At 41.6% G+C, this 496,825-nt stretch overlaps 3 protein-coding genes across 14 annotated transcripts; 1 reads left to right on the plus strand and 2 right to left on the minus strand.

The window, feature by feature from the left end:
• Window positions 1–1,983: 1,983 nt before the first annotated feature.
• HSPBAP1 (HSPB1 associated protein 1) lies at window positions 1,984–52,592 on the minus strand. 3 transcript variants are annotated; one of them, XM_083745401.1, is made up of 9 exons: window positions 52,303–52,569; window positions 48,897–49,051; window positions 39,292–39,477; window positions 30,622–30,806; window positions 24,898–25,034; window positions 20,620–20,791; window positions 8,957–9,040; window positions 3,308–3,418; window positions 1,984–2,539 (listed from the first exon to the last, which is right to left on the minus strand). In XM_083745401.1, the coding sequence occupies exons 3-9, from the start codon at window positions 39,428–39,430 to the stop codon at window positions 2,000–2,002; spliced, it is 1,368 nt and encodes a 455-aa protein (XP_083601527.1). In that variant the 5' UTR covers window positions 39,431–39,477; window positions 48,897–49,051; window positions 52,303–52,569; the 3' UTR covers window positions 1,984–1,999. The 3 variants fall into 3 exon arrangements, with proteins under 3 accessions (XP_083601527.1, XP_083601525.1, XP_083601526.1); XM_083745399.1 differs by lacking the exon at window positions 48,897–49,051 and having other exon boundaries at window positions 52,303–52,592; XM_083745400.1 differs by lacking the exons at window positions 48,897–49,051; window positions 52,303–52,569 and adding an exon at window positions 41,439–41,531.
• A 566-nt stretch (window positions 52,593–53,158) lies between these two features.
• SLC49A4 (solute carrier family 49 member 4) lies at window positions 53,159–127,251 on the plus strand. 2 transcript variants are annotated; one of them, XM_083745244.1, is made up of 10 exons: window positions 53,159–54,124; window positions 68,125–68,218; window positions 79,126–79,388; window positions 83,150–83,279; window positions 90,337–90,445; window positions 91,014–91,081; window positions 97,156–97,283; window positions 116,993–117,175; window positions 120,130–122,554; window positions 122,714–127,251. In XM_083745244.1, exons 1-9 carry the CDS (start codon window positions 53,719–53,721, stop codon window positions 120,243–120,245), a joined length of 1,497 nt encoding a protein of 498 aa, XP_083601370.1. In that variant the 5' UTR covers window positions 53,159–53,718; the 3' UTR covers window positions 120,246–122,554; window positions 122,714–127,251. The 2 variants fall into 2 exon arrangements, with proteins under 2 accessions (XP_083601370.1, XP_083601371.1); XM_083745245.1 differs by having other exon boundaries at window positions 120,130–120,811; window positions 120,853–127,251.
• A 4,952-nt stretch (window positions 127,252–132,203) lies between these two features.
• SEMA5B (semaphorin 5B) lies at window positions 132,204–485,767 on the minus strand. Of its 9 annotated transcripts, XM_083734999.1 has the most exons (25): window positions 483,100–483,459; window positions 408,897–408,978; window positions 375,118–375,178; window positions 291,546–291,748; window positions 275,911–276,010; window positions 262,800–262,845; window positions 236,043–236,105; window positions 229,657–229,755; window positions 226,726–226,939; window positions 222,124–222,409; window positions 214,071–214,206; window positions 211,472–211,679; window positions 207,712–207,919; window positions 179,819–179,936; window positions 168,814–168,995; window positions 164,547–164,690; window positions 160,783–160,930; window positions 159,991–160,216; window positions 158,428–158,646; window positions 156,981–157,151; window positions 155,501–155,650; window positions 154,313–154,357; window positions 150,425–150,630; window positions 140,461–140,530; window positions 139,917–140,024 (listed from the first exon to the last, which is right to left on the minus strand). In XM_083734999.1, exons 4-25 carry the CDS (start codon window positions 291,715–291,717, stop codon window positions 140,017–140,019), a joined length of 3,219 nt encoding a protein of 1,072 aa, XP_083591125.1. In that variant the 5' UTR covers window positions 291,718–291,748; window positions 375,118–375,178; window positions 408,897–408,978; window positions 483,100–483,459; the 3' UTR covers window positions 139,917–140,016. The 9 variants fall into 9 exon arrangements, with proteins under 9 accessions (XP_083591121.1, XP_083591119.1, XP_083591118.1 ...); XM_083734995.1 differs by lacking the exons at window positions 140,461–140,530; window positions 483,100–483,459 and adding an exon at window positions 485,318–485,767 and having other exon boundaries at window positions 132,204–140,024; XM_083734993.1 differs by lacking the exons at window positions 140,461–140,530; window positions 483,100–483,459 and adding an exon at window positions 485,271–485,767 and having other exon boundaries at window positions 132,204–140,024.
• Window positions 485,768–496,825: the final 11,058 nt, after the last annotated feature.

The following is a 496,825-nucleotide window of genomic DNA, read 5'->3' on the forward strand; positions in this document are numbered from 1 at the left end:
AAAGTCATGGCAACCTTCAGAATTGGTTCATGGTCAAAATGTTAATACACACAAGTGACCATAGAGCAATCACTTGTGGATAAATCAAATCAATACAAATGCAGAGAATGCCATAGAAATTCTCTCAAAGAGCAAAAATTATATTTAGAGACAGCTTATTTATAGTGTCAAATAAATGTTAATTAGTAAATCTGCTCCACTTCCCAGTGGGGAGGAGTTGCGGTGGACCGCGTGGCCACCCACTCCCCACCGGGGGCGGGGGACCTTGTCCCCCGTTTCCTGGGGGATCCTGGCCACATCAGAACCCGGCCAGCCAACCCGCTGGTCGGGGGGCGTGGCCAGGGCCGTTTAAACGGAGGAGCGAGCCAGAGGACTTCCTCTTTGGCTTGCTTCCTCAATCACCCACCCTCCCTATTTTGCAGGTTAGGCAATGGCCTTGCTATGGACTTCAGTTGGTCGCCTTGGTTGTCCGAGGGGCCTGGTAGGAATTTTTCCACTTGGCAAATTGGCACTGGCCACTTGGTTTTCGCCTACCTCGTAGCAATCGTCACAACTTTGTTAGGGTTGTGGTTAGGCATTGTTTGACCTTGTGTGGGGGAGGGGAGGTGTGGCCATCACCTGCCCCTCCATGCTTAAGGGTATTCCGTTAAAGGAATCCGGGGGTGTTGTTCTAGTCTGAAGCCCAGCTGGGGGGCTAAGGCCTTGACACGACCCCAACGGGAACACCAGGGGGAGCTTGAGTTGGTCCGCATCGACAGGGCTCCCCCTACCGGTGGCTTACCCTTCCTCGGGACTTCCTGCACAATGGGCAGGAGTCAGATATAGTCAGGTCCAATCAATGCCTAAGCCAATACCACTCACATTCTGTAATTTCAATAAAGTTGTGGCCAAAATTTGCCCAATAACACAAACCTAATATCCGTGTCCTTGTGTGAGTTATTTCCAACGAGGGGGTGGCTGCGGGGTCTCAACACGCAAAATGTAACTGCAAGGAAACAAAGGGTATGCACTGAGGAGAGACAAACCCATGAGAAACAATATTGTTCACCCGCAGGGTGAAAGAGAGTGAATTGCAATAGCTGTATTGAAATTCTCAATACATCTACGGAGGAGTTTGCACACTAGTATAGAAATGAAAATGTTTGCTACCCTCTGAGCAGAGAGGTCCAGAAACATAGCACAACAATTAAGTTTCACTGTGTACAGTGGAACCTCCTCTCAGGGAACTGCATAGACTGCCTAAGCACTCCCCATTACTCAGCATCCTGTGCATGCCTGCTTGGGAAGCAGTAGATACACATTAGCCACAATCCGTACCATGTATTTATCCTGTCCTGAATTACTGCATTTTGATGACTCCCCCCAACCACCCTCAAACTATCCAAACTGAGAAAAAGAGCAACCTAGCTGTGTTTTAATGCATAATGTGTATACAGCCTTAGCGTCATTGAGTTCAGTGGGATTTAGCACCAGGTTAATGTGCTTAGAATTGCAACCTAAAGCACTGGAAGGTTGTAATTATGGTATGTTAATGGGGTTGTTGGGCAAGACAGGAGGTAATATTTTCTGGCTCTTCATCTGTGTATCAGTCAGCTAGACATGGCCTAAGATGATGCAAAGGCTTTGCCAAGCACCTTCCTAAAAAAATTCTGTTGTCTTAAAATAAACAATTTATTTATATATTTTGACAATGATTTGTGTTGTCTTAGCCTTCTGATAAAACACATAAATGATCCAGCAGGATTCTTCTTCTATTTTTATGCATAAAGACAATTGTTAGTTTCTAAGGTACCAAAAGACTGTTGCTTCTGCTGCAACACACAAACTTAGCTACCCCATGGGAAATAGTTACAAAAGCCCTGACATAGTTAGCTGCTGTATTGTTTGGAAGTTTGCAGTTGAGCTGATGCTGATGCGCAGCTAAGAATTATTTAGTACAGAAGCTGTGGAACCTCCAGAACATACTTGTCATTTTTTTCCGCCCAGAAAGGCACAGATTTTAAACACTTGCTCTTTCTATCAAAAGTTGAGCCATTAAACGGATGATTTGGGGATTTAGCACACAATCTAGCAAATCATTTGTACAAATAACTGCTTGTGGAGAGATGGCACTACATCCTGGATCCTTCTGATCTACTAATGTTCCAGAATCACCAATCACTTTTGATGTCTTCCCAGCACGATGCAATTTTCCAAAGTGTTCATCATTTTCATTTGGAGACCCTTTACTGTCATTTTCGGCTGAACCAGTTGAATCTGTTTCCCAGAATTGTGGTAAAACCTGAAAAAGATTATGTCCAAACGGAATTTTTTTCAGTTTCTTTCCTTTGATCACGGTTAGGCTAGATTCACAGGACCTCAACTGGAAGCCTTCAGGTTCTGATCTCCCTTGGACCTTCTTTCTTTTATGTGGGTATTGATTAACCTCTTCAGTTCTAAGGTCCTTGTCTTCAATTTTACTAGTCTTCTGATGCTCTAAATATGCAGAAACAGCCCCATTTACATACTGAAGATTGGTTTCATGGGAAGTTACTTCAACCTAGAAAATAAAATACATTCAGTGTACAAACAGGTGATACCTTCTCTGCTAATCTTATCATTTGTTTAAATGTTTTGTCCTTCTCATCTATCCCCATTGCTTCCACTTTATTTTGCCACCCTATTGTGTTCTTTGGGTGCTTTTCTGCTTGCTTTCATTTCAACCAAGGTGGCCCACTAGCCCAGCCAAGACATTGCATGCATGGGACTTTCCCTTCTGTTGAAGCAAAGGAGGAAGCTGGTTAAGCAAGAGCCGCCTGTGCAAGCCTGAGTTTGTGTGGCACATTTATTGCCTGCAAAAAGCGAATGTCAAATAAACTTCAACTATCCCTGTCAAAGTGCTTCCTTACCATAAAGCACTGGTCTTTACAGTAATATGTGACGATGTTAGGGTGGACTTAAGAACAACTGAATGTGCACTGAATGGAATCCCAGAGCCATGCAGTGCACACACCCACACTCTTAACTGTGCTGGATCCCCTGACCATCCCTACTACATACAGGGCAAATGGCTAGATATGTACAGGTTCTGCACTTATGAATCTCTGGACTTGGAGGAGGGAATCCTTGAAAGACACGGCTTCCAGCGAGGAATTAAACCAAGATAATGGGGAGCAGCCATGAAGACTCGGGCTCTGCCATCCCAAAGTTACTAAACATTCAGCTGCAAAAGTGGGGGAGTGGGGGAGAATAGACTTGCAGTTTAGGAAACAAAAATGTCACTGGGTCAAAGGAGTGAAAACCACGGCATATTAATGTGGAACTTCACCTCTGTGGGGTTGAGCCAGGAATCTGATGCACTGATGGTTTCAGTAGATTTGATTGCACATATCAGCGTTCGAGTTATTGCCTCTTCTACACGGGCTTCATGATCTGCATCCTACAAAAGAAACGAAAGCTAACATTGTGATAACTGGATAGAAAGGAGAGCAGAAACAAGAAGAGAGGGAAACTTAGAGGTGAAATGAAGAGGTGATTGATCAAGCCCAATGTGTTTTGAGCCAGCCACTCTTCTTTAGTGGAACTGATAAACCAAACATCAGTACAAAGAAGTACAAAAGGCCATGTTTTTGCTTTCAGGTTCTGTTCCTGGACTTTGGGTTGTGAATGAAGACACCTCTTGCAAGGGCAGCCCATAACATTACTAGGGCAGAATTAGTTCTTCTGTGATGGGTCTTTATCTATCCTGTCTTAAAAAAAACTTTTCCAGAAAACAAATTTCTCAGGCAACTTGGAAACACAGAAGCAGACTTATACCAAGTCAGATTGTTTAACTTCTCCACCAAGCTGGGCATGCAAGTAATAGTCTTCTCCTGCTGTTGCTCTCTAGCAATTGTTGTTCAGTGGCATATTCTGAGACTTCACCAGTCTTTCCACCAATAATCCAACCTTTATGACTTGGATGTTGTGTTTTTTAATGAAAGTTGGGGTTTATTTATTTTCTAGGAAGAAGTTGAATTACATAGAAGTAGAGAGAAGTGGGGGTCAGATGGAGCTCATTAACCCAGGAAGGTAGCCCATCTAGGAGAAGGAAAACTCTTCCCCTTCCTTTGTTGTCTCCCCTGCAATGCAATTATATCAGTTGCTAGCTGCTCAGAACAGAGACCTGTCTCTTATACAGATGGATGCCAACAACAACAAAAATTGTCTACTCTGACTGGCAGCAGCTCTTCCAGGGTTTCACACGTTTCTTTTCCATCACCTGCTATCTGGCCCTTTTAACTGGGGGTGTCAAGGATAAAACCCGGGAGCTTCTGCATGCCTTCTACCAACCTATAGTCACTGAATGGAGGGGCTGCAGCTCAGAGTTAGTGGTTTCACCATTCACACCACTGACATCTTCGGGAGCTATGGTGCCCCAAACCTGTGAAGAATCCTCATCCAAGACCTCACCCAGTAGTACTAGAGAAGGCGTCCCTAATCTTAGGTTACATCATATTTTTGGACTGTGATTCCTTTGACCCCCTGACTATCAGCCATGCTGACTGGAGATAGTGTGGGGTCCAGTAACACAGGATTGGGGACATAATGACTTCCTGTACAATACACAAATCAAGGGAAGAATTTAATATTGTGCTATGTTGATCTTTCCATCAGGACAAGCATGAACGACCCCCCTCACCTCCCCCTGCACTGTTCTGAGGATTCTCCCACCACCTGAACCAATCTCAGGGGCACACTGTGGGAGGAGATTGGAGGAAAGCCCTGTTGCACAAGGCTGGACACAATAGTTGAAGGAAAGAAGACTCTCATGTTCAAGAGATCTCTAATTTCCAGCACATTCACTTGGGGGGGGGGGGAATTAACGTCCCTTATTATCATAGCTAGGCATAATATGCCTATAAAAGCCACATGATCAAGCAATTACATGTTTCTAATTGGCGGACAATACATTGTATTAGCGTCTTGTTAAGTTAATTGAGTCTTGTGAACCTTAATTTATACCACAGGGATGCCGTCTAATGTATAGAGTCTTTAATTCAGGAAGATCAAAAAGGTATGTCCAAAATTGTATCTCTAAATGACTTAAGCTAAGACACAAAGGATATTTCTGAGAGACAGCAAATGCCTTGGGAGCTATTACAAATGCAAAACTAAATCATTTTAAATTCCAGGGAGCATACTGTCATCTGACAGTATCACCAACCCACTGATGTATTATTGCAGCCTTAAATAGCAGCAGCAGGGAGGAAAAGCAAATGTTGTCTTTAACGAAGGATACCAGCACACAGCTTTTAAAGATGAAACAAGAATCCAGTAATTGATTCTTACATGTTACAAGCTGTCATGTCTCTTCTGAGTGCCTTTAGGCGGTGAAATACAAAGACTAATTTAGGATTTCATCAGGATGAGACACATAGGCAGGCCAGGCTTTCTTGTTTAAGTGAATTGCTTTGGATCGGAGGACTGTTTATGGGCAAGGAGAAGCAAATTCAACATGTAACGTGGTATTCCTGGCACCATAGCAAATAGTAAGATGGAGGCAGATTGAAGAAATGGGGCTTGTTTGCTTGGGTTTGGCTGGAAGGAAACTGAAGGTGGTGTATAAGGAGATGCTTGTTCCTTCCCCATGGAAACTGCATGAAATCTACCTTCCTCTACCTACCGTCCCATTCCTCTTTCATCTCTACTATTTATCACTGCACCAGCAAAGGAAGCACTATCTGGAATAAACCGTTAGCATTTCTGATGGTGTCATATCACATCTATATCAAACAAATAACACCAGATTGATCTAGTTCAAAGTTATCAAAGGAGGATTGCAACCTGTACAGACTAGACAGCCTTTGCTGGTCCAGCATCAGTCTCTGTTTGCTATCTATATCAACTCACGATGAAGTCGTGCAATAAAAGCTAGACTTGCCTTTTCTTTCTTCAGATATGTGTGTGTTTGCTTTTTAACTTTTTATTGATTGTGTTTACTGCAAATGGCTTTAGGACTTCTACTGTGTTTGCAAATCACTTTGAGTCATTTTTATGAGTTACACAGTATCACTATCATCATCACCACAGCCCCAAAACTCTGTATAAACTCTTAGACATGGTGTGACAAGGTACTGTTTCCTTTGGTAAGTTCCCTTTATTAAATAATGCTGCTTTGATGTGCTCAATAATCCTAGGAACCCAGAGCAAAATACTAATTGTGATTAGGAAAAAGAAAGCTTGGCAGAAGGACCACTTCATTGTCTCACATCAGGGCAGTTGCTAGGGAATCTCATGTAAAATTGAACTAAAATGTAGTGCCAGAGACGTCTAATATAAAACTGATGTTAGGAATTGTGGACAATCTTACCAGAATCTACAATTCTTTAATTCAAATACTCTGCTCCAGTCTAAACAATTAAGGTACCGTATTTTTCGCCCCATAGGCCGCACCGGCCCATAGGGCGCACCTAGTTTTTTGGGAGGGAAATAAAGAAAAAAAATATGCCCCCCCCCCAGCGCGGGGCTGGGGCGAGAGCTGTGCGAAGCTCGAAGCCTGGGGCGCGCTGAGCTCAGCGGGCTCAGGCTTCAGGGTGCAGGCAACTCTCTGCTAGCCTTGGGAGAGCTGCGTGTCTTCACGCCGGGCTCCCACGGCTTGCGGATAGCTTCCTGAAGCCTGGGGAGCGAGAGGGGTCAGTGCGCACCGACCCCTCTCACTCCCAAGGCTTCAGCGAAAGTCTGCATTTGCCCCATAGGACGCACACACATTTCCCCTTCATTTTTGGAGGGGAAAAAGTGTGTCCTATAGGGCAAAAAATACAGTAGCTCTCATTATGATTTTATTTCATGGACAGTCACAATGTATAATGGGCTATGTAGTCTTAGAGCTACCAGCAATAATTTTATAATCTTAAGACTAAGAAATTCATCATACGGTCTGATTGTGAAGTATATATGCAGAAAAAGATCTGGGGTCTGTACCTGTTAAATTCAGAGCAGGTGGGCTGTTTCCTAGGAAAATGGACTTCAGTGGTTTTACATGTCCTTTCCTGCAGACATTTTGATCTTATTGCAATGCAGCTTCATAAGCCTGAAACCTTTCAGCTCATCTATTCACATTTTAGTATGTACACATTTAGGCTAGCTTACCTCGGTACATGAACATTCTTAAAGCATTTCAAGGGGTTGCAAGCCTGGAAAGTTCATTTTGCCTCAAAATATCCATGAATAGCATTAATCCCCCCTACCGTAAGAAGCAAGAGTTGAAGTGGTCTCAGTGTGTTGAAAACAAATTAAAACTTTATCCTTTATTATAAGGTCTCAGCAAAATAATTAATTGTATCAGTAAGGCTATTGAAGAGGGCTTGACACACACCTATCATATCAACGTAGTAGCAGCTGGTTATTGCTGGAAGCTGGAGAACTGCTTGAGTGAATAATGAAAATGTTCTTGATATTACATTTTAACACCCGTGTCACGCATTATTTTTCTAAGACAGATAGCCCGACACCTAAAAAGTAATGCTGCTGTCATCTCCAGGGATAATAGGGTATAATCAACTGTCACCAAAAAGACGACATGCAGGCATTCCTTGGGTTAAGCAGTGCCCACAGTCAACTTATTAGCTCAAAGCCTCCAAACTGTTTGTGAGGTTTTTAATTTTGGGAGATAGTTAATAACTTCTGTCCAGCATGCTGCATTCAAGCAATACTGGAGACTACAAAACACTAATGTTTGCTTAGCTTTGACTTCAAGAGCATATGCCATTTTGTAAAAAGATGAGGAAGGCATCCTGTGTAGAATACTACCAAGCCTTGGGATTTTCAGGATGTCAGATTCAGTTCCAACTTACATGGCATGAAGGCACATGAGGCCCCCATTTTGCTGAAACTAAGCAGATCTGGGTTTGGCCACTGTTGATAGATCACCCTGAGAACCATATATATATATACAGACTGCCATGAGTTCCACGGTAGAAGACAAGATGGGATGTAAATGTTGTGGGGGGAGGAAGATAATATGACACCTACATCAAAGTGAAGCAGACATTTTAACTAAAATGACACACTAATAGCATCTTCACTTTTCTTCCTCTCCATCCTCTCTAGCTTGTCTTGGTCTCCAAATGCTGTTTCTTGGAAATTTCATGAGAGAGCTGAAAATACGCTCAGCTTTTAAACCACACACACAAAAATAAACTACAGCAAGGAGTGGGGTACATGTGACCCTCCTGGATTCCAACTCCCAACCCTGACTACTGGCCATGTTGGCTAGAGTTAATATGAGTCCAACAGTATGTGGGTGATGATTTTTATAGCCTCATCTATGTACATTACGGGACGCGGGTGGCGCTGTGGGTTAAAGCCTCAGCACCTAGGACTTGCCGATCGAAAGGTCGGCGGTTCGAATCCCCACGGCGGGGTGCGCTCCTGTTGCTCGGTCCCAGCGCCTGCCAACCTAACAGTTCGAAAGCACCCCCGAGTGCAAGTAGATAAATAGGGACCGCTCACCAGCGGGAAGGTAAACGGCATTCCGTGTGCTGCACTGGCTCGCCAGATGCAGCTTGTCACGCTGGCCACGTGACCCGGAAGTGTCTGCGGACAGCGCTGGCCCCCGGCCTCTAGAATGAGATGGGCGCACAACGCTAGAGTCTGTCAAGACTGGCCCGTACGGGCAGGGGTACCTTTACCTTTACTATGTACATTACACATTACAAAGTGTAAGAGACAGGTCTCTGTCCTGAGCGGCTTACAATCTATGTAATTCCAAGGCAGGGGAGACAACATGGGAAGGGGAAGGTCAACGGTGGCAAGGGAAAGAACCTGTGATCATTGCTGTCAAGTATGTTTAGTAGGGTGTATGGAAATAGGTAGCTAGATCATTATTATAAACTACTCCAGCACATTTCCAGATGTCATGCCCATCTGTGAACATTCAGGCCATGTGTGTGCCTGATGGTTTTAAGAGATAAACAATGGAGGGGGGGATAGTTACCAGTTCAATCCATGAGTTTATGCTAACAGTGATTGGGTCAATGGATTCTACGTAATGCCACCAGTGTCTGGGAACAAACAGGACCTGAATGGGAGAAGAAGAAGAAGAAAAGGAATTTAAAAAGTCATAAAACCCCTTGTGTGCAACTATAGCGTTTCCCTGACATAAAAAAAAAATCACCTTGAAAAATATATTTTTCAGCAGCAGTTTCTAAACTTCTCCAATTGATCCTCCTCTGCATTTGCAGTCTGCTGTATAATGTACTTAGGCTGTCTGAAATGGATCTCATCTGGTTCTGCCAGCCTTTCATTGCTAGGTTCAAAATGCAAACTCCAACTAGCCCACCTCTGCTGGAAACAATTTTTAAACAGTCTTGTCAGCAAAACAAGTTCCCCCTCTGTGTGAAATGGCAGGGTGAGAGCAGCATGTTAGTGAGACCAAAGTGCAGGAGGATTTCCTGTCACAAGCTTGTCCAGACTTCCCTTCTTATCTGACATAAGAAGGGGAGGAAACGCCAGAATGTCTCATCCCAGGTCAATCTCAATCTTTACCTTCACCTTAAAAAATAAAAAATACAGGGTTCGGTAGAGGAAAGAGAATAGAGAAGAATGGGATTTGAGGGCTAGAACCAGGAACCAGGAAGGCAGTTCATTCATTAGATGCTAAGGGTGCAAAATGATTATTAAAGGAAGATGGGGAAATGAAAGAAAAGCTAAAGGAATGATTTGAATTCTTCTTATTGCATATCTGAAGTCAGCCCAAACCAGTTTTTGGGAGAGAGCATCTGAAGAATTATTATTATTACGAGATTATATTATTTAATATTTCTATCCCTCTCTCCCATTCAAATGAATACTTACAACAGATAACAAAAGAAAATTAACAAAATAGATACTATCGAAGCCATGCATTAATACAACAATAATGAAAAGCAGCAGTCATTAAATGAAACAATTAACTGAATCAAATAAGAGTAATATGAGTCTACAATTCTGTGACTCTATGAGGTTCTGCAGCTAACTGACAATGTACAAATTAGCAAGTCACCAGGACCGTATGGCATCACTGAGAGTTCTTAAAGAACTGTGAAATTGGTTAATCTTCTAACAGAAAAATGCAACTTGTCACTAAAATCAACCTCCTTACTGGAGAACTGGAAGACAGCTAATGTAGCACCATTAAAAAAAAAAATCCTAGGGAAAGTCAGGAAAGTAATTGTTGTATATTATTTGAAGTTGGGGGTAAGCAAGGATGCAGTCAAGTCTGCCAATAAGACCAAGTTAACCAAGGTGCTGAATATAAACTGTGAAGACCTCCAAAAGGAATCAGAGGCCTGTCTAGCCCAGGACTCAGTTGCTCAATGGCCAAACAAAGACCTCTGGAAACCCCACAAGCAGAACATGAGGAGAGCATGAGCCCTCTCTTGATGTGGTCCCCAGTATTCTTTACGCTAGTTGGCAGTGGCTCCCCAGAGTCTCGGGCAGAGGTCTTTTCCCATTACCTGGTTATTTTAGCTGAGGATGCTAGGGATGCAATCTGAGGCCTTCTGCATTCTATGCATGTGCTCCACCACTGAGCTATGGTCCCTGAACAATCACAAGATCCAGTTCCTGCAAATTATTGTACTCAATTTTCTTCTGACCCCAATTCTCCCAGGACTCTTATCTGAAAAGAAAACACTGGCCCCAAACCTTCCACAGGACAAAGCCAGGATTCGGGTGTCATGGGAAGCTCGGGTGACCACAGAGCTCCATAATTTTCCATCCCACCTCCCAAACTGGTGTAATAATCTTAGTATCATTCATAAAAAAATTATTAGCAGCATTACGTATATCCAAGGAATATTAAATGCTTTCAAGTGTTCAAACAGCTGCAGAATCTCCATTAAGCACACAGCAATGTCAGCACTAATACACAGGAGCAAAATTAAGGCATGATTTGATTTGATTGATCAGTTTATAAGCTGCCTTAAACCGAGTGCTCAAACAGCATCAAGAGATTAAGGGCTGAAGGAAGATGGTCATTGGGACACGGGTCCCTAGGTATTATTTTGGCCTTTGAAAAATCCACTCTTGCAATAATTTTCTCAAGGACATACACAAAGTTTCTCAATAATAGTATTCACAATGCTTTACTTCCTCCTGGTTTTTCTAAGCGGAATTATCTCAAAGCTAAAAACATCCTCCATAGTCTTGTTCTACCAATATTTACTACAGAGAGTGACCAGCCCATTGATAACCTCTCATTCCAAATCCTCTTATCTGAAACAGGGTTATTAGCCCTGAACTATTGCACACATAAACAAGGGTTAGACTGAAAGAAAAAGCCCCCCCCCCCCGGCAGAGGAACCATTTAGCAAAGCAACCCCAGAAGACCCTAGTCTGTGATGTTCAGTAAATGCTTTCAGTAGCTGCTCTAATGCAGCAAATAAAGAGCCAATTCCAAACAGCATTTTCATCTGTAGAAATACTTTTGGCACTATCCTCTTGGAGGAAGACACATGGAAGACATTACAGCAATCCTGAAAACCCACAGGGGTTTTTCAGGAAATATCCATGAGCAATATGCTAGGTTCCTGCCACATACAGCTATGTAACTTCATTGAAAAATCCACTGACAAAAATAAAATTCTGATGTACTATTTTCCTCCATTGATGTCTTTTCCTCCGTTGATACAAATCCAAATTCAGTGAGGAGGAACAAAGCATGAAGGACAAAAAACTATCCCCCAATTAAACACTTCTAGGTCTCAGTGAGTTCACTAAGAGTCTTATTGATTTCATTGCACCCTGCTAACAGTCCAATCCTACATGTTTCATCAGAAATAAGCTCCACTGAGTTCAATGGGACTTGTTCCCAAGTGTATATAGGATCAAAGCCTAAATCTCTCCCAGTCCCAGTGAAGTTGACGAAAATTAAAAAGTGCTTAATCTTTGATTAGATCACACCCCAAGTCTATATTTACATTCTAGCATAGTCTTCACTAACCTGCATATATTCTGGAGTACCAATTACCACCATTTCTGACAGCGGCCATGCTGGTTAGGGCTAATGGAAATCCAACAGCTTCAGAAAGACACTGAGCTGGGGAAGGCTGTTCTAGCAGATGATTAACAGTGTATACTTTCAGTTCAATGTTTTAAATGGTGCATATGTTAATGCTGTTTTGATGCATTGCTCTCCAGCTCATTATCCAAACCTCATTAATCCTAAACCTGTGATTATTTAAAAACAACTCTTTGCAAGCGTGCGCACACAGAGATGCACCATGCAGCTTACACAGGGAGATGGGTATATGTAAAACACAGGCCCATTTATCAGAATATTTGGGGCACTTTGGATAAATATTTTTAATCCTATAGAAAACCGTTAGTCATAAGAAACTATGAGGTCATAACAACAGGGACTAAGAGTATAAAAATATCTAGCAGAGTATAGGAAAGGAACTATTGTGTGGTAACTATATTATAGTAAATTAGTTTACTGAAATATGTACATTGATAAGAATTCTCCAGTTTTAAAGATATCCAAGGACATGATTCAAAGTGTTAAAGTGCCTTTGAATCCCATGGATTTCTGTGGAACTGAACTATATGCATGTAACCAATGGGGCTTACAGTGCAATCCTATGTATGTTTACTCAGAAGCAGATTCCATTCTGTTCAGTGGGTATTAATCCCTAGTTAAGTGGGTATAGAATTGCAGCCTTAGTGTCTAACTTCAGCTATATAGTGTACCAGATTTTCAGATAACCTATGTTGGGGTTGCCTAGACCAGTACAGTATGTCTAAAAGACATACCTCAGATATTCATCCACCCACAGTCACTTTCAATGAGATTATTACATGTGTTAGCAGAATTCATGTCTAAAGATCCCTTAAATTTAGAATAATCATGCTATACTCGTGACAAAGGAACTGGTAAAATAACATTGGAACAAAAATACACGAGGCTGTCACTTAGAAAAAGAACATGTGTTTGCAGTTTTGTGCTTCAAATGTTTTCTTTCCAATATAGATGCATACATTATATAGTATGGACACTTCTACAATCCAGAATTCCTATGCGTTGTGATGCTTATACAAAGCTCTTGCTCACATCATTCTCCCCTTTCTTTTTCAATTAAATGGAAGGAGCTGCTGTAGATGTTGGTGTCAGGGCTGGGTAGTTGCACCACTAAACTAAATATTGTAATTTTTTAGGGCAAGATAGGAAACTACCTGCACACATTAGAGCACCTCCAACCATCTACTGGCTTGCTGTAATAATGCTATTAGAGTTATTTAGACACAGATGCTACTCTTATGGTAAATGGGAAAGGCAGCATGAGATAACTAGTAAAGATGGGACAGAGACGAAAGGTTGACTATGGGGGAAAGATAAAAAATGTAAAGTAATAAAACAGCTGTCAAGAGAGCACCTTGAAACAATATCTTGTTTGTACATGACATTTTTGGACATGCTAACACAGGGCCAGAAGGTATTCTGAGCAAGTGTGGTTATGGGGTGTGCAAATGTGGACAAGAACAATGAACTAATGTATTTCTCAATTTATCGCAGGCCTTTGCAACCAGTCCTTGCACAATTTACTACTGTGCAGCTACGAATTCTGACTGCAAGCCAAGCATAGTAAATAACTAGCCAAGAGAACATCTGTGCATACCAGCATAATGTTAAAACCAGAATTTATTAAAGCAGCAAGGAATGTAAAGTTATCAAAGGTGAAAAAGGAGAGTGTTGGTGGACGGAATACAAAACCGATGGCAAAGCATATTTCGAGTTTTGTAAATGTTTTCTCCAAACACATGTCTCTATGGTGTCTATGCATATAAGGCCCACCCTTCATAACCAGGACTTTAGAGGTCCCTGTAAATGTTATGCATGTGAACAAGGTCCATGTATTAAAGGGGAAGGGGAAGGGGGGGCCAGTGAGGCAGTGATGCAGGTCTCATCCTCAATGTTGCAGCTTCCCCAGCCCTGACTCCAACATCCACACCTTAGGTGTGGATATCTGAGCCAGGAAAGGCTACATGTTTAGCCCTTCTTTGGCTGGCGGTCCAGCTGTGGCCCTACTTGGAGAAGGGTACTCTAGTTTCAGTTGTCTATGCTTTGTTACCCTCTAGGTCAGATCACGGCAGTGTGTTATGTGTGGTATACTGCAGTCTTCATCAGAGGCCTCATCTGAAGTAAAAGTAAAGATAAAAGACCCCTTTATGGTTAAGTCCAGTCAAAGGCAACTATGGAGCGTAGCACGCATCTCTCTTCAGGCCAAGGGAGCCAGCGTTTGTCCACAGAGATTTCTGGGTCATGTGGTTGGCATGACTAAACTGCTTCTGGCGCAACAGAACACTGACAGAAGCCAGAGCGTATGAAAACACAATTTACCTTCCTGCCACAGCAGTATCTATTTATCTACTTGCACTGGTGTGTTTTCAAACTGCTAGGTTGGCAGAAGCTGGGGCAGAGCAATGGGAGCTCACCACTGTTGCGTGGATTCGAACTGCTGGCCTTCTGATCAGCAAGCCCAAGAAGAGGCTCAGTGGTTTAGACCACAGCGCCACCCAAGTCCATGCCTCATCCGAGACAGGCATGAAAAGTGACCACACAATAATGGACCTTTTCAGTGGTAGCCCCTAATGTGTGAAATGCAGAGACACATGCCTGGGACCATCACTGTCAGGTTTGCAGGCACTAGGCTAAGAAATGTCTTTTTACCCAGGTCTTTGGTAGTTAAGTTAGCCTTTTTTGTGGTAAAGGCAATGACTGATTTACACATATCCAACTGACACGCGACCATGCAAGTGTGTATCACAGGGGCTGGAAAAGGAGTGTAATAGGGGGTAATGGGCTTATACATGCTCCTCTGTCAAGCATGATGACTTGGAATGCAACCCCCGTGCAAATCGGGGGGTTGCCTGTACTTTTATTTTAGTGGGGTGAGAGAAGACTTGCCCTTCTCATTGCATGGTTGGCTGAGCCTTTTAGGAATTTAGTACAGTACATTGTTTTGAAATTTTATGCTTTTGATTTTCATGTATTTGCAAAGTTCAGTTACTTTGAGGCTTTTTTGTTTACAGTGACTAACAAACGTAATCAGCAACTCCTCCAGCTCCCATAGAAGCTTACCTGAGCAGTCAGGGATCCAGCTCATGTAAATATCTACATACATGTGGTTCCTTGGCTCAGACCTCCCCACCTAATGTGTAAATGTCAGAGGTACAGCTGGGGTCCTGCTGCCGTTTTGAATAATGCAGCCCCTTTATGTGCATAAGACATGGAGGGAACTCTGTTTTTCCTGTCTCCCAGTTAGGCAGAGTAACTGTACACCCTGCAGAACATTCAACAGAATGAGTGTAGGCTGCAGGGCAAGACATATCCCCTTTCCCCTCTTCGCCTCCTACACGTTAATTCACCAGTTATGCTGTGTGAATAGGGTTATCAATAGAGCTGCATGTGGGGAAGTTTTATTTTAAAGGCCTTTTATAAAGTGTCCAAAACATTACGGAAGGTCCCTTCTAAGTTCATGATATACGTCATTAGTCTTGTTCCAAAAGCTGTGACAGTCTCACCAAAAGGATTAGTCTTTTGGAACAAGACTAATGACGTATATCATGAACTTAGAAGGGACCTTCCGTAATGTTTTTAAAAGGCCTTTTTAAAGGCCTTTAAAGGCCTTTTTAAAAGGCCTTTAAAATAAAACTTCCCCACATGCAGCTCTATTGATAACCACCTTTTGTACTGAACGTGTATATTACAAAATATATATTTGCCCATCAAAAAACAAAATCTGTCCAAAATTAGGCAAGACATCACTTGCCTACAAGGAGGGTTAAAAATCACTAGCAAAGCAAGAGAGCAATTTCTGAGGGGCAAGCCCTCAGTCTTGAATGTTTGTCACAGAACAAACACATTCACACAGAATGAAATAACTCATGAGCAGTTTCATGTTTATTCAGAGGGCAGAGCAGGGTTGATTTTGCTGATGTGCGGTAGTATTCTAAAAAGATATGAAGTTAAATCTTTCAGTGAAAGTCAGATGAAGATTACAATTTATTTCAATGCCATTTCAAATCCGTTTTCCATATATGATGACAAACTTGATGAAACAAATACTCTTTTTTTGTGTGTGGGGGGGTGTAGCCTACAATTTATATGAATTGTGCTCCACAAAAGAGAAGAGTTATGAATGTGTGAAAATGAGTTTTTTATTGATCAGCAGCTACCCACATCTCTTGTCCATTTTTTTGTTTCCCAGAGTATTCTTTTTAATTCAGGTAGGTAGCTGATGCCAATTTGCTATGGGGGGGGGGACACCACACAAACTTCAGACACTCACAAATGAACCTCACATTTTGAACACATACTTATGCTCACAAACCCACATGCTGAAATTATCATTTGCAAGTGCGAGATGGAATTAATTCTGAAGTAACTTGGCCATCACTGATGATCACACAGATGTTTTAAGGATAGTGTGACATTTCAAACATTTTAATTGGGGGTGTTAAGATTTCAAAGGACACATTCAAGCTTCTAAAAAAAAATTAGCCTACAAACTGACTAGGCAAATCTTTTAAAATCAATGAAATTGCATTGAATTTAGCTCATCTACTTCTATTCATCCTGGCTTAAGAGTTAAAGACCAAGGTAACATTAAAAAGCAATTAGAATATATATTGAAACAGGGATCCTGAATGTATTTAATATAACCAAGAGTGGTGGAATGAGACACATTGGCCAGAAGATGGCATTAGGCACATTAAGTTTCTTTTAATATTCAAAGCCAGTATCCAGCTATCATACAGCTGCTCTCCTGAATACCAAAACACACCTTTATCTTTATTTTATTTTTCAATTCTGCATTGTTACAACATCTTAATCCAAGGCATGCAGTTCCCGGCCAAGCAAGAAACAGAGATTACTGTAAATTACCACAAAGTGAAGCTGACTGCAAATCCTCAAGTAATTGTATTTGTAATACATGCTCAATCTTTGCATTCGGTTAGAACAATTCGTTTGCTATCTAAGGGATTCTCATCAAATTGCTTCATCACAAACCCTTCCAATACTAGACAGGCCTGAGCAGAGCCAGCAGGCATTATTCTTCTGGGAGACAGGCTGCCTTAAAGGGCCTTGGCATTCATTCATTGCAGACAATTCCTTAGCTTTGTTCATTTGGAAGGATCGCTTAGTAGAGCCCTCCTGGGATTTTAACACTTTAGAGGGCAGGTAAAAAGTGGTGGCTGCAGGAATGCATGCTCCATTAATTTTCTTTAAGGCCCTGTACACAGAAAATGAGCAGGGCAGGGAGAAAGCTAGGCTAGAAGGCTTCTTCCAGATCTGCTACCTGTCCGTAAGCAGGGAATTATTTACATGGAGGTATATTCAATCATCCTCTGGAATGTGTCCAGAAGAGGGCAACAGAGGTGCTGAGGGAGACCTGGAGACCAAGTCCTACTAGGAAAGGTTGAAGGAGTTGGGTATGTTTAGCCTGGAGGAGGAGCTGAAGGCATATTCCTTCAAATACCTGAAGGGCTGCCCTATAGATGGTTCAAAGCTATTTTTGAACCTGACCCAATTAATTCAAATATCACCCCTGCCTGCTGGTCACCTATCAGGGATGCTGTAGCAGAGAGGTTCCTGCACCGGCATAGAGCTGGAATAGATGGCCTTGAAGACACCAGGTGAGCCTCCCTGGAAATAGCATTCCACAAATGGGAAGCCACCACAGAAAAGGCCCACTCCTCTCATGTTCCCACCCTCTGGACCTCTCGTGGAGGGGGTGCATGATTGCAGGGGCTGGGTCAGTTCATATGGGGAGAGGCAGTCCTTGGGGTATTGTGGTCTTATGGTTCTATGTCCTCACTTGCATTCTGAAGTAGAAACCTAGGCTAGCATTGCCATGTGTTCTCTTGGCTACAAGTCTCTGTCCACTCAGTGGCTGCCAGAGATTAAAAAAAAGAAGAAGCTATACTAGCATGTCTTTTGCAAAGTAGCACCTCAGAGCACTGGAACAAGCAGCTGGCCTTTAAACCTTCTATTTTTAACAAGATTTGACTTCTAATTAGTTGAAGCTTAATTAAAAACAGTGACACTACTGCTTCATTACCATTCCTAATCACTGAAACAGAATGCCTACATTGAATTCTTTAACCCGAAAACAAGGCAATGCCCCACTGTTGGCAATTTTTAAAAAAACAACTGAGGAAAAACAAAAAACACCATCTATTGAAAACATCAACAAAATGATGAGCAAAGATCATTACTCTGCTGCAGGAGAGAAAAACTGTGAAGTAAAATCATTTAATTTGGGGCACTGGGAATACATTTATTATGCAGTATAAAATGTTAATTTGCTATACAACAGAATACACTGAAAATAGCTTTGAAAGTGCCATAACAGCAGAATGCTATACATGCCCACTTCTAAAACTTCAGATGTTCCAGTGGGCACTGAAAACACTTTATTCTTTACTGTTTTTAGTGAGTGTGTGTAGGAGGAAAGGGGGCCTCTATTTTGTGGGGAATGGACAGGTGATGAAATTTGATTCAAAGAACTGAAATGTTTTGCTGTTGCTATTCTTATTGTTATCAGCATACTGTTTGATATTTTGTATGGGATATATGTTTGTGTGTGTGTGTGTGTGTGTGTTTGTGTGTGTGTTTTAGGCCACCACAAATGGTGAAATATAAATACATTTTAAAAAGAACTTATTTTTTGCAGATTTCACAGTAACTTTAAAATGCAGCTACAGGTGACAGACACAGGGTAGAATCCAATGCAATGCTAAGGAGATGATGCCATCAGCCTGAGCATTCCTGCTTACCCAAAGGAATGATCTCTTACCTTCCCCGTCCACCCCCCCCCTGCCCCACATTGTGCTCAGGGTTCTCCCAACTCTCCAGAGTGGATTTGGGGGAGGCACGGGGTGGGGGGCACATGAGGGAAAAGAGGAGAAAAGCCCTGTTGTGCCAACAGGAGTCCTTGTGCTGAATTTTGCCAGTGGAATGGAGTAGTTGAATCCACCCATAGAATATAAATTTAATAAAACAACTCATTAAAAGAAAAAAAAAGTCACAAAGAGAATTGGAGAACATTAGCCTTACAGCCTTAACAGGTTATCATCCTGCTTCAATCTTTAGGACCACAAATAAAAGGGTGGTGAAAGGTAAAGGGATCCCTGACCATTAGGTCCAGTCGTGGCCGACTCTGGGGTTGCGGTGCTCATCTCGCTTTATTGGCCGAGGGAGCCAGCGTACAGCTTCCAGGTCATGTGGCCAGCATGACCAAGCTGCTTTTGGCGAACTAGAGCAGTGCATGGAAACGCCGTTTACCTTCCTGCCGGAGCGGTACCTATTTATTTACTTGCACTTCATGCTTTCGAACTGCTAGGTTGGCAGGAGCAGGGACTGAGCAATGGGAGCTCACCCCGTCGCAGGGATTCGAACCGCCAACCTTCTGATCGGCAAGCCCTAGGCTCTGTGGTTTAACCCATAGATAAGTCTATCCAAAACTATCTCTGTGAGTTTTGGGGCACCAGGGACCCTCCCTGTCTTGTAAGATACACAATAAAGGATGCTGAGATTCCATCAATCCATCAATGTGCTACATTCCCTTAAAAGACTTAAATAATAAATAAGTGAGTCTCACTGAAATCAGTGGCACTTACTTCCAGCAAGCGGGTATCTGAATCGGAGAAAACCGGCCCATTTTGTACAGTAAGTTACATGTTAAGCAAAGAAGTGATTACAATCTACTATAGAGAAATTCATCTGAAAGGAGCATTCTAGTGACCCTTAAGTACTGATGGCCTGACACATTGAGAGATCCTTCACAGGGCTGCTTTTCAGATACTGTGGTCTCCTTTCCTCAGTAAAATATGATTAATCAACTTTCACATGACCTTGTTAAGAGTACTTTGAGATTCTCTACTGAAATACTAATGCGTGCTGTAAATACAAGTGATGTAGCTGCTGGGCAAGTGTTTCCATTATGGAAGTTATCCATCACCACGAAAGCGTAAGTAAAAGCTCTTTGCTGGCTCTGCACACTTATTCATTAAGAATACATTGTAAAACTTGTGAGTTGCAGAGATGAGATGGTTTCAGAGCAGCCCCAGAAGCCTGTTAAGTACAGGATTCAGAGAAACTAACGGGTAAAATGTCTGTGAAGCATGGTGGCTTTTTCTAGATGGTCCAGTTGCAAGACAAGTGAAAGAACATGAGCCAGGAAGGTTTCACTTGCTAGAGAATGGCATTAAACAAACAAGGTTAGATCTAGAAGGCTTCGCCTCCTGTGAACGAAAAGGCTTCTCCAATTCCCAAAACCTCCCCCCTGCAGTCTCCTATAGACCCTGGAAAACTGCTCTGGGTTGGGGAATCCTTTGAAATAACATGGGAGGTGCCACTGAGGACTACAGACGGAAAGGGATATTGCTGTAAGTTGCCTCGCCTTTCTTTCCACCAGCAGGAACAGTCTCTGCTCAGTAGATATATCACCATACAATGCAAAACGTTTTAGTGAGACTGGGAGAAGTAAGACAGACCTCATGGTCCTCCTCCCAGCTTTGTTTATTTCTTTGTTTACTCCCACCCAACCCCCCTCTCTATTTCATATTTAGCAAAGGTTCCAAACTAGAGTAAAGTTAGAGTTCAGGAATTACCTGGCCAGGTTCAAGCGTAACCACATGGGCCTTTGCTTTCTTAAACTGTGGGCAGCTTTTCAAATCAGGATTGACCACATTGACCCTGCTGAAGACGCTGGATTCTTCATAGGGAATTCTGGTAGGATAAAGGAAACTGGAGTCTTCAGGTGGGTAGAGATGCCATCTTTTCCTGGAAGCAGAGATGATGCAAGTCACAGTCTCCCATTTAGGCTGAGCAACTGCAAACAAATAAGTCTATCAATACCACAAACGAGCATCCTATTTAAGACTTGTGAGAAGCTGGAAAACAGGCACTTATTAAGTAGCATAATGCATTAAATGGTCACGCACCATTTTAAGGAGGCGGGGAGCATCACTTTAAAAACAACAGCACATTTATGAGTCAGGACTACATTTCCCTGGATACAGCTATGAAAGGAGACAACATGTACGACAAACTTCAGTGACTCACTTCTGCCTTTACTTCTGAGAAACCAACTCTGTATTGAACTTGATACTGCAGTTTGTGTTAACTCTACTCAGGATCTTAATTTTTCTAAACAAACCAAAAGGTGCGCCACTGTGGAAGATTTCCAGTTTACATATTTCCAGTAGTTTGGGTGCCATATTTCAATATATTTAAGACATACAGCATATCCAGTGTTTATATTCTTGCATGCATCTTGGTTATTCCTCCTCTCTCAGTTGTCTTTTATGCTCACCATACTTTAGTCCAAGGAAAGCAATCTGTCTATTTAGACACCCAACTCTCATAAAATGCCAGGGTGGTGCATAGACCCCCATTGCTTGAATTTCCTGGCTCTGCCCTTGGCGGTATGGGAGTTTAGCACAATATGAAAATCCTAGCAAGTGCATGCTTCTTCTCTCTTTGAAGAACCTAACAACATAAAGCAAGATTTTTCTGTAGGGAGCCTGCTGTCTAATTTACTTTCATGTTCAGCCCAATCCTAGCAATTGGGGGAAGAGGCCATAGAACAAATGCCTTCCATGCAGAAGGTCCCAGGGTCAATCCTGAACATTTAAAGTCAAGAGCTTCAGAAGTTGTGAAAGGCATGTTTGCCTGAAACCCTGGAGGGAGTCAAAGCAGATATTACTAGACTACAGTATAAGGCAGCTTCCTATGGTTCTGCTGCATGTTTACTTCTAAGTACATTTCTCGTTATTTAATGAGGCTTTGATCCAGGTAAGCATGGATAGGATTGCAGGGTTAGTGAAACATCCAAGTTGATTTCAGAGATCTTGGGAAACAGGCCTGCAATCCTGTTATTAAGCTATTTTAAAAAATGTGTCTCTGTGTGTTTATCCATTATGCTGAATTGTCAATTCACAAGGCAGAGCAAATGAGCACATAAAAAAGTTTTATAAGTAGAAAAGTCTAAGTGATGGAAATAGTAAAAGGAAAAGTAATTAAAATAATAGCCCATGCAGCAAATTTATGGAATTTAAGAAGAGCCACATAATCAACAAAAGAGGGATGCTCTCACATGTTTATTGACACCATAGACAGGAAAAGCAAAAGGCAATCTGATGAGAACAATTAAAGCAATTGGCACTGCCTGGCTTTCAGATCCAGGCTGTCTCCCTTTCCTTCCTCCTGCGCAACCATCATTTCATTGCCATACCCCCCAGCTTCTATACCATTTTCTTCTCTAGCGATTTTTTCTATTATTTTGTGCGTAAGGTATAGTTTTGGATGTTGTAAGGAGAAGGGAGGAACAAGAAAAGAGTTGTAGCAGTCATCTTATTCAGAAGGTGGCCAGATGATGGCGAAATGCAAAAAAATGTGAAGAGTCCCAAAAGGATTTCACTGGACAGGGTGAACGGGCAATAAAATGGCAACTGACGTGCAACACACAGAAGAGATAGAAATCCATGTTGCAGCCACACATGAAGTACTATGTCCTGTTACAGTTCCCCCATCTCATTAAAGGGCAGCATAGAACTGGAAAATGTTTAGGAAAGGATGCACAAAATAAGCAGGAATTTGGAGCATCTTTCTTATAAGGAAAATGCTAAACTGTTTGGGGCTCCCATACGCCTTCTGATTGTGTGGAGGCCATCTAGTATGAATCAGCTATGACCGTTAGTGAAATTGCAGCCTCTCTCTCTCTGATCTGGCTACATAACAGACTGAGCTTCCTTGTACCAAACTATCTCCTGCCTAAGTTCTGGTATCCTGCCTATGCTGGAAGCAAAGTTGTCTGTGACAAGAGATAGGGTCTTCTCCATGGCTGCACCCAACTTATGAAATAGCTTGCCCCATAACACCCATGTGGCTCCGTCTCTTCTGGCAGCACTTAAGATATAATACCTATTACCATCTAAAGAACTTCCCCGTCCCCATAAGACCAGTAAGCACCAAGTCTAAAATAATTCAACAGAGCATGACTCAGCTATAAAGAAAGAACTTTAGAATGCACTGGTATAATTCCATGAGGCAGGTATGCGCAGAAAAGCAGCACCTCTGTATTGGTGTGCCAGCAGGATAAGTACCGTATTTTTCCTTCTATAACACGCAGATTTTTTCTTCTAAAAAGGAAGGGGAAATGTCTGTGCGTGTTATAGAGCGAATGTGTGGTCCCTGGAGCCGAAAAAGCATGCAAAAATCAAATCGCGGCGCTGCACGCTGCACGGAGAAGCGAAACCTGAAAAGAGGAAGCGGCTGCTTTCCTGCATTCTGCCTCAGGGTCTTACTGCCCACCCTCCTCTGTTTCGTTGCTGTGTTTGCTGAAACGGAACAAAGAGCAGGGAAAGCCCCTCCCCTCCAGGCAAGCTCCGGTGCTGCTGGGGGGGAGGGAGAGAGAGGGGGGAAGGGAGAGAGAGAGGGGGGAGGGGGAGGGAGAGAGAGAGGGGGAGGGAGGGAGGGAGGGAGGGAGGAGAGAGAGAGAGAGAGAGAGAGAGAGAGAGAGAGATGGCTGGCTTGGGTGGGGGGAAACTTTTGCCTTTCTTTCCTCCCTCCCGTTAAATCCCTCTCCTGCATTCTTAGCCAGCTGCTTCTCTGCACACCCCTCTAATGTCCCTTCTTTGTTTTTCCTTCGCTCCCCACTTAAAATGTGGTTACAAAGCATGGATCCTCAGGATCTTTGCATTGGGTCACCCCAAATTCACCATCAGATCACATAGCATGTCCATGGCTACAGCCTGCCCCCCAAAAATCACGCACCCACTGTTGCCTGGGGCTGCAATGGTGCAAAAATGTGGTTAAAAAGCATGGATCCACAGGGATCCTCAGGATCTTTGCATTGGGTCACCCCAAATTCACCATCAGATCACATAGCATGTCCATGGCTACAGCCTGCACCAAAAAAATCACGCACCCACTGTTGCCTGGGGCTGCAATGGTGCAAAAATGTGGTTATAAAGCATGGATCCACAGGGATTCTCAGGATTTTGGCATTGGGTCACCCCAAATTCACCATCAGATCACATAGCATGTCCATGGCTACAGCCTGCCCCCCCCAAAATCACACACCCACTGTTGCCTGGGGCTGCAATGGTGCAAAAATGTGGTTAAAAAGCATGGATCCACAGGAATTCTCAGGATTTTGGCATTGGGTCACCCCAAATTCACCATCAGATCACATAGCATGTCCATGGCTACAGCCTGCCCCCCCCCAAATCACATACCCACTGTTGCCTGGGGCTGCAATGGTGCAAAAACGTGGTTACAAACCATGGATCCACGTGGATCCTCAGGATCTTTGCATTGGGTCAGCCCAAATTCACCATCAGAGCACATAGCATGTCCATGGCTACAGCCTGCCCCCCAAAAATCACGCACCCACTGTTGCCTGGGGCTGCAATGGTGCAAAAACGTGGTTACAAACCATGGATGCACAGGGATTCTCAGGATTTTTGCATTGGGTCAGCCCAAATTCACCATCAGATCACATGTCTGTGGCCACAGCATGAAGCACAAAAATTATACATCCACTGTTTCATTCAGAATGTTTTTTCCCTTGTTTTCCTCCTCTAAAAACGATGTGCGTGTTATGGTCAGGTGCGTGTTATAGAGCGAAAAATACGGTATATACACTCGGTATAGCTCTTTACTCCAAGATTAACAAGATATTTCATATAAATAATATCAAGAGAAATTCATATTGATTTTCTCATTTGAGAACATTACTATTTCTTAATAAGGAGCCCGGGGCTCTTCCGATCACGAAAAGCCTGAGAAAATTGAAACATCAACTAAACATTCAAAAAGAAGGAATCATCATCAGGAATCAATCACATTTGGTTGCACAGATGGCAATGTATAGTTAATGTTACCTTCCTTGCACTTGTAGCACTAAGTTGCACCCATAGGAGTCCAAATGACAAGGAGTGTTAGCTCTTGCTGAGCCAATCCACAGAGTACTTTCTCTTCCATTTCTTTCAGGAAATCCAAAGTCGGACCATCTTATGTCCTGTTGAAAGGATACACTTCAGGTAAGGCAATCATGTTTTGAATATATGTTGTGTTACTAAGCACCCTCCACCTCTTGGATTTTTTCTCATCCTTTGTGGGTATAGCATCTTCAGAAAGCTCTATCTACTCTTCTCCCCACCCCCATCCCCCGATTAGATTGCCATAGGGTATATGTGCCATTAGAGAGATTCACTGAAATGAATCAGAACTGAAAAATTATGTTCAATAGGGCTTACCTTTGAGCTGACAAAGCTAAGGGAGCCTTGTTTAGGGAAACAGCTTTTAAATCTGGATATGTACACTTTACGCCAGTCAAATCATTCTTTGTGGCCTATCAAGTGGTGGGTTCAGAGGGTGATTCACCAAGTGGCAGGTTTCCTCAATGTAAGTACTGGCTAGGGAGTTAGAGGCGACCATTTAATCATCATTTTTTGTACCCGATGTGCTGTAAAATTCTCAGTACTTGACAGAAGAATACAGATGACTATGCTATCCAAGAAAAAGAGGCGCCATCCCAGGTAACTATTCACAAGTATGGACTCTCTGACATCCTGTCCTGTGGCGAGGATAATGTTTACCACATATTCTTTGGAAGGAACAGGATATCCTGGTACGTTTAATCTATCAGTCAAATGAACAGACAAACGGATTGGCTGTTTCCATCTGCTACCACTGCACCAACGTCTGGCCAACCTAAAGGGCATTAAGTTTTATCTCACTATTCCAATAACACTCTTTGTCTGAGGAAACAAATAATGGATAGTAGCCATTCAATTTTTGATACTACTCAACCTTAATTGGTTGAGCTCCAATCTCTTATCCCAGGTATTGGAGGGGGGCAAATTTGTCACTACATTGAGGGCTGCATGCCAGCAGGGGGGAGGGGCCCAAAGCAAAAAGTGTGCAGGCCACTCCCCCCACCTCTCGTTGGACTACAACTCCCATTATCCTTTATTACTGGTCATGTTGGCTAGGGCAGATGGAAGGCACCAGGTTGGGGAAAGTTGGAAGAGACCTTCTTTCCAGTCACCAACCCCCTAACCTCAGGTGGTAGGAGACCCAGAGAAGTGCCTCAAATGATGAATGTAGTGTTCATGTCACAGAGGGCAGTAATTTAGTTATGCAGAGAACAATATACCTAGAATTTGGGCTCCTTCAAAACAAACAATGGAATCTACATGCCATGAAGGTTTAAAGGCAATTCATGGCATTTGGGTTGCTGATGTACAGAAATGAGGGTCATTTCATTATTTAAGCAGCCATTAATTGAACTTATTGGGAAGAATTTACATTTGGTGCTCTAACCAAAAAAGAAGGGTGCAAATTAATTGTCCGTGAAAAGTAAAAATAGTTCTGCTCAGATCCTTTATCATTTTATGTAACAAATGCATAATATTTACTTTGTAAAATCTGTTAAACTGGAAAAAAATATAATTCTAAGTTATCCAAACTAACCCAGTACTTATGTGAAAGGAAAATGCTTGAAGTGTCAGCTCTTGCCATACTCCAGATTTATTTAAGAGGTGTTTGTGTGCTTGATCTACATATCTAATAATTTTTGCATACCTGGACACTTTTTGCCACTCTCTGTGCTATCCTGGCTGGTATAATTAATCTAATGGACAGTTGATTCAATGCCAAATCACCTAAAACAATGGCTACAATTTGTCCAAAAAGACAGCTGATCAATTACCAATTTGTTCAGCAAGATAGTCAAGTCAGTGGTATATATCTAAAGAACAGAATAAAAATGATAACCCTCCTCAACTACGTAAATATGAAAACACATTGTGCCAAGTCAAAGCCAGGGGTCCACTTATTTCCATGCTGTCTTCTTCAGCTGGTGATTGTTCTCCAGGGCCTCAGATATACCTCTCTCCTATGCTATTATCTAAGATCTTGTAACAGGAGAGGCAAGTGACTGAACCTGGATCCTTCTGCATGTAAAAGATGGGTTCTACTGCTAAGCTATGGACCTTCCTTCATATAGTTGCAGGTAGCATATCCATCCAGGGGTACTAGCATGCTGCTTATTCATTATAAGCCATGGTTTATATCTCACCATGGCATGGAAACACAAGCATTATACCTCTGTCTTGGATTTTGTATGTAATATATATGTACATTCTGGAAAACATCACTACCAAATAGCATCAACTTTATTACACTGTGCAGCAGGAAACACTTCTGGCCTCTGGGCCACAGTCTGGAGAAACACCAGTATTGTAGATCCCTCCTCTACATAACAGAATTCTCCAACTTTCTTGGTCCTAAATGGTTTGGGAGCACATTATCTATATGAACTAAGATTGACTGCAGAGAACCTGACTGCAGTCCTACCAGCCAGTTAGATTGCCAATCAGAAGAGACAAGGTGTTTTCATTCATAGACTCATAGAATTGTAGAGCTGAAAGGGAATCCACAGGTCATCTAGTCCAACATGTGTAGAGCCTTACATTTGTCCCTATTGAAATTCATTTTGTTAGTTTTAGCCCAGTCCTCCAATCTGTTAAGAACATTTTTAATTCTGATTCTGGCTTCATGTTTGTAGAACTCACTTCCCCAAGAGATAGATCTGGCTCTTTTCCTGCTTTCCTTTAGGTAGGCCTAAACAATTTTGATCTACCTTTAGTTAAAGAGCTTGGGTTAGTTTAAACAACTATGACTCTTTCGTCAAACTATTTTGTAAGATGGCTTTAGTGGGATGGCTGGCCAATTTCTGTGTGTGCTGTTCTCTTATTTTTAATATGTTAGATGAGAAGTGAGTAACCTCTGAGTTGTGGGCTAATTTGGCCCATGAGGCAAACAACACGATGTGTGGCATCAGGCATGAGCCAAGTAAAGACGTGGTAAGACTGGGAGCTTCAAGTGCACTCCTGATTGTTTCTTGGCAAGCAGGGCTTATTGACAGCTAATCGCCACTGTCAGAGAGCTCCAAGGGGATTGGTTGCACTAGATCCTGCTCGCCTGTCAAAGTTAGCCAGTGTGGGGTAGATGAAGTAAGGATGTGGCCTACTGGCCAGATCTAGTGCCTCACCACGGTTGTTAAACACAGATGCAATTTCAACATTTGGTGACCATATGCCATTTTGGGAAAATGTTACATTTTGAAAGGTGGCTTAGAAATCTTGAAATAAATGAATAGTAGTCCAAGCTTTTGCATACTAGAAACATTCAGTAAATCCTAAGATAGCACATCTTTTTCTGAAATTCAATCCTTGGGAATCGTCAAGGTGAATGATAAGGTTCCAGATGAATGAAAAAACAGTAGGGGGTTACTTGATTTACTGAAAGAAAAACTAAAGCCTAATACAAACATTTGTCAGAAGCTTCAAGAAGCCGCAAAGGAAAAAGTTGTGCTCTAAGCTTTCCACAGTCATAAAATTTAAAGTGATAAAGTTAAGGGTAATAACCATTCCTATACTTTAATCTCACACCTAAATACTTTCTGAATTCTGCCACAACTTAAGAAGAAAGAGAGCGAGCTTAATCAATATTAGATTTTTAAAAGAGGGTTCTTTTTTAAAAAAATGTCGCAGTCTCAGTAAATACCTGACATGATTATGGGGAAAATAGTTTTTATCCAATGAACTGAAAAGAAATTGCTAAGTACTGAAATCTTGGCACAATGGGCTGCTCTTTCTTTTACAGTAAAAAGATCCACAGCTAAAAGAAATGCATTTTATAAGTATCCCAACCATAACAGATGGCACATTACCTTCTGAATTACATTTATTTTGCTTGCTGCTTACAATAGAGCTAATATACCCATATGTCACTTTAAGAGGACTTATTTCTATTTAAGCTTCATGTATATATCTTGCCTATGATTTATATCCCAAAATTCTATAATGTAATATCAAGTGAACAAAAAAAAAAATCCTGGATGATGTGAGATACTGCTCATACATTAAAATAATGGAATCATTACCTTAAGTCACACAACTGTAAATGATAAACAGCACAATCTAAATTTCAAACAACTTCTAAATGGCCCTATTAATCACTATAAATAAAAAAAGGGTAGATGGCCTTCTCGTACCCTTCAAATCACCTTAGAAAACTATCTAAATAAAACCTAAAATAAACAGCAGATACAGATGGGAACTTATAAGAAAACCCATCCATGGCTGAGAAGTCTTTCTTGGTATCTGGTCTGGACTTTTAAATGGGGCTTCATGCCATGACTGAATGAGCTTTTGGCCTCATCATAGGCCTATTCAAGCCTCCAAAAGAATGCATGATTGCTTAAACCAGGGAGAGGCAATAGGCACCCATAAACAGAATTCAATCCAATATCCCTGGGCACATTGAGTTTTCTGTTCCACCACAGACTTTTTTGTGCAAGGGGGTTGCAGGAGGGAGGAGAGGAAAGTTCCATTGCACAAGGAGAAGTCTGTGGTGTGAGCAGAACTGCAATGCTGGATACAACCCTAACCACACCTACATGTATATTTGTGAATATTCCCCCCACCACACACATCAAACTCTTACTTATGCATACAGTGTAACGAAGACCAAAAACACATAGTTATACAAACAAGTCAATGGCACCCCAACCCTGAATATTTGGTCAGGCAAATCTGTAACTATTTTTCTTTATTGTTATTATTATTCTTTTAAAAAACCTTGATACTTCATCTCTCCACAAACTGTAATGATACTTAGCTTTTATACGGTGTTTTTGACCTTTCAAAGAGCATCATATACAATTTTACAGCAACCCTATAAGGCAGGTCAAGCAATACTGTATTATTCTTATACGCTGCTGAGGGAGATTAAGCATGAGAAAAATAGCAGCTTGGAGACCATCTAGTGAGGTCATGGTGGTGAGATCTGAAACACAGACTTCCCAATTCACAGCAAGCGTGGTGTAGGGGTTGGAGTGTCATACTTAGACCAGAAAGAACCAGATTCATATTCCCACTTAATAATGATGCTCACTTGGAGATTTTGGCCTCGTGATTACCTCTTAGCAAAACCTTCACAGGGCCAAATGAAGGCTGAGCAGTAACAATAGTATATACCCTCTTGAGCTCCTTGAAGGAAAAGCACACAGGTGGTGCTGTGGGACACAAGTGGAACTGTTCTCTAAACCACTGAGCCTCTTGGGCTTGCCGATCAGAAGGTCGGGGGTTGGAATCCCTGTGATGGGGTGTCTCAGCTCCTGCCAACCTAGCAGTTCGAAATCACACCAGTGCAAGTAGATAAATAGGTACTGCTGCAGCGGGAAGGTAAATGGTGTTTCCATCATGGTGTTCCGTTGCATCTGAAGTGGTTTGGTCATGCTGGCCACGTGACCCAGAAAGCTATCTGTGGGCAAATGCCAGCTCCCTCAGCCTGAAAGCGAGATAAGCGCTGCAATCTCATCGTCGCCTTTGACTGGATGTAACCATCCAGGGGTCCTTTACCTTTACCTACACTATCTTGAGCTCCTTGAAGGAAAATCAGGCTAAAAACATGATAAATGAAATAAAAATTACAGTATGCTACACTAGTTACTGGTTGTGTAAGAACCAGAAGATTCCCTAGGTGTTTTTGTATAGTTTCGACATGAGAAGGACAAAAAGAGGTTAATAACGCACCTGGAAATTTTCTGGCTTGTCTTCAAATAGCCTAGCAATATACTTATAGTCAGCGTAAGTCCAGTATTTACACAACTCATAACCACTGAATGGTCCACAGGAGCGCAATGGCTGTTTCCCACTCCAGGCCAGAAACTCTTCAAGTGTAGCTTCCACGTAGCTGCATTCCGTTTCAAACAGAGGAGCTAAACCAATATAAGCAGAGACAGCATTACATGCACCCTGAACACAATGCCAATAATAAAGAATAGATATGGAGCGAGGCAGTTTAGTAGATAAAATAACTTTTGTGTCTCAGCTCAGACTGCTGGTTAAATACAATATAAAGCCACAAATGAAATTACAGCAGCTTGAATGTCTCAGATGAAATGCAGCACAAATGACAAACTCTATGACTAATTCCTTAGGATTGATGGTCACTCTGAATTTTACTCTGTTGTTTGTATAACTAGAAGGGTTTGTGTATCTAGAGGCCTCAGCTTCCTAGGTTTCCCTTTCTGAAAAAGTAGCTTTTCAGGGAAAAATGTCTTAGGACAGGTAAACACACAACTGCTTTAAGGAACAGGGGCCCTGATCCATTCTAAGGTCCACAGCCCCCAATCTTAAAATGTGTAAGGCTGGCTATCCAGAAGCATTGTGCTTTTTTAAATATTCCAATTCTCAGAAGACTCTGGGAGAGTTTAGAAAATCAAATCCTGGCTCAGTGAAATGAGAAATGAATTCACCTTTCCCCCACACATGCAGCCCCTTCTGTCCTCCCTTTGTGTATTACAGAAGCCTGTAATTAACCATAGTTTTCCATTTCAAGCAAACTGGGAAACGATGGATAGCTGAATACATCATGTCTTGTTTGCTTGCACTGCAAAGGGAGAAGCAGAGCAGCTTTATGCCCTTATTGAATCGAGTTATAATTCTCCAAACTTGGTTTCTGACTGGGTCCCAAAGAGCTGCTGGTATTCAAAGCACTTGGACACTCCCATCGATATCCGACCCTCTTACTTTGAACTGACTTCTTTCTTTGCATTGTCACAAACCGCTTTTGAAATTTTCATTTATTTCAAAATAGGGTTGCCGTGTGGCTGGAGCTAATGTTTGGGAAACACCAAATTAACCCATACAAAGTGGTAGCCAGATACAGTGGTACCTCGGGTTAGAGACACTTCAGGTTACAAACGCTTCAGGTTACAGACTCCGCTAACGCAGAAATAGTACCTCAGGTTAAGAACTGTGCTTCAGGATGAGAACAGAAATTGCGCAGCGGAGGCAGCAGGAGGCCCCATTAGCTAAAGTGGTACCTCAGGTTAAGAACACTTTCAGATTAAGAACGGACCTCCAGAACAAATTAAGTTCTTAACCCGAGGTACCACTGTACTTTTCTGAAAGGAATCAAGTTGGAAGAGGCTTCTGGTGTTAGCAGAGAAGCCCCAGTTCATATATTACTTCTCCTGTGTGGGCCTATTTTGTGGGGTGGATTTTTAAACATATGATCAGGGACTCAGTTTCAACTAGTAGCGACTAACTCATCTTTCTGAGAAATACTTCTTTTCCCGACAGCAGTGATCAGCGACATATTGTTAAGCTTGCAAATGGAGCTGTTTAAGGTGTCAGGATTTGAACAGTGCTGGGCTTGTACACTGTCAATCATGTCAACATTTCAGCATGTGGGGATTTGAATACTTGTGGAGTACATAAATAGAGAGGCAGGCAGACAGCCTTGCCTTTTTGCCTAGAGGAGAAAACACTGACTACTGCCTAGCTGAAAGTTAGTCTATGTTGAAAATAGCCCATGTTCTTCATTCGCTCCAGTCTTGCAGATATGTATTTTTTCATGTTGTAAGCCACCTTGAGCATGGTTTGAACTGTGGGAAGGCGGCATACAAATAAAATTTTGTACATATGCATGTATGAGTGAGTATCTGCTAACTCCTCCCACTTGCCATCTTGTGGCCAAATTTGGGCACCATGGCTTCACCCTCAGCCAACTTGTTTCCTTCCTCCTTGCTCTGTTTACCATCTAGCTTGATGAAGCATTCTGGAGGACTCAAAAGGTGACATGCTACTTTGTGACATTTCAGTTGGCCTAATAAATGGTATTGCCCTAATACATTTGGAATGTTACTATTTCTATTCCCTCTGAAGCTCAAAAGGCAGAGCATGATTTAGAAACTGATAAGATTTTTTTTATTCTTTTAAACCCTCTGCATAACCTCTTGCAACTGGCTTGCTATTTTATCACTTTTCTTACAGCCAGTCTGAATTTACTGGTTTCATGTCTTTTTCCAAAAGGTTATACCTTAATTGTGAGCACATAGGGGCAGTTAACAGAACGAAAACAAGAATGGCCTTTCTTTTCAAAATGCTATTAGTGACACAGACAGTTTCATTGGCGTGCCAAAACAATTCTTTCAAGGTAGTTCTTCAAAAGGTATATTCACAGAGCAGGAATCCTTTATTGGAAAGATAAAGGAGCTGTTCAATAGGAAAAGAAAACAGGATGACCATCATGGCTGACTTTCAATGAGGACCCAAAATATATTATGAAATATCTCTCTCTCTCTCTCTCTCTCTCTCTCTCTCTCTGTGTGTGTGTGTCTGCGTGTGAAGGATCATAAGCACCAAAATGAAGGGCTGCTACTAGCAGCATATATTCTTTGGTTTCATTTGAGGCCAACTGCCTTCCATGTGATTCAAAGGCACTGCCATTCTGTTGCAGTGTGAACCATTCATCTTTGCATGCATAGATGAGGGTGCATGCACAGATGGAAGCTGCACCAACTTTAGGAAAGAAACCATTGGGCAAAAACATCCCTATCCCTGCCTTGATGTGAACAATGGCATGAGAAAGCAACTTGGAAATGCAGTGGAAGGGTTACAACCTCACATGGATTCAAGCCACTAACGTGAACACAGCCTTACTCCCATCAGTGCCATCTAGTATGGACAATGATCAGCAATGATGAGAGTTGTAGTCCAACAACATCTGGAGGGCCACCTCAACTATATAGATTTGCATTATATTATATGCACCGGGAATGGGGAAGAGGGTAGTTAGGCAGCACATTAAAAAACCTACATTTGTATGGAATCAATTTCTACATCTTGTTTCTGGCAAATTCAGTCACAATTTTTCATCATACCACACGGGACTAAAGGCTGCAGTATTCTATCTTGCACTGTGTCACATATTTCCTGTGGCTAATCAGAAACCTTCATTTCTCATCAGAGCTTGTCCTTGCACCAAAAAAACACACCATAATATATGAAATTATATACTGGACCGAAACCATTATTATTGAGGAAAGCAAATTGCAAAGGACTGCATGAATGGCAATGACAGAACAATCATTTAGCCTTCATTCCAGTACTCTTCTACAGCTGCTTAAATATGGACGCCTTTCATTCTTACAAGCAAGTCAGTGCTCCGAGGGCATTCATTCTTCATTGCTCTGACTGCATGGGAATTGCTACCATCACAAGCTCATACATTTCTTCTAATTTCCTTCAGGCAAAAGAACAAAACTTATTGTTGTAGTTTTCTATATGGCCAGCTAGGATATCAGTTTCTCTCTCCCCCCCCCCCCCCCATTCAGTTCACTGTAAGGTTTATTGGCTAAGAATGTAAGACAAACTTGGCGATCAGAAATACAAAAATTGGCTTGGTGCTGTACTAAGACCTTCTTCAGAAATCGTGACCATACCTTAAATAATAAAATTGTGCACATGTGGTTTCTAGCAAACAAGGGATGGAGGACTAGTGACCCCCCCCCCCAGGCGAAGTAACGCTCCAGCTCACATCAGCCACAGTAAGCATGGCTTATGGGCAGGGACAATGGAAGCTGTATTCCACAACATTGTGGAATGCTTTCCCCAGGGAGGCTCACCTGACACCTTTGCTTCATATATTTAGGCACCAGGTAAAAAAATCCTCTTCTCCCAGGCCGTTGGCTAATCAAACAATCTATGTGACCTTTTAAATTGTGTGTGGTAGGGTATGGGTTTTGTTTGTTACTACATTATTATTTGTGTTTGTGTGTGTGTGTTTGTGTGTGTGTGTGTGTTTTTAACTGCAAACTGCTCAGATGAAGGGCAGAATAGAAATTTAATACAAAATGATAATGTGTAGAACCACAGGTTCCCTGCCCTGGCATTACATTTTAGCTTGGTTCAGATATGCCCTGGGTGTACAAGGTACGTAAGACAGGGCAGCAGCTGGAAACTTACCACATACATAACCTTTAACGTGGGGGGAAATGGCCTATAAGAAAAGGCCTCACTCATGTGAGTCACCTCCACAACCCCCACAAAAGGATTGGGGGTTATTCCTGTGTTGCACCAAATTTATAAGTTATGGATCTGGGCTATGTATGATATCAGCCTTTAGATTAGTTGCATTCATTTTCTCCCCTCTACTACAGTTCAGTGCTTGTTATCGATATAGAACCATGAATGCAAGACACATCACTTTGTGAAAATATGAGCTGATTAAGGCGATATTACCCCCCCCCCCCAAAGATATATATGACTATTGAAGGACATTCAGATACATGAATTAATTTGGCAAGGACAATATTCTCATATAACTCTGGTTCTTTCTGAGATAAGCAGGGCAAATATTTGGAAAAAATCAAGAAAAATCTCTCACTTGGATAGTTTATTGGAAAAATCCTCACTATTAATGGAAAAGGCAAAAGGCTGTATAGCTGGTTCCATTATCCCCAATGCAGAAACTTCGATTTAATTTATTTTTGATTCAGCAAGAAATACAAAATTATTCATTAGGCGCTTAGTGAATAATTAAAAGCTATCACCAGTACAGTCAGTCGATCATAATGGAATAACTAAATCAGAAAAATGCAGCTATCTTGGAAACATCAGCTCATTAAACTAAAATAAAATAAAATGAAAGGAACCAATGGGGCAGTCATGTCCTTCACAAGAACTGACATAAAGACACTGTGTCAATTACATATGTCACATGTTTTTCTAGGCTTACTTTTTCTTGGCTGTAGAAAGACACATCTTTCTAGTGGGTGTGTAATGGGTTTCCCCAAAGATACCTCTGACCTATTTAGCATACAATAGTATTATGCCAGACACACAGAAGTGGGGGGGGGGGGGGTTTGCCTTAATACTGGATTTTTCAAGTTAGGGATGGAAAGGTACAGAAAGACATTGACCTCAGTACAACTTCCTGAGTAGAGTTTGTCTCTGTGGACTGAATGCTGTTGTTATCAGGTGATTATTACCAAATTCATGGGATGGCACTGGTGCTTTCATTGTTATTCACCTCTCAGCCCATTTGCAGGTTTTAAGAAAGAGGCCTAAAGGATATAAAACTCCAGTGCTTTTTAAAGCAGATGAGAGTCATTTGTGAGCCTGACTCTCAGGTTACCTTGGGTGTCCTCACTGTTTGGAGACTTAGCAAATGACTGCACCTGCTTTCATGCACATACCTCTAGACATTTTTGAAGTGTGAGTGAATGAGAGTGGGAAAAGAATGCTGCAAATGCCCAAGCTTTATATCCTTTAGGCCTCTTTCTTAAAACCTTTCTTAAAACTGTAAAAAGCACTGGAGTTTGTGCCAAAGGCAACATGCCCCTCCTAAACAGCAAGTGACTATATATTTTGAGAATTGGGTGTTCTGGGGGGGCCACTAGGTGGCGCATCGGAAGATGGCTGAGAATAACATCTCTCCGACCCACACAAGGTAATTTGGAGGCTATGATGGGGGTAATTAGCCTCCTTAACCCCCCCCCCCGGATTGTGGGGGGGGGGACGGCCCTTGCCTGCTGTGCCCTATACCACCCCTGAATTTGTGGGGGTGGGGGCACTAGGCACAAAGCCCTCCTGTGGGATTCCAGCACTCCTTGACACCGTCCCTGATTTGCGCCGCTAGTTGCAACGATCTTTAAAAGAAACAATTTGGACGAGATTAATTGCACATGCTTCAAGGAAAAAGGGGAGTAAAGACTGCTGACAGAAGAGATCTCTGATAACAAGACAAGAATAAAATATGAGAAGATACGTCAAGATACGGTACGACAAATGAATGAGGGGGGAGGGGGGAAAAACCTGCCTTCCCTTTTTTCTATGTGATTTAACAAGAACCCCCTCCCCTAATGAGTCAGAAATTAAGGACTTAAGCTGTGGATTTAAGGCTGTGTGGAGATAAACTTTCGATCCAAAGCAATGTTTCAAGATCAAGCTGGAAAGCTAAGAGTTTTGGAATGACGCAGGTAAAAATGCCGTCGCCATTTTGGGAGGCATTGTTGGAGCTCTTGGGTCTGGGAGGAAAAAGAGAGAAATAGAGTTGTTTACATATCATGGATCAACTCCTCAGTGGGACTTAAGAGCGATAAATGCCAAAATTTATGATGGAAAGAGTGATGTTATCTATGAAGGAGATATATGAAAACCATCTGGACTTAGTGGAGGAACAAGAAATCCACACAGGATTATTATACTTGCTATCGGTTTAAGGAGACTAACAGAAGAGATCATAAAGGAAAAGAGAAATTATATGAACAAGATATGATGTGGAAACACCAAGATAAGACTGGATAGAATTATGAATTTTGTTTGGACTGATTGGGACTGATTTGGAAATTAACGCAGTAATAAGAAGATGATCTGAATCCTCCTTTGGATCTTGAAGTATGGGTTCCCCCAACAAAATTTAAAAATTTGGCTTTGTAATTTGGAATTTATGCGATGTGATTTAATTTGATGTGATTGGCCAGTTAATAATTTTTTATTTTTTATTTTAAAAGAGAGAGAATTGGGTGTTCTATCTCTGATGCCTTTTCATTCCTGTAGTTGCCAGCAGTAGCAGCACACAGGCAGCCACAAAGCTGTGGGGATGGTAGATTTGTTGCAATATTTAGGAGAGAAATTAATATGTATTCTGTTACTGGAGTTCTGATTGATCTCAGTGAATAGAGGACAAATGATGAAATGTACATTACTCTTGGCGATTTTCGTTTAAAAATATATAAATACTTTGCACAACATCAGTAATCAAAGAATTTAAAGGGATTTTGCATGAATGAAGCCACATAAAATATTTATAATACTGATAAGCGGCATTGTATTGGGAAGGGAACAGTTGCCAGCTAGTCAATAATCCATTGCCTCTAACCACAACTGAGCTGCTTAAGCCCTCATGGCTGCTCAGCCCCAGCAAACAAACCGCAGGAAGTCCTGGAGGTCAGAGACTGCCAGGCTCAGCTGCCCCATAGCCAACCAGCAACACTGTTGTGCCCAATAACAGAAGCTGCAACACAGTCTGGCAAAGGGGCCGTGGCAACCTGCTCCCTGTGTGGTAACTGCTCTGACCAGGTATCTGTTTCCTCCCCAAAGCTCAACACAGATGCATTGTTAGGGGATAGCCCAGGGGTTTGAGCCCTAGAGCTCCTGCTCCTTTCCCTTGGCAAAGTGTAGTGCTGATGTGCTGATCTCACAAATCCACCACCTTAATTTGTCCAGATATGCCTGTATGTATAAATTAGTGCACACATGGGTCTGTGCCTTAATAACCATTCAAATCCTTGAACAGCCTGTGCTGGCAAAGCGGGGAGCACTGTTACTCTAGCTCAGTGGGGACAAAATCCTTTCCTAATAAGGATTCCACTTATTATGGAGAAACCTCTCCAAAACATGGTGATCCCAACAAGAAAAGGCACCCGTCCTTTATGTACAGTATATTTATATTCATAATTGTACTACAGCATGTTTTTATGGAACCTCTACAAGACATCTTCCTTTGCAGCCATTGTGGCTGTACCACAAAACATACCAAAGTATATTCATGTATGCAAATTCATCATACATAAATATTCAGTGCCCATTGTGCTCGCAGTCAGGAGCTTGGGAAACCCGTGCAAGGAATTTTGACAGGTGGGCAGAACAAGCCAACTGTCCATCATGTGGCTTCATAAAAATGACATGTGAGCGACGTCAAATTTGGCCCACAAGGGTGATCCTCATAAGGATCTGGTTTTTAGAGCCAAAAAAAGTTTACCACTCCATGACCAGAGCATGGGTAGGTTGATAGGATATCAATGGACTATGATTCCCATCATTCCTGACCATTGAATGCCCTGCTGGCTGGGGCTGATGGAAGCTGGATATAAGTGACACCCGGAGGGTCACAAGTTCCCACCTCTGTTTTTGTGAATGGCTCCTCCGATAAGAATTCCTGTGTGTGCTTAAGATCTTGCCCTAAATGCTACCACTATCTGACATAAGTTTTGGACATTGACAGAGCAAGACACGATGGCATTCATTCTGTCAAACTCTTCTTAGGAATGCATGCTAGGCCTACTTTCTACTATTCATTCGGGACAATCTTAGCCATTTTATTCCAGAATACTTGGGGTGATATGTGTGCTTAAGATGCTTAAAAAAAATTTGACAAAAATTATTTATCTTTATCAGGAAATATTTAACAGCTTCTTTTTGCATGTTCCGTTGGTTTTATGTTTGTTCAGTGTTTAATGATGTTTTATATGTTATTCTAAGATTTTTTTTCATGTTTAGGATTTTTATTATGATTGTGAGTCATTTTGTTCTAGACTGACATGTGGGACAAATGCTTTAAAATAAAACAAAAACTTAAATGTAAGGAGAAGTGTGGAACAGGGCTGCACATTGCATTTAAGCATCCCCTACCTGTGCCCGTGTCCTTCATTCCTATTCGAAAACGCATTCTCTTTCCAGCCAATAGCTTAGCAAGATATATAGCATTCCAGTGAAGTGCTGGCCAATCAAAAGCCATGTTGCAGAAAACTGCAGGTTTCTGGAGAGACATCACAATTTCTCTGGCTTCTTCTGGTGTAAAAGGTTTGGCATCACCATCTACAATAAAAAAGAGCAAATTTTGATAGATGATTAATCATGTAAGAACAGTTACCTGTCATCTCATGGTCCAAACCCATAAATTATTGGACTCTCCTGATTAAACCTGAATTCTTACCCCCTCCCCTCCACACTTCAAACATTTTGTTTCATCGAATTTTTTTGCAGTCCTGACACTGTAATTTTTTATGTTAAATGAGAATTTAAAGCAGCCCATTAACATCCAGAATATAAATATCTTGGTAAATATTTATGATTTCCTAATGTGCTGCATAACCCTAGTAATTTAGAATTAGTCTGACATTCATCACAAGTCTCCTAATTAAGGAATGTTCAAAGGACACATTTTGTGATAAACCCAAAATGTGTGGCAGGGGAGGGGGACACCCAATGCAGGCAAACATTCCTTTCAAAAATGGGAGGGGGGATAAGTACAGGTTGTTGTCAATGCGATGGCAGAATGTGCTGATGCATCCAGTTTTAGCTAATTAATTAAATATACTTTGTAATGCAAAACTGATGAAGTAGCTTTCAAAAAATCATCTAGTTCTACCTTTTAAAAAAATGTTGTGTGCTAACCCAAGGACTATGCTAATCCCAGATTTCAATTTAGCCCTGAGATTTATATGCCCCACTGAAACTGTCAACCTGAAATGTTGGCAGCCTTGGATAAACTCGGCAGGTTTACAACAACTTCCCTAAAGGGACATGTTAAGAGGAAGGAACTGCTTTTTTCAATAAACAAATGTAACGATCCCACAGAATAAAAGAAGCAGACTGTATCTAGAGATCATAAAAACATCACAACATTGATTTAATGTCCCAACAAGAATTTAATAAAAAGGAATTTTTAAATGTGCATGGATTTTTGTTGTTGTTCACTGTTATATATATCTCACATAACAACTTATTTCAATCACAGTCGGCTCTGAATATTGGACCAAGGAAGAAACATGCTGCAAAGTAATCTCTCATTCCCTTCTCTTGTAGGCCCCACAGGAAAAATTCCTGGAAATGTAAAATATTTCTGTTCTGTCTTTCATTTTTTTTTTCATTTTTAAAAAATCAACATGGTTCAGGAACATTTTCAAAACCAGCATCAATAACCATGTCAAATTAAGAGGAAGCAAATTAACAAAATGGGCAGCAAAGTTTCAGGAAGTGGTAGATAAAAAAGCAATTTAAAATAATTGGACAGCTAAAGCCACTTAAAACCCATCATATGTCCCGGCAGGCAAACAGAATACTCTTTACCTGACACCTAAAAGTAAACAATTTTGGTGCAAAGTGACCACCATGTGTAAGGTATTTCCATTGATGAGCCACCATAACTGGGAAGGCCCTGTCTCCAAAAGCCATCCCCATTAGAAGGTGGGGACACCCAGTACCAGATCTCTATATAGATGATCTCAACAACAAACAAGTTCATTTTTAACTCAGATCTTCTGAAACGCTGTTCTGATACTGTTTAGATCTTTGGATGTTTAAAACCAGAACTTTGAATGAGCTAAAAAACAAACGAGTAGGTAATCAAGGTATCTAAATACTGGTGAAATATAGCTCATTCAGTATATATATAATAATGGGTCTACTACATCCCCATATACTTCCCAGCAGAACCAGTTATTTAGATTCATTACCTACCTGTACAATCCCCGTATCCAGTTAGTACTAATGCAAACAGCAAAGAAATCCCCTCCAAGGTCTAAAAAGGGCATGCCAAGATTGTGGAGAGACCACTATTACAGTTATAAAAATCACTACCTGGTATATCTGTTACTGAATCTATCACAACCTTATGAAGCTTGGGAATACATAAAAGTTATTGGACAAACCCATTCAAGCATCAAAGAAATCACTAAGGAGGCTCTCACAGACGTCCATGGGAATTCAAACTCCCACCCCTTCTGTTGAAAAAGTTCATAAAACAGTCAGCATAAAAATTGGATAAAACTATCTACTTGAGCAGAGCAAGGTGAGAATCATCATCAAAGCCAAGGACTGGCATCATTTGGGCGGGTGGTGCTGTGGTCTAAACCACAGAGCCTAGCACTTGCCGATCAGAAGGTCGGCGGTTCGAATCCCTGTGACAGGGTGAGCTCCCGTTGCTCGGTCCCTGCTCCTGCCAACCTAGCAGTTTGAAAGCATGTCAAAGTGCAAGTAGATAAATAGGTACCACTCTGGCAGGAAGGTAAACAGCGTTTCCGTGTGCTGCTCTGGTTCGCCAGAAGCAGCTTAGTCATGCTGGCCACATGACCCGGAAGCTGTACGCCGGCTCCCTTGGCCAATAAAGCGAGATGAGTCTGCAACTGGATCTAATGGTCAGGGGTCCCTTTACCTTTATACATGTTAAACACATGGTTTGCCCTTGAGTTCACACATTGTATTTTGGAAACAGCCAACAAATGGGGAGAGGTGACATGGGAAGTGGGATGGCATTAGTCCTTTACCCCCCTTGTAGTCCCAAAGCGCACTGGGGATGCATGCTGACAATTTGCAAGGGGGAAAACCTCCCATTCCCTCCAACTGGAGCCTTCCTCCCCATGCAAATTGCAAAGGCAGCAGGCCATACCAGAACTGCAGCAGGAGGGGTGGGACAGCTAAATCCACCCATTTCCCATCCTAGAATCTTAATCTACACCAGGATCCCCTTGTGGCTATTTCTGAAAGAAAATTCATGGATCCAAGATGGACAAACTATGTGATTAACATCACAGGTAGATTGGTCCTCAACCAAATTCTAAGACCTTCACTGGATATGTGGTTCACTCATATATGAATGCAACTTGCACTGGATTTCTTTAAGAATGGATGCTTTTTACTTAGCTGTTCTATAGGTCAGCTTTTATTTTTATAACCCCCTTTCATGAGCAACAGACCACTTGACAGCGTGACATTTCTAAAACCAAGGAGGCACGAATGAAACTTAGCCCTTGGCCTTACCCTCTGCTACGCTACAAGTCCAATGCGCGTGGGGGGTCTCACAGGAGCTGTATTCCTTGCCATATGTTGTTTCTTATCCTGGCAAAAGGAAATCTATGGGTTATCAAGCAACAAGCTGAATACAGAGAAAAAATATATCAGATGGAGCAGGGTGTCCAGCTGTGAGCAAGGATTGCAGACGCAGTTGCAAGTACAGGCAAGCTGGCTTTCAGGATTGATTAACTGGCTGGTATTGAGCATATCTTTGGGATGACCCTCAGCTAGAGATTAAGGGCAACGGTTTGTTTGTTTTTTAATGCTAGATGGTAGTGGGATATAATAAGTTGTGAGGACTTAAACCTTTTTACAAAGTCCCACGCCCTCATGCTGATACATTGCACCCTTGTACTGTTATAGTTAATTACATTTCTAACATGCATTTGTTTTACTGCAATAAAGCACAGAGCTAGCTTTTCATGACCTGGCCGCTGTGCTGGCCTTATTCATCTTTTTGATTTTCCAACATCCAGGAAAACAGAATCACAGCTGTCCTTTTGCTCATTAGAAAAGCCAATCACCTTGCAAAGTTCACAATTGTTAAAATATCAAATATACATTAAAATATCAAATATACATTTAAAGATTAAAAATTAAATACATAATGTGGTTATTTGTAAAATAAAATAAAAACATGATACCAAGCTGTTTTAAAACTCTTCTTCCCCATAAGATACCATTTTGCTGTCTGATCACATGTAGAAAGACAAGATATGGAAGTCTGCACGTGCTCTTACTTACCTGGAGCCAGGTTGGAGCAGCCAGCTCTGCTTGCACACCTAGGTCCAGAAAAGCACAGAGCCCTCTCTGCCCTCCACTGGGCTGCTGTGACCAGCCTTCCTTGGCAAGGATTGCTTTGTGTTGGGTAAAGCGACTTTTCATTATATTTTCAGACCCCCAACTAGCTATAAATTAAAAAACTGGGCCTGAGATTTCCATGAGACTGAGCTAATGAGTTACCTTCTAGGAAGCTGAAGTGTCCTGTGAGCAGTATTTCCTTTTGAGAAGCATCAAATGATGCCGTCTCAGGGAATAATAAAGACAAAATGTTCATTTTGTCTGGAATTACTTATAGCTATCTCATATGGAGTTCTCAAGATTGACTTAAACTTTACTATTCCAGGGAATGAAAATATAGGGTAGAGATGTTTTATGTTGTTCAGAGTAATTGGATTGGATGATATTTGAGACTTGGGCTCAGCTGAGTTCCACCTGTGCTGGAAAGGCAACTTTTGCCAATTCCATCTTCCCTCTGCTGCCTAAAAAGCTGCTCTGGGAGGTTGGGGAACTCTCTGGCCCTGTGGGGTTCAGGGGTACTTGGTAAAAATCAATTTCCTGCTCTCTACCTTCTGTGGGGAACTTTTGCTAGATCCCAGCATCCCCCACAAAAGGAACAAGCCCTTTCATTCATCCATTCTTAATTGTTATTATCATTTGAGATAGCCACCTGCTAACTAAAACATCAGCTATGTCTGCAAGATGCTGTCAACAACTGAAGGTGAATCTGACTACTATACCATGAACAAATCCATACGGTTTCTAAGATCAGTATATAATGGTGGGCCTTACCATTGTTGTTGGCAGCCTGCCTCACTAAAGAATGCCACAACTGTCCCAAGGAAACAAAGGTCCAAATTACACATGCAGCAATGCACATGCAGAACCAGTTCTATCGCAAATGCAATTCTATTACTGCACCACATGGAAAGCTATGTCAAGTGGCTTCCAACACTCTTTGACCAGTTCCAACCATGTAAATTGCAAGCCTTCCTGCACCAGAACTAACAAGCACTTTGATGTGCAAATTTTTTGCATGCAAGATTCCACCCTCTTCAGGGTCTCACACTGTCTTCAGAAAATATACATCATGTTTTGAAAACCATTTTAAACATTTTCAAAGTAGGGAAAAAACAAAACCCTGACTGAAATCTGTTCAAACTTTTCAATTAATCGCTGAGAATTCTGCAGAACTGGGGGAAATAAAGAATTTAGCACCACAGGGTTTCTGCAGAAAAGTGAACTCCATGTTGTTAAGAAGTTAAATGTACTGTCAATTATTTAGAATAATTTAGCAAATTAGAAGAATTCATTACATGTCAGCAGTTGTCTTCTGCCAACATACCCTGCTGATTAAATACGGGGTTTAATTGAGAGGTTTTAGAATAATTTTCCAAAGAAAGAACCAGTTTCACTAAAATAACACTTTATTTTTAGAGTAAGCTATATATCCAGCTGTTACTCTAACAAGCACATAATAATGTATCAGCCTAACATCTTGGGGCATTGGGGTGGGCTGGGGGAACAACTGTGAGTTTAAAAAAATGAAGCCCCTTTTGTGTAAAAATCAAAAAGAAGATAAAGTCACTCACAGGATTATGAGGAAACGCAATTTTCCAGTTAATAGACAGGGTACTTCTAGTAGTGTCGGAAGACTATTTAGTGGCTCTGGTGAGATCTCATTTCTGTAAATTCTGTTTAACTGGGCACTAATTTATTAATTTTCACAGAGCCCAAACTCAATTTCACATTTTGGCTGCATACAGTTAGCATAATTTGCATGTCATCTATAGCCAACCAAAATTTTAAAATAAATAAAATAAAGATTCGAAATATTTCAGAAAGATGCATCAGTGAGTTTAAAACTCTAGCCTCTCTAAAGCATGGGTGGCAAACCTGTGGCCCTGAAAATGTTGCTGGACTACATCTCTCATCATCCCTGACTGTCTGGGGCTGATGGAAGATGGAATATGAATGACCAAATGTTCCCTGTTCTAGAACTTATGCGGAGATAATTCAAAAAAATGTATTTTTTAAAAACCCTACTTTTTCATTATATCCAAACTGGGCAAAGCGTAGTATGCTCACAACCTAGGAGTGCAAAACATAGCTTGAAAGAGATTTGCAATTCTGGTTTGTAGGGAAAACCATGGTTTGCCTGTTTTGGATGCAACAGCACTGTTTTGAAATGAAAGGAAAAATCAGAGCATACTAGGGACAAGGAGTGTGTGAGCCAAGGGTTCTTTCATAAAGCAGCAAACTACTGTTTGGTGTTACATATAAATCAACTACAAATGCAAAGGTAATTCTCAAAACAAATCCTCATATGAATAGGGAACTTCCCAGATATATAATTGTTTGCCTCACTGAAACCAAGTTCTCTTGATTCCCATTCCACCCTTGCCCCTTCTCCCATGGAACCGAGAGCCCAGTCTCTACCTCCCCACACTCTATATCACATAGAGTGTCAGGTGTGAGGGAGGTGGGCAATGTTTAGAGAAAATGGACTCATGGGCCAAATCTGGCATGCCCACCACTGCTTTAAAAGATAAATTCAATAGTGAAATTCAACGCACACTTGGGAATAAACATTATTGAACTCAATAGAACTTGCTTCTGAATAAGATGATTGAGCTGTTAGGGTATCCATCTTTTTCTTGAGTAGAGCCTTTGTATTTTAAACAGCTGCTGATATTCAGCAGGAGTATTTTACTGAATCATCTCTTCTCCGATCAAGAAAAAAATTGCCCCTAATAAATTCCTGTTTGTCAAGACCCTCCATTGTGCTTGGTTCTAATGTCATTTACCAACTGTTACTGCTAAGAACACCATAAAGAAGGCTGATCGCCAAAGAATTGATGCTTTCGAATTATGGTGCTGGAGGAGATTCTTGAGAGTCCCATGGACTGCAAGAAGATCAAACCTATCCATTCTTAAGGAAATCAGCCCTGAGTGCTCACTGGAAGGACAGATCCTGAAACTGAGGCTCCAGTACTTTGGCCACCTCATGAGAAGAGAAGACTCCCTGGAAAAGACCCTGATGTTGGGAAAGATGGAGGGCACAAGGAGAAGGGGACAACAGAGGACAAGATGGTTGTACAGTGTTCTTGAAGCTACCAGCATGCGTTTGACTAAACTGCGGGAGGCAGTGGAAGACAGAAGTGCCTGGCGTGCTCTGGTCATTGGGTCACGAAGAGTCGGACACGACTAAATGACTAAACAACAACAACAACACTGCTAAGACCACCAGAAAGTAAGCAATCAGCAGTCCTTCCACTGTGCTTAGATGCAGCTCCATGACCTACTGAATTTTGTAAAGAGCTTGTGTCAAAGGTTGCTGAGCCTCACAACACCTCCTTCCCAATCCCCTTTTCTTTTGTGTGTGTTTTGTAGATTGTAAGCCTGAGGGCAGGGACTATCTTATTTTTAATCTTCATAAGCTGCTCTGAGATTTTTTCAGGCCGAAGAATGGGATAAAATGTTTTAAATCAATAAACAGCAGTTATATATGTTGGGTCATAAACGCTATATAAAAGCACAGACTGTCAGGAAAAGAAGTGGAACCTCTATATGCATTAGAAATGTGGCAAGGAGGCTAGATCACATTTTTATTGATCCAAGAAATGTCAGTATAAATATTGAGAGGTTCCAGTTTTTTCAATTAACTCCATGTGATCAGAAGCCTTCTAAATTATTATTTTCTAAATTGCTTATGGCAAATCTGCTTAGTTTTTATTAAAACATCTCTCAGCAAAGCTCTGCATATGAAAAGTGTCAGATGGCATTCTAGTAGGAACAATTGTAGCAGGAAGTCACTGGCTATGATTGCATGACATACAAAAACTACTGTATTTTTCGTCCCATAGGACGCACCTAGTTTTTTGGGGGGGATAAAGGAATTCCCCCCCTTTATTTCCCCCCAAAACCAGGTCGGGAAAACCAAACCAGGTTGGGGAACAGCGGTATAGTGGCGCTCCGCCTCCCCGCTGTCCCCCGAGCTTGTGGGGCTGGCCGATGTCTGCCCGAAGCACGGGGCGCTCTGCTTCAGCGTGCCCCGCGCTCCGTGCAGCAGGCTGCTATCCGCAGCCTAGGGAGCCCTGCGGGAACTCCCGCAGGCTCCCCAGGCTTGCGGATAGCTTCCTGAAGCCTGGAGAGCGAGAGGGGTCAGTGTGCACCGACCCCTCTCGCTCTCCAAGCTTCAGCGAAAGCCTGTATTTGCCCCATAGGACGCACACAGATTTCCCCTTCATTTTTGGAGGGGAAAAAGTGCATCCTATAGGGCGAAAAATATGGTAAGCCATAGTTTAGTGGAATGTGAACAAGTAGAAATGAGTCACAGCAAGTCTTGGGCTCAGGTGCTCCCCTTTCCTAGTTCCTTGTAGCCAGAAAGAGACAAAGAAGTTTGCTTATCTGTGGTTTGTCTAGGCAGACAAACGTAAGAGCCTGCTGGATCAGCCCAGTGGCCAATCTAGTCTAGTACAGTGGTACCTCTGGTTACGTACTTAATTTGTTCCGGAGGTCCGTTCTTAACCTGAAACTGTTCTTAACCTGCAGCACCGTTTTAGCTAATGGGGCCTCCCGCTGCTGCACGATTTCTGTTCTCATCCTGAAGCAAAGTTCTTAACCTGAGGTACTATTTCTGGGTTAGTGGAGTCTGTAACCTGAAGAGTATGTAACCCGAGGTACACTGTTCTCACAGTGGCTAACCAGACAACTATGGGAAGCCTGAAAGCAAGACTGGGTACAACAGCACTCTTTCCCACTTGTACTTTATCTTTCCCCTCAATCAATTTAGTTGCCCATTTCCAAACCATACAGCATCCTTTTGCTGGTGAGGCAACCAGAACTGTACACTCTGATTATCATTAACGTTTGAAACAAGCTGGCTTCAAACTGCTGTTACTAAAGCTGGTTCAGTCAAACTAAATAAAGTTAAGATTACCTAACTACAGTTCCAAGTCTGGAGGACACAGAACATTGTAGTTAAAAAAAAGCAGAAATGAAAGCTTATGAATTCCTAATCTCAGCTGTCTGAGAAGAGTCAAAGACTATGTGCTTACCCAAGGCTCTCTGAAGCTCACATCTGTTTAGCTCACACTAAACTATGGTTTACTATGACTTGCTAATACAGCCACACTGCAATTCAATCAATGTAAAAAGGCAGTATTTCAAAAGCTTTTTACACAGGAGATACATGTACCCTTTAATATTACAAAGTTAGGTGCACCTAATTAGATTAGTTGCACACTTTCCATAGGACTGCAGGTTCCCCTCCCCGTTTCTTGCCAACATCAGGAACGGGAAGCCTGTGGCCATCTAGGGACTCCAGTTCAATCCCAGGCAACACAGTCAGCAACAACTTAGAGTGACATAAGCTCCCTGCGTGTAATGAAAATGGATGTGCCCCTATTTAGTATTAATGTTTATGCTTCCAAAGCACTCTGTGACAAGGAGGAAATAATCTAACTGTGCAATATACAACATACTAGCAGTATGCCCCCCTGAACTTGATGGAGCTTACTTCCAAGTAAATGTGCATAGAATAAAAATATACGTTGGCGTGAGATATTAATGCAGCAGATAAATTCCAATGTTATCTTATACACATTCTCCCAGGGCTACCATTGTGCTTCAAAAATGCTTGTCCATAATGGCAGGCCTACCTTTTTAACATAACTTTTCATAATGGGGTTTGTCTTGAGTGCAGGCTTTTAGATTATCTGCAGGCCTTGTAGGTGACAAATCAGTCCTTTTCTTGTGTAGATATATATTTCCTTCTCTAGTGATACACATCTCTGGGGCTGCACTGCGAGGCAAGCTAAAGCAAGCAGAGATCTCCTTCCATTAATATTATAATGTCAACGATGAGAATGCTAAAAATACCACCCAACAGAAATAAGAGTGAAATTAGCATATTTAGAGATGTATTAGTCCCATGAGTAAAATAATGCTATCAGCTTGCTGCAAGATAAAGCTAATTTGGCTTCCAACAGTTTATCAACAATGCGCCATTCCTCCACATTAACTAATTTAGACAGCTCTATAGCCTGCAAATTCACATGGAATGCTGTGCTATGCTAAATTAACTGGGGAAGAAAGGTCACATCACTAGAGTCACATCTGTATGCAGGCCACAGTGCTAGGAAACAAAGTAATTAAAATACTGTAATTGCAATTAGTAATTACAATTTGATTAATGGAAAATACAAATGAATAATATTTAACATCTATCCTAAACTCTTAATTCTGTCGGAAGAGATTTAAAGCTGATTATATTGAAAATAAGATGGCTTAGTCCAAATGACTGAATACGTGATTCATGCTCATATTTACATTCTTCATTTTCCTACTTTCTTATTTACTAGGTAAGGGACAGGCACAGGAAACTTACCAATGTTTGTATTTTCATCAATATGAACACAGGGTGAGTGTGAATAATCAGCTTCAGATTATTTATTGATCCGATCCAAAAATTACCTAAACATTGCCCAGTTGATGGGACTAAATAAACTGAGCATTGTACTATGTGAGCATTATGAACAAGTTCCCCTTAATGAATATGAAGTCAAAAGTTCTCTAACCAGTCGGGGGGCAGGGAATCACTTCACAGTTCAACCTGATGCATGTTTACTCACAGGCAAGTCTTACTGTATTTAGTGGGGTCTTTTCCCTAGTAAATGTGCAGTACAGTGCTACCTCAGGTTAAGAACTTAATTCGTTCCGGTGGTCCGTTCTTAACCTGAAACTGTTCTTAACCTGAAGCACCACTTTAGCTAATGGAGCCTCCCTCTGCTGCCACGCCACAATTTCTGTTCTCATCCTGAAGCAAAGTTCTTAATCCAAGGTACTATTTCTGGGTTAGCGGAGTATGTATGTAACCTGAAGTGTCTGTAACCTGAGGTACCACTATATTAGAACCTCAAAGAGATGAATATACTGCTTGGAAGGTGTAAGATAGTATTTATCAATTATGAACACCGCTCATAAACTAGTAGGCTATTGGCGATACAACATAATGAAATGAACAGATTTCCCCATTCACTTAAAATATAGTTTGGATATAAACCACTAGAAAAGAAAAATTATAAAAATAAGGAAATCACAGGAGAACTTCTCATAAAATCACACTGGGATCTGAATGGGGGGGGGGGGTCACAACTGCCATAACTACAAAAAAAAGGAGAAATATTTAGTGAAGTCTGCATCTAATGCTGTAATTCTAGACAAACTTGTGGCCAGTTCTTATGCAGAGTTGGATTCAATTGACTTAGGCATACTGAACTCATCATAGCATAAGACTGTTTCCAGTGTCTGATGGCAGATGATGCACCTATCTTGTTGAAGCTAAGCTAGGCTGGGTCGGGATGACAGACCACCTGGGAACGCTACACACACCGTGTTGATTTCCATGGAAACAAAAGAGGATATAAACATAATATATAAAGTAAAAATATGAGCATGATTCATTAACCTCCGGGGAACTTGCTTCCACATCAACATGCATGTGTGCAAGAAGGAGAGCCTAAACAGAAATAAAACTAAGCAACCACATCTATTTAAAAAGTAAAAATGTGAGTAAGTTTAATTGCCCACATGGGGACTTGCTTCCACATGAACATGCATGTGAGCAGGAAGAAGGAAAAACTAAAACAGCATTAAAAAAGCAAGAAGTAAATTGAGTTATGCAGGCGACAGGCCAGTTCTTCAAGCATCATCAGCATCAACTTGAACTTTTTTTTGCACCTTCATGTGCATGATCAAATTCAGCATCAGTACCTCGGGTTACGAACTTAATTCATTCTGGGTGTCCGTTCTTAACCCGAAACTGTTCTTAACCTGAGGCGCGCTTTTGCTAATGGAACCACACGATTTCTGTTCTCATCCTGGGGCAAAGTTTGCAATCCAAGGTACTACTTCCGGGTTAGCGGAGTTTGTAACCTGAAGTGCTTGCAACCCGAAGCTTTTGCAATGAGTCATTCTTATTCCTGCAGTTTTTATATTCCAGGCATCCCAGTTTACAATCAAATAGATAGCTATGTGTCATGGCAAAGAAAGACCTTTGGTTTAGCCCATTTGAGCATTCCATTTGTTTGCTGACTTGTAATGAAACTTCTCTAAACTTTGAAATATCAGAATTAAGTTTGATGTGCATATTCAGGACACAATTCTACATATTAAGGTTAGATACCAGCTCAGTTCTCCTATCTATATTCAAAGTAAGAGGCAAAATATAATGCAATACAGCTGAACACAAGAATTATCAGCATGAAATGCATATACTTCGGACATCATTCCACACTTTGGTTACAAACGCTCAAATCCAAACCATTTTTCAAGGGGTGGGGGAGCACAGGAAAAATGTAAAATACAACACAATGCATTTCCTGGAAGGCTGTGACATTGGAATGGAATGGCCAGTCAACATTCTGTTTTTTAAATGGGACGATCAGCTTGACAGTTGTACCAGTTTTCGAAGGGAAAGAAGGAAGAATGCAAGATCTAAAGTAATATCTGAATCAAAGCCTCTCAAAGCACTGCTTTTCTTACACTTAGCTGATCAGCAAGTTAGTGAAGAGTGGATTTATACTTTTGTTTGTGTATGTTTTGCTGTGGTGAACGCAAGATGAACACAGAATAAAGCCGGCCTTAGTGTACATTTTCTAAACTGCATGGAGATTGTGTCCAGTAGGCAATTTTGCATATAGCCCAGTCAATGTGTACAGTCTCCAACAAAGGCTGGGCAACCATTAATCGATTAGCAGGGCATTTCATACATTGCTCGGTTAATATGGGCAGGCTGAACATTCACCAGCCAATATGCACAACGTCTACATTGTTCAACACGACTTGGCCACCACCGGCTTCAACTCGGGGTTGAAGGCGCTGCAGTCTGGAAGGCTTATATTGTATTTAACGAAGTTGATGCTGGTTCACCAAAGGGCATGTTAACCTGATGTCTGTCCCACGTAAATTGAGAAGCCAAGACATGAGAGCCTGTGCAAGTGAGATCCGATACTCTGGCGGGCGGGGATACCGGGACAGATATTGGCACAGAAAGGAGCAACCTACCGGGCAGCGAAGAGACCACCAGAGCATCTGCTCTCGTTGCCATCGTTTCCCTCTCTCGCCTTTCCTATTCCGAAAGAGAAACCGCCCCGGTCCCCTCCTCTTTCTCCCTCAGCGGCTCGACGTTTCGCCGTCACCACCACCAGCCCTCCCCGAGATCACGTGGGAGATCAGGCGCAGAATCACGTGGCTTTTGTTTGTGTTTTGCCTTGCAAAGCGTGGGACGGCAGCTGCTGCCCTTGCTTTTCTTCGGGGAACGCGCGACTGCTTTCCACGTAACCACAAAGCTGCGTCCAACAGTCACGAGTTAGCCTGGGCAGAGCGCACTAGTGTTTACCGATATCCCCAAATAGGAAACTCTTCCCCTCCCGCTTGCGCAACGCTTGGTGGAATGCGTTCACTTATTCAGCTGCTGCACATCAGGGATGTGGTAATCAAATCACGTGCAGACACGTGTGAACCAGCGCGGATCCTCTTCCCCAAAGAGCTGTGCAATCTAAGGGCGGGAGAGGTCAAGCTATGGTCACGTATATGTGGACAAACCCTGAAGAATCTGGAGCTATACCTACTTGGGGGGGTTAATTTTTACTCTTCGCAACTACTACAAGGAGTAGGCACCGAGGCGGGCTACTTTGCAAGGCTGTCTTGACGACCAACGACATATTCCTTCCCAGAATATGAGGACGATGGACTGCATTAGCGTCAGCAACACAAATCTTTAAATGCTTTGTTTTTTTTAAAAAAAAACATTAAACTCAGACCAATCACATTGCCTCCGCCTCAAAACAAGGCACGCGTTAGACCATAAACTCGTGTTTTCCCTACTAATCTGCGTGCGTGTTGACATGCCGCTCACTCCCGGCGACACCAAAATCCTGCATTTCCCTCCCTTTCGTCTTCAATGGACAGCCGTCGCTTCTGCCCCTGAAGACGCCCGCAACGTAGGGTTGTGTCCCAACATTAGCCCTCCTCAGAGGAGACCCGCTGAATTCAATGTACGTTGCTTTATGTTAAAGGCCAGCAATTTCAGTGGGTCTGCTCCGGGTATTATAATAAGCACAGGACTGCCAGCGTCTTAACCTGACACACATCCTCACTCAGGTGCAAGCGCTTATGGTGGGCTTCATTCCCACGTGAAACCGCGCCCGGGCTGAAAGCAGGAAGTTCCGTGTGCAAGACAAGCAACCATTCGCCGCTCTATTCTTTTCCTCTCTCTATGCGCTGCCTGGTGCCGAGAGGCGCTTCGGCGTCGGGTGAGGCCCGGCTGAATCGCGCATGCGGCTGCCCGGGTTGCTGCCTTCTGCCTGCGTTACTGCAAACGCCGCTGAAGTGGGGTTACGTTAGGACGCCGGCCGGCCGGCTAGGCAGGCAGGCAGGCGACAGGCAAGCGAGCGGCGAGGGGTCTCCTTCCCTGAGGCGATGGGCTCGGACTGGAGCAGCCCCGAGGAGCGGGAGCCCCTCTTGCAGCCTCCGCCGGCGCCCGCGGCGCTGCCCCAGCACTACCCTGCGCATGGCCACCCCCGGAGGACGGCAGCGGCCTCGCGGGCGGCTGCTCCCCGCAGCCCAGGGCTGGTCCCCGCGGCGACTCCGCGCCTGCCGCCGCCTCCGCTGCCCGGCCGCGTGTACGGGCGGCGCTGGCTGGTGCTGCTGCTCTTCTCGCTGTTGGGCTTCGCGCAGGGCCTGGTGTGGAACACCTGGGGCCCTATCCAGAACTCGGCCCGCCAGGCCTTCCCCTTCTCCAAGCTGGACATCGCCCTGCTCGTCTTCTGGGGGCCCATCGGCTTCGTGCCCTGCTTCTTCTTCATGTGGCTCATGGACAAGAAGGGTAAGGGAAAGAGGAGGGCGGGCTGGCTGGCTGGAGCGGGGCCTGCTGCTTCTAGTGCTCCCATCCTTCCTAAATATCTGGGGCAAATACCCAAAGGGATGGGCAGGGGGGCAGCGGTACAACAACCCTACTAGGTAGAAACAACTGAGTCTTAAAAGGGGAACAATTTGTGGCAGAAGCTTTCATGGATTAGAGTCCGCTTTAGTTAGAGACAGGGGTAGTACCTAGAAGAAGGGCTAAAGTTCACGAGTTTGACCACGTCCCATGCTGTTATTTACTTAATTTATTGAGTTTCTCTGTCTTTCCTCACCAAAAAGCCCATACGGTGGTACCTCGGGTTACATACGCTCCAAGTTACAGACTCCGCTAACCCAGAAGTAGTGCTTTGGATTAAGACCTTTGCTTCAGGATGAGAACAGAAATCATGCTCCGGCGGCGTGGCAGCAGCAGGAGGCCCCATTAGCTAAATTGGTGCTTTAGGTTAAGAACAGTTTCAGGTTAAGAACGGACCTCCGGAACAAATTAAGTGCTGAACCCGAGGTACCACTGTATTTCCCATGAGATAAAAAGTTTCTAGAGGGAAGCGATGTGTCTCAAGCTGCTCACTTTACTGAATATCTGCTTCTTAAAATACTGTACAGACCTGCTTCCCCATGTATTACTTATTTAGGGGGTGTGCTGATATTCTATGTTCAAGGTGGCTAGCAACATGGAAACCCCCCCACATAATTTCAACGTAGCAAAAGGAGTCATAATAAATAAAACATAAAAAATACACAACCAAATCGAATAATTTCCACGGAAATCATAAGATCTAAAACAAACAAACAAAAAAATAACATCACAGCAACAATCTAACCCACCCACCCCAAAAAACAATACCCTGGCCCCAGTGTCTGTTCAGTAGCCTCAGCTTTGCATCCTCAGCTTTTGTAGCTGGAGTCAGTCAGGCCTACACCCTTCCAGCCCAGGTAGAAAAGGGCCTGCAGGGCAGGGAGCAGGTCTTCTAGGACTCACAGCAAAGTTAAGAATTCCTTCTGAGCTTTCACGGGCCTTTTGTTGTGCTTACAGTAGCTCTTTGGATCTGTGGTCATTGCTGCTTAATAATCATATTTTAATGCTATGTCAGAGTAGATCACGTTGGTTGAAACCAGATTTAATGGGCTACTCTGCTGGTTCAGTGACTTAAAGGCGTAGACTTGAGGAAACGGTTAGTGAAATAAGGATGCTGTTCGTCATGCTAGTTCCTTGCTCCTAGAGTGGTGTTTATATGTGCATTTGCAAGTGTGTTTGTACGGACCACATTTTTTTTACGAAAGAAAAGGTGAGTAATTGTGAGTAACAGCAAACTTGGCAGGTTAACCTGCCTGTTTATGTAGCACAGGATTTTACATTGCACCACAGACTTACAATGGAGGGATTGGGATATTTATGAGATATGGGAAGTGGATGAATCAACGGGATGCAGAAGGTGTCCTGACTCTTCTCACTCAAAGCCGATGGCCTCGCAGTCAGCCCTCTTTCACTCTCTCCAATTCAGAACAGAATACCCCAACCTCCACGCTTGGACCTGACTTTCCAAGCACCGCTGTTTGTTACTCGTGTTCATTGTCATCCCCATTTTTGATAGCCCAGGTGTTTGGAGCTTACATGGGGGAAGGAACAAGGCCACACCATCTCCCTGCATTACATCACTGTCTCCTGGTACATCTCCCCTCCATGTTGTATTGAGTGGTACCATATTTTTCGCCCTATAGGACACACCGTCCCATAAGGCGCACCTAGTTTTTTGGGGGGGGAAATAAAAGGGGGGAAATTATTTTTCCCCCAGGCGCGGGGCTGGGGCGGGGGAAGCCTGAGCCTCCCCCGACACCAGCCCCCGGAACAGGCAGCTCTCTGCAAGCCATGGGAGCCCATCGCCGGCTCCCGCTGCTTGCTTGGAGCTGCGCGAAGCCTGGACGCGCTGAGCTCAGCCCGCGCAGGCTTCAGCATGCAGGCAACTCTCCGCAAGCGGCGGGAGCCCAGCGCCGGGCTCCCGCTGCTTGCAGAGAGCTGCGCGAAGCCTGGGGAGTGAGAGGGGTCGATGCGCACCGACCCCTCTTGCTCTCCAGGCTTCAGCGAAAGCTTGCATTCGCCCCATAGGACGCACACACATTTCCCCTTCATTTTTGGAGGGGAACAAGTGCGTCCTATAGGGCGAAAAATACGGTATATAGGCCAACATACACAGGCCTATTATGCAGTCTAGAACTCTGATCGTGCAGTGTTCTAAGTCACATGGTAAAACCTCACATGTAGAGCAGGCTTCCCACTTTAGACTTTCAAAATGTCTCTCTCTGTGTAAGGAGGAATAGATTTGAGGTTTTCTTTCCAGTGGGACTAAAGGAAGAGAGTTACATACAGAGCTGATTTTGGGGGCCAAAGTTCACAGCATTTTTGGGGATGCTGACTGTCTTTAGAAATCTAATATGGGAACATGGATGAGGTTTGTTGGAGTGTTTAAATTCAACCCCCTACCTGTATATTTGTAAATAAAACTCATTTATTATAGCAATATATGTATTCTGCAACCTTTGTCCAAGGGAAGCATACCTTGGTTGAGTGCTGCTCTTTTGGAATATCTTGCTGCCTGTAGTCGTGGAAGGAGCACAATCATGCTATGCTCAGGTGTCTTCATTCTGAGTCCAGTGTTCAAAATTTGCCAGGTGCATTTTGCGACTGGCACGTGGCCAACTGTGGCCATTGGAGATCTCTGGATGCCAAGTTGGCTACTGATATTTCCATTTGGCTGTCCCCTCCAGCTTTCTGGATCTGTCCTGGAGTGTCAACACAAGGGGGCTTGTGAAGAAGGTGCAGCAGAGACTGTACTTTTTGAGAATTCTAAGGAAAAACCATCTTCTGCAGAAACTGCTGCTTGCCTTCTATCACTGTGCCATTGAGAGCGTGCTCACTTATGGCTTATGTGTGTGGTACGGAAGCTGTACTACCCAGGACAGGATGGGGTTGTGCAGAGTTGTTAAGGCAGCAGAGAGCATTGTTGGCTGCCCACTCTCCACCTTAGAGCAGATTTATGCCACAAGGTGCCATAGGAGGGCACTGGACATAGTTAAAGATCCATCGCATCCTGGTCACTGTCTCTTCAAGCTCCTGCCGTCGGGACAGAGATACAGGACGATGAAGACAAGAACGAGCCGTCTTAAGAACAGCTTCTTCTCCAGAGCGATCTCGGCCCTGAATGGGAAGCCTGGACTTTGAAAGGCATCTAATCTTCCTTGCTGTATTATACTGTATTGTTTTAATTAGTGTTTTTATAGTTGTTTTGATTTTGTGTGGAGTGCCCTACCTGGGTGGATGGAGCAGCCAAGTAATTTCGTTGTCCCCGAGAGGGGGCAATGACAATAAAGATATTATTATTATTATTATTATTATTATTATTATTATTATTATTATTATTTCTTAAACAGGTGAGTAAAATATCTTATTTATTGCATATATACCCCACATTTTTCTCCAAGGATTACAGGTGTCTCCCCGCTTGCGCACCATCAGCACATGCGCTTCCACTGACATACGTGCCATTTTTGGCACTGAAAGGGTCAGGGGAATTCCCACTCACGTGCCACCTAGTGACATGTGCAGCAGCTGGGAACAGAACCCCTGTGTAAGTGGGGATTCCCTTGTACATGGTTCACCCCTGCTCCTCAGTTAATCCCGACAATAAACCAGTGAGGTAGAGGCTGTGACTGGCCCAAGGTCACCCAGTGAGTTTCATGATCTACCAGGTCCTAGTCTGACACTCTTAACCACTACAGCGGTACCTCAGGTTACATACGCTTCAGGTTACATACGCTTCAGGTTACAGGCTCCACTAACCCAGAAATAGTACCTTGGGTTAAGAACTTCGCTTCAGGATGAGACCAGAAACCGTGCTCCATTGGCGCAGCGGAGGCAGCGGGAGGCCCCATTAGCTAAAGTGGTGCTTCAGGTTAAGAACAGTTTCAGGTTAAGAGCGGACCTCCGGAACGAATTTAGTACTTCACCCAAGGTACCACTGTATACCACACTAGCTTCCTAGAGTATTTTTGCTATGGAGCAGCTCTATAAATTGTTGGTAAATAAATATGGGAAATCAGAATGTCACTTACAGAAGAATCTGAAATATTTCCCTGGAAGCTTGATTTTGTTTTATTCTGGATTGCTTCAGTTGATGTTTTAATGTGTTGTTAACTGTTTTGAGATCTTTTCTTTAAAATATAAAGCTGTATAGAAATGAAATGTATACTAATAATGATAATAATAAATTCCAGTGCAAAAGACACCACAGCAACGTGCCTAGACATTCTGTTGTAGTGACCATAACCTTGGTTTAAGGTCCCATTTGGTGACTAGCTTATATATATGAGTTTCTAACTCTGGCTGAGCCTCTAGTTCTGCCTTTTGCATCAGAAATGCCCATTGTTATGGGGAGTTTGAATATATTCTGTTGTAAGTGAATGCTGAAAATATTCCTACTACAACTTGGGAAGAAAATCAGTTGGCCCCAGAATGCTTCATCAATATGGCCACAGTTATTTGAACTTTGGAGCAGGTAATTTAATCTGCTGGAATAGAAACTCATGACTACATCCATTCTTTTTGTGTCCTCTTTCCCTAGAAGGTTTTGTGTATCTTCTCAACTTTCCTTAGTTTCCCCTTAATGTTCTCCCTAATCACAATTCAGAAAAAAACCTGCTGTTCATAGGGAACAAAAGTGAACCATCTAGCACAAAATTGATGTCTATATGTCCAGTATATTGTCTGGCATTCATTGTAGTTTTCATAAAGAAAAAGATTCAGAAGCAGACAGCTCTGTGAATAAGTACATGTAAATGTGTTTGTTAAAGAAACTTGGATTAAGAACATAAAAGTGGTGTTGCTGGAACAAGTCTAACATGTCTCCTGACAGTAGCCAGTCACGTACTGTTGGAGTTCTTGCCAACAGGACACTACGCTACAGCCATATCGTGCTGTTTACCCCTAGTGATCAGAGTTAAATTGCCTATAAGCATTGGGACTTCATTTCTTTTTTTTTTATGTCAGCTGAATTTGTCTAATCCTCTATTTTTTTTTCTTTTTCTTTTTTTCTTTTTAATATAATTTGTATTGATTTTCAAAAATATAAAGAACAGAAAAAGTTACATCATAATATTATAAAAATTCCACATATCAAGATTACCCTGAATCTCTTGACTTCCCCAGATTCCGTCCGCGGGTCCTAATGATTCTATTTTCAACTACATATCAATACCTTAAACAAGGAAGCTTTTTGCATGAGTCAAAAGGAGTTCGGTGAAGGCCCCTTCTTGATTGCAATAGGCAGGCCCATTTTACACCACAAAGAACTTATAACCCACCTGCTCTCAGCAACCAGAAACATCATAACCAGACACTGGAGAGACCTGTCAGGAGTAAGCATGGACCAATGGTACCAAATAGTATGGGAAACAGCCCTACTAGAAAAATTAACTAATAAACTGAAACTGACACGGGGACAAACAGAAGAAGACGCCTTCACCCCGGTATGGCTCCCCTTTATCACATACACAGCCCAACAGGACAACGACAATAATCCACCAACAGCATACAAATCAATATGGCTAACCTGATCCAAAACACCCACCCACCTCACTCACACACGAAAACAAAGATCACCACAGCCAATCACAAGCAAACAATCACACCCTAAGCCAACCCCAACCTCTCTCACCACCAAAGGAACACAAGTGAACAACACAAGCAATGCTGACACCAAACTCTACATACATTAAACATAATAGAAACACCGCCACCCGACCCCACCCCATCCATCCTCCCTCTCCCCACCCCCCCTTTCTTTTTTCTTTCTGTTTTCTTCTCCCCCTAATGCCTCAACAAATGAAACGGATTTGTAAAAAACGTTACATGGAAGAAGAAGAAGAAGAAAAAAACGAGGCACTACACTTCTGTAAAACAAGAAAATCCTTAATAAAATATTTGAGGAAAAAAAACATTTCAAAAGGAAACATTACTAGAGGAAATCAAATATAAAATGCACATTTAAAATGGCATTATTAGCAAGAGAATAGGAAAATATGTCTATTATCATATAGAGCTTTTAACAGCTTGGAAATGCAGACCGTCCCAGGGTCCCTATTTTCCAGGGACATCCCAGATTTAGAGAAGCCATCCTGGTTTCTGATTTGATCTTTGAATTTCCCGCTTTCCCTTAGGATGTCCCTATTTTCATCAGAGAAATGTTGGAGGGCATGGAATTATCCGACCCCTGAGCCATCTGAAAGCAATCCTGTATAGGGAATTTTTTTAGTGTTTAATGTTTTATTTTGTTTTTATATATGTTGGAAGCTGCCCAGAGTGACTGGGGCAACCGAGCCAGATGTGTGGGGTCTAAATAGTCTAATCCTCTATTTTAAAAAGCTTTCAAAGCTTATAACCATCACAAGGAATAGCAAATTCTATATCAATTTTGGGGTGAAGAAGAAATTCGTTTTGCCTGCCCTGAATTTATCTACTGCCCATTTTACTGCATGACCTCATCACTGAAAGGTTCTCATAGTTATCTCTATACATTAAAGATCTTTTAAGTCTTTCAGGAGTCCTAAATCTTTCAGCATACAAGTATCTCTTTCTGGTGGTTGACAAAAGTTGGCCAGACCAGTTATGTGAACCCAAAACATTCAACAGATTTGTCATTGTGCTTTAGTGTGCAAGTAGTTTCAGAAACAGTCAGTTGTGCATTGATAGATAAATGTGAGCACATGGAAGTTAAACTTGCACTGATAGTGTTTAGATATTAGTTCACATTGTATTGCTCATATAATAAGGGAGTATGAGGAATTTAGGGGGAGGAGTTGGAGCTTAGAGCACAGAAATAACACAACTAAAGTTGAGAAAATTAGAAAGTGGTTCAGGCTATGACAGTAAAATGCAACTTTTATAAATATTTATCAATATACACTCAGATAAACTTAGTAGTAATGGCCTACAGCTGCTCTTCAAGAAGGCAGCAGCAAAAACAAACACACAACACAACACAACACAACAACAACCCTGGAAGGGATTTAATAGGTTAGATCTGAAATATGTCAATAAAATTAAGGAAGTTTGTGCCCTGTCATGCCTAGCATAAGAAAAAACGTGAACTTGGTTATGAAAAGGATGAATTAAATGCTAGCAGTTATGCTGAATGTGCAGGGGTAGCAAAAATACTTTTTTGATTACTGTTAATTAATCTTTATAACATTTGAATGTCTTGTCATTCCATATCCCGAAGGCTTTGAATGAATCGCAGCATTTTAAAATTAAATGTTAAATAAATAAAGTTAAATAACTCCACACGGACGTGGAAATGTTATGTAATGGATTACATCAAATTTTGTGGAAGACATTAATTTACTTAATTTAGCAAATCTTGAAGGAAATGAGATTGAGGGTTTCTTATGAAGTAATTAACGAAGCAGTTAAATGCTAAGTATTAGTGTCTCTTCTGTGCTGAAGGTAGCTTGGCATCTTGGTTTTGCAATTTTATGTTGCATTTACAGGCTGTGGCATTAAAAAATACTTTTGCTTTTATGTTACTATGGGGAGATACTCACATAGCTCTATGCTGATTGAGAGAGCACATTTTTGCAGATACAGGGTACATTCTACCTTTAATGAACACAGAGAACAATTAAAACTTCTAAAAACAGATTTAGACCGAGAAATATCTCAAAATGCTTCTGAAAGGGTTAGGCCTTCATTAGGCACTGAAAAGACAACAGAGATGGCACCTAACTAGTATTTAATGAGAGGGAATTCTAAAGGGTACGAGCCATGGCACTAACGGCCCAATTCCTATATAGTTTGGAACAGACCTTTCCTGCAGAGTACAGTGATTGATTGGATATGCGAGGTGTGGGATAACACTTTAGGTCAGTGTTTCCCAAACTTGGGTCTCCAGGTGTTTTTGGACTACAATTCCCATAATCCCTGAGTGCTGGTCCTGCTAGCTAGGGATGATGGGAATTATCAAAAAACAGCTGGAGACCCAAATTTGGGAAACACTGCTTCAGGTCCTGGGTATTTGGTAAGCTGAGAATATTCAATTTAGGTACAATCGATTAGCTCTAGGGCAATCATATTAATAAGGAAATTCAAGGGATTTTATTTTGCACAGGAGTATTAAACACATTTTAAAATCAATTTTTGAGGGGAAATGCAGTACCATGAAGCCCAACATACAAATTATCTATTGATGACAAGAATAGAAACTAATTGGAAGAAGGATAAATTGAGATATCTCCAATTCCCATCCTTTAGGATTTAATAATGGTACCATAAATAGTAGCTCAATTTCTTGGATCTTTGCAGCATAATCAGCAGATTGACTTCTTGATTTTGAGAAGTAAATATGCTCAGTCGACAGTTTGTTCTTGAGAACCCTCTTGGTGGACCCAAAGCTTCTCACCATTCAGAAATAGTGAGGGATATTTTTGAGCTATACACTAATTTGACCTTAAATTTAGTGAATGTGGCATTTTATTCTAAAACACTTACTAGAAATATTAAGACCTACATGAATTAAACGTAATGTATGTGTTTAAAGATTAGGACTGAAAATTACTATTTCAGAGCCTGTTTAGATCTCCAGTCCAGCAGATCCCAAGCAGTTTCAATATCCAGGCTAAGGGAAATTTATGTAGTTTAAAATATTCTATACTGTTTTTCTTAAAGAAAAAAATCAACATAGTGTACACAAGGACACAGTATCAGATAGATCACGCAAAATAAAAATAATCAGTAAATCCAGCAGCAACAGAAATAATCAGTTAGCCATTACTGATCAACCAGTTGGATCTCATCTTGACCATGAACTCACTTGGTGGCATTAAGTGGAGAACTTGTGGCCCTCCAGATATTGCCAGACTGCAGCTCTGACCAACAGCTATGCTGCCTGGAACTGATGGAGTCCAACAACATATTGAGGGCCACAGATTTCTGACTCTTGAATTATTGAGAGAATGTTACGTGAAGTGCTTTGATCACTCAAAAACTCCATGTGGGTATGAAGTATTCATTATCACTCACTTGGATATTTATATTCTGTTTGCAATGAAGACAGTGTAGAAAAGAAAATCGGCTTAGGAACCACACCAGATTACACTGCACATAGACGTGTGCATTTGTCGGGGTGGGGGGAGAAATTGGTAATGTATGAAGTGCTGCTCTTATGTTATGAAGTAATCTCATGCGCTTTTCTTTTACAGTTGGTAGCTTCCTTAACTGATATTTCAGCTTCCTCAAAACTGTTCTCAACCCCTAAAAAGGAGCCCTATTCTGTTTTCTTCCTCCTCTCTTCCAATGTTTGAGCCTATATCTGATCAGCATCTAGGAGAGAGTGTTTTGAACGTAAAATATGTGCTTTTAGGGAACAGCTCCTTTAATTTGTTGATAATTGCAAGCGTAGATATTATCTCCGTTCCTTTGACATCATACCCGTGGTTTGTTTATATACTCTTTCATTGGTGATTTCAGGTCAGTTGTCAAAAATAAAATAATAAATACATATAAGACAGACAGATAAAATACAAAATGAAGAGTGTAAAGTACTGGAGATGGTCATAATGTTTTAAGTGCCTGCATAAATGTTTTTGCCTGGTGTCTAAAAGACAGCAAAGTTGGTGTCAGGCATACCTCCCTGAGGGAGGGCATTATATTTACATGCCTGTTAGCCATAATTAATGCTAACAAAAGTTCTCTCTGTTAGAGTTTACAAACCTGCTTCAGATACAGCAGTTCATACTCCCTTTATTTGCCAGCCTTAAGGTCTTCTGACTGTTGGAAGACTCAGGACAGACAAAAGAAATACTTCTTCACACAGCGTTAAATTAAACACTAGGATTCACTCTCCCCAAAAGTAGTGGTGGCAATGAGAATTGGGCATTCATGGAGGATAGTGGCTGTTAGTCATGATGGCAGTGTTCTGCCTCTGTGTACCATTTGCTAGGAATCGCAAGTGGGGAAAGCGCTGTTACACTTAGGACATTTTTGTGAGCATCCTGTAGTCATCCGGTTGGTTACTGCAAGAACTGGATGCTGAACTAGATGTTCCAGCTCTGCTTTTTATCTAATGACCGTGCCAGCGAGCTTGAAGGAAAGATGTGTTGGACTGTGCGCAAGAGAGAGATTTGAAGAGTAGTTGCAGATTGAAACTAGGAGTATTTTGAAGGAGGGGATTATTTATGTTTCAATAAACCTTCAAGGAGCATCTCCTTTCCAGCCCATAATGACTCAGCCTGAGTTGTTTGCAGTGGCAAATTGTCACATTGTGAGAGAAAGAAACAAAAGCAGAAGTGAAGTAACTAGATGTACCAGATGTACTAGATGTAACTAGCAGTAACTGTAAAAATAGGGTGTTTTGGTGTGGTTGCTTCACTTGTTTCCTCAATTCACCATGCCACCCAGTGTGCCATCTTGCTTTCTCCAAGGCACTGTCTGTTTCTTAAGGGAGATACCGCATTTTCATTACTCAGTGGACATGTTCATGGTACTGTCAGATTGAATAAGCTACTGAAAATTTATTGATGTTCTGTGCAGCTGAGAAGCAGGATATTAAAACTTAAAAGACTTAGAAATATAATAGATTTTATTGAAAATAATAAAAGTTCTGAATTTAGCATTTTGGTCGTACTGCTTAATTCTGTCTTCATTATCCATGCATATAAATTTGTAGTCTAGGAGCTAATCTTTCAACAGACTTATTGCGTGTTTTATAGACTGCAGGTCTCCACTATGATTAGTACAGTGGTACCTCAAGTTAAGTACTTAATTTGTTCCGGAGGTCCGTTCTTAACCTGAAACTGTTCTTAACCGGAAGCACCACTTTAGCTAATGGGGCCTCCTGCTGCTGCCGTGCCACTGGACCCCGATTTCTGTTCTTATCCTGAAGCAAAGTTCTTAACCTGAAGCACTATTTATGGGTTAGCGGAGTGTGTAATCTGAAGCGCATGTAACCTGAGGTACCACTGTATATCCAAAGGCTGCTGATGTTTGGTTGATGAACAAGACAAGCACCAGTGCCAGTAAATGTTTTTGCGTTTGTATAGTTGTAAGTTCTCTTAACATATACTTGACAGCCCTTTAGATATTTGAAGATGGTTATCATCTTTCCCCTCAACACAGTGAGATGAACTGTTGATGCAACAAGACATGGTACACAAACATGCATATGGCTTTTGAGGAGTTAGCTATATGTTGTGCAAAATTGCAGAGAGGCTTGATCCCACTATTTAAAGAAAGACACACTCTTTTTGTGGGGGGATTTGATGGAAGTGGTGTGGGAAGGGATGCTTAACTCTTCCCTACCTGCTCTTTTGACTTGGGTCTCCTAGCTGTTCCCACATGGAGTTAAAGATGTATATTTACCTGCATTTAGAATCCTGGATGGTGGGAAGCCACCCAAAGCTCCACCTCCATCAGTTTATTTTAATTTTTTAAAAATGACATGAGTGCTTCATCATACATATTTGTGTGATATGTGTCTTTTACTCCAGAACTGGGCATGATCCAGTCCACTGTGGGTACATTGCCCATATTGAGCACAGTTGACAGTATCCAGAGGGAGAGTTAGATGTGAATATGGAGAAAATGCAGAGATTTCCTATTCACTCTGAAGTTCCATAGTGCTGCATTTACACACTTTTTATGCATTTACAGGTAGATGGTGGGTGGGAAACAGGGCTCCATTGAGACTAAGTGAGTACTATGTGGGTGTTACACCCACAATGGACCAGATGAAGCTCCTAAAATTTAGGCCACCACATCAAATATTTTAAGTTCAAATTGTAAACTTGCTGTTGGAAAAAAGTAAAGTTATAATTTTACAAAGATAATCTTATTTTTTAATTTCTGTTTGGTCCGTTGTTTGCCCTCAAGACCTTCAGCTGTAATGCAGCCACCCTTTATAGAGTATAATATTAGTGCAGCATCTCCAGCCAGCCCTCTGTGACCTTTATGCTTTATCACCTTAATCAAGCTACCTGCTTGACATTTTTAAAAGAAGATTTTTTCTCTTCTTGGCAGTTCTTGATGTGTATGGCATTATTCTTTAACTATAGATAATTTCCTAGGAATACGTGCATATTAAGAAGATACAAAAGGTCGGAGAAATCGTGAGCACTATTCAAAGCCCTTCAGAGTATTGCATTATAATTTGTAGCTCAAAAACCAAACGGTTTGCGCTAAAGCGCTGCAGCTCGAAAAATAGTCGAATCCATCATTTGATCCTCATCCATGAGTCTCTTATCTACGATCCATAAATTTTGTACAGGCTTGGTAGCCAGTTAAAATTTGTGCTAAAGGTGGGGAGCAGGATCTTGATTGTGATGTCACACTGAGTGCTGCACTACAAGAACCAGCCTTTCCCCGGACAGCTTCAAGCTGAGAGTGGTAGACTGTGGTTCATTTTTGTTTTTCTGGTCTTCTGAGAGGCTCAAAAAGTAGCAAGAGATTTCACTTATTCAATGTGAAGTTTGCAACATCTCTTCTGTGCTTAGAGAAAGGAGAGGGGGAAGGTGCAAGGCATTGCACTGTCTCTAAAAAGGATTGCAAAGCAGGGAGGCATATTGTCACTTTTCAGTCCTTCAATCCGTGTCTGAGCAGTGTGAAGTCTGGTAGGAGGTCTTGCAGGAAAAATATGTGCTTGTCAATGGTGAGCTGGCAACCATTCTCACATTTTTATCATGTGAACTCAACATTAGATATAATAAATAAGTTAATTGTGTACTGCATCTATAAAAATCAGTTCCCAGCATCATGGGACTCGGGACTCTCAAGGGAGCTTTGCGTTCTTGCCTCTTACATTCCACACAGTCAATTTCATGAAAGGCATTTTGCTAGTAATAAATTGGAGACTATGTGTGAACTCAACCTAAAACGGCCAACAGAATATTGAGAAGAAAAACATGTAGTATTAAACAAGTGATTCCTCTGAGGAAGAAGAAATCTCTTGATTTATGGCAATATAACATTCTGCAAAACTCAAAACTGGCCGAAACATATAAATACTTTTTCTTGAGGGCTTAATATTGGGCTCCATTCCTAATACTTTGTTCCCTGTTGTCTGGGATCTGTATCTGCTACAGTGTGTATGTATCCGCTCTCTGGATCAGTAACAGGAATTCTGTCATAAGGAATATATTAGTATATTTATTCATATGAAGTTATAGCAGTCTTAATAAAGATCTTTATCCGACCACATGTTATTCTTCAATAGCACACATGTAGAGAAGATATAAACATCCATTAAATGCCAATGTAGCATTTTAAAAACGGTGGATGCAGCAACTGGCAATTGGACCTGAACACTGCAGTCTTTGCTGCTTTTTTTGCAGTATCACAAATAAGCAAATTCTTCCAATGTAGAAGCCATATTTATTTCAGGATTAGATTTAAGACTCCACTTTGAAAAACAAACAGGAAGGGAAAACGTTGACTATTTCAGAAAAGGAAATGATATGCATCCACTTCTCCTTTTTATACATGAGACTAGATAAATCATTCAGATTTGGCACGTGAATTACCTGTCCAGTAATTCCTTGCAGCTGTGGCAGGTCTGATGTGCATACAGAGCTCTGACCCCTTACCACAGCTTCCCCTCCGCTTTCAGTAACATCTCTGTGTAGAAGACATGCCTATGTAGAGCTGCCCTCTCTTTCAAAATGATTGGAGAAGGCTGTTTATTTAGGTGCCTTGGGTGTTTAAGTCTGGATAGGAGTATCAGCTGAAATTTTAGTTAAGCATGCAAACATTAGCACTGTTTTTAAAAGTTCTTACTCTGTTAATATCTGTCTATGTTTGTTTTACATATCCTGTAAGATGCACTTCCTCAAAAGGAAGGTTACTTTTGTAATTGCTACTTTTTATGTCACATGTTTGGATACGCCTGTGTTTTCCTTGTAAAATTGCTATTCTTTTCCATTTAGGCCTCAGGGTAACTATGTTGCTGACATCATCCCTCATGGTGGTAGGAGCTGGCCTGAGATGTGTTCCTGTATCAGACCAAGAAACAAGGAAATGGTGAGATGTTTATTATTTGTTCTTTAGTGGCTGGGGAGGGGGACCTTTCCAAATTATCTTGTATCAGTAGGATACAAGGGTTTTACTGTGAAGACTGTGGTGTAGCTAAAGCATATCTGGTGACGCATAACCATTGAGATAACCGGTAGCAGTTGGAAGATGTTGAAGTAACCTAGTTGAAGACATTCTGCAGTTTAAATCTAGTTTTCTACCACGGGAAGCTACATGAGAAAAATCCCATAAAACCATTCTAATGGCATTTTTTTCCCTTAGGGCTGAATAAGATTATTTGTGAGATACAGTACTGTATGTAGCATCCAGCTACTAGACTGTGTTTCAGTCACACAGGAGGGGAGAGACACCCCCCTCCCACCCCATGTGCTACCTTCTAGATAAGGACCACCCTCTTTCCTGACCACTAGATATTCTGAAATTTGAAAGGGTTATGAAGACTGGCCTCTTAACCACCTTCTGCCTCAGATGCTCTAATTTTGCAAGCTGTTAGGTCATGCCCACAATACTGTGGTTCACCAGCAATGGAAATAAAACTTGAAGGAATTTGTCATGGTTTAAACACAACAAAAGAATGAATATGTAGCTCTGCATGTGTGAGGACCATTAAAATATATTTTCTGACTCCCAAGTGTCTAGAGCAGGTAAAAAACAACCAAAATCAGATTGTAATTGCCTTGTGGTCCCCAGATCATACCCCTGGTTATAGTAGTACTGATTCTACATTCATGAGACTCGCTTCCACCATTGTCACTGCCAATATGAAACTCACCCAGACTCAAAAACAGTAAATAACAACAACAACACCACAACCAACAACAACAACAACAACAATGTAGTGTTTATCTGTGCAGGATAGTTTGAAAATGGGATATTTGAACATTCTGCAAAAAATAATAATTAATCTGATATAGTAAAATCAGCTTAAGTCCAAAGTGGAACTTTGCTCACAAGGAAAGGGGCGCATCACATTAGAAAGGCCAGATGGTGTTTGCTCAAATATGAGATATGTATGTGCTTTTATTTGTAGAACAAAAAAAAAGTTTATTAAATAGTCCACCACAACTCCTCGCAATTTTCAAGTGGTTTGCGAGAGTCTGATGGGGAACTGCTCAAGGGCAGAGCTCTAGGTTTCGCAAGGCAACTCAAAAGAGACATAGCTATGGCTGGAGTTGTAGCCACAACACTAGTTGTGTCCTACATTCTAGGTTACTCCTCATGCGTCCTTTCTAAAATGTTAACATTTCCACTTCTTTTAAAAAGTAGCTTTCCAGGACTCGGTTTATTTAAAAAAATTGTCAGGTAACTTTTGTGCAAGGCATAGAAACCAAGTAGGATATTGGAAGGGCTTCCAGCGAGCAGGGACTTGACAGATGGTGCAATTTTCTGCCCTCTGTATACTCCCTCTACCATTTTCTTTCCAGGCCTTTTTGCAAAATGAATTAGCTTTGTTTATGGTGCTGGATATGCAGCAAATCCACGTGTGTGTTGCATCCAATAATATAAACAAAACTTATTTATTTGGGGGGGGGGAAATTAATGTGAGTTTTCCAGAATTGCATTTTGTAGGGAATTACTTCTATCTCTGATTCTATAAGCATATTATATTGTCATTTATTTCCCTTCTGCCTTACTATCAGTACAATTATTCACTCTATATCTGCAGAGCTTCCCCTCCCTCTTTGTAGTGCATCTACAGAGCCAGAATGTGCATTCTGTGTGTCAATCATTCAACACGTCTCACCACTGTGGTTTGGTTTTGACCCTTTTGAAAATATATAAATTGTGATAGCTCTGTGAAACTAAAAATGTGAACATTAGTTGTTCCTTTGATGCTTACGGTAGGCTTTCAAAAGAAATGATGCTGTGTCTTATGCGTTATTGAGTATGATGAAGTTTATGCCATGTTTACAGTTACATTCCTTTCCCCCTCAAGTCTCCTTCAAAAATATTTGAACTTATAAATTGAGCTTTTCAGCTTGGTTAGGATCTGAATAAGTTTTGTCTGCTTAACAAGGTCATTTAGAAAGAATAGTGCACTTAGCTTGATTGTATTTACTTACAAAAGGAACATAAAGTATTATCCGAGGGCAAGATCATCTTTTTTATGGATATTTGCCAAGCATTTGTCATCTTTCTGAGTGAAATAAGCAGCTTAGTATAAAACAATAATGTCTTAATGACCTATTGATTGTTTTAGGGTTGGGCTGCAGTGTGAGATTTAATTAATTTTGTTTTTAAAGCACTTTGAAGTTGGGACCAACATACCCACTGAAGTTCAAAGTATTAATAATTTTATTATTTGTGGGCAGCATGCAGTGCATTGGGTTACTTTCCCTCATATAAAAATCAATAAAACAATTGGCAAAAAAACCCTGTTCACATGCCAAGTTCCTGTGAGGAAAGGAAACTGTTGCCCTGCCAGCATCTATATACTTAGCAATGAGTAATAAACCTTCAAGGGAAGCTATTTTGTAATGGGATTTGTAGGGGGGGCATTAGGCAAGAGTGCTTAGTAGTTGGACCAAATTTTAAACAGGCCATTTGATCCAGCTTGAGAAGTCCTAATGAATTGATTGTTCTTGCAGAAGTCATGCAATTTAAGATTTAGACCTGGTAATTTAGGATGTGCCCTTTGGATGGTGGGTTTCTGGCTCAGTCGCAGTTCTCCGTGACATAAAATTCTTGGAAAGAATGTGCCTTTGATTATGTTGTGAGTGTGAGAGTTCTCAATATTTTGGCCATTTTAACTAGTCTTAGCACTCCAAAGAGTTGGACAAGAGTTGTCTATACACCCCATTTGCTTTGCAGCCAATGCACTCCAACCACTGAGAAGTGGTGTACACACAATGTTACTCACAGTCTGTATTTATCCTGTATTTGTCCTGTTGTTTCTTAGCAATACAGCTCTTCTGTATTCAGATTCTACCACACTTGGAACCACTCTTCCACAACTCTGATTTATTTTGCTAAATGCCCAGTGTATCTGCAAACTGTGGCACTATCTTCCACAGCACACTGACACAACAACCTCAGCAGATGCAATAACTGTTTCAAGCGCTTCCAAGAAGGTCCTCAGCTATGTAGACATTACTATTATGAAACACAGCTAATTATTTCTTTTTATCAATTCAGATTGAATTTGGTTCGCTGAAAAATGCATCAAAATTTAGTAAGCGAGGAGAGGAAGAACCAGATGGCTCAGCTGTAGAGTGCTCTTGTCTTCAGGCATGGATAGCCATATTATTGTTGGGGTTTCACTGGTCAATGGAAATCCGTTGTTTTCCCCCCAGCTGTTTTTCCATTTAATTTCAAACCATAGTTTATGAAGGTGGCTTGCTTTTCCACTAACCATAGTTAATATTAACCAGAAGAAATTGCAGTTAACTTAAAATGAAGCGGAAGCTTCCAATCTTCTCCTTGCAGCTGTGTCAGGAGAGGGAAGTGTGGAAGCCTGGGTGGGTAGCTAGGCCTATTCTTATTATGTCTGAATGCAGCCATTTTATCTTTTAATGGCTACAGTTGGATTCATTAGTCCGCTCGTGCCATCGATGAGAAATCATTCACTGCTAAATCTCTTTGCTGCATCTGGTTAGTATCAGAGTAAGAGCCCAGACCAGCCTTCTGCAGCCTGGTGCTTTCCTGATCTTGGGAGACCCCATAAGCTCCAGCCAGCATGGACAGCGGTCAGTAATGAGTTACACACCAAAACATTTTGGAGAGTACCAGGTTGGGGCAGGCTTGGCCTACAACCTCACTATGTCTATTTGTTTTGTGTGCTGCTTTTTTTTAAAGTGTGGCTTTATGGAAGAAAACCATCATGTTGAAACGGGTTGTTTTTGTTTTCTTCTTGTTTTGTTTTTTTTAACATGTTCCCTGCAAGCTTCAATTCTGTTTGCTCCTCTATTTCAAACTTTGACCGACGAAACATTCTCAAGTGTCTGACAGCTGTGATGGCTGTGCAATAACACGGCATTATGATGTGACGATCTGAGAGAATATGTCGCTGTACTGTCAGGGGTCTTGCTGCATCGTTATATTGTTGCCTTTAAACTGTCAGGATGTCTGACAGAGATGCCATTGTCTTGGCTTGGTATTGCAGTGTTCGTTTCATTGCAAATTTTTGACTCTAGCTTGGCAGGCTTTCAGTAAAAAAAGTTTCACAATAATGAGATTCCCCCCCACCCCCGGTCCATTTCATAAAAAATGGAAGTCCATTGTGCTTCAGAATCCTTATACTTTTCTTTAAAACAATAGCAGCAAGAAACAAACAGACCCCAAAGATGAGTGAGAGGATCTAGCCAAGTTCAGCGTCAAAACTACTCCAGACTTATGTTGGATGCTTTCATATTTGCTCTTTCTTTTCTAGCTAGGAGCAGTTCCTATATCAAGCCACAGACAGTGTCTTTATTAGAAGAGCCTTTCAGCTTCACTTATTTCTCTGCTTTCTCCCTGAGATGTGTCTTATTTTATTTTTAGTAGTATTATTAAGCAAAATCATTCGCATGTTACCCATATTGTATTAGGTGATTACATAACATTGAAAATGAAGCCAGATATACAAGCTAAATACAGAATAAGCAAGCGGAAAACCTTTGCAGTACAAATATATCATTTAGCAATGATAACTTGGCAGCACATCTATTTGTATGGATTTGTATAGAACAAGACACTTATACATAAATATCAGTAGGTGGAAATGCTAGTTTCTGCAAAAACAAACAAACCCTTTATTTTTCAGCTACATGTGAATATATGGCCATCTCTGGACCGAGATAGCCTGACCCTTGTCCATGTGCTGGCAACCCCCCAGATTGGATTACTATTGGATTAATATTATGTTTTTCAAAAGAGGGGGTAGTTTTATGTCATCCATTTTCATATATATTATATTCGTCAATACTTTGAAAAGCTTGTTTGATTCTTTAGTGGGATTTAGTTCCAGTAGTCTTGTTTGCTAGTTTGTGCAGTAGCTAAATATCCTCATTGGGTCGTATCCATTGGGTCTATCTGCTGATGGAGAGAATCTGTTAGTGAAAGGAGGGGAAGCAATTGATAGCAATTTCTGCCCTCTCCAGCTGCAGCTTCTGCTCCTAAATCTCCTCCAAATGGTTGGGGAATCATCTAGAGGGGCATTGGTGAGTGATAATATTTTACAGTGGTGCCTCGCTAGACGAAAAGAATTCGTTCCGCGATTCTCTTCGTCTAGCGGTTTTTTTGTCTTGCGAAGCAAGCCCATTGACAGCTTAGCGGATTAGCACTACAGCTGTCAAGCGGCTTCCAGCAATCAGCTGTTAAGCGGTTTATCAGCGGAATAGCTGATAAGCGGCTTAGCGGCTTAAGAAAAGGGCGAAAAAAGCGAAAAAAACCGCGGGGGGGTGCAAGATTTTTTCCGTCTTGCGAAGCAACCCCATAGGGGAATTCGTTTTGCGAAGTGCCTCCAAAACGGAAAACCCTTTCGTCTAGCGGGTTTTTCGTCTTGCGAGGCGTTCGTCTTGCGGGGCACCACTGTATAACATACTGATTTTAAAGAGACCCCCCCCCCCTTGGGGTGCTACACACTGTAATCTATATGTAATTATGTTTGGTTACAAATGTTTGGCCACCGAAGAGGAAGTTGCTAAAATACATGTGGTTGATTCATCTAAGGAGTGAACCCCTTTTTTAAAATGTTGCATTTGGCCTATATACAGAATATAGGAATGCTTTCTTAACACTGGTATGTAGTATATATGACACATAGGATATGAAATAATTATTTTCATGTTTGTAAACTCACCATTGAGGATTTTACATTGACCTTGTCTTTTTGCAGTTGGATTGTGTTAAGGAGAGCAGAACTGTTTTCTGTTTTCATTTAAACACAGTCACAGCAGTTCCCCTTTTGAAGGTAAACTTGCTTGCCCAATTACTAGCTCAAAGGAAAGTTAATGCAAATTAATTCTAACTTCAAGATTTTGATTTGGCCACAAAGCTTATTTTTAAAAAATAAAAAAATCAGGTGTTCTAGTTTGGCTTTCACAAACTTTAGTCTTGAGGCAAAGGATAAGTAATTGATTATTTCATAACCCCCTCTGTTGAAATGTTCTTCTTATTTTCTTTCATAGTTTTGGTTTCAGGCTTGTTATGAAAAGCTTCATACTCTTAGATTGAACTCTCAGAGTTCACTATGTTGCTTGGTACCTGAAAATAATTAGCTGAATATTGGAAAAGTAATGTATAAACCTGAGCACAGAGTATAGAAATCGATCAAAATACATCTCTTACCTTAGCCAGTCTTAAAAATGCTTTCCTATCGGTCCAAGTGCAGAACAAAATTGTCTTGCTCTTCTCATCTTTCATACAAAAGACATCTTGCATTACAGAATCAAACTTAAATTACAGTATTAGGCAGTAAGGGAAAATGCAGTTGCTCTTTGCTCCTTCTGGATAACAGAAACAAGAAGAAAATGGAGAAATAACGGGAACAAATGTTTCTAATCTCAGAGCAATTTTTAGAACAGATGATGGTTTGTAAGAAAGAGTTCCGATAGTCCTTTCAGGCTGAAATCTGCTGCAGTGATAACAAGACACCATAAAAAAAGCAAAATGCACTGATACTGTTGTGTTCATATTTTTCTGTCAGCTATATTAGCTGCTACAAATTTGTCTTCTAGAATAGTAGTAGATTACTCCATACATTGAACCATATCGTGGGTATCTCCTATCTGTCCGTCTCTAGGAAGATAAGGTGAAGATACACAAAAAACCCCAATGAAAAGTGGCTTAATTCTGACAGAGTTCATAAATCAGTGAATTAATACAAGTATGTGGTAGAGAGATTTCAACAAGGCTTCTGGTTTTGGTATTTGGAATGTATAAAGGCAGTAAATGCTGGGAAATGAAGAGGACAGATTGTCGGTGGTTGGGAATGTTCACTTCAAACCTCTTCCAAAGTGAATTAATAATGATAATAACAGTAATTTATTTGTATCCTGCCCTCCCCGGCCGAGGTCGGGCTAAGAGCCGCTAACATCATAATTAGGTTACTGACTTATCACCTAGCTTATACATCCCTCCATGGCGTCCACTTTTATAGAGTGAAGGAAAATATAATAAGACAAACCTGCAAAACAAGTGAAAAAAAGATGCTTACTAGTGCTCCAGAACTGGTCTGTGACCGTAATAATAAAATTTATTTTATTTACTAGTGCTAAAAATTACTTTGTTTTTCAAAATGATCCTCCATGTCACACAACTTGAATAATGGATCTGCTAAATTACCCACTGGGAATTGTTACACACCCTGAGGTGAACAGCTAACTTTGGGGGGGGGCTGCTTCTGTCAGAGTGTAGAAACTGGGGATCTAAGGCTGCAATCTCGTACCAGTTTACCAAAAGTAAGGCCCACTGAACTTAGCAGGACTTACTTCTGAATAAGCTATGTAGGATTGAGTTCCACATAATTTAAGAAGTTTGTTTGTTTGTTTGTTTTGAACACTTGTTAATGCTCTTCTAGAGGGACAGGGAAGGGATAGAGAAAAAAGCAAATTTTGACACTAATTCTTAAATAGTAGATGCGGGTGGAGCCTAGGGCTTGCTGATCAGAAGGTTGGCGGTTCGAATCCCTGCAACGGGGTGAGCTACCATTGCTCGGTCCCAGCTCCTGCCAACCTAGCAGTTCTAAAGCACATCAAAGTGCAAGTAGATAAATAGGTACTGCTCCGGCGGGAAGGGAAACAGCGTTTCCGTGCACTGCTCTGGTTTGCCAGAAACGGCTTAGTCGTGCTGGCCACAGGACCCGGAAGCTCTACGCTGGCTCCCTCGGCCAATAAAGGGAGATGAGCGCTGCAACCCCAGAGTCATCTGCAACTGGACCTAATGGTCAGGGGTCCCTTTACCATTTTAGTTCTTATAATGACCAGCTGGTATTGGAACAGCTTGTGTAGGAGGCATGTGATCGAGCTGGTCTTTTGGCAGAGCAAGCTGATTTTTCAGGGTGGAATGAACCCTGTTTCCAATCTCATCATCATGCATGCCTGCAAAATATCTGTGCCAAAAGCATTATTTGGCAACCCAGCAGATGGCAGCCCTATATATACTTGCTTGTTTACAAATTCAGTTTTTATCTTGCACCTTCAAGGTCCAAGAATTACCAGGTCAACTAACAGACAGTATAAGAGAATAAAAGGAAACAGCAGCAATATGTTATTAAAAAGCATTGTGGGGAAGGGAATTCTCACCTGGTACCAAGCAATCTTCCAAAGGCACAAAAGCAGCACCAAAAAACGCCAGTCACCATCTGCTACACGTCTGAAGGCAGGGTACCTGGAGAAGAACCTTAGATGATGATCTTAGTGAGCAGGCAGACTGGTATGAGAGAAAGCACTCCAATAAATATCTTGGTACCAAACGCTGTGTAGGGCTTTTAATAGGTTAATGCCAGCTCTCTTAACTGAGTTCAGAAACTAACTGAGAAACTAATGAAGATATTTCAGTACAGGTAATGGTGTCACAGTTTCCACTCTTAGCATCCTTTGGCCACTCTAGTTGTGAGGACAACAGGGTCATTGCATTTTAAAGCCAGGGTTGTACAAGTCATTAAATGCCTTGGAATCATTTAATCAATCAGAAAATCAGTAAAGGCTGTTAAAAGGGGCAACTAGTTTGGTCCAGTGAAATGAACTAATGTATGTGTTGAGGAGAATTAAGTCTGAAAGTCCTGCATTTAAATACCATGTCTATTTCATGCTGTAGCCACAAGGGTAGATGAGAGAGGATTTAAGCAGGGAGAACGTTTAGTGTTCCACTTTAGACAGCAAAATGTATTTGGGAGGGAGAGAGGGAGACCTGCTGCTTTTAGAGGCAGCAATATGTTGACCGTAGCATGGCTGAGAAGATGCATGGCCGGCAGGAGTGGAGGCGGGGCGCAAGTTCTGTTTTGGGTTTCTGACAACAGTACACTTGGTAGAAGCAGCAACTTTTATCACTTCCCTCTTACTTCCTCCCGCCCCTTTTCTAATCAGAGAGAGAGAGAGAGAGTGTGTCACTTGCTGCACAACTGTCATCTTCTCAAACGTCTGCCTTTTCTATTTAGTACTATGTTAAGCAGTCACGTACCTTATTATTTAACATTGTGGAAACAGTGACAATTGAGGCTCTTCGGCATGTCATTCTCATTGTCTTTGTTGATTATAATGTTTTGATGGAAGGCTTTGGAACTTTACAGTCTGCTGTTTTCCCCATATGTAACCCTTTCTCTCTTTTGTTTATACATAGTGTCAGTGAAAATTACGTTTGCAGCTTGCATAAACCGATAATAAAGCTTCATGCATCCATCATGCTGTGATTCCAGTTTGCACATACAACGCAATCTGAGTTCTGTTTTCACTGTCCCAATGTGTGCGGCAGTATTTGAGGTGGTTTCTTCGTAACAGATTTCCCTAGTACAAAATAACAGAGCAATTCCAGATTTCAGTCCCAAGGGATTTTGCTAATTTATGTTTTGTTTCTATAAATGATTACTGAAATGCATACATTTGTATGATGGAATGTCTTTCAATCCACCTCGATATAGAGCAGATAATGAATTCTACTGTATGTTGTTAATCTTCTTGGGGAATTTACATTAGAGAGGAGATAATTGACTACATTGGAAGCAGACCAGTATGTCTGTCCCTGCAAAAGTATGGCCATTGTTTAATTATTTGCTAAGTGTTTGGGGGTTTAGTTTTGCGTATTGACAAGAAGGAGCATATGGCTGCCTAACACTGCATTGGCATGTTATTTCAATGACAACAAGGCTGGAGAGATTGTATGGCCTCTGGAATTGTATATCAAAGGCCTTAGATTGTATAATTGGGCAAAGTTATTAATCTTAGTTTACAACAGAACTCTTAGCCTTCAGTATGTATGTCACAGCATAATGATAGATTCCCACCCTTTCTCCTCTGATATCGTTTTTAAAGTTTTGTTGTGAAATCCTTGATTACCTTAATGTCCCCTCCAAATAATAAATAAAAAGGAATTGACATGTTCATCAAACTTAAAGAACACACATGCCTGACAGTGCCTTGTACTTAAACACTACACCATAAAACCTTAATGTTTTGTCAGATTTTCTGTTCTCTAAATTCTAAACGGATTCAGTGCTGTGAGCGATTTAATAGCAGCTATGCAATCTTTTTTTGACAGTTCAGTATTTTTACCAAAAGGTTGGCATGTGTCTCCCCCTCCTCCTCCTGCAATTATTGGAGTACGAATGACATATGCAGAAATAACAAAGTTGCGTAGACTTTCCATACCCCAAGGACAGCTGCCTCTTCATAAACTGTATTTTGACTTCTTTGTGTGAAGGCTGCTAGTTTTATTTGAGAGAACCCAAATAATACAACAGCTTCTTACCAGCATATAGTAGTTTCCCCACTGAATGTCATGAGTTAAGATTGACAAATGCCATTGCATTTCAAGTTGCATTTTAGAAAAAGGAGTTTAGGAAAATCTAACTCTTCTCAGTTTGTATTACAGAATGTTTTTAGCCTGCTGAGAAATTACTTATGTATCAAGGAGACTGCACCAAATCAACTAATCTAACCCAATTAACTTTAAAATATTGGTACCATAATCTGTTAGGTAAACAAATTTAATCTCTTAGATTTTTATCAATATTAGTAACTAATTAGTCATAGTTGACATTGACCCCACTCCTTCACCTGACTCATCTGGCATGTGGAGAGGATTTGGGGCAAAGGAAGAGGCATATTCTGCTTTCGTTCCATGTCTTGGAGATGCTCAGCAGCAGCGACAGTATCTCACAGTTGTCTCCAAGTGTGGTATGAAGGGAGAAACTGACCCCCACCCACAGTGGTAGCTTTGTGCCTGGCCAGTAAATGTCTTGTGTTGTGCTTTCTCCCTAGGCTGATCCACGGAGGACAGCTGTTGAATGGATTGGCAGGCCCTACTGTCACTAGCGCTGCTCCATTCCTCTCCACTACATGGTTTTCACCAGATGAGCGTGCCACCGCCACAGCTGTTGCATCATTGATTGGTTACCTTGGTGGAGCATGCGCTTTTTTAGTAGGACCCTTCGTGGTTCCAGGACCGAATGGCACATCCACAGTTGCACCTGGAAGCAGCCCGGAGCATATCAAAGACCGCATTGAGGCTGTGTTGTACGCAGGTATCGCAGAAGTAATTTCCCACTTAATTTCATAATGTGCATCCATTAGGAGTTTGCTGGTGCCCTCTAGTGACTCATCTGAAAATAAATCTCCATGACTGTGAGCTCTAGAATGATTTGCCTTTAATTGTAGGAGCCAAACACTGGTTGTGGGGTGTGTAGCTGTTGAGCTTACTGTTGCCTTGAATATCGCCAGTCATTCCAGAGGTAATACCTCTTTCAGACTTCCCAAGCCAGACAGTTCCTCCAGCAAACATTTCATGAGATGGTTTAGTTCTGCTTTTTTCAATAACAGTTTTTCATAAGTCAGTAAAGTCCAGAATTAACTGCTTTCCTCTGTAAATCATTTTTAAGTTACCTTCAAAATATTTTTATTTTTATGTAGATTTATGTAGATTTATGTAGTGTTCACAGCTATCTTCCAGGGGTCAATAACTGAGCACAATTTGTTCCATTTTGGCTCCACTAGGCAGAAATTGCTTTGCCTCTGATGTATTTCTAAAGGCAGGCAGCCACAGACCTCCAGGGCAGCCACTAAGAAGACATTTCCCTTATATATGAATGTGATGCAAGGGTGGTAGCAAGTCTAGGCTGGGATTGAAAAGGAACACAAAGGAAAAGTAGTCCGCAGATTATAGCTCCCCCTCCCCCGCCCCCGTAACAAGTTTATATTAACAAGCAGATGCTGACTGGAGGTATGCTGGCTGTTTAGCTGTAATAATAAATATTCATTCATTCATGCTGATGGGAGGTATGCTGGCTGTTTAGCTGTAATAATAAACATTCATTCATTCATTCACTCACTCACTCACTCACTCACTCATGTTGACTGGAGAGGAAATGGCTGGAGTGTTGTGTTAATGCAGAAACATTAAAATGTATCTGTTAGGCATGGGTTTATATTAGTTGTTAGCTGGAAAGTTACAAGTAATCAAGGAATATAAAAGTAGTTGGTTTTTCAAGAGGAAAACTTTGACTTCTATTCGTTTCCATAGCTGGGAACTGCTTAAAATGCATTCTCACTTTTTGTGTACCTACTGGACCTTTTAATTTGTTGTTTGCCTTACATATTGATCTGATTTGATCATTAAAGCTTTGGCAGTGAGCGCCTGGACACTAACTGCCCACAGCACCAATGTAGTATAGCTAAAAATGACAAACTAATTTTGCAAGCCAGCTGGGCAGTGTAAACTTTCAGCTGTTGTGAATACTTTCCATACCGGTATATTGTATTTTATTTAAATATTTATCAGTCCTTTTCTGAACCAAGCTCCCAAAAGATAGGGAACAAAATATAAGCATCAGACAAACAAAATAAACTAACAATATATTAAGTGTAACTCAGCTGGTATAAAACAACAAAACAGCAGCATGGTGAATAAAACATATACATTAAAATCAATATGAAAACTTCTGAAATAGCAACTGGTGCCCGCCAATGTAGTCTCACTTGATTGATTGATTGATTGATCGGTTGTATTTTTAAAATTCCTAATCTGCCCTCTATCAGAACATGCTATTAGGGCTAGATATTATCACATAAAGAGAAATTTAAAATACAACAAAAAATTCAGAGTAGATAAACAATAAAACAATGACTACAGACCCAGGCCATATTTGCCACTAGAGAGAATGTATAATAATAATGCTGCTGCTGTATCCAGCACAGTAGTTATGCTTGTGAAGCAGGGTTCTGTTTCCTTTCCTTCCCTGCACATCTCCAAAATCGCTTTGTAGGGTGCCCCAATGCTCTGGAAATAATTTGGGTATGTGTGGGAGGCTGGAAAAAACAGAAGAGGAATAGGAAGTTTATTGTGTTGGTCTGTTGTGTGGGTAGAGCTGTAACACTGGATTCAGCCCATACAAAACTAGAAATATTTACCCTTCACTTAGCAGACCTGTCAAACTCTTTGCATCATACTCATTTTTTCCTCGAAAAAAGGGGAACGAGTTTGGGGTTTTTTGGTGAGTGATGATACTGGCTTTTTCAGAACGTGTTGCCTTATCACAGAACGGTTTTTCTTCTAGCTTTTTGGATTATGGTTATTGATTCTTTAGTGTAAAGAAGCCAATATTTATAGGGCATTGGGACAACCTTATATATTAGAATTGGGCAGGGAAAGCAGTTGGGCCAAATGTTGTATGTTCTTGTAAATGGCTGCTTGAGATTAATTTGGCTTTCACTAGGCAGGTACAGCTGAATAAAGCTGAATGAATTTATGTAGACCTGCTTGCTGGTTTTACTGAAAACATTTGAGTTGAATCATTGTTTCTTCATTGATGTGACTTTGTATAAAACTCTGCGTTGGAAAAGCTATGTGATTTGTACCATAGTTCTCTTGATCAGGTTGCTCCTACATCTTTGAACATGGGATGCTAAAAGTGAACACCAGGAACTGGGAGGTGCTTCTGTGGTTTTCTGTTGCACATGCTTCCTTTTGAAGCATCAAGGACTTTTAATTTGTCAGATACAGGATATCGACTAGGTGCCACTTCTGTCTGGTCTTCTGTTTGGATTCAACTTTAGTGAATAATGCCATGACTATTGCCTTCGTTTTTCATATGTTCTGATCTCCTCTGCTTCATCCCTACATGGTTTGTCCCTTCTGCTGACACATGCTTTCAGACTCTATTCTTAGATTTAATTACTTCTGTGCTAGTATTGGAACCCTATTTGAAGCTTAAATTTAAGCCATGGATGGACTCCAAATGGCATATTAGGCTGCTATGAACCCCATACTCTTGTTGTTCCTTCAGATGCTCACATAGTATTTTGGACAGGATGCTTACTTCCTGTTGCGCTTTTCACCTGAAATGGTTTTCCTGCACTTTCCATTTCAGTCACTTCCCCTGCCCCTTGTTGCTTTCTAGTACTACACAGTGCTTTTGCAATTAATCTTCTACTCCTAAAATTCTACTGAGAATTTATGTAGGAGTTTAGATTGCTAAAAGCTCTTCCCCTACATTGTCCCAGTAAAGCTGCAGTTTATATATTTAACTCGGAGATTGCAATTTGCCACTTGTCTACATGGCCTGGGGTGAAATAGCAATTACTCAGTGAAGGAATAACATTAGGTGGTGGTGGTGGGGTTGATGGTGTCCTAGTTGCCTGTCCTTTAAACTTGAGGCATTCTACATCTCTTAGCCAAGGGAAAGATCAAAACTTTGCAGTGGCGGTTGTCCTTTAAAACCTGTCTCAGGTGCCTGGCCGGAACAACAGAGAGAGTGGACCCTGTGAGCAAAGAGTACTGTATGTGTTTGTTCATTCCTTTTATTTAGTTAGATATTCAGATGTATGTATGTATGTGTATATGTGTGTGTGTGTGTGTGTGTATGTATATGTAGGTATGTATGTAGGTATGTATATGTACACATATGTCATATTCTCTGCTGTTTCTGTGCACCAAGGTTCACTTTTTAATCAATGTGTGGATCAAATCGTATATTCTGTGAATATTCATATTCCATTCCTGTTGCACATCAGTAAGGTGGATTCCCTATTGCCTCTTTTTGTTTGTTTTTTTGCACCTGTGGATAAAGATTTTCCAGAATCAATTTGAGCTGAGATCTGTTATTCCAGTGTATTTGAACCAAAATTGAATTGCTTTGGTTTTGCACATGTATTTGCATTGCTGATATTGTTGAGTGCTTTGAGGTGTTTCATATGAAATGATAATAGGATAATAATAGGATGATGATGATGATGATAGCAGCAGCAGCATCTACCATAATGGTTTGTTTTTCCCTTTGTATTCCCTTAGAATTTGGCTTTGTGGCCTTGATATTCTCTGCAGCCCTAGCCTACTTCCCATCACGTCCTCCATTTCCACCCAGTGTAGCTGCAGCTAGCCAGAGGCTCAGCTACAGAAGAAGTTTTTGTAGGCTATTAAGGTATGTATACTTTGGTCAGCTTGGTACAGGAGGTCATGGCACTCCTGCCCTTTTTATAATGTTTGTGGGTTTTAAAATAATATTGTAAGCTATAATATTAAGCTACAGTATGTATTGTAGTGTGTTGTATTCTAAGCTACAATACATACTGCTTTTCCAGGGTGCAGTCTTCCACAATTTTGAAATTACGTAGTCTCAACAATTACTATGGTACAACAAAATGGCATTATAACAGAAAGGCATTTTAAAAGCCAGTGAAACAGATTAGAGTGGTGCCCCGCAAGACGAACGCCTCGTAAGACGAAAAACCCGCTAGACGAAAGGGTTTTCCGTTTTGGAGGCGCTTCGCAAAACGAATTCCCCTATGGGGTTGCTTCGCAAGACGAAAAAAATCTTGCATCCCCCCCGCGGGGTTTTTTCCGCTTTTTCCGCCCTTTTCTTAAGCTGATAAGCCGCTTATCAGCTGTTCCGCTGATAAGCCGCTTAACAGCTGATCGCTGGAAGCCGCTTGACAGCTGTAGCGCTAATCCGCTAAGCCGTCAATGGGCTTGCTTCGCAAGACGAAAAAACCGCTATACGAAGAGCCTCACGGAACGGATTAATTTCGTCTTGCGAGGCACCACTGTAGTTTGTTCATGTTGACTAAGAAGCTGAATCAGTTCTCTATTTTTAGTGAGGATTTTGTGTATCTTCATCGAAGCAAAATGAAGTCTCCTTACTAGCGTTGGACTTGCACCTTACCAGTCAAGCCTAAATTGTACAAGGAAAATGAACTATGCAGCATTTGTTGTTTTAAAAAGTTTTTCTAAAACTGTAGGGAAATACATTCAGGGATCATTTCTATAGTTCTTTACTTCTAGAGAAGTTAACTTGAAGGTGGTCTGCTGAGCAAACCATGAGGAGTCAAGTGTTATTTTCTGCGTGTGAACTGAGTGGGTAGCAAAATGTATCTGTTACTTAGCATTGATGACTGTTCTGCCCTCCTTATATAAGCAGATTGACAAGAGGAAACAGAGACTGAGTAGAGAGATAAAAACATGGGGGGTGATCCTTTCTACTTTGGGTGGCGCACCAATGAACAGAGTGATTCCCCCATAAGACTTGATAATTCCTGTTTATTCTCTGCTTAACCTAAACTTTCAAATATACCTTTGGAAATAATCTCTACAAGCTTACTCTTTCTTAAGGCAAAAACAGAGCTTCTCAGGGAACCTTCTTTTGCAGACAAACCTGTGTTCTATGCTTTTTCTACATGCTCACAAAATTATGCCAAACGCCCTTGCTATACACTAATACATGATTCCTCATTTATATTCTCATCGTTCCCTGACACGCCTTGGAAACTCAAGAGAAGATAATCTCTCAAATGATTTATTCTTCTTCCTAGAGAACTTGAGTACTGCAAGGACAGAGAAGAAGAGACCCTAATTCCTCTGTTAATTGTGGCTTATATTTTTTGGGTCCCAAAATGGAATTAGCCAGTCAGTAGAAACTGAGCAGTATGCAAGATACTGTTTTATATATATAAAGTATCAATTTCCATTTAGGACACTTGGCACCATTTTTGCTGCTGTCACCTGAGAGCCAGCCTCCTTGTCTGCCTGCGGGCTGTGTTGTAAAAATGTTACTGTCAAATAAAAACCTGAATAACAGCTGGATCTGCAGGTGGAATATAAAATGCCTATTGACAGGGCTCCATCTGGGAGCTATGTTAATAAAATGGATGCTTGTTCATAATATTCTAAATGCTGAATCTGAGATCCCTGTAAAGTTGAATGGAGAACTACAAAAGTTCAATTTTACCAGCTTTTTAAAGATAAAAGAAAAAAGAATACACTCCTATACTTACATACTGAATATATTTCTGTCTATGAGGCTGTAATTTGAAATGCTGGTCACGATTAATAATGTAAGAGCAGACTAATTCTTTGTTGGCTATTTCCCTTTTAAGAAACCCTTGGAACTTACTCTTTCATTTACCTTGTACACTATATTTTCCTGACCTTCCAAATGCTTCTTCTTAATATTTTGTCTCTTGAGTAGATGTGTCTGTGTGTAACTAACCTGTCACTGGACGGATGTTTTAAATGGTTTTGGGAGAATTGTGAGGGTAAAATGGGGAGGAGAAGCATCTACACCACCTTGAGCTCCATATATAAATGAAATAAATAAATAAATACAGATAGTATGCAAATTGTGTATGCTGTGCAAATGTAATAATCTCGAAAGCTGTTGGCTTCAGAATTCTTCATGTGCTATCAGAGCGTATACTGGTCAGGTTTAATCACGGCATTGTTATTTAGAATGTAGACAATGAATGAATAGTGCAGAAGTTTTTCTCTTGAACTATTGTAGTTACTGGCCAGTAAGTGATTCGCATTGAGCTGCGTGTTGTGTTGTGTAAGCTCGTTTAGGAAGATGCAGTGTTGTTGTTTTTTTGGATATCAGCAATACGCTGCTGCTGTTCCATCCTTGCTTCAGTGCAAACTGGGGTGTTGGCGATTCGTCCTCTGTGCATCCTATTCAGTGTCCTTTCTTTTCTATTTGTAATATTTGTGCTGAAGTGTGCATCAACATTGATGTCCGTGTTGTGAGATTAGTGTACAATTTCATTAGCTGTGTCAGCTCATGCTTGTTTGCCTACCGTATTTATCTGCCACTTTTCAGATAAATGTCACAGAGTAGTTTACATCAAGGCTGGGGAACCTGAAGGCCCACCAGATGTTCTGGGGCTAGCTACCATCATCTCTGGTTATTGACAGTCCTGGTTGGTCAATCATATCTGGTATATGGTTCCCTAGCCCTAACTTACATAAAATATTAATTCAGTAAGTACTACTAAAACTATGTAATAAAACAATAAAGACAAGCAGCAGAAGGAGAAACCCTATAGAGAGTCAAATTTCCTCCCAGAGAAGGATATTAAATAAATGGTATGTGTTTTGGTTTCCTTGTTTTCTGAGTGGAGTCTTGCGTTCACAATAACTGGTTCAAGGATCGTATTGGGTTCTTGTTATGTACCGTAGGTAGTCCCCACTCCATTGTGTCCCCCCCACCACTAGCATTGCCTCTGATTCTTCTGCTGTGTTTGCATTGGCCCACCATTGTAGTGTCTTCAAACACTTTGCTGAAGCATGACTTGTGATGCTGCACAGGTGGAGCTGCAGGCATTGCACTTGGTGCTGTTCACCCAGAATGGATGAGGCTGTTTATCATAGCTATTAATGGAAGGTGTTTAATCATTTTTGTCTAGAGTAAGTAGCTTATTTTATAATCGGTTGTAGCAGAGTGAATTATTTCTTGCTTAAGACGCAGGAAGCTAGAAGTATATGACTACTAAGCCTTAGTATTTATTTCTTTGTGCAGGATTGCATCCAGCTAAGTAACTGTGGACATGGAATGGTTCTGTGAGCATTCCATGAGTGAAACTTTCCCTCCCTCTGCTCCCCTTGCATATACTCCAGATCTGCTCTGGGGATTCTTCCAACCCTTTGGGGCAGATTAGTGGCTATGGGGAGAAGAGGGAGTTAGTTGTTAAATTTCTTCAAATATTACTTCTAAATATTACTTTTATTTTAATCACTTGAGAGAAAGATGACTGGCTGTAGCTTTCAGTAGGTTGGTACCATGTGTTTATGTTTGTGTGCATTTTAAACAAATAGATTATAAATTATATTCTAAAGCTTTACATTGGAGAAGATTCAATTTGGTAATTTTTTTCCTTATTTAATTGTTATATCATGTGGCATCTCAATTCAGTCTTGGTATATAGCTACTACTAAATAGTGGCAGGATCATTGCCAACATCATTTACTGGTTATACAAATGACCAATTTTCCCCCAGCTCTGTGAACCATTTCTCCTATGCCTAGAATGGATCTTCTACCTTTTCTGTACCTAAAATAGTTTTAAACCTAACTAAATGCAGCAGAGATCGATTGCACTGCAAAATACTGATGCTATAAATTACAGCAGGTGCGGTTTAGTATATGAGGTGTGGGAAGAAAGAAGGAATCCTAATAGTTTAAATAATTCTGCCATCTCAACGGACATGTTAGTAATTTTGAAAAGGTTAAGCAGAGAATGGAAAGGCATGAGAACACGATAAGTCTTCCATTCCCTTATTAATAAGAAAACCAACATGAGCATTTGGTGAAGACTATATTTATAATGCCTTTTATGTCAGAATAAATGGCTTGGCGCATGGTGCAGAATCAAAAGGTGTTTCCATCTCATTGCTACATGTGAGAAGAAATTTGAAAGCAGGGCTGTAAAGAGAATGCCATAGCTGCATGATGTGTAAATTGCATTGAAACAGTTCTTTAGAAGGAAATTAGCATATAGGTGGTGATGTTGATGATAAAATCTGGGGTTTGCAACAGCTGATCATGTCATTTCTGTGAAATTTTGCTTGGGTAGTTACTTTTGTTTAAGGATTTTTGAAAAATTAACTGTTGCTCTTGCAGTAGGGCTCTGTTTTGTGGAAGCTGACTTGTTGGTATGGGAAGCAGTTCTGTTCTGCTCAAATAAAGCACGTGTACAAAACGACGCTTCCCATACCAGCAAGTCACCTTCCACAAAACAGAGCCCTACTGCAAGAGCAACAGTCCCCATCTGACCTGCTGACCCATGCTACTGCACTTAACAGGGAAAAGACAAATTCTTAATACAGAACATAATACTGATTTACTGGCCATGCCTTTAGTAAATCATGGACAGTAAAGCTGTATGATCCCTGCAGTTCTCAAATGGAAACAGTTGAGAAGCATATACTTCTTTCTAAACAGATAACAGCTTGTTGTTTCCTTCATTTACAGTAAAGTTGTTTCTTTGGGGCTTTTCTGTCAGCTCTTGCTTACTTGACAAGGTGATGATGATACAGCTTTCACAGCTTCACCTTTAGTGTGCAGTGAAGGTGAATTGTTTTTAAGAGGGGGAAAACGCTGAATCCCTTAGCACAGCTTCAAGACAGTTGTCTCTGTCTTAATGGAGATGGTAGTCACTATTTCCAAATTCCTTTCTTCTTCCCTTCCCCCTTCCAAAGGCTTTCAAGTGAATAATTTCTATAGATTTATTTGAATACTTCCATTTTTTTGAGATTTTTCTCCTTGTGCCGTGGACCATGTGTAAATCACTATGTTGCTAGGCAAAAATAGAGATTCGGAGAGGCACATTTGTACAGGATATTGTTTGCCATTTCAGCATATCACATTAGTTATCGTCTGATGTAAGTGAAGCTGGGCTTCTTTCTTCCTCTCATGGTTTCAGTAGGTTGAAGAGTTTTCTGTATAGTGCACTCTACCGGGTAGTTGGCTGTTCAGCCAGGTACCCAACTCAACAACTGTGTATCTTCGAGCCAAGTTTGTTACATGTGTAGTAAACACACAGATGTTATTCTTTGATGGATGAATGGAGTGTACTTGGCAAAAAAAATCACTTCCTCTGTTTACTATTTGGTAAACAAATAGCTAAAGAAAAAGAGAAGAGTGCAATTAAGCAGATGTTTCAAGTGCTTACGTGTATATTACATTTTATCTCATTGGCTGTTTTTAAGAATAGCACTTCATCTCTTACCATTCCACCCAAGTTGGAGCTAATTCTGTAGAATTAAGCAGCAATCGAAGCAGTGAGGGGAGAAAATGTAACTGCAGACAACCTTCAGCATGATTTAGGATTGGTCCTCAGTTATATTTTGATTTTAAGCTGGATATCCCGTAGCTCATGCTGCAAAAATAATATCCATAATTTAGGGCTCCATGTTGCTATGGATCAGGGATCGCTCCCAACACCACAATCTACCAGCTCTATAGCCATGTTCCCTGCTATTGATAGGAGTCTAATAGGGTGGAAATGCAAATGGAGCTGCAGGCAGAAGCCACTTTCTGAGTTTCTGTCTGTTTTTCATGCTGGTGTGTAATCAAGGAACTGAGGTGTGTCTGAATAGTAAAAGCAACAAATAAAGTTGAAAAATATTATTTGTTACTAAAATATTTTGCTTTCGGCACTTAATGAACTGATTCTTGTTGTCTAACAAACGTTAGCACTCAAGGCAGTTTAATAAAAATAATAACAATGTTGAAGGCAAGGAAAGTCTGAAGCAGAAGCATGTCCTACAGATCACGCTGGAACATAATTAATGCTTTTAAAATGTGGTGCCAGAAAGAAGAGCTTAGCAACAGCAGTGTGAAGTACAGTAGGAAAACACCTTATTAGCAGCTGCTTCTTTGATTGTTCAGTCATATACTTGGAGGAGACTAAAAAGAGATCTTGCCTAAATTCCTGCCACAACATTGTGCTATCTACTTGCTTAGCCTCCTGGCAAATCAGCTTAACACAATTCATATATTAGTGCTCTACAAAGTGAAAACACATTAAAGTAAATGCAGGGCCCCAGTAACACTGGATGAATAAAAAAAACCCAACCTATACACTTTGCCCTGCCTCATACATTCAGATGGGGGCACTACTGAGCAAGTGACTGTAAGAATATTCTTTCCCTCATCCTAATAAGCACATCTGTGAATGGTCCAATCACACAGAGTTCCTTCCCCCCTTTTTTTTTTAGGGAGAGAAGCCAAACAAACTCTGTCTCCATGAGACACTGAAGTGGAATACATGGGTTACATTGAAGATTATTTTGTGGGGATGAGGTGCCCTTGTAGTTTTTCCACCATACTGTTTCAGCTTGTCCATCCCCCCCCCCCCAATGAATCAGGCTTATAAGACAAAAGCATTTCCTTTCAACTCTTTAGGGTCCTTCAATATTTGTCCTGCCACAAATTTTCCTCTAAAATATGTAGTACCAACATCTGAACATGAGAGAACTCCATCCACAAGCTGTGACTTCTTGCAATAGTTATGTGATTGCAGAGGTACTTAACCTTTGATAAGCCTTCAGCATTTATATATGGTGCTATTTAGATTTGGTTATTGATTTAATTCCATTTCTGAGTTTCCTAATAAAAGTTTTCTCTAAGTGAAGTCGACAAAGTTAAAACAGAACAACTTGATAATCTTACACTGGCAAAACTGTTCCTAATTATTATTTTCCTTTCAGCAACCCACGGTTTCTGATGATTGCTCTAGCCTATGCTATACCATTGGGTGTTTTCTCGGGATGGTCTGGTGTTCTAGACTTGATATTAACCCCAAAGGACATAAGCCAAGTATGTATATGTGTATATTGTTTAGCTTCGCTTATGCATCATAGGCAAAATACTGGTTTTGCTACTGGTAACTGAACCAAACCAAGCAGGATGCACTGGAGACTATGTCCTGCTTTTGTAGTAAAAGTGTCAACGGGTTGGAGTTGAAATAGATGCTGAAAACATTTGCAGATAACAGAGGCTAAGGAAAAAGGATAACACTGGTGTCTCTTGAAATGTGTGTATTGACATTTTTTTTTAACTAAATCCTGTAGAAATCTAGGAGGGAAATGTTATCAAGTGAAACTGATTGGCAATAGATTTGAGTTGGACAAAAGGAGATATTTAATCAAACATCACAAAATTCACTTATACTATTTGCTGCCACAAGAAATGGTGACTGTCATTGTCTTAGATGACTTTGAAAAGGAGATTAGACAAATTAATGGAGAATAGGTCTATCAAAGGTGAAATAGAACTACAGAGTGCTGTACCTCTGAATTCTAGTGGGTATTTGCTTATAGTAAATACTATCATGGTTACTGTGCTTGAAATAACACAGTGTTGTTCACTCTTAAATCTTTTCTAGGTGGATGCAGGTTGGATTGGATTTTGGTCTATTGTAGGAGGTTGTATTGTTGGCATAGCACTGGCAAGGTAAGTATCACAGTCATACGTCATTTTATTTTTCTTCATTGCAATTGTCTTTTAGTTATACTGAAACAATACCCCTCAGGATCATTTCCTGTCATCTATGACAATTGTAAAAGAAGAAATGCTTTTCTGTGGGGGGGGAATAGGTTCATCTTCTAGCATAGCAATTTGTGTGTTTCATGATCTTTTTAGGCAGTGACTGCTGAAAATTCCATTTGCTCAGTCATCAAACTGAGCAGTTCATATTATTGTGTTTGACAAGTGCTCCCTATCCACTCCATCCAAAGGTGGAAAGAACCACTTAGGTAAAATAATCAAGGAACCATCAGTGGGGTTTTCCTACCTGTTTGCTTTCAGCTCCTCCATTACAGATGTGATGGACTCCTCAACAGAATAGTTAGAGAGATTTGATAGCTCTGATGTCATGTTGAGGTTTTTTGTTTTAGAGAAGAAAAGTCGGGCTTACGAGGTGCAGTTAATTTACAAGTTCTCTGATTTATTAACTGCTCAGAGATAACAAACCCAAATATTACACTGTGGTTTGGTATCATATTTTGTTATCCTTACTATGGGGGAAAAATTGGTAGAGCATCTAGCTCAGTTGGTAGAGACTCTTAATCTCAGGGTCACGGTTTTGAGCCCTACACTGTGCAAAAGATTCTTGCATTGCTGGGGGTGGACTAGTTGACCCTTGTGGTCCGTTCCAGGTCTACAATCCTCGGATTCTATTATCCCCTTGCCTATAGAGTCTTCTTATAAGGGTTAAGAATTGAGTCTCTTGATGCCACTGGTGCTTCAAATCCACAAGTTCTTTTGAGATGGGGCTCCCCCATATTATCAGGTCCTACATCCTGTATAAGGCTTTGTCCTCCCAGCCCTTGTGGAATTGGGCTCCACAAAAATTCTTCTATTGCTGTGGAGTTTGAAAATGATTTCGTAGCAGTTACAAAAGACATTAAAAGAATATTCTGAGACTGAAAGCAAGTTTTATGTTTTAAAAATTAATCTACTACAAAAGGTCAAGATTTTACATAATAGGTCTGAGTCAGCAGATATGCACTAGCATCATCTTATGACTAGAAGAGGATGGCCTTCCAAGCTCAGTTTAAGAGCACAATATAATTTATGAGCAGAAGAAGGAGCTTCCCAGAATTTAAAAGCGTCTATAGAAGCTTGAAAATAGTTTTTAACATGATATAGGAGATTACTGTTATTGAATGGATGTTGGCACATTTTGGGTTGCTGTTCTGTGTCTTAAATCCCATGGCTGTCACGAGTTCTGCTCTCTCACCTCTGGAATCTCTTTTAGTATCTCCTCCTATTCAACAGCCATTGCTTATTTTTACATGTTTCTGGAAACTTAATTTAGAAATGAAGTTGAACAGATTTAATTAGAGAATGAAATCTGTTGCCAAGATTAGATTGGCCATATTTGAACATTAGAAAAATCCTTGGGGGTTTGTGACCAGACTGTATTGTCGTGAGTCTTAGGTTCTTGTATCTCCCTCCTTCACTCAAAACAGATTTGAAGCTTCCCATACTGGTTTGTAACTGTCCTGCCTCAACAGGTGTGGACTGTGGGTGGGCCCAACCCCAGAATCCAAGGAGGCCAAGGCTTCAAACACGAGATTGCCAAAGAAGACATACAGAGACAACCAGGGTGATTCACAAGTATTTAGCCTAATTTGAAAACTTAATCCAGTGTCAGGAACAGAGGAAATCTAGTCTAGGCAAAAGAAGTCAAGGAGTCTGGTGTTTGGGAGCTTGAAGAGCTGTGTTTTTCTTCAGCAACTGTGAAGCTCAAGGAAGGGGCTGATAAAGGCTGGCCTACCAGGCTGAGCCTAATCCCAGGCTGGTGTTTGAGGGCATTCTAAGAGCCCTTTATTTCAAGGAATACCTTTACCCCTAAAAGGGGGTTTACTCTTGAGTTGTTCTGTGACTGTGGGCTTTCGGGCACCTACTTAGTTATGCACCTGTTGCCTGGACTTGAATATCTAGACACCTGTACTCAAGGTGAGGAGGGATATCTCAGCCTCTCCCTCAGACTCTACTGGGGGCTTATGGCACTCTGACCCTAAGGGCCCCTCAACAGGATTCTGTAGAGGCTCCCTTTCAATTCTAAGGATCTTCAGTACTAACAGAAGGAAATCTCATCTGCTTCTCCCAGTCTTCAGACAGCTGGAGGTCCAGTTTGTCCCCTGTGGATTCTGTTTTCTGGACTGGGGTTGGGCATAGCAATAACAAACTTCAGTTTCTTGCTTCATCTGAGCTATTTATTTATTTATTGGATTTATATACCGCCTGTCATCAAAGGATCTCAGGGGGGTTCACAACATAAAAATGCAGCATAAAAACACAAATAAGTAGCTTAAAGGCTGTGAAGTATTAATCAGCCAAAAGCCTGGTTGAAGAGGAACGTTTTCACCTGGCTCCTAAAGATGAAGGTGCTCTTAAATTGGCAAACCATTTTCTAGTCTTAAGATGACTTGTGCAGATATGCTGACTTCACGTACCGTATTTTTCGCCCTATAGGACACACTTTTCCCCCTCCAAAAATGAAGGGGAAATGTGTGTGCATCCTATGAGGCGAATGCAGGCTTTCGCTGAAGCCTGGAGAGCGAGAGGGGTCAGTTCGCACCGACCCCTCTCGCTCTCCAGGCTTCAGGAGAGCCGCAGCACCAGCCCCACAAGTTCGGGGGACAGTGGGGAGGCGGAACGCTGCCATCCCGCTGTCTCCCGATGTGGATTGGAGGCTGACGGCGGGGAGACGCGTGCTTCTCCCTACCGCCAGCCCCGCAAGCTCCGGGGACAGCTGGGAGGCGCAGCGCGTCTTCCCGCTGTCCCCGGACCTGGTCTGCAGGAGGGCAGTGGGGAGAAGAGCGCTTCTCCCCGCTGCCTGCCCCGCAAGCTCCGGGGACAGCTGGGAGGCGCAGCGTGTCTTCCCGCTGTCCCCGGACCTGGTCTGCAGGCGGGCGGCGGGGAGAAGAGCGCTTCTCCCCCCTGCCGGCCCCACAAGTGCCTGGGGAGGGGGAAATAAATTTTTTTTTCTTTATTTCCCCCCCAAAAAACTTGGTACGTCCTATGGGCCAGTGCGTCCTATGGGGCGAAAAATATGGTAAATCCTGACCTTTTGTGATAGATTGATTTGTTAAATATGTAGCCTGGTTTCAGCCTCATAATATCCTTTTAATGTCTTCTGTAGCTGCTACGAAATTGGTTGCAAATTCCATAGCAATGTAGATATTCTGTGGACCCCAGTGCTGCCTCCTTCATCCTAATCATTTCTACTTTTTCAGAAAAAGCTAACTGACTGTTGCCAGATATCTCTTTCTGATTAAGTAGCTTTATAGTTTCAAACATAGGGTTTTGGGCACACAAGGAGCGGTGGTTTGCCACTTTTGATGGATGACTGCCCCCTTTTAGGCCTACTCAGCAGTTATCTATATACAGTTGAATCAATGTCTGTGCTGACTATAATTTGCTGAAAGTTGTAATTAGGAAAATTAGCTAATGATTCTTGTCAAGTGTGACAGGCTCATGTATTTCAAAGTCAGTCCTGTGACTTACCAGGCAGACAGCCTGGTACCTATTGTAATAGCTCAGTGTGGGGGTGCTTTGTGTTCTACCAGCTGCTAATTTTCTTACATCAAGCGTTTCCTTTTAGGAACTATAGTGTAGCTTTGCTTCCTCCTAGTCTCTCAGTTCCTCCTTTCATCACACTTAAATCTCAATATAATTTCACTCTGCTTATGAACATTATTTACCTGCTATCTGAAATATGTAAAAGAAACTATATTCAAGTGTCCCTCCCATTTTCAATGATGCACAAGCTGTCATTTGGATGCCAAACTCTCTCTGCATGCTGTAGAAATGTTTTTGCGGGTGTTAACAGAATCATGCCTGCCAAAGGAAGGCACAGTTGGAAAATAAGTTCTCAAATTTCATTATTTTGTTACCCGTAGTGTACCGTGTCTTCCTTCACATGAGATTTATGCCCTTGATCTTGCCACTCCAAGCCCCAGACCAGGAGCATTGAGATAATTTATATGGCATGTTTATGATTGAAGAGCCTTCAATCTTTTAGGCAGCTGGCGGATATTGCACCCTTTCCTTCGCAGTGATAGACTAGACTGGTGGTGGGGAGGGGAGAAAAATCAACTTCAAAGAGTGACAATCTCATGTTTTTGTTTTTTTTTTAAATCTGCAGAGCAACACAAATCAACCTCTTCCCCCCCCCCCAACATTTTTCTTGTTGCATTCACTAATGATAAGAGATATTTTTCAGATTTTGTCCTTCACAGCTCAGAATTTCCTTCGTCTTTTAAACAGCAGCAAAGTCAAAATGCAGCAACTTTGTAGCATGGTGTAATTTCAGTAGCAATGAGCAGCAGAGTTGACAGCAGCAAATTATTACTCGTAACTATAGGAGGCACATAATGCGAATTTTTTGGATAATAAAATCTGGGCCAAGCAGATGTGGGGAGCAGTAGACTTTTTGGTGGGAGGGGACATGTATTTGTGGCAGGAAGCATTTGTCTCCTGCTTTTCTATCTTTATCGCTCCTCTGTATTTAACATGGAACTAGGTGCTTTGTCACAATTATACCAACAAAACAATGGAGAGGGATGGGAGAATGAGCAGCAGCAATGGGAAGCACATTGTCGGTGGAGACTGGACTAGGAGTTGGCAGCAGTAGCTGTTAACAAGAACATCTGTATAGGCACTATATCGCTGAGTTCTATGTGCAGAGGAGAAAAATATTGGAATTATTTTTCCTTAATGTCTGATTTATAAGCTTCCCAAAGGTGTGACTGGCCACTGTTAACAACAGGATAGGGGATTGGTTTGACCAGCAAAGTAGTCCCTAGTGCCAATCTAGGCCTGTGTGAAAATATTAATAAGTAGAGTGGAAAGTATTTTGACACACAGGAATGGGAAGATTCTTCTCAGTATATGAATGATCCTTTGGTTCATGGAAGCCCTTTGGATCCAACCCACTGTTTTTTTTAGTGATAATATGTGGAAAATAGTAAGTTTCAAATCAGAGGAAAACTTACATGTATTGGTTTCCGATATTAAAAGAGCATAAAGTTGAGACAGGTTTGTGATAATGTTTTGTCTTCAGTTTCATAATGTAGCTGTCTGTTATGATCCAATGTGTTTCAGATTGTAAAACTCTTCTTTTAGGGGCAAGTATAAAGACAAAACCTCTTTTACAGATCAATTTTGAACAAGGTACTTATCTTAGAAACATACTATTGCCACTTATTCATAAGAAGTATTTGCTTCTTTTGGTGTTTTACCTTCCTTAAACTTCAATATATCATATTAGAAATCACTATAGAGTGGTACCTTGGGTTACATACGCTTCAAGTTACATACGCTTCAGGTTACACACTCCACTAAGCCAGAAATAGTGCTTCAGGTTAAGAACTTTGCTTCAGGATAAGAACAGAAATCGGGCTCCGGACAGTTTCAGGTTAAGTACGGACCTCTGGAACGAATTAAGTACCGTATTTTTCGCCCTATAGGACGCACTTTTTCCCCTCCAAAAATGAAGGGGAAATCTGTGTGCGTCCTATGGGATGAATACAGGCTTTCGCTGAAGCTTGGAGAGTGAGAGGGGTCGGTGCACACTGACCCCTCTCGCTCTCCAGGCTTCTGGAAGCTATCAGCAAGCCTGGGGAGCCCGTGGGAGTTCCTGCAGGGCTCCCCACACTGCGGATAGCAGCCTGCCGCCCGGCGCAAAATTCGCCCTTAAGCAGAGCGCCCCTCGCGCCGGGCAGACATCCCCACACTGCAGATAGCAGCCTGCTGCGCGCCGGGCAAACATCGGCCAGCCCCACAAGCTTGGGGGACAGCGGGGAGGCGCAGCGCCGCCATACCGCTGTTCCCCGACCTGGTTTTTTGGGGGGAAATAAAGGAATTTCCCCCCCCCTTTATTTTCCCCCCAAAAAACTAGGTGCATCCTATGGGGCAGAGCGTCCTATGGGACGAAAAATACGGTACTTAACAATTTGGCTAAAGTTTACAGAATTTGTGAAGGGTTTGTTAATTGTGATTTGTGTTCCTTTCAGGTTTGCCGATTTTATCCGGGGAATGCTGAAACTTATACTGCTTCTGCTATTGTCAGGAGCAACTTTGTCATCCATCTGGTTCACTTTGACGTGTTTAACAACTGTCAGTCATCTTCCTTTAACTACAGGTATGCTAATGCCCAGCCTTTGTCAAATAAATGGTTTTGGTAGCGGTTCTTAGATATGTGAGATGTTGGAAAAATAGGTTATCTTGCAGATTAATTCTCAATAAACTGTTTTAATTCTGTGGTGCTGCTGGGCAGGGGAGATTAGCATACATTGTGGGATTTTTATTTTATTTTTTGCGGTCACTTCTGAACCCCCAGTGCTACAATGTAACTCGAGCCACTTTGTAATGTATAATGAAGCAGAGGAGACAGCTGTCAGAATTGACAGTGTAAGACCAATTCACATATGCAAGACTGGACTCTTGAAATCTTCACGTCCATTGACTGAAGTCATTATGTCCATTGATTTCAGTGAGTCTACTATGAGTATGACTTATTCAGATACAACCCATACATTAAGCTGGAAGAACTCCTTGTGTCACCATAAACAAGTTAAAAGAAAAGAAAGGGCAATAAGAAACTGTAATTTTATTTAGTGATATAAAGCCAACAAGGGGAATTTTGAAGTTCATTAAACTGACGTGTCTTTGACAAGGTTTTCAAGACTCCTGTTAGCTGGCTATAAACATTGGTTAAAACAAGTGATTAATTCTAACCCTTTAGCCCGACCTGCTTGGAATTCCAGTGGATAATAGTGTGTTTTGTGGTTACTTATCTGGGAACACAAGTATGTAGGGAAATAATAAGCTTGTAATACGTCCAACTAATTAACTTGCCATTTCCCCTTTACTTGTTTTGTTACACCTCCTTTGTATATTACAATAGGTATTATGTATGAAGTACAGGTTGTCCATAGTAATTTTAAGTCAGACAAAAAGTATATGTGTTATTTAGTTTTGAACTAGACTGGGCGAGCATTTCTGAAATTTCTTTGTTTTGATATCATAGACTTCCCCTACCCTACCCTACCCATCTCTTCATCCCACTTTTTTTTGCAGGGTTTGGGTGGGTTCTCATACCTTCTTGTATCTATATCTTGGGGAGATGCTTGAACTGAAATCCCGGATAGAAATTCAGTATATCTGTATAGTAACTAAACTTCACACCACATATATATATATCGTCTAATGATATTAGACAAATTCTTGGAGTATAAGGCTGTCAGTGGCTACTAACTGTGATGGCTGTATACTACATGCAAGATCAGAGATGGCATGCTTCTGAATATCATTTGTTGCGGAATAGCAGCAGGAGAGTGCTCCCAGGCTCAGGACTTCCTTGTGGGTTTCCTAAAGACACCTGATTGATCAGGTGGGAAAACAGGATACTGAACTGGGAATTCCTTTAATCTGATCCAGTCAGGCTCTCCTTTTGTTCATATTCGTACACTTGGTAAGGTTGTTGTACTTGGGGAGGAGGTGTTAGTGAAAGAAGCTGTGCCATGTTGTATTGCTGCATTTTCTGTTGTGCTCTCTTTTTCTTCCTCATCATTGTTTTTAACTAGTCTTCCGCTTTTGTGGCTTAGTCGCTGCTCATTTCTGTTTGCTTGTTTTCCTTCACTGATTCTCAGTCCCTATCCCACTGGAGCTCAAATTTGTTCCCATTCAATTTACTGAAACATGAAGTCGCTTTATTGGACTTAAGAGCTGATAATCCTTAAGATGGGTAGCCAGGAGTTTATGACTTGGTAGCCTCTGCCTGAAGCTTTGTGCAAATCCATTCATCCATTTAAAACATCAGCTTCTTTTCTCCTGTTTGGAAGCTTTTTCTTCTAAAAGAGAAGGCTTAGAAGATTTTAATTTAAACTGAGAGGTGCCACTACCTGAATGTGTTTTAGAAGTTACACATATGCTTAAATCAGATCTGAGTGGATTGGAGAGGCTTGAAACTATCTTAATAAACCTTGGAAGACAAGTCTTTGGTTTGATGCTGTACTCTCTGTTCTGGAGAGGAGCACTGTTTTTTTGAAGCTGATGTGCTACACCTGCTGTACACCTGCCTCCCCCCCCCCAGCTCTGCCATTGAACTTAAATTAATGAGCGGAGCTTTCATAGAGTACCCTCTCTATATAAATATAACTCTGTCTTATTCAAATTAACTTTGAGACTCCCAAATTGTCCTTGGTGCATAGCTATAAACCAGAAATGAGTACAGCATATTGAAATAGATGTCTGGTTGAGAGGAAATACCACCAGAATTACCGAAACTATAAATTCCATTTGGTGTATCCTTTGATCGGTGTTTCATATTCTAAAATAATCAGCTCTGAAATAGTTTTTTAATAAGGCAAGAAAAGTATTTTTAATCGCTGAACAAATCACACGTTGCAGAAGCTGCTGTCTTTGAGATGGCAAATCCTTGCACCATTCTTCCCGATCAGGAGTGAAGAGATACATTGAGAGTTTTCCCCTTTGTGCTTGTCTGCACTGTCATCAAATGCAGGTAGTAAAATAAATTGTAATGAAAAGTGAAACTGTCTGAATTGATGCAGCAGAAGCAAACTTATACATTCACTTCAGTTCTTATTTATTGAGATAAAAGTGGACGGGCTTCAGCAGGTGAAAATCACCTCCGTCTCCCTCAGTCTCTGTTTCATGCAAAACCCACTGATCCAAAACAGAGCTGGTAGATCGAGTTTATATTTTGCCAGTCTCAAATCGCTGTTTTCAGAGATTTCAGCACACGCAAAACATGATTGCCTGAGAATAACAACAACCTCTATATTTTTTTCTTGGTTCTTGTAGCATTAAGTTGCATTGCTTTTTTCCTAGAAGACTGCTGTGACTGTAGAGATGACAGATAATCTCTCAAATGGATTTGATAGCTATTCATTATTAAAAGCTTTTTTGGCACCCTCCTTCAAGACTGAAGGGAGTTGGTGTCTTGGAAAAGAGAATATTGGACTGTGTTTTAGTAAACCAGGTCAGTGGCTTACTTGGTCAATTCCATTGTCTATGTAACTTGCTTAGTGATTTCTGGTCTAATAGGGATGAGCTTGGTTTCTGGAAGGTTTGTTCCTTCTGTTTGCATGATAGTGTCCATGTCCCCAGTTTATTGTCACATCTTAACCAATTTGACATGCATGCTACCATGAATGTATACACATGTAAAATGGCAGGGGGTTTGAGATACAGGGAAATTTGTGGAGTTGAAAGATAATTTTTATACGTTTTGTGAGGATATTTCTGTCAATTGGATTAATGAAATAAATGAATTTGGCTTGCTTCCTTTGCCTCAGCTGCAGGGTGTCTTTCCTGCAATCCAACAGCATTACTTAGTGATTCTTTTGGATGTAATGTCTATACAAGTGTGGGATAGCTCAGTCAGTAGAGCTTGAAACTCTTAATCTCAGGGCTGTGGGTTCAAGCCCCACGTTGGGTGGAAGATTCCTGCATTGCAGGGGGTTAGACTAGATGACCCACGTGGTCCTTTCCAACTCTACAGTTCTTTGATTCTATGAAAATGGACAGTAGACTGGATGTACTTAGGTCAAGGCCATATTTTAGGGAGTAGAGGATCTTAGAAACCTTCTCACAAAGTAAATTTAATTGCAGACCAAATCAGGTTGATGTGCGTGTCATTAAGTGTGCACAACCATAGGCACAACACAGTTTCCAAGATTCTTGCCTTGCAGTGTTTCTTTATTATGCTAGGAGCCACCAGTGCAGTGCAGATACTGTAAACTGCAACGCCCATCATATCTTACCATTGACCATGGTGGCTGGAGCTGATGGGAGATGTAGTTCAAAACACTTAGAGGGCAACATGTTTGCTTACATCCCATGCAAATTATCTAATGCTTTGTGAGAATGATCCTATGCCCATGTAGTTGAACAGATCCTGCCCCCACTCTCAGTTGCATATTTCTTTTTCATAGGGAACATATTGACTACCATTCTTTCCAGTCTTACGGAACTAAGGATGGAATTTGGTGTTACACTATTAGAAATCAGCTTGCCAGATGAAACAATCCCCCCTTCCCTGTGGACTGTTCTGGGGGTTCTTGTGACCCCCGGAGCCAATTTCCAGGGGGCAGGGGGGAATTCCCATTGCACAAGCAGAAGCCCTTCCCCGGGGCTTCTGCTGATGGGGTTCATTAGGTGAATTCTGCCAATGATCTTCCTTATTTTTTCATACTAGTTGGGGTATTTTATATTTGTGACCAAAAACTTGAGATCATATGCTAGAATGAAAGATTAACATTTGGTATAACAAGTAATTTTATCCCCATAGGCAAAAAAGTGTCTCATATCTGTGACTGACACAAGTTTGTTGGCCTGTCAGTTACAAGTTGATCCCATCCAAATTCAAGTTCTGTCACATTCAAGTTAATTGTAAGATTAATCTTTTCAGGCTAGGTATCAGTATGCATAATAAGTTGTCTTCACATAGAGCTGTGGGGAATGAAAACTAGAGAACCTTTCACAACAAGAAGGTGATCTCTTCCTTTGACATAGCAAGCAGCCTTTGTTTCTCTGTCATTTTTCAGGATCCATGTCTAGAGATTATTGCTAATATCAATATAGTATGCCAACACAATAAATCTTCAGGTTCTAAAAGCCTCTTCTTATCTCATTCTTGTACGCCAGTACATGTTTTAGCACTTGGCATGATGTTTTCTAAAGCAGAATCCATTAGTTAGAGGTCAGATTCTTATTTTTAGGTTCAGGAAGGGACCCCCAGAGTCATCTAGTCCAACCCCTGCAATGCAGGAATCTCAGCTAAAGCATTCCTGACAGGTGGCCATTTTACCTGTGCTAAAAAACCTCCAAGGAAGGAGACTCCACCACCTCTCGTGGGAATCTGTTTCACTGCTGAACAGCTCTTAGTGTCAGAAACTTTTTCCAAATGTTTAGTTGGAATCTCCTTTCTTGCAACTTGAAGCCATTGCAACATTGAAATGGAAACACCCAGCCTTTTCTTGCTGCATTTGCTAGAGACAAAGTTTGCCTATTTCAAACTTAACCACATAGCATTTTAAATACACAAACATAACTTTTTATGTACATTGAACTAATATCCTTAAGATGAACCTCATGATTTTTAGACTTTTTTTATTGTGCAACTGAATATTGTATGGATGCAATGCATTCTCTTGATTTATATATTTGTATAGTTTAGTTCTGAAGCTCCTGTCTCACATCCACACTAAGTGATATAAGGATGAAAGCAAACCAGCTATTTAAGTGCTAATTTATAGGGCTTTGTGTGGTCTCTTTATTCCTGACCATAACTATGCAATATAATGGCGACCTTTGTGCTCTGGAGTAATTGAGGGAAATGGCACGATTTAATTGATTTGGTTGAACTTACTCTTTTTTCTGTTAATTAAAAGTTCCAGGGTGTGTAGCGTGTAGCTCAGATAAAGTATGGGAGTTCAAATGCAGGGCAGTGCTTGGTGACACTCAGGCTTTGGGGAAGGAATGTGAGATGGCTGGTTAAGAAGTCAGAGCTGGTTCAGCATTAATGCCAGAGCAGCTTTGCATTGACATTGGAGGTTGCACAGGGCACTGGCAATCTTTTTTAAACGATGAAGAGGGAATACACTGTGTATAACGAAAGCAGATTATCCATGTGTCCAAGTATCTAATTTAGCATTCTCAGTAATACATCGTATTTTCAGGACAATTGTATGTACTCCAATAATTTGATAATGGTAGTTGCTGTATGGAGAGAAAGCAAAGTCAGAAGCAGTCAGATCCAAATTAGTTTCTAGGTTACACTTCCGAAGGGCTGCCTATCCATCAGGTTTAGGTAAACGAGAACTTCCAATGGTAAGGCTTGTAAGTCACCGCAAACCTGCAGCATGGGACTTTTTGTCCCTTTCCTGTATCTCTGAGAAATTCCTTATTGTTCTTATAGTACATCCATCACTCTCACTGCTCAGAATATGCAAATGTTTGCATGAATATTTCAGCAATGAAACTGCAGCTAGAAGTACTATTCTGCCAGTTCTACATGTTTTAGAAAGATATAACATCAAACTAAATCTCTCCCATTATCAGGCTGGTTTCATAAGCTTTTGATTGGAACCACCTGGAGGAGCCTTCTAGTAGAAAAGGTGAGTGGCTTGGAAAGTTCTTGTGATGAGACCTTGAGTTATACTCCTAGTCAAGCATACTAGTTAACCAAATAGATCAACATAAGCATTATTTGTAGGATTATGCTGAATTCTCTCATTTCAGTTTTGAAGTAAAGCAATGCTTTCATGATGGGCAAAATATACCTGCCCAGAGAAAAACAACCTTATGTATGTTCACATTATTTTGAACCTCTTAGCAGGAAATGGGAAGAAACAAATGGCAGCAGTTTGTGCCTTTTTTCCTTTTGTAGAGGGATTTATTTAGGTCTTCTTTTTCCTTAATAGAGCCATTCATATAATGAATGGATGACAATGCTATGTAAGCAATGTGTTTTGCTATGTAGCTAATGTGTTACTATTTCTGATAATCCCAAATAGCTAATATTACTAAGCAAAAGCAAATCAAAGTCAATTCATAGTGCTGCTTCTTTGATTACTCAAATGGTGATTTTAGCTGAGGGATCACATCCTACAGAACAGAACTGCATCATAGTGCTGAGTTGAATCCAGTCATACCCAGCTACATATTGATGTCTGTGAGGGAACACAAATCTCATCCAGAGTGAGAGGGTAGCAGTTCCTGAATAGCTGAGGAATTTGGTCCACTTTTGAAGCAACCACTGAAACATTGCCTAATGCATGGAGAAAGCTTTTAATACTGGCAAAAATGTTTAACAAAAAGTATCCTTACTTAGTGCATAAAGGGGGATTAGATGAGAGAGAGAGAGAGAGAGAGAGAGAGAGAGAGAGAGAGAGAGGCGCTAAAAGCAACACTACTGAATGAAGGCTAATATGGGTACAATCCAACCCAAGTTAAGTCTGTTTATGTCTAATTGATTTTAATGAGGCAGAAGTCTTTGATTACTTCTGTTGAAATAAATTAGACTTAGAATTTGTCATATTTGTGCTTTTATTTGTGGCCTTGCAATGTAGTTTGCATTAGCTAGAGTCATCCTCTTAGTTTTTTCAGTGGTTTGGAATTCTAAAGGACATTCCATTGTCCTTGATCTGCTACTGTTAAGCTCATTGGCTCAGCTGTGATAGAGACAGATCTCCTCCTTCAGTTCTGCCATATTCTTCCTTCCCTTCATCTATGGGAGAAACAGTAACAAACTCTGCACCCCAAGGCAGCTTTAGTCAGCTAGCCATTGGCAGAGAGCTGACAGGCCCTGCAATTTCCAGCAGTAGCTGTGCCACCAGAGGCCATGTGAAGTGGCTCATAGTCATGAATCATCCCTTCCCTACAGCAGTAACATCGAAGCTGAAACTGTGCTGAATTCTACAGGTGAACTCTTTGGCTTAACTGCTGCCATTCTCTGCTGGACTGCTTGCCTCAGAAGGTCTGCTTCTCCTTTCAAACTCGTTAAGAGTTAGATCATGCACAGAGAACCCTTATAATCCACTGTCACTTTTAAACTGTCCAAGTAAAGTACACTAGTAAGACATGTGGCGGGAGACAGTGTGTCTCTGAATAGCAGGGATTTGAAGCCACAGGAGAGGAGAGTGCTCTTGTAGCTCTTGGAAACCAGTGGTTTTCAAGCAGTGTGCTGTGGCATCCTGGGGTACCTTGAATGATGGTCAGGGGTGTCGCAGGCAACACTGGCCTCTGTCCCTCTTTCCTTCCCTTCCTCTTCTGATGCCCTCTTGCGTCTCTGCCTCCCAAAGGCTTGCACAGCTGTTTATTGCAGCAGCCCTGGCTATAAACTCCAGAAATAAATGGTGCCTTTCTTTGGGATGGGGGGCAGCTCAGAGACCTGGAGCGGCAGCAGCAACAGCTGCCCAGAGGACTCCCAAGGAAAGAGGAGAGGAGGCTGAGAGAAGACTCCACAAGAGAGGGTGTTCGAAAAAGAGTGAGAGAGGCTGCCAGCTCTGCAGGCAAAGGGTGACCCGTAACTGGGCTCCTGAGCCCCACAGGAGTGCCGCAAAAAGAATGCAGCTGGTCAAGGGAGCTGTGGACTCGACTATATGGGACTGGCAGAAATGACCGACAGAATCCGAGACCAGGGAAGAGAGACGGCGAAAGAAGATTGGAAGAAATTCAAAGACTATCTTAAAAAATACTGTAAAATTAATGAATGTTGAAACGATGTTGGTTTAGAAATTATGTGGTTACTAGCTGTAATGGGTATGAAAAAGAAAAGTAAAGTAAAGACCTAAACAGGATTGAAGGAAAGGATTTGCTGAACATTGATTAGAAATTGGAATACAGAAAGGGAAGGTGTGAGGAAGTCGGGGAAGTAAGGTTTTTGAAAATAAGGGTATGAAACTATACTTGTTTTTGTTTGTTTTGTTTGATTTGCATTTGTTTGTATGGTTGTTTTGTTTTGTCTTTATATAATCTGTGAAAACTCAATAAATATTTATTAAAAAAAAGGAGCTGTGGACTCAAGAAGGTTGAAAACCTCTGTCTCAGTCAGTTGAACCTCTTAAGTAAATACCATCAAACCCACAACGAGAATATGACCACACTGGCAGAGCCCTCACTTTATTTCTTTTCAGGGAACATATGGCGATATTAACACACGTTCCATTTTTAAGTTGCATATATGTTCATACATGTCAGTAGATTCTCTTTAGCTCTGAGAAAGCCTTGCCTGGTTGTTGAATCATTTTCTAACATGCAGACTTAGGCACCTGCATACATTAAAAGCTATACAGTGGTACCTCAGGTTAAGTACTTGATTCGTTCCGGAGGTCCGTACTTAACCTGAAACTGTTCTTAACCTGAAGCACCACTTTAGCTAATGGGGCCTCCTGCTGCTGCCGCGCCGCCGAAGCCCGATTTCTGTTCTCATCCTGAAGCAAAGTTCTTAGCCTGAAGCACTATTTCTGGGTTAGCGGAGTCTGTAACCTGAAGCGTATGTAACCTGAGGTACCACTGTATTCTTCTGTTAAGTTTGCTACCCAAATTTTACAGCTGCATGTTCACCTGCAATCTGTGCCCTTGTAACTAGGAAAAAAACCATATGTGAGCTTGTGAGCTACTTTTCCATATGAAGAAGTAGCACCTTGTGGTATTTCTCTTGCTTAGGAAAAGCATTATTTAACAATGCCTTCAATGTAGCTTGAAGCCCAGAATAACGATAGCCCATGCTTTGATCCCTCTTGCCTGTAGGCACTTTAAGATTGGAGAGTCTTGGGTATTTCTTCCTGGGGAAGTTGGAAGGAAAATTCCACAATATATGTCTAAACCAGCTTTGTTTCCTTTATTGCCTATACCAAAGTGAGCAAGAGAGGTTTTGTGTTTGTATCTTGGTTATAGTTTATTACAACCAAGCTAATTTATCATTTCTATTCTACATTTCAGTTTAATAATAATTGATAATAGTAAATCAAAGCAGCTTGTTGTTGTTGTTGTTTAGTCGTTTAGTCGTGTCCGACTCTTCGTGACCCCATGGACCAGAGAACGCCAGGCACCTCTGTCCTCCACTGCCTCCTGCAGTTTGCTCAAACTCATGCTGGTAACCTCGAAAACACTATCCAACCATCTCGTCCTCTGCCGTCCCCTTCTCCTTGTGCCCTCCATCTTTCCCAACATCAGGGTCTTCTCCAGGGAGTCTTCTCATGAGGTGGCCAAAGTACTGGAGCCTCAGCTTCACAATCTGTCCTTCCAGTGAGCACTCAGGGTTGATTTCCTTCAGTATGGAGAGGTTTGATCTTCTTGCAGTCCATGGGACTCTCAAGAGTCTCCTCCAGCACCATAATTCAAAAGCATCAATTCTTCGGCGATCAGCCTTCTTTATGGTCCAGCTCTCACTTCCATACATCACTACTGGGAAAACCATAGCTTTAACTATACGAACCTTTGTTGGCAAGGTGATGTCTCTACTTCTCAAGATGCTGTCTAGGCCTGTCATTGCCCTTCTCCCAAGAAGCAGGCGTCTTTTAATTTCGTGGCTGCTGTCACCATCTGCAGTGATCATTGAGCCCAAGAAAGTAAAATCTCTCACTACCTCCATTTCTTCCCCTTCTATTTGCCAGGAGGTGATGGGACCAGTGGCCATGATCTTAGTTTTTTTGATGTTGAGCTTCAGACCATATTTTGCGCTCTCCTCTTTCACCCTCATTAAAAGGTTCTTTAATTCCTCCTCACTTTCTGCCATCAAGGTTGTGTCATCTGCATATCTGAGGTTGTTGATATTTCTTCCGGCAATCTTAATTCCGGCTAGGGATTCATCCAGCCCAGCCTTTCGCATGATGAATTCTGCATATAAGTTAAATAAGCAGGGAGACAAAATACAGCCTTGTCGTACTCCTTTCCCAATTTTGAACCAATCAGTTGTTCCATATCCAGTTCTAACTGTAGCTTCTTGTCCCACATAGAGATTTCTCAGGAGACAGATGAGGTGATCTGGCACTCCCATTTCTTTAAGAACTTGCCATAGTTTGCCGTGGTCGACACAGTCAAAAGCGTTTGCATAGTCAATGAAGCAGAAGTAGATGTCTTTCTGGAACTCTCTAGCTTTCTCCATAATCCAGCGCATGTTTGCAATTTGGTCTCTGGTTCCTCTGCCTCTTCTAAATCCAGCTTGCACTTCTGGGAGTTCTCGGTCCACATACTGCTTGAGCCTTCCTTGTAGAATTTTAAGCATAACCTTGCTAGCGTGTGAAATGAGTGCAATTGTGCGGTAGTTGGAGCATTCTTTGGCACTGCCCTTCTTTGGGATTGGGATGTAGACTGATCTTCTCCAATCCTCTGGCCACTGCTGAGTTTTCCAAACTTGCTGGCATATTGAGTGTAGCACCTTAACAGCATCATCTTTTAAAATTTTAAATAGTTCAGCTGGAATGCCATCACTTCCACTGGCCTTGTTATTTGCAGTGCTTTCTAAGGCCCATTTGACTTCACTTTCCAGGATGTCTGGCTCAAGGTCAGCAACCACACTACCTGGGGTATACGAGACATCCATTACTTTCTGGTACAGTGGTGCCTCGCAAGACGAAATTAATCCGTTCCGTGAGGCTCTTCGTATAGCGGTTTTTTCGTCTTGCGAAGCAAGCCCATTGACAGCTGAGCAGATTAGCGCTACAGCTGTCAAGCGGCTTCCAGCGATCAGCTGTTAAGCGGCTTATCAGCAGAACAGCTGATAAGCGGCTTAGCGGCTTAAGAAAAGGGCGGAAAAAGCGGAAAAAACCCGCGGGGGGATGCAAGATTTTTTTCGTCTTGCGAAGCAACCCCATAGGGGATTTCGTTTTGCGAAGCGCCTCCAAAACGGAAAACCCTTTCGTCTAGCGGGTTTTTCGTCTTGCGAGGCGTTCGTCTTGCGGGGCACCACTGTATAATTCCTCTGTGTATTCTTGCCACCTCTTCTTGATGTCTTCTGCTTCTGTTAGGTCCTTTCCACTTTTGTCCTTTATTGTGGAAATCTTTGTACGAAATGTTCCTTTCATATCTCCAATTTTCTTGAACAGATCTCTGGTTCTTCCCATTCTATTGCTTTCCTCTATTTCTTTGCATTGCTCGTTTAAGAAGGTCTTCTTGTCTCTCCTTGCTATTCTTTGGAAATCTGCATTCAATTTCCTGTATCTTTCACCATCTCCCTCGCATTTTGCTTGCCTTCTCTCCCCCGCTATTTGTAAGGCCTCATTGGACAGCCACTTTGCTTTCTTGCATTTCCTTTTCATTGGGATGGTTTTCGTTGCTGCCTCCTGTATAATGTTACGAGCCTCCATCCATAGTTCTTCAGGCATTCTGTCCACCAAATCTAAATCCTTAAACCTGTTCCTCACTTCCACTGTGTATTCATAAGGGATTTGACTTAGATTGTATCTTACCGGCCCAGTGGTTTTTCCTACTTTCTTCAGTTTAAGCTTGAATTTTGCTATAAGAAGCTGATGATCCGAGCCACAGTCAGCTCCAGGTCTTGTTTTTGCTGACTGTATAGAGCTTCTCCATCTTTGGCTGCAGAGAATATAATCAATCTGATTTCGATGCTGCCCATCTGGTGATGTCCATGTGTAGAGTCGTCTCTTGTGTTGTTGGAAAAGCGTGTTTGTGATGACCAGCTTGTTCTCTTGACAGAACTCTATTAGCCTTTGCCCTGCTTCGTTTTGATCTCCAAGGCCAAACTTGCCAGTTGTTCCTTTTATCTCTTGACTCCCTACTTTAGCATTCCAATCCCCTATAATGAGAAGAACATCCTTCTTTGGTGTCACTTCTATAAGGTCTTGTAAGTCTTCATAGAATTGGTCAATTTCAGTTTCTTCAGCACAAGTAGTTGGTGCATAAACTTGGATTACTGTGATGTTAAAAGGTCTGCCTTGGATTCGTATCGAGATCATTCTATCATTTTTGAGATTGCATCCCAGTACAGCTTTCGCCACTCTTTTGTTGACTATGAGGGCCACTCCATTTCTTTTATGGGTTTCTTGCCCACAGTAGTAGATATGATGGTCATCCGAACTGAATTCACCCATTCCCGTCCATTTTAGTTCACTGATGCCCAGGATGTCAATATTTATTCTTGCCATCTCATTTTTGACCACCTCCAACTTACCCAGGTTCATGGTTCTTACATTCCAGGTTCCTATGCAATATTTTTCTTTACAGCATTGGACTTTCCTTTCGCTTCCAGGCATATCCGCAACTGAGCGTCCTTTCGGCTTTGGCCCAGCCGCTTCATCAGCTCTGGATCTACTTGTACTTGCCCTCCGCTCTTCCCCAGTAGCATGTTGGACGCCTTCCGACCTGAGGGGCTCATCTTCCAGCGTCATATCTTTTATATGCCTGTTGTCTTTGTCCATGGAGTTTTCTTGGCAGGGATACTGGAGTGGCTTGCCGGTTCCTCCTCCAGGTGGATCACGTTTGGTCAAAACTCTCCACTATGACCTGTTCATCTTGGGTGCCCTGCTCGGCATAGTTCATAGCTTCTCTGAGTTCTTCAAGCCCCTTCGCCACGGCAAGGCAGTGATCCATGAAGGGGCAAAGCAGCTTACACTGACATTAAATTTATCAACATAAAAACAAATATAAGAAGACATGCCCGGTAAAACAGTACAGTGACAATAATAAAAGATCACTTTTAAAGACATGGGGTTTGATCCAAGCATACCCTTTTATCCATAGAGGGAGTGTCAGTAATGTCACATTCTACGCTGTTCTGGAGGGTACCTCAAATACATATTCAGGGGTGCACTAGGTTGAAAGAGGAACTTGTGAAAATTGTGCCCCCTACACTACCATTTGTGGGTGCCAGGAGACACTTTTACCCAAGTGGAATTCCACTCCAACCTTATGAAGTGAAGTTAGTTTAAAAATATAACCCAAAATAGCATGTATGTCTCTCTGCCCTTCCTTAAAAAATGTACATTCCTTTTTTAAGTAAGTGTAATATCTCTTTGATTAGGTTACTTAGGAAACCAGTTCACCTGAAGGAGATGGGACCTCTCATGCTGCTGTTAATGACTTTTGGTCATTTGCTGTGTTTTGTTTTGCTTTGAGGCAGAGTTTCAAAGAGTGTTTGGTTTGAAGTATACGGTAATTTCACTATGATTTTTGTGGAGAATAGAAAGTAAACCAGATTTATTCTTTAATTGCAAGCCACGTCCATGACTTTTTCGTGTGAATAAGAACTTGATCAATATGCACTGGAATAAGAATATTTCTAGTGAACTGCATTAAATTGATGAACATACCCTATGGGGAAATGCTTTTTTGTTTTTGTGTAATTCCATTACTTAATTATGGGAAAGCCTGCTATGTTAAAATTACACCGCTCAGGTTTCATGAGAGACTGTTAACACTTGGCTACTTCCCTGCCAGCTTGCATAATAATTAGCTTCACGCAGAGTAAAATAGTGGGACTTCAAATGAAGTAAATATTGCTGGGCACGAGCAGGATCTGATATCACATAGGGTCAGTTAGAGGAAAACAGATTGCTAGTTCTGTCTGTTAGAAATCACTCTTATTCTTTACACTGTGCTCGACTTCCCAGTAATAATTGACCACCCTACATCCACTGTTGTGCAGCAAACTGAAGCAATGTGATTTGTCTTGTCTTCAGTTCAATATGGTTTTAAATACCATTACTCAGGAGCCACCCCGTTCCCAAGTTTGCCTTGTGAAAATACATCTAATGGAATGGGGTGCTTACCAAATTGAGATGAATGAGGCAAACTGTCATGGACATATAGGATGAAATCTTTGTCAGAGAGTAAGATTTTTAATTATTTTTGGGGCAATATTGTTCTGTTGAACTGCTGAATTTTCCTCAATCTGCTGCGTCTGTTGGCTATGTTCAGATGACACAGTGAACTTGTTTACTGGGATCGGAACAAGCCTTAGGCTTTGGCTCCGTGGCCTACCAAGCCCTAAACTGCTGTTAATCTTTACTATGGTTTGTTGAAATAAGCCAGCTTTAAACTAATTATTTCAAGTTAGCTTGTTTCATACAAACCATAGTTAACCTTGGTTTATTGCATTTGGACTAAAAGGCAAGGTGAATCAAAAGTTTACAAGTGTAAATAACTTGGTTTTGTAAACAGCAGGACTCTGTACTCTGGTGCAGATGTAACACTGGCTATTACCAAACCATTCTTTGTATATTGGGAGCCAGCCTTGGGTTTCCCCTTGGTTTCCTTAACCTTGGTTGACGATTACTTCTGCACTAGTGATAACCAGGGTTCACATGTGATGCTATACTGTACGTAAGGCAAACAGAAGAATGGATGGAATACCTAAACGCAGTGCTTCCCCCCCCAAAAAAAAACTATTTAGGGGTAAATTCTCATATTGAAACTCTCATTTTCCTACTCATATTAAAATACTGCTCCTCAATGAGGCCAAACTTGGATTCACAAAATATTACGGGGTATGTGTACCCCTGCATACCCCCAGAAAAAGCACTGCCTAAATGCCTAAAGTGTTTTCTTAGAAAACCCTCCCTCCCTTCCCATTTGTGTTTTTAAATGTAGTTCTACATATTCTGGTGCAAATAAAGATGTCCCTCCACCCATCCATACACTTTCCCTTTGCTTCTGGCTCTGAAATCCTATCAGATGCCAGACTACAAAATAAAAAATCTAAACCATGATTACTTTTTATTTAAGACGGATTAGAGGACACTTGCATTGCAAAACTGTGTTGCTGGCACCAATACAAAACAAAACACAACAACCTAGCTTGTGCAACAGATTGACTAAGTTACAAGTCTCAATGAGGACTTTTTGTTAAAACTATGGGAGTTGTGGCAAGGGATTGGCTCATTCTGCTTCAGCAAGAAGAACTCATTGGCTTCATGACATTACATTTCGTTTCAACTCTCGCTGAACCATGTTGAACTTCCCTTGGAACGTTCCTCTGTTGTTTTTTTTAAATCCTGAAGCTGTAATCAAAGAACATACAAGGAATGAAAAAAGCTTACGAGTGCCTTAATTCAACAACCTAGGCATGTTACAAAAAGAAACAACCCACAAAGCCGCAATCCTCTGTAAAGGCTAACCTAATCAGTCCTATTCCAAATCTATGCCGTTTATTTCTAGCAGTCCCCCCCCCCCTCCGGGTTTTGTCTCTAGGCATACCCTTTTCTACGATGAAATATGCACCTCTGTCCTGGGAAAGAAGCATATCACACAGATGATCTGATGAATAGCTATTTGTGCCTTATATTTAAGCCCTTGCTATCCCTTCTTCATGGCTCTTCATATATTAACAAGTGGGCATCTTTTTCAGCACTTCCAGAAAAGAGATACAGAAGATAATATTTTCTAGCAAGAGGGAATGACTTAAATCAAGATGGTTTAAAATCAGTGATTTGAATGAGCAAGAAAAAGGAGGTTGATTTAAGTCAAGTTTTCTTTTGATACTACTTCACATATTTCCTAAAAGATGGTGCAAACTACTAAACTCTGTTAATTTACAGAATATTGCTTACCCTGTTCCATATGTACAACCAAGCCTTGCATCTCTTAGTCTCAGTATACATTTTACATACTTCCTTCTTTTTCCCTGTAGAGGGAATGTCTCTAAAATGTTCTCATATAGGATCTTTCTTATGACAAACACCCATGACAATTTGCAAAGTTAGCAGCAGAATCCTATTTGCCCAGGAGTAAATCCTCTTGAGTTCAGTAGGGCTTTAACTATAAGTGAATATAGGACTGCAGCACAAATATGGGGAATAATAGGGACCTGAGCGCTGCATAAGTTTGTCTTCCAGTCTTCTTTCCGGTTGCTCCTTTCTGCTTCTCTTGGTCCACATTTAACAAAAATGAGGTATCTATGATTGATAGGTCAAAGCAGGGGTGATTATTACTAGGCAGACTAGAGCTGTTGATTCTCATCAGATTAAGATGAAATGCCTATATCTGAGTAATGATAAGATAGGTTCTTCATTGAGACAGAAAAATCTGTCTGGATATATCTGATGGAAGGGGTTGATTCAGTGCATATAAATGAACTGTAGGTCTAGCACAGCCTTGTGACTATACCCCACCCCCAAGTTACTACTAGTCTGTTAAAAGAAAAGAAAAAGCACTAACCTGCTAAGTGCTGTCCAAAGAGGGATGGAGAGTGGCATTTCTGCGCTGGGTGCAGAGGAGAGACAAGGTGCTCCATCCTTCCTCCAACAGCCCACTCCTTTCTGTGCATGGAATCCTCGTTGTCAGTGACTACAAAGCTACTATCAAGGTTGGCTAATGTGCTTATATCCAAATTAATTTACATTTGATCTCTTTATTATATAAGAGAGACCTAGCAAACCTTGTCAGAAGAATCCCTGTGTAGGAGTTTCCACTTGTGCAGTGGGGCTTTCCCGCCCCACTCTCCTCCCCCTGTGCCCCTGAAATTACCTTGTGGCGGGGAGTTGGGAGGATCCCCAGAATAGGGTGGGTGGGTGTGCTTTGTTCTGCTTGTGCAGAGAGAATGTTCATCACAGTGCAAAATTGAATTCCACCCTCCGTATTTTCAATTCTTAAAAACATCAAAATCCAATTATTACTATTTTAAAAAAAATATTAAATCTTTTAGTCCACCTAACATGCTTATATTTGAGAGGAAGCCAATAGAGACATCAAAGGTGGTGAATATGGGATTAATCTCAGTACCAGGTCATATGTCTATCCCCAAGATAGTAGTAACGTCAGCACGTGGGCCGGTGCGGCTGCAGCATTTCTCCCTGAAATGTGGTTAAAGGAATTGAACTGGGCTGCAGTGTTGTGCTCCTCTCCCTTAGAAAGTCAGGTGGCCCTCTGCCTTCACCATAATGAGAGGAGTATAACTATTACATTTGAACTGCCCAGTGGTGCCTTGGCTGCTTCATTTCTTTATGTCAAGGGACTTTGTCTGAATTTGCCATAGTGTGAAAATCTCCAAAGTTGCCATATCAGAGAGAAATTATTTCTGAAGTGTTGTTTTTTTCCCCTGTCACTTGAGAGCAGTTTCAGATAAAAGGTTTTAGAACAAGGAGGTCAAGTGTGTGACAGCCTGTTTTCCTCTGCCCTAGAAATATATTTATGAACTCGCACTCAAGTCCCCCCCCCCACTCCGCAAAACCCATTTTTGGTTTTATTTTAGCTGAAAGAACTTCCTCATCCTCCGGTGCCCTTGAGAGCACATTGAGATAGGCGTACAGTATTTGTTTGTTTCTGAGAGCAGAACATTTGTTAGAAGCTGGAGGAGATTGCTTTCCATTCCCCTCTCTCACTGCAACAGACATCCAAATGCCAGGGACACAAGAAGGTTTTGTTCTAACCCAGAGTGTGAACTTGCACCATGAAGAAAGTGGCTGGGGATTCTTTCTAGCTTTCAAGTGCCGTGGGTTGAGGTGATCTTCAGCACAGTACATTTACCTGCTTACCTCATAAGCTAGATGCTCTTCTCTACTTAATGCCACAACCCACCACATAGTGAAGCTTGATTAATTCATTTGATTCCTGAGGGTACTGTCCTGGATTGTGCCTTTTCTGAGTCCTCTTCCAGGCTAGGCACTGTACTCCATGCTAGACCAGCAGTCACTTCCAGATGCAAGCAATTGCGGAAAGTTAACTTCCTAAATAGTATTTTCTGCAGCCACAAATTCCCCATTTGGTTAGTTTGGGACTCTGCTTTAAAAGATCTGGACTGCTCTTCTATTTAAGTCAAGCCAGAGGGAATGTAGCATTCTATAGCATTGGCTGTACTGGATACAAAGACCTGTGAACCTGGTAAATCCTTAGAGTTTGGTTTTCCTGTAATGTGGAAGCCTGAATTAATTCTGGCCTTCATAGTTAACAGCAAGAGAGGTTAATTCACAGTCCATTCCCAATTTAGCACAGTAATTAGCTGTTTGTAGAACACTATTTGTGTTTGTTTTGGAGTTAAATACACATAGACGTAAGCCACACTTTTAAAAATCTGCTGCACCTTTATAGAGTGAAATTTAAACTTCCTGACTTAATTCACTAAAACATAATGCAAGCGTTTGTTTTTTAATTGGTCAATTTTAAAGCAGACAGATGCTTCGAAAGGAACGATGTAATGAAATTATATCCATTTAACAAAATCTACTGCTTATTATTTGTTTTCCAATTAAGTGTCAGTTAAGAAGCAATTTCTGTAGGTGGGAAGAAGAGGTATAGGCATTGTTTCTAACCTTATATAAAGCCCAGAGCTGTAGCTGAAAAAATTAGTCCAGGATCCAGTGGGGCATTTCATCACAGCTCCATCTGCAACCAAGCACTTTGAATGGATACTAGCTTTTTGTTAAATGTTAACCCTCATTTAACCCTCTTTAATGTTCTTCTTTAACCTGGCCTTTGGCTGATTGACATCTGGTGCCCTTTTAAAATGTGATGAGGGTGTTATTGGGTTGTTCTTGTTTTTATTATGTATTATGTATGTGTTTTTATATTGTGATTTTATCTTGTGAACCGCCCTGAGACCTGTGGGTATAGGGCAATATACAAATCTAATAATAATAATAAATATATATATATATATATATATAATATCATCATCAATATGATGCACTTGCTCAGTTAAAATTATGAGTACTTCACTCTTGCAACTAAGCATATGATGGCACACATTTTATGATAAAAAGAGGGGGGAAATTAAAGCAAGCTTTTGATCAGGTACTAAAGTCCAGTTCAAACACACTCAGCCTTCTGCATGCAGTTGAAGCCCCCTCTGTGGACACGTTCATGTGAACAATGTAATATGTGACCCGGGCCATTATCAGATACACCTGTAATCTCCTGACGAAGATTGCCAATAGTGACACTTTTTTTTTTTGGCTGCCATAGTCACAAGAATTGCCTTTGGTAGCTGTGCATGAGGGCACAAAGTGGACCTCTGGTGGCATAATACATTTTAAAATAATTTAATATTGAGATGACCTAAATAAGAATTCTCATTAACACATCCCTAGAAACAGACTGGATACATCACCTAATTAAGGTGCTGAACTGGTGGAAATACAATCATAGTTCTAGTATTTAAGTGCACTAATAAGAGTTGTGGCATAAAATGTCTTCAAAATAGTTTGTACTTTAAATTTTTTTGCATTTCTGTTATTTCCTGCCACTGGGTTTCCTTTTATTAATGCGGTTTTTATTCTGTTTTAAATGCCATGTTGGGTTGTTGTTGTTGTTTTGTGTATATTATGGTGTTAATTTTTATAGTAAGCACCTGAGAGAACTTTTTGTTGCTGTGCAGTGTATAAATAAAATAGGTAAATAATCAAATGTGCTTTTAAAAATCTCTTGCAGCCACCTTGTATACTTCTGGCATCTTGTTTGGCGTCTTCTTGAACAGCAGCGTGCCTATTTTCTTTGAACTTTTTGTGGAAACTGTCTATCCTGTTCCAGAAGGGATTACTTGCGGCGTGACCACTTTCCTAAGCAACATGTTCATGGGAGTTCTTTTATTTTTTCTTACTTTCTACAATAAAGGTAAGGAGTATTTAGATGCTTGTGGTGTATCAATTTGTTAGCACAACGTATTTCAGCTGGGAGTTTTATTTTTGGCTTCACCAGGAAGAGGAGCTTCATGGAGATTCTTCTGTTAACACTAATGATGTGTATAAATCCCTTAGCATTTGTAGAAGAATAGGCCTCCCTATGTGTTCGTCTTTATAAGTCTGCCAGTCAAAGATTGAAATCTTCACATAGAATTTTTCCTTTGAAGGCAGGGCAGTGGGATGCCTTTGAGATAAATACTGTGGTGGCTTTTTTTAAAAAAAAAGACGACAAAGAACCACGTAATGTTATGACCATTAATAACATATGTAGCTAGGCAGGCTAAAACAGCGATAAAACTAATCCAATCTCATGCTTCAGGGTCTAATCTGGTTGTTTCGGTTGGTCAGAAGAAGCATGTGGTTTCATTTTCATCTTCCAGACCTGGTCTTTTGACCACACTCACGATTTACAGATTGGCAAAAGAGGGGGTATCTCCCCACTGTCCTGTTTTCAGACAAGTTTCAGAAGATCGTAAACTGAGGAAGGAAGAGTTGTGGGTTATGTGTTGCTATAGTGCAGGTGAGGGGAAACTCCTTCAGTTCAAGGTCCCTCCATTTTTGACAGGTGGGCAGGGCCACCCACATTTCGATCACCAGGCATCATACACCATAATTCTGGTTTCAAGCCAGCGGCAATCACAATCTAGTCCCGCAACACTAAAAACAGTTGATTGTCACATGGGCCTGGTTTGTTCAAAATGGCCTGACGGATACCTTCCCAGTGCAATGCTATAGAGATAAAGGGTTGGCTCAACCTGAAGCCTCTGAGCTTTGCTCCTGTAGAGCACAAAGGGTGTGGAACCAGCTGAAGAATGTTGACAGGGTTTCTTCTCCCCACCCCCCTTCTGAAATGTACCCTCTCATACAACAGAGAAAAGGTCTTTAGCCTAATGTACATCTTCTTGTACATCTCCCATACTTAGAGTGTAGGTGTTTGCAGATCTGTTTGTTGTATGCATGCACTACATGCTGTTGTTTACATGTTCATGAAAAATGCCCTGTGTGCACATGTAAATAGCGAGGCAGGAATGCAATGGCCCTTAGCTATTGGTTGAAAGGATGAATATTTCTGCAACCTCACATATATCAGTCCTTTCCATATTTGATTGGTCTTCAGCTCTTGCTGTTCTTTCACAAGAACTGCCATACAGTGGTGCCTCGCAAGACGAAATTAATTCGTTCCGCAAGTCTTTTCGTCTTGCGAGTTTTTTGTCTTGCGAAGCACGGTTTCCCATAGGAATGCAATAAAAATCAATTAATGCATTCCTATGGAAACCACCTTCAGACCAGGTCCGGGGACAGTCTGTCCCCCGACCTCTTCTGAAGGCCGGCGGGGGCAAAAGTCTTTGCTTCCCCCCCGCCTGCCTTCCCGGGAGAGCGGAGAAACGCAGCGCTGTTCTTGCGAAGCAAGCCCATAGGGAAATTCGTTTTGCGAAGCGCCTCCAAAACGGAAAACCCTTTCGTCTAGCGGGTTTTCGTCTTCCGAGGCGTTCGTCTTGCGGGGCACCACTGTAGTATCATCCTCACCTATAGTGCCATGATTCCTTGGAGGGAGAATAGAATACACAGATTTTGCTGTTAGTGCCTCCCAGTATACACTTCTACTGGATATGCCAGCAGAGCTGACTTACAACCCACATGATGACTGCTACTGGCGCATTGTAATGCCATAAGTTTCGTTTCTTGCTTTGAATTATTATTTTTTAAGCACATTCTTGTTAGTTGACATCATTTTGGCCAGAAAAAAATAGCTTTGACATTTGAAAGCCCCATAAAGACGGTTGCCGTCTTTTAAACAAATATATAGACCACTTACGGTTGGATAGTTTCCATGTATTAATTTGGCAGTTTGAGGGAGAGGAGCATAAAGGAATGTGAGGATACTGGAAACTTTAGTGATTTTACTTAGTTGGTGTACATTCTATTCAGTGTGGTGAAAGGTAAATCTTTTGATTGAATTGATAGCAAAAATATTATTAGTAGGTGGTGCCATTGGACAGCATTGGTTTGGACTGCATCTTTTGCTGGAGAAATTACATTTGCTTGTCCTGACAAGCCAAATCAGACTGTTGTTGTTGATTAAAATGATATTCTCTCAATACAAGACTAGGAAGGCAAAAGAATAGCTGATGGGAGTCAAAAGAATTGACTAAATGAACACACCCTGTAGATCTTTAAAAAGCACTCACAGCTCATTCTGGAATGATTTACAGACTCTGGATTTGAAATCCAATTTATAAATATGGTCTCACTATGCTCAGCTTTCCTGACACATAGCTGTATAAGCCTAATTTTCTTGTGAGCATTTCGAATTGTAGTAGGATGCAGAGATGCTCTTAATCTTTCTCCCCCACAATGTCTGCACAGCAAAGGAGTTGTGAAGACCTCATCCCATCATTGTGGCTTACTTACCAAGCAAATTAAGATGGCTAAAATTTAATTAATTTTGTTTTTAAAATGTTCCATGACAAGGGTTACAATCAAATGATAAATTTTGTCTCAGTGTGTTTATTCTCACAGCATCTTCTTAAATCAAAATCTTTGATGCTTTATAATGCTTTTCGTTTATGTGTAAATAGTTTTGTTTCTGTTAGTTCTCAAGCATAACAACTGAAGACACAGAATAGGCAAGGCTGTCCTGCATGCCCCAGTTCAGCTGGAAGAAGTCAAGCAGGGGTGCTGGCCTATTTGAGCATCCCAGCTCAATTTCTTACAGTACCTGTCTTTTCAATGAGGACAACAAGATTGCAGAGGTCTTTCTCCGAAGTGTTTGCCTTAACCTAAATTATGATGCTTTTAAAGAACTGGCTGTTTTTTATGATGAAGTAGGCCATGCTTGCATCGATATTCAAGACTAATTTCTTCTCCCCCCCCCCCCCAATCCAGAGTTCTCTTGGTTTAACTGGTGCCTCCCAGGCTCCTGTCTGCTAAGTCTTCTGCTCATCCTGTGCTTCAGGGAATCCTACGATAGACTTTATCTCGACGTCATCGTCTCCGTTTGATAGCACAAAACAGAAGGGAGCTCCAGAAGAGGATGGAAGTTAGAACCCTGCTCTGCCTCTTTCCTTTGGAAATTGAAAAGACCAAAGGTCAAAGCTAAAAAAAAACCTAAACAGTTTTAACATTGACCTTTTAACTGAACTTACAAAGTGGTTTTTAAAGTACACTTCCTAATTTCAGATTTTATTATCTTGATAACGATGGTGAGTGTTGTACTTGAATGGGAATTTGAATATTTTTTTAAAAGCACACACTCAGAAGAATGTGCGTTAGGGAGAAGCTATAGTTTATTAACTGTGAGATTTTTATTTAATAAGCTATTTAACTGGGTATACAGATTTTGTGCCAACTCAAGCCATTTACAAGATAGATACAAAATGAATATCTTACTTAGGGTTTAAGGGAGGAACATATTCACCATCACAAAAAAGTCTATTTTTGCAGCCTAAAGAGTCTAGTAAGAATTCTGATGTTCCAATATTTTTCCTGCTTTTTAAACAATATACTATCCCCCATGGTGTAGTATATGAAAAGACAAGTGTCACTTTGATGGCCAAATATTTGCAACGTAGTTAATCAGGGCTGAACAACTTGTTCCCTCACTATGAGTCCTCTAAGCTGTATCAAAATGAGAATAGTAGGTAGATATGAATTTATCCTTCTAGGATTTTAACTATGGCCAAATATTTAAAATCCATATAAATGTCTTGACATGCCCCTTGTACACTACATTTATTTTCTTATGAAGCAATTTCTAATGTTTTCTAACCACTCCCCTTCTTGACACATTGAAGGGTCTTATATCAGTTGGTGCTATATATTCAGTTATGTCTAAAACAATTAATTGCCTTAGTATAGGAATGACATCGGTTGTGAAGGTATCATGGGTCAGCACTACCTTTACTGGGATATTTTTAATTCATTTCTCTATCCAAATACTGCAAGCTGTCCTCCCAATGTTTTATCAAGCTGACTGAACAAAATTTATAGCTTTTCTGTGACAAGTCACGTGTGTTTTCAAGCTAGTTTACAATTTAAAGAGTGCCTATTATGTGTGATTTTGTTTTTAAACAGATATTCAGTGGTGGTACTTTTGGGTAACAAAATTAAATGGCAAATCAAATTGATCCAGACTTTATCTTCTATAGAAAGCTTTCGATCCAGTGGGAAGATCCCACTGGTGGGGGCAGCATTTACCAATTTCTCTTCTCCCTCCCACAGTGTTTCAGCCCAACTCTCTGGAACATTGAGGGAGGTGGGTGAGGCTGAGGGTGCAGGAGAGCAGGGAATCTCCCTTGTCCGCCAGCAGGAGCAAAGTCTGATTCCAACTCAGTTTCCAGCCTTGGAACTTTGCATAACATGGTAGTTGCAGTACTGTGTATCCTGTATTACAAGACCTATTATTTAGTTGGCTTTGTTTTCAAAAGCCAATCTAGCTTCTCCAGTTGGTTTTACAAAGCCTCACATGCTCATGCTTTGCAAGAAATCTTATGCAAAATACATGTTGCTACCATCCATTTGAGAGAGGGAATTGTCAACCTGTGTTTACTAAATTGTGGCCAGTATGCTTCTCTACTAACACAAATATTTTGAAACACTTTCATGAACATTCTTATAGCTCTGTTAATACTGAGTTTTAATCTTGAGCTTGTTCTCTTCCGTTGGTCAGTCGGTCTGTGTGCATGCGTGTAAAATATGTTTGCACATACAAATCTTACGAGCGTATTTTTTAGTAGTAAATTTCCATAGTATCGAAATTCTAATGATATATTTAGTGCCATTGTCCATTCGAAAAGCAATCTCTTCAAGTAATGACATAGTTTACATAACACAGTTGAGTGACTATTTTTTTTAATAGGAGGTAACAAAGCCAACTTGCTCAGGGGCATTTGTGGATTCCACATTCTAATATTATGCTTCAGTGAGAACTTTGAATTTGGATATGTTTCACTCCTTCAAAGAAGTTCCATTCTGCCACTCTTGATTCATTTGGCCACTGTAATTCAGAAATTAAGCAATATTTCTCAGACACATGGCTTTATTCTGTTTGTCCAGTCATTTTATTCTGTGGATAACTGAAATATTTCTTCAATTTGCATTTAGGATCTTAAATGGAATTATTGGTGTCATTTTATAGCGCCAACTTTTTGTTGTTGTTATGGTACCGTTTTGTATTCCATATTGGTTTATAGGATGTAACAGCTTGATGAACTGATCCCCGACAGCTCATGAAAGATGAAAAACCTTTCTCTTAGAAGTACCTTTCAGCCAAAATATAGCCATTTTAATCTGCAATACAGTGGATGCTCGGGTTGTGAACGTGATCAGTGTGGGATGCACGTTCGCAACCCGCAGCAGCACGTCTGCGCACGCACGGGTTGCGATTTGGTGCTTCTGCACATGCGCAAAGCACGATTTAGCACATGTGCAACCTCCAAAACCCTGAAGTAACCCGTTGCGGTACTTCCAGGTTTCGGAGCGTCCATAACCTGAAAAAGCACAACCTGAAGCGTTTGTAACCCGAGGTATGACTGTATAGAAAGATTCTGATTTCCCCTCACTTTACAGGCAGGCTTTTCTGTATTTTTTTTAGCAGGCTTCCTCACAGCTCTTGCCACATGATTTTTCTCTTGGGGTGCAACACCTACAAGGAGGAACAAGGCCATCCACTTAACACCCTTTCATTGCCCAGTAGGGAACAATCTAGCATTCATCTAATAGCAATGTCAATTAATACATCCTGGTCCCAGGTACATCAAGGTTGAACCTTCTTTTTGCTAATAAAGAGTTATCCTACTGGGATTGCAACTGTATATATCTGAAGTACTTTCACAAGAAGCAGATGATGTTTTTTTACATACACATACCCCTCCTGGCTGCCATGTTATTTGTGTGGCATTAGCTAAAATGAGTCCATAGAATCAGGTTAAGTGTTCCCCTTGATTACGCTTCAAGGCATTTCTCACTGTTGGGATTTTAGGGAAAGAAACTCTCTGTGTACTCTTAATCTGCTCCCAAGAGGAGTCAAGGCATTTTTTTGTTCCTGAGTTTTGTCTTTCTTCTCTTGAGCACTTAAAAATGAACTAGAAGATTGGTGCAAGTAGATGTCCTCCTAGTCAGAGGACAGCTTGGTGGCTACATCATGATAGTATCCTTTTTTCTTCTTATATTTGTGCTGTTAAAAAGAAATCCCCAACTTGTTGGCTGAGAACTAGAAAATGTGAGTAGGATCTGCTGCTTCATTTCCTGGAGTTGTGCTTGGGCCGGTCACTTTTTGAACTTGGTGTCTTCATCTGATGTGTGTGAGATAATACAGGTATAACTTTATTGTCACTGTCTAGGATAAGACAGATCTGTTGTCCCATCTTTTATGTAGTGCAGATCTCCTGTTCAGACAAGGTGGCCGCCTACTCTCACATCTCATATGTAAGGCATACTGGCATAACCTGAAGAGGTGTTATATCCTTGTGCGTGCTGTTGAATGTGTGGAAAACATTTTGATTTTATAAAGATTGAACACACAATGCAAAATGAGCCACCTCCAGGTGTGTGCTTTACTAAAAAGGGAAGTAGATATATAGACATTAGGTATAATTAATTAATATGAAGGCTATACATTATACAGTGGCTCAAGACAGCCTATAAAGGTTCTGATACAAGCAATTTTGATTTGGTCATTAACCTGCTTTATAATTATATTGCATAATAGTGGTAACTTCTCAAGTTGCTAGGGCAGCAAAGGTGTTTTGGAAAACACTTTTTGGATGTGATGTGGTTGCTTATACTTTTTACTCATCAATTCTTTCCCAACATTAAAGTGAAAGTGACACGATTGGTTAGATAGGTACATACAACAATTGTATAGGAATGGTTCGGGTTATATATAGACTATCATGAAGACACCAAAGAGAAGTTCTTCCATGCCAGTTCTGTTGAAGTGAATAGGAGCAGCACAATCTTGTGTTGACCCCCTTCATTCAATGTAATTTGTACAGGAGAAATTCCCAGTGGATTATATCTTATCTAACCTTGTGCTCCAGGCAGCCTGCACAATATGTTCTCTAATAAATTAGTGAAGTTTTATTATTTGTTAGACATTTGCTTGGTCTCATTCAAATGAGTAGATCTGCCCTGTTTTGAATGAGTCAGGAATATGAACTCTTCTCAGAGCAGTCTTACACTGATTCTCTCTAAATGTCTAAATATTGAAATGATAATAAAATGATCTAAATTTAGATCAGTATTTTATCAGTTAACAGTGAAAGGCACTGATTGCCATTCTAATTACATCCCATAGCTTGATGCTAGAGCCACACTTACTTGGGAATTTGGTATCATTCAAACAAATTTAATTTCGAGTAAACGTGTTAAGAATTTACGTGCCAGAGCGTTAAAAATGTTCCTGAGAGAATGCACCAAATCTTTTTATCATTGATCATTGATCCAGCTTTGGGGGAAAGAATGCCCACCTCTGTCCGTGCTTGGTGACTTGCGTCCTGCCTAGAAGTTCAAACAAGATAAGCATGTGGAATTATTTTCGCATGTGAAATGGAAAATACTGGTCAGTGTGGCTGCGTTGTGCATGCAGAAACAAATGAATAAGGTCTGTGACATTTAATCACGTAATCAGTTAATCAAAATATTTTGATCAAATGAACACACACACACGGTAATTATAAGTACTATTGATGACCAATTCCATCATAGAAGTATCTCCAGCCCTTGTGTGAGAGAATGGGGAGTCCCTTTTCTAAGATGATGTGTGCTACCGCACACGTTTTTATTTAGAACTACTGGGTTGTATCCCATGTTGCATGAGCTCTTTCTCTTTGCCCTCTCTACAGGCCACTGTGCCTGCCAAAATCCTCTCCAAAGGGCTGGGAGAACCTGCCCAACATTGTGAGCTGTCCTCTGGGGCTGCAAGGGGTTGCAGGGTACTGGCGGGGGGAGCAAGGTGCTGAGTGAGATTGCCTTATGCTTATGCCACATTGGGTGCAACCCTTAGTTTCTCATATGCAATAATTGTGCAGATTTGACTAATTCTTTAATTATTTGACTAAACCTGAGTTCATTATTGATATTTTAATTGGTGGCAGCCCTATTCTAAGATAAAAAATTCCACTCCACCCCCAGATCCAAGATTTTTGCATTAAGAAGCAGCCATACATTACTTCAAATACACTAACATACTTTATAATAACTGAATTGTGTATTTTTAAAGAAAATATAGATAAAAACCAATTTTTATGTGTTATATTTGAATGAATGAATGAAATAAGTAAATAAATAGATAGAAGAAAATGTAGATAATTGCAGTAGGGTGTGGTAAAGGGCATGTTAGGAAAGCGTCATGATCTGGGTTTATATGAGGAAATCAATGAATCTTTGTTACGGCATGGAAAACGCAATTGTATAGTAGAAGTCTGCACTGCCACCCCTGGAAATGGGCTAGGATCCTCTTTAACCCAGGCTAGAAGACCACTGACTGAAAAGAGAAATGAATTCAGAAACTTACATAAATTAATATGCTTTAATGTTGTACGATATATTCCTATCTGTGCTACTGATTGAGAGGTTCAAGGAGCTGGCAATAGACTGCCCCCTAACTCTGGCTTTTGAGATTTCACCCTCCATTGCCAACACTTTTTGAAGCATATCTTCACAACCAGAAAGGCTTGGATTTTATTCTTTTAAAGAAGAAAAGCTTAATTCTTTTTGGCAGTGCCATGTTGAGTGGCTTTTCTGTTCTATGCAATGACAGCATATGCATTGGTCCTTCCTTTGGGTTTCTGAACATGTAGCAGAGTCTTTTTTACATTTTCTGTTTTCCCCCTCCAGAACAAAGCAACCTAGGAGCCTGAAAGTTTCAGGATCAAAACCCCTCTACAGTTTGCCTTCATTGCACTCTACATTTTTTGTACCAGTTAGGGCACTTTGCATTCTTACTGTATTTGTATCTGCAATGTTTCAGATATGGGAAGAATTGAAGCTAGTGTCAGGATTTCCCAATGTGAGCTGGAGAGGTTTATTGCTATCTCCCATGAGCCTTCAGTTGTCCAACTTGACATCTTAAGATCCATATTTTTGTTTCATTTGGATATACAGCTGCAGGTTCTGAAACAACACAATCCATTAAATAAAGAGAAAGTGCTTGGTAAACTGGGTCACACAGGTGTTGAGGAGTATTGGCTTGAGCTGTGGTGAAATGTCAAAAACACTTTGGTCTGATCTTAGGTTGGTTGTCCTTTGCTTAAGGTTCACGACAAACCTCAATTCAGTAACTCCACATTTAGCTTAACTAATTTTTTACAGCCACTGTTTTCTCATGTCTAAGCTTTTCTTTGAACTCAACTTTTTTATATGCATGTAGTCGTTCACCTGTCAGAATTCTGCATGTTCTGCGATATGCAGTATCCTCACTTTTATGTTTCAGAGAAAGTTTTATATGTTAAAATGCATGGATTTTTAATTGCATCTCAGGATTTGTTTTAACTAGGCCTGGTGGTGTGAACCTGTAGTAAAAACGATTCATTTGTGGGTATGACTTTTTGTAAATCTAACCTGAAATTGTAAAAACAAATACATAGAACATAAAATGATTTCATTAGGATTTGTAAGCATTTTGCTTTTTGTAATTTTGTAGGAAAAAAGGATATTTTTATTTTAGGGCAAGTTCTACTTTTGTATGTAATATGCTGACATGGGGCACAATCTGTCAGAAGCATATCCTGCATTCATCTCATGGAAATAAATTTAGAGGTGTGGTCCTGCCCTATTCCCATTCATTATTATTTTCCCTTTGGAACTTAAGTAGGACAGGGTTCTCATGGATTGTGTCTGTGATGTCTTTTATTTTTTAATAAAACTTATTTAAAACCCACTGTCTAATACATCTAGAAACGTAAACTTCACCTATCACTTTGGAGTTCTCTTTAAACTGGAATCTTGCTGTAAGTGTTTGGTGTTAACTTGTGTAATACTTGATACACATTAAAAAGGTTAATTGTAGCTTGTGAGTCATCTTTTGTGCTTGGATGCCATATAATATCCTAGAGCGATGGCAATATTCATTGAGGTATCTGCTGCTGGCTTTGTTGTGGAGGATTCCAACATGGCTTCTTGTCATATGTCTGTTGGCAACAGATGCAAGCTTAGGAACAGGTTTAACAAGGGATCGTTTTCCAGGTCATTGTACAAATGGCAGCTGTCAGAAGAACTGGACATGCAATTTTTTGGTGAATTGTCAAAAATCAAAAATAAGTTGGGCTTTTCTCAAGACAGTTCCATGAGATGATCTTCCAAATCACAAGCAACAGAATCTTTGTTTCTTGTTTCAGAATTGGCCTCAAATTATCCCATCAAGGGCTGGTTTTTGTGACAAGCTGTGCCTTGTAAACAAAAAAAGCTACTGTTCTGTTCTTTAATCTATAAGATGATGATTCAGGATTTGGATAAAGCTTGTAAAAACACCTGTCTGTAATTATGGTTTTAATGTGTGTGTGTGTTTTTTTAAAAAAAGTTTACATGTTTTGTTATATTTATTATGTATTTTCCTCAGAGTATTTGTTTAACCTAGAAAAATGTACAACATTTATGTCTGATATGATGAGTCACAGTCATTTCTGACTTGGGACAAAAAATATCAAGGTTATGCCTCAGATTTCATCTAACACTGATTCTGTTGATGTGAACTTTTTCAAATGGGATGGCTTTAATAGTAACCTGGTAAATTCAGGTCCTAATCCTGAATTTGGCTTTTTATGGACGAAGATAATACATCTTACCTTGTATTCTCAACAGACAAGCTGAAGGCACAGGTAAGTGTCACTTGTGCTGTACTGAAGGAAAGATGCTTTGGATAACAAAAACAAAGTTTAGAATTTCTGCTCTTTATATTTTGGTGTGTTTGTTGTGGAAAACTAGAGAAAGGAGGAAGGACAAACATGTTGCTTCCTAGAGATGTTGTAGTTTTAGTCAGTTGAAGAGTAGATTAGCATTACATTGCAGACCAATTAGCAAAGGATGTGTGGATGTGCTAATTGTGCACAAATGTGCCTTAATGCTAAACAATTCCATTTAGAAATTCCCCGCATGTAAAGTGTTAAGGAATCTAGGGGATAAAGCTCAATCTAGTTCACACTAAGTTTGTTTTTACTGATGTGGTGCCTCTCAATTACTTTCTAATCGGATGCATTAAAAAAATAAATTCCCAGAGGCACATTTGTGAATATGAAAACTCTCAAAATTATAGCTTATGATTGACTAGGAATGAGGCATTATGCATGCAGGTGTAGCTGGTTTCAGGTTATTAGAAATCCAATCTATTTTTTATGATATTATGGTGTAATTTGCAGCACAAGACTGTGATATAAATTTCCAGTTGCACCGGAACATAAACTACAAGTGTCCCTGACTCTTGTCACTTTCCATGGTCTTTAGTTTGATTAATAAAAGGGACGAGAGCGATAACATTTTCCCAATAAGAATCTATGATCATCCCTCAATCAAAATGGGCCCATTTTATAGTGATATGCAACAATGATAAAAAATGTTATTTCAAGACCATTGGGACTAGTCTTTCAGCCTATAAATGTTGATCATATGGCTCTGGTTCTTGAAGCAAGTAAATAGCCCATTTTCTTCTTTTGTGTTAAGAGAAGTGTCCTTGGAAATTCAAGTCTATTGGCTTCCTGGTCATATATAGCAAAAGGGTCTAAAGCTGATTTTTAAAAAAAAGAACACCACACAATCAGCCCTGTTTGAAGATCTAGCATAGTAAAATTCAGGATGTTTGTCTGAAGCCAAAGGTTCAGGGGCACAATATTACTATGAATTAGTGGAATCTTAAAGGCCTTGTTAATTGTCCCCTGCCTTTAAAATAGGGCAAGAAATATAAAGTAGGAGAGGGAAGAGCTGGTAACCCTTCCAGATGTAAAGAAATTCTGATGGTCAAACTTTAGTTTTATATTCATTTCTTTGTATTTCAGGCAAGTGGAACTAGTCACTAAGAGTGCGATGTTCTATCTACATTAGTAAAAATCAGCCCTGTTGAGCTCAGTGAGGCTCTCACTGGTAAGTGTGGGTAGGATTATGCTTTAAGGCACTTGTCATGCTGCAGTGGCAAATTATACTTTGGTTGAGTGCATACATTTTTAAAAAATGGATGCAGCCAGTAAACATAGGCTAATAAATTAAAACACTTCCATAAATTTAGCCTAACGGTTTGATCATACAGAATACACTGATACAGAATTATGTGCCAATGGATTAATATTAAATAAACCCAAATGAGGCAGCAATACATAAATTATATTTGCCTCAAGTGTTTCAAATTCCAATTTAAGAGAAGAGAACTCAAGCATAGGCAAACGCAGCCCTCCAGCTATTTTGGGACTGCAATTCCCATCATCCCTGACCACTGGTCCTGTTAGCTAGGGATGATGGGAGTTGCAGCCCCAAAACATCTGGAGGGCCAAGTTTGCCTATGCCTGAGGTAGGTGCTTAGAAAGAGTTTTTCAGTTAGAGGAAGTTGAAAGATATATTAACAGTAGCAAGGCGGGGGAAGAAATTTTATGGTTTATGACTGGGGAAGCGATGACCAATCTGAGACAAGAGTTGAATACTTTAATCATGTGAACAAGCCTTGTCCTACCTCATTGGAGCAAGCAGATCTTTGCCTGCACATGCAAAGCTGAGGAACAGTTCACATGAGAATGGGTCTGGTTCTGAAGCTGGCAGAGATGGGTGAACTCATTGGAGCTACTGTGCTTAAGACATCTTGAATGAAAATCCCCACCAGCTCCAGTTATTTCTTAACACCTTATGGATAGAGAGATTCATGTGTCCTTGAATAGATGTTTAGAAAGCAAATTCCAAGTTTACTGGTTCCAGTGTTTTATATGGGCTTGGACTTTTGTTGACTTGGACTGGGAAAATCTACTCAGTTATGAAGCTTGCTGGGTTCTTTAGTGACTCACTTACTCTCAGGGATAAGCTATCATGGTGGAAGATAGGACCAGTAACGAAGGGAGTTGTTACTTCCATATCCCTCTCCCCTATCCACATGGTTTGCCTTGCTTCTCCTTTTTCAGTACTATGGTTTAGCAAGCAGGCAACATTCCTGCGGCCTGGGTTCCAGCTACTAATCTGTCCAGGTAGGAGCTACTGTTCCCATAAATATTTTACTGCACCACCACCAGAAGGGATCATCCTGTTTGGCAAGAACAAAGGCTGAAGTCCTAAAACGGCTGCAAGGAAATGTTATTTGTCCCTGTAAGTACATTCTGTTTGTATTTTAAAGGTTATACTATAAAATAAGTGTACAGACCTGGCTTCTCACTAAGGCCACCTACTGAGGCCCTCCTGGTTGTTCCACATTCTGCAGAAGCTCTTCTTCCCAACCAGAGAGGGTTTTTTTTTTGTGGTGCCCACTCTTTGGAATACTCCCCCCCCCCCCCACTGTAGTGCTGGCTACTGATACCAGTCCTTTGTCAAACTTTTTAAGTTAAATTTTGTACTGGCTGTTAATGGTGTTGGGGTTATTTTTATTCATTTTAACTGATTTATTGTAAACTGTCTTGATATATGTTTGCAATAGGCTGTGTGTGTGATACATACTGCTTTCAGCAGACGAAAGCATGGAGTCCCATTTAGATACCAAGTATTGATACTCTTCAATAAACAGGAATTAATGATCAACCTCTGGATTAGGAGATTAGTATCTACAATGAATTGGCAGCATAATGAACTGATGAATTTGAGTTAAGTAAGAGTGAACATGCGATGAATGTTTTCCTTTGGCTTTTTGTATTAGAAACATTAATTTGCGGCAATAGAGTTCCTATAAATGTATTATTCTTGGGGGGAAATCAATTAGAATGAATAGTAGGACAGTTAATTGGGTTTTTTTAATGACTACGTTTTGTTTAGCTGATTGCTAAACATAGTTATGGTTTATTTAAATGCTGATTGTCTAAGTAATGGATTGAAATGTGCCTCCAGTTGATTTAATGAAGTGTGGATTGTTTAATTGACTAGCTTTTGTAGGATTTAATACATTTTTTTCAATGGATTAAGGTATATTAATTTTGTATAGGGTTGTATCCAATGGTTACTTGGGTAGAAGGTCTCCTGTGCAACCAATCTTTCCCTTTCTTTTTGAAAAGTATCTGTCCAGGACAGTGTAGGTTGTTTTACTACCTTTTGTTTCTACAGGGGATAAGTGTCCCGAGTAGTCCTCCTTGGAATCAAAATTATTCTCAGTGGTTATTTCAGACTTACATAGGATGACTTGGATTGCCCCTACTTACCCTAGGACATTTTTTCTTCATGTCTTTTTATCATCATAATTTACTTTGCACTTATTTCCTTACTTTGTATTTCAGACAGGGAATAATTTATCTCCTATCCCACAATAAACCTTAAGGGACAGTTGACAACTGTTCCAGAGGGCGTCTCCACCCCCACCACATAGAGAGAAGCAAGTCTGTTTTGTACCATTTCTATAATTGGTAGTTTGGGGGCTAATATCCACTTCCATAGTAGTTCAATATTTTCATTTTCTGAATATACTGGGAGCTGCATTTCTAGTAGCTACTGAAAATCATTTGGCTTTGTGATATCCAAATAAATGTGTGTCAAGGTGGTTTGTCAAGCACACTCTCTGAAATGAAGGGACGGTTTCTAAACTTCATCCAGGGGAGGCAGGCTCCGCAGAAGGGAATGTCTGTTCTTTCTACTCCCCTGTGATGGAGTAATGTGGCCAGAACCCTAATCTTATTTAGCAAGTTTTGGATTCCATGGATAATGGGATTTTATGTCTACATCAAAAGTTGGAACCAACATGAGGACTTTGCCCAGAAGCTACTATTGATAAATTTCTTTCAGCACCTTTGCTTCAGCCACAGCTTTAAACTCCATTGTCATCTTATCTACTGCTAACAAACAACTCAGAAGCTTAGTAGGTTGTTTGAGTTTTATTTCTTAATTCTTCTTTACATAGTACAATTTATAAAAATACAGAAGGCCAGCCCACCCCTAAAATTCACAGTGTCTAAAGGCAGTGGTTAACAGTATACATTACCTTTATTCTAACAGTACCATTGTGTTCAGTTGCATAGGAAGGGTATTATGCCTTCACAACAGAGTCTGATAATATTTTCTTTTCCTATTTTGCTTCACAAGGCATATACTCTGCTTCTTGTTGTGATAATAATTATCTCTACTTATATACTCAAGAGCTGTCATTTATCTCCACTTCAGCTACAAAATAGAGTCGAGGTATCTCCCATCTTCATCTCCCATTTGTGTTTCCTCGTGCTTTACTTTTTAAAAATGAATTAGATTGCATTTCAAATATGCACACATTTGGATACTGGCTGAGAGTAGCTAGTTGTGCAGCTGACTGCCCTCTACATACTTTTATCTTTTCTGTACCTCAAGGCTTTATGGAATTCTTCCTGACCTCAGTGTAAACTTGCAACACATCCCTCCTACTAGCGACTCGGGTCCCCGCAATCAAGAATTGCCCTTCAGTAAACATGTTCTTATCTTTAAAAACTTGCCTTTCAAATTACAAACGAAGGATCTATGTGTTCTTAAAGCTTCATCCTGAAGCAGAAGAGGGAGGTGGGAGAAAATGGTCTATATTCACAATTGAAACAAACGCTGGTGTCTCCAAGAGGTGCATGCCTATTTAAGACATCACATCTTTGGGCCCGGGAGATGGACTGGTGAGTAAACTGGGCTGGAATATTCTGCACATGGTTAAACGCGCACTGTCTTTAGGTATTGCAGGGCTAAGCCACTGCACTGACAATGTTTTGAAATGATTCACCAGTGAGCCTTGGCTCAAATTATGCCTCGGGGCTTTTTTCTGCTTTCGCGGTGTAATAGCTCTGAACCTACTGCAAATAAATGCAGGCTTATAGTGTAATATTAGGAAGCTGGTGCTTTTCAGGACCTATTTATAGATGGTATTTTTCTTATAACGAGAGAAACACCTTAGAGGGAAATAGACCCATTAACCTTCCATATAATAAATATGTGGACAGGATGTGATTATTTTAGTACAAGTGGAAGTATTTGGAAGCAAATATCACCACTGGTACAATGTGTCTGATACACAATATGTATGTTGGGATAGCCTTGCCAACCTGGCTGCCCTGCCAGTGCGGTCAGCCCAAACACCCACAGTGGCCATGCTGGCTGAGATGGAAGGGAGTTGTGTCCTCCAAATAATAATGGTTCCAAGTTGGGTCCAGGTGAGGTAACAAAGAAGCAGGAAAACAACTTTTATCGTATTGCAACCCATGCTTTCTATCCCAGGCTATTGAAACACTGATTCCATGTTGACAGTGCGAGTGCCTTACCACAAAAGCCAGCCAATTCTAAATAGTTGTATTCAAATAAATGAGATTTACTTTCCTGATCCAGAGACCCCACAGCAAAAGTGGCACAAAATCTACTGTCTTATCTGTGCAAGAACGGTGTTCCACGTGCATAGTGGAGTTTCAATTTCAGGCAAATGTGCTTAGGAGCCAGGCATACAGCTGCTAATTTAGAATGCATTGTTTCCTGGAAAGTAGATCTGGCACAAATAGCAGAGATCACCCCTAAGGAATCTCACTTTGGCAGGTTTCTAGAATTTGTCCAGCTCTTTAAATGCTGTTAAAATTCCTGGATGTTTCTCCAGAAAATAGCTTGAGGTATCACCTGAATAGTTCAACTTAGAGATGACTCAAGGGTAAACTAGATGGGGCTGGTGTGTTTTTGTGGGAACGGGGCTTTAACCAGTTTATTCTTCCTGTAGTTTGGATCAAAATTGCAGTGAGATGCAAGTTCTCTCTTGCACCAATGGGAGTTTCTTCCAGTGAGATGCAAGTTCTCTCTTGCACCAATGGGAGTTTTCTTCCCACTGGGAATAACTGACAACCAATTCAAGAGGGATAGTTTTAGCATGTGATAGTAAAAATAGTCTTGTGAGAGCTTAAAATTAAATTTTATTGTGTGAATATGCTACTGTGCACTACAGCCTATTTTGTAGCTTGAGGACATTTCATACCTCTTAAAAAATCAGGAAGGTAACTTGAGTACCATTTATACCAGTCCCTCTCTCTACAGCCACTAATATATGTAGCTTTTTCTCTTTTCTTTCTTGCCTCTCAACTCATTTTCAGCAAGTACAAAATGAAGTCCTGCAAAAAGAAATAGGGATGGCTAAATTTGGGATGCGCTGAATACTGAACGTAAAGTTGGATGCGCCCAACAACCGCAAGGTCAGAAGTCACCCATTTTTTCTTAAATTCACTCTATAGCACCTTAACACCATTACATTCAACCTGGAATAGTAGCCTAGAAGATGAAAGAGTATTTATTTACCTGTAGAAGAGCATCTACAATACCACCTAACCAAGTTGAAAGCAATTGATTTTTGCAGTACAGTACACCTGCAATTTGTGTGGAGGTTACAGTCTGGGGATCGTGCCCGAAGCCAAAACCACATATACTCAAAACCCATTGTGTTAAATGGTGGATGGGTGGCTAAAGTCATTTTTCCCAGAACCCTGCTCCCTTTCTAATTCCCCCCCAGGCATATATATATATGCGCAAAAGGTAAAGTTGCAGGCTTACTGTAATACATAAATGAAATTGGATCTCAATGGGCCCAGCTCATATTATTATTATTATTATTATTATTATTATTCCTACTTACAGCTTAGTTTTTCCTTACACACACCTCTATTGATAATTAAAAACAATAGGACCAATATACTAAGTCAATTTGGACTGTTTATTCATAAAGTATGAGCAAATACAAACATTGTTTACTTTGCCATTCTTAACAGGAATGGATTTTTTGTGGGCTGGGAAGATGAACAGTTCTAGCTACAAAAGTCAACTCCTCAATTTTAATTGAACAACAAAATTCATTCACCTATGAAAAGTTTGTTATTTTCTCTTTTGGGTTCCCCTTTGAAACCTCAAGTCCAAGTGCTGCTTTTATTATTCTAAATTTATTTTTAGACCATTCAGCAGTACATATACCATTTGTATGTGTTATAAATATATAAACATACACAGGATTGAGTAAGGGGACTTTATGATGAACTTTACATTTTTATTTTGCTTGTGTAATAAAGTCCCACATTTGGTGTGACTAAATGGACTGAGTTAATTAGTTTGATTGCTGGATATAATTTTTTCTTAACATTAGATTTTGTAATGCTAGAATGGGGAAGCAATCCTAAATTATACCCCCGCCCTGCAAAGGGATTCAAATCATACCCACTTCCTACACAGATCTTCATCTAAGTTCATTCTCTAAAAAATAAAAATAAAAAAATAAGGCAGCAGGTACACATGTATACAGTAACTCATGTGCTAGGTAAGCTGCAAGAGATGAATAAACACTCAAATCACCTTTCCAATGCCATTACCTCATTATTTTTCAAAGGTTTACTTTTAACATAAAGAAGGTTCTCCCCCTTCTCTATTAGAATGTGCATATTATTGAAGAGCAGGGTGTTTTTAACTAGCTTTGCAGCAATAAAGTCAATGTAGATTTGTTAAAATATAAATCCTCATCGTAAACCAAAAGGGCAGATTTGATTGCTGCACTACTAGTTTGGCAGAAGTAGCAAAACATCATCAGGTTCAAGAAACTGCATCACAACTGGTGCTGCCAGAAAGAGAAAGCAAATCTGTGTAGGGCTCCCATATAGTATGGTGATTAAGCTTTGCTGCTTTATCAGTCTAAGCATTCTCTGTAGTCACATGGCAGTAGAGGGCACTGGGATAAGAGGCAGGAAAGATGAGCAAATGTTACTCACTTAGATCAGCTCTTGCACTCTCCACACACTGGACTTGCCAAAGTCTGGCACACCTTCTCTGATGTGTGCAGCTCCCTTGCTAGCAAGGTTTGGCCACATTCATTTTAACAATTTCCAGCAGCAGCAGCAGCAGCTCCACAGCTATGAAACGATAGATATGTCTTCTGCCCCTTTTCTGAGAGGGAGAGTTCTATGGCAGCTTGTAAGAAACTGCTGTATCAGAATGCATAAGAGCAGTGCAACTGTAGTGCTCATACTTCTTTCCTGCAAAAAGCTATTATTTTTTTCAAAAAGAGACAAAACACAAGGGTGATAGTTCCTCACATTTGAGTAACCACAGGTTATGATTCTGAAATCAAAAGCTAACATTTTCCTACCCAAATATGAAAAGCCATTTTCTTCCCTGCATCTGGAGAAAGTGAAGAGTTAGGACAACCTCCAAAATACGATTTGTAAAACAGGATTTGTAGTTGCTATTATTTAAACCTCCGTTCTAAAAGAATCTGAATCTGCTGTGTTCTTTGCTCTCTGTCCCACTCCCTGGGTTCAACATATCCCTCTCAAAATGAGAGCCCTAGTTTCAAATCTGTTCAACTGAATCTTGTAGATGTTGCCTAAGCTTATAAAGGTGGTTAAAAAAAAGTAAAACAAAAAGTGGATGAGAGATCCTTTGTAGCACTTGACCGTACAGAATTTGGGCACAGTCCTCACAGCATCTCTGGGGTTGCATGCAACTTGATGACACTTTAATGGCTGCCTCCTGCTACATAGAACTGGTTTAGGAAATCCCATGAGTCTCAAAAGAAACTTGCTGTGCAAAGTGCCCCACTAGATGTAAGAGAGCTGGGTCTCTTCCCCATGGCAAAAATGCATTGCTCCTCTGAAGGATATTCCCAAACATTTGCATATTCAGTTTCCACATCAAACACTGGGAGGGGGCTTTGTTTCCTTGCTGACTAAGCCCTGCTGTCAAAAGCAACACTGCCAAAACAAATACATTTCCGGTGTGTACTACAACATCCATTATGACAACCCCAAGTGTAATAAATACCAGGTGTTTAGAAAACCCCTCTAGAGAATCAGACCGCTCTACTGTGGACATTATCAGCTGGGTTCTGAAACACTAAATTAACTTAGGATGCAAGAATGTCACTATGCCCTATGTCATTAACCTGCCATGTGATAAGAAACTGCTCTTATTTTGCATTAGATGTTGCCCCTAAAGAATTGTACTGCCATGCAAACATTAATGGAATGTTAAAAAGCTCAGATGTTCTTTTCCACCCATTCACCCTACTTTCTGTTGAAATGGCATCTGCACACCCACGTTGCAATTGTCATTCATATTTTTGAAAGGGTATCATTCTTCACATTCAGATGCCTGGGAAGAATGAATTTGGAATATCCTAACTAAAAATATCCCTCCCCTAGCCTGCCCTGATTTCTGGCATTTGGAGAAAGAAAGATATGCTGCATAACCAGAATGGGAAAATATTCTATGTAATAAAATAAATTCTAGTCTTTATCTAACTGAAAAATAGATCTGGCTTATTTTATGGTAAAAAAAGAGTGAACGAAAGGTTTAATTCATTTGCATATATACCTTTTTAAGAACTGTTGCAAAATAAATTACAATTTTGCAGCACCCTCTGAAACAGTGACACTGATCCAGCCATTTCTTACACAATATAGAGGCTCAGATGGAGCTCAATTACGAGCAAGTGTCCCAATCATTTCGGTGGAAAAGACAGATCTGCATGTGCAGCAGCTTTCTTTTGTCAGGTGAATGGGATGTTCTGCACTCAAAAGAGCCTCATGTGTGCAACAGAAACCCCAGCAGAGTCTGGATTAGAGTCTGTAGCAATTTGATCAAGTGCTCAGTCATGGGCACATGGAAGCAAACAGCAAAAACAACAAAACTCCAGCAGGTTGCATATCTAAATCCCCCCAAAAATCTACAGCCCATGCATCCATCCAGACTACTTCAGCCAATGATACCATTCACAATTTAGGCACCAATGTTTTATGATACGTGGTTGCATAAGGTAACATCAGATGTTGGCATCAGCACTGGATTGCTCTCCCTATTCAAACTAGCCATTTTGCATCATGAACACAGAGCCACTGACCGGTTTGCATGTCCTGCCTGTGTTAATGGTCTCGACTGTGCCATCATTCAGATTATATGTCCAAAATGTGTTTTAAAGGTGGCAACAGTAATGAGCACAGGTCTGGCTGCCAGACAGTGAACCTGAATCTAAAACAAACGGCTTGGACAAATGTCAAGCCAGCAACTACAAATAGATACGGTCATTGCTGAAAGAAGATATGGAGGAGAATCCCCAAGCTCTGGAATTGTTCATCATTCATGCCGGGACTCTTATTACATGCTCTGCATTGTGGCAGTCTCCATCTCTTAGCACCAGGAGCTATGCTGAACAACAATGGCAAACTCGCTCACATTGCCAGACACACTGGGAATGTCCATTAAAGCGTGGTGTGCATTGGCTAGACATGAATGTCAGACAATCACCTGTCCAAAGACAACATGGCTTCTGCACTGGTCTAACACAATCACACATATACAAAGAATAACATTTCAAAACAGGACTGGATTATTATTATTTGAAAAGGCTACAGACTCCATTTTTTACCTTTACCGAAGCAGAATTACTTTTTCTTCTTCTTGCTCAGACACAGAAGGACACTGTCAACTGATGGTGCACATTGTACTTCCATGGAGAAGTACTAGCTGGAAGACACTGAAGGAATCTGCAGTAGGCTTTATGGGTTAGACTATGCTATGAAGACATTCTTCAGAGACAAACCGAACTCAAAACATTTTTCCCCCAAGTGAATAAAAAATTATAAAAAATAAAATCAGCATTAGCACAAAGCTTGGTGATTTCAACAAGGACAGCAAGGACAGCAAGGCCATCAATCTAGCAGCTCCTTAAGAGACTACCACAATCAAAGTTAAAAGAAAATAGTTGCCCCACCCCTTCCAAAATCAAGATATTCCATGGCTCTTGTTCCACTCATCATATTTTCCCCAGTGGGATAAATTCTCTTCTACCCAGAGCCCATGCTTCAAGCACCCAAACCTATACTTCAGGTAATGCCATCCTACATTTCCCTCAAAACTATGGCTGGAAATGTTTCGAAATACTACTTTTGCGTGAAGAAGCTTATCTTTGTTCTGTTTATCTCACTAGACTTTTTTTTTTTCCATTGAAGGCTGCATATTATTTCAATGTGTCGCAGGAAATGGTGATGACACACTGATCAACCCCCAAACCTAAACACCAGAATCTTGAGCACAATGTTCGATAAGGCTTCTCTTGTGGATGACATTCATACTACCATTAACCTGTAGGCTTATGAAGGACGCATCTCAGCGCATTGAAGGCATTTGTCTTCCATGTCCACTGAGTTTCTGAAGCAGTGCTGGGTAGCCAAGTACCATTCCACACAAAGTTAGCATATAATGGTTGGTTCTTGGACTGTCATGGCATCAGACACAAAGGCATCTCCAGCCATAAATATCCATAGCAGTATGTGACGTCTCTAGCTGAGGACTCCTCAAAAAATCTTAGGCAAGATGGTCCATTGTCCATAAGCAGTGGGTCCACTTAAGGAGATGTACTACTCAAATGTAAGACCACTGATAAAAGAGAAAATAAAAGGCCCACTGTATAATATTTACATCTAGAGACTGGGCCAATATTTGGTCCATAAACTCAATTTAAAAAATAAAAATCATAAAGGAAGCGATCCAGTTCTTGGTGTCCATCATCAGCTGTTGGTAAAGGTCCTTCCTGGGGAGGCCTCAGGCCTGTAGTCATACTTATTCAGTGTACTGGGGTAATAGGTGGTTGTGTACACATTTGTTTGCTGCAAAGGATAGAAGTTGGTCCTGTCATCTGGTATTAAATTGTTCTTGTTAAGTGTCTGTGGGGAGAAAAACAGAGAAATTTAGAGACACTCTTTTCCCTCCCTAGTCCAAAAAGCTCACATATTCCATTTTCTAATGCAATTTTGTATTAGTACCTTCCCTTTGATAAGGTGTCATCTTAAGTATTTTGTAGCTCTCTACAGAGACCTTTCTGTGGATAGGGCCACAACTCCTTCTGGCTTTGCCAGTGTTTTGGGCAATCTGAGCCAAGCCACTACTTGCAAACCAAGATCTATGGGTTTCTCCAGATTTGCAGACATGGCTTTCCCATATTGGTGACATGATGTTTGATGGTCATCACCACCATCTCCATCACCCGCCACTGTGCAACTGAGACTGGGGTCCCGTCTACATGTTTCACTCCAGCTCCCTCCCAAGAGTAAACCAAAAGGGCATTTCTCTTTTGCTTTGGAAGAGCAGGTGCACATTTACCTGATCTCCATCTCCACTGGTAGATATCCAGGTTTGGACCCCCCGATATTAAGTGTGTCACTTCTGTAAGCTACAGTGTAAGTAACAAGGCATGGTCACATTTGAGGGGAAAAGGATGGCTGAAGAAAATTAACAACCAACAAAGTTACAAGTAGTTGTCAACAGCATGGAGAAAAAATGGAGGTGGGATGTAGGTGTCATTTTAATTACTGATGTTTAAATAAGGGATTTCTTATTCTCCCCTGCCCTTCCTTTGCTGGGCATTTATTAATTAATTCCTTTCAATGGCACCACCATAAGCTGGTGTAAAAATTCACTGTCATTTCAACACACCCTTTATCTTTTCTAGCTCATGTTTAATCTGTCTGCTGGACAGATATATTTTTCTGTCCCCGTAAAAGAAATCTGTCACGTTTGAACATATTCAGAAAAAGAAGCAGTGAAAAACAGCATCTTTGCAAAGGATTACAAATATATAATTCCATAATCTTGATGTGGCTATTACAAATGAAAGAGACAGTATCTTGCCCTCTTCTGATCTCAAGTGTAGCTCTCGGTGATCTCTTAACCAGGTCACTGACCTAGTCAAAAACCACTTGAGCACCAGCAAGTTTATAGCATCAGGTACAATTATATTTCCTTATAAAGCAGCCCCTGTCACACTAGAACAGGGATGGGCAGATTTTGTGGTTGCAGGAGAGACTGTGTGTTTTACTAGAACCCATGAACCGGAGCCAGCTGCAGAGGACGCATGTAGAATCGAGGAATTCTGAGCCCAAGGCATTTGTTTGCCAGCACTGAAAGTTCTTCACAAAGGTTTACTCCTGATGGCAACCCAGCCACAACTACCTGCAACAATGACACTCCTCCTTTCTTCATTTCAAGAGTATCATTTAGGAAGGGAGTTAATTTGGTTATTAAAGAACAACAGAAATTGGTGATCTTGAAATCACACAGATCTACCAGTAGATACAGATCTACCTTCTGCCCACTGCTACACCAGACACAATGAAGCTTTTAGACAGATGGAAAGTGGGTTAAACCCAAAAGTGCCTTTCTGTGTGTGAATGAGTCTTCTATGCATGGAAGGGCTGTTTTACACATTGATCTATAAAGTGTTCCACAATAAAACAAACAAAAATCAAAGGTGTTTTTCCTGCACAGTCAGATGCATACGGATTGCCTCCAAATCTCCACAATATACAATAGAGACTATCATTCACTCAGCAGCCATGTGCTTGCATGATACTGATTGAGCATCCCACTCTTCCACTTCCATACCTGCCACCTAAAGACCTTGCAAGCCACCTCACTGGTCATAACAACATCTACTGTATTTTTCTGTGTAGTCAGTGGAGCGGACTCCCTCAAGTGGTTGTGGACTCTCCTTTACTGGAGGTTTTCAAGCAGAGGTTGGATGGCCATCTGCCTGGGATGCTTTAGTTGAGATTCCCACATTGAAAGGGGGTTGGACTAGGTGACTCCCAGGATCCTTTCCAATGCTACAATTCTATGATTGTACCAACTCTGGTCAAACAAGGGTTGGGAGGCTTTGAAGCCTTCCCATATCATACAAACCCAGACTGGAATGAAAAGTGGGGAAAAGAGAGGCGAGGATGAGGGAACATGTAACAGTGGGGCCTATCAATTGTGTGTTTGTGTGCGATTGTGGGGAGCCTTATATCCCGCCTCAAGATAACAAAAGGGCCTGCACTACAAGTGGTCACAGCCCAAGGCAGGTTTTGCTTGAAACATCCCAACAACAGCAACACACTCCCGACTTTATACTGCAGCACAGAAGACAGCAAAGATTCAGAGCTAGTGAATGGCTGCTAATATTCCACATAAATTTGACAGAGGCAAACATTCAAACCCTTAAGTGGCAGCATCCACTGATCTTAAATAAGACGAATGTGACAAGCCTGCCAGGCTTGCTGCTGCTGCTGCCGCCATAAGGTAATGACACCTCTGTAAGATGCATCATTGCTCTGCTGGTGTAATCTTCACTGCATGAGAGCCACACCTCCCGAGCATGGCTGACTGCTCAATTTGACTCGACCCAATGAATTAAAGAGGGTCAGGGGAAGAGACTAATAGCTTTCAGCTAAGCTGTACTGCTAAATCCTTTTTGTTCCTCCTCAGTAAGCCTCCTTGCTTTCTCTTCCTAGCAGGCATTATGTAAATCAAGCATCCCTTGAAGTGATATTTAGAGCTGCGGGATAATACAATAAAAATAATGCTGTTTCCCACCTGCAAACCATTCCCTTTCATATCAGACTCTGCCCACTGAAAACATGTGCTTTGCCACTCAAGCGGCAAACATTCTTAAATGCCGGAAGGTGGGGGGAAAGGCTTTGGTACACATCAAAATCATAAGAACCAAAATTTGCATTTCACTTTTTTTCCGGGGGAGGAGGAGGAGGGTTGAGGGGATGGAATAAATGATTTGCTAATCTAGCCAAGAGTCTCAATTTTAAAGCCACGTGGTGAAGAGATGGGTCTCAAGGAGAAACCGTTCCTAACTTTCCAGACTGCTGCAATTCATCCAGCTTTTGACTGATGGCTAAACTGTAAACAGATTGATGCTGCAGCTTCAAACAATGTACAACAGAAGGGTCACTACAGGAAGGAGGTTCTTGCTGTGGCTGTATCACTGCTTCTGCCAGCCCACACATGGGAATCAAGGGTGAAGAAAGAAAACAGCCAGTAAAAGTGAAAGAGCAACCTATCAAATTAAAAGATAGGAGATTGCCATCTTGAGCTTTCCAAGGGATAGAAGGGTAAAAAAACTCCACAAGCCCGTTTCTAGCCCAGCTGCAAACACCTCCTGGGAAAGGAAAGGTGGTTCAAAGTCTTCTGTGCTATCTCTGCCGCCCTGGACCCCGCAAGAGTTATTTTCAGCAGCAGTAAAAATGACCATCCACAAGGGAACAAGACGTTGAGAAGTCAGGCAGTGCTATGGAACATCACATCCCCCTTCTAGTTTTATTTCTCATTTCACAGCTGGAAGGTCCTCCGATCTTTTTTTAAGATTGCCGCTTCATCTGAAATTATTATTCTTCAGGGGATGGGGGGAGAGCAGAGGCTCTGTTTCCCGGTCTCCAGCACTGACATTTTCCCTACAGCATCTAGGTGTATATCTCTGGGTGGTTAATGAACCACATATCACACGATTCAATATCCCTTTCACCAAGGGAACTGCGCCAGACTGATGAAACTGACTTTCTTTCTGTTGACAGAAGGAAGGCTATATTGTGGAAATCTCTCTGCAACCTGAAATAATTCCTGTAACTGGAAGTTACAAGGCTGTATTTTGCAAATCCTCCCTCCCTCACTCACACACACACACAAACACACTTCCCATTGCTTCAATCCCTCGTCACCAAGAGCCACCCATTCATGTGGCATGTCCAAGCACCAGTGGTTCTAGGCTTCTACCATCCCCATTTATTGGGGTCTTTTTCTTCACTATAACCCTGCCTGGCCCACAATCTACGACATTCCCTTTCCTTGCAGCCCTATATGACTGGGCCTGTTGCTCCTGATCCGCTTCCAAAGGACACCCTCCTCCTGCCAAGCTCTCTTTTCCCTGGGTATGTGGCTGGCACTGGCAGCAGAGGCAAGGGCAGCAAAGGACAAGTCTCTTGTCTTGAACAGCTTGGGACCTGTATCTGAGTTTTGAGCCAGTTTGGCCATTCATCTTTTGTTTACAAGTCTGGTGTGATACCATAAATATTCTGTATAATTCTACATTCTCCTTAGTCCTTCCCCCCCCCCCATGTGCTGCACTGAGCTCAGCTGACGTTTACCACATTGTTCTCCACTCGTGATCTAGCTCTCTTAAGACTAGCCACAAACTAGCTGTAAACCATGAACAAACCTTGGTTACAGCTCACGGATAAGCTCGAAAAAGTGCTGAACTATGAGTCGAGATTTGGATGACTGGGGAAGACTACAAACTCCTCCCTAGGAGCTTGCTCATACTTGCTATGTTATGGTTTGGCTTAGCATGATGTGCCAATCAGGACATGGTTGCTATATGGTATTCTCGGGTTCAGAGATGCTCTGGTTTGGTTTGCTGTGGAGCAAACAACAGAGGAGGACCACTGCCATTGTTTGGAGGCTTCCTGCTAACCACTGTTGGTAAAGAATTTTGGATTAGATGGATCCCCTATTCCTGATTGAGTAGGTCACGTCTTAAGAAGATATGAAGCCACTTTATAATCTCAGGCAATGATCTAGTACAGTACTGTCTACTCCAGCCTGCCCTTCCAGTAGCTGGAGACTCCCAACTCCCACCAGCCTCCCTTAGCACAGCCAGTGGGGAGAGTTACACTACAAAACATCTGGAGAACACTAGGTTGGGGAAGGCTGGTTTACTCTGAACAGTTACAGCTGTGTTACATCTTGGGCATAGGTCCCAGACCTGCAACCGAAAAATATTTTACGTCAAGATGCCATGTATGGAACCTAGAACATCTGCATGAGGGGAGAAAGGTGTTTGGTCAAGCTATCTTCTTGTTCATTTATATTTATTGCAGTTTGGGGGATTTTTAAACACTCTTTGTGCTTTTAGTGCAGAAATCCCAGATTCCTGCATGTGAAGCCTACTTGCATACTCATCAGAATTAAATTTAGGAGAGCCCTCAAACATAATTTTGCCCTTGGGGCTGCATGGGGTGTGTGTCTTTTCCTCACTCAGCTGGTTGGCAACCCGTGAGTACCATGATCAGCCAATATATAGGCAGGACAGAAAATCCCCTTCCTCATACCATGGATCATTACAGTCATGATTACCAGCAGACTGATAACCCTTGCTTGTGTGTATGGCCCTTTTGGAACTCTCACTTGGAAGCGCAGTATCTAAAACAGCAGGTGCTTATGTTTTAATAGCGTGCGCTATTACAGCCCAAACAACCTGGCTGAGCAGGGAATGGTGTAAGGAGCTGCAACCTAATGCATGATGTAAACAACAACTATTACAATATGCATTCGTGCTGAACAGAACACAACACCATCAAAGGACTGTAGAAGCTATTGCTAATTAATGGAACATGAATGGCTGATTAGATGACTTGAAATATTCGCCCACAACCTTGGCTAAAAGATCTGACAGCAGATCCCAGAATATTCTGCACAAAGCAGGCAGGAGATATTCCGCCCCCCCTCTCTGAATCATCAGTGTCTTGGCAGGTTATCAGTGAAATGATCGATGGGTTACTGCCATCAACAGCATTTACATCTCATCCATATGTACTTGAATGCCCGAATCACCCTCATGCAGGTTCCACCTCCTTGTCATTAGATCTTGCTTTCTTTGAAATATGTTGTGGTTAAAACACAGATGAAATATGCTGTGGCTAAAGCACAGCTTTTGAACAGGGAGGTTTGAAGAAACAAAAATAAAATACTAGAGATGGCTTTGGAAACCTCTGTATCATCATAGACCATTGATTGTTAACCCTCTGCACCCCTTCCCACTATGTCAGAAGTGTTAGGGGTGCCCTGTCTGACCACCACTTTGGTTCATTTAGAATGGAAGGAATGGCAGAGCTCCGGGAAATTCTGGATAACATTCCATCTCCCATTTTCTAACCTATTGTGCCTTCCTGATTACTGTGTGAGACAACAACATCCTCGCTGTAAGCTGTGACAAACAACGCATTACAATTTTTGGCACATCAAGCACAGAACATGAGCTTTATTTTGCCTTGCCGGCAGGCGCTCACCCCACCAAACACAGCAGATTCCATTGTTCAAAACAGTGTTAGGTCTAAGTGTCAGATCCACCTTGAAATCTCCCTGCCCCAACACCTGGTCATATCCATTTTGTAGACTTAAACAGACTTTACAGTCCCTCTTCCCTGAAAATTGTGCACCTGATGTGGGATGGGTGGTGGTGTGGGGGACGAGATCTCTTATAAATCACAGCATGAAACTACCATTTCCAGAATTCTCTTGTCATGAAAGGTATAAAACCAATGTGACTTTGCCATATAGATGGGGTCCTCTTCCTAGTTGCCTTTTCACTCCTCTGTGTGTTTTTTAGAAAATCTCAATTGCCTCAAAGTCCAATGTGTGTCTGGCTCTGTGGTTTCTACCATGTGGTTCCCTATAGATAGAACAGTCTTAACTCTTCTGTTAAATAAGCCATTTCTTTCTCCTCCTCTAAGGATCCACTTCTTCAGCAACTCCTTTGCTGAGCTTCACTTAGAATCATAGAATTCTAGAGTTGGAAGGGACCACACTTATCTGCCCCTTTACTGCCCTCTAAGTCTTCCTTAGCCTATTCTCTACTACCTATCTGTCAACCTCTTATGTCTCCACCCCCACCTATCTATCTAATGTACATGACAAAATTTGAGGTCAGGGATTCTTACCACTATGAGGCTTCTGCATAGCACTGAATCAGATGCTTAAACACCTCTTCCTATACAGGAATGACCTTACTGGGTTGGTGGGTGGAAGGGGATGAATGATTTCGGGACCAAGAAAATACCTCAAATTAATGAAACAATCAGAAACTTACAGTAGGATCCAGATTGTGTTTTCCTTTCTGTAAAGATCAATATTTATTTAATTAGCCAAAAGAATGGAAAGGGGCGGGAGAAAAGAGAAGCAGGGGAGGGGAAGAATCTAATTTGTGAGACATGATTTACCTTCTACAAGTTCATGCTGACTTGCACTTAACAAAAGTGCTTTCTTATTAACCCTCCAACTTTCTGCCAATGCAATCTTCCAAAACTTTTTTTTTTTTTGCTTATATCAGGCAAAATAATTTTACAAGGAGCAAAACATCTCTGAGTTGACTTTAAGTAAGTAAGAATGAGTATCTCCCTGTCCTTCACCATCTATATTGCGACTACACCCACAAATCAGATGGGCTTCTTAGTGTGCAAAGACAATGGATGAACCTAGACACATGTATTCAGGATTCATGAGAACTTCAAAGAGTCAAATTCCTGAGGCCTGGTTTATGAGGTGGAGAGTCACAAATAAGCAACTGAGCAAGTCCGGACATCAAGTTAAGTCTACCATTCAAGCCCATAGAACAGGGCTGGTCCAACACTTTTTGCTGCTTGAGCAGGAGGACAAATTTGGTGGTCCCCATTTCTAAACAACAAAGCTGACTTGACTGGCAGCTGAATCTTATTTCAACACTGACAAGGCACCTGAGGGCAGCAGGCTCACTTGGAGAACACAAAGTGTAGTCTTCATGGCACACACAGCTAGGAAGCTGCCTTTAACAGAGTCAGACTATTGGTCCATGTAACTCAGTACTGTCGACACCATGGGCAGCCAACATGGTGCCCTCCAGATGTTACCGCATTCACTATTTTAATGAAAAAGAAATAAGCAATGGGAGAGGGTAGGTAGGAGCTGTTTGGTTACATGGTTTGCACACGCTGTTGGAATACCATGCTCTTCTGCTACATGGGCATATGATCAATCCCACATTGCTTGCCTTCAGTGCAAATTGCCTAATGTAGGGGCCCTCCAGGCATTTTGGACTCCCAACAGAATGACCAGTGTTCAGGGAATGTAGGGAGTCTAGTGGTGCCATCCACCAACTGAAAGGCACCACATTACCTACCCTTGGTCTGCACGGACTGCCTGTGGCTCCACAGGATTTTAATCAGGGATATTCAAAGCCCTACCTTGAAATACCGTGGACTGAATCCGGGGCATTTCCTAGGAGACTATTTTTAGTACAGTTAGAGATCCTGTGTTAAAGAACTGTGACACACTAATTGTTCTGCATTCTTTAGCTGAGCCATAACATAAGCTTCACTTATGTTAGAGAAGTTTTAGAAATGGGGAGCATGCAGTCATAAAATCTCCCCTCCACACTCTGGAGGGATAGAGTTCTAGGGGGGTTGTACTATAGGATTCCTCTGAATTTGTTAGAGGAGACCTCTAAGTTTCCCTAAGTAAGTATACCTCAAGGTTTAAATTTCTTAGCTTCATGCATTTCATTTTTTGTGAAGAGAAAATTGCTGTTCATTGATTCCAGAACTTTTGACACACGGTTTCTCATCCACCAAGATCCACATCACCAAAAATGTGCATTAAACCATTTCTGGAACACAATTTTGTCCTAATATTAGGAGATTTAAGTTTCCCTTGAAAATTAACCTTTCTCCTCAGAAAACAAGCAAGAAATTATGTGAGGGAGCAAAATGGGCGATTCCTTACGTCTCAGAAAGAAATTGTCACTGAAGGCCAACTTAGCCAGTGCAGCTCTGGAAATAATAAGGTCTTGTTATTTTTCCAGACATCTGTTGGACATGTAGCTTGTTAATCTAGACTTCAAAATAATTATTGATGCAAAAGAGCTGGATTTGGGATTATCAAGGGTTAGTAACTGCCTGTGACACCACTGCCAATAAGGACAGGAGGAAACTCTCACTTGAGAGAAAGAGGCAGTTCTTCAAATGCAGACCACACAGGTGAAGAGTACATCTCTGTAGGCAAGGGAGCTCCATCAATGAACACGGCCTGAGAGAAGTGGGTAGGCCTGGGTTATCTATCCCCATTTGTTTGTTGGCAGTCGGTAAATTTTTCATTTTGAATTTGGCAGCTGCAGGTCAGGTAAGCTGCTTCTGAAGAATTTAGCTAACAGGCTCCAAAAACAAACAGGCTGATAAGATGAAGGGTTGCTTCCGGTTGCCAAAACCTATATTTCAGCTCTGACGGACATTTCTAAAAATTGTTTCAATGCAGTGGCACTAATTGAGAAATCCTTAAAAACATTCTTGCTTTTTCTTTATCGCCAGGGCCATTTGGAAGCCTTACTTGCCAAGGAAGCTCCGAATACAAGAGTGGCCTAATTGCAACCTGCTCCACTTTCTGTACCTGCTGCCTGTTTTTAAAACTATGAATAGCAATCTTTCTGCTCTTGCTCTCTGCAAGTTAATTAATTGCTTTTAAGAGGTATTTTCCCCTGCCTACAAGTTACTTTGTTGATTACAGATGCTGGGTGCTTTATTATGTGTTAATTACTACTGGGATACTTGCTAGCTTGTCAGGTTCATTTCTTGATAACAGAAATGCCAGATTTCCATTGAAAAAGAGGTTGCCAAGGCAACCAATACACTCTGGAGATAACTCTCTTTTGGATAGGCCTTCTAAGTAAGCAAAGAATGTGGTCACAAAAGGTGGTGTTTTATGTGGACATCGTCATAACAATCTATGGCCTTTTAAAGTGTGGGTGTGGGGGTTATTGCTTCGTTTCTTGTTATGTGTTTTTGTGTGTTTATACAGTAAACCGTCATGTGATCATTGGATGAAGGGCTGCATGGAAATTCAATAAATAAAAAACAAGAACTGTACAAATGCAGCTATTATTTGATCCCTTCTGAGAAGCAACATGGGAGAAAATTTGGATGGGCCATGGGAGAGGATAGGAAAACAATATTATGTATGTAAAAATACATGCAAACATAGCAGAGCACAGCCCAATGGTTGCAAATCTAAATCCTGAACCTTCAGTAGGATGCTGGGCTTATCTCCACAATTTAAATATTGATACACCATGGCCCTTCAGAAACATGTCTTAGTAATGTTACCTAGCATATATGTTTGCAATGAAGGTGATGTAGAAAGCAAGCTCACTCAACGATGGAGAAACAGGCTAGTCAACCACAGCAAGAAAACATCACTTAGTTTCAACCACTGCTCTTTGCATTGAGACTTGAACCCAGCTACACAATCAGAAGAACCACGTGGTAAAGTTCCTGCTGTACAGAACAATTTCAGTGCTTCTGCATAATTCCCTGCATGTCAAAGAGATGGCAAAGTTACCTACCCCACCTGTTTCAGCTGATCATGTAGCTCAGCTCTTAAGTATGCTAGGAAAACTTGCTGAAGCAAACTGTACCAAACAAAGGTTATGAGCCACTGGGATGCGCTGCAAATGAATTCAGTATATAACACAGACTTTTGGGCAGATGAAGCCTCTTACCTTGAATTCCATAGGTGTGTATTTCTCATTCTTGGGAGTTGTGTTGCCTTTGTAATGGAGATGATTGGGAGTGGTGGGATGGATAACAGTTGACTCCTGAGATTGCCTCTGGCAACGCTGGCAGTACACATAGATAACAAAGGTTAAGAGGCTAGAACCAAAGAAGCAGGAGACCCCTGTGGCAATTAGGTGGATGAGGCTGAAACCTAGAGAAGAAAGTGTGGTAAGAGATGCTGTGGTTAGAGACATAAACAAGAACAAAAACACTTTCAACAACAATAAATCACTCAAGAGGGTGATTTTCTGTTTCCTAGGCATAAGGAAAATGTGTTTCTGAAAGAAGCCAGTGTCTTGCATGGTAACACCCACTAACAGACGCTTCCTTCCCTTACTATCAAGTCTGCTCATCACAGTTCTGCTTCAGTGGCATCATACGCGCTTTCTTAAAGCTATTCCTTTCTCCTTCAATTGATACTGAAACTAAACATTAAGCTGACAGGCAGAGAAATGAGGTATACAAACAATACACAGCAACAGGTTCCAAAGAATGTGCATGTCATGGAAATTGGGAGGTGGGTAGTAAACTCAGAATTTCTCAAATCAGAAGAAAGAAAGGCCTTCTGACCTACCTAGAATGCACAAGGAATGAATAAGTGGAAGTGGCTGATAAGGTGTGGTAGGTCTAGGCTGGTTCCCTATTTGGCAAAGTGCTCTTGGGTGGGCCCCTCCTCTGTCAGGAGATTTACCTGGCAGTGGGTGACAGGGAGTAGTGGCAGGATTCTGAGCAGATACATCTAACTGCCATTAAAATTTCCACAATGCCCCAGAGTGTCAGGGACACAAATATGATTGCTAGGTGCTTAGATGAAAAATATGTATTTTTAAAAGGGGCCTAGAAGAGGCTTCAGCAGTAGCCATTTCAGGGCTCTGGAAGACCAAGGATGCTGAGCGCTCATGCTAGCACTGAATGGAAGCCTGCAAAATGCTACCACCACTGAGAAGGAGGAGAGCTCATTGCTTTTTCTATGAGACCTCTGCTCAGGGCAGCCAAGGCCGAGGACCTGCTTGGCGTTGCACAAGCCACCCCCTGGCTGCCTCCAATGTATGGTGGCTGCTAAGGATACAGGATTCCCCACCCTCCCACCCCAGCCTGGTTTTTTGGTCTCTGATCAGCTTCCGCTTCTCCAGCCATCTCTGAGAAGGAATTGCCATGCTGCCTTCTCCACTGAAAGCCTGCATGTGCTCTTGCTGATACTTTCTCCACTAGCCACAGAAAGGGAGGCTCCTGGGAGAAAAAACAGGATGCAGCAAGAACAAGGGAAGACACTGAATATTGCCTGGCTTGGTTTCTTGGTGAGCAATGAAAGCAGAACCTCAGCTGCAAGCTGACACCACTGACGCAGGTACCCCGTAAAGATTTCAAAGAAGAAAGTTCCTGGTGCATAAAACATTCCCCAACACAAATAAGTAGACATATAGATTTCAAAACGCTTCCATTCCAGTGGGTTACCAAGGAGATGTTCTACTGAGAAAGAGGAATGCAAAGGAGTAAACAACAACAAAAGCCAGTGACAAATTCTAAGAATCATAAAGTTGAAAAGTCACTTGAGGATAAGGTTTCCTAGGCCCTACTTTCAGCATCAATGTAACACTTTAACGTGGATTTTGCCAAGGTGAGTTGTAGTTGGTGAGGTGCTAAGAATTCTCTGGTGCTCTGGTACTGAGCAGCTGATTCCTCAAAACTATTCATCCTCAGTCCTGTCCCTTACAAGGTCTCTCTGCCTTTCAGCTGTGCCTCCATGGCACCTGGCTAAATATTTGAATAACATGAGCATTCTATGAATCTGCAGGCTGATGTTTCTGGTTTTGCCCATAACTCAGATTCCCCCTTGCTTCACTTGTGAGAGGGCAGCAGGCTGAATTTCTAATGATTATATCTTTGCCAGATATTCAGAGATGCTAAGGGATAAATAATGTCCCCATGCATTATATAAACAAATAAGACTGCAATGGCAGAAGAGGGCAGTGAAAATATCAATACCAATGCATAATGATGAATATAAGGTTAATAAGGAGACCCTGAGCTGAGGCACACACCTGGCAGGAGGAATGGGGATACAAGAAAACCAACCGTGCTGCTAATGGAACTGGAGTCTTAATTCCGTTGCTTCCCCTGCAGTCACACACACTAGACGGGAAGGTCTGCCGATGGAGCGTTTTGCCTTTTCTGTCATTGCTGTAATGCTTTTTGTACAGAGAGTGACTAATGCACAGACCAAGAGCTGTCCAAGCGGTTCGTCAGGAAAGCTGCTTACTTGGGGGGCTGTTGTGCAAACCACTGAAGCACCATGGTGCTTTTGGATAACCCAAAATCTGCTCCTGACAATTATATCTACTAGAAATTTGGTGATCAGTTTCATGACGGCTGCAACAAAAGCTTAAATCACCCATTGGCATGGTATGTACAGTATGTTTATGACTTAATAAGTCAAGATCTGCAACGAGCTGCGGTAGGAGTGCAGGGAGCTCGTTTCCATCTGCTTCAGTTATCTCTGCACAATTAGTTGAAAAAGCGAGAATTCTGCTCTTAACCATAGTTCCCTACTACAACTGAACTTTCAAAGTATCAGAACAAGTGCCTTGTGTTAGTGAAGCTGCTATTTTTCTCCTATTCAGAAAGATGGTAGGTATCAAAAAGCACAATGCGAGAAGCAAGGAAGGTTGCTTTCTCTTCTGACTCTTCAACTGACTCTGCTATCAAGTGACCTGCAGGAAATGCACAAAGAAAATGCAATTCCCTGAACTCTAAAGAAGTCAGATAAAATTAGTGGCATGGCAACTACTTTTCCGGTAATCAAGGTTTTGCATTGGCTGTCTAATCCTGTTTCCAATGGCAGGATAGCCATCGATTTTGCATTGGGTTCATTCGTAGAGACAACTTAAGAATTCACTGCAGTCTTATTATACGAGCTACCCTGGTACAAACTCAGATTATTACACGGTGAACTACTGAAGCAATCCCCGTGCATTCATTTCTCCCCCTCTCCACCCTCGAAAACCCCTGGTGGTGGGAATTGAGATGTGGGAATGCTCTTACACAGAAAGGGAGGGAGATAGGTATGTGTTGTTGTGTATATGGTGTGTGTGTGTGTGTGTGTGTGTGAGAGAGAGAGAGAGAGAGAGAGAGAGAGAGAGAGAGAGAGAGAGAGATTTGGTATGCTCGTTTATGCTTGTGCGGGAGAGAGACAGTAGCAACCAATGCTACTTTCACTTCAAAAGGTGGTTGGGTGCAAATCTCATCTTCCTGGGGGTGGCAAACACCATTCATAGACCTTTGTACATGGTAAATGCGAGACAAACACAGAAGCACCCACTACATTCAAAAGTGCTCAAGAAATTAAAACATTTATACAATTAACAAGGGATGTGTCAGATCCAGCCTGAGAAACTTTGCCAGTCTTACCAAAATTCTTTTTGCTTCCCCTTAAAAGCTTTGGAAGTTTCTCCTGAACAGGAACCCGTATCAATGTTTTGCTTATAATGAAATTCGGTGACAACTCTACAATTAACTAAGCGCTCAGGAAAATGAGGAATCTCTCTTCATCTTTTCCAGTCCATTTTAAAAGGAGCTGCAGTGGAAAGGACTGCGATCTCCCTGGTAATTAATTATTCTGAGATGCTCCCTCCCCCAAATTAAATTCTTATACCAGAAAACTGAATCACAGATACTTTCTCCCCTCCCTTCCTCCCCTCAGACAATCGGACTCCAGTGGAATTAAGGCTATCAACGGGATGTGAACTGCACAGATTAATGGTTGGGTTGATGCTTCCCAGAAAAGAGGAGTCATGTTAAGATAAAAATAAGATCTATAGTTAGCTGTACTCTACCTCCACAGTTCGTGCTCTCGTCAATGCTTGAGGCTGGCAGGATTACTAAACAAAGAGAAAAACAGTGGGGAGAAAAATGTCATTTTTGTCATCTGCGACATTGTGCAGGCAATTAAAATCCCTTTGCTCAATGCAAGGCAAGTTAATCTCTGCAGCAAATGGAGGGCCTCCCAGAGCTTTGGCAAAAAACACAGAATGTAATATAGTGAAAAAAAGTTTTAAAAAGAACATACTCTCTATTGCATGAGAAAATTGTCTGGATTGCAAACTATCCAAATACAACACAATAAGCGTCCTTAGAACTGTTTAATTCTGTCGAGAACTGTGCAAATTACAGAAATATAAATAGAGATATAAACAAAGACTCAAATGAGGAATTTAAGTTGTGCTCATAAAATACCTGAATAAATGTGAATATCGTATGATCCAATTCAAAAATATTTTGACCAATGTATGACACAGACAGATGACCTTGCTATCTAAGGATGTTTGTATAGCGTAGTTTATTCTGTGAACTTATTCTATAAATGATCAGTTACCTTGAATTACGTCCATCAGATATAGTGAGGACCACTGGTTTAGATGGCCTTTTAAAGTGTTAGACAAATGTATAGGTATTTCAGGAACTGAACAGAACCTGCATGTTCATATATCTCTAGATACCAAATAATGAGCAGAGGTGTCACACTCTTTCCTTTCTCATGGTCCTCCTAGGAACATCTGTCTGTCCTCTGCTGGAAGCAGCATGCTGGTTCTAATTTTATCGAATCCAGCACAACTTGCCTTGTGCATTTAATTTCTGTTTGTGGTGCAGAATACAAAACTCCCTGATTATATAAGATCTATTAGTCACAGAATCCTTCCCATCCCTAGATGGAGGTTAGCTATAATTCTAAACAATCTATAACTACACCAAAGTTACTGCCATTTCATTTCCACACATGGGATCCTAAAAATCCTCCCGAATCTCTTTCCTTCTGCAGGATGCATTCTCTTTGCATAACTGAACTAATGGAATACTAGTCGGCATTCAATATACTCACTGCCTTAAAAAACACAATCCTATCAATATTAAAAGTGGCAATCTTTTTAGTAAGTCTTTTTAGTAAGGCATCCATCTCAGCAATTAGTGGAGCCCTCTAAACCGAGCCCTTTCCTTGCTCATTTAGCATGCAAAGTTGCACCCACCTGGGATCTCATTGTACAAGCAGTCCTGGTATTGTGTGCTGTTCCCAGCACATTGGGAAGATCCTGGATTGTGGATTTCACAGTAACGACTACGATATTGGATCCCATCTTCGTTACACAAGCTCCATTCAGACCATTCGGACCAGCCTCCTTAAGAATGAGAGATAAGACTTAAGCATGTGGGATGATCACAATGTCAAGCCAAGAAAAAAAACATGAGGGATAAACAAAGGACAAAGGGTCACATAGTTTCTGAATATGGAAACCCAACTGAGCGTTTAGAAATAATGTCAAATACCCATGCTTTTTTGTTTTGAAAAGCATAAAGTAGACTGAAAAATGGCAAAACCAGTTGTCTAGTTCTGTGATTCAGAACTTGGAAAAATGCTCTGCAACCGTCTTCTCATCTGAGCTATTTTTTGGGAACAGACATACAGGTGAAACTCGAAAAATTAGAATATCGTGGAAAAGTTCATTTATTTCAGTAATTCAACTTAAAACATGAAACTAATTTCCAAATGAGATGCAGAAGTTGCTCTCATCAGAAAAGAGAACTTGGGACCACTGAGCAACAGACCAGTTCTTTTTTTCTTTAGCCCAGGTAAGACGCTTCTGACGTTGTTTCTTGTTCAGGAGTGGCTTGACAAGAACAATACGACATTTGAAGCCCATCTCCAGGATCCGTCTGTGTGTGGTGGCTCTTGATGCACTAACTCCAGCCTCAGTCCACTCCTTGTGAAAGTCCCCAACACGTTTGAATGGTCTTTTCCTGACAATCCTCTCCAGGCTGTGGTTGTCCCTGCTGCTTGTGCACCTTTTTCTTCCACACTTTCCCCTTCCGCATAACTTTCCATTATTGTGCTTCGATACAGCACTTTGGGAACATCCAACTTCTTCTGCAATTACCTTTTGAGGCTTTCCCTCCTTATGATTGCAATTACCTTTTGAGGCTTTCCCTCTCAATGATGGCTTTCTGCAAAACTGTCAGGTCAGCAGCCTTCCCCATGATTGTGCTTCCTACTGAACCAGACTGAGAGACCATTTAAAGGCTCAGGAACCCGTTGCAGGTGTTATGAATTGAATAGCTACTGCACCTTTTCTGAGATTGTTAATTTGGGGTTTTTATCAGCTGTACTCCATAATCATCACAATTATAACAAATAAAGGCTTGACATATCTCGCTTTGCATGTCATGAGTCTATCTCATATATTAGTTTCACCTTTTAAGTTGAATTACTGAAATAAATGAACTTTTCCACGATATTCTAATTTTTCGAGTTTCACCTGTATCTATCTATCTACCTATCTAATATCTATCTATCTATCTATCACTATTTATTAATCTATTTCAAAATTACATTTGAAGAACAGAAGAATTACATCAGTCCTGAAATCTCAAATGCATTATGAAAACATATCTTTTAAAAGAACAAAAATACAAAAATGATGGCATTATACAGAATAACAGCAATAGGGCTACCTTCACATAAATGTGTGTTGCACAGTGCTTCCTCGGTGTGCAGTCCAATGCAGATATCCTCCCCATTAGAGGGCGCTGGGTTGGTGCAGGTTCGGGTGCGCTGGTAGTGCCCTCCTCCACAAGTTGCTGAGCACTGAGACCAAGGAGTCCAGCAGGACCACGAACCTTTCACTAAGGATCATTCAAAATAAAACAATACAAAGATGCAGGCATACTTTTCACCCAACTGTTAATCTCATCACAATTAAAAAAACCCCAACCCAAATCATTATTTCAAGGAGAAGAAAGCTATGGAGAAGCTACCACGCTAGATGAATAGCATCCTAACTATTTGCCTACAAATACTTTTCCTCACTGATCACAAGTCCCTATTGGTTTCTTTCTCTGCCAAAATGATTTAAGTTAGTTCATTGCATTTCTGGCCCCTCCAAGCACATAGTTCTGAAAAAGGAGGGAAGGAATGGCTATGATTATAATGCAAAAGTAATGACTATTCTCACACATGCACATTTTTTGCAACATCCAAACAATGTCATTGGCATCAAAAAGCCAGACCATATTCCCCCCACATTTAATCTGGATTTACCCCGTCTGAGAAAAATCTGATACATTAAAAAAAAACCACACCTTTTGCCCACAATGTATTTGTGATATCTGAATGGCTCTTTACAATATTAAGCCCCTGTCTGAAAGTCCCCTGGGAAAGCACTTCAGGGTGCACAAAACCAACAGGTGTGGTTTGGAGGGTTGGGAAAGGGTGGAGAAAATGGGGAAAGGAAGGCTCCTTTACTGTTCTAATCCAGTAAGAAGCAAGGCCATAATTTCAAGGACTAGTTAACAAGGAAATAATATTTCCTGATTGCCAGTCAGGAAAGAGTAACCAATACTTAGAGGTGGGTAAGCCATATTGAAATAAGCAAATCTGGACCATGGAATGGTGAGCAAAGTCAAAGTACTAGATCTAATCTTAAACTTAAAGACACATCTGATTCTGCACAGCTCTAGCTTTACTAAAGGAGCAGAAAGTTCTAATGTTTTTGCAGCAATGAGATTTGGTTGCACCTTCTCTGCGTGCGATCCAAACTTTCTTTGCCTTTTGAGGGCTGAGCTTACAGCTACGTATGTAAAATGCCTTCTGCAAAAGTGCCAGCTCTAACATCAGGAACAATCATGCCATGCAGCAGGGTGAAGTGGTCAGCATTAGATGGCATCATGAGACATGAATTGGTTTGTGAATGGTGCAGCGAGACTTTTCCACATTGTTGGCCCTAGCAGGGAAAAAGGGGACCATATGTTGGCTCTGCTTCGGGCAGGAAAATGTCTTGGGCCAGCACAGGCAAACATGCCCTACGATGGCAGGGTGAAGAGTAATGGAAGAACTTCATAGCACGCTTCTTCAGCATGCTACTCACACTGAACAAAAGCAGGGAACGGTCACAGTATTTACCTGGACAGGGATGTGGGTTGCAGTCCTGATATTCCATTGCAGATCCTATGCAAGGTAGGCCACCGTTTTTTGGTTCTGGATTGGTGCATGTTCGCTTCCTGGTTCTGAAGCCCAGCTCACAGTCTCGAGAGCAAGATGACCACCCTCCCCAAAAGGACCACCCACCATTGATAATCCGAATAGAGGTCTTGCCGCTTTTCAGAAGGTCATCAACTAAAGCTGGGGGGCGGGGGGGGGGGGAGAGAAAGAAAAATATAGGAATTAAACACATGGAAACCCCCAGCTTTCTTCCCAACCTTGCAGCAGCAGATGTGGGCAAGGAGCGTTCAGACAATTGTATGGTGAACTATGTTCCCTTCCCAGCTTCAAGGCTAAGAGGAAGGCTGGACGACTGTGTTGCCTAGAGCATCTTAGCCATACAAGGTCACACTGGCACTCTCTCTCTCTTTCCTTCTCTAAAGTAAGAGATTTCTGTGGCAGGTGAACTGCCAAGGCTTCACGAGCACCCCAGTCACATGGGCACACTGGCAAGATTCCCTCCCCTGCAGGTGATCATGGCAAATATAGGTTACATTCATCACATAGTGAAGAAAAGAAACTGTGGTGCAGTAAATGAAATGAACCTGCTTAGCCCCACTCATGCCAACATGTGAGTGGTGCTAATGGTGCAGACACCATGCAGTGGTGGTGGGCTGGATGAGGGCCAATGCACTGAGCTTGAATCCTGGCAAGATGCAGGCCCTGTGGGCAAATAGTTATTGTATCCAAGAAATCGGACAATTACCTGCCCTGGATGGGCTTGCACTCTCTCAGAACGAGCAAGCAAGCACTCTAGGGGAGACCCAGGTTTCTTACTGGAGGACCTGGTGGCTAGGAGCACTTTTTATCAGCTTCAGCTAGTGTGACATTGGTTTCTGGACCAGGATAGTCTGATCACAGTACTTCAGGCACTTCTGATTGGATTACTGCCATGCAGGTGGATCTTCCCTTGTGTTTGGCCCAGGAACTGCAACTACTGCAGAATGATTGCCGGCAGGAGAGAGAGACCCTGCAGAGGGATGAGCTGCCAATTTGTTACTGGGTGCGTTACCGTTAATATATAAAGCTTTCAACACCTTGGGACCAGTTTGCTTGCCCCATATATACCCGCTTGACTGCTTCAATCCATGGCACCTCAATTATCTGAAATACCCCCACAATTGTGCTCTCAACCACACAGTCCTATCATGCGCTCCTGTAGTGTGCAATCACAGCAAGCTGAAGTGACCCCTATACTGCTTGATGTGTGAAGGGCATCTTAATAAACACGGAAATTAAGATTATGCACCTCCAGCAACACAGTGTTTGCAGGTGTGTGGAAAGCTCCCAAGCAAATTCCCTAATGCTCATCCATCCTTACAGAGTATATACTGTCTCAATCTGCTGGCTTTGATTTGCTCTGTTGCTATCAACATAGATCAGCATTTATCCAACCCTACGCTTCAGCTGCCCACAACCTCCAGCATGAATAACAAGAAGCTTAGCTTGGCACTCGTTATAATCTTGCAATCTGGCAGGACGTACAATCAGTGTCGCAAACAGCTGAGCCATCATTGGGGCAGAACCGACTCTCCGTCTTCTTCCTGCCAAACTGGAGGTCATGAGGGTCAGCAAGCTGAGCGCGGCAGGTGTAGCGGAAACGCTGTTCTTGACGAGCGCCACTCTGAGTGATGTTGGTGGGCATCCATGGAGTCCAAGGTGTGTTTCTTCGGACCTCTGGGCAGGCCTCTGGGCTGCAGGTTTTATACTCCTACAGAAATAGGAGGAAATGGCAGAAGGACCCAATTATTAGCATTTACTTGAGGGTTTGCAGCTTTACCAATGCACTTGGGGACAATGACATTTAAGGAACAATAAGATAAACCCCCCGAATATTTGACTCAAAATCACAAAAACCACTGAAGCAGTAACAAAGCTCAGAAGGTGTATAAATCAAGGTCTGATATTGCTTCCAGTTCTTTAACAGAATACGATGCTGAGGCGACAGGCCTACGCATGTGTTAGATAAAGTGCCCATACTCATGCATGCAAACGAATTCCATAGACAAAGGCCCGGTTGGAGGCGTTTCCATGCGCTCTGGCTTCCATCACGGTGTCCCATTGCGCCAGAAGCGGCTTAGTCATGCTGACCACATGACCCGGAAAGCTGTCTGTGGACAAATGCTGGCTCCCTTCTTACCTAGCCCCTAGGTCAATTACCTGTAAGCTCCCTCTCTTGTCTTCTCTAAGCAGAGGTGTATAGGACAAGTCCTAAAGAACTGAGGAAAAGAGAACATACGAAAACAGCAACAAAAGCCTATCTGAATGAAAACGTACCACAGCACAGCCTGGGCAGGAGTTTCCATTTTCACAAGACCTCTGCCTGGAGTGCACCCCTCCACCACAATTTGCGCTACATTTATTCCAAGGGCCCCACGAAGACCAGAAGATTGGCAATGGGCATGGACTGTTCTCATTGCAGAACCTGGATGGAAACAAAATTCCAGGGAGGGAAATAAGGAAACAATAATGCATGTCAGTGTCCTGGAGCACCCCAAAGGAAAGTTGTAAAAGACTCTGCAAGGAACTGTTCACACCAGGAAGAAAAAGGCTGACATCAGGTTGAGTAGAAATTCAGCTTCAGCACCACAAGTAAAAAGATGCAAGGCAGGCAGACAGAAAGAGTTAGTTGTACTTTAGACCCACTGAAATCAACGGGAAATAAATTTTGAGAAACTAGTCCTATTGATTTCAGTGGGACAAAAAGCATTACTTACTTAGTCTGGATCTAAGCCATTCTTGTTAGTGTCCATTCTGGAGGGGCTGGAGATTGCAGCAGGCTGGTTTATTTCCAATTTGTAATACTTGCATCTTAACTATTTAATTATTTACACAGCTTTATCAATGGCAACAACTTCTAAGTTGTTTGAATAGATGAACAAGGAATGAGATCTCTTTTGTTTGTTGTTTCGGAATTATGGTCACACAAGTTTTCTACCCTGTTTAAAAACTGTAATACTACTGTTTTTTTTCTAAAAAAAACACTGGGTGGTCATAGCAGCAGAGCAACATCCTAGGAGCCAATATTGACTTACGTTTGCTAAGTATAGCAAACTATCCTGCAAAAGACCCATAGATAGTTTATACCCAATGCTCACATTGTACCATTCTAATACAATTTTTTCCCCCCTGGCATTGCCTGGGTGAAGAAAATAAAAATGTTTTAAAAACAGATACATCTTTATAAGTGTGTATTGACAGTACTGTCCATTAACTTAGTACTTAAGCCTTAAAGCATGGCAAACTAATTTAGGCTAGAAATCCAGCTACTTGTAATTAAACTAGCCTCTTTAGGATCCCAAATTATCTAATAATCTGATGCCAATTACCCTGAAATAAATGGCTGAACTATATTATTGTTTAGCAAGTATTATACTGGGTTTAAGTAGCCAAGTCTTTATGAGAGTACAGCGAGTTGATAGATTTGATGGAAACTGGGCAACCATCACTGTGTATGTAACACAATGTTATCTACTGTCAGTATGCCCCCATCCTTCAGAGATTGTTTTGAATAGACTTATTACACAATTATTTGTGGTCCTAAAAACTGAAGTCTAGTAAGTTTGCAAAGCTAACTATCTCCCATTCTCTTTGCGAAATTTTCCTTTTTGTATAGGAAATATACATAGTTTGCTTAGTTTGTAGTTTTGTTCAATTTATATTCTATGCCTGCCATTTGTAACTGTGCTTTAAGGTTGTAAAAACTGCAAAAACAAAACAAGAAACCCACCACATAGTAGCATGGTCAGACATTACTTTCCAAACCTGGAATGAGCAGAAGCAAGGTCTTACAGCCCATTTATTATGCATATTTATTCCATGTCAGTTCCACTTTGTTCATTTGGACTTACCTCCCAGCCATTAAGGCTTGCATGAACCCACAATTTAATACAATCTCCCTGCCTCCTCTGCAGTTAGAAAGTAGTTTGGCCAAACAGATCATGTTCATCTGCCCCTAGGCTTTCTGGATCATTTTCCCAGGAACTCTGGTCCAGGTAAATGTGGCATTCAGCTGTGTTCAGCAGCACTTTCCTTGAGTTAATTTTATTTTTGTCCAACTACTTTTGCCCATTTTAAAAATAAGAAAGTGCTAGTTCCACTTCAGTCATCACATAATAGGATCACCATTGCTATCACTACTTCAACGGGAAAAAATGAAGTTATGTTTCCAGTAGTCACAGATCTAATCAAACATGAAGACACACAGACTAATTATACGAAATGTCTTTTGCATTTGCAATTCCTGAGCAGGTTTTTGTCTGGAACTTTAGCTGGGGTACTAACCATTTCATTTTATTTTTGGCCTGAGGGACACATTCATCAATGGCCAAACCTCCAAGGGCTGCAAAACAATGGTGTGTGTGGCCACTCCGCATTCTCACATGCTCAGACACACTAAGGCAAAAAGCTTCCCCTCAGCTAATCTATGCAGATCAGCTAAGAAGAGGGAGTTACCCCCGCCTCCCTGCTCATCAACTTGATGTCTGGGGGAGGGAACAACTTGTATTCCCACCCCCATCTCAGTGCTGCGTCCTTGTCCTTTTTCTTTGTTTTTTTGCCACCACCAAAATTGGTGAGGTCTTGGGGGCGTGATAAAAATTTGCTTGGGGAGCCAGATCAAACCTCAATTTTGAGCAAGTCCAGCTACAAAATAAGCTGGCTCTCCCCTTCTTGCCATGTTTACCAAAGAATCAGGCCTTTTAAAATAAGATTTACTTACTTTATAATGATGCATTGGTTCACAGCTACAGTAGCAGTAAAAATTATGCAGGCAAAATACTTATCTTTACATTATAACTAAAGCTGGACCCAAAGGAGGCATATCTGCATCCAATGCTGGTCAAAGTAAGATGGAGGGGGGGCATATTATGTGTCCCTTCCTCTCCAGACAGAAGGGGAAATGACATCACACAAAACCTCTCTACCAATTCTCTTTCTATGATCTTAGCCCCTTCTCATGATAACTATCAAGAATATGTATTTGTTAGGTTTGGCTGCAAATCTCCCACGAAACACACCCCTGGTTTTCTGACACTCAATACCTGTGACTTCCAAGCATGCTTAGGGTGGTTTTTATTTTACCCCCATGGCCCATTTTTGGCTCCACTTCTGTTAGCACTGACTATTTTAGTTTGCTGGTGTGGGGAGTGGCATGCCATCTAAAGACTATCAATCCTCCTATGAAAATGCAACATATGTGCAGTTCTCCTTTTAAATATGCATACTATTTTCTTTCTCTATTCATAGCATAGCATAGCATGTGTTATGGCTAGAGCATCCTTATGCTCTTATTTCACTTCTTGAGCAAATTTCTATCTCATCCTTCAGCACAAGAGCTCTATGGTTGGCTAACAGCTCCCATTCTGAATAGAAAAGCAGCAATATTATGTAGCACCATAGCATACTTCACTGAAAAATTCAGGTTTAGCAACCTCAACAGCTTAACAATGCCATACTTTCTTTAAGTTATGGGCCTTGTTTCAAACTATTATTTTGACATATGGGTGTGCAACACAGTAACATATTTATATTTATTTAAAAGGTCTGTAAGGCAGCTTTATATGCAAAAATGAATAATTATGAGAGCAATATAAAAACACAATATGACAATGATGAACCTAAAACACACATAACGTAAATGAAATGGTGAAGACTAGCAGCAGCAGAAGTAGAAGAATACAATAAATCACAATCTCATTCACAAAAGGCTTGGGGGGGGGTGAGAATTAGTTTTTTTTACTTGTTCCCTAAAAGATTAAAGAATGGGTGCCAAACAGGTGTTTCTGAGGAAGTGTTCCACAATCAGGACAAGACCCTATCCCCAGTTGCCACCTGCCTAACCTCTACAGGTAGGGTCACCAGGAGCAGAGGTCTTAGACGATGATCTCAGTGAGTGGGCAGGTTCATATGGGAGAAGACATCTGGGATGGGTCACTAATCCATGTGGTGTAATGAATCCTTCAAAAGAAAACACAAGAGCTCTGAGCCAAAAAAAAAAAAAAAGGTCTCATAGAAGTTTAGGGATGGGGAACGACTCTCACCGCTCCTCTCTGCTTTGTCCGACACAGACCCTGCCTCCGTATCGCGGAGCAGGGTTGCTGCACGACCTCTGACGGACCTGAAAGCCAATCCCACAGGAAGTGCTGCAGGGGGCCCAGGACGACCATGGTGTCCAAGCTCCATTCCTGACAGAGGGGAGGGGGAAGGAAGAAAGATAAAACATGGCATCTGGGTTAATTCTTATTTTTTCAACTTTAACGCTAAGCTCAACGCTGCTGGCTCTGGAGTACCAACAGGTTGCAGAGACTGACTAGCACTACGAAGCACGCTTCAATAGAGGTTAGCCCAAGAAACAGACAGAGATTAGGGTTAGAATTCTGCATGTACTTTTTTTTGAGTCTTCCCCAACTTTTAAGTTTGAACAAACAAAATCCATGGCAATTTCATGTTGAACAGATTTAAGCCTATGCTAAACATAATAAGGGCAGGCGAGGGTTACATTTTTCTACCCTCCATTACTCATAAATTTGCAAAGTTTTGTATCATTTCTTGAGTTCCTTATGAAACCTTTTTTTTAAAAAAAAGAAAGATGTCATGGTGTTGTAGAAAAACCTGCAGAATCAAATATGTGGGGTGCTGGAAGGGGCAGAATTACAAAGCGTTGGGCATAAGAGATAAAAGATGCCCTGACCTCACTTAGGCAACTTCAGAAGCAGTATTTGCTACACATAATAAAGCTTTATAAGCACCGAATCATTTATTTATTGTATTCTAAAGGCTCAGAATGCATTACATTTTTAAAAAACAACAATGAGAAACTAAAAAATAGACATACTGTAATTGCATAAAATAAAAAACACAAGCAGTTTAAAACCTCAGTTAGTATTTCCTTAAGCATAAAGACAAGACAATTTATTTTTACGGACATTTGAAGATTCAGGGAACACTCTTAGGATTAATAGAGCATTCTATTGGTGGACCTGGAATATGACAAAACAGACTGCTAAACCATCTGTGAGGTGCTATTTCTCAAGAAACGTTCCTCCAAGTTCAGGTGTTCTCCTTGCCCAATACTTGTTCAAATTTCTCTCATTTTACATTTGCCTTTTAGCTCACAGAACCCTAGATTCCCAAATGATGTGTTAATGTCAGGGCCCATTTAATAAAGGAAAGACAGATACTGTGGTGGTCAATTATTTTGAAAATGATTGGAACATATTCTTCTTTCTTAGAGTAGGTATGTGTCTTTCCTTAGAAATGCAGAGTCGCAACAGAAAAGACATTTCAGGGGCAAAGTTATACCCAATCCTCATCCAACTCCAAATAATTGTTATTTTACCAAATGTAGTTTCCCTTTTGCCATAGCACACTCCTGCTTTTCACCTCAGTGGTCCTGACCAAGTGACAGAGCAACTATTTTCTACAGTGCATTCTCAAGTCCATATCACATGCTGTCCTGTTTCTTGTGGTCCTGAAAGTTGAGCTGGTGAACAGATGTGTTGATTTTCCAAGAATTGACTGAATTAATAAAAGTGTTTGGCAACCAGTGGGTACCCGGCAAGGCACCAGCTGCAGCAGGAAGCTTAAATTAAAACCTGCATAGCCTTCATGGTTTTCAAGTCCGTTATCAACTCTCCCATTCTTTTGGCACGGTTCTCTTTTCTTTCATAAGAAGGTGAGGAAATAAAAAAGGACTTCCATACAAACTGTGATATAACCCATGTTTTGCCTATTGTTTCCTTGACTGTCTAAGAAAGACATGGTACCCAAAACTTAAAATATGTGATTACAATAAATGAATAAATGCTTTCTATCACATCCCTGAAAGTGGGTAGGGGGAAGCCACAGAAATCAAAACCACCAGTATCCAAAACTCAAGTAAGTAATATATTTCTAAAATCATTCCATGTTTTGTGTGTAGTTTTAAACCCTTTTAAAATCATCCATCCACATAGCAAAACATTTGATTAGCCAAATGTTTTGGATAGTTGCCATGTCATTTGGATAAATGAAGTTCAACTGTATATGCACATATTTTGTTTTGAAGATTAAGATTTTTAAAGGAGGAAGTCTCAATTTATGTTCAAAGTGTAGACAATCTTCAAGAAGGTTTTCATCAGCACTGTGGCATTTGCAATCTTAGATCTCATTTATAACTAAAACTCTTATTTAAACTTTGTAATGAAAGCCTAGCAATGCCATACGAAGACAGTTAAAATTGAAATACTAGACCTGCAATGAGTGTAAGATGATCATATGGCTGTATTTCTTAACAGTCACTGAATTTTAACACTGAATGCATTTCTCATCCACTTCCTACAGGCTAATCTTGTGGTATCCCACACTTTTGGAGATCATGTTGTTGGCAATGATTAAATGATTGCATCAGCTGCCTTATGTCTCTTGCAGGCTAGAGGATGCTCCACATGGTAGAATTCTACCAGCTGTAAGAATGGCTGATCAAGAGCATAGAAAATGTAAAAGAAGATTGATCCACAAAGGCCCACATGCTTGCACTGGTATGCCTTCAAATTGCTAGGTTGGCAGAAGCTGGGACAGAGCAACGGGAGCTCACCCCATCGTGCGGATTCGAACCGCTGACCTTCTGATAGGCAAGCCCAAGAGACTCAGTGGTTTAGACCACAGCAGCATCCACATCCAGCAAACACAGATAGTAGTTGCTACACAGAAGTGTCTACACAAGCCTGAAGAAAAAAGACAGACTAAATCCTGCCAGCTGTGACAGATAAGATGGTCAAATTGCACAATGGCATCCCTACAGCTTACAGTGTGTGTGCATGTGTTTAGGTCTCCCCAAAATAGTTTCTCCTAATCTAAATTGGATATGAATGCAAAATGGTCAATAAAGATATGTGATGGGGACCATGAAAGTGGGGAAAAACACACACACATGCAATGTGGTAATGATGACATTGATTCAGGGAGCACAACAGATGCGAAAGCTAGCTCTCAGTGATCCACAGCAAACAAAAGGGCTGCCAGTTGAACTCAGCAAGCTACACAATATCAGTTGTATTAACAAGAATAGGCTGAAGCTGCCCATAGTGGCTGGGGCAACCCAGTCAGGTGGGCAGGGTACAAATATAGTAGTAGTAGTAGTAGTAGTAGTAGTAGTAGTAGTAGTAGTAATGCTAATAATAAATGACTGCATTATTATTATTATTAGCCAAGCTTTAAATGATCAGCCATTCATTTTTTTAAAAGATTGTTTATACTGCTTTCACTTGTTTCAGTATTTAAACAGTGTTAGGATTCCCATGATGCCATCTGTTAAGAGAGAACTATCAGAAGAAGCAAGGCGTAACAATTGATTATGTTTTTATAATTTAGTTGTACCGCAGGCAATGTGATGTATTACTTTAATGAAGTTAATGCAGCTTTCTTGGTCAAACAAAGCAAAACTACGTGAACTCCTGCAACTTGGGGTGGGGGCAGCGAAAGATAAATCTATCCTTTTCTAATGTTTTATATCTGCGCTGGGGAATCTGTGGCCCTTCATATGATGTTGGGACTCCAGCTCCCATCGGCCCAAGGTGACCTGGCCAATGGTGAGGGCCGATGAGTGTGGCAGTCGACCAACATGGGGAGGACTGCTGGTCCCCATTACTGGTTTATCTGCAACAGTTTGGAAGTGTGAGGTACATAATGAATATACTAGCTAGATGTTCTGTGGCAATCACTATTCTGATCACTGCTATCACAACTGACTGGAAGAACCCTTGTAGTATGAAGTGGTGATTCTATAATTCAAACTCGTAATGGGGGGTGTAATGGGGAAGAACCAAGGGTGGCATTTATTCCAGATTAATTGCTCCAATCTATAAGTGAGACTTTGAAAATGATTTCTTTGCCAGTAGTTTCACAGTGTCAGGTTTCCTAGTAAACTCACTTGGTATTTGAGAAATCCCTCCAGTGACACAATATTTATTTTTATTATGCTTCTATCCCTGCCCTTCCTCCAATGAAACGAGGGCAGTATACTTGGCTTCCCTCTTTTATCCTCACAGCAACCCTAAGAGGTAGACAAGGCTGAGAAATAGTGGCCTCAACTATCCCAGTGAGTTTCATCCCTGTGTGGGGATTTGAACTAGTGCTCTATACAGCAGAATACGAAAGTTGTAGCAACATTGCTTCTTTTCCTGTAACCTCCGCTTCCTAATTTTAAGTGACTTTTGTGCTCTGTAGGTGAGTTTGACTAAGAAAGAGGCAATAACAGTCAGTAGACAGATGAAAGGAATAACTTTTCACTCTTCCTGCATATACAAGATATAAAAGATGTTCAGGTACCTTGAGCAATTTGCAATCTCTATCCTGGCTCCTTCACAGTCACGTCCACCACACTGAGGCTGAGGGCTGTTACACGACCGCGATCTGCACATGCAGGAGCCTGTGCTGTCACCATCCGAGTGTTCACACGGTTGCCACGGGGACCAGGCCCCCAACTGGCCATCCACCATCAGATTTTTCACCTAATTTAAATAAAGAGAAGTCATCACAGTGAGTCTATGCATCTAAGTTGCCCATGAGGGCAAAGTTGCAGTCGAGGCAAGGAGATGCCGGAGAATCTTTCCTACCCCTCTCTAGAAAAACACAATGTCAGTACTCCCTCACAATTCCACGCTGCATACTGCAGGCAGATATTCGTATTTAGAATAACATAAACTAAGGAATGAGCCCTCACTACCAGGGCCAGCCCTATCATTAAACAGAGGAAGGCTATTCCTGCCTCAGGCAGGAGATGCTGAGGGATGGGCTGTAAGGTGGAACAAGGGACAGAGTTGTGTGTGCTTTGTGTCCTGCTCTGTACATCCCTAAACTAGCCCACTGCCCTCAGGTGTAGCAGAGAATGCAGTCCTGTTGCCAAATGGAAAGTAATATTTAACTCATTCAATCAATCAATCAATCAATCAATCAATCAATCAGATTTTACATCTGAAAGGGAGAGTGTACCAGCTTGTCCCCTGCCTGAGGCAGCAAAATTTCTTAGGCCAACCAAGTTCACTACACAGTCACTGTGTATGCAGTACCCTAGATATAAGTGAATAAATATCCAATGAGAACAGAAGACTTAAATGAACTGCACATGTTCTTAAGGTCTGATTCTGAACTCTTCATTTCAGCTGAAATTTAAAAAGCAGTGGCAACCACTTCAGTTTGTGGCTTCCACATTTCAAATCAGCATCATTTTGGCCACAGTGCTATATGTGTGTTGTACCAAAGTGCTTCATCTGTGCTAGATAACTTCCGCTACTCCCACAGTGCACCCCTGTGTGATGCTGACTGCACACAATATGACACCGCAGGTACAGAAGGTAAAAAGGATTTGGTTTTGGAGTTCCACACATTCCTCTTAGAAGAAGCTTTTGCCCAGGGGCAGGCAACCTAAGGCCCAGGGCACAGATGTGGCCCAATTGCCTTCTCAATCCAGCCCCCAACGGTTTGGGAATCAGTGTGTTTTTACGTGAGTTGAATATGTCCTTTTATTTAAAATGCATCTCTGGGTTATTTGTGGGGCCAGCCTGGTGTTTTTACATGAGTAGAATGTGTGCTTTTATTAAAAATGCATCTCTGGGTTATTTGTGGGGCATAGGAATTCATTCATTCCTCCCCCCAAAAAACATAGTCCGGCCCACTACATGGTCCGAGGGACGGTGGACTGGCCCACAGCTGAAAAAGGTTGCTGATCCCTGCTTTTACCTCTCAGGGGAAATAGCACCATCCACAGTTGAAGCAGCAAAGCAAAGCTAGAGGGGCACTTGCCCGCAGACCAGCTTGTCAGCTGCCATTAATAGTTGTACATGTTTATTTTTGTAGAGAGGCACTTTCTCCATCTCACAAGAGAATCAAAACACTATACCTCTTACCTGAGGCAACTCCAAAAACACACAATGAATTAGTAAGGCATTTAGGTTTACAAATCATAAGTTTCTATCTCCAACTTCCCCGCTCCTCTCTCTTTCTGGCACAGTTAAGCACTCCCTTGGCTATGAGCAGCCGCCACCCCCATCTCAAGACTATGAGAACTGACATGGAAGTAATTTAGGTCTGTCGTTATGCTCATCACACTGTAGTCAGAGGACTTTAAACATCTGTTGCAAAGCTTTGTTTTCACTACACTCTAATTCAGCAGTACACAAACAATAAGCACCATGGGGGAGTCTTGTGTTGAGATTTCTCCGCTCTGGATAATGCTCAGCTGGACTACTTGGCTTAGTTAGGAACATCACATATTTAAGCAAGATGAAGACAAACTGGGCAAGATTAATAGCAGAAAGATGACACGATTAAATGCTGAAGAAGCACATAATTTTCTTCTACTTCTTCTCTGGCACAGAAGAGGATGCTAGGAGGGAAAGCCTTATTGCAGCCCTAACACTCCCATCTCAGCTAACTTGTCCTTCCTGTAATTAATCGGAGATGGTGCTGGCTGCCCATTTAAAGGCTGCATTAAGAGGGGAATTTTGGGACGCGGGTGGCGCTGTGGGTTAAACCACAGAGCCTAGGACTTGCCAATCAGAAGGTTGGCGGTTCGAATCCCCGTGATGGGGTGAGCTCCCGTTGTTCCGTCCCAGCTCCTGCCAACCTAGCAGTTCGAAAGCACGTCCAAAGTGCAAGTAGATAAATAGGTACCGCTCCGCAGGAAGGTAAACGGCGTTTCCGTGCACTGCTCTGGTTCGCCAGAAGTGGCTTAGTCATGCTGGCCACATGACCCGGAAGCTGTACACCGGCTCCCTCGCCCAATAAAGCAAGATGAGTGCTGCAACCCGAGTCGGCCACAACTGGACCTAATGGTCAGGGGTCCCTTTACCTTTAAGAGGGGAATTTTAGGAAATTCATAGATCATAGGTCTTACTACTCACAGTGACAATATGCTACCTCCCGTTTCAGAGGCAGCACAACACTGAATACCAGTTGCTGAGAGACCAGATGAGGAGGGCAGTTACTTTCAGGCTCTGCTTGTGGGGTTTTCAACAACCATCATGCTGGCTACTGTGGGAAGCAAGATTCTGGGCTAAGTGAACTCTTGGTCTGAACCAGAAAGGCTCTTGTTCTCAGAAAATAAGCAGGTCAGAATTAATAAAGTAATGGAGAAGTGTCCTGTGTAATTTAGCCCTCTTCTAAAATTGTGAACTTTCATGTGTAGAGAAGCTTCTGATTTTCCTATGTTTGGGATTTTTCACCAGATTTTAGCAGGTCCAATTTACTCTCCTGGTTATGGATAACTCCATACCTTCTGTTATTTTTTCCAGCTTGCATTTATTGAATTTGAAGGGATGATAAGTGCACAAGTAGCAGAAGGGATGATAAGGGATGATAAGTGCACAAGTAGCAGAAGTAGTAGTAATGTTTTAAAGAAAAGCTTATTTACTGGTCTTTGAAATCTATTGTGATAAACGTATGACAACATCACACTTTTTCTAGGAAGCCTTGCCAATTTCACCACTATCATTTGTATGCACAGACACACACACCTGAAGTGTTGTGGCATGCACCTGTGGTGGTGCATGAACATGACCTTTTGAAGAAACAAAGTGCTCTTTGTCTTGGAAGGCTGTTTGGGCAAGGGAGGTGACCCAGCTGCTTCCTTGAGGCAGACAACAACCAATGAGCCTGTCACCACAAACAAGAGAAGGAGATCCATGCATGGAAGAAGGATTTTGTCTGTATATCATTTATTGCAGGCATAGGCAAACTCGGTCCTCCAGATGTTTTGGGACTACAACTCCCATCATCCCTAGCTAACAGGACCAGTGTTGTAGTCCCAAAACATCTTTAGAGCCGAGTTTGCCTATGCCTGATTTATTGGATCAAGAACCGTCAAATGTAAATTAGAGGCACATAAATCTCAAACACCAAAGTGGCGCTTCAGAATCATTGATATATGAGCACATATGTGAGAAAGCCACTCAAAATATTACAGCAGGAGGCTTTGTAGTATACTATTTATTGGCACTATTAGAAGTACTTGAACCAATCCTGTCATGCGACTAGGTAGACAAAGCTATAGCACACCTTCAATCAACTTATTTGTGGCAAGTCAAATAAGTTACTTGTGCACATTATTACATATTAACACCATGTTTTCAATTTCTCCTAAATTCAGCAATCTGTTTTAACAAGGAGAGAAGAGACAGAGGGCTGGGATTCATGGAACGGGGTGGATTGTGGGACAGGAGGGAACACAGGAGTCAGACCACCAGGTCCATCAAGCTGGGTATTGTCTACTCCTGACTAGCAGTAGCTCTTCGGGGCTTCAGGCAAAGTTTGCTCCCAGCCCTTCCTGGAGAGGCTGAGCACTGAACTGAAGCTATGGCTATTCGAATCTCCATTGCGCTCACATGTTTTTCCCATCTGCAAAGAGTTTACTTGCATTCTCAAAAGTCTAGCACTGATCATTCAGCCTCCTGAGCATTCTCCACTGATGTGAACAGGGAACTGTGCTCATGCACAAGATCTGCACCAATGTGTGCAAAGAGAATCCGGATCAGGAAAACGAAAGCTTTTATAAGCTACATTGAAATATTTCAGCTTTATTTGCTTTAAGATAAGAAGCGGGGCACAGTTAAAGATGTAACTCTTAAGTCCAGATGTGTTCACTTTAATTAAAACAAATCATTTTTTCCCCTTAGCTTTTATTTAGGCAAGATGCTTGCTGGGTTTTGGGTTTTTTTAGGAAGTTTTGCTTTATGCTGGATGCTGTTCGGAACAGACTGTTGCAGCCTGCACGGAACCTCTGATCCAGCAGAGCTGTCCTCATGTACTTTGCTCAGAAATCAAGGACATAATTTGGTGTAGTGCTTTAATTAAGAAGCACAGAAAGAAAAAGAAAAATACCAGGGAACCCGAGAAACAATTATTGGATCGTAGCTGGCATAGAGAAAGCAACCACATTTTAATTAAACAAACATGGAAAATTTCAAAACAAATCAATTTTACATGCGGAAACCCTATTTATTACCCACCACCACCACCTTGAACAATATATGGATTATAATTCCAGCCTTCGGTTTGTAGCAATTTCTTTAGAATAAATTGTTTAGGATTCTGATTAAGAAAATATGCACTGATCTAGTCAGAAAACAGCCCTCCTTAGTGGCTTCTCTGTAGTTCATGCATTGCCAACCAGGTTTTTAAAAAAGAAAGAGTTGGGGAAAGATTTAAACACCATCTTTAATAGAATTAATTTCTGAAGCCTTGATCCAAGTAATAGAATCCTCCATTAATCACAGCTGGCTATGTCTTATATGAAGAATATGAGCCAATTCCTGCATGCTACTCAAAGCATAAATTCCTAATGGATCTCAGAAAACTGCCTCACAGAGAAAGGATCTAAAACAAGAATAACAATTTATTTTTCAAAAAAACAACAACATTAAAGACAGTATTGCTTCAGAGATATGGAGCGTTCGCTAGAGAAGCTATTTGAAAAGGTGAGACACCCCCTTGCTCTTCAAGTTCAATGCTTCTTGTCCAAAGCCTTCGTCTTGCTGCTCCCATGGTTACAACAACCCTCCCATGTACATTCCTATATTTTCAGCCAACATCCACTACCACAGTGCAGCCTGGACTCCCAAGAGTGTCCTCTTATGACTTTCCTCCCTTAGTGTCTAATTGGAAGTAGCAGCAAAAGGGCCCTATAAAAAGAATTTATGAGGCTGCACTAATACACACATTTTCCCCTACAGGCAGAAATATTGCTTTGCTTTATCCTATTTCTCTTCACAAAATGGTACAGGAAAATGAAAAACGAGTCAAGGAAATATACTCTTCTTTTCCGGAGAGGGGAGGAAACCCCCTGTGTGCACCTCATTTTTCAGATTTGTGGTGAAAAGGAAACAGCTAAAACTTTTATTTTCTCCATGGAATTAAGAAGGCTTAATCTCACATGGTCTGAAAAAAGAAGCCCAAAGCCTGCCCCTGATTGCTTCCAGAATACAGTGGCGGGGCGGGGGGCGATGACCCAATATAAGAATTGGGGTGATAAAGTTACTTCTGGATAGCCTAAAGCATGGGTGTCACCTTCCAGGTGTCGATGGGTTCCAGCTCCCAAAAAAGCACAGGCAATTGTCAATATGATATGAAAACCTTCGTTGTGTGTGTCGGCAGGGTTAGGGGGTGGACTGGAGCAAAAGCTAGTTAAATAAGGAACTACTAGCAAGAAATGCAAGCCACTAAGAATATTAACACATCTGTTCCTCTTATTTTCTCCCTTCTCACTCACCCCTGCTGGGGAGGGTCGATGGGAGGATGACTATAATACATCCTGCCATTATTTACTCCAAGGTAGTTGCCTCCTGTATCCATGTTACCTTAGAGCAGCAGGTAGCAGACTTTGACAGAGTGAACCTGTATAATTAAAAAGCAGCAGCAGCAACAACAACTCTAGAAGTCTCCTCAAGTGTAACATTAAGACACAATAGACAGGCTCTTTTTCCTGGCAGCGTTAGTGTATGCCTTCAACCTAAAGGCAAGCAGCTCATAGGAGGAGAGTGGGCTCACTGCCACAGCAGATTACAGAAATATAAATTTCTTGCAGAAGGATTAGGTTACACCATTGAGCTTCCCACTGATTCTTGGCACAAGTGATGGAGCATGGTGCTTCCCTTTACTGCATGGAGGAGATGGGGCTAGCATAGCTTGACACTCTTCATTCTTGCCCAGTGTAGATAAGACATGGCAGGTCAAAGTAAATGTATAACATGCAGTTTGGCCCTGGAAGAAGGGGTAGAAGGGCAAGAGAAAACTATTCTTTTGTATCAGCCTGAAGCTCCTAGGAAGGCCTTTCTAACACCTGGAGAGCCACTGACATAAAGTTAGCAGCCGCTAACTTTTGATACCACAACCAAGAGTGAAAACTCATGTAGAAGACTGTGACACAATGCCCCACCTCATTTGTTTTGCAGAGGAACTAAGTGGATGACCAGAGAAGGCTCTCAAGGCACAGTACACAGGAAGACTGCTGAAGCTGAACTGGTGTGGCTCTGTGGACTGCCTCAACGGCGACCACCTGGGAGCCCCACATATGCTGCTCTAAGTTCTTTGGAGAAAGAGGAGGGAAGAAGTGTAATAAATGAGTCAATATTACCCAAGCTGAAAGCCTAAAGTGCATTGGAGTCGCAGGAGTATTGCAGGGGAAGACCGTACTGGAGAGCACATGCTACACCCAGCAGCCCTTTGCTTCCCTTTACACAACAGTCAGGCTGGCCATGTGCCCTGCATACACCTCCAAGTTACAACCATAACAACAAACTTGAGCAGCTGCAATACCACCCGGACTTCCCTTTCCTTTGACCACAGTCTTCCTTACAGCAGCATTAAGTAATTCGCCACCTGCTGATGGTTAAAGCGATAGCCACATACGGTGCACATCAGCACTGTTAAATTAAGTCATAATGTGCTTTGAAGTGATCCATGAAGACTGCCAGTTGGTGTGTTAATGGCTGCTAAAGGTGCCTTTACGGCTGCTGCCCAGGCTGTGCAATGTAAAGGGGGAAGCAAGGGGAGCTGCATTAAGATGGCCCTAATTGGAATGAATACTGTGGCCTGTACTGCTGCATTGCGCACACACGACTATGACTGTCGTAGGGCCTTTAATAACCTACTGTCCCATCTCCCCATCCCCACCCCCTGTATGTCAACAGGTTCCCCATTCCTCCTCTGCAATGTTAAGAGGTAAGAAAAAGATAGCACTAGTGACATGTTTGATGCACAAGTCTTGTAAGAGATGTGCACTACTGTTTTTCTTCATCATCATCACCATCATCAATTTATTTATACCCTGCCCTCCCGGGCCAAAACCGGGCTCAGAGCAGCTAACATCAAATATATAACATATTAACATAAAACCAGGCAATCAATTAAAATACATCCTAAAATCAAATCAGAATCAAAGTGAAATCCAATCAGATGGCAACCCGAAAATTAGGGTTGGGTACCTTAAATACTCAGTGGCCTAACTGTTTGTACTGATCTTACATTAGCCTTTGAGAAAAGTTGGGGGCCACTTTCATGCAAGTTCTTATAAGGAGAGAGGGGGAGTCAGACTAGACCCCGACCAAAGGCCAGGCGGAACAGCTCCATCTTGCAGGCCCTGCAGAAAGATGTCAGATCTCGCAGGGCCCTGGTCTCTTGTGGCAGAGCATTCCACAGGTTGGGGCCACGGCCGAAAAGGCCTCGGCTCTGGTTGAGGCCAGTCTAATCTCCTTGAGGCCCAGGACCTCCAAGATGTTATTTTTGGACCATAAGGTCCACCTGACTCATACATTACCTTTCCGGCATAAGCTTTCTGTTGATCCAGTCCCACACACTTTGGTAACCTATCAAAATAGTCAGTGTCATACGAAAGAAGGCAACAACAGCACCATGACTGGTGGACTGTGAGGCCCAAGTCTGGGGCCCTGCACTCCTTGGGGTGTCCCACAGTCACTGGCAGATTACAGTGTGGTGGGAAACTGGAGTACTGTTAGCTCTTGGGTGGTTATTCTGAGGCTGATGTCTGCCAGTCACTGCAATTTCCCTTTTTCTTCCTTTAAGCAAACCAACAACAACATTCAGTTGGGCATGCAATCAGGGAAGCACTGGCAGAACTTCCAGTGCACCAAACATCTTCTTTTCCCACACTGTAGTGAAATGAATGTGATGTGTTGTTCTGGGGGTGTTGGGAGTGGCTGAAGCTACAGCACTTCACTGGGCAGAACATAAAGCTGAATGTTTTGTTTTGTTTTTTTAAGAGACAATAATACAAAGATCCCCGCTCTTCCTTGCTATGGCCTTGTGAAGTGGGAGGAGAGGAACAGAGTGACCAAAGTAGCAGAGGAGGAAGAGAAAGTGCAGTGGAGTGGCAGTGTGGGAAAGCAGGATCAGGATAGTGGCCAGGACGGCACAGCAGAGCTCCTGAACAAAGAAGCCATGTGGCAAGCGTAAGCTATAGAACTCTCTCCTACAGGAGGCAGTGATGGCCCAATAAGTTACCGTAATTTTTGCTCTATAAGACTCACTTTTTCCCTCCTAAAAAGTAAGGGGAACTGTGTGTGCATCTTATGGAGTGAATGCAGGCTGCACAGCTATCACAGAAGCCAGAACAGCAAGAGGGATTGCTGCTTTCACTGCGAAGCGATCCCTCTTACTGTTCTGGCTTCTGATATTCAGAATATTTTTTCCTTGTTTTCCTCCTCCAAAAACTAGGTGCGTCTTGTGGTCTGGTGCATCTAATAGAGAGAAAAATACGGTAATCCATAGCTACTAGTCATGATGGTTTTGCCTCTGTGGTCAGAGGCGGTATGATTCTGAATACCCGTTGCTGGAAACCACAGGAGGGGAGACTGCTCTTGTGCTCAGGTCCTGTTTGTGGGTTTGGCCACTGTCTTCTTTTTATGTTTTTTAAGGCACTTTTTATGTTCTTATGAGTACAATGACATGGCTGCTACCCTTCACACCAGCACAACCGACCTCTAGCACCAGATGGTAGCCATGGTAATGGAGGAAAACACAAGATCACAACCATCCAGCATCATTTCCCCACATCAGGGAGGTGTGAAAACAGACCGTAGAGAGACCGTAGAGAAGCGTTGCACATTTTAAAGAAGAGAAACGTATGAACTAAGCTATAATCATTCACTGCCTGATGTGGCAAGAGCACAATTTCTTGAGCCAGTGATGCTCCAGTTAACTTTTTTCAGCATGCATCTCTAGGATTCCTCTCTCCAAGATATGGTGCACAATAACAACTAAACTTCTAAATCGTCTGCATATTAAATATAAACCTTCCCATCCCTGGTGTCATTTCTAAAACTCAAAGGAGTCATGAGGAGCCATTTTCATCAGTTTTCAAAGACCTTGAAACAATGATAGTGAGAGGAGCTGGAAGGCTCCCCACGTGGCCAGGCCAGACATTTTCCAAGTAGAGGATTAACACTTCACACACCTATCAACAGGCAGAGGCATTAAGCTGAAGGAGATAACAGCATGTGCAGTCAAGAAGCACTATATCCCAAGAACAGCACAGGAAGGTTATAAACAGGCAATCCCTTAAAACCAGCTTTGGCAGGGTGGGGAAAAGAAAACGTAAGCTTGCCAAGTAGAGGATGGATTGAAGGAATGACTAATGCTCTCTAGGGGGAAAGAATGAGCTTGGGAACCAAGAACGATAAGAAGAATAAACATCCCAGCATTGCAACTTAAAATCTAACTGGCATGATGTAGATATAACCCTCTGCAACCTTAGCTATATATTGCCTCAGCGTGCTAAGCTGCATCATGACAGAAAGTAACATTATTAAAAAGGGGAGAGTGCATTTGGGTAAGCCTACGTGCACCTCCCTTCTACCTTGGAGATCTGGTTCAAGGTACAAACCATGCGAACGGATTTCATCACAATGGCTTTGCCATCTCAACACTTCATCTAAATTTCAAATGACCAAGCCACAGATAGCCAACATGGTGCCCTCTAGATGTTGTTGGACTACAACTGCCATCAGCCCCGGCTAGCTTGGCTAAGGATGATAAAGGATGGGAGTTGAACACATCTGGAAGACACCACTTTGGCTACCCTTGAGCAAGACTTTCATGCAAAAATTGCTACAATTGCATAAACAGCAGCTGCAGATACCTTTAAAGCAGCATACACTTTCCCCAAAGAATCATGGAAACTGCAGTTTACCCCTCACAGAGCTACAATTCCCAGCACCCTTAACAAACCAAAGTGAAGGGATTCTTTGGGGGGAAATAATGTACTTTAAATATACAGGGTGTGTGCAGCCATAATCCATTTTCATACCTTTAGCCTTACACCAACTGCAGTTCACAGGAGAGAGGGAGCCATGATATGTGGATGAGTGGTTGAGAAACAAATCATACAAACCATGGTAGAATTAATTTGTTGCCCCTCCCAACACCATGGGAATCATGCATATCAGACAGGCGACAGGGCTTCCCTCCATACCTGTGCCATCAAACCTCGTGAAAGTGTGCCCTTGGAACACACTGAGACATCAGCTGCCTGCCCTGCACATTTACAAACTTCACCACTGCAGTGTGGGAAACAACTTCATAGATTTATTTATTCTTACGTTTATATTCCACCTTTCTTCCATTGTGGAACTCCAGGAAGCCTCCCAACCTGTAGGTCTCCCAGCCTGGCACTGATCTGATTCAAGCCAGTTTAGCTTCCACAAGGTGGTGGTCTCATGTGCCTTCAGCACACCCTGAGGTGTGCAGCAACTGTTCAAATTTATCAACCCCCAAATAGCATTTGTCATACATTTATCCATTACTGGTTTAACCTTCCACTTACAGGACACTCGGTAATATTCTGACTCCACAGGCTCATATTGGAGCTGTCCTCAATGGTGGTGCAACGCTTCTGCTTCCTATCCCAGCCGCAGTATGGGTCCCTTGCTCCCAGGCACTCACTGTGTATGGGAAGAGAAAAAATATAAGCAACATTTCACAGATGGAAACTTAAAAAAATCAGTTACTCAAGTACAGAGCTTCTGTGCGACAGCTGTCAACTCTGCAAGGAAGGTTCATGATGAACAAAATAACAAGGTGATGACAACTCCCTCTCCCCAAGAAAATATCACTCACACAAATCAAGGATTAAAAGCCCATTTACTCTCTTCCAAGGCCCGGTAGATGACAAAGAATTGCTTTGCAAATGTAGTCAAAGAACACTTGTCCTTGCAAATAATGATGCATTCGTTCATTCTCTTACAAAGAACCTTCTGTGACAATGTTTTCTGAAACAACTTGTAGGGGTTAGACAAGCAGAAAGAGCAAGTGGGCCAATATTAAAGGTTATTAGCTTTGGCGTTTAAAACAAGAACAACAATGGCAGCACTTTTAATCATGATCTCATGCCGCCAACCTGAAACAGACACAGTTAGTGTTAACTCAGAAGTCTTTTTTGGTGGTGCTCAACAATGGATGCATTCATTTTTATGCTCATATAGTCTGTGTATGCAGTCCCTTTCTGTGATTCATTAAAGGAAAATAACTGTTAATACTTTCAAAATACAGTAAAGGTCAAAGATCAAACTCAAGATTATTTAGGAAAGTGATGTCAGCAACCCTTCTACTCTGGAAGTATCACTTCTGACAGTGAGTAACAGAGCACACATGCTGCTAAACGCAACTTGCTACTTGACTTAGCTTCAGGAAATTCAGAATTTGCATTTAGCATCACTTGTGAATATACCCTTGTCTAATTTAGCCTTTCCTTTAGGTCATTATACGTTTTCACTTAGAAAATCAAAAGTGGCTAAACCAGGCCATATGAAAATAGAAACAGGGCTACACTTTAAATTATCATATGAAAAGCTGTGTGGCTTTCCTTATTTAGACTTCCTGTGAATAGGCAAGGAAGGGACTTAGGTCATACATGCAGAGAACAAAGAGTCATAGTCTAGTTTTATCTTCTGGTTATTTATCTGTAGTTCTCCCTGTGGCAGCTAATCTTGTTTGTTTGCACAAAGCCTGCCCTACCATTAGGCAGGGTGAGACGGCTGTCTCAGGCAGTGGACTCTGGGAAGAATGGCTTTGAAGGACAGGGCTACAAAGGTCCCACTGTCTGTCCTGCACCATCAAAGCTGCCCTTTGGATTCTGTCCATCGTCAGTGTTTACATAAGATTCTGGCTGACTTCTGTTCAAAGAATGCTCACCTGGGGTGGGGAATGCCCTTGGCCTCAGGCAGCAAAATGTCTGGGGCCAGCCTTGTATTCTCCTGCCCCTCCCCAAACGCTAAGGACAGCTCGTTCTGAGAGAGAAAGAGGCATCCAACTATAGACAACAGGATGTCCTTCCCTATGGATATGACTTTAATCCTTTCCAGCTTTCTCTGCTTATTGGAACAATGCCTCCAAAGTTTTGAACAGGCAGAGCTAGCCTGCTTTTCACATAGCAGGGTGTAACATGTAGCCAAAGTGAGAAACAAATGCAAATGGACAGTTGAAAGGGCCTGTAACTATGTTTTTTTGGCTGATCCTTTGCAATCATGCAATCAGCTGCTTCAGTCCTTTCCCAAAGCCTCAGCAATGTCAATTAAGCCTGTGGCATTAAACCAAGGTGAGGGCGGGGGCACATCCAATTCAGGCAAAAAGAAGGGAAATGAGATTTATTCCAAACCAAGACATCAGTATGATTAAGAGAAACACCCACCCCTCCCCAAAATCAAATGAAATGAGATGTGAAGTATTCACATCCAGAAATCTTTGAAATCCCATTAGTTGGTAATCAGCTACAAATGAAAAAGCGTGTCCCTTAAGCATAGCTGAACAAAGTCGGATGCAGTACCAGCCTATAGTGATTCCAGAGCAATTTGCCCCAGAGCAAACATTAGATTCCTTTCTGCTGCCAGGTGTAGGAATGGTTTTTATTATTATTTACTAGTCTCCAATCTGCTCTTCCTCCGCAGAAGGACGTCTGCCTTGTGATTTAGGCATAGGCATATGATAGCAACATCTCTCTTGGCTGTTTTAAATAAAAGATTCTGGGCGAGATGCAATGATGCTCTATTATGCTTCCCTAGAAGGGAAACTTTTAAAACAAAAACACAACTATCGGAAGAGGTGAAGAGAAACGGTAATTCTGGTGCAGCTCATACCAGACAAAACATGCCAAGAGCTAAGTCATGGTGTAGGAACACAACCACGGGAGTTGCTGGCACAAGGACACTACAGAGAAAATTGTGCAGTGGGTTTGTTTGTTTTTAATCTGTCTAGAGAACAATACCTTACTGCTCTAATCCACTGAGCGGAGCTGCCAGCCCCTCCCCCAAATTGTCAGTGGGCGCAAAATCAATCAATCAATCAATCAATCAATAACAGCAGTTATTCAGAAAAGGAAACGGGGGAAGGGTTTTGTGAAGTCGTTGAGCAGACAGATGGAGGAAGGAGGGGGGAGAAGCAGCTGAGACATATGGCCTTGGAGCTCAAGGTAGCCTGAACATTCCAGGGCAGAATTAAATGGTTCCTAGAGATGAGAAGAATGACGATCAGTGAGGGGGGGGGAGAGAATTCTACATCGAAATCCCCACTTTGACCTTCAAGATTCTGAAACCAAACTCATTTGGAGTGCCTCCCATTAAAAAAGTGGAGCTGAGCACAAGCTGAGCATGAGATATATAGGATGCGTACTAAGTTATTTCCATGCAGTCCATTTTTCAAACTATTATATATTTGTTTGCAGAATTTCACATCTACTATGTTTTTAATGGGTTTTTTTTAAAAACAACAACAACAACAACAATTTGGGAGTAACTAAGAGACAGGAAAAAGGGATAACAACACATTTAACTACCGAAGCACCCCAAAGCAAAATCAAATGATTCACAAACATATTCTTTTTTTGCTTCCATTTTCCCCAACAAGATGTATTAAGGTAGGGGGGAGAATAGTATAATGGGAAAAGCTGGGGCTCTCTGGATGTGGTTGGACTACAACTCCCATCATCTGTGACCACTGAGCAGGCTGGCTGGGGCTGATGTGAGTTGGAGTCCAATGATACATGGAAAGCTACAGCTTCCCCCACCGTTCTTTTATAGAGTCAGTAGTTGTGTATTTACAAACGCACAAGTCTGGAGTATGGAAGAACAGGTGGGCCATCATGGCTGAGTGGTTAGGCTCAAACGTGTTCCAAATGGAAAGTGGCAAGGACCAACATGAAAGGCATTCTATTTGTGGGCTTCATATTTCGCGGCCATCAGCATGCACAGTGCAGAAAAAGTAGGGTAGGGTGGGCAGAGAATGACAAACAACAGTAGTCCCCGCTGAAATGGCACAGTAGTTCAGAAATAACTACTGTCATTAAAAATAAATTAATTGTTTTTAATTTACTAATCTCCACATGAGGAATAATATTATTTACAAAAGCATACTCAGGTGTTGTTAGACTTCATCATTCCTGACCATTGGGGCCATGCTAGCTGGGGCAAATGGGAGTCTTCACCTGGAGTGTCATAGATTCCCCAACCCCTGGTGAGAAGATGCATATAAGTATCACAGCAAGCACCAACTTATTGCACAAGAGGAAATGCCTCTTACAAAATTTATCCATATTTAAATTCAAAATGTTTTAGTATCTGGGGACTAATTAATTGCAGGCACCTTTTTAAGTCCACTGAAGTGTTTCGAATCAATTCCTTTAACTGGTTAAGCAACCCAACTTTGCAGCCTAACTCAAGGCAGACTAAAATAATTACATCTAAATCTTTGCATTATCTAAAATTAGATCATCCCAATTCAGCATTCAAGACACAGCAAGCCAACATATCAATCCATGACTCCTGGGGCATCTCAATAACCTGGCAACAACCACATTCATGCAAGCTGTGTGCTAATCATCTTAATTTTGGACTCATAAAAGATTCAGTTTAGGTTTCAGCCTTCCAGCTCAATGATCCATTTCTTTCCAAAATGGCCCTTGATGCTGATCAGGTTCCATACTCCTTAAACAAAAATTTCCAGGAATGAAGGCAAGATGGGGTGATTATAATTATTCATTACACTAATGTAATCTAAGGTATTTGTTTATTTTACAACAAAACACAAACCAAATGGATTTTTAAAAAATCGTTTCTATTTTGCCTACGCTGCATCGTTGTCAGCATTCCACAGGCTACAATGTATCCTGCTCAGGTACAGAGACTACTTTGCTGACACTTCAACCGCATGCATTATGCCTCTAACATGGCAGCAAGGTGGGGAGGGGGGTTGAAGAATCTGGACAATGCACTTAATGAATTATAGCAGGTCAGTCCAAGGCCTCTGTCATTAGTTTACAACTTTGAGGGATTTGCAGGGCAAGACTGCAGGGCAAGAAACTAGGCAGGTGGTTATTTTCCTGCATGCATCCCAAAGAGAAGGCATCGCCACATAGGGTGGAGAGACTCCTGCCAGGAACCCTAGAGAGCCTCTGCCAATCAGTATAGACGCCAAGCTACATGGACCAATGGTCATTAATGGCATTTTTAAAAATGTGGAGAGCTTTGTTGTTTTTTTAAGAAAAATGTTACTAGTAGCTGCAGCAGGAACTTAGGGAAGAGAGTTTAACACTCCCTGCCGCCTCCCATCATGATCCCATGGTCTTGAATATTGCCCAGCTGAAGCAGCTATTTGCAGAGAGGAGGCTTCCCTCCAGATACAAAAGGCAATTATAGGAGCACAATTTTCATTAGGAGAGGAAAGGGTTCAACTCTCCCCTCTTCACCCCTCAGGGTCCTGCTGCTGTTAAGCACCCCCTGCCCATGGCTATTTCATTTGTAAACAAAGCTTCAAGTTAATCATATTCACACAATTAGTGTCACATCTAGTTTGACCCTTAGTTTTCCACATTTAAGCAACTTTGACAAGGAGAAATATTCAACTGTGCAATCCCTCTCTTGGAGTAAGAAACTGGTACACTCTGCCAAAAGCTGAACTACATGACTGTGCTGCTTGTGTATCTTGGCACTAAAAAGAATATTTTAATTGCAATTTCTCCCTCTGTCTCTGATCTCTTTCAATCCACCTTCCTCTCATTTATGATTTCTGTATGCATAGCCCTGCTAGATGTTAATACCTGAGGCCAGAAATTGATTATAAAATGCAGCATTAACCAGCACTATTGCCATAAGAATCTACTGCAAACTTCAGAACAGGTTAAGCACACGGTAGATGTAAAATAAGTTCAGTTGCAGTAACACTGGAGTACAGGGCAAAAGCCAAGATCTATAGGTGTTTGGGATCACTTTCCATGGAAGGTTTTCTAAGGGTGTAGCAGCTGAACACCATTAAAGAACTGTTTAGGTCTCAGGGTCACATGAAATAAAATATTTTCTAACTTCAAGAGAAGTTCACTGCTGGAATGTTGCCCTGGGAAGTTATAGCAGGAGACTGGGATCTGTTGGGGATTTTCAGGTTTTAGTACAGTTCTAAGGCATGTTTTCAACCAGACAACCCACTGGAGGCGTTTTCAACATTCATTACACATTCTATGAAACTCTCCTTTGGTGGAGATGATCACTGTGGCACTTGCATGCAATTCAGCAAATATTCAAAGTAATAAAGGCAACTGTTCAATTGAAAGTTCCCTTCTCAAGGAGCCTCCCATTATCTGTACCAGGGGCTTCCTGTGGAATTAAAACAGCCTAAGCTAAATCTTGGTCAGAGTTTCATTGAAGCCTATGTGACTGTAGGCAAGTCAAGGGCAGAGTGAAAGTGGGATTTTCCAGTCACATGGACTGTGGGGTAGTGCTTACTGAAAATAAGTAAAGGGACTCTGCTGGATAGGGGAGCTTTTCTGAGTTTGGTTGGGCAAGGTCATTTATTGTCCTACCCAAGAGCACCCAGGAGCCATAAAAATGCTGTCTTTGGAGACTTCAACCAATGTTCTTCTAGTGTCAAAGACCTCCACAAAAGAACAGATGGAACTTCTCGTGTGTGTGTGTGTGTGTGTGTGTGTGTCGTGTGTGTGTGTGTGTGTGTGTGTGTGAGAGAGAGAGAGAGAGAGAGAGAGAGAGAGAGAGAGAGATTTCCTTACAGAGGACTAAGAAGCAAGTTTGGTCTAGCAGATGAGCAAACTGACAGTCTGGACTTTTCCAACTGTGAGGGGTGTGAAGATGAATTTTTGATGTAAGCAATCTGAACTTTGCCACAAACTTTGGGCTTCTGCAAATGGAGGATGTTCCTATTCATGTAGAGAGCAACATTATTCTTCTTTGATGATCACAACACCTTTGGTAAAGGCTGTTCTCCAACTGGAGCACTTGCAGGCCAGTGTTTCCCAATTGTCAATGTTTATACCACATTTTTTAAAGATTTACCTTGTGAGGGTCTTTAAACCTCTTTTGTTGTCAACCAGCATTACACTTTGAATTTTTAAGTCGAAATGGAGTAGTTGCTTTGGAAGACGATAATCAGGCATCTGTACAACATGACCAGTCCAATGAATTTGATGTTGAATGATTGCTTTGACACTGGTGATCTTTGCTTCTTCCAATACACTGGCATTGGTTGGCCATCTTCCCATTTGGTATGTACTTTTTTTCCAGAGACACCACTGATGGAATATTTCAAGCAGCTGGAGGTGGCGTTTATAAGTGGTCCATGTTTCGCAAGCATACAATAAGGTTGGTAGTACAATAGTTTGTAAACAAGCATTTTGGTTTCCCTGTGAATGTCCTGGTCCTGAAACACTCTGCACTTCAATCAGAAGAAAGCTGAACTCGTACAGCTCAGGTGATGCTGGATTTCAGCATCAATGTCAGCCCTTGTGGAAGGATAACAGCTCAGGTAGGAGAAGTAATCAACGTAGAGACAATTCAAACCTGGATCCTGGCAGAGAATAATTCTACAGAAAGAACTTTTATTTGATGTGCGACACTAAAAAACAGTTCCCTTTCAATATCAATTTGAAAAAGGTAATTTTGTGGAGAACCCAATATGGAGAAGGCAATCTGGCGTGGATAAGGCCAGTGGAACTGAGAAGACCAAGACCAATTGGGAAAAGGATAACAATTCAGAAAGGACTTAAAACAGCAGAATCCAAAGAGACATGTGACTGCAGCATTCACTGTGTGAGTATATCCCACAGTTTGTGTGTATGAATGAAAGGATAGTCAGCCTAGGTAGGATAATTCACAACACATTTGGTTGTGTTTAGGGGGATGATGCTAGGGTTATTCCAGAAATTATTAGCTGTGGTATATTCATTGGGAATCCAAGAAAACGCCACCCTGAACGCATTTTAACAGATGGGATTTATTCCGACAGGGCATTAATGTCAAAAGGCTTTCACTTCTAAGTTCATTGCTTTGCAATAAATGTCTTATCTGATGCCTAATAGAATACACCCCAAACACTCCATTTATAAACAATTCAATTCATCTCTCTAATACAAGAGTTATTTTGCCTCTCACTCCTTATTCTTAGCCACAGAAGACATTTGCATGAAAATAGGATCTAGGCTCCTTAGGAGTTTCCCTGCCATCTGCTGCTATGACTCTATCCTCACTCATTGTTTTAATTTGTGAAGTCACGAGTGCAGATGAAAGCAGAAGGTACAGTTTGAGATAAGTGTGGGAATAAGCACACAGAACAAAAGTGACAACCTTAGTGAAATGAATGTAGCAAAAGACTTCTTAAGCACAGGGCTATGCTGTGCGATTGCCAAGGGTATATCCAGATAGCTCTCATTTTGGAAACTGAAAATTGCTTCAGAGTTCCCAGCCCTGGCATACAGGATATACTGGCCCATGCTCTTCCATCCTGGTCCACACGGTTTCTTTGTGGCCAATGCAAACTGTGAAGTCATAAGAATCAATTCATTAAACCTATAACAGTGATGCTCTGTGAGGAGGAAATGTGCTTTTCCGTGGCACAGTTCTCATGATCTTGGCCATGTCCTACAAAGGTGAGTTAGGATCATGAAAAGTTCCCACATGGAGCAGCCCTAGGCACGGAAACCGGTATTTGATAAGAGTATTTGGGCATCCTGAGAAACTCAAGTACTATAAAAAGGAGATTATTTCAAAATCTCAGCATCACAGAGGAAAACAGGTGGTGAGTTTTAGGTGAAACTTTGGAAATCAGAGCATCTGGGCAAAAGTTTAAGAGCAAAATCATGTGTTGATAACTGCTTAAAATATAAAAAAATAAAGTATGCTTAACACTACCTATTGAATTTTGAAGGAAAAGCAACCAGATTGGGGCCTGATCCACATCACAGATCCAAATTAGTTTCCCACCAACACACCCTTCCTCCCTCTAGGGACCCACAACAGCTGGTGGCAGAGGACATTTGGTGGGAAACTGGCAAAGGCCCCTCATTTGGATCAAAGCCCCACAGTTGATTTTCCATTAAAGTCCCAGTGGCAGCATTAAGGGCAGCTTTTTAAAAGTGTGATTGATATAATGGCCCTTAGTTGCTAGTGAGTGACAAGTTAGTGCTCTTCCACATCTACCTTCTTCCGTGTCTCATTGCTCACACTGTCAAAATCTCCATGCCGTTTCTTCCTTGCAGTCTCCTTCCTCCTTCTAAATCCTGCTCCCCATCACCAATTCCAAAGCCTTTTAAAATCAAAACCATGGGATTTTGCAAATGTCAGTAATTTGCATTAATTTAGTGGGCACAGAATTTAGCTTTTATTGATGCATCAGAACTGGGCTATGGGTTCAGCATGCTATAGCAGTCTTTATATCAGTCCACCTTATGAAAGAAGAAAAGCTGTGAGTAGAATCCAGGTTTGTAGAATTCATTCACAAAGCTGCTTGGCAACTACCAATGCAATTTTTACAAGCAATGGAGAAGAATTATTAGATCCTTGCCCAGTAGCTGCGAGTGTGAGATTGTGCTTGGCAGTCTTGGAACTACTCGACAAGATTAGCTTATTGTCCCATTAACATCAACCTGCAAAGGGGGTTGAGCTAAACAAATAATCATATTAGTTTCCAGCCAAACAAATCCTAATTACTGACAGCCTCAATAACCAACATGCAGGATACAGAGCATCTGTCATGCCCCAAAGCAGATGGCGCTAAAAGAGCAGAATAGGAATTCAAGAATGCTCAAGGGCTACGAAATTAAATAAATAAAAATAAAAGCCAAATCCTACAATTTTAATTTTCTAAGCAAAAACAAAGAAACAACCCCAAAACATAACGTAAACTGTAGAGACAAACTGGTGATCTGTAAAAATCCATTATCATCCCCACTGAAAAGACAAGTGAAGCAGAACTGAGCTACTTTATCCAGACACCAGTCAAGTGGAAACAAATTCATTTTCCTGCTAAACAACACAACACATTCATGGCTGCCGTCTAGTACCAATATTCACTTCCGCTTAACGCCAACTGATTCTTATTTAAACAATGGAACTAGTAATGTAATAACTCACCACCTCCCATATTAAACTGCAAGAACCTGAGTACGGGGCAGGGGGAGGATAGTTCTCTGTTTGAAGGGCTGCCTGGTCCAAGTGGAGTTTAAAGATAAAAGACTCCTAAGAAGGAAGACTCAGGGCCCCTGAAGTTGCACATCTACAGCAGGTAGACTGAGCAGTCACAGTATTTCCCATGATGGTGAATTTAATTTTCATTTAAAAGGCTCCTGGAGTGCTTTCTAGGTGGAATGTTATATCCATAACATTCATAAACTGTATTGCATTTTTATTTAAACTATAGTAATTCTTTCTAAATTGGCACCTATGCGTATTGATTTTACAAATTTCTGCCCTTTCCTGGTGATGCCTTTGCTCTTTTTGGGTGATGCACAAGCAACCAACCTAATGACAACCATTCTGAGTCATAAGCACATCCCATCAGCTGGCATAGTCTGTCTTCCCTGAGGTCAGATGCCCTCAGGTTTCTCTGTGATAAGAGACCAAGGGAGTTGCTTGCAAGTCCATCAATGGCAATGCATAGTTGACACTGGCAGGTTTTTAGTTCATCAGAGCATCAGTATACTAGATGAGGAGAGCAGAAATACACATGTCACTTGCCATAATATTTTTGCTTCCTAGCATCTTCTTAGTTAGAAGCCATTGTGTTCTAAAGATTTACCAGGCCTCTTATATCTTTAGAACTGGTTGGTTGTTTCCCACTGCTGCTTGCTGGGGGGGGGGGGGGGAGTAAAACATAATTCCAAATACTTTTTAAACAAGCTTTGTTTTTTAAATTTTGAAAATCCAGAGTCTTGTAAAAGTCTATTTTTTTTTTTTTAATAAATTTTTATTAGGGGTTTTTACAAAATAAAGTACAAAAATAAACAACCTTTCTTTTATCTCAACAGAGTTTCATGACTTCTTTGGACTTCCTCACATCTCCCGCTGCCATTTTCATCATCATAAATTTTTCCCAGCAATTTATCATCTAATTTGCAAATTTTATAACCACTTATTTAAATATAATCCTCTGTAAATTAATTTCTCTTAATCTCACTTTACATCCCATTTCGATCCGATTTTGTGGTGGCCAATTATTTATGATCAAACATCCTACTTAACTTTCCACCAAATCACAATATTTTTGTAAATAAATCTTAAATTTCCTCCAATCTTCTTCAACCCTCTCTTCTCCCAGGTCTCGAATTCTGCCAGTCATCTCAGCCAGTTGCATATAGTCCATCAGCTGCATCTGCCATTCTTCCAGAGTGGGTAGATCTTGAGTTTTCCACTTCTTGGCGATAAGTATCCTTGCTGCTGCTGTTGCGTACAAAAAGAATGTTCGGTCCTTCTTTGGCACCATCTGGCCGACAATGCCCAGGAGGAAGGCCTCTGGTTTCTTAAGGAAGGTATACTTAAATACTTTTTTCAGCTCATTATATATCATTTCCCAGAAGACCTTCACCCTGGGACAAGTCCACCAGAGGTGAAAGAATGTTCCTTCATTTTCCTTACATTTCCAACATTTGTTGTCTGGCACATGGCATATTTTGGCTAGTTTAACTGGGGTCATGTACCACCTATATATCATTTTCATTACATTTTCCTTCAGAGCATTACATGCCGTGAAGTTCATCCCCGTGGTCCACAACCTTTCCCAATCCTCAAACATAATATTATGCCCAATATCCTGTGCCCACTTTATCATGGCCGACTTAACCATTTCATCTTGTGTATTCCATTTCAACAGCAAGTTATACATTCTTGAAAGTACTTTAGTCTTAGGTTCTAACAATTCTGTTTCCAACTTCGATTTCTCCACCTGGAATCCTAACTTTTTATCCTTTTTAAAAATTTCTTGAATCTGAGCGTAATGTAACCAGTCTCGCACTTTGTCTTTCATTTTTTCCAAACTCTGCAATTTCCAATTGTTACCCTCTTTCTCTATTATTTCCCAATATTTCGGCCATTTGGCCTCCATATTGGGTCTTTTTCGGGCCTTAGCCTCCAGAGGTGATAGCCATCTTGGAGTTTTATTTTCCAATAGGTCTTTGTATTTTGTCCAGACATTAAACACTGCTTTCCTGACAATATGGTTCTTAAAGGCCTTATTGATCTTAACTTTGTCATACCATAAGTATGCATGCCAGCCAAATGCATTGTTAAAACCTTCTAAATCTAACACATCAGTGTCCTCTAGAAGTAGCCAGTCTTTTAGCCAGCAGAAAGCTGCGGCTTCGTAGTACAACCTTAAGTCTGGCAGGGCAAAGCCCCCTCTTTCTTTCGCATCAGTTAATATCTTAAACTTAATTCTGGGCTTTTTGCCCTGCCAGACAAATTTAGAAATATCTCTCTGCCACTTCCTGAAGCACTCCGTCTTATCCACAATTTGCAATGTTTGAAATAAAAACAACATCTTAGGCAATACATTCATCTTAATAGCAGCAATTCGGCCTAACAAAGAAAGCTTCAATTTTGACCAACTGTCCAAGTCTCTCTTAATTTCAGACCAACATTTTTCATAATTATCCTTAAATAGACTCAGATTTTTTGCTGTTATGTTTACCCCTAGGTACTTTACTTTTTTAACCACAGTTAGTTCTGTTTCTCTCTGAAACCGTTCTGACTCTGCATCTGTCAAGTTTTTTCCCAACACCTTAGTTTTCTGTTTGTTTAGTTTAAAGCCCGCTACCCGACCAAAGTCCTGAATTAATTGTAACACTCTTTTTGTACTAGATTCTGGCTCTTGCAATGTCAAAACAAGGTCATCTGCAAAAGCTTTAAGTTTATATTGTTTCACTCCGATCTGAATCCCTTGCACCAACCGGTCCCCTCTAATCAAGTTCAAGAGCACCTCCAGGACAGAAATAAACAGCAAGGGGGAAATCGGGCAGCCTTGTCGTGTCCCTTTTTCAATCTTAAACTCTTCTGTAACCACATTGTTAACTATCAGTTTTGCCTTTTGTTCTGAATAAATCGCGTCAATCCCATTTTCAAAACCCCGCCCCACTCCCATTTCCTTTAAATTCCCCTTCATAAATTTCCAAGAAATATTATCGAAGGCCTTCTCCGCGTCTATAAAAATTAGAACTGCTTTAGTGTTAATATTTGTTTGCAAAAGTTCCAAAATGTCAATAATGTTCCTTGTATTAGCAAATAAATGTCTTCCTGGGAGAAAGCCTGCCTGGTCTTTATGAATTATCTCATTTAAAACTCTTTTGAGTCTTCCTGCCAAAACGTCAGCAAATATTTTGTAATCCACATTTAAAAGGGAAATGGGGCGGTAGTTCTTAAGTTGTGTCTTTTCAGTTTCTGATTTTGGTATCAATGTGATGAAAGCTTCCTTCCACGATTCAGGCGCCTTCTTTCCCTCCATAATTTCATTGCTGACCTCCATCAGTGGTTGAATCAAATAGTCACTTAATGTCTTATAGTACTTGGAGGTCAAGCCATCTGGCCCTGGAGACTTGCCCAACTTCATATTCTGAATGGCCTGTTCTATCTCTAGTCGTGTTATTTTACTATTCAGGAGTGATCTATTTTCTTGTGATAGTTTTTTAAGTCCATTTTTCTCCAAAAATTTTGCAATCTCTTCCTCCTTTTGTGGCCCTTGAGTGTATAATTTCTTAAAATATTTCTGGAAACATTTTCTAATTTCCACCGGGTTCTGAATATTCCTTCCTTCTATTTCCAAATTTGTTACTATGTTCAGCTTTTGTCTCTTCTTCAACTGCCAAGCCAGCAGTTTCCCACATTTATTAGCCGATTCAAATGTTTTTTGTTTCATTGATTTAATCTTCCATTCTATTTCCTGATTTATCAGTTTGGAATATTGTGCCTGATGAAGTTTAATTTCTCTCAAAATCGGCTGTGACTTCGGGTTTACTCTTAGTTTCTTCTCTAACTCTTTAATTTTCCCCAAAATCTTGTCCTTTTTCTCATTTTGTAGTCTTTTCTTTATGGCGTTCTGTTGTATCAAGAACCCTCTCATCACAGCTTTGCTTGCGTCCCAGATTGTTCTTTTTTCCACAGCAGTGTTCAAATTTATCTCAAAATAGTCCTTTATTGTTTTTTTGGCCTTCTTGATAATCTCCTGATCTCTAAACAAGTTGTCATTCATCTTCCATCTAAAGGAGCCGGTTGGTAACAGAGTCTTGTAAAAGTCTAAACAATCATAGATCATACGGCTGAAGTAAATGAGAAATGGCTGTTTGCATTTCACATAATGTAAGAATTAGAGGTGCATTTTGATAACGCACTCATCCTGTACAGAAACAAACAAGCACAAGCAGCTGCAAGGCCAACTTACTAACAACAGATGAGTGAGTTAATTGCAAGCTTGAGAAAAGAAAGAACAAGAAAGCAGTGATAATCCTTGAAACCTCTGTAGCTATTTTGCTGTAAAAGCTCCATTAATTTAAACAAGCCTTAAATAGCGATTGACTCAGCTACTAAGAAGTTATAGAATGCTTACGAAAATTCCAAATCTGCTTAGACATTTTTAAAAGTATCAGGATGCACACAAGGTACAGGGAAAAGTAGGGTTATGTGTTGCTGATTGGAAGAGAATAATTCTTTATTTATAGTTTTTATATGCTGCCCAATTGCAGTGTTCTCTGGAAAGCTTACACATTAAACATTAAAATACAATGACAATTAATCAACTCTTCAAAACGCAATAAAAATCAACATAAAATTTAAACAGCAGCAGGTAGAAAAGCGTAAGAGTGGAGAACTGATGCAGGAAGGTACTGCGCCCTAAAAATAATAGCAATTTAAAACTTTGCAAATTAAGAGATCCCAATTTAAATATGAATGTCAATCATCACAGTTAATTGTGCACTATTAATTTGATATTCTTTTCTTTTTTTAGTATATTAACCTCTGCAACACATTTATGATTTCAGAACATAAAACTCACAATTTATATTGCCCTTGTGCTCACATGCGTACTCATGTATGAATGCATTTATTGCTAAGTTGCCTCCCTCATACTGGTGGGCACACAATACATTTTGAATACATAAATTAAGCCCTTACATAGAACCTCTGAAACTAAACACAACTTTCCAGGCTGTTGGAAAGCTGACAGCAACAGCAAAATAAGACTCATGGCTTCCCTGGGCCATTTCCCCTCATTTCTCCATTCACACCAGTGATTCCAGCTTGCCTTTAACTGGTTAATCCCTCGTTCCCTAGCATGTTCTGTATCTTTGTAATTGATGGCAGCTTCTCAGATTATGGCCTCAAACAATATACACAGCAAATTACTCCATTTCTTATTCCCTGACACACCTTTCCATCATTCCTAGTGACAATGAGTTCTTTATAGAGTAATTTACTTTTTAAAAGGAACAAAATAAAATAAACACTACTTTTGCTCGAATATGAAGATGAATGCTACCCCGAGGAAATTCTGATTAAATCTAGATTTACGTCTGCATTGGTAAAGAGAGAGTTATTAAAAATATATGAATAAGCACCGCTTCATAAACATTGTTTAAAAAAATACAACAATCTGAACTCCTGTTGCCTTGCCAAGAAAAAGCAACCTCAAATAAAAACAGAAATACAATGGGCCTCTGACAACCAGCAACGAGGGCAGTCATCCAAGTGGAAACTCAGAGGCCATAAAAACAGGAATGAAAGAGACAGAGCATTTTTTCAGAGGAGGGAATAAGTCAATCTGGGTGCTGAAGCACAATCCCATTCCTAACCATGACAGTCTTAATATAACATCCTACAGGAGGAATCATCCCAGGGAGAGGAGCAGCAATTAGTTAGGGGTTTTAATTAGAGGGCCGGGAAAAGAACCAAGGCCTCCCCAACTTCAACTATCCAAGAAAAGGAGGTATCCCTGTTCAAATGTGGGGTCACCAACACCACAACTGTCTGATGCCGATTTAGTATGGTCCTGGAAGGAGAAATGGAAGTGAAATTATTACAGTTTATCTCAGGGCAGTTCAGATTGTTGGATCTGGTGTCTGGTGGAAATCAATGAATTTATTTCTATTTACACCCTACCTTCTCATGATGCAGTCTACAAGATGGTGGTGGCGGCAATTGTTTCTAATTTGAAACAATTGCTAATTGGCATAGATAGAACCAGAGAATTGTACAGTTGGAAGGGATCCTGAAGGGTGATCAATTACAACCCGCTGCAATGCAGGAATCTCAACTAGATCATACATGACAGCTGGTTATCCAACCTCTGCTTAAAAACCTCCAAGGAAGGAGAGTCCACCACCTTCCAAGAGAGTCCCTTCTGTTGCTGAGCAGCTCTTACTGCCAGAAAAGTTCTTCCTGATGTTTAGTTGGAATCTCCTTTCTTGTAACTTAAAGTCATTGGTTTGGGTCCTACCTTGCAGAGCAAGAGAAAACAAGCTTGCTCCACCTTTCACGTGACAGCTCTTTATCCAGGCTAAACGTATTCACATGTTTAAACTACAATTTTACATACCAATCATGAGTTTCAAGCTTACACATGATCAACTCCCCCTTTCCTGGCACAGCTGCAAGGTGCTCAGAAAGTTCCACTTCGTTTTGATTAAGCACAGTTTAGCATTACATCCGAAACCTAAAACAAGCCAGCTTCATAAACCATGATTTAGGAAACAATAAGACTAACCATGAGTCTTCCTACATTCAGATATCCCTTTAAGCTACATTTAGTAAAAATAAAATAAAAATGGAAGCAATACCTTCCAAACTCCTCTTTGCAGTGGTACCAAACAAGCATGAGGTGGTACAGGTAGTACACAGCAAGACAGCCAGATCAAGTCCTCTGCTTCCTGGGACCTGTCCAGGGTTCTGAAGGCCTCAACTCTGACCACCTATTCCAAGTTCTGAGTCCCTCTGCTTGCTGGTTCCAATGCTCTCCAGTTCTCTTTGCTCCAGGCCCCTTGTCAGGAGTTCTCAGTCTAAAGGTGAAGTAGCATCTGTGTGACTGAATAGTCACAACCAGTGCTTTTTCCTGGGGGCACTCAGGGGTACTCAGTACTGACACCTTTCCCCAATTGTTAAAAGCGTGGCACTTACTGTAATAATTGCATGAGGACCAGCACCTTTTTCTCTTTATTAAAGCACTGGTCACAACCAAAATATAATTTGCATTATCATCTCATGTAAGCAGCCCTGGAGGGCATTTGGTCAGAAGCCAGTGTATAAATCTTTTTTTAACCAATTAATTATAATAATTTGCTTAAAAAACTTTATCTTTTATTTTAAAAAAATTGATACAACCCATACAAAATGGATGAAAAGTGAGGCCCTCACCTCCCAAAAGTATGTATATCTCACCTCCTTGTAAAATGGAGTAGCTCACCAAAACTAAGGAGAAACATCTTCCACTACACATTTGCCATAAATACAGAAGCTTGAACTAAATGGCATGAGAATTGTGGAGGGAATAGAGTCCTTGCTGCCAACATATAAGGTTGCAGCTTAGAGCAGCTGCCATTACCCTAAAGTACTGCCCCTGGGACAGGTACCTTCAAAGGAGAGTGCCTATTTCAAATATTTAGTTCTTGCAAGTTGTTATAATGTTTGTTTTAAAATGTAGAACATGCTGGAGTAAATTACAGATACTATCCTGAAGCCACAGCAATCATATGTTACTAGTGCAGCTAAAGGACCAAAGGAATCAATTGTTTGTTGTAATAGGAATGAGACTAATAGGAAAAGTATCTATACAACTCTGGCTGAGAAGAACAAAATGGCTTTTAGGGATGGTTCTACCTGAACAATGGATTGAAATTGTAAGTGTTAAGCTATGCTTTCAGAAAAAGTCATGGATGAGAGGTTTCCAGATTCTGTCTTAGTAGCCTCTCCTTCCATTTTGAGAAAAGAATGATATGTAACATACTTCCTCCTGCTATTGCTGCACCTGGTTTTTCTTTAACACTATTTGATCAAGCAGCGATCTGCTCCTGAACTGTGGCCACAAACCATCCATCACAAACAGGATGCAGTTCACTAATGAATATACACATTTAACATATGTGTTTGCAAACACATATTTTTTCACATTCATACTTTACATTCATACACTTAAAACATATTGGCTGACACACCTAAAAATATACTTCTGAAGAGTCCCTTACAGAAGAAAATACTATAGCTCTACCTTCTCTTAGAAGACTTAGATAGCCTCATGGGATTCAGGCAGAAATTTGGCAGATGGGGAAACGCATACATTTCTAGCTTCCCTGTAACGTCCTGTAAGACTCACCAGAAAGAAGGAGTGGTTTAACATTAGGCCCTGGCTGCTGTGGGGTGTGTGGCATAATGCAACATTAGAGAGGGTGCAGTCATTATTGCTTTGCCACCACTCCTGGCCAACCTCAGACTCACCACAGGAAGTCAGCAATGTCTTGCTGTTCCTGATTGGGGAGATAACACAATATCGATCTCTCTCTCTCTCTCTCTCTCTCTCTCTCACACACACACACACACACACACACAGTCTCATGCCCGCATGGGCATCTACATGTTGTTGTTGTTGTTTTGGGGGAGACTAAAATATTGAAGGGGTGGAACTGCCTAATTCCTCACAAAACATGTGGAGAATGTGGAGAATGGTATCTTTATTTTTTTGCCTTACATCTCAAGATCTAAACATACTAGAAACATACTTTTTTAAAAAAAGAAAAAGAAAAAGCAGCAGAAAATCTGGTGGTTATGGTTCATCTTGGACATACCAAAGAAGGCTGTCGCAGATGCCACACTCCCCACAGACATTAGGTTTGCAACAGTTGATATAAGGTGTGAGGGAAAAGGTTGCTCAAAATGAGCCCCCTAGCTCTTTTTCAATGTTATGTGAGGAATAAGACATGACACACATATTTTTCCAGCAGATGCAGGAGCAACTGGGCAAATGATTTTGAAAAGGAAAATGGCTGGAGGGAACTGAATTAAACAGCACCTCCTTGGTAGCATCCCACAGCGGCTTCCATTCTACAGTGTTCATGCATCTCTTGGATAACATTTGGCTTGGGCCTAATAAAGCTAATCTTGAACTGAGATCTAATCTGGTAAAATAAGAGATATTTGATTACAAAATGTAATTATTTTGGAATCAGAAGTGTGCATATGAACATTATAAATAGATCAATTATTCTTGGAATTTCTCCATATGAGAATGGCTGCCAGAGATGTACTCTCGCCTCTGTCTTTGTTTGGAACATTGCTGGCTTTAAATTAAATTGGAGAATGTTATACAGATAACTATTTTTCACTAATTGCCTTTGTTACTTTAATATGGAATGTTTCCTGTGTAATTTTAAGTGGGCCCTAGTCCACAAATGCTTATGTATAAGACATTTGTTAATCTTTAAGGTGCTACAAGGCTCCAATGATGGTTTTTGCTGCAACCCCCTCTGGAAATATTGAATTTTCAAGTTTATAACAAATTGCCGCATTATGTAATATATTGGCATTTCATTTAATCATTTGTAAGCAAACATGAATGCAGCGCAATGGGGAAAACAGTTTTAAAATGTAATGAATAAAAAGTTAATGTCCAAAAATGTATGGGGAAAAGAGGCATAGGACAAGTTGCTTAGGATAATACACCAAATTTAAACATTTTAGGTTTGAATAATCAAACATACTGCCTGAAAAACTGGAGACCAAACACCACACACTTATGCTGGTTTATCTACTGTGATGCTGAATTATGATCCCTGGGATTGCTAAGAATATCATTCTTGTTGTGCAAAATTTTAGCTACAACTTAACATGTTTATTTTATAGCAAATGGAAATTTTACAACTGGGTGGTCATGGTAAAAAAGCATGACTAGAAGAAGCCAAGATTGTAGAAAGACAGGACTTTTGAGCATTTCATTTCATTTTAAACTTTGTCCATTATCCTGGTACAATAATTGGTAGTGGTGAAAATCAACACAATTTTTGTGAAGATGTGTGGAACTTCTCTTAGTGATTTATATTCTACAAAAAGAAATTAGCAGATGACATTAGCAAGACATTTATGGTGAAGCATATGATACTTCCCATTTCTTAATTCTCCTGTCTCAAGGAGAACTTTTGCAATTCCCTACTCTGGATGTATATGTCTACTAGGAGGGAGACAAAGGTTCTATTTTGTGCAGCACAGAGGTTGTGTACACACTATATTTTAAAAGTGCATTTGAAACACATTTGCTCTCCCCAGCCCCAAATTGTTGGCACTGTAGTTTGTTAAGGGTTGCTGGGAACAGAGTGCCCAGAATTCTTTGAGGACAAGAATGTGCTTTGAATGGGCTTTATAGTTATAGTGTATACGCAGCATGAGAAGCAGGGAAGCCTAACAAACTCCTGGCTTGGGTGGACACTTTCTTTAATTGCAGACTGAAAAATCCACTGAGGTAAATAGCAAACTGCATCACCCCACAACTTCTCTACATCACCATGTCAGAACCCACTTTGATTATCTGCAAATCTGTTGATAAACTGTGGACGCCAAGGGTCAGAAAGTTAGTGGAAGTAAAACAAATAGCACACTGTGAAGGATTTCCACTTGAATTTATGACTACAGTACATCAGGCTAGTTATTCTTCGGCAGCATCTGCAGGCATCTTAAGTTTTGACAATATTGCTTACTCAGTGTCAATCAGTACTAGGATGAAACTAATTTCACCTCGCTCACTGTGGCACTGTATTTTACCCTCAGTCCATCATGGCTGGATTTAGACCAGTTAGGTAGAGATAAAGAGGTAAGTAGACAAAGCTATTCTATATCAAACGAGCAAGCTTTAAAAGAATAACACACTGACACCATCCAAGTCTCCAAACTCACTAGCATTTAAGTGACAGACATACAGAAACCAGAAGCTAGGCACCTCTGAAATTACTCCTTTTTACTAGTTCTGTCTCAAGCAGTGTACAAGATCATTAAGGCAGGCCCAAGACATTTTGGTGCCTGAGGCAAAGGAGAAGATGGCACTCCCCCCCGCTCCATTCTAGGTACTGAGGTAAGTCTGGCAATTGATCTTACTTCAAACACTAGCAACGGGAAAAGTGTTTCCCAACACAAAACTGAGGCTAGAAGCATTGCTTAGGGTCTTCCAGGCAGACAGGCTGAGTGGCACACATAGCTCTGTCCTCTGACAGAGGGGAATGGCTAGAACAGGGGTCAGCAAACTTTTTCAGCAGCGGGCTGGTCCACTGTCCCTCAGACCTTGTGGGAGGACAGACTATATTTTTTTTTGGGGGGGGTGAACAAATTCCTATGCCCCACAAATAACCCAGAGATGCATTTTAAATAAAAGGACACATTCTACTCATGTAAAAACACGCTGATTCCCGGACCATTTGCAGGCCAGATTTAGAAGGCGACTGGGCCGGATCCGGCCCCCGGACCTTAGTTTACCTACCCATGGGCTAGAAGAAGCAGCTAGGGAGGAATGGTGGAGGACTACTGCAACCCCCCCCCCCAAAAAAAACCCCAAGCACATACCCTTAGCATCTGCTGCCTGAGGCGGCAGCTTCACCCTGCCTAACAGCAGAGCCAGCCATGAGGCTCATTTTCTCTCTTTTTGTCACCTATATCCTCATAAAAATAGTTTTGGTGTGAAAACATCAATGTGAGATAAGAAGAGCCTGTGGAATCAGGTCAGTGGCACATCAGGTCCAGCATCCTGTTCTCACAGTGGCCGACCAGATGCCCCCATGGGAAGCCTACAAGCAGGACCTGAGGGCAACAGGAGTCTCCCCTCCTGTGGTTTCTCATATTCAGAAAGCATACTGCCTCCAACAGTGGAGGCAGAGTATAGTAACTGTGGCTAGTCATCCATGATAGGCTTATCATCCATGAATTTGTCTAATCCTCTTTTAAAGCCACCCAAGTTTGTGGCCATCACTGCCTCTTGTGGGAGCAAATCCCACATTTTAACTACCACCAAAAATGGAGGATGGTCACAGTATCTAGGATAGGCAATGACAATCCTAGGTGAGAAGATTGTGTTTGCTAACAATCTGAACTACAGATACCGAGGACACAGAGACACTCAGATTTTCCTCTGAAAATGTAACTTCAGAAGAGCATGAAGGCTATTTCACAGTGGGAAATATCCTGCAGACAAGCTGATCCACACATTTGGCCAAATCATGCTCTGAAAACAAATCTAGCTGAGACAGATCAGCAGAAACATATACATACTGTAAGGTAAAGGTAAAGGTACCCCTGCCCGTACGGGCCAGTCTTGACAGACTCTGGGGTTGTGCGCCCATCTCACTCAAGAGGCCAGGGGCCAGCGCTGTCCGGAGACACTTCCGGGTCACGTGGCCAGCGTGACATCGCTGCTCTGGCGAGCCAGAGCCGCACACGGAAACGCCGTTTACCTTCCCGCTGGTAAGCGGTCCCTATTTATCTACTTGCACCCGGGGGTGCTTTCGAACTGCTAGGTTGGCAGGCGCTGGGACCGAGCAACGGGAGCGCACCCCGCCGCGGGGATTCGAACCGCCGACCTTTCAATCGGCAAGCCCTAGGCACTGAGGCTTTTACCCACAGCGCCACCCGCGTCCCTACATACTGTACACCACAGTATTTAAGCACAAAGCAAAGCACAAACCTTGGGAGTAAACCCTTTGGAAGATTCATCAGAGGCTGTAGAAGAAAACAAAGCAAGGAGAACATGCCAGAAGTGCTGTTTGCTCACCCTTGCTCTTGTTTTTGCTATACCTCTGAGAATTTCCAGTGTATCCCGGAGCCTAACATCTGCTGAGAATGCCAGAACACCTAGGTTTAATCAATGTTAAGATCAATGTTTCTTCCATGTCTGATATGCCTTTTCCCTTCCTCGCTTTGGAGCCAGACAAAGGATTCCAAAACCCTGAATGATCATGACCTCCCAATCAGCCTCGAGGGTGTAACACACAAACTCACAGCTACCCCAGCAAAGTGGGACAGAGCCAAAGAAAACAAACAGGGCTGTGGTGTTGCTGCCTCGAGGGCACAAAGTCTCCTGCTGCATAAAAGCTCCCTCAAAGCCCCATGTTATTTAACAAGTTACTTTCAAAAAAAAATAGTGCTGAAGATGGAGTTTCTGCAAGAAGCTAGTTTTAAACACACACACACACACACACACACACACACACACACACACACACTCAGAGAGATGACATAAAGAAGTTAGGAAAGGAAAGGGAGGGGGGATACCGTGCCTTTCCTCCTGCAGCTAGTTTATTGGCATGTATTAAACGTAGACTCAACAACAAGAGGCTATAAATCACTGCCCAGGAGAAGTGCCAGGTAGAAAGCAATGGATGAAATTAAAACATCTTTCTTGATACAACCCAGTGCTGATACCAATACAAAGTTAGTTGGGGAACTTGTCGTCTGTATACCTAGGAAGTGTGGGTGCGGGTGAAAATATTTCAAAATGAAGGCTATTAATAAAATATGCTTACAATGCATTCATTCATTCATTCATTCATTCATTCATTCATTCATTTAACCATCTACCAAATAGCACAGTCTCTTCTTTTGTTTCCTTAAAGATTCTGTACAACTGGTATTTTTTGCTTGGGTTTCGACATCCCTGTTATGATGAACTTGTGAATTTTGAAACCCAGCGTTGTATTACTTTCCTGATCACACCGATTTGATCAAACTGAATGCAAGGACATTGTTAATCAGCAATCAACAACAGCAACAACATTAGTCGTTTGACTGGCTCATAGCTGCCACCGAACCGAGCTGCCCACTCGTGCGCTGCACTAAACCAGTGCAGCACAGGGACTCGTTTCCGCAGCGCCAAAAACCATGTCTGCACAGATGCCGAAAATCACAGGCACGCACGGTCATGCATGCACACAATCCGGCCCATGAAGGGATCTCCGCAAGACCGACCCGACCCAGGCAAGATAAACCTTGCTGACCTCTGTGGCCTAATCCAACATCCATTCTAACAATGGCCAATGAGATGTCTATGATGGGAGAAAAAGAGGGCACCAGATTGGGGAATGCTGCATACTGGGCATGGCCAGCCATGAGTGTTCACTATCAGAGTGTGAGACCTGTGGCTCAACACATCAGTGCTCCACAGGGGCCAAGAATAATGCAGGTGTATCAGCAAGAAGTGGGGAGACAACTGAGGCAAAGGGAATTACTAGGATCAAACATTTAAAATTCCAAATATTGTGTTGGCTCAATGAAGTAGACAGGATTTTCAGTCAATCAGCACTTATCCTCTCTTTCTCCCTAAACTATTGTATGAAAAGAGTTATTTAGGCATTTATTTAATTCCATTCCTGCCTTGATGGCCTCTCCTACAAGGTTGGGTTTTTACAGTATGTATGGCAAGATGTGGGCAGGCTGCAGCAGGCATCCATTTCTCATTTGACTGGATTAGCACTCCACTCTACACTGTCCACTTCTGAGAATAAGAATCCTGGTTTTAATGCATTAACTGATCTTGCTGTATTTAAAGTAATTATGCCATTTTTCTTTAAAGGGTACAATGATACTTAAGAAGACTGAGGGGGTGGGGGAAAACAAGAAGGAAATGGGAGTTTTAGATTTGGGAAAGAAAATATCAGAACAAGCTTAATTGGCATTCCCCCCCCCCCCGAAAAATCAAGTAGGCATAAAATTCATCCATTTAGGTTTCTGAGAGATGAAAAAGGAAGGGTTTAGGTGAGTGGCCACACAAAGCTACAGAGCATCAAACCACTAAGTCTTCTGTTGGCTCTCTGGGACAATAAAGGAGTTTAAGAAATCTATATCAGACAAAGATTTCTATTAATTCAGAGACAAGAAAGTAAAAATCTTCACCAAAGGAAAAGCACTTCTGCAAGAGCAGACCCTAGTACCTGACCAAAGATGGCCATTGCTAAATACTTTTGCATATATCTTAACAGTTCCAAGCAGAGTTTTAAATGTTTTGAAATAGTAAGGTTGTTATGTGTCCAGTGAATATGAAGCTGGGCTCAATTACATCCTGGCATCAGAATTTTGCCTCTTTTTTATATTTTGACAAAATAACCCCAAGAAAATGGGGGCTTTTAATATGCTGTTGGTGGAACGAGGGTATGTGACATTCAAAATTCTTATCTACATAGGACAAATAAAAAGGAACAAAAAGGAGATCAGCTTTGCCAGCTGACAAACACAAGGTTTAACTGCCCAGATCCATTGTAAAAGCAGCTAATGCTTAGTGCCCAACACCCACTTTAACTTGCTGGGCATAACATTCATCTCAAGAAGCCTAGTGAAAATTCAAAGCCTGTCAATGTTTTTGCAAGTGCTCAGAGGCAAGGTCATCAAAGACACACAAACCTTTTGTCTTTGTGACTCCCATATGGCAGGCCTGCACTCAGGAACAAAAATTGAAAACAAAACCAAACAGAAAAAATCATTCCTATCCCCCTCCCTGTCCATCTTGCTGACAATATAAATGTGGCATTTTTCCAGATGTCACTTCCTTCTGAAATGAGTGATTGGCTTCAAAAAGCAATTTTTAAAAAAATCCTAGGCACCTGAGTTGGCATGGCTGTTTTGACCTGAAGAACCCTGGACCAATGAGATGCTGGGAGTCACATGTCAGTGGAGACCGCCAGGCAGAGTAGGCTGACAGTGATGTTATATTTATATGCCCTTTGCATCTGCCCTTGGGGGACAGCACTGACAAAGGGTATATGAACAGCTAGAGGACAGATTGCTGCTTGCAAGACCGTGGAGGGCAGCTGTAAAATCTAAATGGAGCCCCATATTGCAGCTGTTATTAAAGCAAACTATTTAGGAACTATTTCACATGAACATAATTAATGTTTTTAATGTTTGCACCCAAAACCTTGTACATGTCCACACACAAAAATGTGATCTGCATCTTTCTCTTTGGTTTCATAGCTGAGTAAGATTGTCTTCCATAAACACAGTTTCAACAATGAGTCCGTAGGTGACTGTGAAGGCCAATTCTGGATCCACACATCCTTCCACAGTGGGGACATTGGTTTCCGGACAGGAGTTGATCACGGTGTGGATTTGCCATGCGTGCCTTCCTCTTAGCACATTTCTCTCTTGTGTCCTGAGTTCGAGTGTCTTCAAAGCCCATGACACCTTTGGTAAAGGCTGTTCTCCAACTGGAGCGCTCACAGGCCAGTGTTTCCCAGTTGTCAGTGTTTATACTACATTTTTTCAGTTTTGCCTTGAGACGGTCTTTAAACCTCTTTTGTTGACCACCAGCATTACGCTTTCCATTTTTAAGTTCGGAATAGAGTAGTTGCTTTGGAAGACAATCATCAGGCATCCGCACAACATGACCAGTCCAACGAAGTTGATGTTGAAGAATCATTGCTTCAACACTAGTGATCTTTGCTTCTTCCAGTACATTGACATTAGTTCACCTGTCACACAAGTGATGTGTGGAGGTGGAGATGGCGTTTATAAGTGGTCCATGTTTCACAACAAAAAAAATTCCTTCCAGTAGCACCTTAAAGACCAACTAAGTCAGTTCTTGGTATGAGCTTTCGTGTGCATGCACACTTCTTCAGATACCTGAAGAAGTATCTGAAGAAGTGTGCATGCACACGAAAGCTCATACCAAGAACTGACTTAGTTGGTCTTTAAGGTGCTACTGGAAGGAATTTTTTTTGTTTTGACTATGGCAGACCAACACGGCTACCTATCTGTAACATGTTTCACAAGCATATAGTAAGGTTGGTAGTACAATAGCTTTGTAAACAAGCATTTTGGTTTCCCTGCAAATGTCCCAGTCCTCAAACACTCTGCACTGCACTTCAATCAGGAGAAAGCCACACTTGCAGAGCTCAGGTGATGCCGGATTTCAGCATCAATGTTGGCCCTTGTGGAAAGATAACTGCCTAGGTTGAAGAAGTGATTGACATTTTCCAACATTACACCATTGATTTGGATTTGCAGCACCGCAGAGGGGTTATTTTGTACTTGTTGGTGCAGCACTTTGGTTTTTTGGATGTTGAGTGATAGGCCAAGCTTTTCGTAAGCTTCTGCAAAGATATTTAGGATGCAAAGATATTTAGGATGGTTTGGAGGTCATCCTCTGAGCGTGCGCACACTATGTTGTCATCAGCACACTGAAGCTCTATGCCGGCAGTTATGGTAACCTTACTCTTTGCTTTCAGCCTGCTCAGATTGAAGAGCTTTCCATCTGTTTGATATATGATTTCTACTCCGGTGGGGAGTTTCCCTTCGACAAAGTGCAGGATCATGGCAATGAAAATAATGAATAGAGTTGGGGCAATAACACAACCCTGTTAACACCTGATCTCACTGTGATTGGTTCACTTTGAGAGCCATTGTTATCTGTGATTGTTGCTGTCATATTATCACGGAGGAGCCAAATGATGTTTACAAATTTATCTGGGCAGCCAATTTTCAGAAGGACAGTCCACAGGGCATTACGATTTACAGTGTTGAAATTTACATGTTGCATATGCAACATGGGAATGTGACCACTGTGTCTATCACATCATGTGTTTACCTCTGTGTGGTGCAAGGACAGGAAACAAGCACACATTCTGCAATGTGCCAGGAACAATGTCAAGTTCCATTCGCTGTATACAAGCAGCAGCAGCCACCTACCTTCCACTGAATATTCCAGCCATCTAGAGCTGAACTGCTGTCACACAAAGCAAATGTAGGGGGGACTTTAAAATGATAGAAACAAGAGATATAGAGCAACACTTCAAGTATTCACTCAAAGAAGTCTTGCCATAAGTATAAAAACTCCCACTGTGTTTAGCTTGGGCTAGTCTTATCTGTGGTAGGTAGGTTTGTCCTCTCTTGTCCAATTTGTCAGGCATGCATAGTGTTCTTCCTTTTTAATTATACACAGTCATTCACACACACTTCAACCTTTCTCCTTACATTTTAAGATGTGTTATATTAAACAGAGGTATAGCAACACCTAGTTCTACTCCCAGGTTTCAGCAGTTGAGTGCAGGTGTCTAGATCTTCACAGAACTGAACTCAGCGAGTAACACTGGTCAGTTAGTACTTCACGGGTACGGGGTAAAGGTTCAACCAATAGGCCCCATTTACTCCACTAAGTCACTGGGTCAGTTCACACTCAACACAAAACCATTATTTGGCACTACCTGAACAACCCCCGTGCTTGCAGACATAATTTCTTGGTAAACAGCATTAATTTCCAATGAGGGCTAATGAGCAAGAACAGTTGCCTTCAAATCATTCCCTTTGCTTCTATAGGCTACGTGTGCCTGTCAGAATCTTCTGCCTCTCTCTGAAAGATGAAGAAAGGTATTCTAAAATGAATCAGACTGCAATACGTTTCCCTCATGCTTTTCTTTTAAGCTGGCATGGAATATATCAGAGCCATAAATTTCCTTACCCTTCTGTTCTGTACATTGAACATCTCTCCAGAGGAATTTTTAGCACTCCATTATTCAAGCCCACAAACAGGGATCTGTCGCTGTGAAGGATTTGGAGGCTCTGGATTGGCTCCTTTTGGCTGGCAGGAAGAATCTGCATTTCCTCTAAGTAACAACTCCTTAGGCTCTTATTAGTTGTAGAAAGTGCCTTCAAAATGGTGCCATGTTCTAGCAGAACAAGAAGAAACAGGAGGCAAGTAAATCTCCAAGATGTTGATTCAGTTTATCATCCAGCACACAGAGTAAAGATTAACTACATCCCATTTACACGGCTGCTCTGACACCATTTCCCCCCCTCCTCTCCAATTTCTCCTCTTCTTATACACTTATGAAAACATAACCAAAAAAAGTGAATCCATTTATTTGGTTGAAGCCCCTCTGCTTGTGCATTCAGGTTCCCATTCATTCTGAATGAAGAGTGCATGAGACTAAAGTATATAACTACTGAATGAGGCTAAAGTATGACTATTGAATTTGCTTAACAAGTTGCTCCTGTGTTCTGATTTCCACTGCTTTTTAATGGTGTTTGAAAAACTGCTAATATATAGTTTTTAACCTTTCTTGCAAGCCGCCTTGAGCTTTTATGTAGAAAGGTGGCATATAAGTAGTTTAATCAATTAATAATAAACAAATTGTATGTCTTTATTAAGGATGACATGGGATGAAGAGATACATTTACACATTAAAGCAGTGTACCCTGCAAATTGTAACTATTTAAAGGATATAAAGATCTCTACCTAGTAAGTTTCGGCTACACCTACAATTTCCCAGGGTTGTTTTCAAATAGGGTTGAATGTGTTTCGTAGATGTGTCCTAGAGGCTGATTCACACAAAGCTGTGTGATCTTAAATATGCTAACAGCTTAAAGCTTAAAAACATTGTTGTAGGCAGAATATCAATCTGTAGCCACAGATTCCAAGGAACATTCTGCACAACTTTCATCTGAAAATCAGTACAAACTAAACACAACTGCATCCTTGCAGTCAGCTACATCCTGTGATTGCTGGAACGCCCCCATATAAGTTTAAGTAACAGTAGACATGTAGCTATGATATTTCTGTGGTCCTTAGTAGGGAGCTATGACTCAACAGACTTCAGGACTGCATATCAAATACGCCTTCTAATCACATGCTAGAATCACATTATGACTGTTATCTATGCACATTCACTTGGAAATAAGCCTTACTGAGCTCAGTGGGATTTCCAAGTAAATGTGCTTCATCCTTTAAAGTCCTAAAAATCTTGGGCCTTACAAAATTGAGTTTGTCCCTCTTCCCCCATGCTCTGTACTCCACTGACCAGACTTCCCCAAACTAAATTATTCAGTTCTCAGTCCCAACCAGTGTGGCCAATGATCAGGGATGGTGTGAGTTGTAGTCCAAAACATCTGAAGGGCACCAGGTTGAGGAAAGCTGTTCCTGACTATACTACCTATGCACCAAGGCAGTCTCAGTAGTTGATCCACAGCCTGGAAACTTGCTTAACCCTGTACTTGGATATTTTCTGGAAATGCTGTAAGATATCGTCATCTGGAATGACTTTTATTAGATGGGATAATTGTGCGGGGGATGCAATTTAAATCTGATAAGTGTTTTAATAAGTATTCTATCTATAGGTTTCAGTTTAAAGCGTTGTTGCATCCCTCAAGTATTGACTTGGGAATGGGCTAGACTTTAAGTTAATAAAGGAATAAAGTTAAGCATTTAAAGGTCCCATTAATTTCCAAGAAAACAGCAATTCTTCCATTTAAATAAGCAGGGTTTGTTAGTATTTGTCTTTGACAACTTTGTACCACACAGGGGGGTTGGTTAGATAAAATAAGAATATTTCTGATACTAGATCAACTCTTGATCTGTCTAACAGTAGCCCATGAGGCTATTTTCACTTTGGAGTTCATGCACTAAAGTTCTACCATTTATCTCTGTAGATCAAGATTTAGTATTTGTTTTGTTAATTTGTTCTATAGTTAAATAAAGCTTTTGTCTATGCAGTTTTGTTACTGGAAATACACGAAAGCTAATCACATTCGAAGTAAGTGGCGGCAAAAAGTAGAAAGATATACTATTACTCTGTCTGGTAGATTGAGACAGATGACTCCATAGTCATGGGATAAATTATACCATCACTTAGAGAGGCCATATATCTTAACATAAAATCAACTCATTCTGAATATATAATGGAATTATTAGATTTTTTAAAATGGAGCTCAGACATAAATTCTGATTAATTAAAATGTTTAATTTAGCTTCCACCACAGAAGGAAGTTACCATTTGCAACATAGTACACCTTTCCAAGCTTTTTTTCCTACTTAAAAAGTTGGGCATTGAAGATTAGTCCACTATTGAAAGTTTGGCAATAAATGGGATTGTGATAGGTCTCCTCATTATATCTAAACTGGGCAGACTTTGAAATACTATACAGTGGTACCTCGGGTTACATACGCTTCAGGTTACATACACTTAAGGTTACAGACTCCGCTAACCCAGAAATAGTACCTCGGGTTAAGAACTTTGCTTCAGGATGAGAACAGAAATCGTGCTCCGGCAGCACGGCAGCAGCGGGAGGCCCCATTAGCTAAAGTGGTGCTTCAGATTAAGAACAGTTTCAGGTTAAGAACGGACCTCCGGAACGAATTAAATACTTAACCTGAGGTACCACTGTATAAACCACAGTCTGCCAACAAACCAGGATCACAGACTTTAAGGGCATGGAAGTCTGTCTGCAAATCACTACATGCAACCAGCTTGAAGAATGGCATGTGGATTCTGAGAGCATGGAAACCTCTTTGTGTGCTGGAGCTCATTATGCATATGAACCCTGCTAGCAGGATGCTTTTATTCAAAGGAACAACTCAGTAGATGTGCCTAAGTTTTGGGGATCACAGCTCAGTGGTAGAACATATGTTTTGCACATAGAAGGTTCCAGATTCAATCCCTGGCACAGTGCACAGTCAGGACAAGGTACAGACTGACATGCAGGGAAGCTACTGCCAGTCAGAGTAGACAATATTGGCCTAGATTGCCTAGAGCAGTGATGGCCAAACTTGGCCCTCCAGCTGTTTGGGGACTGCAATTCCCATCATCCCTAGCTAACAGGCCAGGGATAATGGGAATTGTAGTCCCAAAACAGCTGATGGGCCAAGTTTGGCCATCACTGGTCTAGCTAAAGCAATTTCCTATGTTCCTCTTAATGCAGAAAGTGGAGCTTGAAATCTGTTTCCCATCTCTTAACTTCATCAGAAATGCTACCCAAACGTGAAAATGCTTTTCAGATCTCTAGAAGAAAGTATGTATATGCATTTCCAACAAGGCACAATGAAGTAGAAAAATACTATATGACCCAGAAACGAGTGAAGACTGTCAACCAGCTATCTTGAGGATGTCATTTACCTCTCTATTCCTTTTTGAGCTGAACCTTCACCAGGATGGGGTTGTCTTCACAGAAACCTTCATTTGCATATGAATTCCATTTAAGCAGATACTATTCTCTTTCTTAGGCTAACTATAGTACCCTAACCCCATCCCTTCTGCTTCCTAAAGCCATCTAAATTGTGGCCTACACTTTCAAAATGCTCTTTCAGTTTCTACCCAGATAATAATGGAAGATCAATTCTCACGCTTTCTCCTATTTGAGAACATGTAGTAAGGAACTCACAGATTACTGTTTAATAAATCCACATATGAGATGGTTGAAGTCTCCCAGGTGTAAAAAGCACTTACCTGTCCCAATATACATCACATGGTATAGTGTGTCCTTGCCCTGAACAATGTCAACCACCAGCTTAGAAAAACGAATGTTGTCCTGAGTGACATATGGATCAACAGAGACCGGTTGCACAACATCGTTCATCAGGAATAAGCGCTGAGCATCCTGAAGGATCCTCTCTGTCAAGTTTTCATTAGGACTATCATCATTCAGTATTCCACACTGAAGGAGAACAGAACAGCAGCGTTTCTTTTACAACTTTAAAAACTCTCTAACGTTAACTACTGTTTTCGTTTTGTTTGCTATTTTTACTGCAGAGTTCTTGCCGACTGTCATGATGTTTATATTGACATGGATCTCAAGACACAACTTCCAGTGATAAATACAGATTACAAATTTGCAAGTTTGTTCCTTCTTCCATATTACACAGACATATCCAAATAAAAATCTTCTGGTTAATCTACGCCAAAAGAGGTTAAAAGAGGTTAATCTACTCCAATGTGGTACAAACGTAAATCCACAGCACAATCCTACCCATGCTTACTAGGAATGTCCTTCCAACTGATGGAACAGGATTGCAGCTGCAGATTTAGGCAATGCAAACATGCCGAAATCAAGATACTTCTTATACTAGAGCAGGTCTAGACATAAAATGCCCTGCTATTCCTATTTAATTTGAAATCCACAATCTTGATTGAGATAGTCTCTTGCAGTTTTGCTTCATCTCCCTTTTCCCCTACATGAACCATCTCTGATGGTTGGGGAAACCATTAATTGCTGAACTGCATTTTCTGTTCTCGGTGGACAGACGTTTATCATTTTAATACCAGGGGTAGCATAAGTACTAAGTAAGTGGACTTGTATTTTTCAATTGTTTCGTTCTAATTTCCATTTCATGTGTCCCAGACCTGTATTTTTCTCTTGGAAGGAAAGATTTCTGGCATTGTTCCTTCATCCTCCAAACAACGAAGTGAGGATTTCCCCCTCCCCCTTCCAAATCGTTTCTTCACAGCCACTAAATTACCTTTGTCATCTCCTGAAGGCCCTTCATTGACCTCTTGTTCCTTCTGTACTTGAAAAATGTTCTAATCTCTTTTTCCAATCTTCCTGTCGTTCACCACGTACATTCCCTTTTCTTTTGTAAAACTCTCATCTTGACTTTGCAATCTTTTCACACCTTCTCTGCAGCACAGGCTATACGCTTTTGAGGATGAAAGCTAGTCCAAAACATCCCTGACTGATGCTCCATTGGGAACATGCAGTGTAAAAGCTTCCGGTTGCTCCAGTGAACCAAAGACTGGAGGGTTCCTAGTATGTAGCAGATGATGTACTGCAGCCGTAGCCAATCTAGTGCCCTCTTGATGTTGCTGGTCTATTGTTCCCCTTAACCCTAACCACTGGCCACACTGACTGGGGATGATGGATGTGGAGTCCAACGACTTATTTTGTTTAAGAAGGCTATTACTGAAGTATGACCCACTTATGAAAAATTTACTGTTTATCTGCTGGAATGGCTTTGTTGTTTTTGGAGTTTTTATTTCCTGCATTTTATTTTATTTTTATCTTGGCCATTGCTTTGATGGCCTCAAGCTGTAAAGCAGCATTTTTAAATGTGAACAATAAATAAATAAAACACCCAGAGGCCACCACTCTGGCTGCCCCTGATGCACTACAAATGCTGCTCCCCAGATCTTCTATGATAACCCTGGCTAATTTTCTAGATGCAACTCAGCTGTAAGCTACTCAGATTTAACGGAACATGCCACAATTAATTGTGCTCCTGAAAAGCAAACTAGTACTGGTTTTGTGACCTCCCGTCTACTTGGCAGGAACGTGTAGAATTTTGCCTGCTAAAATATAGCTGAAATGGGATAGAATAGGTATTGAGAGCAGACTTGCAGGAGGAAGGGGCAGCAGCAGAGGTAGGGGTGGAGAGGCCTAGAGCCTATAGGTTATATGCAATGCTAGTCCAACTCAGGGGAGACCTATTGAAATGAAATTGAAACTTAGGTCCATTAATTTCAATGGGTCTACTCTGGGTAGAAGTTCAGGATCAAAGACTATGAAAGAACAGGACTAAGAATCATACAAGGCTAAACTACCAATACTTTATATAGCAAGGGTAGGCAGCTCTTTCACCCCAAGGGCCACATTCTCTCCTAGGGAACTATCTCGGGGCCTTATGCCAGTAGTGGGTGGAGCCAGAAGCAGAAGTGATGAGATGCGCTAATTTAAGCACACAATCCTCTCTATTCTCCCATCCAGGCAAGAAAGAGGCAGCGCTTAATGATACGTTCTAGTCAGGCAAAATGCTCGGGGAGGCATGTATGAATGGAGCTTCAGAAACACCTACATGGCTGCAGTTTGGGGGGACGGGACGGGACAGGGACAAGCAAGTAATACGTGTAAAGAGTGGTTACTAAGGAGGTAACATTATGCTAAGAGAAAATAGATTGCCCAAGACAATTTGATGAGCCTCATAACGGAATAGGCTCTCTCTGTGTGTACAGACACCTGATGTGCTAGCTGCCATTGAACCAGTTAATTAACATTTACCCATCAAACGAGGAAACAGAATGAGATGTGAGTGAATTGAGGGGTTGCATTAAATACCTGAAAATTAGGGATGGGGTTGATTGTTGGCAGCCATGCAGATCTTGGATTTTCTTGGTATCGGAAAGGCCCATTAAAGGCTTGCGTAATAGCACTGAGATTGAAGGCACACACTGCTGAAGCAGCAATACTGTTTCTGGAAACAAGGGCAAAAGGAAAGAGAAAAGGAGAAAAATCAATTTAATCTTTAGAACATTGACACTTCCATCATAACAGACATCAAATCTCACTAAAATAAATTGCATGCAAATTACCAGGAGGAAGTGCACTGGGCTACAGGCCTCAGAAGGGAGGAGAAGAATCCTCATGGATTATATGACAATTAGGAGATGTTGAAAAGCCCCTCTTGAACACTGTACATGATTTAAGACTAAGAGAAGCAGTTTTGACATGAAAAGTCACACGCAGCTTAATTCACAAGGAACATTACTACTGATATCCCATCAATCCTGATTGATTATAAGTGGCCTAGTTTTTAAAACCTCTGGTTTATTTTTCAAGGTGAAATTTAATTTTAAGCTCCACAGGTTTCATTGTTAAGGTATTAATGCCACCTCTGAAAAGCACACCTGCCTATAGACCTTCAAATCCATTGGATACTCACCAGTTCATATATGTGCTATTTGCATAAAGGTCCAATTGCAAGGACAGACAGACAGACAGACAGACAGAGGAGAAGGAATACAGAATCTGGACTCATCTGGGATAAAAAATGCATAATATCATAGCTTCTGGTTGGCTCATGAGAATAGTATGCAGAGACTAGATGAGCCTTTGGAGCCTTTTTATACTCTGAGAAGTATTAAAACAGGATAGAGCAGGCAATGAACTGCCCTCCAAATGTTTTCAGACTCCAAGTCCCATCAACCTTGACCACCAACCACACATACATCTGGAAAGCTATGCTTGAAAATGTGAAAATAAGCTATGCTTGGTGAAAATAACTAAAAGTCCCAAGACATGGTCTGAAGGTGCACGATGCAATAGCTTCCTGAAGCTAACTGCCTGGACGCAAGACTTTTACATGTTGCCATGAGTTCCACAGACAAAAGCCGGGATAGAAATGAAGGAAACAATTCTAAAATGTTCCCGATGCTCACTGTTTGAAACTGCCCTTCCCTTCCCTAAATAGTCATTGAACTTCAGCTGTGAATTCAAGCAATTTCCTGTGTTGATCTTGAATATACAAATTAGCATTAAAAAAAGGAAATCTCTTTACATTTCTGGCAGGAGGAGCTTTCCTTTAAGATAGACAAGTAAAGCTTCAGCAGGTCACTTGTATCACTAGGAATATGCACTCAGGATCCCTTACTGTGAATACTGTGGGTAAGTTAATCAACCAACACTCTCAATTTGGCATCCTCACTTAGGAAGCAAGCCTCTATGTGGTGAAGGTGTATTCTTGGGTGTAGAATTGAAATGGCAGCCTACTCTCCATTATTAAGGTAAGTCATTAAACAAGCACAGGCAAGCATCTGAAAAAGGTTCTCCTTGTACACACTCCTTTCCCCATTCCTCAAAGGCATTGTGCTTATTTACAACAGGTGTGGGGAACCTTTGGCCCTTCAGATGTTACTGAACTACAACTCCCACCAGCCCCAGCAAACATGGCCAGTGGCTAGGGATGATGGGAGCTGTAGTTCAGCAACACCGGGGGGGGGGGCGGGGAGGTTCCTCACATCTGCCTTACAATCTTCTCCTAATTCTCCTCCACTATGGGATGCAGGCAAGCCACAATTATTCACACTAAACAGTTGAGAAAATTAGGCTGAAATTTCATGCTTTGCCAGGAATCATATCCACATAAAGGCCATCAGACTAAGCTTGTAGAGTCCAGCTGAGGACTCTAAAACATTTATATGCTATTTTAAAAGGTGGGGAGAGAAAAGGACCAACAAAGAGGAAATCAGAGAGAGCTGAAAATTGTAAAGAAGAGGCTAAAAATACAGAAAGCCCTTTCAGAACAACATGACAGACTTTGTCACCGTGCTGTGTAAATGTCTGAATGACTGCTTTATATATCAAGTTGCTAATGGTAGCAATTTGAACTACTATGAAAAGGATTTTTTTTACTAAACCAGTAATTACTTAAGAACACATATCTAAGCCGTGTGATTTTAGGCAGGCAATAAGCGGAGAAGGTCCTTCCCTTCCTTCCTTCTTTTTTTAAAGACGCTGCTACATGAAGAAGCAAAAAATGCATGCTTCTATTTCATTCCTACTTTGTGGTACGAGCAGTATGTATAGGAAGCCTGTACAGAATTGTATCATACCAATTTAGGGCACCATCAGCAGCTTGGAGGAAAGGTGTGATATAAATGAAATGAAATGAATAAATGAATAAAAGCATGCACCTCATAAACTACTTGTAGGTCCTCCAACATTTCTTTATGCTTAAATGATGCACACCCCGTCTCTCATTTGTTCCTACAAAGAAAATTTCCACCATAACAATCCCACCATGTTAGAAAACTAATCCAGAGAACTACCTCAATTTGAAGTTGACTGGGAGATGCCTTTTTGCCACTGAGAAAGCAAGACATCACTTTTAAAACATTACTATTAAGATTGCGTGTTCTCCTTTCCCTCTTTCCCCTCACAGCCATCCTTCCATTTCACTGAGCAATGGAGCAGTAGGCTTTGAACTTGTCAAAGCACCACATGCTAAACCTTTCTTTGCTGGTATCTGAGTGATATTGACATGTTGCGTGTTCACAGAAGGCAGTTCTTTAGACAAAGCTAATGACGAGTGACAAGTTAATGCCTTCAGGCACAGGGAGAAGAAGAAGAAAAACAATCGTCTAAATAAAACTGCAGATTGTTTGAGATCGGAGTGGGGCTTCCAAAACAAGCTGCCAAACGTTTCATAGCAAAGTTCTCCCCTCAGAACTGCAAAGGGACAAAATCAACACAACCCTGCAGCTTTCTGTCGTTAGAGCTGGCACACTGGCCCAAATAATAAACCACTCGCTTGCACTGTTCTTGTGCACGGAAAGACGCAGAACTAGAGCGTGAAAGATGGGCTGGAAGGACCATAAAATCACTGATCTGGAAACAGTCATAAAGTTGATCCAAGCACTCCAAAATTTTGAAGGAGGAAATACAAGGACAGTATTGCGAAATATTTATGTGTCATCCGCATCTGTCCATTACCTCATGACCATAGGTGAGACCACAGTTAAGTCGCAGCATAGTGAGCTGCAAGTGCTGATCTGACCTCCTGGTGGGTGAGCACTGCTGCTTACCAGGATGATGAGGGGGAGGCAACAGGGAGGGCAATGCAATGTGTTTGACCACACCACCATCCCTGCCATTTCTCTGCTTCCCCTCCTGGTAAGAAGCAGTGACTCAACTGCCAGCAGGTCAAGTAAGTGTCTCCACCCCACTGTGCCATCCACTACTGTGAGACAGTATGCTACATACCACGCTATGCTATGCTATGCTATGCTAGCCTAACTCCAGAGCATCCTGGTGCATTGTTAATTCTTCTGACTCACTGCAGTGGGCTAAATTCCTAGATACAACAAATCCCTCTGGTGCACAAATGAATTGCCAGTATCAAGAGACTTGCCCCCCCCCCCAACCCTGAATCCTCAGTATCATTATGACATTATATTCCCAAGGTTCCTTGGAAGTAGCCCCAGGCATGATACTAGATTTCAGTCGTAGAGCTGATGCACTGAAAGCTATTTCTCAAGATTATCTCCAGCCCCATGGCACTCTTCATTTCCCAACATGCATGGCTAGAGTCCGAACTTGTGCACATGCCACATTTTATCGACTGGCTGCTACATGTAACCCAACCGCATAAGGCTGTGGATCAAGCTACTTCAAACCGAGGTATGACTGTACTCTCTTCACATTGTTCTGTTGGGTTTCCGGCCATGTGCCTCCTGCCCTGTAAATTCCTACATCTGCTATGTGGAGTTTGGAAGCATCAGCACAGTTACCAAGTGACTTGCTGGAGTCAGATGTGCTAGACAAGAGTGGCTAAGACTGAAAGTGGGGTGCTGTAGGCATACTCATATCGAAGCACCATCTCTACCTCTCCTCACCCCGAATTTGCATTCATATATGTGTGCACTGTCCCGTTCTGAGAGACAGCCCTACATTCTACATTTAGGCCCACTGACAATTATGCCAAAACGTTGAGGAAAAAAGTCCAAAAGCTTTTAAATTGGGTTTCAGTGACCCTAGTGAAAACTTTAATAACAACTGCTTAAATATTTCATAGGTTCCTTCCCTAAATAGCCATCTTTCTTGCTGACTTAGCTCTGCATTACACAACAATGAGCAATAAATCAGACTATAACATGTTTTTCACAATGAAGTGCACCATGCTGGTTGAGGCCCATTTTTTGGAGAATTGCTTCTGACCCCATTAAATGAGAATCTTTGAGATTTGAGTATATACACATATATTTTTCTCTTCCTTCAAGAGTAAATATGCCTTACGATAAAAATAATACACCTTTTATGCATCAGTTATACTACTGCAGCAAATGGAAGACTTACTTTGTATGCAGAATGCATACAGCATGGAATAAGTCCTGATAGAAGTTAAAAGAATAATTACCATTATTTGTCTAGTTAGCTGACAAATTGGAACTTTTCTCTGCTTTGAATTCTTGAAAGAACACTGTGTCACAGCACAAAGCCCCTATTTGATCTAAGTTTAGCTATTATCAATAATAATTTTTTTCTATTCACTTCTTTTGCAGTTACATAATGCTTTTTTTTCTTGCAATGTAAAAGAAAAAGAGAAGTCGTAATTGCATATTTGGTCCTTTTGCCTCTTGCTAACAAGACAGCAGTCTAAACAATTACGGGGTAAGATGAGGAAAACCACACTAGATTCTGCACATACACTCTCTTCATAAATCAACAGAGCTGGATTAAACATTAAAGCTTACAGGGAGTTACAGGGTGTATCTAATGGTGACTGTCCACTAATGGAAAGAAAAACCTTCAGCAAAACAAGAAGGCCCGTTCTCATGTTGCCGCTTTCCAGACCTATTTTGGAGGAGGCCCATGAAGCATGGCCTCAGATTATGATCACAGGGTCCAGATTGGTTCATATGGGGAGTGGCAGTTCTTGCACCTTGCAGGACATACATATGTGCTCCAGAGGATTAGGGGACTCTCTGCAGTATGTTTAGGTGCAGTATAGGGTACTGCAGGAGGGATTTATGAAAATGGCATCTTTCAGTGGACTGCTCTCCCCCAGGGAGGCTCACTGGTGCCTTCGTTACATATCTTTAGGCTCCAGGCAAAAACATTCCTCTTCTCCCAAGCCTTTGGCCAATTAAACAATCTATGGCTTTTTAAATTGTGTGCAGGGTATTGTCCTTGTGTGTTCTTGCGGTATGCATTTTTATGTCTTTAGGAGGGGTGGGGAGATTAATGAAGGGGGGGGGAGGCAGCGAATAATTCAGCACATCTCTGCCCATGCATCTGCTCTACATGTCAAATTGCATCCACGCTTCTTCTTTTAATCATAATCACAGCAGGTCCACATTTAAAGTCCTAAGGATGCTGCAATTGTGTGTGGTTTGGCCCCTGACTATTAAATCATTTCTGGTCCTCTGTCAGAGCCTTCTTGAATGAGAACTGCAATTCAGGAATCATGAACTCATGCAAGACCCAAGTCTTCTGAGAAACTGATAACAACAACATTGCCTTCTGTGAAGACAAAAATGAAACATAAAATATAGGACCTTTCATATGTTCCTGGCTTCTACCTTGCACGGTTCACACAAGCAAGCTGCTTAAATGAGCATGCACTTTAGCACAAATCAATCCTGGCCTCTCATCGGAGCCAGCTCTTGGATGACAATTCTTCAATTCTGTCAAAGATAAGTCATACACTGCTACTCTGAGAACAGTTTTTCAGATAATTACAACTTTTAAGAAATCCTCTTCTCCACAAGTGGCTAATTCAAATAATTAAAGTAGGAAGGTTTCATAATCTGGTGTCTAGACAGTACTGTCCCGCATAGTAGCTAATCAGATTTTCTTCTTTTAGTTCATAATTAAAAACAAATTTCTTATATTCTAGTTAACACAAAATGCTGCAACCAAGAACCATCAACATCTATCACTAACAGCTCGTTTCTATGTATGTTTAAGTAAACAGTAAGAAGTATACAATACATTGAAATGTGTATAAAGAAGAAAGCAACCCTCAAAAAAAAATAAAAAATTCTATTTTTATTTGCAAATGCAATCAATTGCTTATTTTACATCTAATATATCTTACTTATACAGTGGAGCCTCGGGTTGCAAACGTGATCCGTGCAGGAGGCACATTCGCAACCCACAGCATTCACAACTCGCAGCGCTGCGTCTGCGCACACATGTGCAAAGTGCAAAGTGTGATTTAGTGTTTCTTACTTCTCCCTGAAGTAACCCGTTCCGGTACTTCTGGGTTCGGCGCATCTGTAACCCAAAAACATGCAACCCGCAGCGTTCACAACCTGAGGTATGACTGTACTATAGTCTTCATTAGTGGCAGTAGTTACTTCCAAGTTTCTTTACCTTTGCTGGAAATAACTAATACAGTGGTACCTCGGGTTACAGACACTTCAGGTTACATACGCTTCAGGTTACAGACTCGGCTAACCCAGAAATAGTACTTCAAGTTAAGAACTTTGCTTCAGGATGAGAACAGAAATCGCAAAGCAGCAGCATGGTGGCAGAGGGAGGCCCCATTAGCTAAAGTGGTGCTTCAGATTAAGAACAGTTTCAGGTTAAGAACGGACCTCCAGAACGAATTAAGTTCTTAAACTGTACCACTGAAAAAGAGCATATTCTACTTAAAAAATTAGGCAGAGTAAGATTTGGGGCTACATTTGCAAATGCACAGTGAATTTTATTTAGCATCTTTTGAATTTTCCCTCCCTTAGTTTTCTGGTCAAAGTTGGAGATGTCTTCCTTTGTTCTGCTGACTTCATCACTGTAATTAATAACACAACCCTATGTATGTTTATTCAGAAGCTAAGTCCAACTATGAGTCTTACTTTCAGGTAAAGTACGCATGGGATTGCAACCACAGACTCCCAGTTGTTAGCAAGGATAGGTTTACATCTAGCTCAGATGTAATAGAAACAAGTGCACAGTAACAGACACAAGTCCACAGGTGGACTGAATTATGTCTTTTTCTGAACTGGTCATATTATATATATATATATATATATATATATATATATATATATATGTATGATAATAATAATAATAATAATAATAATAATAATAATAATAATTTATTTATATCCTGCCCTCCCCAGCTGAAGCCGGGCTCAGGGCGGCTAACAACAATAAAGAACATACTAATAATATGAATATCACCAATAATATAATTTGGGTAAAAATCACAGTTCAAAAATAAAGTAAGAATAACACTGAATGAGGAACCACTTATTTTGCCTTACAAATATTAGAATTATAGGTGTAGAAGAAGACAGACAGGTGTAGAGGAAGACCAAGCATTGCTTTGCTTATTTTACTTAATCTGGCTGCATTTAGAGATCACAATAAACCAAGCCACAGTGAACCTTTGATTTAACTACTCCCACCTCCCGCCGCCCAGCACAAATGTGAGTTCAGAAGATTTCACTTCTATTTTTGATTAGTTGCAGTTTATTGTTAATCCAAACCCAATAAACATTGGTTAACCGTAACTATAGTTTGCTTAAAATAAATCAAACGATGGGTTATAAAGCTGGCTTATTTCAAACAAAAGTTAGGTAAGATTAACAGCAGATGCAACATTAGTTTACTTTGAGATGCAATGCTAAACTGAAGCTAACAGAAAACAGACGCAAAAACTTCCAGTCTTGTCCTCATGACTGCAGCAGAGGAGACACACACATGCACAAGGTCATATAAGTTAGCTCCTGTCACAACAAGCCGTCATATTATGGTTCACTGTGATGTCCAAATACAGCCTTGCTAAATTGAACAATGGAAGGAATTTGCCTAAATACCAGTACTAGAAAAAGGAGGTAAGCATTAAAAGGAAGTAAATAAGGAGCAAGAAAAGCAACAAACTCACACATTGGTTGTAAACACTCCATAGATCAAATCTTGTTCAGGTAGATAAAATGTGCTTTGTAGTTCATTGTAGTAGAAAGGGATTTCACCAGAACGGGAGCAGTTCAGCCGAGCCTTCATAAATGTTGTCCATGTGTCCTCCAATAAAAATCTCCCCCCAATGTCGTTTTTGCAAACCCTTCCCACGCGAGAATAGACAGTTTTCCCACAGTCATGTTCTACAGCATTCTCACGGAAAAAGAAGTAAGTGAACAAACCAATGTCATAGGCAGCAATGAAGTTGGGCTCTGGAGAAAAATAAAGCCATAAAACGCAATGAGATTTACATAGAAAGGGTTGGATTTACACAACCTGTGGGGATAAAAGTTCAGGAGTGATCAGAGGATGAGAAAGAGGAAAACAAACCTCTTTTTTTTCTTTTTTACAACATCCAAGAAACAGGAGAACACAATAGGCTTGTTTTTATGGGCACATTCATCATTTGATGACTACATCATTAACAGAAGACCATGAAACCATGTGAGGGGGCTGGAGGGTCCATAGACTAATTCCACCCCAAGCTGAAGCTGTGCACCGTAGCCATGCCCTCTGGTTACATATGTGGAGCTTTTTGTCATGTTGGCATGTACAGAGAAGTGTTTCTGTACATGCCAATGGAAGAAAAAGCTGCACATGCATACTGGTGTACAAAAGTAGAATTCTTCAGCGCAAGAAAATACCCCAATTGGAGATTAACATGTATAGTATTCTTTTGCACAGGAGCTGAACACATTGGTTGTGTAATTGCTTTTCCACTTTGTGCAGCTGTGATGAGAGGCTAGCCCACAACGCCCCACAAATGTCCTTTCAACAGATGGGGAAGTTTCATGTGAATGTGAGTACCCATACACTTCTGAAATGGTACACACATGGAATGCTTATTTTAAGATGATGCCTGCTACAACACACATGTACATTATCTAAACACAAAAAATATTACTTCAGAAATACTGTTTTTATCCAAGTGTAAATTTAGTAAACTGACTAATGAATCAATTAATCAACAAAAACTCTTATGATTAAATTAAGCTGTCTTGAATTGGATTGCCTAGTTATTATTCTTCATGTCTATTTTTTTACAAGTGGGGGGCTGTGTGTGTAGCAAGGGAGAATTCAGTTATGTGATTCCTCACTCACAGTCTGAAATGGCATATATTCCGGAAGCAGTTCTATCACCTCAACTGCCTTTTGTACAGATTGACTACTTTGAGCTACAGTGATGGTCAATACTATAAGTATTTTCAAAAATACAACAAAAGAGGGAGGAGTGGGAAGAGGAACATCAACTAGTATTTCCTAAAATAGTCAGGTGCCTCAAGGACTGAGGCTAATTGATACTGTGATTAAATGGTGGGGAGCAGCACACTGTCCTTTTTCCAGCAATCTGCCAATTTCCTTTGCTGCAACTAATACATGTCACTGTCAGATACAAGATCCTGGGACCAGTAATGTTCCTGCAGTTCACTTATTTTCCCCAAGTTTTCTATACACTAGAGTTGGGCTTATCCCATGTGCCTCCCACACTTTTAGGCCTAGGAGCACATCTTAGAAACTGCTGTGGGCACCACAAAATACCCATCTACAGAAAAAAGGTAATGCTCAGAACCTCCCTCTCCAAACAGACAGAACACCAGCACACACCACAAAACTATGTGCTAGCGCTGAGGGGCAGCAAACTGTGGGCCCAACTCTTTCCTCTTAGTGGAAGAACAGAATTTGAGGCATAAATAGATAATCAGCATACAGCAGTGATTATTGTATAAAATGACAATTCAAGAGAAACCTTTTGGAAATTAATTCACACTGCTAATACTAGACTTGGACCACCTCCTCCACTGCCTATTTCTCCCTCTTTCATCCCACCCTGGTGCTTGGGAGCATGCTGTGCATCCATGTGCTCTGAGTGTGCATGGAGGTACCTGCTGAAGACTCCTGCTGACAGACCACACAGGTAACCGCTGTACAGCAGCTAAACAAGTGGACAGACAAAGCCTACAGTGAAAGGGAAAACTGCAGGTAGGGTTATTTGCTTGTCAGCTGGAGCTGTGCTGAATTATGATGAATGGAAATCCCCCTGAAGGTACGGAGAGATACGTTACTATGCAGGAGGCAGCATCCACCTGGGTTTAAGCAGTATTTCCAGCAGAGAAAGCTCCCTGCAATGTCAGCCTTGGAGAAAGGGACATCTCACAAGTATCCAAGTATGTATTGTTTTTTTCAGTCAACTAATTAATTGACCAACCACTGAGCTCATCAAAACAAGAACAAAACAAACCTTTTAAGTCATTTTGCAAGATTCCTTGACCTAATGCAGGTGTGAAAGATATCTTCACCCATCCCTCACTGTGAAATGTATTGATGGCATTGCGGCAAAGTGCATTTTTAAAGGCACCAGCACAAGTTTACTGTCTCGCTGAATTTGGCCAACTGCAATAATCCACTGACATCTGGCTGTTGTCATTAAAGCCATTCCTTACACTTGAGAATGAACCATTTTCTGTAGGTAATATCTATATATCACCCCATAGTTTAAAGTCTATGTGCAAACATCCCAAAGAACAAAAGAGCAGCAAAGTAAGGTATGTATTGATGGCACTGCATCTCCAAATCCCAAAATGGCTCTAGATTATGGTTTGTAGTACATGCTTTCACTACTGAATGTCCCCAGCAGCAGAAAGTAATACTGGGGCCCTGTGAGGATTCTGCTGGCTGAGTGAGAAAGCAAACTAAAGCAAACTAATTCACTTTCTCTGAATCCCTTCCTCCTCCCATGAGAATTTGTACTAATAATTAAGACTGGAGTTTGGAAGTCATGAATTCCAAAGGAATCTTGATGCATTTAAAATGGGGCTATTCTGCAACATGCTAAGTTCTGCTTTCTGATAATGCTTTCTGAGTGACTCTATACTATATGTTAGCCTTTGAATAACAGGGAAGCTTCTTTTTTTTTTGTGGCCTAAAAGTAAGCAATGCCCAACAACAGGGCAAAATAATTACAATATAAGGTAAGAAGAGGGGTTCAGGACTATATCTACATAAAGTAATAATTTTTTTTATTCAAATCATATGTGGCCAACTCATTAACAAGAAACTTGTTTTATTTTTATGAGATAATAATAATAATAATAATAATAATAATAATAATAATAATAATAATAATAATAAATATTATTATTTATAATAATAATAGAAATTATTGGGCAGCTCCCAACAGAAAAATATTAATAATAAAGCGATAAAACATCAAACATTAAAAACTTCCCTAAACAGGACTGCCTTCAGATGTTTTCTAAAACTCAGATAGTTGTTTATTTCCTTGACATCTGATGGGAGGGCATTCCAAAGGCGGGCACTATTACTGAGAAGGCCCTCTGCCTGGTTCCCTGTAGCTTCACTCCTTGCAGTGAGGGAACCGCGAGAACGCCCTCGGAGCTGGACCTCAGTGCCTGGGCTGAACGATGGGGGTGGAGACGCTCCTTCAGGTATACTGGGCCATTTAGGGCTTTAAAGCTCAGCACCAATACTTTGAATTGTGCTCAGAAACGTACTGTTTAGCAGTGAGATTTATGCAAGAGTTATTGTCTGGGACTTGCTTTCAAGTGGATTCTGTTTGTTGCTAGCATGGTAGCCGGAAGGGATTATCTTGTCTTTCTCATCTGACACAGGTTTTTCCATCTCTTCCTTACACCACTTCTGGCCAGTGTGAGGGGCTGCATTTGGGCAAACCAATCAGGGCAAATGCAAACCAGGAACTCTGGTAAGAAATGGTGTTCAGCTTCTGGATCCCTGATGCACCTGAAAGCCTCAGTTACAGTAACAGGTAATAACACCTTTCACCAACTCCCATCTAGTGAGAAGGCTGCAATCTGATCAATTTGATAAGGCCTAGTGATAGCCATTTAACAGGATTGTTTTTATTGCTTATTTTCATTATAGATGTTCATATTTCAATGTCTAAGTCAAAACAATATATAAATTAATAAAATCTTCCTCGTCCTCTTGGGGCTGCACTACAGTACTCTGCATAGCAGAGGTGGGGAGACTCCAGCCCATGGGTCAGATTTGGCCTGCCAGGCCTCCCAGTTCAGCCCATAAGGTTATTTCCCCCAAATCATGTCCACCTACCACATCCTCTTGCCATACACACTATGCCATATGTGAAGTCTGGCTTAGGGGAGAAATGCATCTGCTTCTCCTGCAGAAAGCAGGAAACCCACACACAGAAATGCATCCACTTTCCATTTTAAGTCAAAGTTCTCAATAGATAAGCATTCACATCCAAAATCCAGTATTCACCAAAATAAACAGAAACACACTACAAACTCATTCATCTGAAGGGGCTGTGGAAGAACTGGAGGAAGAGGCTGGCTACTTAAAATATTTAGTCTGCCTTATCCCCTGTATGAGTTGGTAGATAAATATATCGTGGACACCCCCTGAATGTGGATAGCTAAATATTTTAGGTAAATGAATTTTATCTTCATTATGAGATAAGGGAAAAAAAGTCATTTCCCAAGACTGCACAGCTGGTCTTAATGATCTCTATTTCCCAGAGTGCTCTTACCATTAAGCCACTTGGAGTTGTATTGTGCTGTTCTAAGTGGTGGGACATTCCCAAGGCTGCGGTAAATAGCAGGATCTCGTCCAGAGAAATCAATGACCGTTGCAGCATACAGTTCTCCCTGTGATGTGATCACTGCTGTTGAGTTGTGCCGGGGGTCATAGGGACAGCGGGCTACCCCATTTATTTTCTCAATGATTTTGCTAAGATTTCCCACCTGTATGTAAAAAGCAATGGAAGAGAAAAGGGTGATGAGAACAGTTTGACAGATAACACAGTTGGCCAAGCAATACTTTCATGTTTTTGCAACCCCTCAGATCCCTATAGGCTAAATTAGCAAACCTGGATAATGCTAAGTGCACCAAAGGCAAGGTAAAAAATAGCTTTTTCTGAGCTAGCATAGCTAAGCATACCATGCCTGTATTCTTTGCAACAGAGGTAAATGCTATCCCTTTGGAACTGGGTGTATTTTTTTCAGAAAACTTACATTCAACTGAATCTAGGCTTTAGGGAGACTGGGCAGCAAGGGAATTCCTTAGCACCAGAGTAATGCTGGCAGATATCTACTTTATAGCTGACTCTAGTTCCCAAGTGGAAGCTTGCACACTTATTTGCTGGCCGTGTCAAGTCATCAGAAGCATCTCATCACTATGTTATTGTTACCTTCATAATGCCCTTCCATGTACTCTGCATACGAGTCCTGCTCCTCTAAGTTATAGTGACTATGGTCCACCTGTTTCAAGGCCCTCTTCACATGATCTGACATGAAGCTCATGCTTTCCTTAGGAAGGTTTTAGATGTTTGAGGAAAGACGGGGGGGGGGCAATATAAGTCTCCCTGGTTCCCCAAAAGTGTGAGTTCTCTTAGGTTGCTGAGACTCACAAGAGGGCCTTTGCTGAAGTTCTTAGGAAATGGCCAGATTTGTATGGCAGAAGGCAGTCCTTCAGATTTCCAGGTCCAGAAGCATGAATGGCTTTAGAAGGTCCTCACCAGCACTTTGAATTGGACCAGGAAACAAATTAGAAGTCAGTGCCATTGCTTCAATGGGGGAGTTACATTCTCCCAGTATGTGGCTGTTGAATTCTGGACCAAATGTAGCTTACAGGCTTACTCTTCATAGGCAGTCTTACACACAGCACATTACAGGAACCCTGAGGCCTGTGAACATGCAGCCTCCAGGAATGAACATACCTGATGCACTAGCCTGAGCTACATCCAGGATAAAATCCAAACCCATAGCAACCCTTCAACTATAAAACTGCAGTCTTAGTAACTTAATTCCATGCATTACTGCATTTGACCAGCCTTCCATTTTGCCATTTGCTATGGTGACTAGCAGGCTCATAAACACAGTGCAATGCTATGTGATCTTCATGCCATCTGCTTCCATCTTAAAATGTTAACTGGCCTTTCAGTGCAGAAGAGAGAAATGCACATGACTGGAGCAAATGGAAAAGAGCTGAAAATAGGAAACCACTTTCTTCCATCCTGAAGGCTGTCACCTTTTGTGTATAAATTGATAGGTGCAAAAGTGGCACTGTCACCTCAGAACAAAGTCATTTGATTGCATCACCTTCAGTCCTACCATAAATGTATTGTGCCTGCAAACACTTAAAAAAGAGCTATGGTTTAGTAACCAACAACAGGCTCTTCAACCAAAAAAACTCAGTCTATGAGCTTGATAGTATTTCTGCACAAGATGCTTAAGTAATAGCTGCGACTCAGAACCCAGAGATGCAGGTTAAATAGTGTATTTATCTGACCTATTATAAATCTTTTCATCACTGCAGAAACTTTACTGCTCAGTGATAACCTCAACCTACCATAATGTATAATGTCCCCAACATATCTTGTTATTTCTCCTCCTCTTCTCTCGTATCAGAAGATCATTTATCAGAACACATCTATCAGAATTCATTTAGAACAAGTGGAAGCTGCAACAAAATGCTGCAGCAGGGAATGCTCCTGTTAACAGTCAGCCACACTCTCCTCCATCATACCTCATTCTATTCCTTTCACTTGGTTCTTCCTTCCCTCCACCTTCCCAGCCAAGAGTAAGTCACCTTTCAAACCTGACTGTGTATACTCACTTCTCACTTGGCTGTTTTAGGAGTCCCCCGCCCCACTTTAGTCCCACCCCACCCCACCACCTCAGAATATTACTTAGGGATATTATCAAGAAGAATAAAATTCCTAAGCCACAATGAAAGAGTAAGAGGAGCCAAAGGAGAATGTAACATGTTTTGGTGAGGAAGGAACAAACAACTGAAGAGGGACCAGCAGCCTATTTCCTGTAAAAGCTACTCCTTCCTTTGTCCACTAGAGGCGCAGGTAAACATAACCCAGTGATGCTACACAGGGAAGTAAAACTGAGGCCTTTACATTTCCCATCTCATTTACCTACTGTCAGGGGACTGCCATCGGAACAGGGGAGGGAGGCAGGGGGGCCGTTGGGATACAGAGAGCCTCCGAAACTCCTGAGGAGCAGTTCCACTTCCAGCGGTGGGGAAAGCCACACCTCCAGTGGAGAAGAGAGGGAAGGGGCCAGCCAAGCAAGGAAAGGGCTTGAGGATGCTGCTGAGAGTCCCAGCGCCTCACCTCACCAGGCTGGCCAGGAGGGACACATGCCACTTCCGTCGCCCAGCTTGCACAGAGAGGTGAAACGCAAGGGGGGGGAGGAAGCTTGGGGTGCTGAAGTTCTTATGTTGGGGGAGAAACCGGAAGGGACCACTCCCGGATTCTGCAAGTGACTAAGATGGACATGAACTTTGTAGATCTGCACTGTAAATAGTTTGCACAATAAAACCTGTAAAAGACAGGTCGGAGTCCTGCCTGGTTACTCACAAGCAACCACCATCAGCATCTGACAACCTACAGTCATTCTTTTTCATCCTGCTCTCTGATTCATCCTTAAAGAGAAGAGGCACAACTTACCTGTCTGCTGGAACACACTGGTGAGAAAGCATTGGTACCACAAGTGAAAACTTTCTTTCCATAAACAATCAGAACACGAACATAGTTCTGACATTCCTCCTGAAACGAAAAGCAGAAAAACACATTTCCAAGAAAGAGTAACAGCCTGTGCTTAATATGAGTGGACATTCCCCAGGGCTTAGTCCAGACTCTGTTTCTGTTGTCATGCTTGGAAATAAAGACTAGTGTGTCTCTGAGCACATGTCAAGTCCATTTCACTGATATAACTAAGCTTCACAGAGGATAATTTCCAGAGAGACTGACCTTGGCACCTATAATTGTTGAAATTAAAACACCAAGTCCCTATGTTCATAAATCTGCTCTTAATGTGATCAGGGGACATTATATTCAAGAATGATGCGCCTAGTGTCATGTATGTGACTTCCCTTAGTCAAGCCTTATGCTGGTAGTGACTACCAAAAAGCAGAAGATAGCCAAAACTTTAAGCATCTGCTTTAATGGAAAGCACAGCCCTTTCAAAAGTCTTATAATCTCAAAGGTACAAGGAGCACAAAGCAGGTGTGGAACTACAGTTACTGACAACTATTTTTGGTAAGGATTTAAAAAGCTTACCTAACAAGGCTATGATAATCAACCATTTGACGATGAAGTTGTACAATGAGTAGCGGGGTTGAGTTAAGACCATAACAAAATAAATGGAGCCCTGATGATCAGGCAAAAAGCTCATCCTCTTCTCACAGTAGCCAACCAGATGCCTATGTAAAGCCAACAAGTAGGACCACGGTGCAATGGCACTTTCCTCACCTGTCCTTCCCAGCACCTAGTTTTCAGAGGCACACTGCTTCCAATAGTGAAGGCAGAATATGGCCATGATGGTTTGCAGCCATCAATAGCCTTTCCTCCATGAATTTGTCAAATCTTCTTTTAAAGGATTAAAATTGGAAAGAGGTTGCAGTGAATGTAAACATAATACAAGAAGTCTTTGCTGAAGCGTTTTGTTATAATTCAGCACTAAGCAATCTGGAAAATGAACCTTCATAAAACTAACAATCCATGTGTAATATATTCTATAAAACATAATTAGATTATTGGCAAACTAGGGTGGGAGACAACATATGACTCAATCACCTGGAAAAAAAATATTCAGTATATTTTGTTCATAACAATCAATACCTTTGTCTGGTTGTCGCTTTCACCACCTGGAAACTGGAACTTAATATATCAGCTAAATTCAAGCAGCATGGACACAAAACTATGGTGATGCTTGGTCCACCACAGAATGGGATGACATTTGTTAAATTATAAGTAGGGCTGCTCCCATTGCCTACATAAAAGGCAAGAGAGGAGCACTGCTTCCCATCCAGCCCATAAGCAGCAATAGAGCCATACAGTGACTTTGGTGTGGATATTACTCTCCCCAATACATAAGAGTTAGATAGCTTGAAAAAAAAACTATGCCTTTTCCTCCTTCCCCTAGAGAAGTAATGGCCAAACTTGGCCCTCCAGCTGTTTTGGGACTACAACTACCATCATCCCTAGTTAGCAGGACCAGTGGTCAGGAAAGGGCCACCTCCCTTAAGAGGCTACAGTATTTTGGGTTACAGTTCTAATTTTTAAAAATCATTCTCTGATGTACTGCAGCTTGGACAAAATTATTATAAATTGGTCACTAAGCATAGCCTACAGCTTAAGAACCAGCCTCTTTCCTCTTGAGCAAAAACTTCATTTGTATATCCCATGTCACAAGCCTGCCTGGTGGCAAACATTTCCTGGGAGATGTTGTTTCTGCATATCAGGAAGGCAAAAGCACTCCACCTTGGTGGGAAAGAAAGAGCCCACTCTTTCATTTGTGATATGGAAACCAACTCATTGAAAGGCTATCCATAACAAATGGCATCATCGCGTTGCTTATGTACAAGGTACCATACGTGCTTGGTGTTTGGGGATGTATTTTATCAAGGATACTGAGAGACTCTATTGTGCAGATAGCGGGATCTGAACCACCAGAGCTGGCCGAGGGAGCATTCAGAATGAGCATGTCAAGACCGCAATGTTCCTTGGAGATGCTTCACATGCCTCACTTTTCAATTCCATTATGTCTTGATCAGATACACAGGGATCAGATTTGAAATACCTCTCAGCCTGGAAGCAATACTTCAGCTGTGGTGATTCAGCTCATAATCTTCCAGAAATAGATAAACTGTGGGTTATTGTACATTGGCCTATCAGATGGAGCCTTAAGAAACAAAGGCTCTGAGCTGAATTCTGTGATCTCACCCTTCTGGCTCTCCCCCAGCTACATTGTAAGAGAGTAAACTTATCAACTCGGCCAAAAAAGGTTTAGCATGGCCCCTTTCCCTGATGTGTTTGTATACTACCTACAGAGAGCTTTTTATACAGAGGTAAGCAATAATAAAACCACAGTTCACCTCCACCTGTATTCTGAAATGTCACAATGTATAATTTTACCACCTCAGTCTACCAGCTTATTCTGCATTAACAGCACTGTTTGCTGTAGAAAATACATTTACCCATGCTGGGCAACCCATATCGCATTTGAATCATGTGGCCTGCCTCTATACATGGCAGGAATCTAAGGCATAAGTGCAGAATGCGCTGGCGGTCAGATGCTTGCACATGAAATCCAGTTAAATTGTTATCTGACACCTGATTCAAAGGCAAATCTGCCTGCATATAAGTCAACAGCAAAGGTAAAGTTTCATTTACACACCTACTATCACTTTTAAATCTGGTATTGTCAAATATTTTCAGTCTTTGCAGGTTTCCTTCAGGCAAAAAGCTCAGAAGAAGCATTTTTGGCTGAATTACACATGCAGAAGCAGGATTTATGATGACTTTGCTTGGTCCACTTCACCAAAGAAAAGCACAACACATCCCGAAACTAAGCAGTAAGGAAAGGGATCTGTTCAAAAACTTATTTTGAGTCAAACCATAGCTTCAAGGTTTCTAGAGCCTAAAATCTGATTTTTGCACCTCAAGATTCTTACATTTAAATCAGTCAAAAAACTTTTTCAGCAGGGGGCCGGTCCACTGCCTCTCAGACCTTGTGGTGGGCAGAACTATATTTTGAAGGGTAAAAAAGGAACGAATTTCTATGCCCCACAAATAACCCAGAGATGCATTTTAAATAAAAGGACACATTCTACTCATGTAAAAACATGCTGATTCCCGGACCGTCAGCGGGCCAGATTTAGAAAGTGATTGGGCTTGATCCGGCCCCCGGGCCTTAGTTTGCCTACCCATTATTTAAATGAACCCCCTAGAACTTAATGGGGTGCATTTAGTAAACTATTAAATAAATTCCTATATATACTTAATTAACATTTACAAAATGTCTCTTTCTTGTCCTACAGATGTATATTTCAACTAATAACTGTGCTTAATATAAAAAGGAAACTTGGTTCACAGGAGCACAGGAAGCTATTTCAAAAGAGACCATATGAAGCCCACAATCCATCTACCTCAACTCCCATCACCATTGGGCTAGGCTGGCTAGAACTGATGGAACTTGAAGTTCAGCAACATCTAGAGAAGCACAAATTTTGCATCCTTGGTCTGTACGCTTCTTTCATTTATTAGCTTCACCATTATCACAAAACAAATGTTTTTAAAATCTCTCAATAGCTCATGGCAAAATATATCCTAGAGAAATGGCAACGAATTATGACCCCTTAACCTGAGGTTTTTGGCCGACAATCCAGTGCAGGCAGCATTTGCGTTAGCTGCTCATATGGGACCAAAGATACAAAAAAACCCAGCAGGAAATGCATGGCAGGAGAAAGAAAGATCCCCTGCGACTGCATAAAAGCCAACTGGGAAAACAGGACCTGAAACATACAAAGGCAGTCCACCTCCTAACATGCCAGGAAATTATTTCCAATGGGCTTTCTGCAACAAGCATTTTGTTACCAGACAGCTAGAGTCCATGGTTTTCCAATAGCATCATAAGAAAGCAACCTGGTTACAGACTGTATTTGGAAGTCTGGTGACTGGGGTGGAAGGAAAAGAAAAAAGGAAAAGGAAAAGGAAAAGGAAAAGGAAAAGGAAAAGAAAAAGAAAAAGAAAAAGAAAAAGAAAAAGAAAAAGAAAAAGAAAAAGAAAAAGAAAAAGAAAAAGAAAAAAAGAAAGCTCTGCTCCAGCCTGCCTTTTCAAAGAAATTTCATTTGGGACTGTAGGGAGACGATTGTAATGTGTTTGCTGCCGTCTGTCCTAATTTTCTTTGAACACCTTGCAGGCTGCAAAACACTGTTATTAACACGCTCTCAGATATTTATATTTATTTCTTTAGACAAACAATTTCATTAATCAGTTTTGCCCAGCATCCCAGCCAAGCTGTCTTCTCCTGGCGTGCAGAAGATACCAAACAGGATTTACTAATGATTTTCTGTCTCTTGTTTGTTTTTAATGTCTGCAAGATTCTTTATTGCCAAGACTTACAAACCATTTTTACGGAAGACAGAGAGGACTTGTACCGCATTCCGCAGGGAAAGAATGAAGGAAATAAGCTCAACCATTTGGAAAAGGTACGGCATTGTCCTTTCTGTCTAGGGCAATTTTTTTGTCAAGCTATGTCCTGGGGAACCTTCCCAAGCCAAGAAAACAAATGAAATCTCCATGTGTAACTAAGACAAAGCAAACATGCAGAGGCTCACTTGCATAACCAGGGCTGGGACTATCTAAATCAGTAGGAAAGGGACTCAGCAGGATAACACTAAATTCAGCATTGGAAAGGCTATCTAAACACATGGAAGGTGGCAGGCGCCAGTCTGGAAAAGGACTAGGACAGGTAGGGTTAGTGGAGTGTTGCACAAGAGAGCTTAAAGCAAAGGATGCACTTCAAAAGGGCTATGCATGCATTAGTTACATCCTGGCTGGACTACTGTAACACGCCCCACATAGGGCTGCCTTTGAAAAGTGTTCAGAAGCTTCAGATGGCCCAAAATGCTGCACTCAGACAGCTGACTGGGGCTCATGACAGGAAGTTTCACTGGCTATTGGTTTGCTTCTGGCCATACTTCAAAGTGCAGGTTATGACCTATAAATCCCTGTATGGCTTGGGCCCAGGCTACCAATAAAATTCCTATACAAAACTGCCCAGGTCAGCTAGGCGATTATGTGAATCCCCTTAACACATTTCTAATTAGGACCTAGTAACTGTTGGTAGCATAGTTGGAATAGGACCCAAGTCACCATGCAACCTTTGAGCTAGAAGATCTTGGTAGGACCAAGCAGGAGAAGATATTGGGTGGATAATGCCTGTAGGTTGACACTTAAGCATCTCAGACTGTGTTCCCATTACCAGGTAAAAATGCAGTTAACACACTCTTTTACTCAACTCAGATCTAAGCCGGATTGGATGGGGAAAATGCATCAAAACATAGTATTTCATAAGATTTGGCTGGATAGATAGGGATCATGGCTGACATTGTGTGAGCAGTGCTCCCAAACCAGTGGTGGAAGTACAATGGACGCAGAGTGAGCAGGAGCATGGACACAGCTTTAGATACAGAAATGTGCTCTTCTTCACTAAAAACAAAGAAGGCTGACATTGCTGAGCTCCAGACATCTGATGCTGAACACTGTAAGATATTCTGGCTTTAGCATCATCTATTCTGCAGTAAACCACACTCCTAGCCTGACACCATTCTGTTCCATGGCCTGCAACAAATTGCACCACCTCCAGAAGTAAACAATCTTAAATTCTCATTGAATAAATGTACTGTGTGTCATAAGGAACGATCAGTGTTTTATATATACCGTATTTTTTGCCCTATAGGACGCACCGGCCCATAGGACGCACCTAGTTTTTTTGGGGGGAAATAAAGGGGAAAATGTTATTCCCCCCCCCCCCAGCCACGGATATCTGCTATCCGCAGCCTAGGGAGCCTTGCGGGAACTCCCGCAGGGCTCCCTAGGCTGCGGATATCTGCCCGAAGCGCGGGGCGCTCTGCTTCAGCACACCCCGCGCTCCGTGCAGCAGGCTGCAGATGTCTGCCTGAAGCGCAGAGCGCTCTGCTTCGGTGCGCCCCGCGCTCCGGGCAGCAGGCTCCCGTGGGCTCCCCAGGCTTGCTGATAGCTTCCTGAAGCGTGGACAGCGAGAGGGGTCGGTGCGCACCAACCCCTCGCTCTCCACGCTTCAGCGAAAGCCTGCATTCGCCCCATAGGATGCACACAGATTTCCCCTTCATTTTTGGAGGGGGAAAAGTGCGTCCTATAGGGCGAAAAATACAGTGCGTATTTCACATATATTATGGTAGCATCATATCAGACTTCTGACATCAGATGTTTTGTTGTGTACATTCCCAAGTGGTATTAAAATCAGTTAACTATGGCTGTATGCAGGGGGAGGTAGGTGGTGAACATACCTCAGTTTTTCCTTTACTCTGACATGATCTCCTGGTATCTTCGTCTGAACCCCATTCTGTCGCCTGGGGAACCAAAACAGAGAAAAGTTATATAACGGTACCATGCACACTATTGTTTTGTTTTTTGGGGCCAGCCCTCATTTGAAGACACAGGGGAATATCTAAAAGTGAGCTACACTGGCCAATTTGCAGCAGCAGACATTGTGGTAGATTCTCTTTTTTGCATCACACAGAGTTGCATCTTACAGAGTGCAAAGAAGAAGCAATCAATAAAGGAGATAAACCCTCTAGGGGCCGAGGCATAAATCATACGAACATCGGAAAGAATGGTTTCTACATGTTCATATAAATGCAACAACACTTTATAATTCAGCCTTAACTAGCTCAAACTTTAGCTCAAACTTTTCCAAAGGACTTCATTTATATGAAAATCCCAAGAATGGAGAATGTTCTGAAATCTCAACACATTTCCATCAGTCATGCTGCATTTATCATAGCGTTGTGTGTGCTTTGCCTTTGACTTCAGTGGTTTTGGGTGCCCAGGGCCAAGCCTAGAGCTAAGAAATCCACGATCAAGGTCTTCCATGTTTGTATTTGAAGTTAATAACAGATGCAGGAATTGAGGAGGGGAATTTAGTCCCTTCTCCCTGTATGACCTCCCTGAGCAAAATCAACCATCCCCAAAGTTCCTCTTTGTCTTCAGTGAAAAACTTTCAAGTACCCACCTAGTACTTCTAGGTATCTTCCATGGGGCAAAAAACCAAAACAAACAAACAAAAGCTGGTAGTGGGTTGTTGCTGTTGTTTTGTATAGTTTCAAACAGGAAAACAGTTCACAGGGAAAGGATTAAACCCCACAGAGTTCCCCAGCCACTACTAATTTTTATTTAAAAATGTGTGAGATCCTGGATTAAGGCTCCCTCCTACATCTCATTTGTTTTGTCCCTCAGACAAATATATACCTCCAGTTTAGTTCTGGGCTCACATTCAGTTATGACCAAAGTAGCTGTGGCTGAGTCCTAGAACTGGCCACTTATAAGTAAGTGTGGAGCTGTGGCTGGCTAACACTCTCCAACAATTTGAACCAGTTTATAGAAAACAAACACATACTTTACCCAACACAGTGGACAGCACATGACATGGAGAAGCATGAAAAGTTCAGTGGGTGGCTGAGATCATTACAGAGAATCACCATATCAGTCACTACTCTTTAGGAGATCACTTACACCTTACTCTACTCTCCTTAACATTACAGTCTGAAGCTCTCATTAGGCTTTTCTCTCCTCTGTTACCTTTCCAGTTCCAATTTTACAGGGCGACTTATTTTAAATGTCATTATGACCCAAACTACTTCACTTATTGAATTTGTATCCTATTTCCCTCCCAGACAGCCCAGGATGGTATATAAGGGGATCATCCCATCTGGAACAAAAGCAAACAAATCTCCATATGGTAGCTTAGGCTGAGAAAAAGTGCCATAATGAATGACATCCAATGAAGTTAATGGCTAAGAAGATTTGAATCCAGCCATCATAGCACAGCAGAGATAGTCACCTCCTGCTCTTATTTACATATTTACCTTGAAAATAATAAAGAACTGCAGAGAAACCCAACATACAGGGTATAAGCTTGTTCTTACTATGATTGAGCATCAGTCTAGAATCAGGGGAGCTGTACCTAAGCCAAGAATTGGTTAAGTAACCACCTTTTCATTTGAACTAATAATACAACGCTGAACTGAAGAATAATCTCAAAGTGTGCTGGGGAGAATTGTCTGCTGCTTCACATTATGGAATTGACCCTAGCATCCCGCCATTTTAAACTAGGGAAAAAATAAATGAATGTTTCTTATAAGCCTCCTTTGCGCATGTTTGTCTCCATTTATAATTTGTGGAGTTTATAGCTAATTGAGGATTGATTTAAGAAGCAGGCCATAAGAGAGGCTCAAGCTGCAGGAATGGGGAGTAGATAAGGTTGTCTGAAGGTGGGTGGCATGTGGGTGCAGGCATATGTGACAGCACAAGTGAGACAAAGATTAGGAACAGACTTTGCAGGGCAAATGTTGACTTTGGGAGTGTTAGACTGTGGTAGTCATATTACTTAACTTCCATTTTGTCTGGCTGTAAATCTTAATTTTTATGACAGTTTACTCTTTCCATTAAACATGATACTATGAGGAAAAATGGGAATATTAATTAGAGGTATTATTTTCTGGTTTGATGTTTTCTGTTTCTTTTCTTCTTTTATATTGAGCTTTGGGTGCAAATTATGCAAAATGAGATTTTATGTAAAGTTAAGCAAAATGAGAGTTTATACCAAGTTAACTCTGTTAATACTCTGTGTACAGTATGTCATAATGACATTTCATAAATAAGGAGTTTGAATAACCAAAATAATGAAGTCCCATTGACTTAAAGGACTTCGCTATTCTGTAAGAATTTACACTGAAAGCACAACGTAATTACAGTGAACAAACAGGCACACCTAAACAATTTTATTTTGAAAAGCCACCTAAACTGCGCTGTGAACCTAATAAGCCATTCTCCCCTGAAATATTATTATCTTCCATTAGCACAAACTAGGCCATTGGCCGCATCTAATAACAGTTTAGGGTTTGGACCTGTGTTTTAGAAAACACATTCTCATGCCCCCCCCCCCCTTTCTTTCTTTTTTAATGAAAGCAGAACCTAGGCCCAGTCTCATGATGTTACACCATAGCTTAGTGTTTTGTTTGAGCACACCCAATCATTTCATTCTGGAAATAAAATTTCCCTAAACTTAAAAACAGGACAAAAATCCATCTCATGTTCCACCTCACCATATTCCACCCCCATACATACAACTAAAGCAGAAAGAAGATTAAATACTAAAGTTTTTCACATAGTCATATCTGTTGCCAGAAAGATGCAATGTTTTCTAACCTCACATCAATTTTTGACAAGCTAAAAGTAAAAACAAAACCCACTCTAACAACCTCCAGACATGAGATGGCTTCTCTTCCCATTTCAGAAACACCCAGATGCATTCTCCATTACTAGCCGAGTTTAGCTTGACAACACTTGACAGGACAAAATGAAACAAGATTTTATGTTATTGTTTTTACTTTCAGCAACCAATACAACTCAGAAGGTAAATACTCTGGCCTCTCTGGGAACTGTACTGATGGAAGTTAGTGGACTCTGTAGAATATATAAGTATACATACAAACACCTCAGTTTATATCAAAGAATGGCATTCCCATGGCTGTGTGAGAGCAACACTATCCTTAAATTCATCTAACCTTAGCAAGCAGCACAGCGAGATCTGTTGATAATAGAAACCATTGACAACAGAGAAAATTATGGGAACATGTTGCTGGTGACTGCTCCATTAGTCAATTCAACTTTAATTATAGTCAAGGGGGCAATTAAGCAGAAAGGAAGGGCAAGCTATGTTTTACTAGGCCTCTGAATATGCCTGGGGTATGTTGAGAGGGAAACGGACAAAGACTAAGAAACCCTGGTACTCCAGAGGAAAATTAATGCTGCTGGCAAAACAGCCTGATGAATCTTGCCCCTAATAATGATCTAACACACACTGACACAATTCCTCAGATCTCTTTTTCCACAATGTACTAGTATGGCACTCAAACTTCCTCCCTTTCCTTCAAAAGTCACCACCTATCTACATTTCCTTCATGAAAAACATTAATCTCCCTTCATTAACTGTTCTCCTTTGGCTGCCATCTTTCCTCTCCCAGTTTTAGTATCTTTCTTTATGTTCCTCCAAGAAGACAGCTTGACACTGCTGTACTTCTTTATGGGCTCCTGCAGATCTAGTGAACCTTTACATCACAATTGTGTAATAAAGCTTTTGACAACCTCATTTCCCAACCCTTTCGATGCACAGAAAGTTCCCGTTAGGTCCCCTCAAGAATCTTAGCTTAAAAGATACGCTTCAACCAGCCTTTTATGTCAGCAGAAATCATTTTATAAAATGTGACGACACTATTAGCACCACTATCACTTAATGTTTGCTTATATAATGCCAACTGCATGGTAAATTGAAAACCTCATGAACAGGAACTATGACATTCCTTTTATGTACAGAGTCTCAAGTACAACAGATAAGACCAAAGAGACAGAGTGATCTTAATAAAGGAGTACTGATGTTCCAGGAGAAGGCTGATGAAATACATCCAAGAACATAGAAAAATTAAATGGCAAAGTTACATACAGTCAGTGTACTTTAAATGCCGGAATGCAAGAAAATGCAAAATCGAGCACCCTTGCCACTACAACACCAGTCCTCTTGGGGTGGTACCTGTGAAAAGGGGGTGTTCTGGGGGGTGGATCACCATACAGTGACAGATCCCCTCCCATCAGTCCTGATATTTTTTCCCCAGAAAAGAAAACATCAGCCCTAAAAAGGAGGTGAAAATGGAGGAGTGGAATTCCACCCTACCTTCCACTCTGCTGGTGCCCAGGTATTTGTTGGATCTTCCACATGGGATAAACCCTCTTCCCTCTCTCACCCACAACAACCATTTTCAACTGCTCTGCTAGCTCAGTACTGCGGCAAGAAGCAATGAAAGGAAAAACACAATATATGTGACAACTGAATGCAAATATTTCTTTGAAATATTTATCGCTAGCCTATTAGCCAAAGTTCTCAAGGCAGCTGGCAATATATTTAAAACAAAACAGACAATTGTGATGCAAACATGCGCAGGATTATGGAGAAAGCTAGAGAGTTCCAGAAAAAGCATCTACTTCTGCTTCATTGACTATGCAAAAGCCTTTGACTTTGTCGACCACAGCAAACTACGGCAAATTCTTAAAGAAATGGGAGTGCCTGATCACCTCATCTGTCTCCTGAGAAATCTCTGTGGGACAAGAAGATACAGTTAGAACTGGATATGGAACAACTGATTGGTTCAACATTGGGAAAGGAGTACGTCAAGGCTGTATATTGTCTCCCTGCTTATTTAACTTATATGCAGAATTCATCATGCGAAAGGCTGGGCTGGATGAATCCCTAACCAGAATTAAGATTGCCAGAAGAAATATCAACAACCTCAGATATGCAAATGACACAATCTTTATGGCAGAAAGTGAGGAGGAATTAAAGAACCTTTTAATGAGGGTGAAAGACGAGAGCGCAAAATATGGTCTGAAGCTCAACATCAAAAAAACGAAGATCATGGCCACTGGTCCCATCACCTCCTGGCAAATAGAAGGGGAAGAAATGGAGGCAGTGAGAGATTTTACTTTCTTGGGCTCCATGATGACTGCAGATAGTGACAGCAGTCACAAAATTAAAAGACGCCTGCTTCTTGGGAGAAAAGCAATGACAAACCTAGACAGCATCTTAAAAAGCAGAGACATCACCTTGCCAACAAAGGTCCTTATAGTTAAAGCTAATGTTTACCCAGTAGTGATGTATGGAAGTGAGAGCTGGACCATAAATAAGCCTCATCGCCGAAGAATTGGTGCTTTTGAATTATGGTGCTGGAGGAGACTCTTGAGAGTCCCATGGACTGCAAGAAGATCAAACGTATCCATTCTGAAGGAAATCAGCCCTGAGTGCTCACTGGAAGGACAGATCGTAAAGCTGAGGCTCCAATACTTTGGCCACCTCATGAGAAGAGAAGACTCCCTGGAAAAGACCCTGATGTTGGGAAAGATTGAGGGCACAAGGAGAAGGGGATGACAGAGGACGAGATGGTTGGACAGTGTTCTCGAAGCTACCAGCATGAGTTTGACCAAACTGCAGGAGGCAGTGGAAGACAGGCGGGCCTGGAGTGCTCTGGTCCATGGGGTCATGAAGAGTCGGAGACGAGTAAACAACTAAACAACAACAACAACAACTCTTCACTGGATGGTGCTACCTCGCCCTAGCCACTGCTGTCTTTTTGCTGCTTGTGACAGCAGGCATTGGAGGACTGTGTGGGCTGCAGCCATAGCCCTCACTATGAGTGGGAAGGCAGGCAAGCAAACCAGACAAGCCAACCCTTCTTTCTTCTTAACTTCAGCACTGCTACCAAACGAATATATTTCATTTTCCTCAGGCTACACTCACTAAACAGCCCCTATAACTTCCTGTACATTAGCTGGCCCAACACACTCCCTATACTGGCTAAAGCACTTAGGCATGGAGTAAATAACAAGGCCTCAGAACAACTTTTTCCAAGACAAATTACGCTTTTACATAAAGTTTTAGTAAGGCAATAAGATAAACAGTCTGAGAAAACGATTTTACAAGATCAATCCATTGTACAGTTTGAGTAAACAAGCAGATAAATGCTTCCACCTACACCAGTTCAACACAATTTTTCTAACTGAGTCAATACTTATCAATTTGCATCCCTCACTTCAGCTTCTGAGCCCTTCATGGTCCCTTCTTCTAGTTCCTTCTGTCTGCATCTCTTCAAGGATCTGACTCTCAACTATCTGACCTGCCCAATTTTCTAGCTTAATTTATATCAAATTCATTTTCATTTCTCCCCCCCCCCCTTACTCTTCCAGCCAATCAGGAAAGTATACTGCAAGCTATACTTACACACACACACACACACACACACACACACACACACACTGCCAGTTTCCTAGGCTGAAACTTTGGCCCTTTAGTGCAGAACTTCCTGAACAAAACATCACCTTAAACATTCAACCACTGAACTTCTAACCCTCCTATACAGGAGGACCTTTAAGCGGCGGGGGGGGGGGGTTTGACCCAACGACTGCATTGCCCCATGGGGAGGCTGCATTTGCTCAAGGAGAACTTTCCGGATGGTGGGGGCATACCAGTAGTGGATGGGGCTTGAGGCAAAAGTGGGTATAGTAGTGAATGTGATTCTTATCTTTGTACAGTAAAGTAAAAGGACCCCTGACCATTAGGTCCAGTCGTGACCGACTCTGGGGTTGCGACGCTCATCTCGCTTTATTGGCCGAGGGAGCCGGCGTACAGCTTCCAGGTCATGTGGCCAGCATGACTAAGCCACTTCTGGCGAACCAGAGCAGCGCACAGAAACGCTGTTTACCTTCCCGCCAGAGTGGTACCTATTTATCTACTTGCACTTTGACGTGCTTTCGAACTGCTAGGTTGGCAGGAGCAGGGACCGAGCAATGGGAGCTCACCCCGTTGTGGGGATTCGAACAGCCGACCTTCTGATCGGCAAGTCTTTGTACAGTAGGCCACACATAAAGATTTCTACACACTCCTTTCCATCCTCCATCCAGGAAAAGAATAGATCACTATCACAGTTCAAGGACACTTTCCAGCCAGACAGCAGCACTCAATAATGGTCTGGAGTGGGACCAGTGCAGGTGCAATGGGGGGAGCGGGGGATGGCCAGGCCCAGACAGAGCTGTCTGAAGGTCCACATTTGGCCCCGATTCTGTGCCTCCCAACACCCACCTTTAAGAAAAATACAACCATTTTAAAGCCCAAGTTTTACAACTAAAAACCACACTCTGTGGAAGTCCACAGAGGCAAAGGTAGTACAAACCATCCTCAGATATTACAATGTGTATACTTTAGCTACAATTTATTAAATTAGTATTTTTATGGGGAAATATGCTTCAAAATCTTGATTTTAAGTAGTAATTCATGACTCATATGGTCACTGTCAGTCACCAAGCTTTGGATCAACTTCAGACTTATCCATCACTGATGGATAAATGATGTGGCTGCCTCAGCCTTTGTCAGAATATTTTTTATAGCCTCTTTTTGTCATAATGTCAATAGTATTTTGGGTCACTTCGCCTTATCTGGTGTTTTAAACAAGTTGTCATTAAAGATAGCCTTTATATAGATATAAGAGTAGAGACAGAGTCCTTGATTCAAATGTCATGGACACCAACTAGCCTACTGAAAAAACGAAGCTTACTGGTACTAGACTGAATTCCTGAAGGCTACAGCTGATATTAATGGATAAGACACAGGGCTGAAGATTCCTGAGGAAGAACTAGCCTGATCCCTTGGCATACCTGATTCTAGTCTTGCCTGGGGGAAAGGACTGGGAGAATAGTGACCTGTATCGGTATCAAGGACCTAAACTCAATACAGTGGTACTTCAGGTTAAGAACTTAATTCATTCCGGAGATCCGTTATTAATCTGAAACTGTTCTTAACCTGAAGCACCACTTTAGCTAATGGGGCCTCCCACCGCTGCCGCGCCACTGCTGCACGATTTCTGTTCTCATCCTGAAGCAAAGTTCTTAACCTGAGGTAATATTTCTGGGTTAGCGGAGTCTGTAACCTGAAGCATCTGTAGCCCGAGGTACCACTGTAAAGCTGAAGTTCCTGAACTTTTGACTATCTTGTCCGTAACTGGGGCTCCCATTTGGGCCTGTTCCCCACAAGACCCATGGATCGTAGGGCCTCCAAGGTGCCCCTCCTGCAAACAGGCTCACAATAGATTCTTTTTGTTTATTTGTTTGGTTCTTCACATACACAGCCCAACCCCCCCCCCTCTCTCTATATATATATATGGCCACATGCATATACCATTCATAGCTGGAGGAAGAAGAGGAGACGAAAGAGGGTAAAGAAAGAACTGTGAGTGGAGGGGGGCACCTTTCCCTCTGGGAAACTCAAAAAATCTGCTGCATCTGGAACTGGATTTAGAGAGTGCAGCTGCATGGGACACAGTTATGGGTTGCCTAAGGAAGTACCATCCACCTTGGGTCTGCCCATAAAAAGCAAACCTAGAGTGAAAGACCATTGTGTCTAATAACTCTTCTCGTGAGACTTTTGTGGGTGGGCTGATAATTTGTTTGGACTCTGGGTGAGAACCCGGAGGCTAAAGAGAACCCAGAGGCTCTTTAGCTAAATGACAGATTTGTACTTTGTACAGATAAGAAATTGACATGAATTAAAGGGAAACTCTTAAGGGAAGTTTCTGGTAAATAATGGAAACGGAGAAAATGGCAGAAAGGAACATCAATAAAGTGAAGGGGAAGTCAAGGAAAGGCTTAGTTCATAATATGCTCCAAAGCAAGATAACATGTCCCATTTGGTAGTATTCCTCATCTATGAATACTTATAGAATTACAAGTAGAAAAGGGACTCTCTGGGATCAGGTTTACACTCAGATGGCGCTACCTAGTAGCAAATAAGCAGAGCATAAACCACTTGCATCACACTATCTGCATTCATTTGTATCGCTGCCACCGATACAAACCTTGGATTACATCTGCTTCTACCAAGTTCAACAGCAGTTCACAATTAATTCAGCTCTGTGTTTGTGCCAGCCAGAATAAGCATCTAGACAACTCCTGTTGGGCTTCATTTTGCTAGATGAATTGATTTTGACCAATATTAAGAAGAAAAGGTGGGGGGGGAGGGAGAGGGAAGAAGCTATAAGAAAACAAGATGTGTTTCTGACTTAATCTGGAAAATGAAGACCTAGCTTCAATTCCTGAATTCTTTAATTACAAAACCACCCATCTGCTATAATTCTTGCTTACATTAAATATGTGTTTCCACACAAGCTGCTCCTCGTCTGCAGCCAGGTTCAGAACTAGACTGTTCTCTTCAGTTTTCCATTAAGAAATTGGATGGATAGATGTTTCCATATGTTTCCTGTAAAATGCTGAGCCAAATACAGTGGCGGGACTTATAAAATATATTCTATGCATTTAGGAACAGTCCTGTGGGTGACTGCTTAAGTCATGACCTCCACTTTTCCTTCAATCCGCAGCAAATGCACACACGCAAAATAACCTCATCCCAAAAGCCTACCAGGGTACATTACTTAGACCAGGGGTTGTCAACCCAGTCCCTACCGCCCACTAGTGGGCATTTCAGGATTCTAGGTGAGCGGTAGGGGTTTCTACGGCACAAGCTGAATCCTCCTTCCATCGAGCACGGGTGGGTGGTAAGGAAATTTTACCATCAAGAAAGATGCATTAGTGGGCGGTAGGTATAAAAAGGTTGACTACCCCTGATTTAGACACTTTTTTGATGTAGGAAATCCTGAATATTGGCTGCCAGCTACATCCTCCTCCACTGAGTTATGCACATAAGAGGTAGGGCAGGAGGTGGAGTAATATGACAGCTATTGCACCCTGGAGACCTGGAGTGACAGAGGATCTTCCCTTCCTTACGTCTTCCTTTCCAACAAACTGCACATAGCTCTAGTAAAGCATGACCCTAGGAGTAGCTTGCTTGGAAAACTTCAGGGTAGGGGGTCCACCACTGAACGACAATAAAATACAGCCTCCAATATTTATTTAATACATAAAAATGGTTAGAAATTAGAAGGCAGAGGAGGCAGAGAGAGAGAGAGAGAGAATGGGTTACTTTGGAAGCTGACAGCCTATATGACACAGTGGTACCTCGGGTTACATATGCTTCAGGTTACAGACTCAGCTAACCCATAAATAGTACCTCGGGTTAAGAACTTTGCTTCAAGATGAGAACAGAAATAGTACAGCGGCAGCGGAAAGCCCCATTAGCTAAAGTGGTACCTCAGGTTAAGAACAGTTTCAGGTTAAGAAAGGACCTCCGGAACGAATTAAGCACCTAACCAGACGTTCCACTGTACTTTAGTAAAAAGTAAAATAAAATGAGATGCTTCAATTTTAAGGGAAAATCTCCCTTTACAAGATATCCATTCACCAGTTATCTGGATAAAAGGAAAACCTGCCTTTTGCAAACACCCCAAATTCCCCCCCAAAGCTTCCATTAACATTATTCTCTTTCTCTCTCTCTCTCTCTCTCTCTCTCTCTCTCTCTCTCTCACACACACACACACACACACACACACACACACACACACAGAAGCCCTGGGAAGAGATGCCTTTATACTGACTGCTTTCTCTATCCCTACAGCTTGTCTTGTTTCACTCTCTTCCTCTTCACTGTTAGGCATTAGCACCTGATGCTACAGCCATCTGTGCAACCCTCCTTGTCAGTGAAGATTTCACTTGCTGCTTCTGCAAATAAAGCTCTAACACCAAGGTTACTTTTTTTTAAAAAAGAAGAATTTCTTTGCCAACTCCTTTGGTCTTCTCTCCCTCTGCTCTTTTGCCATACTGCCATTTCTCTTCCAATTTGCTTCCTTCTGAGCTCTGCCCTTCATTTCCCACAGCCACCTGTCTCCCCTTCAAAAGAACTACACTAAAGCATCATGGAAGGCCAAAGGCTGGAGAAATAAACAAATGCAGAGTATAAACTTATATAAATTGCCTTTACATTTCTCCAACATTGCACCTTTTCTTTCCTCCAAGTATTCCAGTCTGACACGTTCTCGATGTAATATGGTGGGAGTGAGGAATTAATGTTTAGCTTATAAAAGAACACTCTGCTACCAGGAACGAAGCTAAAGGCAAGGTGACATTAGCTCCATTTTGGAAATGGATATTTGGCAGCTGCCTGAATATCCTATGCAAAAACACTTGCTATTGAAAAACAAAGATATTGACACCTTTCAGAAAGCCAAATATCAAATCTCCCTCCCAACAAGCCTGCATGGCTTCCACCCGGAAAAACATCAGTACCATCATGTATAAGACCACCAGTACAGTAGAGCTGACATCTTTTCTGACCATGTGCTGACAGGCTTGTGGATAAGATAACAAAGCAGTGAGGAAGGTGGGGGTTTGAGCACCTGCTCCCAATCACCATGGGGAAAGGACTATTAGAGCCTGGCCAAAAGGCAGCATCTTTGGGACAGATACTTTGCACCTACATTGAGTGGTGAGATGCATCTCCCCAAACCCCTCTGTGCTATGAGATCCTTAATTATCCAGCTAGCAGCATCCAGAGCAACCATTTGTCTGCAATCCTTTCAGGCTCTTTGACTTTCTGACCTGTATCCAAGAAATACAGGGTGTTTACCTTTCTCCCTTAAAAGCCTTTCCTTCGTAAGAGTCTCAATGGTTCTTTGATATCATGCTTCATATCACAACACTTCTCTCAGTAGCCAATTATATTTTGAACATTTAAAAAAAACAACTATTGCATTTCACAGACATAAAACCACAGTAATATGATGTTCCATCAAAATGGTCGTCATTGGAAGCAAAAAAAAAACCCTAGAACAGAATAGACTTTTGGTCTGATCCAGCAATTCTGATCCCAGTCCTTAGGTTCTTATTCACAATTTGCCTTGAGAAACTTGATTCACCACTTGAGGCTTTGATAACTGATCTAGTGACTGAATCTTGTTATCACTGTAATTTGTATTTATTGTAAAGTGTTTTTATTGGATTTAAATCGTTTTTATTGGATTGTCTTCTAACTGCCTTGGGATTGGTATGGAAGACAGTATATAAGCTTTCATAAATAAATACATAAAGAATCATAAAACACTTTTTATAATAGGGAAAATCACATAATTGAAGTTAGTTTTTTACAGAAAAAAGAAGGAAAACACAGTTATAGAAGGTAGCCCATCCTTACAAGTCTGATATGTCTCTTCCCATTTACGTAAACGGGCATCATACTTCTTTCTGATTATTAGACCTACAGGATATCCCTGAGGAGCTTCCTCAATAGTTTCCACAGAGCAAATTTTCATTAGACTAACAGAATTTCAATACGTTCTCAAAAAGTTCCTAGCTGTTTCAACTGGCCTCAATGCAAGTGTCCACAGATATTATAATCTCTTTACCATTCTGCCAACTACTAGTTCAAACCAATCTGGCACCTCATAAATCAGTTACCTCTCAACCATCAAGCATAGCTGTATTCAACAGAGGCATTTGACTGGCGTTCTCTCTCTTTGATCCTCTGCAAACACAACCATATATTTGCAAATTCTAGTTTCATCAACACATTGAAAGTATTTCCTTATTGCCTGATTCTTTGGGTTTGCAAAGTTCCCCTGAATCCAGTGACGTGGATTACACATGATACTTCGGCTTTGAATTGCAGAGATGTTGGCTGTGTTTGCAGAACAGCAAACATTATTCCATCCGGTAAAATGTTTCATGTTAGTGTTTTCTACACTGTCAATGCAGAGTGGAGTAAACTGAAAAATGGCAGTGCAAACTGTCAGTCTAGGGCTGGGGACACACAGGTTCTGCCATCTACACAGCCATGATGCTCACTGGGTGACCTTGGACCAATCACACACACTCTCTCTCAGCCTAACCTACCTCACAGGTTTCTGATAATAAAATGGAGTGGGAAGGAGAAACCATGAGAGTTTTCTGCCCAAGCTTTTTGCTGCTGTTATGAGGTAGGTGGGTGGGTGTTTCTATTTAATAGATTGCACTTACGTGTCAATGCTATAATGCATTTTTAATTCTAAACAGGATAAAAATGTGCCCACCATTTCACAATACTCTGAAATCAAGCCATATGTTTCCCACAAGGGATGGGCAACCCACACAAAGTTCCAGTGCTCTTCCCCACCCCCCACCCACTGCATTTATGTTATTTTGTTTGTCTTTTTGCTGCCCATAGCAGCCTGACTTAAGAGACAAGGTTTCTTGAGAAACTGAATGTGTGTACACCACCCAATCCATCAACACAAGAGGCAGTGATTGAACTATTCCAGCCAAGTAAAAATGTTGACCGCTAGTGCTTAGCACAGTATTATCACACCGAACACCAGGTTTTCCTTATAATTATGTATCTATGCCAACATATAATTTCACATATAATACCAGACCTTTTCATTTCTTATGTGTTGATATACCTAGAAATAATTTCTTTACCATCCTTCCCATGGTGTTCTGCTCTCCCCACACTGCTCCCAGAACACCTCTGGCATTCCCCAAACACCCAACCGCACACATACTGTGTACAAGCATTGCTTTAAAAAATAAAAACAATTCTTGTGAACAGCCTCCCAATTCCCCACCCAGCAATATATTCTATATAAATATCTGCAACCTCCAGAAAACCACCAGGCTATTATATACAGAGTGAGTCCTGACCCTCAATTATACCTGGTTGTCACAATGAACCTTTTGGAAAAAGGAAATATTGGAAATGCATTTTCTAAAAACAAACAAACAAACAAACTCCAGGGCACAACATAAAATATCAATGCTGTTGGGGAGGAGGCAACAATCTCTGTCTTTCAGAACCGCAGTGAACCTTAAAGTAACCTCAGTATTTGAAAACTGATCTCTTGTGATTCTCCCTCTTGACATTTTAATAATTGGTGAGCAGTTCTTGCATGCTGACAGGAAGACCACGACCCTGCTAGTTTTAATGGGACCATGGTTCTCCACCCTCTTCCTTGCCTTGTAGGTGCTAGCAGGGAGTTTCAGTGGGTAGCAGGAACTGTACCTATATACAGTGATACCTCAGATTAAGTATTTAATTCGTTCTAGAGGTCCGTTCTTAACCTGAAACTGTTCTTAACCTGAAGCAGCACTTTAGCTAATGGGGCCTCCTGCTGTTGCCGCGCCGCCGAAGCCCGATTTCTGTTCTCATCCTGAAGCAAAGTTCTTAACCCGAGGTATTATTTCTGGGTTAGAGGAGTCTGTGACCTGAAGCGTATGTAACCCGAGGTACCACTGTACGTGACTGGCTAGAGGTGTGTATGGTGCAGCGCAGTGGCTCGGAGGAGGAGTACACAGTGCTATCTAGCAGTGCATGAACAGGGTAAGTGTGGCATACAGTTTTCTTTGGTTGTGTAGATTAAAATATAGCCTTGTCTGCAAAACCCCACAGATCTCCACTTCCTCCCAATTGGAGTACAATATATTCAAAATGTCATTAAATACAAAAAAAATATATACAGCCTGAGACAATTCAATTGCAGTTTAAACATATGCAAGATGTGAGCATTCACAACAGCCGTATTTGGTATAACACAGTCATCTTATCAGTGCCCTTTGCCTTGTACATTAGACAAATAGGTCAGTCTCTCTGCACAAGACTCAATGGGCAGAAATTTGACATTAGAATGGAGAACATTCAGATCAGGGGAAACATTAGAATTGCCCAAGACGCTCTGTTACTGACCTAAAAATTTCAGATCTCCTGCAAAGGAAAATATTTCAGTTTGAAAATGCAAAATTAGAACTTTTCAGGATGTTTTTTAACTGGTTTGTTTTGTGCTTTAAGTTTTAAATATTGATGTTTTAATGCTTTGATGAAAATCTTTTCCAATGGATTTTAATTATGTATGGATTGTATAATTGATTTTATACTTGTAAACCACTTAGAATCAGTTCTGGCATGTAAGCATAATAATAATAATAATAATAATAATAATAATAATAATAATAATAATGTTGAGCTACCTCAACAATGCTAAAATTATGGCGTTATCAGCAAATGCTGCATTGTGCATTTTCACGACATTAAACCCAACAATTTGCTTCTTTTCTCCCCCTTTCACCCATGACATCTGAGAATAATGTTTCATGCTTCAGATGTAAGTGGGGTTTAGCCCACAAAAACCTTTTAAATAATAAAACTGTTAAGTCTATAGGATCCTTGGTTGATGTACCAAATTAAAGAGTACAACTTTTGGAGTTGCCTGCTTCAGTACACCATCTGTGAATAACGGGTAGACTGCTAAATGTTACAAGTTAATTATGCAATATTCAATACTCCCTGGGTCAGCCTGGAGATAGCCTCCACATACTGTTTTGAATGAATGCTTGCAAAGTAAGGTAGTTACTTCAAAGTACATTTACAGTATTTACAGCTATCCAAGTTGGGACCTGAATTCCTTTTTGTTCCCTTAACACCTGGCCCTTTAATGTTCTTTCCAGCTTGGAGGGATGGAAGTCTCTTTGAACCAAAAGCTTCACCAGGGTATAAAAAGATTCAAGGCAGTTTGTATCCTCACTTGCGGACTTGAAATCAATGTCCCAGACGAGTGATTAATGAACTGGGCTTCCTATTTGTCTACCAGCTCCAACTTTGCTACAAGATCAGCTAAGCCATTCAGCCCATGTCAGTGACTTTGTCATGTAGCTTTGGGCTGTGCTACTGCAATAATCCCTCCTGTATTAGCCGTTCATCTGAAAGAAGCTGTAGAACACATGTCAGTTTAAATGGTTACCAGCACAAAAAGGCATGATTACATTGTCCAGGGAAAACTGCAAAGGCTGAACAGAAGCTAAAATTAAATGCTTTAAAACTGTGAGTGGGGGGAAGTAGGCAGCATAAATGAAAGTATGGCTGTTAGCTTCTTACAAGATGCAAAGGGCTCACTCACACTTTCGTTTGTGCCATGATTTCTAGGCACAAGTTTGAGAGGTTTTAATTCTTTCTTTTTACAAATTTGTTGGCTTTTAGACAAATAGAAGAACCTTTGGACACTTATCCAGCAGTACATCCAATGGTGTTTGTTTTATCCATTGACTTTAGACATAAACTTACACATTAAACTTTCAAACATATTACTTAATGTACCCTTCTCCACTGAGAATATTGAGTGGTTGGTATAACAAGGTCTTGATTTTGGTCATTAACATAGTTAAAGAAAGGGGTCCACACTTCTTGGAATGTTATGCCTTTAATTGCTCTTCTGTGTCTGGTGAGACGTTCAGACATTGCTGTGTCCCAGATATTATTTTCCCATATTTTAGGAGTATTTCAGTCTGGTTCTTCCATTGTTGAGCTATCACTAATCGTGCTGCAGTCTGTGTTGCAGAGTGGAGCCAAAGTCTATGTCCAAAGATAGTAGGGCTGAAGCAGGATTTGTAATTGTGCATATAATGGAGAATACTCTATTCCAAAAGTTTTCAACATGGGGCTTTACCACCCAACATGAATAATTGAACCAAGATCCCCGCAGCCCTTCCAAAATAAAGAAAAAGGAAGGTTTTCTGCAGATTTGTTCTGATTAGGCAGTAAACAGCGGGTTTTCCTGAGGAAAGTGGCAGGACATAAGAACCACTTTTCAGACATGTGCCTAGAAATCACGGGGAAGATGGAAGCCTGGGTGAGCCCTATGGTTGCAATCCTAAACTCAGTTTCCTGGGAATACGCTCCATGGTTTCGAGTACTGCTGTAGAGGAATGGGCCCCGAAAGAGCTTATTCTAAAACGTGTGCGCCAGCTAAGTTCCTAGCTTAGCCGCACTTACAAAATGTCACCAGAAGTATAGTGCTGCAGCAGTATTATGTCAGTACTGCAACTGATAAAACAAGAGAGGGTTTGGATGTTAAACAAATGACAAGTGTTACGGTCCTCTGGTAAGCCACTTATGATTTGAGGGTTAATTTACATCCTTTGTAAGATCAATGCATCTCTTGCCAAGCACTTACACATTATATATAATGCATGACTGAAACTTTAATGCGCTCTTGTTACTCACTGTTAGTGAGTTTGTTTGTTTATTTACGGGATTTATAAGTTAGACCCTTTTGTGCATGTAGCTGATTTGGAGGGAAATAAGCTGAGGCTCCAATACTTTGGCCACCTCATGAGAAGAGAAGACTCCCTGGAAAAGACTCTGATGTTGGGAAAGATGGAGGGCACAAGGAGAAGGGGACGACAGAGGTTGGACAGTGTTCTCGAAGCTACAAACATGAGTCTGACCAAATTGTGGGAAGCAGTGGAAGACAGGAGTGCCTGGCGTGCTCTGGTCCATGGGGTCACGAAGAGTCAGACACGACTAAACGACTAAACAACAACAACAACAAGTTAGTAAATGGTGATAAAGAAAGAAAGGTTTTGCAGGGCCAACACTGTTCTGTGAAGGCAAGAGCTTTCTGGATTTTTAAAGTATGGCAGTTACTATTCCAGATTCCAGGCCAAATTATTATGCAGTCATACCTCAGGTTACAAACGCTGCGGGTTGTGCGTTTTCAGGTTGCAGACTGCGCCGAACCCAGAAGTACCGGAACGGGTTACTTCCGGGTTTCAGCGCTCGCACATGCACAGAAACACAAAATGACGTCACACGCATGCACAGATGCAGTGCTTCAGACTGCAAACGCTGCGGGTTGCGAACGTGCCTCCCGCACGGATCATGTTCGCAACCCGAGGTATGACTGTATATTTATTGCAGCTTATTCACATGATGTTCAAATGCAGCCTTTGCCAGTACTTGGCTAGGGTGGGTGTTCAGCCTTTCCATCCTGATAACTATGTACAAATATCAATATACTTCCCATTTTCTCCTTTTCGGGGTTTTTTTTTGGGGGGGGGGAGCAAGATGGGACTACAGTAGCAGTTTAAACGTTATGTATCATGCACAAAGATGTCACATACCATGGATTCACAAGTAGTAAAGGTCATTTTAAAACTTGCAAGTGTGTCTATTTAATGCAGCAAATATAGAACACAGATCAGGCTTCAGGGGAAAAAATCCATAATTCATACTGATTACTTACTGAGTACTCACAGAAAGCCCTAATATAAACCACAAGGCAAGTTGCTCCGTGTGTGTGTGTTTTTTTTTTTTGTGTGTGTGTGTGTGTGTGTGTGTGTAAAAGTGAGAAGCTATAAGAGTCGCTATGTTCAGGTTATCATATCTAGGTTTAATAACCCAAGATGTGAACAAGCCTTTTGCCAATACACAGTGTCCATTCACTCCACCATTTACATGAGCCAGCAGACAAACGCGAAAGTCTTTCATTAATTTATAGTTTCTTGTTTTATCTGAACCAAGAAGTTAAGGTTAAAATCTCCAGAATAAGCCACGATATTAAGACACAAACCATTGCTTAATATCCTGGCTTGTGTGAAGCAATTAACTATTTCAACCAAATTGGAAAACTATGGTTAACAGACTTCTTGGTTATTTGCTCACTCACACGAAGGAGCTACATAAGCAGTTAAAAGGTCCACTCAGCCATATTCAGCCATATTCATATTCAGCCAAGATATGATAGTCCAAATGAAGCCAGAAAATTGTGGCCTAGGCATAAAGTTTCACTTTTTTATAGAATAGAAGGTATGAATATACAGACAGGCAGACAAGAAAGTGAAATGAAAGATTTGCCTAGGGGTTAAAAACAGAAGTGAATGTTTGGTATTTAGGCTTCATCATTCATCATTGCATATAGAGCAGAGAGGCTATATATGAGGTAATTGCTATCAATTATATCTTGAATATCACTTTCTTCTGGAAAAGTGCCAAAAGATAGCAATTCCCCCCCCTAAGACAAGTCTCCCCGTAAGTAAATAAAAAAAAAGGCTAATCATTTTTGCCATTAATCACTACCTTGTTTTTAGGCAACACAAAACCTTTGACAACATGGCTTATTTTGAGTATGTGAAAACAACGTTCTGGAGGCTGAGCTTTACCCACACCTGCCACATACTGTCAGCCGAGTTCCCTCTCCAAAAGCAACATTCTCCATCGCCTACACCTTTAGTGCTGGATTTACATATAAGCTAAAAAAAGCTATAGCTTAGGGCCCCACTCTCTTGGGGGTCCCCTAAAAATTTAAAGGGGAGAAAAGCTGGACGTACATTTTCAAAATATAAGTTAAAAAACAAATAAAATAAAACCTACATACAGCAACAGTGTTTTGTGTTGTGTAGGCTCCTATGATGTAAGTAATGTGCCCCGCCAGCTAGCCTGCTCCCTAAAATATCACTGGTTTGCTCATTTCTATATATAGGGTGCCTACATTCTGCATGGACTGGTTGCATGGCAACATGCGCAAATGGCTTTAGATACCTAATAGATCCATAAATTTCCATATAGCATATATTCAACACAAAAAAACAGTGACAATTTGTTGTTGACAAAGAACAGTTGGACATATAAAGGGCCCCATTACCTTCAGTGGCTTAGGGCCTCATCAAACCTAAATCCGGCCCCACCTCATGTTAGAGCTCCCCAGTTTGCTGGTGGGAGGTTCATACACAATCAGCAGACTGCATGAACAAAACAGCTGGAACTCACTGAAATGTTTTCATCATCACTTTAACTAATATGCAACAACAACAGCAACAATTACAAAGCCCTACAGCACTCCAGTCTGAATAACAACCAAAGCTAAATCCCAAACATTGCAGTTGAATTTGCATTCATTTATTATTACTTATTTATTACATTTATATCCCACATTTCTTGCAAGGAGTACATGATATACTCCCCCTACCCATTTTATCCTGATAAAGCTGAGAGACAGAAAGTGACTTGCCCAGACTTGCCCAGTGCACTGCTTTTTATTTTTATTTAATTTATGTTTAAACTTTATTTTTCAGTTTCAAAAAATACTTGGGACAATATACACGAACATTCCATGCATAAACAGTGCAAATTATAACAGTCAAACATTAAGCAGGTTTGTGCAGTAGTCGAGAGTTCATTACAGCAGTGTCCTCTATGCTCTGTCTAAATCAATTGTCCCTGGGGGAGCTTAGTGAACCTCTGGACTGAATGAAGCAATTGCATTCTCTTAAGAGAAAAGTGTGGCGGAGGTTAACCCAAATAAACTTCCTAAATAATTCATTATATAACCCATTATATAAACTTAGGGAACATATAATTAAATGCTGCAAATCTCCTTTCCCTTCCTCCCCCACAACAAACACTCTGTGAGGTGAGTGGCACTGAGAGACTTCAAAGAAGTGTGACTGGCCCAAGGTCACCCAGCAGCTGCATGTGGAGGAGCGAAGACACGAACCCGGTTCCCCAGATTACGAGACTACCGCTCTTAACCACACCACCACACTGGCTCACGTTACGAACTGTGCAGCAGCAAAATCAGTATACAAAGTAGACTTGCTTCATAGCATTATTATAGATTTTAATCAAGTAATCTGAAATGCTACCAAAACTATTAATTATGGTATAGATGTTTTAGGTCTACTAATAAATAATAATAAATCATTCACGTACAAGGCTAATTTAAACTCATAACACTACTGGCTTAATGAAGACAGCAGCAGCCAAAGAGCTTGAAAGTCCTCAGTGGGATTTATGAATTAGGCCTCTGCATCCATTTTTGCTGTAAGCACAGGACAAAACCATGCTGGATCAAATGAAAATGATCCACCAGCACTGCTGATCAGTCAGCTGCAATCCTAGATTGTTTGTAGCCAGCTACTGATATTGATAGGAACACTGCCTCTGAATAGTGGATTTTCTATTCAGTTATAATGACTAATGGCCATTGGCAGACCTCTCTTTGTGGGTCAAATCCCTTAATAAAAGGAGCCTCAACCTGTGGCTTTCCACAGCAAATTCATGGAAGCAAATTCTGTAAGATAATTATGTGTTGCATGGAGAAGTACCTTCTTATGCTTGACCTTAGTCTAGTGCTATTCGGTTTCATTTGTATGGATGACCCTTCATTGTAACATGAGAGAAGGATTGAGGGCTACCAGAAGGAAACTGAAGCTGCACGGCCTTCCCAAAACACTGCAGTCCTCACCTGATGAATGCCATATGCAAGGTAGCTCCAAGGGAGGGTAGAAAATAGGGGCTGCAACAAAACATGACAGTTCACAGAGAGTGAACTGCAATTCCAAAATGGCGTGTTTCTCTATATGTTATATTGTTCTGGTTTGTAAACATCGTAGTGCTGATATTGATAAGTATCATCTAATCCAGGGTTTCCCAAACTTGGGTCTCCAGCTGTTTCTGCAGTACAGTTCCCATCATCCCTGACCACTGGTCGTGCTAGCTAGGAATAATGGGAACCGTAGTCCAAAAAACAGCTGGAGACCCAAGTTTGGGAAACCCTGATCTAATCCCTTATACTCCATCTCAGGCACTGAGATAATCTCATGGAGCACTTCCGAAGGTTCTCTGCACCCTGAGCTTTAGCTGGCCTTCACTAAGGGCCTGAAGCTTTTTAGTGTACAAGGTCTGCCCTCTGGAACTCCCCGCCAGTAGAGGTTTGGGAGGAACCACCCCTGCCTTGTATCAGACATCTTCTGAAAACTGTGCTGTTTAGACAGGCCTTCACAATATGAATTACTCTTTTTAACCACAGGTATCTACTGATCCTTTACTGATGTATTTGGTCAGGTTTTATGGATATTTATGGATTTCTTTTATTATATTTTGCATGTTTGTAAGCTGTCTTGATATACTTTAGGAAAGTGTGGGTTTACAAATGTTTTAATTAATTAATTAAATGCTCTGGCAGTCATTCACAAAGAATAATGCCATGAGACAGACAACACTCAAAAACCAAAATATCCAGAGCACCCTGGATATTCAGAGGTAAGCATGAACATTATGCTTCAAAGAACACTCGCTTCTAAGTACAACTTTGTACCACTCTGCATGACTCCGTACCACCAACTGAGCTCCAGGCGCCCCAGTTTTGCAAACAATAGTAATACGTGCTTTGCTCAGTCGGTTCAGACATAATTTACTTCTTAAAACATGCCATGGGGATTTTGTTTTTAAAAGCAACATTTCCCACCTAATCTCTTAATTGTGAAGTCTACTGTAAAAAGCCCTTTTCTTGGCCTCTGTGTGAATGCCAGGGATTAGGGTTTAACCCTTTAAAAAACACTTATAACACAGTGAACGATGTGTGCAGGAATCATCATTTAGTATTCCTGTTAGGCAGACAGCTGATATAAACGTTTCATCAGTCTCAAATGCAGAAAGGCAATTTGAAAGTAAGAGCCCAGCTATACTGAAGCCAACATTAAAGTTATCTCCCCTTTGATTTCATCAATTAGATCAAGGTTTAAAAGACCAACCTATATTGCTCGACAGCCTTACAGAAAGAGAAACTTCAAGGCTGGATTCAAGTAACAAGTCCCCCCTAGCAGAAGCCCACACAAGAACTTACATTAGAATGAAGGGGTGCCCATCTCTCTTCCCACCCTGCCAAAAAAATTGACACTGGGGAGAACCCCCCAGAACAATTCCTGGGGGGAGAGAATTGTCGCACATGGCAAGCTGAAATGACGGAATGATTGCCATAGTGCTAGGCTGAATTGCTTTCCAAGATGTTGTTTAGTTGCACTTTATGTAAAAGGTTAACATCCACATCACGAAACTTTTAACTAGAGCAATGGAAATGTCGACAGCATCCTCAATCCCAACTGGTGTTCAGAAGAAAATATTAACATTATGAGTCAAACAACATTGTTTCTTTGGTTCAAGGGTATGATAATCTTTTCCTGTTGTGGATGGGGGATGACGATGAATACAGTAAGTGTGATGAATGACCGCTATATGCAAAATGGGAGAAAATGTTCATTTTCTGATTAAAAGAAAAAGTACAACTGGGGGAAAAACAACCCTGGATCACTCAGCCCTAGCTTTTACTCCAATTCTGGCAGCTAACAAATGTTTCTAGAAATACTCCTTTGACAGCTGCATACGTAAAAATATTTAAAATTCGTCTTAAATTTATTGTTCTTCAGGAAAAAACCACACACACCAGGAAATATATCAGATCTTGGCAAACAGTGAACGAATCCTGAAATGAGGTACAATGTGCCAAAAGAAAGCAAAGAGGGAGCGTTTTAGCAGAACAATGCAATCTTTGTGGGTCAAACTGTAATTTAAAGGTATATTTACATTAAATGTAATTAGACTTAATTGGATGCTTTGGGCTAAATGGCTAACTGTTTATTACTGAAGGCTGTATAGTCCAACAGATCCATTTCTGTCAGCTATCTTTTAATACTTTCCCCCTAGGTCTTGGCACTATTCCAATACACTACAATTGTTAATTTAAATATCTTAAACAGACATGTGAAATGGATGCTAAATCATAGGTGTTGTCAGTGAATGTTGTGTTCGTGCTTCCGTGATATTGGAATGGTTCTAGTTGTAAGATGGGGTGGGAAAACTCAGGCCTGGGGGCCAAAGGGGCCCTTCTCCAAGCCTCTCTCTAATAATAATAATAATAATAATAATAATAATAATAATTTATTTATACCCCGCCCATCTGGCTGAGTTTCCCCAGCCACTCTGGGTGGCTCCCAATCAAGTGTTAAAAACAATACAGCATTAAATATTAAAAACATCCCTAAACAGGGCTGCCTTCAGATGTCTTTTAAATAGAAGATAGCTGCTTATTTCCTTCACATCCGAAGGGAGGGCATTCTGTTTAGGGCTTTAAAGGTCAGCACCAACACTTTGAATTGTGCTCGGAAAAGTACTGGGAGCCAATGCAGATCTCTCAGGACCGGTGTTATGTGGTCCCAGCGGCCACTCCCAGTCACCAGTCTAGTTGCTGCATTCTGGATTAAGTGCAGTTTCCGGGTCACCTTCAAAGGTGGCCCCACATAGAGTGCATTGCAGTAGTCCAAGCGGGAGATAACTAGAGCATGCACCACTCTGGCAAGACAGTCTGCAGGCAGGTAGGGTCTCAGCTTGCGTACCAGATGGAGCACAGTTACCCCATTCTATCGGGCCTTTGGGACACTCCTCACCCAGCATCCCTCTCTCCAGGCAGCACTCCTCAACAGCCCTGCCTCACACCCTTCTGAAGTGTTTCTGCCACACTCATATATGTCACTGAACCCTAATAATGCTTCTAGGTCGCCTGGATGGAGGATAGAGAGGTGTGTGTGTGTGTGTGTGTGTGTGTGTGTGTGTGTGTGTGTAGAAACTAGCCTACTGCGCCAAGGTGAAATTTGCATTTGCTGCTCCACCCACTTTTGCTTTTGATCCCGCCCACCACTGGCATGTAGCCCACAAAGGGCGATGTGGCCCATGGGCTGAAAAGGGTTCCTCACCCCCATTTCTAAGAGGAGAAGCCTCTACACTTCTGGGAAGAAGGCCTACAGACAGAAAGTGACAATTACTCAACGTTTTGCTCTGGTTGTAAAGGAAGGTAGAGACACTTATGATGAAGTCTCAGTCTTTATGGGAGCATGACTACTAGGCACTCTGGCATTGTCAAATGTGATCTGGAGAGGGAGACTAACTGTGTCTAATCACTAATCAAACATAAGTATAAATCCTTCCCACTAATACAAATTTCATGCCTGTGTGATTTGATGGGAGGACTTGCCATTAAGTAAATAAAAAGCCACCAGAGGTGGCCTGAAAAGTTGTTTCAAACTGCGCTAATCGCCAAGTAGCTAGATTTCCCCCTGTATCCTAGCCTGTGTTTTACCACCTTCGTGAAAAGCTTTTCTACAACATTTGCTTTTGTTATCACACAGCGTATACTGTACACTCCTGTTTCTAAACAGATCCAGACTGTGTAGCAGAAAGCTGTTAACTGGCATTAATGGACCCAGTGTGCTTCCCCAGAAAGAATAACATAACAGGTAAGAGACAAAAAGAAAGCGGGGGGGGGGGGGAGGTTTTCAATTTCTACAACTATCCTGAAGCAATGCAAACAGAGCATTGGCATGAATTTCAGAGGAAGAATAAATGGGTAGCAAGTATCAGAGTGCATCCTATTAATTGAGCGCAAATTACTAGAAAGTATCTGCCAACAACTGTAATCTGGAACATCACTTCTTCAGGTAACTCTATGGAATAGATCTAATGCTCAAGTTAAGTCACAGGAAGCTGAAGTTCCTAGTCCACCAAGCCTAAGGAATCTGTCGGCTAGCCTTTGAAGGGATGCATTTTGATGCTCTGTTTCATTCTGTCTTGTATTTTTTACCCTATTTTTCAGGGTATGTAACCTCACAAGATAGCTTACATGTACAATAAAAACATAGCATAGAATTGTAAATTATCCAAATGCAGACCAGAATAAGTACATTTTAAACCATCTGTTAAAAAAAACATGCAGATGCCATGGGTATTCCAGAGGTCCTGGCCCCCATTTCTTCTTTCCTTCCAAGCTTTGTTTGAATACATACAGTTACCCAGTTTCCAGTTACGGATTGGTTCCTTTGCATTAATTATAACCCCTACCCTCCCGAGCCAGCACAGGCAATGTCCAGCAATGGTAAAAGGGGTTGCAGTGCAACAGCTAATGTGCACCCAAGGTTGGAGAAGGCTGACTCTGAACTTATGCCCAAATTCTGAAACTGCTTTTGTGCTGTTCCTTGAAAACCGCTACTTCCCAAAATCAATTGTGGGAGTGAAGTCCTTGACCACATATTTAAAGAACATGAACCGAGTTTATCCGTTAGAAGAATGCCATGTACACATATGACTTCATGATCATAACAATGTGAAACAAGACTAAATAGGAGTCTGATCCAACTGTAATATTTACCCGCCTGCAGTACTGATGTTATTAAAACCCCATGCTACAATTTAACTTGAGAGCAATTTCAGTGATACAGCTAAAGTGATTTTAAATAATGACTGAATCCCTTGCTACGCTTAGGATCATTCGGTGAGGTTGCTGCCATCAGGATGAAGAGGACACCTATTTGCAAAGAGCACTTCCCTCTGAAATTCTTATCATCTTAACATGTTGCTACTAAGGAATTCAACAAAATCCAGCTCCTCAGCATTTTCTGCTCATACAGGGCCAACAAAATCTCAGGAATAGTGATGGAAGAGAATAGTAAAAAGCTTCTCTGGTAGCTGATGATGTCGGCATTAATAAAGGCTAAGGATTTCTTTACAATTGTTTTAGTTAAGCTTCCTCTGGCGATCTGTCACAAGACCCACTTTGCTTCTAATGCGATGCCCATTCCTGGCACCTGTCCATTCCTCCTTCGCTCAACAAGACGCAAAGGCTGAAAGAGCTGAGCTAAAAAAACGAAGTGCAGAATCCCCATCCCCCTGCATTATATTCAGAGTGAGAAGAATATGCAAAAGGGGTATGAGCACCACACTGGAAAAGCAAAGCAACAATATAAGGACCTGGGGGTCCATGTGACCCTGAAAGCCTTATTTGATGTCTTGACCTCCAGACCAATCCAGTTCCACTATTACTTCAAAAACAAATTAGCACCATTTATTATTATTATTATTTTAAAAAAGACTATTTGTGTAGCCTGTTAATTATGTAGTCAGAACAAGCATTTGATGGGAAACATGAACATACCTGAATAAGAGAAACGTTGTGGAGACTGAGTCTGAAGAGGTAATTCCTGTGTGAGCAAGCAAAGGAAATTTTTTAAGTATTAGAAGTTGCGCAAAACCTTTAAAGTGAATTTTTTTAAAATCATTGCACTACTGTGGCTCAGAAGCAGCATTTATGTAGACTGCGCACCAACCCTGCAGCACCAATCAATGAAAAGCTAATAAGGGGTCTCCTTGTTTGCTCATCTTTTAATGCACTTGTAACAACAAAAGGACTCTCCAATACCCTGTACAAAGAAAGCTGAATTTCTGGCGAGATTTGAAACTTGCCATTCTCTCTCTCTCTCTCTCTCTCTCTCTCTCTCTCTCTCTGACACACACACACACACAGAGAGAGAGAGAGAGAGAGAGAGAGAGAGAGAGAGAGAGAGAGAGAGATGGAACCTAAGCACTGAATCTACATCAGGCTCTAAGCACAGCAGAATCAAAAGTTCTCAGCCTCAAAAGTACTCCAGTGACATGACCACTTGACCACATGACTCACACTCTTCCCATGGAGCCAAGGACAGTAAACAGACACACAAATTAAAAAGCAAAGCAAAAACATTATAAAACAGTTAAAATAGTCTAAAAACAAGTACAATTTAAAACATCTAAATGCAGTTACAGTTAAAAACTTTCTTCCATCCAATAATCTTGGGGTTGCAGGGGAAAATATTATTCAACCATCAGATGCCTGGGTAAACAGAAAGTTTTTCGAATTCCTCCTGAAAGTAAATGGTGATGAAGACAGGCACAACTCACTAGAAATTCTACCACCAGAGAAGAACTACTGAAAATGATCTGTCACAAGTCAATGTCAACCAGGCAGCCCCTGGAACCACCATCAAGACCTCACCTGGCAATCGTAGGGTCTGAGATTGTTGGTATCAAGGTGAACTACTGTCTTAGGTACTCGGGTCACAAGCTATTTAGGGCTTTATATGCTAGTAATAGGACCTTGAATTTGGTCCAGTAGCTTACTGATAGCTCACTGGGTTGTGAGTCCTGGAAATTGCCAACTTACCAGAACATCTGAGGAAGAACAGAAAGCCCAAAAATAAAAGGGAAATCTGAGACCACAGCCTTTCTTCCTATCATTCCACATCAGCACCACAGAATTTCACTATCAAGCAGGAACAGAATAAATAGGCGGGAAACAATCAATTTTGTTTAGGGAAGGTGCACAGAGATGTCTATCTGGCACACAAACATGTTGTCATGTGCAAGTAAAAATGGCTTCTGCAGGCCAGCTGTATTTTGCACACCCCTTCCATGTATCTTTTGGGTAAAGCAAAAGATGCATGAACGCTTTCTCCAACTAAAATTACCCCCCCCCCAAGGGTATTAGCTACAGAATGCAAATATGTTCTGCTATCCACAGCTAATTTCAGTGGAGGAGGGTTGGAAAAGTTACAATTTGGATCAAAACCGCAGCATGAAGGGAAAGGGTTAAAGTTAAGTTACTTTGATCAGCACTATAGTAGCCCTGATCCAAACAGGTTCCTATGACCCTTTTTAAGCCTCTCCCCTCAAAAGAATGACATCAGGAAATCCAATCATGGATCACCCATGCTGCACACAGTTTAGCCCCAAGACTTCTAACATGTACATTTCTTAAGTTCTTTTTTCTTCTTCTTTCTGTGAGTTGAGAAAATTGTTTACTCAAGCAACTGCTTGATATTGTTTTACAAGGTAGCTTGGGCTTTGATTTATGAATTCAATTTTCTCCCACTTGGATTTCAAGTCCTGAACACAGCACCTGCATTTAAAATCTTACCTGGACACACCGCCAAATCCTCACACAAAGCCTACTTACAACACCCATACCACATAATCAACACACTTGCTCTCCATGATGCACATCTAAAAGATTCCTATCTACCTTTGACAGTTAACGACAAGTCAAAAGTTCCTCCTCTTCTTCTTCTTCTTCTTCTTCTTCTTCTTCTTCTTCTTCTTCTTCTTCTTCTTCTTCTCAGATGTACCATGTTTTGCCTCTCTGCTGCTGTCAACAGTATTGTCATAGCTCAGGAGTTCCTTCGTGCATCACTCAGGTAACCCCAGAAGCTCCAAGAGGAACTCTGGCACTGCAGTTCCTCTCTACACCAGTATCACCCTGGGTTTGATGGGGACAACACAGAAATTGTGAGGAACCTCAGTGTCAGCATAGGCGAGAGAGCAGTCCTCATGTTACCCAAGTGAAGCAAGGACTCCAGTCCACTGCAGCAACTCCCACACCACAAAGGCAATGCAAGAAAGCATCCTTAATCCATATTCTAGAAACAGGCCAGAATGCTAATCTATGGGTAACAAAATAACTGTCCTTCTTCAAGTCAGAAAGACCAAGAAGACAGTGAGCAGTCGGCTGCTTTTAGATGCATCAAATATAAATTTTTACGTGTTTTTATAATTTCAACAGAATCTCTGTGGTCTCACTGCCTGGAGCTAGCCAAGGCTTTCCGTCACATAAGAATGTGCGGGTACCATGTTTTATAAACAGAACTTCTGTTACCCAAACATTTGATTATCCACATCCTTTTAACATCTCCAAGGCATTTGGTTCAATGTGTACAAGCTCTGTTGTTACTGCCTAGCAATAAATTTAAGATTTCCATGGTTATACTGTATATCTTATTATTTTCTTTTTTTTTCTTGTTGGACACAGAACCCTGATGCAGTTTCACCAACTTTGGCTTTTGATTTGTAACTCTAATTCATCCATGCATTTTTCTTACAACCTTTAGGGAAATGTCATCTTGCCATTGCTAAACTAATATAATGCATAATGTATCAAAAAAATTCCAATGTGCTCCTCAGGGAGTTTGACCATTCATAAGCCTCAGGTCCCAGTTTACCCAGAGCAGGGCAACCTGAGGTTTAATGGCCATGAATTACTATACTGTTGTTAAGAATGCTATTTAAATGCATTGGTTTTGGAAGACTCATAGTAAGTATTTGGGGCTTGTTCCAGGTTTCTGGACATGCTGTATATTTTGACTGAATAAACAACTTTAATATTATTTCTTCCATGGCTACTGAATGAGAATGGGCAGCCAATCTAATGAAGAACAACTCAATAAGGAGTAGCATATTAATTACAGGGAACAGGTACAGTCAGCTTTCTCAGGAGAGGCCACTGACATCAATAGAGCAAGTATCTTCAGATCAAAAAGCTGTCAATACAGTACAATTAACTTGCTGGGAAATGTGACTAGGGTACTCAGGTCACTAACAAGACAAAAATGCCAAAACCCTCTGTTGGCCTTTGTTTTATTTATTTTTTCTTTCCTCAGATGCACCATGACACCATCCCAAACTCTTGTCAACACTGCTTATGTAGAATGCCAATAAAATAAAATGTCATGCATTTTAAAGGCATGTTGGTGTTGAAATGATGGGACATTTCCACAGTAGATGTAACAGATTTCTACATATGGCAAATGTGTGGTTTTTGTGCCAGAGAAACCTCCACCGCTGGCTTCCATATATAGATTCTAGGAAGCAGAAATTTCTAATAAGACATCCAGGTGAAAAATCCAAGTCCACAAAACCAGTTCTATAGTTGAACCAGGTTATTTCATCTCTCTCACAGCTTTGCATTTCATTAGAGTTTACATGCTGTTGTAACATTAATTTTGGATTCTCAAAATCCTGTTTCCGCCAACTCATTTCATTTAACATTGCCAAATCTGTTTATCTCACAAAACGGATTTTTTCCACCAGTGCCAAACAGCCAAGTTTGATCCCTAACATCTATTGGTGTTCATACAACTAAGTGGCTACAAGCACTTTGACACAGCAAACATGCATACACAGTGTCTCACTGTGCATATAACCTGAGGACTACAAATTCCATCCTGCAGTGGGACTTGTGAGCAAATACTCACGTGCAAATATTCCTGGCCACCCGGGGGGCGGGGGAGGGAAATGCAGAAACAAGAAACAACAAAGTGACTCAAGTTCCATCAATACAGGTATAATTTATAAGTGAATAACTGAATTGCAGTTAAATCTGAAGGCACCAAACAAATTTGAGCTAATGCTTTAAGATGGTGATTACCTTTCTCTCCAACAACCTAGTTTATTTTGGGATTTCTTAAGAGTTAAACAGCCGTACAAATCTCACAGACAAATTCTTCCATAATCTCTTTTTAATTCTGCTGTGCCTGGCTGGCAAAAGACAAAATCCTTGCCGTACCTAGCACCATAAAAAAGCATGACCTGGGTCAGGGCAAGAGAACAAGACAAAACACATAGTTAGAAGGAGCTAAGAGGTACTTATTCTCATAACAGTCAATGCTATTTGTGTGCTTATGGAAAAGTCACTTGTGAGATTGCTATCCTGAAAAGCCAAATAAACGTGGCACAAACAACATATTTAATACAAATCATATTACACAAGGATACTGACAAGCTGGAATGTGTGCAGACATCTGGAAACCAAGCCTTATGAGGAACGGTTGTGGGAGTTGGGTATGTTTAGCCTGGAAAATAGGAGACTGAGAGGAGATATGATAGCCATCTTCAAATATCTAAAGGGATGTCACATTCCCTTAGATGAATATGTGGAGCAAGCTTATTTTCTCCTGTTCTGCAGGGTAGGACCCAAACTAATAGCTTCAAGTTATAAGAAAGGAGGTTCTGATTAAACATCAGGAAGAACTGTCTGATGGTAAGAGCTGTTTGACAGTGGAACGGACTTCCATGAGAGGTGGTGGGCTCTCCTTCCTTGGAGGGTTTTAAGCAAAGGTTGGATGGCCATTGGTAATTGATGCTTTAGTTGAGATTCCTGCATGACAGGTGGATGGACTAGATGACCCTTCCAACTCTACAATTATTCGAAGAGAGGCCCCCACTACCCTTCCTACATATTTGCTAGTTTTTATGGGAAGGATGAAGCAAAGTGTTTATAACAAGTGTGGAAAAACAAATCTGAAGATATCTAAAAGCCACCACCTAATCTGTTTTGTAATGAAAGCACAGAACTTCTTACAAAAGGTTTATAAATATTTCACAGGGTGTTCGAAGCCAATTTGCGTGCTGTCTTATCGGCAAAGCTCTTCTCTTCAGGCACGATGCCCATCAGCAGTGGGGAAGTTGTTTAACAGAAATCTCCTTTCTAATTGAAATGAAATTAAGAACTCAGCCATCCTGCTGCATTGTGTGGAAAGTGTTTGAACCCAAGTTCTTTTCTACAGTTTCTGTTTTTATTTCCTCTTGGGATGCTTCTCTCACATATCCACATCACATACACCATCTGACCATCACTATTTCACAGTGATCCTGCATGCACACCAACACAAAACTGATTCTAAGCTGATAAACTGCAATACACAAACAATCTTTCCCCCCTCAAGCTGCACATGATCTGCAGAAAGTTAACACTGAAATGCACATATGTCATGGAAAAGCAGTCACTCAATGCAAGAGGTGGTCTGGTTGAGGCAAATCTTGATTAACTCAGAACCACCAAATTATGTGTACAAATCCATTTTAAAACAGATTCCTCCTCCATCCCTGCTTTCACTACATGCAGGATGGAGATAACATGTGGTTGGTGAGAAACAAAGAGGGGGAATGGTCAAAGGGCACTCAAAGATTGGTATTAACTAAAAAAAAGTATAGAGAAGGACCTGGGGAAAAAGTCACACAGCCTAAGTCCAACTTCCTCTGGTTTCTATTATCCACATCAGCTAACAGCTATGCCAGAGGATCACATCTAGCCCTGCAATATATGAAGTAATAATGAAGAGGGAAAATGCCTTTGAGCATGTGTACAGTGGAGAGAGGAACAACAAGCAAAGTAGAACAGCAAGTCAGCAAATACAGGAACTCCATTTCAGTTACTAAATTTCACGTGAAAGAGTGATAGTCAATCAATCTGGATTGGCTGAGTACCAAATGAAATATCAGTTTCCTAGACAGTTCTCAACTCATGCCTGCCTCTTGTTTAAAACATTCCTTCAATGCAGCACTGCATGTTCTCTCATGTGTGTATATATATATAATGCCCATTAACTCCAAACAAGTTCCATAAAAGCAGAGCTATGTGTATCAACAATTTAGATGAGATACTGCAGCTTGCAAAGCATTTGAATTAAACCTATTTGTGTGTATTTGCACATATTATTTAGCTTCCACTAGCCACAGAGAGCATGTAGGGTATATAGAGGCATATTCAGTAGACAGTTCATACTTGGGACTACGCTATCAACAAAGGCCTTCCCAAAAGGCTCCTAAATAATCTTATCTGTCGCAGTATAAGAGGACAGTCAGGACCTCTTAATAGCTTTGCAACTTTCCAAGAAGCAGGGAGCACAAATAAAGGAACTGCTTTCACAATGGAGCTAAAGTAAGCAGCATAGACCCTCCAAGGATCTGTGATGGGGGTGAGCATCCAAGTCTGCGGATGTCACTAAATTATTAATCTTGCGCTTACCCATATATTTTCCATAAATAAAAATAGCTGGAGAATTTTCAGCAGAAAAATGGCATGAGGGAAAAAGTTAAGTTTCCCTCTTCCTCCGTCCTGTTTAAAGACAACAAAAACAAACTTCATATTGCAGTCTCAGCAGCTGCACTGTATAATTGTTTTAAAAAAGAAGTCTCCCGCCCCCAAAAAAGTTATAGAACTATGCATGACTCGTAATTCCAACTTTAGCAACCTCCAGAATCCTCTCAACCTCAAAATGTTACATTCACTTTGCATTCATTCAGGGAGTTGGTCGCAGCTGTCACAGTGCAGAGCAGCTTCCTTCCTTATTCTATGCTACTGTCGCAATTTTGCTTTTTAAAAAGGATTTGAAATAATGGGTCCCTCACACTATCACTTACCACAAGGTTACCTTCACCTTAGCAACTGCCCTCTCCAAGTCAACTTCAACACCCTTTCTTTGTGAGCCAGATCAAGCTATGGTTGAAATTTCCATCCTATTTCAGACTGTCTACAGGTTTAAAGTACATACACACACTGCACTGAAATTACCCTTTCTGTTCCTCTTCTCTCCCTAGAGAAACCTTGAGACCTTTAATTACCTGTTTCTTTTCCTGTCTATCATAAATACAGCTTCCTAACTAATTTTCAAGGGTTCTTTACATCTTTCTATAGATTACAAAGGGGCTTTTCTTTCCCACCAGGTCGTTACTAGACGTGAGTAGCCCGTGATGTGACTTTTAAATCGGTGCCTTTCTTTTGTCTCCCAGGAAACACAGCAGAACCATGTTGGTAGAAGGGAGGTTGTTTACTCTCCACAGTTTCTTTTGCCCCTTCCTCCCAATAATGTAGATAAAATCTACACAACTCTCTCTCTCTCTTTGCATCCACATTAACATGTCAGACAGGCAAGATAATTTCTCATCACTTGGTAGGGGGTAAACACAGCAGATTACAAGATAATACTAAGGCAGCCTATTCTAACATCGATAACTCATCTTAGCTCATTCAGTCTTGCATATACATTAGGTTTAAGTCTGCTGTATATCATGATTCACTATAAAGAGCTGAGGCACACAAGACATAATTAAATCCAAGCTTTGAACTGAAGAATATCACATCCTTAACTCTGTGCACATTAAGGGCAAGAGATCAGGACTGAGCCTATGAGGAGCCATGGAGGCAAGCATTAGCACATTAGTCACCAGAACCACATCCAAGGCTGAGTCTTCAAGATACTGCCTAAGTAAAGATGTCCACATTATCCTAGGGATTCATGAGATCCAGCAGATTGCTTTTTCCTGATGAAAGCTAAGATTTTGAGGACGTAAAATCCTGAAACAGATTCCACATGCTAAGCAACATCCATCCTTGTGAAATAGTAACAGTCTTGACTACACAAACAAACAACATCAGCCAAGCTTTCCTAGGCAACTTTACATCAGAGTTTCCTAGACTCATCATGTTGTGAATAGAATATACATATATCTAAACATTATTGTATACCTACATAAGAATCCTGGTTCAACCAGAGCATTTATATTTAAATGTTCAATCTCCTAAACTCCATGTGTTCGCCTTAGAGATGGTGATGTTGACAATTAACATTTTTATGCCACATAACTGTATATGGGTCTTCTGGTTCTTCTTTAATGCTCACGTACTCACTTATGAGGTAAGTTAGACTGAGTGACAGTAACTGCCTCAGGATCAGCCAGTTAAGTTTCATTAGGAATCTCACCCTGAGTATCCCTGCTCCTAGTCTGATGCTCTAACCTTCACACCACACTGACTATTTTCAGCACTACATAATTAATTCCAGATTTATAGTTGTGAAGCTCTATCTGAGACAAAACAGGCTAATGTCAAATCATATATGCATGTATATATTAAAAATGAGAAAAATGCAGTATTTGCTCATAATGTATCCTCAGCCATGGGCAAATCACCAGCTTTTGACTTTGAAGCAGCCTCATTATTGGAAACTGCCATAATGTTTATTGATCATTTACTCAGGTGATTTATAACCCACTCTTCATAAAATAACTTCCACAGTTGAGTACAACACAGAAATGTATACTATTGTGTGTATAAAAATAACTGTAGTCAAATATAGTTTGCAGTATAAACTCTGTCACAACTACTCCTCTAAAAATTATTACTTTAATATTTTCTTTTGAAAAATATTTATTTTCAGATATTTTCAGAAATTCTCAAGGGGGGATTACTGCCATCATTCCTGACCACAGGTCATGTTGGTTGAAGCTGATGGGAGTTGGAGCCCAACAACACCTGATGGGTCACAGGTTTCCCACCACTGGTCTACAGTGAGGGGGAATAACATGGCCAAGAGAGTGTGCATGTCAGAATTATAATTGTAATCAAACATGATTCCAAGATTTTATTTATTAAATTTACACCCCATTCTTCCTCTCAAAGAAGCCCAACAAGAGATAAAATGATTAAAACATCTTAATTCCAATATAGATGCAGCTTTGGAAAGGTCTCCACTTGAAATAATAGTCAAAAGAGGAGTAGGTGCTGAAAAGACAGCCAAGATGGCGCATGTCTGATATACAAGGGAGGGAATTCCAAGGGGCTGGTGCCACAACACTGAAGGCCTGATTCCTACATTGTGCAGAATGGACTTCCTGATGAGAAAGTATCTGCAGGAGGTCCTTCGCCTGCAGAACATAGTGATAGATTGCATATATAAGGGGTAAGATTATCTTTCAGGTATTCTGGACACATGCTGTACAGAGATGTACACACCAAAACCAGCACCGTGAACAGACAGCTTTCCGGACATGTGGCCAACATGACTAAACCACTTTTTTTTTTCTTTTCTTTTTCTTTTTAAATACATTTTTATTCAAGTTATATAAAGACAAGTAAAAATAAACAAATACAACAAATACAATATATATATATATACAACAGTGTTCTCTTCCCTAAATTATACAACGTAAAAACCATAATAAAAAATCATAATCTGTTGGGCTCTACTGGGTCCTGGACTCCCCTCCACCCTTTTGGTAAGTATCGAATATCTTCCTCCCTTACGTATTTGATTTTTGATCTTATAGTCCGTCGCTGATAGAGTTGTTCTATCCCCGCCAGTTCACTTTATAAGTTTGGTCCAATATATTTCCAATATTTACTCCAATTTTGCTGAAATTTCTGTTCATCTAGATCTCGTATTCTAGCTGTTAATCTATAAAGCTCAGCGTAATTTACCATTTTGACCTGCCAATCATTTATGCTGGGCATGGTTTCCGATTTCCAATGTTGTGCCAGCATAATTCTTGCGGCCGTGGTGGCGTAGAGAAATATCGTCTTGTCTTCTTTTTTAATTTCTTGACTAAACCACTTCTGGCGCAACAGGACACCTTGACGAGTGCCAGAGCGCACGGAAACGCCATTTACCTTCCCACTGCAGTGGTACCTATTTATCTACTTGCACTGCTGTACTCTCGAACTGCTAGGTTGGCAGGAGCTGAGAAAGAGCAAAGGGAGCTCACCCCGTCATACGCATTCGAACAGCTGACCTTCTGATCAGTAGGGGTAATGTGTTGGCAATATCCCTACCCCACTGAGCAATTGACCTGACATTGCAGCTTCTGGAACAACCTCAAAGGCCTTTCCACCTTAATGGAAAATAATATATGCATTACACAGACATAATGAATTAGGCAGTGCTGAACTGTTTCCACAGCCAGATAGGCTTGGCCCAGAAGCCCACTGTTGAGGCAATGTGAGTTTGCCTTGAGTGACGGAAGCCTTGCCTCTGATGCCCATTCCAAAATCTATCTGGAAACTGGTGATGATGCCAGCACTTCACAGGCAGCAGCACATAATTCAGGTAAGAAAGATGTGGTACCAGCATGATGGGGGCAGAGGGGCGCACGTTCCCATTTCACCTCAAGTGGTGAAACAGGATGCATCACCCCTGCAGTCAAAAGTGTTGTAGCAGCAGCAGTATCGCTACCACCACTACTGGCATTTCAAAGCCACCAGATCTAAACTACTTGGCTGTGGTTCATCACAGGCTAGTTCCAGCACTGAAGGTCCAGGTGATTTACCCCTACAAGCTAAGGGTTCCTCTCTCTGTTTGCAACTCCTCAGGTTTTCTACAACAAGCAAAGGAAGGCAATTGGTGTTTCTATCAGAGACCCGGAATTATCCAACACTGTAACCATCCAATGTTCATTTGATTTCCTTATATTCAGGTCTCTCCTAGAAAGCTCAGAACAGCTGACATGGAGCGAGCAATAGTCTACCATGCAGGCACCACACCCACGTGTCTTCAGCAACAATATAGAGTCTTGTTTTAAATAAAGAAGGAAAACACTCACACACATATCTGGCACCACAAGCAAGCTGATATACTATGCTGTAGACCTTTCTTAAAATGGCTAATGTTGCATGGGTCTATCAGTGCTACCATCGAGAGTTCTCCAAAACAGCTTCCATTTGTTGCAACCCAGGAGCATACATTAAAGAGGAAATGTTGTATAACACCTTGGCAAACTGCCAGGTCCAACCCAGAATCTTGGAAATGGAACAGAATTTTTGCAGTGATATATTCTGGCTGTTTCTGCCTCCACTCCCCAGCCACTCTTGCTGCTGCTGCAAAAGGAAGACTGTCTTAAAAATGCATCTCTCACATCCATAGATCCAAATACCTCTAGCATTGCAAGTCCACACCTCCTGCTGCCTTTTCAGAGGAGATGATGAATGCTTCTTCTTAGGTCTCCAACACACCTTTTGTTTCAGCCACTTGTCACTGTCCCAACCTGTAGATATGCCTGCATACCCATGCTGTGTCTCACAACTATCCCAATTTGGCATTCCTGTGCAGCATTCATTCTCACCAGGGTTCTTTTGAAGCCATAGTTTCCTTATCTGTTCCTGACATGGGCAATGTTTCAATGAATCACAAGCACCTTTGACAAATTTGAAGGAAACCGCTGCTATAAAGCATTACACCTCACTCATACATTTATTTAGCTGCTTTCCCCCCCAGGTTTCCTTGTCTGAATGAAATCTACCATACTCGACATGATTCATAGGCATTAGAAGGAAAAGTATTGTAATCCAGTCTCTTTTTTTATTTTGCTCTGTGCGTTATGCTTATTTCTAAACTGGACACTTAAGTCTACCAAGGGCATATTATCCAGTGATGAAGAGAAGAGACTGCAGAAAACAGCCACAGACCCCTTTTTAATGCCCTGGGCATGGACCCAAGTGGAGCCCACAGGCCCAGCCAGGTCCGCCTCCCATGCCCGCTTGCAACTGGTCAATTGTGTAGGCAGGCAGAATGTACCTCCTGGGCAGCAAGCTCAGTTGAGGGACATCTTTTGCCGCCCAGGAAGTGACCTGAAGGAGAAGCCTTCACCACCAGATCACAGCATGTGGGAGGAGTGCTGGCCCACAAAGGCACCCACGTAAGAGGGTGTGCGGACCTGTCATTAAAAAATGGTGAGTTTTGTAACAATGACAAATGGAACCTGGAAGAAACCTGAGAAGGATCGAATATACCCAAGCAGATGTAGGCCTGAAAAAGATGTATTACAACAGCAGAGATTTGGAGAGGGAAGATTCACAGATAACCTCAACTGCCTTAATGAGAGAGCAGCAATGTAGAGTTTTCCAAATTCACCTAGCAAATTTGACAAGCAACTATACAAATACTTAGCAAAAAAAAGATGTGAAAACTGGGTATTGTACATTGTGTGTGAAAACTTATTTATTTTTTATAGGAAGTTGGCATCATAAAATGCATAGGACCATGACATCTGAACAGGAACTGTTCCAATCTTACCTCACCTATAAACTAAATACAAGGACTCAAGCAAACCACTCTCTCTCATCCCTAGATCCCCACAAAATCAACTGCTAGTCAACGATAGTGTGATTGTTAAAGATTGACAAGAAAATACATCAGTCATTTTGAACCCTTGGGAGAGAGGGAGAAAGCTACAAATGCTAAATACTGTTGTATAAATGCCATTTAAGAACATAGCATGAGTACTAATTTTATGACGGCATTTAAAATCTTATCTGGAGTTTTCAAAGCCTTTTAAATATCTGATCACTATATATTTGGATGAGGAAGAAAGCTCAAAGCTGTTTTCTTTGAGGAGTGTTAAAATCATGAGTCACAGGGAATCACACTACCTTGCCAAAGAACCTATCAAGGACACAAGTTGTCAGGTCCATTCAAGCCAAGCTTCACAAGGCTAATTGACTTACATTGTAAGGATGCATTGCCCTGACAACCTGGGCATATTCTCTACTAGTGTGCCTAGTTCTTTCTTTTATTTAAATACCACTATGTGAGTTCTGTTTTTGTGCATGTGGACAAATCCTAACTGAGAAAGTCTTTGAAGCATCTGTGATCCTTGGGAGACGACAGCTTTCTGCTTCATTAACTACTCATTTTTATCACATTTCCCCTTCTAAAATGAATGGCAATTTTCTCCTCTTTGGCATTATTACTGTGTTTTTAAAATCCCTCTACATAAATTATAGCTTCCTTTTAAGACCAACACTGTGTGAGCTTGCAAGCTGGAAAAGTAACCTCTTTAACAGACAGTAACCTGCCGGGAATGGGCTGGAGAAGCAATCTTGCCCCAATTAAAAGATTTTAATTTACCTGGCTCCAACAATGAGTTGATTCCTATTGGCATCCAGAGCAAGCTGGGAGAAGTCCCGGACACCTGGATAGCTGAAATTTGAGACCCAAGGCTTCAGATCTGCAAAGAAAATGAAAAAGAAGGGGGGGACAATGACACTGTTTCATATGCAATAAATGTTCTATAGGACATTCTGCTAATGGATTTCCAACTGAAGCTCTATCAATAGATGGTAAAGATATAATCCAGTCATAATTTTGGCTTTCTTGGAGTACAAACCAGTGTGAAAATGTGGCAGAATCATGTGACAGAATTGTAGACAACCCTTAAATGAGTAAACAGCAGTGTCAAATCTGGGAGAATGACAAATAGGACATTATGGACAAAATTGCTGGCTAGTTGATGACCAAAGACCCTATCCCATCAAAGTGGGTGACTTCTTTTATTTTGACATGTGGTTGGATATGCCAATCAACTGATCAAGTACGAAGCAAGATGGGACTCCTTTACTGTTAATAATTATATAGATGAGGGTGGTATCCAGTGAATGGGCCTTCTCTGTAAACTTCCCCCACCCAAACCCATATTTGGGACACTCTACCTCAAGAGGCATGCCTAACGCCCATTCTACTATGATTCCTGCACCAGGTAAAAATGTTTCTGTTATCTCAGGCAAATGGACAGCTTTATTTATATTGTTTTTACAGTTATTCAGCCTGGGCTCTAGTGTGTGCTTTTTATAATTGTTACTGTACTGATACTGTGGATTGTTTAGTGTGTTTTATTATAGAGAGAGAGAGAGAGAATATATCACTTTCAGACTTTATTATTACAAAGATATACACAGGTCTAATAAAAAATCAAGAAAGAAATTTTGGAAAAAGCTATTTCTGTATGCAAGGACAAAAAACCAAAAACAAATAAAAAGCTGTTCTACTCCAAACATGCAGGAATTTAAATGTCAGAAACTAATCATGCAGGGGTCAAAGTCATGTAGAAAGCCTACATGGGTCTAGAAAGCTCCGCATTGCAGATCTTCTCTGGTATTAGGAGGATGAGAAGGCCAGGTGACAACTCCCAAGGGATGGAGCCAGTTAGCATATCCTCACTTTCCCCTTGCCTTATTCTAACTGCATGAGGGCTTTAACACCTGGATACACTTTTCATCTTTTATAAATCAGTACAACATTCTCCTAATGGCTCAGCTAGTTAGAGCACCGTGCTGATAATGCCAACATCGCAGGTTTGATCCCCATATAGGACATCTGCATATTTCTACATGGCAGGTGGGTGGACGAGATGATCCTTGAGATTCCTTCCGACTCTACAATTATATGATTCTATTATCTAAACATATATTGACATCATTTTCTCTCAGAATAATAGTTTGATACTCTTTGTTGCTGAAAACTGTGTCAAAAGTACAAAATCTGGAGGAAAATGGAGTCCAGGAGGTGCAAATAAGGTTATTCCACAATTAAATCTAAAGACTGAATTTGTCAAGCATCAGAAATCCTACAGCAGCAGAAGTAGCAGAAAGGTATTGCCAGTCCCTACAGAAACACACTATTCCTGAAAGGTATTCAGAATACAATTTCTTTTAACTTTGCCTTTAATCCTTAGAGCAAATGACCTTTCCAAATAATAATGGTTCCCTGTGATTCACTTAGCTCTCCCCCCCCCCCCATACAAGAGCTATTCCTATAACCCTGTATCTCACCTTCAGATTTCCAACGACTAACCTCCCAATCAAGGTATTGCCTTGCACATAATGTATGGGGTGTCCTGCCCTCTTCTAAAGGTCCACTGCTACACGAGCCAAGATATTCAGGACACCTCAGCAAGTTATCCTGGTGCAGCAGAATCTGCCAGGCAGGTTAATAATGTCCCAACACTGCAGAAGGTGCAAAAAGAAAAGAAAAGAAAAGAAATGCTGTCTGCTGTATTCTGCTTGCTAATGAACCCCTGTTTTTAGCATACATCCTTAGCAGCAAGAAATCTGTCTGAACCTAATCTACGGAAATAACATGCTTCAGGTAGGTGAGCTGGATAATGCGAACACTCCCCAGACATTTATGTTCTCTGATAGGAGGGTCATTTTACAACAATGAAACCTTTTTACCGATGCTGGTCTGATGCTCTAATTTTCTCTTGTCATTTCTTGCCCACGTGACTTTCCTCCCTCTCCCTGCCTAACCCATTACGATGTCATGGCAGAAAAGATGAGGTGTGTATTTCCTCCCCCCTCCCCCTTTTCATCATTCACAATCCAACTTCACCGAGGTTCTGCCATCATCTCTCTTTTTAAATAAACCCTGACAAAATTACAGGTAAAGAATTGTGGGGTGAAAAATACATGCACTGTAGGTAGCTCAATCCTTCCTATGATCGTTCTGAATGTCAGTCAAGCCTGGGAAATAACAGGCAACTGTCCCGATTTCTATTTATGACCGCAGGTGGCAGAGCATATAGAAAAAGCTTTCCTCGATTATTAAATTAAAGGCTGCAAGACATGCATCTTCTGTGGCAAAAATTCAGGCCTTTATAGCCGTATCATTGGGAGATGATTAAACACAGCATGGCTCTCTCAGTTAAGAAGACTCAACTACCAGTCATCAGAATTAATGCTGAATACCGCCATCAAGGCTTCTATTGCCTACACCTTTCTGTAAGGGGAAGGGGATAAGTTGGGGAGAAAGTAACAGCTGAGGAAAGACTTTGGGATTTTTCCATTCACCATATTAAATCTCATTACCTAGGGTCACAGGCATCCCCGAGGGCACTGCACCGCTTTTATCTTAAAGAGCAAGCCTCAAAACCATATGAAGGTAAGTGCTGGAATAGGCCTGCTCTACATTAGATGAAGTTTATACATATGGACCCAATGAACTCTAGAATTTGCTTACATTTGACCTTTCTTGGAGAGCTGAGCAGTCTCTTTAACTTTGGCTAAAAGCCCTCAGAAACCGGGCCATGTTTACATTTGCAAATGTATCTCTATATAAACACTATGAAAAATTAAAACCAAAACGGCCCAGCCGTGCATCGCTGGAAGCAGGGCAGGAAATCTAAAAATGAACAACTCAGGGCCTATCATCAAGGCTCCCCTTGTGCTTTGACTTTCTAACCCACAATGAGGGGAAAGAGCCATATTTCCCCCCCGCCCTTGCTATACACTGCTAAGTTTTCTTTTTAATGGTGTTATGGCTTCAAGTAACCACAAAACCAGTGGTGTGATCCAGAATTACAAAATCCCTCTATACCCAGACTGGGATACAGTAGACGTATTAAAACTTTGAACACTTTTAGCTTTGTAGAGAGAAAGAGGGGGGGGGGGCAAAAGTAGGCCTACTCTGTGAGGCTAAACCAGTGTGTTGTAGTGTCTAGTGTTGTACTAGGACTGGGAAGACCCAGGTTCAAATATTCACTGAGCCATAAAGCATGCAACTAGTCACTCTTTCTCCCAGACTACAATAGGCTGATGTGCCAACTGCAACTCTAAGCAGATAAAAAGCATTGCCCTGAACTCCTTAAAGGAAGGACAGGGCACAAATGCAATAAATAAATACATTTTTCTTTTCTTTCCTTTTCAGGCAGATGGGGGCATGGTGTGTGTCCTGGGGGTGTGGCGCACTGCCCCCGGGGGTGGTGCGCTTCCTGCGGGGGAGTGGCGCCCAGCACGATGGGGGTGCACAGCGCGTGTCGGGGGGCGGCCACAATGGTACCCCCTCCCTGATGGTGCCGGGGGCGGTGCAATCCCCCCCCCAGTTCCTCCGCCAGTGCTTAAGCTTGAGGTTAAATCCAAAGGGAAGATCTGTTAAGCAAGTTATACTTGGGCGAGTGTGTTATCTTTGCTCTAATGAATCATTTGACTTCTACCCTGAACGTTTGTGAATTAACAAACTGACAGGCACATGGGTTGTTTGGGTTTTTTTAGGAATTGTATACCACTTTGGGTGTGAGGAGAAATGTCACAAGCCCATCTTCCCCTGTGATTGTTCTCCATTTCAAAATTGCAGAGATAAAATGCAAAGCATGCGTGGTCAAGTGCAGTACAAGAGACGAAATGAGAAATCCCACCAGCTGAAATGTGTGTGCTCACTTTGCTTTAAATTGTCTTGCCAACTAGAATAGGTGATGGCCGATTCACAAGGCCAATAGGCGTTTCTCAACAAGTGGTGTGTGCATGCACTGTTAAGCCTTGCCGTGGGATGGAAGTGGTTTAGCGATCAAGTTGCCTGAGTAATTAAGCAATCGGATCAACTGTTCCACCACTCAGGTATTACGTATATTTGTGATCCCAGAGTTTGCTTCATATGAATTTGGCCCATATGCCAGTTGTTTTCTGGAACATCTTGGTGTTTGTTTGGGTTTTAGCAGAACAAGATTAAGGAAACAATTGACTGGGCTGCTCTTGGCTTTTGAGGGCTAACTGGCCTGGAAAAGAAGAAGAATTAAGAGTGCTTCTGGCAATTGCATTACTCGCATCCACAGCCAGTGGATGAGCACCAATCTGCACTTCCAAATCATCAGCAGTCCAGCATTTAAGACAGGAGTCCTTTAGGAATCATATACTAATCCTGGGAGTAGGTTCCAAGTACATCCTGTTCTGCTCTAGAAGAGTTGAGCGTTCTTGAAACAGCAATTAAATTTTGTCCTTCAGACTCATTTTCATAATCTGTGTTCTTTGCTGAACTTGCAACATGATGTAGTCATGAGAAGTGCCACTCACCATATGCAGAGTGCTTTTCTTGCAACACTGAGCAGGAGCAGGTAAGGTGACTTAACCTCCACTTTATCCTCTTTACCCTTTGCCTATCTAAAAATTCCTTCAGACTGTCATTCCAGGAAATCTTCCAAGCTAGACATTGGAGGTTCACTCTCCCTTTACCTCAAATAAAACACCTTGCCAGAAAGTAGACTAAGCTCTCTTTCTTAGTCACTTCACATACACACCCCAATCTCTTATGTGCTCACCCACAGATATTTGGAGGCCCCGATGGTAAATAAAGTTCAGGTGGACATCAGAGGTAAAAAATAAACTAAATCTCAACTGGCAATAAACTGCAGGCAGTTCATGTGACAGCAGAGTTGTTTATTTACATACCCCAAATTGAGAGCCTACCCTTCCCTCGCTTCAGAGCTTCATCAAGGGCAAAAAGTGTGAAAAGTATTGTTGAAAGCAAAAATGTTTTTAGTCTGAGTTTTGTGAGATTTTAAACATTCTTTGACTGAAAGGTGGGTTTTAAATGAGGAGAAAGAAGATAAGCCTCAAATAGTTTCAGGTATTTAGAAATTCCTACTGAAGGGCTTCAATTCTGCAAGGATGCCAGGATGATGATCCCAGAGCACAGGAATGGCAAAGCACTTATTTCTTCCACCCAACACCTAATGGGGGGAAGAGAGAAGTCTGCATTTTGCAAGCATTGACTGTGCAAGGAAGTTCTTCTCCACACAGTGGATGCCTGCAAAATGCACCCTGACGGACAGTGGGAGCAGAGCTTGTTCCTATGAAGCCCTATCTGTACCCACCCCACCATCAGCTGCAGAGGAGATGGATGTGGTTTGTGAGAAATGGCTTCACGAGCCAAATTGGAATTCCTTGTGAGCCAAGTTTGGCCTGCAAGACTGGAAGTTTCCAACCCCAGATGGAGAAGGTGCTTGGGATAGACAGACCAATAGTATTTATACCAATGGTATAAATGCAGCTTCCTAGGGTTCCTATAGGGTTGGAACAGGGATTTAATGCTGCATATCTGAGTAAGCATGCTTATGATCATAATGTAAATCTACAACACTCACGTGATTTCAATGTCTTGTCATGGTTTTTGTATTGTGAAGTCAGGGGGAACTGGTGTGTTTCAGGGAAAGAATGAATGGAAATGAGTTTGTAAGTAGGAGCTTCTTTCTTTCTTTCTTTCTTTCTTTCTTTCTTTCTTTCTTTCTTTCTTTCTTTCTCTTTCTCTCTCTCTCTCTCTCTCTCTTCCTTAAGTTCTCTCCTCTTTCACAGAACACAAGAAGCTGCTTTACTCAACAGAAAGTGTGTTTAGGATTGCGGCCTACAATGTTTACATTTTCTGTAAAAGGAAAGCTAGCCCTCAGTAAGTGTTCATATGGCGTGTCAGCACTGAAAGCGTGTAATCTATGAGCTGTCAGCAGATGCTGTAATCCCCCCTGCTGGAGACGGTGCTGAAAGGCGTAATGAAAATAATAAAAACACCTTGAAAGGCATACCACAGAAAGTCAAAAGAAAAGCATCCCCGAGGATACACATCACCAGCACCTCCAGAAAACCGCCAGCACCTCCGGCAACCCCTTTAATTAGCCTTCAGGCTACAGATTTATATCGGAGAACATTGTCATAAAATAAAGCTGATTCAACAATAAACACTTTGGTAATAAAGCAAAACATATTATGCTGCTGGGCGCCTGCCAGACCCAGTGGGCAAAAATAAATCCTTGCAATGCCCCCCAAACTACAACTGTAGTCTTTGGAGTCACAAGCTCCTTTTGCAACTCTCTTTGTGCATTTCCCACAGAATTTAGCCGTCATTTTTTTCCAAGTGCCTATATTCTATTCCTGCAGACTGACAGCGTCTGTGTATTCATAGAACTGTGAAACTAATTTTCCTCCCTGGTGTTCTAAATAGCTCTGAGCTAAATTCCAGTTTGCCCACTTGCTTCTAAGGTTCACAACATTACCAGCATAGGCTTTAGCTGCTGCTGCTGCTGCTGCTGCTGTTATTTATATTTATTTAAGGATATTTATACCACCCTTCATCATCCATTTCAGGGCAGTTCACATTATTATAGTAGCAGTAGTAATAGTAATATATTTACAGAATAAACTATGAAGCAAGTAAAAACACCACCGCAATATGAAAACAGCAGGAGACAGAATTGACATAAGTACTGAAAATGTTTTTTAAAGCCTTGGGAGAATAGAAAAAGTCTTTACTGGGCCCGTTAAAGAAATAACAAGGAAAGCCGCAGGCAAGCTTCCCTGGAAAGCGAGTTCCGAAGGCAGGATGCTACATTTTGGGGGGGGGGGGAATCTCCCCTGGTCCCCTCTGGTTTGTGTGAGCATCACCAGATACATGAATATAATGTATAGGCAGATTTAGAAGTGTTCCTTCAGGTACCAGGCTCCCAAGCCACCTAGGACATTTTAGGGAAGCAACAGAACCTTGAAAACCGTCCTGCAGCCATGGGCAAGATGATCCCAGCAGGTAGTCCCAGGTTCTAACATATTTTCTGTTCCCTCATCACAGACATCCCTTTGCACTCAGACTGCAGCCTACATTCAAGGTTTCTAAAGAAAGTGCTAATGAATTCCAGCTTACTGGTCTAGGATGGGGTGGAGCTGCCATAAACACATGCTCATCCAATCGTCCAACAGGTATGGGGTTGTCAAGCTTTTGAGGTCTATGGGCACATTTGTAAACTGGAGAAACTGTTGCAGCACACACTTAAACCCTAACCAAGCACTCATCACAACCTATGCTATTGGCTTGAACAGAATTCTTCTTTCAAGCCTAATGTCATCGGGGAGGGTATATTCTGGGAACCAGTGAAAGTCACTAGGCAATTCCTAGCTCAATGGAACAGCTAGATTCAGATGTATCTATTCCATATACGATGCCCTATAAATTGGGCCACACTAATCAGGAAAGGTAGAAAAAGGAAGGAAGAGGGAAAGGGTTGGAATCATTATGTGCCAAACCTGACTGCAGAATTCTGTTCTTCCAGACCAGCAAATTTCTGTTTATTCTAGTCCTACTCCCACATCCAACAAATCCCAACAGTTCTAGTAGGTTATCCCCAACTAAATCACAGAGTGATCCACTGAAAGCAGTATACATGGCTAACTTAGATCCATGATTTCAATGGGTCTACTTGGATAATGATTTAGTCAGAGACTACCCACTTACTTCCTTGGCATTATCAATCCCCTTTTGGGTATTTTTAGTTCTGGAAAGACTGGGAAAGGACATGGAGAAAGGGCAAGCTAGTATTTTACAGGCTATGGAAGATATGCACAAATTGCTTCTTTTATTACTGTTTCTATTCGCTTGCTTTGACATTTCACAATGGCAGTTATTTGTGTAACTTGTTCAATTTTGCAACTTCCACCTAATGTGGTATTCTATCTCAACTAATGGGGCCAGATTCAACTAACAGGTCTTGCTAGTAGCAGCCTACACAAGTTCGCCAGCTAGTACAATGGGGCTTCCTCCCCTTCTCCCTCTGCCCCTCCAAACTGGCTTGTGGGGAGGAGTTAGGGAAAACTCCAGAACAAAATGAGGGGAGAGGTGAAGACAGATCATTCCTCAGACAAGCAAAAATGTTTGCGCTGTAGGAGTCATCCCTTAGTGTTAGGCTAAATTCCTCCTATACACTTCTAGGTTTTTAACATTGAAATGTACACATTCTCAGTGCTCCATATACAACATTCACAATACTTCAGATAAAGATTTTACAGCTCCATTTTATAGCCACATTCCTCATCCACTGCCAAAGCCTTTAACTTTAATCTTATACATGTCTACTAAAAACATCTGAGTTCCATGGGGCTTACTGTTAGGTAACTGAATATTCGATTGCTACATTCTTATTGTTTAACCCAGGAGCTATTGTTAATTCAGGAATGTTTCATAGCCTGAAGGTAACATTGGGGGCAACCTTTCAGATGTTGCAATGCAAGTGGTAGGCAGGGCCTCAGCAAAGGTGATGTGGCCAGACACAAAAAGTGGGCAGAGTCATATGTGCAACTCTTAGGAGGCTGCATTCCAGCCATGCAAAAATTTGAGGTTTGCTGATAGGGGAAGGTGCCAGAGGCAGTGCCAGAGCAGGTGATGTCGAATTTGGGATATCCAGTGTCACTTGGGCTGAGCACTCCTCTGACAGCCTGCTATATCCCACCATGGGATCCAGGTCTCCTCCCAGCTCACTGGCTCTCTCAGACACTTCTTGGGGTCCCAACGTATCATTCCCCATCCCACTAACACTCTCCCCAGTTTCATCTAAGTCCAACTCCCCAATTTCCTGCCATTCACCTCAATCATCTGATCAACCTCCTACAGCATTTCCACAAGACTCCTAACAATCACAGGTAAGTATGAATTATAACCAGAGACAAGTCACTGGTACAACTATACTCAATACTTTCTATTCTGATTCTCAGGGACAACCCCCACCCCCGGGGACAAGCCTGAAATGTTATGCATACAAAATAGGTATTGAGCCAGTGTGGTGTAGTGGTTAAGAGCAGTAGTCTCGTAATCTGGTGAACCGGGTTCGCGTCTCCGCTCCTCCACATGCAGCTGCTGGGTGACCTTGGGCCAGTCACACTTCTTTGAAGTCTCTCAGCCCCACTCACCTCACAGAGTGTTTGTTGTGGGGGAGGAAGGGAAAGGAGAATGTTAGCCGCTTTGAGACTCCTTAGAGGGAGTGAAAGGCAGGATATCAAATCCAAACTCTTCTTCTTCTTCTTCTTCTTCTTCTTATAGATCTATTTAAATACTTTTGTGAAATGCAGGCTCGTGATCAGGATCGAAGAAGATGCACATCTGACCGCACACAAATTTAAGCTGATTTTAAAAATCTAAATCCTAGGTACACACCAGGAAATATGCATACTGGGTATATGTACATGTGTGTGTGTGTGCGCGCACACATATATCATACAAAGTATTTTTTTCCATGTGTTCAATAGGGAATGATGCATCATGAACCAAATCACTAAGGTTTATAATGCTAACATTTCTGCTGATGTAAATACAGACTTAAATAGCACAGGCATTCTCAGCTCTGGACACCATTCCTACTTATGCATATGCCCTCTCTTTCTCACCGATAGCCTGCTTACTCGCACACATAGTCTTCCTTGACATTAGCACTCTTTCTTCTCCGTTTCTGGATGCTTCTGTTTTGCCTCCTGTGATTCCCCATCCCCTACCCCTTAGCTGGAGGTGGCTCTTATTCTGCCTCGGCTCTGTGAAATGATCTCTTTCACTCCTCCTATGAGAGACACTGAATCACTTCCCCTCTTTAATTCACACCGTAAAATCTTCCTTTTCTTTCCAGCTCGTGAGCGACTCTCTGTATGTGAAGCATTTTGTGAATGAAGGGCACTTTTCCCAGATCTGTCTTTTATTCCAGAGGTCTTTCTGGCTCACCACACTGATTTATTTTTATTAGTTCTCATCATGGTTTATGCTAAGTGTCTAAAAACTCCAAAGACAGACAAATAGAAAAGAAATACTGTTACTGTAGTTGTAAAGTGTGCTGATTTTTACTCTGAAATACTTGCTTTTAAAGAAAAAGAAATTTAAAAGGGGGGGGGGGGGACACACAGCTTTCCTAAAATAGCAAATATATATGGCTTTATTAGTGGCATTATCCAAACAAACAAACCCTACAGAACAGGAAATTGTCAGCATCGGTTTCTCCCATTTCATTTTCACATTTTCACATTCAATGGGATTTCATTAATGGGCAAGGAATCCATAACGGAAAGCCCATGGGTCTCTTTGAAACAACCCGCAACACTGCCAGGCATGTGCGCAATGCAGCAGCTGATGGTCGGTTTATTTTTAGCCAAAATCCATGCTCTAATAGCGTTTCCAGATTGGTAAAAGGAAAAGGTTAAGCAGCAAGGCTGTGCCGTCTGATGGAGACCCACAGAAAAGGCAATATTCTGACCAAACAGCCCACAGGCATCCTTTCCCCCTGCTGCTGTCCATTAAGGGGGAGGGATCCATGGAGGTTCCTGACTGCTGCAGTGCAGCTGCCCTGGGAACTGTTTGTACATAGGAACCCAAATCTCTAGCTTCTGTGAAACTGCTTGTGACTAGGCCCCCTATCATGTTCTCCTCTTCTTGATCTGAATGTGCCAGGAAACTCCAATGCTATCATATTCCATGTGTAACATGAAATACTTAGAAAACTACTTAGAAAAGGTTCACTAACCTTAAAATTGAGCAGTCCCTACTGGCAGGCTTAAAACAGGACAGAGGAGGCAAACCATGCAGGGCTCCCTTCATCCTCTTATAAGCTCCAAGTGAATGGGAAGGGCCTTTTAGCCTAGCCTTCAACCAACTAAGCAAGTACCTAACGTACTAAAAACAACATTTATTTTCAAGATGTATTCGTTCTTTTTAAATATTGATAGCTTATACATCACTGCTAAAAGCAGTCCAAGGGGAGGTTACAATCAGAATACATTGTTAACTATCAGAACTAAAACACCAATTGCATAATAAACCACTCACCATAATTATGGGCAAAGCTGGACAAAGGTGTCCTGCATGTTTGGAACAGGATACCACTTTTAATCATTTATGGGCAAGGCTCGTATTCATACCATAGCATCTAAAGCAGGTGTGGCTTCAAACGTTACTGAACTACAACTCCCATAAGCCCCAACAAGCATGGCCAATGGTTGTGATTCAAGAATGTCTGCAGGGGCAAAGGTTCCCCACAGCTGAGTTAAATAAAAGAAAAGAATCAGGACCTCTTAAGCAACACACACTGTCTTCCTTCAGTCCCTTCAAAATTAAAATAGTCACTTGATGCAGAAAGGAACAAGCAAAAACCTGCTACTGTTTATAATATAGCAACTAAATTAACCTAACATGATGCTATTCCGGAGTCAGATACAGTGGTACCTCCGGTTACATGCGTTTCAGGGTACAGACGCTTCAGGTTACAGACTCCGCTAACCCAGAAATAGTACCTCGGGTTAAGTGCTTTGCTTCAGGATGAGAACAGAAATTGTGCTCTCCGGCGGCATGGCGGCCCCATTAGCTAAAGTGGTGCTTCAGCTTAAGAATAGTTTCAGGTTAAGAATGGACCTCCGGAATGAATTAAGTACTTAAGCCGAGGTACCACTGTATCCCTGAAAAACCACAACATTTGAGCTTGTTTCAAGCACAAAATCAGAGCATTCTTTCAAGCATTTGCAAACTACAATAGGACAAGCTTCTAAGTAGTGACTCGCCCAGTTGTTTATGGTGAGTGATAGTAACCTCATGGGAACCAGATAAAGAAGATTACAGTGCTTCCCTCCCTTCTCCCTGTGTCTGTGAGGAAAATCCCAGAGGTAAGTCTCACTTCAATGGCGCTTATATAAGCAAGCACAGGCTTGCAGCCTTAGTCCACTAATGACTAATAGAGGAATATGTGCCTTAGGTTAAAAAAACAAACAGAAAGTTTAATACTTATCTGGAAATCTGCCATATCACATTGATCAATCACTTTTCTTGATTGGCACCTGCTCCCCTTCTAAATAAACCTTGCTCAGAGAACATACCAGTTATATCTTTCCTACCTCTCTTAAAAGGAAGATTTCCTCTCAAGTTGTTAAATAACAAAGGAGGCTAAAAGGGAAATTCCAAGAGGGAATTCAATTAACAAATTCTAAATAAAATTAACATGCTCTCTGAGAAGCTGACAATCTAGCAAGTTAATTATTGCTGGGCGCAGTAATCGACACATAGGAATGCTCACAGCACTTCTAAGCAGTTAAGTAGTTTGTGAAGACAGAAAAAGATACACATTCATTAAAAGCAACTGATTAACCCCCAGGAGGGGGGGACGACAGAAGTTTTATTTTACACTGCTCACAGTTTTATAAGCAAAAGCCTTCTCACAAACTTTTTACATTTGATTACTTATGCTAAGGCCCCTGTTCATACACCCCTAATCACAGAATGGCTGGTGCATCCCAGTGTTGTGTTTTGTGTTATGCTAACACCTAGAGTCCATGCAAAACTTTGAAGAAGAGCTATATTGCACATGCAAAAAGTTCCAAGCTGTAACCCTGGAATCTTGAAGAAGGGCCAGCTGCCACCAATCAATGCAGATAATGCAATTCTGACCTAGATAGACCTACTGACTGACTCCATGGAAGACAGCATCTTATGCTCCTCTAGCTACAGGGCCTTCTTGCTGGTCATGCCTGAACTTCAAAAGAAGCCAGCCCTGCTCCCTCTCTGCAATGGCCTTCCACCAGCTTGCAAATACATTTCTTTTTTAAATGGGTCTGCCAAACAGTTGATGCTTCAGCTCCTTGGGGTTTTTTTGTTTTGTTTTGTTTTTGTTTTGTTTTTGCTGCCGTCACCTGATTCCTCATCTTTCATCTTTTATTTTTAACTGTTGTTGAGAGCAGCCTTGAGCATTTTAATAGAAAGGCAAGGTGTTGATGCTTTAAATAAATAAAGTATACAAGGGCTACATTTGCAGATCACAGCAAGCCGCAGATAATGGTTTGCTGTAGAAACAACAAACTTTGGGTTACCATTACATCTAACCTGGGAATTGTGTCTAGCTTTGCACCATATGAACCATGATCTGAAGGCCATATTTGTTCTTGACTTTGTCATTATGGCTTGTTTCAGCAAAACAAACCATGCTAAAATAAACAAAGTCAAGAACCCTCAGTTTGGCTATAACACTAAGCCAAGATTGGTTGCTCCCACTCACTTGCCAACTGCTTTCAAAGAAAAACCATTAAGCAAAGCTTATCGTGAAGTCTAAAGTAGCCAGTATGAATGGTCTTAGCATAACAGGTCTAAAGCAGAGCCATGGGGAAGTTATCCTTTGCTTGCTGGTCTGGCACCACAAGTCACACTTTAAGAAACAATAAGAAGGACTAAAGTACGTAACCAATTTTGTTCTCGTGACCTTGGGGGCTTCAGGTGGAGATTTAGCCTATACGCCACCCATAACGCCGTTCTGCCTAAAATCAAGGCTCGTATGAGCTATCCAAATGTAGCAAGATAAACTGAATTTCTCTCTGTTCAGCAGATGGATTCTCTCTTGCGCTGCCCAGAGTGCTGGGGCTCAACATCCTGGGTGTGTCTGAGGCTCTGTTCTCCCAAACTAGCAATGGTGTGGTGGCTGATTGGTATCTAAGCCACAGTGAAACAGTGCCATGTGGATCACTTCCAACATCGTCTGGATTTCAAGCAGCAGCAACTACTGCACAAGTCTCTCTATGTGTGTTCAATGGGATCAAATGGAATTTCCTACAACTAGCTCCTAGCACTGCACAACACAACACCACACAGAGTCTACATCATACTTTTCCCGTGGCTGATCATTTGGAACTGTAGCCAGAAAACAAAGGAAGCTAGAGGTATCCGGCAGCTCATAGGTACAATTTAGCTGTGGCTGTCTAGTTCATAATATAAACGGTTCCTCTAGCAACAGCCTTTGGCTTTGTACAAACTGCTTCTATTGGTTTGTTTATGTACCTATTTCAAACATTTTTTTCCAGCCTCTCCAGAACCCCAAGGCAACTCATAAACAATTTAGAAACGTACAAAACTCTGAACAGTAATAATAATAAAACATAAAATAGAGCAGCAAAAGAAAAGTAATATTTACCAGAGGCACAAAATTAATACAAATCTAAATAATCATTTCTAACCTGATCCCATTTAAACCACAAATGTCAGTGCGTTCAGGATAATTCAGCTTTGCCTTCCGTTCAAACAAGCCTGTCACTACATTAATGGTTTAAACAGCCAAACAGGTTCTCAGTTAGTCCCAGGGGTTTTGCCTTTTGCTCTTTCCCAATAAAGCACATTGTCCAATTTACTGAGCGGTAAAAAAAAATATCAAGGTTTATTTCCTGGTTCCATAGGATGAACGTTAGAGCCGGCATTTTATTTTGCAGGCTTAAAGGTTTCACTAATTTAATTTAATCCATTTAAGTACAGGTAATGGAATAAAAGAAAAGAGAAGAACAAAAGATAACAAAAAAACCAGGCTGCTGACACATGTGAAATGCAGCAAGAGCAGTTCACTTCCTTCTAGGACTGTCTCAGGAGATGCGTCCAAAAAAAGTCAGAAGGGTCTGCAAGCTTTCAACCTTTCCCTCCTATTCTCAAAAGGTCCTAAGTAGCTTCACTCATTTGTCCTGATTGGAGAATTCAATTACAAGCACACTTCCATATCCCAAAGGGAAAAAGCAAAATCAACACTTCACTTCAGAAATAATTAAAACTGGAAAATGGGCTTGAAAGTGCTTCAATGGAAGCATATTGAACACCATGAAAGGGCAGGCAATATCATTGTATGGATATTAAGGCCAAGTAGAACCATTACATAGCAGGTTCTCATTCTTCCATTTTCCTTTCACTAACAAGAAAGTATCTAGCTCTTAAAGCTGTGGAGAAATGTGTTTTAAAAGTCAGTTGGCAATGTCTGGTTAAAAACACAAGAAGAAAGACAGGATATTCAATGCCCTGAACATTGCTCTGTTGCTATCCAATAATAATCACTATCCCTTAACCTTGTATCAACTCTGCCAAAAACCCTTAATATACAGGGTTGAAAGGACAGGTACCTAAGTACCACATACTATCAAGAGAGATTGACCATCGCTTCATTGAAAGACAGAAGATGCTAACTTTACAAAGAACAACACCAATTAGAAGTTCCCAAAATTCCTGTTTTAATTTGTGGAAGAGCAGGTTTTGTAACCCGAGAGATGAAGTAGAAACTATGTGAGCAGTATATCCCACTGAACAAGCTCATCTTGCATCTCATTAGAAAACTGCATTGTAAGAGGAAGCGACAATCCAAATCCACCTAAAATGCTTATTCTCAAACCAGAGCAGAGAGATCAGAAGGGAAGGACTCCCACCTTCAAAAGAAATCATTGGGTGCTCTCTTCTTGAACACTGCTGCTCATCTTCAGAGTAAACAAGGATATTCTGCGATGCAGAGAGGTGAACAGTGAGAAGGAAAAGGCTTGGCAATGATAGTGGAACAGCCTTTAATCTTGAAACAACCATGACTGAAGACGTGCTGCACATTCAGCGTCCAAGGTAGGGCCCCAGAAGATACCTGAAATATAAAGAAATAAATTAGGGAAAAGGTGGATCTCTTAGAAAAAGAATATTGAATAGGTGAGATTATTTTGTCTCTCACATAACCAGCCCACATGATGAGTAACAATTTGCAACAATGTTCAGAACAGCAGCACTGAGAACAGTCAACATGACATTAGATCTTTGGTGACATGACCATCATTTATTCCACATATGTTGGGCTCAGTTTATATAAGTACACAGTGTCTCTTAAGGTTGCATTACTGTTGACAATTGGCAATATTCAGCTAAATTCTTGCAATGGGCAGACATTAGCACTAGTGCAATGGGATTCCCCCCCCCCCCAAATCTGCTCCAAAACAGATTTATGGAAGCACAGGAAGGGGAGTACTTTCCCAGTTCTCAAAACGTAGTATTTCGGACCTGGAAAAATATAATACTTCCCTCCCAAAAAGCTACTCACTCCTATATTCATCACTATATACATTTTGCCATGGAAAATATGTTAGAACAAGTTTCATAGGCACTACTGGATGTTGCCTATGACACAGCGAGCGACAAGCAAAACTCCCCATCACCACCATTTCATGAACTGTAAACCTTTCTGAACCATTTAAACTCAGAAATTGGAGAGTAGGTGCAGGGAGAAAAGCATGAGGTGAGAAGCCCATTCTTTGAACAGAACTTTGCTTGCGGTTCTTTAAGATCCAACACTTTTTCCAGACTTGACAGATACTTGTGGGACTATTTCACAAAGGTAAAAAACCATCATATACAATTGTACTGGAGTCCCCCGTCCTCCTATAACAGTTGTGAACAGACTCGCTGCAGGGAGAGAGAAATGATGGAGTTGTTGGCATCTGAGGACGGGTAAAGTGAAGCTGACTAAGTGACCCAGAGCTGGCTGTGCATAGCCAGCCAGCAGGGAAGTTTGAAGAATAAGAAAATACTAAGAAGTAAAGGTTCCTGAAATAGCAATAGAGTGTAGGAGGTGAGGGCAGACTTGCAAATTCTGGTAGGGTTTTTAAAACACAGATAAATACATTTGACACTTGATGAGCACTCCAGAAATGCAATCACACAGCAACTAAGACCATTAAAACTGGTTTACAGGTTACAGTGGCAAGTAGTTGTGTGGCCTGTCACAAGTAACCCCACAAGGTGCTATCCAGTGTATAACCGTGACAACACACAACCACTTTCCACACAGCACTCACTTTAGCAATAAGAGGACTAACTGAGGAAGGCACAGGAAATCTTGGGTGGGAGGTCTGAGTAATAATATATAGTGACAAGTACTGGAAAAGTGCCAATATCTCCACACAGAGACATCATATTTAGTTAGAGAAATCTCTGGATCCAGAATCGGCTTCACATTTATTGTGCTATAAAGAGATTATCTGAAAGAGTGCTCAAATTCAGTTGGGGCATATATTGTCCAGTTTTGCAGAATGGTCCTGGGGCCCACAATATTAATTGCTGACAAACCAAATGTAACTGAAAGGCCTACCAGACTGTCAAACATGATTATTATTCAAGTCGCGCCAGTACCAACAGCAACAAAGACATTAGACTCCTTTTAAAGAAACAATAAGAAGAAAGCCACAATATTTTTGAAGGCATCTTTTGCTGCTGACTATGTACTTCAATGGACGAGTTTTTGGTGGTGGTGTTGTTGTTTTTAAGAATATTGTCAATAAAACTAAGCTGTGACTCCTCAAACTCTCAGTGCAATCATCATCACCAGTTCAGTTCAGAAGAAGTTAAACTTTACAACTCCAAGTCCCCACTCACTAAAACTGGAGGCGGGGGGAGGGAAGAATGCTGCTCAAATTAAAATTTTCTCCACAGACTGTGATAAATGAGAGGGAAAACTCAGTGTGAATGTCTAGTGACTTCAGCAAGTGCTGTGTCTAAGAAAGAGCCTATATAATCAGGCACCACGGGAACTTGGCCTGACACCGAGGGCTACTAAAATTAAGGGAAGGCATCACTCTGACTGTAGTGAGCTGCGAATCAAGGCATTGCTGGGGCTAAATGAGCACTACGTGAGATCGTACAGGGTGTGGTGTGCATTCCAAAAGTTTTGTTCAATTTCCAAGTGGTCTACAGACAGCGCACCTGCTTTTAAGAACCTTTGAGAGGCCGGCTCAAACGCCTTCAGTATTTATTTTGGTCTTTCTAGCTTCATTTGTAGAAACAAAGTAAAATGAGCAAGAGTTTTTAAGGACAACTCGACATTCAAACTTACAGAAAAAACAAATGTTCTAAGTTTTCTTCATCTATCTATCTATCTATCTATCATCTATCTATCTATCTATCTATCATCTGTCTATCTATCAATCTATCATCTATCTATTACTCTATTTATCTATTACTATCTATTTATCTATTACTATTGACTTCTTCCGGTAGTGATAAAGTGGGATATCAAATCCAAAGTCTTCTTATTAGCCCAGCAAAGTTGTTCACCATTTGTTATCTGTGAATGGGGCGGAGCGGTTATCCAGTAAAGTCACCCCAGAACCTTCATGGCTGAGTGAAAGGTTGAGGCTGGGTTTCCCCAGCACCACACTGTCATGTCTTCCTGCTGTTAAGTGAACCACCGCACCATACTGCACCCTCGTAATTCCCAAAACACAGTTCCCCCAACAAGACACCTATCTTCAACCATTCCCCTCTGTTTAAAATTGCTTGGTTTTTCATGCTGCTCTTTTTAATCATGTAACTTGCTCTACTTCACTTCTATTTCCACTCAGGATTCCATTGGAACTTCTTTTAGCTTATAAAAGTCTTCTTGCCCTCCTTATCTTTCTGCTTTCTTATCACTTATCTACTTCGCTTCATTTTATTGCCTTCTTATCAAGCAAAAATAATCTCATTGGTTTGTTATCTAGTGTTTGCATCTCCTTTACTCTTGTTATTCTTCATCCTCTGGAGTGCCCTGCCTCCTGATATTAGAAAACCTCCCTGGGTTTCTGGTTTATAAATACCCCTTTTGAAGACACGTTCCTTCTTTCCCCAGCTTTTACATGGAAGCTCATTTTCCTTCATTTCCTTCCTATTGTATTCCTTGTGCTTCCCTGCCTTTCTGTCTATTAAATTGTAACACTGCAGCCAGGACCTCTGTTTCAGCTCACTTACTGAATAGTGCTGCATTTTGAAAGCCCTTCAGAAATTATAGGTTGGGTACAAAAGTGCCAATATGGTCAACATAGACAAGCTGTGTTTGCACCCTCATGCTACAAACAAGACTGGTGAAATCAAATCCAAGACGCGTTGTTCCATTTTTGGAATCGCTTGCACGACCACTTTCATAAACGGAAGGATTCAAACTGCAATATGTAGTACTCTGTGAACAATTAAGTCAAGTAGGGATAGAAATTTGTTTTGCATTTTAATGCAAATCTACCTAATTAAGACACAAATTGAAATATAGCTATCCTTCAAAAGTCACAAGAACGACAAGATGGTACATGAATTGGCCTGTGGTAGCAACTGGGGGAGGGAGGGGTCATCTCAGCTACAGCATCACAAGTTACTAGTATTACTACTAATCATTGCCTGCCTACAGTGTCATAATCCAGAATGGACTAAACACGTATATGCTGTGACTTATATGATCAGAATAGTTGGATAGGGCTTTGTAGGCCAAGCACCTGCTCCATGCAGGAAATCCAGAGGGAGAGCGTTCCAAACATATGTTTGTCCAGTCTCTGCACGAAGACCTGAGAGCAAAGTAGTGCCTACCACCTCTTCCAGGTAAGTTGCTCTAGGGTTAAGCTCCTCATGAGCATCAGAGCCACTTGGGTAACATGAGACACTCCCTTTGGAGAGTGAGAATTGGCCATTGGTGTCTTGTGTGTCTGCATCATTAAAAACAATGCAGAAATAACAGCTCCACAGAGGCATGTAAACGTGATTGGTTTGCTGTTAACGAAACATTCCCTATCGCATTTGCTAGTGCTAAACTAGGATTTCCCATTTGCTAGCTCCCTGCCTCTATCTATCTATCTATCCATCTATCCATCCATCCATCCATCTAATATCTTTTAATTGTATCAGATGATAACTACTTATCAGCTTCATTTGGAATAAATGTTCAGCCAAATGAATTCCATCAGATGCAGTAGGTGGCCATCAATGTTCTGTGGAGAAAAGGGAGGCAAACAACTTGCCCCTAAAGCAAAAGCTTCAGAAGAATTAGAAATAGCTTTATGAACAATAAGACACTTCTTCTCTACAGTGCCCCCTGCCAGGCTTCCATAGGCCATGTGCTAATTAGCAATACCAAAAAAAAGGATAAATAAGTAATGTGTTACTGCCAACCATAATCTTTTCTCTTCTGGAAACATGATTTTAATGAAAAAAGGATTCTGCATGTAGAATTAGGCTGTACTTCCATGATCAAAAGATGGAAGATGAGAACATCTAATCAACTGGCTTGACACAGAAGATTCCCCACCCCCCTAAAAAGGAGTAAATCTTTTAGAGAAGAGACTAGAGCCAAACCTTGTATATGAAATGCTGTATTTTACGAACTGACACAACAGAACTACATAAGAAGAGCTGGATTAGGCCAGTGGCCCATCTAGTTTACTATCCTGTTCTCACAGTGGCCCATCAGATGTCTACGTGAAGCCCAAAAGCAGAACCCAGATGCAACAGCACTCTTCCCACTTGTAATCCCCAGTAGACTTAATGTCTCCAAGAGTGGAGGCAGCACGTGGTAACCATTGCCAAACTTGCTGTGTGGCAGATCAAATGTAGGTGCTATCTTCAGGTAGTTGTCTATAGGTACCTATCCATGTAGCAAGCTGAGGTTCACAATCCCCCTGAAATCACTTGGGAATCTAGAGAAGCAAAGGAGAACTGGGCGGTGGGAATAGTCCAGAGCAAACGTCAATTCAGGTTTTCCATGGATTTATATTTGGTCCAACTGAGCTTTAAAGAGCAGATTATCGCAGGGAAGGCTCGGGGGGCGGGGGGAGCACTCAGGCATGAAGCTTTAAATCAAGAACTGTGCCTGGAATGAGCAGAAGAAAGGTAAGTGTGGATGAACTTACAGTGTTCACTTTTCAAGTGTTCTTGAAGAACATTAGAATACAGTGAACAATAAAAACGGATATTGTCAAAAGCAACAAAACTACTAGACAATTTAGTTACAACAACAGTCTTGGCAAAGCCACTCTGTAACTCAAGGCTCCCACTTAAAAGTTTAGGAGCAGTATAAGAATGATGAAGTAATGTAAACAATTCTTCAGGTCAACTTCCATAACCAGTTTGTGCTCCCAAAACAAAAATCCTGGCTTACAAAGCTGATCTGTGGCATAGTGTTATGTCCCCTTCTCATACAGACCGCTCACATGAGCTGCTAATTATGCACAACTAGCTATAGGTAAAGAGTGAATTGGCCATTGGAATGTCAGCCCCTCAAGAAAAATGTTAGGTCGACTACTTTTCATGAAATTGCCAAGAGCCACCCTGAGGCAAAAAAAATATTATTATTAATATTGAGCAGCCAATGCTGTTATTATTAACAATGGCTGAGCCTCTTATTGATATCAAAGTATAAAGGTAAAGGGACCCCTGGCCATTAGGTCCAGTTGTGACCGACTCTGGGGTTGCAGTGCTCATCTTGCTTTATTGGCTGAGGGAGCCAGCGTACAGCTTCCGGGTCATGTGGCCAGCATGACTAAGCCGCTTTTGCCAAACCAGAGCAGCGCACGGAAACACCATTTACCTTCCCGTCGGAGCGGTAACTATGTACTTGCAGTCTGACGTGCTTTCGAACTGCTAGGTTGGCAGGAGGATATCAAATATAACAACCTGCTAAAAGCAACATGACCTGAAATTTGTATTACGCTCATTTAGTCAACTCTCTGATACAAGGAGCCTTGCAAATGGCATTGTTATATAGACTCTTTAGCTGCTTCAATACACTCCAGAAAAGGCTTTGAGACATTCAAGCACCATTGCAGAGCACTCAGGACACAGAGAAGTGCTTAAATGTAATGTAGTGGTTATTATTATTGTTGTTAAGGAGACAGTATCTGTTCCCATCTTTCTGTACAGACAGGACCTACATAATTTTTACCAATATTAAACTAGGATTTCTGGTTTTCAGGCTTCAGTGCTTTGTTTCCTGTGCCATCAACACTCTGATCCTACTGCAAACCAGGAAAACTAAATGACAAGGCCAAGGACCTCAAGAGTGCAGTAATAGCTTACCTATGCATCCAGTAAACTGACTCCTAAGGCCAATCCCAATCCTTGCATCTGAAAGTGTTTAGTCCTTGCAATTCATTTCTCTAGCCTGTGGTTCTGCTGAGTTCCTGCTTACCACTCTGGACCTTGATTTTGCCCAATTTCAACAACCCACTTGCTGCTTGTTCCTCGCCATGTCCTCTGGAAGTTGACCGTGCCCATTTTAGATCCTACACCTGATCTGGCCTACATAGACCGGCAGCCAGCAACTTAGGTCCCAGAACATGGCTCCCTGAAGCCTAACCCTAATGAGATTTCAGACAACAAGCATTAAGGCAACAAGATTATTTATTTGTTACATATGCTGATTTATATCCTAGCAGCAGCATAGTGTGGAGGCGGGATGAGGGGGCCGTGGCCCTGGGCGTGTTTTTCTAAGGGGGCATGACTAGGCGCCTCCACAACAGGCTCTCTAATCAGAGCCTGGCTCTGGTGCACAAGGGAACCGGAAAGACAGGCAGCTTTTTTGCACTCAACTCCACCAGCCACAGCTCCATTCCCTGGTCGAGCCTGACCCCGAGGCGGAGAGAGGAGAGTGGGTGGCAACATTGCCACCCAACTCTCCTGGGCTGCAGCATGTGCATATCCAGCAGCAGCTCCATCCTGGGAGTGGAGAGAGGCTATGGTGTGCACAAGCTCCCTCCGCACCCCATCTTCCTTAGGGGCATGCTCTACACACACACCTTGGGTGGCATGAACTTATGCTGCACTGCTGTATCCCACCTTTGTTCCATTATATAACCCAAAGCAGTGTTTCACACCAGATTTCAAGTCTGCCTCCCATCCAGGCACTGACGAGACCCAGGATGATTAGGCTTCCATATGCTATCCGACACATGCCAACAATTCCAGAAAGTCCTTACACTCCAGAAAGTGTGGTCCTGTGCCTTAAAATGAGCAGGGCAAAAGGCAAGTATGGATAAACTCTGATAATCCCCTGTATTTTGGGGGGCATAGCCACCAATTTTATTTTAACCACATCTATTTAGCAATCATGATAGAAATAAAATGATGGAATGGGAGAAAAATGCTTTACAGTAGTGCAAAAGTAGAGGGAAATTTTCCATTCTGACAAGTGTGTGTGTGTGAGTGAGTGAGAGAGAGAGAGAGAGAGAGAGAGAGAGAGAGAGAGATTGCCTGTATGTTTTAATAAGGAAGGAAATAAAGAAGGGGGAAACTGTAGCACTTTTATGGTTGGCTAAATTCACACCAGGAGCAGCGGGTAGAATCAAATGAAGAGAAGAAAATTCAAAAACCTCATTGGCTGGATAAACACAAAGAAATATAAATGTTATAAAACCCGACAGCTGTGCCATGCAGAAGTGACAGACTGGTCCAGTGAACATTACATTGGGGGGGGGGGGGGAGAGAAAGAGAATAGTTGTTTTTTTTAAAAAAATCGGAATCCTCTTATAATAAAAGTGAGCCCCTACACTTTTTGCTTACACCCATCCATCACCAGTCAAGATGCCCTCCTGTCTGACCTTTTCAAAACATCATGTTGCAAAACAAAGGCAGAGGAGGGAACATTTGTGCTCCAGCTCTGGAAAGAGACTGCAATTTACCCATAACTATGTTTATTCCATGAATAGTAGATTTGTCTTACAACACAGAGCAATGCAGTACAATTACATTGCATTATTTACCAGACCAATCAATCATGTTTATAATGTCACGTCTTCAACTGGGACATGGAAGTGCCTTGTTTCCCTACAAGACATACTAGAATTGCTAAATTTCTCTCTTAAGATCATAGTCTCCTTAAACACTGTGTTAGAGAGAAGCCAAGAATTGATGCCCATGCTCTTTGGCATGTGACTGGCTAGTTGAAGTTTCCTCTCAAGGCTGATCATGTGAATTCAAGTGTGCTTGAGACCATGAGGTAGGAAGAGCATTACACCATCAATCCCTATAGACCAGGCTTCCTCAAACTCGGCCCTCCAGATGTTTTGAGACTACAATTCCCATCATCCCTGACCACTGGTCCTGCCAGCTAGGGATCATGGGAGCTGTAGGCCAAAAACATCTGGAGGGCTGAGGCTAAGGAAGCCTGCTATAGACCCTTAATGTTGCAATCTTCCTTGAGGGACAGGGCAGGAGCACTAACCCTCCTTACAGCTCGAAGATGCTCAGCGCTCTGGAGTGTGTATGCCCTTGGCAAGACTGCGCAAAAGTAAAGGTCAGGTGGCAGCAGAAACAAAAGCATCATATGGATCTGATCCTTTTTTAGTATCCTGATGCAATGCCTGTGGAAGGCATGAGACATCGCACCTGACAGTCTTAAGTTGTTCACAATCACTTCCACAAAGCAGCATGCTCAACATGCAAGCCTGGGGGAACTTCATCTTGGTATTGGTTAATCTCATTAATTGGTATCTCAATTAATTGACCAATACCATTAATTGGTATCTCATTAATCACCATTTGCATGTATCTCAAGGTAATTTGCAAACATAACATAAAAACAGCTAAAATGGTTTTAAAAATAGTGCAATAACTAAATATAGGTTTAAAAGCAATACAAAATGAAGGCCTAAGGCAGTGACATTTTCATTCCGTTGGAAAAGCTTGTCGAAATAAAAACGTCTTCGATTGTTTCTGGGAGGTACAGATAATGGGCACATATCTGTATCTCCAACAAGCTCTGTAAAGCCATGTTCCTCATCCCTGATCCACTGATGGATGATCAGGGACATAAGCAAAAAAAACCCACAGATATTAAAGATTCTTGACAGCTGGAAATCTCTCTCTCAATCTTTGAAAGGAAGATGACACTCATGAACTACTGGGGAAGACAAATAAACAATCTGTAGCAAGATTCAATTTGGGTCCAATATGAGAGCTTTTACTTGCAGTTGACTAAAACTGAGGCATCCTTCGGCTGAGACCAATTTCTTTCAAACCCAGATGTAGGACTTGTGGCTGTACTGCCTGCTTCAGGAGTTGGGACAGAATGTCCTGTGAGCATAACAGATTATTGGGAGGGAAAAGATGGCTGTTCTCATTCTTAACTAAAGACAGGTGGACAGACCAACCTTTGATCACTTCATATTTAAAAGTATGGCTATCATCTCAAAACTTCTTAGAATGAGTTTATGAAAGTTGTAGGATATCCCACCACCCCCTGAAGAATATGAAAATATCTGTACCAAAGGACATGTCAGAGAGGAGTAACTAATGTTGATGTGAAGCAGTAAAAACTTAAATACAAATACAGTGGGTACCTTGGGTTACATAGGCTTCAGGTTACAGACTCTGCTAACCCAGAAATATTACCTTGGGTTAAGAACTTTGGTTCAGGATGAGAACAGAAATTGTGCAGTGGTGGTGCAACGGCAGCAGGACACCCCATTAGCTAAAGTGGTGCTTCAGGTTAAGAACAGTTTCAGGTTAAGAACGGACCTCCAGAATGAATTAAGTTCTTAACCCGAGGTACCACTGTAGTCCAATGTGAGTTAAATGAGTTAAGTTATGTATTAAATTATGTTAGTAAACTAACACTAAATTGTTTTTAAAAAAAATTTAATCTGCCAAATTATTTTCAATCCCCCTCCTAGCAGAATCCAAAAATTGTAGGAACTAGTTTGTGTCATGCTGGGTCCACTTTCCCACTTACATCAATGTAAGGAAAAGGCCTTGATCCGCCTTGGCCAATCTTGTGCCCTCCTGTCAGCAACAGCCAGCAGGAATACCCGCTTACATTCAGGGAAGGATCATGGAATATTTGTGAGGGAGACGTGACTCTCAGAGCTCTCCCTGGCCCCAACTGGCTATGGGTATGCATCATCCACAAAGTCTGTAGTATCTGCACACCAGCAGCAAAGAAGTGGAGGCCCTGAAGCTGCCATACCCCTTGCAGCTGCTACCCTTTCATATTTGGTGTAGTTTATGATTAAATACTGGAAGGACAGATCGTGTAGCTGAGGCTCCAGTACTTTGGCCACCTCATGAGAAGAGAAGACTCCCTGGAAAAGACTCTGATGTTGGGAAAGATGGAGGGCACAAGGAAAAGGGGACGACAGAGGACAAGATGGTTGGATAGTGTTTTCGAGGTTACCAGCATGAGTTTGACCAAACTGCAGGAGGCAGTGGAGGACAGAGGTGCCTGGCGTTCTCTGGTCCATGGGGTCACGAAGAGTCGGACACGACTAAACGACTAAACAACAACAACAACAAATGATTAAATACAACAGCTATGCCTGCATTCCCCTGCTGCCTTGGCTGATCCCTGTACTACAGAGAACTCAGATCTAAAACTACATTAGTTCCATAGTAACTTGACTTTTTAAAAAGATAGGGAGAGGGAGAGAAAGAGAGAGTTTTTGTCTAATTAATTAGAGATTCGGATGATATTTTGTCAATTTAGTTTAATTATCTGAAGCAGAAATGTATAATGCTAAATTTAAAAGTTTTCAATAAACCTATATCCTGATTTTCAGCTGAAGCAAATGGTTTCACTTTGTGTCGACTTACAAAGCTCAGTCTAAGGGGCTTCTTCTTGCCATTATGAGGACTTGAGAATATTTCCCAATGTAACGTGCTGAAACATACTTGCTACTTCAAGTTTTGAAGAAGTTTAGAGAACTGGAGAAACCAGAAACTGGGAGGGGGTAGGGAACAACCTAGGACACAGATGTCATTTCCTGAAAATTTAAAAGCAATATTTCAAAGCAACGTTGCTGTGTTTCAACTCTTTTGAAAATTAAGAACAGGCTGAAAATTTGGACCCCAATCCAAAGCAACTTTAGCAGGGCCACAGTAGAAACTAACGCACAACTGGCAGCATTTTGAACAACTTTGTCAAGCCATATCTGCAACCGGAACTATCTGAAACCCTTTTACCTGTTTCATCAGTTAATTATCCAATTTAAAAGCTTCCAAAATACCTCTAGCTGGGCACGATGCTTCTCCCTGCTCGCTCTTGAATTGTGCCATGAGTGTTAATAATTCAATGTGACTGTATGCACAAGGAAGTTGGCCAGCTTTGCTCTTATATTCTACTGCATTTTAATTTTATTTCAACTGGAAACTGCCATGGTCCCCTTGATGTGTTTTGGATTTACAAAGGGAGGATGTGGAGCGAGCATCACTTCGCAGCCAAGGCTTAGCTAATCTGTGTTAAATCCAGCAGGCCCTCAGACATGAGTTTGAACACATGACCGTACCCTCTCAAGATTTCACAGCATCACCTTTTACAAACAAGCTCTGAGCCAAAAGGCATCCAAAGAGCCCATAAATGTTTCAGCTTTGGAACAAAACAAACAGATTTCCTTCCCCTCCCACTGGTTGTGCCCAGCACTCCGACTTTATTGTATACATCCTTCAGCAGCAGGCAGCTGCTGTGCTACATTAACTTCTCCCATTGACAAGCCAATGGGGCTACTTTCCACAGCTCCAGCTACTGCGCTCTGGACGGATGTTATTTTAGAGGGAAGCGTGTTCCTCGGAAAGGCAGGCAGTTGTACAATGTCACTACAGAGAAATAGGCAGCTAGTAAATATGTAAATCAAATTTGCTTCCTCTACAAACAGCGCAGAGCTTCTCCACATAAAGCTGTCAATGGGAGATGAAAAGAACCCCCCTTCCCACCCAAACGCCTTAGTAAATTGAAAAATTCCAAAAATCGATAGAATAACACACAACACACCTCATATTGCTGCAACATTTGTGAAGAATTAAGGAAACATACACAACTGGCTTCTCTAGCAGAGCTTTTGAAACACAACACTCCTGCCATCCAGCCTGCCCCATGCCGTGCTGCCAGTGCACTAATCGTAATAATTAATAGTTCACACACACAAATGTAAAAAAAAGGACGTTGCTCAAGAAATCACACCGTGTCAAAAATAAATGTGGCAATATACTTGGGACAAACTCTTTTCTTGGGCAGCAATAGTGATGGTGTCTGTAGCAGAAGCAAGTATGTTTTCTATACTTCTGATTTGATGGGAATGTGGGGATAAGCGCCTGAAAGCTCAAAGGATGCCATCCATTTATTTTGGTTAATACATTCGGAGACTAACTTAAGAATCCGGGAACCGCTTGTAGGCTACCCTTCTTGCTCAGCCACTTGAGGCTGAGGATGGCCTAAATGTCTGTTCTTTTTCTTCTTCTTCCTTCCTCTCCTCTCCTGCTGCAAAGCAACTTCTACTGCTTGGATGGTCAGAAGATGAACGATGGCCTTGTAGAATACCTGCTGTTTTGTCTAGCTCCCTGGAACATGAAGTAGCAGTGAAATTCTCCCTTGGTCACCAGAAAAACTCCAAGGAGTATCTAGAGAAACCATTTTGAGGTCCTAATTGTCTAATGTGGCATTCCTAGGTGAAGCACTTAAACCTGCCTGCCTCCAATGCCCCACCCACATGTCCTGAGTCCTGGAGACATGCACTGTTGCTTGCTGGCTCCCTTCTGGAACTTGTTGCAAGACTGATGGCTGCAAGAGGGCTGGAAGCATGAGAAAGTTGCACCTACTATTCTGTCTTACCTGCTCCAGCATGATTTGCAGCCTCCCACAAGCCACTTCCTGTTGTATGATCTGCAGGCCCAAAGGGCCTACAACTACTTCTGTCTGCAGTGATCTTTCATGGCTTTCTGCTTGTTCTGTGTTTCCACCAGAACTTTCTCAAGGGCCTCACCCAAAATATCTGGGAGGAAAATATGATCCATGTGTGTGGGGGGGTGTGTGTCATGACCTAACTGAGTCAAGGGACACAGTTATATTGTTTTAACCCCTTCATGCACTAATTAGTCCAGGCTTACGCAAACTCAGCCCTCCAGATGTTTTGGGACTACAACTCCCAACATTCCTGACCGCTGGTCCTGTTAGCTAGGGATGATGGGAATTGTAGTCCCAAAATATCTGGAGGGCCGAGTTTGCCTATACCTGAATTAGTCCTATGCTTGCCAGTTGTATTTGACTGCAATCTCTCACAAAATGATGGCACTCCAATATGGAAGCTGGTGAGATACCTCTGGGATCCCAGATCCACTTCCCAACTGTGTAACCAAACATTTTGTCATGTTGCAGTGCTGGCTGCCATTGTGCTGGCACTGAACTGCACTGAAGCTGCATGGTGCCCTGTGCCAAGTCTGCCTAAAAGTACCAGGACTGCCCTCCGGGAACCTCTGGAGAATTTCTTAATACACTGCATTGTCCAACCAAAACAACGGCACTGGATACAGAATCCACCATCTGAAATCTGTCGAGACAGCTGCTGCTCTAAACAATGACTACAAGTCTCTTTTTTACAGAGTGTTCCAGGTTCTACAGACACTTTCTCAAAATCTGTCTAGATACACATGTCTCACTTAATAATTTGCTTATAACACAAACTGCCTGAGTCGTAAAATATGAAAAGTGAGTTTACAGTGTTGCTGGCTAATAGGTTTCCATTCGCCACCAGGGCTGGCACAACTACAGTGGTGCCTCGCAAGGCGAAAATAATTCGTTCCGCGGGTCTTTTCGTCCTGCGATGTTTTTCGTCTTGCGAAGCACGGTCCGTCGCAACTGCGCCTCTTCAAGCGGCTTTAGGAAAAAAGCAAACTAACTCGCAAGATGTTTTCATCCCATAGGGAAATTCGTCTTGCGAAGCGACGCAAAAACCAAAAAACCCTTTCGTCTTGCGGGTTTTTCGTTTTGCGAGGCATTCGTCTTGCGGGGCACCACTGTAATTAAAAAGAGTGAGGTGGCTGCCTCAGACAACTGATTGAGGTATCATAAAATGGCAGCAATTTGTTCATCAAATTATTTTTATTGGTATTGTATTGTATTTTTACTGCCAGGGAGGAAAAGAGCCATTTGAGGGATTTTCTACCAAAACACCTTGCCCAGTTTTGGGTACTGTGCACCTCTACTTCAAGTGGGGCATAATAGGCTTCTCTGCCTCAGGCAGCAAAATGTCTTGGGCTAGTACTTTTCACCACCCTTCCTCTGCCTGATCCTTCCCAACTGCACATGGAAACCAAATTGGTTCAGAAGATGTAAGTTATTCAGGGGCTTAGCTGTTCAGTCAGGCCTCAAGAGGATTTCTCCTCATTATGGCTTTTATGCAAATTCTGTCCTCCAAATCTCTTTTGAATCAATTATTACGAGATTAATTTAAACATGTCCACCTGGGGTGCCTGTAGATCATGAGCCTCATGTTAAAAAGCAAGAGATGATGATCACAAATTCAGGAAAGGACCGGAGCAGATTCCAGCTTTCTGGAAATGCGACCTTTTTGCATAATGTCACAAGAAAAAGACGTTCCCCCAAGAAACACAACAGAGAGGGTCATAACTCAGATCAGGTGGGCTTTCAGTCAGCCTTGGAAGTCAGCGTGATCAAATAAAATATGAATAAGGTTTTTAAAAAGCAACTTTTCAATTACCCAGACCAGCTAACTTTCATAATCTGAGAGGGGCTGCTTGATGTCAAGAGATATATAGCAGTGTAGGGGCCAAGAAAGGTAACCTCTCAGCAATAAGGGCTTTGCAGTGGTGGAGCACATTTGCTCAAGGAGAACAGTATGCACATTAATGCTCACATACCTACGTGCACATTCTATACAGAGAATGACAGAGAGCTATAACATTAAAGTGGAGTAACTTTATTTCTTACAACTCAAAAATATTTTTGGCAGGGCCGCCAGTGTCAGATAAAATTGCTTCAGGCTGCTACAGGCCACAAGTTTATCATTGCTGCTGCAAGCTATTGAAGTCATGGGTAAGCTTTTAAATGAAACATTATGCATAATTTGAAGCAATAGAATTTTATTAATGGTAAAATGAACTAATATCATTAACCAACATTAATATTACAAGTACCCCAAGGGACACCAAAGCATTTGTATTATTCATGGCATCTCAGAGCTCATACACTGTTTCTGAGCTATACAATATTTCCTGATTCAAGGGTCACTTCATACAACATGGTAGAGAATGATGGCATTGAGTTTTTCTAAAGAAACCCCATGCCTGATTCCCAGAAGAAAGCCACCAGAAATAACTCCTACTACTGCTTGATTTATAACATAGAACACAACTACTTTATAATGTGATCATGGGACACCCAGAAAGTATAAAACAATGCTGCTACATAAGAACATTAATCATTTTCAAAATATAATTATAAATGAGCCTCTAACATATACATATACCTTAAGTATATATACAAAGTCAATGAGAGGTGTGAGCTTGCTTTTGCCAGGTAATCTCATTTATATCTGGCCTAATTTGAGACAAACTTACATATCCTTATCATCACAAAGAAGCCTTTCTCTTTTCCGATCTGTCCTATTTGAAAATCCCATGACAATGCATCATGGAGAACTGTAGAAGAATAGCCAATGTTCTTGAAGAGAGGCGTGGATACTGTTTCTGGTTGTATGTACAAAAGATTATTTTAATGTTATACTATACCAGGCTTCCTCAACCTCGGCCCTCCAGATGTTTTTGGCCTACAACTCCCATGATCCCTAACTAGCAAGACCAGTGGTCAGGGATGATGGGAATTGTAGTCTCAAAACATCTGGAGGGCCGAGGTTGAGGAAGCCTGTACTATACTATACTATACTATACTATACTATACTATACTATACTATACTATACTATACTATACTGAAATGCTTAAATGTTTCTTTGTTTCTTCCCACCACACTTACCATCCTCTGCTGCCACGCCAGTGTGGCATGGCACATATTTTGAGAACCCTGCTTTATATTACCCCTAAGTGGAAATTGTCACTTTTACTCCAAAAGGGTAGGAAGGGGGTCTCCCCTCCCCTCTAACCTTTTGCCAGACCTCACAGGAAAAATTAGCAGACAGTGGCTGCAGCCCAAACACCACTTCCCTGATAGTAAGCCCCAATGTGGCTTTCTTCTGAGTATACATGGTTAGGACTGTACTATAAACTGCTGATTTTAAAGATTGGTTTCCAAAGGGGCTGCATGCTATTAATTCTGGTTTTATTAAGACAGAATTTTAACATCTGGATGCACCCAGCGTCACCAAATCACTTCCAATATATCAGCACATGGAAATCTACCAATATGTTCATTAGAAGGCATTAGAAGTCTAAAATTACAGCCACATCAGCTTGATTCCTCCTAAGTAAAGGACTCAAAAATCCAAAATATCAATGAAGGCCAAGCCCATGATAGCACTCTGGTCAGAACCTGCCATTTTAGAGTTTTAGAAGTGTCACATTCCACTGGAATATTTCTTTCATAGTGGATAAAACACCACCATAAATAATGAAAAGCCTTATCAGTAAAATGACCTATCAAAATAATTGCCTGCCATGATTAGTAGATGAAAAATGAGAGTTTTTCCCCTATTAAATCTAACACAGAGACAGTGAAAAGCCAGTAATCTATTTATGTGCTCTGGAGATGCAACACATGAATTCTTGGTCAGATTAAAATGCGGCTAAAATGCCACTAATGGCTTACTCAGCAACACACCCAATTAAACACTTGTGCATCGGCTCTAGCCAAGTATGAAACGGCCCTGGACAACAACGATTCATGAGGACAAGTAAAGCCAATATCACCAAATCACTCTCCTGCCTTACACATCAGAGCATGGCCCTCAAGTTCCCATTATTAGTGATCTTCCAATAATGCTGACTGCCCTGTCCGGCTTAACATGACACAACCCATACAAAATACCATCTGAAACAAGCTCACCTTCCACAATATGAATCATGTGTGGTGGCTGGGGTTGTAGAGCATTCTTGATTACAGCAAGGTCAACGTAGAGTTAACTCTAGGTCAAATTTATAAGATCATTTAAAAACCTCACAACATCAGGCTACTATATAGAGATGGACGATGCTATGTAATTGCGGTACAATAGATCACAGAAGTAACCGATAAGCAGGGGGAGAATTGGGGGTGAAGCAAATGTGCCCTATCTTAGAACTTACTGATTAAAGTTACTGTATAGCCAAGAGTCTGAGACAGTGTGTGTGTTCATAAAGCCAAGACTTTCTCTGCTATTAATGGATCTGCTATTGTCACCAGGTGCAATGTTTTTGTTGTTTCATGATTAATGGAAAGTCATACACAATGACATATTACTGGCAGGATAAAGCTGTCACAGGAAAGTCATTATTCACAGCAATTCCTGCCAGTCTGTAGTATCTGAAATGGTGTAGGCGCTGTTACAGACAAGCTCCCAAGTACAAAATACATTACCCATCTTTATATAAATAACAGTGAGTAGCAGCAGCTGTCTAGGGTAATCTCTGCGGGACAGAGAAGGAGACTGCAGAGAAAATGTCTTCAAAAATTAGTAAATTGGTATATGTTAATTTCAAGCAAACTAGCCATTTTTCTTTCTTGCATTTTGCCCAAGAAGCATATTATATAAATAACTGGACACAGGGGACAACAGAATACAAAAGACAGTTCTTAAAAGAGCCTTTTTTCTTAGTCATAAAACTGAATGCAGATCAATACTATTGCATGCCATCCCAATCTCTGAGCAGTGCAAGATTCCAGGGGTTCCAGGCACTTGGGTACAGCAGAGACTGTGGTATCTTTATGATACATTGTTTCTTTACACATAAATACAACCTGAGCCTATGATTGGAGGGGTTCGCAGTATTAACACCCCAAGAAGTCCCCATAATTTGGATTCAAACAGAAATCAAACATCTCTCTCTCTCTCTCTCTCTCTCTCCCTCTCTCTCTCTCTCTCTCTCTCTCTCTGGCTTCTGCTACTTTTTTCTAGCTTCTAGCTCACATCAGCCAGCTCCCTCAACTCTTGCATTTTTCTTTCTGACTACCAGTCAGTTGAGGGAGGGGGCCCACCCACTTGCTGTCTTGCACAGATCCACTTACTTTGTTCCCTTAATGGCCCATTACCTAGGCTATCACCTCACCAGGATTTTGAATCCTTGCTTATATTTTAACACTTGCTGGATCCAGGGATTAGAAGAGTCTCGGCACACAGTCTATTCCCACCCACCCCCAAACAAACTCATAAGAATATTAATTATGTTCCTACACATCAGCAACTGGTGAAGCTCACATTCAAAAGATCCTTTGATCAAAAACCTTTGCATTTTGCTCTCACCAGCAGCCTTTAGAAGGTATCAAGTCACAATTTTCCCTCCCATCTATTTCATTTCAAATCAGATAGCTCTATGACTCAGCCTCATCCTGACAATTTCTTAAAACAGGAAATACATTGTCCTAGGCTGTTGTAAACATAATGACACAAGGTCCCCAGGTGTCTCTACCAGCAATACACAGACATGAGTTCCAGTATCCTGGATATGGTAGTCTATCTTCCATTTGAAAGAAAGGTGAAAGCACCTTCTTGAGGGAAATGCTAAATGTTGAAGTACTCAATGTTTGTTTTTTCATCTCCTGCTAGTTTTGGGGAGGGGGGGGGGAGAACATTCCAAATTGGGGTGAGGTAGAGCACAAAGGAATATTAAAGCTTATCTATCCCATATGTTCCTTTTCCAAAGGTTTGCCTGTTGCCTACTAGAAGAGGTGAGCTGCCAAAACAAAACATTTTTGTCGAAAAAAGAGTTATTAATCCCCCACTCTGCATAATAGACAAGATTGATCTGTTTCCCACAAAGCTTTGGTAATGTATGCTACTTTACACACAGAATTCAAGCGAGGTGCCCTGTTCTTGCGCAAAGTGAAATCCCTACACCCAAACTTTGTTCTCATGGAATTAATCCTCTCAGTATAAAACACACATGCATTTCCGATAAACATTGAGAAGCGCCAGATTCTTGAAAAGATTCCCCTTTCAGAAGTGGTGAGAGAGAGGAAGGGGGAGAAAGAGAGAGAGAGAGAGAGAGAGAGAGAGAGAGAGAGAGAGAGAGAGAGAGAGAGGAGGATTTTTACCTGGGTTGAAGATGGTCTCTGTGTGTCTCAGACTCTTGTAAATCTGCCAGTAGCAGAAAGGAGTCAGCAGAAGTTGGCAAAGACAAAAGTATTATGGCTGGATGGTCCTATGGCCTACTGGCAAACAACCTTCGTCTTTACCTAATCCAACCAGAACCCTGGAAGTGAGAAAATCCGTGTCCACTGGCCCTTTTTAATAGTCACTTAATGACCGTTAACTTTTTTCAGCCAGCCATTGATTCTAATGGCATGTGCATTCACAGACAAATAATACCTCAGACGGCCTTCATTAATTTACCATGCATTATTTCTCTGAAAGCTTTCACCAGCAGAATGCTCCCCCCTCCCTGCTCAAACTGACTCACTAACTGGTGAAGATAAAGCACTTTCTGTGTGAGACTATTTATGTAGATGGAAGGGCTTTTCCCTTAAAGTAAGTTAAAAAGTGGGCATTGTCCAGAGCCTGCCACGTCCACAGAAACAGCAAAAGCTACAAAGCTTCAAAGTTTCCAAACTGCTGCCAGAATATCCGGTGATACAATGAATATATAACATAGCTTCCCATGGAGATGCGAAGGAGCAGAACTTTTAAAAATAAAAAATAATAAAGCCAACCAATATGAAAAGTGTTTCGTTTGTATTGTTTTCGCTCTGAGGTTCCTGAAGCGCTCTACAATTTTTTAAAAATAGAAATCCTAAAAGTGGGAGCCCCCCACACACATTTTCCCCCTTTTAAAAAGAAAAGGGTGGAATCAGCCAGGAAGGAGTAAGTAATTTCTTTCTTAGAAGAACCATCTAGTTTATAACTTGCAATAATAAAACAGTACCATGGCACATGAAAATTGCAATACCCTGCTTATTAACTTAAGAATAAGTCACACTAAAATCAACATAGAGTTGCTCTGATAAATAGGATGACGCGCTGTGTGTGTGTGTGTGTGTGTGTGTGTTGTAAAATTCTGGTTTATGCAACTCTTGATTTATTTTTTTCCATATGGGAAAATTCCAGTTTAAAGGCTTGTTCTTCCATAACACAGCCACACGGACTTATAAACCATGGTTTCTGTGATTCTGGTTTTTCTGTTGCTTTTGCTGACAGCAGTCTAAACCACGTGATGAACTGATTCACACAAATCTGTCCAGAAAAATGTTTCTGCGTTACATGTGGGGGTTGCTTGGGATCCACACGGAGACTGTGCTTAATTACCCGAGGTCATTATTGGTTACAAAATATAGAAAAGCATTTCTGTTAATTCACTTTTCCCCCTCAGCTACTTTGGAAGGAAGATTTAATGACATTCCGTATGTGAATTGTGTATACATTTGTGGTAGTGAAGTTATAAATTAAACTACAATTTACTATAGTGTGATTTTAATTGAAACGGGTGCAATTCTTCTTTGCTTGCTCCCTTTCCAGAAAGGTATTTGGAGCAGTATTGAGTTTTTCTAGTCAGTGACATGTAATCTCATGTGACTGAACCAGGAGCAAAGTTTGCATTTCAAACTATTAAGATTGGTAAACAAATTTTACAGAATTGTGGTTGTTGTTTTTTCATCTTGTTTATTATTATTATTTAAATGGAAAATATAATTATGTTTTAGATTTTCTGCTAGTGGATTTTTCTGCATCTTTCTGTTCTCTGCTCCATCCCACTCTGACACCTCAATTTAATGGAAAGCTTAAAAATTGAAGCTCTGTGATTTATTATTAATCAACTTGAACTAAACAAATGACTTCCCTCGCACATGACTAGGAGCTCACCCTGTTTGCATTCCTGGCAGCAGCTACAGGCCCCTTGATATGCTAGTTTTCTACATGCACATGACTTATTCTAACAAATTCAAACATGTAATCGTCCAATCTGAGTTTAAAATGGGACAGTCCAGCAAGAGTTCAATCGTGACAATATAACCCAAGCTACCCCCCAAAAGGCATGTTTAGGGCATAAACCTGTTTTGAACTGCCCTGGGGTCTTCAGATAAAGGACTGTATACAAATGTACTAAATAAAATACAACATAAAATAAACCCCAAAAGTATGCTCAATAGTCACTACCACAGATATGTGTTACTTCCTTTCCCATTTACATTTCCCCTTCACATGTTTTAGACAGGACTGTAAATGTATGCATATTTCTTCTAAAATCAATGACAGGAGTGTCTCAGAAACTGCCCACATAGTGAGGAAGCATTGCAAGGCTTTTAGCAAAACAGCCAGTTTCACTATGCATGGACATTTGATCCACTTGCACAAAATATTATGCACGTTCAGCAGATACAGATACAGAGGGGAAATCTCAGCCACAGTCCTCTCATCCTCACATCTCCTTGATTCACACCCACCTAGGCAGTATACTGTGTATGTTGTTCATATTCATGTTTGCCCCCTTCCCAATCTTCTCAACCCTCTTCACAAAATTCCATGCTGTTTCACTCTTAAAGGCAAATAAAAAATAGGAAGATCACACACACATGTATCCATCAGACTGGCCCAAAGTCACACTGGAGTATATGTGTTTTTAAGGCATGCCTTCCACCTTCTGAACTGACTGGGCCAAATATAGGTGACAAATTGGCCGTCTTCATCGAGAAGCTCACAGAATGTCAGAGATGAGCTGGCAACTACTCCTGCATGCCTTGGAAACGAAACCCTTGCCTCACTGGGTTTAAAGGGCAAAAAGAGGCTGGTAGAGCGTCATTTCCAGGTTTATCCACTAATTGGCCATTACCTGAATAAAAATGTCATTCCAAATGGAATAATAACAGAAAGAAAGAAAGAAAAAATCCCCAGGCTCCACTTTTAACAGCAGCTTCAAAGAATAAAGTCCTATCAGCATTTCGGAAACTTAAGCAATTCCCAATCAGACACGGCAAAGGGTGTGATTAATGCTGACTGCATTTCAGCTAAGACAAAACTCCAAATAATAAACTGTAGTTCTCTCCATAACTAACCACTTGGGGAAACTTCTTCACAGTCTTTTACAGAACGAAAACCAATTTGGAGGAATGGTTTAAAGTAAATCAAGTTTGGGACGGCACTGACTGATTAAATGTCAAGCATCATCTGTTTATTCTTCAGTGTCCCTTTCCTAATGACAACTTAACCAAGGGTGGTACAGAGTTCACAGGACAAACTGTTGTCAGATTATTTCCACTGATTTCTACTTGGGCTTTTATTGCTGCTGCAGTTAATTCATGGTTGAATAGCTACCTCCCCTTGTTTAGGACTTCACCTTCTGCCTAATTTAACATAATTATTCCTGATGTATGAAATTGTGAAATAATAATTTTCCCGTAAGTCTCCAGAGAAGCATCTTCATGTGAATTAGCATGACAAGACATAATACAAGATTTCAAGAGTAGTTTATGAACGTTGCAAAAAGGAAATGCTTATATACTCAAATCATATGCAGAATACGTGGGCCACGTCTTGAATCGTGCTGGAATTGTTTTGTGCTACCTATTTGTGTCAGAGAAGAAAACCACAATGAAATCTCAAAAATCAGTTTCTTTAAACCTCTGAAAGACATGGACAAACATATTTTTCTCCCCTTTCCCACACGCCATCTGCCCCTTATTTGGGACCCAATGTCACCTGTTGCTGACCTTGCCTGACCTGCTCATTATTTCTTTCAGCTGTTAATTACCCATCCCAGACTGTCTGCTCTTAAACCATTAATCCTGACCTGGCCCCTCTAAGTTAATGTGTGTGGCTCTGTGGGCATTCTCAAAAGGGCAGCAAAAAGGTACGCCATCTGCCTTCCCCTTCTTAATTTAAACTGTTAAATAAAAATACACAACATCATCTACTGACAGGGGGTGGGGAGGAGAAGGAAAAGAAACACCTTTGTTCGGGCCCTGCAAATGAGTTCAGTATTATTTCTAATTAACTGCAGACCTGCTTGTTGGTTTCCAATAAGGTCACTCCTACACTAATCAGAAGTGTTCCCAAGAGACGGTGCATAAATATCCTGTGCCGGAGCCTAAATTACACCAACGTAGAACTTCCTACATCCCTACAGAGAGCAGAGAAAATATTTAGAGACACATTCAATCTCATAGGTTCTGAAATCAAAACCACAAAATATCCTTTTGGCAGATGTCTGTGGGCATGTGTAACCCTTGGTTGTGTATTTTTGGTCTAGATACAGTGCAGACAAGTGACTGAACTTTAAGACAGATCTCCCAATGCCAGCAAAACAACTGAACGGTAAACTGGAAGAAATAATTCCCCTCCTCTGGACTTCCAAAAACAAGGGCAATGTTATTATGCAGGGCAACCCAACTGAGAGAGAGGTTAGAGGTTAGATTCACTCCATCTTTGTTATCTTTCCGCTGGCAGGCTAGGGCCTTCCTGTTCAGACAGGACTTTGCAGACTAGGGAGTGAAGGTCTGTCTGTTCATGCCAAGGAAAAAAGTGTTAACTTTATCTGGCATGTCCATGGATATCATCAAATTACACAAATTTGGCAAAGTGATTCCCACTTTACACTATGAAGAATAGCCACAATGAACACACAATATACAACACTAAATTGGGCAGCCTGTGGTCCATCCCCCCACCTGCAATGTGTATAACAGACTACAATAAGTAGTCATTGGACTTTACTTGCACAAGTTTTCTCTAAAATGTAACAATAGCACCTAATATTGTTTTGTGAATATTCAAAGCATATTATATCTTAGTAAGTTTATGGCTGAGATGACATTTGAACTAAGGACTTTCCAAGTAATTCACTTTGACACTACGGTAGCAACTTTCACCATGAAGTCTAGCAATATAGTAAATAGATAGATAGATGATAGATAGATAGATGATAGATAGATGATAGATAGATAGATAGATAGATATAGATAGATAGATATAGTTTTTCTCAGAATGCCCCATTCTGTTGCCATCCATTTTTTTTGGTCCATAAGCATATCTTCAGCTCACAAATTTCCACTTCTTTTATTCTCTATCATAAAAGCTTTTGCTAACTCATGCCACATGCTATGAAAACCCAAACATTGAAATCTAAATTGATTTTACAAACTTTATTCTGAATGTCAATTGTAGATTTTATTGGTGAAGGCTTTGGATTTAAAAACAAGCAAGCAAGCAAGCAAGCAAGCAAGCAAACAAACTACATCTTAAAAAGGTAAAGGTACCCCTGCCCGTACGGGCCAGTCTTGACAGACTCTAGGGTTGTGCACTCATCTCACTCTAAAGGCCGGGAGCCAGCGCTGTCCGCAGACACTTCCGGGTCACGTGGCCAGCGTGACAAGCTGCATCTGGCGAGCCAGCGCAACACACGGAACGCCGTTTACCTTCCCGCTAGTAAGTGGTCCCTATTTATCTACTTGCACCCGAGGGTGCTTTCGAACTGCTAGGTTGGCAGGCGCTGGGACTGAGCGACAAGAGTGCACCCCGCCGCGGGGATTCGAACCGCCGACCTTCCTATAGCTATTTGCATGCCTTATCATGTATTGTTAATTTATATGAGGGCCAGTGTGGGGTAGTGGTTAGAAACGAGAAGATGGGAAGAGCACAGTTCAAACCCACATGCCACCACAAAGCTAACAGAATAACCTCAAGCTAGTCGCCACCTACCTCGCAGGGTTGTTGTGAGAATAAAAAAGGCACCATGCAAAGTACCATGAAGCCCCTGGAGGAACAGCATAATATAAATGTGTTGATTAATTAAATAAAGAAAGCGCTGCCTGGTGCTCCATATAAAAGCAAAGACTGAAACCCAGCAAAACGTAACAACATTTTTTAAAAAAGCATTTGCTTGCTCCAATTGGTCTCGAGTTTCTCACTTGGCTGTAAGCATGAAACCTGAGAACATCTCAGTTCTACCTCGTTTTTAATTCATCTTACTTAAATTAATATTGGAAAATGAAAATTTTAAAGGAAATCAAAGGTTCATTAGTTTATCACCGCCTGGAGAAATCTACCTTACATAGGCCCAGGGATATTTCCCCAGAAAAATAGGTGCCGAAACTCACCATGAACACCTCCCTTGTTCTCTTAGAACGGCAATGGCACCCACCCACCCGAGAGGTGCCAGAACTGTGTTCCGGTGATTTCTGGCTGAAAAAAAAGCCCTGCATAGGTTTTTACAAGATACATATGAAGTGAAGGGAAGAGATGGTGAGAGTAGCCTGGAAGACCTGTCCACCAAATCACCTCTGTGTCCTCCGCAGCTCAGTCCCTGCTGAACATGTTACATAGTCCAATTTCCCAAGCCACCTGCAAATCCTGGCACAGTCATCATTTTGCTGTTGAGATGATCAAAATGAGAAAGGAGGTAGGTGTGGAAAGGGTAGAGGGAGCCAGTGAAGCGACTGTTTATATCGATCTCCTCCTCAACCTGGAACCATTGCACTGAAATAAGTGGAAGAATTCCCAATTTGCACGGATGAAATGAAGATAATAATCCATTTCATAGCCTGTATCTGAACAACTGCCAAGCGGCTAATGCTATTCTTTCATGTGTGTTAAGGACACCTCAAATATTAAGAAAGGAGAGGGCTGGGGGAGAAAATGAATCATCAACGTCATATATATATATATATATATATATATATATATATATGAGAAAGAGAATATGAGAATGAAATTTTGGGTCACTCGTGTAAGACTCTAATTCTCTCTACCTCTGGTTGGCAGGCTGCCTGGGGGAACAGAAAAGAAAAAAGGAAATAAAGCAGTGTCAAAAATGAGAGGCTGCGTGTGACCAAAAATATATCATCTCCCGTTTTCCAGGCTAGTATCAAAGTAGGCAAGGAAGTCATGGGGGAATCTTTGGATTTGATACGCTTTCTCTCCCCGGTGAGTATTGTGTAGCTGTGTATACAGAGCAGAGCTAAACAGCACAGCTGTTTGTATTCTCTCTAGGCCCAGGGAGGCAATTCTAACCCCCCCCCCCCGCTTTCTCTCTTTCATGCATTATTCACAACTTGCTGCAGCCATTCCACAAAGTCGCTACAGCTCCTTTAAACACAAGGCTAAGATTGAGATACAGAGCTTTGTCCTTTTGTTTGGTTTGAGTTTTAAGCAAACTGGATATGGATTTTCCTTTCTTTCTATGTAAATTCCTTTTCACTTCCTGGCTTAGCAGTGGCTTCAAGCAGCCCAAAGCTGACAGGTAGCACATGCAAGGAGTTTATGATATGGGCCTGCCATGTCGCCCTCCACCTTTTTATTCAAACCTACTGAGAGAACAAAAATGAGAGGTGGGATTCTCAGCAACAACCGTGGCCCTCCTGATGGTGGAATTGAACTCCTGTCCAGCATGGCCTAGAATCAGGGATTAAGGAAGATGTTGAACACCTGGAAGGAGGGTGGGCTCCCCACCCTTGATCTAATGGAATAGCTGAATTCAAATGTCACACTAGCTGATTCTACAAACCATGGTTTGGAAGACTGGGAATACCCTCTGAGCAGTGGCGTACTAGGTGGGTGACTGGAGACGAGTGAATTTAGCTCTGGTTTCACAAAATGACGGACAACATTATCTATTAGGGTACCAAGGCAACTAATGGAGCCTCTATGATCTGGCAGGTGAATGAGGCTAAATTGAGACTTTCAAGTTTTATCATTGTTTCTGACGTACAAGCATAGAGTATAGGGATGAACATTACAGTCCAATCCATCCCAGTTCTACTTGACGAAGGAACTGAGTCTGTCCCATTTTCATGCAGATTTTAAAGGGAAAACCCTTTCAAATCCATGCAGAAATGCAAATGTACTTAAAAATAAATAAAATTAGAAATCAAAGTACTTACAAGTTAGTCTCAGGGCTACAGCATTTCCTCTGTCCATTTTGTTTAGAGAAGAATCCTTTTACAAAGCTCACAGCTTGGAGCAGCTAGTGCTTCTTGCCACTATATACTTTGAATAAAACAGAGCAAGTCTCCTTGGGACTGACTTGATGGAAGTTCCACTGCTCTCAAAATGAATTTGTAACCAAAAGAAAAGGGTCCCTCTTGGCTTATTAATGCATTCCCTGAGGGGATGACTAAGTGGATCCTTGCAAGAGGGAGTGGTCCCAGTCGACTTGAAAGTTAATGTGAACCTGCCCCTGAGGTTGGCTAGGATGCTGCAGCTATTGCTAACTGCAGCAGCTCAGCTGCTCGCTTGGGCAGACTATTGCCATTAAGTTATGCCGCTGCCGACAGAATTGCACTGGCTGCTGATTAGCTACCAGGTGCTGGTATGAGTGTACAAAGCCCCATACAGTTTGGGACAAAGGGAGACTGCCGTTCACTCAGTTAGCTTCCAGGGCACTGGACAATGACAACAGCAAAAATAAAATAAAAGCCTAATCCACCATAGACCCATCATAAAACAACAACAAAAGCAACTGAGAAAATGGCAAACAAATGCAACCCCTTTAAAAGGGCTGATTCTTAACCTGGCATCAAACAGATTGTAGCAGTGCACAGGGTATGGATTCCCTTGCAGCTTTTTAAATGACAAATAGCATGAATCAGAACAGCTTATCCTGAACGCAAAACCTCCTCCTTGCCCCCCTCAAAAAATAAGAAGTCAGTTCTTGTCTTCCCCAGTAAAGATCAAATTTAGGGAATACATCTTATTTTAGCTTTGGGTGGAGGTGGAAATGACTGAATCCTGTGGATGTGAGTGGATGTTATAATCACCTCACACAGAGCAGGAAGAAGACAAGGTGTTATGTACTGAGTTGAATAGGATCCAAAAGGGAGCAGTCTGATTGGTCCTAGGATTCAGAATGCAGAAGTCTGATTGGTCCTAGAGCAATAGGATTCAGAATGCAGCAGTCTGATTGGTCCACAGGAGCCACCCAATCCAGCTCCAGGTGGAAGCGAATCCGCAACCTGATTGGCCTACAGGAGAATCCCAGAAGAGCCAATCACGTGGGGCCCATTGTGTAAATAATGTATATAAAGAAGACATTCTGGGGGAACTTCCATTCCTCCTCACCACTATGAGCTGAATAAAGAGCATGAAATCCCCTCTCAACTCTGAGTATATTTCACAAACATTGTCGTATCTGAAAGATCTGGTTAGGCACTGCAACCACAGATTACTTTAAGCAACTCCTTCTAGCGGCTGACTTGCATTTTGACATCAGACGAAAGTAATGAATATGTTGGTTTTTCATGTTTAAAAGTTGTTCTCTTCACCAAATTCACACTGGAAAATTAAATGGGTGCCCAAATTCTTCTAGCTAACTCCTACGCACAGGTTTTCCACTGTCAGTTGCTACCTGCCTAAGACAGCAATCAAACGCTACCCACACAATTCAGGACTTCAAGCTCAGATGCTCTTTCTTTGCAAACCCAAGATTAATCAAGGAGCACAAACCCTCCCTTTTACATCACTGTAACTCAATTGCTGTTCGATCCAGCATAGCCAATGGTTGGGGATGATGGAAATTGTAGTCCAACAACATATGGGGACACAAGGTAAATTACACTGGTAGCAAATGTGACCCCACATATTTAACTACTACCATAAAGTCAAATTCACATTATCATTGCTTGGGTCACTGATGTGGTCTGAATACATCTGAGTTGACCCAACTCAGTCAATGCAATACTTAATGTCATGCATACCCTTCAGCACAATCCACACTTACTTTGCCATCACCTAAATCCCCGCTAACAGATAAGCAGCAACTCCAGATTTGTTGAACTACAAAATGTTTGCCTAGCAAGGCCTTAAATTGCTCCCTATGGTGACAGCCAACACATGTCAAGCTGCTTGTGTTTATTGGCAGTACATATATTTGGAGCAATTTTGCAGGGGAACAGCCAAGGCCGGTACCTATTATTCACACATTCGAGTTAAAATTGGGTGCCATCCCTAAGCAAAGACTTCAGTAAAGTCAGCTGCAAAAGGGCCTCTTGTCCTTTCTCTTTCATCTCCTCCTTGTGACATTCTGAACAAACTGTTAAGAGAGCAATCTTGCAGATCTCACAAGCAAAAGCACCGAACAGATGCTAGACACCTATGATCATCAAACTCCAACCCAAACAATCTGCTCTGCACTTGTGCACTTGTGTAGGAAAAACCCAAAAAACGGTAACACCAACAGTGAAGATCTGTCTATAAGCCTCTGGCAGCTAATTACCAAGGACTATTATAATTAGTAACAGTGGACGTGGCCAAGTCGCCTTGCAACTGTGCAGAATTTTCACCCTCAGCCCTATAAACCAAAAACCATCTGTCTAGCTGGAGAGCAGAACTGAAACACCAACATGCCAAATACATCTATTAAGTGTGTTACTTGCCACCACCCAGCTGTCAAATGTGTCACACAGGTTTCAAATAGAATGTGTTATGAAAATTAAAAAAAGGCAGGAAGGGTTCCTTTATCTCACTAATATAATGGGGAAATATTTGAAATCATGGGAAATGTTAGCGTTCTCAACTCTTCCCTTGTCACACAACTTTAAGATTAGTACTTTATACTGAACCAAAGAGAAGATCACTTAACAAACACTGCTGAACAAAAGATATAAATAGAGCTTGTTTCAAAAAGGACAGCCGCTGCCAAACTACTTGTTCACATCAAGCTTATACATTCCTAAGTGAATTTTTTAACATGATCTTATTATGTACATTGGGACAAACCACTCATTTAAACAGCAAACAAGACTGGGTCAAAATCCTGTCATCCACTCTAAAAAACCATTTGCCTCTATGCCGATACCTCTTTTGGAAAATGGCTACCCATTGACTGTTCAGTACTGTAGCTCATTGGTAGCTTAGCCCCAAATTCAATCTCCAGGTATGGCTAGAAAGGACTCCTGTTTTGAAACTCTGATAGCCAGTGAACTAGATGGGCCAGTGGTCAGAGCAAAGGCTATGTTCCTGTGCTGGCGAAACCTGATGTTGAAAGGGAAAGAAAAATGAAATGCCTCTCGAATAATAATTTAACAGCAGATGAAAGCCATCACTCTTACAAATTTCCTTAATTTAAGCATGCTGTCTTTTCACCACCCCACTTACAGTTCCTCCCAAGGGCTTTCTTGGCTCATACAGTAATCTCTCTTACTCCATTCTTTCAAGACAACCCCACTGAATTCCCTTGCCACTCGTTCAGACAACAGGACCCCGGGGGACAAACTTACAGATTAGCTAGAAACAGAGACCCAGACTACTATACTAATGTTGATGGCACTGACATCTACCTGAGTTTCTCGTATGAAATATTAACTAATATCCTTCAAAAATTATTCCAAGATTACCTAAGAGGCTCCCCCTAGTCTCTCTCCTCTCTGCATTTCCTTTAATTTAATTAGTGGTACAGCAGAGTAGGTGCACAGCTCTGGGACCTAGTTTTCAGAGCCTAAGTGATGACATCATTTGCTGGAGCATCAGGGTAATTGATAGGCTTTCCTTGCTTGGACAACTGAATGAGGACTTTCAATTTTGTTTGTGACAGGCTGGCACAGAGAAGATCAGAGAATGAGGAAAATAACCAAGTACAAGCCAGACATTTCTTTTCTTTGATGAAGTTCCTACGTCATGTGAACAGCTTAATGGTAATACTTTTTTTTTTTTTTTTTTTGGGAAGATGGTTTGAATATGAATGAAAGGGTAAACAGTGAATTTCAGATTGCTGAAGAACTAAATGTGTTTTTCAAGATAAACCTAGGGTACGGTTTCCCAAACTTGGGTCTAGACCTGTTTTTGGACTACAGCTCCCAGCATCCCTAGCTAGCAGGACCAGTGATGGATGGTGGAAATTGTAGCCCAAAAACAGTGGGAGACCCAAATTTGGGAAACCTTGACCTATAGAATCAGAAGTAAGCACCACTGACTTACTCCTAGGGAAGTCATAAGGCTGTAGCAATTGCTGATCCTAATAAACTGGGTATTATACTATGTACTCTTAGGGAGTGTGCATAAGTGTATGCATAAAATGGATCAGCACACCTGTATTCAATTTTGGATTCTCCATAGGTGGGTGTATGAGGCCTGTCATGTAGAGTTCCTGAACTTCAATATATGCCCCACCAAGGAATGGAAGACCCTTTAAAAATGGGGATAGGGGAAGAGATTTTTTTTATGGCTTCTAAAGTAAATACAAGATGGTTGAACCATAAAGATGGTTCTAACTTTAGGATAAAGCAGATGCCCTTAATGCTAGATACAATGCTTCCACACCCTCACAGTTCCTTACTACCCAAAACCCTGTTGTAATTCTGAAGCACCCTGGAAGAACTGGTTCAGATGGCTAATTTGTGGAGGTACAAAGTTTCCAGCCCAGATATCCATTATACACAGAGAGGAATAATCCCCAGTGTGTCCCACTTAAATACAGAAAACTCTAAAGGCAGTGTGAAAGTGACAATTTTCTGATGAAGCTGGAAAATTGAAACCTACAAGCATCCCCAGGCACCCATTTACTTTTCTTTCTCTACCATCTTAAATCATTCTTACGACCATTTGGAGAAAATAAGTTTTCACATGATGGCAAGCAACCAACCTCTAGAGTAAGGTGCTCCCTACCTTGAAGATTGCTAGAACAGCTTTGTTATTGTCAGTAATAGGTTTATTTCTAATGCAGATTGCTGGGAAAGCAGAAAGAAAGGGAGGGGGAACACACTGCCTATTTGGAACAACAATAATCTCTCTGTGATTATTTCAATGCGTTTGAAGGAGGACATACAAGAATGAAGCAGAGGGTGCTAAAAAACCTGTCATTTCCCTCCCCTCCCAAGAAAGCAAGCATGTCTTACACCAATTGTTATTAATCCCACCTTTCCTGTCAAAGAACCTCATTATGAATGCATCAGCACAATGTCACCGCTGTGTCCCTCTGGGATACATATGTAATTGAAACTTCAAAGTCATTTAAGAATGATTGTTTTACCCTGATAAAAAGGCACTAAGTTTAGATATTTAAAAATTGTTACAACAACGGCTGCGTTGCAGAATGCTATCCAATAGAATTATTAGGCAGAACCTCACAAAGTTTTATTTGGGGGGGAAAGCAGGTTTCCAGCCCTTATGGCTTCCATGGAAAAATGAAAATACAGGTGCTATAAAGAAAAAAAAAACTTTTTATCCATTAGCACAACAGGTTTTTTTTTTAAAAAAACATAGAATATATTGGTCTCAGACCAATTCTAATTCTAAAACCAGCTTCTTAAAGGAAAACATCTTAGATGCTTATATTAAAGTAAGGGGTCAATTTTGGGTCCAATATTTCAGGTGTGACACACCTTAACTCCATAATCTTATGAGTTAACCCCTTTGAACACAGAGTCACCTACTTGAGAGAAAACATGCAAAGGAACACACTATGAAGACATTATTATTACTAATAATATCAACACACTACCATTGTAATAATTCATCCTTCAGTTTTTTTCCAGGGGTATATGGTCATATGTCTAAAACAAGTTGAATGCTAAAAGACAAGTTATAGTAATCAACTTTGGAGCTTTATAGAGTCTACAGGGTTCTGAAAACCTTGAGATACATCTTCGTCATAAGGATCCTTACTTTGTTTGTTGATGGCTTAGTTTGACATAGCCACTCCCTGAAATCCTTTCCCCACACTTCAGTAACACAGACACACACCCATCTATTGTTGACAAAATAACCTTGAGGTGGATATTGCAGAAAAGGGAACAGTGAAGGATCCCTACCCTTGTTGAGAAAAGTTGCAAAAGAAATATTTTCCCCCTGCTATGAAGATTCTGTCGTCCACCAGAATTCCCTTCCATGCTAAATGCCGATAAATTTTCTACCTTCCTAAATTTTCCTGATTTTAGAGGGAAATTGCTTATCTCTTTCTTGAATGGGCAACAGTTATTTTAGGGTATGGCACATCTAGGCTCTTATTCTGACTAACAGCTATTGTCTACCATTGGACAGAAATAGCACATATAGGGATGTGGATGGCCAACTGTAAATTGGATCCATGCCCAAAATAGATGGTCAAAGCCAGCTGGAAACTACAAATTACTGGTGACTTCCTTGTGGTGGTAGCCAGGATCTCAGATAGTCTTAAATGAGTAGTCCACGGACTACTTCTTCTAAAAGCTAGAACATTGCCACTGGTTCACAGCCACATCTCCAAGCTTCTCTTTTAAGAAGGGAAAGTAGGCTTTCTTGGATCTGTGCCACTTTTGGAGGAGACTCTTGAGAGTCCCATGGACTGCAAGAAGATCAAACCTATCCATTCTTAAGGAAATCAGCCCTGAGTGCTCACTGGAAGGACAGATCGTGAAGCTGAGGCTCCAATACTTTGGCCACCTGATGAGAAGATGGAGAGCACAAGGAGAAGGGGACGACAGAGGACGAGATGGTTGGACACTGTTCTCGAAGCTACAAACATTACAGCTGGGTACAATGCAGCCATGCCAGGACTTCCAGATCAAGCAGGATTTTTATGGATCTGATCATAAAAGGGCCTCAGTTTTGGTAGGGATGTTCCAAATATGTTCTTTGGAGTTCAAGTTCTGCAGTCATGGAGGTTGTGCTTATTCAGGAACCAAACTGCAAGTGAGCTGAATTAAAGGATTTTGGAAGAGCCATAGCTCAGTAGCACAGCACATAGTTTGAACATAGAAAACTGCAGGGGCAGTCACCAGCACATAAAACTTTACAAAGCACGTTGCATAGTCAATGAGGGAGGAAGTCCTACATGAGACCCTGGAGAGCTGCTAACAGTCAGAGCAGATAATACTGGACTAGAAGGACAAATCTTCTAACCTGATATAAAGGCAACTTTATATATTGGAATGGAATACAATATATGCCAGGGTTTAGAATATGTAACCATGGTTCATAATTAGAGTTACAAGTCTAATTTAACCTATAAAGAATGTGAAATTACCTTTTTGGGGGAGGGGGGTGTCCTGCATCCACTTATTTCTCCATAAATGTTCATAGTTCATATTTAACTCCTATATAGAAATATTAAAACTGGAGGGGGTGGGAACACAAGTAGAAGTGTACCAATTCAGCAAATCTATGCAAAAGTCCTTGGTTTGAGTAAAGCATTCTAATTTCAGGTTTCTGGCTTTGGTCTCTTCCAACTTCAATCCTATTGAAAAAGCTCAATGAGGATTTTGCATTGCTTCCAGGTCTGCATATTGACTCTGCTTGGCTAGCTGACAAGGGTCAAGAGAGATGCTGCATCTTCAGTTAGAAAACAGTAAGATGATCAGCAAAGTGTTTTTAGCAGCTGGTGCCTAACCACTTTCTGGCTTCACTTTTTATTTTATCCTGAACTACTGTGGTTTGGGGTTTTGTCCCTCATCCACTTTTAATGCTTTACCTTCTCCTCATTACTTCCCTCTAGTCAAGTAAGAAGGTTGAAAACAATTATGGCCTATAAATTGCAAAGGGAAGAAGCATTCAGCAGTAACATTAACAATCTGGAAGGAACAGCAAACAGAAAGATGCTAAAGGTTTTGTAAGACCCAGCCCCAGAGTTAGCCTGAAAAGGGACAATTTGCATTTCATTTTCCATCTCTTTCTTTTTCTTTCCTCCTTAGAACTGACAAGAAGTATTCCTCTTTTTCTATATATTTAGACAGGATCCTTACTAAATCCCCCTGGGAAAGATTCAGTAATATCATCCATTTTTGTGTGTGGCAGCTGTTCAGATGTTCCATTAATCTGGTAGTGAATGGTATAGCAGCAGGTTCCCAACCAATAATTTCACCTATACATGAAACATTGCTTCCTGACATCACAGAATGCATTTTAGACACCTACTAAGATCACAGTCAAACACCACACATTCATCAGCTCCACAATTCATTGAATAACCATGACAAGGAAGAATGCTACCCAGTAGTCATCGTGGTATAAAGAGTAATGTGAATAATCACAAACTTTGCAGAATGTTAAGGGCCAAACTAGCCACAGCATTAATTACACAAATGCAATTAATGTGCATATATTTTGTTTCAGAAATAGCAACCCAGGGGAAGCCAGAACAGTCTCATGACCATGGGGGGCAGGAAGAGGGAGTTTAAAATTCTCTCTCTCTCTCTCTCTCTCTCTCTCTCTCTCTCTCTCTCTCTCTCTAAACAAGGAATTGCCTCTTGGAAGCTGCTATAACCATATCAAGGTGCATCCCTACTGGCACCAAAGGGAGCTTCTCTTCATACACAAATAGGTCATTTGGCTGCCCAGAACATGTGCACAGGTGAACTGTGCAGGTACTTCTCACCCAAACATTGCCTAGAAACAATCACGTGAGAAGGAAAGACAAAACTGGCCCCACCTACATGGCTCTGGAGATACAAAGGTTTCCAAAGTAGAATAGGAAGAAACTATGAGGAAGTACTCCTTAGATGCTACTGTTAACCAATGAAAGGACTTCTTCTATATAATTCATCTCACAATGCAGTCCAAACCCTGGTCCAAACACATGCACTATGATTCCTATTCGAGTACTGCAATCTACTTCAATAGCTAAAATAACTGGCTGTTCTCATATATTATACTGTCCAAACAGAATATTTTACAGCAGTCTGGACATTCCACATATTTTAAATACTCTAGTTAAGTCACTAATGTTTGGGCATTAAAAAAAATAATAGTAAAATTGATGGGAAACAACGTTTATTGAAGAAAGCAGATAATCAGGATTATCTTTTACAATTCACTTCTGATTAAGAGTTGGCAGAATGGGGGAGATAAATGTTTTACACTTTTATAAAGTTCAATCAAGTCCCTTCCAAACAACCAGTTCTGGAAGTACAACACACACAAACCTCTAGGAACTGTTCTACACAAAGTGAGAGTTCTATATTATGATCCAGTTCAGACAAAACAATCTAGGACTCAGCTAAATATACTCATGAGGTTTCTCCATTCATGTATCCAACGTCAGTGAACCATATGACCTTCAAACCAGAAAACTGTGGCTTAAGGGCTGCCAACACACCATGGTGTGATAGCAGCTTCAGATCCTAGTTTCATAAGCTGATTTGTAGAAAGTCCTTAAACCACAGCTTCCGAGTTTAAACATTGTGGGTAACTGTGGTTTAAGGAACCAATATATATTTGCCAAAGCAATGCATGTAAGGAGAGAAGGAAAGGAGGGAATATGTGATTTCATGCTTTGTCCCTGGTCCAATAAACCTTGATTAATCAGATTGTAGCTGCTAATATCTGAACTAGGCCTGAATCTTCACCACCACCCCATCCTGATTTATCAAAATAGCCAGCCTATGAGAAACTCAAATGTATTATCATCTGAAGTGTTGTCCACACTTCATATTATTACACTGCACTTCTATTTAAAGCTTAAGTTAACTACAAAGTGAGAGACAGTCAGCAGAACCTCAGAGTTCTAGAATACACTCAAAAACTTGTAAATAACACTTTCATCTGGCCATTCACCTGGCATTTCATCTGGCCTTATTGCAGCTCCTCAGTCTGCAGCCAAAACACTCTCCAAAAGCCTTGCCTACCATATTTTGCCATTTCCAAGCTGCCATTGTACTTTGCCTTGTCTATAGTCTTACCTTACAAAGGTCCAGATGGACTGGCTATAGAATATCCTTTGCTAAGATGGACTCAGCCATAACTGCTTTCATATATTAAGTCCACTGATAAGAGACAAGGTGACATATAATAAACATATCACACACTAACCACAATTGAATGGTCACTTTGTTACCGTCAAGGAAAACAACAGATCAGGCTTTATTATGACGACTTGACATACGAAGTTTACCAATGAGATGTGAAGAAATATAACTATCACAACTCTTGTATTCTGGGTGTTTAAGAAATATGACCTTAATCTGGAAGAAATAGACTTAATTGGACATTTTAGTGAAATATTACTTGCTAGCCAAGCCTGAATTCTCCAAGGGTTCTATTGAAACAACTTGCTGAATCCACAGGACCTATAAACCAAAACTTAATATATAGCACAGAGTAGTAAAATGACACGAATAAAAAGAACTATATTAGCTATACATTGCTTAGCAGAATGAAGTAGAACACCCACCCAGTCCAAGGAAGATATTATGTTGGAGAACCAAGGCAACTGAATAATTGACAGATTTCTTGACAGGATATTTGCCTTGTACTTTAACTGGTTGGTCAGAATATCAGATATTTTTATTTGTTTTGGCCAGTTTCAAATCATGAATTTTCTAAGTGAATGGAAAAAGGAGGAGAACCTCAATGCTCTAAATTAGAAGGCAGATATATAGGCCTCATTTGCACATAATGGTAAGTCATAGATAATGGCTTATACCGTATTTTTCGCCCTATAGGACGCACTTTCCCCCTCCATAAATGAAGGGGAAATGTGTGTGCGTCCTATGGGGCGAACGCAGGCTTTCGCTGAAGCCTGGAGAGCAAGAGGGGTCGGTGCGCACTGACCCCTCTCGCTCTCCAGGCTTCAGGAAGCTATCTGCAAGCCTTGGGAGCCCGCGGGAGTTCCCGCCGGGCTCCCAAGGCTTGCGGACAGCAGCCTGTAGCCTGAAACCTGGGGAGCGCAGCGGAGCGCACCCCGGACTTTGGGCAGCTCTCCGCAAGCCTTGGGAGCCCAGCGCGACTTCCCGCCGGGCTCCCAAGGCTTGCGGACAGCAGCCTGCAGCCCGAAACTCGGGGAGCGCAGCGGAGCACGCCCCAGGCTTCGGGCAGCTCTCCGCAAGCCTTGGGAACCCGGCGCGACTTCCCGCCGGGGTCCCTAGGCTTGTGAATAGCAGCCTGCATCCCGTAGCCTCGGGCGCGCTGAGCAGTACGCCCCGGGCTTTGGGCAGATATCCACAAGCCTGGGGAGCCCGGCACAACTTCCTGCCGGGCTCCCCAGGCTTGCGGATAGCAGCCTGTTCTGGGAGCTGGGGTCGAGGGAGGGGGGAATAATTTTTTTCTCTTTATTTCCCCCCCCCAAAAAAACTAGGTGTGCCCTATGGGCCGGTGCGCCCTATAGGGCGAAAATTACGGTAATTAATGCACCAATTTGGACTGCTTTAACTGCATGAGATACTTCCCAGCTTTATGTTATGTACAAACCACATACGTAGCCAAGGTTTGTTCTTGGTTTGTTATTATGGTTTGTCTGAGCAAAACAAACCATGATAGCTGGTTCAGACATACAGTGGTACCTCGAGTTACAGACGCATCAGGTTGCAGACTCTGCTAACCCAGAAATAGTACCTCGCGTTAAGTACGTTGCTTCAGGATGAGAGCAGAAATCACGTGGCGGCGCAGCAGCAGCGGGAGGCCCCAATAGCTAAAGTGGTGCTTCAGGTTAAGAACAGTTTCAGGTTAAGAACAGACCTCCAGAACAAATTAAGTTCTTAACCCGAGTTACCACTGTAATGCTAAATTAGGAATCATGGTTTGTTGCTACCACACAGTAGTATAGGGAGCAAAACAGCATAAATCAGTGTATTCACAGTAAACTACTAGCTTCTGGACATGGGCCGACTCAGCAGTATTATGAAGACAAAATGCCTCCTGTCATTGAAATCCCTTCTGTCAGGATTCCTTGTACCTTTCTGTGAAGCATGTGGTCCTGAAAAATAACAAAGCCACAAAGAACCATAGTAACATAGATGTGTATTTCCATGATCACACTTCTTCTCTAAACATTTTTATTTATTTATTTTTGAAAGAAAAAGCATCACACACACTTTTCCTTTACTTGTTTCATGCAACGTAATAAAAGTCCATAGAAACTGCAGTGTTCTCAACAATCCTTTTATTATTTGCTGGATGTAAGCTTTCACCCTTAGAACGTAAAGCCTTTCATAAGAAGCTACAGATTATGATATTGAAAGCAATAACTCACTTGTTATGATTGTCCAGACTTCAAGTACCAAGGAAGTTGCAAGTACTGTAAAATAATTACAGAAGACTAAGTCTGCCAGTCTCCAAGCTGAAATGGTTGGTTATTGCATTTAGATCCCTAAACAAGCTGGGATCAGGATACTTATTGGACCATAGACTTCAGGACCTCAAATATAATCGTGCCAATCCACGATTGGGTCAATTAGAGAAGTCTTTTGTACATTCATTCCTATAGGAGATGTGGTTTGATGGGAGCACATGAAAGCCATGTTGCAGCAATCAGTCTGAGACAGTCTCCACCCCAGAAGCCTCCAGCTGAGAACTTGGGAGTTTGGGCAGGCATCTGACTTCACCAAAATTTGAATTTAACTTTGCCTGGCTCCGGCACTATTTATGATTATTCTTCCCAATCTCTTGCATTAATTTGAATTGTTATAGTTTTCAAATTTTGTCATTGTTAGATGCCTTGGGCATTTCAGAAGCATTAGAAAGGTGAGATTGTGAAGGGAACGATTAGAAGTGGAAACGATGAAAGATGTAATGCTACTTCTGTCACATTCTTTCCAACTCCAATCATATGTGCGCTTACTAACACATTTTTAGTGTTGATGCGTTGTCAAGCTAATATAACTCTGACAGAACAGATTGTGTTCGATTGAGAATTACACCCAACCATTTACAAGGAGAATTGCCAGCTCATTTTTTGCTTCTAGAATCCTTGGATGGACCAGGTGGAGTCTGGCTGCCAGACAGGAAAAGACTGAGGAAGAAGATAAATCTCTGTTGAAAATTAATACAGTGGTACCTCAGGTTAAGTACTTAATTCGTTCCAGAGGTCTGTACTTAACCTGAAACTGTTCTTAACCTGAAGCACCACTTTAGCTAATGGGGCTTCCTGCTGCTTCTGCGCCACCGGAGCACGATTTCTGTTCTCATCCTGAAGCAAAGTTCTTAACCTGAAGCACTATTTCTGGGTTAGCGGAGTCTGTAACCTGAAGTGTATGTAACCTGAAGCGTAAGTAACCTGAGGTACCACTGTATGGCATTGATGATATACGTTTTGATGTGTACAGAAATGCAGAAGAAAGTGTATTTGGGGGGAGGGGTCAATGCATTAACCTAGACTGCACTGTTATGATTATTACAGCCAAAACAGATTGTTGGAAGTTAACACTGCTCCAGAATGGAGAGGGGAAAACTTGTGGCACCTAAAAGTTTTTAAAATATGTAAAATTCAAAGAAATTAGAAGCAAGTATGAAAGGGAAAGAACCTCCAGAAGTTGGAGATCAAAACAAAAGAAATGGCGACTCTTGACATTCTCTCTTACTGCTAGCTTTGAGAGCTTAAATTCCATCATGTCAAGTACGCAACAACCTACAGTTAGTGAAACTGCAGTCACTGCACATAGAGCAGGCAGAAGTCATTTGGAAGAGGCAATATGTGAAGAGCAACCTGTTAAATGAAAAACCAAAACATCAAACAAACAGGCAAGTGCTGGGATCTTAAAAATCATTCTGCCACTTTATTGGAAATCAATTTGTCTCCCCTAGGACAGGAATAGTATAATGGAAAAAGCTTACATCCAGTAAGGGGGCCAAGCTGTTGATTTCAGTACAACGGGCAAATATTAAAGGGCAGCAGCTGCTGGAAAATACATAAAATGAAAAGTCTAAAGAAAAACCCAAACCCCTGAACAGCCTAAACTGAATTGCTGAAATATGCTTTGAAAAAACCTTTTGGAGGTGCCAGTCTTCAGCATATAACTACTTCTGTTACAGGCAAAACCCAGCACCAGCCAAGGGCAGTTATACAGAATCTATAAATATATAAACAGGTTCAAGACAGCAATCTCTTCCACACTGCAATCCAACGAATGTTTACCCAAAAATGAGTCCCAATGTGCTCCCAAACATGTCTGATGCTACAGTCCTAATATTTCTAGTACCTGGGCAATGTGATTGAAAACGAATGCCAGTGATGTAATGTAACAGATGGCAATATTGAAGCTGCAAGATATCTACCCAGACAGTGAAACAGTAAAGCAGGGATGGGAGACCCTGTGGCTCACTAGCTGTTGCTGGAGTGCAGCTCCCATCATCCCTGACCACTAGCTATGCTGCTTCAGGCTCATGGGATTTGGAGTCCAACAACAACCCAGCGAGATCCAAAGGTCCAAAGATTTCCCATCCCTGAAGTAAGCAAAGTTCTTAAGGATGCCACAGGCTACTCTCTCTCAAAGATTTTCAAAACTGAAATAATAACAGAGATGGAGGAGTGAGCTTCAGGGGACAGGAATGCCCCTTAATTCCAAGGGGGTTAGAACCAAGCAAGGTTTAACTTGTTCATCCTATCCTAGGTACAGCTTTGGAAGAAGCAAATATTCAGTTCAAAAAAACCAACTAAACACATCTGTGTCATTCTACTGTTTCTTATTAAGATCTACCAGCTTAGCCATATTTATCTTTATTTATTTATTAAATTTCTATATTGCCCTTCATCCAAGGATCACAGGGCAGTTGACAGTATAAAAACACAAAAATATGTAACATAAAAACAAACAAAATAATAGCCCCTCACACACAGATTAAAATGCCATAGATTGGTTAATGAACCACAAAGGCTTGGGAGAAGAGGAATGTTTTTGCCTTGGGCCTAATTATTTGTAATGAAGGCGCCTGGCAAACCTTCCTGGGGAGAGCATTCCACAAGCAGGGAGGCACTGTTCTTGTGCTGCTGCCCCTTGGGGACGCACCCCAGGTGGCAGTAGCATGTGCTTCCGCACTGATTGAATCCTTTTCTTCCTCCAAACAAATCTCATCAGGGTCTGAACACTGACTAGTCCCGAAACACACACACATAAAAACATACAGGACGACCCTGTCTTCAATATATCATGTCTCAGACATGACAATGTTGCTCCTCTGTCTGCCTTTGCCAGCAGAAGAAATCACCAAGCTAGTGAGAAAGATTTAATAAAACCCTTGTATCTGCAGGCAATTACCAACAGAGGAAGTTCTATGGGGAGTCCAGTGTCACACTACCAGATACAACAGGTCTTCCCCTTCCTTCCTTTCTTTTCATTTGCAACCTTCATGCCAATCCACCAGAGGAAGTTCATGGAGTCTCATTTGCAGAAGTACAATGCCACAATTGGATATCACTCTATTATATAGTATAAGTAACTATCTGAATGCATTGCTACTCTTACTTTGTTGGATTTTTTTTGTACAAGTATTCTCTGAATTTATGCATGAATGTTTTTTGTTTTTGTTTTGTTTCTGCATGATAACACTGAGGTCTTTTCTAAGCCCAAATAATAAAACATTCCCTTGTTTACTACAATGTTGATGATTTCTATTTTCAACATCCACCCCCCCTTATTCTCCCAAATGCCCAAAGCTAGGATATATTTAGGCAGCTACAGTTATAATGATTATTTAGATAAAACCCAGGCTTTTATTCTCAGATATTTTAAAAATATGCCATACAGAGTACCATTTTATATATTACAAACTAAGTTGCAGTTCATATTATTAAAGCAAGTTTAGGTGGAATAATAATGAAAACATTCAATTTTTAAACCATCAAAAGTTTATTTAGGAGGAAAGTAAAATTCTGCATCCCAAGGAAAACCTTTCATGATGGATGTAAGGATTTCTAAGACTACACGTGAAACACTAAGTATCTGAAATACACGATATACATGATAAATGTTATTATTAAGGGTAAGCATCACAAATGAAAAAGCTTTAGGTTCCAATCCTATAGGCATTCAACAGGGAATAAATCCCACTTAATTCAATTAAACTTCTTTTAAGTAGTCATGTATAAGATAGCACTGTTAATATATTTTAACATCTAAAATTAATGCAATCAGTGTTAAATGCTGGCTTTCTTCTCTTCTTTCTGTGATTCTAAACCATGTTAGGAGATTGGAATGCTCTGAGTGGCAGCTATTCTGAATTAAAGTGAGAAGGCACAGGTCCTGCCCATGCAGCTTTCAAAATTATTCACAGTCAGGGAGCTTCTTGCCCCACATGCCCAGTCCTCCTAAAAAGACAGATAGGATTTCAATTAAGTGTTCCTATTGGAATCCTTTTTTACTTAGCAACACGTCCTCTCTTGGGCAGCATCAGACTCTCCAGACAGCATTTCTATTTAATAACAGAAAATCCTCAGAGAGACACTAGCAGAGAATGTGCTAAAGTGGATTCTCATTCATATATATATATATATATATATATATACACACACACAGAGAGAGAGAGAGAGAGAGAGAGAGAGAGAGAGAGGTACCTCAGGTTACATACGCTTCAGGTTACAGACTCCGCTAACCCAGAAATAGTGCTTCAGGTTAAGAACTTTGCTTCAGGATAGAGCAGAAATCGTGCTCCGGTGGCGCAGAAGCAGCAGGAGGCCCCATTGGCTAAAGTGGTGCTTCAGGTTAAGAACAGTTTCAGGTTAAGTACGGACCTCCGGAACAAATTAAGTACTTAACCTGAGGTACCACTGTATATATATATCTACACTGAAGTGTTGGGTACTAGTTGTCTGGGTCTTACAACTCTTGAGTATTATGGTGAGATTTTCCATACAGAGAAGGGCTGCCATCCTGCATTTTGTCATCAGTTGTGTTTTGGCCATTCTTTCACACCAATCCACGTGCCTGGAAACTTGTGGCAGAAAGGCTGGCTCTCTGTACCTGATGCCAGGCCTGTCCAGAACTTGTCTGAAGTCCAGCACAGGAGTCTTGTTAGGATAAAGTTATACACCCAAACAATAATGCAGGCAGTCCCTGGCAGGGCCCTCTGGCCAGCTTAACCCTCCAAGGCTGAGGGCAAGTGTACCCAACTGCCCCCAACTCTGCCTGGGCTGCCTAATGCTCTAGGTCTGGCTCTTCAGTCTAAGCAGTATGTCAAATTGAGTAACAATGCAAAACTTCCCTCTTCCTTTTCTTTTCCTCACTTCATTAGCCTGATCTGATTATCTGATTACCATGTCTTCTATTTTTGGCCTCTCAACCTGACCCTTAACCTGTCCACAATTCATGCCATCTACCTCTGGGCCTTTAGATGTCAACAAAAAGTATTTGGCACTGGAGATGTGAAGAGAATGGGCTGTATACAACATAGCACTGAGTAAACCAGAGAAAAGATATCTACTTTGTGTGACAGGATGTTCTCTCCTTCTCCTGCACACCCCCTAAATATGTTATCTGGGTTTCTCCAGCCCTCTAAAGCAGAACTGGGGAGCGTGCAGAGCGCAAGGGAGTGAAAGTCCCATTGTGGAAGTGGAAGTCCTTGAACTGACAGGGCATGTAAGTTGAATGCCACCCAATGTCTAATTGAAAACCACTCAATACCTACAGGGGCAGAATAAGAGGACTTGGCAAGATTGGGAGGAGGAAGGCTAGGTTAGACAGAAAAAAGTGGAGGAGGATATAGGAAAAACAAGTCCAAGGATCAAAGGAGTAAGAAGGAAACAGCAGTCTCCAATGAGGGATTGGCAATGTGAAATTCCATCAGCTGTCTGCATTTTAAAACAGAAAATTAGTATTATAAAAAGCCACTAGGAGGGGAGAAGAAGTTCAAGGCAGGTTGCTTTCTATTTTTCACAATCATAAAACCTAGCAATAAGATTCCTATCCAAATCGCTAGAAGCCAATCTTCTCTTGCTCCAAGTGCTTTATCTCAGAGAAAAAATAATTTATCTAAAAGCAGCCAAAAATAGAGGTCTAAAGAGGAAGCCATTTCAATTTTCATTACAGCTTTGCTACTGCAACACGACAGTAATTACAGATAAGATTAAAGAAAAGCAGGTATATTAAGGTGTAATGAATCCCATCAATTACTAGGGACCTGGAAAATAGCCTATATTTTATTAATATTTTAAAGGGGTTGAGTGGTTCAGGTGATTTGCACAAAGTTCTTCTAGGTCATTTGTCCAAATATTCTGAAAAATCGTTTCTATCAAGATGGAGATTCTGCAGCGGAATCTGAAAGGCTGAAGTCTTGAAAGGAGGGCATTCAGAAGACAACATTGACATTTGGGACTTACTTATAAGCAACACATTTTCTGACCAGGATCAGGGAGGGAGGGAGGGCAGAAGAAAGGGCAGCAAGAGAACTGAGATGACAAGAACATGGACAAGAAGAAAAAGATGGAAATACAGCAAAACCTTGCCACCTTCTTTCTGTTGCAGGAAAATGGGAATAAAGTTTCCCATTTCCCACCTTGCAATAAGGGAGAGCATAGTATTTATCTTTTTTAAAAATTTCTTTTTTTAATATGTTTTTATTGATTTTCCAATATCGTTCCAATAGCAGCCTCATTATAACAATACCAGTTTTATACAATTAATACAATTATTTATGCCAATTGTTCCAATGTCAAATTATACAATTTAATCAAACGTGCCTCACTGTGTGGTAGATTTGATGACTTCATTCTTCTACATTTGTTCTGTGTTCCAAAACCTTAATAATTTCCATTCCATTCAGATATAATAATCCCTTATATAATAGCTACCATCTTGTGATTTCATTCATGTTGGTGTATTAGGTAATTTATAAAGTTTCAAGTGTGGAACTCTAACTGTAATCCTTATTCTTTCCTGCTTGTATATAACTTTGACATATGCAAACCCTTTCACCAAATGAAATCCCTTCCCAATCCAAACCTTTTAAATCCTTGTAGCTGGGTTCATTTTCACAATTTCTTATCTCATCATCTCTAGCACGTGCTTGTAGTTTACTCCAATTTAAAAAACCCAATTAGCAGGATAACATTCCTGTGTTTCCAGGAATGTAATGGGGGAGGGGTGGGGGCAGCTGGAGTGCTCTATGCACCCAATGCCTTTGCCTGCCCTCACATTCCATGGCAAAGCGAGTGCTAGACGGCCAGGCAAACTGCAGGTGAGAGCCAGGTTCCTCTTCCAACCAAAGAGGAATGCAGAAAATGCAGTTCCCCCATCATTTATTGATTATCTCCATCTGTCTCTCTCTGCGGTGTTGGGAGAGGCGTTCATCCCCTGACACGCAGGAAACAGGAAGCCTATTTGAGGCATTTCTAATTTCACTTTATGAGGGCACACCGATAAGCTCCTCATGCTTTCAAAAGCGTCTTTGTCTGAAGCAATTTTCCCAATATGTAACTACAATTGTCAAAAGTCAATTCAGTGGCGGATGAAACAATACAATGTATAAGGAAAGGCAAGCGGTTGCATTTGGACAATGATACCTCCATTTAATAAGCTTAGATATGAATGAACCTTGTGCTCCGAGCAAGCAAGCCAGGAAGGCTTCATGTCAATGTAGTGGCCTGCTTCATCCAAGTCGGGAAACTATGGTTAACAACTCTGAAATAAGTCAGGATATGAAGTCAGGTCTTGAAGTTGTCCTGAAAACATTAATCAACTGAGAAACTGTAATTAACTGAAGACTTCCTGGCTTGTTCATTTTATTGTGCAAAAGGGAAGAACAAAACCACTGTGTGTTGAGCACAACGGTTGTTCGTTTATCGGTTTATAATTGCCTCAACACACGAGTATCTTGTCCATTACAGGGGATGAAATATTGGCAGAGATTACTCTCCACATATGGCTGACAGCTTCCAAGCTAACATAACAAATTTCAGTTAAAATCCAAATTCTATTTTTAAGGAGGTTTGAGGGTTCGATGCCCCTGCCTTTGAACATCAACAATCAGCATTTTGTAATGGAAATCAAACACTGTATTATACGGGCATCTGACATCAGAACCTGCTGTAGTGGATTCCAATGAGGATGCTGAAAGCTGAAATCAGTACTAGGCTGTTGCATCTCCCAGTTCTATAACTCAGGAGCTCTCTTTAACATCTGCCCAAGTAAATCCTCCAAACAGAAAGCCCATGGTGCCCATAAGTCAGAGAAATGAGGTAGGGCTAGCGTGCCTTTTGAAGGATTGAACTGCACGTACATAAAACGGCGAAGCGCATTATATTTTCCTCAGTCCACTCTCTAATGAGTGCCTGCAGTCATCAATCAGGTATAATAAAGAGCAGCAGAATAAATTACTTTGCCATGTCTGTGTTTTAAATCAGAGAGGTGGCAGGGAAATTGCCCCCACTGCTAGGTACCCACTTCAGCAGTGCCTTCAAGCCTTGTGCCATCCCAGCAGCATTCATGTTAGAGCGTAACAAAAAGTAATATGTCTAATGAAAAGGTGGGGGTGTCATTCTGCACCACCACCACCCTGCTTCTCTGTAGGTCAGCAAGAATAGCGAAAAACCACAAGCACAGCAAGTTGACCAAAATTCAGATTTAACTTGACCTTTCTCCTGTTGGCTCCCCCCCCCCCATCATGGGCTTAATGTAAATTGGTTGCCCAGGTAAGTGTATTCCTTAGGTTCCCTCAGTATTCCTCCATTCATTCCTGCCCATCTTCACTCTTCTTGTTAAGTATAGTAGTTCTTAGGCTCATTAAAAGCAGCCCAGATGCTGAATGTTTTTTGCATAGACAAAGGATGGAGAACCTGAAACTCTACAGCTCTCATCGTCCCTGACCATTGGTTATGTTGGCTGGGCTTGATGAGCACTGATTCCCACCAACTTCTGGAGGACCATGAGTTTCCTACCTCTGGCATAAACTATACAGTAGTGTGCATAGTTTGGGAATAAATGCAACATACAATACACAAGAGACTGGGATGATTTTGGCTGCATAAGTTGAATTACCGTATTTACTCGAATCTAATGCTCACCTTTGTTGCCCAAATTATGTTGCGAAAATTAAGGTACACATTAGATTTGATGGCACATTTACATTCACCAGCAAATCCTTTTTTTTGTTTTGTTTCCAGGTTCTGAAAATTGAGGTACGCATTAGATTCAATGGTAATGGTAGACTGGAGTAAAAACAGTACTTTCAATGGTAGACTGGAGTAAAAACAGTACTTTATATGGTACTCATGTTCAGTATTAATGCAAGTATTGTCTCTGGTAAAACAGGTCTTTGCAGTTTTTTGATGCGCTATATAGATAGGTACAAAAAAATGATCATAGATCATAGGTACCGTATTTTTCTGTGTATAAGACGCCCCCATGTATAAGGCGACCCCTATTTTTTTGAGCCCAAAATAAATAAATATTTTAAACACCAAACATAACAACTTTGATATTTTATTAAATATTCAAAACAGTGGTATACTTAGTACCATATGTTTAAACATCAAACAGTGAGGGAAGCTGTGTAATGGTGGCTGCTCCTGTCAGCTCAGTGTAACTCCACTGTAGCTGCAGCTCCTACTCTCCTGCCTGTGTGTTGCACCTTTGTCTCAGTATTTATGGTCTGTATCCTGTTTACTCCACAAGTGGCGGCAGATGCGAACGCTGATCAAGGAGCTGCGACTGCCAGAGCTGCCTGTGTGAGTGCGCTTGGGGAATGGGAGGTCTGGGTAGCCAGGGGGCGGTTGAGGGAACCGGGTAGAAGGGACAATGTTCGGAGCGGGGGCTGCTGGGGGGGGGTACCAGATCAGGGTTCGTCATGAGGCCAACAGTGAGGGGAGGCGGGGGGGGGGGAAGAATATGGATGGCAGCATGTATTTATTTATATATTTAATTGCAACATTCCATGTATAAGACAACCCCCAATTTTAAACTTAAATTTTTTTGGGGGAAATATAGTCTTATGCATGGGACATGGGTAGCGCTGTGGGTTAAACCATAAAGCCTAGGACTTGCCGATCAGAAGGTTGGCGGTTCGAATCTCCACAACAGGGTGAGCTCCCGTTGCTCGGTCCCACCTCCTGCCAACCTAGCAGTTCAAAAGCACGTCAAAGGGCAAGTAGATAAATAGGTACCGCTCCGGCGGGAAGGTAATCGGCGTTTCTATGTGCTGCTCTGGTTTTGCCAGAAGCAGCTTAGTCATGCTGGCCACATGACCCGGAAGCTGTATGCCGGCTCCCTTGGCCAGTAAAGCGAAATGAATGCCGCAACCCCAGAGTCGGCCATGACTGGACCTAATGGCCAGGGGTCCCTTTACTTTTATAGTCTTATGCACAGAAAAATACGGTAGGTATATAAAAAAATGAACATCTGTTGGCCCTGTTTGCTTCTTTTCTCCCCATCTTCAGTTTGAATTGTCTTGGCTAAAGGCCCCATGTTATTTGGGTGTACATGTGTACATGGCTGTGGTGACATGTGATAACAAGAATCCCATAGGCAGCTTGAGGGATTGCCAGTGAAGAGAAGGAAGGCCACTGCTTTGCTCATCAAATATTCACTCACTAATGGTTCAGAGGGCCAGAAAGTTCATGTGCAACAGAACTCTGATAAAGTTGTCTATCTTAGTTGGTAACTGAGCCACAAAATTCATCCCAGTGATGTGCCCAACTAAAACTCTATTCCAACAGCACACTGTCACATTTCCCCCCACTATTGCAGCTACGAAAAAGCACAAAAACACTTGGAGGGAGGATGTGGAATGTGTCAAAATTAATAAAGATTCTCTCTCTTTTCCATCATATTATAATCTACAATCATCATTTATTAAAAACCTCTCATTTATTAACAGCCTCTAAAGCCTATTTTAATAACCTGAAATCTTCATTTGAATCACAAATTCTTTTTTTATTACTGTACTTTTAAAAGAGAGAAAAGAAACATCGCAGGGCTTTGAATTATTATTTAAATTATGTTCTCCAAGCCCTAGTTCTGATGCCAGAGTGATCAAGTACCTTTTCAGACCTGGCCTCCAAGCACAGAACAGGTATTTGTTTAAGGGTTGTGATTTACAAGCAAGCACACACCTGAAAATAACCCCAAGCTACATCAGCACCACAGTGAAGTCGTAACATACTAAGTGGTTTCCATACTAGGTCTCCAGGAACTGGTTTTGCATAACAGCAGTAAATGTGAAATAAGCTGGGGATCAGAAAACAGGGGGGGAAAGCTGCTTGTAGCCAACTACTACCCTGGCACCATAAAAGTATTTTTGGGAAAAAGAAAGGATCAAAATTTTATTTGTAAAAAAACAGAAAGAAATAATCACTGTTAGAAGGCCCACTGCATAAGAAGATAAGCAAGTGGGGAGAAAGTGGACAAACTTTTTTTAATTTAAAGAAATGTTTGTGCTTATGCAATTGCAACAGGAAACCCAAGAAGTGGGCATCTTGGGGGGAAACCTGAAAGTCTACCAAGGGTACATACAGACATTAATAAAAACAGAAGCCAAGACAGTATTTTGTGTCCTTGTCTCGGCTGTGAATGCACCCCATGACTATGGTGGTCTGTCCCCCTTCCCTTGCCTTTTTAATTTTAAGTTACAGTCTGTAAGGTTACACAGGCACCTTTGTGTGAACAACCATTAAGGCACCTGAAGTGGGTGCTGAGGTTCCATGCAGGGGCAAAGGAAGGCGTTGTGACACCCGGGGACGGGAGTGATGATGTAGGGCGCATGTGCAGCGTCAATGCGTACGGCGCATGCGCTGTACATAGCGATGCCACACATGCCTTTATAGTGGTTTGCCGCCGGCACTGCTGCAGCCACAAGCAAAGGATCCTCCATTTGCAGCTGCGGTCATGAGCAGAGGATCCCAGCACTGTCCATACGGCACTAGAGTGGTGCCAGCGGCAATCCACTGTACAGCGCATGTGTGGTGTTGCTACGTACAGCACATGCCTGCGATGCCGCACATGCACTGTACTTAGCGGATTGCTGCCGGCCCCGGGATCCTCTGCTCGCGGCTCCTCCAAAGGCGGCTTTGGCGGCGTGATGGCTGCTCACGCCGCCGCGAGCCGACTTCTTGTCACCCCCGCAAACATGGAACCCGGGGCTTCCGCCCCACCCCCACCCCGTTGCGACGCCACTGGTTCCATGCATGGGAGGTGTTTGTGTTTTGGAGTTGCTTTCACTAGATCTGGCAAGCTTAGGAAAAAAGAATTGCTGGAAAAAGAATTGCCAACAGCATGCCCTGTTAGCACCTAAGCATCTTCTAAGAACTACACTGAGGATGAATTTTATTATTACTAAAACAGAAAAAGGGGGAAAGGCGGGGGGGGGGGACCACCCTGGAGTTGTATATAATTCACAGGCAAAAAGAGAGACAAACCTGAAAGTCATATTTAATTCCTAGTTCTTGGGCCAAGTTTAGCGGCAGACACATCACCAAGATCATTCTCAGAGAACTACAGTTATGGCACAGTTTGAGTTACCAATGCTTCAGGGATAGGTCAGTTTTTAAGCTCCTAAGTGTTTCAGGACTCTGAAGGGTCTTCCCTTGCCTGAACTCCTTTTTCCATTCGCAGCTCCCTTCCACCTTCACTCCTAAACAGTCTCCCATTAGCTTGCCGTGCCCCCAAGCACACACCTGCCTCCTCTGCCAATTACCTGCACAGCTTTTCACTTAGAGGCTGAAGCAAACGTGACAGTTTCCCTAAATGCAGGTTGGTAACCGTGCTTGCCTGTAATGTGGGGTGCCCGCATGCGTTTAGACCAAACAAGCACACATCTTTTTGGCACCTTGCTGATGCCAATGCCGCTTCTTTAAAATATCCGAAGGTGAATTTCTATACATGAGTATACTACCATTATAAGGAAACAGATGTGTTTGAAGCATCTATCAAGGCTCTATGAAACAGGCTCAATAGGGTCCCTACTTGAGAGCACTCTATTATTCCACATGGGAGAGCTCCCAGTCCCAATCCCACCCATCACCATTACATATAGAAGACATTTTCTTCTGCAGGAAGCTGAGACCCAGAGTGGAACTAACTATTATTAAGGTGAAAACAGCACACCATGTTGAGTTCTCTACCTCGCCCAGTACAATCATTTATCTCTTGTAGCACCATCATTATATTGTGCATTTTGTCACTCTCAACACAGAAAGCCAATGATGTGAACTGGGGTGTAAGAAAATACAAAACATGGAGATGAAATTACACCAAGTGAGTGAGCCTAAATGTTATGATGAAGAACTTAAACACAGTGATATTATTCTCATGTTGGATATAACGTGCAGTTCCTTCCAGAAGAACCACCCAAGGTTGTCTGTGTTGCCTCCCCCCCCAAAAAAAAAAATGTGAAGAGCAACAGAGGCTCTGCCAGAACCCCATATGCATCCCTCATCGGCACAAGCCAAGGTGTCAGGCTAGTTCCGACAATATATCTGCATGCAACAGAATGGGGATATGCCCGGGGTGGAGGAAGAGGGGCACGTTGGATGCGGACTGCCCTGGGAGTCACCACTGAGGGGGGTGACAAAATGCTGGTCGGCACTCACTGCAGGGCCTGCAGCGTGCCTGAGTCATGCGTCTCTCCTGCGAGAGATGTGATGGCTTGGGTGCACACAGACTCCACGCCGCCCAAACGGTCCGCCCACTGCCTCCCTCCTCCCAGCTGTAGGGCGGCTGAGTGGGAGGAGGCAGGCAGACTCCAGAGGCCCCACAGTGTGCCACGCCCCTATGGGTGGCTCGCCCCGCCCCTGGGCGCACCACCCCAGGCACCCAGAGGCTTCCTCTGCCACTGGATATGCCTGACCTTCCCTGCCTCTACCATCTAGTCAGCCTATGCAGGCAAATCTAACATGTGCAAGCCTCAGTCATTCAATTGATTCTGCCATATTTTCTGGGAAATCAACCATTCAACTTAGACCTTCAGATGTAAGCTGATTTTGAACACAACATCCACATGTGGAAGGCAAAGGCTGGGAGAAAACAACTGCTCATGGACTGCTCCACAGAGGACCAGATCAGCTGGAAAATGTTGTCCCAACCAGCCCTCATGCAAAAAGAATCAGACAGCTGAATGGTTTAACTCTTGACAGAAACCTATTGCTGTTCACTCAAAGGAGAAAGCATAAGGAGACCTTTACCTGTATATTGCCGTTATACAGCACTGAGGAAGTGGACAGAATATTTCTGATCCGTCAGCCTCTGCTCAATGAAAAATATGGCCAACAAGGTATATAAGGATCAACGAGTTAGGAACAGCAGCTAAAATGTCAGCCATTCACAAGTCCATCTGTCAATAGGAACACTCTCATTTTGAATGTGAGGCAGTTAGGAGACTGGTTGGTTGGCTGGTCAGCTTCTTTCTCTGAAGCCTAAGAGTTTTCTTTCTTCTGAAACCTTGGGGGGATTATTTGAGCAGCAGGACTTTGACTAATTTTTATTATACTATTTATCCCAAAGGTATCAAAGGCTATAACTGCAATATTTATAGCATTTTTCTCAACAGGACCAGGGAGGCTGCCTTATGGTCTCCTGGACTCAGCAGTAACAATAAAAAAAGGAAAATAATGTGTCTTCTTTTCTCTTTTTATGGAACAAATTTGGCATTTATATTGGGTGAGCCTGAAGTGGAAATCCCATGTCTCCTACCACCCAGAGTAGGCCATATGGCCTATCCCTGCTGGAAACAAGGAAACAACCATTTTACCAGCCATCTGATCAACTCACCTGATACTTCAAGTGGGCCTAGGCTACAATCAGAGGCAGACAATTTTCCACTTCCTACATGACAACAGCAGATGGTTTCTCAGCACTGAAACAGTAGTCCTCTAACAAACCTAACTCCAAGCAATGTGGAAACTAATGAATACTTAAGGTGATATTCAGCTTAGTTTGATTCAAATTAATGGACCTAATGGACCCATAATTACAATGGGTCTACTCTGAGGAAAACTAAAATGAATACTACCCATAGAATGGGACATGCTACCTGTGTTATGACAGCATCAGAAACAATAGTGTTCTGCCGGTACTGTATGGACACTCTCTGGTACAAATGATGCAACTAAGTGAATGTTTTAAGATTTGCACTCTTAACAGACAGTGAAATGTAAATAGCCCATCCTTAAGAAGCATTTTAAATTACTGCTCAACTGAAAATTGAAAGTTTAAACCCTGTGTTGAAAATAAAGATTTGTGTGTTATTTTCCTCAATGACTTCTTAGCTGTACTGACATGTTGTACATGAGAAAAGAAATGGCAATAGCCATTTAATGTTCAAAAGCTAGCAAGTTGTCAGGCCAGAATTAGCAAATAGCAACAGAATCTGAGGCCTTGAGCCACAACTTTGTCTTATAACATTTCTAAGCATATCTGCCCCAGCAAATCCCAGCTATATCTAGGGACCTAAGACATCCCTCTCCCTCCACACAACTTAACAGCATAACCCTTCTGGGGTGATTACAACTAGTACCCAGTACCTAGCCAGTAGCTACAATCCATAACCTGGCTTGTTGGGCCAGTCACTACTTTGCAACTGGTACATGGCAACTGCTTTCTCCTTACTCAGAAAGGAGTGGGTAGCCTGGGACTGTCTCGAACATAGCAAGCAGTATGAAGGAATAAGGGGGAAGATGAGCAGATCTGCTGACTGCTGTTTGGGAAACTACTGAATACTTCCAAGCATTGGTGAGAAAACAGCTTGGTAAAGTGGATTTTACCTTCCCAGCAACAATGTGATAATTCTCTTCATTTCCACATGGGGGGAAAAACAAACTATTCCTTATTATTCATGACCTACAAGATAACGGAATGGACAGAGCAAAAGCTGGATTTGTGGTTTAAAGGGCATTGCCTGACATCAGCTGTAAGAGAAAGTGGAAGAGTTTTGCAATTGGCTGGATCCTCAACATGTTCTGCACTTGTCAAGCGAGTACTATTAATGAAGCAATGGCTCAGGAATGTATGTGCGGTCATGATGGCTGTGAGAAGAATGCTGGTCAGTCATCAAGACTTTCCCAGTGCTGAGTTTTCGCACTCCACACCCCATCACTTTTCTGTTAGGTGTCAGGACAGCACAGAAACGTTTCCAAGTACAGTATCTCCTTCTTTTTGTTGTTATTGTCTTGATTCCAAATTTAGCTACTCTAAGAAGATAGTGAAAAGACACACAAACAAGCTGTAGCCTCACTTTTCCAAATTTAAAAAAAACTTTTACAAACAAAAATGGAAAGTGACTAAAAAAGAAATCAAGGATTTTATGGACTACTAATCAGTGTTCAATGATGCCTTTAAAAACCACAGTAACAATGGTCTGCAGTGTTACCTTACAACAAAACCATGTGGTTGTTGTTTTCAAAAGCTATCTAGTACAACCCACCAATAAAGCTAGAAGTATGGTTAACAAACAAACAAACAAACAAACAAACAAACACACACACACACAAACACTACTCTGATGAAGAACATAGTATACAAATTAACACACAATGAAGCAGGAGGAGGAAGAAGAAGTGGACACAAAGCCAGAGATGTCTAGATGACCATGATGGCTAAATGAAGCCAAAGTGGCCCAAGCAAAAGACAAACAGTCAAACTCATGAACAGTCACCCTTGGCTGTGGCTGAAAATGCCCAGAGAACTACTTCCCTGTACCCTATACTCTGTGATTAGACAGACAGAGACAGTGAGAGATAGAGAGGATATATACAAGCACTAGGCTGGTATGACTTTCTGAAGAGATACTTGTGGCTTGTAATGCATACATACAAAAGGCATACATACACTCACAGATGCAAACCCAAAGGTTTTCTGGTTCACTAGCTGTGACTGTCTCTAGATAATAATAATAATTTATTATTTATACCCCGCCCATCTGGCTGGGCTTCCCCAGCCACTCTGGGCGGCTTCCAACCAAATATTAAAATACAGTAATACATCAAACATTAAAAGCTTCCCTAAACAGGGCTGCCTTCAGACGTCTTCTAAAAGTTTCGTAGTTGTTGTTCTCTTTGACATCTGGTGGGAGGGTGCCACTACCAAGAAGGCCCTCTGCCTGGTTCCCTGTAATTTGGCTTCTCGCAGTGAGGGAAGCGCCAGAAGACCCTCAGCGATGCACTGACAATCTTCTGGCTGGATTACTGTAGTGTGTTATACATGGGGGCTGCCCTAAAAGACAGGCGCTAATTTGTTCACAGGTTCATATTCACGTTACATCTACTTTGAAAGATCTATGTTGGTTGCCTATTTTCTTCTGAGATTAATTCAAGTGCTCGTTCATAAATTAAAGCCGTAAACAGCTTAGAATCCAAACATCTGAAGATGTTTGTTCCCATTGTTTGTGTCAAGATCTTCTGCAGACATCCACTCATTAGCAGTGGAAGCAATACTTCTACAAAGGAGATGGTATTTTGTTGTGGCACCTTGACTTTGGAATGTCCTCCCTAATGATGCATGTCTGGTACTGGTATTATAAGCTTTTTGGCACCAGACCTTTCTATTTCTCCAGACATTTTTTACTGCAAAAGATCTTTGAAATTTATTTTTTAACTGTTTTTAGCTTTTTAATTTTTTTTAAATGCTTATTGTTATTTTACATTGTATTCCTCTGTTGTGTGAGTTAATTTTATTCACACTTTTGTACAGTGCCCTGGAATTTTTTGATGAAGGGTGGTTAAGAAATATGTTACATAAATAGGTGTCACACTTCTCAATGCACTCAAGAGCTTAGAAATTGTTTATTTCCTTTTTAATGGGCTGGCTGCCTTTTTATGGATTTTTAGTCATCAGCTCACTGTTATTTCTATAATCTGCTGATTTATCTTGTAATTTGTTAGTGGTTTTAATGTTCTGCTTTTGTTTTTTATTATGATGTGATTTTTGTAGCTGTCTTAAGACTTACACGAAAAGCCAGGATATAAATCCCAAAAATAAATAAATCTTCCAGAACTGCAACAACAGAACGCATTCCAGTAAAGACAGCTGAATTGGGTTAAGAGGACACTAAACAAATTTGTTGCTTATTGCACTACAGATTCTTGCCTGTTTAGTATTAGAAGGTGAATAGCCTTCTATGCTATCTGAATTAAACAGGTATGCAATATGTCCTATCTCAAAGCATGTCTGCAAGTAACTCCAAACACACTAACAGTGCACAGCATAAATGAAGAACAGCTGCAGATACTTTACCTACAAGGGAAACGCCATTTCAGCATTATCTAAAGGCTGGTGACATGCTAAAAACTGCTACAAAGAGCAAACAACACAACTTTCTTCTTCTTCAGCTAAAAGAAACCTACTTTCTTTCCTCTTGCCAAACAAGTTTCCTCCTCAAGGAAGTAATAATAATAGTCTTCACTTCATTTCACCTGAAACTCAAATAAGACAATAGTCAAGTTCTACTTTAAGGATTCAAGAAGAGTTAAATCCCAATGGGTCCTCATTGTCTTTTGAGTCCTATGCATACAAAAGGCTTATGTATGTTGGGAGATTGGAAGGGTCATAAACTCAGCAGGTACAAATTCAAACCCAGACACCTCCAGGTAGAGAGGCACAGGAAGTGCAACTTACACAGTTGTATTAGGTATTTCCTGACTATTGGCATACACCCCTAGGCTGAACAAAACCTGGAAAAGAGAGACACTTCAACGCTGTCAGGCTCTTCAAAGTCTCAGCCAATGAGAGGAAAAGTACAGACACACTAACTGGCCCAGACCCCTCAGTCACGGCCTGTAATCCCACCACCCAGTTCCACAGGCGTCCAAGCACTGGAAGCAAACGTCTGAAATGCAAAACCTGCTTTGTTTTTTTGTGGGATCCCCACTGCACAATCAGGGGACTAAACCCAGGGGTCAGCAACCTTTTTCAGCCATGGGCCAGTCCACCGTCCCTCAGACCATGTGGTGGGCCGGACTATATTTTGAAAGGGGGGGGGGGAATGAATGAATTCCTGTGCCTCACATATAACCCAGAGATGCATTTTAAATAAAATGACACATTCTACTCATGTAAAAACACGCTGATTCCTGAACCGTCCGCGGGCTGGATTGAGAAGGTGATTGGGCCGCATCTGGCCCCCGGGCCTTAAGCTGCCTACCCCTGGACTAAACCATGAGCAGAGCCCACACACATAGAGCAGATTATGCTGCAGACTTTCACTTTTCAACATGAAGCTCTTTCCCACTCTTCCCTCATGTTATTCCAATTGTGTGAAGCTTTCAACACCTGAACAGAGCTTTTATTTCCTAGAGATGGACATATAATCCCATCTCCATTTGGAATGCAAATCGCGCTTGTGTTTGTGTTTGTGTGTGTGTGTGTGTGTGTGTGTGTGTAACAGTATTGTGTGACTATTTCAGAAGATGCAGCTTCCCAGATACAACTTCAACTTGCAGTCCCAGTGTGTACATAAGCCCAAGCATAAGAAGAACCAGTAAGGAGATGAAAAGGGGAAAGTCTGGATTAGAAACAAGGTGAGATGTTTTAGCAGCTGAAACCAATTCCCTAGGGGATTTGACACAGTTTAAAACACCAGGAAGCTCTACATCAAGACAGGCCAGCTCTCTAAAAAGATTACTTGGCAACCCAAGCAGAAATGATAGACTTGATGCCATGACTAAAGAAAGAATGAAGAGAAAAAACAAACTCTCACTCATTATAATTCTACAGCCAGTGCAGTCTAACTTAAAACAATAAACAAGTTGACATTGCTTGGGAATCAGAATTACTAGAGCTCACCCACGCATGGCCATGCTGGTTACGGCTGATGGGAGGTATAGTCCTAAATACCTAGAGGACTCCAGGTTAAGGATTGCTGCTACACATAATGGTGAGGGGAGAGACTTCATCAGGTAAGGCCTTCTTCAGCCTGCCTTGCTCCACCCTCTAGTCCTTTATTTGATGTAGGTTGCTTATTTTAATCTTATGTTTTATTAACACATTTCTGTATTGCCTTAGATTGTTATAAGGTGTACATTCTTTGTTTCTTTAGCTTGTAAACCACCCTGGGTATTGTAAGATAGAAAGATGGTATACAAATTGAAAGTGATGATGATAATGGAAATGGCTGACGCACTTTAGTTAAAAACTCAAAATCGCCCCATAAAAGCTACAAACACAAGAGCAAAATTGATTCAGACCAAGACACTAGCTATGCTAAATATTACGCCTCTTCACAGAGGCTACAGAGGAAGTAGTCCTTGATAATACTGCAAAATCACAGAAACAGGAAGGAAGGAGAATCCTTATGCAATGTCAGTGATGCAGTGGTTGAAGGCAAGGGTGGGATGCTGATGGTCCTTCAGATGTTGTTGGATTACAACATCAACCCTGATCACTGGCTGTGCTGGCTGGGGCTGATGGGAGTTGGGAGCCCAACCACACATGGAAGGGCCACAGGTTCCCCCTCCTTTGTTTAACTGAAGTGGGATCCTGACAAGATAGAGTCCCTGTGGGTGAACAATTCTCAAATCCAGGAATTAGGTGCATTGCCTGTTCTGGACAGATCACACCTAAAACAACAGGCTTGTCGTCTGGAGGTGCTCCTGAAGCCCTCGCCAGAGATCCAGGCAGCCGCAGTTGCTAGGAGCACCTTTTATGAACTTCAGCTGGTATACCAACTACAGCTGTAACTGTTTTGGGATAAGCTTGGCCAAGTGACCCACAGGTTGGTAACTTCAAGGTGGGACTGCTGCGATGCACTCTACGTGGGGCTGTCTTTAGACTTGGTTCAGAAGCTGCAACTAATGCAGAATGTTGCAGCTAGGCTTCTTACCACATTCCATGTAATGCCTCTCCTGAGGAAATTGTACAGGCTGCCAATTTGCTACAGAGGTTTACTGCTAAAGTTTAATGTTCTCTTATTGACTTGTAAGGCCAATCTGAGGTTCAGTTATCCAACATAAAGCCTTTCTGTATGCGAGCCTGCCTGAGCACTAAGCTCTCCAGAGGAGCCCCTTCTGGTGGTGTCATGACCTGCTCTGATGTATGTGGCATCAATCAGGAAAAGGGACTTTCTCTGCAGTGGCACCAGTATTGTGGAAGTCTCCCCTTGGAGAGCTGACTGGCACCCTCAGTAACATGCCTCTGACTGCATTTAAACATATTCCTGTTCACCCAAATATCTGTGGATTGCTGACTGCTAGCTCAGTTACTCTATTATGTAACTTGTCTGTATATTCTGATTTGTTTTGATGTCTTAATCATGTTGCATATCACTTTGGAACATCATCTGAATGGTGGTGATCCTTGTATTAATTTATAAATAAATCAGGAAATCAGATTCTATACTGTTAATTTTACAGAGTACAGAGAGGGATGTACTTCTGAAGTTGACAATAAGCATAAAAAGTGGGGGGGGGGGACAAAAAAATTCAGGCAAATGACTTTCTCCACTGCATGGGGAAATGGGGGTATCAAGCAGGGTTTCCCAAACCTGCATGGTTCCCAAAATTCCTTTGGTGTCAAGCCATTTTAAGGCTCTCCAAATGGAATCAGCTATCTTCAGGCAAGCTTGCTCTTCATTTAAGCATCAGGAAGGGACTCTGATCAGGGAGACAGAGAACTCAATTTGCAGAAGAAATATGTTTTACAGAGAAATGTTTACTATTGGCAAAGGGTGCTCACTCCACTGGCATGGACAAGTCATCAAAGGAGCTGGAAAACGGGAATGGGCAATGAGTGTTCAGATTATGTTGGACGCCAACTCCCATCAGCCCCACCCATCATGTCCAATAATTGGATGGCATCTGTAGTCCAGCAACATCTGGAGGGCAACAGGTTCCCCACCAACAACTGTAGCAGGAAGGGCAAATGAAAGGTAATGCAAAATGGGCACAGAAATTAACACTTATTTCATTATTGTTTCCAAGTGGGACCATAAGTAACAAGATTATTATTTCAAGGGTTGGGTTCCACAAAACATGTGTACACATACTGAAGGTGTCTCATCAATGAACACCAGGAATAGCAGGAAGCTACGTAGGGGTATTAACATTCAAGGACTGCATTTAGTTTGCGTTTGGTTAGCAGCCAAAAACAGTCCTACTTCCTGTGAATCTTGCATGTCTCTTTTTAACAACGTAGGCCACACCTGTTTATTTAACACCCCACATTAGGGATGTCAACATCTGCAATGTGCAACATGCTGCACTGAACCTAAGCCATAAATTCAACCCTGGGTGACCAATGTTATGCCTTGCCACTAAAATCCTTTCTTGCCAATGTCAAGTACCTTCTATTAACAATATAACAAGAGCCCTCCGGAGAATCTCAGATGATAATTGCTTCAATAATATAGCCAGAACATTTCATCAGCCTGCTGAGAATTGCCTAACAATTTAACAAAACACTGGGCAGTAGGGAGGTAATAAGATAATTGCATGCACAAAAAGCAGCTGAAGTACACAGTGCCATAAGATCATTGCAACTCGATCGCTCCATGTTTTTAATTGACTTCAGTGAGAAAATGGAGGACAATTTCTAGGACTGGGAAGGATTAGGCAGCTGGGACACCCAAATGTACCCTATGTGGTGTTAGGTTGACATTGTGTATTACAATGAAATGCTTACTGGAATGTTTCTATCTAAGTTTGGTATGTATTGTTTTATTGTTTGTTGTATATTTTATGAATTGTGAAATTCTTGTGGGAAAGCAGGAGATAAATCCAGACGAGGAAGAAGAAGGAGTACCAAGAATATTTCCCATAGGAATAGCCTTTCAACCTCTCTACACAAACACTTCATATGTGGACAACAAATATTATATTTCCCTCTGATATTATTTCCTTGAAGCAAAACCATGGCAATTCTCATTGCAATGGTAATAACTCTGGTGTAATTCATTCACTACCAAAGCAATATTCTTATTGGTTTCTCATGGTTAGCATCCTACATAGCATCTGTATTTGTAATCTTGAATGTTTTTATAAACACAGTCACATGGGTTCACCAAGATCATGTAGGGTTGGTTCTAAGTTGCTCTGAGTTGCCCCGGGCAAGATGAAGTGACTAACAAATTCAATAAATAATACAGTGGATCTGCAACTTACACAGATTTAACTTATGCACATTCAGCTTACACTTGGCCATTAAAAATACAGCTTGATAGTATGCATGCCAACATATACACTGTGCTACTGTATTAAAAAATCTTGCCAGGATAATAGGCTTTGAGGAAATAAATTAAATAAGAGATCATAGGGATTTATTCTTGTAAAATTGTGCCAAAAGTAACTATAAATGAGACAATTGCAGGCAATGCTTAAAGGGGGGGGGTCCACTTTCAAATATTTCATCAAGTTTGTTGGTAACATCCCCTATTGGTAAAAATTATTACCTGTTAGCAACTCAGTTTATCATTAGTGTTTCTGTTAATGAGAACACAAAGGAAATGTAAATGGAAACTCATAAATATGCCAGGAGTAATATTTGGAAGTTGAGGCTCCAATACTTTACCCACCTCATGAGAAGAGAAGACTCCCTGGAAAAGACCCTGATGTTGGGAAAGATTGAGGGCACAAGGAGAAGGGGACGACAGAGGACGAGATGGTTGGACAGTGTTCTTGAAGCTACAAACATGAGCCTGACCAAACTGCGGGAGGCAGTGGAAGACAGGAGTGCCTGGCGTGCTCTGGTCCATGAGGTCACGAAGAGTCGGACACAACTAAACGACTAAACAACAACAATATTTGGCTACCAGAATATGGTGCAAACCATGTAAATACAGCTGAAAAGTTCTAGGGAGCCTTTGAAAACCTTTTAAGGTGCCTTTGTAACCTCAGCATCAAACTTTGGCCACACTTTGACTTACAACAACATTTAATTCAACAGGCATAAAATTATGATATAAAATAATAGAAATTAATTCACAGAGAATGGCTAGAAGAGGAGGAAAAGATGCAAAGGAGAGGAAGAATAAAGAATACAAATGAGTGTGCATGGGAGAAAGAGTTCTTACCCTTTTTAGTTTCAAAAACAGACTCATTCCCCCAGGTGGGACCAGGGAATGACACCGGAAACTCAGATCTAGAGGTTGAATTCAACTCCATCACTGCATGAGCGGAACAACTTGCACTTGCACAAAAGAATTTCCCTTCTCTCTACACCAGGGGTAGGCAACCTAAGGCCTGGGGGCCAGATGCGGCCCAATCGCCTTTTCAATCCGACCCATGGACGGTCTGGGAATCAGCATGTTTTTACATGACAAAATGTGTCCTTTTATTTAAAATGCATCTATGGGTTATTTGTGGGGCCTGCCTGGTGTTTTTACATAAGCAGAATTTGTGTGCTTTTATTTAAAATGCATCTCTGGGTTATTTGTGGTGCATAGGAATTAGCTCATTCCCCCCCCCCCCCAAAAAAAATATAGTCTGGCCCACCACATGGTCTGAGGGACGGTGGACCAACCCATGGCTGAAAAAGGTTGCTGACCCCTGCTCTACACCCTCCACACCACCACCAAATCTCCTCCAAAGGGTTGGGGTAACCTCTGGAATGTAGGGGAGGGAGGGGAAATTCGATTTTGTGAGTGGTAGATATCAATCTCACACAATGACTAAGTTGACTAGAACCCTAGAACAGAACCTGGCCGGTCACAGGAAATGCCCAGAAGAATCTGGAAGGTCAGAGGAGCAGTATTTGGCAGACTAGGGTGAGTTGGGTTGGGCAAGAGGTTGGCTAAATAGTGGTCAAATATTTCAGAAGCACTAACATTATTAAACCAACAAAGACAACCAATAGTTTGTTATTTACAGTAACCGGTCGCACAGTGAACACTAGAAAGCCAGCAGCAAGACGCAGTGCACTGTAGAGCAAATCACAGTGCCAGCTGAGGATCCAACTACCTGCCATCTTTACCCTGGCTTTTGACACCTGAAATATGTATTTTCAAGACCCATCCTATTCCTTTGACTGTAATTGGTTTAAACTGTTTTTGATTCTGAATTTTAAATTGTAAGCTACACCGGGACCTGCTGCTGAAGGTGATTAATAAATGTAATCATCCTCACCTTCATTTCCCTAGAATACCTCAGGACCCACGTGGATTTTTCAAGCCCTTGCTACTTTAGCCACGGATGAAACCAGGGACCTGATACATGGCAAAGATGGCGTTCAATCACTGAGCAATGGACGGACTCCTCCGACATAGTGGAAAATGCTGCATGAGACATTGTACACCTGTGCAGATGTCTCATATTACATAACATACATGCTGACTATGCTATGGGAATGCCTCCATCTTGATGGGAATGCCTTTAGGCTTCATAATTCTGGTCCCAGCTATATCAATAAATATCCAAAATAATGAAATACCCTCAACTGTCATTACTGAATATGTGGATGGACAACATGAAATCTTGTCACCCTAAAGAGCTTTTGACATTGATATTAGCTGCAGCTAGGATTTCAATAGCCCAGCGATGGATAACTTTGAAAAATCTGAATTTAGCTGTGCAGCATAATAACTTATGGACTGTGGCTATTGCTAAAAAGAATTACACATTAGCTGCATGCTTTCAGGGGGATGGAAGATCCAGAACATTTTTGTGTCATCTGGTGGGATTTGATTTCCTATGCTTTGGGCTTAGATCATCATCTAAGCCAGCTCAGGAAATATGGATGTTTCGATTTATACAGGTATGTCGCCATTTCTTTTTCCTAATTATTTAGTGTTTCCTGGTTTTGGATATGGTGTGATTTAACACCCTGCTACTGCACTTTGGGGTTGTTATTAATGCTAATAATAACAATAACAACATGTTACATGAGCACAGCTTGAAGACCCCATCTTTACCAAAAACAGGAACATCTCCAGACCTTGGTTTCAAGGGATAGTGAGGGAGAATGAGCAGTCATGTGCAGCAGTGAGGAAACTCTGGCTTTATTATGGTTCTGTGACCCTGAGGCACTTTGCCTTCACTCTAGCCCCATGAAGCAGAGACTGTGCAACAGCAAAGCACAGCAAGGACAGATACGACCATAAAATTCTATGTTTGGGAATCAGCTTTTCTACATTTTGCCCTACTAAATTATTGTGCTGCTATTATGGGTGCTGCCCTCTTGTGCTTCAAATTTGTTTTCAGACAAGGGAAATCTCTGCATTTTCCCCCCAGAGGCCCTATGATACCCCACAGCATTTTGTGTGTGTGTGTGTTGGTGTTCTGATTCATGAAAGAGAGAATCATTCATCACAAGGATGTCATATAACCCAGAAAGTTTTCCTCTCTAGTGATTTGTTATAATAAATCCTGCTAGGAATAAAAGCATGAGATTCATGCTACGGCGAAGACCTGCGGTCACACTTCCACACAGGTTGTCATCTTACAAGTCAGAGATTTGTTATTAAGCTGATTTGCGATTTGTCTCCCTGGAAAGCACATTCTGTGAACTTCAGGGCTCCGTTTGCATAGCAATTCCACTTCTCCAGTAATGGAGCATCGCAGGCCTCAGCTTCCTTTCATATGTTTAACATTTAAAATAATCTAAATTAGCAGTTTGACTGGCAGCATACTAGGTAATTTTCAAAAAAAGAAAGAAATGAAGGCTACTTTCATAAATATGAAATAGAGCAAGCCGTACAAAACTGACTATGAAGGCATATGCTATTCCATTAGAGCTATTTATTTGATAAGGAGATGGATGCTGCCGGTCTTTAATTCTATTAAAATGGACTGTTTCTGTTTGCTTCTGATTCTGTATGTTCCAGAGGTTTCAATCCACATTAGCATTCTGACTCCTTTTTTCTCTGCTCACATAAACCTACAGCAACAAATTCAAGTTCCCCATCCAAGGTCAGAACTCGACCAAGCTATCAAATTCATGTGTAGACAAAATATGATGGATGGAGGAGAAATCAGGCTTGCTGTATGTTACAGATTAAAAAGTCTCTCAACACCTAAAGCAAGCAGACAACCAACATGCCTCTTTCTTTCTTCTCTCCTAATCAGTTCTTCACACAGCACTTTTTATTTTGCCATGAGACTGCCACCAAAGTGACACCCATAAATCTATCTATCATTCCAGCTACCTAGTATTTCACATTTCAAAGTCTGCCTCTGGCCCCTGCCCACTTTCTTATCTGGAATCAGTTCCCCAGCTTGGATAAGAAGTACCTCCAAGATGCTCAAGGGGTGGGGATTTAATATTTTGAGCTAGATCTGCCTGCAACCTGCTTCATTTGAGAAACTCCCTCTTGCCTCGAGGAACTATAGAAATACTGCTCAGGTGTCCATATTATTCAGGTAGCAGCTATTATATCAATCCCCACCTTGTCTTTAGCAACTCTTTTATACCCACTTCCCAGGTGAAAAAATACCTCCTTAAAAGAAATAAATCAGATGCAACCAGGAAAAACACATGTTGGCACATTAAGAAGATACATCTCCCTACCTCAAGAGATTGTGTCATATGAAGCAAAAATGTAGGGTCGACTCCAGACTGAAATCACCAGTGCATTAGCACTGAAGGAGGTGGAGATTTTCAACGAGATGCCTGACGAACCTTGTATAAAGGCCACCAATCTTCTTCTGTTTCCAGCTTGGAATATAAAAATTTGTAGACTTGCGATGTTCATCATCTCTAATACAAAGCAAGCACCACCACCACACTCAACCAGCTCCTCCCTCCTGAGTTCAAACACACATTGCTGGTGTTCTGGTGGTAGCACTGAGAGAGAGGGTAGACTGGAGACCATCTCATTCCTGCCCTTAGCTAGTAATGAGCTGCGCAGCTAATTCTGCCCAATTCTAGCCTCACTAGTATTCAATCATTAGTCCATTCCATCTGTCTGCATTGTGCTCCATCCTGTTGCATACATTTTGTGCACACTTTTTATGTTAAACACCCACTTTTCAGTGCTTTTTAATGCATGGTGCATTTTGGCGGTTGCCACATTTTCTGTGCACCAAAAAATGTATTACAAAATCTGGAAAAGTGTACACTTTGGGAGTTGCATTCCGACCTGTAAACAAGCTTAGGAGTGCCAGATTGAGTGAGTCCACTGTGAAAAATGGAATGAAGAACTCTCCCCTCCCCCATCTCTGCATCTCATTTGCTGCCATATCAGCAGCAAATGACCAGGGAAAAAGTACAGAAAGGCCTCCTTCCTTTCTATGACCACATTGGAAACTCATGGATGACAGAGAGGCTTGGAGGCTAAAGAGGCAGTACAAAAGGCTCCTCTGAGTTTTGGAGGGGGGGGGGAGTAAACTTTCATGCCTCCAAAACTATAGAGCCCAACCAAGTTAAAATTTGGTTAAATTAACTAGGAATAAGCAGATACAGTGGTACCTCAGGTTACAGACGCTTCAGAAGTAGTACCTCGGGTTAAGAACTTTGCTTCAGGATGAGAACAGAAATCACACAACAGCAGCGGAGGCCCCATTAGCTAAAGTGGTACCTCAGGTTAAGAACAGTTTCAGGTTAAGAACGGACCTCCGGAATGAATTAAGTTCTTAACCCAAGGTACCTCTGTATATCGGGGGGGGGGGGGATCATTGGCTTATTCCAAGTCAGTTTCAGTGGGGTGCCCATCAACAAACCCTTATGCAACCACACTAGGACTCTTGGGAGAGTAGCAGACTTCATATATATTAACTGAACAATAGTTTAGTATATACTACTGACATAAACAGGGCGTATCATTGATCAATAGTCTTAGGATTGCAGTTCATACCTTCTTTTCAGTTCCTTTAGAACAATCCTTCCTTAAAAATATGGTGTCTTTAAAAGCTGGGTGTAGGAAACAATTCACATTTTCCCTTAGGCTTTGTGAAATTAAACACATCTGGGTATTTTGTGCTGCCCTTCTTCCTTGCAGCTGTTTAAGCAGGACAGCTTCAGAGAGTTATCTATTCTCATATTAGCAAAATTCCTCTCCCTCTTAGCTACATCATCATTATTTATTTGGCTGGAAATAGGGAGTCCCAATCCAAGGCATACTTGCTGCACTTTATATAGCTTTATGGCTCAATTTCTATATTTTCCACCAATTCTGCTGTGTAAACAAACTGTGCTCCAAGAAGACGCAGGCAAAAAGCTCCTGATAAAGTGCTGAACTGGTGCCTGCTTGTGCTAAACCGGTTAGCCCCGAATAAGAAGAGCTCAAAATGATTCTGAAACTCAGCTCGAAAGGCATCACAATGCTGATCCCCCATCCGATTGCAGAGGATTACTCCTCAACTAAAGGGTTTCAGAAAGCAATGCTGCCAGACATCATTAAGAGCCTATTGTAGACACCACAGATAATCGCATGAGGAGTACATGGACCTTAAATACATCCCCCAGTTTACAAGTTTTCCAGCAGTTTGATAAAAAATTGCATTTCATGCCAGGGATGCTAATAATACATTTTATATAAATATATATAATCCCCTTAAAACAAACTGTCCCCCATCCCTCTTTTCAGATGCCTCAATAAGTATATGCTGCTCCACTGTCTGCTGAATGCAAATACACTGGGGGTATGTCTAGACCACATCTGCAAAGTGTCACATTCACACCATTAATTACCTTCAATTCAGACATGCAGATGAGGTGCTAGTCTGCATTTTTGGGCCAGTATTAAAGAATTTGACCATGTGGAGAACAGTGGAGGAGGAGTCACAAGGAGTGGCCTGGCATCTTTGTGATCTTTCAAGCAGTTGCAGTCATGGATATGGCCGAAGGCTCACAACACATACAGCCCAAAGCCAGCAAGAGTCTATGTGCCAAAGAAGATAGAATGATGGACTTGGAGCAAGGGGGAACCTGGTTTCCAATCCCAACTTAGACATAAATCTTACTCTGTGGCACTGGGCAAATCACTATCCTCTTAGGATACTCTTTCCCCCAAAGGTTACTGGTGATAAAAGGGGAAAACACTGTGTATGTCATTCTGGTTACTTTGGAGGAATGGAAGAAAACAAATGAGATTAATGGAAGATACATAAATTCAAGGTGAAACATTATGCTGATACTGGGGATCTAGGCGAATATGATTTGGGTCCAACTCATGGGCCACCCATGAGTGGGATGCACCATTGAATCTGCTTGTAGCCTGTGACTGGGCTTGTTATCTGGATATATCTGCCTTGAGGTCACTTCTTTATTGGGATGCACCTTCTCTTTGACTAGGACCCATGGTGGTCTGGTCAGGCTAAATCACTGCTTCTGAAGCCACAAAATGAGGGGATAACAAGAAGGCCATTCAGTCAGTGTTGGAATGGACTGAAGGTCTATTTCATTCTACTGAACATGAAGGATTTCACATAAGGGTAAATCAGATCATCTGGCCCAGTGTTGGTTACTCCTACAACTGCTCTTCAGGGTCTTAGGCACAGAAGCTTCTAAGCAGAAGATGCAAAAGAGGTGGCACAAGCTGATCACAGAGAGATACGTTAATCAATTCTTTTAGGGAATTTATCCCAAGAATAACTCAAGGCTGGCCTCAAATATATAATAAATTTGACAGAAAAAGGGAGGGGGAAGACATCAATATTTCCAGACAAATGGGTGGATTTGGGCATAAATGCCAGTTCAGCTGAGGTCTACCCTCTATTCTTTGTCCCTTGCATGTAAAAGCATTACATTAAAAATTACATTAAAGAAAGGATAAATAAAGTTATATTATAAACCACGACCCTAAGCACTACATTTAATTATGTAAGTCTTCTGCCATCAGGCATGATATCCACTTTGAGCATAGGGTGAAAAAGACATGAGGATGGGTCATTAACATCTCACTGTGCCTTCAACAGTTTCAAGAATTAAACATTCTTTTACTCATCTAGACTTCAGAAGTGTCACTTTTTTTATACAGATAAATGCATTTCAAGCATACTCTAATTTTGCTAGATGTCAAACTAGTGAACACTCTAGAGCTCAGGAAGACCTTGTTTTAAAACTTAACTGGACCAGAGGTCTCTCTTACAGTCCTTCCTGTCGTGGGGCACCCAATAACCTGGGAAGATAGAGTCAGTCTAGGACCTAAGGATGCTAAAATGCATAGCCCAGGCATAGGCAAACTTGGCCCTCCAGATGTTTTAGGACTACAATTCCCATCATCCCTGACCACTGGTCCTGTTAGCAAGGGATGATGGGAGTTGTAGTCCTTAAACCCTAACCCTAACCCTAACCCTTAAACATCTGGAGGGCCGAGTTTGCCTATGCCTGGCATAGCCAGATATTAGGTCTTTATGTGGGTCATACACCAAGGGCTCCCTGTGCAAGCCAGCTACAGCAACTCCTGACACTCTGCTTACATGGCAATTAGAAACTTACAGTCCTGGTTAGGAGTGAGCTACAGTTTGTTGATTCATCAGAGCCAACTACAATTTGTGATTGTCTGCAAACCAGTTTGTCTACTCAGATGAAGTGGTGAACTACAATTTGTAACAATATGGAATTGGAAGTTTCTGATTTCACACGAGGGGTGGATCAATGAATCAAGTGAAAGCTTCAGATCTCTCTTCTGCCCTGGAGGAGCAGAAAGCAGGTGGTAGCTGGCAAGCATGTCTCAATTAAGTTACAGCTTACAATTTAGTCTGAGCTTATGAATATAGTATTCATTTTGTCTGCTTCACACTCTTCTAGCCTGCGGGTACTATGCTCTCCTTAGGTGCAGCAATAGCCATCACCATTGTATGTCTATTTAGATACAGCACCAATTGTAATATGCAAAACCACTTTACACTATGGTTTAAAATTCTGGTTTGTTGGTTAATAACAAACTATAGTTCATTAATTCAGTCAAGGAACAAAATGGCAGCTAAGTTTCCTTTACCACAATTTTGTGTGATGTCTAAATCAAGTACAGTGCTTTACATGTAGTGATGCTATAAATGAACTGTATTTTGGGAAGCAATGAGATTATCTCAACATTGATCATCCTGGGCCTTTCAGAAATTAAATATGCATCTGGCCCAAATGCTGTTGCAAAAGGATGTTTTAATTGATGGTATGGTCCAGGCTGTATTTATCTTGCAGTTCCTGAAAGAGCTGTACTGGATCTTGAAGATGTAATTAATGAAAAAGGCTTAAGGATGTCTATAACTGAAATTAAAACTCTGCTTTGCAAATATCAACAAAATAGCCACACTGTAAAAAGAATGAAAAGCAAGAAAGAAGCAGTTGTTTAATAAACGGTTCTCAAAATGAGGTTTAATAAGAGATTCTAAGGGAGACTATATAGACTCACAGAATCGTAGAGTTGGAAGGTATCCCAAGCGTCATCTAGTCCAGCCCCCTGCTTAGCTTTGCAAATGTGCTAGCAGTTTTATTGCTGCACCAGCCCAACTCCCTTCCAATGTCACAGTGGCCTGGTGGCCTTAATTCTCAACCTCTTGCCGTAAAATGAAACTGCAGCAACTGTTTTAATTTTGTACAACTAATCCCTGTAGCACAGCCACCAATATGGTGAACTACACATCCGACATGATGCTCTTATGACCATGATCAACATTTGTCACTGCCATTCAGACCAGTAATTCTGAAAATCCCTGCTTTCCATTTCATGTGTAGTTTGTTTGTTTTTTAGTTTCAATATCAGGGATAGCCAATATGGGGCATTCCTAATGTTGCTAGACTACAGCTCCCATAATGCCTGTCCATTGGCCATGCTAGTCAATTCCTCCTTGAACAGCAAGGATTTGCTAGAATTTCCAAATGTTCAATTGTAATATTTCCCAAAACATTAACAAACATGTGCATAATGAACTGTGAACCGCCACATACACTCTATACTGTCAATACGGCTCATACAAGTTTCTCAGCCTTAGCTACAAACTCTTATATAACTGGGGACAATCTAAGAATTATCTGTCAAGGCCACACTTGATGACAGATTAAAAGAGTATCATTCACTCCAATCTCATCTCTGTTATAGAAGGATATGGGTAGAACTGTTTTCTGTGTTTCTGAAGCTGGAAGAGAATTTGGTCTGGGCTTCCACTCTGCAATTGCCAAACTTTTTAGGAGGGGCTGGCAGGGGTAAGAAGTCTGTGTTTCATTTTTCTTCGCAGATGCAAACGCATCTTTGTCGCACGGCAGCAAACCTTGCCGTTGTTTGTTCTTTGCTACCCAAAGTCTTTTCATGATTTCAGAGAAGGGCTTCCATCAAGGGACAGGCATTGTCTCCAGTTGTCAATATGTTTTGGCTCTAGCTGTGGAAGTGACCCCTGCTTCTACTCATCCTCTTCCCTACATTATCAGGGGAATTAGCTGCTGGTAGAGAAGAATAGAAAGCTAAAAGGAAAAGAGGGAAGTTGGCTTGCACAGCCTGGGATAAAGTAATTTTGTGTCAGCCTCCCTCTCACACTCAGGATCTGGAAGCTGAATGCAACTCAGGGCTAGGAAACAGAATAAGCTCTTTGTTAGGAAAAGAATAACTAACTCCTCAATCTTTCCTGTTGGGAGATGCTTCTAAGGAGGAATGAACCTCTGCAGGGAGTTTATTATGTGTACATGAGAAGTGTGCCTCCTACTGAATAACAGTAGGGAACAGCTTTCTTCCTCTTACTCTGTTTCCCGCCCTTCCACTACCTATTCCTTCATTCCCCCAGGTCTGCCACCCCCACCCCCAGTGAAAAGCCTTACAATACAAAGGAACATTCAGGTAATTCGACTCAGAGTCACACAAAATTACACCCCACCCCCTTCCCTATAAACTAACAGTGTGTGGCCTGTGTTTCATTTGCAACTGTAAATGAAACAGGCCTACAACTGTGTTTATAATCCCCCTTAATTGAATTTCTGTGACAAAACCCAGAGACGGTGTTATTACCCTCAAGTTAGTACTAGCCGTGGTCTCCTGGGCAGTTAAAAAACAAAACAAAACAAAAATGCAGGGCAGTATTGACTATAATGAAGCTTTATTTTTGTATCAGTAAGAGGAATTTTACACACACACACACACACACAGAGAGAGAGAGAGAGAGAGAGAGAGAGAGAGAGAGAGAGAGAGTGTCTTGAAATATCAGTACCATATTTGTAGGATACAGAAAATAAGCAATAAGGGAAATGAGAGCAAGTAGTTCATGCACGTGTCTGCAGTAATATCTCATTCTGTGTCTTCCCACACTGGGCCAATTCGCATTATAACTTTTACACGGCATACATTATGAAACCACCACATTTCATTTCATTTTTGCCATGTCCAACTGTCTTGTGAGTTTTCGCATGTCCCATACTTCAGAAAATTGTCCACACAGGAGGAGGTAACCCATGACCTTGAGACATCATCATTCCCCCCCATCAACATGTGGCTGCTTCACCATGTAACCATCACACAGTATAGGTAAAGGTAAAGGGACCCCTGACCATTAGGTCCAGTCGTGGCCGACTCTGGGGTTGCAGCACTCATCTCGCTTTATTGGCCAAGGGAGCCAGCATACAGCTTCCAGGTCATGTGGCCAGCATGACTAAGCTGCTTCTGGCGAACCAGAGCAGCGCACAGAAACGCGGTTTACCTTCCCGCCGGAGCGGTACCTATTTATCTACTTGCACTGTGACGTGCTTTCGAACTGCTAGGTTGGCAGGAGTAGGGACCGAGCAATGGCAGCTCACCCCATCGCAGGGATTCAAACCGCCGACCTTCTGATCGGCAAGTCCTAGGCTATGTGGTTTAACCCACAGTGCCCCCCCCCCCCGCGTCCATCATACAGTATGCATTGTGTCAATAAGCACTTAGTTCAGTAAGACATTACCATTCCCTTAATCCATTTAATTCAGTGGGAGAAGAAAAGGTAATTAAAGTGCAAAGTACAGAAAGCTAGTAATTCCCTAACGGGGTGGTCAAGCCACCAACAGCAGATATTAGAGTCCACATCAAAAATAGTAATTAACACAGAATCTCTTTCTGGGTCAGAGCAGCATATTAACATTGCATCACGAGAGAGAGAAAAAGCAAACTTTTTAAGGTAGGCCCCCATAATATGGTATTTGGTGTATTTTAATGTATTTGGTGTATTTCCATCTGTACAAGATGGAAAGGCTTGGCAGAGGCAATCTCAAGGGAAACTCAAAACAGTAAACTTGTATAGGCTTCTGTTTTGATTTAGGCTGCACACACAGCATACATCTAAAGCATATGGCTTCCCTAAAATAATTCTGGGAACTGTAGTTTGCCCCATCACAGAACTACAATTCCCAGCACCCATAACAAGCTACAGCTCCCAGGATTCTTTTGGGAAAGCCATGTGTTTTAGATGTATGCTGTGTGTATGCAGACAAAGTTGGTCCAGTGTAAGTTTTCAGGGAGAAGCAGAGTAGAATATTCTGAAACTTTCATAAAGATGTATCTGCTGAAAATGTGCATTCCTGGACTTACAAACCCACAGCTGCTTAACACTCTCGGGGCTCTTCTTAAATCCAGCTCCCTTATGTGGAGGAGGAATGGTAATATATTCATAAACTACGTCAAGCTGACTCACAATGCAGCAGAGTTTTAATGTCAGTACCGTGCCACAGCTGAAATAGCTTACTTTTACTTGTACAAGGAAGAACTATTCTCTATGCTCTAAGAAAAGATCATATTATTTGAAACAGCGTCTGAAAACCGGAGCATTAAAAGAAGCCCTTTGTATTATGGAAATATAAAACACACTTTTGCAAGCTGATGAAAATATGTCCATAGAATTACTGAAAACATGTCTATAGAATTACATCATCTTAGATTATGGGATGCAATTGGAGTCTTAAACAGCAGTACCCAGGCCAATGGAGGTGTCATTGGCCAAAGCTTGTTAATTATAGGATTTGAAGTCCAAGCAGCCTCTCCATCAAAGCTACATCATCAGGGGCCCAGGCCCAAGTTGTTTACCCACATTCATGTTGATTTTGGTCAATTACAAAATGGGTGGGTGGGTGGCAAGCGGTTTTCCAATTTGTTTCAAATTAGTGCCTGCAACCCAGTGGTGTAATCATCTGCACATTCCCTGATTTGCCGTCCTGGCCCATGCTACATCGCTTGCCACATGTCCGTGATGTAATTAAGCCATGCATCAGTAATTAACATCACAACGTTTCAACTGTGGGATCTCACTGGATACATAACATCACCCTAAATTATTTATGGAAGTCCCTGCCAGCTGCAGATTCTGCAGAGCGGCTGTATCTCCTCAAAGCCAAGCAGCTAGTCTGCGTGTACATTCGCTAGCATGAAAAGGAAGAACTAAAACACCTTGGCGAACCTTTAAACAGAGTAGTTTCTTTTGAGATTATTCTCACAGGAACATGGGACACTGCAGTCTCTTGGGGGAGGGCCATAGCTCAGTGGTAGAGCATCTGCTTTGCATGCAGAAGGTCTAAGGTTCAATCCCCAGCATCTCCAATTAAGGCTGGAAAATATGCCCTGCCTGTCAGTGTTGACAATAATGAGCTAAGTGCACCAATGGTCTGCCTTGATATAAGGCAGTTTCCTCTATTTCTAATACTGTATTAAGATTCTCTAGCAGAAACTATAACGTGTTGTTTTTTTAAAAAAATGAAAACATTGAACCAAAATATCTCATCTTTTTCTCAAATAAGAGCACAATATGTTTATGGAAAAATTCAGATGGGGGGTTTCCAGGGGAGGGGGGTGGAAGTACCATACCTCTTTTCTTCCCTTTACACTCACTCCATGGTTCCAGCCGAAACTTCCAATTCAACAAAATGCATGTGGATCAGCCAGGGTTTTGCACGAGCAGCAATATTCATCATCAACATTTTGGGCAGCCCCCTTCTGTGTTTCACTCAGCTCTCTCTATTGGCTTAATTTACCCTCACTGAACTCAGCACAAACAAACATGAATGGTTGCGCAGCATCATGTTGTCATCCCATTTACTGCATGAGTCCTAATTTCACAGGGAGCACCCGCATGACTAATCCAGGAAGAGAACATAGTAATTAGAAGGAAAAACCGACGCTGAAGCGGCAACAGTTGGTGCAAATATAGAAGTTGGCAGGATTTAAAAAGGTAAACCCTCTCACAATTAAAGGTTTTGTTTTTTTCATTGTTGTTTTAAACTACTACTGCTGGTTCCCCCTCGAACATGAATTAAGACCAGAAAATAGGAACAGGAGAGCATTCAAGGAACTCTGGAGGATAACTTTGTAAGGCGAGAAACCCTCAACCAGCTGCTGCGCACACACAACACACCCTTCCAAAGAGCCAATTGGCAGGAGTTCCACTTCTCAAATAGGGCTGTGTGCACAACCCTTGCTGTTGGGCTGGGTTGGGGAATCGCACATGGTCAACTGATTCCCCATCCAGCTTTGGGGTACACAAGCCGAAGCCTGCATTCACATGCATATGGCTCACAGCCAGATCAGGGAGCATTCTTTTCTGAGAAGCCTTCAATTGTCACTAAACTACTCAAAACTTTCTCCTACTTAGATCTTTTTGCAGTGATTGCTTGCTCACACCTGTATGTGTGACATTGCTGATTAACTCGGAAAGCCTTCTCTTGCCAATTTCTCCATGAAATCACTCAGGGGCTCACAGGTGATGGGCTGAGTTATCACTTTTCACCCAGCAGTTCTCAAAACATCTGCAGCTAAAGTGTGTGTGGGGGGGGTGAAGAACCACATTTCTTTTAGCTCATGGATGGAAACCAATATCCCAGGATATTGAAAAACTATTTGTAAAATGCAGCAACACTTTCCAGGGCTGGGCCAGCCCCAAAGCTCAAAGCTAAGGTGGCTATTTACAGGGCTATAAAAATAAACATCTAGCTAGCAAGGGGGTGGGAGACCAAATCTAGAAATTAAAAGAATGCTTAGTTCATATAAACATTTCTCCCAAAATGTCTGGCAAATGCATTAATTATTCCCAATGGAAATATCATCAATAAAACAAATATACTCTCTCTCTCTCTCTCTCTCTCTCTCTCTCTCTCTCTGTGTGTGTGTGTGTGTGTGTGTGTGTGTGAGAGAGAGAGAGAGAGAGAGAGAGAGAGAGAGAGCGCGCATGCCTGCACACACACACAGGAATAAGTGGATACTTTAGTCATCAGTTCTCTGATATCTTCCTTTGCACTTGTCACATTTAATTTCTTTTCCCACATTAAGTCACTTTCCCTTTCATTTAACAGTCTGTGCAACTTGCCAAAGAACTGCCAACGGACACCTCATTTTACAGAAGAATAGGCCAATTTTACCAATGAGGAAAGGCTTTTAATGTACCATGGAGACAGTACAATGAAGTGTGGTAATTTGCCTGTGTTAATGATGTTGCTACGCACGGATCAGGAAAAACAAAATCTTGAGTGGTTTAATGGTACACAAACCTTGTATGGCCTGTTGCATCTGAAAACAGACAGCAGGAAATATCTGTGTCCTGGGATGGGGCATAAAAGTGACTAAAAATAAGAATTTAATAGCAGAGTCACAGAGTAACAAGGCTACTAAAAGCTGATTCACACATTCATGTACATAATTCAACTTGCATCTGAAGTGTGAATTTTCTCCACAGAAAAGCATTATGCTATCTGTGCTGATGTCAAATGATATAGAAGCTCTAGCTGGGTTTGCTCTGCAACCGTAGTTGAAGAGAAAGAAAAATCAGCATTTGATGTAGCAGTCATCAAAGACTAAACATGCAGGTGTGAATTCACCATACTCTAATGATCAAATATCACATAATGGCAGACCACAACATAATTAAAACTTAGGACTTTATATAAAAGTACTCCAGATGTGAAAATTTTCACTTATTTGTGTGATCCCTAAAAGATTACCAAAATGAGGGAAAGTGTTTTTCTGTGGAGTGGATAGATAGAGAGGGATAGGGAGAACCCCCAGCAGAGTTAAAAAGTCACAAAAGCAGGGAGCAGTGTGATTTAGGCTGTTAAAGCTTTTAATATCACATTTAGCCCATTACCAGAGCTTCCCTGATCCTACCCTTCTTAGCATTGAACAGACCACACACTTTAGTAAGTTTAAAATGTTTTACTAACACTGTTCCAAAGGTCAGCTTCATGCATTTATCCATACAACAGAAAGTAAACACGGGCAAAAAACTTGGGATACAAAATATAGTGAAATACCTCCAAGTATGCAGTCTGAGCTAAAAGCAAGCAAGCACATCACATTGTGAAAGAAAATGAACAAAGGAGGAAACTTAACTTCCTTCCTTCTAGGTGAGCGGCATGACCTAGCTGAGTCTAGGAATACAATTTTATGCTCTTAACCCCTTCATGCATTAACTAGCCCTAAGCTTGCTACTTGTGTTTCACCACAACTTCCCACAGTTTCCTCACAGCTGCATAACTTAAGGGGGAGGGAGAGAATACTTGATGTCACCTACATCCCTGTTTAGTTCAAGAGCCTATTACTGACTTTTGTCCACAACAGCCAACAACATCTGCACTGCAGACTGCTTTACTTTATCTTGTGTAGTTCTGACTGCAGTGATTGCCAAATCCTTCTAAAGCTTCATCAATATCAGAAAAAGTCATTTTTTCACAACTTTGATTCTTCTGAGACAATAGGACAGTGCCTAAAAATGCAGAGATGTGATTTGGCTCCAGCAATTGTCTCTCTCTCAAAAAAAAGCTCCCTTAAAAACTAAACATCTGTTGAGTTGCAACAGCCTTTTCTTTCCGATAAGCAAGTTTTGCACTATTTCTTTTTTAAAAAATCTTAATTTTATCATCAGGGTTTATCATCTACTCCCATTGTGTGTGTGTAAATGTATAGCTACACAACTCACTGAAGATGTAGTTCAAACCCATGTATGACACATCTCAAATAAGCACTGAAATGTTTAGGATAGGCTAGGATAGGATTTCCTTGATTCTTGCTTTAAAAATACATCTTGGAAAATAATGAGTACTCTTCAATTCCTCCAAATCTTTAGAACCTCATAAAATATTATCCAATGAATTACTCTACTAGTAAATGGCATAGAGTTGACCTTTCAAGTAAATATATTTTAAGAAGTCTTACTGGTAGTATAAAAAGTGTTCTGATGGGCTGTTATAGGTCAGTTACAACTCAGCAGATGTTAGTGAACTAATGGCCAATTCACACATTCAATTTATAGGATGGGGATATTATGGCACAAAAAGACCCTCAAAATAGCTGCTCTACAGTTCCAAGGATCAACTAGTTAATTGTATGGCACTGGTTCCCATATAGTTCTATCTATGTTAGCCATATGGGACGCGGGTGCCGCTGTGGTGTAAACCACTAAGCCTTGGGCTTGCTGATCGAAAGGTTGGCGGTTCAAATCCCTGCGATGGGGTGAGCTCCTGCCAACCTAGCAGTTCAAAAGCACGTCAAAGTGAAAGTAGATAAATAGGTACCGCTCCGGCGGGAAGGTAAACGGCGTTTCCGTGCACTGCTCTGGTTCGCCAGAAGCAGCTTAGTCATGCTGGCCACGTGACCCAGAAGCTGTACGCCGGCTCCCTTGGCCAGTAAAGCGAGATGAGCACCGCAACCCCAGAGTCGTTCGCAACTGAACTTAACTGTCATGGGTGCTTTACCTTTAGATTTTTATGTTAGCCATGCCAATGTAATTCTGATTTAATCTGTAGTTTCTGGTACAAATTTACCTGAAGGAGGAAAACATACTTTCCAAAAACAGCAACATACGATATTGTGATCCCTACCATTTCATTCCTCTTCCTCCTTTACCATGAATAAACCACAACCAAGTCTACTATTTTATTAATATTTTTTTTCCATACAATGTGGTACTGAAAACCAGAAATGGGTTTCTGCAAGAAAAAGGCCCAAACTTTACTTGTTTTATTCCACAGGGCAAGTAATTTTTGTGCTTTTAAAAATATTTTGAGTGCATAATCTTTAAAATACCCATCAGGGAAATGAGCCATAGGGTGTGTTTAATGAATATTCATTTAGAAGCTTGTATTTTGTTTAAGTAATCACACATACAGATTAAAAGATAATTGTGATACAGATGGAACAGTAGATATCAATTTAGCAAATGTTGTAATTACCTCAGTTGTTATTTTATTTAGGAAGTAGGTGTCAGAGAATGATGATTGTGGATCAAATTCTGTGCATATACAATGAGTTGTATTCAGTGATGTCCTTCTGCTGGTGAAAAACTCTTTGATCCAGCAGAGGCTCCCATCAGCAGAACCGGGAGGGAGACTATTTTAGCCAATTCACCTCCGCATTAGAAGCCTAGCACACCACTTTCCATGCTGTCTCACAACCCTCAAGTACAGGCCGAAGGGGGGGAGGTGCAGGTGTAGAATGAATATGCAAAACGTCACCTTCCTTCCTGGATCTAATGATGGAAGTCACATCGGACTGAAGGGTTTTCCATCACTAGACAAATACCATTGGATAAAACCCTAAAGTCTTACCTCCTTCTGCTATTCCATTATACAGCAGTGTTTTCTGTATCTCAGTGTTCTGCGAAACATTCAAAACACTCCAACCACCTTTGTTTATAAAAAAAAACCCCAACCCTGTATTTTATGTGTTTCCATGGACATGGAGATATGTGGATAACTAATGTATGGAAAGCAGTGTTTATCAATTCAAGACCATCTTTAGATCTCTACACTTGGAAAAGAAACAAAGTTTGGGAGTACCATCATCACAACATTTTAAAATGTCACTGTAAGCTTGACTTGCAAAATCCTGCCCTTGTTGGCCACATACTCATGTCCATGCCAACACGAAATTGCTTTTAGCCCCACCACTGAAAATGTTCTACATGTTTATATTTCTGGCTTTTACCTCACAAAAATTGCAAGTAATTGTGTTGTTCCTTATATCTCATCATTGCTCTCAGGAGAACCCAGAGCAGCTAACAGCAAAGACACAGTATTAAAAACAAAACAAAAGTACATCAGAAGTGAGCATTAAATACAAGTCCAAAGAAAAATACAAATGATGTCACTCTTATTGTGCTCCATAGGCCTGTTTGAACAAATAGTACTGAGTTGCCATCTGGACAGATATAATGTGGGGGATAGTCTGATCTCAGTAGTGAAGGATTTCCACAGCTGCGACACTGTCATTGAGAATTATTCTTTTTCTTCTTTCAAAATTATTGCAATCTCCAATAACTGAAGAAACTGAGTATCCAACTAAGTAATACTCAGGATAGATGCACTGAACTCAAAGGACATAACTTCATTGATTTCAATGAGTGGGTATAATTAACATTGAATATCATAGAGTCAAGATGAATGTGCGTCATATGGTGTAAGATACTGATTCAGACAGGGGCAGCCAAATTACTGTGTGCTGAGAGTGACTACAAAATAAGCCCAATCTTCCCACGCACATGGCTTCTGAAGCGATCAAGACCTAAAAAATCACTTCTTTCCTGGATGTAGACAATAGGCACTCTTACAAGTGAAGCATCTGCAAGTTCGTGACTTCAGTTTCTACTTAACTGTGGAAGTGGCTGAAGAATTAGTGTATTACTCTGGGGAGACAATAAAAATCAACACAAGGTCTGAAATGCTGGCAAAAGGATTCAATTACAGCATTATTTGTATTTCCAGTTCTCCCCCTATTGCGTTCTTTCCTTGTGACTTTTCCCAAAGTCTCCCTTAAGCAAAATGGTCTCACCCATTGATTAAAGCACAATTTTCAATGGGCCAGTGATTGAGTTATCTGATAGCTCCTGATGAAAGCCATCAACCGGGACTAAAATAAAAGGTGGAATCGATGGGTTTTTCATTACAAGATATTGACTGTACTGAGTTCTTGAGTGAACTAAATAGAGATCCAATGAGTACATTAAGTAAGCAGCACAGTAAAACACACTGGGGGATAAACTGACTAAAATATATAATCAACCACTTAATTCATGCATATTAATTGGAGAGGTGGTGATTTATTAATTGGTTATCTAAACGGATAGCCCCACCTACATTCCATAATACAAGAGTAGGTAATGACAAATTAAACATGTCACATTCAATTAAAATTTAACAAACCAATGAGAACCCCAAACTACATTCACAACCAAACCAAATATCAAAGTCTTAATATATATCCAAGCTTTGGATTACATAAAACTCCAAGGACAGTCCATAAGATATCGCTGAGCGGCCATGTAAGTATTCTTGACCCTACCTGACTTAATGATGCACTAGCTATAAATGGCAGCATTAATTAAATCCTACTCGATTTCTATAATGTAGGGGTGAGGCATCTTGCTGCAACTCAATTGTTCTGAAATCACAAACAACCTGGGCAGGTGGGTGGGAATGCATCCCATTGTAGCCACTAGTGTACACTGGTGTCAAAGAACCAGAAGAGGTGAATATCAATGGTTCTAATCCTCAGGCTCTGCTGCCTTGGTAACATGTGGAAAGAGAGAAAGAGTGAGCAGAAAAACAGGTGAGCAGGAATAAGAGGAATGTCAGAGACAGAGCATAATGAAGGCAGCTGAGAAATGGGTGGAGTCAGAGGTGAGATGATGATGATGATGATAATTTATTATTTATACCCCACCTAATAATAATGATGATGATGATGATTTATTTATACCCCACCCATCTGGCTGGGTTCCCCCAGCCACTCTGGGTGGCTCCCAATAGAATACTAAAACCACAATAAATACATCAAACATTAAAAGCTTAGGTCTTTCAGGACCGGTGTTATATGGTCTCGGTGGCCACTCCCAGTCACCAGTCTAGCTGCTGCATTATGGATTAGTTGTAGTTTCCAAGTCACCTTCAAAGGTAGCCCCACGTAGAGCGCAGTCCATGGGCAGGTAGGGTCTCAACCTGCATACCAGATGAAGCTGGTAGACAGCTGTCCTGGAAACAGAACTGACCTGCATCTCCATGGACAGCTGTGAGTCCAAAATGACTCCCAGGCTGAGCACTTGGTCCTTCAGGGGCACAGTTACCCTATTCAGGACCAGGGAGCTCTCCACACCTGCCCACCCACTGTCCCCCAAAAACAGTATTTCTGTCTTGTCAGGATTCAACCTTAATCTGTTAGCCACCATCCATCCTCCAACCACCTCCAGACACTCACACAGGACCTTCACTGCCTTCACTGGTTCTGATTTAAAAGGGATGAAACTGAAGAAAGAACATGTCTGATACTCTGTTCACATACAATCCATGATTTGGGTCCTCAGCATCCATTTAATAACTGTGCATGAACCTTGGGAAGAGTTAAGTCATTTGGATACATTGATCACATGACTATGCCCTTTACTGGTAGATATCATGTGGTCATCCAAAAATTCCACTGCCTATCACTGGTTCCAAACAGAGCCGCAAGATTGCACCAGAGAGTAAGTAGGAAGGTGTGAGACACAATGAACAAGGCCAGCCCTACAATTAAGCAATAAGGAGACTGCTTCAGGTGGCAAATGCTGAGAGACGGCATGTGTTCCTTTCTTTGGGAGGATGCAGCTATATATACAACACAACCTGATCTACACCCCCATAACTAACCTGCTGTCCTCAGATACAATAGCCAATCTCAGCAACTTCAATATGTGGAATATCAGGACAGTGGGGGTGGAGAGAGAGAAGAGATCTTGTCTGCCTTAGGCAGCCCCTTACAACGAAGCATATGAGACATCTACAGTTAAACTGAAACCAAAGAGATTTCTGTGCTAATCCCTCCCAGTCCACACAATAGTAGACCTAGGAGTTTATGAATGACACAATACAAAAGCACAAACTTTACTCCCACAGACACTTAATAGGGGTTCTTCTCCACTGCTTCAGATTTCTTGTTCTAACAGCAAACCATCTGTGGAAGAAACTACCATCTAAACAGAACCTAACTCAAAGGATTGGGAAACAAAAGTCGAAATCTAGAAAGGGTGTCATTACAGTTTTAAAAATAGAAAACTGGTTTTCTCAAAATACTCACTGCCTTTGCATCACTAGCGTGTCATTTCGAGGTCCATGCTCTCTTGTAATCCTGTTGCAACCTGCAAGAAAAGAAAAGCACAACGAAAATAAAGAATGCTAAAAATAGCAGAACAGAGTAAAAATGAAATGGATGTTATGTCATTCTCCTCCAACATTTAGCAAATGGAAACAGAGACACAATTCTATTCTGAAAGCTTAGCCATTCTTCAATCAACTGTCTCTTCCTGATGGTGTGTTGCATGGTGTCTTGGCGCTGAAGCATGCCAAACCGTCTACAGCCAAGATGTCTCCACCTTTAACACACAAGTTTAATCTAAGAGCAGATGAAGCTGGAACTTGGGAAAATGACAACTCTACTGCAAAAAATGCACACAACATGTTTTTAATAAGGCACCCCCAAAAAAACCTCAAAAGCAAAATGGGAGCAAATTTCTTTTGTACCAGAGACAAGTATTGGAAAATACTAGGTTCCTGGTAAACAGGGGGAATGCCTTGGAATTTATAAATCACAGATACACAATAAAAGGCAGTTATTTGTGAGTTTCTAGGAAGTTTCCCTTTCTCCAGTAAAGTATTTCCAGACACTCATTTCCAATCCTACATTGATTTTGCTTTGACTTTAGACACATCCAACACTAGGCAACTTCACAAACTAGGGAAAACACGGTAGAACTTCCTCTATCACTGTGTCTGTGTTCTTCCTTCTCCTGTCTAAGGGTTCAACAGAGATAGTTACCATGAGATAATGATCCCTGCCTATAAGAACTCTTGCAGACCTTGGGTCACTGTGTCCCTGTATGGAACTATAAAATCCACAACCCTACATACTAAATTTCCTAGGATGCAAGAGACTTTATATCACACACTGCAGACTGTTGTTTGAACAAATAAATCAAAGGTGGGGACCCTGTGGCCTTCCAGATGTTGCGGGGCGGTTACATCTCAAACCACCCCCATTTTATGGCCATTGTTGGTGGGGCTAAAGGGAGTTGAGAGGCCAACATCCTATAGAGGGCCACTGGCTCCCCCAGCCCAGATATAATGTGAGTTCTGGGATTCTTATCTGAAGGACTGTGCAGAACAAACTGTATGAAATAAGCTCAATTCATTTGGAAGCTTGCTGTTCTAGCTTTTGGCCAACATGTTACTTGCTGGAAAGTTTCTAGCACACATCAAACTGTGGTTACATGCCGTGGTTTGTTCTGCAGAAAAATACAAATTAGTTAACATGCACATTCATTCTCAACATCTAATTCTTAGAGAGTTATCTTCCTCCACACAGGAAACAGAAACAAATGTGACCTTTGTATTGTATCCAACTCAACCAAACTCAGCTCATTTAGAATTTCATCGCGTTCTCAACGGTGATTCAAAGCACTTGGCAAATAATCTTAAGGAATAAACAAATCTGAGAAAAATGTGAAACTCTCTGATGACCATTCAAGGAGCAAACACAGCCTGCATTGCAACTCAGTTTACCAAGGGCCTCCAATTTTTCAAATGAGATTGTACTTGGAGAGCAGAGTATTAGAATCCAAGTTGGGGTGTGATAGTACATCTGAATGTTGCCCCACACCAAAAATTCCCTGCCCACAGAAAGCTTGCTTTAGGAAAAGAAAGGTTCTAGCCTAGGCTGGTCTCCAGTGTGCTATTTTTCTATGAACAGGTTTTGTTTTGGTTTTCTTTACACAGGGGAACTTTTAGAATGTAAAATTTTCCACCTGCACTTTAAGCATCACATGATTCTGCTGACTCTTTGATATAGATACAAGCCTGAAGTGCAGAGAAGCTGCTGTAATTTTCTGTGAGTCTATAATTGTGCTTGATCTCTCAGGCAGTTTACCTACCACAAGGTGCTCACATCAATAGAACTGTACAATGTGAACAAAACAAACTTGCAGTTAAAATAATTCATATACAAAGCAGATGAAACAGAGTAGGATTCATCATTGTCCAAAGGGCAATTTAAATAAAATGTCTTAGCTGACATATCTAGTAGCACCTAGATATGGGCGTATGTAAGCTTCCTGGAGCCTTCAGTCTTTGCAGAGTCAATGTCTACCTTCCAACCAGAGTCTGCAACATACAACCTACTTTTAATTTTGAAACCATACACCTCCTTCCAGCAACTCCTGCAGCCAAGCCGCTGCCAAATGCATTCCTCTGCTTTACTTTGGATCATATCAACAAGGCCAAGAGGGAGATCTTGTCCTCTGAGCAGCCCAGGGCCTCCATATACACACCCCAGGCTTTCACCCCAGAGACATCGCTTTGGTGCTGCTAACTCAGCAAAAACAATATGGGAGGCAGCAGTATGAGTTACCAGACTCTGGATCCACAGCAGGTCCATTGTCTCTTGAGGCACACAGATGCTAACAGCAACCAACAACAACACGCCCACTTTCAGCATTTTTCTAGGGTGTCTTCAGGAAAGCTGGGATTACTGAAGGTCCTCCTCTGCACCGGCTTAGCCCAGGGCAAAGCAGCCAAAGGAACATAGTGTAATCCAAGGCAGGCAGAAAGTAAAGTTCCAAAAGCAATGATCAAAGTTCAAGAAGTCCGGAAGAAGCAGGTAGAGGAATCCAAGATGAACATGAGGTCACATTCCAAATGTGCATGGAAAGAGGGCAGAAGCTTACTCTGGCAGGAACCTCTCACATTAAGAGAAGCTGCTCATAAAATAGGCTACAAGGTGACCCTCATATATTGTTTACTTGTGGCCCTCCAGATATCACATAAGTGTAACTCCTGCCACCCTTGCCTGGGATAGATGAGAGATGAAGTCCAGAACATCTGGAGACCACCAATTTTCCTCCTCTGCTTAAGGCCTGGTGGAATTAATTGGCCCATGGACCCATGAGTAGCTCAGTCAAACGGCAATGCTTGGATTACAGCCAAGCAGCACCTTTGAGAAATGTAGCTCAGTGTGTCAGGTGATATATGAAGTGTTGCAGTTAGGCGCTGAAAGCCCCAGTTGAAACACACATGTGCACCAGAGCCTTCCATAGGTTCTGGGTCTTTTCTTTTGAAAGCTCTACAAACTAACAGCTATAGTAGACAGACAGACAAGACACTGAGACTCTGATGTATTATTATTAAACATTTATAATATGGAAATTCCCCAACAGTCATACATCCTACTCCTACTGCTCCTAGTACTATGCCAACTAAGTAAATTATTTTACTTAAATGTGACAGTTTCTGGCTCGAAACATCAAAAGACATACCAGATAAGAAAAGGATAAGTAGAGGATGAGAAAGAAACAAGGGATGAATTCACTGAAATTATTCAGTGATTTAGCATTAATTGGTTTGGGACACAACATTTAGGCGAACAGCAATGAACTATTTCCAAAGTAACAGATTGTAACACTCCTACTAAAGTAGAATAATCCCTTACCCCACGCACAGCTTCTCACTGTTACTATTTGAATATTGAATAATCGTGAAGTGCCACTGAATGCAAGAACATCATCTGGCTCGGTGACTTTTTGCTTTCTGGTTAGAGAAAAGGAGAAGCTTCAAGCAAAAAACAAGTAAAAAAAACTATGGCAACATATGGCTCTGAAAATCTCAGTCGTGATCTCTGCCCACCCCTAAAGCAAACTAAGGCCCCAGAAACAGGAAAAAGTGCACTGCTTTCAAGAAAAAGCGCAATTCAGAGTGGTTTTATATGTCTGGTTTTGATGTCCATCACAAAGAGAACACTTGTGCAGAGAAAGACCATGGCTATTTTGGCAACATAGATCTAGTTAGAGCACTCTCCCTAATGGGTATGTTTTGCAGCCATACATTCATGGATCCTTCAAAGATGAATCTCATTTCTTTTCTTCATAGAGCTACCAGCTTGGTGGATCAACGGAATCCCTGCCCATAGTGTATCTTGATTTCAGTAAGGCTTTTGACCATGTCCACCAATATATTCTTGCAGAGAAGCTAGTAAAATGTGGGCTGGACAAAGTCACTTAGGTGGATTTGTAGTTGGTTGACTGAACCAGCTGAGAATGCCAGTGAGAACCAGTGAGAATGCTTACTAACAGTTCCTCATCATTCTGGAAAAAGTGACACATGGGGGACCACAGAGTTCTGACCTGGGCCAGCAGTTGTTCAACATCTTTATCAATGACTTAGATGAAGGTATTGAGGGGATGCTCTTCAAATTTGCAGATGACACCAAACCGGGAAGGGTGGCCAATGTAACCAAAGACAGAATTGTGATTCAAGATGACTTCAACAGATTGGAGAACTGGGCCCTAACTCCCAAAATCATATAAGGACTAATGTAAAGTTCTGTATCTAGGCAAGAATAACCAGGTGCACAAATATAAGATTGGGGGGGGGGGCACCTGGCTTGCCAGTAGTATGTGTGAAAAAGATCCAGGAGTCTTAGCAGACCACAAGTTTAACATCAGCCAACAGCGTGATGCAGCTGCAAAAAAAGCTAATGATATTTTAGGCTGCATCAACAGAAGTGTAGAGTCCAGATCAAGGGAAGGAATAAAGGTAAAGGTAAAGGTACCCCTGCCCGTACGGGCCAGTCTTGCCAGACTCTGGGGTTGGTGCGCCCATCTCACTCAAGAGGCCGGGGGCCAGCGCTGTCCGGAGACACTTCCAGGTCACGTGGCCAGCGTGACATCGCTGCTCTGGCCAGAGCCAGAGCCAGAGCCGCACACGGAAATGCCGTTTACCTTCCCGCTAGTAAGCGGTCCCTATTTATCTACTTGCACCCAGGGGTGCTTTCGAACTGCTAGGTTGGCAGGCGCTGGGACCGAACGACGGGAGCGCACCCCGCCGCAGGGATTCTATTTTGCCTTGGTGGCACCACACCTGAGTCCTGTGTCCAGTTCTAGATGCCACAATTTAAGGATGATATTGACAAGCTGGAATGTGTGCAGACAAGGGCAACCAAGACGACCAAGGGTCTGGAAACCAAGCCTTATGAGGAACGCTCGAGGGAATTGAGTATGTTTAACCTGGAAAAGAGATATCTAAAGGTCTGTCACATGAAGGTCTGAGCAAGCTTCTTTTCTCCTGTTCCGGAGACTAGGACCCAAACCAATGGCTTCAAGTTACAAGAAAGGAGATTCTGACTAAACATCAGGAAAAACTTTCTGACATGTGCCTTCAACCAGAAAGGTTTCATAGGCCATGTTGTATTAATATTTAAGCAACTGGTAACAACCAGCAAATCCTGGCAAACATCTGGAAAACCTATTGATTTTTCCTGAGGCACCACCAGAACATTATTGGATCTGTTTTGCTGCCTTTGTGCCATCAATTGTTATAGACGCTTTTCTAATGAGTTGTATATGTTATTTGATCTTTTGAATTTCCTTTTATGGCTTTTTTGTCACCTCTTTGAAGCTATGCGGTGGGAGAAAAATCACAAAGATAAATAAATATGCAAATGAGTCTGTGTTATTTCCCCTCCCCCTCCCCACCAAAGCAGTAATGTTCCATTTTACACTGGGAGCTAAGTCACCTTCCTTATGAACTCTACGGCATCTTTCATGAATTGGATGGGCATCTTTGCATAAAACATAAGTTGACACAAGGCCTTGCTTTCTAGCCCGCGTATCTGAGACGGTTCCTTAGATACCAGTGAAAGCCCAAAAGACAGGTCTTGGCTCCCCAAACCCCTTTCTTTGTAACACTTTCACACAAAGCAAGAAAGACGCTTTTGCAACAAAAGTGATGAGAAATGGAAAAAATATTGTCGTCGTGCTGGGTAACACGCCAAACCATCTGGAGACAAAGTCATATAAGGGGGCCAGGGGGGTGAAGGAGAAAGCCTGCTACTTATTAAGCAGCCAGCTTAAAACTGATGATGTGATTGAATGAGATCCAAGGTTGTTGTCTTCCCATAAATCACACTCATGTTATACTTGGCTAGAACGGATGTGGTAAACTTGGGGAGAGCCCTTTTCTTCAGCACACTCAATTACGGGAACAATAAAAATACCACTGAGGCAAACTTATTTGGAGAGCGAATACAATCTGCCAGCAGCTCTGAAATAAATAAATAACTCATCCACAAAAAATAGGAATGCAAGCAGACACCCAGTTCTAAAATGATAATTTCTCTCTCTCTCTCTCTCTTGCTTTGCCTTTTCTTAAATGCATCCTTGGTTAAGTGTTAATTTGTTTCTCCTTGTGGGTGTTTGATGTTGTGAGAATTAAAACCCAAAATATGATTATGCGTAAATTAACTGGTCTGACATGCCAAAGGTGATCAGATGAGGCAGTTGATGTGTAAAGTGTGTGTGTGTGTGTATTATGAGTAATAACAATAATAGAAAAATTGTCCTGTCAAATCAGGCATAGCCTTAATAACAAGCCAATGCATACGACAGTAAAAACTGTCATTTCCACAGCTATTAATGTAAATTGAACATTGGTAGCAGACACTGGCAAAGGGAGATAAATCACGCCTCAGTTATATTTCAAAATATAAGTGTCAGAGAACTCCTTTACCCCCCACCTTCTTCTCTCATTAGGAACCTTCCCCCTGTCAAACAGTTCCACGTTGATTCTGTCACTTCTGCAGTAGAGAACTCCCTGATGAACTGATTAAGTGACAATTTCATACTACTAAACATGGCTAATCTGTGCAAAAGAGCGATGAAAAGGAATTGCACAACCAAAACACAACTGATAAGATTTTTGTGGCCATTTTTGAGGAACACAGTTTCACAAGGGAGGCTATGCGGCATGTAGCCAAGTTATGCAAGAGGGTGCTGTGTAAAACCAATCCCCCCCCATCCAATTAGAAGCAAGGGCACAATAAAAACATCACAGAAGACAATAAATGCTGTGCCTGATCAGAAAACTCACCCCAGTCACTAGTTAAGTTTTTGGTAAGATTTATTTTATCGCACGCTCATAAACCAGGTTCTTTTATTTGTGCCTAGGGCAGAGCTGAAATGGGGAGAGGGCTTGCTCCTCCATCAGACCCATTCGCTACAAATATCATCCTAAGACCCTTTTTCCTGTCCTAAAAGGGACAACCTTCATCTTTCCAAATCAATACCTTCCATGGGCATTCACTATAATTCCAATAACCTGGTTGCCCTACTCCTCCTTGGAGAAACTAGCAACCAGTCAGCTAGCTGGCTAATCTACTCAAAAAGCTCAGCAAGGGCATATTTTAGAATGTAGAATGATCAACAGTTGCATTAATAGTAAGCCAGGTGCCAAGGTGCTTGGTGGTCATGGCTCCATCTTGCCTGAAGTCTTGCCTAAAACCCCCAGTCCTTGAATCATTTCATAGCCAACGCGTTTGCTTTCTTTAAGGGGGGAGGCAGGACCACGCTCCATTCTACCCACTTAGATATTATGTCTTTCTGTGAAGGGAAAGGTGTTTTGGAAAAAACTTACAATAACCAATATTATGTTAATTTTTATGATGAACAACTTTGTTACATTAATTTTTTTTTATTACAGCTATGGATTGTACGAAAGTTGTACCGAGTAGCCATCCCCCCCCCAATGTCCAAAAAGCGTAACATTTTCGTCACAAGGAATAAAAAACCCATAAATTTCATTCTTTGTCGAGAAAGAGCATGTCTTTGCAATAATTATCAACATCAAAAACTTTGGGTTCCATCATACCCAAACACTGAAAATTGAGGTTTTCTAAACCTAGGTTTTCCACCCAAAAAAGCACACGCACGCGCGCGCGCACACACACACACACATATATATATATATATATATATATATATATATATATATATATAATTAGGCATTTATAAAATCTTTTGAGTGCTGATGTATTTTTTCCTGAAATCCTCATCCTCTTATTGAGCTCTGTGTAAGATTTCAAAGAGATCTCATACTTGGTTATGGAGGGGGGGAAATAAAATGTACATGTGCCAAGGTTTTTAAGAGGGACAGGCATTGCTATAAAATTGTTTGGAATGTTTGGAGTGCTATAAAATTAAAACCATTTGAGACAGAGGGGAAGAATTTAAGAGGGTTTCTTTCAACCATAAGGGAAGGGTGTACACTAAATTTCACCAAAATCTGAGATGGTGGGTGACATGACCATGCTGACATGACGTGGAATGACCTACCACTTCCTACCCCAGCACATGCCTACCCAGCATATTGCCACCTCATGTAGCTGCCTTACTTTGCCTATTGGTAGGGCTGAAAATCTGAAGAAGAAAAGGTGAAACAATATTAATCCTGCAGAGAAAATGCAGGCTGTTAGGTTAATCAGTGCTATCCATCTTTCAAACAATATAAAGCAGTATAACTTTCAAAAGCAGCAGCTCACCTGATTTTTTTTTTTAAACAAAAACTGTCTATCAGGAATCAAGAAGTAAGTAAACATTTGGAAAGCATTCCTCAGAGAACAGAGGTTTTTAGATTTGAGTCACAGGATCCATTGAAAAGAAAAATTGCTTCTGTGCATTGGGACGATGCTTTCCCTTCTGAGAACTTTATAAGAAGAAATGAATGGAGATAATCTCTTTACAAGATGTATCCATATGGTAATTCATTACTAGGGATGAATGTTTGTTAGGCTGTTTTTCTAAAAAAAAATACTTCAAGGTAGTTCTGAAAGTGAGAATAGGGGTCAATACAAAATAACCTACATGGCAAATTGTTCTCCTTGCGCTTGCATGAAAACAATAGGATTCAAAAGAAAATGAGTCACTTCAAGCGTTATATCTTGTGTTGTACATTTAGTAACATTAAAGTGTGGATTCAAAAAGAGCAAGCACAAAAACATCTTGTGTAGTTGCACTCATTAAGGAATCAGGACTGGCTACAACTTTCTGTTGAGTGTATACTAGTAGTCAGATTCATATTGGCAGCCATATAATATATGAAACATCCTGTAGAAATACTAGACAACGTAAGAATCTTCCTTATACCAAGGCAGAACACTCAGTATTGTCTACTGACTGGCAGCAGCTCTCCAAGCTTTCAGACAGACTCCCCCCCCCCCCCAGACCTACTTGGAGATGCCAGGGGCTGAACCAAGGACCATTGCATGCAAACTAGTTACGATACTCTTCCACTAAGCTACCATGAGACCAAATATCAGGTCTATCCAGCCCCCAGAAGTTCTGTATATTTAAGTGGAAATACATAACTGTGGAGCAGCTTTAGTCATTCACTGCCCACTTTCAGGGAAGTTTTTAACGTGTGATATTTTGCTGTATTTTTCGTTTTTATGGAAGCCGCCCAGAGTGGCTGGGGAGGCCCGGCCAGATGGGTGGGGTATAAATAAATTATTATTATTATTATTATTATTATTATTATTATTATTATTATTATTATTATTATTTTAATAATAATAATAATAATAATAATAATAATAATAATAATAATAATAATAATAATAATTTATTATTTATACCCCGCCCATCTGGCCGGGCCTCCCCAGCCACTCTGGGCGGCTTCCATTATTATTATTTGAATAATAAGGGGGTGGGGAAAGACACATGCATTATGTCTTCAAAGAGGACTAAGGCTATCCATGGTGCTACACAGTGAGCAAAATAATTATTATGCTCATAAGAGATGAGGCACTAAGACAAAGAACCAAAATCCCAGTTCATAGGCTTACCAAGTCTGGTAGAACAGCAGGCACCTATGCCTCCCTTATAACACACACACAAGGTGTGACTTAGATGCTTCATACAAAGACCGATTTTAACTCCAGGATAGGAGAGTGTAGCTCAGCTGCTGGAAGTTTTAGAAACTCTGCTTTGCAACATGTTTTCCCCAAGATGTCAACTCGTAAGTCAGAGATAGCAATAATAATAAACTGAACTTGACAGGCAAAACGAATCCCTCTCAATAAAGATATTAGTGTATTTGGATAACCATCAAGGAGGGCCCTTACTTTATGCTGAGCAAAGCTAAAGCTTGCTATTCAAAGGAAGGGGGGGAGGAAGAATGGTATTTCACACACAAAGTTGTGGAGGAGAAAGAAAATGAAAGCCAAGAAGGTTTGAAGTGTGAGGAATCCTGTGACAATTTCAGTGGGACTATTTAGACACCTACATTTTGTGCTCTTGATAGGTTTACCTTTCAGGGCTCCAAGCCAGAATTCTGCAGGGACAGTTGTCTGGCTTCAGATTCTATTGGTTAGATTAATCTGCAATAGAGTTTAAATGCACTGCAACACTAAATCAAGAATTACAAGAAGCCCTCCTCCCTAGAGCCCAAGCTTTTTCATTTCCTTTCCTAAAGCGATCCAAGTTTGTCCAACTTACAAGATAAAGTTGATTCAATTAGATGGAAGAATAGTTTGGGAAGGCAGGAGTTCTGTCATCTCTTGAAAACAGACTTCCTTTTGCACCTTCAATTAATAATACATGCATTCTGCCACAAGCTGTTTGGGATTTGCGTGCTTTATTCTGATTGCAGCATTTGGATTTCTGCAAAATGTGAAATACTTATTCTCAAAGGTCAAGCAGCAAAAGAAAAAATGCATTATATAAAAATGTGACACAGCTAGAAACCCCATGAAGGAGAGGCAGCTGTGCAAAATAGAGGTTCTACCTCATAACTACTCATTACAGTGCCATAAAATAATAAAAGTAAAATCAGACCATATCCGAAGAACCTTTGCAGCCATCGGGAGCACCTAAGGTTTCTCTACTGTTGCAACAAAATATCAGCCGTGGGTCAGTTACTATGAGAGGGACTTTATAAACATGAGCTAAACAATCCACAAATAGCAGCCTTTGTCCTAGCAAATTTCACTTCCCTTGAGCTCAGTTATTTGGAATTCCACTCCTTTGTAAAAAGGACTGAATCATACAGAGAACTCCATTGTGGAGCAACTGCGTTTTCTGTGGCTGAGAGGCATTTTCCTTTCGGCTCATGGAAGACTAACATTTTTAATGCTAATGAGGGATGGGGATGTGCCCTGGGAGATGAACATACTGTGCATATCCCCCCAAAAGAGTTTTGTCGCTTGGAAGTAGCATGAAAATAAAAGTAATTCCTGCATGATGCGTGTCTTTAGCCAGAATGGTGTCTCTAGCCAAAATGCCCGTCAGAGTACCCGTCAGACTACCAAATACACCCCTGCTCACATTGTTTTCTCTGGGTACCATCAAGAAAGATTACGCAGTATTCTCAGATGCCTGAACAGAATATAATCAAGATGAGTACAGGAATGACTGACAGCTAGAATAGAAAACAATTTCCAAACAGCTGCTGGAGTAATTTAGAAGTTTAGGATGAAAATTCGGATCCCTGGAGAAAATATGAGGAAGACAGAGCTACTTTGCTTTGACATCAGTAGAGCTGAAAGTGAGAACTACTCTTTCATGTTATTTCAGGTCAAATCCTTTTCTTTCATTCTCTTATTGATATTTCTACATCAGTTACATATCCATAGCCACATCTTTAGATCTGTGATCTTTCCAATGATGCTTATGCTCTAAGAAATCTTGATGCTCTAAGAAAGGCTAATCTCTTTCCAGAAGACAGGCAGCAGAAACCTTTTGAGTTTGTTCCTGGTTTTGCCAATGAATTTTTTTTATCATTCCTAACAGGTTCTCAAGTCAGAGCAGTCATGCAGATTTGCCTTTCTACATCCAGAATGATTAAAAAAAACAACAACCACGCCCTCTAATACTGTAAAAATACTGTGAGCAATACACAATTATTAGAAGTGAGCCAAGAGCCAAGGAACACACAGAAATCCACCAGAACCAGGAGGTGTAATTGTTAAGGCAAGATCCCAGGCCAACAAGCCAATTTTACATAGCCCTTCCTGTCAAGGACACAACAATGCCAGCTTGAGTAGGCAGAAGTCATGCAAAGCTCACTGCTAGGAACACACTCCCAAGTTCAAACAGCTCACCACACAGGGGAGATGCGAAAAAGCCAAAAGTCCCTAGTTCCAATCTTAACAGCTCCTAAGACAAATCCTTTCTAACCCTTACAATGCTCAAGAGACCTGGCATTGAGTTAGACAAGTCTGATAGAGAAATTCTGCTGATGTTCTAACATGGGAAGCATATTGACTGACCAACCCAGGGAGCCACCCATATGATACAATTCCAGTTGCTATCCTTCAGCACAGCTAAACATCATTCTTTTTAAAAATATTGGGAGTCCAACATAATAACCCATTTTCAGCCTATCACTTAACCATAGTTTAGTACTGTGTGATAGGAGTCTTGGGCTGATGTGCTCCCTCCCTCCCCTGAAGAGAAGTTGAGAAATGTCTGCATCTCATTTTTCATTATCTCAGTTAACAAGAAGGGTTAAATTACTGTTTAAAGCATGGTGTATATTCCTACCTTGTTATAATTCTACCTTGTTCAAACCATAGCCTGAGCTAGCCATAGTTTGTCCTTTCCAGTTCATACTTGGTCATTCATGTAATGCTAAACCATGGTTCAGGGACTTAAATGGGCCAGTGTGGATGGAGGATCTTCCAGTGGCCAAAAAGATAAGAGGTGTCAAAGAAGGAAGCACTTTTAGAAAAAGGCTTCTTTTCCTCCAGCATTTTGCAGAAGGCAGGTCGATTGTATTTGAACAAAAAAGACTCCTAAAAAGAAATACAGTGGTACCTCGGTTTACAAACTTAATCCATTCCGTAAGTCCATTCTTAAACCGAAACCATTCTTAAACCGAGGCACGCTTTTCTTAATGAGGCCTCCCACCGCCAGTGCCCTTCCACCATTTGGATTCCGTTCTTAGACCGAGGTAAAGTTTGCAAACCGGGACACTACTTCCGGTTTTGCAGAGTTTATAAATCGAATCATTCTTAAACAGGACTGTTCTTAGACCAAGGTACCACTGTACTGGGAAGAAGACTGCTGGTAGTAAATGGTGGTTGACTGCAGCAGTTAAATGGTATGTTGCAACAGAGTAGGCACTGACTCTGCACAAGTGTGAATTTTAATTTAGAAATGGGAAATCAACGAGGGTGATATCCAGCTAAGCCATAAGGTTGTTGTTGTTGTTGTTGTTGTTGTTGTTGTTGTTGTTGTTGTTTAGTCGTTTAGTCATTTAGTCGTGTCCGACTCTTCGTGACCCCATGGACCAGAGCACGCCAGGCACTCCTGTCTTCCACTGCCTCCCGCAGTTTGGTCAAACTCATGCTGGTAGCCTCAAGAACACTGTCCAACCATCTCGTCCTCTGTCATCCCCTTCTCCTTGTGCCCTCAATCTTTCCCAACATCAGGGTCTTTTCCAGGGAGTCTTCTCTTCTCATGAGTCTTCTCCTTTAGAATGGATAGGTTTGATCTTCTTGCAGTCCATGGGACTCTCAAGAGTCTCCTCCAGCACCATAATTCAAAAGCATCAATTCTCCGGCAATCAGCCTTCTTTATGGTCCAGCTCTCACTTCCATACATCACTTCTGGGAAAACCATAGCTTTAACTATATGGACCCATTAATTTCAATTGGTCTACTCTAAATGTAACACTGAATGTGGAATGCTGTGGGATTTTTCTTTTTTACTTCATGTTCTTCACACATTTTCTTTTTGTTTATAACAGGTGCTCAATTTATATACGTAGTGAATGTATTCTGGTTTGTTAAAACATCTCTAATGGAGCAAGGGGAGTGTCGTATAAGATGGTTCCACCAGATGGGCCTTTGTTATGTGAATGCTCCCCACCTTTTAAAGAGATAAGGCCTGTCAGTTAAAGAGAGCCCAAGTGGACCCTGTAGTGATGGAGGTGCCAAACTAACTTCTTTGCATTTAATGCATGGGTGGCATTAGCCCAAAAGAGTGCAGCAATGTTTGGCAATATGCTCTTCTCATGCATTCAAGACTGGTTCTAGACTGGTCCAAGATGGGGTCATAAATGGTGACCATCATGGTGTGCTTCAATTCTGAACAGGGGACATGATGGCAATCAAGAGGTGGAGAGGTGAATATTTGCTTAATATTTCCTTAACATTTTCCTAGTTTTTAATTGAATTTATGTTTCAGGAAAATTGCCTCAGGAGTTCCTATGTCGAAACAGTGAGAGGCCATTTTCACTATATTTGAAGCTTTGAACTTTGTTTATCATTGTCTACACACTGATATCAGTGCCCCTCTGAGTCTTTTTGCAGCCATCAGATTAGAATAATGAACACCTATTTTACAGAGCTCATTTTGATTAAATGAAACATACTGCATGATGTATTTCTCTCACAGTAAAGTGACATCTGAGAGTGCAATCCTGCACATGTCTACTCAAAAGAGTTAATATTTAAAAAACAATATTTTCCAATCCGAATAAAAGAATGCATTAACTCCTTCAGAAGAAAAAAGCAACAACATTTGGCAGGCACAGCAGTCCAATTGTATCCTCATGAAATCTCATTAATTGTGTGTGTTGGGAGACTCCTTCTATTTAAAAAGAAGGAAGCAACATAAACTGGATAATTATGCCACAAAGGAATAAATCTGTTTTGCTTTGCTCATGGTTTTGTTAACGTCAGTAAAATTATTGGTCCATATCTGCCCTTGTGCAACATCAGTGGCTTTGATATTTACACAATAAAACAGCTAAATTTACACTTGGGATAAAATTCATCCCATAAACTGAACTTGGCCTTAAAGCACACTCCAAATCAGTAAAGGGGAAATTATTCAATTTACACGGACTCTAGAGAAAGTGAAATTCATATACAACTGTGGTTCCCAAAGTGGCGCCCCCCGCCCTGCCTACTTGAAAATTGCTGATGGGTCTTGGCAGACCCCTTAATGATTTTTCTGCCTATTGCAGTAATTGTAATGCCCTACAGAAGCTGTATGATTTTAATTGTATTTTTTATTGCTTCTTTTATTTCTTATATTTTTTTAGTCTGCTACAATCTGCATTCCATATAATGCTATTTAAGAAATAAAAGGAGCAACAAAGATACAATTAATAATCAATATGAATAATCAAATCAGACAGGGCTGTGGACCACCTGTATGAAGTTCATGGACCACTTCTGGTCTATGCATTGAAGCACGTGAAAATATAGTGGTACCCACTTAGGGTGGAACAAAGATCAGACAGACACAGCAATTTTGGAGAAAAAGAAGGTGAGGTTTTATTGCTGAGCAATAATGGACCCAGTTGGAATCTTTTCCAAAAGACTGGGACCCCGAAGTATACAAATCCTGAGGTTATATACCTGAGCAAATCACAGATCATGAGACAATCATGAGACAGTCACGCACGCCAGCGAAAAATAACCAATTAGCGCTTCTTGCCATGCCCCTAGCCGTGTACAGAGTTCACTCCCAACTTCTGCTTTCCATTGTCTGCACAATGATGCACAGTCTGACCTTTTCCCTAGTTCTGACAGAACGGGGAAATGAGACTCAGGGAGGGAATCTCCTGGCGCTACCTCCCCCATGCATTCTGCCTCATGTAGGGAGTTTTTGTGGTTTGGCCCTTCCTGCTTCGTGGACCATTTTAGCCTGCATCTGAGGGGGAGTTTTGTACCAGCGCCTTCTGATTCATGGCTTCCCCTTTCCTCTAGGGCAGTGTTTCCCAACCTTGGGCCTCCAGCTATTTTCGAACTACAATTCCCATCATCCCTGACCACTGGTATTGCTAGCTAGGGATGATGGGAGTTGTAGTCCAAAAACAGCTGGAGGCCCAAGGTTGGGGAACACTGCCCTAGGGTACAAGGATGTTTATAGGTAAAAGGTCGGCTCTGGACTTGCTGTTCCAAGTAGTTTGCAGTTAGCTTAGGCAAAAGCTTTTCTTGATTCAAATGGATTTATAAAAATCACTGTAAGCCCTGTTATGTGTGAGCATATTGATTACTGGTAACTGATTATATGAATAGCATAAGGGTAGCATACGGGTAGCCCCCCTTTTCTTGCTTTAGCATCACAGTTTGGGAACCTCTGGGATACAAAATTGGGGGCAGGAGAGGCAACTAGTCTGTGTACCCAAAGTTGTGTAGAACTAAGAAGATTGGGGAAATGTACTGAATCTTTAAAATAAGACTGCTTTTGTCTTGTTCCATGAAACTCTCACAGAATAAAAATAGTATTCTGTAGCAATGTTACCCAAACTCATGTCTCATATATATATATATATATATATATATATATATATATATATATATCACTTGATTGTAAGAAAATCTCTAAGCAGTTTACAATAAATATTTGACATCATCAATAAAAAGCGGTTTAAAAAAATCAGCAACATTTTAAAAATAATTAAATTCAGCAGTGAATGTGCCAAGTGCATAGCAACTGGGTGCAATATCAATTGATTGTTTATCTCAAATGTAAGGCTCAAAGTACAAACAGAACTAGAGAAATGCACCTAAAGGGGCTCTTTTCCAGTTGGTAAGAGCATGGTGCTGATAACGCCAAGGTTGGAGGTTTGATCCCCATAAAAGGACAGCTGTATATTCCTGCATTGCAGGGTGTAAGACTGGATGAGCCTCAGGTCCCTTTCAATTCTATTATCTGTTTCCACATAGAAAAGAAGGCAGTTCACCCATCACTATGATTCTGTCATCCTATACTGAATGCATCCTATATTCAAAAAAGGAAAGCTAGAGTAAATATTTTTGTTGACTTTCAACTCAAGCAAAAGGAAGCCTTACTGCACTCACATGGAACTTGCTCCCTACTTATTAACATGTGTATCATAAGTACTGCCGTCATGAAGACAGCCACACATACTTTGTGAAACCGATCAAATCAGCTGTCATAAAAAAAAATTCTGGGAAGGTATTTAGTAAATCCTTACAAAATGAATTAACCTACCAGCTGGAATTTTGCACACCTCACAATGTAACCATGTTTTGCATAAATGCACCCTGTTGGGAGTGTCAAGCTTTTCAAACACCAACCTGAAAAAACTATTAAGTGCTTTTACTCTGAAACCACAGCACAGTTGTAGTTCCAGGAGTCTCTCTTTACAGCTCTTCCTCTTCTGCTTTCAACTGCTGAAGAGAGACAAGATTCTTAACCTTTCACAGCATCCTTAGCAAAATATACACTACTATACATTCACTAATGAGCACAGAAGGCAGGCATGAGACTTTCACTCAGGAACATAGAAAGCTGCCTTATACTGAATCAGACGACTGCTGACACTGATTGGCAATGGCTCTCAAAGATTTCTAACAGTGGTCTCTGCCAGTCCTACCAGGGAATGCAGGTGTAAACCTGTTTAAGACCTATGCGGCTGGAATTGCTCAATTAAGCAAGGATAAGATAATCTGATTTTGGTTTACTTGTCCGCAGGTTCTGGTCAATTGCCACTTGCTCTATTCTAATTTTCAGTACAGTGGAACCTCGGTTTTCGAATGTAATCTGTTCCGGAAGACTGTTCGACTTCCAAAACATTCAAAAACTGAAAGCAGAAGCTCAATTCAATAGGGAAACTCAAAACAGAAGCCGTGTCGGGTGTTCAGGTTCCGGAAAACTTCCGGTTTTTTGTTGTTCGGGAGCCAAAACATTCGAAAACTCGGTTCAAGAACCGAGGTTTGACTGTAACAAGTTTTCCTTCACTGTAGCCACATTTTACTTATATTACTCTTAATACCTACTAGACACGCAGGAAACTTTCATCAAAAGTGCATCCTAGCCCCTGGCAGGAGTTGTCACTCATGTTCGAGGCTCCAGCTAGCCTGCAATAGAAGCCTTGTACTGATATTTTGGATTTGTAGCAGAGGACTTGCTTTCTCCTTTCCACACCATGGTCAAATATGGTCAGGGGAATGGAAAGGGGAAGGTGGTCACATGAGAGATGGCCAGAGTGTGTAGTCTCCCCTAACTTTATGTCCTCAAATGTTGCTGGACTACATCATCCCGACACAAAACTTACAGAAAGAGGTAGGTTGGAGAAGGTTGCTGTAAAAACCAAGGAGAGAACTTGCAGCTGCTGGAAAGACGCAGCAAAGAAACTGGCATTCAGGCGGGAGAAGTCACAGACAGTTCCAAGGCAAATACTGAAGTTTCCAAGGAAAAGGATAGGAGATTGAGAGAGAGGAGAAAAGGAAAGTCATGCATCAAAGTCAGACACAAAAGAGGCAGATTTAGTAACCTTTGGGGATCTTCCTCCTTCTGTCCCCTCGTGGAACATTATCCCTGCAACAATTATATTCTTCTTCAGAGAATTGCAGGCAGTCTATTCTGGTTAAAGCAATAATAAAGTTGAGTCTCCTTGTTTGCCCAAGCTCATCACCGTCTCAATTTTATTCATCAACAGGAAATGGTGAAAAGCCTATATTTTAAGTGAAATCTTAACCAGACTGCTTCATTTTCAGTCTTATTTTTCTCTTTATTTGTTTAAGCATATCTTAGCCAGTACGTGGTTATACTTCTAAGTATTTAAACAACAACAGCTGGTGTCAACTTTGCCACCATCAATCCTATGCACCATCATTTGCCGAATCCTACTGTTTCAATTTTACAGTGCTGGTCTTTTAAACCAGTTCTCTTTTAACACTCTTCGTTCTTTCGCATACCCGGTATCTTCAGGGTGCGGGTGGCGGGAAACAGCAAAAGTCCTCCCACGAACATATTGAATTCTTTCGTTAAGCAAGAGTCTAATTAAGAAAATCATCGTAAGATCTTCAGGGTTTGAACTTCAGAAGGTGTTTTCTTGAAACAAGAGAACTGTGGGTGTTTGATCTTAATGGGAAAGAACATTTCCCTATCTGAGTTTAAGGGAAATGATTCAAACGAATCTGCATTCCCTCCAGAGCCTTCCGAGAGTCACTTTGGCAGCTTATCGTGGAGGGCATCAGTCTGGCTCTCAGACAAGCCTTCAGTGAGTACACTTACAAGTCATTGATTCTCACTTCATTCTGCACAAGCTGCACTAGCCTAGCACATCCTCTGGAAAAGATGCTCACATTTTGAAAGACTGGAGACAAAGCAAGGCAGCTGTAAATAATGTTACCAAAACAAAGCACAAAAGGTTGGAGGATTTACAGGGGCTATTCCAAGCCAAAGGTAAATTGGTACCAAAGAAAGATGTTAGAAGGTGAAGATAGTGGTTCCAAACTGACATTCCAAGGGGTCACAGGAAGAAACAGATTTACATTTTTAATACAGTGGTACCTCGGGTTACAGATGCTTCAGGTTACAGATGCTTCAGGTTACAGACTCCGCTAACCCAGAAATAGTACCTCGGGTTAAGAACTTTGCTTCAGGATGAGAACAGAAATTGCACACTGGCAGTGCGGCAGCAGCGGGAGGCCCCATTAGCTAAAGTGGTACCCTCAAGTTAAGATCAGTTTCAGGTTAAGAACGGACCTCCAGAACGAATTAAGTTCTTAACCCAAGGTACCACTGTACTCTCTCCCTCCCACCCTCGTTTCAAAAAATTAAGCAGCTCTCCCAAAGTTTTGGAGGTTTTTCTTATAAAATGTACAATATATTTATATAATATATTAGACAATCTACTGGAGGTAGATGGAGGGGGAAAGATGACATTAACTTGAAGACCAATGGCAAACTATCCGAGCCACACCAACCTCTTATAAAGTGACACAATATCAGGATCTTCGGTGGATGCCAAGTAGCTTATCCTTGGAGCAAGTATTCTGGGATGCCTTAATATGCCTAACAGCTCGTGGTGAGACAGAAGACAAACAGGGACTTTATATGTACAACACACCATGTCAACACTTGGAAAGTCTACCTGACATTTGTGGCAGAATATTCGTGTTGGCATCGAACGTACATACAAAGTCCCTGTTTGTCTTCTGTCTCACCACAAGCTGTTAGGCATATTAAGGCATCCCAGAATGCCTGCTCCAAGGATCTCTCCAATTCCCAATCTGAGGTAAAATTTTCTTACCCTCCTTCCTGTCCTAACTTTTGAAAAACAAAAATATATTAAGGCATAATCACATGCAATAAAGCAGCAACAAAATTAATCCAAACAAAGACCTTTAAAGTTCAGGCAGAACTAAATGCCTGGATGAAGAGATGTATTTGCCAAAATCACTAAAGAAAGGTGCTAAGCAAATGGTCGTGGAGAGGAAGTTCCATAAACAGGGCACCACTAACAATAAGCCCCCTGACACTGATAATCAGGTCCCTCACTTCAGAAGGCAGGAAAGCTCAGAGCTGGGCCTACAACAAAAGCCTTAATATTAAGCAAAAAGTGGTGTAGTGGCTACTGTGTTGGACTACAGCCTGGGAGACCAGGGTTCCAATGCTCAACCATGAAACTCACTGGGTAAACTTGGGCTGATCAATATCTTAGCCTAACCTACTTCACATGGGTGTTGTGAGGATAAAATTGAGAGGAAGAGAACCAGGTGTGTCACCCTGAGCTCCTTAGAGGAAAGGTGGAATATAAATGAGATAGATAGATGATAGATAGATATCCAATTGGAAGATAGTTCAGATACTGAACTTTTATGATTTTAGACCTCAAAACCAGCACTTAGAACTGTGCCTAGTGGGATGCGGGTGGCACTGTGGTCTAAACCACAGAGTCTAGGGCTTGCCGATTAGAAGGTTGGTGGTTCAAATCCCCATGATGGGGTGAGCTCCCATTACTCAGTCCCTGCTCCTGCCAACCTAGTAGTTCGAAAGCATGTCAAAGTGCAAGTAGATAAATGGGTACCGCTCCAGCGGGGAGGTAAATAGCGTTTCCGTGCGCTGCTCTGGTTCGCCAGAAGTGGCTTAGTCATGCTGGCCACATGACCCGGAAGCTGTACGCCGGCTCCCTCGGCCAATAAAGCGAGATGAGCACCGCAACCCCAGAGTTGTCCACGACTGGACCTAACGGCCAGGGGTCCCTTTACCTTAGAACTGTGCCTAGAATAAGCTTGTAGTCAGATATGTTCCCTCCACCCAATACCAGACACCATTTCCCAACAGCATTCATAGGAAGCTCCCAGAAGGCATGGGGACCCTGTGGTCTTCCATATTTAGTCCCATCATCCTGCCCACAGGCCATGCTGGTTGGAGGGGATGGGAGTTGTCAGCCAGAAACATCTTGAGGACCACATGTGAAGTGCAGCGTGCAGGCCAGCAGCAGAAGTCATGCAGTCTCCTCACTGCTCCCCTTTCCTCTTCTCCACTCACAACATCACATGGGTGGTGTTACCTTGCCCTCCTCTCTTCCCCACTGCTGTGAGCAGGGAAGCCCCACCCATCAACCAACAGCAGACTTCCACAGAACAGAGGGGTAAGAGATTAAGAAACAGAGAAAGAAGCTGCAAAGAGGAGGCACCACAGGAATCACAGAGGAGCCCACAGAAAGTTGAAACCAGCTTGGATAACTTGCTGCAGGACGAGTGGTGAATGTCTGGCCCACCAGATGTTGTTGGGACTCTAACTCATGCACCTCAATTAAAGATGCTTCCTCTGCACCTGGTACCATTTCACGCAGACTTTTACTACATCCACTCCTGTAGGGACTGCAAATTCATTCAGCCAATACACCTTAATAACTCTGAAGATGATGTTATGCCTTATCCGATTGATGATCTGCATTTTAATATCTCCCTAAACACATATTTACCAGCAGAGTCATAAAGCTGCTTAAAATCTATTGTAGCAAACTCTCCTCTTACTTCCAGAGGTTGGTTGGTTGGTTGTTTATTTGAAAAATATTTGCTAAACAACATTCCAGCTCTTGCTTCAATTGGGCTTGTGATGAAAAAGTGTAAAAGTAGTGTTGGCTAATATGCCCACTCATATTATAAATGACTCTCCTCCACTTCTTCCTCTTCATTTTCACCATTATAAGATGTAAACATAAACAACACAAGAGAGGCTTAAAGGTGATGTAATCCTTGCATACAAAAATGCACTATGGAGTATATTGCCAACCCAAAAGTCAAAATTATAAAGGAGACAAATCTCAAAAAGGAACTGAGTATTTATTTTGTGTTGTGCACAGTGTAAAGAAGTAAGGCATGTTCAAGGTCACCACATGTCTCACTAAGGCAATTTTCAAAGCTGTCACTTCCCAAAGGAAGATACTGACAGTGTAGCATTAGCACTGCATCTCTCTGATTAACTGTTTGCATTTCTCAGTCAGTATGATACGGGTATATCGAAGTATACACACCTAAGTAGAGGCTTCTTACAAAATAAAGTGAAGAGGAAGGAGAAGTTGCCCTGTTTGTCTTAAAATAAAACAAGGCTAAAGGAAAATGTATCAATAGATATTTGCATTCACTGCCAGCCATTGCAGTTTATATACAGAGAACATTAAACAGGCAAAAATGAAAATCAACAAATAATAAATAAATAAATAAAACTCTAGAGTGGCCTTACTTTAATGGCATCCACCAGAAATATTGTGGACTTCAGAGACACCAGACTATCTCAGTCTGCAAGGAGAAGACTAAAAGGAAAGCAGGTCAGATAGTACAGTTTCCTCTCTTCCTGCTCCTTGCCACAGTAATGGCTCATCCACACTACTGCTTGGGCCTGCTGCTTTCCCTCAGGAAAACTCCCTCTTTACTGCTAAATCAAAGCAAACATCAACTGGGTTTCCTCCAGATTAACATTTGCTAGCATTCAGCAGGAAAGAGGGAGATTTCCCAGGAAAAGCAACGGGGCAAACTGAAAACTGTCCACACCTGCACTTTCTAGACATTGGACAAATTAAAGTGTTGACATACACCTTTCAGGTGTACATTATTCTGCCAATATCACATTAAGACAGGCCATGTATATTCTTGCCCTCATTGCGCCCCGAAGAAGCTACCTTATGCATCAACGTGGCTATCAAAAATGAGCTAGAACCCACAGAACAGCGTGCTCTTTACCTGGCTAGTCACAATGAGAACCTGGCTAGTCACAATGAGGGGGAGACATTTCCCCCTCAGCAACCACAGTTTAATTGATTGTTTATTTTCACCTTCACGTAGCTGTATCCTTGAGTGTTTTGCTGCCCTTGAATATGCATCCACTCCTGAAAATGCTGCTACTATGGCAATACATTACTGCCTGACCCAGTTCTACCTGAAATCTTATCAGGGCTTTTAGGCTGGGTTTTGGGTGCTGCAGAATCATATTTGGCAAACTGAGCCAAGAGCTAGTGTAAGACAAAGCAGAATTGTACAAAGACTGTGCAGTATAAGCATTTCTGCACTGTGCCCAGTTAAATATAGGCTCCAAATACTAGCTAATGAAGGCACTTCGAGAAATGTCTTTAAGGTTAATAGAAATAACGTCTGACTTGGGTAACTTGACATATTACTCCACTTACTTTCTCAACTCACAAGGATACAAATGAGGTGAACAGGTTTAAAATGGGGCACAAGCTGTTATATCGTAAACCACGTAAACCTCAGATGAAGGGTAACATAGAAACAAATACATAAATAATATCTAGCTTATATGATTTTGGGTCTAATCTCTAATAATCCATTCCTAATTTGGTCAGCCTAAACTCAAGAGATTTAAGTTGGGGGGGGGGATTTAATGAACTAAAAGTGATTTGAGACAAGTTTAGTTTTTCATAGTGTGCCTATCTATTATCATTTGACCTGCTACGGACAATGGTCATGTGGATTTTGCTCTGAGACAATACAAAAAAATTGAAATGCCTATTAACCTGTCTGATTTGCTAACCAACATTAAGGCCAGGTTTTCCTATTTGTACATAACAAGAAACTCTAGGTGAATGTAAATCAGAATCTGTGAAGTGAAGATGGCATATGAAGGGGTGGGACGTGGAAAAAGCGCTCAGCACAAAGACTCTTTCATAGCTTCATAAACTGTGGTTGATGGAGCCTGGAATGATCATCTGAGCCAGGCCAATATGAGCAGCAATTTTATTTCAAATCATTTTCAGTTCTCTGAAGAACACCTTTGGGTTTTAAGATGACGTACCTAAAATAGTTAAAAGATGGAGCCACAACATTTGCAGCGAAACTCAGACTCAGTCCTCCAAAGTGGGGGGGGGGTAAGGAAGGGGGTGTGATTGATTCAAATATTTAAATAAATTAAGCTCTGGCACACTATAGCAAGAGATTTAACATAAAGCACAGAGCAACTCAGGATGTCAATCTGCCATCTCACACTGGCACTTCACCAATGAAAATGAAATATACTATAAACGAGCTCAAGTAGCAATAATCATGCTTTCATTGGTCTGTAGTACTGAAGATAAAAATTTGCAGAACATTAAACCAGCACACATCCTATCCACTTCTAGGCAATGGGCAATAAATACATATGTTCTACAAATGGGAGGAAATGTTACAAGACGCAACATGTGCTCCATATTTGAATGTGTGTTCCCACAAAATAAAGTAAAATTTGCTGCATAATGCATTCCCTGTTCAGGCAGAATCCTGCCTCCCCCATCCCCAAAAAAGCAGGGAACTTGCATAAAACGCAGACAAGGCTTCTCTCTAAACACGATTGTGACAGGTGCCCTATAAATAACAGCAGAGCCCGACAGAAACAGCACACGTTGCAAGTAGGAAGCCTAAGTGGCAAAGACATTTTCACCGGGCATGCCAACTTAATGAGAGTTGTCACCCAAACTCTTCTGCTTTGCTGCTAACAGGATGCAATAGCAAATGTGGGCAGCTGCTTATGAAGGAGTGGGCAGAGGTAGATGGCTTTTCAGTCAAATGAGATGTGGTGCTTTTAAGTGCAAGCTTCCTGCCAATGCCAGCACCCAAAAATCTTCTCTGTTTCACAGCTTCTTATTTATTATTACATTTTATTCTCATTTTTGTGGTTACATTTTTACCATGCCTTTTCTCCAAGAAGTTCCTTTTACCCTTGTAACAACTTTATGTGATAGGCTGTGCTGAGAGATGGGCACTGTGGCCAAGGTTACCCATTGTATTTTGTGGCTGGACAGGTATTTGAATTGGCTGTGCCCAGATTTTAAATCCAACACCCTAAGGTAAAGGGTAAAGGTAAAGGACCCCTGGACGGTTAAGTCCAGTCAAAGGCAACTATGGGGTGTGGCGCTCATCTCACTTTCAGGCCGAGGGAGCCAGTGTTTGTCCACAGACAGTTTTCCGGGTCATGTGGCCAGCATGACTAAACCAAAACACTGTGAAGGAAACCAGAGCGCACGGAAATGCCGTTTACCTTCCCATCGCAGTGGTACCTATTAATTTACTTGCATTGGTGTGCTTTCAGACTGCTAGGTTGACAGGAGCTGGGAGAGAGCAACAGGACTTCACCTCGTCGTAGGGATTCAAACCGCCAACCTTCTGATCGGCAAGCCCAAGAGGCTCAGTGGTTTAGACCACAGGGCCACCTGCATCCAACACCCTAAGCACGACATCACACTGGGCCTCTTAGCATACTCAGGGAAAGAAATAAAATTCTTAAAACAAATTAACTGACCAAATGCATACAAATATGTGTACTACTTAAAGGGAAATTTATAATTAATATATTCACACACATTTTTCTTTCTGTTCCAAAGCATGGTTACAAGAAATAAAATATATCCAAAACCAATAATAAGCAGTATAAGTTTTTAAAGTCAATAGCACTAGTTCAAGCCTACTCTAAAATCTATTTTTATGGCCAAGAATACACTCCCATAGAAACAGCAGGAAACAATCAGAACTGTGGAGGCTTAAAATCTATTATTTATTTATGACATGAGAAGGCAGGCCACCAATACAGAATTACTGTATTTTTCGCCCTATAGGATGCACTTTTCCCCCTCCAAAAATGAAGGGGAAATGTGTGTGCGTCCTATGGGGCGAATGCAGGCTTTCGCTGAAGCCTGGAGAGCGAGAGGGGTCCGTGCGCACCGACCCCTCTCGCTCTCCAGGCCTCAGGAGAGCCCCAGCACCAGCCCCACAAGGTTGGGGGACAGCGGGGAGGCGGAACGCCGTCATCCCGCTGTCTCCCGATGTGGTTTGGAGGCTGACAGCTGGGAGACGCGTGCTTCTCCTTGCTGCCAGCCCCGCAAGCTCGGGGGACAGCGGGGAGGTGCAGCGTGCCTTCCCGCTGTCCCCGGACCTGGTCTGAAGGCTGGCGGCAAGGAGAAGAGCGCTTCTCCCCGCTGCCGGCCCCACAAGCGCCTAGGGGGGAAAATAATTTTTTTTCTTTATTTCCCCCCCAAAAAAAACTTGGTGCGTCCTATGGGCCGGTGCGTCCTATGGGGGGGGGGAAATACGGTATAATCCCATAGGCTACAAGTGGTATAGCAAAATTTGAGAAATATTTCCTGGAGTCGAAGAGAGGGAATCTGTGGTCCATCTGTGGCAATCATAATGGGATCAGAGTCAATAGATCAGAATCTAAACCACAACCAAGGGACAATCTGGGAATGAGGCAGCAACACAAAGCATGAAGTCCTAAACTAGACGCATCAACCTTGACAGAAACCCAAAAGCAGAAACTGGAAAACTGGAGCAAAGCTTAAAGCCAAGTGATCAGGTCAGATCCATGAACCAATGTGGACGCAGGATAAAAGGGCAACAGCAGGCTTATGGCAGGGTACATAGGAACCCACGAGACAGACTGCTTTAGACAGGAGTCTAAACTGCGGTCCTTTCCAAATTTGTTCCTGATAGTTGACACAAAGACCTTTAAGCCCTTTCCTACTGGAGCTACATTAGCCAACGAAGTCAAACTCGGCTGACCAACCATCTCTGGTGTCCCAGCAATAGGCTGTTTTAACTTCCTTCCAAGGGACCATAAAAATGGAAAGGGTTGCCAAAGACTTGTCAGGTAGCCAAAGCATGGGAGTTTATTGTGCCCCTGGTGGATAGCAATACATGATTGGTGGGCTGTGTTTGATTTGGTGGCCACTAGCTATACAGATCACATGACTGGTTGGGCAAAGGCTAGCTTAGTAAATTTCAATTTTCACATCTCCTAGCAGAGATAATTTGACAGCAGCTCCTTTGTAAAGAAAGGGGAAGAAACAAAAACTGCTATGAGCCAACAATAACTCCTCCTTAATTACCATGTCAGAAGGTAGCTATGGTAAAGCAAGAGAGGAGCAGTTGTCAATAGCCTCCTAACCCTGGTGGCACATTTAGTTTTATGACAAATAGGGGATGATGCTCAACAGCTATTTGATGAGCTATCTAACAGCTGCCAGGGACCATGCACTGCTGCTGCACAGCTGGAAGTGCACACCACTGCATCATTAAAAGGGCAATAACTGCAAGCTCACAGCACATCGAACACTGCCAACTTTGTTTTGACGAGTTATTTGTGGCCCTAATCAGCTGCGAAGGCTCTTTAGGAAAGAGGCACTGTTGTAAAGAGGGATTAATCTTAGCAGCAACCATGCAGTTATTAAAAATCAGCTGGCACATAAAATCCTGATGGAGAGGTGCAAGTGTATGTCATGGCCGTACAAAAACGAAAAAAAGCAAAAAAAGCTATCAACTCTATTAAAAAGAAGAAGAAAGGATTGAAAGCTGCACAGCAGTAAATCAATAAACTGTGATAGTAAATATTGCTTGGAGGATGTCAGTAGAGAAAATCAGGCATCTCTAATATCCTCCTTCAACAGGGTTATCTATGGAATAACATCTTATATTATTATAGGTATGGTAGTGTTTTGCAGAGGACAAAAGCAAAACTGTAGGAGAAAATAGCTATTGCTGTTTGGAGGCTGACCTGGTTAATGTGTTGCAGTAAAATAAATAAAACGAATAGGACAAGGAAGGAGCTAGCAGGGAGAAGGGGAAAGAACATCATAATAGGAAATGTTCAAAATTTACAATTAGGCCTTACAAAAGCAACATTTCACTCAGGCCATAAAGGGTCATTCATTTCGTGCTATGGTCTCTGCCAGATTCTCACACAATCTATCAAAAACACTCTGGCTGGTCTCATTTGCACGCAAAGAAACAAAAAATAAACACTGTGTGAGGAAAATTGGTTAATCAGCATTCGTGGGAATTTAATAAACACAAATTAAAAATAAATAAATCTAGGCAGATCCCTTCTAATTCTCACTAGCGCTTGTTTATTGTGGTTTCAAAAACAGGAGCTCAAAAGAACCCAATAATTTTACAAGCATGCAGAAGCTTTAGGCAAAAAAGGTTAGAGCAAGCTCTCCAGATTTTATTGTTCAGCACCACTCCTGTAAATCAATTCAAAAAACCACACCACCAAATTCACACCCAGATCCAATATTTATGCTTTAGAAGCAAACTGCATCAAAGTGTGTGTTTGTGAGAAAGGCAGAAAGATTGATACACTTCATTTGAACTGTGCTCCTAAGGGGCTTTGATGGCACTTCTTAATGTCTGTGAGACTTTTCCTTCTCACTGTGTGCTTCACTCAGGGTAGCTTTGTGCATTAACTTGGAAACCCAAGCACAAAGTGCATGTAAATAGCATCATTTATTAAGAAGCAGGTGTGTATAGCCTGCAATATGAGGAAGATATATAGAAAAGTGGACCATAAAGAAGGCTGATCGCCGAAGAATTGATGCTTTTGAATTATGGTGCTGGAGGAGACTCTTGAGAGTCCCATGGACTGCAAGAAGATCAGACCTATCCATTCTTAAGGAAATCAGCCCTGAGTGCTCACTGGAAGGGCAGATTCTGAAGCTGAGATCCAATACTGTACTTTGGCCACCTCATGAGAAGAGAAGACTCCCTGGAAAAGACCCTGATGTTGGAAAAGACCCTGATGTTGGAGGGCACAAGGAGAAGGAGAAGGGGACGGCAGAGGACGAGATGGTTGGACGGTGTTCTCGAAGCTACCAGCATGAGTTTGACCAAACTGCGGGAGGCAGTGGAAGACAGGAGTGCCTAGCGTGCTCTGGTCCATGGGGTCACAAAGAGTCGGACACGACTAAACAACTAAACAACAACAACAAATATAGAAAAGTAATACAAAGCAGTGAATAATGCAACCCTGTAGCCACTTAGGAGTAAGACTTCCCCAGCTTGGCACCATCCTGATGTTTTGGACTACAATTACCATAATTCCTAACCACCGGATGTGCTGGCAGGGGAAGGTGGGAATTAAGAGTCCCAAACACCTGCTGGACAGCAGGCTAGGAAAGTTTGGAATAACTCCTACTGTGGGACTTTTGAGAAAGAACCTAAGAGCAATGCTGCATCACACCAAAGGTCTATATGGTCCCAACTAAAGATGGGAAGGCCTGGAAAAAACAAAAAGGGGGGGACAGAGTATCCAATCTTTCTGATTCTTTTCTAGTCCAGCATCCTGTTCTCATATTCATGAACAAGACGCATGTGGGAAGCCCACAAGCAGGGCAAAACTCGAGTGCCATGTTTCTCAGCAAACTGGTTTTCAGAAGCAAGGCTCCTCTGATCTTTGGGGTAGTATACAGTTACCATAGTATCTGTAGTAGCCATTGATGGCCATATCCTCCAGGAATTTGTCTGACCTCCTTTTAAAGCAGTCCCTGCTGGTGACCATTGCTAAATCCTGTGGGAGTGGAATCCATAGTTGGATTGTGTATTGTGTGAAGGGGGACTTTGTTTTGTCTTGTCCTGAGTTTCTCACAACAGCATGACTGGATGACCAGTTCTGGCATTATGAGAGGGGTCAGACACTGCTTCCTATCTACCTTCTACACACCTTTTATAAGACAATACACCTCTGTTGTTATCTCCCTTTAACTCATCCTTTCTCAGACATGTGCAGGATCCACCTGCATGTCCTAATGTGTACTATGAACTGTGGACTCCCTGATACCATCCTACAATCAATAGTCCTAGATTGCTCAAAAGGTAAGTGGATTCAGCAGTATGCAAGCTGAGAACATACAAACAAAAAACATTCATGTAACCTGGTCTGGCCTATGTAAGTAGCACCACCGCTGTGCTGTTCCTTCCGCCCTTAACTCATCGCTAAGGCAGTTGTGTTGTTCGGTGCTGTCTTGTACATGCAGTACTTGTCTGGGAGATTTAAAGGCATAACAGTGGTGGAATTGTGATGCTAAGAATAGCCATTGTCAGAGGTGCCAAGTTAATCTACGGAAAGTGTGTGTGACACATCCCCCTCAACAACTGTGCATATGCACAGGATGTGAACTGAGTACCAGCCGAAATGTGACGCTTCTTTCATTTCCAGCTGACTTGATCGCTAGCTTTAGTTTTAAATGGTATTTGGTGCTGGTCTCTCTTGTTTAGATGCAAATAGCAGCTGGTGGGATTTCTATGTAGTGAGGGATAAATTGGAGACTACCCCCCCCCCAAAAAAAAATCCCCCCCATTTAAAAATAATAATCATAATTACATTTCTAACATAATTTTTAGAAAGACAACAACATCTGATGCCCCTTTAAATTTGTTGTGGAAGGGGGGGTTATATATGCTTTTATTTTTATTATATATTTTGTATTTTTTATATTGTAGTTTTGAGCTGTGAACCACCCTGGGATATACGGGTACAGGGTAGGGCAATCTGCAAATTTAATTAATAATGAGAATAAGAATAAGTAAGAATAAGAAGGCCTTTGTTTCTCTCCTTAAATATACAATAGCCCATAAAATTACGATGGATAATTCTCTGGATAACAAAAGAAACAATTCAGAAAAAAATGTGTAACAAGTGATTAAAAATAGCCAATATTATGTGAAGTATATTGTTGAAGCAATTCAATTTTTAGATGACAATCAATTGTCTTTCGGGGAGATTCAGGGTGTGAACAATTAGGAGTAGAGGCAAGCTGGCTCTTTTTACAGTTATTTGCATTTTCTATGAAAAAAGATCAAAAATTGCAAGGAATTGTGATAACAATTCTTGCAAATGCTAAACACGTCAGCACTGAAATCCAATATGAAGTAATCCACATCATGACTAAAATAATTCTAGAAATTATTATGAAGCAAATTAATTAAAGTACTTGTGTAGAATTGCTAGCTTATGAGATTAGGGACAAACAATGTAACGTGGTACTTTGGTTCCCAAACAGCTTGGCTCCCGAACAAATCGGCTCCCGGATGTCGCAAAAGTAAGTATTCCAGTTTGCGAACGTTTTTTGGAAGCCAAACATCCATTTTGGCTGTCGGTATTGTTTCTGGGGCCAATCAGCCAATCAGAAGCCGCGCCTTGGTTTGTGAACGTTTTGGAAGTCGAATGGACTGAGTTCGGAAACCAAGGTACCACAGTATTGTAAATATAGCAATGCTCTCTGATTACAGTCAACAACCATTTTGTTCTATTCCCAACCCCCAAGTGCATTGGCATAGTGCACATAAGCACACCGTGGCCCCGTTCCACCCTTTTAGCAGCGTGTTTAGGGATGTTTTCAGTTCACTTCCGGGTTCGGCACCATGCGTGTGTGTGCAATCATGCATCATTCGAACGCATATTTAATTGGCCATTGCCTATAACTTGCAAGCATGAAGCCGACAGAAATATGCGTTGCAATTTACGAGCTTTGTTCACAAAGTGCTTAAAATAGAACATCTGAAATTTTGTCAACATTGACTGGCTTACAGTCAAATTATGACAAACTAATTGCCCAATCATATGATGGAGATCTGTCATAAAAGGTTTATCAGCTGGTTTTCAAGCTCTAATCTCTAAAGAACTTATGTGAAAAACTTTGTTCCTGAATTGCTTTAATCACCAACTTTACTTGGTACATGCAATTATCAAAATGTACATGCAATTGAGGCTATACCTGAGATGAAGAAATGTTTTGACTTATTTGAACAGCAGTATGTGTTGTTTTAAGAAGAAACCTGCTGAAGTTGCTTAGTAAAAAATTTTGACGTTGTAGTATGGCTGTAAAAATGGGAGTTAAATAAAAAAGTTTGTGATTTTGTCTTTAAAAGGCCTGTGAACTAGATAAACTGCCTCCTACTTTTTGTTGTTGTTGTTGTTGTCATTCCCACAACTTTCTAGAAAGGCTACAGGCCTGGATGGAGACAGACAGAAAATTATTTGAAGTGTACACACATAACCTATATGGGTTTCTTTCTGCTGAGTGATTAATTACAGGTAAAACAACCCCACAGAACTTTTGACGCCCTCCTGCCCATTCCATGGCAGTTTACCCACTGACAAACAACTTTTGAAATGCTTTCCTATCGAGAGCAGTCAGTCAATCAATGTGGGGTGCTGGTCTCTGGAGTGGGGGTTTGGGATAGGGAAGAATCCAGAGTCCCACTGCAGATCTTTGCATCACTGCCAAAATAATTTAAAAATAGGCAATCCCCATAGGGTTTGAAACTAAAACAATCCACAGCACAAGAATTATTGCATGACAGGGATGGGAATTCAACTTCTGGAATGCTAAATGAATGCAGGAAGCAATCTGCCATTTGGCCCTCTGCCCTGGTGAACATAAAGATTGTCAGAAGTCTATTTAGTCCAGCACTGACTGCAACAGTGATAAGTTCAACCCACCAAGAAAGCTGTTGTTCCTCATAAAACAGCTAGGAGCCCTTCCACCAACTTAACATACCGTATTTCCAACTCCCCAAACACTCTTCAGACTGCCCATAGATCTGAAAGAGCAGTTCACAATGGACCTGTGTGGTTGGCTCAGTGCAGTCGCAAAATACTTGTCTAAGGTGAAGTTTGGAGTTGCAGCTTCTACTGTGGCACCCCACACTGCAGAAGTGGGGGTCTATTCAGACCATCTGCCCTCAGCGACTGAATACTCTGGGAGATTTTCCAGTGGATAGATCCTGTCAATGCTCTAGTCTCACAATGGCAGGATAAAGTGGAATATCAACATAATCACTCCTGAGCACCCTCTCCAACACTCTGGAGCCCGTTCAACACCCTGACTTTCCAAATAATACCTTGGAACATTATTCCTATTGAAATTAGCCAAGCAACTGCAGTGCTGAAGTTTCTCCACCTGTTGAGAAGCATTTTTGTTTCATCAAGCATTCTAGAGAATCCTGTTCATAGTTGGTCAATTTGTGCTGCATTTTATGATGTTTTAATGTTTTATGATGTTTTAAAAGTACAATTTCCATTGTACTTTTTAGTGCACACCGCTGCAATGTTTTTTAGTATGATTTAGGAGATTTATAATTACCCTTTAATTACCCCTATTGGCTAGTGGACAGCTGGCTGGGCCAGGAAGGTAATTAATGTCTCCATGTGAAAGAGGGTTCCCCGCCTGCTTAAATGAGGCAGTGGTAAAACTACTCCTCAAGAAACCCTCTCTGGATTAAAAAAAATCTCAGCAATTACTGGCCAAAGGCCAACCTCCTTTTCTTGAGCAAGATTATTGAGCTGTGTTCATGGACCAGATCCAGGAGCTCTTGGAGGAAACTGAATTTCTATCGGGATTTGGGCCCAGTTTGGGCCCAGAAACTGCTTTGGACACTTTGTATGATGACCTCTGTTGGGAGAAAGACTGGGGAAAGTGTGTGTGTGTGTGTGTGTGTGTGTGTGTGTGTGTTTTGTTCCTGTTTTTATTGTGCATTTTGTGCTTTTATCTTTGTTTTTCTATTTTGAACCGCCCTGAAAGCTACAGATGAAGGGTGGTATACAACTTTATAAATAAACTAACCCATAATATATGTATATCCATGGCTGCACAGATGCCTGTGACATTCTGTAGCTCTCAACCATTTCATTGACACAATTATTATTTGGGAAATCTACATGACCTTGACATCAAACTCATTTGCAGGTCTGACTTCTTATTGTGAACTCATCTGGCTGTTAGTATAGACTTAATTGTAGAATACTTCAATGATTAGTCGTCTTGTAGTTTTCAACCCCCTCCCCCACACACTATCATCCCTATTTAGTACTGTTCAACTTGCACTCAGAATAGCAGCTTTGCTCTACTGTGAGTATAGTCTACTTTTTCCAAAAGAAACACATAGCTGAAGCTGGGGCATATTTTGGAGATGGTACAGTGAAGCTCCTTCTTACAGCAACATCCTGTGTACGTGGTGCTACCTTTAGCAAATATATCCAAAGACAGACTACTTACTGTAGCTGAAGTTCTTCAAATAGTCATCTTGGAGACACACATATTGGGTCTTGAGCCAAACAAATCTTGGAACCTCCTAGAGCTGAAGAAAAAAGAAGAGAGCATTCATCACTCCATTGGGAAGCCCCTATGCTGTGTCCATGAAACCGCAGGAATTTCACCCCTACCCTTGCTCTTTAACTCCAGAAGGTTTTGAGATGCTGCTCTGCACAGATACAGAACTCATACAGAACTCACAAGGGCCTGCAGAAAATGAGCTAAGATAATTTGATGCTATTACGGTATATTGTTAAAAAGCTTAGCAGGCCTCATGCTTGGTCAACACCTCAATGGGAGACTTACAAGCTACTTCTCATAGCAAAAATGGGAAACCATGGTGCAATAAACAAATGGAACAATGCAGGCTGGGGTCTCAAGAGCTTCCCTGGCCCATTCACCCAGCACTACAACTTTTCCAAGACAGACTATGTTGCCATAGGGGAAAGCACTTGGTACTGGCTTTGCTAAATGCCAGCTGTGACACAGCAGAATCTCTGAAAAGGAAGTGCCAAAGACCTGTGCCACATTCTAGATTCCTGAATTGTTGGGTGAAGTGGATCTTCTTCCTCTACCATCCACCCAGACAGAAGAGGCAAAGTTCCCTGTCCAAATTTAACAAAGGATGTCATTTTCTCCCAGAGCACCACTTCATAGCCATTCAGTGTTGGGTGAAGGCAGCACCTGGAATTATAATTCACAGGTAGTATCGTAAGGGATAAATATTAGCTATAGCTATATAGAAGAACTATAGCTCCAGCATTTGTTTAGGGAGATGCAGTACATCAAAGAAATATTAGACTTAATTGGCTGGTGATATCTTGTTTTACCCTTGACAAAATTCCTGGCAAGTCTTTAAAACAATTTGGTCTCATTTTTTTACACCAGGGTTTGATGAGCAGCATGAAGACGGTTTGCTGCTGTTCACAAAGTCCAAGACTGTCTCTAGGGCATACTCACTGGACAAAATTCTCCTCTAAAAGAACATTTGTTCACACATGGGAGTTCTGAAAATCTGTTGTTTCTCAGTCTACAATTAGTCAACTGCCTATAAAGCTGGAAGCTTTAAAGGACATTCTTGATCAAAGAAATACCCAGCACTTCTGCATAACTTTGGAGAATAGGACAAATGCTGCACAGGATCCCCAAAAATCATCATCAACTTTAGAGGGCACAAGATATAACTCAATTTCATAACATATCAAACAAAATCCATCCTTGATTAAACACTACAGAATAATTGTTTACAAAAACAAAAGGATGAACAAATAGATGCTACCACTGTATTAAATCTCTAGTGGTGATCAATTTAAATACTAAATAAGAAGCAGATGGTTCATGGACAAATTGGGCTGCTGCAAATGAGGGCTGGTGTGTGGTGTGTTTGTACTTCAGAATGGAGTTGTCAAACTGTTCATGATAGTGCCTCCCCTAGGTACATACATGTAAATTTATTCAGCTTTGACTCTTTAAAATACACTCTATTGTGAAAAGGAATGAGCCCGGTTCAGATATCTTTTAAAATAACTAAAACCACAAGTGTAGAATTATAAATGAAGATGCTCATCCCATTTATTTGTACAGTTAACTCACATCTTGTGCACATTTAACCTGTGCGATTGCAGCTTTACACACTTGACAGCCGGTGGACTGGCACTGCACAAATTAAACACACACACGGAGGAAAGCCTAAAAGCTCTTTACACTGTGAGGAAACCTGGCACAGAAATACTGTATTTTTCCATGTATAAGACGACCCCTGTTTCGCTTTATTTTTAACCCAAAATTAAGAAAACAAATATCTAAATAAGAAGTGAAAGTCCGGAAAATCAGAGGTGGCCGAAACGTTGTTGAGCTTTTTTTGGGTGATCACTTTCAAAGTTTACAGCACACAATGGTGCCAAAGCAAAGGCAGCTGCTGGGGCACCACATTTCCCAGAGTCCGACAAGGAAGCAGACAGCTTAAAATCTCTCTGGCTTGTGGGGGGGGGGGTGTCAAGACTCACCCTGTGCACCAGCTTTGGAAAAGTAGGGGTGCTTGCATGGGAGCAGTTTCAGGGCTGTTTTGACTATACACAATTTCAGCTTTATATGTCATCCCTGGAACATAACCCTCATGCAAGTTGCGAGTCAACTGTACTCAGATTTCCTACTCAAAAGCTCGTTTGGAGCAGGCCTGGCAGGCAATACCAAAGTGTTGGATCCAACACACTTAATAATCAGTGTCGTGGGCTTCGACAAGAACCTATCCCTTCAGCTCCACATAAATGATATCTTGCATAAACTACATTAACTGCATTTCAAATGCCTAAGAAGTCTGCGAGGTGTTGTCAACTTAGTTTTTCAGGCATGGTCAGACCTCCCTGCCTGCCCACCCACACCCCACCCACCCAAAAAACCCAGGAAGATCTATCAAGTCCCTAGAGGGCTAGACAACATGGCTGGTGGGCTTCCGTGAGCATGGTGGGTGATAAGTTGTGTAAGCCTGCCTAATCTGAACAAGATGTTAACTCAAAAAAACCATTCCAAAAACAGCCTTTCTTTAATCAATGTGGTGATAGGAGATTTTAATCTTCAAGAATTCTAGGTAAGATAAGCTACTCTAGGAAACACGATGACACTGTAGAGTTCCTATTCCCCAAAACACACTTTGCTTGCAACTATTAACTTACACTTTTTGACATGGACCACTTGATTGTGAATATAGCTGGATAGGGAGCGAAAGCTCTAAAAGGTCATGAAGTTTATTTGTTCCTCTTTCCTGTTCATTTTCCCATTAACATCTAGGGTCTTAAAGGCCCTGTAATTTGCAGCTCCTTCTCAGAAGATCAAAGGTGGTTATAAATCATACTTTCATTATAAAATGTATGTTTTTTAAGAGTAAACTTCCCTTTCAGTGACATATAACCCCTGAAAGATATTTAGAAGTGAACTGTTCACTGGGGAGAGTGAGAGATAGAGAAGTGGGATATATCTCCTTAAAAAGCATTTTAGGACCGAATTACTCATGCAAATAGCTGCGAGATTGCCATCCCTTATTATTCCATTGTTATTTCTTGTATACTGTTTTATATTTGTATCTACCGATCTTTAATGTTGATTACGTTATATAAAACAATTAACAACTATTTATATTAAGGCGGTTGCATTATAATATACAATCACCTCCCCATTTGTTTGCGGTCAGCATGCGTGTGACAGCTGACATGCATGCCATTTTCGGTGCCGAAAGGGGGTGGGGGTGGAGGTGGAATGGACTAGCATGCATCTTGCTGATGTGTGCAGTGGCTAGGAATGGAACCCCCGCATAAGTGGGGATTCTCCCGTAATCAACTTCTAGATCTGATAAAATTGTATTCAGACTAAGCCCAGATTCTTACAAGATTTTGTACAGACACCCAGCTACCTGAATCATTACCATGCTACTCAGTACATAAGAAACTTTTATTTACATCAAGTAGACCAGTACTGCTTACTGTGACAATGCACAAGTCAAATATAGGTCTACCTGAAAAGTAGAAATAACAACTTTAAAATATGCATTTTCTCACGTACAGGAGGAAGCATATTTTTGTCTTTAGATATCCTACTTCTACTGACGTACAAAATTCAAAACACATGGTTTCAAGATTTCAAAATGTCCCAAGGAAAGCAGGCCATTCCAAATAAGCACAAGTGGCACATAAATTCAAAAATCAGGTACATATTCAGTACAAACTAGGAATATGCACATAATGATATAGAAACATGTATTAAAAAGGCACAGTTGGACAGTCTGAAAATGATGTGCTTTTATTGTTCATAATGATACAACTGTCAGCAAAAGCTCTTCACATGAGACAGCTTTGAGTAAAATCCAATTAAAAATCCACCTTGGGGAATAGATGTAGCTCCTAAACTGGGTCTGAATAATTCTTCTCGTTTAATTTTCTAATTTAATGTTGTTTGTGTATACGTTTTTTATTTTAGTTGCAACATATTCAATATGAGTTGTTTTGCAAAAGGAACACAATTCAATTATTACTTAAGCATTTCACATATGAAACCTTAACAACCAATCAGGACTTAATTATAAGGTCAGACCTATCAGCCAACTAATGAAGACTCCCCAACCCCAGTGCCCTCCAAATGTTTTACACTACAGCACCCATCAGCCTCAACCAAGTTAAAGTTGTAGTACCAAACAGCTGGAGGGTACAATAATTTTCTTATTGGGGAAAGCTAAACTGATGCTTTCTGTCAAAGTATAGCTCCCCAATGCTGCCATAACATTGAAACTCTTTTTTCAGGCAAACTCACTAGAACAATATAAACAGAATCAGTTTTATCAAAGTTTTTCTCAATCTCCTACTAGTTATATTCACACCAAACAGTGCAAGTAGTCTGAAGTGCATGAAAATAATATTATTAATGGCTATTGGCCAAGATGGAGAAGATATGAATCCTCACATTTGATGTACTGCTTCAGCCAAGTTTCTTGGAAGGTCAAAATGAACAAATATTCCCAGTGAGTAATCTTGTAAACCCTGCATAAAAACACATTCACAGTACAAAGCATTCATGGGAACAGTATACTAGATGTTCTGATCTTGAAAGCCTCTTTTTAAAAAATGAACTGGGTTTGGGGAGATTAACCCTAAATGTAAATAGAGACATTGGTAAAATGTCAAATCCCAGCCAATGTATGCGTCTTTCACTGTCCAGCTGAGACAGCTGCAGGCTCTGAAAATAAATGGGTACTTTTCCAGTGGGAAAACACACTGTCCCAGCATCCTGGAGGCTGGCAGGAAAAATCAGCTTAGCCAAAGACCGAATGATCTTATTCAACAACTATGATTCCCACGGAAATAGAACAAGGTCCCTGATAATGTCAAAATAACAACAAAAATAGAAACTGAAAATATGACAGTGGTCAAACGACACAATACATAAGGTTTCACTTACCACATCACAATGAAATCTGCTCAGTGAATGTGTATAGCAAGATATTATACTTCATTGCTCATTTAGCAACAGCAGAGTAAACGAAAAGCAGTACTGCGGGGCTGTCAGCCAACACTATCCCTTTTGAAGTTTGCTCAGCAATCAGACATCAGGATTTGTTATTATGAGTTTACCATTAGGAAGAAAACCATATACTAATTCTGGGAACTGTACATGTATAGTTCTTGACATGTACTATACCAAATTCCACAGGGAGGCAACTTAAATTATCCTACCATAATATGGGAAGAATGCAGCACTTTTAGATCCCACTAATTTAAAGATGAGTATCTTAAATAACAGAGGACCATGCTTAAACTTCCTAATGCACTTAATGGGGCTTGGGAGTGTTTATGTCATATCTCAACCAGCACTCCCAGCCAGGGGACAAGATTGAAACCCAAAAAGGCACAGAGTTATGTATCAGATCATGTACCAGTTCCAGATCCAGGAATATTGCATACCCAGCAGTGCAAGAGTCCACACCCACTACTGCTGGTGTAAAATAATCTGTGATGTGGGCAGTAAATATATACAAAGGTATGCACAGATGCTGCATAAACCTCCCACTCCTATGTTTATATATAAGGATCATGGCAATAGATATAACATATCACAGGAACAGTGGTGTGATGTCTGGGTACCCACTGCATCATGTATATAGAACAATCAGTTTCACAAATGCATAAACCAGCCTGTAGAAAAGTCAGTATCCAGGCAAGATGAAGCCTTTCCCCCATAGGAACTGAAATCCAACCCATTCAAGACTTCCAAGTATCTGTTTAAAGCAAGCTTGTATTCCAGTCATGTTTTTCCCTTTGAGAAGATGATGGCATCTGACTCCAAAGCACTAAAGCAGACAAAATCTAGCATGAAGATGCTGCAAGATTTGACATTTTTCATGTAGCAGCAAGTCAATATGACACTTGCAAGCATAGTGTAACTAAGTAAAGCTTTGAGCCCACTGATAATAGGCAATGGGTGGCAATTACATTCAAAGATTCAAAAGGAAGGAAATGAGAAGTGCAGAGGCAGTGAACAGTACAGCCTTGATTTTGGTCCTTGAATTCCACAGTAGACTCCGCATAACCTTCATATAACCTCCAATGATTCATAAATGAAGCTTGAAAGTCTAGCCCTACCATACCCAAACTCACTCAAAATCCCTTGTTTCCACAAATAGACTAAAAAGAAAAAGGAAAGAAAGTGACATTTGTGTCTTCACTTACCCACAGCCTTCAATCTAAGATCATTCAAACATATTGGTCTACCTTCTCAGCATGCTTCACAATAGATCAAGATTCAGGAAAGTCACAGTGGTCTCTCATGTGCAATTACTGGCCCTCTTACAGTCTCACCTTATCCAACTTTCTGTTACAGTCCATGACTCTCAATAACTTTTCAACACCAGTCACTTGGAACCCATTGAGGGAGACTGCTGTAAGCTCAGAATCAGGGTACCATAGTCTTTTAGATAAGCATGCATGCCCACAAATGAATTATTATGGTTCTTAGTATATAAATAAGCTGATGTGATAAGCAATTAATGCTCTTGGGCTAAACACAGGGACAATGGATAAAATCATCATAGGTACAGAAAACCATAAAAAAATGTTGCTCAAAATTCTCATCCAAACAAATGTATAGTTCATTCATTTTAATATTATGTATTCCATAGGTTTTTACTGTGCATTTAGGACTTTGTAATCCTTGCTAATCTGCCTGGCTTAAATAAAATTGATAAAACTCTGTGCAACACTAGAAACATAACAATGCAAAACATCCAACTAAGGGTGGAAGAGTATTTTGTTTGATTCACATTTTTGAGTGAAGTGACCTAATTTGCAGCTCCTGGACTATTACATCCATCTGAATATAATCAGCCTTTGAATTTCCAAGAATTCAGTAATACAGTTCTCGGCTCATAAAACATACCAAAATGTTTTAAAATTTGCATATTTGAGAGCAACATACAATGATACATGCGTTCATAGGAACAAAATTCTTATTTTATTGTGATAAAACTTGATGGGTGTTTTTTTTAAAGGGATATTAAAGTGAAAACAGGAAAGAGAAGACTTATGAATGTGTACATGAGAAAGTGGCACAGTCCAGAAACAGACTGATTTGTCTATCCATGGATACAGGGGGTTAAGACAATGGGCTGGTTCAGTCAACCATATCTTGGAGCAATAAGTGAGATGTGAATAACCTTTCCCCCAAGCATGCAACCATTATGTCCCTCTCTTCATGAAAGCCTCAACCAAAGCTGGTAGCCACTAATTAACCATTGTTTCAAATTTATTCCAAACTGGGGGGGGGGGGGGGAGAGATTACTGACCTTGGAACATGCCAGGATATTAAAGCAACTTCAGGCTATGTTTCACTATCCTGGCTTGTTTCTAAGCTGTTACCACACTCCCTTGTTTTGCTCATGATGTTTGCTCACAATAGAGTTGTATGTGCAAGCATGTAATTCAACTTACCAAGCAGAGCTATGATTGCCCAAACACAACTTAATGCTTGGCAACGTCCAAACTCCTATTTTAGTGACACAGACCACAATGAAAGAAATGTAGGGAAATGAACCTCTTAAAACCTTTTCCAAACAAACATTTGTAAAGGCTTAGCAAAAAAAGAAAAAATAGGGACACCTCATGGTTCCCAAAGTAGTTGAACCCTATGAATTTATCAGCAAGGGTTTACTCAAGCCTTCCACTAGAGAGCAATCTGGAACTCAAGAATGCTTTGCAACAGACTCACTTTTAGTGACCTTGCCAAGTCACTTCTGGACTCAAGAGTTCCCACTTGTGAAGCAGAAACGATGACGCCTACTCATTTCCCTAGTAAAGTTGAAAGGATTTTAATACTTGCAAAATCTTCGAAGGTGAAAAGAAATGTCACTGATTTTTCTTCTTTTAGCACAGACATTCAGGTGTGAGGGGGTGAGAAGAGACACTATAGGACTTAACAGGTGAACCAAGTTAAGACTTCTTATTTAATTGCAATAGTTTTGAGAAATATTTTTGTAAAAATGTACATACCGCATATACTCGAATATAAGCCGACTTTTTCAGCATATTTTTTATGCTGAAAAAGCCTGCCTCGGCTTAGACTCGAGTGACGCCTCTCGCAAAGGCAGGCACAGGAGCCGTGGCTGGGAGAGGTGCTGCGCTGCACTGTGCCTCTCCCAACCGGACTCCTATGCCTGCTCTTGTGAGCGGCAGAGGTGGCGGCAGAGGGACAAGCGGCTGCTCCTTCCTCCTCCTTCCACTGTTGGGGGCAGTGGAGGGGGAAGCAGCAGCCGGAAAGGGCTCCTTTCGGGCTGCTCCTTTCTCCTCCTCCTCCACCTCTGCCACTGTCAGCGGCGGCGGAGGAGCGAGCAGCCCAAAAGCAGCCCTTTCCAGCTGCTTCTTCCTCCTCCGCTGCTGCCACCACCAGGTTTGTGGTGTGGTGAACCGGCTTATACTCGAGTCAATAAGTTTTCCCAGTTTTTTTGTCCTAAAATTAGGTGCCTCGGCTTATATTCAGGTCGGCTTATACTCGAGTATATACGGTAATATGACGGTTATGAGAAATCATCTTACATCATTCTATGGAGAGTCCCCCCCCCCCCCCCCGCCATTAAAATTGGCTATTTTACTGTTTCAGAATGATGGGGTATATTGTGAGCCACAGTTTCCTCCAAGCCTTTAATTTATTAGGAGGTGATGGAACCAGGCCTGGAAAAGGAATAAACAAGCAGAGATATGACAAAACGAAGGTGGTGGAAGACATGACTTTAAAGGCACAGAATATAAATGAAATGCAAAGTGTATGTCTCTTGAGGGGAAGAGGAGGTGTACACATTCCTCCAACAAAAACTCACAGAAGAGAGAAAAATGATCAATTTTTCATATATCAGTATGTGCAGAGACTCCTCAGGGGAGAGGCTTGGAAAAAATGAAGTCAAAACCGGTAGACGTTATGAGGAAGTTGGAAAGAAGAGCTGTGATAAAAGAGCAAATGAAATGGAGATTACTAGATGTTCAGAGAAGTATTTGGTGGGGACAGGTTAGCTCACAGGCTATTTTAATAAAATGACAACTGACACCCGAGCCAGAGCAAAGGTTGCCATCCTAAATAGAGCTTTGGACATTATCACATGCTGTTTACCAACCAATAGATACAAAACGGTGATCCGTAAGTGTTCATGATCATAGTAGAATAATTCATTTTGTTTTGGGGTCAGACTCACTTCTAGCCTTCTTTTTCTACAGCAAAAAAACAAAGCACAAGACGGATTGTTCTAGGTCAGCCATTCAACTCAGCATTTTCCAGATGTCGGGACTACAACTCCCTTCATCCCTGTCTGCTGGTCATGCTGGTTGGGGCTGATGGGATCTGGAGTCTAACAACATATGGAGGGGAGCAGGTTGGGGGAGGCTACTTTAATTATTTAAATGAATCTGGTTGTTGCACACTCATTTTATGGACAGTGCATTATTGTTAACCATAAAGATCTCTTTACCCTGGCCTCTGGCATATGAGATAGATAGATAGATAGATAGATAGATAGATAGATAGATAGATGATAGATAGATAGATAGATAGATAGATAGATAGATAGATGATAGATAGATAGATGATAGATAGATAGATAGATAGATAGATAGATAGATAGATAGATGATAGATAGATAGATATTTAGGACCCACCATATTCTTTTAATTCTATTTCTTTTACCTGTTATTAATATTGTATTTTTAAATTGCTGTAACCCATCCAGATATCCTGGAGTGAAAGGCAGTTAAGAAATTGAATCAACAATAATGATGACAATTATCATCACACTACTGGCTAGGGGAGAGAAAACAGCAAAGTTTATGTGTGTGCCTACTTTGCTGTGTGCAAACGTACAGCCAATTAAAGCTTCCCGATGCTTATACTTACACTAAAACAAGTACAGTATGATAGCTATGCACACACATTAATTTCCTATATTGGCATATACCTGTTTAGGAAAATATAATGCAAGAAGTGATTATGTTGTGAATTGAAACTGAAAGATCAGTCAGGCCCTTCTGCAACAGTGGCCATTAATTTCCAAGGTTAAAAACAAGCTTAGCAGTGGTGGTTCTTCATTAGTGGAATTTGCTCCACAGGAGAGAATCCAAATCAATTTTGAGTGACCCCTTCTAAAGGGGGTCATGGGAAACGCTTTGCTGCCCCCCACTCCATACCAGGCATTTGATCTGTAGGATGCTGGAAGTCAAAACCGAAAAACTACTCTATTTTATACTACTTTTGTGTTACTGATTTTAAGATTGAGTTTTTAATGCCCAGTTGGTATTACTGTATTTTATATTCCCTGTAAGCTGCTTTGAGAACATCTCTTGAAAAGCAGGATACATATTTAATAATAAGATGTCCTAAGGGGACTGACAACATTGCTGGGTTCAGTGTTTTCCCAAATGCACTACACACCAGGGGCATGAACAGAGAGAGACAAATTCGATTTTTTTCACTTACTGAATTAGCTACACACACACACACGTGTCAAAGGTACTCAGTACATTAAATTATCCAGGATCCAGCAAGGAAGGGTAGATAGGGCAATAAAAACCAATCAAGTAGGTAGAAACTCAGAAGGCAGGCAAAGCAAGCAGGTGAAGTGGGAATGTGTCTGACAGGCACAAAAGAACAACTGCTTCCCTAATCTCAGAGCAGCAGAAGCTCCTTGGATTTGACAAAGGCCCTCAGCAAAGGATCCTCAACTAACTTAATTGCCAAAAGAGAAGAGAACAGGTCCTCTTCCAGAAGACTAACTGGTAAAAATATACACAGCAGAGGAAAAGAATAGAAATTGAGAAATGGAGTCTTCTAAGACTCTGCATTAGGATCATTGCTCTTTAACAATCTGGAGTTCGCAGGTATCAAGATATAGTCTGAAGGCACACAAGGTCAACACCTTGCTGAAGCTAAGAAGGTCATTTCAGTGTTCGGACAGGTGACCACATGTACCATTCCTTGAGTTCCATGATGGTTTTATTTAAAGACATTTGTATGCCACCTTTCGTTTTTTACAACCCTCCCAGGGCAGCTAATAACAAATAGCTTGAAAACCCACCACAGCAGCAAAGCTAATAACTTCTATGAACCATATATAATATAATATAATATAATAAATTTATTATTTATACCCCACCCATCTGGCTGAGTTTCCCCAGCCACTTTGGGCGGCTTCCAACCGAATATTAAAAACAATACAGCATCAAGCATTAAAAACCTCCCTAAGCCTTCAGTTATCTTTTAAAAGTAAAATAGTTGCTTATTGCCTTGACATTTGCTGGGAGGGCGTTCCATAGGGCAGGTGCCACTACCGAGAAGGCCCTCTGCCTGGTTCCTTGTAACCTCACTTCTTGCAGTGAGGGAACTGCCAGAAGGCCCTCGGCGCTGGACCTCAGTGTCCGGGCTGGATGATGGGGGTGGTGATACTCCTTCAGGTATACAGGTATACACGTTGATTAAAACAGTTTAAGCAACATATTGTCATGCTGGACAAATAGAAAAAGACTTCACCTGAAGCTGAAAAGAGTTTCCCCAGCCACTTTGGGCGGCTTCCAACCGAATATTAAAAACAATACAGCATCAAGCATTAAAAACCTCCCTAAGCCTTCAGTTATCTTTTAAAAGTAAAATAGTTGCTTATTGCCTTGACATTTGCTGGGAGGGCGTTCCATAGGGCAGGTGCCACTACCGAGAAGGCCCTCTGCCTGGTTCCCTGTAACCTCACTTCTTGCAGTGAGGGAACTGCCAGAAGGCCCTCGGCGCTGGACCTCAGTGTCCGGGCTGGATGATGGGGGTGGTGATACTCCTTCAGGTATACAGGTATACACGTTGATTAAAACAGTTTAAGCAACATATTGTCATGCTGGACAAATAGAAAAAGACTTCACCTGAAGCTGAAAAGGCATCAAATTCAGCGCCAGTCAGGCATCTGTGGGGGAAAGCTCTCTACACGCAGGGAGCCATGACTGAAGATGCCCTGTCTCCAGTCACCACCTACCCCAAAGCAACGCAAAGAAAAGGCACAACATTTGGACAGACTCATGTACGATTGAGGGCTTTAAATGGGCAGCACCAGCATAACTGTTTTAGAACTAGTGAGATACAGTCCTTTCAGGTGACCTCAACAAGTATCCTAGCAGTGGTACTTTGCATTTACAGTGGTACCTCGGGTTAAGAACTTAATTCGTTCTGGAGGTCCGTTCTTAACATGAAACAGTTCTTAACCTGAAGCACCACTTTAGCTAATGTGGTACCGCTGCCGCTGCACCACTGCCGTGCAATTTCTGTTCTCATCCTGAAGCACAGTTCTTAACCCAAGGTACTATTTCTGGGTTAGCGGAGTCTGTAACCTGAAGCATCTGTAACCCAAGGTACCACTGTACTCAAGTTTCAGAGAAGTCTTCAGGGTCAGCCCCAGGAACAACCCATTTCAGTTATCTGATCTGGAGGCTCCCAGAGCACCTATAACTATAGGTTTGAGTTACAGAGGGAGTTGCAGCCGGTGAAACGACCTAAGCCAGCGAAAGTCACTGCATGGCATGGTTGCCAACTGGTTCCCCAGTGACAAAGCTGGATCCATGGCATCCGCATACAGTGAACCTGAAACATTTCCATTATGCGAAAAATTAGTTTTAGTTTACTAGCCTTCAAACAATCTATTCCTATTCTCAGACACTGATTCAGAACCCAATTTTGAATCCAGTGTAAAAGAGTAACAGAGCCAAGGGTGCCATTGGCTTACTGATACCACCTCTCCAAATCCCTTCTTTTCAGCAATTTTATGGAGCTTTCCATAACATTATCATGGAGATGTGTGAAATTTAAAAAATGATTTCGGCATAACTTGTGGAAAATGTCATAAGGTTGACCGTGGGGAAGGGGGGAAAAGATATTCCTAAACCAAATGAGAATACATAACTGGTTAATTACCTTGAAAGAATGAGCTAATTTGCTTTTTCTCCATATTCCCAGAATGACAAAAAGCCAGAATAAAAGATATGTCCCTTGATAAAAATTGAAATATTACTCCATGTCCAACCATGGTTTGATTCTGCTACACATAATCAAATTCAGAAACAGCCTCAGGCCAAGAAATGGCTGTACCTCAGACTGAACTGAGTGCTCTGCTGATAAACATCAGCTTGGAAATAGTAAGCAATTGTTTCCTCTCTGTTCTGCTGGCTCAAGGACCTGAAAGAGCTTAAAATTTTAGAAGTTACCCTGCTGAATCTCTGCAGATTTATTCATCCCATAACCCTCTCCATCAAGGCCTTATTTACACAAATAAGCAGACACACACAAGGGCCACTTGCAATCCACACCGACAAACTATTCACTGACAGTTTTCACACCATTACGGAAAACCAAAGGGAATGATTTCCAAAAGGGACAATGAACCTGGTGGATCTTCATAAGCACTAACAACCTGGTACACAGGGAAGCCCTCCCCCCCCAGTAAGGATTTCAAAGTGCACCATGTTAAAGTCTAAACAAACTCTCAAACCTATGCCTGTTTACCTTGAGTTCAATAGGGCTTACTGCCAAGTAAGGAGGGCTCCACAAATTCCATGGCAAACATTCCTTCCATCTCTGGCGAGTATGATGAGGATTTGCACTTCTCCACGTCTTGGAGGGGACAGAGATTCAGTCATTCACCCACAGCATGGACAACGCTCCCCACCCCCTTCTTAAGCTTCAAGTCAGAGAAGGATAATCAGAGATCTTAAATCAGGGGTAGCCAGCATGGTGCCCTCCAGATAATTATGGACTACAACTCCCTTCATCCTTGACTATTGGCTATGCTGGCTGGGGCTGGTGGGCGTTGTAGTCCAAAAGAGCTGGGGGCCGTCACTTTGGCCATCTTGTATTGCGTTGCACTTTAGAGTCACTCACAATGCTTCCTAAGTATAGGACAATAGCAATTATGTGTGTGCATTACTCACAGGCAGGACAGTGCCACATTCACTCAGAAGAAGTGCCACACCTTTAGCCCTGGCCCAGCCACATGACTGACACCAGAATTTATCTGAGAACTCAGTCACAGCAGATGCACTTTAATAAAAAATTATTTTCTTGATTTGCAAAACAAATAGAAGTGAACATGAGATAGAGCTAAGTATGACAGACTGGACCATTGCTTTGGCCAGGCAAGAGAGGGGAAAGGATGGAACTGACCACTTTGTAAGTTTTATAGGTCAAAGGAGGAGTTGGGAAACCTCAACGGAGCAAGATTGAATGTCCTTGAAATAGCCAATCAGGAGAAAGAGAAAGGCACCCAAAGAAATAAAGTAATAAATGTCAGGTATTTCGAAATAAATTGGTATTTAATCAGAGCAAGTGCCTTAAGATTTTGTTTGTTCATTGGCATAACAAAAGTCTACCATATAGATGCAAAGTCCTCTGGTTCAGTGTCCCTCCTCAGTACTTTCAGATGGTTGAACAGGAGAGGCAGGCACTTTCAGCACACACAACAGTGTGTGTGTACATATGTCTATCTCCAATTCCCTTGGCAAGAAACTTGAGGCCTATAATTTCAGTCATAAAAGGGGCCCTGAGGAGGAAACTCATCAGGGAGCTGCAAAACATTTAACAGCTGGTTAGTACAGCCTGGTCCAGTATCAGAAAATGTATATTTCTGCTCATGTTAATGGACCTTGTACAATAAACATTTCACTGACAGGGCAAAAAACTCACCTAGCCAAGCCTTTAACTTGAATTCTGCATAGATTCAACCTACCGTGGACATGCATTGGCCTTCACCACCAATTTCTCTGTCAACTGTATGGCCTCATATCTGCAGCTAACCATTGCAAATGTGAACTGCGAAAAGTAGAAGACACCATGCCCTGTATTTAGCATTATTTGTTAGAAACAAAATGCCTAACAGGCTTGAGTGTGCTTTCTTTGTGTGGGTTTTCTAATCCATTTTAGAGTACCCTAACTCCGCCTCTCATTTAAGAAGGATTTCTCCTCCTTCCCAAATCCCTCGCCATTCACCATGCTACTGGGAGTCCAACAACATCTGGAAAGCCACATGGTTCCCCGTCCCTCTTCTGGGTCCTGGGGAAATAGACCTCCTCCTCTCCTCCCTGCTGCCTCAGCAACAATGCTTTTAAAAAATGGTTTTGGTCTCCACTAGACTTAAGCCGTATTCACTTGCAATTTAAATTGGATTTTAAAATAGCCAGGCTAATAGATACAAGCAAAACCTATGTTGCAACTACCTTCCTTTCCCATATGGAACTGACCTGACCAGTGACCATTTACACTTTCCCCCCTTCCACAATATTGTGAATTAATAATAGCGGATTCTCAGCTTTTGCTATGAATCTCCGCGCTGAGCCTGTTTTACAAACCCAGCATTATCTAATTATAGCTCCCTCCATTTAATTGCAATGTACCCCTGCCCTATTTCTCCTGCATCTCTGTGCGGAGGGGGCGGAGGAGGGGGGGAAGGTTGCAATCATCCTTCGTTTGATGAGCCCTCATTTAAAATTCCACGGCTTTGCTGCACGGACTTAACCGTTAAACTGATTTATGTTGCATAAAAGATCAAACCGGATCACACCTTGTGGCCAAATAACCATTAAAAGGTTTCTGTAAAGATCATTAATTCACCTCCCTGGACAGTTAGTTTAGTAGTAAATATGACTGAGATGACTTTATCCAGTTAACCTTAATCAATCTGTTATCATGATTGGTCACCTTACCCTAAATAACATGAGTATGGGAAAAGGGGAGGGCACTACATTTAACGTGCAAGTTAATGAACAAGTGAACTGCATTATGACTTGGTCTGACCCCCACACCTACCAAAGTCGATGGAGAGATTAAGTCGAATGGGCCCTTAGGTCATGCACTCGGTTAATTACCCTGAATACTTTCATACTATCACACTACAGTGAGCTCCCAAAACTCAGATGTGGAAAAGATTACAGCAGGGGCACATCACACCAACTGACACTATTCATCAAGCACACTGCTTGCTTCTGCAAGGGCAGGATAAATCTTATACCCACTTTCAATGAGCCTCGCTCATCCATGGGACTGACTTCCGAGTAGACATGCCAAATGTTGCACCGTCAGAGGCTTGCTTTTTCGGTCTTGACGGCAACAATGCTATTTGGAACTGAACTATTTCAAATCTAACCAGTGGTCTGTAGTTTTGACAAAAACTGAACATGCAGCATGATGGATGAGGGAGAAGCCTCAGTGGCAGCTTCAACCCCAGTGATATAGCACCAGTATCAGAAATCCAGTTTTGGTCCAAAAGATTTGAGAACTGGGTTTGGATGTGGAAGAACAGAGTTTGAAGCTCAGGTTAATGATTAATTTTGGTCTCATCTGCAGCATGGAGACATCCTCAGCCACAATGTATGCCTGCAATCAGACTGCTGTCATAATGAAACAGATGAGGACTGTAAAGCACTCTGCAGGCTAAAAAGGCTGCACACATTATTACTATATCACCCCTATGTATCATCAGAATGGGCTGCTAGTCAGTTCCTGTCCCTACCCTACTTTAACAAAAAAAAAGTGGTAAACACAGCAATGGACACCAGTCCTCTTCCCTGATATATAAGTGTACTTGGGATGGGGTGTGTGTGTGTGTGTTCAAGCAGCACCCATGGGTGCCAGTACACACCCCAGGACCTCCCTATGGCGCCCATGAAAGGTCACTGTAAACATCTTCTCAAAAATCCACAATGCACAAGTAACTGTTTGCAATCACTTGGCCTGTCCTACATTTAATACGATGCCTTACAGATATCCTTGTTTCAGTGATTGTCAAGTTTGCACATCTATCCTTCCTTCTGTTCTGAACACATGAGAGATACTAAGAGCTTCTCTCTGTGAGCGACCACAGTGGCGGCTGATGTGGTGGCTTTCTCCTCCAGTGAAGGAGAGACAGTTCAGGTGGGGGGAACTTTGCCTTCACCACCTTGTGGTCCTGCCCCCTTTGCTGCCCTTTTGGATGTGACAACCATTTTGGGTTATAGCATGCACTCACAGCAGCCATTTTGTGGCTGGCGCCCATGGCACTCTCAAAATTCCACATGTATCAACCCCAAAGGGTTGGCAAGCCCTGCAGGGCATGTCAGAACACTATAGGGTTTTTTTTACACCTTAACTGCAGCAAAAAAAGAAAGAAAGAAAAGAAAGAAACTCCAGGTGATCTACATCAGAGGATTTAGTGAGAAGTTTCAACTCTCTCCAAGTTTAAGAATTGGCCAATTTTGCAGGCTATGTTTTATGTTGCTGACTGATAAGGCCTTTCTGTATTGTGCTCTCCTGCTATCACTGAAGCAGTCCTCATGCACTGGCACCGTGTTAGAAATCTAAACAAGCAGATACATACTTTAAAATGCTCATTACACTCTTTACACCTCTTCTGCTTATTCAAAACTCCAGGAGCCAGTAAATTACAAGCAGTGTTTCAGTGGTGTAAATGAAATGAGACTCTGCCTCAAATGGTACCAAATTATTATTGCTTCCCTCCTGGATCAGTTTCGCTATCGCACCCAGTGGAACAAAGTCTCTTTGCTATCACACTCTTGCATTTGGTATTCAGGCAGTGAATCAGTAAATCACAACTCCCTGCCTGAAAGGATTCACTCTGTCTGGATGCAATTCAGCGTTTTGTGTGCTCATTTTGTCCAGGGTGAGAGACACCTCATACTTCTTTTCTATGCTCAACCACAGGTTCCTCCAGCTTCCCCAAATTTTACATGCAACCCTAAGAATAGGGAATGGAACTTCTCTTATTCTGCAAAAGTACACTCTCTTGAGTGTTCCGGAAAATGTAAGAGTGGTCCTGCTGGTTCAAGAACAAAGACCCATCAAGTGCAGCATCCTGTTCTCACAGGGGCCAACCAGATGCCTATGGGAAGCCCACAGGAACCCCCCACATTATACACACACACACACACACACACACACACACACACACACACGGCTCAATAAGCATATAGCCATTAGGATTTAAAAAGTATGTTACAAGGTATAGGAGGGAGGAAAACGAGAGCAAAATTTGTCACCATCAAACAGATTGACTGACTGATTAAATAAATATGTATACCACCCTATACCCACAGGACTCAGGGTGGTTCATAGGATAAAACCACAATATAAATACACAAAATACATAATCAAAATAAAAACAAAAACAAAGCAACCCAGTAACAACCCCTCACCCCCACATTTTTAAAGCAAATTAGTTAAAGAAGAATGTTTTTGCCTGATGCCTAAAGGCGTATAATGAAGGTATACCTGGTACACCATTCCACAAACGGGCAGCCACTGCAGAGAAGGCCCCTTCTCATGTTGCCACCTTCTGGACCTCTTATAGAGGAGGCACACAAAGAAGGGCACCTGTAGTGTCCAGGTAGGTTCATATTGAAAGAGGCGGTCCTTGAGGTACTGCGGTCTTGAGCTATCGACAGCTTTATAGCTCAAAACCAGCATTTTGAATTGGGCCCAAAAACTGATTGGTAGCCAGTGCAGTTGGACCAGGATCAACACAGATAACTTACCTTTAGTTTGCTCCTTTCTCTAGCACATGTTGGCCTTCCCTGTTTCAGAACTGGAACAAAATAATGATATCCCCGAACACAACAATTAAACATTCATTTCTTTTATTGCTCGAAACCGAGGTGGCTTCACCCCAGCACTTCATGGCCAGACGAGGCAGCTTGCTCCTCCCACCTGGCACTACTCTGCTGAGGGGTGGGCAGCCGTGTGCCCCTCAGCGGAGAAGTGGGATACCAAGGGCAGCCAAGGGAGGTATGAGGGCCAGAGCGAGATGACAGTTTCACCCAGCAGTATATCACAAGTGAAACCACCACCGCTCCCAAGTCCCTCTGCTACCAGCGCCTGGCTGCAGCTTGTTTCTCCCTTGGCACACTGGGCACTGGTGGCAGAGGGGCTCAGGAGCAGCAGCAATTTCACTCATGATATACCGTACCTCTAGGTAAAGCTGCTATTGCCCTGGCCTACAGGGGAGGAATTGGATGCGGTAAAAGAATAAAACTTGGGGCTGCTCTGTGAGGCTATTAAACATACGTCTGGTCCTGTTGGCATTTGTTACTGTTTGCTAGAGCAGAGCTTAAGCTGATAAGGCCGTTAAAAATAAAAATGAAAATAAGCAGGTTTGCACATATGTTAAGAATTGCACTGATCGGGAATTATTTATTGAGCCAGGTCTGAAACGCATCAACGATGGAAAGCAAGTTCCTTGAAGTCGATTAATTTTAACAGCCTGCTGTGTTACTCGTCACACAAATAATTAAAATTTGTAAAATTTATAGGATATTAAATCCAAGCCCCATTGGACATGGACTGAGTCAAAAGCGGATTGCTGGTAGTTTTTATATCAAGTCTCTGAACGCGTAATACAGTTTCCTTTGCGGCAAGTCTGATTCCTCAAGGACATGCTAATTAAACAAGCAACTATCTGAAATCAATCACTGCAAAGTCAAATTGACGTATTTTTTTCAAAGGCTACATTTTCTCCCTCTGTTGCAAAACATCAATTTACAAGAGAGAGAGTGTGCGCGTACACACACATATACACACATAAAAGCTCATGCCTCATACAAGGCCTATCTACAAAGAAAAAAATTGACACTGGTGATAGCAACCAATTAAAATAATTCTCATCTTTGATATAAAATAACATACATCTTGTGTGGGCAAGAGTCAGATTCTGGCCTGAAAATTATCCTTGAAATTACAGTCTTGCTGTAGAAATGCAACGTGTCAAAACTATTGTTGTTGTAATGTCCGTTGCACACCGCATTTAGTCTATAAATACACCTCACCCCATGCTTTAAGTATAACTGGACTGTGCCATGTTTAAATGTTCACTTGATTAGGAGTGGTGCACTTTTCTTATTTAAAAAACGAGGATGGCTAGGCTAGAAACACTTTCTTACTATATCTACATGAATTGAGTTCCTATAGAGTGGCAAAGTTGGTTGTAAGACATCCCACATGTGTCTCTCAAAAACCCTGGAAAACCTGTATTTTCTATGCTCACTTGTGGATTTAAGTATCAGCAGAAAAAGCCAGAACTTGAACTGAAAGCCTCCTTATCTGCATGCTAGTCCCTTTTGAGGTAAGGCATTCAAAGTTGCATAACATAGGACAAAACATGACTGTTCATTCCACTCCTAAACTGGTTCCTCTCTCTCTGCTCAGAACACAGGAAAAGAGGAACATAGCACGTTGTGTTATGCTGAGTCAGACCACTGATCCATCTCAGTATTGTCAACACTGACTGGCAGCAGCTCTCCAAGGTTTCAGACATGAGACATTCCTACCCTTACCTGGAGAAGCCAGGGGGTGAATGCAAAGCAGATGCTCTGCCACTGAGCTACAGCCCTTCCCTTAGCCAGATTCCAGTCTTGCTTATGCCACTCTCATGCCTTGGGCATCCTGTATCCTTTCTGTGTGGTCCCTAGCCTAGCTGCTTCAGAGTCTGCCTGTCTGCCCTTTCAAATTATAGCCTACACACCCATGTAAGCACACCCAGGCTTGGTGGGTATCAGAGACAAGATCCTTCTAGCAGTGGCTCCAGACCTATAGAATTCTCTCCCCAGAGAGAGAGAGAGATGGCCACATCTGTGAAACGCCCTCTCTTCAGTTGTCAAGGAAATAAACAACTATCTGACTTTTAGAAGACATTTGAAGGCATCTACCTTGGACTGGGTATCAGTCCTGCACTATCAGTCTCTTTTAAAGTTCTAAAGTGGGAGGAGAAAAAAAAGAAAAAAGGAGCTTATGTTTATGTGGAAACACCCCCTCTGACCTGGAAGCCCCCACACCATTCAACAGCACACAAGGCTTTTCTCTGCTTTTACTTGGTCATGATAGAAGAAAATGAATGTATCCTACATCCATTCTGGGGCAATTCATATTTTTAATGGTCCAAGGTCAAGCCCTGGCCTTGAAAACAATGTCAGGGCTCAGCTTCAATGATTTCTGGCAGAAACTAAGATCCGTCTTTTGCCCTCCCACCCCCAGCACAAACAAGGAAAGAGGAAATGATGGGTAAACAGATGACATATGGAAAGTGTGGAGCGGGGGCAGGAATAGGCAGGAGATGATCGTGAGTGGGATAGGCAGAAGAGCTTTATGCCTTTCTGATTACATGTATCAGGTTTTAAATGGAAGCTTCACCCACTGTCTGAAAACCAAGGCACAATATCACTTCGAGCCACAGATGTAGAAGCTGAAACAACAGTCTACTGAGTAGGCACTTTCAGGCACTTGCAACCCTTGTTTGTGCAATTCCATCAATGCCACGAATGAATGGAGATGAAGAGATAATTTTTTCCCCAATTAAACAATTACTTCGTTGTCAAACAACAGCAAGGATGTTGGAGGGTCTGTCACTGAACATGAGCAGAATATAATGGCTTGCCAATGAAAATATTGCTGCAAACGAAGAAAATAAAATTCTGTGTAGACAGTCAATGTCGCTAATGGATATGCAATTTTTCTGATTTGCTTTATCAATCTCTGGCACAATGTGATAGGTTAATCACTCCTTTTATTGGCTTAATAAATGCCAAGTGTGTTTGAAGTTTAACCTTATAACTTAGTTAAAGGCAAAGGGGAGGGGGAATTCAGCATGGGGTCCTTTTGTGTATACCGAAGATAAAAAATTCTGCAGTCGTCTACCGTTTTTCCAAGAGTGCCTTGAAATACCCTGTTTAGAAGGTAGTTTAGGCAATTGCCACGTGGTCTTTCATGTGCATAGTATTAACTATCCACTGTATTTTAGAAATCCTCAAGAAATTATTTATTTAGCCATATCATGTTCTTACCCAAGCAACGCCTCTCATGGTATGTATTTCAGTACAGTGGACGCTCGGGTTGTGAACGTGATACGTGCGGGATGCACGTTCACAACCTTCAGCGTCCACAACCCGCAGTGGCGCGTCTGTGCAAGCGTGGGTTACGATTTGGCACTTCTGCACATGCGCGACTGCCAAAACCCGGAAGTAACCAATTCTGGTACTTCCGGGATTTGGCGGTCCGCAACGCGAAAAAACGCAACCTGAAGCATCTGTAACTCGAGGTATAACTGTACTGGTTTATATTCCATACCTCCCAAGTTTAGATCCTCTGTTGCCTTCTCTGAAACTGTGGACAGCATTGTATAAGAATGCATCTGTGGGCAAAATCATTTTCAATGGAAAATCTCACAGGCTACAACCCTGCCCATGGTATCAAAAGTACTTAAACAGGCTTTGCAGGATTACCCACTAAGTTAACTGGTAAAAAAATTCTACTGAGTCAACCGTGGCAGAGTGATTGACCCCAAACAGAATGAACTGAAAAGGTCATCCAGGCAAAAACATTTGACTAGCATAGGTATGTCCAACAGGTAGATTGCGGGGTGTTCCTGGTAGATCCCGGTCGATCTCTGGCTCAGCAATCTCCTTACAAAAAAACCAAAAAAACCAAAGCTCAACAACTTAAAAGCTTAACAACTTTGGGTAGATCACTGCCAGCTTTTTTACGACAATGGGTAGATCACTGCCAGTTTTTTTTTATACTGTGAGTAGATTGCAGTCTATTGGGAGTTGGATGTCCCTGGACTAGCACAACTAAAGCAACGCAAGAAGTGGGCAGTTTAAGAATCGTGGAACTCTGGAGGAGGGGCTCTTGTTACCCCATGAAATGTAGAGAGCCAATGAAGGAGATCAAAGTTTAAATTCCCACTAAAACGTAACTCACTGTGTGACCATGGGCCAGTCTTTCCTCTCCTCTCCTCTCCTCTCCTCTCCTCTCCACCCCACCCCAGACAGTAGGTTTGCTGTGAGGATAAAGGTAGGATTTGGAAAACCTGTACACCACCCTGAGCTTCTTGGAGGAAGGGTAGAATTTGTTGGCATCCACCTGTCTCGAAAGACAATGGAGTGCACTTCCCGGGGTGAAGTCAAACAGCTGAAGAATCACAGCGCCTGCTGTGGCTGCAGAGCCTGGTAACTCATAAACTGCTACTCCTGGGTTGTTTTTGATGCATTAGCAACACCAAAGTGACATCCCTGGGGCACAAGCCTAGGCAGTGTGTACAGAGGTCCTGGGCTGCCCAAACAGTAAGACCCCCCCACTGATGTGGTTCAAAGGAAATACATTTGGCACCAGCTTGGTTGCAGGTGTCACTGGAAAGAGGAGTACAAGGTGCCATCCAACCATCTTAGGGACTCCACTCTGGATTTGTGTGGGGTTCACTCCTTAGTCTCACAAGGCAGCGGGTAGAATATTTACTGTATAAATAAAATTAAGTCCCAGCTTTGATATTTTAGAAGCAGGAATCTCTACTTCTCAGGAGACCGAAATCACAAAGATAATATTTGATATTTTTTATGAAATAGCAGTATATAAATATTTTAAGAAATAAATACATTTCAACATATGGTAGCAAAAGTTTCACAGGAAACAGTGCCTACTCCAAATTTCTTCACTGATAGATACCCATTCAATCACCTTAAGAAGAAAAACACACACCAGCAAAAGCAAGCCTCACTATCTTGCCAAGTACCTTTTCCCATTCTTAAATTGTCCTTAGTATCAAGAAAAATAATCCTGATGTCCAAATGAAATCCACTCTGATTTGTCTTGGAACCACTGGCCCTTGTAATTTCTTCAATGATCTTGCCAAATTTGCTGTTCTTTTCCTTCCTTCAAGACAGCCATTCATCTATTTGCCAACAGCGGCTGGTCCGCATGGGGTGCTGGGGACAGTGGTAAAAAACTGCGCTGATCAACTAGCAGGGGTCCTGACAAGGATTTTTAACATCTCCCTGCAGACTGCTTGTGTACCATCAGGCTTGAAAGCAGCGACCATTGTCCCAGTCCCAAAGAAAACAGCAATTAACTGCCTAAATGACTACAGACCCATTGCATTAACATCTGTAGTGATGAAATGGTTCGAGAGATTGGTTCTTCAACACCTTAGGACATGTTTTCCACTGGATTTTGATGGAACATCGGTTCGCTTACAGGATAAATAGGTCAACAGATGATGCCATAGCCACAGCTTTCCACCTTGCAGTGAGTCATCTAGAGAGACCGAGGAATTATGTCAGAATGCTGTTTATTGATTATAGCTCAGCTTTTAATACCATCCTTCCGGACATTCTTATTAAAAAGCTGATGGACCTGGACCTTTCCCCTACCATCTGCGATTGGATTAAAGACTTTCTGAGGGATCGCACACAAATAGCAAGGATTGGGCCTGTTACATCTACCTCTCTGAAGCTCAGCACTGGCACCCCACAGGGATGCGTGCTGAGTCCCTGCCGGTACTCGTTGTATACATATGACTGCATTTCATCTGATCCATCCACTCTAATTATTAAGTTTGCAGATGATACCACCATAATGGGTATAATTACAGGTGGAGGTGAATCAGCGTATAGGGAGGAGGTTCAAAAAGTCTCCACATGCTGCCTAGAGAACAACTTGTATCTAAATATCAGCAAGACAAAGGAGATGGTGTTGGGACTTTCAGAGGAAGAGAGAGGAACTAGCCCCGTTGTATATTGGGGGGAGGGGGGATGTGTGTGTGGAGAGAGTCTCTTCCTTTAAATTCCTGGGAGTTCACCTTAGTGAAGACCTCACTTGGAAAATCAATACAACCCAGGTGGTTAGGAAGGCCCAACAGAGACTCCATTTCCTCAGGGTCTTGCGAAAGAACAATATCAAACAAAAATTGATGATCTCGTTCTACCGGGCCACAATAGAAAGTGTCCTTTCATACTGTATAACAGTGTGGTACGCTGGTTTGACAGCCACAGACAGGAAGTCCCTACAGAGGGTGGCGAATACAGCACATGACATCATGGGCTGTCCTCAGAATTCGCAAGATAACATCGTGGGAGACCGCTGCCTCAGGAGAGCGAGGAAAATTCTTAGGGACGACTCACACCCTGGCCAGCACCAACAGGTTAAAGAACAGTTTTTATCCGTGGGCTGTTGGGCTGCTGAATGGGAAAAAATAGTGACTTCTGACAAGCACACAGAGCATGAACAAGACTGAGTGTAGGGGGGGGCTCGTTTAATTTCACTGCACACAGGTGGTGTAGTGACAATAAAGGTATTTTATTATTATTATTATTTTATTATTATTAGTATTATTATATGTCCCCAACTCATATCACCACCTTTAACTATTTTTCTCCTGCTGCTTTATCAGACTTAACTCATTCAACTTCTCCCTGCATCCAAGCCCAGATAGATGTGATATAGCATGGTCATGTATGCATAACCAAAAGGAGGTAAAAGTTTTACATCAAATATGCAGGTGCAATTTCATAGGCATAACACAATGGATTTGTAATTATAATGTAGATGGAAATGAAATATATTTCACCATAGTAGGAAAGATCATGTGGTACAATGGGTCAGTGCATCTTACTGTTAACCAGAAGGTTGGGGGTTCGAGCCTACCCAGGGGTGGCTGTGAGAAAATTTCTGCATTGTGAGGGGTTGGACTAGATGACCCTTTGAGGTCCCTTCCAACTCTACAATTCTATGATTCCACGTCCAGGTGATCTGTTTCCCTGCTGAGTCTACTGTCCAGGGTGTTTAACTGCTGGTTTGCCACTTTAGAGTCCTTGCTCTCCATTCCTAGAATTCCTTATCTTTAAAGCAGACTTGGACTAGGCAATGCTTCAAATAGAGAACAGTCCACTTTAAAAGAGAACGGTGATATTTACTGAAGAGAACATATCGATATAAAACCAAGAGATCCGAGGCCCTTTCCCCAACATCCCAAATAAGTATCTCTGCCATGCATAATCAAAATAAAATAAAAGGTCCATTTTAAAATGTATCATAGAAAGGAACTAAGATCACCAAGTTTTGTCGCTCTTCGGCTCCTGATTCCATCCGCAGTTATCTCTTTCCTCCTATTGTACATGCAATGAGCAATTTCCAATATACATGCTCATTACGCTCCAGTGGAGCGCACCGTGATAAAGCAAAAGGTAAGCAGCACACATTCACCCTGATTACATAGGAGCCGCCACTGGCAGAGAAACTTATTCTCGGCTTACAAAATCCACTCAGACACTTGCACAAAAATTCACATCAGATATCTGATCTTGCTGAATGGATAATGTAAATACGTCGCACCCAATAATCCAAGTGTTATCTGCGTTCCAGCTACCGAATCATGCAATATAGCTATACACCAGGTGTAATTTTAATAACCTGAATGCACAAAGAGCAAACAAAGCACAATAACTACAGCGTACAATACAAGGCTGATACCCCACCCACCCCTTCCCCCCATCCCACACGTACACACCTTAGGTTGCATCCTGCTGCGGTATCTTGTATCAGGTAGCTTATCTGAAATATAAGCAGACCCAAGCAGAGGACAAGGAGCTCACAGTAAATGCTTTTAGGGCAAAAGGCTAAACCCTATTTGATATGTTGTCGTCCTCATCTGCTTCAAATAAAGTCCGATGCCATAAGCCAAAAGTTCCTTATTCAAATAAATATCAGCTTTCAAGAAATCAATACTTTAAGTAAAGATATACTAAGAGGTTTTTACCAACGAACAGCCAGCAGTTAATCTGCATGATTTAGTTATGTATAGTTAGCACCATCTACGTATTCTTTTAATGGAGGAGGCATATGGATGTCAAGCTGCAGCTGGCTGACAAGTTGCATCCTCTGTACAGTGTCTTGCAACTGGCACTGTTCATCTCAAAATGCAGGGGGGGGGGGGGATTTCAGCAAGCCTTCCTCAAAACAGGCTCAGAAAAGAGAAACAAAATAAATCTCAAGCACATGGTACAATGTCAAGCTTCTTTTTATAGAACATTTCCATCAAGTTTTTCCATGCTCCATGGAGATGAAAGAACTAGCTAGGGTCAAACTAGGCATGATGTGGGAGCTCCATGTCTAGAACTACCAACGTCTTTTTCTTTCTGAGAAGGCAGTAATTTGGATTAGGGCTGGGGTGCAGCAGCAAAGGCTTAATCAGCCTCCCTTGTTATCATGGCTCAATCCACATCAGAACCTCCCACCCACCATGTCAAAGGGAGAGGGAAGACATTGGGTGCTTCAAACATAGAAGGTGGAAGAAGCGCCAAGGGAATCATCTATCTTGGACCTGGTCCTCACCAACAGGGAGGAACTGATTGATGACGTGGAAGTACAGGGAGCCTTGGAAGGCAGAGATAATGTCCTCTTGGGTTTCGTGATACAGAGGCAGGGGAAAGCTGACTGTAATCGGACACACACTTTAGACTTTAAGAAGTCTGATTTCAAAAACCTTAAGGAACTACTGAGTGAGATCCCATGGTCAGAAATACACTCAAAGAGAAGGAAGTCCAAGATGGGTGGGAGTTTCCTAAAGGTGAAATATCTAAGGCACAAATGCAGACAATTCTAACTAGAAAGAAAAGTGGTAAGCTAGAGAAACCAGAAGCTTCAAGATGAGCTGATATTTAAGAAGGACAATGGAAGAAAGGGGATATAACAAAGGAAGAGTATACACAAGTAGCCAACAGTTGCAGGGAGGTCAGGAGGGTGAACTTTAAACTATCAAATCCTCAGGGTCTGGTGAGTTGTACCCAATGGTACTAAAAGAACTTGTGGATGTAATATCAGAGCCTCTGTCTACAGTCTTTGAGAATTCTTGGAGAACAGGTGAGATCCCTGCAGACTGGAGGCAGGCAAATGTCTCTATCTTCAAAAAGGGGGAAAAATAAGGCCCAGGTGATCTTGACATCAATACCATGAAAGGTCCTAGAATAGATAATTAAGCAGTTGGTCTGTTAGCACTTGGAAAGTATGCTGTGCTTATTAAGATCCAAGTATAAAGGTAAAGGTAAAGGTACCCCTGCCCGTATGGGCCAGTCATGTCCGACTCTAGGGTTGTGCGCCCATCTCACTTAAGAGGCCGGGGGCCAGCGCTGTCCGAAGACACTTCTGGGTCACGTGGCCAGCGTGATGAAGCTGCTCTGGCGAGCCGGCACCAGCGCAGCACACGGAAACGCCGTTTACCTTCCCACCAGTAAGCGGTCCCTATTTATCTACTTGCACTTAGGGGTGCTTTCGAACTGCTAGGTGGGCAGGAGCTGGGACCGAAAGACGGGAGCTCACCCCGTCACGGGGATTCGAACCGCCGACCTTTTGATCAGCAAGTCCTAGGCACTGAGGTTTTACCCACAGCGCCAGCCGTATAGGTTTCTCAAAAAAGTGTCATGCCAGACAAGTCTCATTTGTTTGTGATAGAGTTACAAGCTTGGTGGATCAGGCGAATGCTGTGGACATACTGAAATCAAGACACACTGAGGCTTTTGACAAAGTCCCCCATGGTGTTCTTGTAGAGAAGCTGGTGAAATGTAGGCTGGATGAGGTTACAGTTAGGTGGCTTTGTAGCTGGTTGACTGACATCCATGAGGCTGCTTGAGACAACAAAACTAGGTTTTACCCCATTAGCAAATTCAGGAAATCACATGAAGAGCAGGATGGCAATACAGAATTTGCAAGCAAGCTTTAAAGAGCTCAATTTAGCTTATTGAAGGAGTGGTTAAGTCAGCTTTGTCTAAAAAACAAGTAGGCTTCATTACTGCAACTTATCAAACAGAGGGTTAAGAAGTGGCAGTCTAAAGTATGCATGCAAGAAAAAGATATCTCATGGCTTAATCTAGCAGACAAAAGCATTTTTAAAAATGCAACAGCTAGAAGGTGAACATACTTGTAGGCAGCAAAAGCTATTAATTAATATTATGTGCGTTTAAAAAATAGAAGGGGTAGAGGTTGCTTACTGGAGGTTTTTTTATAACTACATTAGTCACTGAAGTTTGGAAATATGCAAGGAAGCATAAAAATGAGACAGCTTTATATTTAGCATTGCAGAGCAATAGAGCTCTTGTTTAATAACTGAGCAGCAGATATAATGGTCTACCTGACCAGGCATGCTCCTCTATCAAAAGGAGACCGCACATGTAGTTAATATTACAGGTGTGGTGCAGTGGTGGAAGCAGATTAAAGACATTGAGCTAATTCTGGAGGGTTTTTCAAGACTGTATGGACCTCTGACTTGTGAATCTTTTATGGCTTTTCACTATCAGTTCTACAGAGCTGGTTCCATTAAACCTTTTAATTTGACTCATACAGACTTACTTTCAAGCTAACGTTGTCTCTGGATTTCAATTACAGAAACACATACCAATAATTTCCTCTTAGATTTACAACTGGGTCTAATCCTTCAGTAACCCAAGTCAATTGAAATGAGCATATTAACCTCAGGGCTTGCTTACATTATCACTTATGCAGCAACGATAAGATCTTAATGGATTTCAACTTTGTGTTTGTTGACACAACCGATGGGCAAATCTGAGCAAAGTGAACATTAAAGGAAAGAGCTCTAGGCATCAAATGTCATCTTAAGCTAACTGTGCACAAAATAATAATAGCGCAGACAGTAACTGAGGTGGACAGGGAGCTGGGGAAAGTATTGACTCTCTACTGAGAGAAATTCAACGCGGGTCTTCCGCTCACTTTATTATAGCTCAGGGCTCTGAGCAACAATGTCAGATGAGCCTGAGGAAGAGTAGCCCATTCGGAATAACAAACTTAAACTTTAAAGCATCAGGTCCCTTTACTGTGCACACAAACAGTTTTCAACATATATAAACTATTCAGGAACAGGACGTTTGTGAGGTATTACATCTATATAAGATAGGAGCCCATGTTAGTAAGTGTGACATCAGCTTTCAGACATGGAACAGAAGGGAGCATATTGTACACTGGAAAATTTGAGAAGAACACAAGAGGAGACCTGATCAGATCAAAGACCCATCTAATCTAGCATCCCATTTTCACAATGGTCAGTCAACGCCCTCAACAGCACTCTCTCCACTTACGATTTCCAGCAGGTGGTATTAAGATATATGCTGCCTCTGACACTGGAGGTAGCAGTAGCCTGTACAAATTTGTCTAATCCTCTTTTAAAGCTATCCAAGTTGGAGGTGGCCATCACTTACATCTTATAGGAACAAATTCCATAGTTTGACTATGCACTGTGTGAAGTACCTCATCTTATGTGTCCTGAAACTTCCAACATTTGGATAAAGGATTCTTATTAGAAAAGGTCAATGTAACCAAGCTTGAATATATTGCTCTGTCAAAGCCCAGGTTTTTTTATTTGTCTATACCGAAAGGTCCTACAAAGCTCCAAGACATGAATTTAAATTAAACGTCTGACCCTAGTGGATTCTTTTTCTTTTAAAAAACATGGCATAGCTTTATGTTCCTGGACTTCTAACAATGGGCTTTGCATTGTTCATTCTCTGCTGCTTTAAAACACACACAAACACACAGTTATTCTATAGAACGCTTCCCATCCTAACACTACTGTGGCTTTTTCCATTTCATTCACCCAGCCATCAATGGGGATATTGTTTAATCTCACAAAAGACAAATCATTTGTGGGCGAATGAATTTTGATGTTGTTACATTCCTTCGGATTAAAAAGGAATATACAGCTCACCAAGAGAGGAGAAGGAACAAGGATGTGAGAGGGGGTGGGAAGCATTCTTAACTAACACAGAATTGTATTCCACTGACACAGTGAATTCTTGAGACTCCTGAATGTTTGGCAAGAAAGCATCAAGCAAGCCTCTCCAGTTTGCTTACAAAATGCTATTTGTCTCCAATCAAGTGGCAGAAGATTGCGGAAAAGCTTCAACATGTTTCTTTCCTGTCCTTGGACTACAACACAAAAAGTTAAACCTCTCCAGGACCAGTTGGGAGAGTATACAAAGAAGTCTGGTTTTTGTCAAAAGTTGCCTTGGTTTATTATATTTCTTCTTTCTTTCTTTCTTTCTTTCTTTCTTTCTTTCTTTCTTTCTCTTTTTGCAAGATCAAACCACCTTCTCCATCTTAAACCAGAGTTTGAAAAGTAAGCAGAGAATGTGCATTTCTTTGTCACAAAATCACAGAACCTCCCCCTGCTCCCAAGAAATACAATTTTACAAGGAGAAAACCAAACTAATTATTCACATAATAAAAAGTAAGGTGCAAGATACATTTGAGAACTACATGGTGGTTTGTACAGAAAGACAGTCACAACTATGTTCACACCTCAATCTTCAAATCATGAAGAGAGGGAATGAACCGGGGGAGCCATTTTCTTCATTTTGCATCCCCCAAAATAGGGGTCGTCTAATACATGGGGGTGTGTTATACACGGAAAAATACGGTATGCACAACTACATTGAAGACATATAAAGGGTAGGATAAGCTTTAAATGCAGAATATGCATCTCAAATCACTGCTTCCAAATACAAGGCAGAGAAGGAAATCAAAAACATTCATCTTGTTTTTATTATTGCTTGTAAGCCGCTCTGAGCCCGGCCTTGGCTGGTGAGGGCGGGGTATAAATAAAAAAATTATTATTATTATTACCCCACAATATTCCCATTTATTTCAGTGGCATGGTTTTCAAGTGTTTTGAGACACTGAATGTATTTGAGATTGTCATACACAAAGGCGTAAATAACACACACAATATGCCAACGGAATTCATGGTGTGTTTGAACTGTAATGCAAATGTAAATTCCTTTAGGTAATGAATCTCCCTGTACCCCAATGAGGGAACAAGAATTTGAACTGAAGTCCAAAGAACAAGTAAACTGAGAGAAAACAGAGTTTGTGCTTCAGAGCAATGAATTGACTTTAAAAGGCAACCTGCCCAGTGAGTACGAAAGGAACACAAACCCAATCAGGAACATAGGAAGTTGCCTAATACCAAATCAGACCATGTGGCCATGTAAGCTCAATACCGTCTACACTAACCAGCAGCAACTCTCAAGGGTTTTAGGCAGGGGTCTCTCCCAGGCTCTACCTGGAGATACCAGCAATTGAGCCTGGGAGTTTCTTCATACAAAGCACATGCGCTACCAGAGCTATGAGCCCCCACCCCCTTGTAGGTATCAATGGAATCCAGTTGGACCCCTTGATCCAAAAGACAACTCCACTAACAAAGGGGGGGAGACATATTTGGCGTTCACCCTTCTCCTTGCAGTCCCCTGCTTTTTATCCTGTTCTGGGGGATCCCCCAATTCTCTGAGGCTGACTTTAGGGAATGCTGAGAGAGGAAATTGCCCTCGGAAAAAAAACTTCTCTTTTCTTCTTTCACATTTGCTGCATTAAAAGCCTTTCCATGAGTTGAAAGGCACCAACTGTATGCCAAATCATTGAACAAAATGCTTCTCATGCTACGGACAGCTTCAAGGTGAAGAGAGAGATCATTCCATCTTGCTCGACATGTTTCAGGTAGTATATGAACTGCCTGTAACCACACCTGGAACACCATAATACACCAATATCTTCTGTAGAGGTTGTTCTCATGCACCTCTGCCACTGGAGGAGCTATTGGTGGTGGTGTCCAACTGTAGAATGCTTTCGCTCAAGGAAACTTTACCTCTTGCCAATTCTGAGATCATTTCCATGACTTGTCTATTAATCCAATCTGTTGTATCACTGCTACTGCTTTTACACTGATCTTTTTAGATTTGATGCTTTTAGTACTGTGTGGTTTTAACTGTTTTTATTGGGTTGCTTTTCTTCTTTTTTTTAAGATGCCATGGAAATTTATTTAAAGGGCTTGGTTGAAATCCCCATCAAACACAAGCATTTACAGAATGTTCTGTTAAAGTCAAACTTTTTCAGGACTCCTTTCCTTGTCACCTGAATTAAAACATTTGCCTGTAATTGTGCCAAAACCGTTGAAGCAGCATTTAAAGTTATTTCAATAAATAAACCAAGAAACAACTCCGTGTTTTCTCACATTCATGTGTGTAAAATATGCTGAGCATTTCACACAGTAGTAACAGGAAAACAAGCTTCCCTCAAGGACTAGATGTGGAAATGTGTGTAAAACAGGTAGCTCTTATCTAATGTTGACAGTGCTTTGCACATTTGTGTCTTGGATCTCCAAGGAGGCCATTAAAATAAAGAGAACAGGCAGCCCTTAGGGAAGGATTCTATCTGCCTTGGCCATACCGCTGAAATGGGCAAAGGATAAATAATTTCATTGTGGGAAAAGGACGTTCTCAGAGTTTATAGTCATAACTACAAGGGTGCTTACTGAAATTCTTTGACCTGGCTAGCTCCAACGAAGATGGGTATTGAACAGGCCTTGTTTAAAATCAAGCCACATTTCCTTGAATCAAGAAACATAAAAGCCCATCAGAAGCCAGAGTTCAATTTACCTCCAAGTATCTGATACACTACAAAACTCTGTGGACTTCACAGGGAGGGGTACGCTTACAATCTCCTCTCTCTTCTGGCACATCTGATACCTCATTCCCATCAAGGGAGCCTGGCCCAACACTTCGGGATCTAAGCATTAACTCTAAGGTACAGTGGTACCTCAGGCTAAGTACTTAATTCATTCTGGAGGTCCATTCTTAACCTGAAACTGTTCTTAACCTGAAGCACCACTTTAGCTAATGGGGCCTCCTGCTGCTGCTGCGCCGCCAAAGCACCATTTCTGTTCTCATCTTGAAGCAGAGTTCTTAACCTGAAGCACTATTTCTGGGTTAGCGGAGTCTGTAATCTGAAGCATATGTAACCTGAAGTGTATGTAACCTGAGGTACCACTGTACAGGCACACACTTGGGTGGAGATAAAAACACTATAAATGGCAAAATGTCAACCAAATGCAGAGGTACAAATTCACATACAGCTCCTCCTCCATTTCATAATTATGCTGCCCTACTGTTTACAACATCTATGGGCTCAGACACATGTGTAGACGTTAACCTCTATCTCCATAGCTCCTATGTAAAGGTAAAGGGACCGCTGACCATTAGGTCCAGTCGTGGCCGACTCTGGGGTTGTGGTGCTCATCTCGCTTTATTGGCCGAGGGAGCCGGCGTACAACCAGAGCAGTGAATGGAAACACCGTTTACCTTCCCACTGGAGCAGTATCTATTTATCTACTTGTACTTTGATGTGCTTTCGAACTGGTTGGCAGGAGCAGGGACCGAGCAACGGAAGCTCACCCTGTCCTGGGGATTCAAACCGCCAACCTTCTGATCGGCAAGTCCTAGGCTCTGTGGTTTAACCCACAGCGCCACCCGCGTCCCTATAGCTCCTATGTACCAACAGGGAATTTTTATTTCCTGAAAATCTGTGTTTTTAATGCTCTAGCTTTACTTTGTAATAGGTACCGTACTTTTCCGTGTTTTAGATGAGGTTTTCCCCCTCAAAACAAATGTCAAAAAATGGGGGGGGGGGGGGAGTTGTCTTATCCATGGTCAGTGCATTTTGGTGTCATGGGATTTGCTGCTTCTGCTAGCCTGAGATAGTCAGCAGTGTTATTGGTGGCTGAGACAAGAGCTGGTGTGGATTTGCTGTTGCTGCAGCTTCTGGCTGCAAGGGAACAGCTGATAGGCGGGTTTTGTGCTCACGTGCGACAGCACAGATCTGGCAGATGAGTAATCTCCAGACACAGCGCATCCCGCATCACCAGTGCTGCCTCCAGAGACCAGCCTTCATCGCCGTCTCTGCAGCCGGAGGTGCCCAGCAAGAGTTTGTCGCTTCCCACAGCCTCGGCATGAGCATTCCCTCTGTGGGGAGCTGAAGGATAATAATAACGAAAAGGAGATGATCTGCGCTCACTGCCCTTTGCCCTCTGCCTTCGCCGCCTTACTTCACCTCAGCTGCTGCTGCGACTGCTTGTTGCCGCCTTCATGTTCTTCTCCCTGCACCCCTCCCCCGCGTGAGCCGCCCATCACTGGTGAGGAAGGCAGGCAGGCAGCAACAGCGCCGCCACCGCCACCACAGAGCGAGTCAGTCCGTGGCTGGAGGGGGAGGAGAGTATGGAGGACAGGAGTTACCTCATAGCAAGCAATGGCGTCCCTCCTCCTCCTCCTCCTCCTCCTCACCTCAGGCTCTGCTGGGTTGCATTGCTGCCTGCCTGCGGGAAACAAGGATAGCAAGAAGAGGGGGAATGAACCAGGGGGAGCCATTTTCCTCAGTTTGCATCCCCCAAAATAGGGGTCGTCTAATACACGGGGGCGTGTTATACACGGAAAAATACGGTATGCACAACTACATTGAAGACAGATATATAAAGGGTTGGATAAGCTTTAAATGCATCTCAAATCACTGCTTCCAAATACAAGGCAGAGAAGGAAATCAGCACACAGGCACAAAAATCCAATCATTCTAGTCCTGGACACCTGCAAGAAGTTCTGAAACTAGAAGCCTCTGCACTAAACAGCAACTGCAATTATGGGGTTAGCTTCCCTCTTCCCTCTGCGCACACCTGCAGTTTCCATTTATGTTTAAAAGCAACCAGAAAGCCATGAACATACTTTCTGGTGCAAACAGCCTATTTCTTTCCCCACCAACACCCTCAGAAAGAAAATGTGATTTGCTTAGCTTTTCTATCATATTTGCTCTTTATAATATTCATGCAATTGCAGTTCTACCATGAGGGGGAGGGTAAGACTCCTGTTGGTGACACAAAAATAAATAATCTCCTGATAACATGTAAGCTGTGGAGCATAAAGGAGGTTCAGAATGATAAAACATCTCTCCTTCCCCCCTCTTCCGCTACATGAGAAAGTAATAGGTTTTAAAACACAAATAAGTGAAATGAACGAAGTTATTGATCAGGCTCTAGACTACAGAGGGTGGGGGTGGATGGAGGGTGGAAATGACAAGAATGCAAACTCCTCCAAATTGGGGGAGGGGAATCGAACCCCACTGGAAGCAAAGCTGCAGATAACAAATGAAATACTTCCTTTTCTTCCAGCATGTGCCTCCCCATAATGGAACTCACCTATGGAATGCAGATACATTATTGTTCCATGACAGACACAATCCCTTCATGTGACAGAGGTCAAGGTAGGAAGAGCCGAGAGAGCAAAACAGGTTGAAAAAACAAATGAGGGAGAATGACTTTCCAAATGTTCCAAGTGCTCCTGGTTTGCTTATTAGACACCCATTCAGGAAAGTGGATGAATTATGCATCTAATAAATTGCACCCAACACACCTGTTCTGAAGATATGGAAATCTGCCCAAAAGAAGAATTTACTGGCATCACTTCTGTAAAATCCTGAAGAGCACAAGCATGGTCAAGCAGGCAGAGTGATGGGCTGGGACATGGGAAACCTGAGTTCAATTTGGGGTTAGTAATGAACTCAGCTGCTGAAGGTGCAACAAGTCACCACAACTTCAGCCATCTAATGAAGCACACCCTTGCCTACGCAAGACATGCTCTTGCCTGCATGCAGCAGGCTAACCCCTTTGTCTCTTCTTATGCCCAAGGGGTCATTTACAATCTAAATCAGGATAAACTAAATCCATCCCAGCACAGATGACTGCCAAATCCAATTTGCCATATTCAGGCTCCAAACTGACAAAGAATGACGATTCTAAAGATCTAACAGTAATATAGAACAGATAATTTCCCCAAACTGAACGTTTCCAGTACTTTATTTTTCTATTTTATAAGTTAATTAGTAACAATGAACGGACGACAAATACAATATTCGGCAAGCTTAGCAGTTTTCCATTTTTAAACCTTTACTAAATGCAAGGAAAAGAAACATACTGAATCAGATCCCTCACTAGGATACAGCTTCCCAAACTTTTCATGTTGGTGACACACTTTTTAGACATGCATCATTTCACAACACATTAATTCAGTTTTACTAGCAAACTGAAGGTTAAACTAACCCCTTTGCAGCCCCATTAGGACTGCAGGGAGCATTCATACAACACACCTACACACTGCAGGCAAAACACAGTTTGGAAAGCTCTGCACTAGGGCATTAGAAAACTGCCATAGACGCAGGGGGTTGGGAATCAAAATCCATTTTTTCCTGGAAAACCCCACTCACCGAAGTAACTGAGCGCAGCTCCCACAGTGCATTCTGTTTAAACCAGAACAACTCCTACTTGTGAAGATACGCAATCAGTCCACACATTGCCTCTGCTTCCATGGCTACACCACACCTAAATAGTCACAGAATCATAAAATCTTAGATTTGTAGAGTTGAAAGGGACCACAAGGATCCTCTGCAACAGAGGAATATTTCACCCAACATGGGACTCAAAATCAAAGCCCTGAAATTAAGAGTTTCATGCTCTGCCAACTGAGCTATACTTAGGGCATCAGTCCTGAGAATAAACATTTTCTTTCAAATAAAAATGTTCCCAGTAAGAGTGCTAGCATGCAAAATTTTCAGGCTCTCAAATACCAAGACAGCGATTCCTATGCACACTTATCTATGTGTGAGTACCACTGAAATCAGTGGAACTAACTTTGAGCAGACATGCAGGGACTGTACAGAGAGCCAATGTTTGTATGTTTTAACCCAACTCTGCTGTGGGAACTCCTAATGAGAAATGTAATTATAAAATGTATCTTCTTTGGTAGAGTTTGCTTCTTTAGATCTAACAGTCAGTGTGTAAAATGTGCCTACGAGACAAGAAAGATAGAGCAGAGTTTCATTTACGAGAAATTATTTATGGTGCATGATTTCATTTTCAATAAATTTACACTGTGTAGAAGTGTCATTTCCCCCCTCTCAGTTTCATTAGTTTTCTGTTTCTAGTGCCTTCATTCTTGAATCAAGAGAGGACAAAAATCAATCGGTGAATAACTAAAACACACAAAAAACCATCTCCTAAAGTGTGACTTAATGGATGTTAGGCAAAATTCAATCTATTGGGTTTTTCTTTAGCACAATACTGTACTTGAATCCCAACAACCATGACTTGTCATTTCATTTTCACTGTATATTTAAGAGAAATAAAATTGTAACCTTAAAATACATGTCAGCAAATGACAGGTGAGCCTACATAGAATTTTCTTCAGAGATTAATAAAGAAACAACTATTGGGTCCAGGAAGTGTTTGGGGGTTGTTTATTGAGTGTTTGTTGGCGGCGGCGGGGGGGGGGGGTTGTTACTGTTATTGGTGCTAATTTTTGTATCTTTGTTTCAGATCTTATTATTTATGTGGAAATTGTTTGATTTGGTTGTACACTTTTTGGTGTTTTGTTATGCTTGTAATTGTGTATCTTTTTTCACATTGTAAGCTGCCTTGAGCAATCTTTTAACTATGGAAAGGCGGCATAGAAACCAAAATATGCATGTATGTATGTCTGATATCACCGGTTTGAGTCCACAAAGTGTCTTGCACATGCAATGAGCACTCCCCTTCTTGCAAAGTGTGCTCCTTCCAAATCTTGCCAACTCCCTTGTCTTGCTGCCATCCCCGCACTACATTCTCTGCCATTCTAGAAGATCCCTCAATGCTTTTCAGAGGAACAATGATGAGATGTTCTCTTGCTTATTAAGTAGCGAGAGAATTATCTGAACTCAGCCATTCTTTATGTGCATACACTAGGGTTAAAATCCTGAACAGCAGGTGCAGCCAGCCACACACAATGCCAAGGAATTCTCCAGTTTCAAACACTGTCTCAATTAGCGAGCAACCATATAAGAGTACCAGCTCACAATTAACATGAATCATACACCAATGGCAATTAATACACCAGGACACCAAAAACTTCTCTAGAAGCAGGTTTCCTTTATTATGCCTAATGCATCAGTCTGATGTGACGCCAATGTTAGAAGGTGCTAATATCAGACATGCAGGTGGGTACCTTAAAAAAAAGAGAATTCACTGTATTTTAAATCCAGGATGTTTTAAAATTCATCTCCCTCCACACAGGCTGCAAGACAAGAACAATACTGAGGCCAGGGAGAGAAACCTTGCTCCCAGACACTTTATTGAGGAGCTGCTGTGTGCCTAAACACCAGCATGGAGTACACTTTTATGGCAAGTTTCTAAGCCCCTGAATAAAAGAGGGTCTTAGTTGAAATATTGTCAGAAGTTTAACTACCCTGGGCCAAACTGACATCACCACAAACACAGGAGAAGCCTGCAGACACAGCTGGCTTCACCCCAGAGCTCAAACTGGACCAGAGCCTCTCTCAAAGTTGGCATGGCTGAAATACACAAAGCTAACACAGAAGCAATGGAAGCAGCCAGGTCTCTTGGGGCTCTGGTCCTTTGCCCTGGCATCTGTTGGGTCCCTGCTTCAAGAGGACCAGAGGCACTGTGCACCTCATGAATTAGCACCTGCCATCTCACCTATGAAATCAGCTCCAGTGACACCTTGCTGAGGAACAGCCATTACGCACTACATTCCTGCTAATAATTTACAAAAGCTCCAGGGAACAACCAACAACAACAAAAACAACAACAGAAGAGTACCCTTTTGTTAGCAGTTATTTACACCAGCAGGCTATCATTTGTATGGAGAACTGTTGCTTTGTTAGGGTTTTAAAGAAAAAGACCACACAAGATTTTATTTATTTATTTGTACGCCCTGGAAATAGATCATTCTGACTGGTTACTAACAAAGCTGGACTTCATGAAGAGGCTTTCTTCATGTGATTGTGAATAGAATAACCTCACTGAAAATTACACATTGAGGGTGCGAGTCTAAGGCTTTTAAGAACAAAATCTGGTGGAGGTTTTGCCATTGATCTCCAGTGGATCTGGATTTCTCTTAGCATTTCCAAGACAATTTGACACAAAGGACCACATGGCGTTATTCCTATCCTGGTATTTTCTCCCTCTTCTTACACCAAGGTGCTTAGTTTGAAGTAGCTTAGTTTGAAGTTATGCCCCAGTACTAAAAAGGTTTGGAGAAAACAAATACATACACAAATCTCACATTATGAAACAAATTCATTATTGCTGTTGAACTCCTGAATTTATTACATCAGATTTTTCGAGTATAAACACCCCAAATCCAAGCCTCCAAAATCCAGATTTGGGCTCAAAGACATCAGATTTAGAATATCTACATGTTCCTTAAACTGGGTATCCATGTAGCAGCTTTTCACTTACTACATTACTACAGTACCAGCTGTAATCTATAGCGTCAATAGTTTTTTAAATTGTTCAAATCTAATGGACATGGGAGGAGCTTCACTGCAGAAGGAAATCCCATTTGTACCATTTTCTTAATTGCAACTGCTTCTCCATCTCCAATCTAAGTCAATGAAGTGGGAGAAACTAACTAGACAAGATTGCAGCTTCTATTTCTAGCCAATTTCAATTCTAAGGGAAATTCTTTTTTTAAATAAACAGCCTCATGTTTGCTCTTCAGTAAACATGCTCATGTGCTTTCACCTATAAATAAAAATACCCAACAATGGGTGAACTGTGAGAGCACATAAGTCCTGGCATTCATGAAACAGAAGGCAACCTGTCTTCAAAGACAGATTGCCCATTGCTATTGCAGTGGTACCTCTGGTTACAGACACCTCAGGTTACAGACGCTCCAGGTTACAGACTCCGCTAACCCGGAATTAGTACCTCGGGTTGAGAACTTTACCTCAGGATGGGAACGGAAATCACACGGTGGCAGCAGGAGGCCCCATTAGCTAAAGTGGTACCTCAGATTAAGAACAGTTTCAGGTTAAGAACGGACCTCCAGAATGAATTAAGTTCTTAACCTGAGGTACCACTGTACTCCTATCCTACCAAACGCCTCCACAGAGCCTTGACTGAGTCCTGGAAAAACTGTTTCCTGTGTTGCAAGCCCTTTTTCCACCTGGTCTGGGAGGGTGGGGTCCTGGCCAAGTCCAGCTATAAAAACGGAGGCTGCTGAACAGATGCTGGGGCATTTTATGAGGGCGGGTTGTTGCTATTATTGATATAACTTTTTGTATCTTTATTTTAGAAACGGTTCCATTCCGGATGGAAGATGCAGGGCTGGGGGGCAGGTCCATGCCATCCCCACTCCATTGCAAGGCAAGCCTTGCTGGGTGGCTGCACTACTCCCCATGGCCAGGACTGTCTTCGGAAATGGCTTATGGGACCAAAATTGGCCAGGGGGCGTGTTCCTTCATGGCTCCTCTGGTCTTTCTGGCCCCCCCGACTCTCCTTTTGCAGCTGGTGATGGCGACAGTGGTCTCAGCAGTACAGGGACCGGTTCAATAGCTTAGCAAGTGTTGTTTCTCCCTAGGAGCTATCTGTTATCTGTATGAATTTCATCTTATTTATATGGGGGGAAAACCCACATACAATGTTTCATTAAAAATACTTGAGAAATCTCCCTTTTATACTGGTGGGTGGGAGAAGATAAAATTTGTGACATCCCAGCCAATCACTGCACACAGCCATGCTCCATTGCAAACTCAAGACACATTTTGGCAAACTTGGTTCTGGATAGAAAATGTTTCTTTTGAACAAAGCATGTTGAGTGAACTTAAAAAGGGGCCTCACTTTTCAAATAATGTTACATTTGTACATTCTATACTCTCATAGTGCTTCTTAACACCATTCGGCATCTGTGTATTTCTGCAGGTTGTCAAACTGCTCGACATTACTCCAAAAGCCCCTAATTAGTTTAATGATCTATACTTTCAAACTACCAACTGGCGTTTAGAGTTCAAGCGGGGAGGTGGGGATTAAACTACTTCTGTGAATTAAAAAAAAAGCACGGCTGAGTAATTGCTGCTTCGTGCCTGCATAGATTTCATTCAGTTCAATTATATTCTAATACGTAAAAAGCAGAGTGGGGGTGAGAATAGACACTTTAAAGAGCTATTTCAAGAAGCTATGTTGAAATCTGTACAAATGGAAAGGAGGAAATAGAACACCACTGTTTAATGAAAGTAATGTGTAGTTATTTTTCCTAGGAGGATAATGTTTATTGTTATTATCATACCACCAATGTGCTACTTCCACTAAGCCATCATCACAGTTTCTGTCAATCAAATACAATCATATTCAAGGTGGATTGCAACAATGGTCTGCAATACAATATTCAGCTTGCATCTGCTGGGCAAAGATCAGATCACACTTATGCCAGCGCTACAATGCATTACATCAGAATGGTGTTACTGTGGCACAGGTGTTATGCAGGGCCAACAACCGTTATGTCAGTAGTACATGGCCAGCACAATGGGTAGCAATGGGCTAAGCCAGGTTATGGAGCTTAGGTGGTCACTCAGAGTCTCACCCTTAATGATGGCATGGCATTACTACCCTACACTGGAGGTCACTACAAGTGCCAGCCAACCAAAGCAAGTAACCAGGACTATGGGTGAGTGTAGTGTTCATAGCTCAAGATGAGAAACATGGAGCTACTGCTCTGCCCTGATGTCTAACTGAGGAGAAGACAATTGGGCATGTGGGTTTTGTGTACTTTGCACTAACAGCAGACAAAAGGAGGGCTTATACTTCTTCCTGACATAGTCCATCTCAACTGGGCATCTTCACCACCATCACTGCCAGGACAAGCACTCCTACAGTGTTCACTACAGAGGAAGAGACCATGCCTCACAGCATGACTCCTGAATCTCCATTGGAGGAAAGCAATGTGTATGCAGAGCCCTCAAATACCTACAGCCACAGAATGTCTATTCATCCCTCCCTCCCTCCCACCCACCCACAATATGGAGCAACAGAGTCCTAGCTAAGCAAGCCTCCCTTACTCAACATATTGGAATGGTGTGTGACCACAAACAGCACTCCAACACTCACAGAGGTAAGAATGGTTCCTTTAGTTCTTGGAATTAATGGCCAAACTAAATGCAGCAGCTGCCATTACATGAAAGCAATCAACATGGATGTTTTTTGCTAAGTAAATAAGCAGCTGTGGGAAGCCTGAGCAACCTCAGGACCATGGGGTGGGGAGCAGACACAGGGGAAGGGAATATTAAACGTTTTCTCTCCATGTCATGGTCCCAGCAAGTTATCACCTTTTGGTAGCTTGCATCAGTGAAGGCTTCCATTGAAAAAACACAAACAATTGCAGACAAGAGGTGCTTTTTTATTTATCATCATCATCACCATAGACTTTTATTGTGCTAGCCATCATTCAGAAAAATAACAAAAGGAGAAACAGCAATAACCATTAAAAATCATCAGGCACCACACATACAATATACAACATAAACCACGGACACAACTACTAAGATTGTTTGTTGCATAAAATAGAATATCAGAAGATTCTCTAGTAAAATGTGCCAAATTACATATCCAAATCCCCTGTGGAGCTGACCACTATTTTAACTTTTTTATTTATATTTATGTCAGCGAGTAGTTATTTCCAGTGTTTTCTGTTGCGAGCACGATGTTTATAGGAGAGGACTATATAATCAATACCTATTTAGAAGCATGGGATAAATTTAGGTCCTAACTAGCACCTAACATCACACCAATTGGTTCTGTAATCAGATATGAAAGCTTCAACCCAGGTGGATACCTATGGAAATTCAAATTATGGCAGCAGAAAAATATAGACAGATGCTAAGATTTGGTACGAAACAATAATGTAAGTAGCATATGAGCCAGGTGTGTGTGTCAATGCAGTAAGACTGCTATCTTTTCAATATACAGAAGTAAAGTTGTTTTTGATGAAACAGAATGAAAAAAATGTGTTTAATCAAGAACTAACAGAATTTGAAGTAACAGGAGCAAGTGAGAAAAATAAGTTAAATATATGGGGTATTCCTGACTACTCGGAAACTAGATGGAGAAGTGCATGTGAGGAAGTGGGATAGAGATTTAAAGATGGAAGTCCCAGATGAAGCATGGAAGTTCATATTTATCAGCAGTTTTTGTTTCACAGTGACACTGCAATACAGTGGTACCTTGGTTTGCAAACATTCTGGTTTGCATACGTTTTGGATTACAAACACGTCAAACCTGGAAGTGCGTGTCCTGGTTTGCAAACTTTTTTTGGATTACAACCCATTTTTTTGGATTACGAACCTTTTTTTTTTTTTTTTTTTTTGAGGCCCCATTGGCGAAAGCGCACCTTGGGTTACAACCTGTTTTGGTTTACAAACAGACCTCCAGAACAGATTATGGTTGTAAACCAAGGTACCACTGTACTGGGGAAACTGCTTTAAGACGAGTATGCAATGGCACTTACCACCTTGGAAAATGTGGAAGGCCTATAACGAAGAGGAAGGAAGGTGCTGAGTATATTAGTATCTAAATAAAGAGCATTACCATTTGGGGTAGATGTGTGAAGAAGAAAAAAGGCAGCCAGATACAGGATGACAAAGTTAAAAGTCACTGAGAAAATGTTTCAACCAAAACTAGATCCAGTGATGAATTATGTTGAAAATTGTGTGTTGGTTGGAAGGCATGTTCCAGTTTTGTATGTTCTCAACCAACATCATAAGTAAAGTAGAAGAGACACGTCTCCAAACAGTCAGGAGGCAGCTATTGCCCACAGAATCTGGTGCATGCCAACAGAATATGTACATTTAAGTCAGGAATGGGGAAGCCGTTGTTGTCCAACTGTTATCGGACTACAACTCCCAACATTCATGTCAATTGACAGTTCTGGCTAGGGCTGATGAGAATTGGATTCCAACATCATCTGCAGTGCTATAGAGGTTTCCCGCCCCTTCCTGAAAGTGTGTACCACAATGAAGCACCAGTTCACCCACAGGAAATGTGGCGGCTGCAGGAAGAAAAATACAGTGGACGCTCGGGTTGCGAACGTGATCCGTGCGGGATTTAGCGCTTCTGCGCATGCGCGACTGCCAAAACCCAGAAGTAACCCGTTCTAGTACTTCCGGATTTCGGCAGTCCGCAACCTGAAAAAACGCAACCTGAAGCAGACTGTATGACAGTAGACTTAAATCCAAATACTCTGTCAACTGCATTGTAGATAGCTGGGAAACCAACTGGCCAGAGAAGTCGAAGGTTGTGAAGAGATGGACTCATTGTTTCCTGAGAAGTCTACACGAGAAATATTCAGCTGACATGGACAGCAAAAACCCAGATACCAAAGTAATCTTTCATTTTCCAGAATGACATCTTCCAAATGTGCTTGGCTTTTAATAACAGTAAATTATATTAAGAACAGAGTAGTGTGGTGTGAAGAGGAATACATATGGACCGCAAAGTTAATGTTCCAATTACTGTTAATGTTCCTATTACTCTGCAAACCACAAAACGTTTAGCTGAACATCTTTAATTGAAATGTTCTGAACCCTCAAGAAGCAGGCACAGAAGCTCATGAAAAAGCAACAAAATCCAGCAGCACAGAACCAAATTAAGTGCACTGACTCGGCATCAAAGTATTCTACCCACCTGTTTTACATTCATCATCCAGGTCCATCTTGGCCTTCACAACCTTAGATGAACATCTCAGGATCCCAATTCTAGCATATGAAAATTATTCCTCATAGACCTAGCTGCTAACCCATGCAGAACTGAAAAGGCGCAGTCAACAAGAATCAAACCATGTTTCAAAACACGTCTTCTTGGGCAAAAGATTTCTGCACTGCAGGGGGTTGGACTAGATGACCCTCATGGTCCCTTCTAACACTACAATTCTATGATTCTACTATTCCTCTGCTACAGCCTGATATAATGTCAGCAACACCAGCCCAGTACGAGGATGGTTCAGTGTTGTGGCTGAGAAGATCAAATAGTACTAACACAGCTTCCTTCTAAAACATTACGGAAATGGGAAATTCAGAGATGCCCTATGATGGTCTCACAAAATTTAGCCAAGTACACTGTATATATAGTCTTACAAACAGCGGCACCTTGCCTCTAAAAGCTGATCACACCTTATTTCATTTTGTTTTTTGCGAAAGTGGCAATCTTCTGGGTATCACTAGCTAATAGCCTGAGGAAACAGCCTTGGGGACATTGGTCACACCAACTCTGCTCAAGATAATGAGCAATGCTCTCGTTATGCAATCAGGGCACAGGTGGTCCGCAAAAACTCCAGAACCCCCCAATTTCCTTTCACTGATAGCTGACAGCGTTCTTTTAAGTCTGAGCAAAGGACATGACAAAATTGTTCAGCCATCTCACCTTGATTTGTGAGACACATTAAAAGAGAGAGAGAAAGAGAGAGAGAGCGGGAAGAGGGAATGAAAGAGAGTTAGAGGAGCGAATGAAGTTGCACTGACAAAAGGTAGGAGCTGACAGCCACCATAAAACTGTGTTAATGCAAGAAGCATAGTCAATTTCTTCAACAGGCACTTCTTTGATCAGAAGTGATTGTGCTCACGATCTTACTTTAAAGAGAGAAGGATGGGCCCCATTTTCACCTGGACTCCTACTCTGTGCCCTCAAGAAAATTAAACTAAGATAAATGCCTTCCCAGCTTCTTTGTAGATTCTGTGAAAGCGACTCTGCCTCAACATGTGAAGTAAGTTTTATCCAGTCAACTTTAGGTCAGTGAAACAAAGAACCGCTGTTCTTTCAACACACAGTGCCCTCCTTTCATACTCAACACATTGGCAGAAGTTCCATTTTTATAAGTGCTGGACTGTACAACTGAATCGATAGTAGCCTCAGGGCTGTGTCCAAGGCTAACATATTTACTTAAAGAACTGCTCCCAAAGTAAAACTATAATGTGGGGAAGATTTATGCATGCATTTATTAGTGCACATTCCAACCTTGCCTTGCACAGAAAAACACCTTTAAAAACTATCTTAAACTATTAAAAAATAACCCACCAGGAGTGTGATATATCATCTGTTGAACTGCTGAGGTGGCGAACAAGACTTCTGCAATTTTTCCAAATGCATATCTTAGCAGTTAAATAGGTAGGCAAACAACAATCCTTCAGTGGTGTTTCCCAGCGTACGGTCTGAAGGCATCTGAGGATATCACTTTGCTGAAACTAAGGAAGCCTGAGTCCAGTTCATGAGTGGTATTCAGAGCAAACCCACTGAAATCAATGGACATTATTAACTTAGCTCCATTAGTTTCTGTGGGTCTAATCTGAGTCATAACTGCTGACTACCACCATGTGTCTGGATGGGTGACCTCTGTGCATGACATACACCTCCTTGGGTTCCATAACCGAGGAAGTAAGGGATGCAAATGTAGGAAAAATAATATTTGCAAGTATCTTAAAGCATGGGCTTTCTTATACACATATGCAAGAAGAACATTAAGTAAATCCAAGTACATGCCTCGTCTAAACACACTGCGAAATGTTAGAACCTTGAGAAGGCTGAGTGGACAGTACCAAATCATGTGTGAAATTCGGATTATTGTTTTTTGCCTCAATGTACATCATTTTACTCTTGTTTACACTGAATTGTATTTGCCATTTTTTACTGCTCATTCATTCAGTTTGGAGAGATGCTTTTTGAGCTTCCTCACAATGCCCAGCTATCACTACTCTCTACTTCCTATTCCTTAACCAGTTACTGATCCATAAGAGGACCTTTGCTTTTATTCCACGACTGTTAAGTTTACTGAAGTACATAGTGGGCTGACTCAAATAATCCTTAATAGGTTAGCGGGACAGGACTTATTCTTGCAAAAGTCATGCTGGTTCTGCTGCAGCAAGACATGTTCTGTATGCTTGGCAATCCAACCAATAACAATGCTTTCCATTATTTCCACATATTTCATTCCAGCATTTCCACTTCAGAAAAGTGTCATATCCCACAGCCATTGAATCAGCCATTCACCTGTAGCGAAAAGTTATATGCAATTACCCCACAATAACAAGTTGAGTGGTAAAATGCACCCACACCATATCTAACTCTTGGTTCCCACCCCCCAACTGTGCAGGCTGCACAACTCTGAATCTAGTGAATGCAAACCACTGTCTCTTTGCTCACCCCTACTTTCCATTCTGGCTTCCCTGCAAGACCAATAATGCTATGTTATATCAAAGCAACAAGTAAACTACAACTGGGGGAAAACAAACACGCAAAACCACAACTATCCAGGTTTCAGAAAACAGGAACAGAGAGAAGAACAAGCAAGGTCTTATTGCCAAACAGTGAGTAAAATTAATGAGCCTTTCAAACATCCAACTGGCAGTGCTAGCACGCTGGAGGAATGCAAAAGACACCATCTGCTTGCCAACTCAGAAAGCTCTCAGCTGATGCTAACAGACCACTGGGTTGATGGGCTGAAAATGTACGAGCTCTGCTTCTAACGGATGCTTTCAGGACTTGTATAAAATGTACAATAATTACATCTGAGCATCTTTTTTGTGTTTCATTGGTTCATAATCCATTAGCAGGTAGAAAAATGCAGGCTTCCTTCTGAATGGGGAAATATATCAGTTTCCCAACCAAAGCAAACCACGTTCTCACTGTGGCTTTTTCACACTTTATATTGTGCAGTTTTAAAATCAAGAATGAAGGGAATCAGTTTTACTCTATCTGAAATCAGCTTACTCACTCAGCTGGGACTATGCCCTATTCCATTAAACTGAGTGGAGCTTACTCCTGAGTAGACGTCCATAAGATTGCAGTGTCAGAGTACTTGCCACTGCTATAGACTGGTAGGCTGCAGTAAACTGGTGGTATAGTCTCAAATGTAAAACAATATCACTTGCCATTGCAGTGATGTCATTCACGCAAGTTACTTAGATGCACTTTTAATAGAACTGCTCCCTAGCAAAGTCCCTTTTGCTCATCAGCTGTCAGAACCCACTTTGCTGGTTTTCTCAGAATGACAGAACAAAATGTAAAATGCAGCTATGCATTTTGCCAAGTCTATCTGCTGCTCCTTTTCCTGGAAGACCAGAATTGTAGTTATAAAACATTTAGATTAGAGTGAGAGACATTACTCAATTAATCACTGACTGAATAAGGTGTTTTTAATCAGATTTTAAGTCAAAAGCTGTCTGCCTCGGTACACTGTTCAATGTTAGCTAAATTGCAGTAAACAATTCTCTGCATCTAAGGCCAAGGAAGCGAGATGATTTTTCAAAGATTATAAAGTGACTTGTCTGGTATCTATATATTAACTTGCATGTACCGTAATGTTAATCACTTGGTTGACTAATATACAGCAACTTAGAATTTTTTCATTTGTTGATTACTGTTATTTCAGACTAAAAAAGAAACCACTGGCAAGTTTAAATGAAGTGTGTGCAAATATGATGTGCTAACATCTGGCACCAAGAAAATGAGTGGGGCAGAACGTTCCTGTTTTGTGAATGCAAGGGACACGTGCTAGAGCAGTGGTCTTCAACTGTGGGGCGAGGATCAACTGTGGGTCACAGTCTGATCCCAGGTGAGTCACAGCAGTAGCACTACTACCATGCAAATATATGGTAAAGGGTTAGGAACGGTTCCCCCAAATGCATGTTTCGGTTAAAAGTGGGTCCTGAGTCTGAAAATTCAACAGGGACGAAGTGACGCAAGCAGCCAATGGAGTCCAATCTGTTTCTACAAAGTTTCTGATTCTGTCATGGCTCCAGTTTCTTCACCCAGGTGTCCGTACATAGCTTTTCTTGTACAGCCCCATCTATCCATTCATCCCTCACTTGAGAGTCTAGACCAGGCACCCTCAAACTCGACCCTCCAGATGTTTTGGGACTACAACTCCCATCATCTAACAGGACCAGTGGTCAGGGATGATGGGAATTGCAGTCCCAAAACATCTGGAGAGCCGAGTTTGGGGGTGCCTGGTCTAGACTACCAGGCACGAAACTGCTTTGGTTATTTGGTTGAGCGTGCAACAAATATAACCTTGCATTTGGCAACAAGAGGAACTCAAATCTTCATGCACTAGCAGACTTAAAGTCTTCACTAATTCATAATGAAGACAGGAAGTAGTTCCCTTGCTTTGGCTTTAAGATGCTATCACGTAACACTATCTATCCAGTTGGACTAGTTTAACAGTGCCTCTTTTTGAATAGTTTTATGTGTTTTATCATTGCAATGATTTATTTGTTTTTCTAATTGTATGTTTTATTGTTGTAACCTGCCCTGGGACCTCTAATGAAGGACAGGTAAAAAACAGTATTTTTAAACTGGGGAAAAATAGCTTTAAAAATCATGCTGGTTACATCCCTGATTGGTTGGGACAAACCAATATTATAACAAGGTTGTTAGTTTTCTAATGGTGTCAAAACAGCTAATGAGCGGGGGCAGTGAAGAACAGTGAACAGAGTGAGGGGTATTATTGAAGTAAGACGAAACTGTTGACTCTTAAGCACTTGACAAAGTCCTACTTTTTATTATTATTAACTGTGCAAAAGACAGCTCCCAGATTGAAATCCTCTACTTGGCAGGATAAAGCTCACAGGGTAACCTTGGACCAGCCACAGTCTTTCATTCTAGCTTACCTCATGGTGTTAGGAGAGGATAAAATGGGTAAAACTTCACAAGAGGCAGGGGAGGATATAAATGAGAGGATTTTTTTTAAGGAATTCTATGTTGGCAAGATGTGATATTATTATTTTTCATCTGAAAGAATGCTGCACTACCCTATTGACTTGGTTCCTAAAAGTTATCTTTCCCAGTATATCACTTTTAGAGAAAATGGTGTATGCTGTGCATATAATCTGACTTATGAAAACTGGGCTAAACAGTTTCAGATTAATGCATCCCTGCATCTAATGGCAAACCATCTCATTAGCAGGCGCTACCAAAACTCAGGTTTCCCAAGGCATATCTTCTTATTCAATGCTCAACTCCCCCCAAATGCATGTACATCCCTTAATATCTATCTCACCACTTATTAACTCTCAGCTGAATCTGTGATCTGCCTCAACTGAACAGTTTTAAATGTGAGGAAATATCAGCCAACATGAAACCTCTGTATTTGATCCACAATAGGTGTTTCATATTCAAATCAAAAAATAATGATGCAAACCATGAGGGATCAACACGCAACAGTGAACGTGTGCTTACAAGAAGGCCCTAGCACGCAATATAGGAGACAGAACCATATTGGTGCCTACATTCCCCTATAGGGATATTGTACAGTAAGGCATCCTATCTGAACAACTTCTTGGATAGGAAATCAGTCATACTCCTCCAAGTAAGAAACTGTGCTTTTAGCGTCAAAGCACTAAAAGAAGAAAGGAAATTGATTCAAGACTCCATTATGAGAAGGATGTCAGATATATCAATACTTTACTTAAATTCCCACATTTGCTTTCTTTCTGAAAAATCTCAATTTACTTTCAGCTGAACAGAGTGGATTCCACAGGCACAATTAATATTTTATGTAGCAAAGGTTCACATACGTGTTTCTGATGTATGATTTATTTTACAATAAACATGCAAAAAAACTGGGATAACAATGGCTCCTTCTCATGTGGGATGCCAGTTACTGCTACAAAAAGAGAAGTGGCCAATGGAAGCCTACCAACTGGAACAATGCACAAAACACAACATGTGTTTAAGCCTCTTTAAAATGAAAAGAGGCATCTTAGGGAAGGGCCATAGCTCAGCAGCAACAGAATTCATCTTGCTTACATGCTTATGATCCCAGGTCAATTCATTATAAGGCTAATTCCTATGTTATTGTGTTTCCTCTGCTCATTGTAACAGAAGTACATTAAATCACCACAAATGCCAGCCCAAATGTACAGCTTCAGGATAGCATTGGCTATGTCTGTGGTCCTACTCTCAGTTCAAGCAGGAAAACAGTGAGAACCAACAGGACTGGCCAGCACCCAGCATGGACTGAACATGCACCCTAAATAATATGCCCCTCCAAACTATCTGCAAAGAACAACAGTTTTATGGAAGACACTCAGTGACTCTCTGACTATGTTACTTCAAAAAAGATAGAGGGTTGCAAAACCCAGATGTAAAAGAATAAAATGAAACCTAGTGATAACAACTGTGTTGTGATGCCAGCTTTCAAAAACAACACAGGATACAGTACACAGAAGCAGATCTGACAATGCATTAGAACATGGGTAGGCAAACTAAGGCCCGGGGGCCGGATCCAGCCCAATTGCCTTCTAAATCTGGCCTGCGGATGGTCCAGGAATCAGCATGAGTAGAATGTGTCCTTTTATTTAAAATGCATCTCTGGGTTATTTGTGGGGCCTGCCTGGTGTTTTTACATGAGTAGAATGTGTCCTTTTATTTAAAATGCACCTCTGGGTTATTTGTGGCACATAGGAATTCGTTCATTTTTAATTTCCCCCCAAAATATAGTCCAGCCCCCCACAAGGTCTGAGGGACAGTGGACTGCCCCCCCTGCTGAAAAAGTTTGCTGACCCCTGCATTAGAAGAACGTGCACATACAAATGTAACAGCATTCAAACCTGATGGGAGACACCTTAAATATATATATATATATATTCATGCCAGAACAGCTGCTCTATCACAGATCATGTATCATGCCAACAAATCCTACAATTCTCACAAAGGAATCAAACAACTCAAGTCCATGTGTTAGCTGACCTTGTATAGCCAGGCATTCTGCACAGTTATCATGGGCTCTGTCCCACACATCACCGTCAGTCATCTGGCACACACTGGGAAGCCACACAAACACACACATCGTGCAAGTCCAGGCTTGGGATTAAAAGGCCAAGGTCAAACACATTGTGTTTTGGAGCTTCTATGTGTCTCTGAAGTGCAGTGTGGAGTCAGATGTAGAAAAGGATGATTGCCAGAGGGGAGGGAGGGGGAGTCGCCACGGTGACCGAATTTGTATACCCTTGATGACTGCCCAATATGCATTTTTCCACTCATTAAGTGAGGTTTAGCACAGCCAGCCAAAATGCTCATTTGCAGATGGAGAACACCAAAAGCAGCACGCCTACCCCCTGGAGAGAGACAGAGAAAGAGACACATCCTGCCCTTAACCGAGTGTGGTCCAGCTGCTTCAGAGCAGATGGATGGATCCCAGTCAGTTGAATACAGAACCACATTGTTGAAATTGCACACTGAGTGCTACGTCGTGTGATCAATTCCAGATTTAAGCTGTATAATATCTATAATACAGACCACCTGAAGTTGCAAAACAATCTCAATAGCTGAAGATTCCAAGTACCACAATGGATAGCAACATGCTGTTTACATGTCACAAGAACATAAAAGTGAAAAGGCTATTCTTATAAGGAAGATTTGTACTGTATACTGTTGCTGTTTCTTCTTCCTCATCCTTATCTTGATTTATATCCTGCTTCCCCTCAAGAATTTGTGTTCCAAAGTGTCTTACAATGCATAAAATTTACATAACAATAAAACAATACAAGCCAAAATTAGTTGTGATTCCTAGATGACTCTACAGTAATGCACTGGCACTTCCATTCATGGCAGAAATGTCTTATTTTCTTTCCTGAAGCAGAATGCAAGTAATAGCCTTAGAACAAAGAGGAAGGCAGAAAACCAAGGGTTTTAAAGCGAGGGAGTGGAATCAATGAAGTGCAATGGTCAAACACATGGAAGGAATTCAAAAAGTTGTCTTCAAAGGAAGGAATTCCCAACTCCACTATTATGTTGCCTTATAAAGATTACATACTTAACCTTGTTTCCTCCCTATATTATTTATGTTGCACCACCAATGTGATTTATGTGGCTTATTCACTGCAGGATAAGGAACCTTGAGTCCATGGGTCAAATGTGGCCTCCCAGGCCACTGTATCTAGCCCTGAGACTCTCCCCAGCTCTCCTCTGCACTCCTCAATGCTTCTGCCTGCCTGGTATATGTCCCTGAACTGTGATAATGCCTTCTGCTGGCCTGGATGGAGAGGGTAGGGGCAAGAAGATAGCAAACCTGTGATTTTTGCATGGCATGACAGTTAGTCTACTGTGCCAAAATCAAGACTTTCATTCCTTGATTTACCCACCTTTGTCTAGTCCTGCCCATCAGCGGCAGGCAGCACCTGAAAGGTTTCAAATTGAGAACTTCAGCCCTTGGATTCAAAGGGGTTCCCTACTCCCAATTTACAGACAGGCCCCTAACCTGCGGAGTTAACCATCATAAATTCAATACAGGGGAGGCAACAGAGAGAGCAGAGGGTAAACAAGGTATGCCCATATTGGTTACCTAGGTTTATTTGGAGAAGGAATGAGATTTGCACTTTTGCTTGCATTGTACAGGCTAAGAAAAAACGGGGAAGGACCATAGTTCAGCAGATGTGCTCTGAACATCCGGGAAATTCCTCTGCCTAAACCCAGGTAGGTAACTGCAAGTCAGGGCAGAGAATAAAAGGTTATATTGACCAACCTAAGGCAGCTTCTTATACCCTATGAGGAAATAAGAATGTCAAAACTTAGCACAAAGTGTTGCCATGTCAAAAACAAAACAAAAAAAGCAGTAAGCAATGGGAAAATATCATCTTTAAAAACAGGGAATTGGGGAGATTGTTCACAACAATTCTGATAATACAGGTAACATGCAACTTATGCACGTTTAACACATTCAATTGAAACGTTTTGTGGCTGAAGACATGCCGGTTGAAATCACACACATTAAATGGATGCAAGGAAGGCGGAGAGTTTAAAAGCTGTTTTTTTCCACCGGGTTTTCCTGGCTTGGAAATAGCTTTTAAGTTCTCAGACTTGCTTGCTGGGCTCTGAAAGGCTCTCACAAGATCTTGCAGGAACTTGGACAGCCCCACAAGATCTCGTAAGAACCTCCCAGAGCCCAGTAAGCAAGGCAAAGAGTTTAAAACCACTCTTCACTGCTTGGAGGGTAAGACACATTTGGAGTGGCAGCTCCAGAAGGTTCGGTTCAAAGGGGTGGTTGACTATACAGTGGTACCTCTGGATGCGAATGGGATCCGTTCCAGAGCCCTGTTCACATCCTGAAGCGAACGTAACACGCAACTGTGCAGGTCGCGTTTCACCGCTTCCGCGCATACGCGTGATGTCATTTTGAGCGTCTGCACATGCACAAGCAGCAAAACATGGAAGTAACGCATTCCGTTACTTCCGGGTCACCACAGTGCGCAACCCGAAAATACTTAACCTGAAGCATATTCATCCCGAGGTATGACTGTACATGTTTTCGCGTATACACACTATCCCTGGAATGTTACTCACACACAAGTTGCGAGTTCACCATACAGCAATGTACCGTATTTTTCACCCTATAGGACGCACTTTTTCCCCTCCAAAAATGAAGGGGAAATCTGGGTGTGTCCTATGGGGCAAATGCAGGCTTTTGCGGAAGTTTGGAGAGCGAGAGGGGTCGGTGCGCACCGACCCCTCTCGCTCTCCAGGCTTCAGGAAGATATCCGCAGCCTAGGCAGCCCTGCGGGAGTTCCCGCAGGGCTGTCTAGGCTGCAGATAGCAGCCTGCTTCCCGGAGCGCCGGGTGTGCTGAAAGCAGAGCGCCCGGCGCTTCAGGAACACATCCGCAACCTAGGCAGCCCTGCGGGAGTTCCCGCAGGGCTCCCTAGGCTGCGGATAGCAGCCTGCCGCTGGGCGTGCAGGGCACCCTGAAGCAGAGCGCCCCGCGCACCTGGCAGACTTCCGCAGCATGGGGAGCCCTGCGGGAGTTCCCGCAGGGCTCCCCACGCTGCGGATAGCAGCCTGCCGCCCAGCGCGCAGGGCACCCTGAAGCAGAGCGCCCCTTGCGCCGGGCAGACATCGACCAGCCTCACAAGCTCGTGCCGCCATCCCGCTGTTCCCCGACCTGGTTTTGGAGGAGAAATAAAGGAAAATGTTTTTTCCTTTATTTCCCCCCCAAAAAACTAGGTGTGTCCTATGGGACGAAAAACACGGTAACTTTTACAAACTTGTTTTTTTAAAAAATTGAATTAGGGCCCTTTCACTTGTTCTGCTATTGTGAGATCACTCATATCAATCAGACATTGTAGCCATATAGATCAGCCTTGAAAACAATCAACAGTCTTGGAGAGAGTGGTGGGTGGAGAAGGAACATGAAGCAATTCCAAGGTGAGATGTAGCTTTAATACTGTGAACAAATCTGAGAACAGCTTTCATGTATTTTAATTTTTTTATTTTTCATTTGATTTTTAAATTTAGTTTTTGCTGGTTTGTTGCTTGGCATCCCAAGTTCCTTTGGGAGGAAGGGAGGGACAGAAATAAAATAAAATAAAATAAATAAAATAAAATAAAATAGTCTCGTTGCATACCTGTGGTAGCAGAGAGGCAGGACATAGCATTTTAGACCTCCTGGACACATCATGTGTACTGACGGCTACAGTGATTAGCTGTCCACCTCAAAGCAAAGACGAAACTATCAAAAGGTCACAGAACAGTGAAGAGTTTTGTGGCAAGTGCTTGTAAAGCAGTGAATGGGAGACGTCACTGTGGTGAGTGACTTCAATGCTAAGACAGATTCAGGGAATCAGAGTTACATGGAGCCATTGAAAACCGAAGACTTGGCAAGACTTTTATAGTCCCTTGGATCTGGGAAATGGTACAGCACAGGGAGAAGGGACTTGAGAGCTCACACGCTCCCGGTTTCAATAGCTGTGAGCTTGAGGCCTGTGGCCAGCAGTAGCTACAGAAGTCGACCACTTGTTTCTGGTTCACAAAGACACACATGGCAAGCCACATCAACCATTTTTGGGAGGGACGTTGTGCACATTATCCCGCTGTCAGGCTTCTGTTATACTGACTTTTCCCTTTCCCACTCCGCATGAACTCAAAAACGTACATAGGATTCACAATAACCTCCCAGACAGGTGCAGACATAGACCCCCTTACCTTTGGCAAGGTTGCAATGTGAGTCTGTCAAAGCTGTGTGCAAAGGCAATTGATCTTCAGACTGAAGGCATCCATAAAATGTTCAATTGCTAGAAACAAGTGTTAGGAAAGTGCTGATATTGGTGGCTTTTGTTCAGCTTGGACAAGTGAGCCTGAGGTAGCCAAAGATATCCAGTCAACGATATGTGAAGTTGCCAAAGGTTCTGGTTGTCACTCTCATATGGGAAATGCAGGTGTCACTCTGATTTTTAACCTTAAGGACTAGGAGGATTGGAATGGCCATATACGTGCAGATGACAGAACAGCAAAGCTGGAATGCTTATCAATAACCCTTCCAATTTTGCTGTCTCTTATTGTACATAGCACCACAGAGCAACAGTCAGGGGAAAAAAGTATAGCCTAGAGAGATTTTTCTAGTGGAGTTTCACCCAGAAAAAGGTAAAGGTGAAAAAGGAGCAGTGCATGCTGGGTAGAATCCAAGGTAGCCCCTTTCCAGTTTGCAACGCAGAGAGACGTCAAATGCATTTCAATTTAATTTGGTGCTATGTTAAAAACAAGGTATGAAAAGCTCATTCCGCCCACAGTCCTGTCATCTATTATCCTCCTTCAGTCGCTGCACAATGCACCACAGCAGACAAGGGATACGACAGGAAACAGACAAGGTGACTCCTGACTATCTGGTCTGAGTGTATCAGGGTATTTCAAAGTGCGCATTCCAGTGTCCAGGTTGCAGGGCAGCAGCACTAACCCACTAGGGGAATTAACGTCTGTGAATACCACAGTACACTATTTGACAGCCAATACTGTATTTAACTGGAACTGCGCTGAAAATGCCAAGCGACAGAACATAACTGCTCATAGTTGGCTAGGTGTCAGGGGTCACACAGTCCAGCCCCTGAACCGAGACAGCGTCACCAAACATCTCTAATACATCAGCCAGGTCCTCTGCTCCTGCGACTCATTCCAGAAAGATTATTACAGACAGTTCCTTTTGTTCTTCTAGCCTACTCCCATTTGTTGGCCATGTCCGGCTTTAACAAGCAAAGCATTTAACCTTTTTAACATTGCTAGTAACAGGTGCCAATGAGCTCAATAAAGCCACACTGGAATCATTCTTACCTAACTGCAAAATCAATTCCACCTGTCACAAAGTGGTAATAGCTGCTTCTGCAAATGTGCAGCATGCTCTGTTACTCTTTACCCTGACCCAGAATCTCTTATAACACACACACACACACACACACACACACACACACACACACAGAATTTACAGTAATGGAACACTTTCTGTGTGAGTGCATTCCAGTTCACTGTTGTTATTGCTTCAAAGGCTTTTGTATTCATTTCTTTTATACAAAGAAATAGCCGCTGCAGTGATGTATACTCTGGATGCGCCTCTAAAGCACAGACTGCATCTCAGAACCTCGCAAGCCCTAAATGTGAAGTGTAAGTGGATAAGGAAGGGTGACATTTGTTTCCTCTTCTCCCACCCCCACCCCTGGGCCCAAGATCAGTCTGCCTAGCTTGCTGCAATTTCTTGCCTAGTAGCGTTGCCAATGTTTGACCCAACACATGCAACAGTGCTTCAGCACTGTTATTCTTTGTTAAAATATTACTATAATACAACTTCAAAGAAAAAGTGGTTTACAACAAAGTTACATAAAACCAGACAGTAAAAATCCTATTTAAAAAGTTGAAAACAGGCATCAAATAACTATTGTGGAAAGATGTATTCTTAACCACAACTTTCTGCCTGCCGATCACTGCAGAATTGGGTGATGCTGAAGGCCAAAGAGGAGGTCTGTTAGCAGCCCTACTAACTTGATTATAGTAAGTGGATTGGAGAAAAGAGCTACGGCTACCACTGTGCTTTGAAGCACAGCACTGGACATCTTAGTAGCATTTTAGTTTCTACCTTTTACTTATGAGAAAGGAAACAGCACAATTCACAGTGACAAAGAGTACCGCCTCTGCAATTCGCATTGCTCAGTTATGACTTCCATATGAAATCCTTGGATGCCAAATGTCAAAGTTTCCAGAATTATGTACAGTTGTTCAAAAATCACACACAAAAAACGCACCCTCCATTTAAGAAACTGTTCACAGATGGGCGAAAAGGTCTATCCATTCAAATTAGGGTAAGGATCGCTCGCACACCAATTTGGTTCTCTGACACCACAATGCAACCAAATCTTGACAGCTTCCTTACAATAGTGTGCAGCCAATTCTGTCTTTACCCTGGATCCAGCTTTGTCTCATAACCAATAAAGTGGTGCTGTTTTTATTGTAATTATTGGAATGTTTTAAACACATTTGATATATGCATATAGCTTTAATTCTATTAATGTTTAATTGATTTTTAATTATTATTATTTTCTACGTTTTTAGTTACTCTTTTTTACATCTGTAAGCTGCCTTGAGTCCCATCAGGTAAAAAGGCAGTTTATAAATATATATAAAATAATATAAATAAATAAATAAAATGTAATGCAGCCAATGTGACTGAATTTCACTGCCTAATCTGATTGGCTGGGATGATGTCAGGAAGACACCCCTCATTTTTTTCTAAATGGTTCCAAAGCAAACAATGAACACATGGCAAACCACATAAAAGGTGTAAGCCAAGGGGTTCGTTCATGAGAAGAGATATATATTGCATTATTCAGTCAGTCAGTCATTCCATTTATATCCCACCCTTCATCCTGAAAGAGCCCAGGGAGGCAATGAACACTCAGGCAGCACAAAAAAGCCTCTGGAGGCCCATGATGTTTCCTCGCGTTTCCTCATCAATTTATAGGATGCTATTGTCCCTCTTTGCATAACAATTTAAAGTGTTTTTAAACACTGCTTGGAGATCCTCAGACTGTGAATGCATTAGTGCAGTCCATTATTTAGCAACAAGAGGAAAAAATGACAGCCTTCGCTCTGTGTGCTTATTATCCGACCCTCAAAGAAGACAGCAAACCCTAACAACTGCTGCTCCCCACCAACTTGTTTATTCTGCTGTTTATTAAACAAACAGGTCCTAATCCAACACTATAACCACTACACCACAAACGTCAGGATGAACATGCTCTCAACAAAAAGACAGAGAGGGCAACTAATGTAAACAGAACCTGACCACTCCAGGTACAGTGCAACAAATAAAACAGGCAGGGGGGGGGCTACCTTTTCAGTAATGCAAGTTTTGCAACTTAAAATACCTGCACGGCACATATTCAGCACGCAAACCTTCCCTATCTCAGCACTGTATCTCCACACTGGTGGAGGAAGAGGAGTGCGCGGGGAGCGCACCGCCCCGGCAGCGCGATTCCGGCAGGGTGCCATTGCAGCTGCTCCCCCCCCACACACACACTGGGCGGCATGCCCCCAAAGGCGGCACGCTCCGCCCCAGCACGCGCCCCACTCCCCTGCGGGCACAGTGCCCCGCCCCTCCTGCTCTCTGCCCCCCCCCCGGTGCCGAAGCATGAAGCTCCGCCACTGTATCTCCATGTTTTCAGAAGCATGTGATAAAGATGAGGTCGAGTCTTTCACAACAAGTTGTTTTAAGGAAAGAACTGACCACAGCTTCAGCTTTTTAAAAAAAGCAACATTAAGATTTCTTAGCAGCCTGGATTAAGTGTGGAGGGTGTGATAGCTAGTGGATGTTCCTTAAAGTAAACTTTGCTAAGGAGATGGTTTCTTGGTATACAGAATTTCTCCAGAATGGGAAACTCACCAGAACTTGGAACCTTCTCTTCAATCTCCAAATCCCCTACCCCAAGCTAATGGAAGAGGAGTTGATGTAAGCTATCTGTGGGTGCGCAGCAGCGTTCTCCAACTGGGTGATTCCAACTCCCATCAGCCCCTGCCAGCATGGCCAGAGGTCAGGAGCTGTAGTCCAGCAACAACAGGAGGGCACTAATTTGGGGAAGTGTGAAGCCTGGAAAGAGCAGCTTGATGAAACATCACAATTTTATCTAACATTACTATGGGAGACAGACTATAAACACCACATAAACAGGTTCATCAAAAGGTGGCTTTCATTTACCATGTCTTGCAACAGCTATTACCAGTGTAACATTCAAACATAAACATCCTCCTCTCCATTACAAATTCACTCTCTCCCCTCTTTTCCCCTTTTATTAGCCTGCTAGCTTACTTTTTACATGAATGTACATGTCTGTACAAGTTTACAGAGAGGTATATATGAATGTACAATTAGATTTTAAGTAGAATAATAAAAACAGAAGCAGCAATTTGAGGTAGAAGTAAAAGCGAGCTTGGAGTCAAGGGCTGAGAGCAGCTTAGGGCGCCAAGTGCCTCTTTATGAAGAGCCAATCTGAGGCAGGAGATCTGCTACCCAGTGGAAGTGTTTTGCCTCTCCCTCAATATGCAACTTGTGCTTGTATATGTGAAGAAACCAAGTAGAACAAAACTGGTCCTGCTAGCTAGGGATGATGGGAGTTGTAGTCCAACAACAGCTGGAGACCAACGTTTCAGAAACCTTCGGCTGATGGCTATTTGGAAGCAGTAGAACAAGAGAAAGCAGTTTGAAACACCAAAGGCATATCTACACTACAAATTTAGATTGGTCTGATACAAGTCTAGTTGTCATGATTTCTCCCAAAGCATCCTGGAATATGAATACGTAGTAAGAAGTCCCTGATGAAGTTGTCCAAACCAGTCAGCCCCTCTCCCCCACCACTGTATAAGCAGAAGCGCCCTTGGAAAAGAAGTAAGGAATTAAATCTGTTTAAGTATGTGACATACAACAGTAGGGCATTGGGCTAGTTGCCCCTTGTGGTCCCTTTCAACTCTATAATTCTATGATAGGATGCAGCCACATGGGAACAGAAATAGCAATGGTACACTATTAGTTGAAGTGAAATAAATCAACCACTAGGGGTCTCTCAGCTGTACAGAAGAGCACAGCATGGTTATTAATAATCAAGGCAGAGCCCACTGTGCAGAAGCATGCGCATTAAATGTTAAAATAATTAACTTGTGGAAAAAATTAATATTTGTAGCTTGGTTTTAAAGAGAACTAAGGGTGATTTGCCAGCATGACATGCAACTGAACAAAACTGCAACTTTTAAAAGAGACAATTAAAGGCCTTATTCATATATTTTTTTAAAATTACCAAAGCATATGATAGCTCGTCTATCTAGCAACGAGGCACATTACTACCGTTCTTTGGAGATAGGTAGGTAGGTAGATGGATGGATATATTTCTATGCTAAATTAACAATGCATTTGCTATCATAAACAACACAGATTCACCTGAACAAAAAATAACTCCAGTTATATTGTTCCACCAAACTAAAAAGGCACGATTCCTTTCCACAGTTGACTGAAACCAGGCCTCTGTTAATCCTCCGCCACTGATCCATGGGCAGCCTTGAGCAAATCACTTAAGCTGCTATTACTTCCCCTACTTTTCCCATCTGTAAACATTAGTCCTAGGGGGATTTAACTAATGTCAGCAAACAGCTTGAGCAAAAACAGCCGAAAGCATATTTCATTTAGGCAAGAGAACTCAGACATGGCACCGCAGGAATTTGTATATATAAAATGTTTCTGTCATCCTCGCTTTGAACACTGCAACAGAAAGTTAGGTTGGGACTGAGATGAACCACCAGCCACCTTTAAAGAAGCTTACATCTCTGCTCTTTGCACTTGCCTTACTTTCCTTGGCAAAGGTTGCAGCAGCCAAGTCAAGCATTCCTCACTGGTTATTTACCAGCAGACACCAGTATCCTGCACAACCCAACACAGCCTGGCTTTGTGTCTATAGCAAACCCACATTTTCCTTTTGATGTGTAGAGCAGAGATTGAGCTCCTTCATTCTTTGGCTCCCGGGCCCTTTTCAAAGTGGCAAAACTACTAACCAGATGAATAGCCTTCTCCCCAACGTGCTCACTTTCAGGTGTTGGAGAGATAATTCACATGGAGGAACTTTCATTCATATGGTCCCAACTTCAACTGTGAAATGGCACAATCCAGACCCGGTCAGGGACTGGAAGTTGGAGTCTTCTTCATCAGATAGAGATGAGGACTCCAAACCTGAAGGGCATGGAGCCTATCCTATAGGTGCTATAGGAGCCTGTAGGTGCTGCTAACCCAAAGAACATGTGGGGTTAGTACCCCCTGCCTGGCCTGAGGATGAGGCACTGCCATTCTCGGATTCCACTGCAGCATACCCTGGAAGACCTGAGCCTCCACTGCAGTAGGAGACTACTAGAGAAGGCTGGGCCCAGTGTCCGAAACTCCCATTGTTTTAGGCGCATTTTACGACAGGGAATCTCATTAGCACGAGCGGTTTCTGAGCTCTAGGCGCAGTACTACACCTAAGATTTCCAATTAAAACTGTAGAGTGGAAGGAACGGACCTTTTTCTGCCTCCTCACTTCCAGTTACTCTCTGAAGACTGGAGAAGAGACTGTCTTAAGAATATTAGGAGGGTTGGGCAGGGGAAGGACTAGACCATGTGAAAAATGAACATTTTATTTTAGCTGCAGTTTGTTCATTTTCAGCTTTGTATTCTTGCTATTAAAAAAAAATGTGCCTAGACATTCCGCTGTTGCACTCACAACCTAGCTTTAAGGTGCCATTTAGCTCCTAGTTTCACATCTCAGTTTCTAACACTGGCTGGGCCAAATCTTGCAGCACAATTTGTGCTGACCATCAGGCTGCACCTGTTGCCATTACTATACGAGGGCTCAGTTTCAACTTGTTCCTTTAAGAGCGATTTCTGCCTCTCCCAGAGTCCTGCCTAGACTCTACCTGGTGTCCTTCCTGAACCTTCCCTTGCCTTACATCATGGCTGCACCACGCCACACCGCAGAGCAGCGAAAGCACAAGTTAAGCACAAACTCAACAACAACTAGACTCAGGCAACACTAGCCCTCCCACCAGAGAGAGGAGCTGTAGCTCAGTGGCATTTGTTCAAATGCCTTGCAAACAGAAGGTGCCATGCTCCATCGTATGGAGTTAAAAGGTCCAAATGGCTGGTATTATGAAAGGCCTCTGTCCAAACCCCTGCAGAGAGTAGGGCAAATAGACCGACCTCATATTCTAAGACAGCTTCTTCTCTTCCTTCCTGGCAAATCTAAAATTATGTTTTGCATAGTGCGAATCTGCGGTGGTCCTTTTTAAAAAAACACAAATAAGTGTTGTTATTGGACCTGTGCAGCTTGCGAATGCATCTGCAGTTTCTGTTCTGTGAAAGGCAAAGTTTTGAGTAAAATATCCTACCACATCAATCTGCTTTGAAGTGCTTCCTACAATCATGATAATCTGTTCCAGAAGCTGGTCATGAGGAAAGCACCATTTCGAAGCAGCATATGAAGCGTTCTTCCAAATGCACTTTCTGCTACACCTCAATGGCAAACATGCCATGGCTCAACTTGCTTTTCATCTGGCTCGGCTGCTCCGATAAGCCTGCAATTTTTCACGATCTATTGGCTTTTAATTATGTCTCTCAACCCAGCATAACCAAGCGTTGTGTTAGCTTTGCCATTGGAAATAAACAGAAGATGCCTAAATTACTTCAGTACATTTTAAACAGATGCTGGCTGGCTGCACGCTTAAATGTAAAAATGGAAATTATATCTAAAGTGGCCAGCTCGCTAGTATTTGTTTATTAGTCCACCAGAACCAAGTATGGATCCGATATAGCTCAGGTTAGGCTGCAGAGACAGACGACAGTTTTTCAGAGAATTAAAAGTGGTTTAAAGATAAGAAGCCTCTAATAATTAGGTTTTGCAGGTTTTCGGCTGATCCAAAAACCTTCAAAACCTGGTTCACTAGACACAACAATGGGATAATTAAACGTGTATTGGTCATATGGTAAGTGATGCCTCTGTCAAATCACTTTTCCATCTTCTCATCACCAAGTGCATAGGGAAGTACAGTGAACATGAAAATTGCACAGGATTATATTTAAAAATTATGAATATATAATAATGATAATATAATAATTTACAATATCAGGTGGCAAATGTCACCCTCATTTATAAATTATACTTGCTAATTTTATCCACCCTTCTGCTAAAATAAAAACCTTTCCAACAATATGAAGAATAAGTTAGTTATCATTACAGTAGCAGTAATTATCACCCATCCTTCACCAGGGAAATTTGCAACAATATAAAATATAGTGCTTTAAAAGCACTTCCATACATCAGAAGACTACATCCAGGACCGGGCAGTGCATATTCAATAAAATGGCGGGAAATTATGTGTAAAGAGCAGTCCCTTGGGTTCAAGCTTTTCGTCCTCTATTCAGAACTTAGCCATTGTTGGCGGCAGCAGATACCCTTTGCTTCTGATGCATAGTCCTGCTGGTTACGTTCATCTTGTTCTGTAGAGATTTAATTTGGATGATAATACAACCTGACAGCGCCAATACAATATATGAGATGGGATAGGACTTTTACAGACCCTGGTGTCCCATAATACACTGCAGGCTTGTGGGGAAGCATCAGTACATTGAGTTCCACTTCTTTCTCTGCTGGGCTTTTAGAACGGGTCCCACACACATGGCAGGCTCTAGCTGAACAAGATGGCAGCTCATCACCAAGAGAAACATGGCAGAGTAGTGGGAAGTGCAGGGGAAGGCAATGAAGTGAGGCTGGCTGAAGGGTGGAGAAGGAGAGCATGGAAATCCATGACCCCACAGAACTGAGAAGGAAAATGACCATGAATGTGTATGCAGCGGAATGCTATGAGGAAAGGATCAGGTTGGAGGAAGCACAGGAAGAGTGAAAATGGAGCCCTAATAATATGCTCCAAGAACAAAAATGGCAACCTGACTTTTTTGTCCTGTTGTTCTTTGGAGTATTTTAGAGCTCCAGGTGCCTCTGAATTTGAACTCTACCACCGTAATTGTTCTCAGACAGAAACGGAAGGCAGCACACTATTGCTGGGCCTCTACAAATTAACTTGCTCCATCTATTCAGTGCCATCATTACCTGGGAAATTGTGTCCAAATGAAGAATCAATAAATAAATATGAAGAAGAAATTTAAAGAAAACAAAGTGCCATTAACATTGCAGTAGTATAATGAACTCATAATTCTCAAAGGCAATGCAGCGAAGCCTAGCTATACAAGGCAACTCCAAGATAAGTAGGTTTGAACTGCTCATTCCAAATCTAAGACGTTTCAGTATTTCAAAGACATATTAGAGAAAGCAAACACCATTTAAAATACTATGTTGTATTTTCCTGGTGTTGAACCACACCATACAGCTAGCAAGTTACTCAAGGGAAAATACTATATTTGTTATGAGCCCAAATGCTGGAATGTAATAATATACAGTGGTACCTCAGGTTACAGACGCCTCAGGTTACAGACTCTGCTAACCCAGAAATAGTACCTTGGGTTAAGAACTTTGCTTCAGGATGAGAACAGAAATCGTGCTCTGGCGGTGCAGCAGCAGCAGGAGGCCCCATTAGCTAAAGTGGTACCTCAGGTTAAGAACAGTTTCAGGTTAAGAACAGACCTCCAGAACGAATTAAGTTCTTAACCCAAGGTACCACTGTATCAGCCACTTTTATACAGATCAAGAACCACCCAAGCCATCTGTAAAATGAGTTTGCCAACTTTTGCAAAGCCTTTTGGGGACTATGAAAAAAAATGCCACAATAAAATTATCCCACGTTACCACTTTAGACCCTACCCTCTAATTTTATTCAGTAACATAAGCAAAAAGGCACGCCACGTCTCATCCCTAAATTAAGTGTTAATTCAAGTATGTACCTAAGTCAATTTGGAGATCAGAGCTTGCCAGCAACTGCATAAGCCAAGCCATATCTGGTCAGATATAACCACAAGGAAGGGAAAGATAAAGAGGAAGAACAACTTGCTCCTCTACTTCTGTGGCCCACTGTATATGAACAGATGATCATGCAGGACAACTACATCTCTTTAGACTGTAAATGGAGGGTTACTTAACTGAATGGTTCTCACCTCCCCTATACATCAAACAAGGACACCTTGTCAGGTGACTGCTTATCATTGCATATCTGCAGACAAAGCAAAGGAAAATATCTATATGCAAGATAGACTACCTATGGCCCTCCAGTTGTTGGACTCAGACTCCCATAAGCCCAGCATAGTCAATATCAAGAATGATGGGTGTTACTCCCCATCCTTGAGATAGTGGCATAGTAAAGCAGCAATCGAAGGACAAGATAATTTAAGCAATGCAAAAGCACATGTGTTGCTGATTGCCTTTTCGCCCAACAGCTGCAGCTGGTTATTGCGTTTTCATGGTTATGATATTGTATAGATATTTATGTGTTTTATTTATTGGATGTACTTTGCTGTTCTATTATACTGTGCGTCACCCTAGGCTCCATTGGGAGGAAGGGTGATTCAGAAATGAAACATATACACTGATAAATGAAAATATGAATGGGGAAATCCTGAAGTTCATACAACTGCTTACAACTCCCCCACCACCACCACAAGAAACCAAGGGAGATGCAGACTACATCTGAACTAGATAAATATTATAAAAACTAACTTTTGCCGCAGCTACCTTTGCAGTGCATTTAGGGAATAGTCAATTGTAGAAAGCAAAAAGGCTGGGAACTAACCTGGAATATTGTTGTAAGGTGTTGTTTATAATAATTATCTATACACTGTGAAGCAGAGTACAATTCTTGGAAAGGAATTAAAGCTTGCACTGACCAGGACAGGACAGAATCAGAGGCTTGCTTTTTGCAGAGTTGATCCCTCTCTGCTTACTTAGAGGGACGGGAAACAAATTAAGAACAGGTACGTACTGTGTTTGAAATTCCAGCTAGACATTGCAAGAGCAGAGTACAACCCTTGCAGGCATGATAAATGATAAGCGCAAGGGCAGCTGTACCACACTGCAATACCTTTGAGAGGCACTCAGGTAGTAAATCAGGATAATGAAAATTAGACGGCTGCAGCTTCTGACCCATGCATGGGCAGAGCCCCTGTATGCTGCTGAAGCCCTCCCCCCCCAACTACCTCCAACAAGCCAGAACAGGCGGACTCCAGCTGTTCAGTAAAAATGCACACTTAAGATATCCAGGTAGTAGCTTGCTTTATCACCATTCCTTGACTAAGGTCTATCAAGGGACAGCACATTCTGTTGGGCTGAAAGGTAGACACAGGAAGACCAGATTCAAACCCCAGTTTGGCTCATTGTTTGGCACTGGGCAAGTCCTTCCCTCTCAAGTCTTGGCTGCCCATCTGCAAAACAATAATATTCATAGACGTCACCCCGAGAAACCAAGCATAGAGACTGTAAGTCACTTTGCTCTGTGAAGTTGCTACAAAGGCTATGATGCTAACAAGAGCCACTGCTTATCTATGTCATGTGAAAGCAGCGACAGGGGTTGTGCAAATGACACAAACATCCTCTTTCCATGCCTGTAGGTCCCACGCAAAAGGGGGGAAATTCACACATTTCCATGGAAGAAGCTTAAGCTCCATCAGCAGGGGGAGAAAACAACTGAGAACGCTAAATTGAAACTTACTGGAAGGATGCTAGTGTGATGCAAAATATGTGGCTTGGTGAGAAAGCAATCTACAGCCAGCAGTCCTGAGAATTCAGGCTAGTGTGAGAACAGTTGTTTTCTTTCCTGTATGTCGCCTTGGGTGTTACAAGGTCATAAATATGAAAAATGAACGCATGAATTAATAATTATGTACAAGCTCAGTGACTTCAGATGTTCTATTTTGTAGAAATAGAAAGCACGAATCTCTGAAATTCCTGTTCCTCTGCGGCAAGAGAACTATTGCGCTTCTGGGTTTCCCATGGGCACCTAACCTGACCGTAGCGAGAACAAAGGCAAAAAGCTGGACACCATGTTGTGACAGTCTGATAGCAACTTATTAAATTTCCCCGGTAATGTCATCAAGATAGTTCTAACTTCAATTACATCCATGATGTAATTTTTGCAGAAAATGCCAAAATGAGCTTTGAATATACAGTATGGAGAATTCCAAGTTCTCAGTTTGGTATATTAAAATTAAATCCGACTATAAAAAGGCTGCTTATCTGTGGGAAATAACTTTTCTTTCCTGTTAGACATATGTTTACTCAGCTCAGATTTCAAATGTCTGAACAGAAAATTCTTTGAAATTACCAGTCTCTGTGTATGTAGATCAACCCAAGTCGAAGACAGTGTGCACTATATTCTTTATTACCCTTTATGCATTCACCTAGGAGTAGGTTCCTCCATTCATTCCAGAATTTTTAAAGCGGAGTCACTGGATTCTACTTCAGAATATTTCCAGATCCTGTTTCAGTCTCTCATACGGTTCACTGCTAGTCCATGGCATGCTCTACACAAGAGTCACCAACACAGCACCCAGGGGCACCATGGCATATGGGATGGCCTTCACTGGAACCCCCAGGCAGAGACTCCAGACTTCAAGCTTTCATCTTCCTTTTTTAAAGAGTTAAGTCTCTAACCGCCCCCCCCCCCAAGAAAGCAAGTTATGAAGAAATGTGTGCAGGAACCTTTGTAAGAGTGGCATCAGGGTTATGATTGATAAGTGAGTTGCTTGGACACCAAGCAACAGGAATCCCTGGAGTCCTAAAGATCTGCAGTTTCCTCTTCGCCTTTACTGCACTTACTACCTGCTTCTTTCTTATCATCTAGTCCTTGGGATCTCCACAGTTTGTCCTCTCTTTTCCCCTAGCAACCAGGATGCATCTTTTCTGTGGTGGGCATGCTTATAAGTTATTTTTTTGCCAATACAGCTCCACAATCAGTATTCTCTCAAAAAGGCTAATGCGAAACACAGGGAGTACAGAATGGCAGCCTAGGTTTTGGTTTAGAGTTGGCATTGGGCAAAACTGGGCTCTTTTTTCCCCCTTAACAGCTTGTATAGCAGGCAGAAATTAAACAGGCTGAGTGTTTTCTAATATGGAAAAGTTTCACCCTGATTGTAGTCTCTAATTTTGTTTTATGCCATGCTCCACACAGCAGCCATGTTGTGTTATGCTATGCCCTCATAGCAACCATTTTGTGACTGGCTCCCACAGTACTCTCTCATAATTCAGTACTGTATATGCCTACTGGTCCAAAAAGATGTTGACCCCTGGCTTAGCAAAGAGAACAGAGACCCAGGAGGAAGAATGAGACAGCCACTAACAGCCTTCTAGAACAAATGAACTAGTAAAACCAACCTGAAGCAAAATCAGAACCAACAGGGGCCACCATTACAAAACCCAAGAAACAGAGGAGGCCTTCTTTATACATATGTCCTTATGGTCTGATCATAAATCCTATAAATCCTGTGGGGGAAAACAATGAGGATACCTTCCCTGACTTCAATGCACTTTGGATCAGGCTTGTGTAGAGCATCTCAGAGTAAATATTATAGAAAAGCTGAAGATACACTAAAAGTAAACAATGAAAGCAGTCCCAGTGTTTTGACAAGGCCCTCTCAGGATGTGAAATCCAAAAACTAATCCTGTAAAGTTGGGCAAGTGAATTGCATTTAATAAAACACTGTGTCTGATGAAGAAAGTCCGGAGTTTGCCAAAGTTCAGCATTCAAAATAAGACTAGCAAACAGATTTATTTTTACACACACATACACCAATACATTTTCAATTTTCCAAGCTGTTTGCACCACAGATTTGCAAAATATTTGCTTGCATAATAAGAATAATTGTTATTGTTACTTTGTTGGTAAAGAGGGAGTTAAACATTTAAATGCACTTTAAGGTTTGTGGGGGATGGAGATAGATCAGTAGTGCTTGATCAATAACATCCTGCTAGGCTGAAATTAAATGAGTTCTCAAAAGATGCTAAGGACAAAAGAACAAATATTCATTTATCTTACTAATGTGAAAAGAAATGATAGAAATTATGTGGAAGATAATTTATGAAGAGACTAAATTGAGGGCTTTGTTCTGCGTTCTTGTAAGCCAGTCCACACAGCATTTTAACCAGGGATGAGTTTATCGTGAATTTTTAATGCATATTTACTCAGACACAAACCCTCTTGCCTTCAGTGGTGTTTACTCCCAGATAAGTGATGTAGGATTGCAGAAAAGTCCATGACTACCTACAAAAATACTTTTTCTATGGTGGCAACTCTTACTGTATGTGGAAAACTCTCTACCCCCAGCGCTTAGGTTACCTTCCCTTTTATTTAACAAAATGTATCTACTGCTTACTCAGCAGAACTCCTCTAAGCATTTGATTAAAACATGGGTAGGCAAACTAAGGCCTAGGGGTCGAATCCGGCCCAATCTCAAGGTCTGAGGGACAGTGGACCAGCCCCCTGCTGAAAAAGTTTGCTGACCCCTAGATTAAAATGATTAAAAATACCAATAAAAGCAAACATTGAAAACAACCTGATGTATTTTTGTCAAAATATAAATAAAATCAGCAATTTAAAAACAGCCATATATAATAAAAAGTACCTCTTAAAGTTACATGTCTAGGTAGGCTTATCTAAACAAAAAGGTTTTTAGCAGGTATCAAGATGAATATAGTGATGGTGCCTGCCTTTTGCCTAATGTCAATAGGCAGGGGGCTACCACACTAAAAGATCAATTCCTTGCATGTGCATAATGGACATCGCATGGCATTTGTAGAAGTGTCTGTTGCACAGACTGAAAGGATCAAGTGGGAACATAAAGAGTGAGCTTCACTAGCAAAAATACCTTTTTTAAACAAGCTTTTGATTCTGCTGCTGCTGAACATATTGATTTTATTTGCTGCTGTTTTTAGCTTTTTCCATTTCTGTAATCAGCAGTAATTTCTCCCTTACAAAACAAACTAATGTCTTCATTGTATAACTTTTTACACAGATGAGCAGTACTATTAAAATAAAAAAACATGGGCCAAGTGAGATCATCCAAAAATCATAAGCCAATAATAGGAACTGCACGTGTTATTCAATGTTTAAGATGGAATACATACACAGACACTCAAAAGATGGTAAAGGTGCTGTTTGATGCTGCCCCCTTTTGCCAAGCAAAGTCAACAGCCTAGGTTTCCACTAAAACTTTTCATAGTCGGTCTATCTTTTTCACAGCAAAACGTCTTCAAGGAAAATGATGAAACCCCAACAGATCTCCAGATAAAGTTTGTCACGCATTTATCAAGCTTTACAGAAGTGAAAGCTGGTGATGCACTCATAATACATACACCTGACGACAGATGGTAGCAGAAATTCAAGGATATGGGACTCCACAGTGTTCATTCTGCTTGAGTGCCAAAGACCACAGTAACTCTGAAAAACAAGGCCACACCTTATGTTCTAGGATCAGCAGCCTGTCATATATGGGAATAAGGAGCAATCCCTGAACACAACAGTGTGCTAAGTATGAGCAGCCTGGCAATTCTTAACGCAAACTTCAACGGAATAAATTGTTCTCGAAACTAATGCCACCAGAACTCATTTAAAGCATTTTTGCACAACATCTGGTGGTACTACCAGGTTATACCCCAACCCAACAAGGAATGTCAGGACAACAAACAACAAATACATTTGGAATGATTAAAATAATAATAATAATAATAATAATAATAATAATAATAATAATACAACCGCTGCTGACTGATCCAACACTCAAGGCTTTAAACGCATATGCTCCCCTGCCTGATCTGTTTTACAGTGGTACCTCGGGTTACATACGCTTCAGGTTAAGAACTTTGCTTCAGGATCAGAACAGAAATTGTGCTCCGGCGGTGCGGCAGCAGCAGGAGGCCCCATTAGCTAAAGTGGTGCTTCAGGTTAAGAACAGTTTCAGGTTAAGAACAGACCTCCGGAACGAATTAAGTACTTAACCCGAGGTACCACTGTACTCTGCAGAGTCTATTAATCATACAATCCAATCTGAAAGAGGAGGGGAAAGTTTCAGTCAGAAGGAAAGAAACATGTGATTCAAGAGGAGGTTGAAAAAAGAAGCAGCTATTTAAAAACCCTGAGTAACTTGCTTAAATATCAGCAGAATTATTCACCTCCCACCCCAGTCTCTCTGCAGTTGCCAACTAGAATACTCTTCTTGCCTTGTAGACCAGACATATGAAGGAAGTTTAACTCCTCCACAAGCAGTTCTGTGATGGGCACAACTCACCAATTCTATAGATTCCCTTCCCCTAAAATATCAAGAACTAGCTAGAACCCTTTTTCTTCCAAGGCACCCCACACCCTTCCATTCAATAACCAAATATTTAGAAAGAAATGGGGAGGGAGGGAAAGACATGATAGCCAGACTTCAAACTCATTCAACTGGATGACTTTTCTGCCTGCAGTTCAATCAATGCCATGAAAAAGAGGAATTAATTGAGAGAGGGGGGCAGAAACAAACTTTGCCTTCCAGTCAGAACATGAACTTGTGGGGAATTTTTTTTTTTTAAAAATAATAAGCATGATTTTGGAACGGAGGCTTCATTACACCATTTTGTCCCGTCCTGTCCCCCCCCCTCGCCAACAAAATCCACAGAGAAACCAAGTGCTGAAAGTCCACATGCCTGGAAACTGAGCAGAGTGAAGATGGGATGGATTTTGTTTTAAAGTGCAAGGATGGATTTCTAAATTCAAAGTTGCATGGTGTAAACCTGTGCAGATATGGATCTTAACACTTTGCCTCCCTCCCACCTCCACTCCTGTCCCAAACAAGCAGGCGTCAAGAATTTGCTGCAGGAGAGAGCTGTCAGGCTCTTAAATGTTCTCTTATAACTCACCCCCTCCTGCTTTTTAGTAGAAACATTCTGAATGAAGTAGCACACCAATGCAGCAAGTGGAAAGAACAGTTAAGAGATCTAAATCAGCAACTTTAAATAAAAATAAAAGTGACAAGGGAAAGAGGGTGCATGTCTTGCATCTACTAAGATCTGTTTGGACTTAGGATTTTCCCCTCCTTCTATCCGCTCCCCTTCCTCTTATTTCCAACAATGCATAAAACCAGAGAGCCCTGCAAGCTTCTCTGCTTCCCTCTCTCCCCTCCGCTTTTGATCTTCATCAGGACGTGAGCAGAAAGTTAATGGGCCACCCCTACCACAAAGGCAAATTACCACGTGAACAAAAATAGAAAGAAAAGAAAAAAATAATATATTTTGCTTCTCTACAGACCCTTCGCTCCCAGGCATCCCACCCTGCAATGTAACCCCCAAGCTATTTTATTGCTTACAACCCCCACGAATGGAATGGGAAGGGGGGGGGAGAGAGATTTAGACGGAATCAGGCAACACTAACCGAGCTTTTAGTTAATTTCCTCTTCAGCGTCTCAACTGCTTGGAGACCACCCCTGGTTTCCACAAGCGCCGCTAAAGCCGGGGGGGGGGGAGTGCGCGGAGAACAGAGGGACGTCAGGGGACCCCTTAACCTGGTACACTGCACGTTCAAGACTACAATGCATCCCAGAAGCCATTAAGACAACAAACAACAGACCACCACGGCCAGCCCGGCTCCATTCCCCTTGTGCTTTTGCTGCTAAAGGGGACTAAAACAGACGAGGCCACGCAATGAAGCAAAGCTTTTATTTCAAACTCGCTCGTCAAACAAAAAGGCTTTGCGTCTCCATCCTTCTGCCGAGGCAACTACACCTCCCTCCCTCCCCGGACTCCTCCCCCCTACCCCCCACAACTCCAAGTTCCTAAACTTTGCAACTTCTTCATGCACGTCGAATGCGGAGGGTGGGTAGCATGTTTTAAAATATTCTCCCCCCTCGCGTGCATGCCACCACTCACACAGTGGACGCAGTTCGACTTACCCTTTGTTTGAGGTCTCCAGGGCGATAGAGCTTTTGCAAACGTTCACACGCACATCTTTACACTGAAGGAAATTACCGCGGCTGCAGACGTAATACGGTGGGGGGGGGGGGTGTCGCGCAGAAGATCCCAGGAAAACAACAGCCCTCGAGAAAGCCCAGTGAATCCTACAAGCTGCCGTGGGGGCCTCCTGAGTCCCGATGACCGCCAAGCAAGCAGGGTCCGCTGCGAACTGCAGCCGCCTCGGAGTTTCGGCTTGAGTCCACCCTCCTTGTTTCCCTTCTCTCTTTCTGTCCCCCTCTCCCTTCCAGCCAGGAGCAGTGCAGGCTCCTATCAGAAACGCTTCAACCCTTTTCCATCGGGAGGGGAGGAGACGGAGACGCTGGGGGGGGTGGAGGAGGGAGGGAGCAAAAGGGGCTGCCAACTCTCACTCTGCGCTGATGTCAACTAACCAATTCAAGAGTTAACAGGGCACTTATTTACGCGCAGCTCCCCACCGACAACCCTGGTCGTGGGAATTAAGATATATGCCGAAGCTTCCACTGTTTGATAATGGCTCTTAAAGAAATCCGGCCAGCGCCTCTTTGGGAAATAACGTTTGGGGATCTTTTTGAACTCTGTTTTGAGTGCATGAGATTTTCATCAGTTTTTCTCACCCCGTTTACATCCTAGAACGATCGCTTATACCGAATCTGATTTACCGACCGCGTGGTTTGCCGCTGTTACTACCCCACCCCCGTTCCCGCGCCTGCCATGCCTGTATGGCAAGCCCGACAGTACGAGTTGCCTTGCAAATGCATGGATGTTCTGTGCTGGGTGATTTACAAAAGGGCAAATGACCAAGGACAGAAATGCAAAGGGAAGCGGGGGGGGGGGGGGGCGGGAAGAAGCAGGCTACGAAATGTGCATTTTCTTTTAATTCCTTAAGCGTGGGGTATTATTCGAAATCAGAACTGATAGCTAGGCAGAGAGAACTGCTGGCGCTGCTGCTTCCCGGGGAGAAACCGGACTGAGCTGGCGAGGGAGAAGCATTTGGAGACAGTGAGAAGGCGGCTTGAAAGAGCATGGAACTTCCAGCGAGTGGAAACTTGAGCCCTTGTAAAATAAACAGAAGATTTTTGCCCTGTGATCGCCTTAAAAGCAACAGCAAACGCTGCCCCCGAGCTATCCACACTCTTTCCCCCACCCTTCAGTGTATGGGCAGGTGGGGCAGTGTTGCAATCCCACGGATAGCAGAAAGCGCTGAAGAGCTCGGCTTGCAGCAGAAACGTGGACCGTAGAGGGCAGTAAGGGGCTAATTAAAGAGACGCCTCAGCCCTACCCCTTAGGTCAGATTTGGGGGTGCGGTATTAGAGAGACGAGTCAACCCCTTTAATGGAACGATTAGAAAATCCATAGGAAGAACACCCAAGCGCGCACACACAAAAAGCATCGATAAGTAAAACAACAACAAAAACACGCCCATTTGAAACGGAGAATATATATATATATATGCAGCACAGAGAAAACTGTGTACCTTGCTCTGGGCATCGTGCCTAGGGGGCGCTTGGGAAGCAGCGAAGAAAACAGGCTCCTGTCGCCGCCCGCCGCCTCGCCCGGACAATGTGCGAACAGATCCCGAAATCGTTTCCACTTGGAAGTCGATTGTGTTGGTTTCAGAGAAACTCGCTTCCAGGTTTTTTTTTACGTGTTTTGGTGGCTACAATTCTGCAAACACTTACGCGAGAGTAAGCCCACCCACCCCCGGGGAACTCAACGGGGTTTTACTTCCGAACAGAATCATACCATTGTAGATTTGGAAGGGACCCCGAGGCTCATCTAGGGCAACGCTCCCCACCTGAGTCTCACAGTTGTGCACATTTTTAAAGCTGTAATCCCAGGCACGCTTGATTTGGCTTGCAAATCCTCTGCCGCCGTTTCAGCCCTTGGTGCTACGTACATAAGCCTGCATGGCTTGCATACGGACCCATCCGAATATAACGCATCTCTGAGGGAGCCTTGAGGAGCAAAGCCAGCCTCTCTGCTGCTGCCACCTTTTGAAAACAAGCCGCCCTACAGCGCATAGAAGAGAATGGAGGAGTACAGTTTGTTGCGCCCCACACATTCCAGAGATATCGAATGGAAAACATTCGCATTATAAAGGTCCATTTGCGGGAGGGGGGACCCTACTCACAGTAAAATGGTCCACTGTTTAAACTGGGGGGAGTAGGGGGAAAAGACCTTTTCCAGCCGGAGATCAGCCTCCCCTTCCGAGGAACCACCGAGGGCGCTATGCTAGCGGTAGACGGAGCCAAAGGCAAAAGTGGCGGGAACAGCAAAAATAAATCTCACCTCTTATGCTTCTACTCACATACTGCTCTCTGTTCTCCATCCAGTAGAAGCAAGAGACAGTGAGAGTTCAAAGACACCTTTTAGCCAGACAAAAAACATTCAGGGTGCAGAAGCAAGGGGAGACTTCTGGCGACCAAATAGAGATGCCTAGAAGACACATTTCTTCCTCAGGCGTACAGTTTCCCACCCCTGGGAAGGAAAGCTGAATGCCACTCTTATTTGGTTTTTCCTCAAAGGGGTTGTGGGGGTACACTTCTTTCTTACCCACTTGTTTGCAAATGCCACTGCCTCAGTTTCTCCGTAAGTTTGGAATAATATTGACCTTCATGTGGTGCCTTGGCTATGAAGTTTATATATGACCCTTTGAATTTGCTTCAAAGTAAGCATGCATGTTTCATGGTACAATCTTGGGCAGCCATGGCCAAACTTGGCCCTCCAGATGTTTTTTGGGACTACAATTCCCATCATCCCTGACCACTGATCCTGTTAGCTAGGGATGATGGGAGTTGTAGTCCCAAAATATCTGGAGGGCCAAGTTTGGGGGTGCCTGACCTTGGGCATGCCTACCATGGGCGTAGCCAGGATTTTTGTTATGGGGGCAGGCCTTTTGTTGCGGGGGGCAGAACCTCAGTTTCTTATGTATTTTACTGAATTTTATTGATTGGGGGGCAGTTGCCCCTCCCTGCCCCCCTAGCTACACCCATGATGCCTACTCAGAAATAATCCCTAATAGGTTCAATGGGGCTTACTTCCATGTATGTGGGTAAAGGACTGCAGCCTCGGTGAGCTTTCCCATCCTCTGTGCTAGAATGCGGCCTACTAGTACATTTTTTTAAGTTTCTCACCCATTTTTATTCTTTATTCACTTATATTTATGTGTCCAGGAATCAAAATGTTTAAAAATAATCCATTTAAGTTTAATAATCACAAAACTTTAAACATGCTGAATTGGGGGATTTCATCCATAATTTTGCTTATTGATCACTTTGCCCCAGTTAATTCTGCACAATAAAACAATCAACTCGGCTTCATTAACTATGCACCCTCAAATCAGTGAAGTATATTTTTGCTGTGTTCTTAAGCTGTTATCTGTACCTTCCTAACGCTGCTTGAAGCAGCCAATTAAAAACCCTATTACAACCTGGATAACAAGTGCAAATAATAAAGCAAAATGAGTGCACTGTGCTGTAATCAATTTGCTATGTGTTATTTTTAACAGTTTCTTCAAGCGTTGCCATTTAAAAGGCACTAATATGAATTCAGGATTCTTATGCATTTGTTTTTTGGCTATTTAACTCACTGGTATTTGGCAGGGCTTTTTCTTGAAGCCGTGAAAAATCAAAGGTTATTTCATGAGCAAATATCCTAAAATAGCACACTTTTTCTCAAATAGTAGTAGTTTAATGTCTAATGCAGGATGGCTAAACTGTGGTGATCCAGATGTTTCTCCAGATGTTGCCACATTTCCCATAACCTTTGGCTGCGCTGCTTGGGGCTGATGGTCCAGCAACATCTGGAGAGCCATAGGTTTCCCATTCTTGTTCTAAACATGGAGGGGTGATACACTATGTGAAATGCCAATCCCTCTAGCAAATGCCACATTTATGCAGCTCTTGGGTATCAAACATGATCTGTCATGGTTCCAGATACTAATCTGATCCCATAAGCACACTCACAGACACTTTGGATACACTGCTGATGCCACCCCAGTCAGAGAATCTGCTAGCAAGGACGGCTATGTTCCCACACACAGAGGAAGTCAAGTCATGTAGGCTAAACCAGGAAATCTCTGTTGCAACATCACACTCCCCAAACTCAGAAGAAGCACAGAACCAGACAGTGACCCCAGGCATATCCAGGGGAACTCTGAGATGCTCTCTGCTAAAAGCACAAACATGCTCAAGAGTTTTCAGGTTCAAATATCCCTGTGGGGGAAAAAAACCTCCACATCCAATTTGGGGGGGGGGGTATATCACCAGGCAGCAACAAGAAGCAAATAATTATTCATTGGTGCAGAAGGGGAGAGAGAGAGCAGGGAGAGCAGCCATGGGCATTCAGACACTAGGCCAAAGTGTGCAGGCATGTTGGGGAGGCTGTGTCATGCCAACCAGAGATGCATGTTTGCAGGCAAGGAGATGGAAGCTATGTCAGTGCCAGGCATGCCACCATTATTGGAGGATTGAGATAGCCCAGAATATTTCTGGATGACACTTCAAAGAACTAGCAATAGAGATCCCTGCTGCTCAGAAAGGCTGGGTAGGGGGCATATCCCAAATATATTCTCAAATCTATGGAGGTCTGGAGAGGCATAACTAAACACTTCACTATGTGGGTGTCCTCAGGAAGCCACAGCCCCACAGAACATGCCTGGCAATGGCAGGAGTCCATTGCCTGCTCCACAATCAGAGGCTGTGGGAGCCCCTGTGAAGTCATTAAACCACAGATCCAGAACACACATGCCAACCCTGATCAGGAGCTCCACAGCCCCCAGCTACAAGGCCTTAAAGTAGGACCTGTGCCAGGATGGCATAGAGGAACCAAGAGTACTCAATGGGCCAGTTCTTCTCCCTGTGGTAGGCTGAGATATCAACTTTCTAACAGGAGAATGAACACGGGAGTTCACCATAAGGTTCCCATTCATGACACACCGACCTCCTACAACTCCATGCTTCATGTGGAAGAACATGCAGGGATGCCCACTTTCCAGGACCAGGCAGCAGCATAAAGATGAGGGCCAGGGGGACTGTGAGGCATGGCATGGCAGGGGTGGACCAGTTGGAGTGAACTCCACAGCTATGCCACGAAAGAGCACTCAATAATGCCATTTCTTACCATATTCCACACAGCTGCTTTGGCACCTGCAGCCATGCAACTCATCACCATCACAGCAATTACACCACAGGAGGTCTTCTGTCACCGACATGACTGGCATTTGGGCATTGGACTGGATTTCACTGTCTTCTCGGTCAATTCTAGCTCAGTTTCATTAACTGGGCAAAGCAAAACACGGTTGTTCCTAATAACTAGAGTCACCAACCCTTGATCATGTAATATACATGAGCCGTGACAAAGGAAATTCGCAATTTTACAAATTAAAATATGCAACAGTATTCTGAGAACCGCAAAACTTGATTCAGTCTGATAAACTGCAGGGGTCTGTACTTATTTGGGGGGAAACCACCAGATTTAGGGCAGTGCAGGCAGTTCCTCTACACAGGGCACTGAGCCGAGGCAGCATCATTGAAAAGATCCATTTGGGGGTGCCAAATTTTGGCCTTGCTCAGGGCACCATATGCCCCTGCATATATTACATTATATGAACATGGCACCGGAATTGGTGCACAACACAATAAAATTGCTAAACCAGTTTGCTTGGCGAGCAGAAGGGGCCAGGTTTAATCTCCAGGCAGAGCTGGGCAGATCTCTGACCAGAAACATGAAGCACTGCTGTCAGTCAGTCTTAGAGTACTGCACTAGATGGACCAAGAGTCTGACTCAGTATAAGGCATCTTACTGTGCCCCCCATGCACAAATTTGCAGAGACATTTGCAGAACCATTTGCTTCCTAAGCATTTCCTTTGCAGAAGCAATTTAAAAATATTAACAACTTGTATTTTCACCACATAATGGGCAATCCCGTAACACATTCAGTGCTTGGTTGCCAGTGGTTTGGAAGAAATTGCTTTGTTGACTGTATCATATGCTGAACAGGTTGTAGGAATGCTAATTGCACATATCACAGTCAACGTGGATCTGCTTTTGCATCCCTTAGTTTCACTTCAGAATAGATTTTGACGCATTCATTTTTCGTTTGAATTCCAACCATTCCATTACTTTTTTTGTTAATTTCTCCACTCTTCTTTCTTTTTTAAATTACAAGGTTTCCTCGACAACATGTCCTATATTTTGTGAGATTCATTGCACTGTATCCTTATTTCCAACAGCCCAAACAAGACAATCCTCTGCAAAGAGGTCTGTCTGCTAGAGCCCAAATTCCTGCAGAGTTCATGAAAGCACAAATAAATGTTAGATTCGCTTTTTAACCACTAGGTGGAGTACATGTGTTCTTATGCAGCCTTTCAATGCAGGGCGGGGGAGGGAGACTACTTTGTTATGGATGCTACTGGCCTGCCTTCTGCACGGTCAGAGAAGCACAATGAATCTGTTGGATCCCCTATATAATGGGCATATAAACATTATATATTTGAAAGCCTTACTTTCATATGGTGCTTACATTCTACAGGCCACACTACAAGTAATATAGCAGCTTAAAGTCATCAAGTTGTGATAGTTTCCTCACCCACAGAAAAAACTTTAAACCTACATTCCAACTTTTATAAAAATTATTGGTTCTGGTAGGATGCATTTCCTTGGAAGTTACTGTTTTCAGTACTTCATATACAATGTAATTATTTTTTAAATTTAATTAATGTAATTATTTTTTTTAATTTAATAGTCAGAAGCTCAACACATAGATTTGGGGTTAACAGCAGCAATATGGCAGCCTCCATGAGCTCAGTAAGAGAATAATAAATAATAATAACAACAACAGCAAGGCCATTTGTGTTGCCACTGCACTGTCGCTGCTGCCGCCGAAGGGAAACCAAGAGAGCTGGAGGAACTGCGTGACAACACGTCTTTTTGTGCAGGATCAGTTTCAAGACTGATTTTGCTGGCAGCCTGCTGGGACTAGAAGCCCCAGGGAACCGGGCAGCTGTGCAGCGAGGCTCAACCAATGGCTTGACGCATGTTGCGCAAACTTCTTCTTCCACCAGCAAGTGGGCACTGGTCATGAGTGGAGGCAGTGGCGTAGCGTGGGTTGTCAGCACCCGGGGCAAGGCAAGTAATTTGCACCCCCTAACCCGTGGATTTTAGCACTCGAGTCTCTTCCACTAGATTAGTTAAAGAAACCCTTACCCCCTAAGCACATGTATTGTTTGTTATGAAAATACTGATGTAATTAAAGTAAAATGCATCTAAATACAAGTTTATTTTCAAACACGTGAGTGCGAGCGCCCCCCCCCCAGATGGTGCGGCCGGTGCAGCCGGCCCCCCCTGCACCCCCCACGCTACGCCACTGGGTGGAGGCTCAACAGTCCACATATTCAAAAAACAGCCACTGAAGAAGAAGATGGCTGTGCCCAGGAGGAGGGAAGCCTGACTTGCCCCTATTTCCCATGTGGCTTCTCCCTGAGGCACTCTTCTCCCACTGGCCCTCAAGTCCCACAGGTCTTCTGACACAGTTTAAACCACTGCGCAGGTGAGCAGCAGCTCCATCTTCGGTTTTGTTCATTCCTTCTGTTTTTAAAAGAGACTTCTTCTAAATATTTTGTTTTATTTAAAAGTAAAATAGAATCACAAGCTCGCTCCAGGCACTGCAAACTCCCCAGCTGTCACTTGCGGAAACAGAGGAGTCTGGTAGCATGGAGCTGCTGAACTTTCCCACACACTTCAGGAAGAAAGGGGGGGGGAAGCAAGAGAGAGAAGGGAAAGGGAGAGGCAGACAAAGCAAAGAAAGAAAGAGGAAGAGGAGGAGGGAAAATTAAAACAACAACAAGGATGCAGGATTTAAAAGAATTCGTGATGGTGGTTCCCCCCTGCCCAGACTTTTTACTGCTGTTGTTCAAGAGAAGCTCTCTAGGGAGATCAGCTATCTTTGGAGGTGCTCAGATAAAGCAGAAATCAGAGAGAAGAGAGGCTAGTTAAAACTAATATCAGCAAATAAAAAGTATTGTACTTCCAGCTCAAACATGACAATCATGGTCGCTTGACCCCTGAGTTTTGAGAACCCCATTGAAACACCCAGCCTCTCTGGGGAATGAAAGGGGAACCCAAGATGCAAAGTGAAACAGACCAACAATATACCCCTAACCCCAAAGCAAAACCACACATGGTCAAGTTCAGGGACAACGAAGAAGTCAAAATGGCAATGATCAAGGAGAAGGTGGAAATCAAATAAACGACAGTGACTTCACACAGCAACAACCAGACCTGAAGGAACTTGAACAGAAAATAACAGAAGTGACCCAAACCTCCGTAACGGACTCACTGTGCCAAGCCTGGAGGGACTTAATGACCCCATTGGAGCAGCAGATCAAATAACTAAACTCCAAATTTGAGACTCTATCAGCACCTTTACCACCGTGGAGAAGAAGATTCAGATACAAGACAAACAAATTGTCTGTCAGAAGGAAAACACAGACATGAGAAACAAACTAGCTGACGCCAAAAATCTCAATGGGTGCTGCAACATTCACATTCACAACTTTCTTGAAAAAGTGGAGAAAATAGACCAAACAAGTTTTGTCGTGCAATGGCTGAAAACCCCGTTCCCAGACCTGCCACTCAATGTGGAGAACCTGGAAAGGGCACACAGGGCTCTGAAACCCATCCTGAAAGCTGGCACACCATCCCCCACCCCCACATGGGACATCATTGTATGCTTTGTCTGGAACAGACTCAATAAATTAACCTCCCTGTGACACGACGACAACCACATCATGGCCTTACAGCAGGGGTAGGCAACCTAAGGCCTGGAGGGCAGATGTGGCCCAATCGCCTTCTCAATCCGGCCCATAGACAGTCTGGGAATCAGCGTGTTTTTACATGAGTAGAATGTGTCCTTTTATTTAAAATGCATCTCTGGGCATAGGAATTTGTTCATTTTTATTTTTATTTTCAAAATATAGTCTGGCCCACCACATGGTCTGAGGGATGGTGGACCAGCCCACGGCTGAAAAAGGTTGCTGACCCCTGCCTTACAGAATCTTTCACAGGAGATTCTGCATCCTTGCACATCAACTCTCCAACAAGCAGGAATAAAAGACTGATGGGGCTTTCCCTCTGCACCTAATCTCAGACTGGGATAGAGGGTAGGGAGCAAGATGTTGCAAACTGCTGCATTTGATTAACTGAAATCATCCCAGGTTTACGAGAACCTGCAAATCACTTGTAGTTGGTAAAGCCAGTGATTCTCCCCACCAGGCCAAAATCTATAATTCACTAGCCAGCAGTAGTTCATGCCATTGGATCCACACAGTGATAAGAAGAGAAATGCCTTCTCCTGCAACCAGCTGTAACATTACACACAGGTTTGATGGATGAAAAAGAAAGGAGAACATTCCTTGAGAAGGGGGTCTCTACATTTAGACAATTACAAATCTATAGGGATTGACAATTGATGGCATTTTAACTAATCTCTTCCTCTCTCCAGGTGTCATGTACAATCATTCCAATAGACCCCCTCAGTTCTGCCATGCTAGAAGATGAAAATTAACAAAGCCAACATAAATATTTATTCAGAAAGCATCGGTCATTAATCGCTGCCACTACTGTAAGTGGCTGAAGAATGGTTACTTTGTACCTGCTTAGTGCTGGAATAATCTACTCATTCACTGAAATTGAAATATATTTATATAACAGCACTGAGGATCTATTGGCAGTCACTGTGCTGCATGTGTCCACCCTACAGGGATGCAGGTTGGATTTGGCAGTCCACTCTTGTCATTTTCAGCCAGTTAGTTAAAATTTTGGGATGATGCCCATTCATAACATGCAACCCCAGGACCATCACCTGTTTCACACACCTGCTGCTCCTGGTGGTTGCCAGCTTTTCAGTCATGGACTCCATGCTACCTTCACAAAAGTTCCCTTTCCTCAGAGATCTTCAGGTAAATCTTTGCTTAGGGAGGCATCTTAACTCAAAAAGCAACATCAATGAGAACATATGATAGTCTTTTGGGGTAAATGCCCCAACCTGGAAGCATTGAGTAAACCCCATATACTTAAAAAAAAAAAAATTAGCGTTGTGCAACATGGTTAACATTTTAGCAAGCTGCATATCAAATAGGAGTCTGTTGATCCTGGGGCGAAGCTATCCTCCTATCTAGTGTATTCATAGACAGTGAATACTGGTATGGCTTCCAATGGAAGCGAGAAACAAGATAAACAGAGAGTTTGGCAAATAAGCAGCTGTGGACAAGGAATGTCACCACCAGAAGGATGTGATAGTTAGCCAAAAGGAATCAAGTGTGGTCATCATGCTACACATGAAATCACTACAAACTTCCCTCAGTGACCTATGAACTTCCAGAAATTGCCTGTGCTCCGGCCATAAAACCTTCTTGAGGCACAAAAGGGAATGCAACTACAGCAAGCTGTAAGAAGCCTCTGGACTAGCATAAATAGGAGGAGTCTGGCTTTCTTATCTTTCCCTGTTAATGAAGCAATACTTCATTGCTCACCAAAAATAGCTTTAGGTGCTGCATTTAGATATTCACTCAAAATATATTCAGGGTAAGCTCTCCTGAGTGATCAGGTGGGCCGCTAATTCTATTTTCTATGTCCCTATCTGGATATCATACAGAATAGGCATCATCTTAAAGGTTTGTGATAGGTTTGGATCTCAGAATTAAAATGCTGGTGATATAGTGTAAAAATGTGAGCCCTAGGGGCACTATTCTATAAAACATCCATTAGTATGCAGGGAATTGTTTTTAGACAACCATAACAGCAATAAGATTTAATTATAATTTTGCCACAGAGGAAGAGAACTGGTGCTTGAAAACAAGAGCAACCCACTTTTCTTATGAGACAAACAAATTGAAAGTGTTTACCCAAAATGCCCAGGGACAAGTTACCTAATTTATTTCTTTATTTATATTTTCTTGCCCATCATCTTAAAGCTATTCATGTGGCAAAAGAGTAGCAGAGGTCATTTTAGGCTAAACTAGCACAACTTATGCAACTGCATTGGTTTCCAAGACAACAAGTACGGTAAGTTTCTGCTCTTGTCTGGATCACTTTTCTGAAAAGTAAAAGCTCGGGGTTTACAGGCCTTAGGCTCTAACTTTACTTGGAAATATTGAAGGACAAGCATAACTTCTGGCAGGTAGATGTTATGAAATACATCTTCTGGATAAAAAAAAGATGTAGAATTCTCTTATTGAAAAGGAGGATAACATATAATAAGAACAGTGTTACTGACAGCTGACACTGCTTGTGATGTGTCATCTCCCTGTGTCTTATATCTCAGCTGTCGCAATTGGCTGTTAAAAAGAAAAATATGCAAGGAGACTGGGCCACATACAGAGTGCTAATAGAAGAAATTAATGATAAATTCAAACTGAAATAATTTGAAGAAATTAGAAGACATTTGACAGATTGGCTACAATATTTTCAGATAAATGAAAGATTGAGCTTAGATAAAAAGGAAGGTCTTGCAAAAGAAACATCTAGATTTGAAAAAGGATTAATTCAATATAAAGGAAAATAAATTTCAATAATATATAATCTCCTCTTAGAATGGGAGGTGAAAGAAGAATTGGTGAAAGGGACAATGGTGAAATGGGTGCAAGACCTAGGGTATAACATCTATATGGATCAATGGGAGAAATTATGGAGTGAGGGTATTAAATTTACGGCATGCTACAATCTCAGAGAAATTATTATGAAAATGCAATACAGATGACACCACACTCCAGCAAAACTTGTGAAGATGTATAAAAATAGATCACCAACTTGCTGGAGGTGTAAAGACGGTATAGGGTCATATACGCACATCTGGTGGGAAGGCACAGCCATTAAGGAATTTTGGAATAACATCTATAAGTTATTTAAGTTCTCATTTAAGAAAAAACCTGAAACCTTCCTCCTAGGTATAATGTCCCCAGAAATTAAAAAAAATATGTTAGACCACTTTTTATGTACATGACAGTAGCAGCCAGGATCTTAATTGCAAGAAACTGGAAAAGTGACAAAACACCTACAATAAATGAGTGGCAGGTCCAAATGATAGAATATCTGCAGTTGGCCATGATGACAGGGAGAGTCAGAGGTTAACCAAAACAGAAAGTACAGAAAGAATGGAAAATATTAAAGAATATCTAGAAAGCTATTGTAATAATAAACATCTCCTGGCAGAACTAGAATGATTCTTGTAAAATAATAAACATAATATTTTTGGTATCTGATAAAAAGAAAAAAGGTAATACAGTAATTTGGAACTGTGTGTGACAAAACAATAGAAATAATAATAAGGTAAAGGTAAAGGTACCCCTGCCCATACGGGCCAGTCGTGTCCGACTCTAGGGTTGTGTGCCCATCTCACTTAAGAGGCCGGGGGCCAGCGCTGTCCGGAGACACTTCCGGGTCACGTGGCCAGTGTGACGAAGCTGCTCTGGCGAGCCAGCACCAGCGCAGCACACGGAAACGCCGTTTACCTTCCCGCTATAAAGCGGTACCTATTTATCTACTTGCACTTAGGGGTGCTTTCGAACTGCTAGGTGGGCAGGAGCTGGGACCGAACGACGGGAGCTCACCCCGCCGCGGGGATTCGAACCGCCGACCATGCGATCGGCAAGCCCTAGGCACTGAGGTTTTACCCACAGCGCCACCCGCAAAATAATAATACAATGAGTCTAATTGGAAGTTAAATGTGTTTATTCTTTCTGTAATTTTTTTTATTAATGATTTTTCCTTCTTTTTCTCCCCCTCTCCCCTTTTTCCCCCCTCTCCCCTTTTTCCTTCTTTGGTTTTCTTTCTTTCTTCTCGCTTTCTTCTTTTGGTCTTCTTTCTGATTTGCTAAGAAAGAGATAAAGCTAAATATGAAAAGTTGACTAACTCAAAGTGATGTTTTGTAGATTGTTAACTATTGTTAAAGATGGTCAACTGTAATGAATTGATGTATTAGTTATTATTGATTTATTGTTATTGCCGAATCTTAATTTATTTTGGATTGTGGAAAAAAAAATATTATGACATAAGATTTAATGGATTGCAGCCCACTTCATCAGATGCATGAAGTGCTATTCCTAGTTGCAGATAGGTGCCTTGATAGGAGCCAGAATAGTGTAGTGGTTAAGAGCTGTGGACTCGTAATCTGGTGAACCGGGTTCACTTCCCCACTCCTCCACTTGCAGCTGCTGGGTGATTTTGGGCTAGTCACACTTCTCTGAAGTCTCTCAGCCCCACTCACCTCATAGAGTGTGTGTTGTGGGGGAGGAAGGGAAAAGAGAATGTTAGCCGCTTTGAGACTCCTTAGGGTAGTGATAAAGCGGGATATCAAATCCAAACTCCTCCTCCTCCTCCTCCTCCTCTTCTAAATATGTGTGGGGAAGAATTGTTCTACAAAACCTCTGTGGTGTTTAATTTGTTACGCCAATTTCATAAAGGCAGCTCATCACTTGATGTTGAAGTCATCCAATAAGGAATCTGCATTTGCCAAGTCAGATCCAGATATTGTCCAAACCATATCTTGGTCAACGCTAGAGGAGAACATTCAGTAATACTATAGTGCTCCATTCACTGGCATTCATCCTCAGCTTTTGTCAGCCAAGATGTGTACAAAGGCAATTACAGGAAAGGCCATATGGAAAACTGACCTTTAAAGCTGCAGGG

Source organism: Podarcis gaigeae, assembly GCF_964106915.1.
Source record: "Podarcis gaigeae genome assembly, chromosome: 1".
Lineage (NCBI taxonomy): Eukaryota > Metazoa > Chordata > Lepidosauria > Squamata > Lacertidae > Podarcis > Podarcis gaigeae.

Coding starts and splice junctions, on each gene's coding strand:
- SEMA5B (XM_083734995.1), bottom strand. CDS start 291,717: ATGTGCAGCACGTCTTCAGTCATGGTTGTTTCAAGATTAAAGGCTGTT. Junction 262,846..275,910: donor CAACTCATTGTTGGAGCCAG/GTAAATTAAAAT, acceptor TTGCTCACACAG/GAATTACCTCTTCAGACTCA. Junction 157,152..158,427: donor CAACCCACATCCCTGTCCAG/GTAAATACTGTG, acceptor AATGATCCTTAG/TGAAAGGTTCGTGGTCCTGC.
- SLC49A4 (XM_083745244.1), top strand. CDS start 53,719: ATGGGCTCGGACTGGAGCAGCCCCGAGGAGCGGGAGCCCCTCTTGCAG. Junction 90,446..91,013: donor CCCCAAAGGACATAAGCCAA/GTATGTATATGT, acceptor AATCTTTTCTAG/GTGGATGCAGGTTGGATTGG. Junction 91,082..97,155: donor GTTGGCATAGCACTGGCAAG/GTAAGTATCACA, acceptor TGTTCCTTTCAG/GTTTGCCGATTTTATCCGGG.
- HSPBAP1 (XM_083745399.1), bottom strand. CDS start 52,345: ATGGCAACGAGAGCAGATGCTCTGGTGGTCTCTTCGCTGCCCG. Junction 25,035..30,621: donor ACAAGCCAGAAAATTTCCAG/GTGCGTTATTAA, acceptor TCCTTTCAACAG/GACATAAGATGGTCCGACTT. Junction 2,540..3,307: donor CCTGGCTCAACCCCACAGAG/GTGAAGTTCCAC, acceptor TTTATTTTCTAG/GTTGAAGTAACTTCCCATGA.